The sequence below is a fragment of the Perognathus longimembris genome, chromosome 24 (assembly GCF_023159225.1).
Source record: "Perognathus longimembris pacificus isolate PPM17 chromosome 24, ASM2315922v1, whole genome shotgun sequence".
In the NCBI taxonomy this organism is placed as follows: Eukaryota; Metazoa; Chordata; class Mammalia; order Rodentia; family Heteromyidae; genus Perognathus; species Perognathus longimembris.
In genome coordinates, this window is record NC_063184.1 from 10,014,078 (window position 1) to 10,556,007 (window position 541,930).

General features: G+C 37.9%; 3 protein-coding genes across 6 annotated transcripts; all 3 read left to right on the forward strand.

The window, feature by feature from the left end:
- Positions 1-86,031: 86,031 nt before the first annotated feature.
- Arsj (arylsulfatase family member J) lies at positions 86,032-136,616 on the forward strand. Its single transcript, XM_048333521.1, has 2 exons — positions 86,032-87,396; positions 134,853-136,616. The coding sequence occupies exons 1-2, from the start codon at positions 86,999-87,001 to the stop codon at positions 136,246-136,248; spliced, it is 1,794 nt and encodes a 597-aa protein (XP_048189478.1). The 5' UTR covers positions 86,032-86,998; the 3' UTR covers positions 136,249-136,616.
- LOC125341467 (pseudouridine 5'-phosphatase) lies at positions 115,735-116,490 on the forward strand. Its single transcript, XM_048333522.1, has one exon. The coding sequence runs from the start codon at positions 115,799-115,801 to the stop codon at positions 116,480-116,482; it is 684 nt and encodes a 227-aa protein (XP_048189479.1). The 5' UTR covers positions 115,735-115,798; the 3' UTR covers positions 116,483-116,490.
- A 93,019-nt stretch (positions 136,617-229,635) lies between the features above and the next one.
- Positions 229,636-479,412, forward strand: Camk2d (calcium/calmodulin dependent protein kinase II delta). 4 transcript variants are annotated; one of them, XM_048333528.1, is made up of 20 exons: positions 229,637-230,447; positions 232,097-232,191; positions 316,175-316,234; positions 353,578-353,632; positions 392,120-392,185; positions 395,645-395,717; positions 406,775-406,877; positions 414,961-415,044; positions 422,558-422,652; positions 425,814-425,936; positions 426,963-427,046; positions 427,471-427,513; positions 431,093-431,130; positions 438,143-438,184; positions 440,629-440,677; positions 465,729-465,804; positions 471,972-472,066; positions 474,441-474,669; positions 476,679-476,773; positions 478,407-479,412. In XM_048333528.1, exons 1-19 carry the CDS (start codon positions 230,383-230,385, stop codon positions 476,734-476,736), a joined length of 1,533 nt encoding a protein of 510 aa, XP_048189485.1. In that variant the 5' UTR covers positions 229,637-230,382; the 3' UTR covers positions 476,737-476,773; positions 478,407-479,412. The 4 variants fall into 4 exon arrangements, with proteins under 4 accessions (XP_048189488.1, XP_048189485.1, XP_048189487.1 ...); XM_048333530.1 differs by lacking the exon at positions 476,679-476,773 and having other exon boundaries at positions 229,639-230,447; XM_048333529.1 differs by lacking the exon at positions 438,143-438,184 and having other exon boundaries at positions 229,641-230,447.
- Positions 479,413-541,930: the final 62,518 nt, after the last annotated feature.

The window sequence follows — 541,930 nt, forward strand, 5'->3', positions numbered from 1 at the left end:
TCCTAGCGCCTGAACTCCCTGGCAAAAACTGGGAGGAGGAATGATATCCATATTTGATAACTCCACTTCATGGACAATCTCATGTAGGCCTCATGTACAGTCCACTGGAGATGTGTGCTGATGGAGGAGAGAAAAGAAGAGAATGACTTGTGAAACATTCTTGCTCTCCGTGAGAGCAAGAGTATCACTAAATGTTTCAACAGGATCATGAATTGAACTCTTGGTCCCCAGATGATACTCATATTCTGGGAGGTTCTGGAAACTTCAGGATATAAGGTCTAGTTGGAAGAAACAGGTCATTGAATGTGTGCTTTTAAAAGGTAGCTCCTCAGATCTAGTTCCTTCCTCACTCTTTTCACTCACTTCCACCATGAAGAGAACACCCTCTCTTCTATATTCCCGTGCTGCTGTGAAATCTGTAGCCTGGACAGAACCTCGGTGGAGTTCTGAAATCATGAGCCTAAATAAACCTCTCCTCCCTTAAGTTGCATCTGTCTATCTGGCATTCTGTTACAGAAGGAAACATAAAGTAAACCCTCGGTCTTCTTGCCGTGATTTAGATGGTTTCTTTTTTTTTAACCAAATACCTATTTCATTACTTACTGAATGTGCCTAGGATGCTTTCCAGAGATGTTAGCTAGTAGTTTGTCATACATTTTACCAATGATTATTATTTTTCTCAGGATAGGTCAATGCAATTCCGTATCCTGCCATTTAAGAAGTGGAACTGGCCATGTTGGTGGCTCTTGCCTGGCTGAGATCTGAGGATCAAGATTGGAAACCAGCCCAGGCAGAAATGTCCCCAGGAGATTTTTATCTCCATTAACCACTCAAACACCAGAAGTGGTGCTGTAGGTCAAGCCTTGAGCACAAAGAGGCTCAGGAACAGTGCTTGGGCCCTGAGTTCAAGCCCCATGATTGACAAGAAAAACAAAGTGGAACTGTGTGAAGGTGCATTAAAAATAGTAAATGAAAAAATAAAAATAAAAAGATCATAATCCTTTACTTTGAATTCACACTCTATCTTTTGCAGGTGAATCAGGGTGCTACATTTTGGGAGGTACTTTGTTAATCACCTGCTATAATCCCTCATCTTAGAAATGAAGAGACTATTCTTTTAATGATAAGTGACCTTTCTTTTTCTTAACATTTATTGTAAAGGTGACATATAGAGGGGTTTCATTTACATAAGTCAGATAACGAGAAAATTTCTTTTTAAACAGTGTCACCTCTTCCTGTGTTTTCTCCCAGTTTTTTCCCTTCCGACCTCCCTCCCCAACAAGTTGTATAGTTCATTTTCAATGTAGTGCCACATGAGTATCACTACTGCATTTGTTCATCCTTTGTCCTACCATTTCTGTGCTTACTCTTATACTCCCCAAGTCAGATAACTTCCATCTAAGACAAAATGTAAAGACATTTTAAAAAACAGAAACAAAAGGGGAAAAACAGAAAAAATGGAGAAAAAAAGTAAAGTTAGAAACCTCTTGTTTCCATTTCCAGGAGTTCATTTCGATAAGCATCATTTTATATGATCATATGCACATAGCTATTAAGCCTTTCCCCCATTCATAAGGACATGGAAAGACTTGGTACAAATTATATTAAATGAAGTAAGCCAGACCTAAAGAAACATAGGTTCCAGGGAGGGAACTGGGGAGGGGGAAAGGTGGAAGAAAAACAAAGGAGGAGGTAAAAAGTTTGATAAGAAATGTACTCACTGCCTTACAGATGTAACTGTAACCCCATTTGTACATCTCTTTGACAATAAAAATGCAATAAAAAAAGAAACATAGGTTCCATGTTTTCACTCATTTGTAGTTATTATGTACCTAGAAATCTACAAGAAAACACATGGATTGTAAAAGACCAAAAATTATACTTGGACATAAAAAGTTGAACAGGAATCTAAATGCTCACATAAAGGAGAATATTCTTAGGAGAGGATCCCAAAGGCTCAATAGCTATGCTAAGAGATCTTGCTAAGCTTCATACAACTACTCATTGCAGAAGCTGATAATGGATATTACAACACTTGACTGAGGCCTGAAGTGCTGACTGGAGAACAGAGTCTTTGCCCAAGCAGGAGGGCATGTAAAGTCCTGTATTCATAGCACTATGTGTACAGGATACTAAGGTTATATAATGGGAATAGATTGGATTATGGCTAAAATAAAATGTGAGGGAAAAAAGAAAAGTAAAGAATGAGGATGCATGGGGTAGGAGTTGGGCCATTGATTTCAGATTAGCATAATCGACATCTTTACCCATGATGTATCTAGTCATTTGTAAATGGTTGTCATTGACAGTCGGTGTGGTAAGTCCTATCTCTTTAAGACATGAAGGAAATAATCTTAAAACTAAATTTTAGTCATGAGACGTATTCAACTTTCCAGCATTTTTTCTCAAATCCAAATCAACATAATATCTGCAACAAATTTCATATTGCAGATCTTTTCTGATTCATGAGAGAAAACTTGGAGCTGTCTGATGATGTAAGTGGAGGTACAAAAATAAGAGCAAGACTGACATTCTGCCAATGTATCTACAACTAATGTTGAATGTCACTTATTAGAGGAAGCAGTAGTGTCAGTCATGGGAGTTAAATTCCTTATTTGTCTATGAAAGGCAAAATGAAATCTCACCAAAATTCCAACAATTTCACGAGCCCACTCAGATGACTCTCAAGGTATTCTCTGACTCTCTTGGAACTAGAACCCAAGAACATAGTTTTAGGTGAAAAAGCCACAGTCTATCCCATTTTCCCAGTTTCTGCCAACCTTACCAGGGCAACATTCCCAACTGACTGACATTGGGAGTCAAAGGGCAAACTTTATGTAAAAGATCTCTTTGAGCCTAGCAGTTTTCATGTATGATTTTTTTCCAATTTTGAATTTCTGTTGAGTTTTCTTTTATTTTATCCTAAAAACATATTTAAGCTGGGTACCAGCAGCTCATGCCTATAAAACTAGATAGTCAGGAAGCTGAGATATTAGGATCAGAATTTTAAGCCAGCCTGAGCAGAAAAATCCATGGGACTCTTATGTCGAAGTAACCACCCAAAAGACAGAAATGGAGTTATGGCTCAAGTGGTAGACAGCTAGCCTTGATAGAAAAAAAATCATATATATACAAATATACACACACACATATATGACATATACGCCAGTATATATGAATGATACATATCCCATATATTTTTGCTATATATATATGAATGATATACATATATGATATATCAAATGGTCACTAAAATGTAAATGGGACAAAGAGTGTTGAAGCACATTTTTTAGACAGTGCATAAATTTAAAAGATAGAAACAAAGGAAATTGCAAATGTAAAGGATTAAAATGACAAGAAAAGAGTAATGGAAGATTAAGAATGAGAAAAACTGGAAAGTATGAGAAAACAAACAAAATTATGTGCAAGGTTTAAACCTGTTAATTATATAGTTTTAAATGCTTCATTTCATACTCCCTTGAGCTAATATTTCTAGCCTCATTAATCATGAGTGTTGATGTTATTTTTGTCTGTTTTTTTGGGGGGGCTGGAATATAAAAACTTGCAGGATGCTAGCAGCATGCTATGCTTTTTGGATAACTTTGTGTGCTGTTCTAAACTTTAAAATAAATTCCACTGCAGATTCATTGCTAGTCAAGCAAAACTCTGTAAACACATGATCTAATTAACTTAAAATTACCCTAGATTACGTCAGTATGGATTTTCTTTAAAAATATTCTGGGTAGATTAACTCTAATTTTGGTTTTACCAATGTTTAAAGTATCACTGATTCTGAATTATGCCAAAGCATAGATTTGTTATTGAGTCAAAAGTGCATCTTTTGGATATGCAGCTATTGAGATCTGGATAAAATATATCCAAAAGATTCATCTGTAAATAAACTACAGCACCCTTGGGCATAATCTTCCTGTGACTTCTTTTGGCCTAAGAGACATTCCTTGCAGAGTTTCAGGCATTACTACATATTTGCCACATTTTTCTTACTAAGAAATCAGCCTCTGGATCAAGTGGCTCACTCTGTCCTGCTGTCCAGCCTCCTCCTGTCCCTCTGTGCACTCAGTGTACAGCTAGGATCACTCTGACCACAGGCCTTTGATAATCCCACCCTGCCTTGCCAAGTCCAGAATATCCTACTCTGAAGATAGCAAAAATAACTCAGTAAAAGTGTTCTTACTAAGAAATTTACTAAGAAAACTATGTGAGATGCCCTGCAATACTCCCAGACAGACCTGTGAGGGTATCAGAGTCCTGCAGTCTGATCTTCCTCTCTTGTTAGGAGATGCAAACGTGAAAGCAGAGAATAACATCTTCAAACAGACATGCCTGGTTGTGGATAATAGAAAGTTGGCAATTTAGCACTAGAGAAAGGCGCTCCCAGAAGACAAAGAGGGACTCAAACGAACAAACAAAACCAAGAAACAAATAAATGAACTAAAAAACAAGTGGTGCAGCACTCTCGAGGCTGAGGATGGAGGATAGAAAGTCTGAGGTCAGCGGAGCTCCATAGTAAGACTCTGCCTCAATAATTAAGTAATTGAATAAAAAAGTAAAATAAAACCAAATGAAAATGAAAAAATATTGAAACTGAAAGCAATAACTTATGGGTTACATGTAGATAGCTAAATTGATTGACAGATAATAAATAGATGGATGGATAGATTCACAGATTATGAGAGTTTATGGCTTCTGGAAATATCTCTATACTACAGTAGAAAGAAGAAGCTGACTTATAAAATTCAAAATTGGAAAAGTGAGCTTATTACTCCTAATCTTCTGCTGTTTTACCTTCTAAGCTCTTATGTATCTTTTCAGTATATTTACAGTTTAAACCAGAAGTTCTGGTTTGGTTCACCTTAAACTTGCCTAATGAGCCACACTCATTATCTCCTTCTATTCTCACCTTCTCCTAAGGATTCCAACTTAAGTCTAGGTAGTTACTGCCCTGGTCCTGAATTCAGAGTTCTAGAGTACCTAAAGGTTTCCCTGGTCTGGCCATAATTTGTGGCAGAATTCCCTTCTTTCCCATGAGAAAACCCTGGCATCACAATCTTATCCACTGGATGTCAGCCTCCTGCTTCCCACTGGATCTTCTGCCGGGGTCTGTGTCCTCAGCCTCTGGCTCAAGTGGCTCACTCCATCCTGCTGTCCAGCCTCCTCCTGTCCCTCTGTGCACTCAGTGTACAGCTAGGATCCCTCTGACCACAGGGCTTTGATAATCCCACCCTGCCCTGCCAAGTCCAGAATATCCTACTCTGAAGATAGCAAAAATAACTCAGTAAAAGTGTTTGAATAATAAGTGGTACTGGGAATGGAGAAAGTAAAAATAATGAGGTCAGTCTGATTAATATACTCCATATACAAATGTGAAATATCAACAATGCAAATTTTGAACAATTAGCATACGTTACAAAAAATGGGTGTCAGATACAGGAGTCTAGGCATTCATTCATAGTGAGACCAAAGAAAGAAACTCTTAGGGTAGACCCAGGGGTGCAATGTTTCTGTGGCTCCGATCGTATCAAATAATATTTGTCAAGATGAAAACAAACAAACAAAAAACAATCAATGTCAGGAATGTAAAACAGGTCTTGCCCTAAATAGAGGTACTGGTGGTGGAAGTGGAGAGGGTGAAAGAAGTTGAAAATGGGCAACATACCTTACCAGTGTGTGTGAAAATAGAACAAAGAAGCTTGCTGAGACTGACTTGGGAAAGGAGAAAGGGAAGAAGAGAGGAGAGTGGGTCTATCACAGTTCATTGCATGCAAGAGCATCTCATAATGAAACCCTGTAGTACAACTAACACTAATAGAAAATATTTTATTTAATACTTATTTTTAAAAAAGGAATATGAAAGAAAGCATGAGGATTTCCCCTCAGTAGGTTTCCTGAGGTTTGGTAGAACAACTCATGGAAAAAACACACATTTTTAAACTGCAAGGACAAACCAATGTTCATAGCTGTTCATATTCCAATTGCCATAATATATTTCAGATGAACATTTAAAGTACCATGTTAAAACAAGCTCAACAGTAGATGTCTGGGGAAAATCATTGTATATGTAAGATCTGTTGTGAATTGTCTTGGCTTTTCAGTAAGGATGAATTGTTTCTACTTATGAACATGGAAAATAGTAAGACTCTGATCGCTGTGAATTGTGATCCTGTTTAGGAGGCTTAGATCGCAGCACTGAGATTCAAAACCAGTCCAAGTAGACTAGTCTATGAGGATTTCATCTCCAGTAAACCATGGAAAGCTAGAAGTTAATCTGTGTCTCAAGTGGTAAAGCACTAACACTGAGCAGAAAAAAGTGAAGCAAGAGTGTGGGTCCCTGAGGCTTTGAGAAGGCACAGTACCAGTACACACACACACACACACACACACACACACACACACACACACACACGGAGAAAAGAAGGATGGAAGGAAGGAAAGAAGAAAGAAGTTATAATAGAAAGAATACTACCAGCAGCAAAATGTGCCCCATTAAAGTGTTCTCTTGCCTCCCACCCACGCTTGTGTGAGAAGCACAACCTCCCGGTCTGGATCTTGTCCCACATGAATCATCTGGATTTTCAGTATAGGTTAAAGGTGAAAGTCATTATAAGAAAACCTGGCAAAGTTTCAGATCATCTTTCTACTTGTAAGTACACCCTTAGAACCCGTGCCCAGGTTCAATGATTTGGCCAAACCTTATGAGAGTCATGCCCTGTGGCGGCCCATAGAGGTCGGTGCCCAGCACAGCTACCTCGCCCAGTGTCAAGCTCCTCCGCAGAAAGAATCAGGGCAATGTGCTTTGGCAATAAAACAGCAGCAGCAGACAAGAGAAAATATTCTTTTTATTTTTCAGTGCTTTCTATAATCATGTGCAAAATAGCACCACGTTCTTCAGTGCTCATGCTTTGTAATCACTTACAATGAGGGGGTAATTGTTACAAAATCACTAATAGAAATAATATCATAGGGAAATTTCTCCCATAGTTTGAAGAAAATGTGTCAAAGGAAAGGGCTTTGTTTTGTCTCTATCATTATTCTTCATTTTATGGCTATGCTCATGTGGTTGCTGGGTGTATCCTTAACAGATCTATTTTGTTCAAGGATAGCTTTCTGGCTGAGAAAATTGAGGGACAAGATTGATGTCATATGCTCAAGAGAAACCATTTATCAAAAATATTATGACAGAGAAAACAAAATGGACTATTCCTGTGATTAATCATGGCACAAATATAAATGCGTAAGGATCAATAGTGATTGCTTTTTTATATTGCCTTCAAAGGGAGAAAAAAATCAATGATCAAATAAATCAGAATGATTGTTACATGTACTAGGCAGATGAATATTTGCTTCTGTTACAAATACATTTTGATTAATTAATAAGCACTTTTCCTTGAGCTAGCTGCTTTTCAGGTGTATTCGTTTCCTATACCTTTTCTTTAACCCTTTCCTTATGCTCTGTGGAATAGTAATATGATACTTTATTCTTCAAGTCTACACAGTACATGAAGCAACCCTCAATTGCTATATTCTCTACTAGAATGACATATTGTCATATGTGAATTGACTGGTTAAATAATAAGCTAATTGTGTTGATGTGGATTTAACACCAGGATCTCTGCCACATAGTAAGAATTGTGCTAACACCTCCATAGAACCTACGTCTATAAGAAATAGGTATCTGCCCATGTCTCTGTGATAGATGTACTATTACAGGTAGATTTCTAATTCTCTTCATGCTGTGCCTTACAAAGATGAACATTAGTTCCAGCACAAGGATACAGTCTACCTGGAGTATGCAGTAAATAGCTTGGCCAAATGTGAGTAGTCATTATTTTTCAGGTGTCTCTATTATGATTTGAGCAGGGAGAATGACTCGTCTTTATACTTGCAAATGAAAATAATGATCACCAGAATTGGCCCCCACAGTTCAAAGCTTTGCAGAAGAGCATTTGTAGTTTATTTAATGTTGATTTACCTAGGAGACAAAAATATGGAAAGGATGGTTTGTACTTGGGCTGCCATTATTGGTAAATCATTCAAGCATAACACTTCGTTATGGAAAGTCATATTCATTGTGGCTTATTAAGTGTAAACCATCTTAACAAGCCTCACTGCAGAAGAAGGGGTGCCTGTGAGCACCCTCATATCTGTGAACACATGCCAAGCTCTGGGAAGACAGAATGACCTAAGAAGCCAGCTATAAATGGCAAATCTCTTAGCCAGAGTATGGTTACTTTTATTTAAGAAATAAACTGTGTATTATGAGCCTCACACACTGGAATCCTTTGGTAAAGCAGCTTAATCCTTTTTATACAACTTTAATCTATCATTTATGTATTTATGCATAAATATTTATGCTCAAACTATATACCTTTTCGATAAGTGATGTGTGTGTGTGTGTGTGCGTGTGTGTGTGTGTGTGTGCCAGTCTTGGGGCTTGAATGCAGAACCTGGAGCCTAGGAATGTTCCTGAGGATTTTGTGGCCAAGGTTAGTGCAATACCATTTGAGCTAAAGCTCCACTTCTGGCTTTTTATTAGTTTAGTGAAGATAAGAGTTTCGTGACTTTCTTGCCTGAGCTGGCTTCAAATTGTAATCCTGAGATCTCAGCCTCCCGAATAGATAGCATTTCGAGGCCTAAGCCTCTAGTGCTGGGCTTTTATAGAAAGTGTTTAAAATATATTTCTTGTGCCATAGACTTGATTCCATTCATCAAAAATAAGACTGCAATGATATTGCATTCCAAATGCAAGTATTGATCTTTATCCGATTTGGAGATTTTTCAGCTTATACTAAAGATGCAGTAGCAAGATATATACGTACATAACGTGCCAAGTGGTTTTGAGAGTCATTAAATAGATTTCATAGCAATGAAGTTAAAGTTTCCCTTGCCAACATCCTTGCTAAAACTCAATATTATTCTGTATTTTTTTTTTGTCTGACTGGTATCTTAAAGGGTATCAAATCAACCCATTTTCCATGAAACTGTATTAACTGTATTACATACATTTGGTGACATGGCATTTTTAAAATTTTCTTCCTTTCCTTACAGTTTTAAATATTTATCAACTTATTTACTGAGTTTGGTTTTATAACAAGGCAGTTTATCTAGTGTGTTCAAAGATCCGCTTTCAGCCAGATGCTGGTGATACACATCTGCAATGCTAGCTTGTCAGGAAGCTGATATCTGAGGGTTATGGTTCTAAGCCAGTCTGGGCAGGAAAGTCCAAAGACTCTTATTTTCAACTAAACATAAAAATATCAGAAATGGAGCTGTGGCTCAAGCACTAGAGCACAAGTCTTGAGCAGAAATGTTCAAGGATAGTGCCCAGGCCCTGAGTTCAAGCCCTAGAATTGATTTTAAAAAATTCAGCCGCATAGGACTTTCTATAGTATTTGTGTATTCTCCATTATGGTTTGGGAATCCAGCCTATAAATGGTATCAATCTTTGGGAACTTATTGGAGCTTTAGAGGGAAAATCTAGGAACTTCTCAATGTTTATGGATATCCTATGTGTGTTCAGAATGAATATGAATTCTATGTTTGTATTATAAAGATGAATGTTTAAATGTCAATATGCTAACAAGTTTATTGATCTTCTGTTTAGTTTATTGTGCCTTTACGTATATTCCATTTGTTCAGTTTCTGAGTGGTCTCTACAAAACCCCAATGCTCATTTACAACATGTCTTCCTAATATTGCTGCCAGTTGTATTGTTAATAAGGAACAGATACAAGATCCCCTAACAGACAGAGTCTAAAAGCTAAACTTAGACTCAAGACTATGTTTTGCTTGCTCATGTATTTTGTGCTGCATATTCCTAACATTTGCTTATGAAATATATGGTTGCATCTCTCTATGGTCCCTTGAGGATATGGGAATTCAGCTAGGTCTGCCACATTTTTAATGGAAGATTGTACTATGTGTTATTTAATTAAGAAGTACATTCTGTGTAGACCCAATTACGAAGGAATAACATTAACAGTTGATGTTGAAAAACACAATGTAGTTTAGAAAGAGGTGAAAGCGGGGAGAAGATAATTAGATAATATGTTAGAACATACCATCCCATTAATTTCTCCTTACATTTCTGCCTGATTCCTCATGAATGAAGAACAGTTCATGGGAAAGAAACCTCAATTAAAATACCAAGTACAAAAGAAGGACAGGATCTGGCTGACATATGTAAATGCAAATAGAAGGTATTCTGTAGAGGAGGAGGCTTTCACTGAAGGTGACTGGCTGTGTGTGGAAGAGGAAGTGCTGAGCCAGCACCTGAGCTCAACAAGAATTTGGAGCAGTGCCAAAAACTTGCAGGCACTTTAGCAAAAAATGCAGCGAAAAGGGAATTGGGAAAAGCTCAGGTAATTAATGCCCCCAAAAGCATCCATCTTTAGCATGGCAAAGAGCGAAGAAAGCAGATTGAAAATCAATGAGAGCTGGTGACAATGCAAAATGGGTAAGCAATAAATATACACAGAAGCAGAGCCATAACTTGCTTGGACGTGTGGGTAAATAGCATAAGTCTGGTTACAGCTAAAAATATACTGATATATACGTATACATATGTGTTCCTTTACATGTATGCATACAAGAATTGTGGGTGCAGATACATTAGCCTTCTAGAAACTGTGTTAAGTACAACCAGTGGTTGATGGAATCTCACTGATTCTTGCCATGGAACTGGGGTGGAGGGAAGGAGAAAGGAAATCACAGGGACTCCCAAAAGAGTACCCTCGCTGATAGTTTCATGCTCACTAGCACTTCTTTTTAATAAGGAGACTGTGAATCCAGCACATGTTTCATTTTATGTTTATTAAAAAGTGGGGTGGAGGGAGAGATCTTTACAAAACACATCATAAAGATAAAATTAAATGCAAGACTCTCCCTCAGTGCTAAAATTACTTATCAAACCAAAATCTACTTATCTCAGGCTTTTAGCACAGATTAATTCTGTAGAATCCATACAACTTCAAGCATATCAAATTTTAATAGCAGGTCATTCCTTTTGTGGTTTCAACACCACCACCACCCCGCCACACACACACACACACAAAATAGGGAGACTTTGCTTCCTATAAGGAGAAATTGGCTAAGGATCCCAGTATTTATAGCTTTGCTGAACATACTTTGTAAGAGTATGGCTCTTTTAAAAAGCCTTCATAGTGGCAAGCAAAAGATATTTTGCTGTTTATGCCTTCAGTGAGTGGAATTCTAATCATATTTTCAAGCTGTAGCAAAATATCCTTCTGGTGGTTAAATAATGCATCACAACTCTTTTCCTTTTTTTTTCTTTTGTCTACATTAGAAACCCCCCACATTTTACTTACATCCTACTAGAAATGAGAAACATGCCCTTAGATTTCAGGATTATGCTGTACATAAAAGCCCATCTTTGTTTTAAACTCAAACAAATCTTTGTGCCTTCTGAAACTAGATTTTAACCACAAACTGTTGTGTAATTGGCTTCCTGTAAGGACCGCCTATTAAAAGCTCCTGTAGCTTGGGTTACACATCCACCACAAAAGACTGAATCATTGTGTTGATTATCTGATGTGGTCCAAGGAATGGATTAAATAAGGAGCAGATAAAAAAAATCAAAAATACATGAGATGAAACCTTTGCTGTGAAGATTTTCCTTAAGCAAATACAATGTATAGATTGGGTATGCTTTATTAAAATTCTAAAAACAATTACTTCTGACAGCTTCTTTCCTTGTCTGATTCTAAAAACCCTGAAATCTGATGTCTTCATAGAAACCATTGGATAATGATTTCTGAGCAATTGTAGTCTAAAGATGAGGTTCACACAATAAAGGGCAGGCACTATCTATCCACCAGAGAGAAGGCACTAGAAAGATGGCTCTAAAAACTTTGTTATTTGACATTTTCCCCCCAGTGTTCTCATTGCTTATATAGGAAAGAAGATTTTTATGCTGCCACTTTCTATAATGCCATCACACACACACACTACCATTTGTTATTAAGGTAAAAATGTTCTTATAAAATTAGATTTTAGGCACTAGGTGCCAGTGGCACAAGACTACATTTCTAGCTACTGAGGAAGCCGAGGACAATGGTTTAAAGCCAGCCCAGGCCAAAAAGTTCCCATGAGACTCTTATCTTCAATTAACCACTCAAAAACCAGAAGTGGAGCCATGCTAGCCTTGAGGGCAGGGCCAGCTCCCAGGCCCTGATTTTAAGCCTCACAACTGACAATAAATAGACATTACCCAGTGTTCTGTTCAATTCTATTTTTTGGGAGAAACTGTCTATTTGTTTATTTATTTAATTTTCATTTTCCTTAAATGTTCATACAGAAGAGTTTCATTTCAACATGTCAGTTTATGAGTACAATATATCGTGATTGATGGTACTCCTTCTATCTTTCTCTCTATCTCTTCTAACCTCACCCATTCCCCTCCCCCCAATTTACCTAGTTCCATTTTCACATATACACATAAATATCATGACTATGTTCAGCTACCCTTCCCCTCTCCATCTGCCTGCTCCTGCTCTCCTTCATCTCACTGCTTCTGGACAACAGATGTTTTAGCTTCCTAGTATTCATTTTGGTAAGCAGCAAGTTAGTCGTTCAAAGGAGTTAGTCCATGAGAATCCTCCTCCGTGTATATTATACTTTAGTCAACCTGTACATACATGCGTGTGGCCCTGTTTATATTTTCCTTTACATTTATAATTTATATATAATTTCCACATGTGGACTTCCTTTTCTCAGTCCTTTGGTCAGAAAAAAACAGTTTTTTGTGTTGTTGTTTTTTTTCATTTTCTTGTTTCATTTTTTGTTTTCTTTTTGGTTTGATTTATGTTTTAGTTGGTGTTCTCATTTTCATTTTTGTTTGTGTTATGCTTGTTGGTCTTCTCCAGTGGTATGTGGTAAACACAAAAGAAACCTGGGCAATCACCGTGCTGTCATTCATGTAATAACAAAAAATTCCATATTCTAAGAAGCTTCAGAGCTCCTTTGTCATTTAATTTGCTGGCTATTCCATGGTACTTAGAAGGAAGAACAGGAAAAACACTTCCATGCTATCTTGTTCCAGAAATGGAAGCCAATGATTCAGCCACATAAAATATGCTCCTGGGAAAGTTGGAATTGCCATCAAGAGAATGAACCAGTGGCTCATGCCTGTAATCCTAGCTACTGAGGGGCTGAGATCAGAGAATCGTCATTCAAAGTCAGCCCAGGCAAGAAAGTCTGTGAGCCTCTTGTCTCCAATTAACCACCAAAAAGTCAGAAGTGGAGCTGTAGTACATGTGGTAGAGTGCTATCTTTGAGGTAGCCCTGTATTTTTGTGACCCCAGGTCTTCCACAAAGAAAAAATTAAAATAGAATTAAGAAAAGAATAACCTTGGCAAAACTAATGAAGTAAGTAGCTTAAGGTTACATACCATTTAACCTCTAGTTAAGGATATTTGCTTTAGCTTTTTCTACCCTGTTTCTATAAATCTACTGAGTATATTCAAAGACTACATTTCATTATTAAAACAAAAGCAACATTAATTATGCTTGGTAGAGTGCTGGAATAGCTCTATTTCATAACAAGATTGTTATCTATTTTGTGGCTTCTTAAACTCTGTAATAATTACAGAATGCAACAAAAAAGTGAACAGGAATATGAATGGATGTAATTTCCATTGTACATATGTAAATATTTGAAAACTTAAACCAAAACAAATAGTCTAAAACAGAATAAGCATGCACAATTATTGTAGTGCTAGCTGCTTCCAGTACAAAGTATAATCAGAACACAAGCATCCATCTTTTTTTTTTTGGCCAGTCCTGGGCCTTGGACTCAGAGCCTGAGCACCTTCCCTGGCTTCTTTCCGCTCAAGGCTAGCACTCTGCCACCTGAGCCACAGCGCCCCTTCTGGCCGTTTTCCATATATGTGGTGCTGGGGAATGAACCGAGAGTTTCATGTGTAGGAGGCAAGCGCTCTTGCCACTAGGCCATATTCCCAGCCCCACAAGCATCCATCTTAAGATGAAACACATATTATATTATGTGTCTTACATTTAGTAAAGTGCTGGGCTGTGGCTAAAATTGTATTTAGGACTATGTAATTAGAAATGACTAATGTCAGAAGAGGCTATGAAGAATTACCTGTAAATATATAATGCCCTCATCAACCAATGTGAACCCACTTAAAAAATCAGATCAAGATGGACCCCTGTATTCCTCATTACTCAGGAGACTGAGACTTGAGGTCACAGTGTGAAGCCAGGCTGGTCAGACAAATCCCAGAGACTCTTGTGTTATATTACCACCTGGAGATGTAGGTGTGCCTAAATGGAGATGTAGGTGTGCCTAGAGGTAGAAGTCTAGCCTTGAGTGGAAAAACCTAAGCAAGAGCTTGACACCCTGTATTAAAGCCCCAGTACCCATACAATTTTATTTAATAATGTCTTAGTTAGACATTATCAAACAGATGTACTAGAATTGGATTAAAGAATACTGATTCTTTGTGTCTCAAAAATGACTTTATTTTAAATATGTATGGTTGCTTACAAATTAAATTTGCAACAATAGAAGAGAAATGTAATTTTATTAACATTATTTAAATTTTCTTCAACTATATTTTATTATTTTGAAGATTTATCTTGAAATAACCAATGTTGAACAGTATTATTACCAGATATTCTTTTTGTTCTTACAGCATGTATTTAAAAATGGGCCTATAACTAAGGTATTAAATTCAACATATATTTGAATTTTAAAATGGTTTGTCCAACTCTGTTAAACTTTACCGACCATTTAGACATATTTCCAAGAAGTAAGCCAAGATGTATATAGTAAAAGGACTTAACAGAATTATTTCTTCAGGTTTGAAATCCACTCTGAAATAACATTTAGTAGCTTTATAGGCTCAGGTAACTGGGCATTAAACAATTGAATTCTAGTGAAATGAAATCCAAGTTTGGAAATGGACTTATTTCAAACCAAGAACTTAGAGATGATTAATTCAGTCTTTGAATTGCCTCCTCTGTTTCCTTTCTTTCTTTTAAATTTATAAGTTGTGCTGGCTCATAATTGGCATAAAATAACATACTCATATCCTACGCAGTTTGATAAATTTGTTCATATTAACACACATACATGAATGCATATGCCCATGCTGTCACTATCACAGTTAAATATATCTATGTATACACACCTGTGTATGCATGCGCACATGCACACTCGTGCGTGCCCAAGCACACATGCACACACATACATATATATTCATCCAGTCCCTTTCATAACACAACACACTGTTATTTCTGTTACCCATCCTCAAACAACTAGTGATCTTCCTTACGTCACTATATGTTAGATGGCATTTTATATATGGTTTTTATAAATGCAATTATATATACGTGTTTTTTGTCTATTTTATTTCATTCAGCTTAATTATCTTGATTCCACAAATATTGTACTATCTTTCAATGACTATTTTTCATTGCTGAGTATAAAATCTTATTACATGGCTGTAATACGATTGCCCAGTCATTCAGTGATGATGGATATATGGATTGTTTCCAATGTGGGAACATAATTATGAAGCTACTATAAAGATTTTATTCCAAGTCTTTATAAGATCACAGGAAAACTGAACTATTTACATCATATGGTAAATGTAAGTTTAACTTCTTGAGAAATTTCCAAACTGGTTTTCTGGTAAGTAGGAAGCCCGAGTTTTTCCACACTCTCACTCATACTTGGCATAGTTAAGATTTTTTATTTCAGATTTTATAATAGCTGCCAGTGACAACAGGTCTCATTTCACTTTGCCTTTCTGTAATGATTAATGATGGCAGCATCTTCTCAGGTCCTGATTTGTATCTGCATATCCTCCATGACAATTTTTTTGCAACATTTTAACACTTATTTTCTAAATGCACTTAGATCACATGAAATAAGCTAGTCACAGAGAGAAGGTTATTGCATAATCTTCCTCATAAGTCTGAGCTAAGCAAGTTGACCTTATTGACACTGCAGTAAAAATCATCCTGTGAGCTTCTGGAAAAGCAGATGTGGAGGTGGAGGGTGCAACAATGGGCATCGAGTTAGATCTAGGTAGGAGAAATATGTTCTAGAAGCATATTTCACAATCAAAGGAGCATATTTACCAGTAGTCCCTTGCATGCCTCAAAACACTTAGAAGATAGGATAGTAAGTGAACTTACCCTAAAGAAATGATAAGACCTTAAGGTGCCAGTTACTTTATCTTGAATGTTACACAGTGCATCACATTGTCTTCCATAAAAATGAGTAAACTTATTATATGTCAATCCAAAATAATAAAGACAGAAGTCACAGGAGACTTGTCTTGTTTAAAATAGAGTATTAGACTTTAAGATCCCAGTAATGCCAAAGACACTATGCCTTTGACATTTGCAAGGCATTTAACAGAAATCTTTTGGATATTATTGAGAAATACAAATATGATGACTATAGCACTTAGTATATTGGCAGTTACCCAAACAGCTGTCTAAGCAGCTGTGCAGTAAGCAATTGAGAATCCATGAAAAGGCAGACATTGTTCATTAACAGAAAAGAAATGTATGCATCATGAAATTCAGCTCTCCATCCTCTTGCCATGCCCTGTGTCTAAAGTGGTTCACACCCACTCGCAGGCAGCCCATCAACAGGAGGGCATATCTGTGTTGCTCTTCCTAAAGCAGATGGATGCTGTTTTAAAATATGCACCAAAGCTGGTGTCAGTGGCTCGCATCTATAATCCTAGCCATTCAAAAGTCTGAGATCTGAGGATGGTGGTTTGAAGCCAACCTGGGCAGGAAACTCTATGAGATTCTTATCTCCAATTAAGCACCAGAAAACCAAAAGAGGAACTGTGGCTCAAAGTGATAGAATGCTAGCCTTGAACAAAAGAGCTTGGTGACAGCACCCAGGCATTGAGTTCAAGCCATATGACCTACTAACATAAGTTTAAATACACACACATATGTATACACACACACAGAGTACACACTTGCACCCAAACTTTGTTAGATGGCCTATTTATTACACTCAGGTGTATTTCTAAAAGCAAAAGTTATGAAGCTACAGAAGCCAGAATAGTCTACAACCCAGGATCTGTGTGGTTCTATATCTCACAAAATAAGTATAAATGTAGCCGTATCTACCCTGTCTTCGAAGGACAGGGAAGGAGACAAAAACTCAGCAAGGCCTGATGCCTGCCCTGACTTTGCAGCTCCCAACAAAGACAAGATGGGGATAAAGATAGCAGCAGGACTATTTGGCTAGAAAAAGCTGGTAGACAGAAGATCCCTCCCTTGGCAGATTGCTACCCTCTCTATGCCAAAATTTAAGGGATGTCCAGACGAAGAAGTGGATAGACTCTGGACTGACATTGCATTTCCTTCCATTCATAAAAGTAAGCATTAAAACTAAATAAGATAGAAAGTAGAAATTTACATAGACATTTATAACTTCTCTGCAAACATAGAATAAAATCAAATATTTAAAAATTGGGGTGATTTAGGATATACTTACATATTTGGTGTGCTTATCATTGTTAGACTGTAAGATAGGCACCAGTGCCTCATGCCTATAAATCTAGCTTCCAAGGAGGCTGAGATATGAGGATTGTGGCTCAAAGCCAGCCCAGGCAGGAAAGTACATGAAATTCATATCTCCACTAATCACAGAAAAAGTGGTCATGTGGCTCAAGTGGTAGAGTGCTATCCTTGAGCAAAATGAGCCCAGGGATAACATCTAGGCCCAGAGTTCAAGCCCCAGAACTGGAAAAATTAAAACAAAAACAAAAACAAAAAAAGAACACCGCATTATTAGACTGGAAAGAAACATAATTCAGGGGGAGTGGCATAGAGTATGTTGCTCTAACTTTACAAAGGTAACAGCTAAGTGAGTAATCTACCACTTGAGCCTCCAGCCCCAGAAAAATACATAGGAATCTCTAAAAATATTCCTACCAACATTACTTCTAGCACTTTCTTTCTTTTGCCTCACCTAAGACATTATATTTCTTTTTAATGTACCTGTAAGATCTTTATTAAAAGACCCATGCAATATCACAACTAATTTGATCACTAGTTTTATTGGACACAAATGGAAATATGAAATAAATGTATACCTTACAAAAATCTGAACAAAATTAAAAGTCTAACTATAGTGTATTCAACATCATACTTTCTACCATTACCAACACTGCATAAATCTTGAGGCTTTATTTAGGAATGTCATCCCATACAGGACCTAAGGTGTGCCATTGATTAAATCCTGAATCTTCTAAAGAATAACAAGGAGGCCTGGAAGTCTGTTGAGTTTCACTCATGCATACAATTCACCATCTCTGTGTCTGGGCCCTATACTTAGATTTGTGTTTGAATGGAACATTTGTTTCCTGCTTAAGTAGCAAGGAAATCCAGAATTAGTCTCTGTGCTCAAAGCCTCTTGCCACAATTACGTAATTTAACTTTTTCCTAGTATGTGAGACAAGATTATTTTCTTTACTTATTTCTGGCTCTTATTGAAAATGTAATTACTTGAATTTAAATGAAATAAAAATAACCCTCTAGCAAATAAACATTAAAATGATTTTCTTAGAAACCCGAGAAATTGTTTGAATGAAAATGATCAAAACAGCTATTTAGGGCAAAAGAAAAAGTCATGTGAATCTGAATAATTCATGTTGTGAAGTAAATTATCAACATTTTAGGAGATCTGTTATCTTTTTAAAATAATAGATACATTTTTGTTGATTATAGACATTTTAGATTGCTAAATGTAATACATTAAGATTAATAATACTGATACACTACTAGTGAGGGATCAATCCAATATTTGACTAGTTTTATTCTATTTCCATTATAGGAGAAAAGAGTATACAAAATACACATTAAAAGGCTTATATAAAGGGGCTTGGAGTGTGGATTAACGCTATAGTGCTTGCCTAGCATATATGAAACCCTGGATTCGATTCCTCAGCACCACATAAACAGTAAAAGCTGCAAGTGGTATGATAGCTCGAGTGCTAGCCTTGAGCAAAAAGAAGCCAGGGACATTGCTCAGGCCCTGAGTTCAAGCCCCAGGACTCGCAAAAAAAAAAAAAAAAGTTTATATGAAGCCCAGTGCCAGTGGCTCATGCCAGTAATCCTAGCTACTCAGGAGGCTGAGATCAGAGGATCACAATTAGAAGCTAGTCCCAGCAGGAAAGTTTCTATGAGACTCTTATCTCCAATTAACCACTAAAAAACTAAAAGTGGTGCTGTGGGTCAAGTTGTAGAGCACTAGCCTTGAGTATAAAGAGGCTCAGGGACAGTGCCCAGGCACTAAGTTCCAGCCCCACAACTGACAACAAAAGGCTTATATATTTGGGAAACTTTTTCTTCAGAATGTATTCTAAACAACTTTTGATATAATAAAATATCTGTCCACAGCCTCAGGTTTAAAGGCTGAACATGATAAAGACTCCATGATAAAGCTTTATTGCAAATGGGTTAACCTATCATTCCTTGTTGTGATTATTTTAAAAACTTAGCTTTAAAAAATGGCATTGATAAATAATTAATAGAGCAAAATGTTTATGAACATTTAGAATTAAACTATCTTTTGTTCATATAGAGTTTGAGTCCAGGACCTCTAATTTGCTAGGCTGGAACTACTTGAGCCACTCCCCAAACCCTATTTGCTTTAGTTATATTTCATGGTCTCACAATTTTTCCTGGGGAAGGGGAGAGGAGGTGACATGCTCGTTCTACTTTTGGCTCCCACATAGCTGGGATTACGAACATGAAACATCATGCTTAGATTATTTGATGAGTTGGAGTCTTGCAAATTTTTCCCTAGGCTACCCTTAACTATTATCCTCCAAATCTTCAACTTCAAAGACATGGTAACACAAGCTACCATGCCTGGTACAATTCACTCTTAAAGTCCTATACTGTTGTAGAATGTGCCATAGAAATCCATTTTTACTAGATTGTTATTGTGAAAGTAATTCATCCAGCAAGCCTCTAGCAGCAATTGAGAGTTCCTACAACCCCCTAGCAAACTCCTCCTGTCACTCACACTGACTTCCAGAATAACTAAAGCTCTTTTTTCACTATCAAGGAGTTTTAAACTACGTAAGATGTTTATTCACCACTTGTATATACTCATGTATAATTTTCAAATGCTTGTAAGTGGTGCTGGTCCTTTTGTTTTTCATTTTAAGAGCTCTGTGAAATTAAGAAATTAGTACTTCGTGTCAACTATATTACAAATACTATTTTACCAACAGGAATAGTCTTTAAAAACTCTTTCAAGTATAACACAGTTACAGGAAAGTACATTTCTTATACAATATATAGTTGGTGATTTTCATAGCATGAACACACCAGTACCAGCACCCAGAAATGAAGAAAATAAGACACCCAGACACTTCTCTGCCTCAAAGAGAATCAGTGTTGTGATTCTCAATAGAATAAATTAGCTTTGCTTATTTCTTTATCCTCATACAATTATACTCACACTGCCTGCACTGGTTTGTAGCTGCCTTCTGTATCTTTATCATGCCTTGCATTGAATTTTACTGAGCACCACTAATCCAATTGGAGACAAGTATGAAGGTGGTTTGTAGTTTGGACCTGGCAAGTCTGGGATATGTAACAAGCAAAAGAAAAACAAAAACTGAGAAAATGCAATTATTTAAAATAAATGTTTGCCCCCGCTGAAACCAAAACAAGGCTTCAAATTGACAGCTTGAAAGGTAATCAAAAGCAAAAACACTGAAAACAGCACCACCACAGGACAAATCAATGTGAAGTTTCAGTGTATGAGGAATAAAACCACCCAGCACAAGAGAGAAGACAGTTTCAGTCCTCTTGAGAATCTCCATGGCCTATCATTTGCCATCTGATACTTTATGCAAGATATGATGAACCTATGGCTTCAAAAATATTAAACATTATTTCAACTCAGAAATGTATAGCCTTTTGGACTGTTCTTAGTTCTATAGATGAAATAAAGACACATTAAGGCTTTAGTTTATCTACTAAAAGCTTTAGTTTATCTACTACATATCAGTTGGGAGCAATTTATTTACTATGGAATTCTGAAACTCAATAAGCATGTAAACATAAAATAGGAAACATTAAGTACAACCACAGAGAAGAATAAATAAGAGTTCTTGATCATTACAAGTCCACAGAGCAAAAAATAACAACAACAACCAAAAAAACCCAGCAAACACCAAGACAGTAAAAATCAATAGAGCACACTTGGCATGAAAACATAAATTCAAAAAGGAGGTCAATACTCTTCAATGAGAGGGATGACATATGTTCTACATGATACATTTATCAAAGAAAGAAGATGGTTCTCCGATTTTATACTTAGGAAATCAATATTTAGAAAAAGTTGTACAGACTTAGTTGAAATTGCCAGATGACAAATAATGTCATTTTTGAACATAAAAAGATTACAAGACAGATTGCAATTCACACACACACACAGACACACACACACACACACACACACACACACACACACATAAAGAGCAGGTGTTGAAAGTTAGGAAGGTGAAAAAAATAAAGAAGAAAATATTTTCATCTGGTCTCACTAATAAGAGTTCTATTTAACTTATCATGTCCAAGTGTTAATTTTTGTCTTTTACTGTCCATATGCCCAAGCTATTGACAAGTTCAATGCAATACCCATCAAACTCCCAACAACATTCTTTCATGATATAGATGAAGCAATCCAAAATTTCATATGGAATAATAGAAGACCTTGAATAGCAAAAACAATACTTAGCAGGAAGAATAATGCTAGAAGACTATCAATACCAAACTTCAAACTCTACTACAAAACCATAGTAATAAAATAAGCTTGGTACTGGCAACAGAATAGGCCTAAGGAACAATAGAATAGAATGCCCAGAAATGAACCCACAGACCTATAGCCACCTAATATTTGATAAGGAAGCCAAAACATAGGATGGAAAAAAGAAAAGTCTCTTCCACAAATGTTACTGGCAAAATTGAATATACATGTGCAGAAAACTGAAGTTAGGTCTTTATATATCACCCTGCACCAGAACCAATCCCAAATGGATCAAAGACCTCAATGTAAGACCAGATACCATGAAAATATTACAGAAAGGGATAGAGAAAACCCCAGGACTCCCTTGTGCAGGCCAAAACTTCCCAAGTAAAGATCTAGAATCACAACAAATCAAAAAAGACTGGATAAATGGGATTGCAGCAAATTGAAGAGCTTCTGCATGGCAAGAGATATAACTAGCACAATAAATATAAAGCCCACAGAATGGGAGGAAATCTTTACTAGCTATGCAGCAGACAAGAACCTCATATCTAAAATATATTTAGAGCTCAAAAACTTAACTCCCTCCAAAACAAATCTTCAAAGAAATAGCAATCCAGTTAGATAATGAGCTAAAGACTTAAAGAGAAACTTCTCAAAAGAAGAAGTAAGAATGGCCAATAGACACATGAAGAGATATTCAACATCTCTGGCCATAAAAGAAATGTACATTAAAACAACATTGAGATTCCACCTCAACCCAATTCAAATGGCCACTATCAAGAAAACTAACAAAAACAGATACTGGCAGGGATGTGTTTCAAAGGGAAAACTACTACACTGTTGGTGGGAAGGTAAACTGATTCAACCACTCTGGAAAGTAGTAGGGAGGTTCCTCAAAAGACTAAATGTAGAGCTCTCCTATGACCCAGCAATTCCACTCAAATTGACCACACAAATCAGGCCACAGTAAAATAACCAGTACAACCATATTCACTGCAGCATTGTTTACCATAGCCAAGATATTAAATCAGCCCAGATGCCCTTCAGTGGATGAAATGATCAAGAAAATGTGGTATATATACACAATGGAATTTTATGCTTCCATCAGGAAGAATGATACTGCCGCATTCATAAGGAAATGGAAAGACTTGGGGAAAACAACTAGATTATGTGAAGTAAGCCAGACTCAAAGAAACATAGGTTGCATGTTTTCCCTCATTTAAAGTAATTATAAGGCTCCTATATATCTACAAATAAACAAATCTTTCTAATATGAGATCACTAACATAAATCTCCACCTGTGATAATGCTCCATCATTGTTCTATAATTTTCCATTCCATGTTAGGAAATCTACAAAGTTTGCTTGCTTTCATATGGATTTAATTTTCTGAAATTGTGTCCATTTTCCATTTTTGGGGTGTGTGTGTGTAATGAGCGTTCAATTCCACAATTAAATTTCTTCTTATCTGCTTATCTTCCCATTCTTTTTATCTCCATCTTTTACATTAAATGAATACACACTCTTAAATTTTTAGCAACTTAAGGCAGATAGGGTTTTTTTGTTTGTTTTTTTTTTTTACAAATTTAATTTTGTTGCTAATAAATCTTTTCCTAGTTTGTATTTCTCCATGTTTTGGTGTCTATGTTATAGTTGTTTAAATGATGAAGAATATTTCCATAGGCTCTTGTTTATTGGGTATTTTGTTTTTCTTCTGTTGACTCATTGTAAATGGAGATTTATCTAGGACAGATGTTGGCCATAAACAGGACAGAGGACTCTTGGAAGCATTAACTGACCACCTGGTTGTTATTAGAGCAGGTCTCACAAATGGACATATTTGACTGAAGATTGGTTGGGAGAATTTTGATTCTGTATTTCACTGGGCCTATGGATCTTCAAGAAAAATCCAGAGCCTCAAAGGGCAACTGTCTCTAAAGGTTTGAGCCTCTTTTTAGTGAAATTGTAATATGAATTTTTAAGTTTTCTGTCCAGCATTTTTTGCTTTCCAATCTTTTCTGGTAAGTAGAATATATGATTTTACTTGCTGGAGTTTTGGTTAAAATATCAATAGAGATTCAAATTAATCCTGGTGGATTTTTCATAGCAGAGCTATGACCTTCTCTTTCTTCTTCTCCCTCTTCCTCTACTCCTTCCCCCTCTCCTTCTCTTCCTCCTCCTCCTCCTTCTTCTTCTTCTTTTTCATTTTTTTTTCATGGGGAGGAAGGGTTCTGGGGTTTTGAATTCACGGAATCATGTTTGCTCTGCTGGCACTCTACCAGTCGAACAATATCTCCACCCTTGCCTTTTACTGGCTTTTCTGGAGACTGATTTTAAAGGGATTTGCTTAATAGACTGGCTTTGAACTAGTGTCTTTCAAATCCCAGCCCCTTGAGTAGTATGGAGGCATGAACCATTGACACCCAGCTTTTATAACCTCTTTTTAAAGCAGTACAAATGCTATCTATACTTGAGCCTCTGACCTTCCCTTATTTTTCAATTTTAGAGGATTTTTCTCTCTTATACAAAAGAGAAAAAAACTCATTGCTCTTTTAAAGGTTGAGAATGTTTCAAAAGTTTAAAGATACATTTTATGATTTCTTTTCTCCCCATAGCTTGTAAAAAGCAATACTTATTTCCTTTTTGAAAGTTGTTTAAGGGACCAATAAGAGAAAAGTTAGATTTCCTAGAAATTTTCTTACTGTATTCTGAATTGTCAATTACTACTAAAGATGTAACAAGTGAGAGATACACAAAGTGTTAGCTTTTGGCTCCTAAATGCTATGTTTTCCTTAATCATCTGGGCTTACCCTGCCTGCATGTGAGCAGAGAGCTTGTCCTTGTGGTTTGCCTTGCTTGTCTATGTACCATGGAGAGGAGAGGGGAAGGAAGCAATATGAAGACCTTTTCAGCTGCAATCTCCAGTCTTCCTTCTCTTGGCTTCTGGCTGACTCTGACATGAAGAAGGCTCTGGGTGGATCCTGGGAAATGGAAGAAAGAGAGAACAGCCAGGAAATTGCTCCCTGGGACTTCAGGAAATAGCTTCCTTTCTTTCTTACTCTCTGCAGCTCCCTTGAGGTGGCTCTGAATTGCACCATAGTTGAGCCTTTGCTTGGGCTTTGGTCAAGCAAACTATATTCTTTATCCCCTTTAGCTAAGGGTTAGTGGCTTCCTGCAATTGTTAAATTCTGGATTACCTCACCAGTCCAGAATCTTTTTAATTCTTTTATCAACTCACTAACCAGTTTCCTATATCCAATTCCCCCTGTAACAAATCGTTCTCACTTTCTTATGATACCTGCTGGATACTCTGGTCATTTTATTAACTTATATAGCTATCTCAAACACAGACCTACTATACATTGGTCCACTGTTATGAGATATTGTCAGCAGGCAATTAATACCTTTGATAGTTACGATTATTAAATATAAATACAACTTTTTCATATTCCTCATCAAAACAATAAATAAGTGAATATATAAATTTTCATTACTCTTAGGAAGTTCAAATTTCTAAAGAGCTATAGAACATCAAATCATTCTTGTAATCTTCATAAAGTGTACAATTTTCTTACTTTGAGACAGGATCTCACTATGTAATCCACATTAGTTTTGTATTCCAGATTTTCCTACTGTTATTTCCTCAGTGCTAGAATTGCATCTATATGTCACCATGCCCCATCTTTCTACTTCCTTATAAAAACTGTGGATAACTGAACATCCAGGCCAAATTGTAACAGAACCTCAAATGAGTTACTATATGCCAATTACCTAACTTTTGAATGCCATTATTTCAAATAACTGTAAAATATGAAAAAATATGATGGCATTTAATTTTCTGAGTGCCAAAATGTTTTCTATGAAAAATAGCATATATTCTATTTTTTTCATAAAACCAAAGTATTTTCCAACTGTGTGTGGTAGTGCAACACTTTGGAGACTGAAGGAGGCTAACCAAGCTATATAATTAGATGATTTCCAAACAATAAAAATAAAAGCAAAGGAAAAATTTTAATAGTGAAAGTATCAGATTTCATCTTCATGTTAAACAAGGGTATTCGTCTCTACTTTGCTGTTGAATAATGATTAACTATATACTCAAGTGTTATGTTTTATAACTATCATATGCTCTAGTTAAACTGGAGTAGCAATTTATAGTCAATAAAATCTAGTAAGAAATTTCCCTTAGACTCACTTAAAGACTAAACCAAAGTCTTGCCTTGTAAGTCTAGAGTGGCTCATGTGTCCCGCTATTGTTATAGCAGGAAGTTTTTCAGGTGTCGCGATTTTTCTGAGTTATTGCCAGGAGGCTTGGAAATGTCCCGTAATTGCATCCAGTGTTCCTTCTAAACTACTGTGTTTGGAAAAGATTAGAAAAATTTATGGGTAAATTGATATGATAATTGCTGTGGTTTGTTACATTTTATCATTTCATTACCATACATGAGTTCAGCTGCTAATAGCTCTGGTTATTTACTTTAGACAAGGCTTGGAATTTTCTTCCACGACACATTCTCTACTATCGCATCTCATTCTCCTGCAGGGAAACAGAAGTCTTTACTTGGTGTCTTCTCTAAGTACAACTCCAGAATATAAGTGTATTGACATCCTGAGAAATGTTTTGCATATACTTTTCATAATCCACATGTCTATTCATATGGGACCACAAGCTATACTTTTGCTTCTGCATTGCCCCGAGGCACTGATTAATAACATATCCTACCATATTATCAACCAAATCTCCTTCCTAATGTAAAGGAAGTCCCCAATCATCCATCTCTACATTATTCCAATTTTATTCCCAAGTTCTGAGCTCTAGTTTCATATAATTTGTTAAGGGAATGTTGTGCATTATTTAGAAATAATCTGTCCCTTTTTGGTTTAAAGTTTAGCATGTCATATTTTCTATTTCCCAAATATATGGGAAGTTTGCCAATGAGATTGTATCTCAGTCATTTTTATGTTAAAAATTGCAAAACATCAAAATTAAATGCTCGGACAATTTTGAAGCTAGATTAATAAAATTCTTGCTCATGGCTGGCACTCTACCATTTGAGCCATGCTTTCAGCCAAATAAGAAAATTCTTAAAATGTTTCTTTTTTTATCTTAGAAGTCCTCTTCAAAAATGTCATAATAAATTTTAAGGGCTTAAGTTCAACAAGAAATATATAACTTGTGCTCAAAAATAAAAAGACATCATTTTTCCTGCTGTGTTTCCCAAGCACATTAAATGTAATCAAACATGGATGTATTTCTGGTTTTAGAGAATCTACAATATCAGGATGATAATTAAACTAAAAATCCCATTATTCCATATTAAACCAGAGTCCCCAGTGTTTAAAATGAGAGCACAGGGTGAGGGGGAAATCAGAGAGAAGAGAGAGAGAGAGAGAGAGAGAGAGAGAGAGAGAGAGAGAGAGAGAGAGAGAATTTCATGCTATTTTACTTGGAAGTCCTTTTATTCCCTGGGATTATATATCATGGGACTGTAGTAAAATACATATTAGGAAATTATTACCCCATTGAACAGTCACTAAGCCCCATTAAACTTAGTTAATGGTAGCTGAAAGGTTTACTAGCATAATTGTAAACTATAAGGGAAGCATGAGTTGGGTGGTTTTAAATTAACAAAGCAATTCATGAAAGAAATAACTAGTTTGTAAAGAATCCTTCCAGGGCAAGGGAGTTTTTTGTTTGTTTGTTTGTTTGTTTTACTTGATGGTGAAGTTAGAAAAGAACAATGCCATTATAGTAATTAGAAGTAGTAATACAGATAATTGCTTTTCATTTCCTGTAAATAGCAAAACATGCAAGAATAAAGGCATCCTCAAAGATGCTTCTTAGGATTACATATTCATTTATTACATGTTTCCTTTCACTGGATCTTCCAAGACAAAATTCATATTTGTGGAGAGAAGTTTAAGCTAAAGATTTTAAAGTGAGATTCATTGTTTCTGTAAGTTCAATTTCACACTTCCTTATCAAACCAAAGAGTTTATCTGACAAGTGAAATTTATGGAGCAAAAGCATCAGTACCAAGTTAAAGTCCTGAACTCAGACCAATAAATAAATAAATTTACATGTGTCACAATGACATGTTTACTGTTAATTCTTTATCATCAGAGCACACACATGCATTTCTTTACTCTATGGTATCTGTGAAGGTGTCATATGGATTCTATTTTGTCTAAAATGCAAAATTCAATGTTTCTTGAATGAATAGAAACTTTTCTTTTCAATTTCCATGCTTTTGTTTATATGAGAATAATTAGTAGCTTTTTACAATGGAAGAAAATGACAATACTTGGATGCTACAGACTTGAAGTCCACAAAGGATAACTAAATTCTTTAAGCTACACAGTTTCCATGTTGGCACATTGGAAACAAATGCTTTAGCTTTTCTTAACAATTCTGTAAAAATGATATTTTTAAAGAATAAGAAGTACTAAACTCAGACTCTACTTTGTATATGTTTTTGGCTTAATATTTCTAGTCAACACCTTAGAAAATATGCTTCTTTCTAGAAAATTCTCAATGAGAAATTCTCAAGTCGGAGAGGATGGATAAATTGAGGATTTACTATTAGAAACAAAAGTGATTGCTCTGACCTTAATATAGGACGCACCATGTTTCTAGTTACATATGAGAAGACCCCACAGCCCTCCAGAACTAGTACTGCTTGACTATTCTTTTAATAGCGAATAACTGATTGGCCTTGGGACCGTTTAGTTTCATCTTCCTTTAGGGAAATAGGCAGAAAATAACCTGAACCTAAAAATAATGCAACTTCATTAGGAATATTCTTTCAGTATGATATGTGCAGGGTAGGATTCCCATGGTATAAATTCTTTGAAAAACAAACTTAAAGTTTAACAAAATGAATACCAGGAAGCTAAAACATTTGTAGACAGGAGGCGGAGTGGGGTCAAGGAGAGGTGGGAAGATGAATGGAGAGAAGAATATTCAATGTACAGATGTGAAAATATAACCAGGTAACTTGAGAGGAGGAGTTGGGTTGGGAGAGATGGGGAGAATGATGGAAGGGGTGGCATTGACCAAGATATCTTGTATTCACAAACAGACATGTTGTATAGAAACTCTTTTGTACAACTACTTAAAGATAACTTTAAAAAATAATCGATAGAGCTAGTTAATGTAGTTTTTCCTCACTCTTAGCAACTGAATGGATGTTTTATTAGTGAAGCTTAACATACTGCAGGCCCAGCATGGGTGTGCTTGGTTGGCTAGTGATCACTTGGCTTTCTTGCTCATGGCTTGTGCTTTACCACTTGAGCCACACCTTCAGTTTTAAGTTTATGCTGGTTAACTGGAAATGACATCTTGAATTCTTTTTTCAACTCAAAGTAGCCTCAGAAGGTTATCCTTTAAACTTTAGCCTCTTAAGTACCTAGAATTTCTGGTATAATATTGGCACCAGTTCTCTCCTTTAAATCACTCCACTGACTATGAAGTATAGTTCAGTATTTATGGTTGTACACAAGTCAACCTTAAGAAAGTACAAAATACAATTCTAAGATAAGGTTGTAATCTCTCCTTACTTAGGACCCAGGGACAACTTTGATCTTTGATTTTCTGAACAGCAGTGTGTTGTCTGCTTATCTAACAACCCTTCAAACTCATTCAGCTTACACTCGTAAGCATGTTCTTATTGAGGTTACTTGATAGACAATTTAACCTGATTCAACTGTGTCTTTGACTATGCTTGAGATTTCTGTACTGGTTCAACACTTAGCAGTCAAAGATCTTGAGAAATGCCTATTAGACTACTTACTTAAAAAAAAATCTTCCGTAAAAATTAAATTTGAATATAAGTGAAATATTAGTTTACAAACAGTTTGGGACAGTGTGTAATCCTAGCTAACTCAGGAAGGTGATATTTGAGAATCATGGCTCAAATCCACTCTAGGCAGGAAAGTTTGTTAGGTTGTTATCTCTGATTAACCACCAAAAAGCTAGACGTAGAGCTGTGGCTCAAGTGGTAGAATGCTAGCTTTGAGCACAAAATGTCAGAGAAAGCACCCAGGCCCTGAGTTCAAGCCCCAGAACTGACATAAATAACAACAACAACAACAACAACAATGCTGTCTTTCTTTTGTTATAATAAATACTCTTTATATAACCCATCCATTGTTATAAGAAATACTGTTTACATGAACCAGCCATTACCTAGAACAGAATTTGGAAATATTACAAGTGTAAACTACTTCATGTCCACTACTATTGGTTTACACTCAACCCTACTACAAATTACAACCAACCACCTTCAATACTAGAAAATGCATTTCTTTCAAAAAATATTTTCTCTATTATACCTCACCACCTTTAATCTTTCAGAAATACAAACATAATAATTGCTAGTGAATATTCTGTTTGCCATCCTTAAACAAATTTAAAAGTGATTTAAAGCATTGGATATAGAAGTATTAGAAAAGTCCAGGAAAATTTTCAAATTATAATATCAAATTGTCTTAGGAGTTTAGAAAGAGAACTTCAGAGCATGTCTAGGAGAGTCAATGAACTGGTGACTAGAAACTATGGAAACTCTCCTTCTGGGAGAAAAATACAAACAAAACATGAATTTGTTAATTTATTCTGGTTGCTTATATTTTTAAATATACCTTAAAAAGGCTCACAGTGTAAATCTATAACATCATTTAAGCTGGTTATGGCAGTGCCCATATGAGGCAGAATCAGCAGTTTGAGCAAGCTCATGGCCAGTCTGTAAAATATCCTCCTCTTTCTTAAATATTTATAATAGTTTTTGCTTTAATTATTTACCATAGCGAAGCCCAGATGCATCTCAGCAGACAAAATGATCAAGAAAATGTGGTATATATGTATACATACATACATACATACATACATACATATGCACACACACAATGGAATTCTACTCATATATCAGAAAGACTTACCACTTGTAAGGAAATGGAAAGAGTTGGAATAAATTATGTTAAGTGAAGTAAGCCAGACACAGAGAAACATAGTTTGCATGGTTACATCATTTGTGATAATTAGAATGGTCTTATAAATCTACAAGCAAACACAATGGATGGTAAAACAAAAAAAATATACTTGGACACAGTAAATTAAACAGGACTCTAAACATTCACACAGTGAGGCCAAAGGAAGATATTTTTAGGAGGGGATCACAAAAGCTCAAGAGCTATGTGCCTATGATCATATAAAGTGATGTTTATCAAAATGAATTTTTTTCTTTTAATGGATTTTAAACTCAGTCAGATTCATTATAAAAACTGATAACTTTGTTTATTGACTTCACACATGAACATGTATTTATCTGATATTACCAATAAAGAAGCAGAAACTATTCATAGGTTAGTATGAAATCTTTATTTTGTAAAAGAATGGGAGGTAAAAGTTGCCCCTTCCTCTGGCTCAGGAGTTGGCAGTGCAATGGGATGCTTGTATCTCTACAGTAAAGTATAACATGTCTCACTATTCCTTTCTTGGATCAATTCCATCCCACAAATCTGTTTGCTATTCCAAATGATATGGATATCTTCCCAGAATTAATTTCAGAGAATCAACTTTGTCATATTCTCAGTTTGCAGAGGATCATTTTCTCCATTTTTTCATGGCCAGATTTTTAAGAATACTAGTATAAAAGTCTTCTGGGAAAAAATTCTCTGAGAAATTTCAGTTTAAAATTACCTCATGTAAGAGAAATCCATTGCCATATGTTTGCTTGGCCTAGATTTCATTCAATAAAATTTCCCCCTTGAACATCAGAGGAAGCAAATTAAGAGCAGTTTAAGTGCTAGCCATCAAATGCCTTTGGCCCATGTCAATTTTTAATCATCTCTTTTAACAGTTAAGGGGCTCTATCTAGCTTGTTAGCTTTAAGATGGGAGAGAATGAGAGAGCGAGCAAGAGACAGACAGCAGATAGAGAGAGAGGTAGCTAGAATTCTTTGGTCCCTATTGTCCTTTCACTTTAAATAATCACTACTTTTGTCTTACAGAAATTCAAAAATCCCTTCATACAAATCATTTTACTTCAAATGAATGTGTTGACTTGAGCTGGTTGCACATACTGTAACCTCAGCACTTGAGAGGTGGAGACAGGGGGACAATGAGTTTGAGAATTGCCTGAGCTACCAAATAAGACCCTATATCAAAGAAAAGAATAAAAAAATATGAAATAAGAAAATGTTTGTGCTGACATCTTTTTCCTTATTTTCACATTACTTGTGATTATTTACTTCCAAAATCCTTGTGAGGATTATGAATTGTGAAAATTTTTAAAAAATTGTTAAGACAATATGTTAAAATCCCATAGACTTTGGCTCATAGTCTATATTCTATGTTAAATCAATGTGAAAAAGAGAGTAAGAGGGAAAATATAACACTAACCCATTGGGTAAATCAATTAATGAAAGATTCTCACCTCTACTTGAAACTAAAATAATGATGGAGAACTCTGTGTGTGTGTGCACTGGTACTGGGCCTTAAACTTGAAGCTTCCACCCTTACTTAGTTTTTGCTAAGAAGGCTGCTACTCAACCCCTTAAGTCACGCTTTTACTTCTGGCTTTATGCTGCTTATTTAGAGATAAAAGTTCAAGGATATGTCTTCCTAGGCTGATTTCAAACTATGATCCTCTGGTCTCAGTCTCTGAGTAGTTATGATTACAGGCAGGAATGACTGATACCTAGCATGATGGAGACATTTTAAGAGTTAAGGATTTAATAGTTGAGTTCCCAAAGCTTATTTAACTATTTAAAATACATATACTGTTACACTGATTTTTAAGGAATTTAAATTTTTTTTTTTGGCCAGTCCTGGGCCTTGGACTCAGGGCCGAGCACGCCCTGGCTTCTTCACGCTCAAGGCTAGCACTCTGCCACTTGAGCCACAGCGCCGCTTCTGGCCGTTTTCTGTATATGTGGTGCTGGGGAATCGAACCTAGGGCCTCGTGTATCCGAGGCAGGCACTCTTGCCACTAGGCTATATCCCCAGTCCCAAGAATTTAAATTTTTTAATAGTATCTGCATTGAAAAAATTACTTTCAGTCTGAACTTGTAATCTAACGAATCACAGATATCTGCATGAGTGCCTTTGACTGAGAGGCTATACAGAATGTTATATTTGAAACAATTACGAGGTAAACATATTACTTGTTCTTTGCCCAGTAGCTAGTCACTGAAAGAGTCAGATCCAGAACTGCTGTCTTTTGTGTCCCAATTGAATGATTTCTTCCATCACTTTAGAAATCCAGCCAACACAAGGGATTATTTAGTGTTTCCAGGGGAAATTGAGCTTCCTGTATGATTTAAATCTCTCTTTCTCTCTTACTGGAGTTGAAATGGAGGAGGTGTTTGTGTGGAGAATATGTTGCCAATTGTTCTTCGTCAATACAGAAAGTCATTCAAGAAAAGAACTTATTTAAAGTACATTAAGAAACATATTTTGAGCAGGGCAGCAGTGGCTTACCCCTGTAATCCTAGCTATCCAGGAGACTGAGAACTGAGGACTAAGGTTTGAATCAGCCTAGGCAGGAAAGTCCATGAGACTCTTTCTCCAATAAACTACTCAGAAAAAAGCCAGCAGTGGAGCTGTGACTCAAGTAGGTAGTGCTATCTTTGAGCAAAAGAAGCTCAGCGATAGAGTATATAGGCCCTGAGTTTAAGCCTCAGGACTAACAATAATCTAACAACAACAATAATAATAAAAAATGAATACTATATTGAATCTTCATATTTCACTTAATGGTCAAAAAACTCTTTTATATAATCATATTGTTTTAAATGCTCTGCATCAATGGATTCTTGTATGGCACACAAAAATAAACTATAAACGTGGATACTCTTAGGACTCTATCTTACTTAAAACTAAGACACAAATGATGTAATTAACATATCCAGTGGCACATACCTAAAGAGTAGTAGAGTGTTAATAAGAATAAGGCACACACTTAACCACTCTTGCAAGTTTAAGTTTCCAATAGTAATGACATAATTGGGAGTTTAGGTTTTAACCTTTACTAAGCCATGATAATGGAGTTGGTGGCCACATCATTGATCTCTAATTGCTCTTTCTTCTTTGAAGAGCAGTTACCTTATCTGGCACCTAAAAATGGCCAAGACTTCTTTAGATCTCTTCCATTTTAGTTTTACAATTCCAGTTCATAAGTACAGTGCCATTTCTTATCATAAAAGAATCTGGGTACCAGTAGATTGTGCTTGTAATTCCACCTACTCAGAAGGCTTAGATCTGGAAGGATCACACTTCAAGGCTAGCAATAGGGGGAAAAAAAGGTCTTTTAGAGTCCATCCTAAAATTAATAGGCAAGAAGCTAATCTGGAGGTACTGAATTCAAACCTGGTACCAGAAAAAAAATATGAACCAGAAAATTTTGGTTGAGATTCAGCATTTACCTTCTAAAAACATCACACTTGACCAGCCTTAACTAGTCAGGATCCTGCTTTGCTTTGCTTTTGTTTGCATGTTTGGCTTTTCTCTCAAATTTTGTACTTAACCATTTGAGCGACATCTCCATTTCCAGAACTCTTCTGGTTTTAAGGAGCTCTTTTATTATCTATGAGGCCATATGCAGGTTGCTTGGGCTGCTGTATTATACATTTATAAACTTGGCCTTATCATTTCAATTTTCTGCTACATTTTTCACCAGATAACTTGCCTTTTATTAAATGTAAGTGTTGGGGATTCAAAACTGCCAAGCCTTTATATTTTGTAATACCTATGAACATTTGTAAGACATAAACATCTCTAACTCAGCTTTTACCATTTTTAATCAAACGCTTGTGAATTCTTTCCTGTGAGGGGGACTTTCTCTAACAAGTCATGTTTCATATGCATTATTCAATGATGACATGTAAGCACAGATTAAAATAAGCTGGTATCTAATTACCTAAGACAGCTTAAAAGGCAATGTCTGTATATTTAAGGAAATCAGGGATCAGAAACCTGCCTTCCATCTGAATTATTACTTATAAGCTACTTAAAGACAATGCAGTTGTATAAATGATCAGATGATCTACATATGAGGCATAATTCATTAAAGCTTAAATAGCCAATAATTTACTCAGAGGTTTCCTTTATCCTCTGTCCCTAACCTTCTTATTTTAAGGGCATCTTCCCACACTCTTTAATCAGGAATAACCACTAGAAATCAGTTACCCTCAGCTTCCTCAGCAGAATTCTTTCCGAGCGCATATTGAAATCAACTATGAGTGAAAGGTGAGGTGAACCACAACATGGGAGATAGGAAAGAAAAATTAAAACTGGAAAGATTCGCCTAAAGAAAGAGGAAGTCTGAAATGGTTCCAGTGGATTCTATGAATAAAACATTACACAGCACAATACTAACCAAGTAGTTCATGACACAATTGAGTTATCTTTGGTGGAATTTGGACATAGGAAAACAAAGAAAATGTGTTTTTATGAGTACCTTTTCCTTTTCTGCTTTCCTTTTCTCATTTATAAGGAGACAAAACGAAATCACCATAAGCCCCTGCTAAATGATTGAAGATGACCTGAGGGGCTGTGAAGCTTCTATGAGCTCCAGGATAATTGACAAATGAGGGGGAAGAGTCCCAGGAAAACCTTCTAAGGAAGGGAGCTAAATGAGACTGGAAGTACTTATAGACACCATGACTATTTGCGGCAAACAACAACTCACAAAAGGCAGGTGTTGAAAATTTAGATGATCCCTAAGAGACATTTACAGAGCATTACTACAAACCCATTAAGCTGAGGAAAACATAATTGAACAAGGGACTTATCTTGGTCTCTATTTGGTTTGATTGTCTTTTTTAATGTATATATTAACTCTAAAATGAGATTTTGTATTTTAAAACTCCCTTTTCTGTTATTTCACAAATTATAGTTTCTCTTCTCTGTTCAGTATGTTCTTTTAAGTGTATCCTGAAAAATCATTCTTTTTTCAAATTTGTGGCTAAAGATGTTGAACAGTAGCTTGTTCGTGAGTAAAATAATAATAATAATAATAACCCACCATAGTGAATTTACTGTATACAGCATTTCTTTGTCATGAATAGGTTTGAAGAATAAACTAGTAAAAGACATTTTCATTTCTCCAAACTGGCACAAACCACTTGAGCCATACCTCCTGCCTGGCAGCAAAGCATCATTTTTCCTTTTATGGAAAGAGAATTTGTGACTTATTCTCAGCCATCTTATGATTTGTAATATTTTATCACTATCAATAGTGACTGCATTGAGCAATAGGATGAGGCAAGCTGATGCATGCCTATAATTCCATCTGCTGAGGAATTAGAGACCAGGAAAACCATGCTAACAGGCCAGCTGGAAGGGAAACCTACTTCATTGTTTGTGGGAATGTAAACTGGTTCAGCCACTGTGGAAAACGATATGAAGATTCCTCAGAAGGCTAAACATAGAGCTCCCCTATGACCCAGCAGGCCCACTTTTGGGCATCTATCCAAAAGACCACAAACAAGAACACACTAAAGCCGCCAGCAAACAATGTTCAGCACAGCACAATTTGTCATAGCTAGAATATGGAACCAACCCAGATGCCCCCTCAGTAGAGGAATGGATCAGGAAAATGTGGTACATATACACAATGGAATTTTATGCCGCTATCAGAAATAATGACATTGCCCCATTAGTAAGGAAATGGAAGGACTTGATCAAAATTATACTAAGTGAAGTGAGCCAGACTCAAAGAAACATGGACTCTATAGTCTCCCTCATAGGGAATAATTAGCACAGGTTTAGGCTAGTCACAGCAGAGGATCACAAGAGCCCAATAGCTATGCCCTTATGAACACATAAGATGATGCTAAGTGAAATGAACTCCATGTTATGGAAACAAGTGTTATATCACTGTTGTAATTACTTTCAACATGTGATGTGAAAGCATAGCTTCTATTATTGATGACCCTCTTGTATCCCCTTCCTGTGCTTGTACCTGCACTATCTCTGTATCTTATCTGAGTGCATTGGAAACCATATATACTGGTATTAGAACTAAGAAAGTGAAAAGGAATACCAAAATCGAGAGACACAGGGTAAAAAGACAAACGACTCCAAAAGCAATACTTGCAAAACTGTTTGGTGTAAATCAACTCAACAACTCATGGGGGGAAAGGGAAAGGGGGTTGAGGGAGAGGGGAATGAGGGAGGAAGTAACAAACAGTACAAGAAATTATCCAATTCCTAATGTATGAAACTGTAACCTCTCTGTACATCACTTTGACAATAAAAATTTAAAATAATAAGTAAAAATAAAAAATAAAAAAGGAAGTATACCCGAGAACGTGGTAAGAAAAAAAATGTTAAAATGAGAACTCACATCTCAACAAATAAGCTGGGTCTGGTGGCATATGTTTATAATCCCAGCTACTTGTGAGGCATACATAGTCAGATCTTTATTGTAGGCTCCCTGGCAAAAACATGAAATACTTCCCCCCCTCAAAAAAAAAAAAAAGCTAAAGTAGTTAAAAGAAAGGAAAAAAGGAAAGAAGCTTAGGATGTGGCTCAAGGTTTAGAAGGTTAGCCTCTAGAGAAGATTGTGAATTCAAATTCTAGTTGTACCCAAAGCAAAAATAAAAGTATATCTCTCTAGTCTAATTAAAACTTTCAGATGTTGGAGGTGTGGTTCAGATGGTAGAGTGCTTGCCAATGAGCGAAAACATCAGGTACCAAGTTTGAGTCCTGGTCTCAGACCTAAAAATCCCATTCTGTACCTTAAAAATATGTTTAAGCCAGGCACTAGTAGCTCATGCCTGTAACCCTAGCTACTCAGGAGGCTGAGCTCTGAAGATCACAGTTCAGGAAAGTCGCTGATACTCTTATTTCCAACTTACCATTAGAAAACTGGAAGTAACAGTGTGGCTCAAAGTGGTAAAGCTCTAGGCTTGAGCAAAAGAGCTCAGGGACAGCACCTAGGCCCTGAGTTCAAGCCCTATGACTAATAAAAATAAATAAATATTTTTAAAACATGGGTTCCCAAACATAAGCAACACTTGTTTATCAATTCTTTATAGAAAGATTGAGCTGGTCTCTTTTAGCTGGGCCCCCCAGGCCTACAGTAAATCCAGATTAATAGCTTCATCTGTAATCAAGACAGATGATCACATCTATTTTACTTATTTTCCTGAGGCCTGTGTCTGAGTTTCTGTCACTTTTGGGTTAGACACCAACAGTTCTTCCTAAATACCCGCCCCTCCCCCCCTACACACACATTTTGCCTTTTCTTTCTGTGAGATGGGATCTCACTAGGTACTGGAGTCTGGCCTTAAACTGGAGCTTTTCCTATCTTATCCTCCCAATACTGGGATTACAGGTATGTGCTCCCATGCTCAGCTCCTCCTAAATACTCTGCACCGGCTCTGAGTTTATTGAAGATTTTAAAATTTTCAGAAGCAATAAGTTCTAAATGAGTGATCTGAGTGCTATTAATGAGATACTCCTATCGAAGACAGCATAAAAGAATCTTATTCAAATGTAAAGCAAATGGTTCTATGTGATTTTTGTAGAATCAAAAGATGATAGGATATGAAGGTTTTTCTCTTTTAAACAATTCTACAAACTGGTCACTGATAGTTATGTTTGAAATACATTTAACATTTATAATCAATTCAGTCATCATTTAGACATTCTCTCAGAAGTATTAAAGAAGAAATTAAGAAATCTAATTTATAATCAGTAACCATCGACTCCCATTAGTTTCTTTTAGAAAACTGTCTTTTCTGGTTTATTGTATGTTTGATGACATGTGTAAAGAGACAAGAAAAACTACTTGATGTATTTAAAGCTGAATTATTTCTTCCCATTTTCCTTCTTTTATTTTTACTAGTGACAGGCAAATTTCCCTAAGTCATGAATCATTAGAACATATACTTTCAACTTAACCAAATAAAATGTCAATATCAAATACTGTCATCATTCTGTTAGATATACATGAAACTTAGGACAAAGAAAACCACAGTTTTTCACCTGTATTGCAGAGAAAATTCTATACTCAGTGCATTTATTCATTCATCCAACATTCAATTACCATTGCTAGTTACTAACTCTTGGCCAAGATCTTATCCAGAAGATGGATAGACCCTATGAACTGTCTAGAACAGAAATAACATACTATTGAAGCAAGTAGGAATTCATAGATGAAAGACAGACACACAAAGGATCAGAAGACCTAAAAGAGATGTGCGTGGTGGCCCATGCCGATAACCCAGCAACGTAGGAGGTGGACATAGGAGGAGGACAATCCAAAGCCAGCCTGAGCCATAACCTGGGACACTATCTAAAAAAATAACTCAGGGCTGGGGAGATAGCCTAGTGGCAAGAGTGCCTGCCTCAGATACATGAGGCCCTAGGTTCGATTCCCCAGCACCACATATACAGAAAACGGCCAGAAGCGGCGCTGTGGCTCAAGTGGCAGAGTGCTAGCCTTGAGCGGGAAGAAGCCAGGGACAGTGCTCAGGCCCTGAGTCCAAGGCCCAGGACTGGCCAAAAAAAAAATAAAAAAAATAAAAAAATAAAAAAAATAACTCAGACAAGAAGTCTGAAGGCAGTGCAGCACTTGCTTAGCAAGTACAAGGTTCTGAAGTACAACTTCCCTCCACAAAAAGAAAGAAAATGGCCATGGTGTGTGGAACAAGTAGAACCTTAACAAGTGCTTGAATAAAACAAATGAGCTGGGTATCTTGAAATGGAACATGGAGGAGAAAGGAACAGTAGTGGTGTGAGCAGGAATGTCTTCAGTGAGTTTAGAGAAGGTGTTCTATTAGAGCAGAAGAGGAAGCAGAGTGGTTTGCTAAGTCTGCCATAACAAAGTGCCCACCAGCTGAGTGACTTAAACAATAGAAATTCATTTTCTCACAATTCTCTGGACAATAATTCTGAGAGAAAGCTAACAGTAGGGCTGGATTATTCTGAGGCCTCCACACTTTTCCTTGTAGATGCCGTCTGTCTTCTATGGATTTCCTTCCATGTATATACACCAATCTTCTCTTGTCCCTAGGACCTTGCTCAATTGGATTAGAGGCCATCTGATAACATGCTCCAATGTAATCACATCTTTATAGACCTTGACCCCAAATAAAATAGCCCTGTGAGGTACTGGATTTAGGATTTTGAGATGGGAATGGGGCATTATAATTTAGTTAATAACAGCAGGAGAGATGATGGAAGAAATGAGAGTTGCTTTTCTGTATGTGTGGTTTTGTTTTATGTGTGTGCTGTTCTTTCTGTTTTTGTTTCTAAGGGACCTGAAAAGACAGAGAAAGGAAGTAGGAGAGAGTATGGAGGCTGGCATGGAGGTTTTTTTTTTTTTTTTTTCTTGTTGTTGTTGTTTGTTGGGCTTGAACTCTGGGCCTGGGTGCTGTCCCTGAGCTCTTTTGCTTAAAGCTAGCTTTCTATGACTTTGAGCCACAGCTCCACTTTTATTTTTTCTGGCAGTTAATTGGAAATGAGAGTCTCACAGACTTTGCTGCCCAGGTTGGCTTTGAACTGTGAGATTCCAGCCTCCTGAGTAACTAGGATTAAAGGCATGAGCCACCAGTTTTTGGTATATGAGAAACAATAAAATGGACTCATAATGTGTAAGCACTGGGTAAAAAGCAAGCTGGTAGACTATGACCCCATTCTTCTGGGAAACAAAAAATGGAAATAGGAGGAGGAGTCTTTTGTACACAAGCTAGGATAGGATTTAATGCATTCATAGGCCGGATTTAAACAGGAACAGGCAGAGGCAGGTTTTTCTGATGCTTCCTTTTCAGGTTCTCCATCGACATAAGTGCATCTCAACATGCTATTTTACCATACTTTTTAAGTTAAAAAAAATATCAAACTGGCATCTGATCATATAAAATATATTGTAAGTTATATAATATATATTGTATAATGTATACTTTAATTATATATAAATTAACATATAATAGACTATATGATATATATTATAATATAAAATATACAATAATATTTATTGAAATGAATTCCAGGAAATGGAAAACAAAAGATTTTTCTTTTCTTTGTTGCTGCTGTAGTTTTCTTTTGTTGGTTGTTTATCTGTCTTTAGGAGTATACGAGGAGGCACAGAAATGGAGGCACAGAAATGGAGGCACGAAATGGAGGCACAAAGGGTGAACAAATGTGGCAGTGGTACTCACTGGACACCATTTGAAAATGAACTATACAACTTGTGGTTGGGGATGGGAGGGAAAAACTGGGAGAGAGCAAAGGAAGAGATGACATTGTCTAAAAAGAAATGAACTCATGACTTATGTAACTGTAACCCCTCTGTACATCACCTTTATAGTAACAATATCTTTTGGTAATCAAACAAAAGTACAAAGAGAAAATAATAAAAAAAAAAGCAAAGGATGAAAGATGGATATCTGTTAAAGACTTTATGCCATAGATTTTTTTTCACCTTTGGCTTAACAATTCATAGGAAAAGAAATTGGACTTTATCTTTTGGAGAAGAATGGCTGGCATTTTGGGGGACCAGCCTGAATAGAGAACTCAGAGGACAAAAGAACCAGGGCTGTACCACAGCAAAGAGGAGAGGACCTCTGACAAATGGAGAAAAGCACAAAGTGGCCATGCTGTGATAAATTTCAAAGAAGAGCCTCCAAGGCAGGAAGCCAGGACATGACTTCCAAAGAACAGAAATTGTGTAACACAAAACTTCAAGCCTCTGCAATAAATCCAGAGATCAGATTTACCCTTCTGCTAGAAACAACTAAGATAGAAAAGAAGAAGGAAAGAGATGTTGATGCAGTACAGGAGAGGATCTCTGGAAAACAAACACACAAAAAAACAAATAAATGAAATCAAAGCCCATAATTACCCCCCCACCACACACACACCACCTAAGAGCAGAAAGTTTCAGGGTGATGACTGGGGTAGAGGGACTCAGATAAATCCCCAAAAGTGTCTGTGGAAGGAAGTCTAAGCTGGCATCCCAGAAAGACCTTGCTAACATTTGCAAGGCAGGGAGAACAGGACAGCCTCTCAGTAAAGATGGCTCAATATTTCATTTATGAAATCAGAGGGAAAACATCACAAGCTGGGGAAGAATCCATAATAAAGAACAACCCCAGGGCTCATACAGACCGTTGGATGGCTTTTATTCATATGCTGTCTCAGTTCAGAGGCTCTTAATTCACGAGGCATCAAATAGAGCAAATAAATGACTAAACACAAAAGGGAAGACCTGCCTGGCACTGGTGGCTCAGGCCCACAATCCTAACTACTCAAGAGGCTGAGATCTGAGTATTATGGTTGAAAGCCAGGCCAGGCAGGAAAGTCCATTACTCTCCTATCTCCAATTAACCACCAGAAAACCAGAAGTGGCACTGTGGTTCAAGTCGTAGAGCGCTAGCCTTGAGCTGAAGAGTACAGGGACAGCACCTAGGCCCAGAGTTCAAGCCCCATGACCTACAAAATTAAAACAAAACCAAACCACAGAAATAAAAAAAGGAAGACAGAAATAAATAAAAAATGACAAGACCAGTGAACTGTGAAACAACTTCAAGTAACCAAATTTACATATTACTGAAGTCTCCAAAGGGAAGGAAGGAGTAAAGGGATAGCACATGTAAGGAGGGGATGGCCTGATATTCTTGAAAGTAAATAGAATCACTAGACCCATAGACCCATAAACCCAATAAATCTCAAGCTCCACACAAAGAAAACTTGTACCAAGGCACATCAAAATGAAATTGCTTTAAGAACAGAAATAAAAAGGAAACTTCAAAGCAGCCAGAGGAGAAACATACACATAACTCACAGAGGAACAAATAACTGGGATTTCATATCAGAACAGAAGCAAAGCCAGAAAACAATAAAGCTCCATCTTTAACGTACTGAGAAAAAAAATAGCCAACCAAATTTAATGCTTGGTGAACAAATTTTCCCAAAAATTTGAAATAAAGGCTGTTCTAATTTGCACAAAAGCCTTGATCTATCTATATGCCTATAGATTTATCTATCATTTATCTAGAAACTATCTATCATCTATCTATGTTTCTCTCTATATGTAGAGAGAGAAATGCACATATATATGTCTTCCTGGAAAAAGAAAAATAGTATTAGATGAATTGCTGGAGCTATAAATAAAAAGAAAGAACACAAGAAATGGGAAAAATATATAAAGGACTTAAAAATAGTTTCTTTAAGAAGTCCAATGTATTAAGGGGTTTATTAACTACACATATATTATTAACTGCATATACTTATGTAGTTAATAAACTTTGCACAAACACACACAGACACACACATACACACATGCACACACACAAAGCCAGTTATATACTGGTGTCTTGCCTGCTCTGATTTGCCTTCTGAATCTTTATTGTGCACTTATCTATGTCATATTTATCCCATACCTTACTCAATAATTAAATAAAAATTAAAGGTTATCTATTCATACAAAATCATTTTTCTGCATATTTTTCTTTTATTTTTCGTCATGAGGCTGAACTCAGCCCTGGATGCTATTCCTGAGTGTATTTTTTAATTACTAATGTGTTTATATTTATTTGCTATTATTGTACAGGTAATGTAGAGGGTTATAGTTATATAAGTCAGGTAATGAGTACATTTGTTACCTTGCTTTCTTCTAGGTTTTCTCTCCCTACTATTCCCTCAAAGTTTTGTGGGGTTTTTTGGGGGACCAATCCTGGGCCTTGAACTCAGGGCCTGAGCACTGTCCCTGGCTTCTTTTTGCTCAAGGCTAGCACTCTACCACTTGAGCCACTGCGCCACATCTGGCCATTTTCTATGTATGTGGTACTTAGGAATCGAACCCAGGGCTTCATGTATACAAGGTAAGCACTCTTGCCACTAGGCCATATTCGCAGCCCCTCCCTCACAAGTTTTGTAGTTCATTTTCAACATAGTGTCTAGTATCACTGATACATTTGTTCACCAATTGTCCCACCATTTCTGTGCTTCCCCTTAACCTCCTCCAAACAGATAATCCTACAAACAATACATAAGGAACAGAAAACAACAACAGTGACAAGGGAAGGAAAAATTTAAAAAAACACAAAAAACTTCTTGTTTCCATTTCTTGGAGTTCATTTCGTTAAACATAATTTTATATGATCATATGCACATAACTACTGAGATTTTCTGAGCCTCTCCTAAAAATATCCTCCTTTGGATAGAAGGAATGTGAGTGTGTAGAGTCCTGTATAATTTATCATGTCCAAGTATATTTTTTATCTTTTACCATCCAGTGTGTTTACTTCAACCCAGATGCCCCTCAGTGAAACAAGAAAATGCGCTGTGTACACACAATGGAATTCTACACTTGCAACAGAAAGAACGATATTGTACCATTCATAATGAAATAAAAAGACTTGAAGATTATATTAAGTGAAGTAAATCAGACCCAAAGAAATAGGTTGTGCAGTTTCCCTCATTTGTTGCAACTAGGGCTTTGGGTTAATTTTTGTTGTTGTTTTTGTTGTTCTACCTCTTTGAGGGACAGACCCACTTCCAGTGTTTGGTGGCTAATTGGAGATAAGAGTCTCATGGGCTTTCCCTTAAGGACTGACTTCAGACTGCAATCAGATCTCAACCTCCAGTGTACCTGAGATTATAGGCATGAGTCACTAGTACCCAGCTTACATGATTTTTCTTTATTGAAGATTTATAGAAAAATGAGTAACTTTGGTGACCTGAATTTCAATAGAATATTTACAAACAACAAAACATTTTTTCTCTTACAGTTTAATTGTTTAATATTTTATTGCCCCTGAAGTGTAGACCATAGGCATATATTTAAAGAATGCAAAATCTAAGACTTTATAATCCCACCATCCCCATGATTAATATTAGGAACACATCCAGAGAATGAGTCTGGACATGTAAGAGACAGAGAGTATAATTTCAATCAATCTAAAAGTGCACAGGAAACAGAAAGTAAAACCCAAGTCTTTTCCAAAATTTCCCAAACATTAACAGGTATAGAAGCCAGGCACTGATAGCTCATGATGTAATATGGAGGTCAGATCTGGTCAGTGCCATCATTGGCCACATGGCGAGTTGTGCTATCTGGCATCTTGTCATGATGGGTATGCCTGAATTCCTAAAGGGAAGTCTCATCACCCAGGTGTTGGGTGCTCCTGAATCTCTAGAGACAGAGGTGGACATTTGCCTATAGGTTACTGAACCTGTCAGTCAAGTATCTAAGTCTGAGAGCTTCCTGTGACCCAGCCCCCTGACCTCACCCTATTTAGGATCAGGCCAGCTCAGGCGCCATTATGCCATGGCACATGTCTCTGTGTTCATGTCCTGTATCCTGTGTCCTATCTCCTTGCTCGTCTCTCTTGTCACATGGCGTCCCAAGTCAGCTCCCCATTGGAGCTGGATTGGTTTGTTGGTATGGTTTTTGTTCTTTCTTTCCTCTCTGCCCTGTTTTCTGATAGTGTTAAGGGTATGTGTGGGTGGCAGGCCTTTGTAGCAACTGGCTGCCTGCAGACTGCTAATGCTCTAATAAAACTCCAAGATTTGATCCTTCAATATGTAGCTTCTTGAATAATTTAGCTATATAACAATGAGTGTAACATTAGGTACTCAGATGTCTGAGATCTAGAGGATCGAGGTTAGATGCCTACCTGTGTTGAAAAATCCACAAGATTCCATCTCAAATTAAACAGCACAATGCAGGGAGGCACATCTCATGTAGTAAAGCACCAGCTGAGTGAGAGTGCAAGGCCCTGGGTTCACCCTCCAGTATCAGCAAAACAAACCAAAATCAAAACAACAACAGCAACAGAAACAAAGATATTGTGAGCCTCTGCTGACTCATTGACTATGTGAAATAACTTTCAATTATTTTTCTTTTTAATCAGGAAAGGAATTTTCCTTATTTTAACATGTGCTAGTACTATAAAGAATCTGATGTTCTGTCCTGCTTGTAAGCGAGCAAGTAGTTTCCTGAATACTGGCAGCAGACAGGAACTTCCTGGGCCAGTGACAAAAACAACATCTCCAGGCACTGGAAACAGTATCAAAATGTTCCAGCCCTGTTCCTCGTGGTCCTTTCCCAAGAGTCTGACATGAATGCTGAAAAGCATCTGCACGAAGCCTGGCTTACATGAAAAGAAACAAGACCCTGAGCTTTGGGACAGTAATGTGTTATTAGGAAAATAGGCATGGTTACTCTTTATCTCAGAGACTCTGATTTCCAGGGATACTCTTGTACACACATCCTTGAAAAGACAGCATAGATTCATGGCCAATCAGTGCCTCTCAACAAGATTTTAAGACCTATGAGGCAACTCTATGGTGTCCTAATAGTGTCTACCACTCGCTTCTACTTCATCTTGACTACTGCTGAAGTTTTTCATGTGTTTTCCATTTCTATAGACCATTTCCACTCAGAGGCTTCATCCAAACTTCATACAGTTACTACAGGATGAGAGAAGCTAGTTGTACTCCCCGAAGCCAGGCCTTCAGAGTCCTGGACCCAAACAGATACCAGAACATCTAAGGATCAACCAGTGAAAGTATTTTAATCTTCTAGGCCACCCATACAAATTTCCACAGCATGGATGGCTTACATACAGAAACTCATTCCCACAATCCTAGACCAGCCCTCCAAGGCTGACATGTTGGCCGGTAAGTCTGGTTGCTCCTCAGGCTGCTCCTTGGCCCATAGATGGCTCTTTCCTCTGTGCTTTCACTTCCTCAGTGCCTATCCTTCTTCTCATACAGACACTAGCCATTTTGGGATAGGGCCTCACCCCAACCATGGAATTTTTACTTAACTCTGATATCAGATATAAGCATATGGATGGTCTCTTTGGAAAGTCCTTCTTTTCTGTTTACAGATGTCATACTCTACATGGTGTTTCTTCTGTATGTCTGAGTCCCAGTCTCCTTGCTTGTATAAGGACAATAGCCAACTGGACAGTGATTTATTTAATTCAATCACATTTTAAGTTATGTTCTCAGGTACTAAGGGAGATTGCTTCCACTTAGGAACTCTCTCAGGAGTCTACCATCCCACTGTTCTATTGGCCATTCCAGTTATTCTTACTCACAGAGGCTCAAACTAAATCTCAATTTGTTGCCTACAACCGTAAATCCATATTATTACTAAAGGATAGAGGCAATCAGAATATTTGCCTCAAGCACGTCCTTAGGGTCCTGCCAGTAACTACACAATTTAGCATGTAACAGAAAGTAAGATGGCTTTCTCCTCAGTTTTCTATATTGACCTTTCTGCTTGGTTCCAGTCATTAAGCCAGGCAAAGCAGGATATATTAGCAATTACAGCACCTGCATTGGCCTGCAAACAGTTCTATCAAGATAACAATCATTTGCTACAGAGGTGAGGCTAACCTTAACCCTTTCCAGAGCTTCAGCTAATGTCAGGGACACATTCCTCACCATTTCTTTCAAAATGAATGACTCACATTTACACAAATAACTGCCAACAGGCCATGTATCAAAATGAGTCAATGAATCCTCCTAGAAACTCCCCAGAGTGACCAAGAGTAGACTGATTTTGGAAAGAGCTCCACGGTCATCTGGGGACATGATCTTATGGTGATATTTCCCTAAAACACTGCATGTTCACCAGATGCACCAGATGCAGGTGGCTCATGCCGCATTATAATCCCAGCTACTTGGGAGGCTGAGATCTGAGGATTAAGGTTCAAACCTAGCTTGGACATGAAAGTCCACAAGAATCTTACCTCCAATTAACCACTAAAAAGCTGGAAGTGGAATTGTTCTGGATCAAGTGTTAGAATACTTATCTTTAAGCAAAAAAATCCCTGGGACAGCACTCAGGCCCTGAGTTCAAGTCCCAGGACTGGCGTGAGTGTATACACACACACACACACACACACACACACACACACACACACACTACTATTGCTTAGTCTGAATACTAATGACTCATGCCTGTAATCCTAGCTACTTAGGAGGTTGCGATCTGAGGAACATGGCTCAAAGTCAGCCTAACTAAATAAATAAATGAGTAAAAAGTTCAATGGCAGAGACATATGTGGCAATGGGGAAAATGCTATTCACAGTTGCTGGGTGCTGCATTATCCAGGGGGTGCATACATCCCTCATGCCTCCCATATGACCTCCTCTGTGGCTGGTGGACCTCCAGTTCCCAGCTCAATCACAACAACTGAGTTGAGACCTTTACACTTGGGGACAACCAGTCACGTGCTGTCATGTCACCATTTAGAGGGGTCATTTGTGGATATCATCGGGTAAGTGATCCACAGCTGCAGGAGCAGAGTTGGGCAGGCATTTTGGCTTGGTGACAGAAACTTTACAGAGAAGGTGCAGGAGAAGGGACCATCCACTGCTCTTTTTCATAAATTCATGTGCAAGGTGAATGAGACTGATCTAGTCGTCCAGCAGAGACTGACTCAGACCTGTCTAGCAGAGGAGAGTAAACCCAGCAGTAGCTAAATGAACAATTTGAAAAGGCCATACCAAAGTCTTTCTCCTTAATGAGAAAGGCTCCCAGGCTAGTACTGAAAAGCAAAAAAAAAAAAAAAATCATTTTCTTTCCTGAACCTCCCAAGGTCTAAAGTATTCCTTGCCATATATCAAAGTTATTGTTCTCCTTCCACTGCCACAAAATCGATGTCCCTTTCCAGTAGCTATAACTTTATCTTTCAAAAAAAGCTATTCCCTAATCATCTCTGGAACTTTCTATATACCAAAGTTCTGTCCAACGGGGATAGGAACATGTTTTGTGTTTCTTTCTTTGGTCTTCATTGTAGAAGAACTCAGGCAGTAGGTATATTCCAACAACAGGTCATTGTTTCTAGAATCAAGGCCCATGTCAACAAACCAGAAGAAACACAAATGGCAGAATTCACAATTAGATTCAGTACAGTGGACTCCAGTTTTGTTGAGCTGAGTCCAATTCATGTACACCTGAGTTTGAATTTAGGGGGGAAATATTGCCTCTCAAAGCCTCAGACAGATCAAGTTAGAACACCTAAATTTCAAAACTTACCAATGTCTTGATTATTATGCTGTATGTTAATTTCCTGTGCTTGTCATGATGAATGATCACAAACCTGGTTTGAAACTAAATTCCAGACTCTCCCTCCATCTTCATATGTCCTTCAATCCGTGTCTTTGTCTGTGCTCAAATCTCCCTCTCCTCTTTCTTCTAATGACACAACCAATCATTGACTTTAGGGCCCACCCTAAACCTAGAGTGATTTCATAACAGGATTCATAATTAATTATCTGTAAAGAATCTTCTTTCCTAATAAAGTCACATTCTGATGTTGTGGGTAGAAATGGACTTGGGAGAAACATGATTTAGCTTATTTTTTAATTTTTTATTTGAAAATGCTAATGATTTAAATTTAACTTATTATACCCAGGTAGAAGACAAGGGAAGCTAACTTTGTATAAGAGACAGCCACCAAATTATTTTCTCAGATGAGTGGACCAGGAGAAATGATCAAAATGAAATCAGTAATTACTGAAGTTGATTTCTTTTAAAAGCTTATTTATTTTGGCCTTTGATAATATCATTTTGCCTTAACTGTTCATGAGTGAGACTCAGGCATTCAGAAGAAGCCTCTGTGAATTCAGGGTCCCAATGAGTAAGGGATAAGATTTCCTTGAAAGGAATAGCTTTTATGTAGTCATGTAAATTATTATGGCAAACTAATAGCTATTGTTCAGATAGCCATACCATGGAGGACATATTGCTCAACTCCAAAGAGTGCATCTGGAGGAAAGCTATGCCCTATACCCAGAGGCTCTATCTGTATCATGAGTCACCACACAAGTAAGTCAGAGCCGGCATAAAGTGGTGAACCCTCAAAGATATTAGTAATTCTCTGCAAATGATTCTACATGATTAATAAATATCCTACTGGCAATTACAGGATGATAACCAAGACTTCTCAACATAAAACACAAACTCTTACCAGATATTTAGATAGGAAGCTAAAGCAGCCAAACATTAAGTAGACCCCAAAGGCCAGGTCCCGCAATGTCACATTTCCTTCTTCTTTCAATGGGATCATTTCATGTACCAATATTACACTTTTCATCCAATTTATAAGCCCAATCCAGGACAATAAGACATCATCTCCTAGAGAAAGCTTTTAAGACTTTCTATGGTCTGCCTAAGAGAAAATTCAATAACTATACTCTAAGAAACATCACACCCACTGCAGATACTCAGAACTTTTAGTTTTGTCACATAAGTTAGCACGATAGAGGAGGGCACCTAGCTCTCACCATTCTTCCCTGGCAAACATTACATCCTGTGGCTCCTCAGTGCTCCTTACCTCCCTCCCAGATGAATCACCTGGAATCTTAATGATTTACCAGGTTTCTGACAATAAAAGTCACAAAGAATGGCTTCAATTTCGGAGCATATCTGCTAACTTGTGTGAAAGGGGCTGGTTAATTAACCATAGTTCTCTAGAGAGAGGGGTGGAGAGGGAGTGAGGAGAGAGAGAGAAAGAGGAAGAAAAGAGAGAGAAGCAAGGGAGAGAATGGGAAACAGAGAGAGGGATAGAGAAGGAAAAGGACAAAGTGAATAAGAGAGAGAAAGAGACAGAAAGGAAGAGATTTATTTTAAGGACTGATTGACTCCAGTAATTGTGGGAGTTGGCAAAGCCAATAAGGGGCCCACTGTATGGTAGCAATGCAGAGAAGAGTCAATATCATAGTCTATTTTTATTTTTTTTTCTGTGTTTTCTTCTGTTTTTTTTAAAAAAAATTGTTTTATAGTCATTGTAGAGATGATACACTGTGTGGTAACAGTTAAATGAGTTGAGTACTTTTTGGAACCAAATTTCCCCTTCCCTTGCTCTCTTGCTCTCTCCAAGTTCCTCCCCCACATCCCCCATTTTGGCTCATAAGATGTAGATTCACTTTCCACACAGGGTCTAGAGAGTACCACTTCTGCATTTGTTCCCCCTTTCTTCCCCATTTTCCATGCCTCCCTTTACCTTCCCAAACACAAATACACAAATAAGAAAAGGAAAAACAAAAACAGGAACAACAGCAACTAAAAAAAATCTCATGTTTTCTTTTCTTGGAGTTCATTTCATAAAATAGTATTTTATATGATTTATGCATACGGATATTGAGCCTTTGTTATCTGCTCCCATGCATATCCTCCTTTGGCCTCAGTGTGTGAGTGTTTAGAAACTCTATCCTGGGCATTTATCCAATAGACCACAAACCACACCAGGCTACACTAAAGTGACCAGCACAACCATGTTCATTACAGCATTGTTTACCATAGCTAAGATATGGAATCAACCCAGATGCCCTCAGTGGATGAATGGATCAAGAAAATCAAGAAAACGTGTGTGTGTGTGTGTGTGTGCGCACGCGCACGCACATAATGGAATTTTATGCTTCCATCAGAAAGTATGTTACTACATAATTCATAGGGAAATAGAAAGATTTGGAAAAAATACTTTATCAAGTGAAGTAAGTCAGATCCAAAGAAACATAGGATGCATGGTTACCCTCATTTGTGGTAGCTAGGCCGTGCCTATAAATCTACAAGTAAACACAATGGATGTTGGAGCCTTAAGTCTGAAAACACCTTGAAGGCAAAAATGCCTTCATCCTCACAGGATATATATTTTTTTCTCATGGCCTTAAACTAATTAGAAGAGGTCCATAACTTTGTAGAGGACAATATACTTTATTCAGCATCTACTGATATTTCCAGGACATTTTAAAAATTCTTTTATGGAGATCTCTAGACTGGCATGTAACCAAAACCCTAGTACCATGGCTTAAGTTGATCCAATTTCTCTGTGATAAGAATAGAGACAGATAATACTTACATAGGTAGTGGTTCACATGTGTAGGAGCAATAACTTTAATTCTGGGACTCTAAGGCACAGAAGACATAAGAAAATGGGAGGCCTAAAGAACATTGTTATTTAACCCTAGCAACTATACTTTATTTCTTCCTAAAGAGAGATTTGTTTCCTTTTTTATCTTCTAAGTAGAAGTATTTATAAGTCTTCTTAGGAAAGAGCTTTCATGGTTGGCAAATATGATAGATTGTGTGCACACATTTTGAGGTACACATACTGAATGTTCTAAAACACACCGGAAGCTAATTTTCTTATTAGATTATATGAATCTTGGAGAAAACAAGAGAGGCTCAACCACAGGGGAGAGAAGGAATGTGTGAGATAGATTAACAAGCAAATAACGGATGTTTCTAACTCTGTGAAGGAGTGATGAGCTGGGCTGAAATATGTCACAATTTACTGAATTTGAGCCAAGACACATATGGTAGAGATAGAACTCTATCCAACATAGAAGAAAAATAACATCCACTGATCATTAGTATTTTGAAAAGAAGGTCAACTGTTTCTCTTCTTAAGAAATAAAATGTCATTTGCTATCTGTACTCAATGATACTTGACCTATGAATTTAGTTGTAATGAGATAATCTATAAAATACATCAATAGCTCATTCCTAACCAGATATACAAGTTACTATTTTTTAAATCTAATCAATCTGTTCAAACAATAATTTTAGAAAAATATTAAAAGTTCCTTTCTTATTTGCCTAAGCTTTTCATTAAAATACACATGTATATGATACTACAATATACATGTTCTTCATACAACTTATAATATTAATGAAAATATTTTGTTCATAGGAAATATCAAATGTAAAATACTGATGAATATTAAGGTGATATTGAAAGAGGACCTATCATTCTTACCTCTGATTTTTCCTTGAACACTATCGAGCAAAGTAAGCACTACTTTCCTGAAATAATGAGATGTAGAGATACAGGTCAGGTTTCCATGACAACTAGTTTAATAGTGCTTCACTCTCTTAGGAGACCGAGATCATCTCAGTTCTTTCTAGGCTTGGATTGCTAAATATTAGTAGTATATTAAATGATTATATCACTTGCTATGTATATGCTTTTTGCATTAATTTCAGGCTGGCTGTGACAAATGTACAAAGATTGCTTTAAAATTTGTTTTAAATTAGTATTTTCTGGACCCTGAAAACAAAAACTTGTGTGTGTCCACCAGTCCTGGGGGTTGAACTCAAAGTCTGGCCACTGTCCTTGGGTTTTGTGCTTAAGTCTTGGCTCTTCCATTTGAGTCACAGCTCCATTTCTGGCTTTCATTTATTTATTTATTTATGCTGAATTGGAGATAAGCATCTCACAAACTCTCCTGCCTGGGATTGTTTTTGTACTTTCATCCTCAGATCTCAGCCTCCTGAGTAGCTAGGATTATAGGTGTGAGCCACTGGCAAACTGAAAGAAAAATACCTATATTTAAGGGCTGACTACTTCATATCCTTGGTTTAAATCAGGTCACATTTTCTTAGATAGTTAACACCTATGCCTGTGTGTGTGTGAGACTGTGTATGTGTGTGAGATTGTGTGTGTGTGTGAGAGAGAGATAGAGACAGAGACAGAGACAGAGATGAGGCAAGTATTGTAACTCTGAGCTATAATCCTAGCTCTACATCTACTTTAATATTATATGAACTAATAAGTATATTCGCCATACATTATAAAATATAATTTCCTTCAGTGTGTCAAATGAACAGTTTCTAGATAACTTTGAGATTTCACAAAACATGACACAAACACTTGAGTTTGTGATGTTATTATTTGTAATTGTATACTGAAAACACTTGGAATTGTCATGATCCAATTTCTTATAACACTATTGTGGTAATTTTGCTCACTTGGGTAAAACTCCAAAAGAAATAATTTCAAAAGCCTGTTAAATTGAATTTATCTTTTAAATTTTATGCTGTATTGTACTGAATGATCTTTCCTAAACACATTACTATTAGTGGTACAACCTTAAAAACCATGATATCACATTTAATCTATTGGTAATAGCACATAGAATGTACTCTAGCAAGATTGTTTTAATGATTATTACCTCAATTTTTATGGCTACATATTTTGTTCTATTTCTTTTACAATGTTACCACATGGACAGCTTTTGTCAACAGTATTTTTCTCTTCAAAAGTTAGTACCAAATATTACATGCACTTTTAAAGCATTTGTAAAGTTATAGATACTGTGTACTATTGTAATATGTTTGGTATATAATTATGGTATGCATATGTATTTTACAGGAGTCCTGAGTTTATTATTTAGTTCAGAAGCCAAAGAACCCTAATGAAATTTAGTTTTAAACTATAGAATGTATGTTGTGCTCAAAATGAACAATATGATCTTGTTTTGCTCACATTCAGGACCCCGGAAAAGACCACCAGAAACCAAGACCGATGTAAACAGCAAAGAGGCATTTATTGTGAGCTAGTTCGGAACTCCGCTGATGCCACTCAGAGGTCCCGAGTCAAAATCTAGCAGTCTTTTTATTTCATGAAACAAACAACTCTTAAGGAATCTGGGGAAACTTCCACACAGTCAGGCATATGTTTGATTAACAATACATCACACTCAGCAAGCAGAGGGAAATAGGCTAATCTTATCTATAGTTGTTAGCAGAGGGCCATAGTTAACTCTGTTAGCAGAGCGCTATAGTTAAACTTGGTTAGCAGAGGGCTATAGTTAAACTTGGTTAGCAGAGGGCTAAACCGCACTCCTAAAGTTAAACTTCAATCTCTGTTTATATCTAACACATACATCCTCCGTTTGAGACATTCAGCAGTTTTTCTCAAAAAATGTTTTGTGCAGGCTTTCTTTGTAACCTCCTGATTTAGGGGAGAGCAAGCTTAGATTTTTAAGGTGGAGTCACTTGGGCCTTTTCAGTCTAGATGTTAAAGTGTTTCTATCACAAAGAAAAACTATCCAACTGACTTTGTAATAATGTGAATATGTTAATAGTTGAAACAATAGTGATGTTTTTCAAAATGTAGTTTCCATAGAAACAGAAGTTTTCCTTTATAAGACAAAGAAAGACTAGAACTGACTCAGGTTATCTGTGAAGTCTTTCTAACTTTTTATTTCATTGAACTCACGTACAGGTTAAAATGTATTATAAATATGAGACACATTTTATTTGGAAATCATAGAATAAGCTTACATGCCCAAATATAACAATGTATTCCGAATACTTACAATTGCATATACAGAATACTTAAAACTGCATATTGTCTTTGTATGTACATTAAAATCCACATACAAAATAAGCTCAGTAACGACATGGTATCAAATGTACTAATTGTTCTCTATAAACATAATTAGTGGAATATGAAGTACTTTCACTGTGTATTCTAAAAGCTGTGATTTACAGAGTTTTGACAATTTGAATAATACAAAATCAAATATTATAAAATTTTAACGGACCAATTCTCCATGGCATCCAATTCCCCAGGATCACTGTGACACAACTGGAAATGGCTGGTGAATGTAAGTGACGTGGCACAAATGGAAAAGAAGCACATCTAGAAGTGCAACATGCAGGGAATTCTTTTTCTTTAATTGTGCTCCAAGGTGATGCTCTAACACACCAAACAGCTACTCTATGACCGGCAAAGAGTTAAGTCAGAGTAAACTGGAGATACTTGCACAATCTAGACTATCTACCTTTGTAAGCATCAAATGTACTTCACTTTATTTACTTACAGGCTACAGTCCAGGAAAACTCAGACTATCGGATTTTCTCAATGGAACCACCCTTCCTTCTTGGCATACTTTACCTAGGTGAATAAACATTCATTCTGTCTTGGAGACCAAATGACAAAATAAACAGAAATGGTGATGCAATCTGCCTTCTGTCCTCAACACCTTTACTTATTAGGATTTGAAAATATCCAGTAGCCAAAAGAAACATTCTAACTTGATTTTTTTATATGAGATGGCATAAGGAAAGTGATGTATTCAATCAAAAAAGGCCAAGTTTTTACCCCTAAGGCTACAACAAATGACAGAGTGTTTAGGCTTGCAGCAAAGTAAGGTCCAATCAGGCATTAGAATAAACGTTCCAACAGGTTCCACCCACTGATAGGTACATTTCTTTTATATATCTGTTAAAATGTGGATAAAAGAATAAATATTTCAGTTAAAAGGATTGTTGCCAAGTGCTTGTGGCTCACAGCTGTAATTGTAGCTAACTCAGGAGGCTGAGATCTGAGAATCATAGTTCAAAGCCAACTCAGCCAAGAAAGTCCCTGAGACTCTTATATCCAATAAACCATCAGAAAGCTGGAAGTGGAGCTGTGGCTCAATGTGGCAGAGCACTAGCCTAGAGCAAAATAGCTCAGGGACAGAGCCCAGGCCCTGCGTTCAAGCTCCATAACAAACATAAAAATGTCGGGGGGATGGGGGGTTGTTGAATAGCAAATTAGGTGCAGAATAAACTGGAGAGCTTGCTCTATAAAATGTTACTTCTGTGACTCAGTCAACCAAAGACTCAGACGTGAACTGCCTGTAGTCTACGTGGGCATAATGCATGTATTTTTACCTGACCTTTGTTTGCCTAGACCCAATTCACATGTGTGTCCTCAAAGCTTCCCCCCTCATTTATTAGACACCCAAACTGTGCAATTAAACCTCACTGATGGGATGTGTTTCCTGATTCCTATAGTGTTCTTCCCTAATGAAACCAAAGAGCTTGTGAACCATTTCTAAGATTACTCTCCAATTACAGTGAGCTAATCAGAAAAAGCTGTGTTAAAAATCTGCCAATGATTGCTGTGTTCTTCACATGTTTTTTGAGGTATTGAACTATATGAGAACATATTTTAAGTGTTAAAGTATTACTTTAGATCCCTTGATTCTCATAAAAATCTTGTGGCCAGCTTCAAATTATTCCAAAATAAAAGATGCTAGAAAACTAATACACTGGTTTGATTTTTTTTCATTTTCTTTTCCTTTTTTCTTTTTTTTTTCACTTCTCCTCTTCTCCATCTCCTTCTCCTTCTTCTTCTCCTTCTCTTTCTTCTTCTCTTTCTCCTCTTCCTTTTTTGTCATCTTGCTCAAACTTGTTTGGCTTGCTTGTTCATCAGGCTGGTGCTCTCCTGCTGGAAGCACACCTTCAATCCTGCATTTTGCTTGTCATTTTGGAGATTGAATCTCTAGGTCCTTTCAGCCCAAGGTGGTTTTAAACTGCAACCCTTCAGATCTCGGCCTCCTGAGTAGCTGGGATTCAAAGAGCCACTAGTGTTCAAGATCAACAAACTATATTATCACTAAGATATTTTCTACCAATTGGCCAAATAGAAGCCTTCATCATTCTTTATGTATTTCACACCTCATAACAGAATTTAAGATCTGACCAAATATGGCACAAATATGTTAAAGTTTCATTTGTTGAATCAGAATATGACTAATAGAAATCTCATTGTCAGAATCAGACAATTTGGCAATATAGGCTTCAGGTTAAAGAGATTATTAACTAACTAGTATTTGAATAGGATGAATAATACATAAAAAGATAGGAAAATGTCTATAAAAACACATAAAACCTTGTTATTTTCTCCTTTCACGGTTGAAAATAAGTAGATGAGTAAGCAAATCTGCTACATTTGAGTAAATGTAGATGATTATATATCCCATAGGTTCAGGCAAGCCCTCTTGATTGGGAGCTTTAATTTTTATCCTGGATGGAAAATCTTCTACATGACTCCAGAGATTCAGGTCATTGGCTCCCACAAGCTCCCAAGCCGCATATTAACTTATACCTTCCCTGATGTCTGCATCCACAATCTGGAAAACACTGTCATTATACCAAGATGACATGCAGACCTCCCAGCTCCAAGCCAGTGAAATTATGATAGATAACCCTTTCCTCTAAGATCAAGGTTGTTAAGCTTGATGATGAATGCCATTACACTATTCTCTTTTCATACAATTGTGCTTATCTATAATGAAACTTTTTTTAAAATCTCCTGTTTCCTAAGGAATAATACAAAAGCTGTTTTGTTAATGAAACACATCAACCAGCAGTAATTTAGGAAATGACCTTCATTATCTTCATATTGATTTTTCACATGGGGACCAATATGCAAAATCGGCTACTGGGAATAATTGAATGTTTGTGTGTTCCACATTTTGTTAAGAATCTTTGCATAATAAAAAAAAAAACAAAATAAGAATAGTCTTCTCGTTTTACGCATGGCTCCAAATTGTATTTAACTTTAAGAGTTGTACTTTTCCCAAGGGGAGATAACTAAACCTTGCATTTTATGTATAATTTTGCTAGGTCTAACCCTTTCTTGAAAGGGGCCTCTGTAAGAAAAGAGCTTAGGCTTCTTTACCCTAGGTCTGATTGAGTACTGGGTTTGAATCACTGAAAGCTAGAAAACATACTCTGTGAACCAGAGAAGGCAGTATTCACCAAAAAATGAGTGTGTCAGAAAAACAACATTTTTCCACAACACAGAGCTCAGAAGGTAGTGTAGTATTCTTTTGAGAAAGATTAGAGTTATGAATAGTAACAATGATCCTGCTTAAAAGTTACTCATTCAGGGCTGGGACTGTGGCTTAGTAGTAGAGTGCTTGCCTAGCATTCATGAATCCTCTAGGTCCGATTCCTCAGTACCACATAAACAGAAAAAGCCAGAAGTGGTGCTGTGGCTCAAGTGGTAGAGCACTAGTCTTGAGCAATGAATGAATGAATGAATAAATAAATAAATAAAGTTACTCATTCAAATAAGGAAAGCTGGAATGCTTAAAATATAATGGACCAGCAAACTCAAGCAGATGTTTATCATGATGACTTTTATCCTTTTTCTTTTCTTCTCTGTTTTCCTTCCCTTAACTCCCTCTTCCTCCTCCTACTCCTCCTACTCCTCCTCTCCCTCTTCCTTGTCGTCGTCCTCCTCCTTTTCCTCCTTTTTCTTCTCCTTCACTTTCTTTTCCTGGTCAATACATTGACAGTGTTATATATTAAGTAGATGAGGTAATAAGAATACATAACTAGATGCCCGTGAACAATCCACCTATGACAGAGTATAAAAGCTAAGGCCCAGGATATTTCTAGGAATTCAGTGACCTAGGAGATGACCTGTTACACTACATATTTTATCAACTGCCACAAAGGAAGACAGAATGATTAGTAAAGTTCTGACAAAAAGAGCACAAGATGAGATATCCATTATTTGTGTCAGGGAAAGATTTCTTGAATGCAAACCAAAAACTCTAACAATATGAGGGAACATGATAACTTAAACCACTTGAATAGGTAGAACTTTTTGTGTGTCTGTGCCAGTGGTGGAGCTTGAACTCAGGATCCCAGCTGTCATTTGACTTTTTTCACTCAAGGGTGGAGCTTTACCACTACAGTCACACTTCCCCCATTTGGCTTTTTGCTGGTTAATTTGAGACTGGTTCACAGCCTCAGTCCTTAGATATCAGTTTCCTGAGTAGTCACCATGCCTGTGCAGAACTTTTAATATTAGCAGTTCACTAACAAATCACTTCATATTATAACACTTGCCTACCTTGCATTATGTCCTAGGTTTGATGCTCAAAACTCACAAACCAATTTAAAGAAATGACCAAAAACATTTGTTATATGTATAACTGAGAATGAATTTATTGCAGGCCAAATGAAATGTAATTTTAAAGCATCCAAAGAAAAGTAGGATTGAGGTCGATATCCAAATGTCCAATAAGCCAGTTAAAATGTGTGGCACAAATTTTCATTATACTCACACAATGCCACTACTGCATACCTTCTAGAATGACTAAAATCAGAAAACTGTCAACACCAAAGAGATACAAGGCTGTGGAACAATTGGAATTCTCATACTCACTGTTTAATGCTCAAATCAACTTGAAGAATCTGGACATCTATTAGGCACTATCCAAAAGAGCAGAACACATCCACACCCTCTGGCACAGCAGTTCCATTACCAGAGCCATTCCAACTGCAATGCCTGTACACATATCTCCAAAGTTATATCGAAGAATGTTTATAGCAGCATGATTCACAAGAGTCAAAAACTGGAAATAATCCCAATTTCCATCAATCGTGCAGTGGATAAATTGTGGATTCTCCAATGTAACCATAAACAGCAATGGGAGAGAATAAAATACTGCATTCATAACAACACAGATGAATCTTATAGGCATAAATGCTGAAAGGAAGCAGCAAGGCACAAAACATACATATTTCATGATAATATTTATATGAGCTTCAAATCAGGCCAAACTACAGTAGAGGTGGGAGAGGGTAGAAACTGGGAACATATGAGACTTAAGTGCTGGTTCTTGGTATGAATAGTGGATAGTTCATTGTTTTGTTTCCTATCTTGTATAATTTCTAATAAACTGATTCTACTTTGGGTTAACAATTAAAAGCAATCAGGTTTGTTTTTTCTAGAAATGGTTGATGGCTCTTAACACTGTACTGACATCTTTCTACTGTTACTATTTTTTTTTTTTTTTGGCCAGTCCTGGGCCTTGGACTCAGGGCCTGAGCACTGTCCCTGGCTTCTTCCCGCTCAAGGCTAGCACTCTGCCACTTGAGCCACAGCGCCGCTTCTGGCCGTTTTCTGTATATGTGGTGCTGGGGAATCGAACCTAGGGCCTCGTGTATCCGAGGCAGGCACTCTTGCCACTAGGCTATATCCCCAGCCCCTACTGTTACTATTTTTTAATCCAGGCATGCATTGAAGGTAGGATTATTATGTGTTAATGTGAAACTCTCACTGAGGAAGAAAATATTCTTGGTTTAAATAGAGAATATGCCATGTCTGACTAGTTTAAATGAGTAAAATTTCCAAACACCACTGTATGGTCTACAAAACAAAGTACTAGAGAAAATTGTACCCACATAGATGGATTTGGGTTTATTAAGGATAAGTAATTGGTTCAAAACAAAATAACAAATGAAAGGAAGAAACAAACTGTACTGTCTGGGTTTAGATATAAAATAATATGTGTTAGTCAGAAGCTGTCATATCTGTTTTTTTTTTAAAGAAAGAATCTCACTGGGGTAAACAACAAACTTTTTTATAAACTTGCTACACAGGCATTCTACTGCTTGAACCATGTCTCCAGTCAAGATTCTTTTTTTTTTTTTTTTTTTTTTTTTGCCAGTCCTGGGCCTTGGACTCAGGGCCTGAGCACTGTCCCTGGCTTCTTCCCGCTCAAGGCTAGCACTCTGCCACTTGAGCCACAGCGCCGCTTCTGGCCGTTTTCTGTATATGTGGTGCTGGGGAATCGAACCTAGGGCCTCGTGTATCCGAGGCAGGCACTCTTGCCGCTAGGCTATATCCCCAGCCCCTCAAGATACTTTTAATTTTGGCTGTAGTGGGGCTGGAACTTGAGGCCTAAGCACTGTCCCTGAGCTGTTTTGCTCAAGGTTAGTGTTCAACTACTTTGAGCCACAGCTTCACTTCTGTTTTTCTAGTGGCTAATTGGAGATGAGAGTCTCACAACCTTTCTCGCCTGGGTTGGTTTTGAACCATGATACTTAGATCTAAGTCTCCTGAGTAGCTAGTATTACAGGTGTGAGCCACCAGCACCTGGCAAGTCAAGATTATTTGTTTACCCTAGATATACTTTGGCAGAGTGTAAAAAACTTGGTTTTACCTTCCTTCTTTCATTTCCCTCTTTCTGTGTTACTCGTCTTATCCATTTGCTCATTTGTTTGCAGTTATTTGGTGGGATTTATTTCACACTCAGTTTCCTGTACACTAGATTTTCAGTGATTTAAAATGTTAAAAAGCCAGAGATCACATGACTTTGTATTCTCAAGGCTAGCACTCTACCTCTTGGGTCACAACACCACTTTCGACTTTTTCTGTTTATGTGATACTGAGGAGTTGAACCCAGGGCTTGATGCATGCTAGGCAACACTCTACAGCTAAGCCACATTTCCAGGCCCTAAAATTAGTTTTTAAAGATGTGATTTCAATTGTTGGTGCAGTCTTACTAGCATTGACATTGAGGTCAGCAAACCACCCTTCATGGAGGTACAAGAGCTGCATGTATCTGCACAAGACAAACACTCTACCACTTGAGCACAGCTCTACTTTGGCCTAACCAATTGTGCTTCCCATAAAGCTGAGATAGAGTACTTCTAGCTGTGTGTGTGTGTGTGTGTGTGTGTGTGTGTGTGTGTGTGTGTGTGTGAATTGTATGTTGTGCGCATTCATGCCAGTCCTGGTCCTGGGGCTTGGATTTGGCCTGGGAACTGTCCCTGAAATTTTTTGCTTAAAGATACTCTTTGAGCCAGAGCTCCATTTCTGGTGTTTGGGTGGATAATTGGAAGTTAGACTCTTACTGACTTTCACAACTGAGGTAGTTTCAAACCATGATTCTCAGATATCATCCTCTTGAATAAGTAGGGATATAGGTGTGAGCCACTGACACCTGGCTCTCTCTAACTTTTATGTCCGGACTTGCCTCAAACTATAATCAAACAATCTTTGCCTCCCATGTAGCTAGGATTGCAGATTTATAGGTTGAGCTATTTTGTTTGACTTTATCATGATTATCTTGCTCAATTTTCTTGATCAATAATTGGAAAAACTAGAATGTTATCTCTGAAATTAAATTTCCTTTTAGAGTTGTTACTAAGGCAAGTTGCAGCATGGACATACTTTTTCTTATCAACACTTTTTCCAGCCTGTTCCCACAACAGTCGAACTTATAGAGAGAAAGGGCATGCTCTTTCTATCCAGGCAGAGTAATTAGGCACAAGTCCATATTAAAAAATGGCTAGTCAAACACAATTTATTTAGTTCTTAGTTCAAAAGTCTATGCCTTCTCTGATTAGGTAGAGTTGAAGCTTTGGTTCTGGAGAGTTGTACGTGAACTTTTTTTCCATCAGGGTTTTGATTTCAGTGTTTAAGGGGGAAAAATCCACCATGCTGGAAATGGACAAAAAAGCATCATTAAACCCCAGAGCCTAAACCGGTTGTATATACTTGGGAGCAGTTTCCATGGTACCTGCATTGAGGAAGAATAATATCAGCTTGAGATTTCTTTAGCTGTCCTTTTGTTTTCCTCTAACATGAACCAGACATCCAAATCTACCATAAACTATTCAACTGAGTGCATCAAATAGACTCTAGGACCCTTTTCTGTGGTCTGTCCATTTGGGAGGTCTTCATTCTTCTTAGGCTAAAGTCATTTGAGGAATTTCAGTATTGTCTTAAATCCAGTGGGATCTGGACAGGCCTCCGCCTCCCATTATTCTAAACCAACCTCACAGATGTCTCTGTTTCTGCTCTTTTTCTCTTTTTTTTCTCAAAGAAATGCTTTACTGTGTACTGCTCAGTCAAAAATCTCATGAATCATTTTTCTCTTATGTGGGAGAACTAAGACGTCAAAATTGTTAGAAAAAATATACTGAACGCTATGCTTAAAACTGTATATTCTGTTCAATATAATTACCATTTGTGTTTGATTGTTAGGAATAAAAATGTCCTGCAACTCATGATTGGACTGGCTTCATATTTCCTTGTTTGGTGACATCCTAATTTTACAAATTCAGACATTGTTGAGTGAACTGGTGGATCTTTTTTACAATACCAATTAATAGAATATTCTGACACATTTCATCACATTTATCTATACATATAAATGTTGGTTATACAATACTTCCTGTATTAAATGGGTAACGTTTTAGCAATGTCATCAGTTCCTTTTATAGCCACGTGGCAACAACCAAAAAGTGATTACAGAAAAATCCCATGTTAAAAAGAAAACAATATTAATCAGTCCCACACTATGATAATCATCTAGAGCATAAGGGGAACTCTTTCTTTGAAGTGATTCCTCCATTTTATAATATATCCTTGTATTTAACAGTTTAAAAAAGGGAAATACTTTAACTGGGATGAGTTCTGCACCTGTTTTACATCACTACAATGAGTGGTACCAGGGCCTTTGCATGCAGACTTCCTGTGAACTCACTTTCTTTTGCTTCTCCACCCATGTAACTGTCAAAGCTCATGTTCCGGTATGGCAACATACTTATCAACCCTGACCGATTTTAGACAGTTCATTTACCCACTGAAAAGAAAAGTATATGAACTACCTCTGGGTTAGGTTCTGTTGGGCTTAGAAGCTAGATTGTTCTCTGTAATAGAAAACATTCAGGGAAGGAACCAGTTAATTTGTAACATTTATTGGCAGGTATATAAAATGGCAGATATTCTTATTCTGCTTATGTATTGAGTATGGGCTGGCAGTAAACTCAATCTGCAAACATATGAACTTTGAGAAGGTTATTTTCAATAGGAAAACTTAGAGTTGAACCTTAAAAAATTGCCTATTAGTCGGAACACAGGAAATAAGCAGTAAATTGTTAAATATTGTGCAATCAATCTATCACTAACACATTCTCCTGATTTCTGCCAGCTGGCACCAGTTTCAGAACATTGCTCACAATGTTAAGCAAAATTTTAGTAAACTTATTCATAGAAGTAATAACAATAGTTAATCATAAGATTGGTGGAAATTGAAGGAACAATTATTCTATAAAACTCTTAAGTAAAAGTCACTGTAGTGATACTACCAAATGTATTCAGAAAGGATGGTTGTGCCTTCGAGAATTTCCAACATACTTTAGAAAGATGACAAATACAAAACATATTAATTAACCCAGGAGAATAAATGGTAGCTTCTATTATTGTAAGAACTAGGGTATCTGAAAGATGAAAAAATATCTTACGTTTTATAAGACATGGCTTTGCCAAGTAGTTATAGTATATGTATAAAATGATCTTTGCTTTGAGCTCAATTTCTTCCTCATAAATCTGTAAAAGTTATACATTGGGGGCTTGCCAGCATTTTAAGACTCTAAAAGTATGATTGGCTGAAAAATATAAAAGAAAATATAAAATTGAAAATTATTAAAATGTACATGTGATTCATCAAGTCTCCACCTACACTTAGAACCAATTTATTTAACTACATCCAAACAATACTTAATGCCGAGTGTGAGGTCATTTTCATGCATTAATACAATAAAGAATTAGACTTCTAAGAGTTTTAGATTCTATGAATGCTTGTGGTAGTCATGCCCCAACCTAAGTATTCCTATGGCTTTACTAAACAATTTGAGTACCCAACATTCAAAGAAGAAATCAATGTTCATTTCTATTAGATGATATTGCTAATTTCAGGTAAACAACATTCAAAACACACCAAAAAGAAGAAATACCTCAGGGAGCTAAGGCCAGAAGACTCTTCTTAGCCAATAGAAGAAGAGAATGGGGTAGAGAGATCTTTCAGCTATTTTTTTTTGCCAGTGCTGGGGCTTGAACTCAGGACCTGAGCACTGTCCCTGAGCTGCTTTTTGCTCAAAGCTAGCATTCTACCACTTGAGCCACAGCGCCACTTCTGGCTTTTTCTGTGTATGTGGTACTAAGGAATCGAACCCAGGGCTTCATCCATGCTAGGCAAGCACTCTACCACTAAGCCTCATTCCTAGCCCTCAGCTAATTTTTCTATTTTGTTTATTAGAAAATGATCTTGAAATATGTTCAAAGGTCATTCCTCTGAGGAGATGGTGTCAGCACAGTCTTCAACAAGGCTGTACCCTCAAATTCAACTTTTAAGACCCCTTGTTAGGAAGCTGCCCAAAATTTCTGTAATGAGACTCAGACAAGCCAAAAAGGAAGCATTGGAACAAGCTGGCTCCTTTAGAGCTAAATCTCTGGGTTGGATTTGTAGCTCAGTGGTAAAGTACTTGTCTGTCATGCATGAGACCCTGAGTTTGATCTGCAGCATTACCAAAAAGAAGAAAAAGAGTTTAGCCCCTGTTCCTTGGCAGATAAGTCTATACTGATAAGTTAAAGGCATGTGCATTTGCTTGATGCCTATTATTTGATTTCACAGGGCAACTTTTCTTCTATTCTTTTTAAAAAATAAATCTGGTAATCTAATTTTCCTTCCTTTATACCTTATTAGCATTTTTGATTTAGTACAGAACTTTAAATTGAGAATTTTGTCTTTATAGAATTTTACAATATTGTTCACCTGTGTTCTATCATCTACTGTTAATGATGGAACACTTTGTGGTAGTCCGCTTATCTGAATACCAGTAATTCATTGTATCCCAGAGATTGGAAGGCAGTGGTTGTTGAGTTATCTCTTTATCATTGATGATCTAAAATATTGTAGGCACACATTCATTTTAATGCAAGTATATGTGCCCTTCAGATTTAATTTTTTTCTGGTATTTGTTTGAAATATCTCCTCTCCATCTTGAGTGTTATAATTGATTTTTTTCACTCTTTTTTTTTCCCCTGAAATAAGTGTCCCTTGTTTCAAGGGAATAAAAAGAAACGAATCTTTATCTCCCTCAACACTTAAGACAATCGGCAGAATTAAAAGCACATGAGTAATTTTATGGAACTCAAAGGAACTAGAATGTCTAATGAAATAGAAGAAAGAAGAATGAAAAGTGGTTTTGCATCTACAAAAGTTCTATCATCTAGTACAGTTTCAAGAAGTGTAACTCCAAATCACTTTCATGGCATTCCACTAGTTATATTTTGAATTATTGCTTACATGTCCAATCGTCTGGTCATTCTGTTGGTAGAAACTAATTTTATCCCAAGAATGACAGTTTCCTCCTTTGTGTCTGTCTGTTTTCTTCTCAGGAAAAGGCTTTGCCTTCCTTTTTCCATATGTACAACACCCTTTCCTTCGACATCTGTACTGAAAAAATAATCTACATGAAGAAAATGTAATGTATTTTTGTTATGAAAAACACACTTATTTCTTCAAATTCTTTGTAATTTTGACCAGAATTTCAGCAAGTTTAGCTTCATCATCAGTGTCTTCATATCCACAGTATGGGATCCAAATGGGAAGAAGTCGAATAATACAATCCCAAACACAATGGGCCAAAATTGCCTGTGCCCACCATGATCCCTAATAATGCATTCATGTTGCTGCTTCCCAGCCCCTGAAGCTATGAGTACCCTTCCAACAGCAGCCCAGAAGTCCCACACTGAGCCTGGGTTCAAGTTCAAGCCAGTTATCCAGACTTCCTTTTTGGTTCTTGATCTTAGGTTCTGAAACTTTCTCCCTGAATTCTGTATTTGCTTGGTATAATCTATTCTTCAGTATTACTGAGAGGCCTGTCTGTCTGTCTCTTTTCCATGGTTTTGACCTTTACTGTGCATATTTGCCTACTTTAACTTTTTTTTTATCATTCTTAATTGCTCATCCATTTCCTCCACCATTATTTTAATGATTTTTTAAATCAATCTTAAGTTTCAGAACTCTTTTCTAGCCTTTCTTTACAAATAGTTTTCTCTCAGGTAACATCATTCATCTTTACCTTTATTATTGAGGATTCTAATTTTATTTTCTCCATTTGTTACAACTGACAGTTAAATTGTTGTATTTTAAATTTTTTTTAATTAATTTTATTTATTCTTTTTGTGTATGTGGTACAAAGGAATGAAACCCAGGGCCTCATCCATGCTAGGCAAGCACTATAAACTAAGCCACATTCCTATCCCATTTTAATGTTTTGGTAGGTATACATTGTGAAATGATGAAATCAAACTAATTGATTTTCTTTTCTCATGGTAATTTTCCTCTAGCCTATAAATGATATTTTCAAAACATGACTGTACACAACCTTTCAAAGATGTTATTTAGATGTCATGGTCTATTTTGAATCCCCATTTCTCATAGAGCCTATAGCAGATTAATTTTTATCTTTTATTTTTATCTTGTTGGAGCAGTTTCCTATTGTTTTAAGAATTCTCTAGAAACCCTGAGTGGTCTTTTCACTGTGTAATCCTGTTCCTATGTTGTCTCTCTTGTGATAGAAAAGAATTTCCCTTCTATATCATCTTTCAGTTTGTTTTATCTTTTCTTTTCTGTGCTAATCCTGGGGCTTGAACACGGGGCCTGTGTACTGTTCTTAAGTTTTTGTTTCCAGGGCTACCACTTGAGCCCTTGCTCCACTTCTGCTTTTTTTTTTCTTTTATGAGGTTAATTAGTGTTAAGAGTCTTTTGGACATCTGTGGCCTGGTTGGCTTTGAACTATCATCCCCAGGTCTTAGTTTCTTATCTCTCACTGCTATTGCCAGATTAGTAATACTTTCATTATGTTGAGGGGTAATTATTATTTTGTTGTTATTTTACTTGCTCCAACAATTTCAGCAACTCTTCAGTCTCCAGAGCTATGGGGAGTGTTCTGTTTCCTAAATGTGCAACCTATACTATTTATGATGTTAAGTTTACCTTCAGGTAGAAGAAGAGACTTGCCAATGATGCTTCCCCCAACCCCCACTTCTTTCCAGCTAAGGTAACACATCCCATGGCTGAGGTTGATATTCCTAATGGAAAACTTGGTCTTTTAGAACACAGCCCTTGGCAAAGTATGCAGTAGAAACAAAGGCATGACTTGTTTTACAGTTGGCTGACTTAAGGGGGAAGGGCTTTTTATTTCAAGTTTCCACATCAATGGGAATGGAGGCCTTGTTTTGTGGTGTTTTCAGTTTGAGCTCCAGATCATTAAATGAGGAACAATATCTGCACCATGGAAAAGTTCACATTAATTTTATTTTCTGCAAACCCTCTCTAGAAAGATAAGCTAGTCTACTTGAATAAGAATTACAAAAAATAAGGACTGGGAACTCTCAGTCCAGGGGTTCAGACCTGCTTTGGCTGTCATGAGATGGCGTAGGCATCAGGAAATTCATTACCAAGCCTGCAGGGCTACTGCCCACTGCTCTGGCTAAGAAGGCAGGGATTGCCATCAAAGTGCCAATGACATCAGTGGCAGCATGGAAGGCTGCTGGAATAATGGCAGCAATAGCTGTGGCTCTCATGATAGGCACAGAGATGCTGATGTTGGCCATTCCCTCCCAATTCATCCCAGTGGCAATGGACTTGCAGCATCCCGGGTCTCTATTCCAGACACTATGCCTGCAGGCCCATCACAGGGCCCCAGCTGTTCCCACACAACAGAAGCCATTCCTAAAATGACTCCTGTGTTTGAGAAACACAGAAAAGCAAAATAATTACCAAATAACTAAACAGAAAAATATCCTTAGAGTGGGTTAAGCCCCTCTTTTCTTTATTAAGAGGCATGGATGAATAAGCTCTCTCCATCTTTTTGATAAAAATCAATGAATGAATTAATTTAAAAATCAAAGAACTAATAAAATCTCTACTTCTAATTAAAATTAATTTTACAAAGAAAACTAAAGGGTGGATAAAGGAGAAAACAGACTACAAGACTGAGTAGAAAGGGAAAGACCACGTGGTAAGTAGTAAAATATTCTATGTCATTCTAAAAGGGATTGACATTTTGCATTAAATTAATGCCAAAAAGTACGTACAGAAGAAAATCAATTTCTGTGCATGGTACTTGTTTGAAACTTGAGAAAGGAAAGCATGTACTCTCCATGAAAAAGCTTGTAACTTGGACAATGCCTAGGAACAAAGTTTACCTATGTACCCAGTGTTTTTAATGTTGTCATTTTTTGTTCTTCGCATGCGTGTTTTAACTGGAGTAGGATCAGAGCTGGTAAAAAGTGAACACCCTTTGTTAAAACTTGCCTCAATCCTCTTTTCAAAATCCAATTATCTCTGGGACCAGATTCAATGAGTTCCTTGTTTATGTTTCTAAACCGAAGTATCTATCCCACAATACAAAGCCTTAAAAGAAATTGCAACACAAAACTGTCTTTGTTGTACTAAATTCATCTAGCTATTTCCAGAAAACAAAATAGATTTAACTAATAAACACGATGCAGAAATAATAACATTCTAATAGTGTAGGAAATTCTTAACATTACTGAAAGCTATTAAAAAGTAAAATATGCTTCACAATGTAGAATAGGGATTAGAAGAAACATTTTCTTTTTTTTTCAAATTTTTATTATCAAACGGATGTACAGAGAGGTTACAGTTTCATACGTTAGGCATTGGATACATTTCTTGTACTGTTTGTTACCTCGTCCCTTACCCCCCTCCCTCCTCCCACGGGTGCATTGCACACACACACACACACACACACACACACACACACACAGAAACAGTGGCAAAGAGACAGAAAAAGACAGCGAGAGAAGGAATATATTCAACATTTCAAAATCTACCAATCTGATATTCCATGTCAGGAATAGGGAGTTTCTACCCTAATATGGGCCTCACCTAATACTAGAGATACTGATTATTCCATCAGATGTGCAAATTTGAACATGGAAATACAAGAAACAGGAATAAACAAGATCACATGATTTGTCCAAAAGTTCATAATCCTGTAGAAATATTGAAAGATTGAAATGGATTAAATGCTAGATAAATAATTAAGAGTGCATGTTTCCAAAGTTTATTCAATTCCAAGTAAATACAGAAAAAACTGAATTAACTAGATAATACAGGATATGGATGAGAAATTCAAAGAAACAGATAGAGATTGTGAAAAGAACCAAACAAAATCTTCCCAATACAAAGCTCATTCACAGAAAATGACAAATGGAAGAGATGGATTGAGAGCTTGTAGATGAAACTGATAAATGAGAACTTCAGACAGGAATTAAGAAGAAAAGAACTATGAACAAGTACTTCTAAGAGCTCCAGGATATGATTAAAAGACCAAATGTACCTGTCTTTAATTTAGAAGATGGGGGAGGGGGTGTCAAGACACAGACTAAAGTCATAGAAATGTTACACGGTGAAATAATAGTGGAAAATCTCCCCAAAACTTGGGAAAGTTATGAACATCCAAGTATGGGAGATATTGAGAACCCCAAATAAACATGACTGGAAAGAACTTCCTCACACTAAATTATAGTTAGAAATTCTAAACTATGGAACACAGACATATTGAAAACCAGGAATAAAGTATTAAATCATTTAAAAATGTGAACCCTTCAGAACAACAAATTTTTCAACAGGAACACTCTAACATGCAGGAGGGAATGTAATGATCCCCATTTCCCTTTCTTTGTCCTCTAGAAGGATTTAAAGCACAACTTCATACTTCACCCTCCTGATACAATCTGAATTTACTTCATTTCTTATTATTATTACTTTTTTCTTTATTGTCATAGTGTGATACAGAGGGGTTACAAATTCATATGAAAGGCAGTGAGTACATTTCTTGTTCTACTTGTTACCTCCTCCCTCATTTTTCCTGCACCTCCCTCCTTCCCCTTCCCCTTTCCCTCTAAAAATTGTGCAGTTGGTTTACATCAAATGGTTTTTAAGTGTTGCTTTTTGAATGGGTTGTCTTTTTGTTCTTTGTCTCTCGATTTTGGTATTCCCACTCCCTTCCCCAGTTCTAATATCTGTATTGACAGTATCCAGTGTACTCAGATGTGCTACAGTGGTAGCGATGGGGGGAGGGAGGGTAAAGCCACAGGAAGGGAGTACAGGAGAAACAAAACTAACTACACCAATCAAACAAGCAAACAGACAAGGAAAAAGGGTGGGTGGGGGGAGTAAGAGTTCACATGGCATGTTGAAAATAATTACAACAGTGGTATAACCATTGTTTCTGTATTTTGGAATTAATTTCACTTGGCATCTTCTTATGTGTTCCTATGGGTGTAGCTATTGGGATATTTTGATCTTCTACCATGACTAGCCTATTCATGTACTAGTTATTCCCTCTGAGGGACACCATAGGGTTTATGCTTCTTTGGGTCTGGGTCACTTCACTTAGTATGATTTTTTCCAAGTCCTTCCATTTCCTTATGAATGGGGCAGTGTTGTTCCTTCTGGTGGAGGCATAGAATTCCATTGTGTATATGCACCACATTTTCCTGATCCACTTGTCTACTGAGGGGCATCTTGGTTAGTTCCATGTTTTAGCAATGACGAGTTGTGCTGCGATGAGCATAGTTGTGCTGGTGGCTTTAGTGTGCTCTTGCTTGTAGTCTTTTTTTCTTGCATTTTGATGGGTTCTACTTCCAAGATCAGCATCTTAGTCCATTTGCCATCATCAATACCACAGATTGGTTAGGTCATAGAGAAAAGAGGCTCAGCTCACCTCATAGTTCCAGGAGTGTGAGAGCAATGGACTGCCATGTGGCAGTGTGAGTGGTGGTGGATTCCCCTGGGACCTGAGTCATGACACATGACTGGGGAAGAAACAGGATGCATCTTTATCTCCTCTCATCTCTCTCCTTCTTATAAAGTCACCAGGATTCAGTAATAGAGTCTTTATCTTAACGACTTTTAATCCTAACTATTTCCTAAAGCCTTTTCCTCTAAACACCACAAAAGGATTAAATTTCCATCATTTTACTCTGACATTGGGGATTAAATTTTAACACATGATGCCTCCAGGGATACAAGCCAAACCACAGCTGTGCCTATGAGCAAAAAGCTCCTTACTTTCAAACATCATCAAAGTTCACATACACAGGGGAAAGAATAATTAACCAAATTAGAATTATTTTCCATTTAATTGATTAATGTCAAATGTTCCAATCACACTACATATAAAAAGATACATAATTGTTAGTCATTTTATATTGAATGCAACTGCATGTGAGACAATTTCTTTTCCACAAAAAGATTTTGTGTGATTAAATGTGTGGTCTCATGTAACTTTGGATAAAAACTATTTAAATTTCATTGTAAAAAATTTAGGAATTCTTAAATTGATTCATATACAGAGAAAGTTATGAATGTTACACAACTAGTTTCCGTATGGTAATAAATAGGAAGAAACTTAATAAATATATGCAATTACTTCCAAAAGCTTTTAAGGGAACAATATCCTTAAATTTAAATCAGACTTTATAATAAAGATCTGAATATTCAATATACTACTAGGGACATCTGCAGGAAATATGTTTTCCTATTTATTCACACAAAATAACACAAGATAAGTCATAAGACTGTATCCTGTAATATCTTATGTTTATTAGTTATATCTTTGATATTAAAAAGGTATCATGCTATTTATAGTGATGCTTATATTATGGAACTTTCCAAGATTATTTGTCACAAAATTATTTTAATAGAAAAATATCTGTCAAGTAATATTTCAAAATATGAAGTGTTGCTTTTTAAAGTTTTTTAAAGCCTTACAAGCAAAATTAGAATGCTCTGTTTTGTACAAGAACTATGGAAAGCTATCTACATTTTTGTTTTAGTGTTGCCAAACAACAGTTTTGTTGCTTTCAGCTAATCCAGTGGCTTAAAGTTGGATTCTTTGCAAGAAAATTGCATAAAATAAACTTACTTCTGAACCAAAGACATGACCTGACATCTTTAACTACTTGCTTACACAGTGCTATGTTTTCAATTATTTTCTAAATTAAAATCTTTTGTTGTTTATTAACAATAACAAAGACATATTTTTTTTCAAAATGACTAAACACGCATGAGGTAATGAAGAAAGAAATTACAGAAGCAGAGGCAAGTGACCAGCACTATTATAGCCATTTTGACACTGTGAAAACCAAGTAACAATGCAAAGCCTGCCTTTGCTGTTCTGTGAATTGGAAAAACAATAATGGTTGTCAGCTATCACAGGGCTAATGAGCCTGGGTGGGGTCTTCCCAAGCTGCAGTAATACACTCCAGCTTGGCCTGGTTGAGTCCATACACTGCCAAAGAGACAGGCTCCAGCCACAATCTGAAACCAATCCAGATGCTTTTCAAGATGGTGCAGGGGCTTGTCCAACAAACAAATTAACAAATAAATAAATAAAGGATGTAAAGATAATACTATCTACTTGTAGGAAAAGATTAAACTAATTAATACACAGGGCACAAATAACAATGCCTGGCACCAACAAACCATTCAGTACATGTTAGAAGTACAATGAGCACTTCCTCACTTGCCATGTACTGTGCATCACACTTTTACAGTGCCACCTAGTTCTCCATTCCCAATCAGGTGTCTCCTCAAGGTGGATCATCAAGACACATAGTAAATCGAACCTTTCTGAAGCAAAATATTACAAAGAAAACAGCATAATGTTCATAGCCTAAGTGAATGTGTTATAAAACAATTTGTTGAAAATTTGGACAGTATTAGACAATTTGCTATTACTAACCATGAAATATTCCCAATGGAAGACATCCATTGAATTGAATTGTTTTCTAGGATTAGGAAGCAATAAATAAAACTGAGCTGACGAGTGGCTGAAGTAGAGCTAATGCAAAGTTGGGCAACCAGAGGAACTAATAAATTAAGAATCATTTGTAAACTTGAGCAAGGGGAACCTTTCTAGAGAGGGGATGCTCTCTGCCCCTCTTATACCAAGAAGACAACCCCAACACCCCTAGAGTTCACACTTTTAATGTCTGTGTCTGTAATATTTCCTGCACAGGTATGTCTCCAGGTCTGAATTCCTGAGTGTGGACCTCACAGACATTGCACATTTCCTGGAGCATGGGAAGACCCAGAGGGACTATTCTGAGAGGGGTGGAGAGCATTTAGACAAGTGGTCTGCAGTATCTTATTCTTCCATCCAGGGGCAGGAGCAGAGACAGAAAGAATAGCATGAGTATGAGCTGGAGACAACAAACCAACAATACATGACCTGGAACTTGGGCAAGTCCAGGAAGTCTAATCTGGAACCAGGTTTCCAGATCATTTTGGAAAAATAAAAAAGTACCTTCCAGCTCTCAGGTTAAGTGTTTCTCCTGTATCTTCCTGCACTCTCTTCCTTAATCAAAGACAGTGCAAGGTTTCTTGGGTAAAAACCAGTTGAAACTCAGGGACATTTATGAAATCACAGAAGTTACAAACAGAAGCCAATAGAGGAATTTGTTGCTGAAGATCGTAAAGAACCTAATTTATTTACTTATTTATCTGTTTAGTTTATACATGATATTGATTGATATGATATATAGTCCTCCATTTAAAAAAAATGACACAGTTCTGGAATATTAAGAGTAGGCTGAGCCTTGTTTCTAAAATTTGTATCTTGCACTTTCTAGGCTTGGCTAGTGGTCTCACATTTGAGCCAGCCCTCTCACACTGCTTTTTGGTTGAATATTTGAAGATGAAGTCCTGTGGACTTTTCTGACCCGGCTGGCTTTCAGCCTATGGATCTCAGTCACCTGTGTAGCTAGGATTCTGCGTGAGTGACTGGTACCTGGATGGACAGTAATCTTAGCTCCCTTCATTATCTCAGGAATGCAGTTGCTTAGGTTAAAATAAATGAAGTGAAAAGAAGCTGGTAAGTAAACAATGTAAAGAAAGTTGTATGTAAGAGAACATTCCCAGATTTTTAAAAAAGCATTTTGTATGGTAAATTAAAGGTTTTGCTATGCAGGGCTCAAGGCACAGGGCTCGAGGCATTCTGGGGCAGTTAGAGTTAAGCATTCCCAGCAGTTAGAGTTCTCGACCAGCTGGGCCCTAATAGGTTTACTCACAGGGCCTGCTTATCTCAGGTTCACGTGGTAAAGTGGGGTTTGCGTGGTAAAGTGGGGCCTGACTTCAAAGTCTGGCTCTTCACCCCAAGACAGAAAACCTGCATCTGAGCAGGTGAGAGGCCCCACAGGGAAAAACCACAGCTGCTCTTTTGTTAACTGAATCTGATATATCAATAAACCTGAAATATAAAGAGTGCATCTGAACCCATAGGTTGCCATTGCTGTCAAGCTACAATCCAGGGAAAATTCTTCTTACAATGGAAGCAAGTGTTGTGCTTCAAAAGTTTGCTTGCACAGGGTGGTACAGTAGGGTTTTTCAATTAATACTGCAAGATGAGCATCATCAACAATTGGGACTTGTAGATCAGGCTGCCAGATCATCCTATTTCTCCATGTCAAGCTCAGCGATCACCCCTAACACACAGCAAGGAGAAATAATAGACTTCTAGTTTGAGCCAACATAAATTTATCAGTAAGTAGTTTGTATTTTAAAAGTAATTTGCAGCAGCTGGGCATCCATGGCTCAAGCTTGCAATCTTTACTACTCAAGAGGCTGAGATTTGAGGCTCATGAAGCCAGCCTATGTCAGAAAGCCCATGAGACTTTTATCTCCAATTCACCAGTGAAAAGCCCGAAGGAGAGCTGTGATTCAAGTGGCTTGAGCTGTGGCTCAAGAAGTTCAGGGACAGCTCTAAGGCCCTGAGTTCAAGCCCCAAATGAATGCAAAAAGAAAAACAAAAGTATCTACAACCCTTCTTTAACCACCCTTCAGGGTAGAACAACAGAGCTTAGGCAGGAAATGAAGAAACTTGATGACTAAACAAAATGGCAGGATCTTGATTTGAAGAAAAGAAAGCCACATCCTGGTCTGCTGACTTTTCATAGATGACTTGTGACACAAAGCAAGGTCTGGTTGGCCTGCAGCGGCATCCGCAGCCTACAAAGAATGGAAAGCCCCAATGGCCATGGTGACTAATAGATGGGTTTAGAACTGGTTAACATACAAGTAGCACTGCACTCAGACAAAATCTTCTCCCACAGGTGCCATGACATTCTTTGTCTGACTATCTTTTTTTTTTTTTTTTTTTTTTTTGGCCAGTGGTGGGCCTTGGACTCAGGGCCTGAGCACTGTCCCTGGCTTCCTTTTTGCTCAAGGCTAGCACTCTGCCACTTGAGCCACAGCGCCGCTTCTGGCCGTTTTCTGTATATGTGGTGCTGGGGAATCGAACCTAGGGCCTCGTGTATCCGAGGCAGGCACTCTTGCCACTAGGCTATATCCCCAGCCCCGTTTGTCTGACTATCTAAGACCAAAACAACAGCACTGGATGTGGGGGAGATATTGACGAAATAACCCAGTTCTCATGAAAAACCTTCCCATATTCCAAGGATTTTTTACTTTATGTCTCATGTCTGTGGATCCCAATAAAATCTTCAAATCTGAATTTCCTCACTGCTGCCTCTATTCTTCCAGCTGCCTATTCTTCTGTCTCTAAACTGAATTTTCATTTTGCTTCCCATTAATATAACTTCTCTTTCCAAATCTTCTCAGTGTACATCCTTCAGTTCTTTCTCCAACAAAACAAAGAAACATCTGGACCCTCCCAAACCCAATAATATAGATCTCATCAAGTTTAATTCTTACATTTGTATTATTTGATGATGATCAGTTCTTTTCATATATATTCTGTATTTAGAACCTTGTTTCTTTTCCAAGCCTACTTCATTCATCAATACTTCAATACTTTAGGGCCCTCACTACGTTCATGTTTGAACTCACAAATAAGACAAAAAAAAACCTCACCCTGCTGTGCGCTACTAACCTTGGTTTCTCATATGTACCTACACACAGAAAGTGGTTCTAAAGGACACTGAGATACTTCATGTGAAACCTTAAACTTATTATTGAGTAACTCAATAAATATTACTCTCTTTGCAGTAGCATTTCTTTTACTACTTCTTGGTCTCCTGGAAGATCCAATTCAATTACATCTTCACTAGCCCCTTTTCACGCCTCAGTCTCTGTCTTTTCCTGGAAAATATAATCCACCCTATCCAGATGCCAGTGAAATTCCCCACCCCACTCTCCACCCGGAGATGCTTCTCAGAATTCAAGTTCAACTGCACAAAGTGATTTTTACCATTTATTCTCTAAACCTCTGGTTCTTTTTAAAAATATAATTTCTGCTATAAAAATATTATTTCTGCTATATTATCTAGTCTGTTTATCTCAGGCCAGAATCTAGCTATAATCAATCATTCCTTTGCCAACTTCCAATCACCAACTTCTGTTGATTTTACCACTAAATACCTTAAAAGCTCATGTGATTTTGCCATCATTTCCTTGATGACACATCAGTCACATTCTTACTGATTAGCTTTCCCCCTGGAGTGCTCATAGTGTCTGGTCCAATGGAGACATCACATCCATCCAATCTCACCATCAGTCCTCACACCACTGCCCTTTGCCACAGGGACATTGTTAGGAATCCACTCTAAAGACATCACTATAGAGGCTACATCCAGAAGTTAGTTTGCTTCTGGTGTTTTGTTAGATTGTAAGTAAATCAATCAGTGTCTTCTCAGCATATTGCCTCCAACATTTGCCCAGCTACGCTTTCATGGCCACATTTCATTGGTGGTCTTCTTGCCATCTTATACCAATCACCAAGCCAGCCCTCAGATGTTCTGACTGCAGAATTACCCACTTGCTTTCCGACTGTGCTTCCTATGTTGTTGCTTCGTGAGTGGCCGCCACCTGGCCCATTAAGAAACGGCATTGAAAGAGTTTAGATGCTTTAGAAGCCAACCCACTGGTTTTCGCCAGTCAGTGCACACAGACTCACCTACAGAGCTGTTAGTAATGCAAATGTTCAGGGCATACTTATAAATATTACTAAATATTTGTATTTCATAATTCAAATACTCATGAGTATTTTGATATTTTGCTTGAAGTCTTGAGTGGAGTAAAGAATTTTCTTAAACATCTGATCTAGACATTGCTGGCTCCTGTCAGTAATCCTAGCTCCTCAGGAGGCTGAGACCTGAGGATTGTGGTTCAAATTCAACCCTGGAAGGAAAGTCTATGAGACTTTTATCTCCAATTAACAGCCAAAGGAAAAAAAAAAAGGTCGAGCTGTGGTACAAATGGTAGAGCACCAGCCTTGAGCAAAATAATTTCAGGGACAAATGCCCAAGACCTGAGTTCAAGCCCCAGAACTGACACAAAAAATAAATAAATAAAATAAAAATCTGTAAGGGATTCCTAGGGGCAGTAGTTTAGGAACTGATAGCCTAAGTGGAAAGATAAATGGACATAATATAGAATTTTATTTATGGTTTGAGCAATAGGCACATATTTTAAAATGGAAGAAATGATTAGGTTTAGACACTAAATATTTTTGTAAGTAGCTTCAGAAAAAGACTATCTTTTTAACTCCTCCTCTCCCTCCCCCTCCCTCTCCTCCTCTCCCTTCCCCTCCACATCCTCCTACTTCTTCATACCATCCTGGGACTGGAGCTCAGAGCCTGGGCACTGTTCCTGAGCTATTTTTGCTCAAGGCTAGTGCTCTACAACTAGAGTCACAGCTCCACTTCGTGTGTGTGTGTATGTGTGTGTGTGTGTGTGTGTGTGTGTGTGTGTGTGTGTGTGTGTGTGTGTTTAATTGGAAATAAGAGTCTCATGGATTTTCTTGCCTGATCTGGCTTTGATATGATTCTCATATCTTAGCTTTCGGGGTAGCTAGGATTACAGGCATGATCCACCAGCACCTGTCCAAGAGAAGATATTTGCTGAATGAAAAAAAAAAAGTCTCATCTTTAATAGTTTAGATTTTCCAAGTTTCTAATGCCAAAACCTTGCTCCTTTTGAGCAGCTGTATATATAGTTGAAACTTAAGTACCTCTCTTGTCATTTTTTTCTTAATAACTTATTAGTTTGTATCTAACAAGTCTTCACATACACACATGTACACACATGTATACACACACAAGTGACTAAAAACTAAATCATCCTATTTGATCATATCCAGAATGTTCATGTTGCTTGTATTTGGTCATTTATTGATTCAGTGCCCAATGATGTTTAGTTCTATAGCCCAACAAAAGCTTTATTATGTGAACTCCAAGCCAAGATTACCAGATTAGGACAAACATACACTTTTTTATAATTTATTTATTAATTAAACAAATTTTTTGACAAGGTGTTGTGCAAAAGGGGTTCAGTTACATAGTAGGGTAGTATGTGCATTTCTTGTGATATTTACACCATGTTTTTCTTTTCCTTCCCTAGGTCAGGTAGACATATACAATACACAGTGTACCAAAAACATATACAGTAGCCACGTGGCCTACACCAAAGGAAATTCGCCTAGGGCTTTAAATGTAATGTCGGCAATAGGGTTTGCTTATCCTTGTCTTATATGAACCTACATACATAGCTTTTGAACTATTGTGATACACTGAGAGGTCAATTTTTGACCTTTATATGTTGAGTAATTGGTTTTAGTTACATAATGTAGGGTCGCTGACCCAAACCTGTGGGCAATACCATTTGAGAAGAAGTTTTTGGTTTCACAGACATGGTCTCTACTGTCTCCCCCTCCCCCCACCTTAACAGTAATATATCAAGGAGATCATGCCCCTTTGTTTTCTGTGTTCTAGGCTTGTCTCGCTCAACATTATTTGTTCAAGTTCTGACCATTTCCCTGCGAATACCAATATTTCACCATTTCTAATCGCTATGTAGTACTCCATTGTGTATAGGTACCATATTTTTTTGATCCATTCATCTGTGGAGGGGCATGTGGGTTGTTTCCATATTTTGGCTATTGTGAATTGTGCAGCGATAAACATGGAAGTGCAGATGTCTTTTTGATATCTTGAGGCCTGTTGTTCAGGATAGATGCCTAGGAGTGGTATGGCTGGGTCATAAGGTAGGTCTATGTTGAGCTTTGTGAGGAACCTCCATACTGTTCTCCAAAGTGGTTGTACTAATTTGCACTCCCACCAACAATGGAGAAGGGTTCCTCTTTCCCCACACCCCCTCCAGCATTTGTTGTTGCCTGAGTTCAAAGTATAGGCCATTCTAACTGGAGTGAGGTAGTATCTCAGGGTTCTTTTTATTTGCATTTCCTTTACTGACAGGAATGTTGAACATTCCTCATATGTGTCTTTGCCATTTTTATCTCTTCTCTTGTGAAGTCTCTCTTTAGCTCCTTTGCCTATTTCCTAATTGGTTTACTGGGCTTGGAGGGGCTTAGTTTTTTGAGTTCTCTGTAGATGACAGATATTAGGCCTTTGTCTGTTGCTGTGCTGGTAAAGATCCTTTCCCATATGGTTGGCTGTCTTTCTAGTTTGGTGGCTATGTCCTTAGCTGTGCAGAAACTTTTTATTTTGTAGTAGTCCCATTTGTCGAGTCTCTCCCCTATCTGTTGTGCCCCTGGGACTCTATTCAGGAAGTTCCTTCCTGTGCCTATAAGTTCCAGCGTCTTTCCTACTCTGTCCTTCAGTAGTTTCAAGGATTCAGGTCTGATCAAACATATACTTTTGAGCATGTTCATTAATTAAAGTTCATGTCATTCCATACTTATAAACAGAATCAAAAAGAGAAATTGGATTTAAATCTTTTATGAAGTCTATAAAATCTAGTGAAGTGCCAGACTTTGAAGTCAGGCCCCACTTTACCACGTGAACCCCACTTTACCACGTGAACCTGAGATAAGCAGGCCCTGCGAGCAGACCCAGGACAAGCCCATTCGGGCCCAGTCGGTCTACCGCTGGGAATGCTTAACTCTAACCACCCCTAGAATTGAACCCTGAGCCAATCAGATTTGTACCTGTATCCTAATCTTGCTTGCTTGAACATCTGATTGTTGTAACTTTGTTTTTTGCCTTTATAAGCCCTTATAAGCCCTGTATAATCACAGCTCGAGGCTCCCTCCTAATTTCCGCTGTGTTGGTGGGTAGGACGAGGCCCGAGTTGCAGCTCGCTTAAATAAAGCCTTGCCTTGCTTTTGCATTTTGGAATGTCTGAGTCTCGGTGGTCTTCTTGGTGGTGGTTTCGCGACTTAGCACAACACTAGGATTGGAAGTTTTCTCATGTTTTAAACCTACATTTTTTGAAGAATCTGTATTTTACTCAATCATCTGTGGACCAGTTAAGTTTAAAATAAACACCTATAGAAGAAAGGGAAATAGCCTGACAGTCAAGATGGTTTCATAGTCATCTTTTTAAAATTTAATTTGTGTATACAATTTGTAAGTTCAAGCAACTCTACCCCTGCATACTGTGAGAACTCAGGGAAATGTCACTTTTATAGTGGGATATCACATGAATGTCTTAAAGAAATTCTGCTCAGTTACTCATCTTACCAGCTGTAAAGTATCTGTGTGTGTCTCTCTCTATATTCACTGATGGACGCTTCATACATAGCCCTCTACTCCAGCCTCCACTCCCAGCCTCCACACCTAGTAAACCTTTGTTTTTCCCCAGGAATCTTCAGGATCTCTTGTGATGGCTTATTCTAATTGTAAATTTATGGTAGTGACCATCTTCCGAATATACTCTCTCATTCACTTTTGCATTATCCATTCCAAAGAAGTCTATTTTGGGGTCTCAATCCTGATTTTGTTTCACATTCATTCTTTTTATAAGAAAGTCTGTTTTTTTTCTCTCAAATTTTTATTATCAAACTGACGTACAGAGAGGTTACAGTATCATACGTTGGGCATTGGATACATTTAAGAAAGTCTGTTTTTGTTCTTTGTGAATCAAGTTGTTCCTTTAATGTTGCATGCCCATTCTAAAATTACAGCATTGTGTCTTTCAATGTGAGAATATCCAAACTAATAAAACTAAAGATGAACTTCTGTAAGGATTCCTGAATCCTGCACACCAAAACTTTCATTCTAAGGTCAGAAAGGGAAGGACCATTGAACTGTAGAGTTGTTTAAATATCAAACTTCATGAGGAAGGTAAAACTATTGCTCAGAGAGCATGAAAGCCTATCCTATGAAATGCAAAGTTTATATGCTTATGATTTGTGTGTGTGTGTGTGTGTGTGTGTGTGTGTGTGTGTGTGTGTGTACAGCAAAGTACAGGACATGTAATAGCTGTAATAGGGAGGCCAGATCTGCCCAGTGCCATCATTAACTGTGGAGGGACTTCAGGTTGACTCCAGCTCAGATAAGAGCAGAAGCCAACTCCATCTCCACTAAGCCCTCTCCCACCCTATTCAGGGAAGCTCCCCTTTACTATGTTAAGTTATGTAGATTGACTACCTGAGGCCTGGGAGCTTCAAGGGAACCTGCTATGAGTAGGCTTAAAATGATAGGTTAGTTCAAATAGATAGGATAGGTTAGTTCAAATAGATATTATGAGACAGACTGTAACTCTATTGGCCACCTGCGTGCAGCCTAGCATGCTCTGTAAGTGTTGTATCTTCATTGGTCACCTGCATGTGACAAGTTTGTCTGTGATGTTTGCCTTATAACCAGGCTGAAAGGCCACACGGACAGGCGGTCCCAGCTCCGGGCTGCACAGGTATACACGGTTCCAGCTCCCGAGTCTGGGCCCTGATCCTGCACATGTGGTAGGCAGTTTCAGCTCCCGAGTCTGGGCTGCGACCAAGGCCGGTCAGTTCACTTTTTGTTCACTTTTTACTTCCCCAAGAAATCTGTCTTTTTGTCATCTTATAGCTGGAGACTGTGTGGTGGACTCTTGGGGGAACCAGGAATCCCCTCCTTTGGGGGGACCCCGTTTCATTGTAGCGAACCCCCACTCTTCAATAGCCTCTGGTTTCATTCTCCATAACTTTCTCAGAGGTATGGAAGTAGCCACAACATATTATGGAAAGGACCCTGGCAGATTTTGAATTTCCTTTTTGAATCACATTTCATTTGGTCTATTGTGGCATGATCATTCTTGGTTTTGGGTCTTGGAATCACTGTAAACAATTCTTGGACTCCTTTCATAACAGTCTTTAAAAAAAATTGGCTGTACTACAAATTCAATTCAAGGCCTTTCACTTGCTAGACAGGCCCTTTCTACTTCCTTAGCCATACCTTCAACCCCTTTATTGCTTTATTTTTCAAATAACGTCTTACATTTATGCCTAGGCCAATCTGGAACTCAATCTTCTTATTTATGCTTCCTGCATGACTGGGACAACAGGTATGAGCTACTGAACCCATTTTTTTTCCCATTAGTTGAGAAGGAGGTTCTCTGGAACTTTTGGCTTGTGCTGGCCTCAAGTCATATCCCTTCTGATCTCTACCTCCCAAGTAGTTAGGATTAATGGTGAGGGCCACTTTGCCAATTCAGAAATGGCCTCTCACCCTTGTTCTGCTTTTATAAGCTGAGTGGGCAGGATAGAATCCTAGTTCTGCCAGTTCTGTACTTTCTGAACTTTATGACTGGGATAGATTATAAAGTTCATTTGTAGGAAGACTTAACTTTTGAAGTGGAGGATCGTTAAGTCAGATACATTCCTAAGTCTACATTTTCTGCCAAAAGAAGATAATGAGCAAAATAACTTCCCCTTAGTTTAATGTTCACTCCTCCAACTATTTAATCCATTAATGACACTCAGGAAAGTCAGGTTTCTTTTCTTTTTTTTTAATAGCTGAATGACATAATGTGAAAAAATTGAAATGATCAGGAACATGGCAGGAATATTACAGAAAACAATGCAGACAAATCAGGTCTCTTAATTTCAATTTTTTCCCCTTTTCTTGGAAGTAATTATTGAAGTTTGGGAGTGAATCTAGCATTAGCTCAGCTCTGAGAGTGCTAGGTAGAAGAATACCTGAGTTCAGCAAAGAAGGAAAGGAGATAATATATATAAAACACTATATTAATACTATAAAGAATGTGTGAGTGTGTGCATAGAAAGTATGGTGGCCAGCACAGGGAAAATATTCTACAAATGTTGACTGGATATTTTTTTATTTGCTTGAACTTTAAACAGGAGCTGTCTCTGTGTCACAGAGCCATTTCCTATTCAATGTGACCTACCAAGCTTCCTCCACCCTAAGGCATGTCCATTGATCTGTTTGCAGCTTTTTCACACCAGCATCCCATTAGGCCCCATAAGCCCTCAATACTCAGGAATGTTATTAGCTATTTGGACATTTAAGCTCATACAGTTGATGCATTCATATTTCTGAAAATGTCTTCTGAAGGTGACCATCACACCTCAGATCAATCGTCAGGGCTGCAGGGAAAGACAGAAGCAGAGAGAAAGCCAATATTTCATCAGATGTGGTCTAGGGATCTCATAGGAACCTTAGCAAAGAGAAAAGATTCAAACTAATTAGCCCAAGTAAACCTAGATTAATGTTTTATTTTTATTGAAAGATAATTGCATGTTACATAGAAAGGGTGAGGGTGCTGGCGGCTCCTGCCAGCATCCCCAGCTCCTGCAGAGGCTGAGTGCCAGGAGATTAGAGGCCAATCCATGCACAACAGTTCCAGAGACCCTACCCAAATAATAACCAGCAGAAAAACAGGTTTGGGTATGGCTAAAGTGGTAGAGTGCAAGCAAAAGGCCCCGAATTCAAACCCCAGTATGGGGGTGGGGTGTAGGAAGGGGGAAAAATAGTATCTCAGTGACTCCTGGGCAATGATTGTCTCTTTTTTAGAGGTAATGTAAATCCATTTCCTGCCTCTAAGCAGTGCTTTAAAACAGTACAATTCCAGTAAAAATAGGTGTATTTTCCCCAAGGAAGACAAGCTTACAAAGGTTTTATAAAAATGAGAGGGAAGAGGGTATGGAGAGGCAAAAAGGGAATAGGAAAAAAAAAAAAGGAAAAGGTAATGTGGGATAGGAAGGGGAAGGGAGGCTAAGGTGGGGCAGGAGAAGGGAAAGAAAGGCAGGGGAGGGCTGGGGAGGGAGGAAAGGGCAAGGGAGGGGTGGGAAGGGAAGGAAAGGGTGAAAAGGAAAGGGTGGGAAGGGAAGGGAAGGCAATCTCTGCAGATCACAGGAGAGGCCATGATTTCTTCTGTGTAATGATGCCTACCAACTTCGTGGTTGTGAAATGTGTAATTCCTCTTCCTGTCCACATTCTCCACCGGAGAAGCCTGTGGTAAATTTCTAGAGAGGAAACCAGAAGCCAGCACTTTTCATGTCTTAGGAAGAAGTGTAAGTCAGGGTAAAAAAGACAAACAACTACAAAAGCAGTACTTGCAAAACTGTTTGGTGAAAGTGAACTGAACACCTCAGGTGGGGAAAGGGAAATGGGGAGGAGAGAGGGGGGTATGAGGGACAAGGCAACAAACAGTACAAGAAATGTATCCAATGCCTAATGTATGAAACTGTAACCTCTCTGTACATCAGTTTGATAATAAAAATTAAAAAGAAAAACAGTCCACCTGTTGGTAGAAGAAAGTCAACCATACAATTTATACTGTGACGGTGAAAGAAAGAAAGAAAGAAAGAAAGAAAGAAAGAAAGAGAGAGAGAGAAAGAAAGAAAGAAAGAAAGAAAGAAAGAAAGAAAGAAAGAAAGAAAGAAAGAAAGAAAGAAAGGAAGGAAGGAAGGAAGGAAGGAAGGAAAGGAAAGAGGAGGGAGGGAGGGAAGGAGGAAGGAAGGAGGGAAGGAAGGAAGGGAGGGAGGGAGGGAGGGAGGAAGGAAGGAAGGAAGGAAGGAAGGAAGGAAGGAAGGAAGGAAGGAAGGAAGGAAGGAAGGAAGGAAAAGGATCAGGAGAAGACAAGGTTATAGTGGAAGGGAGACTGATAGTAAACTGCAGAAGATGAGTAAAGAATGTGGCATGCGCTTTGCTGATTTTCTCGCTCTTCTCAAGGCATCCAGAAGTTTGCCGAAGTTCCAGAACAGGCCAGACGACCCCCGCCCCCCCCCCCCCCCCCACACACACACCGCGTTCCTAGGCAGCGCAGCCTCCTCCTCTTTCCTTCTCACCCCTCTGTCCCTGCTGGATCTTGGGATGAAGGAAGGCGGCAGAGGCGACACGGGGTGTGGGTAGCTGTGCCCTGGAGCTGTTCCCCGAGTGGGTCGTGAGGCTCGGACGGTGTGCTGCCTCTCTTCCCTCATCCACGCCAAAGTCAAGACTAAGCCTGCGGCCAGCCTCCCTCCCGCGTCCGGGGCACAGAGGCTGCGAGAGCCGGGCTGTGATTCACCGGCGGGAAGCGAGGGAGGAGGCGCGCGAACTCCAGAGCCAGAACTCAGTAAGTTGGCCCAGCATAGGCGCCTAGCCTGCAGCGCCGGGGCGGTGGTGCACGGCCTCGTGGGCTCGGCGCGGACTGGGGGACCTGGCCTGGGATCCCCATGTGCTTCAACCCCGCTAGGGGACAAAGAATCGCGGCCGGCCACTCTGCCGAGAAAGAGGAGACCCTCCATAGCGGGGGTCCAGGAAGCGGCTGCGCCGCCCGGAGAGGGCTTGGAGCCCGGTGAACGCCCAGGAGAGCGTCTGCCCCCCGCGGGTAGGTGATCGGGCAGCGGCAAGCGGGGTTCCGGGCTGTGTGGCCGCGGGGAGGAGCGCCCCACGCCGCGAGCCGCTTCCGGAGCGGTCCAGGTGTTGGCACCCCTGGCCCCGGCGCTCCGGGCGCGCGCCCCGCATCACTGCCCGCGGTGACTCTGGGTTTGCTTGATTTCCTTTTCCTTTCTCCCCGGAGAACTTTTGGATGGAGATAGCAACTTTTTGGTTTTCAATGGAAACAGCTCGTGGGAAGCGAGAGAAAGAAAAAGTGAAAGCAGACAGCCGAGCCGCTTCTGCTGATTTCGCCACCTCGGATGCTTTTCGCCGGCACTTCTAGAAGCCTGGCGTGGCGGGGCTGGCTGGGCGCGGGGAGGCGGCCCGGATTCCTTTCCAGGTGGAGACCGCCCCCTCCCCTCCTGCTTCTGGACCAGCCCTTCGCATGCACGCAAGTGTGCGCGGGCGCAAGTGCAGAGTGCGAGGTTCTGCGCGGGGCGTCGCTGCCAGCACCCGAATAAATGGCCCCCAGGGGCTGCGTGGGGCCTCCACCTCCGCCACCTGGGAGGGCCTGGGTCTGGCCCGGGAAGGTGTTAGCTATGGGTGCCCTAGCTGGCTTCTGGGTGCTCAGCCTCCTCACCTATGGATACCTGTCCTGGGGCCAGGGCTTAGAAGAGGAGGAAGAAGGGGCCTTGCGAGCTCAAGCCGGAGAGGGCCTGGAGCCCCACACCCCGGCCACCTCCCAGCCCCACATCATTTTCATCTTGGCGGATGATCAGGGATTTCGGGATGTGGGTTACCACGGATCGGAGATCAAGACGCCCACTCTGGACAAGCTGGCTGCCGAAGGAGTTAAACTGGAGAACTACTATGTCCAGCCCATTTGTACACCATCCAGGAGTCAATTTATTACTGGAAAGTAAGCGTTCCTACTTTATTTTCATTCCTCAGACAAAAGGCATTTAAGATTAGCTCTTAATTTGAGAGTAACTGAAAGTATGGTGAACAGTTGAATGAATGCATTAATGAATGAATGATGTATTGCATGGAATGATGGTATAAAAATGGATTGCCCGTCAACAATTTTGCCAATCTAATTACTCCTCTAGCAGTTTTGTTTTGCTTATACTGTGAGCCAGTTGTAAGCTTTTGAATAAGGTCAGGACAAGTATTGTTAATTCACCAACCAGAGAACGGAAAACACCTTTCTTTCCCATCTCAAAATTATTCTGATCCTTGAGCATGCTCATATTTTTGTTTCTAATGTCATGTTAGAAATTACACTCATCATCACTGATTAAAACATAAATAAGTAGCCAGGTACCCATGGCTCATGCCTATTATCCTTAAGATTCTGAGATCAGAGGAACCCTATTTGAAGCCAGCCATCCTGCCCAGGAAAGTTTGTGATGATCTTACCTCCAACTGACTCCCACAAAGCTTGAAATATATCTGTGGCTCAAGTGTAGAACACTAGCCTTGAACAAAAGGAGTTAAGGGAGACAGCACCCATGTCCTGAGTTCAAGTCCCAGTATCAGCACACATACACACACACACACACACACATACACACACACACACCAAAATGACTAAATCTAGAATTAAATGACCAAAGCAACAAGTCATCACAGACAGAAAAGTGGCCACAAAAACAAATAGTAGCTAATGTAAAATATGACCATGTGGATCTTTGGCGAGCGATTTTTTTTGTGGTATAACTAATGAGGCCATATATTTAATTAAGAAAGTAGTTCTCAGAGTGCAAACTTCATCGCAAGCTCCCCCCCCCACTTTTTTTTGCATGTCTGAAAAATGTCTGCATGATTAACATGATTTAGATTATTTGGATGGTTATCTGTTTTTTAAATTATAGTCTCTTTGCTTATTAGATGTTCCTATGTCTTTATAGTTTAAACCATTCGATCAAAATATAGGTGGATGTGACTAGTTGTATTGTGCAAATACATACCGGCATGAGATAAAGCAGGACAGCCAAAGGTCAAGCTCCTCCTGGACTGAGACACAGGAGAAGCCTTGATAGGTTCACCCTAAGTATCTTGTGACTCCTTTACAGTACAGGGAGCCCTTGCTTCAGTGAAGTTGCTCTTGGAATTGGATTCTAGAAGAGTAGCCAGTATCCACTGGAAAAATAAAGACTACAGTCATTTGTAGGAATCTCTGCTTTGCAGAGACTTTTGCTTATAACAGAATTTCCACTGCCTAGCAAACTGTCAAAATTTAAAATCACTGCCAGAGAAAAGAAATATCTCTCCTTAGAAAGAGGATGGGGAAGGTTAGAGATTTCCCTGTCCCTTAGAGTCAAAGTAAAAGTTGACCATGTCATTGTAAAGTCAAGGGCATTTGCTATTCATGGAGGAGCAGAACGTTGGCTGAGAAACAAGAAATACATCTGGTGTCCTGAGCATCAAGTCGCTCCAGTGTGATCCTGACCACCTTTACACTTGGCTCACGATGGAAATATGTCATAAAGCAGTTTCAACTAACTTGCAGAAGTCCAATTTGCACAGATGGCCAGCAAGTAGTTGAAAAATATGTAATTGAATCATATGAACTTATCACACTGAAGTGTATGCTCAAAGCTTTTCACCCAGCAAGAAAATATACATCTTGTACTTAGATTTTGTCTTTTAGCCTTTTATTTGGAAACCTAATTAGGTGGAACAAAGTCTAAGCTGAAAAAAAATTCTCATTTTTCTCTGTGGTCAAAAGATGGTTCTTTTATGCTTTCAATGCGATTAAACATTTGATGAGAAAATTTCATTTCACTTCATTAGTAAAGTGTTCTATTCAATGAAAAGTTTTATAACTGCTTTGTAGGTAGAAAAGTTCAAATAGCTACTAGTATGGTTTGATTTAAACTTCTTGTAGTTCTCTGTTTAGGTAAACGCTGGAAATTTTTTTATGTAAAAGGAAAATGAGGGTCTTTTTTCATGCTGGTGATTTTTCTATTTAAAAGCCACTAATGTTTTAAGAAAAAAAATGCCTATTAATATTAGATATAAACTGAAACATAATAATGTTCAATGCAGTATATGCACGCTTACATAAACTCAAAATGTGTTACATATTTTAAACAATTTGCTTTAGCATGTGAAAGCTCTTAAAAAACATAAAAGCATCAATAAAACTGTAGTTGGAAAGGCTAGTTTGGGGGTTATTATTAATAACACAGGACCCGTGAATATGGTCACTTCCTCTACAAGAGTACATGCCTATGCTTCCTGTGGCCAGCTTTGGTAAGAACTTCCAAGTAGTTCCCAAAGTGATGCATTAAGTTCACACTACCATTATTTGTGAAAAACTCTGTCTTTACCAACATATGGTAATGTCTTTTCTCATTTTAGTCTTTCTAGGGGTTATGCACTGGCACACCATCTTGTTAAAATTTTCATTTCCTAAACACCTAGTGAAACTGAATGTTTCATAAGGATTGTTTATTGAGGTCTTTTCTTTGCCTATTTTCCTCTTTAAGGATTGTTTCCTCCTTTTTGATTAGTACTAATTACTTATATATTCTGTATCTTTGTCAGAAATGTGTATCACAGGGCTGGGGATATGGCCTAGTGGCAAGAGTGCTTGCCGTGTATACATGAGGCCCTGGGTTCAATTCCCCAGCACCACATATACAGAAAATGGCCAGAAGTGGCGCTGTGGCTCAAGTGGCAGAGTGCTAACCTTGAGCAAAAAGAAGCCAGGGACAGTGCTCAGGCCCTGAGTCCAAGCCCCAGGACTGGCCAAAAAATAAAAAATAAAAAAAAAATTTAAAAAAAGTCTACATGAAGATCAACAACCTTGAAAAAAAAAAGAAATATGTATTACAGATTTCTTCCAATCTGGCTTGCTTTATCACTCTCTTAGTAGTGGTTTTTGATGACTAGTTTTAATTTTACAGTAATCCAATTTCCATTCTTCTTTTTATGTCCCATTTAAGATATTCATGCCAACATTGTGGTGAATATATATTTCCCCAAGTGTTTTATTACTTTATTTTTTTATATTTAGGTCTACAATTAATTTATTAGTTTTGGTCTGTTGTAAATCAGAATTCAGGATGATTTTTTTCCATTGTGTGTGCACACTGCTACTAAAACAACAATGCCATATTGTCTACCATATTGTCAACTTCTTTAGAAATTGGGTGAATGGACTCTTGGTCTGCTCTTGGACTCCATTGTTTCATACTCTATCCTTATGCCAACATCGTATTTTCTTACTATAGCTTCATAGTAAATATTGATATTTAGCGAGAGTCTACCTGTTTGTTCCTCAAAATTTCCTTGGTTATTCTATACCAATTTGCTCACAATAATAGGAAAGGAAAGGAAGAATACATGGAAGATGCAAATAGACTGGGTGAGCTGATTGGAGGAACATGACATAGTTCTCTTTTGAATTATTCTACTTTGTGAGTAATACAAACATGAGATCACCAGCTTAGAATGAGAATATGGAGATGTAAAAGATATCAAGTGGAAAAAGTGGGAAATGTGGGTGCTTGTTTCTTATTCCTGAAATCTTACCTACTCAGAAGCCTAATATCTGAGGATGGTAGTTCAAAGTCACCCCAGGCAGAAATTTCCATGAGACTTATCTCCAATTAACAGGTTAAAAAAAACCCAAACAAACAAAAACAAAAAACAGCAAGCAAAAGTGACAGGCACTGAGTTCAAGCCCTAATACCAGCACTTGAATCAGATAAAACATAGAGAAATGAATTAGTTTCTTAGTCTTAAGTGGGTTTTCATACATACACACTCTATGTCTTAGCTAAGCCAGTACTAAAACAGAATAAAATTTGATCGAAAACACCAAGCCATCTATAATGTTACTTTTATATGTCTCTGCTTTTCATCAGCTTATCATCTGCATGTTTAGCAGTTCATCCCTGTGAAAGTGGATAGCACAAATAAAACTCTGGTCCAAAAGTAAAGAAAAAATAATAGTATGAAATGAATCTGGGGTAGAAGGAACAGACAAGATGGGGAGACTGATGGGAAGGGTGATTCTGATCAGGAAGCAAGGAACACTCAAATGAACATGTTGAATTGTAACCCCCTTATGCAACCATTTGAGGTTCAGAAAGAAAATGTTTTTCTAGGGCTGGGAATATGGCCTAGTGGCAATAGTGTTTGCCTCGTATACATGAAGCCCTGGGTTTGATTCCTCAGCACCACATATTTAGAAAAGGCCAGAAGTGGTGCTGTGGCTCAAGTGGCAGAATGCTAGCCTTGAGCAAAAAGAAGCCAGGGACAGTGCTCAGGCCCTGAGTCCAAGCCCCAGGACTGGCAAAAAGAAAAAAAGAAAGTGTTTTTCTAGGGGAGTGAGAAAGTGAACAGAATAAAGAAATGCAGGAAAGATGCTGAGAAATAATTAAAACCTACTGTCTAGAGATTTGAGCTCATACATTTTTCAGACATAGTCATCGTTGGTTAATGTTTCTCCTGCCATGCTGAGTTGCTTGGGCACAATGAAGCCTAGTGGAAGGGGTGGGTTTAGGTCAGTCTGATCATTTCCCAGATGAGTAGAATGGTGGATCAGATAGATAGACTATGAGTGTGACAAGACAAAAAGGAAGAGAGAGTATGTGTGTGTATGTACGTGCGTGCGTGTGAGTTAATGCATGTGTGCGTGTGCGTGTGTTGTGTGTATACACGTGCATGTGTGTGTGTTGTTCTGGGGGCAACAGACTGGCTCCCTTCATGGGGTTGTGGTTGGGTGGGGGAGAGAAAACAGTGAATTTGGAAAGCTGAAAAGATAGCTGATAGCAATTAGGTGAGCTTAAGTCCAACATTTTGTTAAGTCCTTTAAGGTGAGGTAGAGGAAAGCATCTTTGAGAATGATGCAAGATATTAGGACAAGGTGATCGGGGAATCATTTCTGTGGGGTGGAAGCCCCCACTGCAAAGTAGCAGTAAAGAGGAAAGTAATCCATACTGAGATTGTCAATGAATGAACGACTAGGAGAGGAGCCTGCAATTCGGGAATTCAGTCTTGAGATACAGAGAAGCCACATTTTAAGAGGTTGAATCAGGAATCTTTATTGGAAATCAAGTGGCTGCAGGTGGATACATGTCCCCAAGGAACTTGCAGCTTCAAATACACTTAACATTGTTAGAAAACTAAGCCATGAGGATAGTAAAGAAAGGAAAAAGTAGAAAAACAATCTCAACAATCCTGATCAACTCTAATGGAAAGATGAGGAGGGACGCCATAGTGACATGAGGAAAGTCAAGAGACACAAGGCATGGTGCAAAATGTCAGCTGAGCTGGTAAGAGCCTAAATAAGGTCATGGTCCGGGGGCAGAGTCACAGGGAGCTCAAGGGTCTCAAGAATTCATGGCACAGGACTGGCAGGACCAGTAACCTATGGTCCAAGTCTCTGCCCCAGCCTCTAGAAACTCAGGCATGCTAATCACTTCAGGGGGCCGGGGGGCAGGGAGGGCTTCACCTTTGTCCACCAAGAAGGCAAGATGGCGCCAGTTATACCCAATTCCCTATCACCCATCATGTTGCCAAGATGACACCAGTTAGATGCAATATCCTTGTTTCAAAGGAATCCAAGAGGAAAAATACCAAATCTATCTGATTGCTTTACTTTTTTACAGCAACTGAGTTTTCAGAGGGAGTCAGTAGTGAAACTGTGTAGAAATGCCAGTGAGGAACCAAGCAGACACTACTCTCACCTCCAGACTCTATGACAACTGGGGTGTGTATAAAAGCCCCCCCCCACCCTGCACACACACACACACACACACACACACACACACACACACACACAAATGATGAATATGGCAGCAATAGCCAACAACCAAGGAGAGCAAAATGGTAGAGGAAAGAGATGAAGTCAAAGGAGATTTTCTAAATATCAGACTTTCAAGAACAGAAAGCTTGTTGGAAATGGTTGGGGAGCGAGCATAGGAGTGCTGAAAGTGAGTAGAGAACATGGAAACAAAGTTTAGAATGGGAATGGAAAAAGTTTTTTGGGATGGTGAAGATGTAAATAAATAGTGTGGAAGGCATAGGTTTATTGCCTAGAAGCTCTTTCAGGAAATAGAAAGGAGTTGATGTTTTTATGTTCACCTTTCTCTGGAGCTTGATTGAGTCAGGCTTCCCACAATCCATCCTGCAGCTGATGTAGCCACACTGTGTGCAGCCAGGGGTGCAGTCAGAAGCTCCAGGGGCATAGCGTGGTCCAGGAAGATAAAGATGCAGATAGTACTTCTGTGTTCTGCAGAGCATTGCCAAGGCATAGAAATATGAATGCCCATCATTTACAACTGTGCTATTGAGGAAAACCCTGAAACAGAAAGTGAATTCTTTGGCCCTCTGTCACAGAAGACTCAGGAGTGCCTAGAGCAGTTGCCCTGTACATTTTATGAGCATTTCAGCTTAGAGTCTAAGCTACTTGCTTTATTGAAGGCCTGGTTTTAAGTTGTATTCTATACCCAAATGGTACTCAGTAAGTATCAGTTGCTGATACACAGAAGAGCTTACTCGTCACCTTCACAAATACTTGGAGAAATGTAAACGTTTATGGTAAGATGTTCAGAAGAATAAGAATTTCTTTCAAGCCTTACTTTTCTTTTGGAAAACAAATGCAACAAATGAAAACGTGGTGGGAGGAGTTTTAAAACCCCACAGAGGGGGCTGGGGAGATAGCCTAGTGGCAAGAGTGCCTGCCTCGGATACACGAGGCCCTAGGTTCGATTCCCCAGCACCACATATACAGAAAACGGCCAGAAGCGGCGCTGTGGCTCAAGTGGCAGAGTGCTAGCCTTGAGCGGGAAGAAGCCAGGGACAGTGCTCAGGCCCTGAGTCCAAGCCCCAGGACTGGCCCCCCCCCCAAAAAAAAAAACCCCACAGAGGCCTGGAATGCCTCAATAGTTAAAACCCTTGGCCTATTCTTGTTTAATCTTGTGAGCTTTCTAGTAAGAAAATCATGGTCAAATAAACACTGAGCATACCTTGATGATCAAAGTAATTACTTTGAAACAAGTCTTTCTTAAAAGACATCCTTTGATGTGAATCTCTATTCAGGTAGTATTCAGTCCCTTCATAGAGGTTCTGCAAGGGGAAATTCATTCAGATCAAGAGGCCATGCAGACCTGGTTTCCTTCGGTGACCCTTGACAGAGCTGAAAGATGGGAGGACTCCTGCTTTTCATGTAGGGCAACGTATGAAAGCTGCTTTGATTTCAAAGTTCAGTTTCATTCTGTTCTTTCCCCTCTCTATGGCAATGTTCTAGAAATAATCTTTAATCTTTTTCTGTCTTGAGATGTGGTATCATTAGTGTGTTTAAAATGTTCTTTTATTTGTTGTAGATATCAACAATTCCCAGTTGTGTTCGTTACCTCACAGAGGTAACTATTCTCTTTTGTTGTACTGATATCATCAACAACAAAATGTTTCTGCCCTTTCTCTTCTAATCTACCCCATATATTTGCTTTATTAAAGTCCGATTCTCATTATATCATCTCTTTCAGCAGAATACCTTTGGTTCCTCATCAGCTACCAAAAATAGGTAAAGAAATTAATTTTTTTTGAGTCCTTAATGCTCCTCTTGAACATTTCATGGTTACATCCACCCAGAAGGTACAATAAATTTATCATTTTAAAAATATTAACAAAAGATGAAACAAACACACGTCCTATTTTTCTGGATGGTGAATTAAAAGTGTTAGAGCAGGTAGGTGTTGGTGGTTCACACCTATAATCCTTGCTATTCATGAGGCTGAACGGCTGAAATCTGATGATGATTGTGGTTCAAAGACAACCTCAGCAGAAATGTTCTTGAGACTCTTCTCTACAAATAACTTCCAAAACGCTAGAAACGGCGCTCTAGCACAAGTGGTAGAGTAGTAGCCTTGAGTAAAAAAAGCTCAGGGGCCCAGAGTGCAAGCTCCAGGATTGGTACACACACACACACACACACACACACACACACACACACACACAAACACACGTAAATTCCTAAGCTGCAGAGCATATATCTGTACCCTAACTTACCCTCATTGTTTCCATCACAGAATCTGGCCTCACACTTAAATTCTAAGTTCTCATCCAGTCCTCAAACAGTCTTGTAAGTTTCTTTGAGGTTTCCACATGAGAGAAAGAGGCGGCTTGCAATTTCTTTTTTCTTGTTTTTCATTATAAATAGTTTCACAAAAGGGGTTTCAATTCAACAAGCCAGATAATGAGTAAAAGGCATTTTGATCAATGTTACCCCTTTCAACATTCTCCCCGTCTTTTCCAATCACCCCCAGACCCTCAAGATATGTAGTTCAACTTTTACGTATCTACACTGAATACAATGGCTATATTTACCCCCTCACAGTTTTTTGAGCAAATTGTGCCATCCCTTTTCCTTTGTACATTAAAGAATTCCTATCCTTTCTCTCTTTGCCCACATGCTAGCACCTCACTAAGACTGAGTGAAAATACCACATTTCTCATACAGATTTCCACGATACCTCAGCCAGAAATACTTTATCTTAAATATAATCTCCCATAATTCCTACTATATCTGTCTTTCTAGACAGGATTTTCCACTCTTTCACATATATTACTGGGTTTTTTACCTCCCTTGCAGGTCGGCTGAGGAGCAAGATTCTGATTAATAACCTCCATAAATCTAGCAGCACCCAGTGCAATTCTCCCTAGTAATAAGTACTAAGCAAAAGTGTGAAGAGTGAATGAATAAAGTGATGAATAAGAGACTATTTATTTTCCACTGGTCGACAATGGAATGGAGCAAAAATAGCATAAGATTTTTTTAAATTTCTATGTTGTCAAAGTGATGTACAGAGGGGTTACAGTTTCATACGTAAGGCAGTGTAAGTACATTTCTTATCCATCTTGTTACCTCCTCCCTCATTCCCTCCCCACCATGCCTATCCCCATCCTCACTACCCTCCCCCCATGAGATGTACAGTTGGTTTACAGCATATAGTTTTGTAAGTATTAGTGTAAGATTGTATAGTGAAGAAATCTAAATTGCATTTGTGCATGAACAAGACACTTAATTTCTTTTCTGAAACATGTACTGTTTTTATCAGCTGAGAAATAGTGATATTACTAGTATTTCCAAATTCCAAAGCAATTCTCTGGAACAATTAAAGTAATATATATGCAAATACTTAGAGAAACTTTGCATGTTCTATAACTAACCTTAATTATTTTAAGCCTGGAGCTACATCTCCAAGACTTTTAATCATGCACAAATCTTAAAATCAGTTGGCTATTGGTCAGTTTTTCCAAGTTTTCCATGAGGTAAAGCCATCTCTCTTCTTCAATTTCAGTGACAATAAACAGTTAACAATTAAACCCCTATGGCTTTTAATTTTACTGTATTTTATTTGGCAGTTTTTTACATAGGATACTGGTGGTTCTGAGATTTCCCTGCAGTGCATTAGGGGATATTTTTAAGTTTCTGCCTGTGTAGATTGTTTCAGTCCTTGGTTGTCATGCTTGCAGAGCCTGCCAGTGATGATAAAAATGCAATGCTGAGTGAAAGAGTTGAAAAGAGAGGAATGGAAAAGTAAGCAATGACTTTGAATTTCCTCAATTGCTAATTTTATAAGTATAGATGTATATATGTCTGTATGAATGAGTGCAGGTATGCATGAATATGTATATGCATGTATGGATGCTTGTATTATAGTCCATTGAGTCCAGGACCTTGCACGTATGTGGCAAATATTCCAACACTTGAGCCATACTTCCTAGCTCTATCATTAATCTGAAACATTTCATTGATTGACCTTAAAGAATCTCGCTCAGCTTTGAATGCCAGTTCACCCCAGAGACCACCATGCAGTAGGTTCAAACTGGGTTTTGAATTAGTACATTGTTCTAAGCGTCTTAGGTAGAGGGCTTTATGAGCTCATAACCTCCTAAATAATTATAGTGCCTGCAACATCTATGAATGTACACTGCACAGAGGATCCAAGTGAAACTTCTACAACACCATTCACATCTTGCCACTCTACTACTTAACATTTTTGGCAGCTCCCATTTCCTCTACAGCCCAGTTCCTATGCATGCACTATAGAGGCCTACAAAATACTGCCTTTGATAAAGTCCTCATGCAGTCTCCCAACACTTCTCCATTTATCCAGTCTTTGGATGATTACTGTCAAAAATGCTTGCACTTTCTCAGGGAATTATTTTCCTTTACTCTGATTCCTTCTAGAACATTCTTTAGCCTTCTCTGGGAAAATCCCCTGCATTCTGCAGTCCCTCTGCCACACTCTTCTCCTCTATCTTTTCCTTATCGTTCTCTTACTCTAAAGCAGGCAGAATTGAGTCCATTGTTTTTGTTTGTTTGTTTCTATGGCCTCTTCTGCATACCTAAATTTTAATTTTATATTACATTATAACCATTGATTTCTTTCAGGTATAGAACATGTGCATTAAATTATAAACTCTTTACAGAGGCTAGTTAAAAAAATAGAGAGAGGCTGAGCATGAGGAGTTAGCATCTGCGATTCCAGCACATATGAAGATGAGACAGGAAGATAATAAGTTCATGACTAGTTTGGACTGTATAACAAAACCCCATTTCTCTGTATGCACAGGCCCCTGGTTTTCCTAGAGAACAGTGTTAAATGCAAGGAACTTGGGTAATGCCAAGCTTATATCTTGATCGGAACTTCAGATTTCTCCTAGGAAAGTGTCAAGGGTAATTACAATCTTAACTTTGTTGGCTTCATGAGGGAGGACTAAGAGCAGTTGTATGTACTTAGCACAGGGTACACTGTATAGAAGGTTAGGTAATCTTGATCATGTCAGTTGTCTGTACAATGAACAAATTTAAGTGATCCTATGAATACCTAATATTTACTGATAATTAGACTCTCAAATAGGTAATTAATGATTTTGGTGGATGAACTGATAAAGATATGAGCGATAAAAAATTCAGAAATATTTGAAGTGTGTTATGGTTGACATACTTGATTCATCTTGAACTTCAAATCTATCATGCTTTTATCAACAGGTACAATTAAAATTTGAAAAGAATGCTTTGATTTAAAACTTGTGAACAAGCCAGATACTGCTTGCTCAGGCAGGTAATCCTAGCTACTTAGGAGGCTCAAATTTGAGGACTGTGGTTTAAGGCCATCCTGGGTAAGAAAGTCTGTGAGATTCTTATCACCAATAAACCACTCACTGGAAATTAAACTGTTACTCAAGTGGTAGAGTGCTAGCCTTGAGCAAATGATGCTGCCCAAATTGGGCAGGAATATGAAGAGTTCTTATCAGAATTATGACCAGAAGATCATGGTAATGTGCTCATGATCATATATATATGTATATATATAACATATATATAACATATATAACATGAATATATGACATAAATATATAATACATATACTGTAAGGTTTTCCAGAAAGGAAACCCGCCACATGGTTCAGGCAGAAAGGAGTTTATTGGGGGGAAAGTGAACTGCCAGCCTACACTAGATGGAGGCATGGGGAGACAGAGGGGAAGGAAGAAGGGAAAAAGAGAGAAAAGAGAAAGAGAGAAAAGGAAAGAGAACAAGGAGTGTGTTGAGCTGGATTATATAGGAAAAGGTGGGAGATATGGCCAAGTGGATTGCATCTGACCTCAGAGAAGGAGGAGGGAACTGCCGCCAGGTGTGCCAATTACCCAGGCAACTCAGGTACTGGAAACAGACTTAAACAGGTGGGAGGTATCTGTATGGAGCCCTTCTCTGGGGTGTACCTTACACATACAATACATATTCATGTACTATATATATGCTATATATAGCATAGATGGATTATATATGGTATACATATTATATATTATATGGATTCCAATATGGTATATAATAATAAAGTGGGCATATGAAGAATCTTTATCAGAAATTATGAACACATTGATGAACCTTCATGAAATGTGTATGTGTTTTGGTCTGTATATTTTACAAATTGGATATGTAAAGCATTCTTTTTTTTCTTCTTTATTGTCAAAGTGAAGTACAGAGGGGTTACAGTTTCATATATAAGGCAAGTACATTACTTATCCAACTTGTTACCTCCTCCCTCATTTTCCACCATCTCTCCCCTCCCCAGCTCTGCCCCCACCATGAGTTGTATGGTTGGTTTACACCAGTAAAGCATTATTATCAGGAACTCTAAGCTTGCTCAAGAGCCTTCACATGTTTGTCTTTTTCTATGAAGTAATTCATCACATAAAACTATTATATACAACTTCCTCATTTATTCAAATGGCCATTGACTTCTCATTGGTGTGCTGCCTTCCTCCAAAGTACTATTGAAAATAGCAACAAGGAAGGAAGGAAGGAAGGAAGGAAGGAAGGAAGGAAGGAAGGAAGGAAGGAAGGAAGGAAGGAAGGAAGGGAGAGAGAGAGGGGGAGAGGAGGAGAGAGGGAGGGAGGAAGGGAGGGAGGGAGAGAAGAAGGGAGGGAGGGAGGGAGGGAGGAAGGAAGGGAGGAAGGGAGGGAGGGAGGAAGGAAGGAAGGAAGGAAGGAAGGAAGGAAGGAAGGAAGGAAGGAAGGAAGGCTTGCACATTAATGATACCAACTTTATGAACCAAAATTGACTTCTATGTTTTCTGCCTTCTTTCCAGTGCATGGTTGAATCATTCAAGAACATATACCTTCCCAGCTGCTCACGATGTCATTCCTGCAATTTTACCTTTATCTTCTTCCTTACTGATTTTTTATCTCTACCTTAGGTTAACTAAAGTAAAAACACCAATAGGAAAAATATACATTTAAAAAAATCTACAAATTCATGTTCAAACTGGCTTTTCTATATAAGATTTGGAGATGGGAATAAGTTCCTGTTCTTTGTTTGCCTCACACATAAAGATGACATTATTTGTTTACTTTCCAACACTTTGACCAATAGCCATACTATACTTTCTATAAAATGTCTTAGTCTTTTATTATTATTAATATCCTAAATATTCAACAAATGTAGGTCCACATAAGCTATTTGAGATATATTTTCAGTTCTCTTTGTTATGCTTTGAAGTAAGTTACCTAGTTCTTACAAAATACTTTGCTTATCATGGCTTGGGAATATTTTAATAATTTCTCCTACAAATTGCTACCAAAAAACTTAATATTTAAGCATTTAAATGTAAGCAGTATGTAAGAAGCACATAGAAAATGTTAAAACATTATTCATCTTGTCCCCACCCTAGAAATTTTATTGCAGAAAGCTTAGGGTGGAGCTTGAGATTTTTACATTTTCAATAAACTCCCTGGAGATGGTGAAGTTGTTGGTGTGAGCACCTCCCTGGTGTAACACTGCAGTTCTCCAAAGCTGGGTGTTGTTTTTTCCCCCCATTTCTGTCTTTTATTTCACATTGCCATTTATTTAACACCGGCTGTATGCATATAACCCTTTAATTAAGTGCCAAGCCAAGTAGCTAGTCAGTTGGTTCATGTGCTTTTGCCTCACATACTCTGCAAGTAAAGGCTTGTTTTAGGCTTAGATCTGTCTCTTAGAAAACACATGGTCTCAGTTAAAAGTGCCTCTGTTCTCCAATAAGATGAGTAATAAAAGAATCCCATTTTAGGTAAAGTAATTGGTTCAAGAGCAAAGAGCAATGGAATTTCTGAGAACTAAATCATGAAATTAAAGTTAAATCATGAAATTAAAGTTAGTAGAGACATTGGGGATGTTGCACTTTTTGAAACCGCATATGGTGATGCCAACTTGAACAAAAATGGGTAGTTAGGTTGGAGTCTTGTTTGAATTGCTGTAAGCTCTGACTTTGATCTTTATCATTGTTGGCTTCATCACACACACACACACACACACACACATTATGTGTAAATTACTTTTCTTTCTTTTCTTTTTTGGTTGTCTTGGGACTTGAACTAAGGGCCTGGGTATTGTCTCTGGGCCACTGGTGTTCAAGGCTAGCACTCTACAACTTGAGCCACTTCCAGCTTTTTCTGAGTAGTTTATTGGAGACAGGATTCAGGACTTTCCCTGCCCAAGGTGGCTTTGAACCATGATCCTTAGATCTCAGCCTCCTGAGCAGCTAGGTGCTGCCAGCAACCGGCTTGTAAATTCCTTTTTCTCATCACTCTGACACAATATCTTATATGAATAGCTTAAAGGTGTAAGGATTTATATGGGCTCATTGTTTCACAGATGTCTGTCTTTGGTCCTTGGTTCTATAGACTCTGTCCAAGATCAGGCAAAAACTCATGGCATTGGGCACCAGTAATGGAGAAGGTTGTTATTTAGTGCTAGAGAAGCAGCAAAGACAGAAAGACAGGAAGGGACAAGGCAACAAACAGTACAAGAAATGTATCCAATGCCCAACGTATGATACTGTAACCTCTCTGTACATCAGTTTGATAATAAAAATTTGAGAAAAAAAAAAAAGAAAGACAGGAAGGAACCAATGATCAGATAGCATCAAAGACCCTCCCTTAGTGATGTAATTCCTTCACACTAAGTCCAAGTTCCTCAAGTTTCTTTACAAAATATCACCACCCACTGGATACTAAGGGTTTTTTAAAGTGCACTTTTAAATTGTTGTTATAAAGGTGATATACAGAGAGGGTGCACTTATAAGTCGGATAAAGAGAACATTTCTTTTTGAACAGTGTCTCCCTTTTCCTCACTCTCGTTTTCCCCTCCCATCCACACCCATAAGTTGTAGAATTCATTATTAACATAGTGAGTACCACTGCTGCATTTGTTCACACTTTGTCTCTCCATTTTCATGCCCACTTACATTCCCAAAGACATATAAAAGAACAAACAAGACAAAAAGAACAAAAACAAAAACAACAACAAAGAAAAAAATACCTCTTGTTTCCATTTGTTGGAAATCATTTAATGATCAGATACATCTTGCATATGTGACTCTCTCCTAAGACTATCCTCTATTGGTCTCATTCTATGTGAATGCCTAGAAACTTGTATAATTTATCATATCCCAGTGTATTTTTTTTTTACCACGCAGTGTGTTTACTTGTAGATTAATGGGCACATTCTAGTTTACTACAGATGAAGGAAACCATACAACCTGTGTTTCTCTAGGTCTGCCTTACTTCACTTAATATAATTTTTCCCGAAGCTTTCTATGTTTTTATGCATAGTACAATATCATTCTTTCTAGAAGATGAGTAGAATTCCATTGTGTATCTATACCACATTTTCTTGATCACTTCCTCCACTGAGGGGCATCTGAGCTGATTCCCTATCTTGGCTAAGGTAAACAATGAATGTGGTTGTAATCTACAGCCACACCACTCTGAACACACCCAATCTTGTCTGATCTCAGAAGCTAAGCAGGTCAGGCCTGGTTGATACTTGGATGGCATACTATGTTTTAATATATGAGCCTTGTAGGGAATATTTTGTATCCTGATCATAATATATAATAATATCCTAAATCATTATAACCATCTGAATTTGTTTGCAAATTCACTGCTATTAAGTAATTACCTTTAAAAGAAAGCTGGATCAATTAGATTGGTGATCAGGTATTTGCTACAGTATTTCACTGAATCAAGAATAGAAAAGTTGGAGCAGAGTATCACAAGGCCCAATAGCTATACCCTTATGAACACATAAGATGATGCTAAGTGAAATGAACTCCATGTTATGGAGACAATTGTTATATCACAGTTGTAACTACTTTCAACATCCCATGTGTATATGTAGCTTCTATTATTGATGATGTTCTTGTATCACTTTCCTGTGGTTGTACCTACACTATCTCTGTAATCTTATCTGAGTATATTGGAAACCGTGTATACTGGTATTGAATGCAGGAAATTGAAAGGGAATACCAAATTTGAGAGACACAGGGTAAAAAAAGACAAACAACTACAAAAGCAATACTTGCAAAACTGGTGTAAGTGAACTGAACACCTCGGGGGGTGGGGGAAGGGAAAGGGGGAGGAGGGTGGGGGTATGAGGGACAAGGTAACAAACAGTACAAGAAATGTATCCAATGCCTAAGGTATGAAACTGTAACCTCTCTGTACATCAGTTTGATAATAAAAATTTGAAAAAAAAAAAAAAAGAATAGAAAAGTTGGGCTGGGAATATGGCCTAGTGGCAAGAGTGCTTGCCTCCTACACATGAAGCTCTCAGTTCGATTCCCCAGCACCACATATATGGAAAACGGCCAGAAGGGGCGCTGTGGCTCAGGTGGCAGAGTGCTAGCATTGAGCGGGAAGAAGCCAGGGATGGTGCTCAGGCCCTGAGTCCAAGGCTCGGGACTGGCCAAAAAAAAAAAAAAAAAAAAAAAGAATAGAAAAGTTTATATTTCTTTTCCTTTCTAACATGCTTCTGAATTGTTCCAGTTTTCAAAACAACCAAAAATGTTTACTGAAAAGCAGAGTATTTTGAGGCCAACATTGTGGCCTTATGTATTCCTCAACATAAACTTATAAGACTTAGGAGTATTATTATTTCTCAGTTTTATAAAGGATAAAACTTCCATGCTGAACATATATTCTTAGACTCTCATTATTAAGTAGATTGTCTTAAACTTCTATAAATGAGAAGACTGCATTGATTACATGTGTAAACCCTTATGGAACTTTTTGTTATTGGTTAATGGTTTCAGAACTAATAACTCTGTATTTAGTTGGTATACATATATATGTATATATATGCATACATATATATATGTATAGCAATGCTTAGCTCTCAATACACACACACACACACAAAATCTACAAAAATCCCTGTTCTTCTCATGATGTTTGTAATCTAGTAGACAAAGACATAAGTAAAATATATGATATTCTAAGAATTACAGTCTCCATGAAGGACGAGAGCAGAAAGGGAATGTGGAGACCTAGAGGTTGAGAGGGTACTGTTACAGATGATAGAGGAAGCCCTATGAACCAAGACAAGAGAAGACACCCTTGTGTTTAGCTGATTTCAGCAGAAACAACAGTAAATGCAGTCACCAAGAGAGAAGAATCTCTGATGTGGTAAACTATCATAGGCCAGCCTAGAGATGCTGGATTAGAGCGGGGTCAACAGAGGCCTTGAGCACTCACTAGAGCACTGTTCTACCACTTGAGCCACACCTCCAGTTCCAACTTTTTGCCGACTAACTCAAGACTTTCAAAGCTTTATCTACATGGGCTGGCTTAGAACTGTGACCCCCAAATCTCAGTCTTCTGAGTAGCCAGGATGATAACCTTTGATCTATCAGTGACTGCCTGACAAGATATAATTTTTTTTAAGATAACCACAGTAGGTAAGTCAGAACATCTGCAATGAAGTTGTGGTACTTGCTAATATTTCAAAAGAAGACACCTCAATACAGGTAGATGCTGAAGAGGGCTACATGGCACCCTCACTTATCCACTTCAGGCTGTCAAGTATAAACTATCCTTCTTTTCCACACATCTAGTTCCTCCAGTGAGGAAAGGGTACAATCAAGAAGAAGCAACGTGTAAACTTTCTGCTTCTATCCAATGAAAATGCTGCTACTCAGATTATTGATTATTTTGAACATCAAATATTCACATGCATGGCAGGGTGCACACACACACTTATTTCTCTCTCTCAGAGCCACATCACAGCAGAAACTCGTGATAGAGTATTTGGTGGCTCGTTCCACATTTGCATTTTTTGAATTATGACTTTTAGGGATTTACTTCTGGCAAGATTTCTTAAAAAATTGACGCAGACCCTTGTGTTTCTCATTTTTAAATGGCTAAAAATATATTGCCTGATTTTATTTTTAGAAAACAGTCCTTTACTTAAAGAGAAAAAAAAAAAAGAAAAACGTTTCCACATGGTAATTTCTCCTTTGTTCTCCAGAAACAAAGCATTTACTCAATAGTTCATAGTCCACCCTGAGAAAGTTGTATTAACTTCTATCTCCTGCTATTGTTTTCCAGGCCAAAGAGTTGACAGGTGCACAGACACTAAAAACATTTTATTGCAATGAATGTTGCTTTCAGTGAGTTTACCGTAGTTACCACATCCAGTTTTGTTTTAAAATCTATATCCAATATCCATAAAATAAAACGTTAGCCAGAAATTCCTTTGCTTGAACTTTAAGGACTAGAGTCTGAAATGTCTTTATTTATTCATTTAATGTGTGTGTGTGTGTGTGCGCGCGCGCATGTATGTGCTGGTTCTGGGGCTTGAACTCAATTGGGGTTTGATGCTCTCCCTAGCCTTTTTTTTTTTTTGCGCAAGGATAGCTCCACTTCTGGCTTTTTGGTAGTTAATTGAAGCGAAGAGTCTAATGGACTTTCTTTCCTGAGCTGACTTTGAACTGTGACCCTCAGATCTTAGTCTCCTGAATAGCTAGAATTACAGGCATGAGTCACCAGTGCCTGGCAAAACTCCCAATTTCTTTCTGACAGAATGCTGAATCTTTCACAGAAAGAAACCTTTACAATTCCAAGTCCTTCCACTAAGTACTCTTGCTTGTAATCTGAGTGTGAAACTTCAAACAGCCATGTTGTCTCATCACGCAAATGTTATTTCACTTGCCATGTGAGGAATCTGTCCTCCAGGCTTTTCCAGCCCCATGTGTCAGGCTTTCCTGAAATCTAAGTGGGAATTACACTTTTCTCCCATACTTAGTTTTGACCTAGATGGGCTGGCAAGTCTGCACACATTTGTCTGCCATAGGTAAATTGGCTTATTTCCTTCTTGGACTTGAAAGTTTTTCTGTGATTTACAAAGTCTTTCTTTTCACCGTAGAACTTCTCATTGACAGCAAAACCGCAGGACATAAAACAGATGAAAAGTAGAGTTGTCAGAAATTTCCAACAGCCATTCTCTCCCAGCAAGGTAAACTTGGAACATTTTCATCCAAGCTTCAGAGCTCTCTTCAACGCCACTGTCTGATATCCCCTATCTGATTTAATTCGGCAAGCAACTTGTAACTAATATAATCATATCCAAGAAATAGCTCCAAAGAACAAAATTAAAACAATGACTCAGCAACAGTAATAACAAAGACTATCAATCTCTTAAAACACTTACAAGAAATGATTTTCAATAAATACTGATTTATTTTTATATTTATAATTTAATCAATTATTTTTATTTATATATGTACTTGTATTAATATATTTATTAATTTATTAAATATGATTTATTTTAAAGGAAATTTATTTCAGAGATGAGGCAGTTCAATGACACTGTAATAAAATTTAAAAAATGGAAGTGGAGGCTGGGAATATGGCCTAGTGGCAAGAGTGCTCAACTCATATACATGAAACCCTGGGTTCGATTTCTCAGCACCACATATATAGAAAATGGCCAGAGTGGCGCTGTGGCTGAAGTGGCAGAGTGCTAGCCTTGAGCAAAAAAAAGTCAGGGACAGTGCTCAGGCCCTGAGTCCAAGGCCCAGGACTGGCAAAAAAATAAAATGAAAAAAATAAAAAAAAGAAAAAAAAATGGAAGTGGACACAAAATCCAGGGTTCAAGAGGGGAAAGTAATGAAGAAACAGCAAGGTTAAGAAGGTAAGTGAAGTGAGCCAGACCCAAAGAAACATGGACTCTATGGTCTCCCTTATAGGGAATAATTAGAACAGGTTTAGGCAAGTCACAGCAGAGGATCACAAGAGCCCAATAGCTATACCCTTATGAACACATAAGATGATGCTAAGTGAAATGAACTCCGGGTTATGGAAAAGATTGTTATATCACAGTTGTAACTACTTTCAACGTGCTATGTGTAACTGTAGCTTCAATTAATGATGATCTTCTTGTATCACCCTCCTGTGGTTGTACCTACACTATCTCTGTGTCTTATCTGAGTATATTGGAAACCGTGTATACTGGTGTTAGAACTAGGAAATTGAAAGGGAATACCAAATTCAAGAGACACAGGGTAAAAAAAGACAAACAACTACAAAAGCAGTACTTGCAAAACTGTTTGGTGTAAATTAACTGAACAACTCATGGTGGGGGAAGGGAAAGGGGGAGAGGGGAGTGGGAACCAGGGATGAGATAACAGTACAAAAAAATGTATCCAATGCCTAATGTATGAAACTAACCTCCCTGTAATTCAGTTTGATAATAAAAAAAAAGAAGGTTGAGACAATTTGTACAAGTAACCAGCTTCCAGATTTTTCTCTTATCAAATCCCATTCCAATTGCTTGGTGGAGGAGAAAGTGTGGAAGGAAATAATTATTCAAGAATTAAAATTTAGATAAACTATGATATAACACAACCATAAAATATGCTCTCCATTGGTATACATTTTATGAAATGTCTATTACAAATAAGTGCTTCTGCTTTCACCATTTCAGTATGGCCTTAGTCTTTCCTTGATGTATCAAGACCAATTTTCTAACTAGATATCCTGAGACCAATACAAATCTACTGAGATGAGATGTGAGAGAGAATAAAAATTGCAAAATAATGATAATAGAAGAGAAATGAAAACATTACCTAACACCCCAATAAACATAGACTCATGACAAAGAAGAGAAAGCTAGAAGACTTTCAAAAAGAAAAAAATTAAAAAGTTGCTTGGGTGGATGTAGTCACATTAATCAGACTGCAAGGCAGAGAATATTCTAGACTGAAACTCTGGCATTTGGCTTCATATTTTCATTCCATCTTTCAGAGAAACAAAATGCCAGTTGCTAATATGCCCCAGTATAAACACAATCTGATGAAACAGTTATTCCCATGTTGGCTGTCATTGCCAAATGGCCTGCAAAAGAAAATCATGGTAAATTAACATGAAGTGAAACACAGCAGCTGTCAGTAAAATTTTTATTTAAATGCCACAAATGTTCACTGCAGTCACCTTAAGTTTAAAGAAAAAAAGGATCACTTTCTCCAGATAAATATTGTCCATTCAAAAAAATGAGATATGAATATAGAAAGTACTGTTTTTCTACTACCCCCGTAGTCTTGGAATGGCAAAATTGTTTACATTTACCTATGTCCCTAAAGTGCAAATATCTTAAGTGTTTCAAAAGAGCTTTATTGCTCTGACTCATATTTGGCCAGATGATTCAAAATATTAGGGAATTGAGTCACTGAGTCAGAGGAGTCTGCTGTTGAGCCATTAAACAAGAAGATCTTTGAAAGGAAATGTCATGCATACTTAGCAGCAAAGCATTAATGAGAGTAAACAGAAAGGATTTCTCCCCACAGTATGATATTGGATTATTAGGTTCACTTTGTGTGAGCCATTCAGGAAAGTAGCCATAGCAATACTAGGCATATCACGACTATAAAGAAACACTCTGTTCAAAAAGACACAGTCATTGTAAAGGTTTTCTTCATCTGTGTGTGTGTGTGTGTGTGTGTGTGCGTGTGTGTGTGTGTGTGATTGCCCTTTCGACAGGAAAGGTTTGGGTTTTTTGTCTTTTTCCACTCCTAAAACACAAATGGCTTTGATTTTGAAGATTTGCTAAAAGGCTGGCAAAGCTGCCATGGAGTGGGCAGTCAACCCTGTATGAGGGGCTTGGCCTTGGAACAAAGGAAAGAGAAAATACATCAGCTATTAAGAAGTCAGGGCTGGGGATATAGCCTAGTGGCAAGAGTGCCTGCCTCAGATACACGAGGCCCTAGGTTCGATTCCCCAGCACCACATATACAGAAAACGGCCAGAAGCGGCGCTGTGGCTCAAGTGGCAGAGTGCTAGCCTTGAGCGGGAAGAAGCCAGGGACGGTGCTCGGGCCCTGAGTCCAAGGCCCAGGACTGGCCAAAAAAAAAAGAAGTTAGCAGGTTCAAAGGTGTGTAGGTATGCGTGAAGGCAGAGCAGTAGGTGTAGGAGAATCAGTGACAAGTAAGAAATGGAAAAAAAGCTGGGTGCCCATGGCTCATGCCTGTAATCCTCGCTATTTGGGAGGGTGAGATCTGATGATCGTGGACCAGCCCAGGGAATAAGTCTGTGAGACTCTTATCTCCACTAAATTACCAGAAAGACTGGAAGTGAAGCCATGGCTGAAGTGATAGGGTGCCTAGTTTTGACCAAAAGAGGTTCAGGGAAAACACCCAGTCCCTGAGTTCAAGCTCTGGGACTGGCACCGAATGAATGAATGAATAAATAAATAAAACGGATGGAAGAGGAGAAATAACAATGTATCATATCAACCTCTTCTTAGAGTATTTGGAATTTTACTTATCCTTGAAGATCCAAGCCCACCCATGTCTTTCTCTAATCCTCTATGCTGCAATTCTGTTATATGTGCATGTATATATATGTAACAGCTAAGGACAAATTATGCAAGTTAATCATTATAGAAAAGAATATGGCCAATCCATAATGTACTATCAAAACTAAGGATTTGAAGACTGACTCCAAGAGGGATCTGCTTGGGGGTAAATATAGAACAGATATAAAAATAACTAGCAGATTCATTTATTTTCTACATATAGAGGCAAACATGAGACCACATTCTGACTTTAACCATATAACAATAGTAGTAATGTGCTATTGCTTGTATACCTAAGTTTTAACACTATGTTTCTCTTCCTCTCTTCTCCATTAGACTGGATTGGGTTTGCTATGATTTTTTTTTTTTAATAAAAGCACTCAACAAAGTGCTTGGGTTTTCTTCTCCTTTTTAGTAGACTGCTTTCCTTGGTTACAGTTGGGTCAGGAGAAGTGGTGTTCAGCTTTCTGGTATGTTTGGAGGGATAGAGTCAGAGGAAATGCAGTGGTAACAGTTAGAAAGCATCACTAATTAGATTCCAGGCAAACTGATGCTTCATTTTGTTAGGTTTACCATATGCCGCCTTATAGTTTCTTTCAAAGGTCCCCCAAACCACATGCAAAGTCAAAAGGATGTTCTACACTTGTGTATGTCACTCAACATGAGGCTGCTTCTCATGAGCACCTTACTTAGCGTGGAATGCAAAATAACAAGCACTAAATCTTAACTCAGTAGACACTTCTCCAGACAGGATGGCTCAACGTCTGTCAGCTTGCCTGCTTTATAATTTATTCATAAAAGTTGCAAGATTGCCACTACATCATAAAGTTAAAAGAGGTATTAGGAAAAAAAAACCTTGTGGATGAAATTGGAGCTTGCTTTTCATAAACACGAGTTGTGCAGTGGTGACTTTACTCCTTTTTTTCTTTTTGTCCTCAACAACAGAAGATGACTTGGAATTGCTGGGTTGGATTTTTCCATGTCTTATCCTGAAAAGGTGGAGTTAGATTTAAAATTTCTCACTGCTCAGTGGAATCAGATGCTACATTAGTTGGACAAGAACAACTTTTAAGATCTATTCCCAGGTCTCAATTACTTAATCATTCTGCTTACTTTTTTACATTTATGAGATGTATTATGATTATTAACTTTGCAAACTTATGTATGTCTCTTTATATTTCTTATGAAAGATATCTCGCTGACATAAACTTTAAAAATGAAAAAATCCTTATTGTTGAAGCATGATAAGAGAAATGTTCATCTTTAATTACAAAAAGAAATCTTGAGGGCTAGAAATATGGCCTCATGATAGAGTGCTTGCCTCATATACATGAAGCCCTGGTTTCAATTCCTTAGCACCACATACAAAACGCCAGAAGTGGCACTGTGGCTCAAATGGTAGAGTGCTAGCCTTGAGGAAAAAAGAAGCCAGAGACAGTGCTCAGGCCCTGAGTCCTAGTCCCAGCACTGGCCAAAAAAAAAAAAAAAAAAAAAAAGAAGAAGAAATCTGGATTGTTGAAGCATAATATTCAGAAGAAGTGACCATTTAGTGCTGAGAACAAAGGACCATCCACCTGTAACCACCCAGTTTATCAGACTTTACAATGAGTTTCTATTGTTCTGGATTTACTATACAATGAGGTATTCCCAATGACTTCCTCTCAAATCTAGCCTTAGCTGAAAACATATCATGTGACGAACTACCCACAATTATCATGTGGTCTACTCTAAACTAAATGCATTCTCTAATCATGAATGCATACATGATTCAATAGGGTCATTTTGCCTGATTCCCAACCATTGAGAAATGGCCTATTGACATTAGTCTCTCAGCCATTTTTCCTCAATTGAGTCACCAAATTGTCATTCCCAGTCACACATCTCACAGTATCTAAAAAAGAGTAGTCTGTTGTTGAGACTCAGATAGTCATAACACTGGTTGTTGTGGTAGAAAAGACCCTCCAGAAAGTGACAACAGATTGTTGTCTCACCCCTCCTGCAAGTGCCTCGACTATCTGTATTTATACCATTGTTTCGTAGAACTCTTCTTTTTCATGCTTCTATGTTCTTCCCAAACCATTCCTTTTGAAGTGTCTTTTACCCATTTCTGATCCAGTATATAATCTGATTTCTGCTTTAGAACTCAAATCAAATAATAATTCTTCATTTTATTCCTGAAGATAAATTTCTCATTTTCAATTTTTTTTTTCTTAAAATTTTTTTTTATAGTGCTAAAGATCAAATCCAGTATAGAAGAGCTCTCCCATGACACTGCACACCCAGATCTCATGACTTTTGCCAGCACTGACTATTCTATTCCTCATTGTACTTTGAGGTGTTCAGCGGCCTTATAAAGGTGCCCAAATATCTGGTAGTATATTATGTAAGGCAAACAGTATTTACTAAGTGAACTTATTCTCATTATTTTTAATATCTTAGATCTCTGTTTCCTGTTCTTCCTATTAATATTGATGAATAATCAATTCTTTCATGTTCTCAGAAAAGCCTATTTTAAATGAACATTATAAGAAGGAGAGGGTTGCTTACTATAATGAATAATTTGAATCCTAATTTATCCACAAAGCAGTCTTTATCTCACTTGCTTTCAGATTAATTACAATTGCTGTTCTCTCCAATATATTTTACCTTTAAAGAAAAAACTTACACCTACAATTCAATAAAATTTTAACCTTTCAAATGCTGATTTCAAAAATCATCACAGAAGTGTGCCCGCAGCATGTGCCTGCAAATCCTAGCTACTTCGGAGGCTGAACTATTATGATCAAGGATCAAAGCAAACTCAAGTAGACAAAGATTTTTGAGAAATACTTATCTCTAATTAAACATGAAAAATCTAGAAATGGAGGTGTGGCTCAAGTCTTTGAGTGCCAGCCTTGAGCAATAAACCAAAGGAATAACATTTATGTCCTGAGCTCAAGTCCAGTGTCAGCACAAAACAAGAAACTGTTGTTATATTTTAATGCATGTGTATTAACTTGCCCTATCTGCTACTGATCCAGAGGTGGTTAATAAATGAAGCTCAACATATACTTCATTATAGTTTGAATTATATCTAGATCTATCTAATTAGCTATTAAACTATTTCAAGCCAGTTGGAAAGCTAAACATAAGAGTAAACCAAACAGCTACTCTTTGGGCAAAGTTGAGATGGTAGTTTTGAAAAACTATTCCTTTATCATTTATAAGTTACAAATCAAATAATTCCAGTTCATAAAACTACCTTGTTTTAACCAGTTCAGTCCTATTGCTTTTGCTTATTATAATTGGAAAGATTATTTGCCATATTTAGTTAATTTGCTTGCATTGATTAAAATCACTACACAAAAAAAGCAGAATTTGAAGTATCTACATTGTCTTCCCACAAGCAATCCAAATTATCTGAGAACAATTAGGGAATGCGTTTTATTTCTTCCAGCATCAGCTTTGGAAATAGTCCATTTGCTATATTGAGCTGGAGTTACAGGACAGATAAATGATCTCTAGGAGGTAATTTTCACAATCATCTTTTTAAAAGAAGAATTCCAGAGCTTTCCCTGATGTAAAATCATTTTCAGCTGCATAATGAGAAAAGTTCTCCCTCTCCGGCAATTTAAAATTCCAGTTAGTCTGCTTCTATTCCCCTTGTTACTACATGGAATTAGTACACTTAACCATAAACCATCATTTTCATGCCTTACAAATACTTTAATTTGTTCCTTATTTTTTATTTCTTTGAGCTTTTGATTTGGGGAGCTTTTATTCTCTTTAAGTCACAATTTGACTGCATACACAGACAGAGGCCAATGTGAAATATTAGCAATGCTCTGAAGCTTTTTTTTATAATCCTATGGATTACGTCTAGTTTTTTATAGCTTATACATAAAAAACTATCACACTTCAATAGTAAAATATTCTAAAATGTTAAGATGTGGTAAATTATTATTATTATGAAGATACTAAAGTATATTATGAAGATACAAAAGGAAATGAGGAGAAGAGGGAAGAGGAATTGCTACTTTTGGTGGTATTCATTTGTTTTTATTTGATTGGGTTGGGTTTTGGTGCTAGTACTGGGAATTGGACTTAAGGCCTTGAACTTATGCTTAGCTTTTGTGCTCAGGGCTGGTGTTCTACCACTTGATCTATATCTCCACTTTTGGATTTTTGCTTATAGACATTTTTGCCCAAGCTAGCTTTGAACCAGGATCCTCAGCAATCAGCCTTCTGTGCAGCTAAAATTACAGGTGTGAGCCATTGTGGCAGGACCTATTGTTTTGTAAATGTTATGCAGGGAAGGGAACTGGGAACAGGATGCATTTGGAACTGAAGGAAATGAAGAGCTAGCTAAGCATAAATTGTTCCAGGCTGAGAGCTCCTCCCTGACAAAGAGCCTGGGATTGGAGATATGCATAGGAAATGACTATCTCCAAAGAAATACAAGTGGCCAATAAATGCATAGAAAAAAAAAAGTTCAACTTCTTTAGTCACTAGAGAAAGGTAAATCAAACATACAGTGAGAATCGCTATCTGACGGGAAGAACCAAGTAACTGCTGATCTTGGGTGAGTTTGGCTGTCCTGAGATGCAAATAAGCTCAGCCCCTATGGAAATATTGATGGATATTCCTCAACACAGTAAAACTAGAACTTCCACATGAGGAGTCTGCTGTGCCATTCCTGTGTATGCACCCAAAGCTGTGAGCCATTGACCAGTGAAGATACCTCCACGCGCATGTTAATGGTGGCATCTTCACCTAGCCGCATATTGGGATTGGCCAGCTGCAGGTGGATAAGTGTGGCGTACATGCACCACAGCTGGTTATTTAGCTATGAAGAAGAATGAGATCAAGCCACTGGCATGAACCATAGATGGAAAGGAAGATCATACTAAGTGACAGAAGATTCTCACGAATATTGCATGCTTTCACTCAGATACAGAATCTAGATTTTTTTTTTTAATGACATTAGAACCAAGGTTATTTGGAAAGAAGAAGAGAGTTAGTGGGAGGTCAGAGAGTTGGACAAGAAATGGCAATGAGGGGGCAAATATGATCAAAGCCCTATTATTTTGATACAATTAATATGTGTTGATAAAAGACCGTGTAAAACAAGATTAATTAAAAATGAAATGCCTAAGGTTTTTACAGAAAATAAAGGAAAATAATAGTAGGTTCATGTGACCTGCCTACTTATAATATATACAACATACAGATACCAAGTCAAGACGTGAGTGCCTAAGGACTAGCAGCCCAAGGTCAGGAGCTACAGCATTACCCTATGTGTGACAGGGAGGGTCCTGTAAGCTTACCACACAGATGGGACATGGTCTACTTTATTTTCCACAAAGGATTTTTCTAGCTCTTAAAACCCCAAACTCTATGCACCAAGAGCTATTGTCTCTCAAGGAACATTAGGTGCCCCACACTTGGAGTGGAATTTGCTTTCTCATGACCACTGGGTTATGAAGATGCAGCAGGAACATCACATTTGGGATGCTGGGTGAAATCAAAATGGAAAGAGGGTGGAGATGATGACAGACAAGAGAAATAGAGTGGGAAGAGAGACAGAGCAAAGGCAGAATGGAGGGAAGGAGAGGAGGTGAAGGGGAGGAGGGGAGGGGGACAGTATAGGAGAGACACAGAAAAGAGAAGAATGGAGGGAATGAGGAGAATGGGGAGAGGGAAAATATGGTAGAGAGTAGAGGGAGATGAAATGAGAAGATAGAGGAGAAGAAGAAAAAGGGGAGGAGAGAATGGAGGAGAGGAAGGGAAGGACAGGAAGAGCAGGAGAGGGGAGCAGACTGGAAGGGAGGAGAGGAGATGGGAGGGAAGGGGAAAGTGGGGAGAGGAAAGGAACAAAAGCAGAGGTGAACAGGAAAATAGAGGAGAGAAAGAGAAGGGAGGAGAAAAGAAAAGAAGAAATGTGGAAGGGAGTAGAGCAAAGGAGGCCAGAAGGAGAGAAATCAGAGAGAGAGAAAAAAAGGGAGAGAGAGGGAGGGAGAGGGAAAGAGAGAGAGAGAGAGAGAGAGAGAGAGAGAGAGAGAGAGAGAGAGAGAGAGAGAGAGAGAGAGAGAGAGAGAGAGACTGTTGCTCATGCTTATTTCTGTTGACTGACAGAACGGTCAGCGCACGGGCCGAGGGCGCGTGGGGTCTTCCCGCAGCCACAGGTGCCGGGGAGGTCGCGCCATGGCCACCCTCAGGCCTGTCACCCACGTCATCTTCGACATGGACGGGCTGCTCCTGGACACCGAATCCCTCCAGACCCAAGTGTATCAGGAAATCTGCAAGAGCCACGGGAAGTTGTTCAGCTGGATGGTCAAGTCAAAGGTGATGGGGTCCCGGGCCGCGGACGCGGCGCAGACCATCATCGACCTCCTCAAGCTGCCGATGGCCAAGGAGGAGCTGGTGTTTGAGAGCCAGCAGAGGATGAGCGACCTGTGCCCCCAAATCCAGATGATGCCCGGGGCCGAGAATCTGGTCCGCCACCTGCACCAGCACCACATCCCCGTGGCCGTGGCCACCAGCTCGGGCGCCGAGTCCTTCGACAGGAAGACTGTCAGCCACAAGGAGTTATTTGGCTTGTTTCACCACATTGTGGTGGGAGATGACCCCGAGGTCCAGCAAGGCAAGCCAGCCCCGGACATTTTTCTCATCTGTGCCAAGAGATTCTCTCCCCCTGCCGCCCCAGAAAACTGCCTGGTTCTGGAAGATTCTCCCAATGGAGTGGAGGCAGCCCTGGCAGCTGGGATGCAGGTCATCATGGTTGCGGATGCGAACTTGGACCCAGAATTGACCAAAAAGGCCACGCTGGTGCTGAGCTCGCTCCAGGACATCCAGCCGGAGCTGCTTGGTCTGCCCGCCTTCCAGTGAGGCCTGGAGGCCTCATTGCTGGTGTGGGTCTCATCCTGGATCCACGCTGCGGAAGGAAAAGGACCAGCCCTCCCTTCTCCCCGGACTCAAGCCCTGTCTCATTCGATCGCGCTCTAGACAGCCTTTCTAAGTCACTCCGTATTGGCTTGGTTCACTCAAACGTTGGCAGGAGCCCCTGGACATCTGAAGAGAAACAGAGACAGCCCAGAACCTCTGTCTAGCTTTCCATCTGAATAACGAAGCGGACACCATTTAGGATAAAGAGGAATTCGCATGCATGACTCCGTGCATGCTCCCCTGCTCATGCACACACCTGTTCACCTGGTACGTGTGTGGGTGAATGCATAGGTGTACCTACCTGTGTCTAACGTCATGCTTCCCCAGGACAAAATGAACTTAGATGAGCAGAATATTGGCAGCTGGAAAATGTAAGCTACATTTGCACATGTACATTTGCTCTTTTGTATCTCCATCTCCATCTATACATGTACAAGTTATATATCGCTTCACCGCCTACAGTATTGATGTTCAATGAGCAACTAGGACGAATGATGGAAGTGGTAATTCTCTCTGCTCTGAAATCTGGGTGGAAATGCCTTGTCATAGATGACCCTGAAGGAATGCCCCTGAGTAGCTTTCAATTTGAATTTTTGTGTGTGTGACTTCAAGTATGTCTTTGGAAGTTTTCCTCATTGACTCGCTGAGCCAAAACATCAGCAGTGTTTGTCTGAACATGTCTGCAGCAAATGTTTTTTGGCTTTTTTTTGTTTTTAAATCTACTTGCTCATCTATGGTGGACAATGTTTTCTGTCTCAGGAAAAAATGATCTTGACGAACATGGACTTTCTACTTGTTGATATAAAAATAGACTTTGAATTGCTACTTGGTAAGACTGACAACCAAAGGAGTACTTTTTGCATAATTGGTCATCATGTCTTGGGCAGATTTATTCAGCCTCTGGAAATGGGTGCTAGTTTGCCAAAAAAAAAAAAAAAGTAAAATAAATAAACCGAGGCAAGGCATTAGAAATGCAGAGCAAAGAGCACTAGCTCCTTCTAAATTAACTCCAACTCCCTTCTAAGAGTTTCTGCCTTTTACTGTTGTTAAGCCATTTATCAGCTCTGTAAGTCACCGCAGAACCCATGCAGTAAAACATATGCGTGTCTGGTGGGATGTGTTAATGAATGCACCTAACTTTCACCAACTTTACCTCAGGTTAGAAAATTCAGCATTCCTGATAACCTGTGTTAGATTATAGCATCTTAATGGTTTCTTTTTAAAATTTTTTTATTGTAAAGGTAATGAACAGGGGGTTTATAGTTACATAAGTAAGGTAGTGGGCTGGGGATATGGCCTAGTGGCAGGAGTGCCTACCTCATATACATGAGGCCCTGGGTTCGATTCCCCAGCACCACATATACAGAAAATGGCCAGAAGTGGCGCTGTGGCTCAAGTGGCAGAGTGCTATGAGCAAAAAGAATCCAGGGACAGTGCTCAGGCCCTGAGTCCAAGCCCCAGTACTGGCCAAAAAAAATTTAAAAAAAGTAAGGTAGTGAGTATGTTTCTTTTTAAACACTGTTATCCCCTCCCTCAATTTTTCCCACTTACCACTCCCCTCCCCACAGTTGTAAAGTTCATTTCCAACATAGTGTCAAGTGAGTATCTTTGTTGCATTTGTTCATCCTTTGTCCTGCGGTTTCTGTGATTCCCATTCCCTTCCACAGGTCAGATAAGCTCATATATGAGACAAAGGGTACAGAAAAACCGAAAAATAGAAATAACTGCATGGAGAACATGATAAGAACTTCTTTTTTCCAATTCTTGGAGTTCATGTTGATTAATAGTTTCTTTACAAGTTAATTTAGTTAAAAATCTTTGTCAGTCATTGCTTAAAATATAACTTTTCTATATGTCTATGAGGTACTTGAACTCAAGGCCTCACACTATGGCTTTCCTTTTTTGCTCAAGACTGGGCTCAACTATGGAACTGCACTTCTACACACACACACACACACACACACACACACACACTTTTTATCTGTATGATAGATAGTTAGATAGATATAGACTGAGGGGGAAACAGTAGTGAGAGTTGTATTCTGCCATTTGAATCATTTTCCAGCCTGCTTCTTACTAGTTATTTTGAGATAGAGTTTCATAGACTTTTCTTTTCACATTGGCTTTGAACTGTGGTTTTCCAGATTTCAGCCTTTTTTGAATACCTAGAGTTATAGATGGGAGCCATCAGTACCCACTAAAAACAACATTCTTAATTGAACTACTCAGAACTTTATAAACTAACCCCTATTTCAACTATATATTTTTGTCATTTACCCCAAGTAAAAATGAACACACTTTTCTTTAAAAGCAAGAGTAAAAACTTGCCATTTAAAATCTGCCCTCCACTCTTCTTAAATATTTTCACAACAGAAGGATTTAAATCAAAACAGAGTGGGGGGAAGTGTGATCCCAACATGCTTAACCTGAGAACATTGCTATCTTGCAAGATGCATTACTAGAAGATGGGTTTATCTAATACATACATATATAATCATAATAAACATATCCTTCATCATTAGTTCAAAAAGTAGTGAGTACTAAGGTAGCTTCTTAGGCAAAGATACTCCAAATACATATGCTTTGAAGGTTTTTTTTTTTCCCCTTTGGTACCAGGTATCGAACCCAGAATGTTGCACCTGCTAGGCAAGCAATTTACTACTGAGCTGCATTGCAGCTCAACATACTTACTTTAAATCAGTGCTCTTCACTGTTGGGCATTGATGTGACTTGACAGCCCATATAGAAGGAGTACTAGTCAGTCCTTGTGTCCAGGGTTTGCTCTGCTTTTCATGGCTACAGTCAATCTAAACTACCAGCTTCAGCACATGGCAAAAAATAATTTTAGTTTTAAGTAGAATCAAACAAAAGCATTTGAATGAGTTTCAAGAACTTTTCCAGTATTACCTCATCATAGCATAGGGCTCAGAAATATGAGCTTCACAAAATATTAGCTCACCACTCCAATGGCTGGGAGACAACAAAAGGTAACATTTTTATGTCATAAAATTATATTAAGAACTAAAAGTTCAGAATTCTTATCTCTGCAACCTAGATTATATTTACACATTTTTTAAGAGAAAGCACATGATGGGAACTGCCATCCTAAATGTGGTATTAGACAGCTTCATTTGGCATCGAAAAAGGGTATTTGAAAGTATTACTTTGGGGTGAGGCGATTTTCACTAGATTTATTCTCCTAGCCTCAGCTATAGCCAGAGCGATAAATGTGAATTACAACCATGATAAAGGTTAAACAAAGCAACATATGGACTGATTCACCCTCTAGGATGCTAGTCAAACAGTATTTACTGAGTTCTGCCCATGTGAGTTTGGTGCTGGTGAATACCAGGCTGACACATCCTGATAGCTGAATAATAAAAATGATAGCATGGCTCCTGCAAGAAGGCATGGCTTTCTGAGTATTTCTCTTTCCCCTAGGCTCCTTGACGCCTCCTATGTCCTGTTTAATTATGTAGTCACTTATATTACCCTGAGTCCATATAGACTGAGCACCAAGAGAAGTCTGTTAACTGAGTTAAATAATAACAACCAAGCTGCCCATGCATTCTGGCAGATTTTGCTTAGAACTTGGAAGAGAGAAAAATGCATAATACATTGTGAAATCAGTGCAGGCCTTCCTCAGATTTTTGCAATGCATTGGATCTGCTGAAACTTGGACCTGTGGCTTTCATTTCTCTCTGACAATCACTGTCTGCTTTTTAGTTACCCCTCTGTACTCTCCTGACAGTATTAAAAGTGCCTCAGTCTCCTTTCCCTTAGATTTTTCCAATAATTAATGTTAATCCATCTGGCATGGGTTTGGCAGCAGATGCTGTATGCTCCCATATGTGAAAAAAAACGTAGTCAAGAAATTGAGAATAAAAAGAACATAGCTATGTTTACATAAAGGAAGAAGGAACAACTCAGGACAGATATGTATCCAGCGAATGGCAAAAGGAAAGATTCATTATTGTAGTAGAGCAAATTCAGCATTGCTTGTGGAAGGTTGCAGGCCTCTCGTTCCTAGGGCATAGATTGGCGATGTTCATGGATTTTTTAGAAACAACACTGCTTATCAAAGCCATGGCTCTGCTCTCAGCAAGTTGGATGCCAGATTGAGTGGAATTGAGCTGCAACATAAATCCTCACTTACTGGTAACATTTGTAGATTCATAAATGCCCTGGGAAACAGAGGAAATCTTTAACCTCCGGATAGTTGATGCAGTGAGAGTTAAAGGAGATGGATGGATGTAGGTTTGTAAAGTATATTTATTTAATCAGAAATGAAATAAGGGAAATAAGGGAATTTTAATCTCATAAAACAGAACATTCTGAATATTTTGCTTGACACAAAATTGAACATAGAATTTAGAGGTTAAAAATGTACTGCGAATAGGCAATATTTAGATGTGTACATATATCTATATATTAATATGTATATATACACATATATGCAATATTTAGCTATATTTAGATGTAAATATTTAGATTTATGCATGTATATATAACTACTTATATCTAAATATCATCATAAAACAAATTCAAACTGTGAACAGCAATGCAATATTACATATATATGCATATAACATGATATTTAGATATACGTGTATGTATATAGTTTCATTTCTTTTCTAGGTATTTGAAAATCCATATCCTTATATAAGTGAAAATTTAATTGAATATTATAAATCTTAGTTTGTAAATCTGATTAATTTCATCTGTTTTCCATCTGCCATGAAAAGTTTGTTGTTTACTTTTATGTGAGAGAAAGTGCTATGAAAACATTGTTTATTAACATCATGGAAAAATTTGACTTAATTGCAATGAATCTCTTCGAATGTTCCCAGTACTTCTAAAACTACTGTCATTCTGAATTCTTACACTATTGAAATCTTAAACTCTGAGTTCTTAAACAATTTTATTCAGAAAAGTCATGCATCTTCAATACAAGGAACCTCATTATTGCTTGAGATTTTTTTTGAATTACCTGGATTTTTTTTCAGAGCTCTTTGTTTTCACTCTTAAGTTGTGGGAAGGTCACCACTTTTAGCATTCTTTCATTAAGCCATCCTTTTCATTATCTGTCTACCTGAAATTAAACATGACTTTATCTCCTTTGAATATTTCCCCCATTCATTTTGAAATATTCATTTTTTTCATGCAGTTACTCTGGTGAAATTTATGGCTAATATTTGGCTCAAAGGCACAGATTCTATTTAATATTAGAATTGTTAAAGAATCTTCCTTCCACTGTTTCTATTAAGTACACAGAACTAAAGATAGCTGACTACAATGCTTACAGCATGTATGCTAACTTCAAGACTTTAAAGAGAAAGTTGAAGTCCTTGCCAGAATATTCTTTTTTACATCTTCTTTAAACATATCAGAAATCCAAATGGTGAGAGACAATGAAAACAGGTATCAGTGGCCAAAAAACAAACCCAAATGAGATGCATTATCTTTACATATGTTCTAAGAGGGAATGCCAGGTCTCAGAAGAGATTGGCTGTCACACTTTTCCCTTTCTGAGTTTTCCTATGGAATCTTGCCATTCCGAATGGAGAGTACTATTATCCTCTCTATCCAGATCTTAGCTCTCCCACTTAAATTTCTTAAGCCCTGTTTTTTCCATTAGTTATTTGTAGTATAACAATATTACTTTAAAAATGGATAGTTGCTTCATTGATAGACACATAGTAGATGCTCAAAACTTAAAAAAAAATATATAGCCAATGTTTATAGACCCTGTGCTCTTTTGATCTTAGCTTTGAATGTGGATTTCAATCATGACAGCCTGACTTCTCATATCAAGGCTTCTCATATCTGGCATTGGTAACAGACTTCCTAAAAATGTCACAGCATTGCTGTGTTGTTTAATTGAGTTCAGGCTGGCTGAAACACGTGGACATGGTAAAAGTCAATCAGGTTCTCTTGTGGTATAAACTGGGATCTAGGGAGGCCTGCATGTGCCTCTCTTACAGAAGACCTGCATGCTTTGAAGAATTGTCCTATTAGTCTATTGGGCAGTCAACCAAGCCAGTCCTATAACTTTCTCAGCCTTCTGTCGCCCTCTAGTGATTACTTTCAGCACTACCTCACCCAGGGTTACCCTGTACTGAAGCACTTGATTGGTTCCCTGGTTTGAAGGATTAGAACCATTAGCTTAATTTAGAGTGAATGAAATGATGTGCTTATTTTGGACATTAATATGTACGTGAAAATGTTTTTAAAGCAGTCATTGACAACTCATAGAAACAAGTCTATCATAATAATATGCATGACATCTCAATGTCGTGAAAAGACTACATACATTTGAAAAACAAGATTAGCCAATAAATTGATAAAGTGTGCTTATTTAAAAAATTCTTACTGAATTAACTGGTTGTTACTGAGTAAGTTACTAAAGGAATTGGTAATCATTAGGTTCCATCTTAGGTTGTATGAGAAGAAATCACATCCAAAAGATATTTAAATTTATTCTAGCATGCAGATATCAGGGAAAACTGAACATATACCCAATCCCAGTTTCAACAAGATTTGTAGCAAAGATAATGCTTTTAAATTAAAAAAATCAGACTCCTAAGGCTTTGCTCTCTATCAGTCCTTGACCTTCAAATCCCTTAGCACATAATTCAGTTAAAGACACTTATTTTCCCAAGCTAATAGAAAGAATAGCCAATACATTGCCTGACAAGAGCAAATAACTTTTAGACTTTAAATAATAGGAAGAATGAGGTAAAGCACTGATAAATGGGTAATTCTTGCCAGGCATAACGAGTGGCTCATGCCTATATCCCAGCAACTTAGAAGGATGATTGTGATTTGAAGTGAGCCTGAGCAAAATGTTTACAAGATTCCAACTCAATTAATTTATGGGAAGCATAAATATGAGGATTGTAGGCTAGATTAGAGTGGACCTTAGTTTAAAAAATAAGGTAATATTCTCCTATCATCATTTTCTTTCCTCTACTACCACTTAGCGATACTTCCCCAGATAGTTCACCTTTAATAGTTAGGACAGAATGCATTGAATGTATGTATGGAAACAGTACAATGAAACAAAACAGTTTAAAAGGAAGAAGCAACTAAGAAAGAATATGATGTCATGCATATGATCCGAGTATATTCATGTCATAAACAATGAGATTCCTTGGTGCAATTAATGTACACTGATTAACTTTTTAAAATATAAATAACTTTGACAGGCACCAGTGGCTCACACCTGTAATCCTAGCTACTCAGGAGGTTGAGATCTGAGGATTCAAGTTTCAAAGCCATCATGGGCAGAAAAACTCTGTGAGACTCTTTTACCTCTAATTAAGTCCCCTCTCCCCCAAAAATCTGGAAGTGGAGCTATAGCTCAAGTGGTAGAGCACCAGCTTTGAGCAAAAAAGCTTAGGGACAGTGCCCAGACCCTGAGATCAAACCTCAGGAGCAGCAATATTAATTAATTAATTTAATTTAATAGAGAAGCAGACACGACTCCAGAAGTAGAACTCCTGCCTAGAAATCCCTGGCCTCGGCCCCTAGTGCCATTATCAAATAAAAAGAAATGGGAAACTGTATACATTCACAAAATAAACTGACCTTCCTACAAATGGTGGACACCTGGCTTAAGAACAGCTTAGCTGGGAAGAAAATACCTTGGGTTTCATTTGCCTGCAGGTGCTTGGGCTAGTGTGTTGCTGTAGGAGAATTGGGGTGCTCCTGAATTGTCTGTTTTAGATCAGGGAACCTTGCAATCCCATTGAACTTAACACTGCTGAGACAACATCCATAACAGTATGATCAAGGTGCTGGATTTTAAGGGGACACTGACAATCTCAAAATATCTGCTAAGAGCATGATGTTAGGCTGAAATCTCATAATCATGGTAAACACAGCTCACATAGTGAGAAGAATTGTAATTTCTAAGGAAGTCACCATTATTCAGAGTTCCAGGCAAATAGAATTTAAGTGAATCCAAACAAATTATTGTCAATAAGTGAATGCTTTGGAAAAACAAGCTGTCTGGGTGAGTCCCTTATCTTCCAGGACTAGGAATATTCTATAACAGTCTGGAGGACGAGGTGAGAAGCATGGTTCTTTGTTCATTTGATGCTATTTATTTGTAGTACTGGGAATTGAACTCAAGGTTTTGTGCTTGCTCCACAAGTGACTGTGCCATTGAATCCTGCCCCAAGTTCTTTTGCTCTTTGTATTTTCTCAAAAAACAAAACAATGACAAAAAATCCCACGTTTTTGAATGGCTGGTTTTGGACTGTGATACTTCTCCTGTGGGAGACTGGCACAAGTTTCTTACAGAAATAGGATTATAAGCATGTGCCAACACACCTGGTCTGTCAAAATCTCATTGATGTTTTGTGGAGGCTGGCCTTGATCCACCTTCTTTTCTTCACTTATCATGTAATCAGGATTAAAAGCTTACCACAGTTCCTGTTTTCCTACATTTCTTTATAGCTTTCTGTTCCTGGATTCTAATGCATTTCTCTGTAACTTTTAAGATTATTCTTCCTTCAGTCTGTTACATTTATTTAAAATTTTTCTGTGCCAATCCTGGAGCTAGAACTCAAGGCAAGAGCTTTTACCCTGACTTTGATTTTGTTTTACTCAAGGATAGCCCTTTACCACCTGGGTCACAGCTCCATTTCCAGCTTTTTGGTGATTAATTGGAGATAAGAATCCCACAGACTTTCTTTCAGTGGCTGTCTTTGAATCATAATCCTCAGATCTCAGCCTCCTGAGTGGCTAGGATTATAGGTGTGAGCCACCAATGCCTAGTTACGTTTATTTCTCAAACATAATCTGATTGCAATTTCTTCTTCCCAATTCCTCCTCACATACAGAGGTGGCACTGTTTAGGGCAAGGAACAGAATTTCAGGATACCATCGTCCCACGGTGATATGTATAATCCAATGCTGAGACCCAACTCCAGAGCAAGGAGCCCCCTTCCTCTGCCTGGCTGCTAGAAGGCAGGCAAGCTTCTTCATGCACAAGCCTTCGTAACTGGTGGTTATAAAACTATAGGAAGCAAGCACTTCAGTGGTTTCAATATTCACATGACTAACCAAATAAGACTTGTATACTTCGAGAATTTGCAGACTGTACAACAAAATCAGTGTCTAGCTCTCTTTCTTCCTCTCCATCCTTCCTCTCTTCCCCTTCGCCCCACTCTCCCTCCCTTCCTCTCCACTCTTTCTCACATTCTTTCTGCTCTTTCTTCCCCTCTTCCACTTTTTTTTTCTATCTTTCCAGATTGATTTCCCAGCTGTTAGTGTGGAATGGTTCAGTGTTGCTTTCCTGTGTTTCTTAGTACTAAACCAAACCTACTATGAGCTCAGGGCACCTCTGGCTGGGGTGTGCTGCCCGGGCTGTGATGGGAATAGCATTTCCCTTCCCCAGCCGGTCACGCACAGAAGGCGAGCAGGTGTTGGAGGAGCATGAAAGCCAAGGTGATTGCAGAGAGAAATTTCTTTTTTTCCCCCTTTGTTCCATGTGAGGGGTTTCCTTCACAGCTAAATCACTTCAAAGAGGAGGAAATGGAGAAGATGCTCTTCTAGATGCAGATTCCTCCTTTTAGCAAGCCTGGCATTATTATTAGCTCTGTGTAATCCTTTTTCGGTACATTTTGTGTGGACTTCTTTTTAATTTCCAGAGAAACCATAGCACTTCCATTTGTGGATCGTTTGTATCTGTGGCTCTGTACAGCTTCAGCTTGAGTCCTTTCTCAGATTAAAAGGAGGACAAATCTAGAGAAAAGAAAATTCCCTTCTATTCATTGTTTCCACTGAAGAGCTTTTAAGTTCAAGCAGAACCAGCTCAGGTGGCTCACATTTGTCATCCCAGCTACTCAGGAGGCTGAAATCTGAGCATCACAGTTTGAAGCCTGGTGGGACAGTAAAGGTTCCTGAGACTCATCTTAAATTAACCAGTAAAAAAAAAACAGTTATAGATCTGTGGCTCAAGTGGAAGAAGTTTAGCCTTGAGTGAACAAGGCTAAATGACAACATCCAAGCCCTGAGTTCAAACCCTGGCACCAGCTCAAAAGCATGCACATGCATGCATGCATTCATGCATAAAAGAGATGTTCTCCAGTATTGACCATATCTTCAATTCTAGCCAAAACATGTTGCTAAGAGAAGAGATAACAAGTGTCTTACTAGCAAACTTCAAGAAACTCTTTGAGCCCTGTTCCATGCAGATTGACAGAAAACGTGAGGAGCCCAGTCAACTATTACATGTGAAGCCGAGAAGCACTCAGGAATGCTATAAGACAGAGGCTTCTCCAAGTTCTCAGAACTAGAGAGTTATTACATTTCCCAATCTATGCCACTCAAACATGAGAGCCTGGCATAACAGACATAAAACCAGGAGAGCACAATAAGCAAGCAATTCCCAGGAATAGGACGGTGATGATGTCATGCTAGGGAAATATTCTAGAAGCCTGACTGCTTGCAACTATGAACTGAGCATTTTATATAGAAGCATTTGGTTTGTCAGATAAATAAAACTGTATAGGTACTAGGACATGTGGCATTGAACAGGCCTTTAAGAGTTCTAAGAGAGCTTAAATAGTTATTAACTCTAAGGAAATTTCTGTAGCAAAGCACATGAATGTATAAAAATTTTCTGCCTGGCACCGGTATAATCCTCACTACACAGGAGTCAGATCGGAGGGTTGCAGTTTGAAGCCAGCAGGAAGATCCATGAGACTCTTATCACCAATTAATCACAAAAAGCTGAAAGTACAGCTGTGGCTCAGGTGGAGCAGCAGTCATGAGCAGAAAACCTCGGGGACAATGCCAGGGCTCTAAGTTTAAGCCCCATTAGTGGGGCTTAATAATAATAAATGTTTTTCTAATCTCTTTGTGATACACAGAAGTCTTTTAGGTTCAATCCAAAACTCTGTGATTAAAGGAAATATTTTATATCCACATAAATATGGTAGTAGTGTTTTGCTATATTACAATTGCTAAAAATGTTTCTTTTAATATTCTCAAATTAACCAAAGGTAAACTTTAAGAGACTTGTGACATGTAGTATACAGATAGTTTATTGTTTATTAAATTTGTATTTGTTACCTTTAAGTAGTTGTACAAAGGGGTTTCCATTCAACATTTCATTTGATGAGTACTGTGAATCTTGATCAGTGTTACCCCTTCCTTGTTCTCTCCTTCTCTCCCAACCCCATCTATCCCCTGTAGTTACCCAGTTCCGATTTCGCCTATGTTTGTTAACTATTAGGACTGCATTTGCCACCCTTCCTCTTTCCATTCACCTCTTAAGCCCCATTCCACCCTCTTAGACAAAACATGTTTCATCCCTCATATTCATTTTTGTTAAACTCTGCAATATTTGTTTAGGAGGTTTACCTTCTCCCAAATAAAGGGAAAAGCTGTTGTTTTCAATGTTAAATCACTATTAGAGTACCTAAAATTATGAATTAAAATATTTGTGCACATATATGAATATTATATAAAATTTCTCCTTGAGGAGAATTAAAATTGTATGATCTCCATCAAGTTCTTAGAATCTATGAGAGGTATTATTCATAAATTATTGTAGTGAGTCACTGAGTTGGATTATATTCCATTTTGCTGATACCTTTTATCTGCTGAAGGTTCAAACATTGTATATTAATTTTACAATGTCACTTCTATAATGGAAAATTTTAATGCATTTAGATAGAGAAAAGAAGAATCCAGAAGCAACTGTGGAGGAAACCAGAAGAGTCATGTATTCAAATAACCAAAATAAGTTTAAATGTTACATTTGTTTTCTCATGGAGTACCTACCAAGCTTAACCATAATACTGTGTGTGGAAACAAATTGTCTGGTTTATGCAAATACAAAATATTATGCATACATTGCTATTATTGAGGCAAAAACTAATGTAGATTATATAAATTTCATACAGAACTTGGAAAACTTAGCATATTAAATATGTAAATCATATTAACTGTTGCATTTATATATACATGTTTATGTGTATACATACACACATATATACATATACTGTGTATCAACAACTCCATCTTTCTTGATTTCTTTTTTTGCTCTAAAATGTTCAGTGGAGACTGTGTGCATAATTTTGGATGCTGGTCCAATATGTTAACATTTTTGTCTTTCATGTGCTATGGTCTTAAAATGCCATCGGTTGAGCAAGATGTTCTTGGTGTGAGCATGCTATGTGTTTCTGCTCTTTTGTATTTATGGAAGTGGTTAGAAGACATGGTTACACTTAGAGTTTCTGTTCTCTTTAATTTTGGAGATCAATCACAGACTATGTTTCCAGTTCAAGAAAAATATAAAAGAGATATATTAAAATGGAGGAGGAAAGGCACCAGAAATATTGAAGGAATAAACACTTACTTTTTCCTTTCTTTACATAACCAGGGGACTATGTTAGAAAGCACTTACATCTCATTTATTTTTAGTTAATGATTCCAATAACAGCAAAAGACATTATTCCCCAAGGGGAAAAATTACTTCTTGGGGGTGGTGGGGGGGAATGTTAAAGAGCAGAGGGAAAGCATTTTATGAGAAATTGCTTTCCTAGGTCATTTGCCAGCAACAATCAACACATTGATGTTTGTAGGACAGTAAGGATACTTGTAAGACAACCAGGATTGTTGATGAAAATTGGAGAAAATGTTGTGTGGAAATTACTTGGGAAAATTGTTATTTTTTTCATTGGGGGAAAATGGTAAGATAAACTGAAAGGACAGACAGAACTCAAGCATACAGCATACTTCTAGACAACATTTGTATCTGTTCACATAAGTAGGCATATTCATGCATAAAAGTAAACTACATGAAATGTTTCAACATATTATTAGAGAATAGGATTTTTAATGTCAAAAATTCATTTTATCATGATCTCATGACAAACAGGAGGGAAAAGCTGCTGCTTTCAATGTTAGGTCCCTATTAGAGTACCCCAAATTATGGTTTTCAATATTTAAATTTGAATATACATCAATATTATATAAAATTCCTCCTTGGAAGAAACTTAAAGTTTCATGTTCATGATGATGCATTCTTGAGAACTTAAACTCCCTCTTTCCCCCACTAAATTCATCCTTTAATGAGCATGTCTAGAATTTATTTGACAAGTTCTCAACTATAGGAATGAAACGACCCTATTTCTACTCATCAATTGTAAAATTTTGTAAAATATATTTGCTTGCATCCCTTTTCATTTGCAATATTAGATACTAGAAGTTCACCTTTTTTGTGTGGGTACCAGGGTTTGAACTCAGGACCTAAATTTACTCAATTTGCTTACTTTGTTGGTGCTCTACCACTAGAGCCATACCTTCAGCTGCTTATTTTGTTGCTTATTTTGGAGATGATACTTGGATTTTTCCTCCCAGAATGCCATTGATTCTGTCTCCTGGATCTCAGCTTTCTGAGGAACTAGGATTATATACATAAACCATCAACAGTTTACTTAAAATTGTAGTTATTTTCTTGATTCATTGCCAGGAATGAGTATTTGAAGGGAAATCCACCACAGCCATGGGTGTTTGTATCTGGACTTCAAATTTGTTCCTTTATTTTTTTATGCACCATTGTTTTTCTTGTTAACATGTATTCTCAAAGGCTAAAAATATTATTCCAATTCATATACAGATTGAAAATTTGTCCAAGATTTTATTAAAGTCCTTATTTAAGGAGAAAACAAATAAAATGCCAATTTTATTTCTAATGAGAATTTGAAGAAAAACCTGGTAACTATGCATAAATATATAATGTTTGGAACTATCTTTTCTATAGGGAAGGGGCCAATTGTGTCTCTTGAACCAAATTCAGTTGCATTGCCACAAACAAAGGTAGTTTGTCCTACTTTCAATCTTTTCTACATTTCCTTTTGAAGAAAAGAATTAGGTTGACCGTGATCTCGCTAATTATGAAGATTTCACAGCTGTTTTCTTTAAACTTTAGTTTCCATATTATTTTAGCCCTAAAATTTATTTCAAGAAATATCATTGTCATTCAAAAGTGAATATATTTTAAGACACTTTTAAAGACAAGTTTTGTTATTACAACTGGTGATTTGTATCAGGTTAGTATTTTCTTGAAAAAGAAAATAGAATAGATCCAACAGAATGGATTGACATGTTTACATATGCAGACAACGAGAGAGAGAGAGAGAGAGAGAGAGAGTTTCATTTTAAGGAATTAGTTCAAAGGTTCATATTTCAGTTCAAAGTCCATACAATGTATTGACAATTCTTTCTTCAGAGAGATTATTCTTTTTCTATATTTTTCAGTTGATTTCACAAGGCCCACTATACTATGAAGGTTGAGTCTCATAAGCAGATTACTTTATAATTATCAGACATCCCTGATTTAAATGTCAATCACTCCTAAAAGCACTTTCAAAAAGTAAATCTAGAATAATGATTGGCCAAAAATCTGGATACCATGCTTTAGCCAGGTTGACATGTAAAATTATCTGATATGTGCTTCATTTCACTTTTTTTTTTCTGGTCCTGGGGCTTGAACTGGACCTGGGCACTGCCTCTGAGCTTCTTTCACTCAAGTTGAGTGCTCTACCACTTGAGCCACAGAACCAATTCAAGCTTTTTTGAGTAGTCTATTGGAGATAAGCCTCACAGATTTTCCTGACCAGGCTAGATTCAAACTGAAATCCTCAGATCTTAGCCTCCTGGGTAGCTAGGATTACAGGTGTGAGCCATAGGTACCAGGCTTCACATTTTCTTTTTTATGTTACAGTAAATTGCACTGTTCTGCAGACTGCACTGGAAAAGAATTTTACTAAAGTTCTAAAGTAAATTTCTTTCAAATAATCAAACAAAACTGGCATATTTAATAAATCATCAGACAGAACATTCTTAGTTCTACTTTGATTCATGGTATTCTAAACATCTTCATTGTGAATTATTCTCATATAATATTTTATTGTATTCTACATATGAATAAAAGCCCGAAGACTGCAGATAGTCATTATCCCATGGGGAGAGTATAATGGTGATTGGTCACCATTACATAAGGAGCTATAGAAAATATCCACAATATTTTGGGAGAAGACAGGATAGCAATATATTTGGAAGGACGTTCCATAATTAAACTTGGAACAATAGCTAATCATGAAAGGATCATTAGAATATCTGTTAGTACCCTTGTTATTTACATTTCAAATATGAAAATTAAATATTAAATTACATGTCTCTGTTGAGTAAAACTGCTTCCTAATTAACACTATTTAAAATTAAATACCCATTTTTTATTTGGGCTGGTTTATAATTTCACACCCAGAATTTCAACTCAGTACTTTTTTGACATAAAATATTTGACAAGTATATGAGGTTTTATTTAATCAGATCATCTTGGAGAAGAGAATTCTTTTTTTTTTTTTTTTTTTTTTGGCCAGTCCTGGGCCTTGGACTCAGGGCCTGAGCACTGTCCCTGGCTTCTTCCCGCTCAAGGCTAGCACTCTGCCACTTGAGCCACAGCGCCGCTTCTGGCCATTTTCTGTATATGTGGTGCTGGGGAATCAAACCTAGGGCCTCGTGTATTCGAGGCAGGCACTCTTGCCACTAGGCTATATCCCCAGCCCCTGGAGAAGAGAATTCTAGATAGAAACAGTCACTGGAAGTATGTGGTGTGTGTGTGTGTGTGTGTGTGTGTGTGTGTGTGTGTGTGTGCATGTGCACACACATGCAGGCCGGTACTGAGGCTTGAACTCAGGGATTGGGCACTGTCCATTAATTTTTATGCTCAAGCCTAGTGGTCCAGAACTTGAGCCACCGCTCTACTTCTAGCAATGTAGCAGTTAATTGGAGAGAAAATGGACTTTCCTGCCCTGGCTGCTTTTGAACCAGGATCCTGAGATTTCGATTTCCTGAGTAACTAGGCTTACAAGCATGAGCTAATGGTGCCTATAATTTCCTGGATTAAAAAAAACAAAGTCCTCTCATGTAGCAGGTACTATTTTGCTCGCAAATTATGAATGGAAAAGATGGAATTGGAGGGATAGTATCAACTTTGCCCCTGTGTCATTTGCACATAGTGGCTGTTAATTGAATAACTCTTGCAACTACTTCAGAATTTCTTGTCATTTGCTTATTTGTTTAGATTCATTATTCAGTGGAAGTATCTGTTTTTATAGATATTCCAGTAGCTGTTGTACACTGGGGGGGGGGGGTCTGAATGTGGTTGTGGTAAAAGATGAAAACTTATGTGGTGCTTACTGAGTGCAGTCTTCTAATACAATGGTTTACAAACTATTCATATGCAGCCTTTGTGGCCAATATCCCTCCTAACAAGCCTATTTTATTAGCTTTGTACTGACTGCAGCGTTGAGGCTTTTGGTTAAAAATAATATCACTTGAAGATTAAATACATTTTGTAGTTTCAGGTGAATCATTGTTGAAGTTGTCCTGCACTTTCTCTGACACATCGAGGTGCAGTCATCCAAGATGATGGTGATGATGATGGTGATAGTGTGCATATTCAATGTAAAAGAATCTGAACTAAGTCCTTTACCAACACTCTGTTCCTACTCCTCAGTATTCTACCAGCCTCATCCTTTATACCCATCCTTCTATTCCTATAGTGAGAAATAGTGTCTTATGGAAGCTGTAGGGCACTTACAGCTTTTTATACTTCTAGCCAAAGATCACTAAAAGTATGAAGCTTCTGATTTTTAGTTTTATACTTTGTTTTCCAAGTGACTGTCATTTAAAAATGCATATGTGAGGGGCTGGGAATATGGCCTAGTGGCTAGAGTGCTTGCCTCCTATACATGAAGTCCTGGGTTCAATTCCCAAGCACCACATATATAGAAAATGGCCAGAAGTGGCACTGTGGCTCAAGTGGCTAGAAGCCAGGGGCAGTGCTCAGGCCCTGAGTCCAAGGCCCAGGACTGGAAAAAAAAACAATAAATAAAAATAAAAATCCATATGTGCTTCAGAGAATTTTCAACAGTATTCTGCTCTCTGTATCTGAGGAGTCTAAGTCACCACCACATAATATCAAGACAGTTCAACTCTCCATGTAATAAACCCAGCTTTACAATAGTGATGGGCTGTTAGCACAAGTCCCACAAGAGATTATGTCTGCCATTAACACTCAGCATTGCACTGCAACATCATTTACATATTTAAAAGTGAACTGGCCCATTCATTGAAAGCACAGATAACATAGCCCTTCAGGATAAGTTGCTGTGAAAATACTGTATTTTGAGCATCAATGTTAGCTCTTGTAATTTCATTTCAAGAATTGCTACCACCTTTACCGATACAATTATCTTCTGCAACTTTCTCTTCTTCCTTTTAATTCTGTATTGTTGTATAGTAAATATTTTTTGAATTTATATAATAACTCCAGTGAATCATTTTTAAAGTGTCATGAAGAGGCACATCTGAGAGCAACTGAAAACTCAGACGTTTATGGAATAATAATCGCTTCTGAGAAAAGAAAGCCCTTGAAATGTTAGAAATTAACAGTCATTAAATTGAAAGGTTTTCTTAGTCTGTAAATAGTTGAAATGACACTGGGGAAGATATTGTGGGAGAGAAAGACTCATTTCCTATTCATATTGGAAAAAATATAACTCGGCATTAGCTCCCATATCTATTTGAAAATAGCTTTTAAACAATTAAGTATTCTTAATGAGCCCTCTCATTCGCTTGTATCCAACTGTTTGGATACTAATGTGAACTATCACTGGACAAGTAATCAAGACATTTTTGTACAATTTTGCATATATTGCTAGTTCTAAGAGCGAGTTTGAAACAGTGATCCAAGGGAATAATTTAGAAGCTAACACGAGATCATAATTGCAAAACATTAGCAACAATAATCCAATACTGTGCATTCATTTGATTACCTTATTAGTTTCCTGTCGTATGATGAAAAGACTAACAATGATTTGAACTAATTCTCTTAAAACAACTTTCAGAAGACTTTGAGATGAGTGACAAAATCTTAATAAGTATAGACTCAAGCTAGGAGACAGCAAGGGAAGGGGTGACTTTGTCCAAAAAAGAAATGTACTCTTTACCTGAGTCACCTAACCATAACCTCTCTGTACATCGTCTTTATAATACCAATAAAAAATGTAAAAAAGAAAGCACAGATTCAGATCTCATCTCGGTTCTGATGTTAATTATGAAGCTAATTGGAGTATCATTTCTCAGTGATGTGTGACGATGCTGAACTGATCATACATGATTTGGGTAAACTCCATCTTCCTAGAAACCTTTAGTATGGGTACCAAGCTTAATGAGCATCATCTCTGTTACCCTGCCCTGACAAAGTGTTTACTCTCTTCTCAAGGTATCAGATACACACAGGACTCCAGCACTCTATCATAAGACCCACCCAGCCCAACTGTTTACCCCTGGACAATGCAACCCTACCTCAGAAGCTGAAAGAGGTTGGCTACTCAACACATATGGTTGGCAAGTGGCACTTGGGTTTTTACAGGAAAGAATGCATGCCCACTAGGAGAGGATTTGACTCCTTTTTTGGCTCCCTCTTGGGAAGTGGTGATTATTACACACACTACAAATGTGACAGCCCTGGGGTGTGTGGCTATGACTTGTACGAAAATGACAGCGCTGCCTGGGACTATGACAACGGCTTATATTCCACACAGATGTACACTCAGAGAGTGCAGCAAATCTTAGCTTCCCATAACCCTGCAAAACCTGTCTTTTTATATATTGCCTACCAAGCGGTTCACTCACCACTGCAAGCCCCAGGCAGATACTTGGAGCACCACCGGTCCATCATCAACATAAACAGGAGGAGGTATGCCGCCATGCTTTCCTGCTTGGACGAAGCCATCCACAATGTGACTCTGGCTCTGAAGGCGTATGGTTTCTACAACAACAGCATTATCATCTACTCCTCGGATAACGGGGGCCAGCCTATGGCCGGTGGAAGCAACTGGCCTCTCCGAGGTAGCAAAGGGACGTACTGGGAAGGAGGGATCCGTGCCGTTGGCTTTGTCCATAGCCCACTTCTGAAAAACAAGGGCACAGTGTGCAAAGAACTTGTGCACATCACGGACTGGTACCCCACCTTGCTTTCGCTGGCCGAAGGGCAGATTGACGAGGACGTTCAACTCGATGGGTATGACGTCTGGGAGACCATCAGTGAGGGGCTCCGTTCACCCCGAGTGGATATTTTGCACAACATTGACCCCATATATACCAAGGCAAAGAATGGTTCCTGGGCGGCAGGCTATGGGATCTGGAACACAGCCGTCCAGTCGGCCATCCGAGTGCGCCACTGGAAGCTGCTTACAGGAAACCCTGGCTATGGGGACTGGGTGCCCCCCCAGGCCTTCAGCAACCTCGGGCCCACCCGGTGGCACAGTGAACGGATCACTTTGTCCACTGGCAAAAGCCTTTGGCTCTTCAACATCACCGCGGACCCCTATGAGCGGGTGGATCTCTCCAGCAGGTATCCGGGCATCGTGAAGAAACTTCTACGGAGGCTTTCACAGTTCAACAAGACTGCGGTCCCCGTCAGGTACCCCCCAAAAGATCCCCGGAGTAACCCTCGTCTCAATGGGGGGGTCTGGGGCCCGTGGTATAAAGAGGAAAAGAAAAGGAAGGCAAACAAGAATAAGGCCGGGAGAAAGAAAAGTAAGGCAAAGAAGGAGAAAGGGCCGGAAGCACGCTCATGGCCTGCAGATTGCCATGAAGGGGTAAATCGTGGCTAAGGCAGACATGCCCTCAGATTGGCTCAGTTTAGTTTGGTTCTTACTCTTTCACCTGTTCGACAGGTACACCAGCAATATTTGGGCTCAGAGTTCCCATTGCCCCAGGGGCTCAGGTTGCTCGCTGGTCGTGAAGCCTGGACACCCCAAGGAAAACTACTTATTGCGCCAGGTGCCAAAGGTGCTATCTCTTCAGGCCACCCCTGAAAAAGAATACATGTGTGTATTGTTCTCCGTCTTTATAAAACGTGACCAGGCAACTACTGTGCTTCAGTCTATTGGCCCAGCACCTTTCTCTCAATCCTGGGAGGGGCTTAGGGCCTGCAATGCTAATTTGATGGAAATCTATAGGGTAGCACGATTAAAAATGACTTTTCAGGGCTGGGAATATGGCCTAGTGGTAAAGTGCTCACCTCATATACATGAAGCCCTGGGTTCAATTCCTCAGTACCACATATATAGAAAAAGCCAGAAGTGACGTGTGGCTCAAGTGGTAGAGTGCAAAAAGAAGCCAGAGACAGTACTCCGGCCCTGAGTTCAAGTCCCAGGACCGGCAAACAAAATGAAACAAAACAAAAATTACTTTTCATGTGGTCAGAAGTGTGTCATCTCAAAGGCTTTGAAAAAGCATATTTTCTAAGTGAATTTTTGGTATCTCTTATAGGACACTTGGGTTTTTACATTCATTCCATTCTGTGTATCATTTCCTCTCCTGTGAGAATGAGCTGTTTCTCACATGTGAATAGTGTGTACCTCATCTTAACATGCCTGGGAGAATGACAAAGGAGGATCTTTGAGTACACTACCCCACATGAATGTAACTGTCTTCTAAACACTTTAATAGAGTAGCATTTCTATAAAAATTATGTAATTTATTTTTGCACAAGAAATATTTTGTCTACCTGAAAGTTATGCAAATTACACTAATTATTTAATTTTTATTTTATACATATCCTCAGAAGGATTTTGTTTCATTTCTCCCAGATTACCAATCACTGTAATAACGTAAATTACTGTGTAAAGCCATAGAATATCAAGAAAATTATTCAGAAAAAAGCTATAATCATGTTTGTTCAATTGTTATTGTGAATGTGATCAGAAGAATATAATTCTCAGAAATCACTTGGAAATTACACATAGTTGATACAGTTTTATTGTTCTCACCATAAAATATTTATGTCTGTTAATAATTTAAAGGATTTATTTAATGGCACTAGAAAATTTACTGTGTATTTTCTGATAGAACTTTTAGACTTAAGCATAAGATTATGCTATTCATTACAACAAACATAAATGCATTACAAATAAACAATTGAAGGTATGGTTTGTTAACAAAGTAATAAGGAATTTTCAAATAAGATATTTTCCCCCATCTAACTGCCGTAATAAGAAAAAGTTTCACTTATTGGTAAACAATATTTCTGATATCCATACTTTTGTACAAAAGAGACCAACTTGAGAGAAGTGGCAAAGGGAGGTAGATATCCTTCCTTAAATAGTTAAAAACAATCTACTTTGCAGCTTAAGCACTCAAGCATGGGGATTACAGAGGGATTGCCTCTAATGGCTTTTGTCATGGGCCATCACAGAGCAGTCATAGAGAGTCGGAGAACGGAACTGTGATCTGCGAAGGTTCAACTGTGATTAGAACCCATATGTGGGAATGTGACAGAGTGGCACTAAATGCATACATATGAAAACTCCACAGAGAATCCTACATAGTGACTGAACATCTCCAACAGAATCTGTAAACTAGAGCTGAAGTTATTTGTTCAAATGGAACTTTTTCTTAATTTCAATAGTTTACCTTCAGAATATATAGCTCCATTTTTCGATATAATATTAAGTTGCAGCACATGAAATAAAAAAAATGCTGTGGTGCACAATGGATGATAGAAAATTTTCAAATAGCTGTAATTACATTTTTAAGTTTAAGAAATGCTCAGTGAAATAGTTAATGACATCAGTTTTTTAAATTATGTTTTTATTGTCTTTCAGGAGTTGTATGTACAAAGGAGTTACCATTAGACAAATCAATTCATAAGTACAATGCATCTTGACTGGTAGCACCTTTTTCATCATTGTCTACAGATTGGCTCAAAAGTAAAAAAAAAAAAGGTTCATTAGAAATATCTATCTATTCACTGTGTAGAATCAGATAAAAGTAGTTCAATGAAAGTAAATTTTGTCTTTTAGGATAAAAAATTAATAAAAAAAAACCATAAGGACACACACACACACACACACACACACACACACACAACAACAACAACAACAATCTTTAATGTGTGACTCAAATCACCTTAATCCTTCCAGATTCAATGTTTTAAGGATTCCAGTCTCTTCAGAGCCAGGTGAGGCAGCACATGTCTGTAGTCCAAATTTACAGAGGTAGAAACAGGAGCATTGACTTGAGACCAACTCAGGCAGAGCAAGCAAGACATTAAGCTCAAAAACACAACACAGTCAAGAGGCATGGCACTGTGACTCAAGTGGTAGAGTACATTCTGGAGGGTCCCAGGTTAAATAAAAGTATCATAGAAAAAAAATTGTCAGAAATGATTCTATCTTGAATCAAAAGACTGAGAAGCCTTGAGAATTGTGAATGAAGAATACCATCAATAAATCCTCTAAATTCTTAACAACTATAACAAGTACAGGGGTTAAAAAAAAAGTATAGTTTCTCTTTACCCATTTAAGGTAGCTGGGAATGCACTGCCAATAGATTAAACCGGAGGAAAAAATACACAAATTTGTCACATACAGTAATTGTTGTATACAAAAACCGTAATTACCCATTAGCACAAAATAGGTTAGAAGCTTATATTCCTCTTTTCTAGAGAAGGGGCAGGGAATTTTGAGAGAGTAAATGATAATTAGGAAACATTGATGGGCATGGAGAGATAGTCAGTGGACAGGAATAAAATGTTTTGGATCAAGGCACAGAAAACAAATTGTAACTGATTGAGGCCAAAACAGAAGATCAAGATCTGTGACCCGCATGCTTTCACAGGCTGTAGTCTTTCTTTTTGTCACATGAATTCAGCTAATAAAATCTCCTCAGAGAAAGACCAGTGGTCATTATTTTCTTCCTTGCTGGGGCCAGACTTTCAGCAGAAAGGAGGCATGAGAGTAAAGCTAACTCCATCCATCTTCTGTTCTAAATTCCTTTTACCTACAGCAAACTCCACGCCTGGGTACCATATTTGGCTGTGATCATTCCTGGTTGGATTTCTTTAGAAGGTTAAAGATCAGTTGATTTCATTGAATGTTTGAAACATTTTTGTTTTTGTTTTTCATTTCACTACAGAGGACTTCCAGCGTCTCCATTTCAGCAAGATGAAATTCATCAGTCACAGAGACTCCCTCAGTCTCTCTAATGCAGGTTCCATAAACACTTGGTTATTTATAGTGTTTTCTGATTGAAATAATCCTCTTGCGCATTTAATAGTTGGGAAATGATAAACGTCTAGAATCCTGAATTCCCACTATCTATTCAGATTGAATAGCAACAAATGACAGTGTTTTATGATACTGTGTGTGTGTGTGTGTGTGTGTGTGTGTGTGTGTGTGTGTGCTGGTACTAGAACTTTAACTCAGGACCTTGAGCTTTCTTGCTCAAGGCTACTGCTCTACCACATAATTCATATCTCTGCTTCCATGTTTGTTTGTTTTGTGGTTAATTAGAGATAAGGGTTTCATGAACTTTCCTGCCCTGGCTACCTTTGAAGCACAATTCTCAGATCTCAGCCTCCTGAGTAGCTAGAAATATGGGTATGAGCCACCAACGCCTGGCTAAAATATGATTTTTACACAGAACTAGGACAATTTCTCCCTTCTCTTCCCTTTCTAAGCAAGAGGAACCTTTGCATTTTAGTCTTCTGTAATAGTTTGGAGTGCTAATAATTTCCCTCTGGAAGGTAAAACTCTGGGGTTGGAAAACTCAGAAGGGCAATTAATTGGTTCTAGGACAAATAAGCTTTATTTATTACCTGTCAGATGGGGAGTAGATAGTTCTAGATCTAAAACCCTTTAACATCCAAAACTTGTTGTTTAATTCAGGTTCTAGGAATATTTATTCAGAAAGCCATAACTGCTCCAACATAGATCAGTAGTGCTCTGTGGATGGAGGCCAGGGTAGAAATTGACTGCAAAGGGTCTGAGGAAACCTTCTGGAATGGAAGAAATACTTTATAACTGAGCCTTGGGAACGATTGTGCAGTGCATCAGACATTAAAACCAATCTCTAAATGGTACATTTCCAAAGGGAAAATTGTATATGCAAATTATCCCTAAATAACACTATTTGATGCAAGCTGCTGACAGAGGAGCACTCTTCATAAACAAATTCAGCCTAACAAAAAACCAGCTTCTGGAATATGCAATTAACTATGAATTAAAAGGAGAAAAGGAGAAAATAATTTTTTTAAAAATCCTTCACTGAAATTGATATACCAATGAACAGCAAGTACATGAAACTATGGTAAGAATTATTCAGCATCACAGAAATGTAAACTGAAATCATAACGCTTTATCACTACACATCTAATGTGAAGCTGAAAATACTTTTGCAAAGATTATACCAAGTGTTAATGACTGGTGTGAAGCACCTAGAGAAGAGAGTTGGTGGGAGTTAACATGTTTTGGTTGTCTCAATAAGGGAAATAGCACTAGCCCCAGAAATTTTACTCCTATATATATATATCCAAAAGAAATGTTTCTATGTTCATCTCAAATCACATAAAGGTATAGAAATCTGTAGTACCACCATTCATAGTATCTCAACCCCAGAAAGCTCCCCAAATATTTACCAACTGGGAAATGAGTGAATAAGTTGTGGTATACTCATGATGGAAGGCAGTTCCAAAGTGTGGAGGGAATGTTGGCAGATTGCCCAAAGGGCATAATTGAGAGTTCTTGGTGTTCTAGGATGTATCTGTGTATGCTTATGGGAGAGGGTCACATTTTCAAACACCACTGAGCCGTGTAATTCTTGTTTGTATTCATCTCTGCATTAATGCTGCACATCCCACCCACTCCTGTGCTGCCCTGTACAGGGTACTTAACTTCATGCATATCTCAGAACACAATAACTTCACTCAAGGCAGGGAGAAAACTAATACCTAAAACATATGCTGCTGTGTCCAGTTGACCTGAAATGCAGAAGAAGAAGTGCCTGATTTCCCCACTAATCATCGTGTGTGTGTGTGTGTGTGTGTGTGTGTATGTGTGTGTGTTGGTCCTCTTGGGGTTTAAACTCAGAGCTGGAGCACTGTCCCTGAGCTTATTGGCTCAAGGCTAGCACTCTACCACTTGAAGCTCAGCTTTATGTCCGGCCTTTGGTGATGACTTGGAGAAAAGAGTCTCCTCAACTTTCTGCCCCAGCTGGCTTCCAATTGCAATCCTCAGCCTCCTGAGCCAGCAGTGGTGCCCTAATATTTTAATCTTGTTTTTGTTAACCATGCTAACGAACACACATAAGTTGTGGGATCTAGACATCTAGCCACATCCCATGTGGCAGACCACTACAGCTTTGTTTCAACGGATTGAGGCTGAAGACAATTGATCTCATAATTACATTGCTCATATTAATCCATTTATAATTGTGTCAAGCCGAGGCAAAACAACTAATATCCTATAAATGATAGCAATATCATCGGTCATGTTAGTGACTAATGGTGAGTGCAATAAAATCCACATATGCAATTAGTTCATAGTTAAATCATGTTCATTTATCATAGCTCTAAATTACCAAAAATATAACTGAAAATAAAATCATGTGTCTGACCTATGTAGCTCAATGATTATATCATATATACTGAGAAGATGTACTATAAATATATAACTTATATATGTACACATACATATATATACTCCATATATTTTATCAGAAAAATATAAAATAACATTGAATATGATATTCTACTCATGATTAAATGTCAAGTTAATTTCATTTTCATTTTTGAGATATGATAGTACAAAAACATACAAAAAATGATAGTACAATTCCATGACCACAAAACAGCTATTGAGATATTAAACATCTATTCTTTTTTTTTTTTTTTTTTTTTGGCCAGTCCTGGGCCTTGGACTCAGGGCCTGAGCACTGTCCCTGGCTTCTTCCCGCTCAAGGCTAGCACTCTGCCACTTGAGCCACAGCGCCGCTTCTGGCCGTTTTCTGTATATGTGGTGCTGGAGAATCGAACCTAGGGCCTCGTGTATCCGAGGCAGGCACTCTTGCCACTAGGCTATATCCCCAGCCCTAAACATCTATTCTTGATTATGTAATAAAAGCATTTAGGTTTAACTTGTTTCATTTTTAAGTACAGTATTTTATAAGGTTATATGAGTACCTTTCATGTCTCTCTATAATACAGGGAATCTAATGTTTCTACTTTCATAGGAATCCAGCCAGACTTGGAAAATGACTTGTAAGCAGGAAGACTGGGAAAGGCCTACTTAACAAAACTTACCTGAATAAACATGTTTAGCATATAGCAAGTCATTTGTCAACTAAGTTATCTGTCTTATACGAACTAAAGTATTTCAGGCTTCTAATATCAATGTTAGTACACTGAGGAAAGGGAAGGAAAGAACGAATATAAACACAAATTCCCTTGGTGAGAAATGATCCAAACTCCATAGTGATGAAAGGAAAACAATTTAATTCACATTAGAAAAAAAGGGATTAAAAAATCTCTGCTTTCCTGAATGTTGACTTCAATAGACATTGTATAGGCTAACAGCAAGACAAATAGAGCATTACATATTACCAACAATCATCCATATACTTTAGCCAATTAAACTTACAGAACTTGTTTTCTGATATGTATGTAAAAGTTAGAAGTACATAAATGGTTGTCGTGATTTTTTATATAATTATAAAATATACATATATATAATTATAAAAAATTCAAATAAGAATGGATTCTTTCTTGAAAACACAAGCTAAGATGGTTGCACTGATTTTATCTTTAAAATAAATTTGTAGGACATTTATTCTTAATTTCAGTATTTTAGTTTTTTATAAATTTTATTTTATTGATTTTATTCTTTCTCAATTTACATTTTATTGTAAAGGTGATGTACAGAGAAGTTACAGTTACATAAATCAAGTAATGAGTACAGTTCTTTTTGTTTTTTGCCAGTCCTGGGCCTTGGACTCAGGGCATGAGCACTGTCCCTGGCTTCTTTTTGCTCAAGGCTAGCAGTCTGCTACTTGAGAAACAGCACCACTTCTGGCCGTTTTCTATATATGTGGTGCTTGGGAATAGAACCCAGGGCTTCATGTATACTAGGCAAGCACTCTTGCCATTAGGCCATATTCCCAGCCCTATAGTTCTTTTTACATAGTATTCTTAGAGAGAAATGAAGAAAAACACACCATTAATCCTAGCTACTCAGGAGTCCGAGATCTGAGGATAGCTATTCAAAGTCCACCTGGGCAGAAAATTCTGCAAGGCTCTTATTTCCAATTAATCACCAGAAAAACCTGAAGTGGCGCTGTGGTTTAGAGCCTTCAGCAAAAACATAAAATAAAATTCAGGGCTAGTGCTCAGACCCTGAGTTCAACCCCCTTGACCAACAAAAGAAAAACAGAAGGTCCACATCATTATGCCATTTATACTTAAGGAGAAAACCCAGACATTGTCATACAGATAAGCAGCCTGGCTATTATGAAATGATTTAAAGTTCCTAGAGCAATTGCAAGAACTGGGTTGCTGTATTCACAGGGCCAATAACTACTCAAAAATAACTATATTTCTTGCATTTTTAAACTTCATTTTAGTATAAAAGTTCCAGAAATAGATCAGCCCAAGCAGACTCAATGTGAAGTCCCTGCAAGCATCAGTCCCACTCCTGTATGGTAGGCTGAGAAAATTCCTACCCAAGCTTTATGTATGTTTTTGAATTCCTAGGTAGCCTGAGCTTTAGGACAAGTTCAAAGCACTCATTTGGTCAGGAATAGGTCAAAGAGTATAACAGAAATATTCATTGTATTATAGCATCCATGAATTACAAAGACCTATTTTAGCACAGACTCTTTCTGTTATAAAGATACAATTACTTAATGGTAAGAAGTAATTTCTTAATTGGCTTAATGTAAACAAGGATCCTAGGCATCTTATATTTTTGTTTCCTTCCTCTGAAACAGATACCCTCTGATGCTTAATGGGGCTTAGTGAGACGGAGTAAGTAATTCAGTGAATGGACCCCTGAAAATACAATTTGTGACATTTGATTTATCACATCCAATTTCTATTTACGTCTGTATTTGTGATGGATGGCAAAAGGGGCACAGACACACAGGCATACAGATGGCCAAGACAGTGGCAGATGCTTTGCTTACGGATAACACCATTACATTTGAAACCTGATTCTGCTACATACCATTAGGTCATGTTTTATTTTGAAAATTTAACAAGGCTTTAAAAGCCTACCAAGTCAGTTTACATTAAATTCAGCTGGAAGAGGGAGAAACTCTCTGAGTGAGATCAGTTCAGTGTGGAAAACCTAAGCGCTTATGCAACTTCAAGAACTGTAGGGATTTCTGGGGAGGTGAAGTTAAGGCACCGCTGTAACCCCTGGCCACATTTCTTCTCAGCTGACCTCAAACTCTAGCTCTTCATCCTCCTGTCATCACCTTATGTCACAATATGATGCCTTCGTCTTTCACCATCAAGCATTAGGAAGGACAAAAGTAAAGGAACAAAGGCAGAACAGTTCATTGTCAGGAGCTCTATGTCTTGGAGTGGGTTGTTGTCACTAACAAACTCTGATGCACGCTACAATCTTGGTATCCACTTCTACACAACAAACCACCTCAATGCTTCATGGCTTGAAACAGCACCAGAGCCCTGGATCTCATGAGGAGAGACTGGACTGGACTCCAGGAAATATTAGCTGGAACAGCTTACTTGGGTCCAGAGAATCCAAGATGACTTTTCCCCTCAATGTGCACTAGGGTGGCAGGCTTGACGAGAGATAAGCTGGGCCTCTCTCCTTCCCTATCATTCCCTCACCCTCCCATGCCCCCTTTTCCCTCTTCTTTCCCCCTCCTTCTCTCCTCCCTCTCATTCCCTCCTCCTCTTCCTCCACACCCTCTCCCTGTCTCTTTTCCTCTCCATCTTCCTCTCCTTTTCTCCTTCCATCTCCCTCTCCCTCTCTGAACTGTTTTCTAGCCAGGTGGTTTCAGGTCTTTTATATAAAATGGCTGGCTTCCTACAGGGTGACAGATGGAAGGTATAAAGCCTCTTAAGATTTAGGCCGAGCAGTCAGCTGACATCACTTTGTCAAGGACAAATTTTAAAAGACAGAGTGGAATGTCCAGTAAAGACATTTTACAACGAATAGGGTTTAACCCAAGATACACATCCATAGGCAGGGTGGCCTCTGCTAATTAGATCCACAGAATGAAGTTGCTGGAAGGATCTGGAGAGCTAGTATTGGCCTGTGGCAGTAGGTACTATGTTCAAGTTCATCTTAAAGCTTACTGCTATAATCACAATGGCTAACAAGAAAACAAAATAGCCTTGAAGATAATTGAGGCTGTTTCACTAGATCCTGTACTAGTCAAACCCTGGAATCACCATCTGTGATCTCTTTGGCCATTGCCTCTCAGCTCTATTTCAGACAAGGATGTTTTTATTTCTGTGATGTTTCCACGATTTCAACAAAATCTACCATCAAAGCAAGTCAGAGATGCAGATCAGGCTTGAGAGCAAAGAACACACGCGTGAGGTCTTCATCAAGGAAGTGCATGCAGATGCCGGGCTGGGAGATTTCTGGATGAGAAGCCTGGGGAATCAGGCCCACAGATAGCCATTGCCCTGATCACATCACTGCTGGGAAAACGCTGGAGAAAATCAAAACCTCCGCAGTCAATACCTCTCATTTTAATTTCAATGTGCTTTTTAAGAATTTCCCATTGTCCATTCTTCAACACACACACACACACGCACATACAGTATCCTCAGATAAAATAATGCAGAAAAAAGTAGGTTCAGTGCTACTTATGTGGTTTATTCCTAACTGTAAATATAGACACATCATGTGTAAGAACGTTTTCCTATATCTTAGGGCTGTATTATATACACAACATTTAGCTACAGGCTGATTAATTTACCAATTCTTTTTTTTTTTTTTTTTTTTTGGCCAGTCCTGGGCCTTGGACTCAGGGCCTGAGCACTGTCCCTGGCTTCTTCCCACTCAAGGCTAGCACTCTGCCACTTGAGCCACAGCGCCGCTTCTGGCTGTTTTCTGTATATGTGGTGCTGGGGAATCGAACCTAGGGCCTCGTGTATCCGAGGCAGGCACTCTTGCCACTAGGCTATATCCCCAGCCCCAATTTACCAATTCTTATTGATGACTGCAGTTCATTCTTATGTTCCCCAAAAAAGATACTGAGTTTCTGAAATTTTATGACTTCAATAAATATGCAAGTGAGGTTGTGTTTCAATCCCAGAACATTACCCGTATTTGCTGTGTTTATTTCATGTTTAATTTTTTTCCACACCACTTTTCAGACTTAGATGGGGAAGGTTTTTTTTTTTATTTTATTTTACTTCCTCCCTCCCCCCCTTTTTGTCTTGGTCTTTGTAATTATAAGAAAGTCACAGACCTATAAATATAGGCTGCAAAGCTTAGGAAATTGGTGGTCTCTTTGAGGAGTATTTTGGAAAATGTGTAAAGGTAGGCCAGGGGAAAACACTGTTGAAGCTACATCTTGCCCTGGTCCATTCCTAATTCTGTACACTCTACCACACCCTTCTTGTTGTGATGAACAATGAGCTCTGAAGCAAAATAAATCTTCCCTCTCTTACTTCTCTGTGTATTTTCTCTATGTATGTGTGTCAAGTCTGACAGAGAAAGAACAATTAAGGCAAACTCCCTGTATGTAAGCTGTTGCCCAAGTATGGAAAGAAATCTTTTTTTTCCATAAATAATTAACACATAGCTACAACATAGGACTGCCATTAATTCCCCCACTATGGTAAGTGGAATTCTACACTGATAGAATGTAGAAAATAAATGGCACATGAAGGAATAGGTCACTCAGGCAAAGGGCTTTTAAATGACTCATATCTGTAAGTCTTTGGCCAGGAGAGGACAGAGAAAAGAAATAAATGAAGAACCCTTTAATGTAATATTACCCACCAGAGGAAGCTTAGACTGTCATGAAGGTTATAAGTAATAACTAAAGTTGACCAAGTAATTAAGTAGCTTTTTCTCTGGGTATTAAAAAATATATACATAACATTTTCTAAATGACACCAGACCTTTTTCATAGAAACAAAATGTCATAAGAAATCAGATATCATTGATGAACAGTGTCTCTATAGCTCTATTTATGACTTGAATCAGGTCTTTCATCATAACAAATTATAAATAAAATATGAAACCTTCACACATTGGTAGCTAAATGCACACACAATACAGATCTAAATTATTTTTCACATGATATATTGAATCCAGGTCTGATAAGAAAGAAGTGCTATTTTAAAATTGTATAAACTCATTTTAATGTTGGCTGATGTGAGCAAAATAGAGATAGTTTCTAAAAGATGGAAAAGTTAGCCAAACCCAGTGGAATTTTAAAACATTTCTAAGTGAATAAAGCTGGAGATTTTATCAGCTTACGCTGCCTGGTGAGCTTATCTGCTTATTAAATGTTCTCGGTGGCTATTAGTCTGACTTTCAGAAAGCTAAGGCTTTGGGAAAAGATATAAACCATACTGTGATTTACTAGGCCCAAATGGAAAAGCCAGTACTGAGGCAGTTTTCAATATTAGGGTTTCCCAATGTGTTACTGAAAAGCTCTAGTATCTATTTATATCCATCACTTAAAACAGTAGTCATTAGTACTTTAACATTGGTCATTCTGTGATACAAAGGCATTTTTAAACAAAATTGTCATAGTGTTTAAGAGATGCTGGTACATTTCATATAGAATATGTTATATAGGATGTATGCAAAGGGTACTAGCATCTGTTATACATGATTATATGTTTATTTCATACATTCAGCTAGATAAATGCTAGTCAGGTACCCATGGCTCATACCTGTAATACTACATACTCAAGAGGCTGATCTGAGTTCAAAGCCAGCCCATGCAGAAAAGTCCTGGAGGCATTATCGCCAACTGACTAAATGAAAGGCTAGACTGGAGGTGTGGCTCAAGTGGTAAGGCACCAGCCTTGAACAGGAAATGTCAAGCAGGAGTTCAAGACTTTGAATTCAAGTCTGAGTACCCGGGCGCATGCATGTACACACACACACACACACACACACACACACACACACAATATATGTGTGTGTAAATGATATATTACATACAAGTAAATGATGTATATCAAGTATAATAGATATGTAAAATGTCTTTTAATTTGTATGGTAGTATGTTTATTTGCATATCTGTGTTTATAATCAATAGAAGAGACTCATGTATCAGGCTGACTGTAAATGAGCTTTACAGACACTTTAAATTGAGTCATAAATACTATTATTATTCCCATATTACTAGCAACTGAAGAATAGAGAGGTTAAGCAGCTTGCTCAAAACCACATACATTGTACCTAGTGTTACCAGGATTTAAACCCTGGAAGTCTAGTGTCAACATGCATACTCCTAACTACATAAAGAAGACATGTCAAAATTTTATTTTATTTTATTTTATTTTTTTTTTTTTTTGGCCAGTCCTGGGGCTTGGACTCAGGGCCTGAGCACTGTCCCTGGCTTCTTTTTGCTCAAGGCTAGCACTCTGCCTCTTGAGCCACAGCGCCACTTCTGGCCATTTTCTATATATGTGGTGCTGGGGAATCGAACCCAGGGCCTCATGTATATGAGGCAGGCACTCTTGCCACTAGGCCATATCCCCAGCCAAAATTTTATTTTCAAATAAATAAGGAGCATCAGTGCATAATCATGACTTGCTAACAAAATTTACAATGCTAACTTAAAGCATTATTTAATCCTAAACATCTGACCAGAAATTGATAGTGTGTGTGTGTGTGTGTGTGTGTGTGTGTGTGCTGCCCCTTTTCTAGTTTCATGAGAGAAGTTGTTCAAGGCCAATTAAGAATGTTTTAAAGAGAGATTGATTATGAAGGAACATACTTTGTATCCACTTAGTCTCAAAGCTGTTTTTATTTCTCCATTTCCTAAAGGGAATTATAGATCCAGAAATAAGTTTAAACATTCTAGTCCCTTGGAGAATCATGGGCTTTTTTTTCTTTATCGGGGGTTATTTGGAGTTTTATAATATCATTTGGGGCCCCTACAAAATTATCAATACAGGCAGATTGCCAGAGGAGACTCATGAGAAGCATGTGAAGGCAAACCTGTCAGTCCACCCAGTACAGAATGGTTTGTGGGCCTTATAGGATCTGTGAGTCAAAGGCCACTCACCCCAAACCTATTGTTTCATTCCCCACCCACCTCATAAAAAGCCTTCCCTGTTCTTCAGAGCCTCAATAAAGCTTTTTTCTCTTCTCAAATCCTGCACAATGTATTTTATGTACCATTCATTGGCAATTAAATATCTCCTGTACTATTAAATATACTACTGCCACTTACTTCCACAAACATATTTTAATGTGTGTATGTGTATGTGTGTGTGTGTGTGCACTGATAATGAAGATTGAACTAGGGACCTTGAACTGTTGCCTGTTCTTTTCACTGAAGGCTGGTGCTCTACCTCTTATGCCATACCTCTACATCCAGCCTTTTGCTCGTTAATTGCAGAGTCTCATGGTCTTTTCTGCTGGCGATGGTTTCAAAGGACAATCTTCAAATCTCAGCATCATGAGAAGGTAGGATTACAAACAAGCCATTTGTGCTCACCTAATAATTTGAATTGTTACTTGCTTAGCAATAATAAATTTTATTTCTTTCAATAGCCCACAAAATATAACAAAATACCTTGTATGTAGAATAGTATTTGTTGATATGGTTGGAATTTAATGACATCAATAAAAATTTTATTTAACAAGTGCATGAGAAGATATTTTACATAATGTATTATGAAATTCTGTCATTATATTTAATAATATTAAATGATATTTTAGATATAACATGTAAGTTATATATAATGACTTGTAACATGTCATATCTAATATGTAATATAAGAAGCATACAATACCACATGATATATTTCAATAATATAATATGTATTAAATATAAATCATGTTTTACTTTATTAGATATAATATATATTATACACAGAATTAAATATTTGTTATATATTCCCTAGCAAACTTAATGTAGAATGGAATATAAGTAAAATATATACAACATACAATGTAATATACAGTAACATGATATATGATCTATTGCATATCATATATATTTTATCATAGATTTCTCATGTATCTTTGTATGTTAGTATGTTTATATGCACATCTGTGTTTATAATTGATAGAAGAGACTCATGCATCAGGCTCACTGCAAACGAGCTTTTCAGACACTTTATATTGGGTCATAAATTCTATTATTTTTCCCATTTTATTAACAACTGAAGAATAGAGAGGTTAAGCAGCTTGCTCAAAACCACATACATTGTACCTAGTGTTACTAGGATTTAAACTCTGGAAGTCTAATATCAACATGCATACTCCCAACTACATAAAGAAGATATTTCAAATTTTTATTTTCAAATAAATACTATACTATATACTATACTATACTACACAGTGTGATGTATATCTTATAATATGTGTTATAAAATATGATATAATGTATAGCTCTAATAACATCTGTTTTGTGTTATATATATAGTTAAATTATAGTTATATAGTTTTGTGTTATATATAGTTAAATTTAATACCTTATATAAATACAATATGTAAATGTAATATATAATAACATATTGCATATAATATGTGAAACGTATATAAGATAAATAATTACTATAAGACCTACAATAAAATATAATATATCATGTGCTGTGTATATTCAAGTATATAAGAACTACATTATTATGTATTTTATAATATGTTATACATGCTACAATTTATATATTATATACATTTAAATAGCATGTTGCATATTACATAGTAACTATATATTATGTTACATTTTTCTATATTATATATGTCACATATTCATTTTATCTTACATATTAATAAATATGTGTATGTGTACTTATACATATATCATAAAGCAGCAATATAATAGATATAAAGTGGTGAATATTGTAATGATTATACACCCATTAATGTTAAATATCATAAATAGAATTATATAATTATGAATATGATAGATAATAATTATTTGATAAGTATAATATATGGCATATAATAAATGTATCATTACATATGTCATCAGTGAGATTATAATATATTGTATATTAAATATCATATATGTTAAATAATTTAATATAAATAATATATTAAATGTAAAATATAATATTACATCACATATAGTGAAATATAACAATGACTTTACAAATTACAATATAGTTAATATATTATAATAATGTAACACAATATTTTTAGTATACATACTACTTAATAAATAATATATATTATGTAATATTTAATGAATATTATTAGCATGATATAATATAACACATACATGTATATAATCAATATTTATTTAGTTGTACATGCCATATAGTAAATAATATATATCATCTATTAATTAGTAAAATCATATTTGTATTATATAATATAATAAATTAGATAGTACATATGTGATGTTTACTATATTATGTATATTATATAATACATATATGCCATATTATGTCTACAATATATAGCACTGTTGTATAACACATTATAAATATAAACATGTTAATATATTATCAATAACATATAAAGAGCATAAAATAAGCATTAACATAATAATGTATGCACAATTATGCATCATACTATACTCTAATAAATCATAATTATCATAGCATATATTACATCTTATATAATACATATGGCATATTATATTATACATTACATATTATATCACACAATGTACATGACACATATATGTACAGTATAATACACTATATTAATGAGTAATGTTTATATCTATATATTATTATATATTACCCATATATAATATCTGATATTGTACCATAATAATGTATTCTATTATATTTTATTTGTTGTTTATGCATAATATTTTATATATAATGTATCCTATGTAACAAACATACTAAATATTATTCTCCTGTATTTATGGTGATATTTTTTATATATTCTCCATTATACATAAAATATTATGTAAATGTTATATAGTATATATTATATTATTATAATATATTAAATTATGTGCTATGATATGTAGAACAGGAAATAATAGAATATATAATAAATGTCATAACATATATTAATTATATATTACTTGTGTAATAATTATTTATTTGATTACAATTTTATGACATATATGATAAATTCATATTGATTATATTACACATAGCCTATAGTTTTATATTATATGGAAAATGTATTTAATGTTATATTTGTACTCTCTATGTGTATATATGTATATATATACACATATGGATGTATATGTATATGTATATATATATGTATGTACAGGCACTCACCCTGCACACTGCTATAATGGAGGCCACTAGGACAACTCATTATCCTACAACATTTTATGAACCTATTTACAACTCAAGAAATGCTTGTTGAATGAAGAAGAAGTAGAATTCTATGTGTGTGTCTGGGAAGGGTATGAACATTGATACAAGAAAACCTACTTTGTACAGAAAGATGTCATGTGATTAAACGAGAAAATACTTGCAATATGCAAAACCATTTACTTGAAACTATCCACTGTCTGGACATCTTTTAGGAAGAGGAAAATATAGTAAAGGACTTTGAGGAACATACAGGGTAGAAAAATTGGTTACGTAAACCCATCATTAAATGACAAAGAATGCCTTACCAGTGTGTCACACCGATGTCCCTGGCCAGGGTGATTTTTACAGGAGAAAATTCTTGTAAACTATTTGGAATTTGAATATTGTAACTATGTTTTTTAACTACTTGATGTTAAAAACAATGAGATAAATCAGTCCTGTATGCCTGTCATTAGACTGTTTCTGGCATGATTACAGAGTATAATTTCATAAATTTATCCTTTATCTCAGCATACTGAGCTAAAGCTACAAAGTTATAATAAAATGATGTAAATTAAATTTTAAATAGGATAAAATATTTATTGTTTGCATATAAAAATATTTTACCTGAATGCTATGCTTTAAAAATTTATAAATTTGTAGTCCATTAAATGTCATCTCGATTAGCATCTAAATATATTATTAGAGTTCTGAAATAAGAGATTTGTGCTCAAGTATAGATCCATTATTATTTTAATACCCTTTCTCTTTTGCCAGAAATTGGAGTAATGAGTAACAGTCCTGCTGAATCAAAAACTCTTTCTATCAAACATTGAATAACTATAACATTCTTTAGCTTTTATAATTTTTTTTAGTAACTTTTTTTTTTTTTTTTTTTTTTTTTTGGCCAGTCCTGGGCCTTGGACTCAGGGCCTGAGCACTGTCCCTGGCTTCTTCTTGCTCAAGGCTAGCACTCTGCCACTTGAGCCACAGCGCCACTTCTGGCCATTTTCTGTATATGTGGTGCTGGGGAATCGAACCCAGAGCCTCATGTATACAAGGCAAGCACTCTTGCCACTAGGCCATCTCCCCAGCCCCTTTTTAGTAACTTTTAATTCATTTATTTTACTTATTTATTTTTCCTTTCATGAGTGTTGGGCTTGAACTCAAGGCATGGGTGCTATCCCTTAGCTTTTTTGCTCAAGGCTGGTGCTGTACCATGTGAGCTACTGCTCTACTTTTGTCTCTTTCATGGGTGCAAGAGCTTTAGGACTTTCCTATCTAGGCTGGCTCTGAACTGTGAGCCTCAGATTTCAACCTCCTCCCTAGCTAGGGTTACAGTTGTGAGCCACTGGTGCTTAGCTGTAAGTTTCATATTTGGTCTTTTATGGTATAGATTACTTCTAACACTCAAACCTGGAAACATCTATCAAACTCTTCAATTATTTCCTGAGTAATAATGGCAATTAAAATACTTCATTGAACTATGGCCCACATACAACTCCCAAGTGCACATTTGTGAGATACCTAGTTCAATCTCATGCAACACTTACGAGCAATCCCGGGACATAACAGCTCCATGCTTGAGATGACTTTCTGAGCTTCGCCTTCATAACTTGCTCTTTTCTTTTCATGTCCCCTTGGGTTTCTCTTGTTCCCTCATTCCCTTGCTGCTTGGTTTGACACATTGCTTGGCTGCCATCCTAGTTCCAGAATTTGGGCTACATCCCAAGTCTTGAAATCATAGCTCTTCTTCCTAGTGTCATCTCAACTAGCTGATAATAAACTTGGTTTTTAAAATGACTGCAATCCTACAATATGATACTCACTCCTGACACGAGAGGTGGCTAATATGTGAAGAGGCTTGACATAGAGTGAATACAAGACCCTGTAAACATAGAATGAACACAAGACACATGTCTAAAGGAAGAGACACTCCATGAGCTGTGTGATGGTGTTGGACCTAAGGACAAAATCTGAGCCCTTGACCATTTCCAGGCTTCCCTATGTACCACCTGCTACAGAAATACTGAAAGTGCCTGTTTCAATACATCTTATGTGCCAGATCACTTACACTTTGTCACAAACCCTTTCCCCGAAGAGTCAGAAAAATCACACATTAGATATACCACACATTTCATTCACAAAGGTGAATTGGTACATCTCCAATAAAAGTTTATCCCCCAAAGCTAAGAGTTCTAAGCTCGAGCATCACCCAATGTAAAAAGGTTTCTTTAATTCACACACACACACACACACACACACACACACACACAAGCTCGAGGCACATGAACTCAAGCAATAATTAAGAAAAGCTCATAACAAAATCCATAGGCTTTCAATGTTGGTAGCCTGACCAGAATTGCTTGAAAGAAAAGATACAAGAAAAGAAAAAAGTGATTGAGAGAAATAGTTTCCATCTGTGGAAGACAGAGAGGGAGAAAGAAAATTTTGTGCCTGGACTTGAATGTTTTATCTCTTTCTGTAGCCACGCGCTGGTACATTCCAAATTCTTTGAGGATTGTGTGGAGGAGCAAGGAATGACTGGCTGGAAGCTGGAGTTCATGTGCTTCACTCACTCATTCCTTCATTCACCAATGGTACTTGGTGCTCACACTGCCTCACCTTCTCATGCAGGAGAAACACAGATGTGATACATAAGTTAAAAGCACACAGGTGCTGCTGTGATCACCAGTGTATTTGGGCAAGGCCTTTCTTAGGAGATAAAACTCAGTAGAGGCCAGAATGAGACAAGTGAGGCAGAAGTGCAGTGCAGGGAGATTCAGGCAGAAGGCAGGATGAAAGCAAGAGTCCAAAGACAAAATCCTGCCTGGAGGATCCAAACAACAACAACAACAACAACAACAGGAAAAGGATCAGAGCATCTGCAATGTGTAAGTGAAAGCTGAGAAGTGATAGGAAATTAATTCCGAAAGGCAAAACTGAGACCAGATCGCCAACAAACCCTAGGGAACTAGCTAAGTTTGGGGCTTTTTCTCTATATCCCATCAGAAGTCACTGTGGGGAGATTCAATTATTTGTACCATTTTTTTCCATTGCCTGTAATAGTATTAGACACCTGAATTCTTATTCCTATTGTTTTAAAGTCTTCATCCACAGGTAGAGTAGGTTTCCTCATACCTGGAAGGCATGTGACTTGCTTTGCCCAATGGAATGTTAGCAAGTTTGACAGAGAGGCTGTAAAAGTGCTCACATGGCCTGTCTACCCTAGACATTAGGTGAGACATCATCTTAAATACCATTAAAGGACTGGGCTTCAAGTGATCAGTGCCCCTTCAACATGGGGTCTCAGAATAAGACCATCAGAGTACACTGGATTCCATCCTAAAGTTTTGAAACACAGCAATGCAAAGCTAACCTGTTGGTGGTAAGAATGGGTGCTTACTATGCAAAACCACTGAAAGTCAGGGTAGTTTGTAAAGCAGAATGATGGAAACGAGCAACTGACACACATAGCAGAGTTTCAATCCAAGGAACACACACACCGGTACATATTTATATCCTATATATAGATTCTTTATATAGATATTTATACAGATTCCATATCTCTATATAAATAGATTCTATATTTTATATATACATATATTATATATATACTAAGTTCTGGACACACACACACACACACACACACACACACATTATGTGTGTGTGAGTGCACCAGTCCTGGGGGCTTGAATACAGGACCTCATGCTCTTGATTATTTTTTCTCCAGGTCTAGTGCTGTACCACTTGAGCAACAACTCCCCTTTTTGCTTTTTGCTAGTTAATTGGAGATAAAAGCCTCTCAGATTTTTCTTGCCAGGCTGGCTTCAAACTGGGACCCTCCTATCTCAGCCTCCTGAGTAGCTAGCTAGTCTGAATTATTTTTACAAGTTTCTTGTGAGAGCAATGTAGAGAACAGAAAAGAGAGGGAATAGGAGACTAGTGTGGAGGTTGGTGATGGGCTCAGGCCAATGAGAGGAGCAGTCTGTTGCCAGAGTTTCTTGAGTTTGTTGTTGGGATGTGAAGTATAAAGGAGATAAAGGAGTGATACAACCTTGCCTTACAGCAATTTTATCACCCAGTTTGTTATTTTATCCATCCTACCAGCCCTGCTTCCTCCGTTTCTAAGCACAAAAATCAGCATACAAAGAGTGTTGTTGTCAACTGCCATATATCCAGGGACACGGTTACTATGGCAGCCAGCAATTCTCTTTGGGCAGGCAGGTGGAAAGCAAAGATTCTTCAAGAAGCCTAGAACTGAATATAGAGGGTTTTTTTTTCTTTCTTTAATATCTCACAACAAACTTTATAATTGCCAGGGTTTTTTTTCTCTACAACAAAATTTAAATCAGGATGCTTTGGTCTGGCACATAATTATCATCTTCAGAAATCATTGTTTTGATTTTCTTTTCCATTTTGCAATTTATGCTGAGGATTTGTGAGTTTTTGCTGTGCTACATGCAAGCTTACTGTGTCAGATTCTGGGACATTTCCTTCCATTCTAAACAGGCATCTGTGCTTCCATACCTGTCGTAGTCCAGGCCACAGGACACACTGATCTCCCCTGCAGGCTTGGGTCCAGGCCACAGGACACACTGATTTCTCTGCCAGGTTTGTGCCCCAAATCTGTTATCTATCCTAACCCACATCAAAAAATAATAGGCCCTCAAGGGGGCACCTCCCTCCCATGTCCAGTCTGTGGTCAGCCTTCAAACCAAGCCAGTATTGAGAGTCTGGCCCTGGCTCATGTCACCACCATGAGGATTTCTACCTAATGGACACCAACTCAGAGCCTTTCCCACTCTGATGGCTAATGAGTAATGATGGTCTACAGGGTTTGTACATTTATGATTCTCTCTCATAAAAATGATTCTGCCTCCGGAAGATGCATTATCTTATAGGAACCTCAGCTACCATCTGCATGCACATATAACTATTTTTGGTGTTCCTGTGTCTATTGTGCTACTATGGCCATAAATAGACTTTTATGCCTTCTTCCTCGAGGAGATGACAATGAAGAAAGGCCAGTAGGGTTGCCACAGATTAAATTACTTTTATTTATCTCACACGTCTACCTTACCTCAATAAATCAAGCTCTTTTTATTGTTGTACTGTTTGACAGTCAGAGTCAAACAAGCTTTTAAGATATCTAATCCCCTTGTACCATCCAAGGAAGGGGCTGCTTTAATATAACAAAGAACTGTAATAAAGAACTGGTCCCCAAAGCGCAGGGCTATTCAAAATACCCAGCACTGATATAAGAAATAACAGCCAAACAGTCATTAAATTCATGAAAATCCTAAGAAACTCAAGAGTACTCAGAGTAAATTGCATTTTGACACCAAGAATTTAAACAGAAATCTCCTAGGAAAGAGAGATGTATTTCCTGCATTTAAAAAAGAAATTCACAAATGGTCAGGGAGGACTTATTTCTGCAGGTTTTTTGTCTTTGTTTTTTAGCCAATAAGCACTTACTGGTGAGAAAGCTGTTCCTGTTCTTATATCCTTGGGAAACAGAGCATGCCACCATAGACAATTAAATCTTCATTTGGTGATGATAATAAGCAGGAAGGAAATTTGCATAATACAATCACACTGTTTAAGAAACTGACCCCAGCCACACTACCTACGTCATAATTCCCTTTGTGTCCAAAAAAATATAGACCACTTGGCACATCTAGTGCATCAGCTGTCACAAAACAGTGTGGCTCTGAATGTCTCACCTAGAAACATAAGAATCTAGATAAAATAAGGCACTGCTGTCATCATATTCTCAGGAAACAATTTTGCTAATACATTATTATTGGCTAGGCATTGTGGCATATGGTTGTAATCCCAGTATTAGGGAAGCTAAAACAGAAGAAAATTCAAGTTCAAAGCTAGCCCGGATTGTACAGGAAGACTCTGCCTCAAAGAAACATTATTGTTCTATCCTAGATGAGAAAGAAGAGATGACTTTTGAATATCTTTGAATAAAGGTGAACCATATTTATGTAATCAGCCCTTGAGATTAAAAGGTGAGGGTGTGGATATGAAATGGTTCTACTGTTAGCTCTGATAGGAACTTCAGCAAGTTTCCATTCTTCCCCTTCATGTTTCTATTGCTTCTTTGGTGATGAGTGGTCATGTGGGAAGATTTCAGAGTAAAAGTGGGCCAGAAATGTGTCAGCATCTTTGAATTTGTTTTTTTTTTTTTTAAGTCTCTGATTCTTGCAATAGAGCAATGACTACATGATGGTAAAATAGCCACATGGTTTGGATGTGGCTTTTCCCTCAAGACTGGGAAGAGGCGAAGGAGCCTTTAACAGATGAAGCACAGTAGTGATCTTTACATCACTGGCTCCATGCCTTTGGTAGGGATTAAGGTAATCATCTTCCTGGGAATCTTCTGTTTGCTGCAGAAGCCTGCGCCCCACTTAGCCTCTCTCTGTCTTCCTGATTGGGATTCTGTATGTGCTGCATGGTACATGGGGCTCTATGGCCATTGGCATGCCTTTGAACTTCAGAAGGTAAGCGAAGCATGCACTACTTCTCTTCAAGAATGGCTTGTTCCAGCTAGTCACTGAAATGACAAGAAGCTAATGCAAAGACAGGTAATTTTAAAATACTGCTTTAGAGGGCTGGGAATACGGCCTAGTGGTAGAGTGCTCGCCTCATATACACGAAGCCCTGGGTTTGATTCCCCAGCACCACATATATAGAAAACGGCCAGAAGTGGTGCTGTGGCTCAAGTGGCAGAGTGCTAGCCTTGAGCAAAAAGAAGCTAGGGACAGTGCTCAGGCTCTGAGCCCAAGACCCAGGACTGGCAAAAAACAAAAAACAAAAAAATACTGCTTTAGAAAATAAAAAAATAAAAAACTGGGGCTGGGAATATGGCCTAGTGGCAAGAGTGCTTGCCTCGTATACATGAGGCCCTGGGTTCGATTCCTCAGCACCACATATACAGAAAATGGCCAGAAGTGGCGCTGTGGCTCAAGTGGCAGAGTGCTAGCCTTGAGCAAAAAGGAAGCCAGGGACAGTGCTCAGGCCCTGAGTTCATGGCCTAGGACTGGCAAAAAAAAAAAAAAAAAAAAGAAAAAAAAAGAAAAAAAGAAAAGAAAAAAAAACTAATAATGTCTCCTATATTTGTTTAAGAACTCTTACAAATCAATATACACATGGGAAAGTATGTCTCACCACATGCAATATATACACACCATCTCTGTCTCTGATGGCCTATTAAATGCTTCTATTGGTATGGCCCTTAGCTCCTCCATCTCAACCTGAGAACCAAAGCAAGAGTTTCATCATGAATAAAGTCTCTCTGTCTCTGTCTGTGAGATATGTTTTCACTGTGTGTTCCAGGTTAACCTTAAATTCACTATCCCCTCCTACCTCAGCATCCTAAGTGCTGGGATTATAGACACTCATCACTATTCCATACAAAGTCCTCTTACTAAGTTTTGCATCTTAATCTATTTTACTTCATCAGGGTTCAAAGCTAGCCCAGGAAGGAGAGTCAGTGAGACTCTTATCTCCAATTAATAACAGAAAAAGCCAGAAGTGGAGCTATGGCTCAAGTGGTAGAGTGCTGAGCAAAAGGAACTCAGGTTCAGTATCCAGACCCAGAACTCAAGCCCCAGGACCAACAGAAAGAGAGAAAGAGAGAGAGAGAGAGAGAGAGAGAGAGAGAGAGAGAGAGAGGGGAGGGGGAGGGAGGGAGGGAGGGAGGGAGGGAGGGAGGAAGGAAGGAAGGAAGGAAGGAAGGAAGGAAGGAAGGAAGGAAGGAAGGAAGGAAGGAAGGAAATCTCTCCAATGGAGCTTTTCTTTCCTTTGTCTCCCTAGCCATTTAGCTCAGCTGCCAGAATTATCTTCTGCAATGCTGATCTTATAATATCATTGACTAACTTCAAATATGACTTTGTTAACTCTTCACTGGATAAACTCAAATCATTCAGCAACCACACATTTAGTATTGCACAGGTAGGCTATTAAATTGGGGTAAATATAAATATGAAAAGGCACAGACACTGAAGTGGCCCATAGTGACTGCAAGGAGACTGAAACATGTGGGCAGAATTTCACAATACAATGGGACACATGCAACCACAAGATTCTGTAGAAAGTACCCACACAGCACACAACAGGAATGAGCACTTCCCTTAGGGCTTCACAATGGACAAACTTCTGAGTTCCACGTGGGTATGCCAAATAATGGGAAAGGCACAGGACAGGTAGGGAAGACTGAAACACCATTTCAGAAACTATATGCTGCAATTTGTTCTACTGTCAAGAATATATCCGGAACTTGAGATCAAAAAGAGCAGAATGAGTTACTCTTGGATGTAGCATTAAGAAGTGGTAATAGAGTTAAGAGAAGGGGAAAGAAATAAGAACTATACTGTGGGAAGATAATATAGTATTTATGTTGAAATAACCATTGGCAAACTTAGATGTGATGATGACATTCTTTTTTTTTTTCTGTTTATGTGGTGCTGAGGAATCAAACCCAGGGCTTCATGCATGCAAGGCAAGCACTCTACTGCTAAGCCATATGCCCAGCCACTGATTATGACATTCTTGTAATCCCAGCTACTTGGTTATTTTTTTTTAATTCAAGATCAAGACTAGAACTCACTATCTGACTCTTGCTTTCACTCTTTGGTCCGCACTCTTCTGCTGAAGCCATGACTCTAACACAATCCCAGCTACTTGGGTGGCAGAGATGGGAGGATTGCTGTATAATGCTGGCACAGAAAAAAAATAGCAAGATCATTTCATTAACCAACTGAAGCAAAACAGGTTGGTTGAGGGGGATGGCCCAGAGGTGGATTGCTTACCTCATAAGACAGGAGCTTACCTAATAAGACATGAAGCCTTGAGTTCAATTCCATATATATCTGTGTGTGTGTGTGTGTGTGTATGTATGTATTCAGAAAGAATCCATCTCAGTTCAAGAGAGAAGGTAAGAGCAAGAAATAAAGGTGATGGCCCTTAAAACTATAAGGTCAGTTGGATCATTTAAAACAAATACCCAGATGCTGAAGAAGCCTTGAGGTCTCAGAATGTAACCCACTAAAGAAAATCAGAGGCGACCTTCAAAAATACGATGTGGATCAAAGAAGAGTGAGTTAAGGAAGTCAAAAGAAGAAAATGGCCAAAAAAGAGCCATGACCTACCCTGACCCACTCATAGTGACCTCACACTCTGACCCCTCCTGCTCGTTCAGCCTCACTCTCTCTCACCCTCTCCCGTCACTCCTCCCCGCGTCCCCCTCCTCTCTAGCCCCAGCAGAAGGAAGAACAGAAACTTGCATAATAATAAAACTCTCTTTGATTTTTCTTATTTGATCATGGCATCTATGAATTTGAGACATTATATGCACGTATGGAAACCAGCATAGAACTACATATATAATCGGGGGCTATTTGCCAATCTAGAATATGGCCAAGTGTTTTTATGTCTTCATTCTTGCCTTAAATAAAAAAATAAAACCATCTTTTCTGATGAAATCAAATTCTTCTTTAGAAATGCAAGTCAAATATTATTTCTACCCACTGCCTTTTCTCTGGAGAGCAGAGACTTCAGTCCTTGGGGTTTCCATTAACATGTTGTTTGTTCATCCTACCCTAGCATTAGTGGTAAACAGATGAACATCCAATGATATTCTTGCCCTAGTTCTTGAATCCTGTAAATAGATTCAATTGCATGGGAAAAGGCACGTTGAAGGTGTAAGTGTTCAGGATTTAAAATTGTCTCCATGAGTCCAGTTTAATCACACAAACTCTCAAGGGGAAGTTCTATACCTAGAGGCAATGATGTGGGAAAATGAGAAGTCATATGGATTTGCAATATGAGAGAGAATCAACACATGCTCTGGGAAGGAGGTAGAGAGGAATGTGCGGAAGAATGCGCACAGATTTAAGGAAGAAATATTGACCAGAAGATGAAAGCCAGAAAAAAATAAAACCAGATCTCAATCCTACAATCAAAACAAAGCTAAGTCAGCCAGTAACCTGATCTCAGAAGAGACTGCCTCCAAGCTCTAATAAGAATTGTCATCTAGCTCAAACCTTAATTTCACCTTGTGAAACTCAGTACCTGCCTGAGCTCATTTGAACTTCATTCCTGAAGAAATTGTGAGAGAATAAAGTTTTGCTGACATTATTAAACTTGTGACAATTTGTTATAACAGCAATAGCAAACATACTATACTATATCACACGGAAGTTCATTATTTACACATTGACTATACTTGGTCAGAAATTTTGCTTTATTGAATCAATAAATTGAATCTTACATTACCTTTGAGAAATTTGTCCTAAAGATTATGGCTATCCAAAAGAACAAATGTAGTCTTGGTTGAGTTCAGTTTATGAGATGAGATGCCAATCTGAAGTACATGAGATGTGATGTTTGTATTCTCAGTGGTGGCTGAATGCTAAGTACTTCTATTGTATTTGGAATCATGTCCTTAGAAGCAGGGTCATGGGATGAATGTAATACTTTCCGGTTTTCAAAGACTCCTAGACATAAGGCTACTTTAACAAATTGGGTTATTTTGTGTTCAAGCTTTCTGTAACCTATTACCTAGTTCTGGGACTTCCACTTATCCTAGCTATTCAAGGAGTCTCAGATCTGAGGATGGCATTTTGAAGTTAGCCTAGGAAAACAAACCTGAGAGACTCTTAACTACAAGTAACCACCAAAAAGCTGGAAATATAGTTGTGGGAATCAACCTTGAGCATTAAGATAGAGAAGTGCACCCTGACTCTGAGTTCAAGACTGTACTGGTATACACACACACACACACACACACACACACACACATCACCTATCATAGTGGTACACCATTTTAGCCTTTGCCTCCCTGAGTTTGCCTGCTTGGGCTAATTACTTAGTACTACAGAAATGTATAATGCATGCCATGGACCCATCATATTTTTATAGAATATCCGTTACAGTAGTTTTTTTTTTCTTCTTATGATTTTAAAGGATCGTGTTCCCATGCATATTTAAGTAGTAAAACAAGATGCTAAATCTAAGGCCCACTTTCTGGGGCAGAATTTAAAAGCATCCTCCTTTAAAACACATCCATATAGCCAGTGCTCTTTCCCTTAAAGCAATTCATAATGAACCCACAAGGGAATAAAAACTAATGAGGATAATGGAAATTTATTCAGATTAGATTTCAATTTTTATGAAATCTGGTGTGGAATGTTACTGTCTGCTTCTTTATGCAGTGTGGGAGCAGTTTATAATGAGGATTGTGTTAACAATGCTAATGTCAGTTTTAGTTTCTTTTTTGAAATTATCTTTAAGTGGTTATACAAAGAAATTTCAATTCAATGTATCAGCCTGTGACTACAATGCATCTTGATTAATGTTCCCTCTGTCATTTCCCCCTCATCTCTCTCAAACCCACCCACATTCTCAGTTTACAGGTTCCATTTTCATGTATGTAAATTGAATATTATGATTGTATTAGCCACCTTTCCTCTCTCCATTTGTCTGCCTCCCCATCCCTTTGATGTCCCCCTCTCCCACCAACAACTCTCATTTTCCAGCTTCCTAAGGATAATCTGTTAAACTCTAAGCTAGTTGTTCAGAAGAATTACACAACTGGAATCCACCCCTGCATGAACCATACTTTAGTTAATATGACTGTGTATGTATACATATCACCCTGTACATGTTTTCATATGTGTTCATGATTGATTTTGAACTTCTGTGTATGAGAAAAAAGCACACATTATTTGTCAGAACCTGAGTTCAGGTAATAGGTAACATAACTTTTACAGATTCATACATTTCCCAGCAGATGACATCATTCTTTCTGATGAGTGAGAACAAAAGGTAACACACATATACATATATACATACATGTATGTATGTATGTGTCTATCTCACATATCCCCTTGATCCATCATTTGGCCATTGAAGAGGATCTGGGATGTTTCTGTACATGTATGTATGTATGTATGTATGTGTATATCTCACATATACCCTTGGTCCATCATTTGGCCAATGAAGAGGATCTGGGATGTTTCTGTATAAGTACCGTGCTAACCGATTGCACCACTGGAGCTCCTCTGGGATGTTTCTATAACTTGGCTGTGGCAAATAGTGCAGCGAGTTTTAATTTCTTCCCCTTTTCCATTAGGCTCATGGTTGAGAATCACTAGTGTCATTCTGCAGCAGAGCTCCTGGATTTGGCCACCTTTGGGCTGCACTTGCATCTGCTTATCTATTCATCATTGTGAGCCTTCATTCAGTGGCTCATTCTACAAGGCAATGTGCTGTTCTTGTGAGTAAAGGTTTTCCTACTTGTATTTTGAGATAGCTTCAGACAAAATAATTTGCTCATCCAAGGTTAATACAAAGACATAGGGTAAGGTTTGTATTCAATTCTAACAGGACAGCTCTTTTCTTCCTTATTACCCCAGGGGAAGTTTTTTTAACTGGGATGTAGGCTTGGTGTTAATTTTACAAATGACTTCCTTTTTAAAAGTATTTTGAAGTATGAAATTAAAGTGTCCATTACAGCTTGTGTTTTCTTTTTTTTTTTTTCTCCAGTCCTGGGCCTTAGACTCAGGGCTTCTTTTTTTTGCTCATGGCTACCACTCTGCCACTTGAGCCACAGCACCACTTCTGGCAGTTTTCTATATATGTGGTGCTGGGGAATCGAACCCAGGGCTTCATATATACCATGTAAGCACTCTTGCCACTAGGCCATATTCCCATCCCCTTGTTGTTGTTATTGGTTTTTGGGTTTTTTTTGGTGGGGGGAGTCTTCGGGCTTGAACTCAGGGCCTGAGCACTGTCCCTGGCTTCTTTTTGTTCAAGGCCAGCACTCTACCACTTGAGCCACAGTGCCACTTCTGGCTTTTTCTGTGTCTGTGGTGCTGAGGAATTGAACCCAAAGCTTCATGTATTCAAGGCAAGCACTTCTACCACGAGGCCATATTTCCAGCCCAGGATTCTACAGTGAATAATTCTTAAGGGAAAGTGAATGATTTCTTCTACCTTCCTCAAGAGACCAGGGACACTAGCTTGGGATGTTTAATCTTTCTTCAAGGTTATAGAAACATACACGTACATATTCAAGGGTTGCTTGATTTAATATGTGGCATAGCACATGTATCTACAGCTAGCTTCTCCTCATTTGACAAATGTATCTAATACCTTTTATTTTTCATCTTGAAAAGTAGCCATGGCTTTTATCTTGGGCTTAGCCCCAAAGTCCTGAGACAAAGCCTGAGACAATTCTGGATAGGGAGCTCAGGATAAGAAGTGGAGGAATGAGAAGAACTCACAGAAGATAGGCAAGTTCATCAACCAGTGCACAATGATCAAGTTGGCCACAACTACAACTTGGGCTTTGGAGTAGCAGAAACTGGTTTTACCACTCCACTAGAGCAGTTAGGAAACACCTATGCCCTTTGTAATTTCAGGTTTATCTGTGTAATGGAATCATTGGGGTGCCACCTGCCAATTTTCCAAATGTTGACCAATAGACTCTGAGCACAAAGGGAAGGAAAAAATGCAATGCAGCTGAAGCAAAGTAATGTCAATTATACCTACAAGCAGTTGGTTGCTATAGAAACCAAGAGTACTAGGTGGAAGAGGAGGATGTGAAATGTCACCCAAGAGATACCTAGAACAACTATGTGACATTCCATAATATGCACATGCTGCATTAACTTAATGATACACAGTTGAACTTCTGGTGAATTTTTGATATTTGTATTGCTTCCAATTATGTTTCTTTGGGCCACTAAAAATATTGTACTGAACATTCTTAAACGTATATTCTGGTGTACTTGTACTTGTGTGTTTTGTTTTGTTGTCAGTTGTAGAGCTTGAACCAGGGCCTGGGGGCTGTCCTTGAGCTCTTTTTTTCAAGGCTAGTGCTCTACCACTTGCAGCTGAAGCTCCACTTCTGGTTTTCTGGTGGTTAATTGGAGATAAGAGTCTCAGGGGGACTTTTCTGCCCAAACTGGCTTCAAATCATGATACTCAGATTTTAACCTCTTGAGAAGCTACCATTACAGGCATGAGCCACTGGTGCCTGGCTTGTACTAGTGCTTTATATGTCTATATATTCCCCAAAGTAGAATTGCTGTCTCAAGGCATTTTTCAGGTAGTGTTCTTCATACCTTCACTTTTCCTGAGGATCCAGAGGCTACATGGGAGTCTAGTCTATGCAAGTAATCAGAACCTTCTAATGGCTGCTGGAAGATTAAAGAAGAAAATACTCTTGGACTTCAAAATAAAATATTTTAATATGATTAAATTAATTTTCTCTTATCTTTCTAATGTTTATGTGGGAAGGGTGTATGTGTGCGCATGTGTGTGTATGTATGTGTGCGTAAGATAAAATCCTGGGCCTTGTACATGCTAGGCAATGGTTCGGTCACTGAATCACATCACCATCTTTGCTTTTACTCCCTTAGCTTGTGACTCACATTTCTTTGAAACACTTTAAATATAATGACTCCAAGAAGAAAAGCTCAGGAACAACACCCAGACCACATCCACAACCTATAACAATAATCATCATCATCATCATCTCCAAGGAAGATGGGTCACTTCAGGCAAATGGGAAAGGAAGAAGGCCACTTCACCTGAATGAGGAGGCTGTGATCTAGAAGTCTTCACACAAGTAGATGGAAAGGACAGCCGAACCCCTAATGACTAATTTATCTGGAAAAATATCTCTATACTGTGATCTGGGAAATGGTCTTTATTTGAAGGCTCTTTAGCTTGAACACAGGACATCAGAAGCTACCTTCTCTTGAGCGAGGACTTTCTGCAACATCAGGAATTTCATGTATCCTCTGCCTCAGTTGTATGCTATAAAGTAATTATCACCAGGTGCCTATGCCTCACAACTATCATAGTAGCTACTCGGGAGGCTGAGATCTGAGGATTGAAGATCAATGCCATCCCATATAGGAAAGTGTAAGAGGTTATTATCAACAATTAAACATCAAAAATCCAGAGGTAGAGCTGTGGTTCAAGTGGTAGAGCACTAGCCTTGAGTGGATAAAGCTAAGGAATACACTCAGGCCCTGAATTCAAGCCTCGTAGCAGCACAATAAAATAAAAAATGATTTTCTGTACATATTAGAGAGTAAAGAGGTTTCTATAATGTGCCCTTTTCTTATCTATCATCCTACACCAAAACAAAAATATATATTTCACTTAGACAATCTAATACATTTTACACTTTACAAGATTTTTTATTCCTTTATAAAAAGAGGCAGAAGATATACACGTGCAATAATCACTTGATTACACTCAACAGGGAATGCATCTTAAATTCCTAGTTATGAATATTTTAATAAACAGTATCAATAAAAGCTTCTTGCTCCTTGGCCTATTTATGATACTAAAGATTCAGTTAACAGTAATAGCTCTTAAAGACAAAACAAAATCAAAATAATTTATTTTTCAAGAGCATAAGAAGCAAAGCTATTCCAGGGATGTTTTCTAGCCATTGACAAATTGAAAAAATTGCCAAACTTTCTGAAAACATGGACATGTTGTTGGTTTTTTGTTTTGTTGTTTTGTTTTTGTGCTGGTAATGGGACTTGAACTCAGAAACTGGATGCTATGCTTAAAAGCTATCTCTGAACTTTTTTGCTCAAGGTTAATGATCTACCACTTGAGTCACAGCTTTATTTATGACTTTTTGCTGGTTAAAGATAAGAATGTCAAGGACTTTCCTCCTTGGGCTGCCTTTGAGCCTTATTACTAACATTTCAGCCTCCTGAGTACCTAAGATTACAGGCATGAGCCACTGGTACCTGGCAAATTGTTAGTTTTGAGGAACAAAAATGTTAATATATTTGTCCATTTGAGATAAATACAACAGAGAGACCTTTTGAAAGTCAAATGCTTGTCATAGTAGGGCTATGTACTTGAACATTGAGGGCTGCACATCTAACTTCAGAAAGCGGTTCCTTTCCCTAATTCAAGTCCTCCCTCATGCTCATCTAAACAATAAGCAACTGGAAATGTCTACTTCCCAACTTGCTTATCGCTTTCAAAGGTTGCACCAAGACACTCAAACATCCAAAGCCTCCATTTATTCTCTCAAGGAACACAAGTCATGATAGAATATGACTCACAGACAACCAGGAAAGATTCAATGAGATATGCAAGCCAGGCACCAATGACTCATGCCTGTCATCCTAGGCATTCTGGAAGCTGAGATCTGAGGGCTGTGGTTTGAAGCCAACCCAGGCAAGAAAGCCTGTGAGACACTTATCTCCAATTAACCACTAAAAAAATCCAGAAATAGAGGTGTGGCTCAAGTCATAGAGCGCTAGCCTTGAACAAAAGAAGCTCAGGGATAGTATACAGGCCCTGAGTTCAAGCCACAGGACCAGCACATATGCATACATATTTCTTAAAACATTAAATTAGATATGCAGAGCTTACACTGGGTACCCCTCTTGCCATATCAGTGCACCAAGACATATTAGCTGATACTCAAAAGTCACCATAGTAGAAAGAAACAGGTACTTTGAAAGAAGTAATAATAGTTATGGCAGCATATGGTATCTGCAGAGCCAAGAACACTCCAGAATTCACCTGACACAGAACAGCTGTAGGGTTTAATTCAAGTGAAGTGAGAAACTTCCTGTATGAACCACAAGAGAAGTTTCCAAGCAACTTGTTTTACAGGCGATCTGTTCTCTCCTAAAAAATAGAAAGACAAAGCATACTGAAAAAGTCTCTGATCTCCCTCAGGCTTTAGTTCATTAGAAATGGCTTTATTTAATGCACACACTTCATAAAGGAAAATCTCTAGTGAAAAGAGACACTATTCACAATAGCCCACAATTTAGAAACATTGGACAGAATCCAAAGGTTTTTAGTTACATAAAGTTCCATAAGGACTTTATTAAAATGTGCTTACAACCATCAGATGTCATGGTCTCTGAAGGTAGCATTTGTAGGAAAGCCAAATATAGTATATGAACAGAGAATGATTTAATTTATGAATTAAAAGCTTGATATAAAATATTACACAAAAATATTACACAATCTTTCCAGGTGAGGGTGGCTCACTCCTGTAACTCTAGCTATTCCAGAAGCTGAGATCTGAAGATGACAATTCAAGGACAGCCCAGGCAAGAAAGTCCATGAGACAAAGCTCAGGTCCTGAGTTCAAGCTTCAGGAATAGCACACATCTTTTTATTGTTATTATAAAGGAGAAATATAGAGGGATTACAGTTACGTACAGTGTCACCTCTTCCCTCATTTTCCCCAGTGCCCCCTTCCCAACCCCTCTCCCCCATAAGTTGTATAGTTCATTTTCAACCTAGTGTCTGGTGAGTATCGTTGTTGCATTTATTCACCCTTTGTCCCTCCATTTCTGTGCTTCCTCTTACTATCCCCTAAACAGATAAACTTACATAAAGAAATCCAAAGCAGGACATCACAGTTTTCTCACCCCATAGAAACTTTTACTCCTAGAAAGACAGCCAGAGTAAGTTCTAACAGTACAGGGATTCTGGCCAGGAAGGAAAAATCGACTTAGCTCGTCTAAAAACACAGATTTGAGCTCCGGGCGGCATCCCGCCGCCGCGCCAGTGCCGGTGCTGGCACAGCACCCAGCACAGCAACCTGCACTCTGGATGGCTAAAGCACACAGCATAGACCAGGGAGAAATACTCCAGATGGCGGCTGAGCACGGACGACCTGAAATCTCAGAGAAAGCGTGAGTACCCCACGAAAGATATTCCTACTCCCACCCACAGAGCAGCTTCTGGAAGGCAGCCCTTCCCCCACCGCCAGAGCAAAGCGCCATCTTTGCCACTGGCATAGGGTCAGACCAGATTGGAACTAAAGCGAGCCTGGGGAAAGCAAGGTCAAAGGAGCCATCTTTGAAAAGGGCAAGAGGGACCGACCAGTGAGAGCCAGCTCCGCCCAGGAGAACGCCCCCTGCCCTGGCGGGAGGCATGTCCTGGGCCTCAGCTTAGCCAGAGGTGCCCCGTCCTGCCCGCCAGAATTTCTAAATTTAAAGCGAAAGCAGCTAGCAGCTCCCAGCTGCATGGAAACACGAGACTGGGGAACAAATAGTTCCCGAGACAGTTAAACGGTCCCATCACAGAGGAAGCCCAATTCCCAGCCCAAAACAGAGCTGCACGCCATAGCCACCTCTGCCAAGGAGGCCGCCCCGCCCAGGCAAGCAACTCTCAGCCGGGTAAAACAGGCCAGAGGCGCCCCGCCCTGCTGAGTCCACAGCCTATTCAAAGCCAGGCATCAAAGGCAGCAGCCCCACAGCAGACAGAGGAGCCACAGTTCCCAAGACTGCTCAAGTCCCCATCTACAGAGGACGCCAAGGCCTGCCTGCAAGCTGTGCGAACCACAGAGACCCAGGATTGCACCAACAGGGGAGAAGGGTCAGAACAGACCCCACTTTGCAAATGAAATCAAGTCAAACCAGCCAATCAGGAAAATAGACTGCAGACCATTGCAAGGAAACCAGAGACTGGGGAAAGACTACCCAAACAAGGAGGACTCCATTTTTTTTTCTTTTCAAACATTTTTTAAACTTTTTTTAAAAAAATTTTCTTTTAATTTTTTCACTTCTGAAATGTCGTTGGTTTTTTTTGTTTGTTTGTTTCTTTGTTTTCCATTTTTTACCGGTTTGTTTTATCAAGTTTCTGTTTGTTTGTTAGTTTGTTTGGGTTGTTCCTTTTCTGTTTTTTTTTTCCTTTTATTTTTTTTCTTTTTTAAAAAATTTTTCTCTGTTTTGTGCATCTGTCTTCCAATATTTCTACTTTATTTCTCTCTTTGCATTCTCTTTCTTTAAAAATTACTTTCCTATGAATAACACCTCCACTCTTTCCTGCTAATTCTCCATTGTCTATCATTTTAACCTTGTTCTTTCTACTGATTCTACTCTTCTCCACATTTACACGTCACTGAAACTAAACCAAAATCAGCCCCCCCAATACATTTTACTCTATTCTATTTACTACCTCCAATATACCCTCCTGACTTACTGCCTGGACCTCCAGGTTCCATTGACTCCTGGTTATTGGATAGAGGGTATCCCAGCTTAATCCGAGTGAATCAAAGGGGTTCATAGAGAAAGTCAGTCCTAAAAGAACTTAATATAAAAACAAGAATTGTGTATAGGATTGTAACAGTAAATAAGTAACTACTGAATACAGGGCCCAGGATCGGTTGTTATATTGAAATTGAATTCTTTAGGAACACCAAATCTAATTTTATAGACAGGTATACAAGGTATCTGTATATAATTGTGAACTTGTAAAATTTACACAACAGTGCTTTGTAAGGGCTGCTTTGGGTCTTAAACGGTGCTCACAGGTGCTGGTAGACTGGCATTCCCAATTCAAATGGGCAGAAGAAACACAAGAAAGATGGCAAACAATGGAAGTCTTATCCCCCACTCAAAACAAGCAGGAAGCAGAGCAGTCAACCATAGACATAGAAGAGAACCCCAAATTGCTCTACAAAGTCTACTGATAAACATGATAAATGAAAAGTTTGAATCTCTTCAGTCAATTATTCTAGAGCGTGAGGAGGCAAAGCAAAAATTAATGGAGAATTTCATGGCATCCACAAATGGAAAGATAAATGAACTTCAAGAGTCAAATGAAAAGATAGCTAAAAGATTTGAGAGACAACAATCAAAACCAAAGTAATGAAGTTAATGAAGTAAAGAAGTCCATACAAGACCTAAGAAATGACATGGAAATCATCAGGAAAGATCAGTCAGAAGGAAAAGAGATTTGAAATCAAGTAGCTAGTCTACAGTCCTGACTAACTGAAGAAGAGGATCGAATCTCAGGAGCTGAAGATTCCTTAGATTCTATGGAGAAAGATCAAATATCAATACAAATCCAGTCCAATCAACGAAACAGATCGCTACAGGAGATTCAAGACACGATCAGGAAGCCCAATTTAAAGATAATAGGTATTGAGGAAAACTTGGAGAAAGAAGTTAATGGGATAGGCAATCTATTTAACAGAATATTAGCTGAGAACTTCCCAAATATCCAGAAGGAAAGGCTTATACAGATACAAGAAGCATTTAGAATCCCAAACCGACCAGACCAGAATAGGACATCCCAACGACACATTGTGATCAAAACAGGATCAGTAGAGTACAAGGAAAGAATCCTTAAAGCTGTTAGGGAGAAGAAAACAATCACATATAAAGGAAAAGCAATCAGAATTACCCCAGACTTCTCAGCAGAGACCATGAAAGCAAGGAGAGCCTGGAATGGAGTATACCAAACACTAAATAAAAATAACTACCAACCAAGAATTCTGTACCCAGCCAAACTCTCATTCATAGCCGAAGGTCAAATAAAAGTCTTCCACAGTAAGGAAAAACTGAAACAATATATCTCCCCCAAACCAGCTTTAAAGAAAATCCTCAAAGATCTACTATACAGGGAAAGTAATCAAGATCCCAATACAGACAGAGAAATGAACCCTAAATAGTAAACATCAGATCAAGAAATGGGAAGACACAGCTTTAAACAAGATAGTGATAATGAAAGGAACAAACGATCATCTCTCAATCCTAACTCTCAACATTAATGGATTTAATTCTCCAATCAAATGACATAGGCTCATAAGTTGGATCAAAAATCAAGATCCATCTTTCTGCTGCCTCCAAGAGACACATCTATCCAGAAAAATAAACATCTTCTAAAAGTGAAAGGCTGGAATCAAATCTATCACGCAAATGGCCCCCATAAGCAGGCTGGAGTTGCAATCCTAGTATCAGACAAAATTGACTTCAAATTAAAAAAGGTAAGAAGAGACAAAGAAGGCTACTACATACTAGTAAAAGGATCTCTCCTACAGGAAGATATAACCATTCTAAATATCTACACACCAAATGCAGGAGCATACCCAACTTCATCAAACAAACACTACTGACTCTAAAACCACTCATAGACCCAAACACATTGATAGTTGGGGACTTTAACACTCCACTATCACCTCTGGACAGATCAACATGCCAAAAACTGAACAAAGAAACCACATAACTAAACAATTGCATAGATTAACTAGACTTAAACAAAATCTACAGAATATTCCACCCAGCAACAACAGAATACACATTCTTCTCCGCAGCGCATGGAACATTCTCCAAAATAGATCATATCTTAGGGCACAAAGAAAATCTGTACAAATTCAGAAGTGTCAAAACCATTCCCTGCATTCTCTCAGACCACAATGGAATAAAATTAGAGCTCAACTCAAACAGCCACCACAGAAAATCCTACAATTCATGGAGACTGAACAACACACTGCTGAACCATCAGTGGGTCATTGAAGAAATTAAAATGGAAATTCAAATGATTATGGAATTCAACCAAGTTGAGGACACAAAGTACCAGCTCCTTTGGGACACAGCAAAGGCAGTACTCAGAGGAAAATATATATCTCTGAGTACATACATCAACAAACTGGAGAAACAGCAACTCCGTAATTTAAGGAAGCACCTTAATTTTCTGGAGAGAGAACAGCAAGCCAAATCCCAAGTCAATAGATGGAAGCAAATAATTAAAATCAAATCAGAATTAAATCAATTAGAGACGAAAAAACCATCGAAAGAATCAACAAAACAAAGAGTTGGTTCTTTGAAAAAATCAACAAGATAGACAGATCCCTGGCAAACCTGACCAAAAAACAAAGGCAGCACACTCAAATAAACAAGATAAGAGACGAAACAGGTAACATCACCACAGAAATAACCAAAATTCAGAAAATATTAAGGGACTATTTTGCAAACCTTTATGCCAACAAATTCGAGAACCTGGAAGAAATGGATGATTTCCTAGAAAAAAATTGAGATCCCCAAACTCAACCATGAAGATTTAAACCTTCTAAACAGACCCATATCCAGTATTGAAATAGAAATGGCAATAAATAATCTCCCATCCAAGAAAAGCCTAGGTCCAGACGGATTCACTGCAGAATTCTACAAGGCCTTCAAAACAGAACTCACACCAATATTTCTCAAACTCTTCAATGAAATTGAAAGAGAACATTCACTACCAGACTCATTCTATGAAGCCAGTATAATCCTCATCCCAAAACCAGGCAGAGACTCATCATGTAAAGAGGACTACAGACCAATCTCCCTGATGAACATAGACGTAAAAATTCTCAACAAAATTCTGGCCAATCGACTTCAACAGTTCATCAAAAAAATCATACACCACGATCAAACTGGATTCATCCCAGGGATGCAAAGTTGGTTTAATATATGCAAGTCAATTAATATAATCCACCACATCAACCGGAGCAAGCTAAAGAACCACATGGTTTGCATCTCTGGATGCAAAAAAAGCGTTCGATAAAATCCAGCACCCATTTATGCTAAAAGCCCTGGAAAAAACTGGGATTCCAGGGAACATTCCTGAATATAATCAAGGCAGTTTATGACAAACCAACAGCAAGCATAACTCTAATTGGTGAAAAACTAAAGACATTCCCTTTAAAATAAGGAACAAGGCAGGGATGTCCACTCTCTCCCCTGCTCTTCAACATAGTACTAGAATTCCTAGCCAGAGCAATTAATCAAGAAGAAAATATAAAGGGGATCCAAATAGGAAAAGATGAAGTTAAACTTTCTCTCTTCGCAGATGACATGATCCTATACCTAAAGAATCCCATAGACTCTACCCCCAAGCTACTAGAGCTGATCCAAAACTTTGGCAAAGTTGAAGGATATAAAATAAACCTTCAAAAATCAACGGCCTTTTTCTATGCTAACGACCTGAAGACCGAGGCTGAAATCAGGAAAGCAACTCCTTTTGCAATAGCCCCCAAAATCATAAAATACCTAGGAATAACCTTAACCAAAGAAGTGAAAGACCTCTTTGATGAGAACTTTAAAAGCTTGAAAAACAAAATTAAGGCAGAACTAAGGAAATGGAAAAACCTCCCATGCTCCTGGATTGGGAGGATTAATATAATCAAAATGGCAATATTGCCAAAGGCTATCTACAAATTCAATGCAATACCCACTAATATCCCAACACCATTTTTTAATGAAATAGAGGAAGCAATCCAGAAATTCATATGGAACAATAAAAGACCTAGAATAGCAAAAACACTCCTAAGCAGAAACAACAGTGCTGGAGGAATTACAATACCCGACTTCAAGCTGTATTATAAAGCTATAGTAATAAAAACAGCTTGGTATTGGCACCAGAACAGGCCTGAAGACCAATGGAACAGAATTGAAGACCCAGAAATGAACCCACAGAACTACGCCTACTTAATCTTTGATAAAGGAGCTAAAACAATAGTATGGAAGAAAGATAGCCTCTTTAACAAGTGGTGCTGGCAAAACTGGCTCAACACATGCAACAAACTAAAACTAGATCCTTATATATCACCCTGCACCAAAATCAATTCCAAATGGATTAAAGACCTCGAAATCAAAACAGACACCCTGAAAACACTAAAGGAAGGAGTAGGAGAAACACTTGGGCTCCTTGGCACAGGACAGAACTTCCTTAACAAAGACCCAAAAAGGCTACAAATCAAAGAAAGGTTGGACAAATGGGACTGCATCAAACTGCAGAGCTTCTGCATGGCAAAGGACATAGCTCGCAAGATAAACAGAAAGCCCACAGACTGGGAGAAGATCTTTACCGGCCATTCAACAGACAAAGGCCTCATCTCTAAAATATATGCAGAACTAAAAAAATTACCTTCTTCCAAAACAAAACCGCAAAGAACCAATAGCCCCCTCATCAAGTGGGCTAAAGACTTACAAAGAGACTTCTCTGATGAGGAAATGAGAACGGCCAAGAGACATATGAAAAAATGCTCTACATCACTGGCCATAAAAGAAATGCAAATCAAAACAACATTGAGATTCCATCTCACCCCAGTAAGAATGTCATTTATCAATAAAACTAACAATAACAATTGTTGGAGGGGCTGTGGCCAAAAGGGAACCCTACTTCATTGTTGGTGGGAATGTAAACTGGTTCAGCCACTCTGGCAAGCAGTATGGAGATTCCTCAGAAGGCTAAATATAGAACTCCCCTATGACCCAGCTGCCCCACTTTTGGGTATCTATCCAAAAGACCACAAACAAAATCACAGTAATGCCACCAGCACAACAATGTTCATCGCAGCGCAGTTTGTCATAGCGAAAATCTGGAACCAACCCAGATGCCCCTCAGTAGATGAATGGATCAGGAAAATGTGGTACATATACACAATGGAATTTTATGCCTCTATCAGAAAGAATGACATTGTCCCATTTGTAAGGAAATGGAAGGACTTGGAAAAAATTATACTAAGTGAAGTGAGCCAGACCCAAAGAAACATGGACTCTATGGTCTCCCTTATTGGGAATAATTAGTACAAGTTTAGGCAAGTCATAGCAGAGCATCACAAGGCCCAATAGCTATACCCTTATGAACACCTAAGATGATGCTAAGTGAAATGAACTCCATGTTATGGACACAATTGTTATATCACATTTGTAACTACTTTCAACGTCCCATGTGTATATGTAGCTTCTATTATTGATGATGTTCTTGTATCATCTTCCTGTGGTTGTACCTACACTATCTCTGTAATCTTATCTGAGTATATTGGAAATCATGTATACTGGTATTGGAAGTAGGAAATTGAAAGGGAATACCAAATTTGAGAGACACAGGGTAAAAAAAGACAAACAACTACAAAAGCAATACTTGCAAAACTGTTTGGTGTAAGTGAACTGAACACCTGGGAGGCAGGGAGGGAATGGGCGAGGAGGAAGGGGAGTATGAGGGACAAGGTAACAAACAGTACATGAAATGCATCCAATGCCTAGCATATGAAACTGTAACCTCTCTGTACATCAGTTTGGTAATAAAAATTTGAAAAAAAAAGAATTCAAAAGCAGCAATGAAAGAGAAAACAAACAAAAAGCAAACTAACAAACCTCTCCTCCCCGTTCCCATTTCTTGTAGTTTATTTCAATAAGCATTTTATGAGTATATGCCCATAGCTATTGAGCCTTTTTGATAGTGTTCTAATAATGTCATCCATTAGTTCACTCTATGAATGTTTAGAGTCACGTATAATTTATCATATCCAAGTGTAATTCTTTATCTTTTACCGTCCTGTGTGTTTACTTGTAGATTTATAAGAACATTCTAGTTAAAACAAATGAGGGAAACTATGTAACCTGTTTCTTTGGGTCTGGCTTACTTCATTCAATATATTTTTTTCTAAATCTTTCTCTTTCCTGACAAATGGTTCAATATTGTTCTATCTGATGGAAGCATAGAATTTCATTCGAAAGTAAGAATGGCCAATAGACACATGAAGAAATGGTCAACATTTCTAGCCATAAAAGAAATGTAAATCCAAACAATATTGAGATTCCACTTCACCCAAGTTAGCACAACCATTAGCAAGAAAATAACAATAACAGATGCTGGTGGAGATGTGGCCAAAAGGAAACCGTACTACACTGTTGGTGGGAATGTACACTTGTTTAACCACTCTGGAAAGCAGTATGGAGGTTTCTCAAAAGAATAAATATAGAGATTCCCCATGACCCAACAATTCCTCTCCTGGGCGTTTATCTAATTGACCACACACCAGGTCACACTAAAGCCACCAGAACAACCACATTCATTACAGCATTCTTTACCATAGCCAAGAGATGGAATCAACCTAGATGTCCTTCCAAGGATGAATGGACCAAAACAGTGTATAATAAATTCTTATATTTTATAGCTAAGGAAATAAAGACTTTGAAAACCTATGTATTTTGTGACATTTTCCAATGTAATTTTGTGTATATGTGTGTGTGTGCTTGCTGTGTGGTACTGGTCCTGGGGTTTTAACTCAGTGCCTGGATGCTGTCCCTATGTTTTTGGGGTTTTTTTTGCTGGGGGCTAGTCTTAGGGATTTGACCTCAGGGCCTGCACTCTGTTCCTTAGATTCTTTGGATCAAGGCTAGTGTACAAACACTTGAGCCACAGCACCACTTTTGGCTTTCCCTGTGATTAATTGAAGATGAGAGTCTCATGGTCTGGGCTGGCTTCAAATTTCGATTCTCTGATTTCAGCCTCCTGAGAAGCCAGGATTACAGACTGCATCATGACATTCCTTTTGAAAAGTCATTATTATTATTATCATAAAGGTGATGTACAATTATGTAAGTATGGCAATGAGCATATTTCTTTTTTGGACATCACCCCTTATGACATTCTTCTTCTTCTTCTTCTTCTTCTTCTTCTTCTTCTTCTTCTTCTTCTTCTTCTTCTTCTTCTTCTTCTTCTCCTTCTCCTTCTCCTTCTCCTCCTCCTCCTCCTCCTCCTCCTCCTCCTCCTCCTCCTCCTCCTCCTCCTCCTCCTCCTCCTCCTTCTCCTCCTTCTCCTTCTCCTTCTCCTTCTCCTTCTCCTTCTCCTTCTCCTTCTTCTTCTTCTTCTTCTTCTTTTGTCAGTCATGGGGCTAGAGCTCTGGGCCTGGGAGTGGTCCCTGAACTCTTCAGCTCAAGGCTGGTGCTCGACCACTTCAGCCACAATGCCACTTCCCGTTTTCTGGTGGTTAATTGGAGATAAGAGGCTCTCCGACTTTCCTGCCTGAGCTGGCCTTGAACGGCATTCCTCAGATCGAAGCCTCCTGAGTAGCTAGGTTGTAGGTGGGAGCTGCCGGCACCCTGCCCTTATGACATTCTTAGACACTGTTTTCCATATTACTTCTGATTTTCTCCTTTTTAAAACTGTATTTTCTTGTCTTTTCTCTTTTAGTACTGGGGAATGAATCCAAGATTATCAGCTTTTATCTTCCTAGTCAATACTTTAAAAAAAATGTTTAAGTAGTTATACAACAAGGTTTCAACCTAACATGTCAGGTTATGAGTACAATGATTTGATTTCATTTCAACATGTCAGATTGTGAGTACAATGAATCTTGATCAGTGTCACCCCTTCTATTATTATCCCCCGTATCTGTCAGCTCCACCCATCCCCTCAAGTTGCCTGATTCTATTCTCACAGCTGTACATTGAGTTTTATGACTGCATTTGCCTACCTTTCCTCTCTCCATTTGTCTTCTCTCCCTCCTCTTGACCACACCACTCCCTCTTTTGAAATGAATATTTTTACTTCCATTAACTAATGAAAAAGAAAACCCTGAAATTTTGGAGGTTAACAATTTTGAAGAAGTCATAAAACATAATAAGCAGGTCAGAGAGACCAGATTATAATCCAGGTCTAACATCTCAAAATCTGTACGCTGTTATATCATCTGCTTCTCCAGCCTTCAGGAGCAGTATTCCCTGCCAGAACCCAGGGGCCATAGCTCAGTTTGGGTCCATTTCTTGCTCTGTGTGATGTTGAGCTTTCGACACTTACCTAGAATTGTTGTGTGGCCATCCCCCACACATTGGTTTATTGTGAAAACTCTCCCTGCCTTCCTCTACAATCTCAGATCATCACCTTTTTTGTTTCTCTTTTTACCAGTCCTGGGGCTTGAACTCGGGGCTTGTGCACTGTCCCTGTTCAAGTCTAGCATTCTACCATTTGTGCCACAGCTCTACTTCCAACTTTGGGATAGAATATTGAAGATAAGAGTCTCACAGACGTTCCTGCCCAGGCTGGCTTCAAACCATGCTCCTCATATCTCAGTCTCCTGAGTAACTAGGATTATAGAAGTGAGCTGACATCATCACCCTTCCAACACCATTTTTTAAATACTGGCAAGCCCTCGTAGGGAGAACCCAGAAGAATTTATTCTAAAAGGCCAAGTTAGCTTAGTCCTCTCTAGGTTTTTTCTTCTCATTATTAGGCACATCTGAGGACCTGTATTCCTTCTGGTCCATTCGACTCATCTCTCTTCACCTGGAATATATCCTTAATTGGCAGTACTTCTTATCAGTAACCTTATATGCAGTGATATACACACATGCACATGTAGGTATATACATTACATTTTTATTTTATTTTATATATTTAAATAAAGAAATCTTAATTATAATTAAAATATTTTTATTGTAAATAAATATTAATCTAAAATATATTTAATGATCTGATTTTATGTCTGCAGAACATGTGATTGTATGTATATATGATCATTATATGTATGCATGTGTATACATACACACATACACACACATATATGATATACTGTTCCTAAATCCAATGCAATTATTTAACATTATGCAATATTTTACCCTTAAGTCATTAAGTTGTATGTCAGATTGGTTATGCAAAACCCAGAAAGTAATCTAATTATGTCCATGTTTCTTAGGATGATTTATTTATGCTTTGAATTAGTCATTTTGGCTACAGTACTAATGTGACAATTGCCCTTGTGTTGTTCTTGGTATTATTATAACTGCAATCTATCAAGAATTTGACCCCAGACATAGCAATCCTTAAAAATACTTAGCACTGCACATCCATGTTTATCGCTGCACAATTCACAATAACCAAAATATGGAAACAACCCAGATGCCCCTCTACAGATGAATGGATCCAAAAAATGTGGTACCTGTACACAATGGAATACTACATAGCAATTAGAAATGATAAAATATTGGTATTCGCAGGGAAATGGTCAGAACTTGAACAAATAATGTTGAGCGAAACAAGCCTAGAACACAGAAAACAAAGGGGCATGATCTCCTTGATATATGACTGTTAAGGTGGGGGGAGGGGGACACTAGAGACCAGGTCTGCGAAACAAAAAACTTCTTGTCAAGTGGTATTTCTCACAGGTTTGGGTCAGCAACCTTACATTATGTAACTAAAACCAAACAACTACTAATTATAAAAAGATCTAAAATAGGCCACTCAGTGGATCACAATAGCTCAAAAGCTATATATGTATGATCATATAAGACAAGGAAAAGAAAACTCTATTGTTGACATATTTAAAGTTCTAGGTGAATTTCCTTTGGCGTATGTCACGTGCTTACTGTATATGTTTTTGGTACACTGGGTATTGTATATATGCCTACCTGATCTAGGGAAGGGAAAGAAAAACGAGGGTGTAAGATATCACAAGAAATGTACACACTGCTCTATTATGTAACTGTACCCCTTTTGCACAATACCTTATCAAAAAATTTAATTAATAAATAAAAAATACTTAGTACATTACTTTCCTGGGAATATTTTTTTAAAAACTTTGTCTGGAGCATTTTGATGTATAATTTCCTTTAATGTGATCATATTGAAGACATTTCAACTAATGTCAATCCTAAAAGTGACAATTGTTGAAAATACCTTTCCACTATCACATCCTAAATGTCTATATTTCCAAGACATGGATCCTATTAAATTTTGAGAGTCCTGAAATGTATGCATTTTCCAGTCACAGCTGTTGAGGATGGAACAATAGTTGCCTCTTCATCCTTGCAGATAAACCTTGGCATAATTATATAATAAGCAATAGCCACAATTCTCTCCTCTGCACCAAAATGACCTTTCAGAGGGAGACTACACTGTCTAACATTTGTCACCTTCTTACTGAATATCATTTTCAGCCACATATTCAGCAAAAAAGACTGAAGTGATACAGACAGGGAGCTTCTAAGCAGGCTGAGTAGCCAGTATTTGAATATATTCCTTAGATACTGAAGTGAAAATTGCTATGAGATCTTGTGGCACTCATCATTAAGTGCACAAATGGGGAATAAGAACAGTGTGGGATTAACATCAAGTATTGGGGTTGTCAATGTCCACAGCAAAAATTATCAGTAAGTAAACATAGGAATTCTGCACCACAGTAATTATTGTGAATGATGCCTTAGACCTTCAATAGGCTCCACGGTAAGGTATTCCCTGTGCTTGAGCAGCAGGGAGCAATGAGAACAGCCTGGGCATGAGCGCCAGTAAATCCCATACATGTATGCAGGTTCTTCTTTTCTTGCTACCTCTGTAGATGTCACAGGTCAAATTATTTGTACTTTCTGAGTCTCAAATTATTGTCATATTGAACAAAATTACACGTGGAACATGCAAGATGCTTCATACAGACTTGATTTTATTTTTTACTTCCCTCTTGATTTTGTTTACTTTTACAATAATTGTTTTTATTATTCTCTGTACCAGTATCAGGGCTTGAACTTGGGGCCTAAGCATTGTCCTTTAGCTTTTTCTCTCAAGGCTGACACACTTTACAACTTGAGCGACAGCTCTACTTCTGGCTTCTTGGTGGTTAATTGGATATAAAGCTCATAGCCTTTCCTGTGTGGCAGGCTTCAGTCTATGGAGTGATCCTCAAATCTCAGCTTCCTATATCTAGGACCACAGGAGTGAGTCACTGGGGTGCAGCTTCCCTCTTGGTTTAATCAATCAAAGCACCAGAACCTTAACCACAAAATATGTGCTATCTCATATCGGAAATATGTATTTAATAAGCTCTAAAACTTAGGCTCTTTGGGAACGTCAGAAAAATGGCAAAAAATATTTACTTCAATTAACTAAACCCACACTTTACTATAAAATATATATCAAGCTTACTTCATATACTATCTGTTATTAATAGGATAGCTCTATTCCCATGTGCTCCCTATGACAACATGCAGCTTAAATAGGATGTGATATATTCGTTTTCTTCTTTTAGGGTTCTTACTGTCTGGTTTTAATTATGCCTTTGTTCTTAGCCAAAATGTAGGATTCAAAAGCCAGGCACCAATAGTTTATGCATGTAATCCTAGCTACTCAGGAAGCTGAGATTTGAGAGCTTCAGTTCGAAGCTAGCCCAGGCAGGAAAGTCTGTGAGATTCATCTCCAATTAACTATCAAAAAGTAGGAGAAAGAACTATGGTAGAGGGCCAGGCTTGAGCAAAAACTGTCACGGACAGTTCAAGCCTCAGGACCTGTGTTATGAGCATGTGCATGCACATGCCCATACACACACACATATATATACACACATAAACATATGTACATACACATATATTTAATTATGTTAATTCAGGCTCTGAGAGATACCAATGACACACACTCTCTCATATGTGGAAGCTAGATGTAAAATGCATATATGAATCATAACATACACACAAAGAAAATAAGTAAAGGATGGGGAGGAATCCAAAGGTGTAACTTTTCTGAAAAACTAATAACACACACATATATTCATACATATGTATATATGTATGTGTATATATATTTATATATATATATGTGTGTGTGTATCAAGTATGGATATTTCTTTGACAGTATTTACCTAGCTCCTACCATGCTACAGATAGCTCCTACTATGCAATAGACACTGTATCTTCGATATGCCCCAATTCAGTCAAATTCTACAGAAGGCTTTAGGCTCACCCCCTATACCATGACCTGCTGGAAGTGGGATGTGATGCCTTATTGCTTGGACCAGGATCTGTGACTCCTATTTTAATCATTGCATTTTCTTTTCAGGTCCAACATTCTCCCAATGCTGTAGGAACATCACAAGGATTTGAATCTTTAGGCAAGAAAGTGATTTCCTGTAAAGAGCATAAAATCATATCAGATCCATATGCTAGTGCCATTCAGCCCTCTATGTCACATATTAAATACTTCTAGCAATAGTAGTTCAAAGTCATTTTGATTTAATAAGTTTATGTTCCCTCTCTTCTGATGGTCAAGGAATGTTGCATAGCATAGTAATCCTGGTGAGATTATTTTAACCTAAGGGCAATATTTCATGTAAGTGTGAAGCCTTTTAATCCCTTTTGCTGTGACTAGAGATCATGTTATGGTGGCTCACAGGAAAAACACAGGTAATGGATTTTGAATATTGAGACTGAAGCCCTGAACTAAAAAATGACCTTCATGTAAGTCAGGAGATCATGGAAATGCAATGATGAATAAGCTTCAGAGAAGGAAAGTGATTTGTATATGGAAAGCATTTAATATATTCTGTTTCAAAACTCTCAAAGACATCCTAGGCAGGCTTAAGATACTTGGAGGTAAATCGACTAATACCTCCTCCCTCACTGCCATACTTCATACACGCTCCTTCTGGAATATATTCTGCACACACAGATACATATATTGTGTCTTTGTTTATGATGGGAAGATGTTTCCCCTTTTTCTACAAATTGTAAAAGTATTCTCATTCCTTGTTTCAATTTAAATCCTACCTCCTAACATCTGAACTAAGTTCCCCTGAAGATGTCATGAAGCCCTTGTGTGCTTCAGCCTGCATTTTATTTTCATTTTCTTTCATTTTTGCTTTCCTTGGTCTCTTACAAAGACATTGCAAATTCATGGCACCTGACAGAGTGCATTCAGTGCCATTGGCTCAATCCAGACTCAAGTATAAGATTGAAGTATAAGTATAAAGTATACTATTGAAATATTAAAAAAATAAATGTTTATCGCTAAATGGTGTGCCATTTAGTATCTAACTTAACTTGATTTGTCATTTGTGTTCAATGAACATAACTGTCCTGTATGACATTATAAAATAGTTGAGAGGCTTGCATCAAATAAGGGAAGTGATGGCATATTATAAGCTCCAGAATGTTCTGCAGAGCTCAACATGTTGTTCTGGAATAAGCTGGTCACATCACACAGCAGTTTTCTTCCTTGGCTTCTAAATTCTCTCTCATTTCCATGCTGTCTCTTGAAAAAAAAAAAACCAATGGCTGCTGGTTTTGACACCTTTGTTATGGAGAAGTGAAATCTAATTCTTACTCTCCTTTGCTGCCCCACTTCTAGGCCATGATCCAAATATTCCTGTTGCCCTCAGATTCTGGCCACTGAACTACAGAAAGCACTGGAGCCATCCAGGGCTTTTCTAAAGATCTAGCACTCCCCAGCCCATCTTTATACCCTAGCTCAGGATGGATGCACCAGGGCTGGGGATATAGCCTAGTGGCAAGAGTGCCTACCTCGGATACACGAGGCCCTAGGTTCGATTCCCCAGCACCACATATACAGAAAACGGCCAGAAGCGGTGCTGTGGCTCAAGTGGCAGAGTGCTAGCCTTGAGCGGGAAGAAGCCAGGGACAGTGCTCAGGCCCTGAGTCCAAGGCCCAGGACTGGCCAAATAAATAAATAAATAAATAAAGGTGGATGCACCTGTGTGAATAAACCACCAGACTCTTCTAACCCATGCCAGCCGGGGTCCCCACTAAAATTCCCAGCCTCAAAGAATTGATTGTAATAGGTGTTTGGTTATTTCATACAACTAAATATGTGGGTTTTTAGACAGGGTCCTCTGAGTTAGCCTGCACTCCTCTGACCCCCATCTCCCAAGTAGCACACATGGTTTCAATACAAATGGCTCACTCTTTACAGGTCTTTTCAGGTCACAGAAAAGGCTCACCTCTTCTTGATACTGAGGAAATTAAGTGAGTAGACATTGCCAATCATTGTCAATCATTGGAAAGGCACTGCTGCTCAGGGCTTATTGAACAGAACAAGCTATTCCAGAGCCCAAAGTGTCAGAACTACTAGCTTTCAGGGGGGGGAAAGATACAATAAGCAATTAACATACTTATCATGCGCTCTTTCAAAGACATTGTCTGTGAGATTTCCAAGTCAAATTTTCCACCTCAGCTGCTGGCTCTCAGTTTCTCTTTATCTCCTTCCCAAGGCCTGTGGCTTTTTATTGTTACCATTCCAACATTTGTGAACTATATGAGTATCTAATGTTACTATCGACACTTCTTTCACAGTATCTACATCTCCATGACAACCAAGCCTTGCTAGTGCTTTTGCTAAAGCCCTTAATCACAGAGTTTTTCTCTGTGGCTTTTACTTCTTAGAGCCAAAAATCAAGCTCATCACTCCTCTATACATATATTTAGGTGTGTTTATGTGTATATTTATGCAAACATACTTGCATGCATATGTAAACACATGCACTCAAAAACATGCACAAATGTCTTTGTATGTATACACATGTGTACACAGACACAGACATTTATATGTGTAAATATGTGCACATAAATTTTTCCACTTATTGTTTATTACTGTTTCCAAAGTGTAGGTCACCAGCATTGAAATGAGAAGGTATATAGTATTTCTACCTAATACATTATCTGTAAGAATAAATGGAGCCTGTCCAATGATTAAGAAAGTAAAATGTATTAAGACCAAAAGTACCATTCAGGTTGAAACTTTTTAGAAAATTTTACTTATGCCTAACCTATAATGGGGTCAAACTCAGATGTTTAAGAGTTCTGGGTACAAGGTGGTAAGTACAAGCATAGCTAGTAGTGTGAAGTGTGATCCTATCCCAAAGGCTAAAATTAGGAAACACAAACCTTCAATAAGTGGTATGAGTCCTTCTAATAGTTCCACTTACCTACATACCATTCAGGAACCTTCTGTCTACCCCCACTTCTCCTTGAGACTTTTACACAATGTGATTGACTTGGTTTACTGACTCTTTGTGAAATGCACCTTTCTGGAATCCAATGTCTTTTTAGTTAAAAATGTTCATGACTGACATAGAGCAAAAACTAACAAGATTGCTGGATAATTAAATAATGCACCTTTCGAGAATTCAATGTCATTTTAGTTAAAAATATTAATGACAAATATGGAGTAAAAAATTAAAAAGATTAGAGGATAATTAGATAATCTCTACCAAATGCCTTCATATATGCTTTCACTCTTATTTATTTTATTTTGTTTTAGAAGGAAAAGAGTGCTGTTATGATTTTAGAATACATCATATAATGAATAGTCCAGACTCAGTACAATGCCTTTTACTTCACATATTTTTCTTTTGGGTGAAGACTTGAAATTTACTCTCTTAACAACATTGTAATGTACAGCCCTCAATCGGTAGCTATAATAGAATCCCGCCCCCCGTATTATCTACTATTTCTCTGATAGTGTTTATAGCATATTAGTGTGACTATAACTACAGTTATAGTATTTTTTTCTTCTGTATTGTCAAAAAGTGAAGTACAGAAGGGTTACAGTTTCATATATAAGGCAAGTACATTTCTTATTCAATTTGTTACCTACTCCCTCATATTTCCCCGGCCTCCCTCACCACCCCATGAGTTGTACAGTTGGTTTACACCAAATAGTTTTTTAAGTATTGCTTTTGCAATGGTTTGTCTTTTTATCCTTTGTCTCTTGATTTTGGTATTCTCTTTTCATTCCCTAGTTCCAATACACATATATACAGTATCCAGAGTACTAAAATCAGATACAGTGATAGCATGGGTAAAAACACAGGAAGAGAATACGAGAAAAAATAAAAGGTATGGTTTCACATGGCATGTTGAAAATAATTACAACAATAATATACCACTTGTTTCCATAACTTGGAATTCATTTCGCTTAGCATCATCTTATATGTTCATATGGGCATAGCTATTGGGCTATTGTGATCTTCTGCTATGTTTCTCTGATATTTTTAACAAACCTTCTTCTCATCTCCTAAATGTGGATGTCCCCTCAAGGTTTGATAATCCATTTAACACATTAAATGACTTCTGCCATCCTTGTTTTACTGATGCTAGGAAAACCTCACTCTTGGCTCTGCTTCTCTCCTCCTAAGTTCTAAGCTCATATTAATTTAGGTCCTATGGAGTTTTCTCAACTTTTCTTACTTCAATATGTAGTCACCAGTAAAGCAATAACTTATTTGGTACATTTTCATATTTCCCAGAGTATCTAACCGTGCTTTGCCCACATGGTAGGCATCAACAAATAATGGCTATATGAATGAAAACTACGACCTAGAATACATCTTCAGAAAGATGGCATATAACTCATAGAAATGAACATTGTGTAAAGCTTACATTGACATTTTCATACACCTGGTATATGCATTACAGTCTATCACAGTATATATTAGTCATCAGTGACTATGTTCAATTATTTATGTTCCAGAAGCTATAATTCAGGCAGAAAGGGATTTTGTTTTAGAGTCTGGCTTAATTAAAGAATATTTGCTGTTTCTCTAACAGCCAACACTGGAGAAGACAAGGAAATCATTTCTAGTTTATTTTACATTGCCTCATGTAACTATGCTTCATGCCAGAAGAAAACATGATGCCCATGTTGTCTGAAATGGTAAAAAGGAATTATTTGGCTTATAATGGTGTTGAGAACTAAACTTCTGAAAATGTCAATACAGAAAAACAGCATTTGGAGCATATGATGCTAAGGAAAAAAAAAAAGGTGATTCTTTACTAATCTACTCACTCCTCCAATTCCAACCCTGAGCCACCCATACTGTTTAAAGCCAGAAAAGTCAAAGATAGCAACCTGAAAATTAAACTCATAGTCCATTTTATTGTCTATTATAAGGCTTCAATTGTGTTTATAAAATCAGGTCTTTTATACAAATTTTTATTTTGTGGTGATGGACCCTCTTTGTTGCTAAGCAGATGCTCTAACATTAAAAGCTATTTTATCAGCCTATTTGCATTGTTATGCTTGAGACAGAGTCTCACTTTATGCCCAGGCCTGCTTGAACAGACTGCCATCCTCCTATTTTGCTTCCCCTTGTAGTTAAGGGTGACAGTTGCACACTGGGAAACACATCCATTTGTTGAGAATAAATCTCATGAACTCCCATGAACTTTAGCCTGGGCTGGCCTTGAACTGTGATGCCCTGTTCCCTGCTTCCCAAGGAGGTAAAATGATGGTAGGTTCCAGTCACAGCTCATGCCCTGATACAAAAGTATCATAAAGCTACTGTTTTTCTGATATTTTCTACTGGGAATGTCTACCTGCAACTGGTAGAACAGGAAGGAAGCTGCAAGCTCACTCATAGGAGATGCGCACATTTCTGATCATCCTTGACCAAAACAAACACACAAAATCTATACAGCCTCAGGACATCATGTGGCAATTCATTCTATTTCCAAATTATGGCCTCTGTCACAGAATCCTTCCATAAAATGCTACCTGGAGTCTAAAAAAATAGACTTGATGCTTCTTGACATTAGGGACCTTAAGTAATTTGAAGAATATTGTTATATCCCTTTCTAGACAAACTGTTATGAGATAGGGGCTTAGTTTGAGTCCAGTAGTAAAGGGTACACTTGTTTCAAAACCTTAGAGAGCTCAGGAAGCAGATTTTTCTTGTGCAGGTCCTGGGGCTTGAATTCAGGGTCTCTGAGATTCTTTTCCTTAAGGCAAATGCTCTATAACTTGAGCCACAGCACTACTTCCATCTTTTTCTGAGTAGTTTTGGAGATAAAAGTCTCACAGACTTTCCTGCCTAGGCTGGCTTGCAACTGCCATCCTCAGATCTCAGCTCTCAGGAGTAGCTAAGATTACAGGCATGAGCTGCCAGCGCCCAACAAAAGATGATTGATTTCACTAAGCCTTTCCTAAATGTATCCTCTGAAACTCCTCATCCTCTCATCTTTGGTTTTTACCACTGATAACCTGCTCCTGCCTTTGTAGACTGGAGTTCTGTGAGGATGGTGCAATACTGTATCCAGGATGCAAATACAATGGCTAGCATATCATAGGCATCCATTAAGAAAGTGTTTGTTGGGCTGGGAATGTAGCTTAGTGTTAGCGTGCTTCTCTGTCATGCACGAAGCCCTGGGTTCGATGCCTCAGTGCCACATAAAAAGCAAAAGCTAAAAGTAGCACTGTGGATCAAGTGGTACAGTGCTAGCCTTGAGCAAACGAAGCTCGGCGACGGTGCCTACGCCCAGAGTTCAAGCCCCAGGACTGGAAAAGAAAGAAAAAAAGAAAGTGTTTGTTAAAGAATAGAAGATAAAAATAAAGTATCTCAGAATAAAGAGACAATGTATTAGTTAAGAATAGCTAATTAGAGCCTGCTGCAGGTGGCTCATGCCTATAATACTAGTACTCACTAGGCTGAAACCTGAGAATGACAGTTCAAACCCAGCCTGGGTAGAAAAGTCAATTAACTACCAAAAAGCTAGAAGTGGAGGTGTGACTCAAAGTGATAGAGTATGGCTAAGGACATCTCTTAGATACAGAGTAAACACTGACATAAATAAAATAGGAGCACTGACATAGTAAAACAGAATAGCTAATTAGATATTTGAGTATTTCTTAGTATTAGAAACACTGGTAGACAGTTTCGAGTAACAGCATTTGCATTTTCCTCGGGTAGTTGTTTCATTGCATTTTATAATCTTACATTACCAACTAAAACATTGTTAAAATATGCATATTAAAAAGATAACATTCGAAGTGGATACATGCATTCATCCACCTGGCAGATACCAACAAAGAGGTCAATAAAAGACAACTACACTGTTGGCATCTTGGCAGGAATAACTGCGCACATGGTGTCTAAACAGGAACTACCCAAGGTAGGGACAAGATGAATGTCATATAATAAGCTCCAGTTAACCAATGTGAGCTGCTCCTGACCATTATCCCTGATTCATTGCATCCCAGAGCTCATCGTTGGACTGTCTCAAATGATTTTCCTTGTGCAGCCAGTTTGAATTTCCAAAGCAACCAAACACAGAGAATCTCAAAATTGATTCCATTGCTATTTTAGTAATTTGAAGTAAACCGTTTCTTTGAAAAGAGCTAATCTTAAAAGGACTTGTTTAGTACAGGAGCTTTTGATGTGACAGCCAGGTGTATTTTTTGACCTTGAAACCTGCTCACCAAGGCATTGTACTTCTTCTTTTGTCTGATGAAGGGCTCAGAGCTAATCTAGATCTCTAGGAATCTTAGAATTGGTTGGGAGATCAAAGCACTTAAAGACAATGCCTTTAGCCAGGTATGCTACTAGCTCATGACTATAATCCTTCATACTCAAGAGGCTAAAATCTGAGGATTGTGGTTCAAAGCCAGCCCAGGTAGTAAAGTCTGGGAGCCTCTTATCTTCAATTGACCAGCAAAATAAGCTGGAAGTAGAGCTGTGGTTCAAGTGGTAGAACACTAGCTTGAGATTTAGAACTAAAAAAAAAAACAGAAGATAAGAAACAGTTTCCAGGCCCTAAGTTCAAGACCCATGACTGGTGCACACATACACACACACACACACACACACACACACACACACACACACACACACACACACACACCAAAACAAAAACAAAAACACTTTTATTTACTCTGTTGAAGCAGCTGTCAATACTGTTCCCAATAAACATATTGAAAGGTCAGGGTTCCAGAATCTCTTTAATCTCTTTAATAAATAGAACACATGGTTATTTTAGTGCTGTTTTGTTTTATGTTTATGTTTACCACAGAGAAGAAATAAACTAAAATATTAAACTTTTCATCCTTCATCACAGCAATTGTTATCATTTTTGCCACAAATCTTTTACCTATTCATTCTCCCCAAATCACTGTAACCTGAGAAGAAAAAGAGAAATGGGAGTGAGAGTGGAAGGAGAAAATGGAAATCTTGTTGGAGAGGCAGAGGCTGGGATCTTAGCAGAGTTTGCACAGATTCTGCAGGAAGCTAAATAGAACAAACCCTGGGGGCTTCCTGCTCTTCTACTAGCTCTCCTATATCAGTGCTTTTTGGAATAGGATTGTTTGAAATTCAGTGCTTGATTTTCTGCCTCATTAGAAAGCCTTTTGAATACTGTGATTTGAAAACACAGATATAATTTCCTTTTGTTTTTTTTCTGTTTACTTGATTTTAAAATGATGAATGAAAACACTTCCCCCAAAACTAATATTGTAAGATAAAATGAAGTTTTAAATTTGTCATTTTTTCTGTCTTCAAAAGCCTGGAAAAACTCAGGTAAGGAAACAGCTTTGAAACACCATAATTTATATACACTATATCTATTAGAATTTATTTATTTTTACTTATTTATTGACAAAGTGATATACAGAGAGGTTACAGTTTCATACATTAGGCCTTGGGTACATTTCTTTTTTTTTTTTTTTTTTTTTTTTTTTTTGGCCAGTCCTGGGCCTTGGACTCAGGGCCTGAGCACTGTCCCTGGCTTCTTCCCGCTCAAGGCTAGCACTCTGCCACCTGAGCCACAGCCCCGCTTCTGGCCATTTTCTGTATATGTGGTGCTGGGGAATCGAACCTAGGGCCTCGTGTATCCGAGGCAGGCACTCTTGCCACTAGGCTATATCCCCAGCCCTTGGGTACATTTCTTGTACTTTTTGTTATCTCCTCCCTCACTCCCCCCTCCCCCCGCCCCCTTTCTCTCTCCCCCCCATTAGTTGTTCAGTTGGTTTATACCAAATGGTTTTGTGAGAATTGCTTTTGGAGTCATTTGTCTTTTTATCCTTTGTCTCTTGATTTTGATATTCCTTTTCACTTCCCTAGTTCTAATACCAGTATATACAGTATCCTGTGTACTCAGATGAGATACAGTGATACTGCAGGTACAACCACAGGAAGGGGATACAAGGGGATCATCAACAATAGAAGCTACAGTTTCACATGGCATGTTGAAAGTAATTACAACAGTGATATAATAGTCATTTCCATAACATGGAATTCATTTCACTTAGCATCATCTTATGCATTCATAAGGGCATAGCTATTAGGCTCTTGTGATCCTCTGCTGTGACTAGCCTAAACATGTGCTAATTATTCCCTAGGAGGGAGACCATAGAGTCCATGTTTCTTTGGGTCTGTCTCACTTCGCTTAGTATAATTTTTTCCAAGTCCTTCCATTTCCTTACAAATGGAGCAATGTCATTCTTTCTGATAGAGGCATAAAATTCCATTGTGTATATGTACCACATTTTCCTGATCCATTTGTCTACTGAGGGGTATCTAGGTTGGTTCCATATTTTAGCTATGACAAATTGTGCTGCGATGAACATTGTTGTGCTGGTGGCTTTAGTGTGTTCTTGTTTGTGGTCTTTTGGGTAGATGCCCCAAAGTGAGGCTGCTGGGTCATAGGGGAGCTCTATGTTTAGATCCTTATATATCACCCTGCACCAAAATCAATTCCAAATGGATCAAAGACCTCGAAGTTAAAACAGATACCCTGAAAGCACTAAAAGAAGGAATAGGAGAAACACTTGGGCTCCTTGGCATAGGACAAAACTTCCTTAACAAAGACCCAGAAATGCTACAAATCAAAGGAAGGATGGACAAATGGGACTGCATCAAACTGCAGAGCTTTTCTGGGCCAAAGGACATAGTTCACAAGATAAACAGAAAGCCCACAGATTGGGAAAAGATTTGTACCGACCATACAACGGACAAAGGCCTAATATCTAAAATATATGCAGAACTAAAAAAATTAAATTCCTCCAAAACAAAATGGCAAAGAACCAATAGCTCCCTCAACAAGTGGGCTAAAGACTTAAAAAGAGACTTCTCTGATGAGGAAATGGGAATGGCCACGAGACATATGAAAAAGTGGGCTACATCACTCACCATAAAAGAAATGCAAATCAAAACAACATTGAGATTCCACCCCACCCCAGTAAAAATGTCCTTTATCAAGAAAACTAGCAATATAAACGTTGGAGGGGATGTGGCTAAAAGGAAACCCTACTTCATTGTTGGTGGAAATGTTAACTGGTTCAGCCCCTCTGGAAAGTGGTATGGAGATTCCTCAGAAGGCCTATTTGAATTTATTGTTAGAGGCCATTATTAAAGTGCTTGGAGTATTATATCATTCACTAGGTACATAAACTATAATTAGCTGTATTCTAGGCATTCATGCTTTCTTGCTATTCATACATAAAGGGTACATAAAGGCATATTAATTTTTCTTTTTAAATTTAAGTTTATTGTCAAAATGATATACAGAGGAGTTACGGTTACATCCGTAAGGTAGTGATTACATTTTTTTTTATCATATTTGCTACCCCTTCCTTCATTTATCTCCTACCTTCTTTGCCCCCAGTCTTCTGCCCCAGGTTGTACAGTTAATTCCCAACATATTGTCTTGTGAGTATCACTATTGCATTGGTTTGCCCTTTATCCTTTGTCTTACCATTTTGATGTTCCCTTTCCTAATTCAGTTAAATGTATATACAATACCCAGGGTACCAAAATCAAATACACTGACAACAGGGAAAAACCATAGGAAAGGAAAACAAAAGAGCTGGGAATGTGGCTTAGTGGTAGAGTGCTTGCCTAGCATGCACGAAGCCTTGGGTTCGATTCCTCAGGACCACATAAACAGAAAAGGCCAGAAGTGGCACTGTGGCTCAAGTGGTAGAGTGCTTGCCTTGAACAAAAACAAGCCAGGGACAGTGCTCCAGCCCTGAGCCCAAGCCCCAGGATGAACTCCAAGTTATGGAAATAAGTGGTTTGCCATTATCATTGTTATTTCCAAAGTATTATGTGAAATTATGCCATTTTTTTCTTTTGTCTTTCTTCCCTGATGTCACTGTCACTGAGTTACTGATTTCAGTACCCTGAATATTGCATATATTAATTAGAACTAGGGAAGAGAAGGGAAACATCATAATGAAGAGACAAAGGGTGAAAGTGAACCAATGCAACAACAATACTTACAAAACCATATGCTGTAATCCAATCATACAACTCATGGGGTGGGGAATGGAGAAGGGGGAAGGAGGAAGAAAATGAGGGAGGAGGTAACAAGTTTGATAAGAAATGTACTTGCTGCTTCATGTATGAAACTCTAACCCCTCTGTACATCATTTTGACAATAAATAAATTAATAAAAAAGAAATAATTAAAGGTGCAATGACTCATTCACGTAATCCAACAACTCGGGAGCAGATAAGAGGATCAAGGTTCAAGGCCATTCTCTGGGAGGGAAGGGGAACAATTGTGAGTTTCTATCTGAAAAATAGCTAAAGAAAAAGAGGCACAAGATGTGGCTCAAATGGTAGAATACTTGTTTAGCTAGCATTATGGCTTGTTTTGCCAGCATTATATGCTTAATTCAAACCACAGAACAGAAAAATAAATGAGACATGTTCTCAAAAATTATATAGCCCAATGTAAACAATGACTATTCACCAGCTCTAAAAGCTAGAAAAAAGTCATAAGCCCTTCAGATGAATGAATGAATAAATCAGCTATAGCATTTTCATTCGATGAAATATAACACATCAACAAAATGTAAGTAAGATAGCAAAAGGGGGGGAAACAGATTATAGACTGATCAATCATACAAATAGATAAAATCATGCAATACAAATAAATCATACATATAGACAAGAAATATAGAAATCTTAGTAAAAGGGAAACACAAATAAGCCCAAGCATATGAATAAACAATCAATATGTGTTATTTATTTGGCACATATTTTATGTTATGCCTCCTCTGTTTCCAAGGAACAAGAGAAATTTAAAAATAAAGAAATACAGCTGGATGCTCATGGTTCTTGCCTATAATCTTAGCTATTTAGAAGGCTGAGTGCCAGAGGATTTAGATTCAAAGCTAGCCAGGGTAAAACATTTTGAGACTTCATCTCCAAAATAATCAGCAAAAACACAGAGCTGGAGGTGTGCCTTAAATGGTAGAGTCTGCTGAGCAAGTAAGCCAAGCAAGGGCAAGGTCCTGAATTCAAGCCTGATATGCTCCTAAAACAAAAGGACTAAAAGAAATTGAGACAACTGCTTATGAACTGAAAGTAGATGCAAAAATAACACAGCTGACTCATTCATATTTCCTATTAGCTTCTTCCAATTCCATTCTATGGAAACAACACCTTGTCACATATAAAACTACTCACAAAGTAATCTCTCTCCTCTTTAATATTAATCAGTTACTACTTTCCCTGAAGCCTTTCTTCAGCCAAATGTAAAAGTCACAGTGTCTCCAACAGTTTTGCATGAGTTGTACAGTTGGTTTACACCACATAGTTTTGAAAGTTTTGCTGTTGCATTGGTTTGTCCTTTTATCCTTTGTCTTTCAGTTTTGGTATTCCCTTTCCCTTCCCTAGTTCCAATACACGCATATACAATATCCAGGGCACTAAAATCAGTTACAGTGATATCAGGGGTAAAAACATGGGAAAGAAAGAAAAAAGAAAAAGGGCATGTTTTTTACCGAGAGAGTAGAGACTAGTAGGAGGGGGTGGCTAAATGAAAATAAAAGTGAATGATGAATGAAGCCATAATAAGCAATGGGCCTGTGTGGAAATTGAAGTAGAAAATTTGAAGAGATGGGTGGATCCCAACAATTGTTCAGTTATCCTACACTGTCCTAGATTTATGAAACATGTGCATCTGATTCATTCCGTCATCCTTGGAAATTTCAGTGTCTTGTTAGACTGAGTTCTTTCCTTACTAAGGTGGACAGATTCTTAGGTGAACCCATAGACCCCCATCTCCCCATGTTCTCCTTTTTATGTAATCTCTATTTCAGTCACAGGTGGAGTCTGACTTCCTTGTAACCCATGAACATGATCATGATGATGGAGTGGCAATCAAGCTACGCCTCTCCCTTTGTTGGTTTGGTAATGAGGGTGCATATTGGGAAGTCTCACATGGCAAAGAACTACAGAGGCCTCTAGGAACCAGAGCAGCTCAATGAAAGTTGATGCCAGCGCCCTCGAACTTACAACTGCAAAAAAGTAATTCCAACAATCTGAGCAAGCTTGCAAATAGATTTCTCTGCAGTCAATTCTCAGATTAGAATCCATGATTGCAGGTCTGTAGGGCCTTTAAAAGAGAGTTCAACCAAGCAGTAGCTGGCCTCAAGACCTACAGAAACTCTGAGATAATAACTGCTGTTGTGAGCTATTAAATTTGAGGTAATTTGCACCACAGCGGTAGAACATTAATACAATATTAATACAATAATTACCATTTGCATTTCTTTCAGTAGAGCTTCCCACTCTCAGTGCTTTACTGGGCACCTTATGATTCCCTGGAAACTAAAAGTTCTCAAAATTTTAACTGAAATACTTTTCTTCTTCTTTTAAAAATAGTTTTCTTCAAATTGTTGTGCAAGGGGGTTTTACTTTAAAATGTCTATCGATGCGTATAATGCATCTCCATCAGAATCACCCCTTCCATCATGCTCCACCCCTAGTTTTATGTCAGCTCCACCCATCTCCAAATTTCCTACTTCAATTTCCACACAGGCACATTGCTTATTATGGCTTCATTTATCCTTCACTTTTCTTTTCATTTACCCACCCCCTCCTACTAGTCTCTACTGTCTCGGTAAAAAAATGCCCTTTTTCTTTTTCTTTTTCTTTCTTTCCCATAGTTTTACCCCTGATATCACTGTAACTGATTTTAGTGCCCTGGATATTGTATATGCGTGTATTGGAACTAGGGAAGGGAAAGGGAATACTAAAATTGAAAGACAAAGGATAAAAGGACAAACCAATGCAACAGCAAAACTTTCAAAACTATATGGTATAAACCAACTGTACAACTCATGGGGGGGAGGGAAGTTGGGAGGAAGGAGGGGGAGAGGGGGAAAGAGGGAGGTGGTAACAAGTTGGATAAGAAATGTAGTCACTGCCTTACGCATGAAACTGTAACCACTCTGTACATCACTTTAACAATAAAGAAATGAAAAAATCATTCTAATATGATAAAAAAACAAACAACAACACGTTCCAGCTTTCTGACATTCACTTTGTTGAAGTCCTTGTTAATTTCTCAAAGAGGTTACACCATGGAATTGTATTCTTGCTTGATAATCTCCAAGTGTCTTATATTTTCACTGTTGATTCTCCTATCTTTTCTCACCCTGGCCACATCAAACCCCCAAAATGATAAATTCTAGTATTATATCAATATATCTACTGCTCATTAAGTGAATGCAGGGCTCAAATCTGGACCAGAAAATAAAGAACAAGTTAAAAAATGTTTGTGCCCACACAGTATTTTCTACCTAATGTTCTAAGTCTAAGCAAAGAAAACAATTTTATTATGTATACAATACATAAAATAAAAATATATAAAATGAAATATATATATATATATATATACATATGAACAGGACTATAAAATTACCAGAAATGTTGAGTATTTTCTATCCCTGGAAACAGCTTTATTTAGAAAATCATCAGCTACTGGTAGCAAAGTATAATTCTCATCGTGTATACTAGGTATATGCTCTACTACTGACCTATATCCTCATATTAGGATGTACATTTTATAGCATTAACATTCTTCAAAATCCAGGGAATTCTATTCCATTGAATTGACACAATCAGTCAGAGTGCCTATTGTCTATGTTAACAGACAATTTATTGGTTAAATAGATAACTGAGAACATTTGGATTTTATTAGAGTTTGTCTTGTAGTTGTTTATAATGACCTGTGAGAATGTTCCCTTTACTTTGAACTGTTCTACTCTACAGAACATAAACATTTTGCATTCTTATCTCTACCTTCCCTCCCCAATGTGTCTGAGAACATTCCAGCAACCTGTCAGCCACCAGCATCTTTTCCTTTTCTACTTTCAGGATGGCAACTTTAATTAACTACTTTCTCCTCCTACCTTCATCTGCTCTCTGTGCAGTAATATTTTTCTTGTGATTATCCCAGCCCACCTACTGATTCCATTAAAGTGTAAGCAGACATTTTCTGACTCAGATTTTCGGTTCCTCCTTTGTTTTTCCTGGCAGTTACAGTTCCCTTATTATATGGAACACCTACGGTAATTGCTGTTGCTTAAAAAAATCTGTAAGTTCTTTTCTGAATATTATTAAGGCATACAGAAGAAAAAAAGTTCACAAAACAGAGATATTACTTTTATTTATATTCTAGCATTCTCAGAGGGAGAAAAAATGGTAGAAAGCCTTTCACCCTGGTGTCTCATTAATTTTGACAACATCCCTAGAGGCAAGGAAGTGAGGAGAGCCATTATTCTTGTTATAGTGAAGAAAACACTGAAAAACCCAGGGAGGTTAGATACCATGTTGAAGGTGACACTCAGCTAGTGGGAGCCTGGAGGGTGGCGGCATGGTGGGGGTAGCTTGGGAGGGACACATACACAAGTATCAGGTTTCAGACTCTTAGTTCACCTTTGGTTAAATCACATTTGTAAGGATCTTCTTAAAAAGTCCACTTTGCTTTTGATTGCTGCTGGTAGTTCCCTCTACATTTTTTTTTTAAAAGAAAGAGGACAACACAACCCCCAGAAATTCTCAGACTACCTCAAATCTCTTCATGTGAGATTCATCCATAAGAAGAGTTGTACTTTTAAACAAGCAAAGTTAAAAAGGCTAAAAAGGACTAGCAAATAGGAAGGACTAGACTGTTCAAATACTAAGAACCAGGAATAGATGGCCAACCTGCTGTACTTATGGAAGGCAGAAAAGAGGAGGGGGACATCTGTAGGTTGCATGGTTTGCATGGTTGTGAGCAGACAGCTTACAGAGTCGTGGATTGTTGTGCAAGAAAACTTAGCACACCCCATGAGTAGGGGTGCTTCACCAAGCATTGGCATTGGCAACAGTGCTGCACTGTTGTGTCTGGTAGCTTATCTTAGCCATTGGAAGTTGTCCCTAAATGGCAGCCAAAAGTTCTTATTTTCCACTTATGGGGCTTGAATGATCAAGCTGGAAAGAGGCAACGACTTTGATAGGTACAGGATTTGAAAGGTATTCTATCATTGCCTTTTACTGACTTTGCAGAAATTGACAACTAGCCTCTTACAGTGGAAGAGTAGTGTCTCTATAAAATAAAAATAATGGCACATTGAAGGGGTATTATTACCATTCGAGGGAATTTCTATCAAAGCATTGAGCCCCGTGCCTGGGGTTAGATGCCTACTCTGTCTAGGCCAAAGTCACAAGAAAGCAGTTATAGTTTCCAGTTCTATGAGACAAGATGCCCAGGAATAGTTGTGCATCTCACCAAATTAAGCTAGGTTCGGGGCTAGTCCTAAGCAATCAGGTAAATATTACCTACTGCCCCTTCCACAAATACATAATCTCACTGGGTATGAACATAGGTCGTGTTCTGATGTGACTCCCAGAATCTTTCCACTCTACCTTATAACTAAGTTTGTATATGAAAACCAGAGGGGTAGTTTGGAATCTGGGAAATACTTTGACAGGGACCAGTATATCGATCCCTTATCTGATGAATAGAAAGTTCTCAGTACATGACATTGTGTCATCTTTGCTATCAGAGCTATAATCATCATCAACTGAGATCTCTCTCCCATCATGCTCTAAGCATCTGTTAACCTCTTAAAAACATGTTTTGCCTTCTAAGATTGCCACCCTTCAGTTACGATTAAATCTTTGAGCTTATTTTTACCATGTTTGTTTTGTAGCCAATCAAGAATATAAATTTATTTTCCTGCAAATAGCCACAACAAAATAGACTGAAAGATGTTAGGGAAATGAGAACATATAGGACTATTTTTTCAAGCAGAGGGCAGCATGCATTCTAGCCACTAGAAATACTAGAACAAAGAAATATAAAGCCCTTAGGAAATTATGAAAAAAAGGAATAGCTCTTTTTGTTTGTTTCATTCTTGTCTCTGTGCAAACTCAACTCCTGGGAGTTGCCAATTAAGGTGGCAGAATTTTATGTCCAATAGCTCTTGTAGATTGCGTAAATGGTAATTTTAAGAAGAAAAAACAGTTGAAGAAGGAAAGGAGAAGGAAGGATGAGGAAGGAGGGGGAGCAGGAGTGGAAGCAGTAGAAGCAGCAGAAGAGGTCTGCAGTATATTGCTTTACATGTCAATTTGTAGTTTCCATTTATTCCAGTGCTTTTGTGTTTCACTGCTGGCCATATCCACCTCTTCTTTTTTTTTTTTTTCCAAAAAGGAGAAAATGATTTTATTGTTAAAGTACATTGACTTCATAAGCTATGAACAACAGAATGATAATTCTCATCACTGTGGAAGTTAAAATGTATACTGTGAAACATATGTAATAACAAACCCAATTTACAAAAGAAATTACAGTGTCTCATCATATCCACCTCTTCTATAGAGCCATCTTACAATCTCCATGTGAGCTTTGTGTGATGCCTGAGATGGTGGTGGCTTGGGAGGCATAGGTAGGAGCACAGGGGACTGAGGCCAGTCCTGGGCAAAAACAGTACGCCTTAGTAGGAATTTAAAGTAAAAAGGGCTGGGGCCATGATTCAGATGGCAGAGCATCTGACCAGCAATTGCGAGACACTGAGTTCAGAACAAGTACTGCCAAAGAAAAAAAATGTTTCTAAGATTTATTTTTCTACATCTTGTGTAAATATGATGATTATATTACGATTGACCTTTACCATATGCCAAACACAATGCCCAAGGTTTTACAAGTATTATGACCTAAATTGTGGGGCAGGCCTTGCAGCATTAAGAGATAATCAGCTGGCAGCTGGCCCCGCCTGTTTTCCCAGCCCTGGGGGCGTGGCTGTTGGCCCCGCCTGCCTTCTGGGATCCCAGAACCCTCCCAGCCTTGGGACCACGTGTAGCCAAGATGGGAGCGAGTGGTGAACCCTGAGGCGGTCCTGTGGGCTGTGGCATAGAATTAGGCTGCCCGTAGGGTGGTCCCTCGTCTCTCTGCTCTTGAGGGTCAGCTCAGGCGTCCATTCACAGCCCCTACGTAGGTGCACATACCCCTCCCCTTTCGCCGCTGTCTAACCGGTTTAAAAAGCAGCTCATTTACACCATTAAACTGAGTCTTAGCGCTGACTTGGCTCTCGGGCTGTCTGTCCCCCGACGAAAGTTGGGGGGGGGGGGGGCTGGGGTGGCAGTCTGTCTGCCCTTTTTTCCTCTTGGCTTGTGCATTTGGGGCGTGTTTTCCTGTCTCTCCCGCAGGTCAGGAGAGCGCGGGAGGCTAAAAACCCCAACACTCACTTAATCCTACAATAATACGATGGGTAAGTATTATTACTATACCTATTTCACAGATTAGTACATGTAAGGGCTAAGTACTTTGCCCATGATTTTAAACTAAAAACCAGGCTGATTTCTAAAACCATACTACTAGCCAATGAGGTTTAATTCCTCTCTGCTTTGAGATTTGCCTTGAAGGCATTATAATTTTATATATGACAGAATTTACTAAACATGATGTTTCCTACTTAGTATTATTGTTGTTATTATTATCATTATTATTATTACTATTAGTAATTTGTGTAGGCTGGTCCCAGGGCTTGAACTCAGGTCATGGGCGTTGTCAGCTTTCATACTGAAGGCTGTCACTCTACTACTTGAGCCACAGCTCCACCTCCAGCTTTATGGTGGTTAATTGGAGACAAGAGTCTCACAGACTTTCCTGACTGAGCTGACTTCAAACCTAGCCTCCTGAGTAGTTAGGATCATGGGCATGAGTCATAGATACTCACCACTATTTATTTTATACAACTGTGTTTTAAAAAAACTTACAAAGAAGAAGTAAAGATTCTCATGCTGCCCATGAGAATCCTTCTGGTCCTCATTGGCTTTGCTAGAGATCTCAGCACTGGAGACAGTGGTGTATCTGCGACTGCTCTGTGGTATGCTTTCTTGTGAACAGCTACTTTATCCCACCTACTAGTCAGCATGCCCTTTGTGAACTGGATTTCCAAACACAGGCACCAGTTTCAAATCATTTTACTCTGTATGTCTTATATGGTTGACTAACTTTTTTATCATATACCTTAGGTTCCTTGTGTATAAAGGGGGTGATATACACCAAAGATTATGAAAACTAAATGTCTATCTCCTTAACCCTTGTACTTTGCTCAAGGAAATATCCAGTAAATACTGTTATTGTGATTGTGACTGTGGTTGTTTTTAACAAACTATAATAAGTATTTTTGGGGACAATAGAGATCAAACCTTTCCTCTCTGAGATTTTTTTTAGCCAACAATTTTGTTGGATCTAGCAACAGTTAGAGAATGGGAAAAGAAGAGCAAAAGATATTGGCATTGATAATACCCATAATTAAGATTTAAAATAAAAAATAATATTTTTATAATCTCTCATAGTTATTTGGAAAGCATATCAGTTCTTATACAAAAAAGATACTTGTATTGAGCTATTTATTTTTTATTACTTTTGCCAGACCTATCCTTTAGGGAGGATATGGCTTTTTCATTTTTATAATTTTCACAGGGAGAGATAATGAAATATTTAGAATATTTATTCTTCCATTATTTAAATTTAATCAGCTTAGCAAATAGATGGAAATCATGCAAACAATAAGCATTTCGTAAGTCAAGGCCAACATTGGCACCATCATTCACTCTTATCCAGACTACCCAGCTCCTGTTACTGGGCCCTAATTAAAACAAAAAAAGAAAAGAAAGAAAAAGAAAATTTTTATTTTATTTTTGGTAGTAAAAAAAAAAAGTCAAAATCCTGGTGCTGGTGGCTTACACCTGTGATCCTAGCTACTTAGGGTGCGAGAAGTCTAAGGACCATGGTTCAAAGCCAGGCTTGGCAGGAAAGTCCATTGGATTCTATATACCATTAACCACCAGAAAACAGGAAGTGGTACTATATAGTTCAATGTGGTTGCTTGCTAGTCTTAAGCAAAAGAACAGCTATGGGACAGAGCCCTGGCCCTGAGTTCAAGCCCCATTGAGCTATATTCCCAGCTCCTCCCACCTCCAGGCATGTATATTTTGAATGGTATCTTAACTTTCCATTTCTCTGCAAGAATAAATGTCTAGAGAGGATTCAGTTTCCTCCTCTTCCAAAATTTTAATGAGTATTAAATTACAGCAAGACTCCACACATTATAAAGACCACACTTACCTACCTATGAATCAAAAGCACTAATTTGTTTTTTCTGAAGTTTTCCTTATAACTTTCACAATCTTAAATGTTGGTATTGTTGTTATATTTAAGATTCTGAAATCCATTATCCAAAAGAAGCTATTGCTTCCTCTGGCTCTTAACTCCTAATTTAAATTTGCTGTGCAAGAGGAATTACATTGGCATTGCATTCATTCTAAACCAAAGTCTATATGGAGTTAATTGTCGGGCTAGGCAGTGTTTGGAGTTAAATAGCTTTCCTAATTGTGGATCATTGTGTTTGCTTAAAAATCTTTCCAAGAATAATAGAAAGAAAAGCATGGAAAACTCTGAAGAAAACCAGTAATTCAAAGTACAGAGCAGGTCTTGCTTCAACTCATCACAAAGCAGTGGGGTCAGGAGCCCCTAAGCCCTTCATCCCTTGCCTTTTTGTGAAAATGTTAATGGGCTCTCTGGTTTTGCCATGCCTACTTGCATACTTAAGCATACTCTCTCTTAATTGACAAGAACCTTTAAGCATTGAATTTAAGTTAGATGTGGAGTAGAATGTGCTCTTCCCTTAGTGGAGCTGATGTGAGAAATGATGTTTCAATTTCATCATTCTTCAGCCCTCAGTCAGCCACTTTTCAACAAGAGGCAGGAAATCAATGATCAGAGGCTGTAACTTTCCACTTCAGAGTGTGTAACTTGTGCTTTTATTACTAGTGTGCCAAAAGTCTTAATTCTTAAATGCTGACAAACTGTCTGCTTCAAATGGGCTATGATTCACGTTAGTTTATAAATATACCTAACAGACAGGCTCCAACATTCCCTTGCTGCTCTCTAGGAGACTTGGTGAACATCAGTGCAGAAGGATAGGCTGACCCTTGTGGAATCTCTTCTGTCACTCCCCTTCATTGTCATTTCTGGATTTCGGAAACAGAACATGAAGATACTAAGCTATCTGCAAATTAATTCAATATACTCCATCATCTGGCTAAAAGAAAATAGCCTATGACATGCCACTTGCAAATAGCCTACAGCAGGAAGTGTGGTGCCACAGCTAAAAGAATATCACAAGCGTCACCATTTAGATTTCTTATACTGAACTTTGTGTTTGTTAGCTTTTACTCCAAGAAGTAGGAACAGAAAATGTGAAAGGGCCCAATGTGATGGCCCACACCTATAATCGCAGCCACTTGGAAGGCAGAGAAAGAAGATAACTGTTAAAAGTTGGTGAAACTATCACAAAGAACAAGACAAATGTAGTGTTGCATGCTTTCAATCATAGCTATATGGGAAGTACGAGTTAGAGGATCATGGTCACATGCCAGCCAAGGAAAAAAATGAAAGATTTGTCTGAAGTGTTAGCAATGACAAGTTCCTGAGTTCTAGAGAGGAGGGGAAGGGAAATGGAGAGGGAGAGGAGAGAAATAGACATACAGACAGACAGACAGACACAGTGAAACAAGGAGAAGAGAAGGAAAGGAGGGAGGGAAGGCGGAGGGAGGGAGGGAGGGAGGTATGGAGGGTGAAAAGAAGAAAATGAAATGTGAAAAGTGAGGGCAGAGGACTTTGTCATCATAAAGAAAGACTACTTTCTCTACTATGAGATGGTTTCCTAAATCAAACCAACTAAAATTTGCAGAGTTCTGCCTTACTCTTCAGTAAAGATCAGACAAATGGCTATGTTAGGGTTGTTCCCTTATAGACAAGTTGGAGAAGTTGTACTCTTATATTCAAAGAAAGCGCAAGGAAAATTAGATTGAATTCATCCACAAAGATGTATTTGAGAATTTCTATCATAAATTGGTAGAATAAAAATTTATCTAGGGAAAATTCCTGATTATGTCATGGTGATTGGCTTTGCCAGTTACTTCCTTTAAATGCATTTTGACACTTTTCTTTTCAAAACACTTTCTACACAGTACATATTCATTTCAAACCAATGTGGGGAAGACTCCGTCGTTGTTGGTATGCTTACATCATACCCACAGCAGGGCCTTCCAAATTAATAACTCCATTTGCAAAATCACTTTATTCTAACTAGCTTTCAAAGAATAAAGATTTGCTTCTTGGCTTTTGTTTCATACAACTAAGATGTTTCAAAGGTACTAGAAATGTGACAAAATGATATTTTAATCTCTCAACCTTTTTCTTCATGTGAATATTTTACTTAATTCAGACAAAAAATAACATGATGAAGAAATACAGTAAAATACAGGACAAGACAAAAGAGCACTAATTTATAGATAGGAGATCCTGAATCAGTCAGTACATTTTTTGCGAGTACTAGGACTTAAACTCAGGAACCCTTGTTCTTGCTTGGCTTTTTCCACTCACATCTGGCCTACTATCACTTGAGCAAACCCTCCATGCCTGTGTTTTTTTCCTGGGTAATTGGAGATAAAAGACTATGCATTTGTCTCTCTATACTGGATCCAAACTGCTATTCTCAAATCTCAATCCCTTGAGCAGCTAGGATCTATATGTGATCCACCAGCATCAAGCAATCAATACACTGTTTGCTAACAAGTTGTGCTATTTACATTTTACTCTTAAATTTTAAGACATACCAAGTTCAATGGTTGGGTTCTTTAGATTAAGAAAAATGATTGCTTATATAAAGGGGAAAATGTCTCCACTAGACACAATGTTGGCTCTGCACTGGGCAAAGATATATTCAGATTACTCAAGTGAAGCCTTTCAGAAAATGAATGGTGGAAAATGGGAGGAAAAGGAAATTCTGACTCCATATTTCATAACAAAATTTCAGATGTAATACTACCAAAGCTCCAAGAGCTGTTGGCTTATGTCTGTAACCCTAGCTACTCAGGAGGCTGAGATCTGAGGATCCTAGTTCAGAGCTAGTCCTGACTGACAAATCCTAGAGTCTAGATAATCTTATTTCCCATTACTTAGCAAAAAGACAGAGGGGAGGTATGGCTTAAATTGCAGAGCATCAGCCTTGAACAAAAGAGTCAAAAGGAGAGTTCAAGGCTTCAAGTGCAAGCTTCTGAACCAGCACACACACACACACACACACACACACACACACACTACCCTCAAAGCTACCACTAACCATGTGTGACATAAAAAAAGCATCCTGCACCTAAATACAGTGGTGTTTTTCCTAAGCCTAGTATTCATGTTCATAGGACAATCTAGTCTAGTATATGATAATCTACCATCAGAGAAAATCTATGTGGAGGACACACACACAACTATGTGTATACAACTATTAGTACATAACACATTCACATTTGCTATACATGGGGATGATTTCAGAATTAAATGACCACTGAAATTCTTGAACCAAGATCTTGAAAATCAACAAATTTCACAACTTTCAGTACCTCATAAATTCTACGTAGCATATTTCTTCCATACTAGGATGAAAGAAAATACCCACATATATAGTGCATTTTGTAGCACATTATGTCAAACCATACTGAACATTTACAAAAGAAATTTGTGAGTCAGGAGCTTCTATTAATGCCCAGATAATCACTAGTAATGAGGTCATTATTCAATGCCATCATAATGAGAGACCGGTAGTAATTTAGAATTTATTCTTACCATTTCTCAAACCATACAAAGGTTTTTTTTATTATTATTATACATTATTCTAAAGCCAGAAAAGGTCTTTTCTCTTTGTCTAAAAATCCTGAGGCATAAAGAATTACATCCAAAAAAAGATTTAAAGGAACAAATTAGAATTTATTCTAAAATGCTGTATCTATAACAACAATATTTAATATAGGAACTAAGACACTATGTTCTGAGTTTGGATTCACAAGTTCTAAGAAACTTTTAATATTTCATTTCCTAAATTCACTCACCCACATTAAGATTTGTCTGAAAGAATTTTAGTGAAAAACAATCCTTGGAATCTGAGTGATACATGTTAGAGATTTTCAGAATTAAGATTTCTTTGAAAGGTAACACAAGAAGAAATTCCTGTGAATGTGGTATATATAGCAGAGGATGCCCTCAGTGTCCAGGAAATGTTTCAATATGATCATGCCCCCTTTTGGAAATGGCCAAGCTCTGTAGTGATGACAGTGCAATAAATCCACTAGCCTGGAGACAGGGCTGTTACTCAAGTGATGAAATATTTCACTCTTAGCCTGCCACAGAACTCAGACAGCAGGGTAAGCCCAAACTTATAGCCAGCAACATCTGTCCTTCAAGCAGCAAACTTCTTCCTACATGCTAAGGCTTTTCTCTATTTCCTTTTTTAAGAACATCACAAAGGGAGAAGTGTTTCCATCATTGGCAGCTGGTAGCTCTGAGAAAAGAATTTCAGTGTTTTGTTGATGTGTATTTAGGTCACCTCTAAATCATATGATACAAACCTGCATTTCAGGGATACCGTGGACAGACTTTTGTTGTCTATCTTTTAATACAGTTGCCTTAGGAAAAATAATCTTAAGGGTGTTGCATCAGACAGAATTAATTTAGCAAGACCTTAACAGGAGAGAAGCATACAACGTCATGTAATGTGAGGTTGATGTGACAAGGGAAACTTCATAAGAAAATGTAGCGCCAAAGAGGTAATTAGAAGTGAATACACACTGAAATGTACAAAGAACAGAAAATTATAAAGACTCAACAATACAAAAGAGGGGATTGTGGTTGGCCAGTACATGGTAGAAAAGAATCTAGGGAGACAAGGTTAGTTTAACAAGGTTTACTTGCACTGATTTTTATTAGCTCCGTTTCCTGCTGATAATGACTTTTATTTCTCTGTATAGGAAAGATACCTTTCATATGGGAGAGGGATTGTTCTCATTCATTCATTCATTCATTTTTAGTGTAAATTAATTGTATAATTTGGTATCATTATGATATTGCCATGCATGCATACTATGTACTATGAAGAATTGAATTACCTGTCAGTCTATTACTCTACCTTGTTCAGTGGGTTTCATTGAGCTACTTTCACACATATGTTACTTTACCTCTTTTTGAACTTTGCATGTATGAAAGCATACCTCATAGGCTACTTTATGTCTGGCTTCTTGCTCCTCAAGGTCATTCGTAGAATTACCTATATCATTTAGCGTGTTCATAATTTCTTCTTTTTTCTTCATTAATAGGTGATATTTTTGTGCATTCTACAATTAATAGACGTGTGGATTGTTTCCAGTTTGGGTTAACAAAATTATATTAAAATGGATATTCCTGAGTATTTATATTGGCACACTTCAGTGCCCTGTCTGCTTGGTTTAAGCCTAGTGTTCCTGAGTCATTGAACACATTCATGTGCTTATGTGACAGGAGGCATGTGTTCTGCTTCTGTTGGTTTTTCACCTACAGAGAACTCATCCCAAGTATATCTACCACAGAATGTATTACCTTCTAGAGACATCCAATACTTCTGATTGGTTGATTAATGAATAAATGTATCTTACATAACACACAATATTCAGCTAAAATCTGTTTCAGGCCATTCAGCAAATAATATCCCAGGTCTCCAAAAATGTTGAAATGACCCTTCTAACATCTATATCTTTAAATACTGGAGGAGCTAAATATGCCTGCGGTTGAAGAAAATGTATTATTATTTTTTTAAATAGCTAGCTATTATATAAGGTATGGGTACCGTCCCCACTCTGAAACTATACCAGTGAACCTATTTGGTTGTGATATTTTAACATAAGAATATTTACTCCAAAAATGTGACCTGCATTGATGGAACATTGAATCTCATTTTACCTTCACCCTATCACGATTCAATTACAGAACCCAAACCTATCATGACTCCAGTATAAAGCCTGGCTCCTTTTCAGTCTATGGTTATTTTTACACACACTAATGTCACAGTTATTCTTCCATCAAGCAATGTGCTAGATAAATTTATTCTCATTGATGCCACACAAATTTGTTTTTTTTAATAATGTAATGTCTTCTAAGCACTTTGGTTCTATAATCAATACATACATCATCATCATCTTATTATTATGAATAATAAATATCCACTTTGCTAGACTATTTAATGACAGGTTATTTTCAATTACATTTCTTGAATAACTGATAACTGATAGCATTTTAAAAACACACTCATAAAACATATCTGATTATTAATGACAATACAATCCTTAAGAATATAATACATAGGCAATGAATAAAACTAAGAAGGCAAAGTAAATAAGGAAATAATGTGTGCTTTATTGCAAATATTTATCACAATAATGAAGATGCTTATATACGAAATCATAGAACACAGCTATTAAACTTAATTGAAATAATTTTACTTATAGCTCCTTATATTTCCTTACATTTTGCAAACACATGATTGGTAAAATAAATAAAATTCAATAAATAAAATTCAAGGCTGGCTTGAATTTTAAAATATATCCACCATGACTGAGAGTCTTTCTGAATCAGGATCTGTTTGGGCCAGCCATTAACAGCATTTTCCTTTCCTAGAATATGAAAGGTCTTGGTTTTCCCAGAGAGACAATCTGCTAGCCAACCAGAATTTGACACTGCATTTAGGAAGAAGACAGGATAATTGAAGACCTCGCTGCCATGACTCTGGTTATAAAATAGGAAACATCATCATAAAAAAGAGAAGAAATTGTCTTGGCTGCTGGATTTACTGCCCAGTTGCTCAAAGAATTGTCTGGATTAATCATCTTTGACCTGCTAGCAAGCACAATGAGTTCACATTAATAGCCAGACTTAAAAGCAGAGTGAAGCATAATTTCCTACTTCTATCAAAAAGTTTTAGTCATATGAAACTTCCAAACACATTTAACTGTGTGTGTGATTGATTTTTATAAAATTCACCAATGAAAGGTGTCTTTCAACTGTGTTGAGGACTTCCAAAAGCAAACAATTGTTTTGATGCCCTTAGTTCATCTGTAGCTGATAGAAACATCTAGAGAAGCAAAATGTGTTCCTGGGGGTATGTTAAACTACCAGTGAAGTTTCTGTGAGTATTTTTGACCATAGAATGCTTAATTTTATTTTACTTTCCACTGCCTTCATCCATTTTGTGCTGCTCTAACAGAACACCACAGAATGGGTAATTGGTAACAAACAGAAATCCATTGGCTCACAGTTCTAAAAGGTGTGACAACTAACATCAAAGTGTTCTGGACTGATGAAGTCCTTTAGCTTTGTCACTCATGGGGAACAGTGACATATAAGAGAGAAAAGAATTCATTCTCTTTTGACAGCATTAATACCACCCAAAGAATGGGAGGGGCATAAGCATATCATTCTTTAAAGATAACACTTACTAGTGGTGACAATGACAATTATGTTTCAATGAAACTTGAAAAAAGGACTAACAGTCAAACCATAACATCAAAGGCTAATTATTTTTGTCACTATTCTATTTTCTTTTTACATCTTTGTTTTTTTATTATCTTCCAAGTTATACAACTAGGTTATAATTTAACATGTCTACATATGTATGCAGTTCATCTGAATCAGAATAATCATTTTCTTTATACTAATTCTTTTCTTTTTTTAATTCTTGGCAGTACTGGTGTTTGCTAAGCAGACATTCGAGCTATGAAGGTAGTCCTTCAGCAATGATTTTTTTTCTCATTATTCTTAAGATATGGTCTTGGTTCTTGGCCTTCCTCCCTGGTATGTGCCTGGATGTCACCTATGGTGGTTTCTCTGGAGCTAAGATAACAAAGGAGCACAACTGTACCCAGCTCTTCGGGGAGAAACGGTCTCACAAATGTTTTCCTGCACAGGCTTGCCTTGAATCTCAACAATCTCAGGATCCCAGATAGCTAGGATTACTGGCAAGAGGCACCAATGACTGGCTTACCGTACATCCTTTGTAGTTCCTAAATGACTTAAATTTTTGAATTGGGAAACTCTACAAACACCATGTCTACGTTTACCTTTATATTACAAATATTTGTGTCACTTATATGTTTTAACACTTTCTGTGTGGTGGAGCGTCATATGCTTGTAATTCCAGAACTCTGGATGTTAAAGGAGGAAGATTGCAAATTCCAAGCCAACCTAGGCTGAGTCTTGAGATCTCATCTAGAAACAAAAAATAACAAAGCAGAACACAAAAAGAGGAGAAGAAAGGTAACAAAACCACATTGCATGTCACCTCAGTCACTAAGGAATTCTTTTTAAAGTTTTGTAACTGCTTGCACAAGTAGTAAATTTTGTTCTAGTATTAATATGTGAGATTTTCCAGCTAGGAAAGGGTGCAAACCTACCTCCCCACCCCCTACACACCCCACCTCCATATGGTACCAAACCAAACGGTTGGAAGAGAAGAAACATTTGAATAGTCAGGAAACCCAGTGTTAGAGCAAATTATATGTGGCCTTTAAAAAAAAGTAAGAATTTGCATGCTGTGCAATGGATTTTAGACTTGGTTCTTCATCATTTAATTGACTGTGATTAATTTTTGTGAATGGTAGTCTCATTGTAAAAGATAGTCTCAAAATTATTGTAAAGTGTAAAAGTAGCACTGGGTTGTAAAGTACTTGCCTTGGGTTTGATTCCTGACAAAAAAAAAGGAAAGAAAGAAAGATGGGAGGGAGGGAAGAAGGAAGAAAGGAAGGAAGGAGAGAGGGAAGAGAGGGATGGAGGGAGGAAAGAAGGAAGGAGGGAAGAAAGGAGGTAGTGAAGGAAGAAGGGAGAGAGAGAAGGAGGGAGAAAGGAAGGGAAAGGGGAAGGAAAGAAGGAAAGACATAGGGGAGAAGAAGAAAAGGAAGATGAAAGGCAAATTATGGTGTGGCCAGAATTTATTTTGTCTGAATTTACCATTTTTAATTACCTAAAAACTCTTTCTCACCACAATATTCACCTCCCCTCTTCTGACCATCAAATCTGACTTTCCATTTGGCTGCTTACCCTTAATAGGATGAAAACAATTATAAACACCAACAAGGTTTCCATCTCCCTCAAGTGTTGCACCTACTTATGCTACTTCTAAATTTGTATGAGCCAAGAATACTAATAAAAGTCATTACATGTAGTAACTATTAAAAACTGATAAAATTGTCTACTTCTGGAATAATAATCATTTTCTTACACCCAGTTACGGATGCTTTAGACTCTCATTCCCATTTATAAGAAGTGTAGTTACATCATTTGAATTTTCCCAAAGTAAAGAATTTAATTTTCAGGCACAGTAAAATTCACTTAATTTTTGAAAGAAATTCTAGGGAACTACTATAGTCTGTCTGCTCATTCTCTGTTATTGGGTGAGGTCTTATCAGTCAAGCCATCTGCTTTTCTATCTTTTCCACAATTTTTAGTGATTTTTTTTCTTTCACCATTAAAGTTGAAAAGGACAACAATAACCATTGTAATAGGAGGAAATCAATTGATGTTCAGTAGTATAGTATTTATGCCTCTTTAGTGAAGTGTATATGACAGCAAAAAAGACTATGAATGAAAAGGTTTAGTGTTTTAAGATACTTCAATGGGAAGTAGAGTGACTGCAGAGTATTTTAATTGGCCAAGTTTGTGATTCCCTATGCTACAGAATTTTATCAGCCCTTTTATTGACACTTCTTGGAGCAAACATAAATGAGTTGTATGTGTTATTGTTAAACTCCTTTGGTAAATTCATAAATGCCTTAAGCAATAAGGGTCATCCACTTATCTTCTAGACATGCCATAGCTAGCTATTACACTTTGATCCTCTCCCATGTGCTAATCAGATACTAGGGACATACTGCTAAAACACTCCTATCACCAGGGAGTAAATCCCATAATATATACAGTAAGATACACTTAACACTGCAAAGTCAGGGTTTATAACTAGTTGATGAAGGATGAAATTTAATGTGTATTGGCTGGTGACTAAATTTGACACAAAGTAAGATACATTTCATTTATTATCATAGCAACCCTATCTATGAAATATTCCAAGGCTTCCTCATAGAGGGAGTGACCCCTTTTGGAGTGCTGTTTAATGATGGCTCCTATTTATTTTCCATCTCTCTTGGATCAATGACCACTTTGCCTCCTGCTATCTAGTCTTTTAGTGTAGTATTCCATTCCCTATGACCTAAAAGCCCTAAACTCTTATAGTTTATATTTCCCTTCCATTTTCCTAATTAGAGTACTGTAAAAAATAATCTCTTGCTTTTCTCTTCACCACACTAGTCACTTTCATTGCTACCTAGCTAACCTCAAATCCTGACATCTTCTAATTTATCTAGCACCTTCAGTATGCAACTCCTGAGATGATAGGGCACAAATTTAGTAACAATGGGGAATACCTAGTTTTCGTTGCTCCTGTATCATGTCCAAACTGCATTTGACAGCACAATTTCTATTGCCCACGTGTGTAGCAGTTCTGTTGGTGAATTTGTCTCATCTGATTTAATCTGAACAGCAATGATGGCATAAGAGTTAAACCTGTTAAGCTTCTGAAACTTCTCTAGAATCTGTTCATTTTGGTAGATGAACCAATGAACATTAAGTGCTGTTCTTTCTGTATTAAATTTTAAAAATTTACATAGTTATATTCTAATCTTATATAAGAAACCTTCAAGTATTTCATTTTCCTATAAACTTTATTCAGCTCTGCGTTCAAACATGTAAACATTGGTAGAGAATATTGCATAATTATATTTACTGGAGTCACCCATGAAAAAAATGTTGCCAAAGACAACAGCTAATTTTATTCCTTCACCTGTCACTTCCTCCTCTTTTAATTTTTTATTCCTCTAAATTTATTACTGTAACTTTATGCTGTATTTCTGAGTGTACTTCCACTTAAAACCATCAAAAATTACATTTAATATGGAATTCCCTCTAGAAAACAATTTATAAGCCAGTGAGATCACTTTGCCTTCCAGCCTCCCAGAAACTATTAAAACTATAGAATTTCTTCGTTACCAGCTGAACCAATTGCTACTGAACAGACATTTGATATATTATTTGTTTTCTAGTTTGCTTGTCTTTGTTTCATGGCTTTTGCCTTTTAATAATATATTTCCTAGATCAGTCTTTAAATGCTGAGTATTTTAACTCTAATCCACTAAACATTTTGTCTTTCCTTTAACTCCCATACAAGATTCCTGGTATTATTAAAACTCATTTAATTTTCTCCTATCACGTTAAATGTACTGACCTCATTTTTCCCAAATGCAATGAAGGATGCATTCTCATCTGGAACAATTGATTTTTCCTAGAGCTTGAACTCAAAAAGATATAAATCTCAACTCTTTTAGAGAAAACATCTGCTTAAGAAAGACTGTTCTCTGTCTTACCATAGCCTCATTGAATCTTTTGGGATAGTGGAAAAAACTTATCAAGGAAAGCCTTATATGTAAAATAGTAAGAATACAAAAAACATTATAATGTTTCTGTAATGTTTCAATGAGTTGTCTTAGTAGAACCACATTAAGACTATATTAAGCATCCAATTACTGCCACCTGCTCAGTAATAATTATTAATAGTCAGCACACTGTCAACCCTTGGCTTCAATCCATCCAATGGATGAATTCTCTTTTAATAACTCTTGACACACATGGTCAGTGCGTCTGCTTTTCCTTTTCAAAATTTAATTCAGTCCTTAGCAAAAGGTGCCCAAGTACTAGTGGAATAGTAACAGGGATCACAAATTTCCAGCCCTCAAATAATCAACATTATATTGTTAATGATCTAAAACAGTGTTCTTCAAAGAAAATAAAAAATTTCTATCATTTATAAAATGTATTTCTCTTTTAAGGTAATAGGATATTATACATCTCACTTCATATTGTGTACCACAATTGCTGGTGAATTATTCAACACACCAAAACAATTGGTGGACACTAATATCAATTATTAATCAGATAGTGTATTCACTTTTACTAGGAATAAGAGAGTTGGATGCTGGTGGCTCGTGCATGTAATATTAGCTGTTCAAGAGGCTGAAATCTGAGGATCATAGTTAGAAGCTAGTCCAGGCAGGAAAGTCTATGGGACTGTTATTTATCTCTAATTACAGGAAAAGCTGGAAATAAAGCTGTGTCTCTAATGCTAAAGGGCTACTCTTGATCAAAAAGCTCAGGAGCAGCATCCAGGTCCTGAGTTTAGTTCTAGGACCTGTGTGTGCGTGCATGCACACACACACACACACACGTAAGAAAGAATTGAAGCCATATCTAAATCACTTCTTCAGGATCGGACATATTTCCCATTCTAATCTACACATCACAAGGAACTGGCTCTTAGGAAATTTATATGGTTAGTAATTAGCCAGAAATTTTTTTTAAAGGAAGAGATATTACGCACTGCCTTACATATGAAACTGTAACCCCTCTGTACATCACTTTGACAATAAATAATTATTCAAAAAATAAAATAAATAAAAGGAAGAGATCTTGTGAATAACTGTCCATCTTGCGAAACCCTATCCAATTTGCAACATTATAAAAATGTATTCATTTGAGTCACAAGTAATGAAGCCAGAAGTAAATATCACACTTAATCAAAATATCTCATGATGCATTCATTTGCTTTGGGTGATCACATTTGAAACATCCAAACCCATGTTGGTAAGATGGCAGCTCTACTTGGCCATATGCTGCCTTTTTTAATAGCTAGAAAATATCCTCTTTCTAGGACAACTCAGTTCCCCAGTTCTGCGCATTTACAGGTTGGCCAACAGGACTGACCATCAGAATGGGCCATCGTCAGAACTGCCACTGTTCCCACTACCTCCGCTGCACAAACTGGGCAGCCAGTGAGCAACCTCTGAAACTTATGGGATAGCTTTGGAAAGAAGGACACATAGAGAGGGAGCTAGGAAATGTCTCAAGATCTGTAATAATTTTCCAGTTTTACATTCAAATCCTCTTTGAGACCAGGGTTATCCCTATCACTGCTCTCTGTCAAACACTCTCAAATCTTTACCAAAAAAAAAAAAAAAAGTTCTTCATTTTGCTGCAGGCCATTCAAGCTCACTGGAAATAAAACCTCACTTGAAATTTTTTTAATGTCATCTGTTATGTAAACATTAGCTTTAAAGGAATGTCTTAGGAATCATGGAGCGATTTGGGTAAAATTCTGGCAAATCCTTCTTAAAGGAGTGAAGCAGCATTGCATGCAGAATGAAATTTAATTTTTATTCACCTATTTTACATAATGGGTTCCTTATGCTTAACAATAAGCTGTGTTGTTTAGTATGAATGCCCTTTCTTTCTTCAGAAAAATCCAAAAACATAGACTGGGAAAGGTGACATACAAAGAAGGAACAAGAGCTTTGTGCTAATACTGCTAATAGCAAAACAAAGAAGATGGGAAGAGAATGGACAAACTCAAGACTGGAATGACTTATTTCACACATTAATACGCCCTCTCTGAGCAGCCCACTTTTATTTACTAATGTTTGGTTTGTTTTGCTCTACTTTAAAATTTTAGTTCTATGATTGCAGAGGAACGCTTTACTGTTTCATCAACTGTGGCATGTTGGGTGCTCACAAAGCTATCTTCACATACAAATTTCCTTCCCTTTCAGCTCGTGGAATGGAGTTGCTTCTTCTTTTCTTCATCTTGTGCACGAGAGGAAAACTCATCTGTGTACATGGATCATGCAAGACCTCCTTTGTTTTCAGGTATTTACAAGTATACATTTCACTCTGCTGCCTTCCTGAGAATGGCTCTTCCCCTTTTTGCTGTGTGATAGATGATTTCTCTTCTTACAGCTACAATTACAGATTAGGATTAAACACTTGGCTGACCTAACAATGACCATTTCTTGAATTTGAGCTAAGGAATGTAGAATAAGTATTAGTACCAATATCTGCATTCTTGTATTCATATTTAATTTTGTCCTATATCAACAAACATTTCTACAAAGTGAATATCTGAACCTCGTCAAATTTGTTATCAGAGCCAGGTTCTTGGGTCCAGAACAGGTAGACACAAGATTGGATCCAGAGGAATTCAGGGCAGGCATTATAATGTAATATGCTTGATGGGAAATACAGCTCCAAATAAAACCAAGTCAGTCCAGGGTTCCTTGAACAAAGGAAAAAAAGTCGATTCTAAAGGATGTGTTTCCACTAAGAATTCCCATTCACATAAATAAGGGGGTTCACAGAGAAAATGGAGGCCTGACTGACCAATGTCAGGTCTTCCATGGGAAATTTAATTTAAGAAAAAAAGAAGAAGAAGAAAAAGAAGAGGAGAAAGAGGAGTGGGGGAGGAAGGGAAGGGAGGAGAAGGAAGGAAGGAAGGGAGGGAGGGAGGGAGGGAGGGAGGGAGGGAGGGAGGGAGGGAGGGAGGGAAGGAAAAGAAGAAGATCCAAGCTTTCAGAGTCTGGTACTGACTGTTCAATGTCTAAGCTCAGTGCTTAGCTTTGAAGGCTGGTTTTCAGGAGGTGCTCCTGAAAACTGAGGTCGTGGATATGTTTGTAATTCATTGTATTTATAATTTCAGGGCTGCATGTGAGCCCTGGCTCCCCATACATGTCCTTGTTTGGATTTTTTCAGTGAAAATACAGGAGAATCATAATCCTTATAGGGTACAGTCCTAACACCAGACCATTCTCATCTTTTAGATGGTCCCCAGCTGTCTCAAATGAATTAATATTTTCGAATGCAGAGTGATAACATGTTCATTTTTTATCTAGTGTCTAGTTAATATATGTATCTTGGTAGTAGCAATATATCAAGTTCACAGAATGATCATAGCATCAAGAGGCCTGGATCAAATGATAGCATTGTTGACATTGCCGGATGTGTGTGTGCCCTTACCAAAGCAAATATTCTACATTGTTTGCTCAATATGTAATAAGGATAATAAACTTTCTTTTACAAAGGTGATGAAATAATTTTAGAATTTAACAACATGACCAGCCAAATGTTTAGTATATAGTAGATGAAAAGTAAATACTAGTCATTATGGATGCGATTTTATTTCAGGATCTTATTTCTTAACTAGATCTCACCTTTTAAATGGAAGATAATGGCTCATAGAAGTCTGGAGACGGAGGCTGAGCATTTTAATAGGTGAAATAGTAAGGTGAGCATGTCAGTCACTAAGCAGTAAAGTAACGAAAGATTCTGTGATGACAATTTAAAATTGGAGGATAAAATAAAGGCAGGCTTTTTGTTTGTTTGTTTTTGCAAGTTCTGGGGCTTGTACTCAGAGCCTAGGCATTGTCCCTGAGATTTTGCTCAAGGTCAACACTGTACCACTTGAGCCACAGCTCCACATTCAGGATTTTTTGGTGGTTAATTGGCAATTATAAAACAAAACAAAACAAAACAAAAGACTCATTCCTACCCAACCTAGTTTGATTGTCACCCTCAGATCTCATCTGCGTAAGTCCCTAAGATTAGAGGCATGAGCCACTCGTGTCCCACTTTGTGAAGCAAATTTTGATCATTAAACTGACAAGCAAGCTACATGCTTGGTCAAAGATGATTGTATCTAATATCTTGTACTGTAAAAAAGTTGGAATCAGATAATATTTATTGGTTTATCATCTCTTAGGCAAAATTATTTTTAATTTATTTTATTTTTATTTTTTTAATTTTTATTATAAAACTGATGTACTTAGAGGTTACAGTTTCATATGTTAGGCATTGGATACATTTCTTGTACTGTTTGTTACCTTGTCCCTCATACCCCCCTTCCCCCTCCCCCTGTCCCGCCCTGAGGTGTTCAGTTCACTTACACCAAACAGTTTTGCAAGTATTGCTTTTGTTGTTGTTTCTCATATTTTACCCTTTGTCTCTCAATTTTGGTATTCCCTTTGAATTTCCTAATTCTAATACCAGTACACACTGTTTCCCATACACTCAGATAAGATTACAGAGATAGTGTAGATACAATCACGAGAAGGTGATACACGAACATCATCAATAGTAGAAACTACAGATACACATGGGATGTTGAAAGTAGTTACAACTCTCATATAACAATCATTTTCATAAAATGGAGTTCATTTCACTTAGCATCATCTTATGTGGTCATAAGGGTATAGCTATTGGGCTCTTGTGATCCTCTGTTGTGACTTGTCTTAGGCAAAATTTTAAAAAGTCATGATAACTCAGTCAAGAGTTTAATTTACAATAACATAGGTAATATCAATTCTTGTTTTCTTCTTTCCTTTCTTCTTTTTTTCTCTCTTTCTGTCTGTCTGTCTGTCTGTCTGTCTCTCTCTCTCTCTCTCTTCTTTTTCATTTGTGTTGGTCCTGGAACTTGAACCTAGGGTCTGGGCACTGTCCTTGAGCTTTTTGGCTCAACCCTATCACTTTACCAGTTGAGCCACAACTTCACCTTTACCTTTTGTGGGCAGTTAATTGGTGATAGAGTCTTCCGAACTTTCCTACACTGGCTGGCTTCAAACTGAAATCCTCAGATCTCAACTTCCTGAGTAGCTAAGATTACAGTTATGTGCCACCAATGCCTGGCTGATGTTAATTCTTAAATAATTTATCTTTTCAATATTATTATCCCGAGTAGATTTGATATATTCATTTACTTGTATTATTACCACCATCATCAACATTTAAGCCATCATTTTCTTTTAGTTTATTTTGTAACTTTACCACCATCAATTATTAAAATTCATTTTCTTCCAGGGAGCCAGAATTGTTTCAGAGTTTCTGCAATTATTTTTTTGCTTGTCCTAGAATTTGAACTCAGAGCCCTATGGTTGCTAGGAAGATACTCTACCACTGACCCACACCTCCAGCAGCACATTGTTGTTGGGTAGTGTTCAGTGACACATAAAATCTCCCATTCACCCATAGACTCACTTTGCTCATTGCACGCACCCTGGCTACATTGATTCTCCCTCCATTCCTAAATATTTCATGCTCCATCCAGTAGAGTGCTTCTCCTTGTACTTTCTCTTTTATCTAGTTTACTCCCATTCATCTAATTTTGCTCATACTTTCTCATATTAATCATCAGTGTCTGCTCCACTAAGCATAAATATATAACTCCTCAAAATTCCCTTTATTCTTCCTGGTATTAATTGTTCTAAAAAATAATTTGGCATCTATTTGCTCCACTAAAAAGTAAATCCTGTAAAAGGGATGATACTACTCATTTTTCTGAATATTAAATTCATGGAACTCATGGCCTAATTCACACACACACATATGCATACATTATGTATCTAGAATAAATATTGCAAAATTAATTATACCATGATTCCCACTTAAACTGGGGGAGGTGAAGTTTATTTTGTTTTCTCTTGCTGTGTTCTGTGACAACCCACTCTGCTTAATTGCCTTCGCTTTCATAAACACCATTACAGTGTTAGGTTGAGAGGACACCTTTCTTGTTAAATGAAGGTTGTGAAAAGAAGTGTTGTTCACAAATAAGCTAGTAATTGAGAGATATCCTCTAAGGATATAAGAAAAGAAATATAAAAGCATTATAACTGGGAAGGAAGGCTTTAAAGAGAAATACTCATGTCATATTGTAGCAACATGATAGGTATTGTCCTGTGTTCCAGAGGTTTATCAAACTTCTTTCAGGCTTTTGAAGTGATTATCAATGATGATGATGTCCATAACTAACTCTGGGAGACAAAAAAGTTCAAGAATAAGAAATACCAATGAGATAGGAGCTGAGTAAGTTAGCATCTTCATGATAATTAATCAGCTAGACTTCTTAATATGTAAATTGGAGAGGATTCCTATAATTATGTAAAGTTGGTGAAACTGAAGAATTTTCTGTGTGAACTAAGGCAAGAGTATCAGTTTAGGAATAGACAAGTAGATAAATAGAACCTAGTAGAGAATAAAAGAAGCAACCCCATGTATAGATGCATACATGACCATTTATATATATAATATAAATACATTATATACATTATGCATTATTAATAACATATATTTTCTATTATATTATGGTATATATTATAGTATATACATTGTATTATATGATATAAAACATAATGAAATTATATAAAATATGAATACATGATATAGTATATGTTATATACTATATAATATATGCTTATATATTAGATATCCTTACATAATGCATATATATTTATACTCTTTTCAATACATGAGAAAAGATGGGCTTCAGTAAGTAGGGAAAATGTGCTAATCAGCTAATGTGTTGGTAAGACCTTGCAGCAATCCACTATAACTTGGTTCTTGAATGACATTAGAGGCCCCTGTATTGAAGAGTCCTTAGTTTTCAGTGCTGTTGGAAGAAGTAGACCTTTTTGATGATGGGACCTAGTAAGAGGAAGTTTAACTTTTAAAAAAGACTTTAAGATGTCCCCAGGCCTTCTCTGTTTCTCCTTGTGTTTTCCAGTCACCACAAATGAACAGCTTCCTTGGTCACATGTGCTGGCACAATATGCTGTCTCAGCACAGGCCCAAAAGCAGTGGCCTGCCAAACTAGCCTGATATCCCCAAAACTGTGAACAAATAAAGCTTTCCCCTTCTTTGGATCGATTCCATAGTGTGACTACTGTGGTCACACATATTGTCCCTTTGAGGAAAAAATAATGAAAATATATCCTTGATTCATATTCACATACAAAATTGCACACAGGTTTAAATACTGATCAAAGTAAGTATAATAATATTACGAAAAATATAAGATAATATCTTTATAACTTGGTGGATAGAGAAGGCTTTTTAAAAATAATTTTTTATTCCTGAGTGCTGGTGGCTCATGCCTATAATCCTATCTACCCTGAAGGCTAGGATCTGAGGGTTATAGCTTGAAGCCAGCCAGGTAGGAAAGCTTGTGAGGCTCTATCTCCAATTCAGCAATCAAACAACCAGAAGTGGAGCTGCAGCTCACATGGTAGAATACGAGCCTTGAGCAAACAAAGTTCAAGAGTATTTGATGTGCTCTAAATTCAAGTTCAAACCCTAGGACTGGCACAAAACAATAATTTTCTTTAGAATACATTACTTTCACAAGAAGGAGGCTCAGTATGACATGTCAACACACCTATGTTCAATCAACTTCATCCTCTCCCTCTCCCTTATCCCTCCCTACTTATTAAGGAAAAGGTTCTTAACCGAGATAAGAAGTGGCAATAAATCATACAGGCTTTTTGAAACATGAAAGAAAGACTTTGGTTTCTATTTTAAGATCTTTCACAAAGCAGTTGAAATATTTCAGCAAAGGGATTATGGTTCCAGATTTATCTTCAAAAGGTGTTTCTCTCAGCTGGTGTAGGAAATGGAAAGAAGCACAAGTATTAGAACAGTTAGGAGGTGGTTTCTGCAAACTGAGTGAGAAGAGATGACAGTGTAGTCTAGAAAGCCAGCCAGGGTTGGGAAATGGAGAAAATTAGACAATTCTAGAAATATTTCACACTGGAGATATGCATGTGAACAGAAAAGAGTAGGAAACTCGGCAGGATCACATCTTGAAAGTACCTGTCAGGATGTACTAAAGAGTTTGAAATTTTCCCCCTAAGGCTTGGTGAGGAGTTGATATTGTATGAACACCTTGAAGAGATACTTTGATTTCTTCAGTATAAATTCCTGAGAGAAGTTTGCCTTCGTATCTGAATCACAGTGAGATATAATGGTTGGTAACTGAGGCCATGGTGGTGGAAATGGTACAAAGTATCTAGATGTGGGAGTTTTGATATGGCAGGTAATCCTCAAATATCACTGAGATACAGAAAAGGTGTTCCCACAAAGAGAAGGCTGAATCACTTTAGGCATGATGATACAGGTGCAATACCCAATGGGAACTTTCCAGTAGGGAGCAATCCCCTCATACCTGTATCTCCAAAAGAGATTTGAACTTGAAATACAAATTTTGGAGTTCTTACCATATAGGTATCTCACTGCTGTGTTGCTGTTTCCTCTTCCCCATTCTCTAAAAACATCCTTCTAGGACCACAGCTCAGTTCGGTGCCTACACCTCATCCTGTGTAAGTACACTACCCCTTCTGTAGTCTTGTAGGTGCCTGAGCCTGGTACTCTTTCCTTCATGGTATACCCTGAGGTACTGGAGCCATTTAGCAGCAAAGAATAAAGATCTGACTGTCCCAGAGGGGATTTCTTTCTTTCTTTTTTTCTCCTCACTCATACCTGGTTTTCAATGACTGTCTCGTGAAAGGAGAGACAAGCCCATGCCTTTAGGAACAGAGATTGGTATAATACACATTTCCAAGTTCCCTGAAGATTAAACTTGGGCTTGCTTGAAAGCATATACTACTTTGTGGATGGTTTGTTTTTGTCCTCTTTCCTCTACTTTGCTGACAGTCTTGACTTGACTCAATTCTGGTAAGGCTCCTCTATCTCCTTCTTTCCCCTGGACTTTTGAGCATCTATATCAATCTATCATTAGTCAAATTTTAGCAAAGATCCAGTTTTATTGATTTATCTAGAATTCCCCAGCCTGCTTCCACCAACAATCTTAGGTCAGGTTAGCCAGCTTTCCCTCTTACCCCTGAGGTCATTTTTCTCCTCTCTTTACCCTCCTCTTTTTCTTTCTTAGCTATACATTGACATTTTTGCTTCGCATTTTTCTTATAAAGAGCCCAATCTCTCTTCGGTGTTGCAAACCCCTATTGCATAGTTCCTATACCCATCATAATGAAGTCTAACTGCACTTCAGCAAAGGCCATTGAATAATGTCATCACTAACATTATCCTTGTTTCTAGGAGCACTGCCTCAATGCATGCCATTTTTCATTGTTGTGGTGGAGTCTCCATCTGGAAACCCACATCAAATTGGACAATAATGAAGACAGCAGGTAGTAGCCCAGTATTAAGAGAGTTCTATATAACCCAGGAAAAGCATCTAAAATAATGGGGTGGGGAAACAACCAAAGATGGGCTGCTGAAAGTTTTAGAATGTGTCATAAATTGGAGAAAAAGAGTTCAGGGTAAGACTGTAAAAAGGTTGGAGGCAGAAATCCTGTGGTGTGGATGGAGGACTCTGATAGATAATGATATCTGATATAGATGCCAAGGGGGAGAGAGAGAATTTCAGGTCAAAAGTATGAAATAATGCACACAAGTCAAGTTACTTAAGGATTGAAAAAGATCTATTAAATGTAACAAAAAGAAGTTTTATGACAGACTATTAAAGATAGAGCATTTTTATATTTTGGAAGACAATGTCTGATGATAACGTATATTCATTTTATTAAAAAGTAAATATTGAAGCATTTATTATGTACAGGCTTTGTTACTCCACAATGGGGAGGGTGAATGACAGTTCCTGATGGTCTTTGCACACTTCACTGTGATCAGTGTTGAAACAGGAGTAAGTAAAGTCAGACAATGGTGCCTTACACCTACAATTCTAAGCAAATCAGGAGGTTGAAATCTGATGACTATGATGTTATTTCCCTTTGATTTCGTTCTTTATCTGCCATTTTGATTCATCTGGCACAAGGAGATTGTCCAGTGAACACTTCCCCATGAGGAGACAGGGTGTCTATGTCTAGCCTTAACTGATATCTGGGTCTGGCTCTATGTGGTTAAATTAACACAAAGAAAGGCCAAGTGGAGAAACCAACAACAAATTGTATTTTTCTTCTGGCGGCCTCAAATCTGCAGAAGAGACTGGCTTGAATACAGTCAGGTAAAGCTTTTGCAGAATCTACTTATAATTGTTGGACCTTTGCTTTGGCACCTATTGAAATAACATTCCTCCCCATAGTTTCTGTACTCATAATTTTGTTTGAAGGAAAAAAAATCAGTGAATGTTGCAATGTTTAATTCCAAATAAGAGAGAAATTATTCAGAAAAATTTACCCTCACTAAACCCAAACAGGCTCTTGATTATAAATCTCCACTGTGTTTTTTGGGGTCAAATTTGAGTTAACTCCTGAATTTCAGGACCAGCCTTCTCTGACATGGTTTGAATGAAGCCTCTCTCATCAAGTTACACAAGTTTCATGGATACATTTTAATTAACCTCTCCTCCTCCTAACTCTTTCCTTTCGTTTTGATCAGGGGAACAGTTAAGCTTTTGATGAAATGTAAATACATCTGTCACTAAACTGAAGTGTAACATCCAGTGTTTATTCTACTGTTATTGATCTACATATGATGTTTTAAATTTTAACTCCTACAGCTATTTCTGAAATGCTGTTGAAGTGTGATAACAATCATCTTTGCTTCCTGTCTTACAGAGTTCAAAGTTTAACGATATCAGTAAATTCTGGTGCCCATAAGATGAATGTATTAGTCCAAAATATAGATCAAAGAATAAAGGCTGATTAAACACCATTTGTATAAAAATGTACACACTCATTGTCTAATAATATAGCAATAAAGAAATTCAGCTATGTTTCCTTTATTATAGTGCACAATTACCATAGCTATTCAAAATTATTTGTAGTTTAAATAACTGAGATAAATACTGTAATTATGCAGATTTTATTTCTTTAATATTTAAGAAACAATTTTCTTTCCAGAGTTGCAAAGTTTCATATTATCATTAATTATTGTTTTAATTTTATTTTTTCCATTTCATTTTTAGATTCAGAGAAGGCTATTAAATTATTTCATTATAACTTCGGATCATATTGCTTACTATTCAAGCTATACATTAAAAATCTTTACCCAAGGCCAGTTTTCTTCAGCTTGTGGCCTTAAATAATATTTAAATACCATACTTCTGAAATCAGTTTTATGCCCCAGGCCCAAACCCCAGAAGCTTGGCCAGCACCACCTCTGCACAAGTGAAATAAAGAGGCACAATGAAGGTATAGGAAGAACTATGATGTTGAAACATCACTTTGGACCATGTTTAGCCCTCTTTGGGGGAAAGACATGAGTTATAGGTTTAAGTAGAGAATTGAGAGCAAGAAGATAAATGCGTGCATAATGCTTAAACAGTCCCAGTTCCAGTTTGTGGCTTGGTTGACGCTTATCTCAGTCTTCATTTTCCTGAGATTCCCAGAGATTTGTCAGAATTTGTAATTAGCACCACTAGAGGAGAATGGACAAGTTACTGCTGCCTGGTAAAGGGTCTCTCCTGAGCTTTGGGCTGTTCTCTTGCTTTGGAGAAGTTTTGTTTTTTGTTGCAAGATGCTTATCCATAATCTTGTCCTTCTGGCATTCCAAGGTGATTGTGGATGGGGAGAGACTCAGGATGGAATAAACTTAGACAAAAATTAATGGAGGTAAGGAGGCTTTTATTAAGTTAATTTGTGGACACAAGTAAGTAGTCAGTATTTTTGAGCAAAAGCAGTTTAAGTACCACTTACATCTTCTTCCTTTATGTTTTTTTTTGTGTCATCTTTTTCTAAATCACTACATTTTTCACAAAATGCTTTTTATGGCCAGGAATTAAGACATACACAAACTTCAATTTTGTTCTCCTAAGTGTTAAAAAAGGTTATAAACCTAAAAGACACACACACACACGTATATTTTAAAAAAAACCCAAGAAATTATATAACAAAAGATATCTTCACTAGAGAAAAGGCAAAGAGAGCTTTAAGGATGAAGCAAAGAGTGTTCCCAGGTGACAGAAGAACAGCAGCAAACTCTATGTAAGACATATCCAAGAAAAATGCTATAGTGGGACACATTCAAGAAAAAAAATTAGTGGTAGTCTGATGTGCTGGGCATTGTTGCAAATCATGAGGAGAGTACTGAAAGAAATGGAAGAATTAGCAATAGGCACAAATAAAGTCAGAGAAAAATTTTACACTACACTATAACACTGGATTATAGAACATCATTTCATAGCTCAAAGAACACAGACATTGAATACTAATGTAACACAAAAACATTGATTGGTGGTGGGAGAAGTGTATCTGAAGTGCTGACAAATATTTGCAAAATCTACAGCCACATTTTTAAAAAGAGCATTAAAATATTTTATTAACCTCCTGAGTATTTCAGTAAAATCTCAGACATTAGCAAAACAGCATTCTTTTGATCAGGAAAAAATAAATAATTAAGATTACCTGTGACGTAGCTAAGGTAATTTAACTATTAATAACAGCCTGTCTTGGAAACCAGCAAACACAACCTTTAGTAAATGTTCAATTCTCTGTTACTAGAAGACCTTCCATCCTCCAATTGTGAAATTTTAAGTTCATGATGTCATGCTAAACTTGAACAAGTGAAAAAGAGGAATACAAAGTTTTCATGGTCACTGGCTCTATGTAAAACAAAAGGTATTAATTTGAAATATTACAGTTCCAAATGCCTTTTTTTTTTACCTACCTCTAAATTTGCCACCTGCATAGCTTACTAAACCCTTAAAAGCTCGGCGAGGAAGGCCCAGAAGCTATTTTTAGCAATCCCCAATAACGCATCTATTTTAAATGTCATGCATAATTGTATCTTCTATTTACGGGGGGGGAGAGGGGGGAAGCAATGGCAGATCATGCCAATGAGTGCAAGACGTGAATTCTGAATTGTTCAGTGGTTCAGACAAGAGATCTGGTCCCTGCTCTTGGCGCGTGAGAGCCAAGAACACGCACATACACACACGTGCGCGCGCACACATGGGTACACGCACACACGCACGACCTCTCCACTCCCCCTTAGCAAAGTGAGACTAGACACGTTCACGTGACCATAGTGACGTCAGCCCCCCCTCTGGGTCGCGTGACGGACACCTAACTTTCTACTCTCCCCGCCCCCTCGGGGCGAGGATCTCGCGAGAACTCCCTTACTATCAGAACTTGGGAGGCTGCCGGAGAGACGCTCCGCTCCATGGGGCCCGGCGGGGAGGGAAGGCGTGGCCGGAGCCCAGGAGTGCGTTCGCATCCCCTGAGGACTCTAGGCCTGGCCTGGCCCGGCCTGGCCTTCGGGGCTTGCCGGAGTCTGATAAACTACTCCGAATTCTGCTGGGGAGGGGCGGCACTGTCAAATCCGAATAGAAACGTGGCGCCAGGGCCCTCTGGGTGCAGACCCCAGCCTGGAGGAGCGGCAGGGCGCGGCGGTCGTGGCTCCCCGCGCCTCCGATCGCTTCGCCAGGCTGTGGGGAAGTGGAGACCCGAATGTGGAAGCAGATGACCGTCCACATCCGGCCCAGCCCGGACAGCCCCGAGCTGCGCCGAGCCCAAGGGTGGCGTCCCCTGCTCGACTTCCCCAAGACCAAGGCCGGGACCTGGCCCAGGGGTGGGGCGGAGGTCCCCGGCCCCAGTCCCGCTGCACCCCACAGCTGATCATCCACACTGGGCCCGCACAGTCCCGCTCGGTTAGCCACAGATATGAGCGGTGTGTGGGGAGGAAGGGATGATGTTGACACCTCACTTCATTCACTTAGAGGCGCCCGGGCTTCTCCCCGCGCGTCCCTAGACTGGAGGCGGGCACGCGGGACCGCGGGAGGGACCGGCCCGGGGCGCTAGGGGGAGGTGTGGGGCCGGCGGCAGGGAGGGGGCTTCCGTAGGGTGGGGAGCTTGCTCGCTGGAGGGAGGACAGAGGGAGGGGAGGAAGGACACAGGGAAGGGGGAGGCGCCGAGGGCGGAGACGCAGCTCTGCGGACCGCAGCGTCGGAGCCCAGCGCTCTTTCGCTCGCCGCGCCTTTTCCAAGCCTTTGCGGGGCGATCGCGGGGAGCCCGAGGCCGCGGTGGTGCGGGGGACCCCGCCAGCGCCACCAACGCTGCCCGCGGGAGGGAGCCACCCCCACCCCCACCGGGTGCGCGCGCTCCACCGAGCCCTGGCGCGCCCAGAGCTCCGCGCCCCGCGCCTGCCTGACAGCTGCAGCTGGGCTGGGGCTGCGTGCCCGGCTCGGCTCCGCTCCTCCGGACTCCACTCCGGCCGCGGTCCCGGCCCCTCCGCCCTCCTCTCCCTGCCTCCGCCCTGCTCGGACTCCTTCCTCTCCACCCTTCACCCCTCCTGCCCAGGGTGCCGGAGTCCGTTTCGCAACCCTGCGCTCCGTGCCACCCCTCTCTCCCCTCCCGGTGACTACGTTTCCTGCCCCCTCCATTTGGGGAGAGGGTTTGGGAAAGAAAGCCTAGGCTAAGCCGCCTCCAGGAGGGTCGGCGAACGTGGGGACGAGGAGGAGGAACCCCACGCCACCCCCTTTCTGGTCAGCTTTCCTTTCCCGCCCCGCCCCGCCCCGCCCCTACACGCACTCCTTCGCCGCGGACCAGCTACTTTCTCGGACGGACGAGGAAAGTGAGGGCGGCCCTGGTGACAGCGCCGCGGGGCCAGTCCCGGGGAAACCGCGCGCCGGCTCGCCTCGCGCCCTTTGCGCCCCCGGCCAGGGCACGGCCCGCACCGAACCGAACCAGGATGGCTTCCACCACCACCTGCACCAGGTTCACCGACGAGTATCAGCTCTTCGAGGAGCTCGGAAAGTAAGCGCCCTGTGCTCGGCATCTCAGGTCCCCTTCCCAGCGGAGGGAGGGCGGATCGTGGGGTCCCCTCGCGCCTCCGGACCTGGGGCCTTAGGGAGTTCGGGAGATGAGAAGGACGGGGACCCCTGGCTCGTCTGTACGGGAAAGATGAGGTGTTCCTAAGGGGAGGGGACATAGTAAGGGAGCCCACCGTTTACCCGGGTCGTGATGCATCCCAGTCATTCCTTGTCTGGTTCCTCAACCCACTTGCACCGGGAGACTTAGAGAATTTACGATCTCTGCAGTTGTAGCTGTCACCCGAAAGTGTGTGTGTGTGCGTGTGTGTGTGTGTGCACACGCGCGCATTGTGAGTGCGCGCGCGCATGTATGTGGAGAGGAAACTAGAACCCGTGTAGAATGCAACATTTATCCTGTTTTCTGTACATGGTGTCTCCCGGTTGGCCGGCCGGTGTCTGTCGGGGGTGTGACCCCGGCCTCCCCGAGTACGGATGCGCGAACACTCGCTGCCACCGGCGGTGCCATATTTATTGATGCCGAAAGTTGAACTTGGCCGCGGTGCAGAGTCTTGTTTCCCTCCCACCCAGTAGTTAGTTGTTCTGTCCAAGGGAAAGAAAAAAAAAAAAGGTCACCCGACCAAACCCGAGTCTCCTGCCCCACATCCGCTCTTCCACCCTGCTGTCCATACTCTGAATCTTTCCTTCTCCGGGAGGATTATTTATACAGGCAGCGGAAAAACCCTCTGGAGACCGGGAGCGCGCTCCCCAAGGGGGTGAGCCGAGCTGTGCTCCACGGCGGCTGCCCTCCCCCCTCCAGTGACAAAAGTCCCCCGAAGAGGACGGGCGCGGGGGATGGCGGGGCTAGGCGAGCCGCGCACACTGATTTGTGCGGTGGGGCACTCAAGCCACATTCCTGAGGATCGCTGGCTCCGCTCCTGTGCTTGCTTTCCGCAGTTAGATGAAGGGGAATGGGAATCTTTTCCTTTGATAGAATAAAAATGACATGTTTATATGTGGTCTGCTGTTTAAAAATGGACAATATGACGGAAAAGAGGCTGCATTCAAATCTACCCCCTACCCCAGCCCAAAAGAGGGCAGAGAGAAATCACCCTACCAGGATTTGTTAAACCACACCAGTACACTGGAGAAGTGTGCGTGTGTGTGTGAAAACAATCGCCATATTCCCTTACTTGGATCCACATTAATTGTATTTCTCTACCAAAATACACAGGCACTATATCTACCTTTCTTCCTTTCTTTTCTCTTCCTTGCTTTTCCTTCCTTGCTCCTCCTCAGTTCTTCTCTTCTGAGAGGATCTTTCCCTCCCAGAGCATTTGGTGCTGTGAGTGTGAATTGTAAAGATGTCTTGGAATCCCATGTGCTGACACAAGTGACCATAGTTGGGCAGTTCCTTTCGGTTTTTGTTGATTAATAATGTGCGATTCCAGTTAAATAAAATTTATTTTTATTCCCCAGTGTTAGAGAACTAAAAAAAAAAAAAGGGTTAAATTTCCAGGAAGAGTAGTTTTTTTTTCATATGACATTTCTTAGATGTGTCAGTTGCCTAAAATTAAGAAGATGCTTGGATGTTGTAATTTTTAATAGAATACCACATGTAGTTATATTGATTACTTGCTAATTATTGATTTCCAGGGGGGCATTCTCGGTGGTACGAAGATGTATGAAAATCCCTACTGGACAGGAGTATGCTGCCAAAATTATCAACACCAAAAAGCTTTCTGCTAGGGGTGGGTATTTTCAACCCTATGTTTATTTAATTTGCATTTGTCGTGTTCATTGTTGGTTCTCTTGCAAGTAAATATATTATGTTGTCAGCAATAAATTTTAGACTTAGGAAATATAAACACTTTTTTCTTTCTGAATGCCTCTTGTTATGCAGCTTAGAAATAAATGAACAAGTATTTTTAGAATTATTTCATAAATTATTAAAATTCTAGCTGTCTTTTGAGCAGTAGCATAAAGAACTGTTTTGCACAGCAAAGCATTGTCACAAAGTACATTATTATTATTTTAGCTCTACTATCAAATAACTTTGAGAAGTATCCTTCAATGGAGAATGGTTAGTCTCACAACTCACAATTTCCCTTTTGCTTTTGAGAGGGGAAAATAGGTCATAGCTCAGTTGAATCATATATTCTAATTGTAGTTACACTTGAACTTAATTTATCAAGGTATATTTAACAGCCATGGCTTGGAAAGGAGAATTCATGTCACTATCTTCTAGACAGTGCAGCTTGATTTGGTATTTCTGTGTGCAGTTTAGACCTTTACTTGATCTTCAGCATGAAAGCTATCCACGGGGCTGTGTAATGTATTTTACACATACAGTTTCTAGCCACAGTGATAATTCATACTCATAAAATAGCTTGTTGACATACCAAAAAAAACTTGGAGGAATCTGGCCATATTCATTTTCTTTTGTTGAACTCATGCAAAAGTGCGTATACTAATATGCTAAGGCATTCCAATTATTGTAGGCACATGTCTAAAGTATTTGCATGGAAATTTATGGTTTGATGAAGTAAAGAAAAAGAAATTAAAATGAACAGAATACTGTAGTTTATGCCCATCTCAGTGACCTGGTTTATTATAAGCAATGAGAGAAGAAATTCCACATTTATAGTTTTCCTCATTGACTCTGTCTTTTAAAATGTGTTTCTTAGCAATGTGTTGGTATCATTATCTTTGTTCTCTGCCATGATTACTTTTCTGTGTTTTTTTGAAATTCTACTTATAACACGTGCTTAGGTTTCGGTGGGTATTTTTCCTTTGTTGTTGGAGTGAGACTTTGTTGGAATTTTCTTCATCTGGCTGAATTACATTTGAAGGGAAATCTAAGTGCTAAAGTAACAAACACCAAGGATTCATGGTGCCAAAATTAATGAGAAGCACATTATGCTAATTCCATTCCCCTCCTAGTCTCTATAGGAAGGTTTCTTAACAATGAAAAAGGCATTGCTAAAGAACAAATGCCACTTTAGAAAGAAAAAAAAAGAAGGAACAATGAAAATGTGAAAAACACAGATTTTTATCGGTCATTTTATTATGTCTTCTGGTGTGATAAACACTTTATTAATATCTTTAATAGACTACATATATGCTATTAATATCAGGTATCTCTTCCTTGGGGGGGGATTATAATATCTATCTCAAATCTTTAAGTGGCTTTAAATTTTCTGTCAAAACAAGTCATACTAGTTTTTATCTCTTACCGACTTACTAAATTAGAATCTTCCCTCACCCATCCCAGATCATAATCCCTCCATCAGAACAGCAAACCCACTTGTCTCTGTGTGCACTCATTTTACCCTCTTTTGCCTCTCCTCTATGAAAGGTAAGTCTTAAATACTATTTAGAAAAAAAACCCCACATGTCTAGGGTGTTGTTAGAAAATATCCACCTTATTCACATACACAGGCATGCACACACACACACTTTTTCCTGGTGACTTTACACAGTTTTTACCCTGCTTTATTTTATGTTAACCTTCCTAAGGTAGGTGGTGAAGAACATCTTTGGTGCTGGAACCAATTGGTCTGTATCTCAATTCTGACTCTTGTATCTACTAGCCACTTGGCAGCGGATACTTTACCAATTTTTTCTGAGCCTTGATTTTTTTTTTTTCCCCTCTGTACGATGGGATAATACTAGAGCTTTTTTTTTGGTGGGGTTTTGAGTGACATTAGTTAGATTAATATAATTTAGAAGAGCCACATACTATTTTCTGAATGAATATTAGGTTCTGCTATTATCTGATAAGGTTTTCTCAGTAACCAAATTAGATTACTTATGTGAAAATTACGAATCTAGATGTAGTTTTGATTTAGCTATGAGAGCACAATTTAAATCTTGTTTCCATTGCTCACTGTGGTTCAAATGATTGCCTTCTATGGATCAATAAAATGGGAAAACGGACCCACCGGTCTCATGGGATTGATGATGTAGTAAATTTTGTGGAAATCACTTCTTAAATTACAGAACATCATGTCAGCTTGCCAATTATTAGGTTTTAACTGTAAAATTTTCTGTTCTTTCCTAGAAAATACTTACCAGTATTGCATTTTCAAATAGTTAGGTCTGGTTGTAGAATATTGTATTTTAAAATATGTATTTTATCCTACATCCATGTTAAATTACAGACTCTTGAAGGAAAAGTGACATGTTTCTTATTTTAACATTCAAAATATACAGCAGTAAAACTATAGAAGGGGTTCAGAACACAGTGCCTAGAGGCAAAAATGGTTATTAAGTTAGTTAGGAATTAAGTACTTGGTTTACTCCTAAGAAAAGCAAATTCTAAAAGTAAAGAGTGTATTATAGCACAGGCTTTAAAATATAAATTTTCTTTTAGTAAGAGTCTCTTTAAAACAAGTGTTTTTTTTGTTTTTTTTTTCAGAAGAGAAAAATATCAAATACATTCTAACAAAAATGTAGGTTTAAATGCAAAACAATATGCCTATTTTTTTCCTAAGGTACTAGTTTGTGGTGGCTGCAGTATGCACTGATGTGAAACATACAGTTATTGTGGGACATTTTGTTTGTAGTACTTGACACCTCATGCCTTTGTAAATATAAACCTTAACCTTATTTGTGTTAAAGATTAGGTAAGTCCCCCAGTTAACTGATGTTCTTTATTTAAACGTAACATTACAACTTAAAGTCAGTTGTTAATAAATCGGAGACTATTAGAGGTTTGCCAGAACTTTTGCTGCATTTCTGCACAAATTTGCACATCTGCTCTCAAGTATTTTGTGTGCCCAGATTTTAGTGGATTTCCAGCCTTCTCAGTTGTATTGTCTCCCAAAAATTAGTCCCATGCACCATGTTTGGGAGAACTGGAGACTGTTGAAGCACTTCTTTTTCTTTTTCAAGAGTATATGCTCACAGAGGTGATTCATTACCAATATTACTGTATAGGTAAGTATACTCATGTAATTAGCTAATTTTCAAATTTAAAAATAGCGAGGGAAGCATCTCAAACATCAGATTTTTATTGCTACTCTGTTAGGAATAGAGGGCATGCTTAGTGAAAGACGAATTAGTACAATAGAACATTTCTGTCTCTCATATATATCCCTAAGAATTATGCATTATATCATTTTTATACCAATTAGGCAAGTTCCTACCAAATGCTAATTTATTCTGTTGTTTGGGGCTATTCTATTTGGACATGTTTAGGATTGCAAGCTGATGTCCGATTATATAAAATTCATGAAGGGATATGATGGCAGTTCAGAATCCAGTGCATTGCTCGTTTTTTAAATTCCATAGCATTAGAAATATATTGTTTGTTTGTTTGTCTATGCTGGTTCTGGAGCTGGAACTCGGGGCCTGGGCACAATCCCTGAGATTTTTTTTCCACATGAGCCACAGCTCCACTACCAGCTTTTTTTGCTGGTTAATTAGAGTCTCATGGACTTTCCTTCTCAGGATGGCTTTGAATCATGATCTTTAAATCTCAGCCTCCTGAGTAGCTAGGATTACAGGAGAGAGCCACCAAACACAGCTTTTTTTTTTTTTTTTAAGTCTCCTAGTAATCATAGTGACTTCTTAACATCATGTCTTGAATTTTAGGAACCATTCGCTGTTACATAGTCTGATATGACACGAGATATTCTTCTTCTTAAATGTTTATTTTTATTTAAGTAGTTGTACAAAGGGGCTTCAATTCAACATGTCAGTTTCTAAGTATCATGAATCTTGATCAGTGTCACCCCTTCCATCATTCCTCCCCATCTCTCCCAACCCCACCTATTCCCTCAATTTACCTGGTTCAGTTTCATATTGAATATGAAGACAGTATTTATCTACCATTTCTTTCTCTTTTCATCTGTTCCTCCATTTCCTGACCTCCAAAGGTAGGAACTTCTCACTTTCCATTGCATGTCATAAATATATGATATTGATAATCACCCCCTCCTCCTCCTGCTGTTACTGGGATTTTAACTCAGGGCCTCATATTCTCTCTTGGCTTTTTGCTCAAGGCTAGCATTCTACCACTTGGACCATACCTCTACTTCCAAAATATTGTTTTGGTAAAATATAAATTGCAATATAAGCATTTAATAGTAAATGCTATTACGAGTATATTTTACCTTGCCTCCATTACTGTTAAAAATGTTTTCTTTTATATATCAGTAAAACTTTATTGTGCAGTTAAATAATTTAATTTTTTAACTAGTTCTATTAATTTCCAAATTAGTAATATTAACAGGATATTAATCAGGACTTAAAGAACTACGCGACTGTTTTTTGGCATCTGGGTAGAAAAGCATGACTGTAATTTCTCAACCTCATGATTACTTGTCTTGAACTGGAGGGAAAATTGAGACTAAATACAAGAATTAAGTTTTTCTGCCTGTGTATTATTGATTTGGTGATTTGGATCTAATTGGATAAATTATAATTTCAAGGTTTCTTGGCTAAAACAATATTTTAGGAAAAGAGTACTGTAACAAGTTCTTTCTATTTGTTCATGAAGTTCTATATAGTTATGCTCAGAAGTGACATGCTATCATTATTGTTTTGTGTCCTTTTGTTATGTGCAGCCATATTTATATTTGCATATAGGCCTTGAGAGTAGGCAGTTGTTTGCTTCATTTGGTGAATGACAATATTGTTGATCATTGCAACTAATTAGAAGACACAGTTAATAAGACAATATATACACACATTTCCAAGGACTAATAAAATATTTCCATATTCCAGCATCATTAAAAAAGGTAGACCTAATGAAGAATAAATATGATTGTCAAGCACCTTACTGTAATATTAATTATTACTGTAAACCTCTGCCTGACCTCTGGGAGATCAAATCCCCTAATGAATTTTGTTGGTTTTGCAATTAGATGAATACTTCTTCATTTTCATTAAATAATCGAATGAACTTTGTTTAAAAATTAAAATTTAGTAGCCAGTTACCTTTCACTACATACATTCAACCAGTAGAAATTACATACTAGGTTTCTTCTGGGCATTGAATTCTTTTCATTAATTGAATTTTTAGCTTGTATCCCTAGGACTGGGTTGATGTGTTTCTCTGTTAACTTTCCCTACCAATTAATTAATATATTCATAGGTATATAGTGTGTTGTCAATTAATTGCCAGTTAATGATTATTTACATAGCAGACCATGTTAAATATCTTAAGTTACAAAACGAAACTAAATGCTAGTACATTCAATGGAATATTGCCAATAAATATATCTGCATTTTGGTAACTAATAGTTCACATCACTTTATGGGTTATTAAGCATGATCACATGTGGTTTATTTTACATAAATGTTTAATAAACTGTGAGGGATTATAGTGGGCACAGAATTGGAAAAAATGTTTAAATAGTAAAAAAAATAAATGTATGAAAATAACACCAACTGTTGTCTGAAAACTGTTTAGGAAGTTATTTAAAAGTTCAAGAAGCAAAGAAAATTCAAATAAGGATGAATGGTGGAAAACAAAAAATGTGTTGAGATGGAATAAGGAAAAGTAAGAAGTCAAGTGTGCTGGAAAGCTTGGGAAAATAAATGCACCACTTACAGCAGGTGAAGGTTGGGTGATCCTATTAGGGACATGCAGAGCCTCAAATATAATGTATTTATTAATGTCATGTCTCCATTAAACATACAATTTTAACTTAAATTCTAATGGCATCATGCACCATATCTCAATTCTTTATAACTTCTTTGTAAGCAAAAACTGAAGTCTGATACATTTTCTCTTTTTATACTTAAAAAGTTTGCTCATACAAATTAGGCTTGCTTTATTTCAATGTGTAGGCACCTTCATAGTGAAACTTCATCAGAAAAACATAAAAAAAATCATGTTACTAAAAAAAAAGAAGAGAGTCCAGGAAGTATATATTTTCTTGAAAAGATTTATGTATGAGGCTGTTTTTTAATGACTTGAGTCTGATAAAGAAGGAAAAATGGCTTTCTAGACAATGTAAGTAACTTATTTAGAGAAAAAAGCCCCAATTTCACCTTCTAGATGGGCTGGGAATATTAGTAGTAGTGTTGAAATCCTTCCTCTTAAGTTCCAGCTTCCTCCTCCCAACCCCCAACCCGCCCTGAAACTACCTCTAACTTCCTCATCCTTTCTTCCCATCTCTGATCTGAAATGATATACTTTTCAGCCCTTTGTTTTTTGAATAGCTCCTTCAAGTTTTTTATGGAGCTTACACATTCATTGCCTTTTATTGAAGCTTGATATAGTGTAACTTGTAGCTGTCTTGGGGATATTTCTTAGGTTATCTTTGAGCCTGTGCTTGGAACAGTAATTTCAATGTTGCATGTACTTGTAAAAGTTGAAGGAGTGGGAAAGTGAATGAGTGAACAAATACGATGCTGTCTCGTAAGTAGACACACACCTCAAAAACGCATGAAAGGTAATACATTTTACCTGAGGATTCATGTGAAATGATGGAGCAAACTCTATAAATCAATTGCTTATTCTCACCTTATTTCCTGTTTCTTTTTTTTTTTTTTTCTTTTTTTTTTTTTTTTGGCCAGTCCTGGGCCTTGGACTCAGGGCCTGAGCACTGTCCCTGGCTTCTTCCCGCTCAAGGCTAGCACTCTGCCACTTGAGCCACAGCGCCGCTTCTGGCCGTTTTTCTGTATATGTGGTGCTGGGGCATTGAACCTAGGGCCTCGTGTATCCGAGGCAGGCACTCTTGCCACTAGGCTATATCCCCAGCCCCTATTTCCTGTTTCTTTATGACAAATTTTGCTTTGTTAAACAGAATTTTTATATTTCAGTATTTATTTTTTACTAATGACTCATAAATTTCCATTGCTGGTTATTTTTCCCCTTTATTCATGCTTTTTGATGAGGGTAGCCTTTTCATGGGCTATGTGTCAGTACCAGATTTACATATCAACATCATTAAATTATTTTAAAATGTACTCATTTGGAATTTTTTGATTCATTCTATAGAGAGACTTAAATTTCCGTTTATCTTTTTAAAACAAAGCTTGTTTAGAAAGTATTTTTGTTAACTCTGTGGGAATATACAAATCAAATCATGGATACTATATGCTTAGGGGTTAATATTTTTTGGTAATAGCAATTAGAGGCCATGAAGAACCTTACAGCACATTCCTATTGAATATCACTTGAACCTTTTTCTCCAAGACAGACTTTTCTGTGTGATATATGTAAGATACAGAGAATTTATAGTGCTAATATATGTGCTATGTATATGTGTATATATGTATATATTTGGAAATATAATGTAAATACTATTACATTCAAAATATGTGATGCTTAATAGTTGTCATCATGGTAACTAAAGTAATTTGGGAAATAAATTTAGATAAACATTTTGTCCACTTGGTAGAACTATCCAGGATAAAATTCCTTATTATTTTAATTATCCAAATAATCTGAATTTATACAGCTATAAACATTGTTTTATATAACTTTTTATAGTTTTGATAATGAGTAAGAGATTAAGTATTATCAAAATTCCTCATAAAGATTTCTTCTTGAATGGTTTGCACATTTTCACCCAGGGCACTTAAGCACAATACAATGTTTGATTTTTGAGGAGTTAGATTTTATTTTCTTCTCTATCTGTCTCTGTCTCTCTCTTTTGTCCTGGGGCTTGAAATCAGAGTCTAGGTGCTGTCCTTTAGTTTTTTCACTAAAGCTAGTGCTCTACTCATTTTGAGCTACAGTCTCTCTTTCAGTTTTCTGGTGGTCAATTGGAGTCAAGTGTCTCAGAGACTGTGCTACCAGGGCTAACTTTGAACCATAATCCTCGGATCTCAGCCTCCTGAGTAGCTAAGATGACAGGTGTGAGCCACCAACACCTGGCTAGGAGTTAAATTCTTACTTCCAATTTAAATTTATTTTAAAAATGTTTTCTCGGGCTGGGGATATAGCCTAGCGGCAAGAGTGCCTGCCTCGGATACACGAGGCCCTAGGTTCGATTCCCCAGCACCACATATACAGAAAACGGCCAGAAGCGGCGCTGTGGCTCAAGTGGCAGAGTGCTAGCCTTGAGCGGGAAGAAGCCAGGACAGTGCTCAGGCCCTGAGTCCAAGGCCCAGGACTGGCAAAAAAAAAAAAATAATAATAATAATAAATGTTTTCTCACCATATCCTAATCTCTCTGTTAGGTCCTTTGTTAATAAAGGTAAAAGCTTAGATCTTTCCTCCAAGGTGAACTGATATGGTGACACCTAAATTATCCTGCAAATTGATAAAGTGTCACCACTAAAAAGTTTATGGGATTCTGAAGTATCTGAGATAACAGGTTAATGAACGGTCAGAGGGACTCAATAGCAGCTAAATCTGTACTGGGCTTTGAAAAGAATCACTTGTGAATTTAGTGTTATGTAAGAACTAGGAATTTATCTATAAAAATTAAGTAAGAAAGTACCAGTAAAGAGTTAACATGTAGTGATCAACCTACCCTGTATAGTTTCATGAAAACATGGAAAAACCAGTGAGAAGGAATGGAGTTTGTATTTTTTTCTTTCAGTGAATCATTGAAGCATGGCAAGCTTGGTTGGAATGTGTTAGTAAGGTGAATTTTGGGAGTTTCACCTCACTGAGTCATTCAGGATAAACTGCAGATAAGAGGAATCACTAACTTCTTATCAACCAGGCATTTTGTTTTATTTAGCCTTTGGGCAAAGTGCAAAAAAAAAATATGAGTGACTAAGTAGAAGGTAAAGGACTAGAAGATAATTAGCGATTTTCAAAGATCAACCAGTATCATAAAAGGACCTTAGAAAATCCTGTATATACTTTTAAACCAGGAAAACTGGTATCTGCAGTTACCATAATGGATCTAAGGACTTTGTAAAGTATTTTGGTTGTCTGTTCCAAACCAAAAGTAAGCCAGGTACCAGTGGCTCATGCCTCTAATCCTAGCTACTCAGGAGGCTGAAATCTGAGGATCATGGTTCAAAGCCAGCCCTGGTAGAAAAGCCCCTGGACCTATGTCCAATTAACTACCAAAATGCCAGAAGTAGATCTGTGACTCAAATGGGAGTGCTCCAGCCTTGAGTGAAAAAGCTAAGGGACATTGTGCAGGCCCTGAGTTCAACAAAACAAAACAAAATAAAGATGGGTGAAATATATGAAAATGATATCAACTTTACTTATTGCTGGAATGTCTGTGTCTAGAATCATCCCTATTATTCACAAATATTTCCTCAGTATATGAAGGAATAAATGAACCTTATAGTAAGGACACATTATTTTGTATTTTACAAATACTCCTGCAGAAGCCCAGAAGTTTTAGAGGTAACATTGCATGCATGATATCTAACTATTGCCTCCCTCTCTTTTCTTTTAAGAAGTAAAACTCAGAATTGTACTGTAAAATCAGTTCTCTGATGCAATTTTGAATTTAGCAAAGCTCATGGTTTTAAAGTAGTTTTGTTAATACTTAAATATAGAAAAAAGTATTTATTTACCTAGAAGACAACTTCAGTTCAAATATTTAACCTTCCTAGGTAGATTGGGTCTTACAGCCTTTCCTCCTCGTTTATAAAACGATCTTTGTAGCAATAGAAAGTTTCACTTTATTAGTATTAAGGTCTACATGCTTATATTTTAAAGGGGAAAATCATTATTTTATTCAATATAAACATATAATTCACAGTCGAATTTTTTAACTTTTTAAAAAAAATTTGGTGTTAAAGTAGAAGCTTTGTGAGTAGAGCAGAAATCCTTGAATTGACTTTAACAAAACGCAAGCAGAGTCACTAGAGAGTAAGTTGGGAAAATTCTAATTCTTCCCTCAGAATTTAAGGGTCAAAATCCACTTTTTTTTTTGAATATGGGTCTCTTGCTATCAGGCCATTTTTTGTTATCTTAGAATTAGGGAAGAATAAGGAGAAAAACTGTCAAGGAGAAAGGACGGTTTGCTTCCTGTAAATAGAGCTGAGAGACCTACTTTTTTCTAATTCTGGAAATTATTTTTGGAAGAAGGTTTCTTTTGGTTAACTTTGCCCCTTGCTTCTATGCAGCACTGTGTTGCCAGGAAAGATGAATAAAATTTAACTGTTAGATTTATTTAAGTCTATGTCAGATAGATAGATAGATAGATAGATAGATAGATAGATAGATAGACAGACAGATAGATAGATAGATAGATATGTATATGTATATGTATACACACATCACATCATCACATGCATCTGTCTTATACTGATAAGAAAAAGTTTCTGGATTATTTATAGTGATATATACTCTTATGGTGATAATTATAATGTCTGTGATTCTTTAATGACAAAATTACACTAAAGCACGAGAAGGGATGGCCTAAAGGATCACTGAGATAGCTCTATTTTAGAATGGAATTGGTATTTGTTTTTTTGTTGGGGCTTGGGCTTGAACTCAGGGCCTCACACTCTTATTTGACTGTTTTTTTAAACTCAAGGCTGGCAGTGTACCACTTGAGCCACACCTCTACTTCTTGGTCTTGGTATTTGTTAACATACAAACTTAAACATTTTTACTATAATAAGTAGGAAGCTTTTAGGTATATGTTTTGAAATAATCCAAACCAGATAAACCTAAGTCCAGAAACACACCAGTATTAGAAATATACAGTGAACACACATACAATCAGTTTTAAAATTAGCATTTACCTTTGAGAGTGTGATTTTTCTTTTACCCCTCCATGTAAATGATTTATTCAGGTGGTCTATAATAAGCTTAGAAAAAGAGGGAGATGAAGGCTGAGAAGTGAGTCTTTGAGAAATTATTTTGCTCACATTACTAGTGGCATCTCAGACTGTTTTTGAGAGCATGCCTCATTCCTGGAAGAATAGAAGAGACAATTACCAGCTAAAATAGTAGAATTAGGAAAACAGAAGTGATTGCATTTGTGGGTCAGTGACTTTATATTCCTATAAAAATGTTCTGCCTCGAGGACATTTTATGTTCCATTTTATCTCCAAAAAAAATAAATTCTACCTAACTTTTCTCCTGGAGGATTTTGTACCTTTGAGAGCTAACATTTAATCATGAGGCATATGATAGCCTATATCTACTATTGATGAGATGAGAAAGCAGGGTTAGTATGTTATCTCAAAGATATCTGAAGAGAACCATTTACAGTGTTCTAATGGAAAGCAATTGGGAGGAGAGAGGAAGATAATAAAAAATGGCCAGTCTCCAACTACAAAAAAAAAAAAAGACATACAGTCTTGTTTGACCAATAAAATACATAGTGATAATCATAAAGGAGATAAAGATGAGTGCCAAGAGGTAATATGAGAATTTCAGTGTATCTAGTGATGACAGCTTTGAAAAGCAAGAGAAGTATCAGTGAGAAAGTAGATTAGACAGACAGAAATAGACAGGTATAAAAGTACCATGTCAGACAAATTAACTTTAGATATAAATAAAAGTGGAGTTTGTTTGTGGGTAACAGGACAAAAAGAATGGATAAGGCAGAGAAAGACTGATCATTCATGAAAGAAAATAAAAGGTCATATGGTCATATAGTCATATAGTCATTGGAAGTGGAATTATTTTAGATAGGCTTCATATAGGATGTATCATTTAGGTTGAGCTATTAATGGTGAGAAGATACAAACCACAAGAGAATAGAGGGGAGAAACATTCCAGGCCAAGGACCAATCTGACACTGAACTTGCACAAGTTTAGAAGAAAGTGCACAGGTTTAGAAGAAAATACACAGGCTGGAGTTTAGCTTCCAGTCACGAGAAGAAAGTACATGGTGAAGTTGAAAGTAGGCAGCCACGTAGAGGGTAAGGAGGGCCTTCTAGCTATAATTTTGAGCTTATTTTAAATGTATTGATAAGTGATCTCGAGGGTTACAGTGGGAAATGGTGTGATGATCAGATTATGTCGCTGAATGTCATGTGGGGAATAAACTTTTTTTTTAAAAAATGCAAAGCAGGAACACTGGCGAGGAGACACTTGCAGTCCATTCTATGTGAAAGTGGCAATTGAAATAGTGAGGATAAAGAAACTAGAGAAAGAAAATATAAGTCTTGTTGATTGAAAGGTGAGGGAATGGGAGTGATCAAACAGCTAGTAATGGTGGTGCTGTCACAGAGACTGGGAAAAGCAGAGTAGAACTAGACTGAGATAGACAATCAAAAGTTGGAGGTTTTGACATGTCATATGTGAACCACATCACCTTCCAATGAACTCTGTCTCCACTGTCAGCTCACTGTCACGCCTCACTTCTTTTCTACTAATGAGGCAGCCACCAATCTACTTTCTGACTGTTTAGAGCCAGTCTCTGTGGTTGGCTTTCTTCCCTTAGCATGCTGCTTTCAAGGTTTATCAACGCTGTAGCATATTTTATTGGTAAATAATCATGCTGCACTGGATGGCTATACCATATTTTGTTTAACCATTTTTTTAATTGATTGCTACTTGGATTGTTTCTACATACTTGTCTATTCTGAATAATGCTACTATGAACATTTGCATCCAGTGTTTTTGTCAGAGATTTTCATTTCTCTTATATATATACCTGCAACTGGATGATACACACACACACACACACACACACACACACACACACACGTAAAGAATATAAGATATAGACAGAATCTTATAGTATATGAATTTGTGATTATTAACCTGAGTTCATTTATATAATATGGCATGTGTATATAATTAATAGGTGGGAAAACTTCGCATTTTAGATATATTGATACTGAAAATGGAATGAACATGCTCCAGAGTAAGAAATAGAACTATAACTACGTGTTCTTGGTGTCTGAGAAAGATGTCAGCTTGTATTAGAAAGACTTTAACCACCATATAAAATGAACTGTACTCTCCAATGTAGGAACATTTATTATATGTCAGAAATATTAATTCGGTCTATTAATTGTTGTATGAACTTTTAAGTCAACTGTTACTAGAAAGAACTCAGTATGAAGATCTTTCTTTATATCATGTTTTATTTTGACATTTTATTGATCTATATGGGTATATTTTTTCAGCTGAATGGAAAGTTTCCTGACCCAAGACCCTCCTCTGTCTCTGTCTCTCTCTCTTTCTCTCTCTCTCTTTCTCTCTTTCTTCCTTTCTCTCTTTCTTTCTTCCTTTCTCTCCTTCCTTCCTTCCTTCCTTCTTTCTTTCTTTCTTTCCTTCTTTCTTTCTTTTTCTTTCTTTCTTTCTTTCTTTCTTTCCTTCTTTCTTTCTTTCTTTCTTTCTTTCTTTCTTTCTTTCTTTCTTTCTTTCTTTCTTCCTTCCTTCCTTCCTTCCTTCCTTCCTTCCTTCCTTCCTTCCTTCCTTCCTTCCTTCCTTCCTTCCTTTCTCTCTTCTTTCTTTCTTTCTTTCTGTCTGTCTGTCGTTGTTTTGGTGAGTCTTGGTGCTTGAACTCAGGGCCTGGGTACTGTCTCTGAGATTTTTTGCTTAAGGCTCTACCACTGTGAGCCACAACTGTACTTTCCGTTTTCTTATAATAATAAGAGATGAGTCTTACAGACTATCTTACCTAGACTGGATTTGAACTGTAGTCCTCATATTTCAGCCTCCTGAGTAGCTAGGTTTCTAGACATGAGCCACCAGTGCCCAACTGACACTCCTCTTTTCTCCCTGCTTTGTGAGAGAGACATTTGTTCCTGTACATTGCATTTTGACTGTGGCAGGTTCTTACATATTCTCACTGCCATGAAACTTCCTATGTTTTGCTTTGGGAGTGAGATGCTGTTGGTGGGAATGCTGCAGATGGGGCCCGAGGAGGAAAGTAGCAGAAGTTGCTTTGCCCTAAAACCTTGCATTAGATATTCAGTGAGAAGGTTGCATTTTAATATTTCAAGTAAAAGGAAGAATTTTGGATCCCTTGTGGGTCTAATAATATAATACACTGCCTTTCTTTCCTGTGAAACTGGAATTTCGAATTTTAGTGTTTTTACAGGCCTGTGTTTTCATTACCTGCCTGGCAGTATAGAACTAGCATATCTTGTCATGGAAACTTTTTCATGTTATTGGGTTTCTAAGTGCTGTGGACAGTTTAGAAGCAGAAAAGAAGAGAGTTGTTTGTTTGGGAGTAAGATATTTGAATTCAGTTAATATTTCTTTTAATTTTTAATGAAGTTGCTTTGCTTAAACATGACATTTTAGGGATTGGTTATATATATTTGTAAATATAATTTGTAAATATAATTTCCTAGTGAATTGATAAGCATTATTTTCTGTGCTACATCTTTCATAAGATGTTAATTCATTTTAAAGACTTAACATTAAAAATATCTGGAGGGAAGCAAAATAAATAAATAAAGAGAAAAACTGACTGGGTTTAATGCCATTTTAAGCCTTTCAGAGTTGACTTCTTAAAAAGTTTTGGTGGCATGGAGAATTGTACTGGAAAGGTTTGCCTTAATGTTAAAACTAGTAGGTGCTGAGGATGCTACTCAATGGCAAAGTACTTGCTTGGTATACATGAGGCCCTGAATTTGACGTCCACCACAACAGAAACACATACACACACACACACACACACACACACACACACACACACAGAAACATGCATGCACAGAAATACACACATACACATGCACTCACATTTGAAATAATAGGTACCTATTAATGCCATTACATCATAGTTTTAGTATTGCTTTATACATGAAAATACATGATATTTAGCATATATATTTTATTTAATGTATGTATATTCATATCCATACCCATATATAAGCATGATTCCAAGGAAATAGATACAAGATCATAAAAAACTATGATCTATTTTTCCAGAATCCACTGAAAAGCAGGAGAGGACATTAAAACATTTTCTTTGCATTCACTCATTGTAAAAGATCATATTTTCATTTTAAAACATTAGTTGGTAAGTCAAGTGGGAATGAAGTATGAGGGTGGCTAACTTTCCCACCCATTCTTTCTTCCTTGTGAGTTTTTATATGGGTATATTTAAAGAGCCCACACCAATATTTGTGAAGCATGGATTAGAAGGGATCATTTATAGAATATCTCGAATAGCATTTATGTCTAATTTATTGAAAAATGTTAGAAAAGCAGGTATAGTGATTTTTTTTATGTATAGGTATTTAGTTTACTATTTTCTCTAACTTAATTTTCTCCCTTGTGGTGATTTTCAAAGAAAATACTTCAACATTTCATGGAGTCTTGTGATATTGTAAAAGCTATGATTTGCTATTTCTTTCATAGAGATTTGGAGCTTTGATTTCTGACATTAGAGTATGACCTAAGGCAGTTTGCTTAACTTACTGTGATTTGCAAAAGACTAATTTGCAGTTGTGAAGTAAGAAGCTCTCAAGGCATATTATCTTTGGTGTATAAAGACCATGTGACTTTGGTTTCCCAGATGAAGAGAATAAATTGGAAAGGTATGGTATTTAATTTTCCCAACTGGATTGCCCTAATTGAGATCTTCTCTCTGCTCTTTCCCAACACATTTACAGAGAGCCTGATGTTTTGTTTTTGATCCATTTCCAATTTTGAATATTATTAAAATAAATAATTATCTTTGGAAATCATGCAATTGTCTTGGTTTTTGGTATTAAGTTATAAGGACTTAAGGCTTAATATGTTTTCTTGCCTAACTGTAGATATACTCAACCTATATTTGATTATTTCACTTTGATACAGGTGCTAGTAGCTTATGCCTGTAATCCTAACCATAAAGAGGTGGAGATCTGAGGATCGCAGTTCAAAGCTACCCCACATGGGGAAAGTACATGAGATTCTTATCTCAAATCACCCCTCTCCCTGCCAAAAAAAAAAAAATCCCCAAAACAAAAATAGATCCATGGCTCAAAGTGTTAAAGTGCTATTCTTGAGCACAAAAGCCCAGGAACAGTCCTCAGGACCCAGGAAAAATAAAAATGAAATAAAATATTCTATTTTGAAGAAAAGTATCTGAAAGTTGTATTGGAATAAATAGGATGTATTGAAAGATCTGATTTTATGTTACCATTTCAAAGTAAAAGTATAACTATGGAAAGAAGCCATTGGAACTCCTTAGAGTCTGACTTTGGTTTTCACTTTGTATTTTTAAGCTTCTCACTTTTCCTTGTGACAGGTTTAAATATACTTTGATCCTATTTCGTACTTATCTGTCTACTGTAATCTCTATGTTTTTCTTCTTTTTAATTGTTTACATAAAATATCAATATTTCCTGGTGAATTCATTGTTTCCTACACAATTGCTGTTTTTAAGTTCCCATAGCAATGTTTTAATATTTCTGAGCTTTATTTCTTTAACATTAGGTCAGAAGTAAATGTCCCTATATTTCTCAAGTTCATTGTGAAAATTCAAACTACAAAACACCATATGCATTATATTCATTTTTACCAATTACATAAATTTGTATAATATACATGTGTCATAATGGCAGAATTTTGCATGTGCTATTTAATATTATCCTAAGAGCCTATTTTTATAAGTATTATGGCTTTTCTGATAAACAGAATTTTATTGTCGTTTGGGTTTTTTTGTGTGTATGTTTTGGTTCTCATGTGTCTTGGGTATTTTTGGGATTTTCTGTAGTGATTACAAAGTATTTTAAAGGATTTTCATGTAAGATAATAAAGAAAACAATCTCATTCATTTTTTTTAAAGCTGTAAGGAGGAATATTAGTTAAAATATTTTCAGCAAACTTAAGAAAATAAAGGGAGTACTCACGTTTGGTTTTTGCTCTTGGTTTTTCTTTTTTATATTAACGGGAACATGTTCATTACATTTAAGAATGAGTATAGTAAATGTGTTCTTATCAGCCTTTCAGATTTGTTGTACTTTGTGATTATAAAGTTGTTATCTAAGTAACCACTCTTTATTGGCTGTCAGCTAGTTCTTGAAATGGACATATTGCTTTTGAATTGATACTAGGACCTTTCAGTCTCTTGCTATCAATAGGTAATAACTGAACTGTTTGATTTGCATGTACTAGCTGTTTGTAATTATTGTTTGCGGTGTGGTTAAATCCAGCAGGTTTCTATATCAATGAGGGGGGAAAAGAAATCTAACATATTCTAGTATATTAGAGTAAGCTACTACTATTTTGTAAATTTGTAAGTCATTATTCATTCAGTAGTTCTATGAGTTTCTTCTTCGTTGTTAACTGAAGTAAATTTGGTAAAAAAAAAAAAAAAATAACCTCCACAGGGTTCTCCAGGTCTATTTAGTTTTCTTATAGAAGAAGCAACTGAATTAATCTCCTATGGCCAATTTCCAGAATGAGATTACTCCTCAGTTTTTGTTTTTCTTAGAGATTCATGTGTTCAGGCTATTGTTTATTTTTAGATGGAAGCTGATATACATGAACTACATTTATTTAAGAATTGTTAGACAGGCTGATTTGAAACAGAATTTCTATTTTTCTATCCCGTTACAAAAGTCAGGTTAGACACATTCATTATATTTAAAAATTTTTTTTTGAGGCTTAAAACCTTTAAACCATGATCCTGTTAGTTCTGGGTAGAGGCAGAATGGAAACTTGTTCTCCTTTGCCCATATTTTGGCTGGTCTTTGGCTTGCTAATGGTTGAGTCATGAACAAACTGACTTTGTGCATGTGTTTTACAAGGGAGATGTCAAGTAATCACATTATAAAAAGGCTCATTATAAATTAGATGTATGCATCACCATTTACTCACAATGAAAATGCCATTTATATAACTTCATATTTTAAAAGTCCATACTTGAGCAAAGTTTATATTTCCATACTTGGAAACTAAAATGTTTTTCTTCTTTATGTAAAAACACATTAATAGACTACATTTTCCCCATAGTTCTGGTTTTAGGAGTATATCTAAACTTTCAATAATATTAGTATTAGTGATGCTTTGTGCCACCCTCCCTCTTTTTGTTTTTGTCATAGGGCTTTAACTCAGGGCCTGGGTGCTGTCCCTGACCACTTTTGCTCAAGGATAGCATTCTACCACCTGAGTCACAGCACTACTTGTGTTTTTCTGGTGGTTAATTGCAGATAAGCATGTTACTACTTTTCTGCCCAGGCTGGCTTTCAACAGTGATCCTCTGATCTCAGCTTCCAGAGTAGTTAGGATTATAGACATGACCCACCATATCTTTTAACCTGATTTTTGTTTTGATTTGAGGCCTCCTAATGCTTTGAAAACAAATGTCACTGAAAAGAAAAAAGCAAGAAAACCCTTAGATGTTTAGTTCCATAATTTTAAAAAGGATTTGTACTTGCTACGAACAGTGTATTAAAAAATAATAGGATAACCATATATTTTCTCTGGATGTATATGTCTTGGACATTAAACAAAAGAAAAAGAAAATTTTCCTACATGGAAGGAAAGACATTGGAGACCAAGATACCTTCCATAAATGCAGACAACTGGGATGGGTGCATGGGACATTCACAAGAACTCCTGTTGGAAACCACCCAGATGTCTACTCAGCGATACTTTCCCTGATTATGGCTTGCCAAAGACATCATCCATTACGTTCCCAGCTTAGTTAACTCAGGTTTTGCACATACCTATGCCACCACGTGAAGCTCTTCACTGGTCTACCTGATTGTTTCCTTTAAATCTTCTTTATAGGTAAGTGGTTGTTAATTCTGCCCTATATGGGCTTTTTACTTACTATCCGTTATATTTTTATATTAATTTCTACCTTCTGTTGCTTTGGAAACTATAACAATTCTTGTCTTTCATTTATCTTGTACGGGTATGGCTTTGCTAGCATGCATGTGTATCAATCTATGTATGTATCTGTCTAATATATATTTATTTATCATCATCACATATCATTTATCTATATATTATCAATCTACAATAAATAGGATCTATTTATATTACATGCCAAACTAAATAGATGGGGCACTTATTTAAAGTACATGAAATGAGCTTCACAAGAATGTTTCAGAAACAAATGAGAAATAAAATTTGGGGCTGTTTTTTTAAACTCATACATGACAAATCACACTTAAAAGGTGACAGAAGAAAGATTCTGGTAGTAAAAATTTAAGTTCTTAAAAGGGTCTTATTAAATGGAAGTTCTTATGGGTAAAGCACTAGCTTTGAACCACTCACCCACTCTGGATATTGCTGAGATGTCAACGGTGAGTATCAGCGCTGTTTCTTCCCTTGAGCAGTACCCATCCCCCTCCCTCACACGCCTGCCATGTAGAGTGTCAGGCAGGGGTCAGCTGGGTAAGTGCTTGAAGCTGCTGTTGTCAAAAAATTCACGAATTTTAGGTGCAGGACCTTTGTTATTTAATCACTCCTGGAAGTCTTCAACTCAGGTCCACTAGTTAAAATATGTGAACTGCTATGTAGCAGAAACACTGCAAATTAATGCCATTAATGTTCAATTCAATACAGAGTTTGCTGATTTTGAAAATTTAGCCACATCATTGCGGTCTCATGATAGAGCAAGTGTTTTTTGTTGTTGTTTGGTTTTGTTTTGTTTTTGGCTAGACCTGGGGCATGAACTATGGGTCTAGGTTATGTTCCTGAGCTTCTTTTTGCTCAAGGCTAGCACCTTCTTGAGCCACAAAACCACTTCTGGCATTTTCTGTGGAGATAAAAGTCTCACAGACTTTCCTGTCTGTACTGGCTTTGAGCAAGTGTTTTGATATTTAATAGAAGACACCGGTGCCCCAGGAGTCTAGGCACCAGTGCTGAAATACAGTTACCTAATTCTGAAGATGAGGGGACTGGATCCGAACATGTGCCTTGACTCAGCCACCATCACTCTGAGGGTGTGGGGAGTTCAAAGGCACTGGGCCTGGGCCCTGGGTGGGGCTCTCTCATTTCTTCACTTCCCAGAGCACAATAGACTTAAAACTGGGGAATGAAATGTGTGTGTGTGTGTGTGTGTGTGTGTGTGTGTGTGTGTGTGTGTTGGTGAGAGAGAGAGAGAGAGAGAGTAACCTTGCTTCAATTATCCTTTATAGTTTGAAGCATTTTATTAACCCTTAGAAAACAAGAAGCAAGGAAAAGCTTGAGAAATGAAGAGAGCATTCCATAATGCAGGCAAAAAGTAGTTTCATTGATTATAATATTATTTTTATTTTCGAGAAATATTACCAGAGGCAGAAGTTGAAGAACACTCTTAAGCTTTTAATTACCTGAATAGTTATGTGTTTTTTTAATTTTTGTAAATTCTGAGAAACTAGTAGGAAGTGTTTGGTGAACCCCTTTCAGATATCTAAGTGCTGATAATACAAAGAAATTTAATAAGTTTTCTGAGCCATGAGCCAAAGGTGTTCTTGGTTATCTTAAATCCCTAGTTTTATATCATTTCTATTTTATATCATATGTATTTTATGTCTTTGCTCTTCTGTATTTCATTTAGTAAGAGAGATTTGTATGTAAGAAGTAGATACTTGTCTGGAAATTAGGCTTTTTTTTTGCTAGTACTAGAAAGTACTAGAAAGAATCAGTTGGCGAACATATTGAAGTGAATGACTTCAATAAAGTAAGATTAATCTAATTATGTAGGTTGTATGTTTTACTCCAGAAAATTTAAATACATGGTAAATACTCTCTACTTGTGGCTATAAAAGCTTCTACCAAGTTTGTAGCAAGTCTTAACTGTAATCATGAGAGTTGGCAAAAAGAAGATATAAATATGCTATCTTGCATATTATGTCTATAAAAATAAACAGAGAGAGAAAAATGTCAACCACATATACTTTGCTGGAAGATTTTGAGATGAACCAGGATTTGCTGAAGGAGGTGAAATGAACCAGTGAGCAATTAGAACAGAAGTGCTAGAAAGGAACTGATTTCAGTGGCAGTATTTTTAATCTGTAGTGTAGAATGGTGAATGAGTAGAGAGTGAGACCCTTGCACTCTGTGCATTGCCATAGGACAACCTGTGAATCATGAGGCAGGCTCTCTTGAATGATATGTTTTGTTGTTGTTTTGGTCCGTGATTAAATCCTTTGTGATGTGCTTGTATTTTTGGTTTAAAAAGGTCGTTTTACCTACAGCAAAAGAAATACAGAGCAGGTCATTCTACCTACAGCAAAAGAAATACAGAGCAGGTCATTCTACCTACGGCAAAAGAAATACAGAGCAGGTGATTAATACTATTCATGAGTTCCTTAAATCTTTCTAAAAACTAGCAAATCTTTTCTTTTTAGGAAGCTTTTTAGCATTATCATTCTCATCTTTTTAATTCATCATGTCACTTAGAAGAAAGTCTTACCTACCAAATCAGAAAACAGTGAGAATAAGAAGTAAATAGAACCTTAAAATGAGCGTATAAAATTTGAGTTGACAATGAGTATGTAGCTGCAGTGAATTTTCTTTTAATATAATCCAAAAATTTAAAGAATTACTCTTGTGACTATCATATAATTATATATTAATTATTATATTAATCTATATTACACTATAGATTATAGGTTATAATATATTTTAATTATATGTAAGTACATAATATATATTATATGGTCATATTAATTATTGTGACATCTTTTTTTTTTTTTTTTTTTGGCCAGTCCTGGGCCTTGGACTCAGGGCCTGAGCACTGTCCCTGGCTTCTTTTTGCTCAAGGCTAGCACTCTGCCACTTGAGCCACAGCGCCACTTCTGGCTGTTTTCTGTATATGTGGTGCTGGGGAATTGAACCCAGGGCCTCATATATACGAGACAAGCACTCTTGCCACTAGGCCATATCCCCAGCCCTGTGACATCTTTTATTGATTGTTTATTGGCCTTAATTAAGAACTGAGGATGCTGGGTAAACAAAGCACAGTTTAAGTCATTGTGAAACTTGTCTTTCATTGTTGGATATGGACAGAAATATATATGTGTTTGTGTTTGGGCTACTGTAACAGATACCATAGACAAGGTAACTGTGATATTCTGAAATGTATTTCTCACAGTTCTGGAGGTAGATTTGATGTATGGTAAGGGCCTACTGCGTGATTAATGGACAACTGTCTTTTCTCTGTATCCTTACACCTTGGAAGAGCCAGGGAGCCCTTGCTGATCAGGGGCTTCTTTTTCAAGGGCGCTAATCCTATTCATGAAGGCTCCAAGCACATGATTTAATTAGTGTCTCTGGGTTTGAGGAAGGATGTGAAAATTGGTTATGTGAACTGTGAGAGTAGTTGAAATAATCCAAGGATGAGATGATGATAAACATGACTTAGGTGAAAGTTTAACTTAAAAAAAAAAAAACTACAGTTATTGTGTGGCTGCAACTTCTTGTGTATTTTTCTATGGTCTTTAGAAATGCAACTTTCCAGTAATCAAAGTTGTAAAAATCATAAACACAATGCCATAAGAGGCTTTTGTGGCAAAGCCTACTGTGGCAAGAAATTAGTTTTAGGTGAATAATCACAACGTACCTACCTATGATTGTATCGGGCATGTTCTTTGAGGAGCTTTGATTAGTAATGAATTAAGAAAAGTAATAAAAGGTTTTAGCAGGCTGTTTCATGCAGTATCGTAAGTGTTTTTTTTTTCTACTCTGCTAAGCAATCTTCCTAACAGTCTAACTCAGTGCTACTGCAATCTTCATGTGAAACATAGACCCACAAAACAGAAATGAAGGAAGTTAAGTTCACAAAGTTAAGGAACCCAAGGTTACAAAAAGAAGGAATTAGAAAAATTAGACAATGAGAATTGGAACCTCACGATGTCTGACTCCATAGCTCAAAAATGAGCTATAATTTACATGTATGAATCTTAAGAATGTAATTTAAATTCTAATGGATTTATATAGCTGCTAGATACCTCCCCAAACTATATGTCTGCAGTGCTTGTATAATTGCAGAATGATCCTCAATGGCTGTTCTTCCTCCAGCATGCTTTCACACCACAGACAACTCCTTTTTGGTTCCGTCATGGTATCTGTGTCTTGCCGCTTCTTGGATTTCATCCAGATGAAATTAGATCATACATAATGTTTGGTGAACTCATCTGTGTTGTGGTTTATTGCTGTTTTTTCTTATAACTGAGTTGTTGCATTGCATGCCATGAATACAGATCTAATCACTTGTCAAGATACATGCAGATGTTTCTAGTTGTTACTTGGCTAATGTGAAACTGTTCTGACCATTTGTGCTCAAGAGTTCTGCTTTCATTTGTGTTGAGTAAATAGGTCAGATCAGAATTGCTGGTTCTGAGGCTTGAGCTCTGTTTGCCTTTGTAAGAAGCTAGCTGCCCTGCACTTCTCTGAAGTAGTAGCACCATTTATTTCCCTGTCAACAGTGTTTGTGAACTGCAGCAACTCTGTATCTATACCCACATTTTGAATTGCTAATATTTTAGTTGATTAATTAATTAATTTTGTGATAGTACTGGGCTTAAACTCAGGGCCTTGTACCCTTCTTTGGCTCTTTGCTCAAGGCTGGTGCTCTACTACTTGAGCCCCACTTCTGGCTTTCTGATGATTAATTCATTGGACACAAGGAAGAGTCTCTCATTTTTCTACCCGGGATCATCATATCTCAGTCTCCTGAGTAGCTAGGATTACAGATGTAAGCCACCAACACCCAACCTTGTTATTGGCAAGCTTTATTTCAGCTGGCTTAGTGGGAGTGAAGTGACATCTAACTGTGGCTTTAATTTATAAATTACTAAGGATGTTGGACACCTTTTAATGTACCTGTTGGCCATCTGTGTTTTCCCTGAAGATCTAGCCCTTAAAGATTTGAGGTTGTGAATATTCTGTTACTGCTTTATAATAATTCTTTATATGTAGTAAGTATGGTTACATGTCAGATGTACATATCATAAATGTGTTCTCTCACAATGTGGTTTATCTTTCCATTTCCTCAGCAGTATGACTTTTGATGAGCAGAAATGTTGAATGTTGATACAAGACCAATTTTTACCTCTCTCTTTCGTTGTGATAACTTTATGTGCTCTAAGAAGCCTTTGCTTTAGAGTCACAAGATTTTCTCTCATGTTTCTCTCTCTTTTTTTTTTTTTTTTTTTTTTTTGGTACTTGGGATTGAACCCAGGACGTTGTACTTGCTAGGCAAGTGCTTTGCCACTGAGCTACATCCCAGCCCTTCTCTCATGTTTCTCTTGCCTACTTACCTGAGGTCATCCTTTTTAGTTTTGATCCACTTAGAGTTTATTTTTTTGAAGTATGTTATGAGGGAAATGACCAGGCTTCTTTTTTCCCCTCCATACTTTTCCACTAGTTCCAGCATTTAAAAGACTTCCTTCTGTCTATTGAAATATATCCATACCTTGGGCAAATCTACTGGTCATGTGGGTGGGGTCAGTTTCTGGACAGCAAGTATCATGGTTTCCTTGTCTATCTATATTCCAGTCTACACTGTCATGTAAACAGTAGAGTATGTAAACCCTGTACAATATGTTTTCTAATTCATTATTTTTGAGGCTAGTTTTAGCTTTCTAAGCTCCTTTTATTTTCATAGGATTTTTAAGAGCAACTTGTCAATTTCTTTAAAAATGTAATTTATTATCATCCAATCGCATACATTGTTTCATCTTTTTATTTCACAGTCCCAGATTATGTGAACAATTCCTCTTAACAGGCATAGAATTCTCTCCTTACTTAAATCTGCCTGTGGGAACACTGGTTTTCAGAAAACACACGTGTTATTGGGAGAGGCTGAGTTGAAAAATGAGTGAACTAAGCTACATTGGATTATTAGAAACATGTTAACTATTTCACATTGTTGAAACATAGCTTTTGACAAATGTTTGACAAGCTATATGCATATTATTAACTACATGTAATTAATATTATTGTACCATGTTATATACACTATATTATTATGTATTATTGTGTTATAATTACACATATAACATATTATGTTATATGTAATATATAATATTGTTATATGTTATGTATCATATTATACACACACATGCACACATATACACACACACACAACTTCTGCCAATATAATAAGTGAGACCTATTACAGTTTAATTCAGTTATCTAATAGAGTGGTCTGGGATGGCTGATATGCTTATAAAATATCATATCACATATCAAAAGAACGCATATAAGACATCACACAATCTATGTGGAGACAGTAAGGAACACTTTTTCAGTATACAGTGACTGTCTGCATTTTTTAAGGGCTGTGGAAATGTCTTGAACAGAGCTAATGAAATATCTTCTGTTAGAACTTGAACTTTGCAATGGCAATAGTGATTCAAAGCATTCATGTTTCAGTATTTAATTTGGAAGGAGTAACATAAGCTGCATCTATAAGCTGCGTCTTACAGCATAGCTGTGGGAATTAAAGCAGAAAAAGCTCCTCACGTTCAGAGCACATTGCTTGTTTGTTATAAGTGAGATCTCAGTAAGTTCCTGTCTTTTCATCTTTAGATTCAGGGTAAGCTCTGGGGGCCAATGCAGTTGCTTCACCCCTTCATCTCCTGTGCTTTTGATTTAAAATCCTGTTGTAGATGTTGATATTTAAATGCTTTGCAGAAGTGCCTCTTTTCTCACATACTGATATTACATTGATTTCTATTTTCTTGGTACATGGAAAAGATATAATGTAAGTGTATCTATTCATATGAGATATTTTTATTTCATGAAGTCAATGTCTTTTACATAATTTCCCTCTTTTGCTGAATTTCAAACCATTGCTCATTTAGCAGAAAATATACTCTGAACTTTTAAATCTAGTGCTAGGGCTCATGTATGGATCCATGGTATTATTACTTTAATATTTGTTTTCTTTTTGACTTAATTCCCATATTATAATTAAGTTTATTATGCCTATTTTTGAGATACTATATAACATTATTTTTCAAAGTGAGGTTTGACATATGTGGCTAATTGGAAAAAATTGTTAACCATCTGGAAATATAAGACTTTCAGTCTAAGTATTATTCATCAGTATAAATGAGAGATGGGAATAGGCATGCTGGAAGGGAGTGAGGATGAGATAGGAATGGAATTTAATGACCTTTGGCTTTTATTTTAGCAGTGATTAGTAGGGTGATGTCTGTTTTCATATTAATGAGAATAAAATTTCATTCCAAATATGTTGTTTACGTTATGTATTATTAATGGAATTAAACTTTTTTTTTTTTTTTTGATGCTGCAATTGGAGTTCAAACTCAGGGCCTCACACTCTCCCCTGGCTTTTTTACACAAAGCTGGTGCTTGATCACTTAATTCATATCTTCAATATTGGATTCGTTCTTATTAGTCCTTTGTATTTTTATGTGCCTAGGGTATAAATGCTTGTGTGGAAATTGATCTCTGTATCTTTAAATCTATTTGTGCAAATTGTAGTAATATAGTGATTCTTTCTAAGTGTGCCAGGAGCTCAGGGAATATTGATTTTCAGATTTGGAGGATATTTTCAATGTTTTAAGTGTGTTACAGTGTTCTAAATTAGAAAGACATACAAGATCCCAGTGATGCTCTTTGGTGTGGAATTTTGTTTCACTTGCCATGTTGAAGAGTCACACTGAGTCTTTTTTATTCTGAATACGCTAACAATCTGGAAAAGTGTTCATGATTTTCACAGGTTTTTGTGGGTGCTGTTTTGGGAAATACAGAAGATAGGGTTTCCAGAAGAGAAGCTCATCTTTTAAATACATGTTTTCATAAGATATCCTGACTATCCCTCAAAAATAATATTGCCTTGAAACTCAACTGTGCTATCCTAGAGGCCCCCATTTCCTTTTCTTTGTGTTTTCATCATCAGTACACAGCTTAATTTCAAGTTCTCTCATTTTATGCATAAGATTTTCAGAGAAGATATCAATCCAAATAAAAGGGATCTGATAATATTAGATGCACTAGCATTTGCATATTAAAAGCCACCCGTGATCGCCTATGCTAATGGGCCATGTGTAACTTGAGGTAATTTTGGCAAGAGGTGTTTTTAAATGATGAGCTGTTTACCATGCTAAAAATGTTAGTGTAGACCATTATAGTAATTGCATTTTTTTAAAAAGCAATAATTGACTTTTCACGTTTATCTCTCCCTTCTTTTTGAGTATAGAAAGTACTCATCAAGATGATTTTCCAGTATTCTACCAAATAAAATTGCTTGATAAGTGTAATAATCAACTAAAGCTATTTCCACTGGAAACAAAAAGGAAAATTATACCATATTTGTACGTATGTATGTGTGTTTGTATGTATGTATGTATGTCTGTATATGTTTGCACATTTTATTAAAATGTCTTTAAAATACAGTAATAAAATTTCAGGCACATTTCCTATCGTACGGGTACTCAACTATTTTCCCACTTATTTTGAAAGCATTCTTTTCCTCACTGTTTTATGCTCTTTGTTGAAAAATAAGTTAATCACATAAATCCTGGAAAATTCTGAAGGTGGCATACATATTGTTTATTTATTTGTCTATCCTTATGTTTATCCATAGTCTTATTGCAATTGAAATGAAGTTAGATGGCCCTCTAAGTATTTATATTACATTTAAAATAATTTATAGCTTTTATATTTTTCTACTTCTATTTATATTTTAGAAGTTTTGAAACATTTCTAAAGCCCACATTATGGGGGGTGTTGTTTTATAGGGTAATACATCTAGATAGCAATGAGGAGAAAATTGGGTTAACAATATCGAGTTTTTAAATCCATGAACATGATATATAACTAAAGCAAGACTCTTTCTTATAGTCCTTTTATAAACACAGCCCAGACTCTTTTGTTAACCCCTCATGCCTAAGCCCTGGAAATCACTAATTTTTTCTTCATCTTTATGATTATGTTGTTTAAAGAAAGTTATGTAAATACAATCCGATATTAGGAAGCTTCTTGAGATTGGCTTTTAAAATTAATATAATACCTTTAAAATTAAGCCCAATTGCTGCAGGTGTAAATAGCTTTTTTTTTTTTTCAGGGTAGGTGTGTATGTGTGTGGGGAGGGGAGGAACTTATGCTTGCTAGGCAGACATTCAACCCCTTGAACTACACCCTGCTGCAGTCCTGTTTGTTTTAGCTTGTTTTTCACATAGAACTTTGAAGGTGATTATCTTCCATAAGCTCCTTAGATTCGTGGCCTATTCATAGTTTATTCCTTCTTGACCACTCAGTAATGATATTTATAGAAATAGGATTAAAGAAACCAACCATAAATCATTTCCTTTATGTTTGCTTAAGTCTTCTTTGGATACACAGTTTTAAATGTATCTCAGTGATTATTTGTATACAACCCAGTTTCATCTTTACATTTGTTTCTCAACAGTGTACTAGAAAATTAAAATACTCATTTGTTCTTAATATGATGTAGTAAGGGCATATTTAGTAAGACCATGATATAATCAGCCAGCATATCTGATTGGAAGAGAGTTAGTAAATGTGATCATTTTTTTATCTATCACAGAATTTCCTATTGAGAATATGACAGTTATATTAAATCAATATAATTGTTGAAATTACTTGCCACCATATGCAAAGATAGTGGGATTTTAATGGTGAAATTATGATCATTATTGTACAAATAATTTCTTCCTTTTGAGCCCAAACATGTCCTTTAATTGGAAGCTGAATAAATCTTCTCAGACAACAACCCATTTGTGGTTAAATTGAGATTAAATCTTAGGATATCTGGAGATAGCATTTTAGATGGCTAATATCCGGTTCAAATTACCAGTCTTATTAAAGAGAATTTTAATGCATTCCTACTTTAAAATTTTCTCAGTATGTTGAGTGCTTATTTTTTAAGATGTTTTGATCCTTATTTGATAAATGTGTTAAATGTCTTTAAAATTAACTTATGTGTATATATCTAGACAAGCATTTATATAGTTGTTATTTGGGAATTTCATCTCTTACTTTGAGGAAGAAGGAGGAAGCCAGCTCTCTGTTCTCTTGTTTTTCAGGCATCTCTAGTTCAAAATCATCAGCATACTCAAACATTGTATTTCAGGGTGCTATGTTTCAAATACCTGAAAAAGATAAGTTCATTCTGAAGTTCATATAGAATCATAAAGGGATGGACAGAAAAAAAAAGGCCATTTTTAATCAGAAAAATAGTGGGTTGGGAGGAGCTGGTAGGTAGCAATTACTCTGTCAGGTATCAAAAACTTACTTGTGTTAAAGAGAGGATGGTATAGAGAGAAGAAATGAACTGAAAATAGAATAGTCTTAAATGGTTTTTCATATGTGGGAACTTGGTATTTATCAAAGGTTCTCTAATGAATTAACAGGAGTATGGGTTACTGAATCAAGAGAGATGACATCATTGGCATATGCATGAGAAAAAAAAGTAAAAATTCACACTATATGAAATAAATTCATGCCAACCACAAGACAAAATGGTAGAACTTTTAGGAAATCTTGTAAGAGAATTTCCATATGACACAGGCTGAAGAAGAATATATTAACTTTTGAAAGCCACCGAAGATATTCTAACTAAGAAATTCATGAAATCTGACCACATGAATGAAAAATAAATGAAAATAAACATCCAAGAGAAAATTGTATGGCTATGATATTTTTTTCTTAGTGCTGGTCTTAAGACTTGAACTTGGGGCCTAGGCTCTGTCTCTTAGCGTTTATGGTCAAGGCTAGCTGTCTACCACTTTAAGTCACAGCTCCATTTCCAGCTTTTTGGTAGTTAATTAGAGAAGAATCTCAAGGACTTTTCTGCTTGGGCTAGCTTTGAACTATGATCCTCCGATCTCAGCCTCCTGAGTACAGGTCTAATTTGTAACCAAGCAAGACATGACACTTATGAGGTAGAGCAAACCCAAGACACAATCTGAGAGAGAGGCTATTTGTTAAGTTTATAAATTAGTAAGGAAAATGGCAAAAAATTGGAGAGAAAGGAAAAAAGAGGAAATGATAATCATAACAAGAGAATCCAATCAAATTGCCAATAAACATATAAAATATGCACTGCTATCTCAATAATAACAATGCAGGTTCTAGGGAGACGCAAATTTGCATAACTAATCATGCAAAATGTGTGGTGAAGGAACAGAAGCTGGTATTTATTTCTACAGGAAGTCTATATTTGTGACATCACACTGAGAACTGCTTGATTGTATCTAAAGAGATTAGCAATTCTCATTTCAGCATTCCAGAATTTTCCTAGTAGTGTACAATGTAGGAAACTTACAATTGTTCTTTCAGTAGACCTAGAAGACAGACTCTTAGAAATGTTTGTAAAGAGTAAAAGGAGTTATGATAATTAAACCATCATTTGTTAGGATACTGGCTAAACTGTGATGAATTGGAGTATTTTGTACAACAATGGTTAAAAGGGTGGAATATATTATTTTTAAAAGTATAGTCCATCTCAGAAAATACAGAATAAAAAACGTTTCAAAAGCATGACTTTTATGTGCAACTTCAATTGTGTGAAAGTTTAAACACAAAACAGTATTATTTATGAAAACAAATGTCTATGCTGAGAATCTAAAAATAAAGGCATAGGGATTTATATCTATTAATTTAAAAAGTTATCTCTCAGTAGAAGGGAAGGAAGAAATGATTAAAGGTTAAGGAGTTATATGTATATAAATATAACTTTTTAAACAAGAGAGATTAGGTACAAATATGGAATGTCAATATATTTTTAAATGTTTGGTGGGTACAATTTTGGGTTAATTATTTTGCTAATGATTAAACTACCATTGAATGAAAGCTAAGAGCAATCCCAGATTTAAGTTCTTGTGGTTTTAGAGCAGAAGAAGTCTTTCAGAGTCAGTTGCTCTTGCAAATAACATGATGATGTCTGAATCTACTGGAAACTTTCACATGGTCCTGTTTGATATAGTTTTTATACTTAAGTGATCCGGGAGCAGGTAAAATCTTCAGTGCATATTTGTATAAAATATACTTTAGCTTCAGCTTGGGGAATGCAACTTCTAATGTTTTAAAGAATAACTCCATAAGTCTATACTTTAACTTAACTTTAGGGGTAATGAGAGATATTACCCAGGTAAAAATTGAGCTCATTTTCAAGTAGATCAGAGTTAGTTGTCAGCTACCCCAGATAGTCCTCAGGAATGCCTCTGTTCCCTAGTAATTTGTGACTATCATTTCCTATACAAGTCTTTTGTCATGAGAAGAGGTGATAAATCAACATGCAATTAACCATAAGTGACTGGAGGCATATTTAAAGAATGTTCAACTAATAGTTTTCTAAAATAGGAGGTTAAGGCTTTCTTGTTTTTTGGTTTTTTTTTTTTTTTTTTTTTGGTTTGTTTGTTTGTTTTTGCCAGTCCTGGGCCTTGGACTCAGGGCCTGAGCACTGTCGCTGGCTTCTTTTTGCTCAAGGCTAGCACTCTGCCACTTGAGCCACAGCGGCACTTCTAGCCTTTTCTATATATGTGGTGCTGAGGAATCAAACCCAGGGCTTCATGTATATGAGGCAAGCACTCTTGCCACTAGGCCATATTCCCAACCCCTAAGGCTTTCTTCAATAGAGTTGGGGATAGATTTTTTTAGGGTATTTTTTGTACCCCCATCCCTTGTCAGTTGAACCCAGAGGTTTGTAAACTCTCTGCCTTTTGAGCTATGCTTTGAGCCTTTTTTGTTTTGGTATTTTCTTGCTTTCTCTCTGAGCGTTCCAGACTAATCTCCACCTCCCAATCTTTCTGTCTCTGTCTTCTGAGTAGATTGTATCACAGGCATGTGACATCCTGCCCAGTTAGTTTAGTTGTTTTGACAAAGAGCCTGCCTGAGGTCCTTTAAAATCTACCACCTCAAGAATAGCTACTACAGTTGGGGGACTACTGAACATGTGTGTGCACGCGTGCACGTACGCACGCATGCTAGTACTGGGGCTCGAACTCAATCTTTTAGTGTTAGCTGTTTTGCTCTACCACTTGAGCTACAGCTCCAGTTCTGACTCTTTAATGGTTAAAAGAAAATAAGAGTCTCACTGGTTTCAAACCCAGATCCTTAGATCTCAGCCTCCTTAGTAGCTAGGATTACAGGCATGAGACAGTGGAGTTTGACTCACACTTTTTTTTCAACTCAGACAAATGAGTGAGGGAAAAAGAATATTTGTGGAAATGACCATTTGAGTTATTAATTGTAAGTTAAGGAAAAAATAGGAGGCATAAAACTTCATCATCTTGACTAATATTTTGTATTCATATACTCTGTATGCATAAGCCAAGAAGCTGGGATAGTGGACAATCAGTGAAAGGCCAGTCATAGTCTTCTAGATAAGTGGACTCTAGGGCCCATTCCACTGCAATGACCATCATAAGTAAATTTCTATATCATTGATCTCTGTAGCACAGCATAAAGGCTAGTGTCAGGCTGGTATATATCTTTGGGAAATAAATATTCCATTAGAAATCAATGCCATTGTATTGTTTCAAATTGGTTTTGCAATTACTTTGAGGCCCAACTTTATTAATGCATTTAAATTTCTCTTTCAGCTCAGGCAGTTATAAACTCTTTAAAAGACCTATATTCACACTAATACAAATAGCTACATTAATATCATTATGAATTTATTTTTATACTAAATTTTTTAAGCACTACCAGGAATCATCATATTGCTATTAGAGGAAGAATAGTTTGTAGTCAGCTTCTACTGAGGTAATTTATGTGACAAGAGATTCAATACAAAGATTCATGGAGATTAGTAGTTTTTGAATGTATTGCAAAGGAAAAGCCATAATGTACATGTATGTATCTATCTACATTTATGTATGTACACACATATATACTTAATTTTAAATGCATGTCATAAAGTAGATAATAAAATCTATATAGATTATGTATTTTATTTACTTACAAATACTATAAACCCTACCTTTTCTGTAAATTTATTGAAATATGAATATAAATTATTGTTAGAACTTAAAACTGTTGTTACAGAACTTTTTGAAATTCCGCATGATTGAAAAAAAAAGCCAGAAGTGGAAATTCCAAATGATTGAGATTCTAAAGATTGTTAGCTAAATGGGTCCAGAAGGCTCACACCTGTAATCCTAGCTACACAGGAGGTTGCAGTATGAGGGTCTCAATTCTAAGCTAGCCTGGGCAGAAAAGCACTAGCCTTGAGCAAAAAAGCCCAGGGACAGTGCTCAGGGCCTGAGTTTAAGCCCTAGGATGGTTTAAAAAACAACAACACAACAATGTAAGCTAGAAAGTATTTTGTAATTTTTACAGAGAAAGAGTCCAAAGAAAATATGCATTAGACATACTTCCAATTCGTCACAGGAGTTGTGCCCTTGATCAGTACCCTCATGCTTATTCAGGCTGTTTCCCGTTTGTTAGTGTGAAGTTAGTGTTTTATAAGTCAGGACTCTCTGATTCGGTATTCTCTGAAAATAGTGCCAACTCGCCTTCTACTTCTCGCATTGCCTTGCCTCATGCTAGAAGCTGGAGTGACAGCAGTGATGGAGACAGCAGCGATATGTCAGTACAAGTAGTCCTGGGGCTGGAACTGAACCCACGCAGACATCACACCCCAGATTTCTCAATGCCCTTAACATAGACTCATTCTGCTAACCCTAGGCTGTATCAACTCAAGTTACTGACACATTCATTGTTTACGATCTCTTCATTTTCAGTTCCTGCATCAGTAGGGCAATGAACGAACACTTGATTGACACTTGTGACTGATTGTGTGTGTGTGTGTGTGTGTGTTAGGGGCGAAGTGAAAATTTCGGGTAGGTGTCAAAGAGCAAGGTGTTATTGTCTTGTGTCCTTCAGGGGGTAGAAACACTTGGCATCAAATACTTTGAATAGATCAGAATGTCTCTTCATTTAGAGGTTTAGATCCTTCATTTCATTCATCCAGCCTGAATGTATAATTCACATATTTTGAGTTTATGCTAGTAAACCGATGAGAGTTCTATAAGGGTCGTCTTTTGTTGAGCTCGCCAGCAATGGATGTCTAGTTTATATGCTGTATTCTAGCATATCTATGTATTATATACATACATATAGTGTGTGTGTACACACATATATACATACATACACATACAACAATACCTACTTTAATCTATATACATGCTATGGTTGTCTTTAGGGTTTCTTTACAAAGCAGACAGGAATTTAATCAGAAATAAAATGAGTAGGTCTTTAAAATATCCTACTTTTTAAATATCCAGAAATAGAACTCAGAAAACCTATAGTTCTGTGATCTGGGAAATTCAGAAAGGTTGGAGTTTTAAATGATTTCCTTCTATAAGATCCTGATACCTTTCCATATTTTTTTTGGCCCTCATGTGAGAAGAAACTGTGACAATGGCCTAACTAAAAAGAGGTACCATTTTGAAAGGGGCTGCTTTTGCTTAGAAATGGTGAGAGTGTTCTCTCTAATTCATCCCTGTTTGTTTTCTGGAGCATTAGCAGGTTATTTTATTGGCACCTGTGATCTCTCATAATAGTTATTCCACTTGCAAAGCATCCTGGAAAGAGTGGATTTAATTACTGCTCTGTGTGTAGTTAGCATATGGCATTTGGGGTTCTTTTGTACACGTAAAAATTATTTTTATTGTAAAGGTGATGTACAGAGGAGTTACAGTTACATAAGTTAGGTATTGAATATATTTCTTTTTGAACAGTGTCACTCCTTCCCTCATTTTCTCCCAGTTATTTTTCCCACTTGGCTCCCTTCCCACTAAGTTGTATAGTTTATTTCCAACTAAGTTTCATTACTGAATTAGTTCATCTTTTGTCTCATCATTTCTGTGCTTCCCTTTATCCTCCTCAAATCAGATAAAATGTACAGAAATAAAAATCATGGACAGGAAGGAAGAAAACAGAAAATAAAAATATAAAAAGTAAAATAAAAATCCTTGATTCCATTTCTTGGAGTTCATTTTGATAAGCATCCTTTTATATGGTCATGTATGTGCACATAGCTATTGAGCTCTTGTGATCAACTCTTAAGAATGTTTAATTTACCATGTCCAGGTGTAATTTTTTTGTCTTTTACTTTTCATTGAGTTTACTTATAAATTTATAGGCACATTTTAACTATTAAAAATGAGAAAAACCATACAACCATGTTTCTTTTGGTCTGGCTTACTTTGCTTAATATAATTTTTTCCAAGTTTTTCCATTTCCTTATGAATGGAGCAATATTATTCTTTCTGATGGAACCATAGAATTCCATTGTGTGTATATACCACATTTCTTGATTTGGGGGCACTTTTGAACCAGGAACATGTAGGCATTTGCAATTCTGGTCAGGCAGGAGAGATGGTGAAGAGTATTGTACTTGGATTCACATAATCAGCCCACTGAATATTTAAGTGTCTTTCCTCTTTTAAGTGCATATACTTATACTTAAATCAGCCTCACCTTCTCTAATAGTTTTTCTGCTGCTTCTGTGTTGTAATTGATTTGGGATGTGTCAGAGAAGGTTTTTTTTGTTTGTTTGTATGTTTTTTGGGGGGTGGGGGTTGGTCATGGGGCTTGAACTCAGGGCCTGGGCACTGCCCCTGAGCTCTTTTGCTCAAGACTAGTGCTCTAGCACTTTAAGCCATAGTGTTACTTTGGGTTTTTTTGGTTTTCAGTTGGAGATAAGAGTCTCATGGACTTTCCTGCCCAGATCCTCAAATCTCAGTCTCCTGAGTAGCTAGGATTACAGGAGTGAGTCACTGGCACTGAGCTGATGTGTTTTTTTCCCCCCTTAATTTGGTAAATATTAATGTAGGTAAGTTAAATATTAATGTATTTAAGTTAAAATATGCCTTTTTCATGGTAATACTGGAATTTGACTTTATTACCTGGAAAACTAAATGCAATGGAGAAAAAATATGCATATTGTGCCAGTACTGGGACTTGAACTTACAGCCTCCATCTGTCACATCGTTTTTTGCTCAAGGTTAGTATAGTATTCTGTCACTTCAGCCTTTCATCCACTTTTGAGCTTATTCTTGGTTAATTGCAGATAAGAATTCCTTGGGTCTGTCTGCCAAGGCTGGCTTTGAAATGTAATCCTCAAATCTCAGCCTCCTGAGTAGTAAGAGCTACCGGTTGCCTGACTGTAGTGTTTTTAAATGGCGCTAAATTACAATTCTTGTGGTTTAGACACAAAGTGGCCCTTCAAAAATCTCATGCAAATGGGGCAATGTCATTCTTTCTGATAGAGGCATAAAATTCCATTGTGTATATGTACCACATTTTCCTGATCCGTTCTTCTACTGAGGGGCATCTGGGTTGGTTCCAGATTCTAGCTATGACAAATTGTGCATTGTTGTAAAAAGTTATACTAAGAGTGAAGTGAGCCAGACCCAAAGAAACATGGACTCTATGGTCTCCCTTATAGGGAATAATTAGCACAGGTTTAGGCAAGTCACAGCAGAGGATCACAGGAGTCCAATAGCTATACCCTTATGAACACATAAGATAATGATAAGTGAAGTGAGCTCCATGTTATGGAAACAATTGTTATACCACAGTTGTAATTACTTTCATCATGCCATATGTAACTGTAGCCTCTATTATTGATGATCTTCTTGTATCACCTTCCTGTGGTTGTACCTGTACTATCTCTGTATCTTATCTGAGTATATTGGAAACCAGGTATACTGGTATTAGAACTAGGAAATTGGAAGAGAATAACAAAATCAAGAGACACAGGGTAAAAAAAGACAAACAACTACAAAAGCAATACTTGCAAAACTGTTTGGTGTAAATGAACTGAACAACTCATGGGGGAGGGGGGAAAGGAAAAGGGGGAGGAGGAGGGGGGAATGAAGGGCGAGGTAACAAACAGTACAAGAAATGTATCCAATGCCTAATGTATGAAACTGTAACCTCTCTGTAATTCAGTTTGATAATAAATATATATAAATAAAGAAATAACAAAGAAAAAAAGAAAAGGTTTCTCTGAATTGAGAAAGTTCGTTGTATGTTTCTAATATTTGTGAATGTAGGCCACAACCAAAAATTAGATACCATGCTCCCAATATTAAAAGATAAAGAATCACAAAAAAAATCTCATGCACATAGCTATTGAGCTATCATGACCTTCTGCTAGGATTATCTTAGATGTGTACTAATTATTCCTGATGAGGGAAACCGTAGCGTCTATGTTTCTTTGGGTCTGGCTTACATCACTTAGTATGGTTTTTATTCCAAGTCCTTCCATTTCCTTACAAATGGGGCATAGAATTCCATTGTGTATATGTGCTACATTTTATTTTTATTTTTGTGCCACATTTTCTTGATCCACTCATCTACTGAGAGGCATCTGGGTTGGTTCCATATTTTAATGATGACAAATTGTGCTGCGATGAACATAGTAATGGTGGTTGCTTTAGTGTAGTCTTGCTTAGATGATGCTAAGAAAAATGAACTCCAGGTTATGGAAACAAGCATTTTATCGTTGTTATGTTCAACATGCCATGTGAATTTATGCCTTTTTCTTTTATTTTTCTTCCCCATGGTTTTACCCTTGATATCATTTTAACTGATTTTTGTATCCTGGATGTTGTATATATGTGTATTGGAACTAGGAAAGGAAAGGAGAATATCAAAATGGAGAGATAAAGGATAAAAAGGCAAACCAATGCAACAGCAGTACTTATAAAACTATATGCTGTAAACTGTACTACTCATGCGTGGGATGGAAAGGGAGGAAGGCAGGGGGGAAATGAGGGAGGAGGTAACAAGTTTGATAAGAAATATACTCATTGATTTATGCATGAAACTTTAGGCCCTCTGTACACCACTTTGACAATAAAGAAATAATTTTTTAAAAAATCTCATGCATTGAAAACTTGCTCTCTAGCCAGTGGTATTATTGAAAGGTAATGTGATCATAATGGTACTGACTTCATAATGGATGGATTCATCCCTTGAGGAATGGGCTACTTGAAGGTGGTCCCTAGTGGAAAGCTATAAATCATCAGGAATGGATCCTCCCTTGGATCCTTGCTCCATCTCTCTGCTCTGGCTGCATGACATGAGCAGCACTCTTTTGCCTCACCCCTCCATCAAGATGTCCCTGCCTCACCACAGGCCCCAAAACCAATAGAATCATCTGACCAAGGACTGAAATCTCTGAAATTACCAGGCAAAATGAATCTTCTACCCTGTGAGTTATAGTCTCAGCTGTTTTGTCACTGTGGCAGTCATTTGACTGACGCAAAGATGTTTGCTTCTCTGGAATGGAGAAAAAAGTTTTATTTTTGTCTTGTGTAAAATATATCTGAAAGACAAATAGATTAAAATATAGATACTCTGAAAAAAGTGAGTTGATTTTAAGAGAATTTCATTGTTTAATGGGGTACATCTTTTAAAAATCAAAAGAGAAAAATACTTTCCTGTTTTTATATCCTCATGAGCTTCTGTAATAATATTTCCCTGTCCTTCAAACTTCACATAATTAGGGTTCCTCTTCCTAATTTGAAGAGAATAAGACATACTTAGTTTGAGAACCCATTGTGCATTATGTGTTCTCTCTCACATTATGCCAAATGCCAGGAGGTTTTCAAAAAAAATACTCCCACAGCTGTGAAGACAACTTTTCTCTTGTTCTTGATCTAAAAATTGCAGGTGGTGTGTGTGTGTGTGTGTGTGTGTGTGTGTGTGTGTGTGTGTGTGTGTGTGAATAACTTTATTGTAGCATCTGAGAGGTAAGTCCAGATGCCAGACAACAGATAGCAAGTTAGAAGACATAGACAACAGCCAGTATTTTTTGTGTTTTTATTTATTTGTCAGTAAAGAGACTTCAGCCATGCAGTTCAATGCCTGACAGTTGTTTATAGAGTTAGTTGCTTCTGAAGGAATCTTTTGCCAAATTTTGTTATTTGACTAGTGAAACACCTTGAAAACCTTTTTATTATAAGCAGTGTAGAACACTGCTCTGTACCACTTAGAAAATGACTTTGATCACTAGAGATGGAAAATGCAGAGGTCATTTGCATCTCAGTGACCTTGTAACATCCAAACTATGCCTCATCCCTGTGAACACAAATGGAAAATGACAAGACAGTCAGGAGAGAGGTAGAGAGTATGGAAAGCTAGACTCCAAAAGGACTGTTTAGATAGCACCCCTGCACCTTTCCATGTTATAGTTATGTCAATAACATGAGCATAAACTCAAGGAAATTTCATGGCATTGTAAATTTGTCCCTTTTGGAATATTTATTAGTCTTACACACTGCATCTAACAAGAAACTAACATAACTGAGAGTATAAAATGTCTAAGAAATTGTACTTGATCCCTTATATGTATCATTGCAGCACTTTCACAGGTCGATTGCTGTGATGATCTCCTTCCACAGATGAGCATTTTCTATAGAGATGAAGCATTCACAGTAAAAACCCTTAGAGTAATATTATCTTCCCCACTAATTAAATTGGGAGATTTCTCACATTATGACTCAATGTAAAAATTTTCTCTTTCTTTTTTATTCTATGATTCAGAACCATTGTGACCAATAGTAGTTTTTTCTATGCCTTTTAATGTTTCCCTTTTGAAAAAGTGTGTGTGTGTGTGTGTGTGTGTGTGTGAAGTAACGGTAACTATAACCCTTGCCACTCAGGAGGCTGAGGTCTGAGAATCATAGTTCAAAGCCAGCCAAGCCAGAAGCGGCGCTGTGGCTCAAGTGGCAGAGTGCTAGCCTTGAGCGGGAAGAAGCCAGGGACAGTGCTCAGGCCCTGAGTCCAAGGCCCAGGACTGGCCAAAAAAAAAAAAAAAAAAAAAGGCCAGCCAAGGCAGGAAAGTCTCTGAGACTCTTTATCTTCAAAGTGGGAGGTGGATGTACAGCTTCAGTAGCAAAAAAGGTAAGGTCATGAGTTCAATCTCTAATACAGTACCAACACCAAATTTTTAAAAAGTTAGGAAGGAAGAAAAAAGAAATCAGAGTAATAAAAGATCTTGCAAATTATAGTTCTCACCTCTAGACCTTACTCACCCTAGGTGCATTAAATATCCATCTAATTTTAAGTAATTTTGGAAAGGAATCACAAGTTCCTTTAGAAACCCAAATTTATCATTGCTTTGATTGAGGCCATTTTCTTCTGGTGTGTCCTCAAATAGAAACGAGAAACAGCTGGTTACTGTTCTCAACACAATAGCCCTTCGAGTTCTAGAACATTAGAAAGAGTTTCCTCCTCTTTTCCTCACAGCCAGAGTACTTCTTGCCTTTTCATCTGCCTTCTTTTCCACAACTCTTTCATCATGTGTGTGGGGTTCCTTCCATTTCATTTCTCTGCATTCCCTTTGAGCTATGGAGATTATTACTGGGCATGTATCTCCAACATGAGTCAAGCAATAAAAAGTAAAATAAGAAGCTTACCTCAGGCTTTCTAAACTAATTTTCTATTTATGAACTCTGGTAATGTGCTTGCTTTAGATACAAGAATGGTGCTGTGCTATCATATTTCACTGATATGTCTGTTTTGGTTTGAGGTATTTTTTTTCTCTGCTGGGTCGCACTTATTATACATGACCAACCCTTAGCCTAAATTTGGTCTCTCTTAGATTCCAAAACACAGTTTGCAAAACAACAAAGAATACCTGCATTAAATAGGAAGCATATCTTCTTAGGGGAGGGGACGTTTTTAAAATATTTAAATAGTTCATTTCTAACATATGAACGGTACAACTTTGGGAAGCTATTGGGGGCAGGGAAGTGGGAGAAAAATGAAGGAAGGGTATGAGTTTGACAAGAAACGTACTCACTACCCTAGGTATATAACTGTAATCCCTCTGTACATCACTTAGACAATAAAATTAAATTATAAAAAATAAAAAGAATAAATATTTGGGAGAGAATAGACAAATATATTTACAGTGATCATGTTATTAGAGGTGTTTCTTCTTTATATACAAAAGGACATTTGTGGTATTTTATGACTAAACAATTGATAATACTAGTTTCTCAGTCAATAATTTCACATAAGTTTTCAGTATCTCAACCATCTATTAAATATTATTTCAATTCACATAAGTGAAGTAAGTCATTCTTACTAATAGGAACTATAGGAAGCTTGTTATTGATTATGTTATATATTTTACTGAGGAACTGTTAAATAGTACTAGCTACCAGAAGTTTTAGCCATCCTTTCTTTTAAGACTCACACCAGAATGGACATTCTTTGTGTAACGGCATGCCTCTTCCTTTCACACATCAGAATATATGTAGTTTTAAAATCACATTGTTTCATAGTAGCCATTATCTTAGCATTTTTATTTCAAGTGCCTTGGAAAAGCACTTCAAAATCTCTTCTTACTTGCTAATTAATATCTTGTTTGCTTTGGAATAATCCATCAATGGGGAAGTTCTTTATTGTGTACTGGGTTTGAACTCAAGGCCTGCGTGCTGTCCCTTAGCTTTTTCTTACAGCTGATGCTTTACCACTTAAACGACATCTTCATTTCTGGCTTTTTAGTAGTTAATTGGAGATAAGAGACTCATGGACTTTCTTACTTAAGCTGGCTACAAACCTTTATCCTCAGATCTCAGCCTCAGGAGTCGCTAGAATTATAGGTGTGGCTTTGGGCAGTTCTTTTAAACAAAAACATTTTCACCACTTCCATATACCTTGGTTTTTAAAAAAAAATTATTATCAAACTGATGTACAGAGAGGTTACAGATTCATATGTTAGGCATTGGACACATTTCTTGTACTGTTTGTTATCTCCTCCCTCATGCCTCCCTCTCCCCTCCCCCTTTCCCTCTCCCTGCATGAGTTGTTCAGTTGATTTCCACCAAACAGTTTTGCAAGTATTGCTTTTGTAGTCGTTTGTCTTTTTATCCTGTGTCTCTCGATTTTGGTATTCCCTTTCACTTTCCTAGTTCTAATACCAGTATACACGGTTTCCAATGTACTCAGATAAGATACAGTGATAGTGCAGGTACAATCACAGGAAGGGGATACAAGAGGATCATCAACAATAGAAGCTATGGTTTCACATGGCATGTTGAAAGTAAGTACAACAGTGATATATCACTCATTTCCATAACATGGAGATCATTTCACTTAGCATAATCTTATGTGTTCATAAGGGTGTAGCTATTGGGCTCCTGTGATCCTCTGCTGTAACTAGCCTAAACCTGTGCTCATTATTCCCTATGAGGGAGACCGTAGAGTCCATGTTTCTTTGGGTCTGGCTCACTTCACTTATTATAATTTTTTCCAAGTCCTTCCATTTCCTTACGAATGGGGCAATGTCATTCTTTCTGATAGAGGCATAAAATTCCATTGTGTATATGTACCACATTTTCTTGATCCATTCGTCTACTGAGGGGCATCTCTATGATGAGAACTTTAAAAACATGAAAAACAAAATTAAGGCAGAACTAAGGAAATGGAAAAACCTCCCATGCTCCTGGATTGGGAGGATTAATATAATCAAAATGGCAGTATTGCCAAAGGCTATCTACAAATTCAATGCAATACCCATTAATATCACAACACCATTTTTTAATGAAATAGAGGAAGCAATCCAGAAATTCATATGGAACAATAAAAGACCCAGAATAGCAAAAGCAATCCTAAGCAGAAAGAACAGTGCTGGAGGAATTACAATACCAAACTTCAAGCTGTATTATAAAGCTATAGTAATAAAAACAGCTTGGTATTGGCACCGGAACAGGCCTGAAGACCAATGGAACAGAATTGAAGACCCAGAAATGAAGCCACAGAACTATGCTTACTTAATCTTTGATAAAGGAGCTAAAAAATAGGATGGAAGAAAGATAGCCTCTTTAACAAAACTGGTTAACAAAACTGGTTCAACACCTGCAACAAACTAAAACTAGATCATTATATATCACCCTGCACCAAAATCAATTCCAAATGGATCAAAGACCTCGAAGTTAAAACACATACCCTGAAAACACTAAATGAAGGAGTAGGAGAAACATTTGGGCTCCTTGGCACAGAACAAAACTTCCTTAACAAAGACCCAGAAATGCTACAAATCAAAGAAAGGATGGACAAATGGGACTGCATCAAACTGCAGAGCTTCTGCAGGGCAAAGGACATAGCTTGCAAGATAAACAGAAAGCCTACACATTGGGAAAATATCTTTACCAGCCATACAACGGACAAAGGCCTCATATCTAAAATATATGCAGAACTAAAAAAATTACCTTCCTCCAAAACAAAACCGCAAAGAACCAATAGTCCCCTCAACAAATGGGCTAAAGACTTAAAAAGAGACTTCTCTGATGAGGAAATGAGAATGGCCAAGAGACATATGAAAAAATGCTCTATGTCACTGGCCATAAAAGAAATGCAAATCAAAACAACATTTTCCATCTCACCCGAGTAAAAATGTCCTATATCAAGAAAACTAACAATAACAAATGTTGGAGGGGATGTGGCCAAAAGGGTACCCTGCTTCGTTGTTGGTGGGAATGTAAACTGGTTCAGCCACTCTGGCAAGCGGTATGGAGGTTCCTCAGAAGGCTAAACATAGAACTCCCCTATGACCCACCAGCCCCACTTTTGGGCATCTACCCAAAAGACCACAAACAAGAACACACTAAAGCTACCACCACAACAATGTTCATCGCAGCACAATTTGTCATAGCTAAAATATGGAACTAAGCCAAATGCCTTGATCTTAACAAGCACATCAGGGCTGTGTAATAATTCTTAGGGCTGCGTAATCATTCTTACCTCCTTTCTTGCAGTGTCTGCATCAGTATTTAGTGCCACAAATGTGCAGGCTCCCCCTCATACCTGCCTTCCTTTGATGAGGGTTCCATCAAGTACTGAGTGCTTTGTTTCATTTTGCATAGCATTAAACTACTTTACTCTATATTTGTAAGAAAATTGAATCTCTGCTTTAGGCAGGTGCATGGAGAAAGCAAAAATCTGTGACTGATTAGCCTCTTCAGGAGAAAATGTTTGTTGAGCCTTGTGTTAGATATTTTTAATTGTTAATTTTTTAAATTATTGTTCGTTGTACTAAGGGGTTTGGATTCAGCATGTAATGTTCTGTCTATGATGCATCTGGATCTATGTCACCCCCTCTTCCATGGAAATGATTTTACACTTATAGGATCAGTTACAAAGATGGTATAGGGCATTCTCACATAACCTGTTACTCAGCTCAAAGCTGAAACTTTTACTGTTTAAGGACCAGATCATGGCTACCTTTTAAAGGCATGCAATGGCCTGTGTGAAGGGCTTTGTCTGGGTGGTAGGGAGTGGAATACAAAGTGTCTGGACACAGGGATAAGAGAAATGGTAGAGGAGTTTCTAAAAGAAAGAGAGAACGCTGCTCCATCAACCACTTTTTAAGGAGGAAAAGGTATTTCTGGAAACCACCCTAGTTTTGGATCAAAAATAGAACAGCAGCAACAAGTGAATGCCAAAGAAATCCACTTTCCTCTTCCGTTTTTTCCTCTGTGGTTTGTAGGACTCCTGCTTTAAAGTTTACAGTTTATGCAATTCTTTTGTTTTTTGATTGTCTTCTTCTTCCTCCTCCTCCTCCTCCTCCTCCTCCTCCTCTTCCTCCTCCTCCTCTTCTTCTTCTTCCTCCTCCTCCTCCTCCTCTTGCTCTTCTTCTTCTTCTTCCTCCTCCTCCTCCTCCTTTTTTTTTTTTTTATATATTTTTTTTTTATTTTTTTTTCTCAAATTTTTATTTTCAAACTGACGTACAGAGAGGTTACAGTATCATACGTTGGGCGTTGGATACATTTCTTGTACTGTTTGTTGCCTTGTCCCTCATGCCCCCCTCCCTCCTCCCCTTCCCTCCCCCCCGCCCAGTTGTTCAGTTCACTTACACCAAACAGTTTTGCAAGTATTGCTTTTGTAGTTATTTCTCTTTTTTTACCCCGTGTCTCTCGAATTTGGTATTCCCTTTGAATTTCCTACTTCCAATACCAGTAAACACGGTTTCCAATATACTCAGATAAGATTACAGAGATAGTGTAGGTACAAACATAGGAAGGTGATACAAAACATCATCAATAATAGAAACTACACATTCACATAGGACGTTGAAAGTAGTTATAACTGTGATATATCACTTGTTTCCATATCATGGAGTTCATTTCACTTAGCATCATCTTATGTGTTCCTAAGGGTATAGCTATTGGGCCTTGTGATGCTCTGCTATAGCTTGCCTAAACCTGTACTAATTATTCCCAATAAGGGAGGCCATAGAGTCCATGTTTCTTTGGGTCTGGCTCACTTCACTTAGTATAACTTTTTCCAAGTCCTTCCATTTCCTTACAAATGGAACAATGTCATTCTTTCTGATAGAGGCATAAAATTCCATTGTGTAAATGTACCACATTTTCCTGATCCATTCATCTATGGAGGGGCATCTGAAGCAAATAATTAAAATCAAATCAGAATTAAATCAATTAGAGACGAAAAAAACCATCGAAAGAATCAACAAAACAAAGAGTTGGTTCTTTGAAAAAATCAACAAGATAGACAGACCCCTGGCAAACCTGACCAAAGAACGAAGGCAGCACACTCAAATAAACAAGATAAGAGATGAAACAGGTAGCATCACCACAGAAATAACCGAAATTCAGAAAATAATAAGGGACTATTTTGCAAACCTTTATGCCAACAAATTCAAGAACTTGGAAGAAATGGATGATTTCCTAGAAAAAATTGATACCCCCAAACTCAACTATGAAGACTTAAACCTTCTAAACAGACCCATATCCAGTATTGAAATAGAAACAGCAATAAATGATCTCCTCCTCCTCCTTTTGCTCTTCTTCTTCTTCCTCTTCTTCCCCTTCTTCTCCTTCTCCTTCTCCTTCTTCTCCTTCTCCTTCTCCTTCTCCTTCTCCTTCTTTCTTCTTCTTCTTCTTTCTTCTTCTTCTTCCCACTTGAGCCTAGTTCTGATTCTTCCTGTTTTTAGTGGTTAATTGGAGATAAAAATATCTCAAGTTTGTCTGCTTGGGCTGGCTTTGAACTGTGATTCTCAGATCTCAGCATCCTGAGTTATTAGCTAGGATAAAAGACTTGAGCCACCCTTGCCTAGCAATACTCTTACTTCTTCCGGGCACCAGTGCTCATTCAGCATTCACTTGAAGTAGTGCAGAGCCTCTTTGGTAATCCATTCATTTCCAATCCACAGCTTCATATCTGATCTACTGTTTTTATTTCTCATGGTTCTGACCCTCCAGGAGCCATCAGTCATGAGATATGTTTGAAGTGAAAGTCTGAAGGGATACGCTTAGAAATGTGTTCAAGTGTCATCCGATACAAAATTGGACTAGATAGAGGTGGTGAGGTGATTCGGGTAGGAGGGATGGTGGACATGGTGACTCATTCTCCTCCTACAGCTGCTTTGTAAACAGCTTTGTGGTCGTGGGTCATGCCCTGACCAGGGTGAGCCGTGCTCAGTGACTGCTATTGGAGGAGATATAATGGATTTGTTATTGCAGCTATCCTGGAGAATATTTTGCGAGTCATTTTAGCTTCCAGCTCCTCCTTGAACCATTGGCTGAGGCTATCCTGGGATTTGTGTGTGCTATGGTTCAATGTTTTTGGTCCAGTTCTGCATCCTCCTGTCCTCTTTTATTTTGGGGCTTTCATCCCAAGGAGGCTGACTAGTGTTTTGCCTATTGAATTTCAACACAGAGGCTGCTGCCTGGAAATGCAACCTTTCAGAAGGCAGAGAGGTGAATAGCCCTCTATAAGGGACTGAGGCCAGAATAAATAGAACCTCTGTTGGGGATTAGTGGGATTAATTACCTGGATAGTGGAAAGTGTTTGTGTTTGAAATGATAGGTGATAAGATGGCCTTAAGGCTTTATCCTAGGAAAAGCAGGAAGCCTTTGTAGCAGAGATGTGAAGAAAAAGGTACTTTAGGGCAGGGTGGCTCTTACCTGTAATCCTAGCTAGTCAGGAATCTGAGATTTGAAGATGGAGGTTTGATACCAGCCCAGGCAGAAAAGTCCTGAAATTATTATGGCCAATTAATCATCAAAATGCTAGAAGTGGTTTACATGGAAGAGGGCCAACCTTGAGCAATAAAGCTTAGCAAGAGTTTGAGGCCCTGAGAGTTCCAGCCCCACTACTGGCGTGCGTGTGCGCACACACACACACACATACACACACACACAATGCATTAGGAAAGTTAAAGAGATTTAGGGAATTAAAATTGTTAAACCATATCTGTTTCTCTGCTGCTTTTTATTTAAACCTACTCCTGGTTTTATGCATAGTCAGTAAATGATAGTTGAATATATCATTTCACTAAAACCTTATGGTTAAACAACATGAAAGATCATGAAACTATTCCAGCAATGCACTCTTTCGGATCTATCCTGAAGGCTGGATCAGGTTCTCGGCCTTTCCTTGGTTGCTGAGGAGGGTAGGAAGGGTGCCCTTCTAAGGTGTCCTGACCCCGTCCAAAGGCTCCAGGCATTTCCCCCTGCAGCTGACTCAGCGGAGCTTTCTCTTACCAGATGAGTTTTCAGTGACCACATGGTTCTGATCTCCTATGCAGAGGAGAAAGAAACCCATGGTCCACAGCCATCGCCAGGGGCAGGAGGACTACTCTCCCAGCCCTTCTAGACTTGTAGATGAGCAGTTCACCTGGGTTTAAAACTGCAGTTTAAACTGGTTTTTAGGGAAGCTTTTTTATGCTGTTATTTATTTGCTCTTGTTGTTTCTTAATCTAAAGGAGTTGGTTATTTGAAACTGTTATTTAGAGTTCAGGAGGAAATGCCTCTGTTACCAGGGCTGGGAGGTATGGCCTAGGACTTAGATTTGGAGTCAGAAAAACTGAGCCAATTCCAGTTACTTGTTGAGCTGAAACAACGTCCTCTTTCTGGTGTATCAAGTTTGAGAAAGATCACTAAAAAGAAATATTATATTTATATGTAATGATTTTCTCAACCTGAATGGACTAATCCTCCTTTGGCCTTTATTATAGATGAATGGAAAATAATTTATTTAAATTTAACTGTCAGAAGAGGGGCAACATACCATTAAAAATAACCTTTTAACATATTAAAAGTAACCCAATAGCAGGGCAATGAAAAGTTTGCCTGTTTATAGCTAGAAGATCTTCTTAAGGTGTTTTCTTAAAAAAACAGTAGCCTGAGTTGCCTGGCTTCGGTCAGTCCCCCTAAAGTAAATTCAGTTTCAGTTACCCATTGAATAACATTACATGCTTGTCTTTCCACAAATAAAATCTGAGTTTCAGAAAGTACATGCTTCTAGCAAAGCAGGAATGTAGGATGTTTCACAGTCCATAGTCATTTGAAATGAAATAAAATAGTAGTAGAACCAATTCATGTGACTCACCATTCTATATCATCCTAAGCAACATTTGCATAATCAAAGTACTTGACAGCTTTCTAAAAGGAATGTTTGTCTCTTGATCATAAATCTGTTTCTAAATTGATTCTTTTGGTTTCTCAAAATTCACATTAGGATATATATGTGTATATATGTATGTATATTACAACAATTACACATGTATAGGAATGATTTTTTTTTCATTTAAGTTTATGTCAGGACAATTTGCTTTTTTTACACATACGCAAATATATATGTATAAATGTACATTTCTACATATCATATTTGATTTATAAAGTTTTGTTTCATTTGATTATTCTATTGAATTTGTTTTATATATACTACACATATTTTGTTATATTAATTTGTTAGAACAAGATGATTCTAGATTACATCAATCACTTACTATGGTGATTAGACATGGGGAGGGAAGACTAAAAAATGAGGCCGAATGGAGGGAAGGAATATGGTATTGGCTCCTGTCTTCTAGAAGTTCTAGACAGATGTTAAGTCAAAGCTGACTTCTTTTAAAACCTTACTAAGTATGTTTAAATATTCCTGGCATTCTAATGAAAGGATTAGACAATCTGTAGGCCTGCCCCATGTTTTTCTGAGGATATGTTGTAATGAAAAATAAATCTTGGTAGTTCAGGTACCCTGAATCTTGTTAGGAATAATAAAGACAATAAAAGAATATCAGATGTGCAGAATGAAAATAGTATTTCACAGGATGATTTTTGCTCTAAGTTCCATGATACATAAGAGTGACAGCCACCTCTGTGTTGTATCGCAGCTATTTACCTGCAAATATCCTTGTACTTCTGGGCTAGTCAGACTGGTTCATGAACCAATCTTCTGTAGCTACCTTTCCTAGTAGATAAGGTGACTGGTCACACCATATTTATTTTCAGCTGGATGGATCCTTATACTTAATATTTTTATTGGATTACTGTAGCTGCTGGCTGATATCTGTAATTCAGCTATGTGGGAGGCAGAGATCAGGGGGATTATGGTTTGAGTGCAATTCTTAGATGTTTGTGAGACTCCATGCACATGAATGTGGCTGTGTATCCTCCCAGCTGTGGTATGAAGGGTCAAATAAGAAGATCTCTGTCTAGTGGAGTCAGAACTGGGTAACCAAAGAAAAAATCAGTTAAGGCTGTGCCTCATGTGGTAAAGTACCTGACTATTTGATTCAAAACCCTGAAATGAAGATATCCATTGAACTAGCAGGTACATTTTTAGAATTGATTACCTGGATGTAATTCCAGAAGGGTCTGTGTATAATATATCTAAACCTTATGCATATTTTTGTTCATTTTGTCACTATTAGTTGTAAGTAGTGTGTATACCATCCATGACTAGACATTTGCTAAATAATGTCACATGCGTATTTGAATTATTTACTACGTACCACATGAAAAAAAAATAGAGCATATAAAGAAAGAGTATATACAAAACATATTAGATGGGAAAAAAGCAAATTAGAGGATAGACTATATACTATGATTCAACTTAAATAAATAAAAAGAATCTGAGCACTGGTGGTTCATGCCTATAATCCTAGCTGCTGAGGAGGCTGAGATCTGAGAATCAAGATTCAAAGCCAGCATGGGAAGGAAGGAGCTGAAGAGCTCAGGGACCATGTCCAGGCCCAGAGTTCAAGCCCCTCAACTGATAGGGGGGAAAAATGAGAGGAAAAGATGGAGACAAGGAAATAGGAGATATTCTGGTTTGCGTTTTCTGGGTTGTTTGAGTTATTTCAGCACAAGTATATTTGTAAAATAGATTTTAAAGTATGAACCACCATGAGGAAATATTTTTTTAATGAAGAAGATACTAATGGTAATAGGTAACATTTAGTGAGTATTCGTAGTGGACCAGGCACTATCCATGCAGTGTGTATTTATTATTACAGAAACCCTATAAGGTATATGTGCAGAGAACTTCATTTTATTCAAGGTAAACCTATGGCACACAGAGACTTGGGATTATATGTCCAAGCCAATGTATTAAAAAAAAGAATCCAAATAAAAATATTGAATATAGATACTGATGGCTATTGGGATCAATATTGATTTTCATCAATACCTATATTGATATCCTGTGATGAGGATAAAGAGTTCTTCTAGATTATGTAAACACAGCTCATGTATGAGCTGTCTTGGACATATTGTTAGTTGAATAACTGTCCTTTAAGACAGCCGAGACTTGAGATTCCTTATGAGTGATTGAGAACTTTATTTTTATTGATTGATCTACCGATTGATTTAATATGACTTCAAACCCAGGTAAGCATTCTTCTACTTACATATCTAGCCTCTAAGACATTAATTCTTCTCTCTTGCCCTTTAGTAGGTCTAGTAGTTGATTAAAAAGATCATTACTCCTTCTTTTGCTTTGTGTTAGATGTCACTCTAGGTTGTGTTGACAGAGTAGGAATCAAAACAAAACAATACCTGCTTTTATGGAGTTTATACTTTAGTCATAGGTAAAATATAAGTGAGATAGAAATAGGACTATGGAGAAGAATGAAGCAAGAAATGTGGTGTAAGGGGTGTGTGGTCTGTGTGTCTGTGTGTCTATGTGTGCTTGTCTGTTTGTCTGCCTGCCTGCCTGCCTGCCTACCTGTCTACCTGCCTGCCTATCTGTCTTTCTGTCTACGGTATGAGTTGACCTCATTTTGATCATTTTCTTGGGGAATCCTGAAGGTGATAGAGGATTCACTACATGGCTGTCAAGAGGGCAGTGCTTTCTAAGCCTCAGAGTTAGGATGGACAAATCCTGAGCTGGAAGTGGAAGAATTTAGGGTTGGAGATTTAAACTTGAGCTTATCAATATAGAGATCATTTTTGAAACTCTGAGGCAGGATAGTAAATTATGCCCACATTGTCTTGACTTCAACACTTTTCATTTTCTTCTTCAGCATCCCACCCCACAGAACACAGAATGACAAGTTGTATTAGAAGTTTTCATCTAACTTTGGAGTGTGGAGGAGCATTCTATGGTTTTCTTTCCTTTTCTCCTTCCTTCCTTCCTTCCTTCCTTCCTTCCTTCCTTCCTTCCTTCCTCTTTCTTTCTTTCTTTCTTTCTTTCTTCTTCTTTCTTTCTTTCTTTTCTTTCTTTCTTTCTTTCTTTCTTTCTTTCTTTCTTCTTTCTTTCTTTCTTTCTTTCTTTCTTTCTTTCTTTCTTTCTCTCTCTCTCTCCCCTCCCTCCCTCCCTCCCTTCCTCCCTCCCTCCCTTCCTCCCTCCTTCCCTTCCTCCCTCTTTCCCTTCCTCCCTCCCTCCCTTCCTCCCTCCCTCCCTTCCTCCCTCCCTCCCTTCCTCCCTCCCTTCCTTCCTTCTTTTTTCCTTTCTTTTTTTGGAAATAATCAGAGCAAACACTCATATCAATGAGGTGAAGAGGTCTGCTTAATGGGTATAGAGCTGTGATCATGTCCTACCTTGGAAACTTATTTTTGTGTTCCTCTCATTGTCAGTATTTCTTTCTGCATTGGCTCCATGCCTGTCAGCATTTACAGAGTGCTGTGGGCCTGTGCTGGTGAGGATTGGTGCAGAGCCGCACCTCACCCAGGCAAACCAATTAGAGCATAAGGTAAAAAACTGCTGAGTGTGCCTTAGCTGGTGTAGTGTAACATATGAAGGAAAGCTTATTAAAACTCAGCTTTTGACTATTTTTGACAATGTTCTGATGAATGACTTTCTTTTCATCATGTGATGTGGTACAGACAGCAGACAGGCTGTGTCCCCTACCTGTGCCCCCCATGGACACAGTTCTCTGTGATACCTTTGTAGGTGCTGGGGTCAAACCTGATGTTCCTGTGTCACTAAAGTCAGTGAGCATGTGACCTACATTCCTACATAGAGAGTACCAGATGATGGCTTATTCATTCATAGACATTTCCACAGTTTTACATATAACATACTGTTTTTAGTAGTTTTCAGGATGCATGTTTTCTTGATCATTAACTTCAAAATAAACATATCACTAGCATGTGGATGGCGGCTTTGTTACAATAGCTAAGAGCATTAATAAAAGTGACTATTAATGCTTCATTAATAAATCAGTAGTGGATAAGAAATTTGATCTTCAAGGGGTGACATTGATCAGGATGCATTGTGCTCACAAAGTGACACGTTCACTTGGAAACTCTTGGTACAACTACTTAAAGAAAATAAAAAATATACAAAGATTTAAGAAATGCCAAGATATTCAATCTTAGTTTTCTTAAAGACTCTGTGTCTTTGTGTATCAATCATCTGGAGGGTCAGGAAAGCTTGAGATCTGATGATTTCATATGCATTTCCTTCTCTGGAGAAATTCACTGATTCTTATACTTTTAGATTAGTATACCTGCTTCCATACAAACTCATTGACAGGTGTGTGTCATGAATGTGTAATTTGTTTCATGTAAGGGTTTTTTGGGTTTTTGTTTTTGTTGGTTGTAGGGCTTGAACTCAGGGTTTGGATACTGTCTTTGATATTTTTCACTGAAGACTAGTGTACTCTACCACTTTGAGCTACAGCACCACTTCCAGTTTTCTGGTGGAAATAATAGGAGATAAGACTCTTAGGGACTTTCTTGCCCAGGTTGGCTTCAAACTGTGATCCTCAGATCTTAGCCTACTGAGTAGTTCAGATTACAGGCATGAGCCACTAGTACCTGGCTCATGTAAGATTTTTGAATACTAAACAAACACAGGAAATTTGTATGTGTCAAGGGTGAGTTTTGCCTCTCATTTGGTAATGCTACTCTAACTATAAATGAAGGAGTATGGACACATCAAAATTCATTCTTACTGGGCATTGATGGCTTACACTTACAATGCTAGCAACTCAGGAGACTTTAATTCAAAACTAACCTGAGCAGCAAAGTCTATGGGACTCTTATCTCCAACTAACTAGTAAAATGTCAGAATTGGAGCTGTTGCTCAAATGGTAGATGGCTGGCCTTGAGCAAAAAAAAAATCTAAGAGACAGACAGCATCCAGGCCCTGATTACAAGTGCCAATACTAGCACAGAACACAAACAAAATACCAAATCCATTTAATACTACTATGCTTAATAGAATCATTTTGTAGCAGACATATCTTTCCATTTGAGACCATTTTTTGTTGACATTAAAAATATTATTTAGGTAACGTAGGAAACTCTAGAATATTTCCTTTGGATAATCACTACATAAATTTAATCTGGACCTATGGAAACATTTTCATTGGTAATAAGATACTGTTTTATTTTTGTACTCATATTTGGTTGTACTCATAACTTGACAAACAAAACATCTATAACCATTTCAGACTTTGCAACAAATACTTTTAAATTATTAGGTCCCAAAGAAAAATTTCCAATTAAACTAACCTTTCAAAAACCCAATATTTCCATCTTGGCTGAAAAGCAGAGAAAATGAGTAACAAATAGAGACAGAAATGGAGGGGGGGATTTCAGAACATTAGTTCTTCGTCCTCAGACACTTGCAAGCCTTTACTTGCTTTTTCCATTTTCTTGATGAGAACCAGAGAAATGTTGGAGTCTTGCCAAGTGAGTAGTCAATCTTTAGCAAGGACTCCAACTGAAGCTATCAATGAAGTTTGTATTTATTGGGTTGTCTCCAAATAACTTACACCAATAAGGCCTCCAAAAACATTATTGAGGTACTAGCTAAGGCCTCTGTGGCTTTTTTTGACTTTTAGGTTAGTCTCTTGGGAAATGCTTTTTATGGGAGCTTTGAAGCCCATAAACTTTGCAAATCTTGCTCATAAGAACATAATAAAACCTCAGTGGATAGCATTGCTGCTGGGGTACAGCACTTCGCCTTGGCATTGTATCCGTGACTCCTTATGCAGGACACTTCTGGGCCTATGGTTGGGATCTGAAAGTAGCCCCCCTCACCACGGCAGTTCTGGCAGCCCTACAGTCAGCTGCTGTGATGGAATGGTTTCAGTTACACTTCACATCATTGGGAAGTGAGAGGGAGCATGCATGACTTCCTGCGGGTTCCAACCTGAATAACGAAGCAGAGAGAAAACTTGCACCAACCTGGTGACTTGAGGAGAACGGTTCCTAAAAGCATATAAACGGACTTGAAAACAGAGATTTTTTTTTTTAAAAAGGTAGTCAATAAAGAAAATATTTGGCAGGGTTATTCCAGCCATGTGTATAGGCTGAGGAAGGGAGGTCACAAGTTCAAAGCCAGCTAGGACTACATAAGGAGACCTTGCTTCTAGAATAAGGAGGGGGGAAGGAAGGAAACTACGAAAGAGAGTACTTACGTTGAAAATGCACTTTATAATGTGGAGGAATGGGAGAAAACAAGGGAGGGGGTAACAGTGTTTAAGAAATGTACTCATGACCTTACTTATGTAACTGTAACCCGTCTGACATCACCCTAACAATAAAATTAAATTAATTTTTAAAAATAATATTTAATATAAATTTGGAGTCAATGAATAATATATATGTGCATGTATGTATATATGGTATATATATATCCCAAATGTTTAGTGTATGTTTTATGTGAATACTTAATGCAACAGAAATTAGCACTGTATAAATTAATAAAATTTAACACCATTCAAAATGTCTATAAACATTGAAGATTCAATAATATGAAAGAGATATTATTTATTTTAAATATAGTTTATTATGATGTCTTCTCAAAGGGCACTGGGTTGAGGCTTGGGCGTATGGATGGATAGACACATTATGCTAAGACAAGAGGGCTGGGATTGATGGGAGAATCTTGAGTGCTCTAGATAACCTTTTCTTAGAGAACTATAGGCTGAAGACTGAAGCACTTAGCAAAGACTCTTAAGTTGTTTACTGATTTTTTCAGCCACACTTTCATTTGTGCTTATGCAATTGTTTCGTGGTTGAGTTTATTACTCTCATGTATTACTATTTTTCTTTGTCCTTTTCTCAGGAAAATGAAGAACATTTCATTAAAACCCAGCATAGAATTATATTCATTGGCCATGCTTCACAGAAGATTTATTGTGTAATTTGGCTGGTTTCCCTCCTCACCCATTTAAGCAGTGTGGCAAATGTAATTGGGATTTCCCCATCCACTCAGCAACATTTATGAATCTTTTACAATGTAGACGTGGCCTTAGGATGGCTGTAGTTCAGGAAAATCTACTCAGCCTGATGGAATTACCTTTACTTCCACCATAGGCTGTAGGCTTCTTTCCATTCAGTTTTTCAGTCTGGGGTGAAAGGGTTTTCCTCTAATAAAGTATATTTTCCTTCATATTCTAACTATTGCTAGAACAGGTATAGTACTTGAGTCTAAGAATCTGTTCAAAGTAGGTTGGATTTTTAGTTATGTTTTAAATCCAAGTGTTTCAATGAAAAACCCATGTCTTGATAATCATAATGAAGAGAGTGTTTGGAGGAGGGATAGAAAGACTTGTTTTGTGTGTGTGTGTGTGTGTGTGTGTGTGTGTGTGTTCATTTTGAAATTAGTTTACATGATTAGAGGTACAGAAGCAGCACCATACCTTTGTATTCCTCTCTGAAGAGAAGACTTGTTTTAAAGCATTTATCTTGCTGTAGTTATAGAATAGTATATTATGGAATATTTTGTGTTGGAATTGTAGATTTTAATTATTCTCTGCATGTAATGATAACTTTTTACTACAATAAATTAATTTTAGTTTATGCCTAAGTATCTTGGGTCTTAAGAAACATAGAGTGTGTTCATCTTTCCCTTGTGATCTATTGCCAGTTTGGTTGTGAAGTATTTATAAATAGGAGGAAACTGTTCTAATATAGTGAGGAAATTAATACCCATAGATGGAATAGAAGTTCTTGAATTTTATTTTCAAAGTAGTTTATGTGTCATAATGTAATCAATGCATGTTGAGTAGGTTAATGCAAATTTAGGACTGACCTGGAAATTGTTCAAAATTAGGTAGGGCAAGAAATATTTTAACGTGGAGGAAACATTTTATCACCATCATACCTGACAAAAAGCTTCAGGCAGTTGGTGGGAAATGCCCAGACATATAGAAATCATTGAATAGATGCTTTGAAAAATATAACTTTGGTTATAAAATAATAATTTTTTTTTTTTTTTTTGGCCAGTCCTGGGCCTTGGACTCAGGGCCTGAGCACTGTCCCTGGCTTCTTCCCGCTCAAGGCTAGCACTCTGCCACTTGAGCCACAGCACCGCTTCTGGCCGTTTTCTGTATATGTGGTGCTGGGGAATTGAACCTAGGGCCTCGTGTATCCGAGGCAGGCACTCTTGCCACTAGGCTATATCCCCAGCCCCATAAAATAATAATATTACCAATTCACTACTCAGTTAACTAACAATTAACTACCTCAGTTTCTCCAAAGTGGTAACTGTGGGGGAAGAAGACATGAGATTATTGCAAACAAACATCTGCTCAGAAGGACATTGTTTCTATAACTAAAACTTACTATCCTTTATTCTACAAATCACCACCTGACTCTCCTAGGATGTTCCCCCATAGATTCTTTTGTAAATGCGATGGGAGTTTGACTGAGATATGTTATTGGCAAGGGTGGTAGGGGTTATGGGCCTGTGAACTTTTGTCACAATTTTATTAACACCCTCACCAGTGTGAATACTGGAGTAGTGGTAAGCTTTCACTAGGGAGGAATTATAAATCATATTGAGTTGTACCAGAGTCTTCTTTCTTTCATCATCCCACTTTGAAGTTTGCAAGTTTTGCTTTGTTTCACTAAGGGTAACAAAGAATTTTATTATTATTGATTTTCCCTTCTTATTTTTTTTCATTCGGCCATAGACATTCTCCCATGCTAACTATTCTCCTTCACATTTAATGTTAATGCCGAATGATAGCTTTATCAATTGTTACAACATCGATTGGGCATCCATTAGGTACCTGGAATTTTCTAGACTTTTGAGAGACACCAAATCACTGCCTTTTGAAGTTAATATTCTACTTGGACTGTAAGAATGGTGGAAACAGGAATGTTTTCCTTAAGCAAGTAGTCAAGCATGATCATTTCAGGCTAGGCTGTGAGAGTTCTTGAAAAGCAATGAGATTCACATTCATAGGATCTCAAGAAAAGCCTCAGGTAGTCTTATGTCAAGCTCTCCAGAGATGGCCCCTCAGAATTGTCTCTGCTTTAGACAAGGGCCAGGTCTTTGTGGTGGGCAGAGACTGCAGATAAATAAATGCAGGCATGATCTTTGCTGAATTGCTCTCTAGCTGAAGCGGCTCTTTCCGGCCAAGAGCCTTCTTGGAGATAGGACTCAGCTCAGATCTGTCTGCCTGTCACAATGGCATGGCTGGGAAAGGAGAGCCTTGGTCCTGTTGAGGGGTACCAGGACATCCATCATACCAGGGGAAAGAGTTCATTGACCTTCTTTTTCAAAACATTGTTCACATTTGTATTTTCGAAATTGAATGACAACATGAGTTATGTACATAACTATATGTGAGGTTTTTTGTTAACATATATATTTGTATGTATGTGGGGATGGGTGCTTGAACCCAAGGCCTGAGTGCTGTCCCTAAGCTTTTGTGCTCAAGGCTAATGTTCTATGACTTGAGCCATAGCTCTACTTCCAAGTTTTGGGTGGTTAATTGGAGATAAGAGTCTTTCTGCCTGGCTTGGCTCTGAACTGTAATCCTCAGATCTCAGCCTCCTGAGTAGCAAGGATCACAGGTGTGAGCTGTTGTCACCCAGCATGTGTGTGTTTTTAAAGGCTGAACTGAACATGGAGGATCTTCAGTATCACACAGACTTGATTTTGCCTAGAGTAAGACCGAAGGACCAGGGCTGAGAAGTTGCAAGGTGTAAGACACATTGAACCATCAGGAAGCCAAGTGAATTCTGGGCATGGAATTAAAAGGAAAGACGATTTTGTTATGTGCAGTAGAAGAACTTGTCTTCTCTGGGAAGGGTGTTCCTGGAGTGTCTCACAGAAAAGCCCAGGGAAGATGGAGTGCTGGGAACTGGCGATGTGTGGGAATCAGAACACAGGTCAGGCTGGAGACAGGAATTTTGGAATGTGCTTGATGATGAGAATTGAGAAAATAGAAAATTACTGTGCTATTTCTAATGTAAGTACATAGAACCAAAAGCTATCTTTGACCTGGAAAATGATGGGAGAGCTATTTTTCTCATGTATTTAAAAGAGATCTTCTTCTCCTCCTTAGAGTCCCTAAGATCTTTTACCAGATGAAATTCTGAGGACTGACAGAGGCTTCCTTATGAAAGTCCATTAGAAATCCATCTGCTTTGTCTCATGCTACTTTCAGATGGCAAAAATTTGGGACTGCTTTGCAATAAACATAGCTTTGATAGATTAACGGATTACAGAATTTTCTGGAAGGTTTTATTACATGCTTTTGTGTATGTGCTGGGTATTGGGGGCTTGAACTCAGGATCTGGGCTCGGGATCTTAGCTTTTTCCATCTAAGGCTAGCACTCTACCACCTGAATCATACCTCCATTTATGGCTTTTTGTTGGTTAATAGGAGATAAGAGTCTTTGACTGTCCTGGCCTGGCTGACTATAAGCCATGACCCTCAGCTTTCATATTTTGTTTTGTTTTTGTTGCCAGTCCTAGGGCATGGACTCAGGGCCTGAGCACTGTCCCTGGCTTCTTCTTGCTCAAGGCTAGCACTCTACCTCTTGAGCCACAGCGCCACTTCTGGCTTTTTTCTATACATAGGAATCGAACCCAGGGCTTCATGTATACGAGGCGAGCACTTTACCACTAGGCCAATGTCCCAGCCCGACCCTCAGGGGTCAGACTTCTGAGTAGCTAGTATTATGGGCATGAGCCAACATCACTTGGCTTAGCTTTTAGTTCTATTTAAAGAAATGTAAGGAATAAGTCATTATTTAATAATTAAGAGATTTAAAAGCCTTTCCTTTGCTGAGCCAGATTTGCCTAATGGTCGTTTTATTAGATAAAGTGTGAATACCTGTTTAATTTGAAAGGAGCTCCCCCCCCCCCGCCCCAGCCAGGGAATTAAAATTTTTATTCCTCAATGTCAACATTATTCTTTCATAGCACTTTAGAAGTCTTCATTTAACTTAAGAAGTTTTAACAAGTTTTGTCCTACAAAGAACCGATTGAAAATGATAATGACTTTGTGTGAGATTCTCTATGACAAATGAACCCAAAAGGGATGTAGGAAAGGAATCGTTTGCTGACTTCGTGTTTCATCTTGAAGGAATGGGGAAACAGAAGCTCCCTATTTGAATTTGGCTGCTTTTATGTTGTTGACAAGAACAGTCAGGAGCTACCCATTTTTGGCTGGCAGGTGGATCTCTGAAGAATTCTTGAATTTCTTAAAAAACGTATACCTGGGGAAAAGCTTTAGCAACTGAATAGTTTCCTTGTTTAGCCATAAGCTAAACTCATTCATTTGTCCCAGACTTTTTCTCTTCTCATTGGACTTCATGATCATTTTGAATTAAAGTACAACATCCTTTTGTCCATTTAAATGCTCCTAATAAACAGACAGCTTTCCAGGCTATCTTTTTTTTTTTTCCATTCTAATTGGATTTCATTGATGACCTGATTTTCTCATCAGATGTTTTATAAGCACAGAGTACAGACAATGACACACCAGGGCACTGATGTTGAGGACAAAGGATCTAGTCGGCCATTTTCTGTGACATTGTTCTGCAGTAATTTCACCACTGTTGATTACAATTCAGTAATGATTTTAACAGAATATTTTGGAACATATAAAACATTCACCCACCCACTCCCCCAGGCCTGCTCCTATATATATATTGCTCTACTTCAGGAACACATGGCTGAAAATCTATCATAAACAATGGTGACGTTATTTCTGTCACAGGGGAGAAGGAGACAAGCGAAGCATTATGATTTTCTGAGTTCTGATGTGGAAAGATCACAATTGGTACAAACAAGGAGGATGTTTATGCTCCTGATGTATCTCTGGTGAATTCTGCAAGCAGTCATATATATGCTTTCTGACTTTATTACACATACATAGACACACACACACACGTATATTTCCTTGGGAAATTGCTATTTAATCCATTAATTTTACAGTTTTGTCTTTTGAAACTATTCTCTTCTTACTTCAATCTTTTTCTCTTCTCATCCTCCCTTTCTCCCTCTCTCTCTTCTTTTTCCTTTTTTTTTTCCTCTTGTTTGAAGTAGAGACTCACCAAATAGCCTAGTCTGACTTCAAGTTTATGCTTTGCCTGCTTCGGCCTCCTGAGTGGTAATATGAAAAGTGGATGGCACCACCCCAAGTTCTGAAATTAGCTATTAAGAAGATGAGTGAAATTAAAGAAATATTGAATGTCCATATGGGAAAGAAACCTTCATTAAAATGTTGGCAAATTTATTATTAGCAGAAGAGATGTTTAAAATTTGTTTGGCACCATTGTTTATTTGGATATGTGACAGGGAGCTGAGAAAAGATATAAAAACCCATAGATCACAGGATACTTTTCTGTTGGGACCTGTGATTTGAAAATACTTTGTTAAATTCTTCCAATTTTTCTCCCAGATAAAAATTTTTTATTGGAAAGGAGATGTACAGAGGGGTTACAGTTACATAATAAGTAAAGTAATGAGTATATTTCTTTTCAAACAGTGTTGCCCTCTCCTTTGTTTTCTCCTCCTTTCCCTCCTCTCCCCTTGCCCCTCATCCCAAGCTGTAAAGTTCATTCCAACATAGTATCTGTTGCAGTGGTTCATCCTTTGTCTCACCATTTCTGTGATTTTCCTTCCCATCCCCAAATCAGAAAAATTTATATACAATACAAAGGGCACTGGAATAAAAAACAGTGACAAGGGGTGAATCAAAGAGGGTATGATGAAAGAAAAAAAAGAAATAATTGCATGAAGTACACTAAGAAAAAAACACCTCTCATTTCCATGTTTTGTAGCAAAGATATTGCTTAGAATTAATTACATTTTAGCAACTTGGCATTCATTGTTCTCTTTATTTAATTTTTTAGGAAAATGCAGAAGCACTAGTTTTCACGATTTTCAAGCACATTCATTATTTATTTTAGCAAATGGACTATTTTATGACTATAATGAATAAAGTTTAAAAGCCCCTATTCCATACTTTTTTTTTTGCAGAATATTTCTCCAGGTTTTCATAATGTTCAAACTGAGTTTACCATGATTTTTCCTAAATCTGAAGTATAAATTCAAACGATCATGGATTTTTCTACGTGATAAGAAAATTAATCGGCAAATTCTTCGAAATGTACTCAGGAGAAAAATCAAACTGCTATTCGCAAATTCAGAAACTGTGTCCTTTCTTTAGCTTGATCTGAGGGGTTGTGGGACGGGGCTAAGTGAGGAGAACTCATGAAGACTCTCCTGTGCTGGAGGCCTGGCTGGGAAACTGTGGTGGACTCTCAGCAGCTGCTCTTCTGGGATGAGGGCAGCAGGCCTGTCCTGCCTGGGAACCCATGGCCTGTGGTTGGTGAGGCCGCAGGGGGCGGAGTGGGGCCTCTGTTGCTGCTGCTGCTGCTGTAGCTGCTGCACATTATTTGAACCTGACCTCAAGACTTTGATTTACCCCATTTATTTTTAGAAGTAATGACAGTATAGCACTCTGAAGTCTGGATGTTATTTCTAGAATTGAAGAGAAACATTTTTTTTTCCTCCTGAGAAAGAGAATTTCAGAATTTTAAATGGACTTCTTGGTAAACATTTCTATATCTTTTCCAGTAACTGAGATGTTCTGAGCAGAAAAAGAGAGGGAGCTGGAAAACAGTGTGGTTCTGCTATTCCTGCTGAGTGCTGTCTCGGACAGTATGACTAAAAGGTATCTTGGAGCCAGTACTCCAGCTGCCTTGTCCCTTATTCCCTTATTCTGGGCAAGTCCCATGATAACCCAAGAAGAAAGAAACACTGATCATTTTCAGCCATTTGCCTTCCAACTTGTTTAATTTAAAATCATAATTATACACACATCCATCACCCATGAGGTTTTTTACAGTGTGTTTTTGTTCCTAATTTATAATCAGACATATTTACAAGTTAGCCTAATAGACTTGGAAATACACACACACACACACACACACACACACACACACACACACACACACACAAATGGAACATATAAAAAGAAATTTTCATAGCCAGGCACCAGTGGCTCACACCTGTCATCCTAGCTACTCAGGAGGTTGAGATCTGAGGATCACTATTAGAAGCCAGCCTTGACTAGAAAGTCCATGAGATGTTTATCTCCACTTAACTACCTAAAGAGCTGGAAGTGGAATAGTGGCTCAAATGTGAGAGCCACTATTCCAGCTAAAGAGCTGGAAGTGGAATAGTGGCTCAAATGAGAGAGCACTAGCCTTGAGCAAAAGAAACTCAGGGATAGCACCCAGGCCCTGAGTTCAAGCCTCAGGACCAGCACAAAACAACCAACAACAACAACAAAAAAAACCTAACTTTCATATATACAAATTATGCTATGTTTTAATTATATGGAATGTGATTATTCAATATGAAAATCTATATAAACACTCAAAACCATTAAAATTTTCAAATATAATTTTCATTGGTTTCCTTGTTGCACTCTTTGCCTGTAGTCTCTCTTTTTCCAGCTCCATTCTTCACAATCCACTCTTTTTAGGCTGCGTGTCGGTGCTGCTTAGAATATGACAGCAGTGATCCAAATGAAAACCCCTCATAGGTATTATTGCTGTGCCTTGTTTCATGGCAGAAGAAACTGAGGCACAGTAAGTTCAAAGACCTGTCCCAGTCTATACTTCCTGAGTGGTGGTGATGACATTTGGCCCTGACCATATTCTTTTGAGTGTCAGCATATTTAACCAATATATTAATTAAACTGCCTTGCAAACAAGTCTAACTGCTTCACCCCTGTGATTAAAATCCACATTTCCTGCAACAGAAAGTCTTCTCTATGTACCTTTGGACACATTTGTCAGATCCTTGTTGTTTTCTCTGGCTCATATTTGAGCTCGTTGTCACAAGCAAGTACTGTAGAGTGTTTGTTGTTCTCCACACCCTCTAAATATATTTTACTGGCTCTATGACATGAATCACACTATGCTCTTTTTTTTGTCTAAAATTTACTTCATCATTGCTAAGTTGGAAAACCCCTACTTGTTCTTGACTTCATCTTTTTAGATGAACTGTAGCAAACATTTATTTTCCTGACTCATTCATTAATTTTTATCATCTTTAAGCAGTAGTACACAAAAATTTGAATTCAACGTATCAGTATGGGTATGGTACATCTTGATCAATGTCAACTCTTCCATCATTCTACCCCATCTCTCCCAATCCTACCCTTCCCTCATGTTACCTACTTCCATTTCTCATTTGTACATTGAATATTATGGCTGTTTTCTCTCATTCTTTCTTTCTCCATGTGTTTGCTCCCTTTCTGACCCTTTCCACAGGAAAAGCTTCCTGGCTTTCATTTTGATACACTGTAAATTATTCAAAGTTACACCATTGGAATCCTCCCCTGAACATACCATACCTCAGTCAATTTGTTTATATATAAATATATATATATACATACATATGGCCCTGTACATTTCATATTTTTACAATTTAGATCTACCATCTATATATGAGAGAAAACATGCACTCTTTATCTCTTGGCCTGAGTTACTTCACTTAACATAATTTTTTTCCAGGTTTCATCCATTTCTGTAGAAATTACATATTTATCCTTCCCGATAGATGAATGCAATTTATATATTTATATACAAATATATAAACATATATAAATTCATGTGCATGTAAACAATTTATAAAATTTAAAATTATGTATTTTAAAAATAAAATTTTATATGTACATAAAATTGTATATATAAATAGATCACATTTCTGGTCCATTTTTATTTTCCTTGCTAGTGTTCCCACACTACCTTCTGTGTACTTGTTTGGTATTTCGCTTATTATATATCGCCCATTATGTGTCTGTGGTTCTTGCCTCTTGGTTTTGTAGGGCTTATTGAAGGCAGAGATCTTTACTCCATCACTGTGTTCTCATTATACGAAGCAAAACACCTACTTCATAGGTAGCACTTAGGGATCTTTGTCATTGTTTGCATGTCAGATTGCAAGAAAATAGAAGCAACCTGGATCTGGCTGCAAAATCTGAGGACTTGTGCCTTTCCCTAAGTGACCCGGTCCTTCATCTAGTAACCAGATCAACCCCCAGCCTCTCCTGGCTCTGCAGTAGCCTCTCTGGCTTTCAGTCAGAGTTTCCTGTGCAGGTGGTGGGGGATTTTTGAAATGTTGAAACGGAACCATTTACACTCACTTCAATAGTTCCTCTCCTCTCTGTGTAATAAGAGGTGGGAGGGAAAACTTAGCGCACCCAGCCTAGTACTTGAAGTTGAAAATGCCAATTACACTTCATGGGCGGGGTGAAATAACCTACACCAGTATTTGATCTAATTTACATAGTCAGTTTGCAGATGCTGGAGGAACATTGACTATCATTCTGTTTTCTGGGTTATAGGTGCTTTGACTCAAGTGTATTTAAGGTCAACAACAGGTGATTGGTTATGGTAAAAATGTATTTGTCTAAGTGAAACAGTGAATTTTCAAGTCTGGGGCCATGACGCATGTGATAGAGCACAAGGCTCTGGGTTCAAACCCCAGTACTGCCAAAATAATAATCATTATAATACTCAGGTTTGTTATGGTTATAGAGCACCATGTACTTTAGTTTCTCTTTGATTCAGCTAAGCTCTGATGACTCACATTAACTTGATCTGAAGAATGTATGAACAGTTTTATAATAATAATAATTATGATAATGATGTTAGTGCAGGACCACTTGTTTGTGCTTACTGAACTAAATGCTAAGATGATATAATTCTTAATTTCAACTAGGACAATAACAGATTAAAGGTTTATGGGGGGCTGGGGGTATGGCCTAGTGGCAAGAGTGCCTGCATCATATACATGAGGCCCTGGGTTTGATTCCCCAGCACCACATATACAGAAAATGGCCAGAAGTGGCGCTTTGGCTGAAGTGGCAGAGTGCTAGCCTTGAGCAAAAAGAAGCCAGGGACAGTGCTCAGGCCCTGAGTCCAAGCCCCAGGACTGGCCAAAAAAAAAAAAAAGGTTTATGCATTATTTCAACAAAATGCAATCAGGAAGAGATAGAAAATTTTAAGTTGATATAGAGGATGAAGGACGAAAGAGTTAAGCTTGGCCTATTTGTAATTTGCACTAAAACTTTCCTATGTTGGATTAGCAGTTGAAGTCTGAATGACATTAAAATATATCAGAAAAACAGACAAGGGATAAAAAGACAAACCATTGCAGTAGCAATAGTAACAAAACCAATTGTTGTAAACCAACTGTACAATTCAAGGCAGGGAGAGGGAAAGGGGGAGAGGGGAGGCAGGTGGGTGTTGGATGAGGGAGGAGGTAACAAGTTGGATAAGAAATGTACTCACTGCTTTACAAATATGACTGCTTTACAAATATGAAACTGTAATTCCTCTGTACTTCACTTTGACAATAAAGGAGAGAAAATATTTTTAAAAATACTGAAAATATGTAAGGATGGCAGAGGCCAACATTATGCAACTTAAAGAAAATAATGGAGCTACTATTTTACTGCAGCTTATTTTTATAAACTCATTGTTTCATTTATAAATTTATAAACTATATTTTTCATATCTCTTACTTTTCAGGTAATTTGTAGCTAGATTTATTTTTAAATTAAATACATTAAAAACAAATGATCACGCTGCCTTCTCCATTAAAGTCGTTAAAATAATTTGACTTGTTTTCTTTTTCTATGATACAGTTCCATGAATATAATCTCATTTGGTTCTTGTTGTGCCTGAGCTAGTCTTCTGTTAATAAAACACTAGAGTCAGGGTACTATATAAAGGAAAGAGGCTTATTTAGCTCCTAATCCTAGAGAGCTAGTCCTAGCCTCCCCTCTTCCCCCCCCCCACCCCCCCCCCCTCCCCGGCAATGGGGAGGCAGTTACCAGCTAACAGCTTCCTGTCAGGGCCAAGGTGAGGTAGCATCACATGCCAGGAGCAACTGAAGGAGATTACAACACAGAAGAAAGCAAAAGATCTAGAGGAAAGGAGAGAGCTGGATTCAGTTGATAACAATTTGCTCTCATAGTCATCTAACACATTCAGTTCCTAGACTGAACCCATTCTCAGGAGATCGACAGCATGAATCTCTAGTAAGAGTGGCAGCCCATTGACTCACCACCTCCTCTTAGTCCCTGCCTCCTGAATGTTCCACCACTTCTCAATACTGTTACATTAGGAACCCAGCCTCCAGCGAATGAAGCTCGGTTTACAAACCATAGTCCCCTGTGAAGTGCTATCACCTTCCATAAGGTGACAGTGGAAAAAGGAAACCCAGTGACTGTTCCAGAAAAAGCAGGTGCAGAGTACAATGCAAACTCAGGTCCATCAGTCCCATATCCTAGGATTTTTCTGGGAAATAAGTGGGTCTAGAATTTGAGTTTTGAGTATAAACACTTCATGAGCTGGGAAAACAGACATGTTGGAGTTGTAAAACCAACCAAAGACAAAAGGCAACTGGAAAAAGTTGTTCTTAAATATTGCATCTGTCATCTGGCACATGTAACCAGACATCATCTAAATGAAAGATTAATTTCGACATTAGTTTGTCCTCTAACTCCCAATAGAGAGTTTCATTAAATGACAACTTAGCTAGGTTTCTATGTAGCACTTCTTTCGTGTAATGAATGGCTATAGAAAATAATGTATTTAAAAAATCTTTTTTTTTCTATTTCATTTCTTCTGACTCTGATTTGTGACCTACCTGTCTCACAGAGATGTGGTGAAGATTAATTAACCCAGGACAGCCAAGTGCCCAGTTCTGTCTTGGAGAAAGAGGTTCCATAAATCAGACCTATCACTGAGAGACCTCTGTTTTTCCCCAGGCGTGGTGCAGGATGTACCATCACTCCATCCCCCCTGGGAACTACCCACATTCAGGCCAAGGACAGGTTTTCTGGTGACACAGAACCATTTCTGGAAGTTCTTTGTGGCTGGGCACCTTTTACTCTGTGTGCCTCTGTCTCCTCATCTGTCAGAGCAGGCGTACATGGCCAGATGATCCGGAAGTGGAATTTCTCCTAGACTTGCTCTCACGCATGCTCTTTCTCTCCTCTTGTCCCACTCAGCATCTTGAACTGAAGTAACCTATTTTTCTAAGCACACATCCTACTAAAGAACTGTGATAGACAATTGTCATCCAGGTTACCCTCTACAACCGTAGACAGTTGTCTACCGATTTCCCAGACGCAGGGAAAGGCAGTCAGCACTCTCTCTTTGGGATGATCCCGGCTCAGTGTTGGCTCTTCAGGGGTCAGTCACCTCCTGTGGCACCGCATCAGATCACCAAGTTGACAAGCTGTTCAGGCCTGATGGGCAAAACTTTTACTCATCCATCTGAAAGAAGTATGTGATGTTATTTGAAGGGAAATAGATGGGCCTGGAAAAAAAAGTGACATTACATGATGTAAGTCAGGCTGCAGAGAGATGAAGAATGCATGTTTTCTCTTGTATGTGGAAGTTAGATCTGAATTATAAATATATATTAAAACATGCACAGTTATATGCATACATACATAAAGGCATTAACTAATGTATAGTATATTCAGGGGTGGGTTCCAATGACATGATTTCTTCAAGTACCAGGAAGCTGGAACATGTGTTGTTGAAGGGGTTTCAGCGGGAAGAGGGGAGGAGATGAATAGAGAGAAGGGTGGGCAAATGTGATCATAATATTCAATGTGGATACATGAAAATGAACCTCCTCAGGAAATGAGGGGTGGTTGGGTTAAGAGAGATGGAGGAGAATGATGAAAGAGATAATTGATCAAAATGCATTATGGCCACAAACCGACATGATGAAACCCTTTGGTGAAATTACTTTATTATAGTTAAAATGTATAGCTTCAGAATGCTTCGCTCAACTGAGATCTTGTTAGCTTTGCCTCAAAACTCATTTTCTCATGCTGCCGGATCTTCCTTCCCTTTCCTTTTACAACTGCAAAAGAATAGAATCTTACACTTTATCTTTAAAAATCCCTTGCACTCTACATGCTGTCTCAGTATCTATGTTCTCAGAACCTGCTGAGTGACAGGGCCTGGAACATCATGTAAAACAAGAACTAGTAGAAGCCACAGATGAGTAGACTTCTTTACTTCTTGTTTCATATTATGTGGTTTCTTAATTTGGAGACTATATTTTCAGATGAAAACACCGCAAAGATTCCTTGGGAAACTTTCAGTTAGTCACTTATATGAATGCATTTTTGTATAAGGCATGGGGACTTTGGCACTTAAGATTTATTTCTATTAGTGACATTTGTACTTCCATCTCTAATTGCCTTTCTTACTCTCTGCTTTTTGTTTCGTGGAAAAGGATGTCTTTCAAAAAAGCATCATACTTCTAACATTATCAGTTCTTTCTGAATTATACATATTTCTGAAATACATATATATCAGATAAATACATGTATATTATATGCATATATGAGATACAGATTTTGAAGTATTTTTAGCTGGTTTCTGAGTTAAAAGTGTAACAGATAGGACTTCCTTTTTTCCCCCCTTCATTTTCTTTTCTTTTCTAAATGGTTTGAGTGTGGTTGTCTTTGTCTTAAAAAAAAAACAAAAAACAACAAAAACAAACTGTTAAGTCCAAGAAACTCTACATTGTTCATCTTATAAATAAATTGTATGCTATGTATATGAAATTACATTTCATATATTGTAATGGAAAGTTGTAGTTTCCATGCTTGCATTTATATTTTCAGTTAGCATTTTAAAAACTTGGCAAAATTTATGTTTCAAATGAGATTTTCCAAACTCAATTACATAACATTTACATATTTTTACACATACCTCATTCATGATTCAGGGATATATCTACAATTTCTCCATGTTTTATTTTAATTTTTTGTTTTCATGTACATTATCATTGAATTTTAAAGCCCAGAACAGAAAAGCAACTGAGAAATAGATGACTAATTGCAATGGCAGATATTTAGGGAAGACTTAAGAAAGAAAAGAATAGGCTGAAGAGAGACAGCATTAAAAAAAACACACAATATATATTAGTAGAGAAGAGGATAAGAGACCAAATTCCTGTATGTGTACATTGATAAACCTAAGCTACATTTTTCCTTTTGGGGGAGGTGGCGTATGGAGCAGTACTTGGGCTTGAACTCAGGGCCTGGGATCTGTCCCTGAGCATTTTTTCTTCAAGGCTAGCACTCTACCACTTGAGCCACAACTCTACTGCCTACTTTGTGGTGGTTAATTAGAGATAAGAGTCCTATACACTTTTCTGGGATGGATTTGAACCACACTCTTTAGAATTCAGCCTTTTTAGTAGCTAGATTTATAGGTGTGAGCCAGGGTAGGTGCCCTGCTACTGTGTGTCTTGGTTCTCATCGCGTGGATGTGTTTTCTTGTTATAGTCATATTCATGTGGTGTACTTTCAACTTATGAAAATTTTGCTTTATTTTATATATACACATGGACACAGGCACACACACACATATAGTGGTGATGCTGATCAAACTCAGGATATCTCATAGGCAAAGCAATCTACCATCGAGCTACATCCTCGATTCTTGAGTTTCGAGAACAAGGTCTCATATATATGTAGAGCATGCTGGCCTGGATGTTGTTATTCTCCTGTTTCTGCCTCCCAAGTGCTGGGATTATGGGTATGTGCCACAATGCTCAGCTTTCATTTTAACTAAGATGTTACTAGATATTCTTTGATGCACATTTATGAATATTTTTCATATAATACAAATATGATTTTCCTACTTCCTTATATATACTCTGTGCTCATGAGCAGCCACTTTCTTTCTGTGTACATGGGGCTTTTAAAATTTGACTTAATGTATTTCCTAGTTCAGTGTCTCTAATTCCCTTTTTGTCATATGCATGTACTTATATAGGCATATTTTTTTTTAGTTTTACTTTCTGATAATGTATTGGATAACTTTGACTTTGTTTTTGAACACTAGATTTTCTATAATCAGCCTGGTTCTTTTCCAGTGGTTGGTGCTGATAGGGGGTCCTTTTGTTCAAGTGATATTGTATTGTTTGACTCTTACTTCAGCCTCTAGATTAACTGACCATATTATGTGCATGATTCTGTGACCCCTGAATAAGAAAGTAAACCAAGCTGTATCACAGATGCTCCACTTTTGTTCTACTTACACTTTCCTACTTGCACTAAATGTGTTACTGTTTAGTCTTGAGTTCCCTTAATCAATATATAACGAATGTTCGTAATATGCCACATACTATCTTAGGTGGTAGGTATAAAATTGTGAACAAAAGAAGAATCAGGGGGCTGGGAATATGGCCTAGTAGCAAGAGTGTTTGCCTCTTATACATAAAGACCTGGGTTTGATTCCTCAGCACCATATATATAGAAAAGGCCAGAAGTGGCGCTGTGGCTCAAGTGGTAGGAATGCTAGCCTTGAGCAAAAAGAAGCCAGGGACAGTGCTCAGGCCCTGAATCCAAGTCCCAGGACTGGCCAAAAAAAAAAAAAATTCAAAGACAACAGAATTAATATTTTGCCTATTGCTAGGCATGGCAGCCATACCTACAGTCTTAGCCTCTGGGAGACAGGAGGATTGTGAGTTTGAAGTCAGCCAGGGCTACAAATAGAGTTCAAGGCCAGCCCTGTCTCAAATAATCAAAACCCAAAACAACAAAAAAGAAGAATCAGCCCTTATATTGCTGAACTTTATTGCAAAAACAGCTTTTAAAAAACCCAGCTATACATGAAAAGAAGTCATAAATAAGGCATGGTGATAGAACTGGAACTGTGTGATGATCAATAATAGGGATTTGACCCTATAAGGAAGAGCTTCCTTGAGTAGAAGAACTGGCTATTAAGAAGAATGAGTAGCCATAAATCAAACTGAAAAGAGATATGAGAATTACTCATTTTTTTCTCCATCTTAGAATTACATTGACATAATAGATCAACAGGAACAGGCACATCGATTTATTTAATACAAGTGTTGCATGGCATGGGTGCCATTCTAAAGAAACGAGTACTCCGAGAAGCAAGAGTAGGTCTCAGACATGCTGAATTAGACAAAAAAGAATCACAAGTTATGACAAAGCAGAGAAATTCTGTGGGGGGAACTTAAATGACAGTTACTTTAGAAAGGCCTATCAAGAAATGAGTTTGCATTAAGTTTTGCCCTGGATTTTATGAAAGTTGCTTTTCTTCTGCTGTAGAGGGGGTGTTTTTCATATCTCCTGAGTCTAGGCAAGACAGGAAGTCACAATGATCGTGAACACATTGTTTATAAAGTGTCTTGAATTCAAATCCGTTAATATACCAGAGTGATATATTTTTAACTCAGCAATGGTATATTTGAAGAACTGAAAGAAGGCCAGTATGACTGGAGTAGAGAAAACACAGGGGTTTGGAGGAGCATATGTTTAGAAGATGACTTCCAGATGGAGAAAGATGGCTAAATCAGTAGACTGGTTTGGAAAAACTCACTCTAAGGAGACATAGAATATGCCATTTGCAAGATGAACAGTGGAGGCCAAAGACTGAGACTCCTTCTGCAAATGACATAATATCATTCTTTCTGATGACAAATTAAAATTCCATTTATAAGTATATATATATTAATATAATTCCATATGTAATGGATATTATAATGTATATGTAATTCCATAAAACAATTCCATTATAGTAGAATTTGTCTATACATATTGTGTGTGTGTGTATGTGTATTGCACAGTTTTGTGGATCCATTTGTCCATTGAGGGATGTCTGTGCTGTTTCTGTAGCTTGGCTATAGTGAGTAGCGCAGAAACGAACATAGGTGTGCAACGATCTTCACTGTACTCTTTAGAGTCCTGATTCTAGAGGTGGATGCCCACACTTCAGGGGTGGTGACTGAAACTGAGTGGAAATGTAGATCACTGGAGACGGGGAGGTCAAGGAACTGAGAGGCAATCGTGGAGCCAGTTATCTGCTTGTGTGCTGAGGAACGTTAGTGTTGGCAAGCTTTCAGAAGGCGAATCCTGGCCAGGTACCAAGTGTTTAATAAATAAAGTGCATTGAGTGTGGGGTAGGGGAAAGGAGAGGACGAACCACTTAGTGTGCCAAATAAACATTTCGAATACCATCAGATGGTTTGTATTATAGCATCCTTGTATTTTCAGTCTTCCTCACTTTTCACCCTATTTTGGGCCTTGTGTAGATATCTCAAAATTGAAACTTGATGAGCCTCCTTATCTGGATTTCATTTTCCTAAATGTCAGGAATTTTCTTAGTCACTTGTATGGACCATAGGTAGACCTTCCTGCCTTCTCCAAGGGCAAGTGGCAGACATTGATTGATAAAGTACAGTAGTAAATGATCAGTGAAGTAAACACTGTGATTTTAGACCCAAACCAGGACATTGTTTTTGATTTACATAACAAGTCTTTGAATTTTATAAATGTGACATGCAGTTTTGCATTTGTGACCACAATTACTTTTGCATGTATGTTATTTGTATTGTGCTCTCATGTTGTTTCTTTCAAAAGTTGACCTTTTAATCAGAATAATTAATTTCCTTTGGATTTCATTAGAAATTTACCAATTACCCTGATATTTTGAGGAACAAATTAGTTAGATTCTTTAGACAGAAATTACACCCAGTGGGAACCTCTGATATGACTTGACACATTGTGTTTGGAAAGTATCACCCTCCCTTCTCCCTCCACTTTACATCTAGAAGCTTCATCATTCTTCATTCATTTATCCCACCAGCCTGCCAGGAAATTGCCAATGTCAGATTTAGGTAGTTTACAATAGTGTATAAACTTTGAATTTATAGTCACAAGTGTATATGAGAGAGAGAGGCAGAGAGAGAGAAAGAGAGAGAGAAGCATGCACAGGAAAAGATCAGCAGGTATACATGAAAATTGTGAACAGTTGTCTTTCTAAGTCATGAAGTTGTAAATTATATTTTCGAGCTGAAGTATATTTATATTTACTAGCTACAAGCTATGATTTTGATTGTAAGATTTTTTAAACATAATATTAAGGAAAGGAAAAACATGAGTGGGTGGAAAATGTCAGGAGTCTGGCTGAGAGAAATGGAAGAGAGGTTAGCTGTGTAGAAGCAGAGGGCAGGTGAGATGGAAGAAGTGGATGGTGCAGGTATGGAGTATTTGCAGTGTGTTGGGTTTTGCTGCAGAAGGCCAATACAGAATGCTCTCCTTAAATGCTTCTGCTTCCAGTCCTCATTTCCAGGTCACTTGGCGGAAATCCTAGAGTCTCAAGTTAAAGACCTGGGAGTTTCTCTTTCCCCTTAGGACCTCTGTTGTTTTATTCTCTGGGGAGACATAGCCATTGATTTCTTTAACTATGATACTTCCTAAAACCCAATAAACTCCTGCAGCTTCCTCTGCCTCCTTCCCAGCAGTAAGGGAGCCTTTGATAATGTATCTGAGTCAACACAAATCAAAAATTGTTTTCAGTGACACCTTGTAGACAGACCCTTAGAAGATAGGCAAGTGGGCCTGTTGATTTCATATGGAAATGGAAATTACCTGTCCAGCCCTGGATAGATTTGTGCCTGCAACCTTTAACATTTGCCACAGAGAAAAACATCTTTTACAGTTTAAAAGAAACCAAGGTCTATTTAGGTGGTTATTTAATATGCCTCTTTGTAAACTACAGGCATCAAGCCATGGGGGTTTAACCAATGATCTTGCTCCAATGATCTGCTCCAAGTGTAAGCCACATCAATGCCAAATGTATGTGCTAAATGACCTAGCCCTTACTCAAGATGCAGCATTCTAGGTAGTAAAAATTTCCCAAGAATGATGAAGAATGATAGCACGAAAGTGAATTAACAATGTCACTCCTGAGAGGGTGCTGGTGGCTCACACCTATAAACTTAACAACTCAGGAGGCTGAGATCCTAGGATGGCAATTTGAAGCCAGCCTGGACAGGAAAGTCCATGAAACTCTTATTTCCAATTAACCACCAGAAAGCTGGGAGTATCATTGTGCCTCAAGTGATAGAGCAATAGCCTTGAGTGAAAAAGCTCAAGGACAGTTCCCAGCCTCTGAATTCAAGCCACAGGACCAGAACAAGAAGGAGGAGGAGGAAGTGGAAGAGGATAGGAGCAGGAGGGAGGGAGGAGGAGGGAAAAGGAGGAGGGGGAGAGTAGAAGCAACAGCAACACCACTCTCCAAAGTCTGGAGGCTTTTGCACTTCAGACCCATTATGATTGTTACAGTTTCAATATCAGAAGGAAAAGGATAATATATTTTTTTAAGTGTGACATAGGTGACTGGAGCATACACACTGCACGATTGGAACATCATGAAATAAATGTCTTAATCATCCTTGGCTGTTCTTTCCAGCTCCTTTTTTTCCAAAGAGCTGGACATGGAACTTTGAAAGCAGAAGGATGTGATATGATGGAAATGCAAAATTCCAGAATGCTCCAAATTCTTGAATTCTGTAAATGCAGCTTCCAGATGGTTAAATCGTTTATCATCTAGTTATTAGGTTAGCATGCATAATCTACTATAACTACAATAAAAGTTAAAACAAATTATGAAACAAACTCTCTTGTAATTCTAGGCAACTGCCAGTAAAATATCATCAGTGTTCCTAAAGGAAATAGCAAAGCATGGCTTATGTTTAGATTTAGTATGCTTTGTGTCCATTCTGGGTCCTTATAATCTCTAGGTAGTAAGGTTCAAAAGGTTTCAATGCAAAGTGTGTTAAGGGGATCAGCTCTATTATGCCTAACACAAAAAAATGTAATTTTGCTGTAAATCCTCCTATTTATGAGCAAAATTAAACCTATGCAAAAGCACACTGGAACATTTGAATGAGAACTTCAGCCCTGAAAAAATTATTTTAATTTTTAATTGTCATTTTCTATATATTTACCAGGTTTGATGTATATATATATATATGTATATTGTATACGTGTGTGTATGTGTGTATATGGAGCAGAGTAATTGGCATGTGTGTCATATCAGACATTTCCATTTTTTGTTTGTTAGGAACATCCAAAACCTTCAGTGGCTATTTTGAATATGCAATAAATTACAGCCATTATCAGCTATCCTCCTGTGTTATAGAACATTGGAATTTCTATGTAGATGTGATAATCCATATAGTTCGTAAGTTTTTAGGCCACTTGCTATGTCAGGTGACGGAGTTCCACTTAGCTAACCACAAAATAGTATTGTCCCACAAATTCCTCCTCCCTCATAAGTAACATTTCACTTGGAGAAAGCATAGAGTCGATCACTGGACCAGTAGAAGCTGGAGCAGTTTCCTCGATGAGACTGGTGGTTTCATCTGTAATCTCAGCTACTTGACAACTAGAGATGGGAGGGTTGTGGCTCATGGCCAACCTGGGCAAAAAGCTAGCAAGAATAAGTCAGGTATGGAGCTCCAGTGGTGTAATTGGTTAGCGCATGATACTTATACAGAATAAGTCAGGCATGGTAGTAATATTTGGTGGTAATCCTGGCTATGTAGAAGGTGGAAACCGGAAGATCAGAGTCCATACTTTTGTTGCAGACAAAAGTTCAAGGCACTATCTGAAAAATACCACAAGCACAATGGGCTATGGGTATGACTCAAGTGTTAGAATATTTGCTAAACAACCATGAGACTGATTTTAAACAGAAGTAGCACATAAAAATAAGTTATGGAAATACAGGCAAATTGAACATTCAGGTAGTAGTAAGCGATCGAACCTGTGTAACAACCCCTACATGTTTTACTCAGAACCCTAGGATCTTTCCATCACTCTGGATTGTCTCTTTAGTGTGGCTTAAGTGCTATGAGCCAATGATGCCACGAGTCATGAGTCCTCTGGAGACAGTGAAAACTCATTTCCTTCTCTAGATGGTAGTGCAGAAAGAAGGCCAAATGAAGCAGAGACCTGATTATTTTTACATTACAGGAAAGGGGGATGGAGGAGGAACAACAAGGGAATTAATGCATTCGTTTATTGATTCCAGGTTCAATTTACATATTGTATGAACTTCTTGTACAGAATAAAAAATCTGAATCGAGGCAAGTGCAGTTTCCATGCATGCATCTAATTCTACTTTACTCTCCTCAGCAAACATCATCTTATATAATTGTACAATCTTATTGACTTGTTCAGGGTATTAAGGAAGTAGCAGAAATAACAAATATTCCAAATATGAACATCAGAAAGAATTTAGGTCATATAGGTATTTGAGTTTATGGTATAGCACCTTCAATATAAAAGTATAAAATGTCAATGTAATCATCTCTATGGGTTGGGGTAGCTAAGTGCTACCCCAGCTAGTGCTCTACCATTGAGCCATGCCTCTAGACCAGCTTTTCGGAGATGGAAGTTATTTATGGCGAAGGGGTCTAGAAGACTTGACTGCCTTGAGCTACCTTTGAACTTCGATCGAATAGCTATGTTTATAGGCATGAACCATTGGCACCCCTGTGTGTAAGTAGATTTTTAAAACTTCCAGTGAAAGGCTTTAAATCCATATTTTGTAATGAAATGACCTTTGTAATTTAGGCTCTGTTGTAAAATATAACCTATTTAAGTAGATACAATTTATATTCTTTCCCAAGTAGTGCCTCATTTGCCAAGATGAAATTTCTCTAGTAAGAAAAATACATTCTGAATATAATTGCTGATATCCAGGAATAAGGCTTTTATGTAGCCATCCTAGTTTTCCAAAGTCTAATCTATGCAACAAAAGGGTTTCTTTTTGTTTGTTTGTTTTTGCCAGGACCAGTGCTTGGATTTGGCCTTGTACTCTCTTAGCTTGTTGGTCAGCTAGTGCTCTTCCGTATAAGCCATGCCTCCAGATTTGGTTCTTGCTGTTTGTTCTGCAAATGGAGTCTCATAGACTTTTCTTTGTGGGCTAGCTTTGGTGGTTATTTGCTGGACCTCAACCTTCTGAATAGTTAGGATTACAGATGTGAGCCACTGGCACCCCGGAAACTATGCCTTCTTTTAGGACAGGATCTTTTCCAGTTGTACCAATGAGTTACTGGTGATTATTTTATATTCTGTACCTTAATTTTTCTTGGGTCTTATCTCATAGCACCTATAAAACAAGAAACAGACAGCCACCATTCATTCATCTCTGTCACTTATCAAACATTTATTTAATCTCTCTTGTATCCACTGGAAACTTTCCTATGTTCTGTTAGTATTCACAGCAATTAGAGTTGACACCAAAACCTTGTAAAGAAATAGTTAAAGTATAGAGAACAGATAGAGCAATACAAAACTAGAAAGTTCATTTTCTTTCCGTTTTCCTCTTCTGAGACTAAGAGCTAGCCAGATCTCGTCCTGGCATGGCTATGAGAGTACCTCTCATTAGAGACTCTACTTCTCTGGAGACTGAATAAATATGGAAAGAAAATTGAAAATCAAGTTTGGCTAATTGTATTAGAGAAATGAGCGAGGCAGGATTAACATGCCCTCCAAATCAGACTTATCTGAAATATCTATCTCAAACGAGCCTGCAGCGAAGGATAGGAGGACCAAAGTGACGAGTAAGGAATGCAGCATGTTAAACTAGATGGAGCTAAATTATGAGAGAACTGGGTTTTTAAGTACTTTGTTGTCATAAACATGAGTCTTCCATAGTTAATTTCAATATAAAAGGTTGTTTTAGGAGTGACTTCATCTCTGTGGGGAGAGGTGGCCACAACAGTTAAACCCTTTTGGTGGTGGCAAACTCAAGCCTTCCTTTGGTTGACTGGCTATGTTTCTATGTGGTGTGCATTGGTAGGAGGAAATGGGCCAATTAAAGATGACCATTCTCTTCCCTCTACTCAGACCACGCATTGGTATTGCCCTGGCTGAGAAGTTGGTTTCACTGAACACACACACACACACACACACACACACACACACACACACACACACACACATCAAGGCTTGGCTACCTTGACATTGTTTTAGCCCCAGAAGTCTGCACTGGATTAAAGCAGAGAGATAACTAATGCTAATTAGGATGATTCTGTGTAGTCCAGAAAGATTAACTGACTTCATGTATGATCTATATAAGGATAAATAGCAGTACTTCTGCCTCCTCTACAGGACTCATATTTTGATACTTTGGCATTTGTAGGCAAGGTGCTGAACAATTATTTTTGAGTTTTTTCATAATTAAAAAAAAGTTGCCGGGTAATTACCTTCTTACTTTATGTGGTTTTGATGAAACTCCTGTTGCTGAGTCAAAGTGATTCAGGCCAATCACTTTAATTTGCATTGGTAATCAGTTATTTTGCATAAAGATTAAAATTGTATTTCGAACTGGAGTTACTTCATTAGGAGTCGAATTCTCCTTCACATTACTTGAAATTAGACTTACAAGTTTAAAAACTGTCTTAAGATATGAAGATGAAACCATATCCAAATTCTTAGAAGCTATTTTAAGACCCAGTGTTCTCTACACTTAGTGATACAATTAGTGATACAATTCCTCCACAGACATCTCTGGAAAACCTGGGCGGAACATATATTTTCCTTAAAAGCATTGCTTATATGATAGGTTTTTGGTTGTATATTTCTCACAGCATGTAGCTTATCAGACCTGACAAGATTATAGCCAGTAAGGTTATATCTTTACTAATATAAGAGTATAGACTTGGGCTTCAAAGGAAGAATAAAGCCAAACTATTACAGCTTGAGGACTTTAATAAATATTAAATGACATATGAAACTGGTTCAGACCCTACCTTCAGGGCATGAAAGCAATAAGAAAATCTTGAAATGGTGCTAAGCAGTATCATGGATGTCTTGCTTTATATAATCTATCCTTGCCTTTTACCAATATAGTTGTGAGACCTAGGAAAGATGAGGTAGGATGGATGATTTGTGTTGCTGACTGAATTAAAGGTGAGGAAAGCCTTAAATGTAAAATAAATTCATCTTTTCAGCAGGATAAATACTGAAATGTGCATTTGATATAAAAGGTACTTAATCCCTCCTCCTCACCTACTCCCTCTGCAAGTTATGAATTTGATGTTGAATTTAAAGCACACCAGGCCATGTGAATTCTCACTATTGTTAAATTCTTGTGTTAATGAAAAGTAGAAATAAGATGTATCATCCTAGTTGGGATGTCAAAACATGCCCCAGTGGGAGCTTGCAGAATAATTTATGACTCACAGGAGATCTCTAAGTGAGGTGATTATGTGAAAATAAAAGTAAGTGAATCAGCTTGGCAGAGGGAAAGCGCCTCAGTACTACTGCTGCAAAGTCAGTTGTGACCCACAAACTCTGGCATGGCCCCCATAATTTTTGCCTCGCTGTTATTGGACCAGCCTCATTTCTCACTTCTAAGCAACTGAATCCTCTTCTTAGGTTGAATGAGTGTAGTAACTTTTCCATTTGCCTCCCAGATTCATTCCCTCGGTGGCTTTGAGGAAGCACATCACTATGTTGGCACAGGCCAAGGACAACTTCAACCAACAGTCAGGAGCTCAGGCCCTCAGCTCAACATACCTCAAAGAACCCAACTCTGCCACCAAGGGAATCAACTTAGGCCCAAGTCCTTCTCCAGCCAACACTTTAGATGAGACCCCAGACACAGCTGGCCTTTTGATTGCACTCTTGGAGATTCCCTAAAGCAAAATGCCTGGTCCACTGGAACTTGAATTATGAATTCAGGGGGCCTTAGCTGCACAGTTTGTGGTATTTGCTGCATAGTAATATATGAGGTACATTAATTTGCTTGAACTTCCACAATAATGTTCCAAACTGAATTTACTTCCTTACAGTTCTGCTAGACACTAGGTCTTGAGCTTGAAGTGAGAGAAAGTGTGTTGTTCCTGAGGCCTTTTTTCTTGCTTATAGAAGCCCTTCAGCTCCCTAAGTTTTCACAGGGCTGCCTTCCTCTCTTCCCTCCCCTCCCCTCCCTTCCTCCCTCCCTCCCTCCCTCCCTCCCTCCCTTCCTTCCTTCCCTGTTATGGGGCTTGAACTCTGAGCCTGGGCACTGTCCCTGAATTCTTCAGCTTAAGGCTAGCACTCTACCACTTGAGCCACAGCACCACTTCCAGTTTCCTGGAGATTAATTGGAGATAAGTCTCACAGACTTTCCTGCCTGGGCTTGCTTTGAACTGCGACCCTCAGATCTCAGCCTCTTGAGTAGCTAGGATTACAGGCATGAGCCACTGACACCTAGCATCTGTCCCAAGTTCCTCTTCCTATACAGAGAACAGCCATATTGGATTAGATTCAGCTCACGCTACTGACCTCATTTTAATGTAATGACCTATTTAAGCATCTCATCTCCACAGATAGTTGGATCTGGAGTCTGGTGCCTAAGACTTCAAGGTAGGAATTTTCAGGAAAAAGCTTAGCTCATAACAACTAGCTAGATAAAAATCTGCCATCATTTTTATTTTTATAGCTAAAACTCTGTAGAACTTCTGTGGATGAAGGTCTTTTACTTCATTGCTTTTTAAAATTTGTCAGTTATATATTTATATAATTTGAATACTTATGCATGTATCTCACATGGTTTAGCATACATTTGGCATAGCCTTGTCCCCATAACGTAACAGAATTAGAGCACTTATATGTCTCCTCTATATGTTATGTACAGTATTTTAGAATCTTTAAGAAAAGGCTATTAAATGAAAATTTAAAATTTGGCCTAAATGTTTGTGTTTACTTGTACATTTCTATATAAGAGTATTCTAAAAGTAGTTCATCTTAAAAGAAGAACTTTTTTGAGATATAGTGGCTTGAAGAATTTATAGTTATTTCAAGTACATGTAGTGTTGTGCATTGGTAAGGCTAGAATATCTTTTTCTATTTGATAATACACATTTGTTTAATTTATTCATTTTATTTATTGAATACATGGCTGGAGCCTATCCACATTGTGCTGCTGATTCATTAAGAAAGTATTATTCCTTGATTAGTAATAACACTATACCTATATCTATAGTTGTATATATGTATATATATATATCTAAATATACATATATAGTAGTTTCCTAAATTGCCACAAATAGAAGCCCTACTAAATGTACCAGTTCTTTAGTATCTTCCCAAAATAGAGACTGCAAACTCACCAGGTGAAAAGTATTTTCAAAATAAAGCTAAAACATGATTTGCTTTTTGGAAAAATTGTGCTGTTACTTACGTATTTATGCACGTGCTGACATGAGTTACATCATAATCACAAAAGAAACACTGAACGAAAAGAAATTCTGAATAAAATTTCCATCAGTCAAGGCAGTGGTGTTGAACTCCTGCGAGCTATAGTGCTGCATGTCTGTAATCATGTGTCACTCAGCAGGGTAAGGGAACCCAAGATGGATGGATTGACAGTCTGAGGCCAGCCTAGCTGTGCAACGAGACTGTGTGTTCAAAACACAGGGCTAGGAGATGCAGCTCAGCTGTACAACTCTTACATGCTTGCACAAGACCCCTGGGTTCTAGTCCATCTCCAGGGCTATAAAAGAAAAAGTAGTATTTTGTGGAAAAATGAACAGGACCATTAATTGGTGATCGAAGTTAGCATCACTTTTGAGGAGCAGCTGCAGAAAATGCCCACGAGAAATGGTAGAGTTTTAGTTCAGAATGTGCAGCTTAAACCATCAGCAAATGTTTGACAAAACCAAAATGAGGATTTTTTTTTAAACCGGAGATATTCTTCAAAGATATAAAGGTTGTAGGAGACAGGGTGTTGAAATGTTTCAAGTTAAAAGTGAAACTGAAATGAGAAGTAAATGCCATAGCTATCCTAACCTAGATGCTACATTAGAGGGAGAAAATGCTACAAGGGCTCTTCCCCATTAAAATAGAAAAGAAATAGAACATGATTGATAAAGTGCTGTGCTAATGCTAAATTTGCTGACGTTCATAGGTATGCTATGATAGTAAGCAAGTATTCCAACTCTTTGATAATACTCACTGAATTTGTAAGGGTAAAGGATCTTCAGATGAGACTGAAAAAATACACACTAATATACATTTATACATCTAAAGGCACACACAGAATTAGGTAAACATGTATATGTTCTGAGAGAAACAGAGTAAGTAAAACATTAATAACAGGCTTATGTAGGTACATAATATATAGATGCTCCTGTATTATTCCTATTCTTTTAAATTTTTCAGTGTGTTTCAATTATTTTGAAACAAGAAGGTAGAATTAGATTGACTTACTTTAACAATTATGTAACATATCCATAATTCTATACATACATGTATTTATGTTTTTATACATTTAATATTTCCTGATTAAATTTGAATTGGGTATTAGTTAACCAATTTCCACATCAGCAGAAGGGTTTGGGGGTCCTTCATCATTGTTTAGAATTAAAGGAGTTCTGAGGTCACAGAGATTGAGGTCCACTGGTACATACCATGTGGGAATTACATAGGTGTCCCCCTCATTCTCTTCCGTCTTTTTTTTTGCCAGTCCTGGGCCTTGGACTCAGGGCCTGAGCACTGTCCCTGGCTTCTCTGTGCTCAAGGCTAGCACTCTTCCAGTTAAGCCACAGTGCCATTTCTGGCCATTTTCTATATATGTGGTGCAGAGGAATCAAACCCAGGGCTTCATGTACATAAGTCAAGCACTCTTGCCTCTAGGCCATGTTCCCAGCCCCTCTTCTGTCTATTTTATGGCATTAATTAATTAGAGTTGATTTTCTAGATGCCACTGCCTAGTATTATAACAGAGCAAGCCATTTGGACCATCTCTGTTTCCTGGTTTTCTCATTCGTGAATAAACATGCCATCTATCTCAGGTTGCTACTGCACAGCTTAAACCATATATTCTATATAAAGTTTCGGAGTGTGTGTCCATTACATTGTGGTGCCCTTATGGGCAACATATATTTCTGTGTTATTGTCTCTCTGCCACTTACTTGTTCTTAGAAAGTGATTTGGGTTATTATCAAATGCCTATCTACTACTACAAGGAAACCAAAGAGGAGTGTCAAGATGGTTCTTAAAATGTGAATTATAATGGTTTATACAGCATAAGGAAAGGGTTAGGGAAGCATAAGTAGGTAGAGATAATCAAGCCAGCAGAGACACTTACAAGTCCTTGTTATTAGAAAGAATATCATGTATATAGGAACTTAGATTAACAATTATTTGAAGAGTGGTTGACAGAACATTTGGCTGGACCGAAAACAATTTCTCCCTCAGGAGTAAATTGTGATTACTTTATTTGCCTCTAACATCATTGGCTTTTCAATTTCCAGATATGCATCCGCTGCTTCAAATGAGCATGCCTGTTTGAGTTATTGAAGTTGAGATGAATCCTTATAGTTGTGACAACTGCTTGTAATCCTAGCACTTGCACTGCATTAGAAAGCCCCATTTCCACTATAAAACAAAATTACATATCATTACTTAAGGTAAAGATGAGAAGGAATAGTAGTGTTTTGTGTCATAGCACACAGCCCCCAAGTAATTCTAAATCCAGCTTTAATCTGTGTCTTAATCAAGCCAATAATAAAAAAAACCTCAATCTGAACTGATTATTAGATTGTTGACTTTATTGTTCAACTAAATCCAAATGCAAATGATTGTTTTTAAAAATGAAACAGAAGATAAATGCCAAAGTTTTGTGTCCTCTTAATATGCCATTTATTATGCTCTATTCTTGCTTTTCCTTATTGTGATTTTGTTTTCTATATTATTTTTTAAACAGATCATCAGAAACTGGAAAGGGAAGCCAGAATCTGCCGTCTCTTGAAGCACCCCAATATTGGTAGGAAAATGTTTACAACGTATTTTCCATATTTTGTTTAAGAAAGTATTTTATCATACCACAATCAACACGTTAATGTCATTAGCTATACTTTTTACCAGGTCTGTACAATTAACGTCTTTATAAGCAAATATTAGCTACTATTAATAGATTCCTACCATTTGGTCTTGGTTATATTAATTCAGCGTAGGTTTTTAATGCTTATTTGTTTATACCACTTTTGATACAGGAATGAAAAATAAAAACCATCCCCACCAATTAGACTAATCCTGATTCATGGAAATTAATATAGCATATTAATTGAATCAGTAATCTATGTTTCCTCTTGTGCTGAGGAAACTTGATTAAACATCCACTGGATGTATTGAGTATAATTTAAAGATGAAACAAAGTAAAATTAAGTAACCTTTGGTTATATTATATTAGCTTTATTTTAACTACATATTTTGGAGTCTGCTACATGAACTAATTCAATTTTCCTTTGGAGAGTAATGTGAAATAAAAATAGTAGTCCTAATTTGGAGGACCACGAAGGTCAAAATAAAGTACATAAAACATATACTGAAAAAGACATGTGGGTTTTTTTTAATCTAGAAGCAACAAATTTAGATAAAAAGTTTGTTACTTTAGTGTCAGAGAATTGGCCTGGCATATTTGAGGCTCTGGATTCAGTCCTTAACACCACAAGAAAACCCTCTCCAAAAGTATGGATTATATTTGTAATTATAACAATGATTATAATATACATAGCTAAAACGTATACCTAACTACAGAAGTAAAAGTTAGACAGGAAAATGTGCATAAGTGGCTCATATAATTCTGGGAAAAATAAGTCTAAAAACATTTTAAAATTAGCATCATTATGACATCTCTAGTTCTGAATTTTTGATTTTCTCTAGGAAGAGACCAAACCTGTACCAACAGACTGAAAAGGTGTTGGTGTATTTCTTCAAAGAGAATTTTGAGGTTGTTTGTGGTTCTGACCAAATCTTCCCCTCAGACATCAAGTTAAAAAGTTCTAATACTGGTTGCATCTCAGTAGGAAGCCATTGCATTTCAGAAAGATGATTGCTTGCGTGGACCTTGTTATTGGACATATTTAACAGTGATTGAAATTCCATATGTTGGCATGTGGAAACATATAAACACATGAGCCTTCCCTTTCTATAAAAGAAGCTTTCTCCTGCCTTTGTGTGATCATAGCATTCAAAATCCATAGAATTTTTCTTTTCCTAAAACTGGAAGGGTCCTTAGGGATGTCTCAACCCAATCTAGATTGTGGAGCTAGAGACCAGAGATCTCAATCATGATATATTATGTGCATGTTCATTCAGATTTCCAAAGAGTCAGCATTTCCTCTTTCCTTTCACATTAGAGATAGGAGATCATATTGCAAAAGTGGTCTTTGCAAAAAAGCATCCCTGAAATTTACACAATGTCAACGACCACTGTTTGTTTACTCTTTTAACAGATGATTTTTCCAACCCATAAATTTTGTCTTCATAAATCAAAGTAGGGCCTCTTCATCTAGTGCTCTTGGCACACAGCTCTTTCCACCACACCTGAATCTCTGTGGGGGTTCCTAACCACAGTAAAGCACAGTGGCAGGAACCTTATAGCAGAAGGCAGGTCAGTAGAGTCAATGCATCTTGTAAAATGAGGAGTATTTACAGTCACCTTCTCCTAAGGCAGAATTTCTATTGGAGTGGACAGTGTATAGCCCACAGACTTATAACTTGCCTGAGTGCCTTTTAGATCACTTACATTTTTTCAAGATTTTAAAAAATGTATATGTTTAAGTTTGTAAATATAATGGAAATGCTATGTATCTTTTCAACTGGTAAAAATCCAGTTGGAATTTTAAAGAAAATACCTAATAAGGATGCTGTTGACTCTCTGCTTGTTTTCTATTTTAGCACATACACTGAGGTGAATGTTCATCACATTGTAATTGCTTAGCCATTGAATGATAAATTTGTTACTGGAAATTGGAAGGCTTATTTGTGAAATTCTACTGATTCTTTCATTTTTCTATTTCCAATATTTTCAGTGTGCTCAGAAATTACTTGTAAAATGAGTAGATCACTCAGTGTATCATTCACTACAATATTTCACTTCTGAATTCTTTACATGATAGTTAGAGAAGGGAATGAGAACAGAGTAAATACTAACTGGTCTGCTGAGAAAGCAAGTGAATAATTTTATGAATGACAATTATTATTTTCCAAGTAGCATAACAAAACCTCAACAATATTCTAAGATAAAAAGCTTGTGGTTTTTCTCCATGACCTCTCCTTTTCTTGTTGAATATGTGTAACATTCTTAACAAAAATTATGCAAGAATAAGTACTTTCATTGCTCTACAGCTTTCTCTAGTGCCTCTCCAAAGGTAAAAAGTAATTGAACACTGTTCAGTGTACAAAGCAAAGTACTCTTGTCTTATGGTCACCTTTTGTTTGATTAAATCTCACCTCTCTATCTTGCTTATTTGGTGGAAAGACCAAATAATTTTGCCTTCTAGAATATCTTGCTACCTACGGAACTGAGTACTCACTTTTAACAAATGAGAGAACAAAACCAGGCACAGAGACTCCTTTGTCCCTCCAAATAAACATTTTCATAAATCCTCGTTACTTCCACTTAGCATCTTATTCCTATTTCCCCTCTCCCTACCAACCTCCTCCCTTTCTTCCTGTTCATAGAGTATAATGCCAGTGTTGTACTTTTCCATAGTACTTGGTTCTATATGTCCTTCAAAATTAGATTGTATGTCCATGCCATTGGTTAAGAATATATTTATAGTATGTGCAAGGGACAGAGAGTTGAAGCCATTGTTTTCCCTGCAAAAAACTAGAGAGAATCACTCATCTAAGATAGTGGTTTTTAGCTGGGAGGATTTTACCCTCTTCAGTCTCTCCTCCTAAAGACATTTGGAAATGGAAACACTTGCTGTTGTTGATCAATTGATATACATCATAATAAACCAGTAACTATAAATAAAAACATCTTTTTTAAAAGAGAATGAAGTTTACTATTCTCTCTGTCACTTCTAGGGCTTGCCTGGTCTTTAATAACGCCTCTGGAGAAGAGATGGGAAACATTTTCTCTAAAGCACTCAGTAAATATTTTAGGGTTTTTCTGGCCATCATGTCTTGTCCTAAATACTTGATTTCACTATCTCTTGAAAGCAAGCATATGCTGAAGGCATATATGGTAGTGTTCTCACTTGTACTTTGCTTATGGATTCTGAATTTCCTTTGATTGTTTCCATTTCATAAAATAGTCTTTGATTGTAACCATTCACCAAACCATCCTGAGTGTACAGAAAACAGATGACTGGGGATTTGTCTTTTGGGTCATCGATTGCTACCTCTGCTTTAGGATACTTTTTCTCAGTGGGTTAGGCCTCAAAAGTCAGCTGAACTTCCATCATACCATTTTTTGGAGCTGGCTACTAGCTTTATTTGTGTCTGTTGGTTAAGTTGCATGTTTTGAAGATGAGCAGAGCGCCTTTGTTTGCTCTTTGGAGTTCTTTTTGTTCTGGAAGATGGGAGTATTTCAAAACTGTTTTCTAGCTTAGCTCCATTCTGCATTCTAGGAAAATGTGGTGTAAAAAACCTCCTTACACCTGTAGCTTGGTTGGTTCCTCTGATGTGTGCCAGAGTTCTCCATGGACCAGGTGCCCGGCTCTGGGCTGGGGTCCTACAGCCTTGCTGTCCATCTCTGAACAATCACACTAAGTAACCTGTGGACTGTGGACTTGGTTTATATGTGAGTTGGCAACCACTCAAGACTCAATAAAGATGTTCCCTGGGGAATGATTACCTTTGACTTTACACATCCATATGGCAGTAGAATGATTTTGAATCTTAGCTTTATCTCATCCTTTAAACTCTTGATTTGTGTATAACCAAGAAGATCTCTATCTTTGGCAAATGTTCTGCCATCTCAGCCAGGAATCGAACAAGGTATTGTTACATTTCTCTTTATCCTGATTATGAGTTAAGATATTTTTTCTTTATCTATCCCTTTTACCATCTACTCCCCAAACCCTGTGTGTGCCACAGCCTCTTATGCATATGAAAATGGGAATGGCCTTAGTTGAGAGTTTGCCTTTTTAGATGACCTAATCTCATTCTGACAATTATGACTATAAATCAGAATGAAATATTTTGAGGTAATAAAGAGTTTTTCAATGAGAGTATGGAGAACACATTATATTCCTTTTCACTTACAACTACCATAGGAGAAGAATTCTATGATCTTTCACAAGTCATTTTTACTTGTAAATGTAACCTGGATCTCTGTAAAGAATAGCGTAGGCCAGTGTAATTACTCTTGAGTTGTCTGATGTTACTCAGAGGGAGTGATCTGCTCTGTGCATGTGGGGACTTTCACAGATATAATAGAAATTTGCCCAAATGAGGGAAGTAGAAAACCACATCCAGGCCCTGAGCCAGAGGCAGCAGGTTATCAAGATGGTCAGGGAAAACAAAGGCTGATGGTTCCCACTGCTATGCGTGGGAGGTCCTGATTGACTCACTTGCATGGAGATAAAGACTGTTGACTGCCAGAAGCGAAGACAATTCTTGCTTTGTGTGGGCAGTGTATCACTACTGCCTTGTCCTCAAACCCTGTCACCACCACTCTAGAGCCTTTTCTGACTGCTGCTTTCTTGGTTCCTATTGATTGCTTTTGTAGGGCTCAGGCTGTGAGCATGTGTGAACCAGCCCTGTTTGTGACCTGACCCTTCCAGAATCCTCTCCCATGTTTCTGCCTGTTGTAGAATCTTCTCTGCTTGCTTCAACATCTGTCAAGCAGAATCCCCACTTTCCATTGAAATGTTACCCTGATTGCATTTATTTCAATGAATGTAAGACTGAAGGAATACAATGTAACTGGTCTTCTAAGGAAGATTCTCTGTCTTCCCCCACAGTTTCTTGGATCTGGCTACTAGCTTTATTTGTGTCTCTTGGTTATGATGCACATTCTGAAGATAAGCAGAGTGCTTTATTTGTATGTGTTTATTTGGTATTTTGGGGTTTATTGGTATTTTGATTAACTTCTAAACCTTGGATTATATGACATAGGGATAATTCATGGGATTCTTTAGGATACATCTATTTTAAAATAATTTTGTAATTCTTTTGGGGTGCTCTTTCCCTTGTTCATAATATTATTTTTAATTGGAGGAGCTGTACTTAGGTTTGAACATAGCACCCTGTATCTTACTAAGCAGGTTTCTACCCCTTGAGCCAACCCTTAGCCCTATATTTCTTCAGCTATTTTCTTTAAACATACCGTGCCCTAGTTTTGCCTCAGGTCAAGTTCAGACAATGATCCTTTTATCTACATCTCACTTAGCTGAGATTACAGGTATAGACCACCAAAATGGGCTTATTTGTTGGGATGGAGTCTCACTAACTTTTTGACTTCAAATCATGGTGATCCTTTCCATCTCTGCTTCCTAAGGAGCTGAGACTACAAGCATGAGCAACCACACCTGCTCCTCCTTCTCTCTGTCTTTGTGTGTGTGTGTGTGTGTGTGTGTGTGTGTGTGTGCATGTGGAGTGTGGGAGGCTTGAACTCAGAGCCTGGGCACTGTTCCTTGAGCTTTCTGGCACAGGTTAGTGTTCCAGGGACCTGGCCTGAGGTTGAGCATGGAGGTAGGAGATGTGGGGTGCATTGTGAGAGAAGAAAGGGAACAATGATCTCTCTTGTCCTAACCAGCTCCAAAGACAACCTTGGGAAGAGGGAGTGCACTGTGGTCCCATCTCCTGTTGATGGGAAAGAAAGTGAGGTCAGCACACTGGGTGGTGAAAGTGCCCCAAAAGAGAGGAGAGTTGAGTACTTTTCCTCCTGCTACACCTGGCCTAGAAAGATTACAGGGACTCCCAGGCAACATTCTTTCTGAATAAACACTGTGGTATTTACTTAGCTCCATTTAATTCTGCCTGAGGGTTCCCAGTTCTTGACTTTTTTTTTTTTTTTTTTTTTGGCCAGTCCTGGGCCTTGGTCTCAGGGCCTGAGCACTGTCCCTGGCTTCTTCCCGCTCAAGGCTAGCACTCTGCCACTTGAGCCACAGCGCCGCTTCTGGCCATTTTCTGTATATGTGGTGCTGGGGAATCGAACCTAGGGCCTCGTGTATCCGAGGCAGGCACTCTTGCCACTAGGCTATATCCCCAGCCCCCAGTTCTTGACTTTTGATGGAACCTGTACATATGAGAAAGGTAGGAAGCAGGGGACTGAGCGTGACTGAAGGTTTTAAAGAATCCTGAGAGGCCTTGATATTCTACCACCTTGATCGCTGTGTCTGAAATCTCACCTTAACTTTGTGGCTGCTTTGAGATAAAAGTGACGCTATGGAGTTCTTTTTGTGGGGAAATCCTAATAAAGCATGCAAGAATGCAATGTGGCTTCACAAGGACAGGTGTTTCATGATGTGTGTGAGCACAGTGCTTGTGGGGAAAGAGAGTTGGGTGAGCTGGTGTGAGGTGGGCTTCTGATGCACACATGCAGTCAAGTACCTTAGTTTCCCTTGATGCAATTGAAGAGTCTTGCATTTTCCCTTCATTTTCCTGTAGCGACAGGCTACAGGAATCTACCGTTGGCTTATTGATTGTCTATCCTTTCCTCTTCTACCCCACCTTCTCCTTTTTCTCCTCTACCTTTTTCTCTCCTCCTCCTCATCCTGGGCACTGTCTCTGTCCTTTAGTTTTTACGTTCAAAGTTGGCACATAGGACTAGGAATATGGCCTAGTGGTAAAGTGCTTGCCTTGTATACATGAAGCGCTGGGTTCCATTCCTCAGCACCACATATCTAGAAAAAAGCCGGAAGTGGCGCTATGGCTCAAGAGGTAGAGTGCTAGCCTTGAGCAAAAGGAAGCCAAGGACAGTGCTCAGGCCCTGAGTCCATGTCCCAGTTGGCATGTAAGCCATGGCTCCTCTTCCCTGTTTTCTGGTGGTTAATTGGAGATAAGAGTCTCACAGACTTTCCTACCTGGGCTGGCTTCAAACCATGATCCTGAGATCTCAGCCTCTTAAGGAACTGAGTTTATCGTCATGAACCACCAGTGCCTGGCTTGTATTTGCTTTTCTAAAAATGAATTCTTTATTTTTTTAAAGTCAAGGGCACCATGTGGTTTTGGTAGAGATTTTCAAGGACCACACTTAGCAAAACAACAACAGCATTGTTCAAGAGCTAAGGTCATAAAGTAGATCTCCAATAGATCTGTGATCAGGAACTTGTTTGTCCTAATCCAAAGAACAGAGGACTTGGTTTTCTTCTTTAAAAATTAAATCCTTTTCATTGTTGTTATAAAGGTGATGTACAGAGAAGTTACCATTTCATAAATCAGGTAATGAGTACATTTCATTTTGCACAGTGTTATCCCTTATCTCTCACTCTCCAGTTTTTCTCTCCCATCTCCCACAAGTTGTATAGTTCATTTTCAACTTAGTGTCTGGTGAGTAACACTGTTGCATTTGTTCACTCTTTGTCTCTCTATTGTGTATGTGTGTGTGTGTGTGTGTGTGTGTGTAGCTATTGTGGCTACACCCTTCCCACCAATTACTTATCTGCTGGTCTTAGATACTTAATCTCCATTTTTCACTCAGTTTACTAAATATGGAATGTTTATTATTATACTGTGTTCTATATTTAGGAAAGTTTCAAGAAGTTAATATAATTTGACTGAGGTTGCTTAGCCTATAACGGGTCGAACCTGGATTGAAATATATTTGTTTGCTTCCAAAGTTCACATTTCTATTGTAAGAGCCTTCTGTTTTTCACTTCCTCATCCGGAAAAGGGTGTGGGAGTTCTCTGTGAAGCCACATCACCTTTTATGAACATGCCTACTAACATATATTAGGGGCTTCTTAACTTGTGAGGGAAATTCAGGTATTTATGCATTGAAATGCTCAGGAGCATGTAATTAAGAGTTGAAATGAGGCACATGGAAGAGAGGCTCCTGTTGTCTATGGAGTATTTTCTATGGGGTATTGAAGAGATTTGAATATTTTGAAGAACTATTTAAGGAAGGAGAGATGATGTTGCTTCTGGATCCTGAAACGAGTCTGTTGATGGGTAATGGCAGGGACTCTGCCTTCCACATCTGAAAAGTTGTGACTACACCATGATTTTGTTTGTGATTTGCCTACTTCTCACTGGGACAGCCTGGAGTAGAGAAGCGCTGTTTTCATTGCCAAACACATTCAGCAACCTGCCTCTTCACTCTGTGCTGGCTTCTGTGGATGTGTGAAACTGCTTCCCTGACTACCAACGCCTCCTATTACTAAGAAACTTCGGGTCTTGTCTTATTTGATATCTCTAGAGGTGAAAGTGTGAGTCATTTCCTCAGACTTACATAATGCTCCTGTTTCTCAGGTTTCTTCTTTATAATAGTGCTTCCCTATCTCCTCCAGGAGACCCTCTTCCTTACCTTCTCTCCTCTTTTATTTTCGGGAGATAAAAAATATTTTCTTTTTTGACCTAAAGTGATTCCCATAAATCCTCATGTTTGCCCATTTTTAGGAATATGTATTAGTTGTACATAAATGTTTTATTGTGATGTTTCCATGAGCTCATACTTGATCACACCCTTCCCCCATGTTAACCTCCTCTCAGCCCTCCCCCATCCTTCTGTTCTTTTTTCTTGCAAGTATATAGAATTCTTGGACCATATTCACCTCCCCCATCCCATTACTTCTTTTGTTGCCCTTCCCCTCCCATCTGTACCCATCTATAAACAACCAGTTTCACAGTCCCGTCATTCGTTTTAAGTACTACATTCTACACATGAGCATTAACATGATATTTGACGTTTTCCTTTATTTTTAACGATGTTTCTTTGTTTATTTATTTACTCTGTGTGTGTGTGTGTGTTTGTGTGTGTGTGTGTGTGTGTGTGTGTGTCCCCATTCTGGGGCTTGACATCAGCGTCTCCAGCTATCCCTGAGCATTTTTGTTCAAGGCTAGTGCTCTGCTATTTGAGCCATAGCTCCACTTCCAGCTTGTGCTTGGTTAATTGGAGACAATAATCTCACAGACTTCTTGCTGGCTTTGAACTGTGATTCTCTGATCTCAACCTCTTAAGGTAGCTAGGATTATAGGAATGAGCCACTGGTGGCCCAAAAATATTTGACTTTCTTGCTCTGGCTCATTGTTATAAATCTGTCCAAATCTTCTCACTGACATACTAGTAGTTCCTTACTCTAATGTTTAGCTTAACACTTCCTTAAGACATGTTCCTCATTACCTGTGAGAATGTTCACTTGAAGGTGTGCTGACACCATACGAACAATGCCGTGCATGAAATGGACTTTGTTTCCCACTCCTGCCCCACCCAACCCTCAGTCAAACCTGCTATTCCACTTGGGTTGTCTGCTTTACCTTGTAGCCTCCCTCAGGAACACTCAGGCCCAGAGTCCTCTTGCCCACCCCCTCCCTTGCCAATTTCCAGCAGCCCTTAGCAGTTCCTCTCTTCCACTTCAGGTTCCATAAAGACTTTTAAATGGGATATGCTTGTCTATAATGTATATCCCATAGTCCAAGAAAAAGTCTTTCCTCTTCCTTTTGTTTCAGATGCCTACTTCATCTCCCTCCTTCCCTTCCTCACTCCCTCCCTTCCTTCCACCACTCCTCTCTCTGTCTCTCTCTGTCTTTCTCTTTCTCTCCTTCTTTTCCCTTCTTTTTTTCCTTTCCTTTCCTTTCCTTTCCTTTCCTTTCTTTTCTTTTCTTTTCCTTTCTTTTCTCTTCTCTTCCTTTCTTTTCTTTCCTTTCTTTGTCCCAGTCCAGGACTCAAACTCACTATTTGATGCTTTAACTCATTGGCTGCCACTCTACCACCTAAGCCACGCCTCCAACCCAAAGAGTTGGTTCTTTCTATTTTTTTGGTTGTCTTTCAAAGTCCAAGTTAGATCTAGCAGAGCCTTCTTGATCTCCCTAAATTCTCTGGCCAAAGTCTGAAGCCTAACACTGCAATATCGCATAAGTGTGGGTGACCAATCGTTGTTCTGTACTTTCTCGCCATCCATACAAGACACTATCCCCAACCCTGCAACCTCCCACTCTCACATCTAGTTTCAGGAACTTTCTAATTGCTGCGTTCTTTATGGAAAAGGTTCTTTTATTCCCTTCTGACTCACTGAATGCTCTCTACTCCCTGACACCTCTCTCTCACGCTGTCCCTGGAACCCAGGATGTTGCACAGGCTTAAGAAAGTTCTCTACCTGTGTTCACAGCCCAGCTCCACCTTTCTCTTCAGGTTGCATCTCTGTGGTCATCCCCAGCCTTCCCTGATGTCTCTGATTGGTACTCTGATAATCATTCATCTACCCCTCCCCCTTATCCCTCCTTCTCTGACATCTCAAGTTTGAAGGAAATTTGAAATGTTCTTTCTGTAGACTTACAATAGCTGAAACATAGCCTGAATGAACAAGGGACATGCTTTCTAGAAATAGGTAGCTGCTGACTGAGGATGAAATTCTACTACTATTTCCTTAAGCTTCACTTGGGTAAAACCATATACTAGCTCCAATGCCGTCACCTCATTTCCAACCATTCTAGAAGTACACCTAGAAGTGCTGAGCACATATTATATTTTGCATCTTGTAAGCAACTCATTCCCTCCCTAGGAGGCCCCCTTGTAGGAATCACACCTCAGATAAGTAAATAATGATGACCCTGCTGGCTCTCTCATTAATCACATTCTTGCATCCTCCAAATACCTTTTTTTCTTCTCATTCGCTGGGGTTCCCACATATTCCCCCTTACACACTTTGCTGGCACATATATGTGTTCCTGTACCGAAACAGACACATCCCTGACTGTCATCTTCTAGTCATTGTTTCCATTTACAAGCCACGATTTTCAGTCAGGCTTCCCTTTTTGTTTTGCCCTAACTAATTCCTCTCCTCCACCTCCTTTTACCTTCTCTCTCCTGTGCTTTCCTATCCTCTCTTATCTTCTTTATGTGCTAGGGTTTGAACCTCAGACCATTGAACCACTTGAACTTCTGCACCTGTCTCTAAACTTCTTTCTTTATATTACACCAAAAGAAATATACAGAATCATTGATGGCACTACTAGCTTATAGCTTCTCCTTAGAAGACTCAGAAACGATATGTGTTAATGGTTGGGCCAGGCTCTGTAGCTACAAATTTGGAGGTATTAAGAAATAAGAATGGATGCACATATCATACTAGGAGATGGAGGACAGAGGCCTCTATGCCTATGTTCTAGTAAGCATCAGCATCAACAGCAGTTACTATTCGTTCTTGATTTTTGGTGCACAAAATGGTGTTGTCCTCGGAAAGCAGTTCTAAGAATTCAAGTCCTTGTGTAAAGAAAGACCAAGTATTTATGATTACCCAGAAGGCATTCAACTCATAATCTACATAGTAAATGTCTGGGACCCAATCTACAGACAATATTTTTAATCCTCTTAGTTTCATAGTTTCTGAAAAGAATTCAGATAAAATCCTCCTTGACAGATTTCATAGCTCTTTCCAGCCAAGTTTACATCACAGTAAATCAAGAGAAGAGAGATTTCAATGGAATCTTTGAATAGTGGAATTATTGTGTTGTTGCTGCTAAAATTGTTGATTATGTGCCCAAACTAGAACAAAAGCATGTATTTAGTTCTCTGAATGAGAATTTGGAAACGATACTATTGAAACCAGGAGAAACAAGATAAGGGCTCACAAGTTTATGAAACTTACATCTGCTACTTTAAATAACTCTCTCTTAGACTGTACCTTACTAGAGCTTTTTAAAACTACTTGATATATTTTATTCTTTATGGTTTTGAAATTAAGTTGGGGATGTGTGCTCCATTTTAGATGTAGACCTAGAGAATTGTAGGGAAAATTTTTTACAAATTTAAAGTTACATTTTATGTACAAAGTAAAGCTTCTTCATTGAATTCCTACAGTTAGAAAATATTTTTGAGCAGCTGATAAATCAATTTTTGGACACCAGAATACATTAGTGAACAACACTGACAAAATGAAAAATAAAACTGGTTAGTGATATGATTGCTATAAGTGAGCTATAATCAAGGCACAATCAAGATTTTCTTCTCCCTTTTTCTGAAAACAAAGTATACACAGATGGAAATAAGTCTACTGCTCACTCTTTGGAGGGTTAGAAATGCTCCTGGAGAAACTTTCTATGTGTGCCATTAACTATTAGGTAATTTCTACCTAAATCATAGGATTTCAGAGCTTGAAGGAGCTTTAATTTGTCTTTAATTGTTAATAATAATGTTGAAAATTATTTTAACAGTGTTTCCATTGGGCCTGAGCAGGTGTTATCTCAAACATGGAGCACTTGCCTACACAAACAGGAGGCCCTGTCTTTAATCCCAGCACCAAAAAAGGAAAAATAAAACAATTCCTGTCTAAAAAACGTTCACGTCATCCACATTGGATTTAGGATCTAATGTACATTCAGCAATGTTTGTAAATGCATATCCACTTGGACAGCCTTATTTACCAAGTATATGTGGTTCAGAGAAAATAACGATTTTGATTAATCCTTGTTAAAAATCACATTGAAAAATTCAGCTAAAACATTGTCTCATATTGCATTAGCTATCACTTAGTACATAATTTTCATTGGTTGCCAACCCCTCACCTCTGTTAGTATCTTATTAGAGAACAGGAATTGCATTTTTTTCTTGCCCATTCCAGCTCACAGTCCACATGCGATTATATGAGAAGAATTCCAAAATCAGGTCTGTGTTGGGTCAAGCCTAGTTAACTGGGCTTCAGGAGATTTCATACACTAAAGAACTAGAAGTTTCTTTTTCTGGACAGAGCTGATGAGGATGTCTTGGTTATCTGCTTTCCCACACGATGGAATATAAGTTCCATGAGGTTTTACTTTCAAGACTTCTTGGTTTACTGTAGATTTCCTTCATACCTAGAAAATATCTGCATAGCACAGGTGCTGTTGGATTGGTATATAGAAACAAAGTACTGTTGTACTGATTGTACCTCGGTGTCATAGATTTTTGAATGAGCATCGCTTTCTGTGAATACAGCTTTTAATTGATTTACAAATGGCATTCATTTCTTGCAGAGTTGAACTTGGTGCCGCATTGGACTCAATATTGCTCGTTAAAGTTATGGATTTTACTTTCCAACTCTTCTCTTCACAAAAGGACTATACAAAATATGGTAGTCTCCCATTTCCTTCTGGGTCAATATCAATGGTTCAATTCTGTTTTCTTTGGAAGAGTTCTTTCATCAGATGTGTCTCAGTCACTCAATAAAGTTGATCCCTTTCTCCAATCACTCAGTAAAGTTGATCCCTTTCTCCATTTTGCTGCATAAGGCTGAGTGAAAATAATAGGAGGGGGCCTGATTCAAAACTGTTTTGTACAACATGTAATGGAAATGTGGATAACCACAGGGGATCGGAGGTAGGAAGGGGAAACATTGAAGACCGAGATTTCCATGTGTGATTTTTAGTGCTTTGTAGGATTTCTACTATACTTTCCTATTTGCATTTTTGGCCTACTTTTCAAGGCAAAGATTTTTCTCAAGAAATATTTCTTCTACTTTTTCTAAGTGATATGGGATTGTAAATTTTTGAACCTAATTCTTCACCTGCAAAACTATAGTGGATGAATATCATGCTTCAGGCATTATGCTGAATGTTGTGTATGAATAATCTTGTTCAGTATTCTTGATAATTGCCTAAAAATAATACCTTGTATGGCATTCTGAATGGAGGCAAGAAGACGAGGTACAAGGAATGTCATGGGCAAGGACTCAGCACACAGCCACATTGGGACTGCAGGCCAGTTAGTCTGCAGTCAAAGTCCACACTCATCTCTACATTGAGGGACTCAGTGACAGCGATAGACTCTTGGGATGGTTTTGTTTGTCCTATTGGAAATGACAATTACGGTAATGGCCAAATATACTGTGACATAAATTCCCCCTGGAAATGTAATTCGCTTATGTTGGTAAACTGAATGAGTGTCTGAGATGTATGAATGTTGCTTTTAATTGATTTCTACATGGCATTATTTGTAGCCATGGCTGCTGGCATTGGCCTTGGTGTCCTCAAAGCTGCTGCTTTGCTTCTTTGCATCAATTGTATTTTCTGCATTAGCTGTTTGAATCATGCCCTGAAAAAGGCGCTCATAAATCATATGGTTACTATGATGTCTTACCATAATTAAGTGGGAATACTAAATAACCACCTCATATAATGTGAATTACCTTTCGGTTATTGCTCGTGAAACTAGCAGAAATGTATGGAGAGGGAGATGATTTTTAAATATTTTTGTGTAGATTTCCAGGAGTTATTCATTATAACAATTACCGCAATCAAATAGAATCACATTGGCTTTTATGTTAATCTCAATTCTACAAGCGCCAACAAGGAACAGAGAATAGGCTCACTAAAGTTCTGACATGATTCAGGTGTGTATTTTAGGATACCTCTTATAAAAAATGCTCTGTATCATTTCTACATCCAAGACTAAGTGAATATTGGGGACTGGTCACTAAATATTCTTTTAATAAGTATTTAAAATGTGCTCATTTACTACTGACCATGGAGTAAGATTTGTGTCCTCAGAGACAGTGAAGCTGGAGTTGATGGGGATCATCCTTTATAAAAGCCATGCTTATAAAGACTCAGTCACTTGCCTGTGTTGTATACATCTAGATTTTATAACCCAATTAAAATGATGTCTTACAACCCATATCATCTCATGTCTTTTAATGCCTACATTTAGTTTTCCACTTATGGATTTGTTTAATTGTGATGTATTCTTCAGTAGAATTTGCTGAATAGTTTTATAACTACATTATCCTGACTCAAGTCTTTATATGGAAAAAACACATTTTTTCTTCCACTTAGAGCGTCTAAATTCCATTTGGGTTCAGGTGAATTTAGAAACATTCTCAATTAAACTTCTCAGCAAGTGTTTCCTGAATATACATACCTAAGCAGATACACGTTGTAACTTTTTAAGTCAGTGAATTTTCCACATGTGAATCCTTCATTCTTTTCTGGGAGTACATTTGGGGACCCTGGGACCCTTCATACATCTCGATAACCACTCCTCAAGCCCGCACACTGCAGATAGGCCAGACTCCAAATGTCTAATAATTCATCAGTGTCAGTGAGAACGAATGAACAAACTAGAAAATTAGCCTTCATGGATAGTGATTTTTTTTTAATTTTTGGTTAGCCCTGAGGCTTGAACTCAGAACCTAGGCTCTGTCCCTGAGCTTTTTGTGCTCCAGGATAGTTAGTACTCTACCACTTAAGTCACAGTTCCACCTCCAGCATTTGTGACAGTTAATTGCAGATAATAGTCTCAAGGACTTTTCTACCCCAGCTAGCTTCAAACTGCAATTCTCATATTTTAGCCTTCTGAGAAACAAGGATTACAGGCGCGAGCTGCAGGCACCTCACTATGTATGTATAGTGAATTTCATGAAGATATTCACTGATAGTATTGGAAAATATTCACTGAATCTGTTTTCCCCATTAAAAAACAACAACAACCAAACCCTAGTCCTTTTCATATTGTTCTCTGTCTCCGGAGAGGCCAAATCTATGTAGGCATTTCTCTGGACTGAAAATAACTACATATTCACTTTTTACTGCACACCAAGTAGACATTTAGTTCCATGACTTTCGTTAGATGGGGTTCTGAATGATGACCAAGGTTAACTTAGGGGATGTATTGAATTTTATGACAGGAGTGCCTGGTCCCTGGACCACTTGGAGTTGCTATCTTCCATGGCTCCTCTTAGTAGAGACTCTAAATGTCCACTGAAGAGCTTTGTAAACGTTGTGGATTATATATCATTTCTCACAGTTAAGTCATCCTGAATGAAGTTGGATCTCAAAGCTGTCCAATCTTAGTAAAATGGCAGAATGGAGAATTTGTTTTTCTCTTCCTTCTTTCTGTTTGTTATTAAGAGCATGATCTAACTGACAAGAGTAAACTGAAGAAATTTAAGAAACTTAGATGCTAAATATATGTCAAATATATTGAAAAGCCAGTAAGTACTGGTGCTCAGTACTCTCCTGACTACCATGAAGACCTTCAGTGAACATTAAATATATTGAGCCAGGCAGTGGTGGCTCATGCTTGTAATCCTAGTTACTTATGAGGCTGAGATCTGAGGGTTGAGGTTTGAAGTCAGTTCTGGCAGGAAATCCCATGAGACTCTTACTTTCAACTAACCACCAGAAAACTGGAAGTAGTGCTGTGGCTCAAAGTGGTAGAGCTCTAGCTTTGAGCAAAGAGCTCAGGGATAGCACCCAGGACCTGAGGTCAAGTCCCATGAACAACAAAAAAGTGAACAATTAACCAATTTTTTAAGTCTTAAATTTCCAAAACTTATATTTGGTCAGTTAATGTCATCTTTCTTTAAAATATTAAATTATTATAATTATTTTAAGTCTGTTGTGTTTCTTTTCAAACAGATTGTCATACAAATGGTCACCTAGAAATTATCACCTTCCATTCTAGGCTTTCCTGATACAAGTTTGTTCATTCAAATTCTAGTTACGTCTGTAGTTTTACGTGCTTTTCTGAGGTTCTAGTCAAAGGGTGGTACTATTCAGCTTGGTACTTAACATTTCCAGCTCATATCACTTATTTTTAAGGTATATTTTCATCTTCAAATGGTTGTACAAAGGAGTTGTCATTTAACACAGCAGTTTTTGAATACAATATATCGTGAACAATGTCAACACTTTCATCATTCTTACCCATCCATCCACTACTCAGTCCTACCTCCAATATTCTTAATTTTGTAGGATATACATCATATTTCTACTGCATTATTCCCCCTCTTCGCTTGTGTTCCTCCTTTCCCTTAACCCCACCCAACTTCTTTCAAGTACCCACTTCCTAGAGTTTTATTTGTGTTTACTGAATTATGTAAGTGAGAGATTAAGGTCTAAATTATTTTTTTAAGTCTATTTGATTGAGCTGTTGAGTTATACATGTTTTACTCTTTATTATGGTTTTTTTTCTCTTTTGTGCCAGTCCTAGGGTTTAAATTCAGTGCTGTCTGAATTATTTTCTCAAAACTTATTTCCACTTGGAAAGAAGAGTCTCATAGGCTTTCCTTTCAGTCTGGCCTTAAACCACGATGCTCAGATCTCAGTCCCCTGAGTAGCTAGGATTGCAGGTGAAAGCCATGGGCACCTGGCTGTTTGCAGTTTTGTCTAGATCTAGAAGAATGAACTGGTGGGGAGGTGGGATGGGCTAGCGGCCGTGCTTGGCATTGCTGGGTATGCTGTTCCTCCATATTCCTGGAAATGGGAAGCAGACGCCAGCTACAGCACCTCCTCTTCAGATTTCAGATTTTATACACAAGTCTTCAACCTACTTCCTATCTGTTCTGACTAGCAGTACCAAAATGCCCTTAAAATAACATCTCTTTTTCTAAGATTTTGCTATCCTTTAGGACATGGTGGAGAGGGGGAGGGGGGAAAGAAAAGCCAAAGGAAATTCACCTTTACCATTACCTTCGTATTTCTTTATGTAAGAAAAGACCTTTTCTTTCCTACCCTCTTTGTTCACACACATCATCTTTAGAGGGTTGTTTTTGCCAGGAAGTCCTAAATATGTCAAGAAATGATGAATAATTTGAATGCTCAGTCTTTGTGGCAGGAAAGATAAGTCCTGTGAGAGGGTAAGAAAGGGTGAGCAATAGCAAACGCATGTCCAACTTCCCTGATCCAGGAATCAGAAGAAAGGTCACCCAGACCTCTGATTTTTCTGCTCATTTAAAAATACCATTTTCACTTTAGTGTTAATTATAGTCCATACTAATATTGAAGATGATTTTTAGGCTGGGAATGTGGCTTAGAGGTAGAGTGCTTGCTTAGCATGGCATGCATGAAGCCCTGGGTTCAATTCCTCAGCACAACATAAACAGGGGGAAAAAGACAGACGTGGTGTTGTGGCTCAAGTGGTAGAGTGCTAGCTTTGAGCAAAATATGTCAGGGATAGTGCTCAAGCCCTGTATCCCAAGCCCCAGGACTGTCAAAAAAACAAAAAACAAAAACAAACAAAGATGATTTTTTTTAAAATTAACAAGACCATATCTGTTACTCCTTTTCCATTTTTAAAATATACCTTCTCCGGAATGGAAACCAATCTTAAAATATAATATCTGTAGTGTAATTTGCTAATATCATTTGTAATACATGTTGTCATTTGTAGATATTCTGTGTGTGTGTGTGTGTGTGTGTGTATGTGTGTGTGCGTGCATGTGCACGCCAATTCTGGAACACGAACTAAGAGTCTTATACTCTTCCTTAGCTTTCTCATTCAAGGCTGGCATTCCACTTGAGCCACAGCTTCACTTCTGACCTTTTTGGTGGCTAAGATCAGTTTTATGGACTTTCCTACCCCAACTGACTTTGAACCTCAGCCTCCTGAATAGTCTCCTGGGGCCAGGCTGGTACACCATCATTTTCCCCCATTTTCTTGAATTCATCTCAATAATATTATTTTACATGATCAGAGGCACAGATATATTGAGCCTTTGTGTTCGTCCCCTAAGAATATCATCCTTTGGTCTCAATGTGTGTGAATTGTACAGTCTGGTTTTTTAATATTGTTATTATAAAGGAGGGTTACAGTTATAGAAACCAGGTAAAGAGTACATTTCTTTTTGGACAATGTCACCCCTTACCTCGTATACAGTTTTGTAGTAGTGTCTGTGCTTATATGAGTATGAAAAATTATATTTTAGAAAAATCCTCTATAAAATAAAAGCTTTCAAAGGAATTGATTGAACAGTAATTGATTTGTCAAAAAAGGCTGTATATGTTAATAGTAAACCATCTATGTTTAATTTATTGATAACTACATGTTGATTCTCATTAATTAATAATAGTTTGAACGTAGTTCTCAGAAGCAAATACATACAATTATAGAACTAAAATTTATGACCATTTGGAACGTACCCAAAACATAAATTCAATTGATCTCCAGTTTGTAGAATCTATACCTGTGAATTCACTTGCTTTTGGAAATTAACTCAATTGTTTGAGAGAACGTGAGTTTCTAGAAGTATGTTTACCTATCTTTAGAAGGATGGGAGTGGCATAGAAATAGAGGGACAAAGGGTGAGCAAATGCAGCAGTGACACTCAGTAGACACTATGTTGAAAATTAACTATACTTGTGGGTGGGGTTGGGAGGGAAAAATCTGAGAGAGAGCAAGGAAAGGGGTGACATTGTTAAAAAAAAATGCACCTATTACCTGACTTATGTAACAGCATCCCCTCTGTACATCACCTTTACAATTACAAAAAAAGCAATATCTTAAAAGAAGATTTAATATAGCATTTACAGGAAAAATATTTAGTTTTATATATGTGGTAACTTAGAGTTGAAAATAATATGCAGCATTACATCTTAAACCAAACTATTCATAGCTATTGGCTATTTTTTCATTCATTTTTCTATGCCTAAAAATGGCTCATAGTTAAAAATAGAGTGCAAATGGCATTTAAAAATCTTTAATATCAATCAGTCTCTGATAGTTCCTGCCTGTAATCCTATCTACTCACGGTGCTGAGATCTAACACTATGGTTTGAAACTAGCCCAGGCAAGAAAGTCCATGAAACTCACATCTCCAATACACTATTCAGATAAAGCCAGAAGTACAACTGGCTCAAATGGTACATCTCTAGTCTTGAGCAGAAGCAGCTCAGAGACAGTGCCCAGGCCTTGAATTCAAGCCCCACCTCTGGCGAAAAAAGAAAAGAAAATATTTTAAATAAAATATTAAAATATTTTTTTAAAAAGAAAATTAACTTGTGACTTGACTGATATCAGCAGCACTCTGTGGCTACTCTGGACAGTCACAAATGTGCAGAGCTGGGAAAGACTCCATCACCTATGCCCCCATGCATCCCTGCTGAGCTCTGACAGAGCAGCATCCACCTTCTTTCTTCTGCTCACTCCTCTACTCCAAACAAGTGCCCTTCACCGGCAATGGAATGCCAGGCTTCTGTGCTTTGCTTGGTAATTTCTGCTTAAAGCACCCTCGAAGAACAGAGTTGAAGTGCCATCTAGTATTTCTACATTCAAGGTGGTGGTGTGCCTTGTGGTGTAAGTGGTGTGTGTGTGTGTGTGTGTGTGTGGAGAGAGAGAGAGAGAGAGAGATCAGTTTCACTCAGGCACTCCTTACATGTTGCCAACGAATCAATAATTTGCATTAAATAAGGTGTCTTGAAACAGAATAAGCAAGGGTATATACTGACTAGTTGACAAATCTTTTGTGATTATAGGCTTATGGGAGGTTAACCATGTGTTTTCCTGGAGAGCAGAAATGGAATGTTCAATGTTTGTGCTATCATATTGAACTAATTACAAGTGCTATAGGTCCTGGGAATTGCCAGGAGTAAGTAATCTGGAATTTGTTTTAGTAAAATATAATGGGGAAACTGATTTGAAATGAGAGAAACAAATTTACTTCCATTGCCCATGGAACACATTTTTTATTTTTCTGTGGTGAACATCAAAGCCAGGGCCCTCTGCATGCTTTGCAATGCTCTGTCTTGGAGCTATATCCTCAGCCATCAAGGGAATTCATTTCTATATGCTAATGTAAGAATTTATTTGTAATAAAATTATTTTTAATTATTACTACCAGGTAGTTGTGCAAAAGGTTTACAATCCCATAGGTCAGGTTATGAGTACATGTTTCTTGGTCATTGTCACCTCTTCCATTGTTCTCCCCAATCTAGTACAACTAGATTGAAAAATATTTTTTGGCTAATTCCTTTAGCTTCAAATAGAGCATCATCAGGTAATCAGTAATTCAAGGGTAATAATCAGAAATTTCCAGTTGATAATGAAGTACTTTATTCATGGATAAAACTAAGACCTATAATGAACAAAATATTTTAAGCTTCACAAAAAGGTTAAATCATCCTTTGTATGAGTAATGCTATAAGAAGTGAATTGCTCTAGCTCAAAGCTGAGACCCATAGAACTCTTCTCTTAACTTTCTTATGAAATATGGAGGGGTGCATTCTGTCCTTTGCAGGGATTACAGAGAGAAAGAGACAGAAAGACAAAGAGTATCAGTAGTTGAGGGCTTAAGTCATGTTTCATAATGCAGTCAGGAGCCTCTGATCATCCTCAAGTTATTCACCTTTTGGGACCCTACTGTAACTCATGCTAACATAACTGCCTAGTGACAATCACAAGTATAAAAATATATATTTCATAAGTATTTATTCATCAGATAAATGTATTGAGTTTAATAGAAAAATTTAACATTTTTCAGATAATAATGCATGACACTTGCATTGTACCTTGTGCATGATATATATTACCTCTTTTAAGTTGTCCAAAAAGAAATTCCATTGTACCCAGTTTATAATTGAGAGACATTCTGACTTCAGAGATCTTGATCTCAGTGATGGCATTATTCTATTTAGGTATCTATTCTAATGTGCTGTGTTGAAGCAGACCAGCAATACCCTTTTATTTATTAAAATAAATTTATCAACTGATCTTTCTACTTAGATATGTAGTTGACACTGCTAACTGACTTCCATTTTCCCAAAGTGTATCACACCATCTTTATCTATTCCAGCATAGCAGCCACTGAGGTCAAAACCTGTGGTGTCACACGTGTTTCCTGTCCTTCTGTCACATCCTAGTCAGTCAGAATTTATGACAGCCATCCTTGCACATGTCTAGAATCTGAACATGTTTGCCCCTTCACTTGATTATTTATCTTCATCATCAATCTTACCTGTCACTAGGTGTTTTACAGGTAAGTTTCTATTTTTCTGCCTTTCCTTTCTTGCAAGTGGATAATCCTTGAATCTCATTTACTTTGTTATCCATTTCCCACAAGAGCAATACCTTAATCCCAATGTCTCTGTCAAGTAGTAAATCCTTTAGACTGTGGGTGGGGAGAGGGAGGTGTGCCTAAATGGAGAAATCAAGAAAGATGTTGATACATGAATCCCTGATTTAGTAGATGATCTACAGGGATGCAGCACATTAGAATTAGAACTTAGAACACCCCTCAGTCATATTGAAGAGTAACATATCAGTCATAATGTGGTTCTTCTAATGAACACAGTGTGTTCCCCTCTGCCTCAGAGTTCCAGAATGAATTTCCTGCAGCCTCTGGTGTGTGTGTGGGGGCGGGGAGAGGCAACACCTTTAATAATGCCCTATACAAAAGCCCTCCATGACACCCCAACACATGCACTCCCCATGCTTGTCTCCTGCTTCTTCACTCTACTCCAAATGCACTCCTAAATGGGCCAAATGTCAACTTATTTCAGGATAATTCCATCTGCCATTGCCTCTGTCTTCCATCTCATCTCTTAGGCATCTCCTGGCTTGTTCTGTACATTTTCTTATTGGTCTCTCCTAAGGTCACCTCATGAGGGATGATTTCTCTAAGTACTCTCCATCTGCCTCCCCCTAATTCTCATTCCCTCTGCTTTTCAGAGCACTTACCATTCTCTTTCATTTCTCTTTGCCTGTTTATCTTACATCAGTCTTCCCAGACTTGAGCATCATCTTCATGAGATCAGGCATATTATTTTATTCCCTGAAATGGGCAGTGCTTTGAATAGGGTGGGAACTTAATAAATATTTATGGGAATAATAATGAGCTCAGCACCAGCATCTCTTTCTTGAGTGCCTGATCCCTGTCTTCAGCATTTGGTGGATTAAAGAAGACAAATACAAAGGATGAGGAGATCACTCTGATCCTGTGGCAGGTTCCAGTGTCTGCTCCATTGATCACCAGACATCTGGCCAACGAGGCAGGTGGTCTCTATCTCATTATTCCACCTGCATGACCATAAAGGACAGAGGACTATGTTTCTATCAAGGACAGACACATACAAAAAACTTGAGGAAAAAGTTTGATAAAATATGTTAGGTCTGATGATGCTATTGTTTAATAAAAATTTAAAAGTCAGCTTTCTCTATTGAGGTGCCTATGTGGTGATTGTAAGTAGCAGAAAGTGAAGAATTTGATTTTTCATTTCTTTTGCAATTATAGAAATGTGGGTGTCTCATTTATCAAGAGAGAAATTGTTTCAGCATTATGATTCATAAGCAGCCCACTAATGGACGAATACCACAGTTGATTTATTCCTTTTGTAAACATTTACCTAGTTTCTTACATATGCTAGATTATTCTAGTCCCAGATAACAGACACCAGAAATACAGCCCTAGGTTTCAAGAGTATGATAGCTTATGAACAGAACCATTTTGACTCGTATAAAAATTTATCCCAAAGGCAACTAGGAACAGAAGGCAAGCCAGCTAGCTACCTACCATCTGTCAGTCAATCTCTGTCTGTCTGTCTATCTAGCTATCCATCTGTCTATCATCTATCTCTTTCTTTCTATTTCTTTGTTTTGTTTGTTTTTCTATCGTTTATATTTTAAATAAATCTATACTCAAAGCATGTTTCCATGACATTTCCTCTCTGGAAATTTCTGATTTTCTTTACTTGGGTAATGTATCCAATAGGATATATTACTTGTAAGAAAATTAAACTGCCTCAAGATTTTCCTATAATTCTTTTTAATGTGCCCTTTCCTCAATCTTACCTACACTGAGGCTAAAAGGAATATTTTTTAAAAAATAAGGAAGGGAAGGAGAGTTCCTTTCTGGTAGTCCCTTAAATCCTGAAAGACATGTAGGTTAACCTAGAGGGGAAGTATGGGTGCAGGTGAGAATTGGAGAGGCAACTGGACATGGGGTGAGTTAGGCTGTAATTCTGGCTACTCCAAGGACAGAAATTAGGAGGACCACAGCTCAGAGGCTGTTTGGGCAAAAAGTGAGCAATCTCAACCAATAAACTAGACATGGTAGTTCATGTTTGTGATCTTAGCTAGGCAGGGCACATAGATAGGAGGATTAGTCTGAAGCCGTTACTGGAGAAAAATGTGAAAGGCTCTATCTGAATAATAAGGCAAAAACAAAACAAAACAAATCAAAAAGAACTGGAGCCATGGCTCAAGGATAGAGCACTGCCTTGCAAGCAGGAGGCCGTGGGTAGGTGTTTCCTTCCATTTCACAGCTTTTATGAAGCTGTTAACACCTCCTTCCTCAGCCTCCTTCACTTAGATCCTTCCACAACCTCATCTTCAGAACACATTTTCTCAGTTACAGCACCCCACACATTGTGCAGCATTTCCTACCATTGTCCCAATATGGCTCTTTATTTGTTTTCTTATGTAGTAACTGATGTACCCTCTTCTTTCTTCTTTCTTCTGCCTCTCTACCATTATACCGCATGGGTAGAATTGACCAGAGCTAATCTTGGTAGCACTCTGCCCTCTCACAAGCTGACTTCTGTAATTGTGTCTTCTCTCTAGGGGCCCACACATTTCTGTAAAAGGTCAAATCATCAATATATTTATGAGTCAAATCATCAGTATGTTCAACTTACTGGCTGTATGACTTTGTTGCATGAACTGAGCTCTGCAGCCTCAGCTTAAAATCAACTGTTTATAATACAGATGGACATGGCAGTATTCCAATAAAACTTTATTTACACAAACCATTACTCTGAAATGCTGAGTAGCAAGTTGATGATGAAATAGCAAACTTGGTTATATGTGGAAAATAAAAGTTCAGGATAGAAAGAGCAGCATGTATAAGGATTCTGGAATGTGCTTGTCTGGAATTCTCAAGAATAAGCAGGGGCAAATGTAGGTAGAGGGTCGTGTGTCTGGGAAAGAGTAGCAGAGGGAGAGGTTGAGCAGCTCATGTTGGGTGGTACATTTCAAGCCAGAAATGGGATTTGCCTCTTACTCAAAAGCAGTGGAGAGTCACTAGGAGGTTCTGAGCTGGAAGACAGTAATCAGATTTAGTTTGAACAGTATTGTCTGGCTGCTGTGCTAAAGACAATGAGAACACAGGGCAGAGAAATGAAAATGAGCCATGAGGCTCCTTAAATATACCAAGAATCATGATAGTGGAAGAAGTGCAGAGTGGTTAGGTTATATGTTTATGTATCTGTCTATAACACACTCTCTCCCTGTCTCTCTGTCTCTGTCTCTGTCTCTCTCTGTGTATCTCTGTCTCTCTCTGTCTCTGTCTCTGTCTCTCTCTCTCTCTCTCTCACACACACACACACACACACACACACACACACATTTTCCCTTAATATATTTTGAAGGATTTATTTTGAGGTTGGCTTTTGCTTTCACAGAAGGGAGTCAAGAACTGCTCTGATAATTTGTCTTGACCAGTTCAAATAATGCAAAACCTGGAGAGGAGCAGTTTGTAGATGGAGGATCAGGAGCTCTTGGGTTTAAGATGTCTGTGAGCTAAGTAAACGAGTGATATGTTTGAGAGGTCTGATATCCATTATGATTTAATTTGTGATAAATATACAAACCCTTCTATTTTTCATCCTCTTCCTTCTCTTTTCTCCCTCCTCCACCTTCTGCAACTGGTGATTGAACCCAGAACCTTCTGTTCTTGCTAGACAGGCAAGCACTCTATCATTTCAGCACAACTTCTAAGCTCTTTTATTAAAAACAAAAACAAAAAACAAAATCTTCTTAATTTTGCTTAGGCTGATCTCAACCTTATGACTTCTAGCTGCAACCTCCCAAGTACCTGTAATTACAGGTGTGTGCCACACTGAAGTGCCAAAATTCTTTACTTAAAAAAGAAACTTACGGGCTGGGAATATGGCCTAGTGGCAAGAGTGCTTGCCTCGTATACATGAAGCCCTGGGTTCGATTCCCCAGCACCACATATATAGAAAATGGCCAGAAGTGGCACTGTGGCTCAAGTGGCAGAGTGCTAGCCCTGAGCAAAAAAAGAAGGCAGGGACAGTGCTCAGGCCCTGAGTCCAAGGCCCAGGACTGGCACCAAAAAAAAAAAAAAAAAAAAGAAAAAAAGAAAGAAACTACGCACCTTGGCTGAACTAAGTATTCTAGGCAAAAATGCATTACCATATACCAAAGGGAGATGCAGATCAGTTTAACAGTGCCGGCATTTTGATCTCAATAATATCTAATTTATGAGTAAGTTTATAAATAATTTTCATGTTTTCTTTTATTGTGAGCTTTAGATTACAGAATGTTCTTTTCTGTGTGCTTTACTTGTGTTTATCACCCAGAGAAATAAGTTGGTATTTTAAAGTATTTTTAGCATAAAATCATTATACAGAGAAAAAATGTTAAGGTAATATAATTTAATATAATATGGCAACTAACTCTAGTTTACATTGCATTCCTTATTATTTTAATTGAACTTTAAACTCACTTATGTCTATTTATAGGAAAATCAAGTTTGACAAAAATACCTTATGCAATAAATTAATTCCCAGAGGGGAATAAAGATATGAGGGATAGGGGCTGGGGATATGGCCTAGTGGCGAGAGAGCTTGCCTCGTATACATGAGGCCCTGGGTTCGATTCCCCAGCACCACATATACAGAAAACTGCCAGAAGTGGCGCTGTGGCTCAAGTGGCAGAGTGCTAACCTTGAGCAAAAAGGAAGCCAGGGACAGTGCTCAGGCCCTGAGTCCGAGGCCCAGGACTGGCAAAAAAAAAAAAAAAAAAAAAAGATATGAGGGATAGCAAATGGGAACATTCAGATATAAGGGTGAAGGCAATGTGGTAGTTTAAAAGAGAGGGTGATGTAATAAGTTTTTCCACTCAGTATTAGGAATCAGAATCAGAAATTGACACAACTCATCTGCTTGGTTAATGTCATAGAGGATTTGGCAGGAGAAATCTTTCTGAATTGTCTCTCTAGTTATTCATTAAAAACAATTCCAAAATAAAATGAGGCATATGTTAAACTTTAGCTTGTTGAAATGCTGAATAGGAAAAAAATCTCACCCTGAGGAGTTATATTCTATTTCTATTAGTAATATAACTGGAGGGATATTATTACTGAGGTAGAGATTTCAACTAAAATAGGTATTTTAGGATCCTCTTAAAAGTTTGTCTAAGCTGGACACTTGTGATGCATGCCTGTAATCTTAGCTACTCAGGAGGCTGAGATCTGAGGAAATTTTCATCTCCAATTAAGCACCCAAAAGCAGGCATTGGAGCTGTGGCTCAAGTGGTAGAGTGCTAACCTTGAGCAAAACAGCTCAGGAAAAGCACTCAAGTGCTTGCTTCAAGCACAGGACTGGTACACACGCGTGTATATACGCACACACAGACACACACACAGAGACACACACACACACTGCAGTCCAGCACATAGCAAGGATTTATTCCTTATTTTTTTATGTGTCCTAGAGGATAAAAAATGTTTTGTAGTTGTTGTTTTTTTAATGATTCACTACACATTGTGTGTGACAGAGAGAAAGAGAGAGAGAGAGAGAGAGAGAGAGAGAGAGAGAGAGAGAGACCCCAGGCAAAGTTTCACAAAGCAGTAAGTTTCTTTCCTGTGAATTGTCTTTCAATATGTTTTAGGATGCCTGTTTTGTTTTTTTCCTCCTTTAAAAACAAGCCAGTTTTTCACTGTAGTAGTAATACCTCTTCATTAGCAGGAAATTTGCTGCTTCCAGAATACCTTGGTCTTCTGTGTAGTACTCTCTATCTTTCCTTACTTTCCTGTGCTCATCACAGCTGATACATTTCAGAGAATATGTGGTGAGGTGCACTAGAGAAGCAGTTTCTTCTTTTGTTTTCCCTTTTGTGCTTCTTTTTTTTTTTAACTAAGGCTCAAACCTCGGCCTCACATATGATTGGCAAGTACTGTAATCTACCTCTCAGCTTTTTCTGTAGGTCTGAGGTGAACCTACAGAATCTCCCTCTCCCTCTCTTTCTCTCTCTCTCTCTCATATGTTAAAATTAAGGATAATTGAGAAAAATAAATATTGGAAGATGTCATAACAGCATAGAAAATGAACATTTCTAGATTTTACTGTCTCTGATTTCTAGGTCCATATTTATTTTTATGGGAAATCATCAGGATAGGTTTTTTTATTATTATTATTTGACAGCCCTGGGGCTTGGACTCAGGGCCTGAGCACTGTCCCTGCCTTCTTTTTTTGCTCAGGGCTAGCACTCTGCCACTTGAGCCACCTCTGGCCTTCTCTATGTATGTAGTGCTGAGGAATTGAACCCAGGGCTTCATGTGTATGAGGCAAGCACTCTTGCCACTAGGCCATATTCCCAGCCCCAGAATAGGGTTTTAAGTGAACTAAAAATCTACTTCGTTTTCTATTTTCTTAGTGCTTCTATAACCATACATTTATGAGTGGTTTCCATCCCCCAAACAAAAGAACTTCCTGTTTTTTTTCCCACTGTTTGTCCCATCATTTGTTCCATATGTCTGATAATCATGTTTCAGCAGCTCATTTCTCTGCACCTTCCACCTTCTTCTCAAGTTCAAATTCTTCCAAGTTATGGAAACTTTGATCAATCAAAGCATAATTGAGTAGACTATTTTGTAACTAATGCTAGAGTATTAAAAGACATCACAATTCTTCCTTGTCAGTCTGAATGTTACTAGTCTAATCCTGCGTATCTCATGGAGGCTGAAACTGGTCTAACTTGAATTTTAATCTTGAATCAGGAATGGGTGGGAAATTGGGAATAAAAACGGGATCTCTGATCATCACAGCTGATTTACAGGGACCTCAAGGACTGGCTTTGAAATCTAAAACCTTTTCCTTTATGGCCAGTGATGTAGAGCATTTTTTCATATGTCTATTGGCCATTCTCATTTCCTCATCAGAGAAGTTTCTTTGTAAGTCTTTAGCCCACTTGATGAGGGGGCTATTGGTTCTTTGCGGTTTTGTTTTGGAAGAAGGTAATTTTTTTAGATCTGCATATATTTTAGAGATGAGGCCTTTGTCTGTTGAATGTCCGGTAAAGATCTTCTCCCAGTCTGTGGGCTTTCTGTTTATCTTGCGAGCTATGTCCTTTGCCGTGCAGAAGCTCTGCAGTTTGATGCAGTCCCATTTGTCCAACCTTTCTTTGATTTGTAGCCTTTCAGGGTCTTTGTTAAGGAAGTTCCGTCCTGTGCCAAGGAGCCCAAGTGTTTCTCCTACTCCTTCCTTTAGTGTTTTCAGGGTGCCTGTTTTGATTTCAAGGTCTTTAATCCATTTGGAATTGATTTTGGTGCAGGGTGATATATAAGGATCTAGTTTTAGTTTGTTGCATGTGTTGAACCAGTTTTGCCAGCAACACTTCTTAAAGAGGCTATCTTTCTTCCATACTATTGTTTTAGCTCCTTTATCAAAGATTAAGTAGGCGTAGTTTTGTGTGTTCAATTCTGGGTCTTCAATTCTGTTCCATTGGTCTTCAGGCCTGTTCCGGTGCCAATACCAAGCTGTTTTTATTACTATAGCTTTATAATACAGCTTGAAGTTGGGTATTGTAATTCCTCCAGCACTGTTCTTTCTGCTTAGGAGTGTTTTTGCTATTCTAGGTCTTTTATTGTTCCATATGAATTTCTGGATTGCTTCCTCTATTTCATTAAAGAATGGTGTTGGGATATTAATGGGTATTGCATTGAATTTGTAGATAGCCTTTGGCAATATTGCCATTTTGATTATATTAATCCTCCCAATCCAGGAGCATGGGAGGTTTTTCCATTTTCTTAGTTCTGACTTAATTTCATTTTTCAAGCTTTTAAAGTTCTCATCAAAGAGGTCTTTCACTTCTTTGGTTAAGGTTATTCCTAGGTATTTTATGTTTTGGGGGGCTATTGCAAAAGGAGTTGCTTTCCTGATTTCAGCTTCGGTCTTCGGGTTGTTAGCATAGAGAAAGGCCATTGATTTTTGAAGGTTTATTTTATATCCTGCAACTTTGCCAAAGTTTTGGATCAGCTCTAGTAGCTTGGGGGTAGAGTCTATGGGATTCTTTCGGTATAGGATCATGTCATCTGCGAAGAGAGAAAGTTTAACTTCATCTTTTCCTATTTGGATCCCCTTTATATTTTCTTCTTGCCTAATTGCTCTGGCTAGGAATTCTAGTACTATGTTGAAGAGCAGGGGAGAGAGTGGATATCCCTGCCTTGTTCCTGATTTTAAAGGGAATGGCTTTCGTTTTTCCCCATTTAGAGTTATGCTTGCTGTTGGTTTGTCATAAACTGCCTTGATTATATTCAGGAATGTTCCCTGGAATCCCAGTTTTTCCAGGGCTTTTAGCATAAATGGGTGCTGGATTTTATCAAACGCTTTTTCCGCATCCAGCGATAAAACCATGTGGTTCTTTAGCTTGCTCCGGTTGATGTGGTGGATTACATTAATTGACTTGCGTATATTAAACCAGCTTTGCATCCCTGGGATGAACAACATTGAGATTCCATCTCACCCCAGCAAGAATGTCATATATCAAGAAAACTAATAATAACAATTGTTGGAGGGGATGTGGCCAAAAGGGAACCCTACTTCATTGTTTGTGGGAATGTAAACTGGTTCAGCCACTCTGGCAAGCAGTATGGAGATTCCTCAGAAGGCTCAATATAGAACTCCCCTATGACCCACCAGCCCCACTTTTGGGTATCTATCCAAAAGACCACAAACAAAATCACAGTAATGCCACCAGCACAACAATGTTCATCGCAGCACAATTTGTCATAGCGAGAATCTGGAACCAACCCAGATGCCCCTCAGTAGATGAATGGATAAGGAAAATGTGGTACATATACACAATGGAATTTTATGCCTCTATCAGAAAGAATGACATTGTTCCATTTGTAAGGAAATGGAAGGACTTGGAAAAAGGTATACTAAGTGAAGTGAGCCAGACCCAAAGAAACATGGACTCTATGGCCTCCCTTATTGGGAATAATTAGTACAGGTTTAGGCAAATCATAGCAGAGCATCACAAGGCCCAATAGCTATACCCTTATGAACACATAAGATGATGCTAAGTGAAATGAACTCCATGTTATGGAAACAATTGTTATATCACAGTTGTAACTACTTTCAACGTCCTATGTGTATGTGTAGTTTCTATTATTGATGATGTTCTTGTGTTACCTTCCTGTGGTTGTACCTACACTATCTCTGTAATCTTATCTGAGTATATTGGAAACCGTGTTTACTGGTATTGGAAGTAGGAAATTGAAAGGGAATACCAAATTTGAGAGACACAGGGTAAAAAAAGAGAAACAACTACAAAAGCAATACTTGCAAAACTCTTTGGTGTAAGTGAACTGAACACCTGGGGGGGGGAGGAAAAGGGGGGAGGGAGGGGGGTATGAGGGACAAGGTAACAAACAGTACAAGAAATGTATCCAATGCCTAACGTATGAAACTGTAAGCTCTCTGTACATCAGTTTGATAATAAAAATTTGAAAAAAAAGTTTCTAAATATAAAAAAAAATAAAATAAAACCTTTTCCTGTGTTTTTAGAATAGTCTGTAAATTAATATGAATGTGAATTCATATCAAGTTTTTGTGTAATAGAGTTCAAAAAGGGATCAATTTTTAGTCTTGGTTCTTAAGTATAAACAATAAAATTATTTTAAAGGTAATTTAATGCTAGTTAATATTAGATTGAAAAGTAGATTTATCCGTATAGGGAAATATTTTTATTAGTCTTTCAATTTCTGGTGTAGGAGCTATTTTATTTTTTGATTCATCAATAATAGCTTCCTTGGCCTTTATTAGTAGGGCATATTGCTAAATATTTCATTAAATATACTTATTCCATGAGCACTGGTGGCTCACAACTGAAATCTTTGCTACTCAGGAGTTTGAAATCTGAACATTGTCATTCAAAGTCAGCCTGGGCAAGAAAGTTTTTTGAGTGTGTCAAGTTAGTCTATTTTATACTGATGTGATTAAAAAAAAATCTGCTGTGACTTCATTAACAATATCACCTATGCTATGAGAAATAGAGATGAAGAAAAACAGGGCACATACATAGAAATGCCTTCCATTTTCCAGTTGTATTATTAGGTGGCCTTTGAGTGTGGTTGTCAGTGCTTCTGTTTGTGGGTTTGTTTGTTTGTTTTTGTCTGAAAATTGCTCTCTAGAAATCAACAATGTTGACACAGAGACCAAATAGTAGAGCTGAAATTTTGAGTGCTGCTATTTGACTGTTAAAATGGCCTAATACTAGTATGTTTGGGTTTTTTTTTAATTTACAAATGAATTCACTATTGGCACCCTGCTTCTGGCATGCTACATGACCCAGCTTGGCTAGTGCTTGCTCTGGCTGTGAATTATAATTAACTACTGATGGGAATATAAAAAGGGTCTGACTTGCAAGCTGCCATTTTTCCATCCTTGTATGTGAACCAAATCCAGCTACCTCAAATCTTATAACTCAGAAAAGCTAAAAATGCAAAATATGTCCCATTTATATCCAGAGCTGATGCTCAGAAGCCGCAAACAGTGATTACAGGGATGCAATGCAATCTGTTCTCCATGAGTTATTTTATTACTATTGTGATAACATTGGCAGCATCGCCCTACCATGTTCAATTTCAGAGAATTATACTAATTCTTTCATGTTTTCTAGGACAAACTTGTTCTTTTTCTGCTAAAAATTTTACTTATGACATAGAATTATATGAAGACAATTACACATTTCAGACTAAGTCATTACTGTGGATATATCATTTGTTGCTCACAACAGACAGTTCATCCTCTGCTTTGTGGCTTAAAACAGCAATAGTTTGTTATTTGCTCTTTACTTTGAGTTGTCGGGGTTCGATCATATGATTTTTAAATGATATGTATCTAAGGTCAGTCCCACAGTTACAATTAGCTGTGAGCTTTGCTCATGATGGAATGCCAAGGTGACTTCTGACTATCTTTCCTCACCTTCTCTTGCCTTTCAATATGCTAATAACACTTCTTAGCACTGTAGGTGATTTTCAAAAGATCATCTGGAGAATACTATGCTTATGAAAGCTCTGCTTGCACCACAGTACTCATAGCAAATCATATAACCAAGTCCAGAGGCAGGGTGAGAGGGGATCAAGAAATGGCAAAGGATATGAATTTTTTTGTTTTTGCTTATTTGTTTTTTGTTCGCTTTGGATATTGATCACAGAGCCTCCTGCTCTTACTTTATTTTTTTGCCAATCCTGGGGCTTGGATTCAGGGCCTGAGCACTGTCCCTGGCTTCTTTTTGCTCAAGACTAGCACTCTACCACCTGAGCCACAGCGCCACTTCTGGCCTTTTCTGTTTATGTGGTGGTGAGGAATCGAACCCAGGGCTTCATGCATGCAAGGCAAGCACTCTACCACTAAGCCGTATTCCAGCCCCCTGCTCTGCTCTTCATTTTTGTTTGTTTGGTTAGGGTTTTGTTTTGTTTTGTTTTGTTTTTTGGTAACTCAGGGCTGGCAGTTTACCACTTGAGCCATACCTCCACTCCAACTTTTTGCTGGTTGAATCTCACATATTTTTCTGCCTCTGCTGGCTTTAAACTTGATCTTCAGATTTAGGCCTCTATAGCTAGCATTACAGGTATGAGCCTCCAGCTTTAGCTGTAGTGAAATCTTATAAGAAGAAAAGACAGGAAGGGAAAGCAGAGCGCCTATGATGATTTGAATACAAACTACCAAAATAGTAACATATAAAGAAGAGAGAGGAAGTGAATTAAGCCATGGGTCAATTAACTTTGGGACTATTTAAGCATCAGAGGCATTTTCCCCCTTAGAAGTCCATCCTTCAAGTTCTGGAACTTAAAATCTAATTCCAGATAAGTATAATGCTGTTTAAGAAAATTCACTTACTTGATCTTAAATTTAATTTTACCTTTGAGCAAACTTGGGAGAAGTGTAACTACCACGAGCTATTTTAACTGCTTTTTTTGATTATCTTCTCCAAGTATTCTCTCAAAAACCATTGTAGGGATGGCTGTCATTAGGCTAATTGTGTGCAGCCATATGTGTGGCTTCTGGCATTGGCAGTGAGCAGCTGTAGTAAGAACATGATACAATATGCTTCCCGAACATCAGACACAGAGCAGCCGGGGAAGCTGCGTTCTCAGTCTTGAACTTACAGCCTTAATGAGCAGAGTGACAGATCACCCTGTAGTCCCTTTGGTATGAAAAAAAAATCGACAATTATTTTTAGGAAATAATAAACATAACATGTTATAAAAAACAAACGGTTTTTCAGCTGTTGAGTAGCTGTTAACAAGGAAATAAAGAATGGAGAATAAAGGATACTTTTGACTGACAACAGTGTTGAGAAGAATCAAATGATTGCAGTGACTATAAAATAAATATCAGAATATCAACTCTGCTAATAGAAGGGAAGAGTTAAAACTCATTAAAAAAGAAACAATTCTATCCCCTAAAACATTGTAATTATGTGACTGTATCACATAGTTTTGTTACCAAATGACTATGAAGATTGTGTGGAAAGAAGTTGGGAGGGAAATGATAAAGGAAGAAGGGGTATGTGTACCTTTTAATCTTAAACCAATATGATGCTGATTTTTTTTCTGTGACATCAGTAGCATCTTTTATTCAGAAATAATATCACAGCTTCCAATGGTGGGTTAGACACATTAAAGAGGATCTGGAATTGTGTTACATCATTTGGACAAATTGTTTGCTTGATCCATGATTACATATGTTGTGTACTTGTTGGCTAACTTCTTGAGTGTCATATATTTGATCATGAGCATCTTTATTGAGCCATTGGTTACTTGGTCAAAAAATAATTTATTTCCAAATAAGGGTTATTTAAAAGGAATATGAAGATAGTATTCAATCTTAGTGGGAAATTTTTTTGAGTATAATGAGAACTTAGCATTCCTTCTCTGGTTGCACCTGAACTCTTCTACCCTGTTAAGACCTACAACTTTTGGATCTGAACCTCTGAGCCCCTCCCCCCTCCTTAAAGGTTTTTTTTTTCCTTGAAAGAATAGAAGAGAATAATGGCGAATCCTATTGTAATATTTTTAAAGTATTTGTACTATTACTTGAGTTCATCTAAACACTAACTTCATTAGAGATCTCTGAGTCTGTGTCATCTAAGAATGCCATTGAGTTATCAGCCACAATCTGACCTTCTGTATAGCACTCAACAGTTATGAACAGAACATACATCATCAACTTAAACTGTTGATTTTCTTCAGCAACATTAAGTCTACACAAAGGTATGAGCAGCATTTCTGATTTAACAAATTGATGAGATGAGCACTCTTCACACAATTAAAAGTTGTAGAAGATTTAATATAGTAAAGATCCAAAACTGATTATGAAAGGCTACCTGCTATATGACAGGTTTTAGGGTGGGATGTTACATAATATGACTTCACTCCAGTAGTGTGGATGAGAAGGAAATTGTATATATTGAAGAAGAGAGAGTTCTTGGTTTAGTTACTAAAGATAAGATGTTACCTCTAAGAATTCAAGGCTGATACTCTGACAATTAATAAGATAAGGGAGGAGCACACCTTATTTGCACTCTAGTGGGAGAGTCCAGTCAGGTCTAAAGCTGACCTGGAAGAGTCTCATTCCCACTTGCCTCCAATATAGCCTATTTCTTTATACTAATGACCGGAAAATCTACATTCTCAGGCCAGTTATGACAGGCTTACCTATATAATCCCAGCTATTAAGAAGTATAGAGAAATTAGATTCTGGCCCGAGGCTGGCCAGGGTAAAAACAAGAGTCCTTATCTGAAAAATAAGTAAGGCAGTTGAGCTCAATTCTAGCTCAGGAGGCTAAGAGCTGAGGTTCAAAGCCAGCACAGGCAGGAAAGTCCATGAGACTCTTATCTCCAATTAATCACCAGAACGCTGGAAATGCAGGTATGATTTCAGTTGTAGAACACCAGATAAAGAACAGATTGTAGGCTCTGAGTTCAAGCTCCAATGCTGCCAGGTACGTGCAAGTGCACACACACACACTAAACAAAGTGAAACAAAACCTAGACTAAAGCAAAATTGGATGGAGATGTGCCTCAAGTGATAAGAGTACCAACCTAGAAAGCATCAGGCCTGAGTTCAAACCCAGTAGTGTCAAAAAACAAGATGATGACTCACAAAACCATATTTCTAAAAACAATTATCTGTAATTTTGGAAAAATTAAAACTCTCTTTTTCTACATTGGAGAAATTTCCAGAGAGGGATTCAGTAGAGATTTTATAATGTACCAGCAATGATATTGGAAAGAGATGGAATCGGATCGTAAAGCATGGAGATAGTATAAAGTGAGGAATGTACGAATGTCCATGTATGCTGTAGATTCCTTCTCAGGATGACTGCAACCTATGTGGTAATGAATGTGTATTTCATCATTGCATGAGAAACACACTAAGAACAGATCCTAGTAGAATTCTGAAGCTTTTGAGGGAACTCTTGTGATGTTTGATGTTTGCCTTGCCCTCTATCACAATTGTAAGGACAAGCTACCGCCCAAAGGATTGGAATAAACAGAATTAATCATCTGTAAGGGATCGAAGGAATGAGATGGGAGGGCTTATACAAAACTAAATACCAGAATAGGATGTGTGTAAGTTTTAACCATGTGGTTGAATGTAGTGAAAAAATGGCTTTTCCATTCTTGAGAAACAAACACAGGTTTCAGCTAGAATTTTCTGCCAAGTTTAACTCCTTGGAAAATGTTTATGAACTTGAAAAACTAATTTACTATTGTTTTTAATAAAGTTCTAGGCACATGCAAATTACAGCTAATGACTTAGTATGGGTTTTGGAGACTTGAGTAAAGAAGGGACAAACGTAGCAAGCCAGCAGCTATAACCCTAACTCTCAGAAGACTGAGGCAGAAAGATCATGAGTTCTAGACCAGCCAGGGATACATAGTAAAACCCATCTCAAAGAAAACAAAACTGAAAAAAGTGTTGTTTTGACAGGCGAGACAGACAGTATTAGATAAATATTGTAGAACAAATGGGCAGGGAGACCCTTTATTGAACTGACAAGGATTGCTCTTGCTATCCCAATTTATAGTCAATATGTGAGTTAGTGAAGGCATGAACTAGGGTAGGGAAGGACATGACAAGAAAGTGTAACTTGTTAGAAAGAAACTTGTTAGAACCTGGTAACTTCAGATTACATACCATAATAATTATTAACATCTACATAGCATTTACATGGTAGTATGTAGGTGATTTTTTAGTTACTATATCCTTTATTCTCAAGCATTTTAGGAAGAATTGATACGGAATATCATTACAAGTTAAATACTTTTCTTAAGAGGCCATCATTAATAACTACTAGTAATAAAATTCCAGTTTGAATTCGTCTCACTCCAAGACAAGCTGAGCGGGTATCAATGGATTAATAGACTCAAATAAAGGGTGATATTCACATTTCCATTTAGAGGCAGCTGCTGCTGCCTGCAAGATTGGCTTGATGTTGATCTTAGGCATAATCATAATACAAACTCTCGTCTTTGTTTTTCTTAGTGAGACTCCATGACAGCATTTCAGAAGAAGGCTTCCATTACTTGGTGTTCGATTTGTAAGTACATTCTTTTCTTTGCTAGAACGTATTTGAAGCCATGTTCAATTAAACATGCCTTTTCTCATTGCATGGCCCAAATTAAACACCACTACACTATTTTTAAAATGTTCTTTCAAGGAATAGTCTGACCTAATTCTTTTGAAGAGACACAACTACTTGGCAATGTTTTGTGTATAATTGCTTATGAATCTGTTTCACTCTGCACTGCCTATTGAATATCATGTTATACAAAAAATGGATGACTTAAGAAAAATTGTCTGTTGGATTTTTAATAGTTTTAAAAACGTGTATGATATGAAAAAGAAGACTGAAAAGAAGAAACTGTGATTGCAAAATTGATTTAAACTACTTAGGACTTTCTTTTTTTTTTTTTTTTCCAGTCCTGGGCCTTGGACTCAGGGCCTAAGCACTGTCCCTGGCTTCTTTTTGCTCAAGGCTAGCACTCTGCCACTTGAGCCACAGTGCCACTTCTGGCCATTTTCTATGTATGTGGTGCTGAGGAATTGAATCCAGGGCTTCATGTATAGGAGGCAAGCACTCATGCCACTAGTCCATATTCCCAGCCCTACTTAGGACTTTTAAACTGATATTGTATCAGGAAGATGGGAGGAATGGACAGTGGTGCTCCTGGCAGTGATAAAGAAAACTGGTGTCATGAATGGCTGGTTGACATTCCATAAGGAAGTCTCACTGTCTTTAAATCATTTTGATAGTATTTATGAAGAGATTAAGAAATGGTGGTATCATTTGACATAGTAATCTCCCTTCTGGGAACAAGTGTATGGCAATAATACACTAAATGTGGGTAAAATTTTATGCTAAAGATGCCCATTGTTGAACTAGGAATATAGCCTAGTGGTAGAGTGCTTGCCTCATATACATGGAGCCATGGGTTCCATTTCTCAGTACCGCTTATATAGAAAAAGCCAGAAGTGGTGCTGTGGCTTTAGATGTAGAGTGCTAACCTTGAGCAAAAAGAGGCCAGCGACAGAGTTCAGGCCCTGAGTTCAAGCCCCTGGACTGGCAAGAAAAAAAGATGTTCACTGTTGTTTATAATGGAAAAAAGAAGAAAAATAAATTGTGATAATAATGGTCAAGAACAAAGAGACTTGCCCATGGGTGGGAAGCCAAGCATGTCTGCCATATTGGTAAATCAAAACAAATGTGTATGCTGTAAAATAAAGACCAATGTTGAACTCTCCTTAGCCATCCTTTCCATCCTTTCCGTAGTTACAGCCAGTGTTTGGCAGCCACATTGATAATAGCCCTACCTCTTCAGCCCTTTCTCAAACCTACTTTTTTTTGTTCTTGCTTTCTAATAGTTGAAGAACCTTTCTTTTGCTGTTTACTTGGCTGATCTTTTAGCCATTTGATTTTAAGGTAGGGTCTTGCTCATTAGCCCATCCTCCGAGCTGGCTTGGATCTCATGATCTTCCTGTCTCTGTCTACGGAGAAGGAAAATTACCTAGGTGAGCCATCACACCTGGCCCGTTAGCCACTATGTTACAGTCAGTATGCTAGCCATAAATTTTCTTGGTTTGCCTTTTCCTAAAAATGTCTTGGTTTCCCTTCATTCCTAAATGATGTTGATCAATTCTCTTCTTTGAATATTGTGCTTTTCTTCTCCATACCTAGTTTTTGTTTTGTTTTGTGCCAGTCCTCAGGCTTGAATTCAGGGCCTGGGTGCTTTCCTTGAGCATTATTGCTGCTCAAGGCTCATGTTATACCACTTGAGCTATAGCTCCACTTCCAGCTTTCTGGTGGTTAATTGGAGATAAGCATACTCATACTTCCCTACAATGACTGGCTTTGAACTGTGAGCTTCAGATCTCAGTCTCCTGATTAGCTAGGGTTAGAATCATGAGTCATTTCCACTCAGCTAACACCTTGTTTTCAAAAAGAGATATTTTCCCCTCATTCTTGTTATTTTCCCCTCCCCCAAAGATAATAAAGTGTTTTTCTGTCTGGCTGCAGTAGTGATTTTTCCTTCATCTTTGAGTTTTAAAAGTTTGTGATGTGCCTTATCTTACATTTCATATTTTATGAAATATGGGTTTGCTTAGCCCCAGGAATATGTATGTCTAGGTCTGACAAACTTGGGAAACTTTTGGTTATTATTGCCACGAAGTCTCTTTTAGCCTCACCTTTCTCTGATTTAAAATAAAGATATTTTAAGTGATGGTTCAAATGGGGTTTCCATTTCTTTTCTGCGTTTGAAGTTCTGGTGACACAAATGTTGGATTTTTGTTGTTGTTGTTAGAGTCCCATACATTCTGAGATTTGGTGTTCTATCACCCCACGGCCCATGCCCTTTGTCTGTTTTTGTCAGTTTTATAATTGGCTATTTGCATGGCTTTTGTCTTCAAGTTTGGATTATCTGATTCTTTCCTCTGTTGGTTTTTTACATTCTGCTATTTGGCTTATTCATTAGATATTTTTAGAGTTTTTATATTTTTTACTGTCTATAATTTCCTTTTCTTCTCTCTATCTTCTATTTCTTTGCTGGGATTTCTCTTCTTTAAATTTGTTCCACGGGTGTTGATTTTTTTTTGTATTTTCTGTATTCAAAATCTTCCTCAGCATATCCCAACAGCATCTTCATCTCTGTGCTCTGTCTGCTGATTGGTGTCTCGTCGCACTGGAATGGGGTTTTGTTGGCTCTTGATATGTTCACATCATTTGGATTATTGCCTGCACATTTCAGGGTATTATTTTATGGAACTCTATATCTGATCAAGTGTTCCTTGCAGCAACCTTTCTCTGTTATCACACCAGCAAGAATAATTTTATAAGTAAAATATTTTTGTGCTTACTAAATAAAATATTATTCATAATGACAGATCTGGTCCCAAACTCAGCCTCTACTACTTGCCCTTAACCTATGTGAATGGATGGGTGGGCTTCACTAGTGAGCAGGAATCACAGCAATGAAGCCCAGGATGTGAGGGTTTTGTTCAGTGCAAGGCTATCCTCTATTACATATTTAGAATCAGACCTACTGCTATTTCTTTTTTTTTTTGCCAGTCCTGGGCCTTGGACTCAGGGCCTGAGCACTGTCCCTGGCTTCTTCCCGCTCAAGGCTAGCACTCCGCCACTTGAGCCACAGCGCCGCTTCTGGCCGTTTTCTGTATATGTGGTGCTGGGGAATCGAACCTAGTGCCTCGTGTATCCGAGGCAGGCATTCTTGCCACTAGGCTATATCCCCAGCCCCTACTGCTATTTCTTAATGGACTTTATTGATCAACTACCATTGCTATGTAAAGCAGCGCGTGATATTATGAACTATATACTTCATTCTGCAATGAATAATGGAATGACAGACACTTTTTGTTTTTCAAATTCTTATGCCCTTTTAACCAACAGGAGAAGTTGGGCTTCAAGAGTTTACATATTGTAGAGAAACAAGTAGTTAATACATGGAGGAACTAGTGGAAGGAAAGGAATATGTCTGAAAGTTTATTTTTAATTCACTTTACAGTCAAATCCTGTTAATGAGAAGAATTACTGTGGGGGTGGGGAAGAAAAAAGAATGACTTACTTAAAGAGAAATTTAACCATGAACTCACTCAGATAAGGAGAGGTGAGAGAATTCTTCCTGCATCTATGGAGTTTCAGTTACCCTAGCTCAAAATAATCATTTTGCCTCCATGACAGAATTTTGGGGTAGCAAATTGGGCTCCCTTTCCTCCATGAGAAGTATTAGTGTTAGGACAAATCCTCTGCCATCTCAATTTCCCACACTCATAAAGTTATTTATAGCTATGCCTGCGTTTTATAGATTTCCATATAAAGGAAAGCGTGAGAGTCAGAATTTAGTTTGTTGTCTTATATGTCATAATTTTAAATTTTATCAAAATGATTGATCACCAGGTATAGGCGATAATTTAGCCACACGAGAGGCTGAGATCTGAGATGTTCAAAGCCAGCCTGGGCAAGAGAGACCATGAGATTCTTATCTCCAATTAACCACTACAGAAAAGCCAGAAGTAGAGCTGTCTGAAGTATGCTAGCCTTGCTCAGGGACAGTGCCCAGGTCCTGAGTTCAAACTCCTGGAAAAAAATGATGAAGAACATAAAAAGAAAAGATTACCATTAAAACAAAAAAGATTTAAGAACTGGTACTGGTGGCTCAAACCTTTAATCCTAGCTACTCAGGAGGCTAAGATCTGAAGATTCTGGTTCAAAGCCAGCCAAAGCAGGAAAATCCTTTAGTCTCCTATTACAATTAACAACCCGAAAATGGCAAGTGGCTTAAAGTGGTAGAGCACTAGCCTTGAACTAAAAGGCTCAGGGACAGCACCTAGGCCCTAAGTTCAAGCCCCACAACCCACAAAAAAATAAAATTTACAACTACAGTATAGCAATGATATTTGTCTGTGTTGTATTGTCTCTGAAATCAAAACATAAAGACCTCTAAAGATGAAGATTTACATAAAAGCTGTAATGATATGTCAGCAATTAATCTCTACTTCTACAATGAAAAGCTCAGACTTTTTGCCATTACTATTTAATATTTAAACTCTAAGATATGAATTTTTACTATTCTCATCAAAATGCTTTGTCAATAAATGAGATTAGTCGACACTATCCAAAAAAGCACCCAGCTTTACAGACAATTGAAGAGAAATGGTTACAAGACAGGTTTTCAGTGGCTCCAAAGACAAGCACAACCAATATAAGTACATGGTTTCTCAAAATTATCTACTCATGGTGAAAAATAAAAGAGGAAGTAAATAGCATTAGAAAAAATGTATATTTTTAATGTAGTTAGGAAAAGTATGGTCTTAAAGATACAAATGAAATACTCATATGGAAAAATTGGAAGCCACTCAGCCAATCAGTTCCAAGATAATAAGTATTTGAATTCCTAAAGAAGGAATGTCCTTTGTGTTCCTTCTTTTGATGCTGGTTTTGGCAGGGTGGTACTTGTGCATGCTTCCTGTGGAATGTCAGACATTCAGAGTCTAATGGCAAGTTCTATTTTTATAGGTGCATTGAATCATTTTCTAGTGGAATACTTTTTGCTTCCTAAAATACAAATGAAAGAGGACATGGGTTCTATGTGAAAGTTTCTCATATATATAATACATATATACATGTATATACCACACACATATATACATATATATGGTGTGTGTTTACATATAGAGAAAGAAACATGAAGAAAGAGAGACAGAGATAGCCTTATATGGCAATATGGAATATGGTCTTGATGATATGTAACCGGGCTTTCTTTTATCTTGGGATCGTCCTGCCTCTGGAGTGCTGAAATTATAAACATTCACTGCTGCGCCCAGCTTAATTGTGCATATTTTTATTAGCTATTTGCCACTGGTTCCAACTGCAAAGTCTTAGCAGCAGTTTCTTTTACAAATAAACTTAGGAACCAGGTTATCCTGTGGTTTTCCTAAACCATCACAAAAGGAAAGTCATCTTCACAGCAAATAAGAAACTGCCCTGAATTTTCAGAATCATCCGAACTTGAGAGCTATTGTGCCTGGCATAGTTTTTAGGCACATGTCAGCTACTCTGAAGAGGGGGAGGACAAATAATAGAGATATGGATTTAACTGAAATCTAAGGGAAAACAAGAAAGTGAAAGAATTAAGTTATATTGTAGCCCTCTCATGTGAATCATGAAGGAGACTGGCCTGTGGCAGATTCTTTAAGAGGCTTTTGAGAAATAAAACTTCCTTGTACATGTGTGTGTGAAAATAGAACTAGATAAATTGAGGGGATAGGAGAGGTTGGGAGAAATCCATGAGAGTGGTGACATTGATCAAGATGCATTGTTCTCATGAACTGATAAATTCAATTGATACCCTGTTATACAGCTACTTTGAGATAATACTAAAAAACAAAAAAAGAACCCGATTTTGAAAAAAGTAGACCTTAGCAAAACTACTCACTTGTAAATATACATCAGAGTGGAAATTTATTTTCTCTCTACACAATCTGATTTGCCTGGGGCCTTCTCAATTAGATTGAAGACAGTTTAAGAATATCTATGACAGGGGCTGGGGATATAGCCTAGTGGCAAGAGTGCCTGCCTCAGATACACGAGGCCCTAGGTTCAATTCCCCAGCACCACATATACAGAAAACGGCCAGAAGCGGCGCTGTGACTCAAGTGGCAGAGTGCTAGCCTTGAGCGGGAAGAAGCCAGGGACAGTGCTCAGGCCCTGAGTCCAAGGCCCAGGACTGGCCCAAAAAAAAAAAAAAAAAAAAAGAATATCTATGACAAACAGAATTTCACATTTTATTTTACATACTTAGAGAAGAATAACCCAAAAGAATGCTTTGAATTTGAGGTTAGATCACAACTTAATAAAAGAATACTGATTTTGTTTTAGAAGAGTGGAAATGTTTGTATGGGAAGGTGAGTGTTAGAGAGGACCTTCGGTCAGATAAGAGTACATAAGGTGCTGGTTGTCCTAAGGGTTAACTTGTGTGTTTGCCAGGGAGTTGGAGAGAGAGAGAGAGAGCTTTTTAAACACATATCCTGCTTTTAGGCCAACTACGAATGCAGAGAGACTTTTCTTGTATCTGATTCTTCTGAATTGCCTTCTGCTAAAGGTAATTTTTATGAACACATTGCTTGTTTCAGAGTGTAATGAATATTGTTTCTCCTCACTAATTCCCTATGTATCTCAGAACTTCTGTATCACAAAAGATTTATAGTATGTGTGTATGTCATGAAATACACATTTGTCACTCACCTCTTAAAATGCATGATAAACAGGCCAGAGAATTATACTTGTGTTGAATTTTTGTCATCTACATGGAGAACTAAAAGGGATAAATTAAAATAGGACACATGGATCTTCAGTGCCAGAGCTATTCAGGGTTAACCATTTAACATCATTTCTCTAAACCCCATTTTTCTTATACAGCATGCTCATATGGGACTGCATGAACAATCTGTAAAGACATCTCTCAAATCTTTCTTGCTTTGTAAAACCAGGCCGCTATTTTTATCGATTTCAGATTTCTGGAAGAATTAATGAGACCCTTGATGTCATTTATAAATATTAAAAACATACTTAATAGCTAACCTACTAAAGAAAATGTGGTTACCACATGTAATACACACACACACTCACACACACACACACACACACACAAACCCAAACATATTAATTGCCCTTAGTAAAAACACTTCTGGGTACATAAAGTGCTTTTTCTTTTAAAACATTTCATTCTCTGTTTTAAAGTGTTTCTATTCATGTTGTCAGATAAGAAATTGTCATTGCATGCAGAATAGGGGTGTACCAAATTTTGTTGGGTTTTTTTGGGGGGAAGGCAGTATTTAAATAAGTACCCCATACTGAAAAATTAAAAAATGATATCTGAAGGGAATTTGGCATGATGTTTTCCTTTTCCTCACTTTATCATATTTATAATAGCCAAAAAAGTAGCCAACTTGAAGGCTTTGTCATCATTATTAGAAAACATGTTTTGCAATTGAACTTAAAATATTAAAAATAACTTTTCAAATTGCACAGACTGGACTACAGAGCTGACTTATTAGTAATATCAGGAATAAAGAGTAACTCAAATACCATCTGCTTTTCAAAGACTATATGGTTCAGGAAGTAGATTAGATGAATAGAAATGACATAGTTTTGATGTGGTAAAAGCTGTAAGTTTGACAGGGGTTTGGAGAGAGCACCTGTATCCATTCCAGCTGGCTAGTAAGAAACAACAGAAACATTTCAGTTGAGGCAAACATCATCATGCTCTTGGAAATCATTTTTTATTCCGTAATCACAAGAAAATTTGGTTCTATAGCTTAATATACTGTCTTTATATGGTTTGAATATTCTTGTAATGCTTGCTAATTTAGAACATGTTCACTTTGCTTCTGTTTTCTGGAAGAAATTGTAGATGTTATTTCTTCATGATATTCTTCATGTTTGGAAGAATTCACCAGTGAACATGTCTGTGCCAAATTTCAGGTTGGTTTTAGCCAAGATTCAGATTGTTTGCACTATTGTTTCTATTACTACTTATAGGCTTATTATAATTATGTATTTCTTTTCTAAGTATGTTTGTGTCTTTTAAGGACTTAGTTCATTTCATCATGGATATCACACTTATGAACATAGAGATATGTTTTGTTTTTTCTTTTTACAGGTCTGGGGGCTTGAACTCAGGGTCTGAGAGTTGTCCCTAAGTTTCTTTTACTCAAGGCTAGTACTCTGTGTGAGCCACAGCACCACTTCCAGCTTTTCCTGTGTAGTTTATGGGAGATAAGAGTCTCCTGGACTTCCTCCTTGAGCTGGCTTCAAATTGTGAGCTTCAGATCTCAGCCTCCTGAGTAGCTAGGATTACAGGCTTGAGGCTTTTGCCACTAGAATAGAACTCAGATGAATGCTTTTGCCTTTTAGTTTGTCTTATAATCTTTTCAGAGGTTGACATGACATGGTAGGTGAAAGGCCTGTGGCAAATAGGCATTCCCTCCTGTAGAGGGTGGGGATTAGAGGTGAGAGATGGGGCATCCCTGAGTCCTGTGATTGGATCTCTGGGTTTCGCTGAGCTTGCACTTCCTGGTCTGTGAACTTGGCAAGTACTTAGGGCTCAATCTGTGTAGAGTTGGAGATTTCTATTCCCCAAGGCTGATTGGGCTCTGATAAAACCTCAGTAAGCTAATTTCTGCTAAGATCGTTTTTCATGTGAGTAGATCTTATTAAGATCAATAACATGCTTTTCCATATTTCCAACTTGTTTCTTTTCCTCTCCAGCTGCTGGAAATGGAAGAGAATTTCTCCCGCAATATTCCTGTAAAGACCAGATATATACAGCTTATAAAAATTGCTGTAGAGTGGGTATAGTTTGGTTGTGTCCCCAAAGGGTTCATGTGTTAAAATTTAATTCCTATTGGGAGATAAGAAAATAATACAACTATGGTGTAGAGATAGTATCTTTTAAAGAGAAATCTAGAAGAGACATATATGTGAACTCTCTTTAGATTGCTATATATGATGTCCATGTCACTGTGGTACCTTGCCAGCAAGGATGCCATCACCAGCTCAAGTGGGGCTTTGACTTCTAGAGCTGTGACCTAAAATTCTTTTTGCTTCATAAAGTTTCTGAGATGCAGGGGCTGGGGATATGGCCTAGTGGCAAGGGTGTTCGCCTCGTATACATTAGGTCCTAGGTTCAATTCCCCAGCACCACATATATAGAAAATTACCAGAAGTGGTGCTGTGGCTTAAATGGCAGATTGCTAGTCTTGAGCAAAAAGAAGCCAGGGACAGTGCTCAGGCCCTGAGTCCAAGGCCCAGGACTGGCCCCCCCCCCCAAAAAAAAGAAAAAAGTTTCTGAGATGCAGGTATTTTCTTCTAGTAATGAAAAACAGACTATGAAACTCACAAATGTACAGTACACTGCAATGACTCAGTTCCCCTGCAGTTTTTCTCTCTTGGTCTTCTTACAAGCCTTAGCAATTCATCAGTGTTTATGTTTTCCTACTTTATATGGTTCTGTGGCAGTATTCTGTTCACAGAATGGAATCCTGTATGCACTGCCTTACTTATAGCGTTTTAAGAAGAGTTGTTCATTCTGTCAGTTTCTTTAGCTCTTTGTGTTTTGTTCTTCCAGAGTAAGTGCCTTCTAATATCCTTTCATGCTAGAGTAGAAAATGGGAAGTTCTTACTTAAAGGATATGAGTTACTTACAAAGTTCAATTAAAAGTGCCTTTGGAAATAGAAGCAGACTATACTATTTGATTAGATATCAGAAATCAACACATGCAGTATCTATGTAATTCAAGGCCTCACCAGTATGTTTCATGGACACTAAAAGGAAGCAATATTGATAAAATAGTACTTTGAGTATTTCCCACAAAATATTCTATCAGCAGACATCTTATGTCCCATTCCATTGGAATCTTATTTCAGAGTCATTGACCAAGGTGCCTCTTTAGTTCAACAAGATTTTGAAAGTACACTTTCCTCAAAAAGTTAATTAAATGTGAAACATGGACACTTATTCAATTGCTGCTTTCTAAAGTAATTCCACTGAAGCTCCTGGGTCAGATGGCTGTCCTTGGGAGAGAACAGAATTGCCCTCTTGGGTATGAGTTATTATTTTGGAAACAGTGGTTATCTATACATCATCAGTGACCTTGAGTTTTATAAAGCTTATCTGGAACTTACAGTGTAAAAGATGGTGGACCCGATTCAGCTCTCAGCTTCCTCAATGCCCTGCTGTTGTGTGGTCACCCATTTCTTCTGGGCTTCATAGGCAACATTTAATCTCCTGCTTGAGATACTCAAAGCTTGGCAGGTTCTGCTATTGGTTAGTGTAGTAGAGATGGTAATAGTAGTAGTGGACTATTGGTTAGTAGTCCACTCCACCCCCCCACCCCCATCCCCCTTCCCAAGTTCATTAGAACTTTAGCCATTCTCTTCAAATAAACTTCTTATTATAATACATTTATTCGATGCTGCTTGGCTGCTAAGGATATCTGAAGCATGTTCTAAATACTAGGGATAAAACCATAAATAAGTAGTATTCCCTGCCATGGAGGAGTTTATAGCCTGTCAGGAATGAGAGATGAACAGTAAGCTCAATGACCAGGAGAGACTCCTGGGCAGGCCATGATGTCTGGGGGCCACTGACTGGGAACATGCAGAGACTCCATTAAGATTTCAAAGACAAGCAAAAAGCAATGATTTTGCTCTTCTTAAGCGCATGGGTAATTACTATTTTTTTAAACCGGATTTTTCTTGATTGTTATGATGCTTAATTAATTGATATATCAGTATGTGCCACATACTGATTGTTTAGTTACTTATTTTTAGTCAGCAGGCAAAATGAGATATTTAATTACCCCAGAAGCCCAAAGCAAATGGCTGTAATTATTTGAAGAAATGAAACTGTTCCTGTCATTCCCTTTCTCAAACTCAGAAAACACCAACACTGACACATGCAATGTACACACGGCCTCCTGTATTTCTTCCTCGGTTGCATTCCTCATTGAAACCTTTGGAAAGAAAGACTCCTTTGTGTTATTTTGTTTTTAAGTTTCTACTTTGGAATTTCAAAAACTATTCAAGCCTTTCCAGAAATGTGAATCCAAATAGGTCATTTTCATGAGCAGCAAAGAATATTTTCTGCCTGTTCTTCTTTGAACAAAGAAATCCACTGATTTGGGAGAACAACATCATCAGTATTTAGTTTCTTTTTCTATCTAGCATTAATGATAAGTGACAATACTGATTTCCTTCCCCTCTCCCCCCTGTAAGGACATGCCTTGTTGACAGTCATGTGGCTCAGAACACTTGAGAACTATAAATAATAACTTGAAGTGTTAAGAAGATTATAGGAAATAGTACCTAAAATATGTCATATTTAGACTCTCAAAATTTATTCCCAGTATGTTAGTCAGCTTTGCATCTCTGCCACAATGCATGAGATAATCCACTTTTAAGGAGCAAATCTTTATTTTGATTCATGGTTCCAGGGATTTCAGTCCATGATCAAATGACCTTATTGGTCCTGGCCTGTGGTGGTACATGTGTGTCAGGTGACCAGGAAGTAAAGAGACAGGGGATGGGGGCCAGGATGCCAATATCCCTTAAAGGCCTAACTTCCTTCAGGAGACCTCATGACCATTTTGGTGATTCATTGCAAAAGAAGAGCTTTAAGGACTATAACTACAGATTTGGTCTCTGCTGAAGAAAGCCGGAACAATGTAAATTAAAGCCCTTAATATGAATGTGTATACTCAAGTAATGTTTTTTTTTCAAATTTTTATTATCAAACTGATGTACATAGCGGTTACAGTTTCATACTCAAGTAATGTTTTACCTAAGTAAATGATATGGAACTGCTCCATCCACATGTTATCTTATCAGAAAGTCGTTTTCAAAGGTATGCTGGACCTTAATAAAACCTATCATTTGTGAAACATTTACCATGAGCCCCTCTCCCCAAACTTTAATTACCCATTTATTGTTATGATTCATTATTGTTATTCATTTCCTATTAGTGATGTATATTATCACCCATTTTATATATTGGTATGTTAGTATATTTGGGTATGAACTGTCTCTCCAGATTAAAAATAATGAGGTTTGTCCCAATGTCAACAGGAAGTCTATTACTTTTTAAGTCTTGTCTGTCTTTCCCATCTCTTCTCTACTCTGTGTGCCTATGTAGAACTAAGATCTCCACTTTCATCCTTTTATTACTATTAGTGCAAACATTCATGCTGAGAGGCTCTACTATAAGCATCATGATGTTAAAGATCCTCAGTCACTGGCACTAGTAGTATTGGAGAAGGTTTAAGACAACTAATAGATATCTGGAAGTTGGTCTTTAAACTAACATCCTTTGGATAAAGGGGAATTGAGGTGAGGCTCATCTCATAGGTGCTTCTACTGAAGAAAACAGTGAGAACAAAATATTTAGAGCCAGGATCAAAGGATGGATTGACTTGAGGGACATTTTAGTGGAGTGAATGCCAGAAGCATGTTAATAAATGAGTGCATTCTTTCAGGGATCTTTGTATCACAAGAGATAGAATCCAAATTTTCTTCAAACAGAAAGTTAACTTATTCTCTAAGTAACTGAGACGTTCATTGACAGACTTGGTTTTAAAGATGACCCAAGTTCTCCTGGCCCGAAGAGGTGTCTTCTGGGTTATTGACAGGCAAGTTCACCCTCGATAGCCACTCCAGCAGTTCCCAAGGTTAGGTTATTTTGAGAGTAATAAGTGCCATGACCAAGAGAATTCTTTTCCAGTGAATTCCTAAATTATAATAGAATTCATTGGTACTTTCTGCCTTTAGACCAATTTCTCTGACTGAGGAAACTACCTTACCTTTCTTACCTGTGAAGCTAAGAAACATGGACATGGAGCTAAAAAACATCGCAGGCATAGAAAAGGAGTCATGTTCCATAGGAAAAGAGGATACTGTTATCCCAGAAGTGACTGTGAGGCAAAACAACCCAGGCCCATTATAGTCTGTTATGGGAGCAAAAAGTTGCCAAAAATCAAGCCAAAAGCCAAATTGCCTTTGAGGAAAGGAAGTAATTTGGCTCAAAGGAGGGATCAGAGCAAAGCTGAAAGTCTACTGTTAACATCCTTGTTTCAAGCACAACTACCTGAAGTTTTAATACTAGCAGAGTAAAGTATTCCTATGTTCATTTACTACTACATATATATTAATATACCTGTAATGGCATGCAAGTCTGTTTGTGTGGGTGTAGACATGCACATATATGTGAAGTTTTCAAAACTAGTGATGTTTTGAAAGGAAAGCACTTCACCAAGTCTGAAATATAAAATACAACCTTTTTTTTTTTTGCTAACTTTAATGCATTACTACATGTTAAGCCTGAAATTCCAACAGTAGCTGGTCTTTTGTCTATGGATTACTTAACGTACAAATAAGTAAAAAAAAATTGCATTATTTTGTGTTTGAATGAAAACATTTGAAAATGATTGAACAGTTGAAAATCTCATGTTTCCTTCGTTCCTTCCCTCCCTCCCTCCCTCCCTCCCTCCCTCCCTCCCTCCCTCCCTCCCTCCCTCCCTCCCTCCCTCCCTCCCTCCCTCCCTTCCTTCCTTCCTTCCTTCCTTCCTTCCTTCCTTCCTTCCTTCCTTCCTTCCTTCCTTCCTTTTTGGTGGTGGTACCACAGTTTGAACTCCCGGCTTTGTACTTGTTTATAGCTGGTAAACTACCACTTGCTTTTTTTTAACCTCCTTTTTTGCAGGTTTATTGGAGATAGAGTCTCATAGGCTTTTCATCTCTCTGTCTCTCTCTCTCCCTCCCTCTTTCTCTCTCTCTCTTTCTCTCTCTCTCTATATATATACATATATGATATATGTACATATGCAAATGTCATGGGGACATGCCCAATCTTACAAATACATTAATCTAAACAGTGGAAAAAACCAAATGTATAAATAACAAGAACAACACAGATGGAGACTCAGGGTGACAGGATAAATTTATTTGGCATTGCTACAATTTAAAATTAGAAGCTCTTGGTGAAAGATGAGACCCGGTTTAGGGCACTTGGACAATCCCATCTTTTAAAGGCAGAATTTAAGTCCTCTAAAGAGCTGAGCAGTCACAGAAGAGGTCAGATTGTCTCTGCTCCAATAGGAATGTTTCTTTTCCCATTCAGTATGTGATAGTGTTAAATAAAGCTGTGACCTTTGCTTATCTCTCAGGCATTTCCACCCCTACTGGCAGAGTGCCATGGCATAGCATGTGTCTATCAGCAAGCTATGTGGCCTAAATTCAGACAATGATGAAGGCTTATGACAATGTCTACTGTAAGAACTGTACAGGGACGTCAGCTATGAGCTTCTTTGTCAATCCTATGGACTAGGGGACTTTTATACATTGTGTGTTTCATGAATTTGTAGCATAAAGTAGTCCCTTAAGTACTTATTTAAATAATATCCCAAAGGAGAAGATGACTAGGAATAGCTTCTATTTTTTTACAGTCACTCAAGTTAAAATATATTTAATATTTACGCTGTTTCTTAAAGTCAGGTTTTTATGAAATCTCCAAGTAATGGTATCAGCTTTCACCTTCACAGTGAGAAGGGGTTATTTAAAATAGATAATTTTGAAAACTTGTAAGTGGAACTGATGGAACAGACTTTGTCTCCATCTGAAATAACTAGGCAACTATTTGCATTTCTCAAAAGTGATAGAACTTGTTTTTTTTTTATAAAAGTATATAAATTGTACCTCAATGAATGCAAGTAAAAGAGATAGCTAAAAGATAACTAAAATGACTATATGCCCAAGATTTAAATGTTTCCATTTGCTTGATGACTTATATACAAGTTCCCTTTCTACTTCATCCTGTTCATAGAAAACAAATCCCATGTATACCCTAGCAAGGACTTTTCTGAAGGTCAAATGATTCTGACCTTGTAAACATCACTTATTCAGCCGAGTGGGGATAGTTACATGTCATCTTGGATTTGGAATTGAAGCACAGGCTAAGGTTATAAGGTTGTGTAAGTTTGAGGCTGTAGTCACAATAAGGTCTTCGATAGTGATGGTCAAATAGTGAGCTGCATACAGTAGTTATTCCAAATAAGCTGGCAATAATTAAGGAGGATTAGGCAAGGTGATTTGATTTGCATTTTTATATAGGGCCAAAGGAATGTTATTCCCTGGTAACTTGCTAGTTTTTGAGAATCTGAGCTGAACATGTAATTGAATTCTCTGACTTTCTTCTATAAATCTACTTTTGCTACTTAATATTACTGGCAATAATCTTGTATGCATGTAAAAGCAAGAAAATACCCACTACTATTTGATGTTTCATCCAAAATTATAGGTCACCATTAATATTATTATAAAATTATGATTTTTCTGTGGAACGGATTGAGTCTTAAAGAAGCTGAGACTATTTCTCTAAGCTCTGTTTTCACCTAGAAATTTTAGACAGTTTTTGTTGTTGTTGGTGGTGGTGGTGGTTTCTTCTAACAAAGTTTCTTCAAAGTAAGATTTGAGACTTAGTCTTTCTTTCTTTCTTCCTTTCTGGACAGTTATTTTTGTATAGAAAAGCTAAATGGAGTCATGGTTATTGATTCTACATCTTGATACTAATAAAATTATCCTCATTCTAGGAATCTATCTTATCTCTAGTTTTCCACTGGGTTCTTGATTATTATTACTTTTTAAAGAAAAAGCAAAACACAAAGAAACATGATTTCTAGAGATTGGAATTTAGCTTTAAAAATTGATGGCCACCATGTTGAATTTAATGTTTAATATGCTATAAAATGTATGGACAGTCTCAGCTGTATTATTTCATTTAATCCTGATAATAATATGCAATCAAATCACTGCTGCAATTGTCAGCATTAGGCAAGAAACTTTAGTAAGTTAAATGAATCGCCTATACCTCCACAGTCGTAAATTGTAACACCTGAATTTAAATGTAGACAAATATACCTAAGCAAAACAAATAGTATATTACTGTATTCAAACCAAGGAAGGAATTGTCAGGTTATTTTATTTTACATTTTAATTATTGTTCTGCACCTCTAGAGAAAGTTGTATCTGTATTCAGTTAAATGGGATACATTTTAAAGAGGCAGCACTAAATTGATCCCATTGTCTTTGTATGTGTCTAGATATCTATACAGTATAACACTTTAATGAACACAATATGAAAAACCATTTCTACTATGTTCATGTATAAATATGATGAGTACCCTTATGGAATATTCACCAACTGTGGCATCACAGAATAATCCTAAAAGATGAAGTGCCATATCAAGAAGTGTTAATTTTTTTTTCAGAATCAAAACATGTTGTTCTCTATTGTTTTCTGAATTGGTTAAGTATGTCAGTAAAAAGATCTGAATGAAGCTGGATGCTGGTGGCTCAAGCCACTAAGCCACTGAGGAGGCCAAGGGGTCAGGATTCCAGTTTGAAGCCAGCTAGGAAGAAAGTCTGTGAGATACTTATCTCCAGTTAACTACCAAGACAACAAATAAACAAAAGCAGAAGTGGAGCTGAGGTTCAATTGATAGAGTACTAGTCTTGAGGGAAAACAAAAAGCTCAAGGACTGTGCCAGGTCCTGAGTTCAAGCCCTAGGACCACACACATACATTCAGAAAAGAAAAAAGGAAGGTCTAAATGAAAGCTCTTAACTACTGGAGTGAAGAAATATGCCCTTAAAATGGAAGAGAATGAGCAAAATATTCCATTTTTTTTGGAAAATAAGATAATATTTCTGTTTGGGACACTGAGACTAAGAAAGAATGGAAAGAAATAGCTATTTAAGCAGCAATACTAGTCAAATAAGACCTTAAAATATGTATATGATAAAGCAAGTGCCAATGACTCGCACCTGTAATCCTAGCTACCTAAAAGGCTGAAACCTAACAGCAGATTGAATTTCAAAGCCAGCAAAGGCAGAAAAATTGTGCCACTTTATCGCCAATTAATTAGCAAAAGGCCAGGTTGGGTGGATGGCCCAAGTGATAGAGCACCAACATGAAGAATCAAAGCTGAGTGAGAGCATAAGGCCTGAATTGTGTGTGTGTTTGCGTGTGTATTTGTGTGTGTGTGTGTTTAAATAAAATAAGAAAATATATATTACCCTGCACCAAAATCAATTCCAAATGGATTAAAGACCTCGAAATTAAAACAGACACCCTGAAAACACTAAAAGAAGGAGTAGGAGAAACACTTGGGCTCCTTGGAACAGGACGGAACTTCCTTAACAAAGACCCAGAAATGCTACAAATCAAAGAAAGGATGGACAAATGGGAATGCATCAAACTGCAGAGCTTCTGCAGGGCAAAGGACATAGCTTGCAAGATAAACAGAAAGCCCACATATTGGGAAAAGATCTTTACCAGCCATACAACGGACAAAGGCCTCATATCTAAAATATATGCAGAACTAAAAAAATTATATTCCTCCAAAACAAAACCGCAAAGAACCAACAGCCCCCTCAACAAGTGGGCTAAAAACTTAAAAAGAGACTTATCTGATGAGGAAATGAGAATGGCCAAGAGACATATGAAAAAGTGCTCTACATCACTGGCCATAAAAGAAATGCAAATCAAAACAACATTTTCCATCTCACCCGAGTAAAAATGTCCTATATCAAGAAAACTAACAATAACAAATGTTGGAGGGGTTGTGGCCAAAACGGTACCCTGCTTCGTTGTTGGTGGGAATGTAAACTGGTTCAGCCACTCTGGCAAGCAGTATGGAGGTTCCTCAGAAGGCTAAACATAGAACTCCCCTATGACCCAGCAGCCCCACTTTTGGGCATCTACCCAAAACACCACAAACAAGAACACACTAAAGCCACCAGCACAACAATATTTATCGCAGCACAATTTGTCATAGCTAAAATATGGAACCAACCCAGATGCCCCTCAGTAGATGAATGGATAAGGAAAATGTGGTACATATGCACAATGGAATTTTATGCCGCTATCAGAAAGAATGACATTGCTCCATTTGTAAAGAAATGGAAGGACTTGGAAAAAATTATACTAAGTGAAGGGAGCCATACCCAAAGAAACATGGACTCTATGGTCTCCCTTATTGGGAATAATTAGCACAGGTTTAGGCTAGTCACAGCAGAGGATCACAAGAGCCTAATAGCTCTTGAATGCCCTATGAATGCATAAGATAATGCTAAGTGAAATGAACTCCATGTTATGGAAACGAGTGAGATATCACTGTAGTAATTACTTTCAACATGCCATGTGAAACCGTAGCTTCTATTGTTGATGATCCTCTTGTATCCCCTTCCTGTGGTTGTACCTGCACTATCACTGTATCTTATCTGAGTACATAGAAACTCTATATACTGGTATTAGAACTAGGAAAGTGAAAGGGAATATCAAAATCAAGAGACAAAGGATAAAAAGACAAACGACTACAAAAGCAATACTTGCAAAACTGTTTGGTGGAAATCAACTGAACAACTCATGGGGGGAGAGGGAAAAGGAGAGGGGAAGGGGGGAGTGAGGGAGGAGGTAACAAACAGTTCAAGAAATGTGTCCAGGGCTGGGGATATAGCCTAGTGGCAAGAGTGCCTGCCTCGGATACACGAGGCCCTAGGTTCGATTCCCCAGCACCACATATACAGAAAACGGCCAGAAGCGGCGCTGTGGCTCAAGTGGCAGAGTGCTAGCCTTGAGCGGGAAGAAGCCAGGGACAGTGCTCAGGCCCTGAGTCCAAGGCCCAGGACTGGCCAAAAAAAAAAGAAAAGAAATGTGTCCAATGCCTAATGTATGAAACTGTAACCTCTGTGTACATCACTTTGACAATAAATAAGAAAAAAAAAGAAAATATAGAATGAAGAAGTTATCTCCATTATGCTAAGCAAGAGCATGAGGCCTGAATTGTGTGTGTGTGTGTGTGTGTGTGTGTGTGTGTGTGTTTAAGTAAAATAAAAAAATATAGAATGAAGAAGTTGTCTCCATTAGGAGAAGCTGTGTAAAAGGCACAATGGATTTTTAGCACTATCTTTACAAGTTCCTGTAAATATACAGTTACTTCCAAACAAACTTATTCAAACCAACAAACAAAAAACAAAGAAGAAACTATAGAATGGAAAAAAGCTTTCATGTGCTTCCACTTTACCGACAGGAAGTTTTACAATTGAAAGCTCAAATTAAGTGGAGTTGACCTTTTCAACAATGGCAGTCTTTGGGTTAATATTTTTTTTTCTGGTTTCTAATAAAGTTCCCCTTGAAAATGTCAAGTATTTTTTCCCCAAATATATAAATGAAAAATTTGCTTTAGGGAAATTAAAGTGAGGACCTAGTGTGGTTTTGCAGTGCTTTGGTAATTCTAGAGAAGAGCAGCGCCAAACCTAGCAGAGTGGCAATTCCAGGAAGGACTCAGCCATGGCGCACCTGTGCCACATGCATGCCCACAGAACGGCTCCTCCTCAGACTTCTTATCTGCACAAGCCTTCCATGGAATCTTATCTAGATTTGTTTGTGTATTTTGTTTTGTTTGTTCTGGTCCAAGAGGCATATGTTCAAGGTCAGTGCTCCACCACTTTGAGTCACAGCTCCATTTCCAGCTTTGTGGGGAGTATGAGCGTTTCATTGAATTTCCTTCCTGGGAAGGCATTGAAATATAATCCTCAGATCTCAGCCTCCTGAGTAGCTAGGATTACAGGCATAAGCTGCCAAAGCTGGGCTTCTTATCTAGTTTTTAAACTGGCTTTTTGTCCTATTAGTTTTAGGAGAGAAGAAAATCTGAGAGGTTAGTGTACAGTGCAGACTTGATGCCTGAATCACTGTTTGCTCCTCAACCCCTTGTTACCATTTTCCCGTAGTTAAAGTTTAAAACCATGCTGACTCATTTACTGCATGTCATATTTTTCAAAATATTGTTTTATAAAAACCAATTTTTTTTCATTCTTCAAATGAGTTTTCATTGTTGCTAAGGAATTTGATTATAGAAATCCAGTTGTCACTTTGTTGCAATAATGATTAGCTGTTCTTCCCTGAGACACATCAGGAAGACAAATTGACTGGTAGGAGGAACAGTTTTATTTCAGCTGCTGGTTGTGAGGTTTCAATCCATAGTTGTCTCATTATTTTGGGGCCTGCGATGAGGCAAGCCCCTAAACTATCTTGGAGAGAGTAATTTGGTGGAGGAAGGCTGCTCACTTCATGGAGTCAAGAAGTGAAAACACAGGAAGAAGTGGCCAGGTGCCAATACCTGTCAAGGCCACACCCCCAATGATCTAACTTCCTCCTTCTAAACTACCTCTTCAATGTTTCACTCCCTCCACCTAGCACCACAGACAGGCAACTTTGCATTTAATCACACAGGCCTTGGGAAATATTTCAAATGCAAACCATAACCACAGCTCAGTGGTGCATTCTGCAAAAGGCCAAGGGCAACCTTGTTCCATTTTTCTGTGCAACTTTAGAAGATGGGACTTTTCTCACTCCTTAGAGACTCAATTACACTTTGAGAGTGACTTTCTTTGCAAGTATTTGGGGGGGGGCAATGAGAAATCACACGATTTTTAGATGCATCTATATATTTTTAAGATTTTCTACTTAATTCTATGAAAAATATTTCTTAAACTTAAGGAATGTTTCTGACATATCATATTGAGACTTCAAAATGTTTTATTTTTGAACTAACATAACCTACATCAGAAATGAGGCAAAAAGTAATGCATCTAACACCAAACAAAAGCTATAAAGGAACAAGGAGAAATCATATGACTTCATAGTTTTAGGCTATGTAATTGCATGGTTCTGTCACTGAACAGCTTAATTGGAACACAAAATTTTGACAAAAAATGAGAGTTCACAGCTCTGATCTAAATATTTCATCACATGTGCATAAGGAACAAATTGGGGGCAAAACTAACACAATTATGAAACTAATCACAAACAAAAAAGATATACATTATTTGACAAAGAGTACCGGTTATCTAATTAGTGTAGTAACACACCAAAAAAATGTTTTATGAAAACCATAGTGTATGTGGGAGGAAGGGTTGAGAACAAAGTCATTTATGGAGAGTCTAACAAACATAGAGCAGTACTAAAGCAAACTCAGTGCAAAGATAGTTGGTGTCCATGAAGAAAATATGGAAGAGGATATCAAATTGAAGAATTATAAAATGAAGAAAGAATTAAATCCATATATATATGTATGTGTTAGAAAATTTTTAATCAAAATATGAATCTGAGACATGTCCTTCTTAAGCTGATATTCTTTTAAAATTAAGAAAGGAGTATTTAAGCATTTAGGAAGCAAGACATTATCTAAGGAAAAATGCAGCAGTAAAAATCCTCAAATGAAGGCCAAGTGTGATGATGCATGACTGTAATCCCAACTATTTGAAAGGAGAATATAGGAAGACCACAGTTCAAAGCCAGGCCAGGCAAAAACAATTGACCCTATCTTAAAAATAAGAGTAAAAGGACTGTAACAACCCAGGGTGTACCGCACCTTCCCAGCAAATGAGAAACCTTCTGTGTCAGTATTTAAGTGTATAAAATATTTTATATTTTAAATTAAGGCTTTGAGAGGACCTAAAGTACATTTCAACAGAGCTACTTAGTTGAATAAACTTTTGCAGACTCAAAAGAGTCACTTTTTGTGACTCAAGAAAATAATAATTTAAGAAAACAGCCTCTCCCGGGAGATACAAAGCAAACGAGGCATTTTGTAATTATTGTTTTACTTTTTGTTGCATAAAAACACTGAAATTTAGCAAACAGGCCTATAGCATTAGTCTGTCTATCTAAAGAATGGCATTAAAATCTTCAAGTAAACAACCCTTCTCTTCCATCCCTGAAGATAGCAGATGAGGAGAATACACTCTTACTTCCGTAGCATAGCAACTTAGATTCTCTAGAGAGGGAAAAATGAGTGTTGTCATTAACTTGAGCTTTTCTGTAACTATTAATGTTGACTGAAGAAAGTCTAATTGGCTGCTAAGATGTGAAGAAGTGAATGCACAGATGTTATTTATTTATTTATCTCCAACTCTTCCCACCTGGAGAGCCCAGTATCTGCTGTTGATCTTGGAAGAAACATACGGGTGAAAAAGCTCATAAGAATGGTTCTACTTTTCTCCAATGCACTAGGGGTGAGATGAGGCAGAATGAAATAGAACTTGCAGCTGCTGGTCTTCCTGGCGGTCTCACTTTTAATACTGTTTCCATTTCCATTCTCTCTAGCTATGTTTAAAGTAGTTCAGCTCCTAACAGTTTGAGAGTTGGCAACAGTTCTAACTCGCATCCTTCCATTGATATCAACAGAAAAAAAATGTGCTTAGTGACATCTGGTCCAGTGAAGCACATTTGTCAAAGTCTCTTTAAGATCTTGGGCATATTTTGCATCATAAATTCCTTGTAATGTAGACATATGGTTGAAAAGAGCATTTAGGGATGGTGCATTTGATAACTGAAAAGAGAAAGAGGTATGTTGACATAGAAACCAGGAATCAAGCTTGGAAGTAAGATTTAACACAGGCACCATATGCAATCAGAGCCTTTGATATCTGATATCAGCTCTAGTATTTAGTGGCTGATGACCTTGAAATGGCCATTCCACTATTCTGTGATGCTTGTTTCAACAGTCCTGTCTGAGCTCTCAAGCCTTATAATTTATTTAGATCCTATTCATAGAATGAAATATACGTTTGAAGTGAGGGAGAGTCGGAATTGTGCCACATTGTGTAACAATAACTTTGGCAGCAATGTGGAAGATGTATTTATATAGGAGCCAGGTGGATTGGAAGATTGGCCAGGAAGCTTTTCAGTAGCTCATGTGAGTCATAGTGAAGTGTGGACTATGGGAAGCAGGTGGAGACGTGGGGCCAATTTCAGAGGTGTCTTTGGGTAGCATTTCACAGACAACACAAACCCTGGATGGGGAAAAGAGGGGCATCATAGTATGAAGATGGTAGATTAGAAGGATACAGCCTCTGGGCTGTCCATGCGATATTATTGCAGGTAGAAAGTGAGGAATTGTACATACAGAGAGTAAGAATGGGCATAGAGACCCATGGGAGAATCTTTCAGGGTCAAATCAAAAGGAGCCAGTGAAGAAGAAAATGTCAAAGTTCTTAGAGAAAAAGCGACACTGCAGGATGCTGTTGCTTCTTATGTATAACACTAGCTACTCAGGAGGCTGAAATCTGAGGATTGCAGTTTGAAACCAGAGGTGGCAAGTCCCTGAGACTTTTACACACACACACACAGACACACACAGACACACACACACAGACAGACACACACACACACACACACACACAGAGTGAGCTGGAAATAAAGCTGTGGCTCAAATGCTAGAGCAACCTTGGGCTAAAAATCCAAATGAGGAGAACAGGAGGACCTGAGCTCATGCCCTAGTACCAGCACGCACGCACACACACACACACACACACAGAGAGAGAGAGAGAGAGAGAGAGAGAGAGAGAGAGAGAGAGAGAGAGAGAACTCCATCACTTCTTAAGATATTCCATGTACCTATGTAAAAATGGAGCCTGAGGGGAATGAGTGGGTTTGAGATAGATCTCAAAGAACGACGGAAGGGGTGACATTGACCAAGATGCATTGTACTAGTAAACAAACATGTTGAATTGAAAACCCTTTGTACAACTACCAGAAGTTTATTTAAAAAAATAAATAAAATAAAATAAAATAGAATAAAAAAGGGAGTCAGAGAGAACTAAAGAATAAAAGTTAAAAAGGAAAGAGCTGGGACTGGGGATATAGCCTAGTGGCAAGAGCACTTGCCTCATATACATGAAGCCCTAGGTTTGATTCCCCAGGACCACATATACAGAAAATAGCCAGAAGTGGCGCTGTGACTCAAATGGCAGAGTGCTAGCCTTGAGCAAAAAGAAGCCAGGGACAGTGCTCAGGCCCTGAGTCCAAGGCCCAGGACTGGCAAAAAAAAAAAAAAAAAAAAAAGGAAAGAGCTGGGACAAACTGAGATGCGAGATGAAGCCTTTGATCATTGAAGGAGGAAGGCTTCTTTCTTCAAGGTAGAAGGGAATACAAGTCTAGACCTACATGTCCAAAACAGGAGCCACATATGTAGGGACAATCCCACATAGTCCTTCTCTATTATGTGCAAAGTTCTGGCAGTTTGTACGTACAGGGCCTGAAAGCTACACTCTGTCACCATTCATTCCCCTGTTATACACAAGTTTTCAGTATTTCCCTGCCTCTGTGCCTGCAGATTCTGAGCAGAACTCCTAGGTTTTATTAGAGCATCTACAATAGGTCAAGTGGGCTGAATTTAACCAGGAGAATGGTTGCAAATGTCTTAAAAATCTCCTTAAGCATTTTCCCTGAGAAAGTTGAATCATTCCCAAAGTACTTAGGAAAATGGTAATATAAATTAGTCAGTGTCCAGTAAATGACCTACAAAAGAAAAGTTCTCAAAATAAAATGTTTCTTTAGAAGTTGTACATATGTGTTGTTCTTCTTAAATTAGAAATGTATTCCTATCTACCAGCTTGAAATTACTACCAGTAAAGTACTCCGAGAATCCTGTGCTTTGTGTGAGAAGTAGGCCTCTTGTACTATGTTTCTGAGTCATTGAAATGGTCTCAGAGGATTTTTTTAAATGTAGAAATAATGGTTGAAAATCATTACGTCTTGATCAGTTAGGGATTGATCTCCAGACATTTCCCCCATTTTTCTGCAATATTTATAATAAAACAGTTCAATTTGATCAGATGGGGCTCTCATTTTGTAAACTTTCATGGTGAGGAAGTTTCATTCAGCTTACTGAAGCCATTTTATTTTCCTTTTTGTGCCAGAGCTAGAACTTAAATTCAGGGCCTTAAGCTCTCTCTCACTTGGCTTTTTTTGCTCAAGGCTGGTGCTCTATTACTTGAGTCACACCTGTACATCTAATTTTTGCTGGCTGGATGAAGGTCAGTCTCACAGACTTTCAGTGCATGGGCTGGCTTTGAACCATGATCCTCTGATCTCAGCCTCCTGAGTAACTAGGATTACAAGTGTGAGCCATCTGGCTACTACAGCCAGTTTGGTTTTACTAATTTTTGACACAGAACATGCTGTGTTTAACTTGGGTTGTTCTGAAACCTGTGTTCCTCAGGCTTCAGGTTCCTGTTAGGAATTATTCCTCAGCAGAGGAATACTTGCTGGGATTATATGGATCTTCTGGCCTTACAGAAATATTTTTCTTAAAGGGTTTTTGTTGTTGCGCTTAAGGTTCTTTTATTTGTCTGGTTTTTTGTTGAGACAGAATCTTTCTATGTAGTCCAGTCTGGCCTCAAATTTCCATCCTTCTGCCTCCACTTGTCCTGTGCTAGGACTACAGGTATGTACAACAACAGTTGGCTTGCTTTCTGTCAGAAGATGATTTATTCAACTAATTGGACTCATTGTCTCTAAATTAATTTTCATACTTTTCTAGTATAGTCTGTGTTCTGTTTATAGCACTATATACATTATACATTTCTAGTTAACTGAAAATACACTTTGTCCTCAGCCTGGTACTGTTGGGTGCTAATATAACCTTTAAAAGTTGGGATCTAGTGGGAGGGGGTTAGGTCATTGGTGGAGTGTCCTTAATGAAATACTAGGACCTTGGTATTTCCTGCCTCCTTCTTTGTCTACTGGCCCACACACTCCCATGGTTATTTATATATTTTGTTTCCAGGGATCCAAAGCAACAAAGCCAAATGACCATGGTCTGAAACCTGGAGGCAGAACAAACCTTTCCCTTTTATAAAGTTGATTATCTTTGGTGTATTGTCATAATATTGGAAAGCTGACTAACAAAAAAGGCAACACATCTTTACACTTTATACTTCTTATTTTACAATGTGGCACCACCCCTCTAAAAATGTTTCACTCCAAGGTTTAATGAATTTACTTTTAATAGATATATTGGTTATATATATGACCTCTAGGTGTCTGCCATACTGTCTCTGCATACAAAGAACAATTTAAATAAACTATGCCTGGGGCAAAAGCCCCAAAATTCCTCTGTATTTTTTATTCAGAACCACCTAGTGTTCATCAAAAACACTTGCTTCACAGGATCATTCTCTTCATTTTAGAAGCTGTCGCCTGTCTCCATTGCCTTCCAGAATAAAAGTGAGACTTAATGGTTGACAAAGAAAAAAAAAAGTGAGACAAAATGGTTGACAAAAAAAAAAATGGTTGACAAAGAAAAAAACGTGATTTTCTAGCAGACTAATACTAATTGATAAAATAGTGGAGTTTTTGATATGTGCAGAGTAGACTATGAGTTTTTTTTTTTTCATAAACAAAGATACAACTCTTGGTGTCACTGTTCTGTAATTAAGACAGAGCAAGAATTCAACATTTTTCTGAACTATCCTCAGGTGATCTGCATTTGCATTGCTATAAGAAAATACCTATGGCTGGGTGATTTATAAAGGAGGGAAATCTTAGGTCCCGGTGTTGGAAGATGAAGGCTAAAGCCACTCGCACCAGCCCTGGCAAGGCCACCCTGTGTGTGGGTCCCATGGTGGATGGCACATGAGAACTTGTGTGAGTGGAGACCCATACAGAACAACAGGAAACCAGAAAGCAGGAAGGAGCCAGTCTTGTTGTTTATAACAAACCTCTCTTGGGGAACTGGATCCCACAGGAACTGCCTTTAATCCTGTTCTAAGACAATGCTCACAACAGCCTAATTATCTCACTATAAGCTCTGACTCTTAAAGGGTTCAACACTTTACTCCATCAGCAACCCGTGTACCATGCTCCAACATACGAATTATTGGGGTGGGGGCATGCATACCCAAATTGTAGCTGTACTAGGGGTTATAATTGTATTATTCTCCTAGTGAAGTAATAAATTATGTTTACTAATTTTATTGAGCACCTACAATGTACCTAATAGGCTGTTCACATACCTCAACTATTTCAGCACCTTGAATCTTGTATCAGTGTAATTACACACTTTATTTTAGCACTTTGTAGCTGAGAACATTGACAATAAGAGTTTTCCTAAGTCACCCAGATAAATAGCAAAGTAGCAGTGCCATTATTCTAACACAAGATGGCTTATGTTTCTTAGGATTTCAACCAATTTCAAAATTTATACAGTGTTTGTGTTTGTATAAACCAGGAAGCACTTATATTTTAAAACCTTTGCCAGGACTGTGAAGTTTACAACTACAAAGTTATTGCCAGGTATAGTGGCACATACCTGTATAAACCAAAGACTTGAGAAACTGAGACAGAGGGAATGGAGCCAGGGCTATCCTCAAAGATCCTGTCTCATAATAAACAAGCAATAAATATATAATTTTCCTTGAGGATCTGGGATTTTCCTGATATAACAGATTAATAAAAAATGAGATCTGAAGTTCATCTGTTTGTTTGCAGTCCAGACATGTTTAGTATCTCCCTTGACAAAGCCAAAGAAGAGTTATTTTTGGTTTCTTAGTCTTGATACTAGAAAGACTTATTAGTTATTAATTTATTCAAATCAATAGACATTTATTGAATAATTAGACATTTTAGCACTTTGTAGCTGAAGAACACTGACAATGATAATTTGTCTAAGCCACACAGCTAAATAGCAAAGTAGCAGAGCCACAAGTCTAACACAAGATGGATAGTTTCTCAGCAGTTCAGCCAATCTCAAAATTTATATAGTACATACTCTGACAAAGTTTGGGAATACAATGTTGGATGGGACAGAATTTAAGTTGTAGGAATCAAATGATATAAAATAAATACATATATAGTAAGTATATATCATATATAATATATAAGTACATAAATGAACAAAAGAACCCATCCAGCAAGATAATTTCAGTTCTAAAATTGTGAAGAAAACCATAATATTTAGGGAGTGTCTAGAACCTAATGGCTGCCTTAGAGAAGATGCCCCAAGTTCAAGTCTCTCTATGAGAGAATGGCTTCCACAAGGAGCAGAAGGAAGGCCAGCCAGTACAGCTTACACATCCAAGGACCAGAGGACAAGAAGATAACATATCACATGCTATTGGTATAGGTTGGAGCTCAAAAGACCTTGTAGGTCAGGAAAAAGGAATTTAGAGTTGTTCTGTGTTCCGTGAGAAGCATGGAGGGTTTAAAATGGGGAATGAGATAATCCGATTTCACTTTGCAAAGCTCTTCCTTGCTGCAATGGGGCAAAGGGATTAGAGGTGCCCAGAGTGGAAGGGTGGGGGTGGGGGATAGATATTTTAGGAGTCAAAATTAAAACACAAAACACAAACTGTGATTTTGGCATGGAGGAGGGCAGACATGATGATGAAAACTGAAGAAGTCAAACTGAGCTTAAAAAAATAAAATAATCAACATAGTCCACTAGTGAGTTTAGATCTCATGTAATTGCTTACTTTTCAACTGACTTATTTACAATAATATCCACTCATTTGGAGCTTTGGATTGATAGCGCTTTGCAATTTCTTATTGCATTTGGTATTTTCTACTTTTCTTTTCTTTAAGTAGTTATTCAAAGGAGTGTCATTTAACAAAGCAGTTTGTGAATAAAATACATATTGTTCAGTGCCATGCCTTTCAGCATTTTCATCCCTCTCTTGCCTACCCACCCCTTCCCTCACTCGTCTTAATTTCATAGGATATACCTTGAATTCTTGACTGCATTCTCCCCCTTTTCACTCGTCTACCCATTCCCCTAAAACTCTAACACAGAATCACTTAATAACATACTTGCTAGAAGAATAGATGTGCAAATGACTAAAAGGATACCAATTCTAAATCCCCCTGTTCAAAGAAAACAACAATAACAGAATTACCCATAATTCCACTTCTCTGTTTTAACTGATTCCACAGTTACATCTTTCCTCTCACATATAGTTTGATTCCGCTACTATTTATTGAAGTGCTAATGTGTCTCAGGCAATTGTGTAGGCTTTTCATTTGTTAGGCTCCGGGAACACCAGTAGAAAACCATGTTCCTTGTCTGTTCTGGTTGTAAGGTTTGATCCCAGGCTTCAGTCTCTGAAAACAATTAAGCCAGATAAGCCCAACAATCTAGGAGAGTAAAAAATGTTGGTTTCAGAGAAGGATTTCTGGAAGAGTCTCAGGATCATTCTTGAAGGTGTCGGGTCAGAAAAACTAAATGAAGACCTCCCAAAACATTTCATTCCAATGAATACGTGGAGAAATAGCCAAGTACTACTTCTTCATGTGGGTGAAAAGTTCAAAAGCTAGCGATCTCCATAAAGAAGAGCCAGCTCATGGGGGTCTAAATATATCATGGTAAAAACCTAAAAGCCAACCAATCTTAACTTTTTGGGTATGGAGGAGTCACTAAAGAGAGGGGAAGAGACTAGATATAGGAAAGAGTAACCATAGAGGAATTTTAAGCATGGGGATTTTCTTTTCGGCAGATTATAACTGCTTCCGATGTGAATGAACATGACATGGGAAGATGTGAGTAAGCTATGAAACCCACTGAGAGACCGTGTGGCCATGGCAATGGTAGAAGGAATAAAAGAGAAGAATAGTGAACCAAGAAATATTTAGGAAGAAAAATCGTATGGCTCATTAGTTATTGGAGAAAAGTGAGGCGATCAGAGCAAATTATAGAGAAGAGTATTGTGAAAATGAGTGTGTATTAGAGTTCTCTGTGTGGGTGTAAGTGTGCAGTACACATACATATTTATAGATACTTACTATTAGCAGTGGCTCACTCCATTAAGGGCAGTGAGCTATGCTGGCGTCTATAGGCTGGAAAAATCACACAAGCCAAAAGCTTGAGAATCTTAGCTTCAGCATCCACAAGAAGATGCTTTTCCAGTTTCAAATCAGTGGAAGAGCAGCATCCATCCATCTGTCCATGTGCCACCTTTCCATCCTGGAACTTGAGATGTGACACACCCCTTAAACACGCCAGTGTTTTCATTGGAAGACCCCACTGAATGCTCCCCAATGGAAAAATCCACTTCTGTAGGGCTGGAGGTAGGGAGAGGGAGAGAAAAATACTGGAAGAGCCAGAAGTAAGGTTTCTGTGACAGACAGAAATGAAAGACAGCTCTTGGGGCAGAAAAAGCTTCAGAGTAGACCCCAGACACCTGGTCCAGAGCATCTGTTCAGATCCTGTATTCTGTGTCACCCACATTCTCATTCGCATAATAATAATGCCTACATTCCTGGGAAGAAGCACTGTCATTAGTGATATCCACAAATAAATGGTGTCTGAATATGTATGCAAGGATACATTTCCTTCTTGAATCATGACTACAGATTGTGTTCTCCTGTGAATTAGGCATTTGTATTTCTGCAATATTGGGTTAAATCAAATTAAGTCTGAGAACTTAGTAGTCTATTTGAAATAAACTATTTATTGAACCAAAGGACTAAACATTTTCAATAAATTAATTGCTTGACACAATTGCTTACACATACCAAGAAGCACAAAGAGGTGGTTTTTTTTTTAATTCTATGAACAAATGAATCATTAAATTCTGGTACATTTTCTCTCAGTCTGTTAGTATGATTATAAAAAATGAAAGCAATCTCTGTCATGTGTTAGCTTGAATACAAATACAGAGTAATAGTTCCTGTGAGGAAATGTGATAATTTATATAATTTGACAAATGATACACCGTCAGAAAGAGATAGAGTATAACATGCAAACATCTAAATACAACTTTAGAATGATAATAATTTAAAAGATTTAAGCATATGCAAATCTCCCTGATGTAATTAGGCAAAGTGCTTAGGGATTAAGCTGCGATCAGTGGCTCACACTTGTTATCCTAGCTACTCAGGAGGCTGAGATCTGAGAATTGTGATTCTAAACTAGCCCAGGCAGAAAAGTCCATGAGGCTATTATCTCCAATTAACCAGCCATAGGTGGAGCTGTATCTCAAATGATAGAGTGCCAGCCTTGAGTGAAAAAGATTTAAAAAAAAAAAAAAAAGGATAGTGTCTAGGCCCTGCATTCAAGTCCCAGTACTGAATAGATATATATATATATATATATATATATATATATATATATATATATTCCTGTGCTTGTTTAGAATATATGCTTAGCATATATGTAGTGTATACATTTCTATAAAAATTTATTGCTCCATTTTTGCTTATTTTATCATTTTATTCAAATTAAAATGTAGGTCACCTGTCTTGTTGCAGTGTTTAATATGTTAGATATTTTTCCTTCAGCTTCTTAAAATTACTATCTTATAACTAGCATTTCTGTGATAGCAAATTACCAAAAATACTGGGGCCACTAAGAAGAGTAATGTTCAATCACACCACTGTGCATGATTTTCTGTAAATATATGAAAAAATAGCTTTTAAAATGTGGCTCATATAAACAGTTCTCTTGGACAGATAAAGCAGAAAGTTATGATTAAACAGATTGAATTTATATGTGTGTGGTTTAATCTAGATTTGGAATTGTCTGTGTGTTACTTCTGCATTTGTCTCCCTTCTGTAATGGATGATCATTGTGGCTCAATCTGGACCACGACTGTAACCAACTCTTCCTCAGCCAGATTCCTCAGTGTCTTTACTATTACTCTGTGTGGTCAACATAGCTTTAGCTCTAGGGAAGAGAAGTCATATCTAGCAAAGGAGCCTGTCTTATCTTTATAGGACACCTACTATCATTTACTAGAATGAATCATCCACAATTCACTATGTTTTAAAATGTTCATATGAGCCTGTAATCCTAGCTATTCAGGAGACTGAGATCTGAGGAGCACTGTTCAAAGCCAGCCAAGTAAGTCCTTTCAAGACCCTTATCCTAAAGACTAGAAGTGGGGCAGTAGCTCAAGTAGTAGTGTGCTAGCCATGAGCAAAAGAATTGAGGGGCAGCATCCAAGCCCTGAGTTCAAGCCCCACTACCAACAACAACAACAAAGTTCATATATTCCTAAGTATTTCCTAAGTATTCTGGTATCAGCTGTTGTATTTTCTTCCCAAGAGTTGAGTGTGTAATTATATCCATTTATCATCTTCATAATATCTATTCAACAAGCAGTATTTAATAATTTGTCTTTTAATAGGTCATCCCAAGTCACAAAAACATGATTAAGATGTGAGTTAATAGTCACAAAAGAAGATATTCAATATTAAGGATTTTTTATTCATAATTTACAGACTCTACTAAAAGACTACTTCCTTTCAAATGTGATATTCTGAATGTGAGACCTTTTTAAAAAAAGCATCTTTTTGATATGTAAATTTAACATGTCATTTAAGAGTACTATGTATCTGGATCAATATCATGACTGTCAGGGCAGTCATGCCTCACTCAGTGAGTTGAGAAGACAGAGCCCTGAACTTACTCATGGAACCCTTTCAAATGTGTATGGAGCCATTGTTAGCCTGCTTGAGTCTCCTGTGCCAAGTAGAAATGCTTCCTAATATAGAATTTGCTTAGAAAGCAGGATAGGGTTGGAAGGGAGCCCTCCCTCATAGAACACAAATTGACAACCTTTCCCCAATGGCTCTGGGTAAAGAGAATTTCTGTCTTTTAGTATTTTACAAGTAAGCAAAATACAGCACAGACAAAATTCTGACCTGATGTGACCTCACAGAGTTAGCAAATAGTAAACCAAGATACTTCACCTTCCTGATCCTCCACTCAACACTGCTGCTCAAAATGGAAACATGAAGTGGGGCTGGGGATATGGCCTAGTGGCAAGAGAGCTTGCCTCTCATACATGAAGCCCTAGGTTCGATTCCCCAGCACCACCTATACGGAAAACGGCCAGAAGGGGCGCTGTGGCTCAAGTGGCAGAGTGCTAGCCTTGAGCAAAAAGAAGCCAGGGACAGTGCTCAGGCTCTGAGTCCAAGGCCCAGGACTGGCAAAAAAAAAAAAAAAAAAAAAGAAACATGAAGATGAAAGAAAACATTGAGTTTTAACAACTGGCTGATATTTACTAGCTAGCATTCAAGATTATGGCATGATTAGTTTTCTAAAGCACTTCAGGACTCCCAAAATGAACTAAGAAGTAGCAATATTTACATTGTGTGTGTCATATTATGTTACACATTTTCATTATTATCATTACTATCATCAAATATTTGATATATTTAAATTTTGTTTCACTGTGTTAAATTCATAGGACAAAATTTACTGCCGGGTGCCTGTGACTCACACCTGTAATCCTAGCTACTCAGGAGGCTGACATCTGAGGATCACAGTTCAAAGTCAGCCCAGGCAGGAAAGTCCATGAGGCTCTAATCTCCAATTAACCACCAGAGGACCAGAAGTGGTGCTGTGGCTCAAGTGGTAGAGTGCTAGCCTTGAGCTGAAGAGCTCAGGGAAAGTGCCCAGACCCAGAGTTCAAGCTCCACAACCAACCAACAAACAAAAAATTGTCCTATTTTTTAGTTATTTTTATTATCTTTAAGTAATTGTATAAAGAGGTCTCAATTCCACATGTCAGTTTGTGAGTACAAGTCATTTTGCTTAATTTTTATTTGTTTTCTATGTTGCTTTTTTGCAGTTCTAGAGACAGAATCCAAAATATAGTGCATTATAGGCAACACTATGCTGGAGAGCTACTCTGCTACACTCTTAGCTCTAGGAAGCATTTGTTTTAATATGTACACATTGGGAAAATATAGGCAATCTCTAAAATGATAGTTACAGTACACAAACTACAAACCATACTCACATATACCTTTGTCTAGCTAGATAACATTTAACTCATGCTACAGCATGAATAAACCTTGAAGAAAGACTGTGCTAAATGAAACATTAAGCCATTAACAAGACAGAGAAGATAGACAAATAGGTGTGTGTGTGTGTATGCATGTGTGTTTCAATGGCTAATTTGTTCACCTAAGAAGCTATATCTTATTTATAAAATAAAAATAACACATTCCATTTCTGTTTTTGCTTTATTCTATCCTGTCAATTATCATGTGTAGTCCTGTTTCCATTCTTACTTAGATGTGGTTGTGAAAGTAGAAAACCGATTTTAAGAATATGACTGGTGCAGTGTGTTTTTCTGAAAGATAGGTGAAGTTAGAAGGGAATCGCAAACAAAAATTGTAAAAGTGAGGAAAGATATGCAGATGTTTAGAAGCAATGTAAATGATAAGAGATAAAATGAAATGTATGGTGTTATTAAGGAGTTAGATTTAAGAATCCATTTTCAGGCAGATAAAAGAGCAAAATAGGAGGATGTAGTTCTTATTATCTCACCATCTCCTTCTTAATGATGCCATGCCCAACTGTGCTCATGAATACACTGTACACTGTCTTGCTTTTAACAACCTAATAACCCACTTAAGCCTGCTGTCTCTCTCCTGGCCTAAGTCAGGTTTCAATTGAAACAATCCAGTAATCTGCCTCTTAGCTTGATCATTCTTGTGATTCTCAGCATGACTCAGTAAATCCATTCATCCCATGATCAATAAGAAACTCTCTCTCTTCTTTGATTTCCATCATCCAGTTCCCGATCCATTGTAAACATTATTTCTGGATACCCACAGATAATCCACTATTTCAATTACTCAGTATTATTAGAAAATACCTTATATACCAAATTGACCTTATGTAAATAAGCCATAGCCATCAAGATAGCACTGAGTTTTTTTTTGTTTATTAATCTTCTTACTGGGCCAACATGAGACCCTCAGTTCAAACCTCAGTACTGTCCCCACCACCAAAAAGTAAAATACTTTTTCAGAGCCTTACCTTCTTATAGAAATGTAATGACATCATTAATATTAAAATTATGGTATGGACATGTTACCATCCACCACATATACCCACCACCTGAGATTATATAATCTATATAAAGAGAAAGACAGAGAGAAAGACAGAGAGAGAGAGAGAGAGAGAGAGAGAGAGAGAGAGAGAGAGAGAGGATTAGAACCTGCTATAACATCAGTGCTTAGTCCAGCATTAATCATGTGAAAGAAAAGCAACCAATTCTGCTCTTGCAGATATACCATCATAGTGAAAAGACAAACATCAAACAAGTGAGTTCGCAAACCAACACATAATTGTAATGGCACTCAGGGCTATGAAGAATAACTCAAGGCATGGGGAAAATGAAAACTTGTATTGATGGGTGAAGGATGATATAAAATCCAAGGAGAGGTGAGGTATCTACTGAACAAATAGTAGAGGTAGACAGTTTGGGAAAGCCCTGGAAGAAAGATTAGCATGTAAAAGAGCCTAGGACAGTATGACGCTCATTGCATTTAGGGACTAGAGAAAGTCTATTATGGCTGGAACAGCCTCAGAAGGGCACTGATGGAGGGGTTGGGAGAGAAACCAACAAAAGAACAAATAAAAGATAAATATTTTCTTTGTTTTATTTCTTTTGGGAGGGGGGCAGTAGTTGAGTTTGAACTCAGGGAGATGCTCTTAATATTTGAGCCATGCTCCCAACTCAGGTTTTTTTTTTAATATCTAGTTTTAGATTATGTGGTTTGCCATCTCTTGCCACATCTTCTAGCATTCATTCTTCCCACTACTTAGAAATATTTTTTCCAGGTACCTGTGGCTCACTCCTATAATCCAGTTACTCAGAAGGCTGAACTCTGAGGATTACAGTTCAAAGCCAGCCCAGGCAAGAAAGTGTGTGAAACTCAGGGCTTTTTTGTTTTGTTTCCTTTCTTTTGTTTTTAATTATCTTTAAGTAGTTTTACAAAGGAGTTGATATTTAACAAAGCAGTTTATAAATATAATGTATCTTGATCAGTGGCATCCCTTTCAACATTCTCACCCATCCTGCCCTTAGCCTCCTTCCCCTTCTCTCACTTTTCTTTGTTTGTTTTTGTTTACTTTTTTTTTTTTTTTGCCAGTCTTGGAGCTTGAACTCAGGGCCTGGGCACGGTCCTTGAGCTCTTTTTGCTCAAGTCTAGCACTCTATCACTTGAGCCACAGCACCACTTCTGGCTTTTTCTGTGTATGTGGTACCATGGAATCAAACCCTGGGCTTCATGCATGCTAGGCAAGCACTCTACCACTAGGCCAAACTCCTGCCCCTCTCACTTTTCTTAATTTTGTAGGATTTGCATGGGATTTTTGACTGAATTTTTCCCTTCTTCTCCTCTTTCTTAGTCTATCACTTTCTGCTTGACCCCACTTCACCTCTTTCTAATACCTACTTCCTGGTGCTTTATTTTGATGAACTTTGACTTTGCCACCCAAAGAGACAAAGGATGTATGTTTGGAAGATAGGTGTAGCTTGTAACTTATATAAGCTTATAAGTAAATACATTGGGTGGTATACAAGTGTATACAAATGTATTATCTATGAGAGTCATTTTTTTTTCTCGTCCTGGGCCTTGAACTCAGCACCTGTGCACTGTCTCCAAGCTTCTTTTGCTCAAGGCTCGTGTTCTCCTCCTTGAGCCACATTGCCACATCTGGAGATAAGAGTCTCACAGACTTTCCTGCCCCAGCTAGATTTGAACTGTGGTCCTCAGATCTTAGCCTTCTGAGTAGCTAGGATTTCAGGCATGAGCCATAGGTGCCCAGCTTTGGTGAGATTCTTATTTGCAATTAACCACAAAAAGTCAGAAGTGGAGCTGTGGCACAAGTGGTAATATACCAGCCTTGAGGGAAAAAAGCTAAAGTGCCTGGGCCATGAATTCAAGCTCCAGTACAAAGAAAATATGATCTTATATAAATGACTCCATTTTATCACTTCTGCAACATCAGTTATGAATGTCTCAGGGAGAAGGGTGAGTTCTAATAGAATTGATTGCCTTAAAGAGAAAATGCTGAATTTCTAATTTTAAACGCATTTCTATACACGTTATTGTTTAATAGAGCACAAAATTAAGCAGTAGTTACCACAGAGTTTTGAAAATTTCAGTATGCTATGTGAAATTTTATATTATGCTACAAATTAAATGAGTTTCATGACTAAACTCTCAGATTAATTAACTAATTAGAGCTTGTAGAATACATTGTTGCTAGAGTTCTGCTATGATACAAAGCATAATGATTCAATGATTTGAAGAATTAATTACTATTTATGAATCTTTAGAACATTAGGGCTTTCTGGGCTAAAAAAAAAGGCAAAGAAGAAAATAGAAAGGAAAACTTAAAGTTACACTCTGTACTGCTCATACTCAGAGCCTTCACCGGAGGCTTTTACAAATGATGGATGCCTCCTGACCATGCAGACAGAGCAGTAATCTCCTTGCTGGAAAGGCTGCTCTGCCCAGTGGCTGAGGGTATTGGCTGTGGAATGGATGGCTACCTGTGTGGGCAAATATTAAGGTTGTGTGGTCTTCAGCAGGTTACTTAATCAGCCTCTTATTAATAGGCAGGGATCCTGGTAAAACAGCCTCAAAGGTTAATAGTGAGGACTCATGAGGTAATAGAATATTCCATTCCAAGGTTAAACCCTCAAACTGAAATCTGCTTTTAAAATCAAACAAGATCACAGTAGAAAAAGGAACAACTTATAAATACAAAGTAAAATAGACATTCAGGCACAGGCCTTGTTGGCTCACACCTGTAATCCTAGCTACCCAGGAGGATGAGATCCGAGCATCATGGTTCAAAGCCTGGGCAGGAAAGTCCGTGAGACTCTATCTTCAGTCAGCCACCAGAAAATTGGAAGTGGTGCTGTGGCTCAATGTGGTTAGCCTTGAGGAAAAAAGAGCTCAGGCCTTGGAGTTCAAGCCCCAAGACTGACAACTCCCCCCCGCCCCCCGCCACACTCATAACTGAGGATGAAATACTTCATAAATGCACATTAAAATGGTCTTCCTCACTAAGAAGGATTTTAAAATGTACACTAACATGAGAGATTATTTCAGGTGTGTTGGCTTATTCTTAGTTAATGATTAGAGTTTGTTAATACTTTGACATGTTGGGGTACAAACATTTTAGAAATCAACTGTCCATGTTTTCCTGTCAAAATTTTTAAATGCTCATAATATTAGGAATCTTCTCATATCTATAAGAATTTTCTTTCTAGAAATATCATACAATATGTAAATGTGTGAGTGCTCATTAACACATATGTGGCACTATTCATTATGTTATTTTTTTGGCTATGAAACAATTCCCTTCTTTAAATGTAAAATGAAGAATACAAACTGATTATTACTAGACATTTTGTGAGCCTACTATTTTTAGAAGAATATTTCTTTGTGTGTATTTTTTGGGGGAACATGCATGTGAACATTCCATACTGAATGGTTTTGGAAGGCCACATGGCCTATGAGAGAACACACTCAGCACCTGTTACATAGATCGTAGATTGTTCAGAAAATGCTCTTAAACAATGTAACTTCATTCATCAGGTGTCAGCTAATACATGCAGAACTGCAGTAGAGCCTTCCATGGAAATAATTTTCTGTAATAGATATTGCTGAATATATTTATGACATGCAGAAAAACAGATCTATGGATGCAAATGAAAAGAAATAAGTGATGGACATATGTAGATTAACACAGATTTGACTATTAAGAAAACTACATGAAACAATAATTTTAAAAGCTGTGATAAACACTATCTGCCAACATAGTAATGCTTATTATTTTTTAATGTGACTGTCTTGTGTTCACAGAGTTACTGGAGGTGAGCTGTTTGAAGATATCGTGGCAAGAGAATATTACAGTGAAGCTGATGCCAGGTAAGTGACAAGACTTGTCATTCAAGTGACAATAGTCAGCACACATTTACATGTGGAAATGAACGATGATGGTTAGTACTTAAGAGAATGTCTTAATATCATTCTAGACTTCTTTTCATATGTCATTGTGAGGACACATTTCTCTCTTTTAAGGATCTCTAGGATGATTCTTCAGGGCAGAGGGATGATGTGGATCTGCTTTAAACATTATTTGTATGAGCTCAAAGGTTCCATTGTCACAGCTGAGGGCCACCAATTAGAGAGAGCATTTTTGTCATCCCAAAATGTAAACTTTATGAACTTTCCTGCTCAGGCCTAAGTGCTCAGCCTCCTGAGTAATTAGGATTACAGGTGTAAGCCACTGGCATCAGATATTTTGTAGGATTCACAAGTCAGTCCCTAATCTTGTTGATTACCAAAACTTCCGCAAAAGTTTTGGGTTTTTTATTGCTTCTATTTTATCTAAGTTGAATCTTCCTAGGCTACCCAAAGACAACGTGTTTGGAATGAATTCAGTGAATTCATATTAATTTACTTGCTTAGTAAACATTACTAATCTTTCTTAAATGATGTGCTGTTGATTTTCTCAACATTCCTTGTATATCCTGTGGTTGTCAGTGATTTTTAAAACTCTAATCAAGAGCAGTTAACTATTAGCGATGTCCATGAGATGTCATGAGAACTCATTTATTGGTCATCTTCCCGGGTTCTGTATTGATCCCCCAGACTTGAGGGAGGGGACCATGTTTAAAGATCCAACTGATACTGAGACTCCCCCATCTCTCCAAAGTAGCACCTGCACACTCAAGCTCACTTTTCAATTTCTAATTTTCTTTTTTGGCTTAATGTTATGGTTCAAGGCACTCTGTGAATCTATATGTACGTGATTTCATTCTAATTTTTAATGGAATTTTTTTCTGCTAAAATCAATTAGAATATTTGGTGTCATTTATGCAATGATGACTGAGTCATTGGTTGCTTCATTTACCTCAGAGAACTCCACACATAAGGCGCCAGAAAGGGACCTCATAGTAGCTCTGGCTTACCAAAAAGGAAACAGTAATTTTAATCATGGTAGTAATCAAGTTAAATAATTTTTTTTTATTTTGTGCTGGTCTTGGAACTCAGGACCTGGGTTCTATCCCTGAGCCTCGTTTTGCCTAAGGCTAGTTAGTGCTCTACCACTTGAGCCACATTCAGCTTTTTCTGAGTAGTTTCTTGGAAAGAAGAGTGCCACTGAACTGCAGTCCTCAGATCTCAGCCTCCTAAGTAGCTAGGATTATAAGCATGAGCCACTGGTGCTAGGCAAGTTAATGAATTTTCATCTAGTTTGCCTTTCAACATTATGTTAAAACTGTTCTATTAGAATAATATTGTTGAAATTTAGATGGACACTGCTTTCACTGTTGAAGAACAGTCCATAGGTAATAGAAAATACGTGGGTTGGATCATATTATTGTATTTACATTAATAAACTTGAGAGTTAATCATATATGTTTTAGAAAAGATCTCACATAAAGAATATATATACACACATGTATATATACATATATTACACCAAAGAACACTTTTTTTTTTGTATGTGTCAATGCTGGGGCTAGAACTGAGGGCCATATACTCTTTTTTTGTTGTTGTTGGCCAGTCCTGGGCCTTGGACTCAGGGCCTGAGCACTGTCCCTGGCTTCTTTTTGCTCAAGGCTAGCACTCTGCCACTTGAGCCACAGCGCCACTTCTGGCCATTTTCTATATATGTGGTGCTGGGGAATCGAACCCAGGGCTTCATGTATACAAGGCAAGCACTCTTGCCACTAGGCCATATTCCCAGCCCCCATATACTCTTTCTTTGCTTTTATTCCACTAAAGGCTAACACTCTACCACTAGAGCCACACTTTTACTTCTGGCTTTGTGCTGGTTAATTGAAGGTAAGAGTCTCACGGACTTTCCTGCCTGGGCTGGCTTTAAACTATGATCCTCAGATCTCAGCCTCCTGTGTAGCTAGGATCACAGGTTATGAAACACCAGTGTCTAATTCTCAAACCATTTTCAATTATCTGTTTCTTTACTAACCCTCAAGTTTAAGAATTAAATATATGTTTACTAGTTAGTAAAGAGTGACAGTCACTTAATATAAATTATTGTTTGCTTCCTTACTTAATAAATGTTGCTATTGCTTAAGAAAAGAAAAAAAGCTACCACCAAAAGGTGTATGAAATAAAACATTACGGTAGAATTTCTTTAATCACTGTTTGTAAATAATGACCAGTGCTTGAGTAAACTATGTAGTCTATACACACTAAAATGAGTTTCTTTGTTGGCCTAACAGTGTAAGAACTAAAAAACCCAGCCATGATCAATTATGTGATATTTGCATTTCAGTAAGTCTGATGTTGATTATTTTCTAATTAAAAAATTTGCTTTAGAGTGATGTTACTTTGATAAATCATTGAAAATATACCTACCAAATTGTGGCCTCATTCTTGAATCCTCAAACATGTTCTTTTGTGCACACTTGCATTTAACTTACACCATGAATTTGTACAGAATCCATCGGTGTGATGTGTTCTGTTATTGTATGCCAGGTTGTAACTCCTGGGACCTTTTGGATGCCAGTCAAAAGATTTATTCTAATTGAATTAGCCATCAAAATTTGACATCCATGGCCCTTCAATGAGAATAGTACCAATGGTGCAGGTTGATATGAGAACAAGCAAAATATTTCCATCACTAAAGTGTATGGAAATGGATAATTGTAGTCCTGGGGGGTGCAATTTTTATTTATATGTTTATTTCCCAAACCCCTAGCCCTTTCACAGAGTACTTTTGTATTGGGGATAGTTTTATTTTGTATCCCGAGTTTACTTTAAATTATCCCTCTTATTAGGGATTTGCATTGGTTTTCCTATCCGTCTATTTTTACAGGCAGTACCATGTCTGAATTGAAATGGTACACATATCACTCCTTTATCTGTTAACCCTGTTTCATCTGCCACTTCATCTGTGTTTTATCCTCTCATTTCAATACCTATGTTTAATTGTGACCTCAGATTTCAAACAGTTTAGATGTGTATAATAAATCTCTGGAAATTTCAAGTTCTGGAGAATTTTCCCAGAACATTTTTGGAGATTCTTTATAATTTTTTCTTCCTGAATATTCGAATTTCAAGTTTGGTATACTGCTGATTTAATTTATAGCTTTCTTTTTACAATAAGAAAAGAAAACACAGCTCAAATTGTTTTGTCTGAATATGTCACAAATTATTTGTTGGATGTCATTTTTTTGTTAGCACCAGAATTAGCTTTATTCAACATCATGTGATCCCAGTGTAAAGCTAAGAAAAACATGAAGAAATAATTTTTGTTTGTTTGTTTTGTTTGAACTTTCATTTTATTTTGTATTTGATGTGATTATGTGCCTTTAAAATGTTCTCCCTTTCCATTCTGCCCTTGTATCTTTACAGTCATTGTATACAGCAGATTCTAGAAAGTGTAAATCATTGTCACCTAAATGGCATAGTTCACAGGGACCTGAAGGTCAGTATATGGAGTCCATCATCTGAATCAAAGGAGTTTGTTTTTTGGTTTTGTTTTTTTCTGGGAAAAGGGCAGAGATGGGGGGTGGTATTTAAAATGGCTCCCTTGCCTTTCCCAATGTTTTCTTGAAATGAATAAATGATGAAATAATAATGCATGATTATCTCTTTCAGTTTGCTCATCTACAGGCTAAATATACATCATAGCAAAAAAAAAAAAAAAGGAAAAACAGTATTAAAAATGTGACCTGTTAAATTTCCAAGCAATATGCTACTGGAGGCAGTTTGGGGTAGGGTTTCCTGTAGCATCCAGCATTTGGCCTGGAGAGAAACTTGGCCTGTGATGTATGTCCGCCTGTAGACCTAAACACCACTTCTGTTCTGAGACTGTGGGTTGCCATAGCAGAGCAACTGGTTGGTTACTCATTGCTCCATTGGAGTCTGACAAACCTTTCGGCGAGAGATAATAATTGCCAGCTAAATTAAAGCACCAAGAAGTTAATGATTGATCAAAGATTCGTTGTGCATCCTAATTTAACCTAAATGGTGCCTGACCTGGAAATTTAACAGCTTTCAGAATGATACTGGGAAAAAAATGCGAGATGGTAGGAAAACCATGTGTGGTTCATGGGGTGAAAGCAGAGCACCAAAGCTCACAAAAGATTGTTTGATTTTTCTCTTCTTTTCCTGGAAGAATCTATAACCAGGAGATGAGCTCTTGAATAAAATGAAATAGTCACATTGGATTTCTCTAGGAAAAAAAAAAAAGTCTATCTACCATCTGGCTCACATCTGGCAAGATCTTGGCTTTGAGATAGTAGTCATTCTCCTTGAGCAATATGTGTACAGTACTGAAGGTATTAAAGCACAAGTCCAGTTGGCTGCTAGCTCTACACTTGAACCCAGTCTCTCTGAGGGTATACAGACAGTGAGTGTAAGCTTGGAACTAACACACGCCCCCTGGTGTTTGCATGCAGTCATTGCATTCAGCAGATCCTGGAGGCTGTGCTACACTGCCATCAGATGGGCGTGGTCCATCGGGACCTGAAGGTGAGTAATACCTTGGAGAAGATAAACCACCACTCAGTTCCTAATGGCTGTTCAGCTGCAATTATGCCTGTAAAGGCAAAAACACGAGAGACGACGTTCTGGGGACTCATTTCAGTACATTACCTAGGCACTTTCCTTCACCACAGCCCCTCATTTTATCTCTTCCCAGTCACACAGTTGGAACATAAATATCAATCCAAAAAGAAATAACTTCCTTACATTAACCATAAATAAGTTGCTACAACACTTTACTCCTGGGAAGAAATATTGCTTTCAAGGTCATAGGATTGATGATCTCATCTTTATTCTACACTTTCTCTGTGAGCATCTATCAAACAGAAACTAAGTATTATTTAGCAATCAAAATTATAAAACAAGTTTTTGCATAAATGTTTAGCCATCGCTGACTAGTTGCCATTTTGAACTCTTCCAATACCAATAAGTCTGAGAATTCTGTGAGTGCCAAGGCCTTTTGGGTCTTTGTTTATCTATATTCCTAAGGGCCAAGATATATGAGATTGAGTGAGGAAGATGTAACATTGTCCAAAAAGAAACGTACTCATTACCTGACTTATATAACTGTAACCCTTCTGTACATCGCATTTATAATAAAAATAATAAAAATATATGTCAGATTCTTCTAAAAGTATAGATTAAAAATCATATACTATTAGATTATGTGTATGCAACATATGTTTATATCCTTATAAAAATGAATACCTACTAGTAACTGTAGGAATTCTCTCAGGATTTCATTAGCACTTGAGGACAAGAAGTTTTTTGATAACTTAAAAATGAAATAGTTCAAAAGGAGACATCTTCCCCATTGATTTTCTGTTCCCTTCTCTCACCATTTCTGGTTTTTCTTGTATTTCAGGGAAACAGTGGAGCGTAGAAATTTAAATGAAAGAAAATGACAGGGTTGGAGAAATAGCTAATGTGCTGCCCAGTACTGTATAATTTCTCTTGCTTGTTTGCAGCCTCAGCATTTGTGAGGCATGAGTACAAACAAAGACAAAAAGTTTTGAAGATTTAACACCATATGTATTCACTAGAGGACTAGAGACTGGTTTCTCATGTGAAAACTTCTGTGGCAATAATATACTGTCAATCTATAATTTCCATTTATTTTTAATGTTCTAGGAGAATATGTCTTTAACTATCCACCATTAGTTCATGAAATGCTTCTTCATTTTCTGACTTCTTAAAATTTCAGTTGGTTCTGAGAGTTTTAACCGTCAAAAGCAATGGCAGAGCTAAGGGCGTTTTCTTTGGAAAGGTAAAGATATACCCATTTGGGTAAGGGATAAAATCCAGGAAAGGTAAAGATATGCCCATTTGGGTAAGGATAAAATCCAGTATGTTCTTTGAAAATTCCTATCTTTAGCTATCACCTTATAAATTTCTTCTTAGCCTTGTTGAACAATCCTTTGTGCTACCCTCAAAGCCCACAGCACTGTGTACATTCTCACTGAACTTGCAGGGGCATGCACAATATTTGTGCTGTTTTAACAGAGCCTCTGTTATATTTATCACTTGAAACATTTTCCTTCATTTGCATAACTATAAGTATACCCAAAAAAAAACAGGAATGAAAAATGGCATTATCTGCCATGACTTTGAAGGTAACTTCTATAAGGCCCTCATGTGAAATTTCTCTGTGGGCCTGGGTTTAGCCTAGTTCTTCAAACATTAGAATTTCAAGCAGAGATATCAGTGGGAGCAGGAAAAAGGCCTGTGGGGGGGGAAAAAGATCTATTCTGACATAGGAACTAAATGAAGACAAGCCATTAAAAACTCACGCAAGTACTTCTTAATTTAGGGATTCATCACTAGCCGGTTACATTGCCCATCCAGTTGCCCATCTAACTCAATGAGGAAAAGAAGTTTTGTTCTGTTTCTTACTCTGGTCTTTGAAAAGGATATAGATGAACTATATCATAATTTTTGTAATTTCCATCAGACTAATTACTGAGATAGGTTACTATTGGCTTTGATTCTTTTCACAAACATACTAAGAAAGTCTAAAAATTGTGCATTACAGGCAATGGAAGCACTTCATGGATGTAACTAAATCCCTGGCTTCGTACCTTTTATACCCAAAATAAGCACTCTCTATGATAAACACACAACTTGGAGCTGCAAATGTAATAAAATTAAGAAGATATCAGCTGCTGTAATTTATCACCAAGCTTTGAACTACAAGATGTCCTTTACTATTCCTGCTCCATATAGTTTTGTTTCCTAATCCCAATTGGTATGTCAGTTCATATACAGTTCAGATGGTGAATGCCCGTATTTTAATTGACCCTAAACCATTGAAAGAAAAACACAAGAACATTATCGGCATTAAGTTTGGTTTGGTTTCTTTGCCAGTTCTGGGGCTTGAACTCAGGGCCTGAGCACTATCCCTGGCTTCTTTTTGCTCAAGGCTAGCACTCTGCCACTTGAGCCACAGAGCCACTTCTGGCTTTTTCTATATATGTGGTGCTGAGGAATAGAACCCAGGGCTTCATGTATACGAGATGAGCACTTTACCACTAGGCCATATTCCCAGCCCCATTATTGGCATTATGAAAGGTCCTAAGGGTATGTGGCTGCTGTACATTTATTTTACTTGTAAGCCTCTCTTGAAACACCAACCATTGAAGGTAGTGTGTATTCCACAGTGAATAACACAGGACCTTAATCTGGAAAACACTGACAATTTATATTCCTTCCCTTTAAGGATGAATTGAAGTTCAACCAAAAGCATAAATATATGTAAATTGCACATCTATAGGGAATAGGATAATTTTGACAGGTTTAGTAAGTTAATTATTACTTGAGTACTCTACAGAATGTAAGTGTATCTTTTGAGTAAACACCATCTGAGTACTTGGTTAGTTGCTCTCCTTTGGAATCCACTAAGATGGGAAATTACCCACATCTTGAAATAATGCCTTCTTTTGTGGGGGTCCTAGACAAGCCACAAAGTGAGGACAGGGGTCAGGGTATTTGCTGGAGGAATCGCGTTAGTCAGCATCACGTGGCACCTAGGGGACACATGGATTCCAGTCTTCTGTAGGAGATGCACCCTGCAGCAGGCTGGTTGACACAGATCCCTCTGGAATGGGAAGATCTAGCAGTCCTGATGAGAGTGACATTTCTGTAGTGCAGGGATGGGGTTATAGTTTCTGAAACCATGTCTAGATCTGTGATTTATCAGAAAGTTATGAAGGAGCTGCTACGATCCCTGCCTAATTATCTGGGGAAAATTTGGACACCACAAGTGAAAAAATGCATTCAAAGTCACTCAGCAAGTAAGATAAAAATGAAAACAATTTGGCTTCAAAAATCTACATACTCTATCACTCCTGCTTTCCAATTCAGATAGCCAAATGAACTGAAAACCTTTCTAGAGGTTATATTTAAGATATGATGCAGAATCAGTCACTGGTGACTCACACTTGTAATCCTAGCTGCTCCAGAGGCTGAGATCTGAGGATGATGGTTCTAAGCCCTCCCAGGCAGAAAAGACCATGAAACTCTTATCTCCAATTAACTATTCAAAACAATCAAAAGCACCAAAAGTGGAGCTATGGCTCAAGTGGTAGAGCACTAATCTTGTGCAAAAGATGTCAGGAGTTTTTTTGGTTGATGATACATACTTCTGCAGAAATAAATTTGGCCTTGCTGAAATTTTTTAAAAATAAATAAAAATAAAAGTTCAAGGACAGCATCTAGGCCCTGAGTTCAAGCTCCTAAACTAAGAAAAAGGCAATGTAGAGTAGATAAAATATTATTTGATATAAAAGTAAAAGAAAAAACTTTCTATCTGCAAAATTAGTAGGGTGACATTAGACATCATAGTGTAGAAAATGAAACATTATAAAAAATACACATGCCACATATAGTTTAGGCCATATAAAACAATCAGTTCAATGGCCTTAAACGAGATTGTTCATAATGAACAGAGTACTTTAAGTCAGGTTGGATATTTATGGCCTAGTATTTTAAAGTTCAAGTATAAAAAGGGGGGAAACAACCAAATATCTATCAGGCATTTCTTGAACAACATCTGAGATGCTCTTAGCTGCAAGAATCTATTACAGCAGTCTACATGGACTCTACAGGCCTTGGGATTAAAGTAGGTAAAAGATATACTGGTGCTATTTCTCCCACAAAGAAAGTAAGTAAATCAGAATATTCCAGATGAATATTAAGTCAACATGAAACTGCAATGACAAGTGGCAGTTCTTGATGTCACAAGGAATTATTAAGTCAAATATGTACCCTCATTATATATGCATATATATTCATTCATATTGTGTATACATTATATAATACCATTTCCATGAATTAATTGACTGAAGAAAGGCGATAGTAGAATCACTGTATTTCAGCCACAGTGAGATTTCTTTGCTTTGAGCTTATTAGAATTAGTTACTAAACTACTTTCTGGATAGCAATTTGGATATACGAGGTTTCATAAACAATACTGAATCTTTTAGCAGCAAATCAAAACCCTATGAATTACCTTAGCCAAGGATGCTACTTCTTCCATTAGTTTTTCTTCTTCAAAACAACATTATTTAGTGGAAAAGCCATTAGGTGGATGGAAGAAAGGGTGAATAAAGGGATGGATGCTAGATGAGCATGATAATATGTAGATGGGCAGGTAGATCATATTAATGAAGATAACAATTGTGGAATTTTATGACTGCTTCATGGAGATTAATTAAACTTATGACCAAAGTAGAAAGAAATTTGTGTTCAGATTGCAAGGGTGATGAGTAGCATTCAGAATTCTCAACAAGAGGAAAAGCGTGTCAGTCAGCATTCTGTGGTACCCAGTGAGCACACAGATCACAGTCTAATGTGCCATTACTGGGGCTTGAATGCAGAACCTAATGCTCTCACTTAGCTTTTTTGCTCAAGGTGAATGCTCTATCACTTAGGTCATACCTTCACTTCCAGCCTCTTGCTGAAGTACAGATAAGAGCCTCCCAGTTTTGACTGTAGACTGACTTCAGAATTCTCAAATCTCAGCTTCAGAGTAGCTAACATTGCAGGCACAAGCCACTGGTACCTTGGTGTATTCTGTAAACCTTTCTTAACTTGTGAGGAGTAGATATATCATAATATAGGATCTCCATTTTGCATGACTATAAAATAGTCCCTTTGTCTCAGATATATGTTGGAAGGATGTATTTTTTATATATCATGTATGTCTAGGTGTTGTAGAAACACATGTAAGAGGTCCAATAATTAATTTACTCATTGTAGTTTTGTTGAGTGACTCCCATATGGGCAATTGGTACGGTCACACTAGAGTTCAATCTACCAGGTCAGATGTGCTGATGATGTAGAAGGAAGTCAAGAAGCAGGAATGAAGGCAGCACAGTTCTTAGGAGCCTGCTGGAATACGCACTGACTGTGGCGGTAGCATTTCCTCATTGAAAACTCCCTGTGCTCAGTACATGCATGAAGGCATTCATTCCACAAGGAAATAAGAGCTACTGTGCACACAAGTGAATCAAATGACATAGATAGACACTCAGGCTTTTCAATTCACACAAAATTTTATTGAGTTTATTTCTGGGAGCTTTGTTCACACCTTCTCTGGCAAAGAAAAAAGCGTTTGGAAACAATCCGAAGCAGAGAACAGTTAGCTTCCAGTAGATGTACTGAAACTTTTTAATATAGGAAAGAACTTCTAAAATGACAATTTTTGCAACAACAACCATAGAGGTGGGATAATGAAATAATAGGTAGAAATAAAATTATTTGCTACTTTTGTAATATTTAATAAGAAAACAAGAATACAAGTAGGCAAAGATGCACAATATCATGCATATGTTCCTAAAGATTATGTTTTATTGGGTAGTTACATACATGTACCCAGAAATTTCTATCCATGGCATGCTAAAGATGATCATTGCCTTTGCCTAATTAATTAATAAAGATGATGCTAATTGTAGAATCAAGATTAAAACAATACCTTTTTCTCTTGTCCAATTTGGATACATATAGTAAAAATTTTTGGAATATGACAAACTTTTCTAAAAATACCTACCAACAGGACTAAAATCAACCATTTTCATGCCATCAAGAATATTTCCTCTGTGTCACATTAAAATGAAAGAGTTAAAAATCCAGTTTCAAGTTCTGGCTTTATTATTTTTGATTCTCCTTCCCTCCCTACATTTACAAACTGATGTGGTTGTGTGATTTTCATCTCCCAAGTTTACCCATTTTAAAAGTGATCACACAATTCACCCATATCCTTTCCGACACTTGAACAGTCTCAGGGAAATGTTGGATCGTGCCACAAGAAATGCTCCTTGTGTCCACAGGGACAACATACAGAAAGAACCTTGCAAACAGTTGCTATTCATTACAGCTGAGATGCTATAAATGGCTGTTGACACTGAGACCAGATGTCATGGAAAATCCTGCATCATGAGGAAGCAATGGGGTGGGGAAAGAGCCTTTATGTGAAAATGTCAGGAGAACCTGTTTCAAAGCCAACCCCAAACTAAGTGCATCATAAGGATCTAGAAATAATCTCAGTTTATAAACCATTATAATTAGTTAATTAGTATTGTATGTAGAAAGCATAAGTACTAAGTTAGCTATCTTAAGTTGGCTGCATTGTGTGGTTATTTTTCAAATTTTGGATATTCATTTCAGATATTACATGCTCTACATGTCAAAATAACTTGCAGCCCTGGACCATAAGAACTAATCAGTAGTGTGTATGTTTTTAAAAATACACCAGAGCTCTGGTGATCAAAACCCACTGTGATTTGATCATCCTATAGATACAATTGTGAGATACAGCTTCCTAATCAAGAGATGAAGGAACCAATTATTGCCTGTGAGAGTCTACGAGGTGCCCAAATTTGCCATGCTGTTCCATTTCTCTCAAATGTAACTACATTGGGAGATTCTTGGTTCTGATCTTAACTTGCCTCATTCGCCTTACAAAGTCAGAAATAGATAATAGTTGCTAGTAAGCACGTGGTAGAGATCCTCTCTAAGGAAAAGACACTGGTTAGGTGAGAAAATCTATTCTATTCTGCTCTGATGAAATGTAAACCCAAGTTACTTTTCTATTTAGGCATTCAGAATGTGCACTAACCTACTTGGTAGTAGACTTTCTTATGACAATATACTTGCAAAGTTGGAGGCTCTGTTGTGAAAGCAACTAAAAGAAATCAGAATAAATGTATCTGCTCTGGCTAAAACATTGCTTTAGATTTAAGTGTGGGAGCCTTTTTCCTGTGAAGGGCCATTTAGGCATTTCTAACATCATTACAGGCATACAAAATGATCAATCCAGGCAGACATGACACAGGCAGCTGATAAGAACTGTTACATGTCTGTCCTATCAAGTCCCAAGTGATTTTGTGGGCCTTACATGTCCGAAGTGGGGTAGATGTTCCCCATTTAGTAAGAATTTCTACTAGAAAACTTGAGCCTACTGAGCCCTCACAAAACATAAAGATTATTCAAGGATTATTCAAACTATGATATATAAAGAGTTATGGTCATTTAAAACAATCTTGTAGTGAGACATTAGAAATCAAATAACCCTTAAGCAAATTTAATGATTATTCTGATTTTTCAGCTTGCATCCCATGAACCCATATTTGGGGTTGCCAATGTAAAGCCAGTTCAACCCTATTCATTTCAAGATGCAGACAATCCCTTGAGGTAGGCCTGCCTTTATTCGTTCATAGCTGCAGCTGAACAGTCTTCAGGGTAGAAGGTGAAACACTGATGCACATTTCATCTTCCCAGATCAATCACAGGCCCTACAGCAAGGCCTTCTAGGTCTTCTCCAGTTATGAAGAATTGCCACACACACACACACACACACACACACACACACACACACACACAACACACACACACACACACACCCAATCATTCATAGGTCACACATGACAAAACTTGAAGCCACTATTTCTTCTGAATTGGCTTAAACTTGGTGTTTAAGGGCATGCCGTACACAGCCCTGTAGAGTGCATTTAGTGATAAGCATAAAAGCACATTACATTTTTTAAAGTTTATTGATAAATGACACTGGCATTTGCTCAACTAACTTTCATACCATGTGACCTAAAGTCTTAAAGTGGCTCTAAAGTCTTAAGTGATTGAAGCTTTCTCACTGAATGAGTCTGCGGTTGATATATTAGGCTGGATGTGTATTAGTAGACTAGCAGACATCTCTGAAAATCGCAATGCGTAATCCAACAAGGAACACATTACACTGTTGGTTACAGCTTAATGTGCATTATCTAAATTCCTAATTCTAAAATAAACAATCAGAAATTGTCTCCTGATTCAATCATAAATGCTTGAATGCAGAGGAGCTTAAATTTTAGTTGTGCAAGTAAAATTAGTCAAATGTGGATGTTAACATAGACATTTTCACATATTAATAAATAACCACAGTTTCCCAATCATTTCATAGGTAAGGTGTCACTAAAAGTTATTTCAGCACTCATTCATATTCTGGAGACAACTTTGCCCTAAATTCCAAATTAAACTATGCACTTCGTGCATCTCAGCCCCCAAAATCTTACAAAAGTTTCTTCACACTTACCAAATGTCACAACAGTGGATCTGATGGCAGTGCAAAGCAAGAGCCTGAAGAAGTCTGGTACTTAATGAAAGACTTATTTGCCCAAACTCTAATCTCTTGTAAATTTAATCTAATTTCTTCTAAATTTTGGCTGTGGATTTTTGCTATTTTGCATGGTTGGCTTAATTTTTTTTTAATTCAAATACTGGTGTAGGCTGTGTTTACACAAGGTCAAAACGAACAGTAGAATTGCCTAATTTGACGAGAAGACAAGTAAGTGCCAATCCAGTGGAAAATGTTTAATTTGACAAATACCAATGAAACAATTTTGATTGAATTTCTAGAGAATGGCTTTGGCACTTGTCAAACCCATTGTTTCCCAATGTCATTCTATCTGAGACACAGACTCAAAGTCACTGGGTTTTGTCCCAAAATAGGATGATATTTGACTATCCTCCCTCATGGACATTATTAACCATCTTCTCTCTTCATTTTTTTAAATATCCATAAAGAGGGTCCAGGGAAATTGGAGATTTGGGCTTGGTGCTTGTTTGGAAATGTCCCTGTGTCTTGATGCTCTGATTGGGAAACAATGCTGTAGACACAGCCTGATACCAAGATCCAGCAATGTGCTTGAATAACAATAACTGTATGAAAACATAGAATGTATCTTTCTCACAGTCATTTGAGATGACAGAAGAAATATATAAGTAATGTTTTGAATCACACTTTGAAGAGATGTAAATTATATTTTAAAAACCTAGCTTATAAAGGCAAAAAAGAAGTTGACTGTAACATTTGGCAAATGCTAGTATTCTCATTCTGCCTTTAAGAATAAACAGATTCTTAAAGACAGCAGTTTTAATACGTAACTTAGAGTACATCTCCAAATTTTGTACAGACATTGTTTGGAAACACTGAGGAATCACAGAATCACTGCACTTGGGTCCAAACTCTTAAAGTCAACTAGGATTTAATTTGCACAGTTGTATTTGCCAAATGTCTGTAGATTGGTCCAACTTTTGTCATCATTTTGCCAAGTTTCCTTCTGCTGAGAGTATCTTTGCTCTGTGAGCCTGCTAAGTCTATGTCTGTGGTCGATTCTGTGCCTGGAATGGTCCTTGGAAACATGTGAGCAGGCCAAGACAGATGCTTGTTTATTGGATCTCTCCCCTCTACCCACTATCTCTCCCCACCTTTTATGCATCTGTCTAAAGCCTGCACACATGATGTTTTGAAAGTCGTTTCTAACCATATTTTCCCTTGTATTTAGGAATGCCAGTCTCTGGGAGAGACAACAGTGCATGATTTTTTTGTTGTGTTGTGTTTTGTTTTCTCCCCTCATCTTGTAAGAAAAAAAGTTAATTTTGAATAGTCACTTAAAATAGGTTCTCATATTGGTCTCTCTCTCTCTTATTCCTTTCCAAATAAAGCCTGAGAATTTGCTTTTAGCTAGCAAATCCAAGGGGGCAGCTGTGAAACTGGCTGACTTTGGCTTAGCCATAGAAGTTCAAGGAGACCAGCAAGCGTGGTTTGGTGAGTAGAATTCACCCCTCACACAATCTCCATCCTTTGTGCTACTTCTCTCCTCCATTCTACCCACAATCTTTTGGCTTCTAACGCCTGACTTTTGCTTTATTTTGTCAGTCCTGGGGCTTTTGCTTAAGGCTAGCACTGTACATTTTGAGCCACAGCTCCATGTCCAGTTCTCTGATGATTAACTGGAGATAGGAGCCTCACAGCCATTCCTGTTCAGCCTTACTTGGAACCACAATCCTTAAATCTCATCTCCCTGAGCAGCTAAGATTACAAATGTGACCCACCCAGCACCCAATTTCTAACTCTTGACTCTTAATCTCATTTCTTAATCAAAATCGAACAGACATGGTTCTTCTAGCAACATCATGACTAATGTAAGATATTGGACCTGTAACATTTTGAGCCTGATAATAAAATGGGATAAAATTAAAAACTAATTTTAGGGAAAATAATAATGGGGATGCAAAAACACAAGTTATTTTTTTTAATTTAAAGATAAGTGAGGAAACAAATTTTATAGTAATAATTAATAAGAGTATTGCAAAATCCAAGGTTTTTTGTGTATATGTGTGTCCATCTGAGGCTTGATGAATAGATGTTCTTTTTTTTTTTTTCTTTTCCAGTACTGGGTCTCGAAATCAGAGCTAGGTGCTGTGTGTACCTCTTTGTGCTCAAAGACAGTCCTCTACCACTTCTACTTCCAGTTTCTTGGTAGTTAATTGAAGATTAAGAGTCTCACAGGTTTTCTTGCCCTGGCTGGCTTTAAACCACAATCCTCAGATTCCAGCCTTCTGAGTATCTAGGAGGCATGAGTCACTAGTACCCGGCTCCAGAGATTTTCTTTTAAGAAAGTTGATTGATCATATACAGTGATGCCACAGAGAACAATGTAAAGAGTAGGTTTCTAGGATTTATAAGTTTCATACATTTGTTATTAGTAATTAAGGAAATTTTATAGCATACACAAGGCTATGGGTTTGATTCCTAGCACTACAAAGAAATACTTTTAGCTTTCTAAGTCATATACCTATATGTCTATGTGTTTTGTCTTAGTTATTTTATAATTTGTTGGAATACCAGTTTTCTTATTAAAATTATGATGATTATGAAATTTCTAGGGTGACATTCATCAAGATCCATTGTACTCATAAGTTGACATGTTGAATTGAAACACTTTTGTAAAATGACTTAAAGATAACAAATGAGGAGCTGGGAATATGGCCTAGTGGCAAGAGTGCTTGTCTTGTATACATGAAGCCCTGGGTTCAATTGCCCAGCACCACATATACAGAAAATGGCCAGAAGTGGCGCTGTGGCTCAAGTGACAGAGTGCTAGCCTTGAGCAAAAAGAAGCCAGGGACAGTGCTCAGGCCCTGAGTCCAAGCCCCAGGACTGACAAAATACTACTACTACTACTAATAATAATAATAAATGAGATAAATTTTTATCTGATGAAAATTGTTTCTTTTAGTAGGGAAGGAAAAATACGTTACCTTTCTTCCCTTATTGTAAGAGCTACAGCCAATGCTCTTCTAATAAGCTTCAAGATAACAAGAGGAAAGCTAAAAGATTTATTTAATCAAAGTATTGCGTATTACAAAGGAAGACCCAATGGCCTGGATTTTTTAAATTCCTTTATTTAAAACACATGTGGTTAATAATCTTCAAATACAACTATAAATATTGGATATACACAATGTACAATGTGTCCATGATGCAGAAGCTGTTAAATTCTACTTACCTTCGAATGTTTTTGTTGAGAATGTTAAGAATCTCACTTTACTCAGAGTGTACATCATTTAGAATATGAATAACAGAAAAAGTGCTGGTGAACTCAGGAAAGAAGTGAGCCTTATTACACTCTTGGTGGAGATGCAAATTAGTGAAACCACTATGGAAATCAGTATGGAAATCCCTCAAATCCTAAACATAGAACTACCCTATGATCTAGCTCTACTGCTCCTGGGCATCTATCTGAAAGACTGCAAGATAGAATATAGTAAAGATACTTGCACGCTTATATTGCAGCATTATTCACAATAGCCAAGGTATAGAACCATCCCAGATGCCCCAAACAGACAAATAGGTCAAGAAATTGTGCTACACATACACACACACACACACACACACACACACACACACACACACACACACACACAAGGAGGGAGGGAGGGAGAGAGAGAGAGGGAGAAAGAGGACTTTTATTCAGCCATCAGAAAAAATGAAATTATATACCATTTGCAAGTAAATGGAGGGATGTGAAAAAAAATCATACTGAGTAATATAAGCTAGAAAGACAAAGGATGCATGTGTTCTCTCATATGTGAATCATAAACCCAAAATACTACCTATTATGTATACATACAAGGGCAGATAGATAGAGATAGACAGCAAGCTGACTAACATATAGTAATGCAGATCTGAAACTCCCTTAAGCAGGGGTTTAACTAAATGGATATCATTTCTGTATGAGCACGGAAAGGCAGAGGATAGTTAAACATACAATTCTAGATTGTATAACTGGTTTGCAAGAGAGGAGTCTAGTTTCTGTGGCTCATTTTGGGCAGTAAGAATTCTATTTTCTAGAAGCTCATCTTAGGCAAGAGGAATTCTAGTTTCTTAGGGTTAGCATGGAGGGAGAGGGGGTAGCAGGAGAAAGAACAGGGAATGTGAGAAAGACCTTGCTTTGTCTTCCTTACTTTAGGTCCATGTGTCCAATGTGCCCAGCAAGGGCTTTATACTCTGGGCCCTAGCATTTACAGTTGATTCCTAAGAAAGACATCAACTCTAGATAAACTTTCAATTATACTATTTCCAGATGGGCTTATGGATTGATTCAATATGTGGCTTGAATAAGTTATTTCAGCCAAAAGGGTTTTGTTGTTGTTGTTGTTACAATTCCACGCTGTCTCTCTGTCTGCTTCTCTCTTTCTCTCTGTGCCATTTCCAGTACAAACCCATTTTTCTTACAAAGCTGTATAATAGAAGCTTTCCCTAGCATTAGTCTTATACCTCCCCTCACATTCAGTGTGTGTGTGGTAACTTTTGAAATATTCTTCACTTCCAATTTCTTTTTCTCTGAAGAACAAAAGGAGAAGGACCCCCAAAGTGCCTTCTTTTTCAGTTGTATGTACAAAAGCTTCTCTGTAGGGCAAACAAACATGTCTTAAGTAGACACATAGCTCCCAAGATCCATCTTATCTTTCTAGGTCACCAAATCTAGTTACTGGAAGTAAATGACCCAGCAGCCTTCCCTCAGCTACTTTGTGGCAGCCTAATTCAGGACCTGATTTTCTGCCATTGTTCTTTTCAATAGTCCCAACCATGTTGACAATCTCTCCCAAGCATCATGCCACATTTGATATTCCCTTCTGACTAAAACATGCCTCATGAAGAATGCAATACCTCAAAAGTTGCCATATGTTTTGTCTGTTTGGTGCTTAAATAATCTTATCCTAGTTAACTGTAAGCCAAAAGACAGTAAGACCTACATTTACTTCTACACATTGGAAATCCAGATGTACTTGTATATCCTGGGGAACAAACCAAACACTGGTGGCTCAAGCCTGTAATCCTAGCTACCCAGAAAGCTGAGTATCAGAGGAATACTGCTTGAAGCTAGCCTGGGAAGGAAAGTCAGTGACATTCTTATCTCCACTAAACTACAAAAAAAAAAAAAAAACAACACCAAAAAGCTGGAAGTAGAGCTCTGGCTCAAAAGTGCTAGAACACTAGTCTTGAGCAAAAAAGCTAAGGGACAACACCTAGGCCCTTAGTTCAAGCCCTAAGTGTCCCCCCACCCCACACACACCAAAAAAATTAAGTATTGAAAGTTAGATTTTGGACAGGAAGTACAGTATTGAGTGTGTCAGAGAAATGGGTAGAGAAAAATAACTGGAGGTGTATAAATTAATAGGAGGCCCCAATCTCAAGAAGCTAAAGCTTTTGTGTCAGTAACTGTTCACCATGCAGAGTGGGAGGGCCCTCACAAAGGCCACAGCAAGCATTCTGGGAGTTTAAGGAGGGAAATCTGCATTCTGCCTCTGAGTAAAGCTTCGGAGTTAGGGAAACTGGATACTGAATGGCAATTGGTCCATTGGTGTGCAGACACAATAATGGTCCTTTTAAAGAGTTTGGCTTTTATCTTAGAGGTTTCAGGGAGCTAGTGAAGGAATTTTAGTGGTGATGGACATATCTGGGTTTACATTACCTAATGATGATTTCATTGGAGGATAGTTTATGAATAGTTAACCTGAAGTAGTGCTGGTGGCTCACATCCATAGTCCTAGATAGGTAGGAGATTGAGACCTGGAGTATAGAGCCAGTTCAGGCAGAAAAATCCACAAGACTCCATCATCAATTAACCTGAAAAAAAAAAAAACAATAAAGAAAAAGGCTGGAGCCATATCTCAAGTGGCAAAATGCCAGCTGTATTTAGAACACACACACACACGCACATGCACACAGACAGACACGAATAATTTGCAATTAACATGAAAGCAAGGACCTCATCATTTCAATTATGCATGCTAGCTTGAACTAAGAAATTGTTGGAACCAATCAAGTTCCAAACGTCACAGAGAATAGGCACAGGACAGACAAGAGATCTCAACACTAGCGGAATCTGCACGAGCATTTTCATATTCATGAGGCCACACTGTGTGCCTCAGTCTCCTCACCTCCAGGAAGATGGATGCTTTAGTATTCTTAGGGCTTTGGATCTATGACCACCCAACATGGCGATTCTGATCAAGAAGCAGTGTGATGGCATTCTCTTAGCATTTTATTCCCCAGAGTAATGATTTGTGCTTTAAGTAAAACTTTTTTTTGGTATATATTAATTGTACAATAGTTAAGGGTTTTATTATAACATTTCCACACAAGCATATTTATCTGTCCATTTTCACCTCTATTTTCCTCCTACCTCCTCCTTTTCACATTCCCTTCCACTGCCTATCATCCCTGTTCTGTTCTCATGACTTTGGGAAGGGGGTTTCATCGTGTTATTTGTTTTCTTCTTAACAGCCATTCAGACTGGGGGAAGATGGAAGAATTTCATTGTAGTTTTGATTTGCATATCCCTGATACTAACATTTTTTTCAGATATTTATTAGCTGTTCATACATCTTCATTTGAAAAGTGTTCAGTTCATGTCCCCATTTATTGATGGGATTACTTATTATTTTTCTGTGTAATTTGTGCATTCTCCATACATTTTGGAGAAAGTTCCTTGTCAGCTGGATAATAATATAATGAGCAATGAATATAATGAATGCTAATACTATCATGATTAATAATGAATAACAATTGGTGAGTATTTTCTTCCAATCTGTATACAATCTTCTCACTGTTGATTGCTTCCCTTGCTATGCAGATGCTTTGAAATGTGATAGTGTCCCATTTGTCATAACTCTTAACTTTCAGCTGTTAAGAGTTCTGTACAGAAAGCCATTTCCATTGCCTAATACTTGAAGTGTTTCCTCTGTGTTTCCCTCAAGTAGTTTCAAAGTTTTGGGTTTTATTTTAGGTCTTTTATAAATTAAGAGTTTTATTTATTATGAATTTTGTAGACAGTAAGAGATATGAACCATTTCAGTCTTCTACAAGTAGATATCTTGTGTCTCCAGCATGACTTACTACAAAGATTTTTTTGTTCTCAGCGTATGGATTTGGTGACTTTTTCAAGATGGCTACCTGCTTGGTTCATTTCTGTATTACCTATGCTATTTTATTGGTCTGTGTGTCTGTTTTTGTGTTAGTACCATATTGTTTTGTTAACAGTGGCTCTGTCGTATAGATTGAGGTCAGGTGTTATGATACTTTTTGCTATTTTGTTCTGTATTGCTTTGGCTTCTCAGAGTCTTTAGCGTTGTTTGGGGGATTTTTGTGTTTTTGTTTCTTGTTAAATATAGCATCTAAATATGTATGTACTCAGGCTTGCCTCAAGAAATCTCCAGTCTCTCTTGAATGCTGGAATTACAAGTGTACTACATTTTACTTTTTAAACACATGTAGTGACTTACTTTCCTATTTTTCCTAGAGAGAATAGCATTAACATTTCCTGCTTTGGGTCAGATAGTCTAATCTACTTAAGACATGCAATGAAGTTTACTAATTTTCTTTGTCAGTCCTAGGGCTTGAACTCAGAACCTAGGTGGTATCCCAGAACTTCTTTTGTTCAAGGCTAGCTCTCTACCGCTTGAGCCACAGTGTGACTTCCAGTGTTTTTGGTCATTAATTGGCAATACGAGTCTCACAGACTTTCTTACCCAGGCTGGCTTCAAACCATGATCCTCAGATTTCAGTCTCCTGAGTAGCTTGAATTACAGGTGCTCAGCTAACTAATTTTAGATAGATTGGACATTAAGGAGTGATTTTTCAGAGTGAGAAAGAATCTCTGGGAAATGTAGATAGCTGAAATGTAGACTCTTTTGGAAATCCTGTAGAACTGCCATCTACTAGACATTCAGATAGCATCAGAATGGCAGCAAGTCTATAAAAGAAGTTCACTTTCAAGAAACTGTTGCAAGATCCATCAAGCCAAATGCACACAAAGAGAATGAGTAAAGAGCAACCAGACAGTGAAGGATGCCCAGGGCATCGATTTAATCTAGACTTGTCCCTCTGTTTCTTACTGGAGAAAGTCATGTCATGAAGAGCTGGAGAGGGATTGTGGGAATGGAGAAAGGTGGGTGTGGCTCACCAAAAGTGTCTCCACAATCATTCCTTCAAGTAACTCTCAAACTTGGGGCAGCAGAGCTTTTTGGTGGATTAGCCACAGTCCCTGTTTAGTTCAAGACACACAGGTCTTGTCTTGGACATTCTTCTTATAGTTCACTCCATCTTCCTTCACAGTAAAGAAGAGAAAAATGGTCAAGGAAATCAGAAGGTAGATTCAAACATACTTTGTCTCATTTTCTAATCTAAATTTGTTTTCAGAAGCACCTATAAGTATGTACAGAATATTTTAATACCTCCCTGCATAAGTATAAATTTATAAGCGAAATAAGGGGAAAAAGAAACTATTTTTTGGAGACTTTGCATCCCAGGAAATAGAAAATGTGGTTCTCTAGTCATACATGTCTGGAGGGATTCCTGTGACTTATCCGTCTAGAGAGATTTTTCCCAGTTTTTATTTGTGTGTTGACAGAAAACTTTTCAAATGTCAATGGTTACACTGGGTCCTTTTAAAGTAAATATTTTTATTTGAAAACTTAGTTTCAGAAATAAGAAACACTTTCAGACTATAAATTTTACTATTACTTCAGTGTACTTTATTGAATTCTATGCTGGTTTTTATCATACAAAGCTTCTTTTTTTTCTTTTTCTTTTCTTTCTTTTTTTTTAACCATCTCATTTTCCTTACCAGATCATCTTGATTGAAAGTCTCATTGGTACAAGTTCAACCGTGATTCATCTGAATGTTCCAGAGTCTCCTCTTTAGTTGCCAGTTGCAAGGACAGCCTGATTATTTATTAGAACACGATGAGCTCTTTGATATATTTTGAGCTTATTTCTTCTCCTGATGAGACCTATAATTACTTTTTGACCTCTCTCTGCCCTCATTGCCCTACAGCCTACAGACTAGTTCTTTCAAAGTTGTTTCCTGAAATTTGCTTTTAATTTATCTTTATTATACATCTTTTAGATCAAACTCCTTCATAAATGACTAATTATCGTGATAAAGCTGATTAGGTGCCATGCTAACTATCATCTTTTGCAAAGATCCAACCCTCTCTCCAGTTTTCTCCTTAATTCTATTCAGATTTAGTATTTTACTCTAATGGAAGCAGTAATCAGCAGGTGACCAGGAGTGGCCCTAAGTATACATATTCACAATAGATTGGCCTCCATATCTGGGGGAAATTTATAGACAGAAAGACAGATATCTAATAAGCTTCAGGGCAGGATAGATGAGTGTAAATGTTGCTATAAAGAGAAACTGGTCTCATTATTTTGGTACTCTGGGAGTCTGTCCTTATTTCTTTATTTAAAGACGGCACTAAAAAGTTTTCTGGGTTCTTCATTCCGGGTTGATTTTGTCACATCACCTCTGAGTCATGAACATCTGTTTTCCTAGGTTTTGCTGGCACACCTGGTTATCTGTCTCCAGAAGTTTTGCGCAAAGACCCTTATGGAAAGCCCGTGGACATGTGGGCATGTGGTAAGAAACCATCATTTCAAGTACATTTTCTAACACCTCAATGATTTATTCCACTGAGCTAGCATGAAAAAGTAAGTAAATAAGTAAATAAAACCACCAAAAGCTGAACTGCTTAAACATTTAGTAATTAGTGCCTACAGTTCTAGACTAGGAGATCCAAGATCCAAAAGCTGGCAGACTGAGCCTGGTGAGGACCTGCTACCTAGTCATAGATGACCACCTTCCTTCATTCCCTCATGCAGTTCAGGATTTCAGCCAGAGTTGGGGAGAACACAAATACTCATTCTATAACCATCAGTATTGTTACAACATAAAATGGGATTTTTTTAATGAGCATGGAATGAATTAGAATGAATAATGGAATCCATCAACAAATATAGGTTATTTATGATACTATATTATAATCAATAACTAATAAATAGATTTGGGCCTATACTGAATACATTATTTTATACTTACACTTCAGTTTCATCTTCTATAAAAGATAAAATAATGATGCTGTGCTTGTATAAGGTATTATGGTGATGATTAAATTATTTAAATCTATAATGTACTACATAGTAAGTATTTAGTAGATGTTTGTATTACTAATAGAAATGAAATGTCACTTAGTGTTAAAAGTATGGTAACATTCCCAACATCATTTTACAGGGCAGAAATATGCTACTTCAACATGTTGAGAAGCATATTTTAAAATGTACAATATATATTCACTAAAATATAGCACAAATAGGATGCCATGAGTTACTTCCTATTTAATACATTTAGTATTTAATTATTAGAAAAGCACTCTTTCTATTTGTGATATTATATGTTTTCCATTAGTTAAAAATCAGCAAAATATATAAAATTAAAATAAATCAGTACCTTTCACTTGGTATTCCTTACTCATCAAGTCAAATTCTAGAAGAAATTTTCAAGCATCCTATTATATGATTTTTTTTTAGATATTGTAAAGCAATATTTGGTTTAACCAGTAATCTTGTGTTTTTGATTCAGTAGATGTAGAGTGGGAACATTTATTTATTTATTTACTTTTCTGCCCTTCCTGGGGCTTGAACTCAGGGCCTAGATGTTGTCCTTGAGCTTCTTTTACTCAAGGCTGGCATTGTATCACGAGCCACAAGTGGTAGCTTTTTTTTTTTTTTAAATTAAGTAGTTTATTGGACATAAGAGTCTCCTGGACTTTCTTGGGTGGCCAGAGCTGACTTTGAACTACCGTCCTCAGATCTCAGCCTTCTGAATAGCTAGGAATACAGGTGTGAACCAATAGCACCCAGCAATATTTTTGAACAAATTTATCAGGCATCATTTGGGAGGGATACTTTGAGACTAGAGATGTAGAGTCCTTCATACGATGATAAGTTCCTGCTTCTGGCTCCTAACTGATCCATCCACCCTTCCAGCAAATATTGTATGGAACCAAGATGCCTCCCAAATGACAGAGTTGGGGAAATGAATTGATTAGCCTAGGAGGACTGAGCTCTGATTGAAGGCTTTCTCAGCCAACTCAAATCAAAGCAAGTCCGAAATGGGGAGGATTTCAACTTCTATTCTTATAATGGTATTTGTACATTTCAACATATAGGCCAGAGGCTGGAATAAAGGAGGGAGGCTTGGGGATACTTTGAGCTGTTTCTCTCCTAGGGTTATCAACATAACTTAGTTTTCTGGGGTTTGATGATATCATTGCCACTGGTCTATAAATAGGTGTTTAACTCACATGGTTTGGCCTTCATGTACTGCCAATAGCATTCTCTCCTTGATGCTCATCAGCCTGAGAGGTGCTGACTGAAACTTTTATGTAAATGTTATCAAAATAACGTTTTAGATTTGGCTGCAATTTTTAAAAGAGTAAATACATCTGCCACCATTACACCATAGTGATACATTATTGTACAGTGTATTTCTTTGTGTGCTTAGCAGTATTAATGTTGGTACTTAATCTTAAACTGGTTGGATCCTGGACATTCAGAGTTTCCCTGCAGGGAGCTGTATTTCTAGTCATAATACTTGGCTTCAAATAGTTGTTCTGTACCAAATAACCCTGTCTCTTTAGTATCTCTGAGCTGATTTTCCTATAAAATAAGAACGCATTTCCTTCACGAAACTGTCAGAGCATCATAGGTTTCCTAAGGGAAAACATTTTGTAGTAAATAAAAGGACTTAAGATGTAAAGAACCATGATCCTTCTGAACCATTGAAAATGACACTGGTTGAAGGCAAAGGTCTGAGACATGTCAAGCTCTGTTTTTCTCCTCTCCTCTTATGCCTCACTATGCTCTAGGATCCATTCCGAAATGCCTTTGAATTTGCGCATTGCTAGAAGATGTTCATATCCAATTCTAAATGCTCTTTGTGAATAGCTCCAATACACCCCTTGCAATAAATTAGTTCTCAGTACAGATCTGTCTCTGCTGATCAACTTGGAAAGCCATAGCTTGGGCCTGAGTCTGAAAGATGTCCTCTGGCCATGTGCATATACAGCCACCTTCTTAAAAATATTCAAAACACAATTGGGCTGTATTTATTTGTGAAACACAGTATCCTATGGAGGTAAGAACCTTAACAACCTAGAAGGTCAGAGTGGGGGACTCTGTGCAGTAATGAGGCTTGGGGACTGGCACAGTGGGCATTTTGTGGTCTTTCTTTGCCTGCCTTATCAGCCCTCCTCTGCCATTTGCCTTTATTTTTCCTCCTTTTTTGTAGGTTTCTTCTGATTTTCTCCTTTTGTTTCTTCCTCCCTCCCATCTGCTGCCTAGGTAGGAAGCTGTTTGTACAGTAGCTGGGAGGCAGATGCAGCTGCTCGGATTACTTGCTCTATGAGAGTGGGTGACTTATTTAGTTTCTGGATCTCAGCCTCTCCTTGTAAATGTAAATAATCACAGTGCTGGCCTCATAGCTGCCCAAGAAGAGTTATTTTTTATGCTATAATTGTTAGTTATAATTACCATTATTATTAAAAAGTGCTACTTTAGGAGTGAAGCTGCCAGATAACTCAGTAGAGCCCTACTCTAAACTCTAACCTTAATGGTATGAGAGCTCAGTGTTATAAAGCTCAATTCAGTGGATTATCTGAATATCGGATTTCTCGCTCTCTTTTTTCCCTTCATCTCCCTTTCTCTCCCTCTCTGTCTCTGTATATTTTTAATTTTTACTTTTAATTATTTTAATTGTTTTATTCTGTAAAATATTTTCTTGTGGATACATTTCACAGTTCTTGCATAGTCCTTTACCCTGTCATAGAATGTAAATAAATCATGTGTTTCTTACATTAAAAACATATTTTTTCATAATGTATACATTTTGTTGGTGATGAGTAATACCAGATTCTTTGAAAAGAAACCAAAACAACTTGCTTACACGCTCTCTCTTATACACATTCTCTTCCCCATGTACACATTCATTCATTTACACGCATTCTTTTGCACACACACATTGGCTCAAAATACATTCACACACATACTATCTTACACACACATTCTTTCTCACATATATATTCACACACACACACAGGTCTTATGAATTTATGAATGATTTCAGAACTTACAGAAGGCAATTCAAGACTTCAACCCCAATTTGTGGTGGTTGGAACCATCTTTCACTATGCCCTATTCTGTCCTTTGCTTTCTTCACACAATGCTCTGCACACAGCCACATTTCTTTGTGGCAAACAAAGCCCCAGTTAAAATATGAATTTATGGCCAGCTTCCATTTTCTTTGCTTTGCTTTTATTTTATTTTTGGTCTTAGACTGGGATTCAAATTTGGTACCCGGCACTTTTGCTCATTAGCTAGGACTCCACCTACTGAGTCATACCTCCTTCCAGTGCCATGAAAAGCATATCACATACATTTTACTTATAAGATAATATACTTTCACTCACAATGTTTAATAACTATCTTCTCTTCTTGCTTTTAGATTATGGTATATCTTGAGGTCACTGCTTTTTATGCTACCAGTCAGCAAGCTCTGACCAGGTTCACTCTTCTTTTCCAGAGTAGATGCTGGGTTGCTTGGTGAGAAATCACACTATTCAAGTAACAAAAGAAATGCAAGGGCAATTGATGTAGGAGAATAGCAGGTGTCTGCTAGGTGAATTCAGCTATGAGCATTCATTAGGCAGGTTCTTTCTATGATGGCAGGTGGCACAGAGTAAAGTGGTATAGAGACTAAAACAAGGTTGTGCATTATTTCTAGAAGAAACAGGCAATTATCCTGCACAGAAAAATCTCAAATACCACTGTTGCCTTGCTTTTGTGATCTCACATAGAGTATGGTCTGACTAATTAATACTTGGTCTTTGACACCTGAGGTTCCATTACTGGAAAGTAAATAATAGATATTAATGAAGCTGCACCATCATCCCCTCTTCCACCATTAACTCTAAAAAATTGATTTTTATATCATATATATATCTTTTATATAAGAAGATACATACATACGTACATACATACATACATAGACAGATATTGCTTCTTCCATAATTCTTTAGCGGGATGAGTATTTATAGAGTTCATTGAATCAGTAGTTTTAGAGAACTCTGTCTATAATTTGTCTTTAAAAGAAAAAGAAGGAAGAAAGAAAGAAAGGAAGGAAGGAAGAAAGAAAGAATAAATGCCCTATAAACAAAGGCCTCTCATCCACAATGCATATAGGTAATCTTACTACTTTTGTAGCTTATTTATATATATTACTCAGAACAATAATGAGTGATCACAAATTAGTGGCTATTGTAGAATATGCCATGGCTTTGAAAACCATTTGGATTTATTGGACATATTCTTCCTACTTTACAGAGTGAATTGAGGTTTAGCAGTTGTACAATTCCCAGAATTACCTACTATTTAGTCAATAGTAAGCACTTTTATCATTTTTAATCCCAAGCCTACTGGACAAGTTGATGCTACTATGAAGTCTGCAATTAATTTATCTTGAGATTGCTGGTGTGCTTCAATTATAAAAGGCATATTCTTTATCTTTTATTCTGAGCCTTGTATATCATCTTTAATATCTGGGTTTAATATATGTGGTGTCTATAACTTTTTTTTCAAACTGTGAACCTCAGGGCATGTACTTCAGAGTGACCAGAAGTATTTATCAAACATTCCACTTCTTGAGATCTACCCTGGAATACTGAATACATAGTCTCTGAGGTCATTGGACCAAGAAATCCCACTTCTGGGTAGATATTCAAAAGTGGAAATACATGTCATGATATTGATTAAGATGCATTGTCCTCACAAATTGCCATGCTGGGTTGAAACCTTCTTGTACAGCTACTTAAAGCATGATTTATCTTATTCACTAAAATGTCCATCACCAGAAATATAAAATGAGCAAACTGTTGGAGATACATACCATAAAAATCATATACAGCCTTGAGAAGAAAACAAATTTTATCACAGAGTGTAACGTAGAACCCTAAGGACCCTGCACTAAGCAACTCAACCAGTTGCTGAAATGCAGGGACTGCATGATTGCATTCAAAGGAAGTACCTGAAATAGTCAAATCCATTGACACAGAAATAGAAATCCTATACCCAGGACTCTAGGCAAGGGAGGGGCAGTTATAGAGTTTCAGTGTTGCAAGATGCAAAACCTCTAGAAATCTACTTCACAAGAATATGAATGCATTGAACACTACTGAATTGTCCATCAATTCTTATACAGTTTAATGTGCCACTTTACATACAATATAATGCACTGTATTTACATTTTTGTACCACAATAGTCAAAGAATATGATGTATGGGTTGAAGATCTGGAACTTACATTTTACCAAGCTTGCCGGGAATGCTAACAGTAGCTGGGCTTATGATCCTTACACAAAGTGGCTCATCTTGAAAACACATGGCATCTAAGTCCATTTAGGCAGATATAACAAAATAACAGAGACTGGCTAACTTAACACACAATAGAAATTTATTCTGATTTTTCTGTGTGTGTGCCAGTCATAGTCTCAAAAACTATCACTATATGCCTTCTTTAAAATAATCAAAATATCAGATAATATGCTTTTCTTCTCTCTTTTGCTTCCCTGTGTCATGTTTCTCCCTGTATCTCCTTCTGTCTCTGTTCTATGTCCATTTCTCTTTCTGTCTGTCTCTGTTTCTGTCTCTGTCTCTCTGTCTCTGTCTTTCTCTCTTTCCCTAGCAGCACTGGGGTTTGATCCCAAGGCTCCACACACCCTGCCCTTTATGGATTTGCCTGTTTCCTTCAGATAAGGTTTCATGTGTCAGCCCAGCCGGCCTCATATGGTGATCTTTCTACTTCTTTTCTGTTTAGTTGAGATTATAGGCATGTAACCAGCTTGTTTTGAGGGGTAAGATCTCACTATTTTTTTGTACCAACTAGCCTCAGAGTGTGATCCTCCTCTCTCTGTCCTTCAGGAATCTGGGGTTACAGAAATGAGCCACTCTACCTGGCTTACTTTTGCTCTTCTATGATACCTGCAACTGGCAAACGGATTGACACACCCACCACCCTGTTTAATACTCCCTCTCATGCAAAGAACAGGGGCAGACATTCCTGGCTGCCTGGTGCTGGAACACCTAGCAGTTTGTTATCACCATTGCATGGAATAGATAGTTTCATCCTGTGAAAAATGGTGTCTGTCCTGCTGGCTTTGAGCTCCTGTCCCCTTGTTTAACCCAACGTTAGTGGTTAGGTGGTTGAATAGGTTCTCCATTTGATTATTCATATGCTTAATTATGTATTCCCAAACCCAAAGTACATGTTTATAAAAAAGAAAAAGGAAAACAAAAGAACTCAAATTATATCACAACTGTGTATTCATTGCTGTGAATGCTTGCACATTTCACCCTCATTTTCCCATAACACATGCTTTCTTGGAGTTAAATTACAATAGCTGTTTGATTATAAAACTCTTAGTTTTAAAGACTAAGGTCACTGAAGAAAAAAGGGCTTGGTTCCTTTATATGTCATCCATACTTCTATGGCTATAGAGCATAATTTTATAATCAAATAAAACAAAATGTCCCAATTATTAGCAAATGTCAGAAGCAAATTAGTAACATGTTAAAGTTTGTGTGTATGTGCATGTGCATGCATGTGTGTGTGTGCGTGTGTGTCTGTGTGTGTGTCTGTGTTGGTCCTGGGACTTGAACTCAGGACCTAGATGATGTCCCTGACCCTTATTGCTCAGGGCTAAAGCTCTACCACTTGAAATGCATAGATACAAGTTTATAGATGCTAAAAAATGTGACACCCAAAGTGACAGAAGATTCCAGTCCTTCAATGTCGCCCTGCCATGCTCTTTAGAATTCTTTGATCCATTGGGTGGCCTAACACAGGCTAGTGGTCAGAGTTCTTTATCTTAGCAAAGAGAGCTTTCACCTTCCACAGTGCACAAGGCTTGAGAATAGCCCATTCTCTCACTCTCACTCTCTCTCTCTCTCATTTTCTGTAATGCACTTCCCTTTGTTTCAATGGGTGCAGCTTCACAGCACTGAGTTTGACTTACATTCTGTCCATATGCTAATTTCCTCCAGGTGTCATTCTCTACATTCTGCTGGTCGGGTATCCACCCTTCTGGGATGAAGACCAACACAGACTCTATCAGCAGATCAAGGCTGGAGCTTATGATGTATGTAAGAAGTATTTATAGCAGTTTAGATCCAGTATTTACAAATTAATTTGGTTTTTGTCTCTTGAGGAAGAACTTCAGTTTTTCTTGTCTTCTTAGCCATAATTGTTATGAGTTTTCCTTATTATTTCTCTTATGTTCCATTTACAAAAAAGGAGATAAACAATAAGAAATAAAGCTGTGCATCATGGTATATGTCTGTAATTCAGGCACTCAGGTGGCTAAAGCAGAATGGAGAATTTGTGCCTAGCTCAAGCTGTGTTGCAGTCTTGTCTTTTAAAACTTTATATAAATAGCAAGAAAGTTTATTTTTAAAGCACTTATAAAAACAGTGAAAACAGTATTTTACTTTGTATCATCTTTTAGCTCACTATTTTCTTAAAAAAATGAAAGAAAGAAAGAAGTTTGAAATCTCCCAGGAAACACTTTGTCAAAATTCTCAGATCTCTTAAAACCTTTAAAATTGTTAGCTTTGAATTACTGATTTTTTATTAATATACAAGCTAAAAGTATCTATCATATAATTTTTCATTCTAGACCAACAATATTTTAAATCATCCATATATTTAATAGAATATTATTCCAGTATGTCAACTTTGTGGAAGTTTTTTTGGTCTTATTTATCTCATGAGTTTTCCAAACTATAGGCTTCACAACTGAAAATTATACATTGAATACATGATTTTGGAGAGGGGTTGATTTTGAATATATACACATTAATGAATTAGGTTCAGAATTACATAAGGAAAGATTCATGTATCTCTTTTCTCTTGATAGCTTAACTTAGTGTCCACTGACATAATTTCTCTTTTTTTTTTTTTTTTTTTTTTGGCCAGTCCTGGGCCTTGGACTCCGGGCCTGAGCACTGTCCCTGGCTTCTTCCCGCTCAAGGCTAGCACTCTGCCACTTGAGCCACAGCGCCGCTTCTGGCCGTTTTCTGTATATGTGGTGCTGGGGAATCGAACCTAGGGCCTCGTGTATCCAAGGCAGGCACTCTTGCCACTAGGCTATATCCCCAGCCAATTTCTCATTTTTTTGATAAATATAGCCAAATTACTTCTTGCTGATGGGATTTGTTTTTAGAGCTACATTACTAGGGAAGTTTGTTACTGTATTGACATTGCATGTACACAGACAAATTTAATGTCCTAAGCCAATCATCTGACAGCTTGCTGATGTAATCAAGAAATGCTGTACATAGGAGATGTATGCTCTCCTAACATAGTGTAAAATGAAAGTAATGCACTCTGAAGTAATGTCCAGCAATACCTAAAGTGGCTATACAAGTGTTCTTATCATCCAGTCTTTAGTACTGTACCTTATTTGATATATTATAGTTTTATGTGAGTGAGTTTGCTTACACAAGCAGCACCATAGCATGAGCAGTGCACAGGGTTATGATGTTACAATAGCTGTAATAGTAGATGAATAAGAATTCTTTACCTCTATTGAATCTCATGCTTCACGATTCAGTGGAGATGACCTATATTTAGCCCATCCTTGCCTAAAGGTTCATCATGTGGCACCTGTTTTTCTAGAATCTATCATTTTCTCAGGTTTTTACCTGCTCCAGCTTGGATCTGAGGATGTTAATTTCTCTGTATTTCTATGTCAAGTTGGGTGACGAAGCAGTGAACTGTAAGGGCTCCACAAGTTAAAAGCTCCATATTAAAGAAAGTCATAGATAGAGAAAGTGTACTATATTCTGTGTGCTCTTGTGACCTCTTCAATGTGCTTCTGTTACAACATCCCATTTACAGGGATGTGTGACTTAGGTACCAAGAATTTAAAATATATGTTCTTGTCATTTTGAAGCATTCCTCTCTAGCCAACTATTAATTAGACCAAATCATTATTACATGGCCATAGCCAGCACAGTCACCATCTTTCCAAATTGGAGGTTGCTTGCATGTAACACACACCTCAGCAGTTGCTGTGCCTCAGGAAGGGAAAGGTCACCCTTCTCCAGTCTAAAATAGCCTCTCATTGCTTTCAGAAAATCTTCATATCCCTAAGACACAATCAAGCATTTCTCTAATTGCCTGTAATTGAATGATTTGCAGTTGGTCATCATAAGCTTCTGAAATTAAAAAGTGGCATTTGCTAAACTGGAAAAAATTAAATTATTAAATCAGCATCATTTGTATTTGCTTAAACTTTGTCATTTGGTCACTCACTGCCTTTTCTATAAGTACTAAAAGTGTACTAACTAAATTCCTCTAGTTCTGTTTTACATGATTATTAAAAATCTGAAACTGGGAAAAGAACTCTATATCTTGTCATTTAGTAACTAAGATCCATTCCTCTTAACTGAGGAAAGACATTATTTCTAATATGCTAAGATTCTAATTATATACAAAGAAAGTTAAATGATTGTCAGAAAACAAAAGAAGGGAAAAAATAGCTTCATTAAATGGAGGTTGACGTAAGATGGAAAATTTGAGATTTGGTTACTGAAATGGGTAACTTTTCTTCAGGCACTAACCTGAAATCTTGCTGAAGTTCTTGTAGTCTCCAATTTCCTCTTACTGTGGCCTTGTAAACAGCCCCAATTAATGCGTCATTTTCAGTCTAGGAATTAGAGCTGTTTCCTCACCTCTGCCATTGCTGCTCATGACTTGTGGAAGGGCGAATTTCACAGAGCAAACATTGGCAAAGTGGTAGGATGGCCCAGCCTCATGGATTACCCTGACTGCATTTACTGACATTGCAAATCATCATGAAGGTAGATTTATATATGCTCAGTTTCAGATCACAGGTAAAGGATTTTTTAGAGGAGTGGAAGATTTTTGCTACTTTTCTAAATTTTAAAGTGCATTAACTATATGTAAAATGAAATTTTTCTTTTCCATTTCTCTTTAAATCTATAGGTAGTCTTATACCATAGGAACCTATATCTAGATAAACTTGTCTAGCTATATCTACCTAGATACTTACTTATTTTCTCTAGAGGTAAAATCATTCATCTACATCTAGATCATTTTATTTAGATACAGTCCTCTATTTTGAATATAATATAATTTGGGATATATTTTAATTTATACAAATGGTAAATTGATGAAGAATTGTACTACTTGCAGAAATGATTAATTTCCTTATTTGACTGAGTGTATCTTTTCACAAAGAAAAAAAAACCTCTTTACAAATTTATATCTTTGAAGTTTCCGTCACCAGAATGGGACACAGTGACTCCTGAAGCTAAAGACCTGATTAACAAAATGCTTACCATCAACCCTGCCAAACGGATCACAGCCTCTGAGGCACTGAAGCACCCATGGATCTGTGTAAGTACCAGCTCCAACAATCTGGAACTGAAATAAACAATACCTCTCTTTTTTATTCTTTCATTGGATTGAAAATAATATTGCTGAAAAAAATGCACCGGAGAATGAATGCATTTTCATCTGAGGTATTTAGAAAAAGAATTCCATGATAGCAAAAGCAACCATTGATTTGGTAGATTACAAGTAAAGGACACAAGGAATAAGTATGCCATATAACAATGAATGACAAGACTCGCAGAGGTTAAGAAAATAACATCAGAATTTTATTGCAATCTAAAAAAGAGAAAAATCAGACTAAGTTCAATTGTGTATCACTTAGTAGCTTCAGACGTGTATGAATTTTTTTTGTTTGCTTGTTTTGTTTTTTGTCAGTTCTGGGGCTTGGACTCAGGGCCTGAGCACTGTCTCTGGCTTCTTTTTGCTCAAGGCTAGCACTCTACCACTTGAGTCACAGCACTGTTTCTGGCTTTTACTATATATGCAGTGCTGATGAATCAAACCCAGGGCTTCATGTACATGAGGCAAGCACTTTACCACTAGGCCATATTCCCAGCCCATATGTATGAATTTTAGAAGCAGTGATTAAGGTTTAGCTGCATAAAAGGACAACCACAGATGTCTGAATATACTAAGACATACTAAGAAAAAAACAGTGGAAACTTAGGGGGAATCTAAAAACCTTCACTAAGTTTCTAAGAGTAAATGCCAAGTGTTAGAACAATAAATACGGTACCATGTAAATGAAAGGCAGTGCCGTAAAATATGCTAAAAGACATATTGACACTGATAAATTAAGAAACTAGTGATATTCCTTTACACTTTAAATACATAAATATTTCAGCTTAGTCACTAACAGTCTTGACAAAGTCATTCTTCTAGTTTTAAGTGATTTTTGTTCAATGCTATTTATGACTCAGGTCATTGGCTCATAGGTGTGGATGGTCCAGCAACAAAGATTTAATGAAGTTGTGAGTGCTATTATGCTCTGCGTGCTTTAAATATCCCCCTTTTCTTTTCTCCATCCAGCAACGTTCTACTGTTGCTTCCATGATGCATAGACAGGAGACTGTAGACTGCTTGAAGAAATTTAATGCAAGACGAAAACTAAAGGTAAGAAATTGTACATTTTTGTGGGGAGAAGTAAACGTCTAGTGGAGTAAAAATAACTTTCAGCAAGAACTTGTAAGGTCTTGATATTCATATTCTTTTCCTGGGCTTTGGGGAAATGAATGTGCATGCCAATCAAATCTTATGATGAGAAGTGAGGGCCACTGTGGTCATGTGTGCTGCGGCTGCTTCCTTCAAGTAGAAAACGGCTGTGTGATTGGATCATTGAAATCTGGCCTACACATTAGGGCAGTCCCAAATCCTGGGAGCCATAGGACTAGGGCTCTCAGCAAACTAAAGGAGAAACCAAAACCAAAACAAACAGTCAAAATTCTCTTGATTGCTTACCCAAGACTGCATATTCGTTAGGTCAGAGATGTGCAGAGACAGCCTTGACTTGGGCCTTCTTATTTCTTTCATTTCGTAGGGTGCCATCTTGACAACCATGCTGGCTACAAGGAACTTTTCAGGTACATGTATTAAGAACTATGCTCTTTCGTCTCTCTCTCTCTCTCTCTCTCTCTCTCTCTCTCTCTCTCTCTCTCTCTCTCTCTCCCTCTCTCTCCCTCTCTTCTCCTCTCCCTCTCTCTTGTGTTTCTGAAATCAAAATATGTGAATGATGTTTTCTTGTAACCAGGTATTTCTGGGGTGTCAATTTTGTCATACTTACTGGGTCTGATCCAAAGAAGAAACCTTTCTTCTCATAGTGTTGATATCTGTGAATCTTTGTGTGCCCAGTAGAACATTTCCCTACCTTACTAATAATATTTCCATTTATTTTCACTGGGAGCTGTCCCTCTTCCCACCTTTGATTTGTGTGATTTCATAGTGGAGGAAGTCACTGAAATCCGGTTTAGAATTCAGATCTTGGTTTCTTATATCTTTAACTGACCTCGATTCAGTCTTGGAAGATGACATTTGACTTTGGGAACCATGAGGGAGAATAATGGAAATGGGAGAGTGCAATGCAACTTGATAAATCAAGACATGTTGAAACCCTTTTGTATAACTATTTACAGATACTTTACAAAAAGAAATCAAGATATCTAATAATAGGAAAACTCTGCTGTTCAGAAATGGCAAATGTGAACCCTACATTCCCTCCACACTTTTGGCCACTACTATGCCATCGGCCACAGCACGCTTGGGGCTGTGGGCCTCACAGGAGCAGCTCTGTCCAGTAGTCGGTACTGATAGTGAACAGGACTATCCAGTGTTGGTGCACACAAGTGGTGGAAATGTGTATTCATTCACTTTAGAGTTCAACATTTAGAATCTATGATGTCTTCATTGATTGTGTCATGAGGTAGCAACTATGAGGAAGGTTTCTTATTATCACAAGGAGTATTAATAAGTAATTTTTTAAAAGAAGACAATGACTGGAAAATCTAGTTCCCTTTGGCCTGATTTCTTTCAAAAGTACAATAATATTCTGACATACAAGAGTAATCACAACTGTTAAAGATATCTAACTGAACATATCTAACTCAAAAACTTATAGAGAACCTAACATGGGGATACCATGGAATAATACATGTTCCTGAAAATAATTCTTTGGTAAATAAACAGTAATGTTTGTTAAATATGGGCTACCTGAGACCTTTTTGTTAGATTATCTCAAAGCATAAGTTTTCCAAAAACTAAAGTTTGACCAATCCTAATCAGTCATATGTGTAGGGAGGAACTGGAGCCATACTAATAATGCTTACACTTCGGGCATTTAAGTTTAGAACAATTGTTAAAGGCTAATGCCAACTATACTGTCACTTCAATTAACACATTGTATGTCAGGGACCTGCAATTCCAGCTGTTTCTTTAATTATTTTTATTTTACCTGGCATGGATGTTATTGTGTTATCAAGTCGTAATCCATCATATCATTATCAGGTGTAATAGGCAACTGAACCCTATCCCTTCAGGTAGAGAATTGGAAGCCAAGGGCTATTGAACAACTACAACACAAATTATAATGCATAAAACAATAGTACACACAGAGAGACTGTTGGGACAGTTGTATGTCTGTCCAATCCATTTTGTGTCATAAAACATTGTTGGCTATTGTCAAGTTACCTGTTTTATAAACATTTCATTGATGTGATTGACATTTATGTGGATTATTTTAATACCACCTGATTAAGTATTGATTAATATACAGTAAGTTAAAGAAGTAATTCATAGTTTTCTCTTAATTAGTGAGTCACTAAAAGGTAGAGTGAATTATACAGTATATAATATTAATAGCAAACTTACCTTTTGAATAATCTCCAGAATTTAAAATGTATATTTTATTGAAATGTTAAATATACTCAGGCATGAATTGGGCCTTTAAAAATTAATGTTCATACCCACTTATAGAAGCTTTTTCTCCTTCATATTTCCCTCTCCATTATCCTATAAACCAAAAACTCATATCTAATTGTGGATTTTATATTGTTTGTGAATGTTATCATGGCATGAAAACAAACTTCTGATATCCATCACTAAAAAAATCATCTGAATAACACTGAACTCATGTAACTTAGTTACATCTTATACTGATATTGCACTTTAATTTTGAGTAAGTCATTCATTCTGTTTCATTACCAAACATGCTCTTTAATCTGTCCATAAGTATATGGTGATAAAGCTTTATTATTATTTTTTTCTTTTCTCTCTGTATGTGGAATGTATTTCTTGTGAGGTAAGGTAATAGAAACCACAAGGGACATTTCTGCATCTCCCAGGCCAAATCGCTGCTTACCCTGAATCATTGTCTTTTTGCTTGCTATTGCAAATCTAATTATTCTGAGTTTGCTTTCTAACCTACTAACTGGCACAGGATTTCCTAAACATTGTATTTTAGCTCCAGGAGAACAAGATGTAAAGTTAAGGCAACTATTTCTTAGTAACCTCAATTGATAGTAAATTAATAGCTTCACTGCCAAATACTTTAGATAAAATTTTAAATTATGCCAGATGTAATGACAATAATGTCTCAAATCAAAGGAATATCTGGAAATTACATGCTCATGCTGTTTTATTATAGCTATGTATTTCCATTTCAGATGCCAAATTCCATTTTGACATGCTTAAATAATTATACATAATTAACATTAAGTGCAAATGTGTACTTTGTCCCTCACATGTGTAAATGCTCTACAATTGTATAAAAATTGTTGTTGACAGTTACATTATTTGTTCATGGGTGTATGTATGTGCCTGTTTATAAGAACATTTGGGAAAAGATGACTTCACCTTTTAATATATTCAAGAAGTTCAATTATAATATCAACAATGAAGGCTTCCTCCAAGAAAAATGAAGTATGGTAGATGACCATGCATTCTTGAATTTTCTTTTATGTTGTCTCAAATTTTATAGCATTTCATTTTTCATTTTAAGAGGTTCTTGTTTGGAAAGCCTTTGTATTCTAATTTTGAAATGTTAAAGAATACATTATGCCATTTTTAAAATCATATGCTAAGCATTTAAAAAATTCGCTCTAGGTCATTTTAAATAGTTGTTAATTTTTTCTAAAGTTGCAAACAATATGATTTCAAAAATCAAGGATGTTTGGCCTAAGCAAATTTTTACAAATGAATTTTCCACCCCTGGCAAGTAGGGCTTCCGTGGCAGAAGTGACATGAGAAATGACATGACCGTACTCGTGGTGTGAATGAACACGTGATACAATCTGTCCGCTGATGTCTAAAGACTCAAACCAACTTTCTGGATTGCATAGTCCAGTTAAAGTTTCAGTATCCTTTTCGCAACCCCCAGTAAAATCAAGTCCAGTAACACAACTTGGCAACATATTCAATTTTATGCAATCATAAACAGAAGAATTGAATTCTGAATCTGTGGTGGCAAAAAAACAAACAAAAAACAAAAATAACCCAGAAAAGTGATACTGTATCTCAATGTCTGTAAGCTCGCGCTCATCAATATAACCTTGACTTGGCATTTGTTGATCATAACCCAATAGAGATGGCAGGAGATAATGCCTGAGCAGCAACTTAGCTTTGAGTTTGTCTGAGTTACTAATTAAATTGGTTTTATTCTCATTTTACAGCAGCCAAGAGTTTGTTGAAAAAACCGGATGGAGTGAAGGTAAGTTACATGCCTGCTCTTGAAGAATTTTTTTCTTACTTTTAGATGTTGGACAATTTTATATTATTTAAATATAAATTCCAGGTTTAGGAAAGCTCATATTTGTTAAGGATGAAGCTTAAAATACCAAATAATACTTTCATAAAAGTTTTATCTTTCTATTTGATTATATATTAAGTGATAATGAAAATTATACTATTATATAGAGTTCCTATAGAAACTAACTCTAAATTCTCTCTGTGGAAACCAAATTCTTTTCTAAATAATTATAACGTATCCTTAAATGTCACCAAAAACTAGATAACATCTTTTAGACAGTCTGGAAAACTGGATGTCATATGACCAAATTTCTCTGCTTGAGAAGTTTTTTTGAAGGTCTTAATTGTTCTTATATTTCTGTTATAAGGTTTGCAGATGTATTCAAGGTACAGAGTCTAAACAAATGATAGAAATGCTTCCAAGAAAGATGGCACAATATTTTGACTTTCTTGGATTTCTAGTTACAATAATATAATGTATTTTCTACCGGTTATATTTATTTTAAGGGAATTTACTTTGAGTAAAAATGTAACCTTAATATCTGCATAATCCTATTTGCTATCTTTCCACAGCCTCACTTGAATGTTGTAAATTGTTAATCTTTTTCTTTCTCTTCCAATAGCAGATTGCACACATTCCTCATCCATGCTTCAGTATTCTTGGAAAATAATTCATGTTCTAATATTTTAATATTTGAACTTGACCCAAAGTGAGGCGGTCAGTTCATAATGAAAACGGTGACATGGCCAATCATTTGTCCTTTCTTGTGTTCATGCCTCTCCATCTCTTCACCTCTTGTCTGTGCAATGAGGAATTTCCAGTCATGGGGACCATATACTATCTTTTAGAGTGGCATTTCCCTTTGCTAATTCCTTTCCTCAACCTGTAATTGTTTCTTCCTCTCACTTGCTTCATTCAGTTTAGATTTTAATGATAGTCAATATGCATATTTTCCCCAGCACGTACATTGGTGAAAATGTAATGCTTTGAAGTTGTCCAACTGTTTCAATGTGGGATTTTCTGTATTACTCAGTGGTGGAGAGCTGAGATTTCCTAGGAAATACTAATTTTCACTACTATCCTTCAACAGAATTAAACAGTTTTCGAACTTTTTTTTCCTCTCATAGTTCCCCTTTTAAGGACAAAATTATTCTATATTCCATAGATTGGTACTTTAAATTCAATGGGTCATTTTTTTTTCTTTTCCTTTCTCTTTGACTGGTCAATTCAGAAAAGGAAGTCCAGTTCGAGTGTTCAGATGATGGTGAGGATCTATCTCTGCCAGATTTCTCTTCCTGAAAAAAAAAAAATCACACTTAAGAATAAAGCAGTCTTATTTAAAAGCCTAACTTAGTAGTGTAAGTGGTAAAAAGTAGTTAGTGGTATTCAACTATCCAAACATAGCACCCCACTTGACAGAAGAGAGGTTTTTTTGTTTCTTTTATGCAATTGATTTTTTTTATATAAGAAGCCAAACCCTCACCACAGGCTACTAATGGGTTTATCTTCTGTAAGAACATAATTCAGATTTTTTTCCTCAAAAACAAAGAGATCATAACATAATACATGCCTACTCGAAAGTGAAGAAATACTATAGGATTATGTTCAAACAATCCTACCTACTAGAAGAGATTCTTAGTTCAAATAGACTGTAATACATTAACCCAGAAGTTTGTAAAAAATATGAAACCAGTCTTATAGAAGACCCATTCTAGCTAAACACTGTAGAAGAAGTATGAATTAACCTTGACACTTAAGAACTTCAATACCTCATATTTTTTCCATGCCTTATAAGAGTAATCCAATACATGATTAAAATATCTGATTACACTTAGTTGTTTTTTTAAGAGAAAAACAAAAGGTTATCCTTATATAATGTAAAATAACTGCATTCATTCATAGGTTTAAAAGGCATAGTTATGGTTAAACCATTGTTTGACTCTTTGAAAGGAAGTTCTTCCAGCTTTTTACTTAATTTTCTAATTATTGTTGAAATAATTCTTATGATGAATACCCCTAAAATATTTCCCACAGTTTAAAAAAAGATCATCAAACTAATTTTACATTAACAACAAAACAAAAAAGATCTTATACACATATATAATGATTGAAACGAGTAGAGGTTATTTAACACATGTGTTCCATCCATATCTGGTGATAAAGAATACTTTACCTGTGTAGAATTGCTTTTATTTGGGAAAGAGTGGAGATAGGGTACCGTGTGTGTGTGTGTGTGTGTGAGAGAGAGAGAGAGAGAGAGAGAGAGAGAGAGGAGTAAGTTTGCAAAGGTGTACATTCGGAACGTTCTCATTAAAATAATTTTTTAAAAAGCAGTTCTTAGCAAGCATACCCTAGAAATGAAAATCATTCGCATCAAAACAAGAATTAAAATATCTCAGACTATTTCTCTTTCATTAGCATCTACTTATAGAAAATAGAGAACATATTCAATACACATGAACTTGAATCACTTGACAAGAAGCCAGTTACTTTTGTGTCTGCATCCACTCCATTTTTATCACAATTTTCTACTAACATACGTACATTGTTATCCCTGTATAACAGATCACATGACATCTTATCTTTCGCTGGCTGTTCACAAATTTTGAGTTAAATTCTGTGCACTCTTATTTAAACAAAGTTTTTTTTCCTCTAAACCTATCTGCAAATATAGAATGATGACTTAATAAAGTTTTACAATTTATAAAAAGCTTTATTCTGCACGTCACGGAGCACAGCATTGCAGCTTGTTAAAATAACCCTGATACCAATAACTCTCTAAATAGTAAAGAGAAAAGCAAAACATGACATACATATATTTATTTTTGTTGCCTTCTGTCTTCCTGTCAATGACTATTTCAAAACTACCTATAGGTAGGCTATGCCTATGTAATCCTAGCTAATCAGAAGGCAGAGATCTGAGGATTGGGGTTTGTAGCCAGCCCAAGCACAGGAAAAAGCACAGGAGACTCTTATCTCCAATTAACTAACAAAACAATTGGAAGTGGAGCTGTGGCTCAAGTAATAAGTAGGACATCAGACTCGAGAGAAAAAAGCTAAGGGCTGTCATCCAGGCCTTGAGGTTAAGTTCCAGTGCTAGCACAAGAATGTAATTAATTAATTAATTAGTAATAAAGAAAAACTTAACCAACCTTAGGCATAAATTATGTATTTTTCCAAAAAGCCCAAGTGATTACAAGCATAATCACTTGCAAATATTGGTTGATTTTATGAAGTATGTGTTTCTCTTTAAGGGCAGAAGTACATTTCTACTCATATTAAAATTATGGGGCACATTCTTTTAGAAAAAAATGTTACAAAAATACTTAGATGATAACAGTATAAGAAAATGAATGTCGACTTCTATTTGTGTTTGGTAACCATAATGCAATGCGTCCTGCATGAATTTAAAATTATGGTATTATTTTTTTAGTCTTTTATTCTTTAGCTCCCCAAGTCAATAAAAGTTCCAAGTTGCCACTTGTCTACAAAGAATTTTCTCTGTCAGCCATTATACTATATATTGGCCCTTGAGTGTCTTTTACAACATAGCACCTATGGTGGGAAAGATAAGATTGCCTTTTTAAAGGCAAACTCAATTGTGTTAATGTGAAGGAATGGTAATAGCAAATATATTCTTCTATAATGGTAATAATTCTTGGAGAGTAACTACAGTATTGTCATCTTAAATATTGTTAAAAATGAAGTTCTTTTACCTGAAGCATACAGTGAAGAATTTCATTTCCCATTCATAATTGAAGATATATGTTTAACAGAGACCCAGAGTTATCTTTTAAAAAATAACTATCTTGACACATTTTATCAGAAGATCTAAGTTTTTAATTGGATATCTAATTAACAAAGTAATGACAGCTCCCCAAAGATGGATGGTTTATGCATGACTTCAGGCTCAAGAATAAAATGGAAAGGACAAAAAAAAAAAAAAGGAATGTATTTATAACAGTGAACAATTGGAAGCTTGGAAATAAAATCTAACTTGAAGAGTATGAAATGGCTATAATCACCTCATACTCTAAGTCTTGCTTTGAGCTTCATTGAAGCTCTTCTTTGTCTGTTTGCTCAGATAGCACAGGCAAAGCATGACAGGCATTGTCCCAGCCTGTGTGTGACCTGCGGAGACTAGCTGTGACCTCATTCCTCTCAATAATCATTGTGTCTGTCATGTTCATCTTTGGTGGCTCTTTATTTTCATGTCTATATCTCCATGTAGACATGCTACATATAGAGACATTGGCTACCAAGGAGCTCAAGGTGTCTGTTTCTATTTTCTGCATATCCACAGATAAACAACAAAGCCAACGTGGTTACCAGCCCCAAAGAAAATATTCCTACCCCAGCGCTGGTATACCTGACTCTTTTTAACCCTTCTTAAATTCTTGACTGTTTTCTGTTGTTCTCATTTGCTTTCACTATTTAGATTCATAAAGACCAAATATTTTATTCTGTGGTTATTGGTTTTGTTTTGATTTTTTTTTTGCTTTCCACGATATAAAAACAAATCCTTTCTCTCTTTTAATTTTCTTTTTGTTAAGATAGCTGTCAAGCAGTGTGTTTCTAACATGAGATTTTCTCATTTCATTGTTAAACATTGTACTGGTCTCTAGTTGAAATGGTTGCATGCTGCATTAGAAATTCAGTAGAATGTGCTTTCGTTTCTCTTAGCTCTGCCAATGATGATAGCTCTACAACATGTAAATCCTGATTTTTTCTATTTGTGACATAAATGTTGACATCAAGGAGAGCTAACAGGATGATTGCTAGACAACAAAAGTAGACCTTATTCAGAATTCCCATTTGCCTTTTAGCGAAAGACAACATGGCTTTGTAAGAATTCACATTTTTTTAAGATAAAGAGGCACTGGATAATTTTTTTTTAAATTTGTGTGTTGTATTTGGAATGAAATTTTCACTGTTTCACTTTAATCCAATAAATAAAATCACATATCATATAACTCTGAATTATCTATGGAAACCAATTTTGTACACTTTAATCAATCTACTTTAATCAATCAATTAACAACTAAATCAAGGCAGGTGCTGGTGGCTTTTGCCTTATAAACCTAGTTACTCAGGAGGCTAAGATCTGACAACCATAGTTTAAAGTCAACTTGTACAGGACAAACCAAGTAAGCACCCCCCATAAAGCTAGAAGTAGATCTGTGGCTCAAGTAGTAGAGTGCTGTCCTTGAGCAAAAGAGCTAAAGGACATTTCACAGGCCCTGAGTTCAAAGCTCCAGTACCATCACAAAAGAGAAAAAAAAAAAATCACATAGCACAGACCTTTGAATTAACAATGGAAAACAGTTTTGTCCATTTAAATTGGATCCACACAATTAACTAAATCAGTGTAACAGTTAAAGGTGGTGCTGTGTTAAATTCAAGAATTTGAATACTGGAACCCAGTAATCTGCATTTATAATGCTTTCTTTAGACTTTAGTTTGCGATTTTCAGCACTGATTTTGATTTATTAGTATCCCTAGACTATTATTTTTATTTTTTTAATGTTAGGAAGTTTTTTTTCACGTAAGTTACCAAGTTGTCTTAAAAAATATTTAAAGAGGGGCTGGGGATATGGCCTAGTGGCAAGAGTGCTTGACTCGTATACATGAGGCCCTGGGTTCAATTCCCCAGCACAACATATACAGAAAACGGCCAGAAGTGGCGCTGTGGCTCAAGTGGCAGAGTGCTAGCCTTGAGCAAAAGGAAGCCAGGGAGAGTGCTCAGGCCCTGAGTTCAAGGCCCAGAACTGGCCAAAACAAAAAAAAATATTTAAAGAGAAGACACACGAAGATAGCAGATTATGAGGGCTGAAGGTCTAGCTCTGTTAGAAAAATTGCCTTGGCCCTGGATTTGATCCCCACTATCCCAAAAAAGAAAAGGAAAGAAAAGCCAAGAAGAAAAGAAAGGGAAAGGGAAGGAAAGGGAAAAAAAGGAGAAGTGAAAGCAAGGGAGGCTAGAAGGGAAGGATTAAAAGTAAGGCAAGTTACTTATCAGTAAAATCAATGTTGTTCATGACTCTCACTAAGGAGAGGAAGAAAGGAAGTAATATTTAATATTTAATGCAAACTGTCCTGATAGGAAAGTACATGTAGTAGAAGAAAATTCAGTGGATTACAGTAAGAAAGTGTCATCCTTTCTTAAAAACCCAAAATCTCAATTATTTAAATATGACTCCTCACTATAGAATTTATTTTCTAATAGAAAAATATTATTTTCTTGATGGGAAAACAGGACTTCACAGTCAAATATTCTCTATATCAAGTCCAGAAAGCAGACATCTTCTTTTAGATAGGAATCAGCATAGGTTTCAACAGCAGTGTATTTCTAAGTACTCACGATGACATAGGTAGTTCTAGGACCATCTAATGAATCGTTTTAACTGTCCTTACAATTTTTCATGGGCTTTTGAAATGTATTCTTTAGCACAACTTTTTAATAGATAGCCCAATGTTCCTAGATTTTCTGAGGGTATTCAGCTACATGCTACTTATGATGCCTTAACCAATCTCCAAAGCAATCCCACTGAAAAGTACCTTCACAGGGAATGGAAATTGTCTCTGAGAGCTTTATGTTTAGTGTTCATGGCCAGTTTTCTATGGATGGTCATCAACAGATCATTCATTAAAGAAGAAAGGACAGCTGCATGTGGCACTGGACTTGGTGAAACAATGAGTGCCTCTTTAAGTCTCCAGACTTCAAAGCCTTGTTGGCATTCTGAACAGGAATAAGGTCTTCTGCATGCTGCTTCTGGGTACAGAGGTGCCCTCTCTCCTGGGCCCAGCAGGGAAGTCTTTGATCAGAGCTCCTGTCAGCGGCAGCCTCTGACAGCAGTGAACATGGCTTCAGCTCTTGTCAGTATTTAGTGTTGTCAGTTGGCTCTCTCTACTTCTGTCCGTCAGACTAGTGAGGATGTACTTACCAATGCAAATGTTTATTTTTGTTCTCACTCAGGAGCCCCAAACTACTGTAATCCACAACCCTGATGGAAACAAGGTATTCAGAAAGAATCGGCATCATCTAGCTTGACAAGATTGCACATCTCAGCAAATGCGCTATACAATTATTCATTCATGATCCAATCAGAAAATCTTTACTTTGTTTTTCTTCCTACCATGCTTTCTTTTCTTTCTTTTCCTCTCTCTCTCTCTCTCTCTCTCTCTCTCTCTCTCTCTCTCTCTCTCTCTCTCTCTCTCTCATTGGCCTAGAAATACACAAGCTTTTTTTCAAAGAAAAAAATAACAAAATGACAGCTTGAACGATAAAACAATGATGCCTTGGGTTAAAAAAGAAAACGTGGAAGTCAGGTTGATCATTGAAAAAGTCTTTGTGTCAAGGTGGCTGTGTATCTTAAGCATTTCCATTTGGTCTCTTCTTTTCTCCATTACTGTTTGTGCGTTGTATGATGGATGTGTACTGCATGAAAGTTTAGAATTTCTTGCTACCATTCCATTGTCTTAAAAAATATCACCTTTGGTTCCTTCATAGGTTATCTTTGTTTTGTTTTTTTAATGCTGTTTTTTGAGTTTTATTCTATTCCATTGTCATGGTGTTTAGGAAGTTTTGTCTTTCAATTCCGTATTTTGATCGTGTTGCTGTGGTTTGTCATGAGTTTAAGGCGAATCAGAATTTACTTCTTGTGAAATGTGTTTATTGTTGAGGTATATGCATTTCTGTAACATTTAACTGCTTTTTTGCCAAATGAAGACTAATGTTTTCTACCTGTTGTAAATTATTTGTATAGCATGTTAACAAAATAATATCACTTGCATACATGTCTACACAAGGAAAGAAGACATTTTCTGAAAATATTCCCTGTTACCAGTTTAATCCTTTATATGCACTATTACAACTCTAAGGGGAGAAAAATGTAAATCCTCTGGCTTTTCTCAAACATTAGATACAGTTATGGGTCTTAGATTTCCTTACTCTTATCAATGATGTCAAAGACTTCACGAACATATTTAGCTGATCAATATGAAAACCACTAAAGTCAAAGAGCATAAAAATGTTGTGTTTGAGAATAGGATGTAGCTTGTAGTTATGGTGCTGGAAATGTTCTAAGCCTCTGAAAGACTTGAGATCATTAGGGCCATCTAACATAGGAGAATAATTTTTTAATAGCATTAGCAAATGAATGACTAGGCATCACAGCTGGAGTGCACGCTTTGTCGTTCTACCTCTGTCATTTGTAAGAGTGGCTGCATGTGTTTCTTGCTTTTGTGAGTTGGTTTACAGTTTACAGTGCATGGGTTTACCTTGATTTAGCATTTAAGTCTAAATGTTCCATGACATTAAGAAGTGCATGAAGGCTTTTCTTTGGTTTTGTGTGTATGGAGACTCTGGATTTTTCATTAGTATATTCCCTTGGTTTTATATTGTATATTATATGTATGCATATATATTACTTTTCAAAATTATAAAATCTATAAAAAAAAACACTACGTGGGATTTGCATCACTTTCCAAAGTCTGGTTTTCATCACTAAACATAGAGCCCTTGATTGAAGTTGGTTTCCAATTTGTTTTAGTTCTAGCCTTTAATCATTCCAAGTAGAAAATTAGGTCTTTCTTATAAGCATTGCAAAGTTTCTTTGCTAGGTAATATTTCATTTGTTCATTTTTAATGAAAGCATTTATCAAACCATTTTTAGCAATCTTAATACTGGCAGTTACAATGTACGTTTAAGTATGCCTACTTATCTACAACTTAATTTGTAGTTTTATAAAAGAAGAGCTTTTTTTTTTTTTTCTTGTTCCAGGAGCAGCTTTCTATCAATGCTAGCCACTTTTATTTTGTAGAAGAATGGAAAAATTCTAACTGACCTTGAAAATAAACTATTTATTACAGTTATTTTGTGCTCATAAGAAACATAAAAAAATATTCTTATAACTACTTTCAGCCTACTTCAGCTTAATGCCTTTAGCTTCTTCATCAAATTCTTTCATGCAGTGAAACATTTTCTCCCCTTTCAAAGGAAGTACACAAATAGACGGTAAATATAGTGCCTGACATAGTATCTCACATAAAGGTACTATTTATTCGTGGCTTAATTAATTAGCTAACGAATTTAATTTCATATAAACACATATCCATTGCACTTTACAAGGCAGTGTAGCACCCACACATTTTATATAATTCTCAAAAAAAAAAAATCTGCATACCCCTACTGCTTCTAGCAATCACCCAGATTTAAATTGCACTAGAAATTAGACAACCAGAGTACTCCTTCTTTGAAATATTTGCAGCATTTGACACTTCATTTCTGTTGAAAACCACTTAACGTATTTTGTCCATTTGCATGTCAGCATCTGCACACAGCCTGCTGAAGAATTTTTGCATGATACTTATTCATCACTCGCCAATTGTGTTTTTTTTAAATGACAAACTCAAGTTGTTCATCAATGCAACTTAAAAAAAACATGTCTTCTTCTCAACAGGAGTCAACTGAGAGCTCAAATACAACCATTGAGGATGAAGATGTGAAAGGTATGACTAAAATGGGAAATCCTAGCTCAGAACTCCAGATTTATCAGTGGTTTTTAAAAAATGTTTAAAATAAGCAGTAAGATTTGGAAGGAGGCTTAATCTAAAAAAAAAAATATTTTCGTAATGAATAAGATGTCCATTTTCAGTTTTTCCTATTGTATATCTTTTTAACTTGCAGGTAATTGCACTACTAATAATGAATGACAACAACATAAATAATAACAATCTAAATATGCCAGTTAAAATGCAATATATGCAAATGTATATACGTATGAGGTATATCCATAAATCGTGTTTAGAAAACAATTTATATTCAGAGATGAAGTTTGAAAATAGCATTTAAACTTTTTGTGGTCTCAAGTAGGTACCAGTGAAATCTTTACACACATGGCAGCCTTAGATCCTGGGTTTTGTATTCCTTCATATCTTCTTAACCTCTAGTCATTTTTGTTGCCAGGGTTTTTGTTTTTTTAAGCTATTGAGGTATACTCAAGTCATCTGAACAAATAGACTTAACACGCGTTTGCAGCTAGCAGCCTTCCTTTGGCCAATCACTTGTTAAAAGGGTCCACCCAGCAGAGCCACGGTGACCCACACCTATATCCTAGCTACTCAGGAGGTTTAGATCTGAGAACTGAGGTTCGAAGACAGCTGAAGCAGAAGAGTCCACGAGACTCATCCCCAGTGAATCACCCAAAACCTAGATGTGGGGGTGTGGCTCAAGTGGTAGGGCACCAACCTTGGGTGACAAAGCTAAGAACATGTCCAAGTCCTAAGTTCAAGGCCCAGTCAGTACTGGTGCCAAAAGAAGAAGAAGTAGTAGTATGCATTTGGCTTTGGCTGCTTGTGCAGTGTTGCATTCAGTAATTTTTGCAATTCAGTATACAAAATTTCTACAGGCCCCTTGGCTGAAAAAATGGTAACAATAAAGATATTTAAAGTAGAACTATTGTAGGAAAATAAAAATGCTTTTAAAAGTGTAAAGATTTTGATCTAGTAGTTAATTCTACTTTATCTGGAAGGATGATGTACCTAATAATGTCACTAATGGCTGAAAATATATAGATAATATTAATGAAGTACAGTCTTTAGAAGTGGTATTCATGTTTTAGAACAAAGAACCAGGAAATTCTCTGACCAGGAAGATATACAGGCAATTTAGGAAATGAAAGTGACAGTACACTACAAGCTGCCAATCACCTCTGCTGACTTTTTCTCTTTTGGCTGACTAGAACAGCAGGTGCTATTCAAGTATGCTCTATTTATATTACAGAGTGCTGACCTAACTCTGCTTTAAGTAGTCAGTCATTATTTTCTACAGTGCAAAGGTGGATGGCTATGTCAAGGATTTTATTTTACAAGTCTATTTCTCTCACTGAGCTAAAATTTGAACTAAAGTAATTTTATGAATCGCTGTTGCCAGTCATATTAGGTAAAGAGATTATTTTTTAAAACCAAATAAACAGATGTTCCATTTAGCTTTTCCAATGATCCAGGAATCACCTTTCCTGCTCATGTTTTAGATTCATTTGCTCTTTCAACTAAACAGAATGTTTTCTATGGTCTTTCACTCTCCTCCTTCATCCATAGTTTTGAAATGAAGTTAGAATACTGAAATCTCATTATATGTGCAGTTCATCCAGCTAGGAATATTGTTTCTGTCTTGCTGATAATGAGAAGGGCTTTAATTAGTGATCTTTCTCACTTGAATTTGACTCTTCGGTTATTAAATACTGGTTTAGCATTGTTGTTCATAATTTATGTAAATATTAATGTACAAAGGAATCCTTCAGCCAAACATGGCAACACATACTTGATGCCAGCAATTGGATGCTAATAAAGTAAGATCTTGGGGGTGAAGTTAGCCTGAGCTACATAGCAAGTCCCCATCTCAAAAAGGGAGTGAGTGTCAGGCACAATAGCTCACACCTACAATCCTAGCTACTGGGATAGGAAGGTGGAGATTGGGTGAATTTTATTGGCTGGGGAAAATATTTGTGAATCCAATCCCGACCAATAAAATAAAGGCTGGTGATTATCCCAACCACAGGAGAAGCATAAGTAGGAGGATAGCAGTCCAATCGCCTGAAGCCTTATTTGGAAAATTTTAAAAAAAGCAAAGGGGCTTAGGATTTGACTCAACTGATAAACCACCATCTTGTAATCTCAACATCCTGAGTTCAAACTTTATTCCTGCCCAAAATAGATCCAAAAGAATGCCTTAAAGGGTTCACAAGTGAAAACAGTATTTGCCTTTATAGTGATGCTGAGTCTGCATGCATTATATTTAGCGTGATATTGACATAAAATAGAAATACATATTTGATAATTGAGTACAAGTTTTAGGTTGTTTTCCTTTTATTTACTGGGCCTACTAAATTATTTAAGCTTCTGTTTTATTTTACAACCATAGAGTGTCCACACAATCAACAGATATAGCACATTAGTCCTTATTCTATGTTCAACCCAGTCTTTTAGTAGGTTTTCCTTTTTTGAAAAATATTGAATGATATCAGAAATCTTTAAAACTAAACAATGCTTTGAAAGATCACCCAGGCAAGCCATTATTCTGAATGTAAGGCAGATGAGTGAATGAATGAAGTAATCATAAATGAATGTCATATGTTTGTTATACTGACAATAGACATGCTTGTGTAGGGAGCTCTCCACATATGAAGCCCAGTCCTCAAGAAACATCGTAACGGCCTTCTACTTGGACTACGCATGCTTCTCTTCACCTGCAACTCACTATCACTCTGGGCAGCTTAATAAGGAATGTGTTCATTGTTTGTTTCTGTTAGATCCCATATGTTTCTCTGTGTGTGTGTGTGTGTGTGTGTGTGTGTGTGTGTGTATCTGTATACCTATGTACTTATATGAAATGGTCAAAAAGATTAACTCATAACCTCATCAAAACTCAATCTCTGTTCACAACCATACCGTATCTAGAAATTGCCTTCCACACGTACAGCATTGGATGTCTTCCTTCTGTGCACAGTTTGGTTTCAGGATGAAACACCACAATTTCCAATAAGATCTTTCAGGCATGTTCCCGTAGCACATGACGGCAGGCAGGTCCGTGCGCTCCACACTCAAGCTGGCCCTCACAGCAACATCTAATGTAGGCTCCTAGTGTTTTGGGGTGTTCTTTGGGCTTTTGGTTCCACTGTGGCGTGATTGCTTCTCTGTTCCCTCTGCTGTAAATAACATAGGTGTGGGTCACTCACACCAAATTCTACTCAAAGTATTCATGCTCATGAACTTTGCTTGTTAAATGACTTTTGTTTTCAAAAAGGGCCTAGAGTTTATTCTTCAAAGGCAGTGTGTTTACTTCTTAGTGTTGGCCTTCTGTCTATTTGCACAACTCCCTAAATGTTGTCCTGTGTTACATAACTCAAATAGTGTTTCTGCTGCTGTGTTAGTAAACTCATAGCAAGAGTTGGGTAAACCAATAGAAGTCATAACAAAGCATAGTTACTGCTACTTACCTATATATGTATTTTGTTGGTTGAGTGGCTTGAACTCAGAGCCTGGGTGCTGTCCCTGAGTTTTTTTCTTTTTTTCTCAAGGCTAGCTCTCTACCACTTTGAGCCACAGCCCCACTTCTGGTTATCTGGTGGTTAATTAGAAATAATTTCACAGACTTTCCTACCCAGGCTGGCTTTGAATGACAATTCTCAGATCTCAACCTCCTGAGTAGCTAAGATTAGGAATGGTAAGCCAGCAGCACCTGGCCATTTTACATATTTTAAGGAAGAAAAGTTCTCCCAACTAGAACTTACATTTTCACAAATTAAAGTTTCTACACCAAAAGAAAAAAAATGTTGAAATATCCCTTTGCATTTCGAATGCCTCTCTAGTAAAACATACCATTTCATTAATTGCAGGTGTCATGGAACAGTGGTCATCATTAGCCTTTCATTAATAGAGGACAGCTCTCACCGTGCTCTGGGCACAGGTCTAAGGGAATCTAAGTGAAGTCAATGATCTTTAGTCCTTGGCACACAGTACGCATTTGAAGATTGCCCTTTGGGGGCTGGGGATATAGCCTAGTGGCAAGAGTGCCTGCTTCATATACACGAGGCCCTAGGTTCTATTCCCCAGCACCACATATACAGAAAACGGCCAGAAGCGGCGCTGTGGCTCAAGTGGCAGAGTGCTAGCCTTGAGCAAAAAGAAGCCAGGGACAGTGTGCTCAGGCCCTGAGTCCAAGCACCACGACTGGCAAAATAAATAAATAAATAAAAATAAAAATTAAATTAAAAAAGAAATTTAAAAAAAAAAAAAAAAAAAAAAAAAAAAAAAAGATTGCCCTTTGGTTGTGGCTGTAGCCACAGTTTGCAGGGGCTTTCATTGTATGTCATCATGCCTGTCCACCTCCTAACCTGCCCAGCACCATTACCCAGAGTGAGCTCCTTCTTCCTGACGAACACCCATCCATTCCGTCCATCTATGACTTACCCAGCATGTCAGATGTGTGCAACACCTGTCGAAGTTGGTGTCCTGTGTGTCCTTGTCATCTCTGTCACTCATCCTGCTTGCAACATCTCACTTCAGCTCGTCCCTCGGCAGCCACTTGGATGTCTTGCTACATTTCACTCTCCTAACAGGCTAGGACCTGTCTCTAGGCCAGTATGGCTCTCTACAACAAGCAGAAATCTTTAGCGATGAGACTGACTCAAGGGCAGGCCCATTCTTGTATAATCTATTTCTATTTCCTGAGGAGGTGATAAAGAAGCTGTATAGGATGTTTGCAGAAGGCTCAACTAAGGACAAAGATGTTGGTACCTTTATCTTTGGAATGGGGACCTGGCATTTGATGATAACTGGATGCCATGATGTGAGCCAGTCTACAGAATCTGTTGACAAATATGCTTTCTTTCTTTTTCTTTTCTTTTCTTTTCTATTTTTTTTTTTTTTGCCAGTCCTGGGGCTTGAACTCAAGGCCTAGGCACTGTCCCTGAGCTTCTTTTGCTCAGGGTTTGCGCTCTATCATTTGAGCCACAGCACCACTTCCAGCTTTTTCTGTTTATGTGGTACTGAGGAATGAACTCAGGGCTTCATGCATGCTAGGCAAGCACTCAACCACTGAGCCACCTTCTCGGCCTGACAAATACGCTTTCTATGTTCATCTTTCTGTAAATTTGTGTGTCATTGGACAGTGTGATGGCCGCATACTAAGATTCATCTATTCCTTTTTTTTTTTTTTTTTCTGATGTTAGGGCTTGAACTGAGAGGTCTGGGCACTGTCCCTAAGTTTTTCTGCTCAAAACAAGTTGTCTACTCCTTGATCCACTCATCCACTTCTGGTTTGCTTTTTGGTTTTGTTTTGTTTTGTTTTGAGGGTTTAAAAGTCTCATGGACTTTCCTGCTCAGGTTTACTTTGAACTGTGGTCCTCAGATCTCAGCCTCCTGAGTAGCTAGGATTATAGGCGTGTACCATGGGTACCTGACTAGATTCATCTATTCTTTAGATCTGTTTTATCAGTGAGGATCTTCAGTTCTGTGTGCGATTTCCTGAGGCAGATGGTCAAATGATACGTCGTTCCCTTGGCTGTGCATGCAGCCTCTCACACAGGATTTGTTGGACATGAATTTCTCACTTTCAGAAATATACAAATCAAGAAACTGTTGGATAGTTACTTAAGAACGTTTGGTAATGGGTTGGTTCTATGAGGTTAAAAATGTCTTTGAGAATCTGTAGTGTGTTATATAATAACATTTTAAAAATTAAATGATTTAGAATCATTTTTAAAGAAAATTTCTGGTCTGTGCATATGGATGGACCCAATGTTTGTTTGTTTTTGTTTAATTTTTAAATTAGGATCAGCAACTTATAAGACTAATTAGGAAATGCTACTCTACTAGGAATGTATAGTTGTCTCATTTTCTTTCCTTTTTTTTTGTCAAATTCTTTCTATTTTATCTCTGCATTCCCTCTAGATTTCTCTTTACTTGTTGCCTGTGTCGGGCTTGTAGCTCAAATTTCTCAGTGATAGCCTCCAGCTTATATAGCTCTCTGACAAAATACAGAGTCCCTGCTCTTGGCATCCTAGTTTAAAACAAGCTCCAAACTCAAAACTAAAATTAAAATTAACAAACCAGAACATACAACTGCTCATTTGTATCATTAGAAAAACAGACACATTCTCTATCTTAATAAATTTTCTAGCTCAGAGGTTCTATAAATAGCTTTTCTTGCAAGTTTGCAAAACTATGTAATGAGTTTTAGAAATAGCTATGGCAAAAAATAAAGTAGTATCATTTTGTGAACTAGTGCATAACTTCTAGAAGCATGTACATGTGGCTTTAATATCCAAAGTTCCACATCCAGATTCATCTCCACATGAGAAATATTTGGAAAGATAATAGAACCTACACTGAAAGTGTATAATTCACTTTCTTATCATTATCCCCTAAACAAAGCAATACCACTGTTTACATAACACTTACATCCTGTCAGGTGTTCGAAGTAATCTAGATGGTTAAAGTATACATTAGGATGTGTATAGGTTATTTGCAAACATGATGACCTTCTTTACAAGGAACTTGTATTTTTTTTCTTATCTACAACAGTCCTAGAACCAGTTCCCATGACTATCTAAACATTTCTAAACCTAAATCTAAAATATTAAATCTAGGCTTAACTTTAAAATCATTTTAATAATCATGTTGTTTAAAATTCTGACATTTGTTATTAATATATAAAGTTTTATGTGTGAATTTAAAACAGACATAATTAGATTCACCATTTATGCCATCAAATTTTTCATCAGTTGGAAAAATCTAATTGATAATACAGTACATAGACCGGAGAGAACCTTCTTGGTTTTGTTCCTGTGTCTATTTTCCCCCATTATCTAATTGAAACTTGCCCAATTTAATAAGCTGCTACATTTAAAGCTATGTATGAATTCAAAATATATTTGACTATCTTTTTTGTCATTTCTGATTAAAATTGTATGACATTATCTTTTCTTTATTCAGGAAAAATATAAAATATCAGTAGTGACTGGCTTGAACTCTAAAATCTACTTACTTCTAGATCCATTCTTTATCTAGCTTGCTTTGAGCAAGATGTATAACTACATGCAGTTCAGATACTGAAATCAATAAAACAGGCTTCTAAGTACTAAAATAGATTGTTATGAGATGCCATTATTATGTATGTACAATTATGCATTATAAAATAATATATAAAACTGGGAAAAAGAGAGGGACAAAGTGGCAGTGTCCAAAAAGAAATGTACTCATTACCTGACTTTTACAACTGTAATCCCTTTGTATAGTACCTTTATAATAACAATAAAAATTAATAGTATAAATACTAATGACAAACTAGGTATGATAATCATAGAATAATAATTTTCCAAGTTCAAAAAGAATAAATTGCTATGGTTTTATGGAAATGATTACAATTGGAAATAAATTGTCTACTAACCTATCTATTAAAAATGTTAGCAATAGTATTCTCAGACAATAAAATAGTTTAAACAGCACAAAATTATTATGGGTTCTATTTTATGTTCCTCATGTAACTAGTATACAGATGAACTGTTATCATGCCTAAAACTACTACTTGACCTCATTCCTTTCTGTATAGAAGTTAAACCCTAATTTTTTACTGTTTTATTAACTGTGACTTTTCCATAGTTCTTAAACTATTAGAATAAATGTAATTACATAAGTAAACTATATCTCCATTACTGAGTTTGTATCACTTTCTACTAATAAATGTACCTAGAAATTCTGTGAATTTTATGTATATTGTGATTTTTCTATGAGTCAGTGAAATAGTCTTAATATTTTTTGCTGTGAATCTTTTATATAATCCCTTTTATATATTCAGGAGAAGTAAGATCTAAACTTAGAGAGAAATTAGTCTTACTCCTGTGAAATTTTAATATTCTGTTATTGGTCAGCACTTATAGATCAATATATTAAATGAAGAAGTAGATAGTAGGAGAGAAAAGGAGAAATTTTAGTAAATGACAGAGCTCAATGAAAACTACTTGTTAAGGAAGTAAACATTGCTATTTGGAATAGTACCATGGAATCGCCTGAACTTTTTGCCCAGACTGGTCTGCAACCACAGTCCTCCGAAACATCCAGAATTACAAGCATGGGTCACCATGATCAGCTTCAAATACATTTTCTTTTTAAAATAAGTAGAGAAACGTTCTGTACATCTATTTCACAGCATGCGTGTTACAGAATACAATATTATTTTAAAATCATCACTGCATGCTGACATCTCTAAAGAGCATTTCTTTTTCTTCTTCCTCACACCCACTCTACTATCATTGCAGTCTGCAATTGTGATCAAATTTCATTACTCCTGTATATTATGTCTCTTTCCCAATGGGTCTGTGTTCAATCACACCTGTAAAAATTTGAATCTGATGTGACTATGCTATAGTCTAGATCCTTTAATATTTCTGAGGTCTCATTTGACAGCTTTCCTTGTCTCTTTAGTTTTGTTTATACACCACACTCAGTTTACTAGTAAATCCTCTGATTCCTTCTTCAAAGTAGCCCCTCCATTTTTTACATCAACTACCGCTCAATTACTTGACTGCTATTACTCTGGCACTCTGGCTCAAGAAGAAATCATGTTTTTCCTATTATTGTTGTTGTTATTGTTGTTATTTTGCTGGTACCAGTACTTGTGCTCTGGACCGCACACTCCTGTTTGGGTTTTTTTACTCACAGTTTGGTACTCTATCACTTGTGCCACCACTCCACTATGGCTTTTTGACAGTTATTTTGGAGATTTTTAGACTTATCTGACTGGCTGGTTTCAAGCCTGATCCTGTAAGTCTCAGTCTCCTGAATAGCTGGCATAACAGACATGAGCCAGCAGTGCCCAGCTAGTTAATGTTGACATAGCTTCATAGTCATTTGTCCTGCTTCTATGTTATCTGCCTGTAGTCCATTCTCAGGACAGTAGTCAGAGTGACCCTTAAAAAATACACCAGCTAATTTACTACTACTGCTGTGATTTGTCCAGTGTTTTGCTAGAGCCAATAGGATCCATTAAGACTACCCACTTCCACAGACAGCAGACTTGAACTCTGTTTCTATGTCAATACATGGTTCTGCCCAAGTGCCTTTGCACTGGTTATTTCCTGCCTGACATGCCCTGATACTGATTCCCAGGCGGCCACTTCCAGTTTAGTCTCTGTTCAAATATTACCCTTTTGGTGAGATCTTCCTTTAAAATTGCATCTCCTTTCAAAATCCAGTATTCATTTCTTTTTGTTGTTGTTGTTGTTTTATTTTTTCTTTTAGCATTTTACTATTTTCTAAAACATGGAATGGACTTATTTTAGTGACTGCCTCTTTTTCCTCTACTGAAACAAAAGTTTCCTCACGGAAAAGATTTATTTTTTCTGTTTTGTGCAAAAGTATATCCATAGAATATAGAGTAGTAGAATATAGAGGAGATGGTAGGAAGAAAAGTTTAGTAAATGAAGAAAAAATACTGGATATTAGCCATTCTGTGTCCTAATAGCTACTAAAATACCCAGAATTCACCAAGTTGCACCACAGCATTTTGTCTTCACATGACTCTCCCAACCCTAATTTAGCACAAAACAGGCTGGGGAGACCTCTGTAATCAAATGAATATTCAGCATGCATGATGATCTGAGTTCAGTTTCCACCCTCACATATATCACAAGATCTTCAATAGCTTCTTTCCCATTTGGGTGGCTTTGGTGAATAGACTAGATATGAATCCCAACCAACTTCTGCACGATCTGTGTAATTTGATTCCTTATGCAAATTATGACAGGGATGATATATCAGGACAATGGCAATTTCTGGTGGTACTGTCTAACAGCAATTACAGTTCATAGAGCCTGGTCACAATGGGCAAAGGGATTACCACATGCCCAATAGAGACCTGGCTTTTGGGTCTCAGGAAAAGCAGTGATCCCAGCCTGCTCTTCCCTTGAGCAAGTACTCTCAGCACAGAGTTCACTGAGAGTCCATCAATCCAGAGGGAACTAGGGGTGGGGGTGGGGGTTAGTATTACTGTTTCTATTACCTCCCCCATTTATTTTAGGGAATACCTATTAGTCAATGCCTATATCCAGCCAATTACAAGTAAACATGGGAGCTGCCCCAAACAACGAATACATTCAATTTTACATAACATACATGTGTTTTCTAATAAAATTTATTCAAGTCACATTTTTCCTTTAAGTCATAATGAATTTAAAACACCTAGAGTATTTTAGTGCACTTTTGGCATTCATAATAACAAAATACCACACCAGGCACTAATCAGTCTGTGAATTAATTGTCTAGTTTTTACGTTAATTAAGGTTGATTTGAATGCTTTAAGTTTTGAGTTCAGAGACATTTTTCTTCTTTAATTACCCGTAAGAGAGAAGTCTCAAAAGTGTTCTCTCATTTAAACTGATCCTTTCATCCCTGAGAATCACTTCACGAGAAACATTCACTGTTTTTGCCTATGTCATAGTTATCACTGTTAGGACTGAAAAAACTAAAGATGAGTTGATTGTGAGTTGATTGTTTTTGATAAAAGTAAAATACACACTTTTATAGAGTACACATTTAAAAATACATTGAAAATCTTCTTAAGCCTTCCTTTCAGAGGCTGTGATGACTCATTTCTATGTTCTTCAATGAGACATTAACCAGATAAAAGTGAGCAGATTAAGTGTGCATGACCTGTTATTTGTTTTTGAAATGATTTTATATAGGATCATTGACTTCTGCATTACTATCATTGGATTTGGTTATTTGGAATATATCTAGAAAAAATACAGATGGCAAATGTTAAGAATTTTGGATTTTAGGAGTTTTGAGGTAATAAATACATATTGCATATGATTTTCAAACTTAGAAAGAACAAGCCATGAGCTAGTGATTCATGCATATAATCCTAGCCATTCAGAAAGCTAACATCTGAGGACTGTAGTTTAAAGACAACCCAAGCAGGAAAGTCTGTGGAACTCTTACCTGCAATAAACTACCCTCTCCTCAAAAGAAGCCAGAAGTAGAGCTGTAGCTCAAGTGGTATGAGTGCTAGCCTTGAGCACACAGAGCTCATGAGCAGCACCCTGGCCTTTAGTTCAAGCCCCAGGATGATGCAAAAAAAAAAGAACTACAAAATTTTTTTTCTCCATGATATCATTTGAACTAGGAAATGTTTCCAATTGAAGAAAATAACATGTTGAGGTAATGTCTATTTTAAGAAGAGAATTTTTCTCTATGTGCAGCCTACTTAAAATTAATGCCTTCTAATCAACTATTGTATCACATTATTCAAACTTAAACTGAATATAAACATATTCATGAATAATAGAGAAATAACTTGGAAAAGATTCATGGCCTATAATAAAAGAAAATGGAGCTTGCTTCCTGGATACCACATTGATTTTTTTAAGAGGTGTTTTTACCAATGTAGAAATAAAGTGAGCACTTAAGATTACATATTTAAATCAATAGAGGCAATAGACACTCTTTGTCCATAGCCTTCATAAAAAGATAGGTGCTTATGAAAGAACCTACTAATGTTCTTTAAATATAGGAAGACTTTATGAAATTTCAGTGTAGTGCTTACCTATTACTGAAGATTGTTAACAAAAAAAAAACCCCACTTATTTGAAGTAAGTTTGAAAACAACTTGAATTGTTATCTGTAGAGAGGAGAGGTATAGATTATTGGGGGCTTTCTTCATTATTGGGCTTTCCCAAAGCCCTTATTTCTCAGTAGTGGTGTATGCTTAGGATTGATCTATTCACATATAGTACTAGAGATAACATTTGAAAGCCATCCCTAATGACTTTCAAGAATTTCTGAATCAGTATCACCATTTTATCCCAGTGTTATTTTCTATGAAGGAATCCGTCCTACTATTGCCTTGTTTGATGTAGACATGAATTTTCTAGTTATAGCATGTTACTAATTCACCTGAGTGATATCTTTGATAAGTACTTGTCTTTTGAATGAGCAAATAAAAGACAAACAGCATGTCCACACACAAAGAAGCATTTGTTCCTAGTGATCTTTTATCATTGATAGTTGGCAGTTATTTACATTTTTAACTCGTGTTAGAATAAGTGAGAATAAGACATGCATATTCAGCTGTGAAATAGATGGTTTATAAATTTAATTTTGACTACATCCACATTGTTGATAGCAAAAACCTGAGCCTATTGATACCAGCATTGCTGAGCCTCTAATATTTGACCAAAATATTTCAATAAACATCTTTAAATTATTTTTACAAGTTGAATTTAGACTAGACTATCTCAAAAAATTGTTACAAAATGTAATTGTGAGCTTTCACAAGTGTTGGCTACTCTGACCATTCAGGCAATTTTGATCTGGTGGTATGTTTTCACCTTCCCACATTAAACTTTGAAAAACAGAGTAACTAGCTCTCGATCCTAGTTTTCTTATTATGTCTGTCATAGGCATGACAGGGACTCATATCACTCTGTGTATTTGTATGTATGTGTGTCTGTAGTGGAAACAGAATGCACAAGTGATTTCATCTGATCCTAAATAAGTCTTGGAAGTTGTGGTAGGTCTTTGTTATCCAGGGTGACTCTGCTTTATCTTTTTTACTGCTGTTTGTTGTTGTTTCAAGTAGTGAAGGACAAACATAAGGCCCTTGCACTTGCTACACACATTTTTTATCACTAATTTGCATTATCAGTCCAGTGATTGATATCTCAGAAGGCTACCATATTGATCCAGTTTGAATACCTAGACCCATATATTACACAAGGTCCTGTCCTTTGGACCTGTAATGCTGTTGACAAATATGCTATCAATTGATCCAAATGATTCATAATTCTCTCATAATTTTCCAGCTTAAAAAGTAAATGTTAGAACTGTTGTATTTGTGTCATAAACAATTCCACTAGTTCCTCCGTTATTTTTGTTTGTGGATGCTCTATAAACAAGGCATGGGAGAGCTGGGAGAGCGTGAGTGGGTTCTACTGTATGTTTTGGGAGTTCACCTTGCTTTTCTCCCTTCCTGAGACCTGATTCCCTCATTTATTCAGGAAGGTACAGACTGGAGAATGCTGGGCTTTGCAGCTGAAATATAAGCTAGTATTTTTGCAGCTACTAAAGATAAGAATTAGTTACAAAAGACATGGGTGCACAGACAGGAAATATGGCTGTGTATTTCTAGTTGGCTCTAGCAACTCCTGGTTTAGTCTGTCAGTCACTTAGAGGACAATAAACCAGCAAGGGCTAAGTGGATGTGTTTAACACGTTAAAGAAGTGAGATGACATTCTTACAGTAGCTATATACAAACAATGTTAGGTGTTAACAGAGGCAATACTAGTGCAAGAAATCTTGAAATCTAACCATGAGATTATGCTATCCTGGAGACAAGGGAGTGAAAGAAATAAAAAGCCCTTTTAAAACATTATATGAAATTCAAACCATTTGAAGCAATAACATTTTCAGTTATTCTATGATAGTCCTTAGAGTTCTTTCCGTTGAACAAATCCTACAACCCCACAGTTCAATTAGTATAGCTGCAGGTATGTGTTTAGGTAATTGAGTTCTTGTTTTGTTTTGTTCTTTACAAAACTAGCATAGCATTCATTAGAATGAGAATATGCTCTTCAGTTCTTCCTGTTTTCTTGGTCTCTTCAGCCAAGGCAGTACTTACAAATCCACCAGCTGAATTTCAGGGAAAGTGCGGTTCCAAATATACTTAACTCCAACAATGTATTGAATTTTGCCTTTAGCTAAACCCAAGTGTTTTGCTTTTCATGAAAGAATGGTATTGGTTACTATAAAGAAATTTAACTATTGTTGCTAAACTGCAATAATAAAAATAACTGAGATGATCAAAAGCTACTTATGGATGCATGGGATTTCAGTTGTTCAAGATTTTATCCTTCTGGCTATTAATATTGAAAGAAAGACCCTGTGACAAAATTACCAGGAGACTTCCAATTTATATCTATAATGACACACAGATTTTGCTGATCTCCATTAATAACAATTGCAACTATTCAACTATTATGTCTGTGTATATGTTTCACAACCTCAAATTGATTCTGAATTTTAGGTCATATGTCTTGCTTTGTTGTTACTTATTATTCTAATGTGAATGTTTTCTGTGCCATTAAATTTTACCTATAAACATTAAAAATAAAAAAAGATAACCAGCTGAAGGTATTTTTCAAGTGAAGGAGAGGGAAAAAAGAGGAGAGGATCAGAGAAGAGCGTAAAGGAAGGAGAACTTTAACTTTTGCCCTGTAAGATTCATGCCCCCTTCTGACTAACATTATATAAAATTGACAGGAAAGGGGCTGGGGATATGGCCTAGTGGCAAGAGTGCTTGCCTCGTATACATGAGGCCCTGGGTTCAATTCCCCAGCACCACATATACAGAAAACGGCCAGAAGCGGCGCTGTGGCTCAAGTGGCCTTGAGCAAAAAGAAGCCAGGGACAGTGCTCAGGCCCTGAGTCCAAACCCCGGGACTGGCCAAAAACAAAAAACAAAACAACAACAAAAAAATACAATAAAATTGACAGGAAAGGATTGTTACAATATCAAGATATAGGGGAAGCTAAATATTCTTCATGACAAAAATGAAAATTAAAAAAATAATTAAATATAAAATCCTAAGTCTTATTCACTCTTCAAAGTCTATGTTTTCCCCTTTGCAAAAAATAATTTTATCACTTAGTCCAGCCTAAACATACTCCTTAAAAGTGCATAGGAATTCTCTTGGCATGAAGCACATGAGATAAATACCACTGGAGTACAATTTGTAACCATAAATCCAGCAAATGGTGGGAGTGTTTAAAAGTTTCTTAAGATCTTTTTCTTCTAAGTCATCAGCTCTTCAACTGGAAATGGTACCACACCTAAGTGATTCATGGGGCATCTCAGTACTTAAAATACTAAGTGCTTTTCACAATGTTCTACTATTTCCAGTATCTACTGGGCAGCTGGGAGTAAGAGTCATACAATTACTTTGGTATGGTTTACTGAATTCTTTCATAGAAGCAATTGTTCTGTGTAACCACATATTTCTTTATCCCATAAACTTATAAGGGATTTCTGTATAAAAACCTCTATTTCACATACCTCTTAATTTTATCTTAATAAATAATTTTAATTATCTTTAATAGTTGCACAAAGGAGTTGCCATTTAACAAAGCAGCTTTTGAATGAATACAACATATCTTGGTCAGTGTCATCCATTTCAACATACTCAACCATCCTTCTGCTACCTACCCTTCCCCTTCTTCTTCTTAGTTTTGGAGGATGTACATTAGACTCTTGACTGCCTTTTCCTCCTATTCCCTTCATGTGCCCAATGCTTTCTCCTTGACCTCATCCCACCCCCTTTTGAGGGTTTTCATTTGTTGAATTTTACCTTTTTAAAGAATTACACTATTTAGGGGAGGGGGGAATGAGGGACAAGGTAACAAACAGTACAACAAATGTATCCAATGCCTAATGTATGAAACTGTAAGCTCTCTGTAATTCAGTTTGATAATAAAAATATATATAATAAAAAAAGAATTACACTATTTGAAATCTCCCTTGAGTCTACTATATTTCAGATAATATGTTTGTATACATTTGCATACCACCTGATGTATTTACTTATAAGTTTACCAGCTAAATCTAACTTCCACATGTAAGGGAGCTCATGCATCTTTTGTCTCTCTGGACCTGTCTTACTTCACTTCATACATTTTTTTCCAGGTCTTTCCATTTCTTTACAAATGGTCCAATATCATTCTTTCTAGGAGATGGTAAGAATCTATTGTGCATATATAAATTTTCTTGATTAAATAATGATTTTATATCATCTTCAGACCAAAGAAAATTCTAGAAGTGACATGACAATATTTTGTTATGATTTAATAATGTCCATGAAAACTTTTTTATATAAAAATGATAGTATTAGTACTGGATCTTTCTACTCTTGCATGTGTATTTATCATTTATTGCTAGGCCATATGGGTTTATAGGAATAAGACTAGTAATATTCCTTCTCCTGATCCCTCAACACTTACACTTTGAAACTACTGTGCATGATAAAGTACAAGAATAGTTTGAATAATTGATTTTTGGTATGTGATCCTCAAATGATTAAATGGCTGAAGAGTTGGTGTTATTGAACATGTAATTTCAGATAAAAGGAACTTTACAGCAATTTTTTGAAAATATTCTGGTATATGAATTTGGCAAGTGTTGGATCCATTATTTGAATATAGTATTATAGATTATGAATCCAATTAACCCCAGAATCTTTGAAAGGTATAATTTTGAAGCTAAAATAATGCAAACTCTCGCTGGTGTTAATTAATGCATAACACTGGTAAAATCAAAATAAAGTACTGAGAAATAAGCATTTAATTGCACAGAACATACTAAGCATCGCTGAGTTGATAGACACCTCTTTTATAAAGCGACTACCAGCATGAACATGAACTTGACTTGTATATTTGCCTAATGTAACTCTACCCCAGGTTGTATGTCTAAGAACAATAAGGCAGTTGTGTGAAATTGGCGTAATAATTAATTACAAAAGTGCCCCAGTAATTAAATAGTCAGTCATCTTGCCAGAGTAAGTTCAAAGGCATTTCGGTGGTTCATTTTACTTTACGATTTCAAAATATTGAATTAGGTACTGCAGGTAGGAAAGGAGCACAGATCAGTGAATTTCACAGCACTCAATCCAAGCTCTAACCCAGCACAGCTTCCGATTTTGCTGGATGACTTACTTGAGAAAGTCACTTAACCTCATTGTCCTTCAAGTGCCTGTTGCAGCCCAGAAATGTATTACCTGGGAGACACTTAGGAGGCAGAAGCTACCTTAAATAGAAGTTAACATGTTAAGAAACAGTAAAGACCAGGCACTGGTGGCTCAAGCCTATAATCTGAGCTACTCAAAAGGCTGATATTTGAGGATTGAAGTTCAAAGCCAGGGAAAAAGAAGGAAGAAGAGGAGGTGGAGCAGCAGGAAGAGGAGGTTTGTGAGATGCTTGTCTCCAATTAACCAGAAAAAAGCTGAAATGGAGATGTGACTTGAGTGGTAGAGAACCAGCCTCGAGTGAAAAGCTAAATTATACTGCACAGGCCTTGAGTTCAAGCACAAAAAAGAAAAAGAAAAAGAGTAAGTGAATAGAACCGCTAAGTAAAGGAGATACTTCCCAAACATACTGAACAGCCATTTTATTTATTCGGTTTTTGATTGCTGAAAAGTTATGTTTAACCAAAGGAGGATACTCTTAAATGAGAAACACAAAGGCACAATGCCTAAATGCCTCTGATCATCTAAAGTAATATTTATTGAAATGAACTCTAGGAAATGGAAACAACAGGAAGCAGCTTTGTTGTTGTTGCTTTTCTTCTCTTTTTATCTTGTTTGTTCACTTATCTGTCTTTCTGAGGATAAGGGATGGAGGGACAAAAAGTGAACAAATGCCCCAGTGGTAGTCACTAGACACTATGTTGAAAATGAATTATAAACATTGTGGGTGGATACTGGAGGGAAAAATTGGTAGAGAGAGAGATAAGGGGTGACATTGTCCAACAAGAAATGTACTCTTTACTTGACTTATATAACTATAACCCTTCTGTATATCATCTTTATAATAACAATTTTTAAAGCACTCTCTAGACAAAACTCACTTAAGAGTCTCAATATGTGACCATCTTCAAACATCCTATTGGAAACCAATTTGCAAGTATAACACATTTTTTAGCTCAAGTTTTAGTGTAGGTAGCTAGAATCTTGAATAAGATTTATCATCCAGTAGTTTTACTTCAATTTACTGATTAGTCCAAATCTAAACAAATAAGAAGTTTAATCTCAAATAATTGAGATACTTCTAGGTGTTCTTTTCTTTACTTTGCTTAAACATTGACTAGAAATCCCTGCTAGCCCTTTACATATTAAATTTGCTGTCTTTCTATCATGAGAGATTTGGTAACATCATATATTGTGGTCATTTGCTGAATGAAATAGCCAAAATCCACGAGAACATTCAGTTAGCACAATCATGTCCAGGTTACTACCAAACATGACTATCCTATTTGATTGATCTGTTGTTTTAAAATGTAGACTTTGCCAGGTGCAAGTGGCTTAGGCATGGAATGCTAGCTACATGGGAGGCTGGGATCTGAGAATCAAGGTTTGAAGCCAACCCAAGCAATAATGAGACTCTTTTCTCCAATTAACTAGTAAAAAGCTAGAAGTAAAGCAATGACTCTACTTAGTAAAAAGGCTAAGGGACAGTGCCAAGGCCCTGTGTTCATGTCTTAGTACTGGCACACATGCGCATACACACACACACACACATACAATGTAGACAGGTGCATATATATATACATATATATAATGATGTATGTGTATATGCATGTATCCATTAGAAGAAAACTGATTAAGTGTTCAAATACAAATAGCCAAGTCTTGATATATGATTATCCTAAGACAAAACCATGAAAACTGGAGCCACAAGGAAAAGAAATATTGAGAAGATATCATTTGAGCAGAGTGTTGGGGGTCATTTCCATCTCCAGACAGAAGAAGGAGAGTTTCCAAGTGGGAATGGGCTGGTATTGGAGAAGACCTTTGGAAAAAGAAGAGTTAGAAGTTTCTGCAAGCCTGAATGGGCACAGTGCAAGAGCCTAGGGAGAAGAAAAATGTAAAAAGGTGTGAGAAACATTTGGCCAAGCAGCAAGGAGCTAGTGATGCACCTGGAATCACAAGCAAATGAGGCAGCAAGACCAAGAAGAACTAGAAAAGAAGCAGCAAGCTCAGGGAAGGATGTGGAATGAGCCTTGGATACCAAGCAACAAGAAAGGTTTGGAATGCGCCTAGAAATATGAACGTGGAGTCTGGAAAGACTGAAGGTCTAGGCCATAGGGATTTGGCAGCATTCAGCATGTGATCAGAGCCAGAGGAGAGAGAGGAACTGCCAAGAGAAAGCAAAGGAAATAATGAGGACACCGGGAATATACCCTGGGAAATGTCATCAAAAGTGCCAAAGAAAATGAATTATTTATGGATGACTATAGAGGTGATGAAGAGAAAGTACAGTCCAGGGGAAATCCAAGGATTTGAGCTGGGAGACTGGTAAACTGAGGAAACAATGCAGAGAAAGCAGGCAGATGATCAGTTTGAGATGAGTCAAAATGAATTGAATTTTCCCCCATTGTCCACAAACAATAAAACGTTGTCCTCTGACACTTAAATAGATGGTAATTTAAAACACTGACTAAACAGGACAATAGGATTGCAATATGCACTGCGAAAAGGCCTCACATTATTGTATTGTTGTTGTTGGTATACCTCTACCTCCTGGGAATATAACCCAAAGTTTTCAGCATGCTAGGCTGGTGATGTGACCTACCTCTAAGGTTTACCAAAGGGCTGGTTTTGAGCCTTTTTTTTTTTTTTTTTTGCCAGTCCTGGGCTTTGGACTCAGGGCCTGAGCACTGTCCCTGGCTTCTTCCCGCTCAAGGCTAGCACTCTGCCACTTGAGCCACAGCGCCACTTCTGGCCATTTTCTGTATATGTGGTGCTGGGGAATCGAACCTAGGGCCTCATGTATCCGAGGCAGGCACTCTTGCCACTAGGCTATATCCCCAGCCCGGTTTTGAGCCTTTAAAAGAAATGGATATAGTTAAAGTTCAGGTAGAGAAAAATAATGGGTCATTCCAGAGAACTTAAGGTCATGCAAGTATATCTGGGTGCTGGTGGCTCACACCTATAATCCTAGCTACTCAGGAGGCTGAGATCTAGGATCACAGATCAGCCAGCCTAGGCAGGAAAGTATGTGAGACTCTAATCTCCAAACTCCAGAAAATGAGAAGTAGAGCTGTGGTTCAAAGTGGTACAGTGCTACGAGCGAAAGAACTGAGAGAACCAGGCCCTAAGACTGACCCTTTCCATCCCTCCCCCTAAAAAAGAGATGATGCAAGTGGTTCAGAAGAGCTTAGTGATAGAATATTTGCCTAGCGTGTGTAAGGCCCTGGATTCCTGTCCTTAGCACTGGAGAAAGAAAAATGGGAAAGGGGGAGGGAGTGGAAGTAAATAGCAAGAAGAGAAAGTTCAGAGTTGAAAGGGTGGAAGAATCAATATCCTGTACCTTTGGGCACTAGTAAGATCTGATCTTTACCTGTTATCTGTTAACCAAAGAGCTGGTCAGTTTATCTGCATTCCCTCAGGCCATGATTGTGCTAATAGAGTTGAGGAAATGTTGATTGGTAAATTGTTTTATTACATAATCCCTCTCAATTGTGGCTTTGTTGTCTTTGCTTATTTGTTCTTTGCTTTTTAAAACAAGGAGACCCATTTACATCCTTATCTTACCCTTCTGGAACTCTTAAAAACTAAATATTTTTGTAAGTGAATTCTTAGATGGCTGTAGCCTGAGATCTGAGAATCTCCATTTGAACCTCTGCAGGGCAAAGAAATCCACTCTTGTCTCCAATTAAGCAATTAACTACCAAAAAAGCTCAAGTGATAGAACTAGAGGTTAGAATGGAAAAGGCTAAGGGACAGTGTCCAGGTCCTGAGTTCAAGCTCAGTGGCAGGACTAAATAAAGAAATAACTGAATTTATGTGAGAAAACATTGCAGGCTACTCTGTGTGGTTGGGTGGAAAACAGCTAGGAATGTGAAGCATCCGGGTCACATGCTCTTGTTCTCTCATCCCTTTCCCCAACCTGGAAATCCCCAGAAGCTACTTTGAGACCTGTGAATAGAAGCTGGAACACCTCACTTCTGGAAATAAAATTGCTGGGTAGCCAGCTGCTTGTAATCACAGTGGTTGTGGGGTACAGGAAGCCCTGGTATTCAGAGAATGTTTTAGTGCTAAGCTCTCCTTGTATTGCTGTTATTAGAATCCTGAACTTTCCCTGCTTGGATTTCTGGAATGATCAACAGTGTGTGTGTGTGTGTGTGTGTGTGTGTGTGTGTACACCTAGGTACTGTCCTTTAGTTTTTTTGCATCAGGGTAGAGCTCTACCACTTGAACCACTCTGTTACTTCCAGCTTTTTGGTGTTAGAGATGAAGAGTTGCTTGGTTTGTCTGCTTAAGGAGACTTCCTCCTTGATCTTCAGATCTCAGCCTCATGAGAAGCTAGGATTACAGGCCTGAGACTAAAACCCTTTGGAATATTCGAGAATGAAAGCCAAGAAACAGAACTTCCCCATGGAGCATAGCTATTCAGCCTTGAGATGTGGGGACTGACCCCTCTAAGCTTCCCTTCTGGTGAGCCAGCAGCCATCTCTCCTTCTTCCTCTCTGTCAGATGCTGAACTTGTACCAACAGCCCCAACCACAAGCCAGCTACTATATACAAGTGATTCACTTGCAGCCTTCTGGTTTCCTTTAGAGTCAGCTGTCATGTGCTGCCTGCCTCGTGACTCACTCACTCAGGCTCTTTTGCCCCAGGGAGATGAGCACTCAAGATGCCTGAGTTCCCTGCCCCTCCTAAGCTAAGAGAGTCCCGTGGCTTCTGTGATGATACAGCACAGAAGCATGCTGGCTAATTCTCAATTGCTGCTCTGCCAGAAAAGAGCATCATTGCTTCGAGTAGCAAAACTAAGAGAGAAAACAATTTTCTGTGGCTTTCATTATGCAGGGTAAAACATATGCCAGTTGAAGCATGAAGACTATCTGGGAATTAATGAGTATTTTGCATGTGTGATTCCAAGAATCAGAGAAAGCCATACATAGCTACATAGCTATGCTTCTTACTCTATGTTGTGTTTCTGAGGAATATGAAGGCTTCCAGAAGTTCCAAGACATGTTTCTGAACTTTTCATTCTCTGACTAATAAAGCTCCACCAAAGACGTACGTGTGTGTGTGTGTGTGTGTGTGTGTGTGTGTGCACTTGTTTATGCTGTGGGCCTTAAACCCAGGGCCTGGGTTCCATCCCTTAGCTTTGTCACTCAAGGCTGGCACTCACCACTTGAGCCATACCTCTACTTCTGGCTTTATGGTGGTTACAATTGAGTCTCTAGGACTTTCTAAACCCAGCTGTGATCTTCAAATCCCAACATCCTGAGTAGCAAAGATTACAGCCAGGAGCCACCATGCCCAGCTAAGACTTTTCATAGTCAATTTTTTGTTGTTGTTTTAGTTTAGAAAGATTGGCATTGATTCTGAAAGATGGTTCTGCCATCAGCCATATAGCAAGCTAAATTTTTTTTTTTTTTTTTTGGCCAGTCCTGGGCCTTGGACTCAGGGCCTGAGCACTGTCCCTGGCTTCTTCCCGCTCAAGGCTAGCACTCTGCCACTTGAGCCACAGCGCCGCTTCTGGCCGTTTTCTGTATATGTGGTGCTGGGGAATCGAACCTAGGGCCTCGTGTATCCGAGGCAGGCACTCTTGCCACTAGGCTATATCCCCAGCCCAGCAAGCTAAAATTTTTAATGTGTTGTTGTGGTGGTGGTTGTTATGTTTGATACAGAATGGCTATGTAGCCCAGGCTGACCTGGATGGATCCTAACTGGAGTGGGCACTGCCTCAGCCCCTGGAGTGCTGTAATTACAGGCATGGGGTACTGAGCCCTGCTAATTGTTACTTAACAATGAGGATTTCATGGGAATCAGAATCTTTGGTGGCCAATTTTTTATACCCTCATTTTCTGAGCTCCTTCTCAATGACGTCCCTTCCCTCCTGGAACGAGGTCACCTGTCATGTGCTTTCTGCCCGAGCTTCATACTGCTGAGGTCACAGACAGATGAGTCACCCATTGCCCAACTAAGTGAAGCTTGGATGTGTCACTAGCAGAGGCCCCTGCTAGCACCTTTGTGGACGTGCCTTGAGAAATGATAATGCTATCCACATCCATCAGTGCAATGAACAAGGGCAATACGTGTTTTAGATGTGCGTAAGAAAAGGTCCCAGAGTTGTGTTGTTTTATTTTCTGTAAGCAAAAAGTAGTTATGTAATCAAATATGAGTTCTAACCTGTACATTGTTAACAACAATTTTATGGGCAATGTTATTAATCGTGTGTGTGTGTGTGTGTGTGTGTGTGTGTGTGTGTTTGTGTGTGTTAGTATTGGAGCTTGATTCAGGGCCTTGAGCACTCACTTAACTTTTTCACTCAAGGCTGTCACTCTGCCATGTGAGCCACATTTCCACTTCTTTCTTTTTAGTGGCTAATTGGAGATAGAGCATCATAGACTTTTGCCAGGACAGATTTTGAACCATGATTCTCAGGTCTGAGCCTCCTCAGTAGGTAGGATTACAAGCACAAGCCACCAATGTCCAGCATTAATGATCAGTTTTATAAGATTATCAGTTACTATATTTGTCATAAAGTACTTTCATATATTCTTAATGAAGTCTAGCCTTTCAGAATAAGGACTCATCACTTGGATAAAAGTGAATATCAACTTAAAATTAAGCTTGTCATCAAAAATCAACAGATCAGATTCATAGAATTAGAAATACAGGTTAGCTTTTTGAAAGTAAATAGCCTTATTACATCACTGAGATAAATTGGAAATACATTTTTGTGCCCCCTTCCTAGTTCTAGTCTTTTAGAATGACTTCAAGTGACTATCATAGTGTCCCTAAAACAAAGATCAAGAAAATTTAGTTTTTAAAATATTTCATGTAGCAATTTCGTGAGTAGGAGAGCAGAGTTCTGCAGTGAAAGTTATCATGTGTCTCAACTGGTAAGTTCCTACGTGTTCTCTGCCTCAATTTTAGCAAAGATATTGGTCAAAGCTCTTTTAGGGACTATTGAAAAGTAATAATAACATGTTCCTTTGTTCCTAGGGAACTTGTAGTTTAACTGGGTTACAAAGTATACAAAGTGTGATAACCATTTTAAACAAATAATGTGGTTTAACTAAAGAAAATGTTAAGGTATAGCATCTACATATTACAAGTGAATGGCACACACAAAAACAAGGACTGAAATTTCAGGCAGATGTACCCAGAAAAAAAAATTACTGAATAAGTAAGATTTGAGCCAAATCAACCAGTAATAATTTTACCAGTTGTGGGCTAGAAATAGAAACAAATCATGTTTGGTGTTTGGGTTTGACAGCAATGCAGGAAGCCTCCATCTGCTCCTTGGCCTACATTCACAGTACCAATGCTTAGGTCTCTTTTTCTAACTTACTAAAAGCCATTTGTCTAAATAGGATGGCCCCTCACAATGTTGGTATTGTGTTTGGTAGGGTCTGAGCTCAAGAGTAGATGCATTTGTACCTTGCTGACTATGTAAGAAACCACTTGTACTTTAAAGATATAGATTCATAGATTAATACTTTTTTTAATGTTAAATTTATTTTATATTCACAGTGACTAGTATTTTCTAATTGGTAAGAAACAATGGCAACTCACAGATCAGAGCTCTATTTAAATGCAGGTTCTGGAGGTGGAGCTGTGGCTCCAGCAGTTGACAGCCAGCCTTGAGAGAAAAAAGCCAAGCAAGAACTTCAGATCCTAAATTCAAGCCCCAGTACCAGCACAAAAGTTTTTTCATTGATTAATTAATTCATCAATTATTTTTTAAAAACCAAAAAGGTCATTTCTGCTGGGCACTGGTGGATCAAACCTGTAATCCTAGCTACTCAGGAGGCTGAGATCTGAGGAGCCTGGTTAAAAAGCCAGCCCCTTAGGGAAAGCCCAAGAGACAATTATAGCCAAACAAGGCAGAAGTAAAAGTGTGGCACTAGTCTTGAGCAGAAAAGCTTAGGGATAGCACCCAAGCCTTGATGTTAAAACCCAGGACTGGCACACACATATGCGTGCGTGTGCATGCACACACACACACACACACACACACACACACGAGCAGGTTCCAAATGTGATGGTGTAGGTAAGGCCTGAGAATGTGTGTTTCTAAGAGTCTGAAGAGGCAGACAAGCTTGGTCCTTGCACTCTGAACAAGCTTGGACCCCTCTCCATGATGACTGACCTTACATGGTCATAGGCTGCTTAAGGAAAGTAGCTATGTTATTAGAGTTATATTCCATGGGCAATATTGTTAGTTATATTATATATAAACATTTTGTCCTTTGTTCTCACACTTTGCTTTTAGCACGAAAGCAGGAGATTATCAAAGTCACTGAACAACTGATTGAAGCTATCAACAATGGGGACTTTGAAGCATACACGTGAGTATGGGCACATTTAATTTGCTTTCATACACAGGACAAACATAATTGCTAGATAGATGAATTCTTGTGAACTTATGAATAACTCTACATCTTATATTTACATTTAATCCTAATAATTTCCCTAAATTTTATATTCAAGTTTATTTCCTTATAATTTAATTATTTTTTAAATAACCTTACATTTTATGTGGCAACATTTATCACATAAATGACAAAAGGGCTCCAAAGAGAAAAATAAGTGATCTAAGATTTGAGAGAGCCAGGTACTAGTAGCTCACATCTGTAATTCTAGCTACTGAAGAGGTTGAGAACTAAGGATCATGTTTCAAAGCCAACCTAGCCAGGAAAGTACCTGAGACTTGCATCACCAATTAACTATCATAAAGAAATCAACAAAAAAGCAGAAGTAGAGCTATGTCTCAAATGGTAGAGCACTAGCTTTGAGTGCAAAAGCTAAAGGACAGGACTAGGGCCGAAGTTACAGTCCTATGATCTAGATGGGCATGCACTTGCACACCACACACAGACACACACACACACACACACGAAAGAGTCAGGCACTGGTAACTCACACCTAATCCTAGCTACTCAAGAAGCTATGATCCAAAGATCATGGTCCAAGCCAGCCTGGGCAGGAAAGTAGAGCTTTGGCTCAAGTGGTAGCAACAATAGCTTTGAGTGAAAAAGCTTGAAACAGTGCAAATGGATGGGGGGAGGAGATAGAGAAACAGAGAGAGGGGGAAGAAGGAAGGAAAGGAAGGAAGGAAGAAAGAGCAAAGACGGAAGGAAGATTTCAGAGTCTGATGAGATGATCCAACTTTTGATGCAAGGATTGGAGGTGTCGTTGTAAGTGAAATGCCCCTGTATTTCCTTATGTGAAAAGGCAAGGAGATCCCAGAGAACAAAAACACCCAAAGCAGGAAAACACCTTTTCAAACAATGCAGCTTGGCCTATGACATATTTTCCTCTGTAGTTCTAGAGAGAGGCAGGGACAGAGAAAGAAGATCAATGGTGACATCAGTTAGCCTGTCTTTTCAGTCAGGACAGCTCAACATTATCTCCTCCTCTTTCATGTGCCTGTCTCCTATAAGGAATTGTATTCTCTGTTCTTTTTCCCTCTCTTAAAGAGAAGAAGCAGTTCTATTTCTTACTAAAAAATAAATACATAAATAAATAAATAAATAAATTCCTGGTTCGGAAGTTATGTAGTAGATAAGATTGCAAAGGAAATTGCTTTGCTTTGAGCTGAAAGTATTCAATATAAATAAGGCATGAAGGCTTATGGCAGGAAGAGTATATGAGTCAATGAGGTACATAGTTAAGGGTATAAATTAGTCTACAACTCTCCTTAAATTAACAAATTTGGTTGCACTTCAGTGAAAAAGGTAAATGCAAAAAAAAAATTGATGACTTTGATCTTTGCTTAGAAAGGTGTTTCTAAATTTAAAATCCAAGAAAGTGGCTCTCACCAGTGCCTGTGCCCATAATCCTAGCTGCTCATGAGGCAGAGATGCAAATGATCAAGATTCAAAGCCAACCTGAGCATAAAAACCTATGACACTCTTGCTGCAAAATAACCAGCATAAAAGCTGCACTGGAGGCATATCACACGTGATAGAGTACCCACTAAGCAAGTTCAAGGCCCTGAGCACTTCCAGCAAAATAAAGTCAGAGAAAGACACCATATGCAGGAAGATAAACTGATTAATCTGCTCAGATATATAAACTATGTTAAATATATAAAGCATATGTAACTTATAGTATATATAAGTACATATAGCATACATAGGTATATATGTTTTAATTTTTAAGTCAAAAATACTAATAAATTTAGAAAAAGATTTGCAAAATGTGTCAAAAGATAACCTTTTCATATTGGGCAGATAAGATTGAAAAGTAGAAAAACAGTCAAGGGACATAATAGCCACTAACAGAAGAGGAAATAGAATAAGTAAACATTAAAAAGAATATTGATATCCACCACCTAAATATTGTGCAAAACTTGAGTGTAAAAGCATTGCCTTACAACCAGTGAAGAAGAGACCACTGTGACCTTCCTACCGGAAGGACACAGCAGAAGTGGGTATACCCTCTCGTGTTAGAGGAGGCAAGAATGGAGGGACTCAGCTATTTTATACCAGAAAGCTTTAAATTTGTTTAGTACTCTAATCCTACGCATGTTTGATTCTGAGCCTAAAACATGGATAAAAATTTACGAATGAAGATATAAATGGAAACAATATTCCTAGTAAGAAAATTTAAAAGGGAAAATGTAGACAGGTCCAACATTATGGTATCTGTCAAATAATCGTGGGTGCCTCTGTGTCTATGGGTGTTTATGTGGGGTTTCTCATGATCTGGCAGAATATTTAGGATGAGTTTGAGGGAGAGTTGTTTCATGTTGTTTGATTATTATTATTATTAGACAGGTTCTCATTGTGTAGCAAGGTTGTCCTCAAACTCTTGTTCATCCTCCCTTAACATCCAAAGTGTTGGGATTAAAGGTGTGCACTACCATACTTCTTAATAATATTTTTGCTACATTTTTTTGTTGAAAATAAGGCAGGATATAAAAGTCTGCACACATAAATATCCCAGCTCTGTAAGTTAAAAAATGGAATGAAATACTTCAAATTGTTTTTTTAAATTTTTTAAGAAATTTTCTGAAAGGAATAAATTGTATGTAGATTTTTTTTGTTCTGCTTCTTTCCTATTCTTTGAAAATTGTACATAAACTGGTGCTGTCTTTCCCCATTATTTACAAATAGAGAGCTTTATTAATTTTCTGTCATTGTGACAAAATACCTGAGGCAATCAACTTTAGAAGATAAAAGGTTTGTTTTGGTTCACAATTTCAGAGGCTTTAATCTATGGCCAACTAGTCCCATTACTTTGTGTCTGTGGTAGCATAATACATTGTGCCAGGGGTATATGGCAGCATAGCCAGACAGTGAAAGGGGGAGAAGAGGAGGGCTGCATTCCCAAAATGCACCACCTACTTAAGTGTTCTACCTGCTCCCACTAGTACTGTGGGCAGGAGCCAAGCCTTCCACCCGGGCCTTTGCAGAACATTTTAGACCCAAATCTCAGCAATACATAAGTACATAATATAGAAGAGAGTACATAATTGTAGGAAGTATAATGCAGGCTAATTCTTGTAAATTAGGTTGTGTGCCTATACATGCTAACACATATATGCATGATACACACACTCACACACAATTATCAATTGTTTTTTAACATGACCTAACAAACTACACTTGACATAAAAAAAATAATAAAACCTGGGGTTAAGAACTTTGTGGTCAGAGGTTGAGTTCTCTTTATACAATGCATTGTAACTCTGTAACATAGAACCCTGTTTTTTCTTTCTGCTGGTAGAACCTTGTCAGACCCATAAAGAATACGCTCTTTAAATTTTGTTTCCTTCTGTGGTTTAGTTGGTAGAGCATTAACCTTGAACAAAAGAAGCTCAAGGACAGCACCCAGGCCCTGAGTTCAAGCCGTTAGACCAGCAAAAAAAAAAAATCTTTTGAAATAGAATGTTGCTGTTAAATGGAAAATATTACACTTCATTGATTCTTCGGTCATGGAGAGGGAGCAGTTATAGCCAGGAAAAAATTGGAATACTTTCTTTGTTGCTAGACAGAGTGGATATTTTAAAAAATACAAGATGTTGCAAAAACACCGCCTCTGTATTCCTTTGCCTAGGCAAGCTGTGCTTTCAGACCCAGGGATAATTCAACAGGACTTCCAATTGGAAGAATGTATTGGTATAACTCTCTTAGCATATCCATAAAACACTTGTTAACAGGGTATGCGCACACATACACAAACACTCAGGGACATCTAAAAATCTGTGAACCTGTTCAAATAATCAAGCCTGTTATGGGCTATAGAATTATATAGAAGTAAAGATGGATAGATGGATGAACAGATGAGTAGATGGGCAGACAGATGATAGATAGGTAGGTGGATGGAGAGAGAGAGAAAGCAAAGATTTAACAAGCATTAACTATACAGTCTCTTTTGAAATGTGGATAGCGATGGTTCATAACACTGGTTCCAGATGATCTTGGAGCTGTTGTGAAATAGAAAGAAATTTTGATTCAGTGATTCTGACCACCCAAATCCATATTTATAGAGAAAATAATAGCTCCAGGCAAAGTAAATTCTTGTTGCCATAGGAACACTATTCCTATTTTGCTCCTCAGGAAGAGATTATATATATTTGATTTGAGCCCAACAGAGAACCTGAGACAAAATTTATAATCTCACTCACATCCCTGTGTTTAAGGCTTTCTAACTACAAAGGCTAATTGCTGAGATTTTCTTTGTTAAAATTGTGCTTCATACTTGTTCCATGTTGTGTGAATAGTACTGCACTTTTTGAAGACAACTAGCTAACTTAAACTTTGGAAATATGTTTTCCTGTTGAATAGTTAAGAAATGTGTGCCAGGCCTGGTGATGCATGCTTCTAATTCCAGACAGTGGAGATCATATTTCAAGGAGGATTTCATTCAAGACCTTTCTAAGCAAAATGCTAGTGAAAAAATGTATCTTAAATAAACAAGGCTTTGTAGTTTATGGCTGTAATCTCAGCTCCACAGAAAGCATAGGTAAGGGGATTGTGATTTGAGATCTGAACTGGGAAAAAACAAAACAACAAAAAAGCAAACAACAAAATCAAAACAACAACAACAAGAAACAGGACCCTATCTGAAAAACAACTAAAATGAAAAGGAATTGAAGTGTGCTCACATGGTAACGCACTTGCCTTAGCATGAGTGGGACTCTGAGTTTAAATCCCAGTACCACAAAAGAGAAAAAGAGAGAAACAAGGAAAAAATAAGAATAAACTTGGCCTCCTAAACAGAAATTTCTGTATAAATACCAGGAAAGTTCCCATATTACCCTTTGGAGAAAATGAACAAACAAGTCCAAATCCTTTGATTTGTAATGTTTTATCTACCTTAAGAATTCTCACTAATTCTCCAAATCCAGGTTTAGTTATATTCATCCTAGGTCCAAAGGATCTCCTTTCTACCTTGTTTCCATTGGGCTTAGTTTCCCAGTGGGCACCATATTGAAGGATCAACCACCACCTCCAAAACGTAGCCAGCAAATTCTCAGTGATGCTTTCCACCTGCTCTCTGCTCCCTTACATTCCATCCAACTTGCCCATAAAAAGGTCAAATTTGCATTCTCTTGCAATTCTGTTATCTAATACTTAACTACTTTGCATCAACTTTTGTTTTAATATTAATTATTGTGTTATAAGTGCTTGCTTTGAAGAATATCTGTTACACAGTAAATAATTAATCAGTTCTTTATTAAGTAAATGTCCCTAAAAAAGCCCAACGGCTTACTATGAATATTTAGAATATTGACCCCTTTGTTGAGTTACACTGCTGAGATTATAATGAAAACCATTATGTGCATTTGAGCCTCCTACTAATTTTCTTTTGAAAGTACAATGAATCTTAAACAGCCTCCTAGACAGGAGATGTGATTCTTTCCTGAAGGTATGGTGCATCAAACATTGTTCCAATAATATTCAATTCTGGAACCCAAAAGAGCTCTACAGGGCTTCAATTTGAATATTTGAATATTTAGAAATCATTTTTGAAGTGGTAAACTTAAAGGTGAGGGAAACTTGGAGGATTCCCTTTGAAAATCAAAAAAGTAAACATTTGAAAAAGGAGTCTCTGCTGCTTGGTAGACACAATAATAAGTCTTTTGTTTTTTTTTTTTTGGCCAGTCCTGGGCCTTGGACTCAGGGCCTGAGCACTGTCCCTGGCTTCTTCCCGCTCAAGGCTAGCACTCTGCCACTTGAGCCACAGCGCCGCTTCTGGCCGTTTTCTGTATATGTGGTGCTGGGGAATCGAACCTAGGGCCTCGTGTATCCGAGGCAGGCACTCTTGCCACTAGGCTATATCCCCAGCCCAATAATAAGTCTTGTCCCTATCAAAATTCCCAGCAAAATGTCTTGTTGGAGACTGTTATTGACCCATCTCGCCCTGATCAATGACAGAAAATATATGCTTTTGCTGTTGTTTAGGGATTCTTTGCTTTGGAAGATGGATAAATATGAATGCTTACATGTGAGACTACAAAACCTACTGGGCACATTTCTTAACGGATTATTTGTTTTTCCTGCAGAAAAATCTGTGACCCGGGCCTCACTGCCTTTGAACCTGAAGCCTTGGGGAACTTAGTGGAAGGGATGGATTTCCACCGATTCTACTTTGAAAATGGTACATTTATTCCAAACCCGCTCTAGCCTGCCCTTTCCATTTGCTCTGACAACTTCATTCACATTTTCATACACTTTGGCTCTTTTCTGCCATGAAAATTTTTGCCTTCAGCGAACATTAAGTTGAAATTAAAACTACAGATAGATAGATAGATAGATAGAATATAAGTGTATTCATCACAATGTATAAAGATATTTATCTCCCAACTAAAAAGTTTGTTGTTTTGAAAACTAATTTCAGTCTATGGCCATACCACCCTGAACGTACCCAATCTCATCTGAAAAATATTTGCATTGCATAAAAAGTAATACTGACTAATTGCATCCATTAAATCCCCAGTAAATGTATAATATCACCTATAAATTGCTACAGAAATGATCATTTTATGTTTTCATAGAAATAATAATATATGAATAATATATGAATTTTTCCAAAAAATGCACAATATACTAGAGTATTCAACATGGCACATTTGGTGTTTAATTTTAAAATAAAATGGAGACAAAAGAGACTAATGAATGAGAAAAAAAACCTTCCATTCATATTGGTGAGGGCTACATTGGTGTCAGAGGAAACATTTCAGAAGATGATAAAACCATGTGTTCTGAAGGAATACCTCAAGTCATCAAGATAATGTAAACCTGTAATTCCCTTTATCCTTTCCTTCCTTAACCTCAATGACATTATTGGACCATATATGTGCATGGGGTGAATGTAGTCTCTGTTATATTTCTATGATGCATAAAGTGAATTCAGTCTTTCGGTAGTAAGATGTTATAGGAATAATAACAGGATAATTAAGTGACTCTCAGTGACTGTTAACAACAATATCTACCTTGGCACTGACGTTTAAGTTAAGATATACTGAACAAATTACTTTTTCTTGTGCACAGTAGGCATTTACAGACAAACAAGCTGAAAAAAATTAAGTGATAAATTCCCATTCACAAAGATTCAGTAAATGTTTGCAGCCTGTCTGCATTCCAATACTCCAACCTTGACTCTCAGCTAATACATCTCATCTATAGTAAAATAATTGGTTAATCCATTAACATTTTAACCTATTTCAGCATAATTGTAGTTTATATTACATTGCATAAATACATATTCTTCGTTATGGCTCATCTTTTTTATAATTTATTTTAATTTTTACATTCTATTAAAAAATCTTTATTAAACAGGGTTACAGTTACATAAGTCAGGTGAAGAGTACATTTCTTTTTGAGCAGTGTTACATTTTCCCTCCCTCTCTTCTAATTTTTCCCTCCTATCCCACCCACGTGTTGTGTAGTTCATTTTCAACACAACCAGGAAGTGCTACCACTGCTGCATTTAAAATTTTTTTATTATCTTCAAGTATGAGGTGCCATATAACAAAGCAGTTTATGAATTCCATGCATCTTGATCAGTGTCACCTCCTTCAACATTCTCAACCCCCTTTTGACCTACCCTTCTTCCCTTGCTTTTCTTAATTTTGTGGTCTGTACAATGAATTCTGATTTGATGGTCACAATATCTCATATAATTGAAGAGTTACATCTGAGCAGGAGAGACATGCTTGAGTAACAGCTAGAGTAGTTCCATTCATTCTGGTTACCTAAATAAGAAACACCATCAATGAATAATGGATACTAAATTCTCCATTCTTTTGGTCACTTAATTCCAATGGGTACTACTCTCAAAACACTAGAGTCTGGAACTGATGAAGACTACCTAGTCAAAAGAACACTGGAGGGCTAAAACTAGGCTATGTGGTTGGTAATGTATTGTCACAGATAGATGAGCACAGCTCATGTAATCTGAGCTACTCAGGAGATGGAGATCTGAGGATCCCAGTTCAAAGACAGCCCAGGCAGGAAAGTCCATGAGATTGTTATCCCCAATTAAGCTCCAAAAGCAAAAACAGAACTTAGAGCTATGGTTCAAGTGGAAGGGAATCACCCTAGAAGGAAAAAAGCAAAACTAAGGGACAGTGCCAAAGCCCTGAGTTCAAATTCCAGTACCAATGTGCACACACACACACACACACACACACACACAAACACACACAGAGTGGACAACCACAGAATGGCCTCTACTCCCTGGAGCAGTCACAGAATGCTATGCAGAAACCAATTCCTGCCTTAGCCAGCTGTTGTTGGGAGTGCGTGGCTGATAAAACATCATTTCCCTCATCTCATCTTCACTAGCAAAACCCCCACAACGCTATCATGTCAGCCATCCCAGTGAGTCATTCAGTCAAATATCAGGAATTGCACCTAAGCCAGGCACTTGGTGTACATACATTCAGGAATGAACAAGTGGTACTCCATTCAGTGATCTCAACTGAACACAGGAAGTATTTTTTTTTTCATTTCATGGTCTTCTCCTTCAGCATTGTCCAAAAGCAACAAACCAATCCACACGATCATCCTGAACCCCCACGTGCACCTGGTGGGGGACGACGCGGCCTGCATCGCGTACATCAGGCTCACGCAGTACATGGACGCCAGTGGGATGCCAAAGACAATGCAGTCTGAAGAGACCCGCGTGTGGCACCGCCGGGACGGCAAGTGGCAGAATGTCCACTTCCATCGTTCCGGGTCACCAACAGTACCCATCAAGTACGTAAATGTCTCCGGCTGCCAGCTTCCTCCTCTGTATAACTGTGGTGAGGAACTCCTGATTAGCTCCATGGTGACTAGCATGGCAGCAGCTGTCATTTACTGGTAGTGGTGGGTTGCATTGTGGAAGCCGATTGTGAATTGAAGCCTGACATAGGCAGTATCAGATAGTTCTTAGGAACTAGAAGCTACACGCTCACATTTACCATAGGGCTACACTGGGTGAATTCTTATGATCGGGAAAAATATTTGTGACTTCATTTTATTTCTTTTTGTGTCCATACTGTAGCTTGAACACATGGCCTGAGCACTATTGCTTAGCATTTTCACTCAAGCTGGTGTTCCACCACTTGAGTCACACCCCAATTTCTGGCTTTTTGCTGGTGAGTTGGAGAGAAGAGTCTCACAGGCTTTTCTGCCCTGGTTGGCTTTGAACCACAATCTTCAGATCTCAGCCTCCAGAGTAGCTATGGTGACAGGCATGAATCACCGGTGCCTGGCTATGACTTCATTTTCACAATTGGTAGGAGAAGAGGTTAAGGGAGGAAGTATAAAGGATAATTTCTGACAAGGCCAATGTAGTACCAGGAACTTCACTTCCTACACTATTCCTGGAGCTTAGGTACTGACAGGGAAAATGTGCAAGACAATACGTAAAAAGTCTATCCTGTCAGGTGTGGACGTCCTACCTGGCCACTTTAACTCAGTCAGTAGTCAGAAGATACAGTGTGAGGTAAAAGACATCGCCCTGAGGGAGCATTTATTCAGCCTGGAATGCAGCGAATCCCTGACACTACAAAGGAACTATATAATAAAAAAAAATTTTATTGACTTCCTGATAAGAGAGGTGGAATGAATCACAAGTGTGGCCAATATTTTTTTAACAGTATGCTTTGACTATAAAATAGAATTCTGAATGAGATCTTACATGACAAGTACAATTTGGAGACATGAAAAGATAAAACAAGGGGGAGACAGTCCAAGCTAAAGAAGGGTCCTAGGGAGAAAGGAGTGTCAGGACTTCAGTAGCATGATAAACCATGGCAGGTAAGGGAAGCTGGAGTGAAGGTGGTTATTGGCTATATAAGGGGACTGGTTGCTTGTTGGGAGGAGAGGAAGCAAGGAGTTGAATTTAGGATTGGTTGGGAGAACTTTGCCCACTGTTGATATCTTTCAGAATTCCCTTATCAGTATCTGGATCTTTTTTTTCTCTTCTTTTCTTTTTCCTTCCTTCCTTCCTTCCTTCCTCTCTCTCTCTTTCCCCTCTCTCTCTCTCTCTCTCTCTCTCTCTCTCTCTCTCTCTCTCTCTCTCTCTCTCTCTCTCTCTCTCTCTCTCTCTCCTTTCTTTGTGTGTACCCATACTGGGGCTTGAACTCAGTCTGGTCACTTTCCCTTCACTTTTCCTCTCATGGCTGATGCTCTACCATTTGAACCACAGCTCAACATCTGGCTGTGTGTGTGTGTGTGTGTGTGTGTGTGTGTGTGTGTGTGTGTTAAGAGTCTTGTCTGCTCAGTCTTTTCTACTCAGGTCGGCTTTCAATGGTGATCCTCAGATCTCAGTCTTTTAAGTAGCTAGGATGACAGTCATGAACTACTGACGCCTGGTAAAAAACCTGCCATTTCTCATATGATAGTAAATTATCAGCCCCAGTGGTTTTCAGAGGCCTTCTCTCTAGCCTTAATAATCATCTATCACTATTGCATTTCCACCATGTAGGTCAACAAAAGACCAAAATGTAGACTAAAATTTATTCCGAAATCAATAGCTATGTTATCAAGAGGAAAACATGAGGGGAGTATGAGGAAAATGAAGACACCAATGCTTGTGTGTATCTAGGTTTTTTACCCCAAAGAGGCATGGGCACAAATTGCCAATTAATACAAGTGGGAGTACATTTATACAGTAGTACCACAGGGCTGGGTTCTCTTGTTGTTACAGCAATGGGATAGAGCCTATTTAAGACAACTTCCTTTTTTGCCAGATGGCTTAAATGGGCTTCTTTTAATAGGCCACAGTGTATTCCAAATGGGAGAGAAAACTTCTCAGGAGGCAGCCCTTTGTGGTAAAACATCTAAGGCCTGAAAACCATTCACATTGGGTCTTGTAAGTAATGTCCTGCTCTGGTGGCACTTGATGATTGGACCTATGGACTGAAAAGCTGCATGACTGTTTCTCTTTCCTTTGAAAGATAGTCGCACTGCATTATTCTCAATGAAACACCTACCAGGTCTTTGAAAATCCAGTGCAATTTTGCATGAGCCCTAACATCTAACAATGAGCACCATTTTAGAGCATAACCCTTACTTGAGAGGTCATGAGCAGGGAGAAGCACCTTTGCTCAGTATTTAGATTGCCTCGTGCCAGAACCCTGGACTTCTCACATCAGCAGGTGGTTATGTGTGTCTGGTTCAGCTCAGACAGCTTTCAATTATCCAGACTAAGTTATATCAATTTTTAGAGCCTGTTAGTGTCTTTACTCTTTTTTCCAGAAGTTGTCATTGTTTGTTTGTTTTTTTTTTTTTGGCCAGTCCTGGGGCTTGCACTCAGAGCCTGAGCACTGTCCCTGGCTTCTTTTTGCTCAAGGCTAGCACTCTGCCACCTGAGCCACAGCGCCACTTCTGGCCATTTTCTGTATATGTGGTGCTGGGGAATTGAACCCAGGGCCTCATGTATAGGAGGCAAGCACTCTTGCCACTAGGCCATATCCCCAGCCCACAGAAGTTGTCATTGTTATAAGCAACTTACCATGGTCAGTATGTAAATGAGTGTAATATGTGCTTCTGAATGTAGCAGAGTTGTCTATGATAACAGGTTATAAGAGAGTCAAGTTAAATTTTAAAATATCCAAAATTAAGTACTTCCAAAGGATAATTGAAAGTTGACTGTGTTAAGTTCATGCTCATGTTGATGGATCCAGAGGCATATGGTGCTGTTGGAAATATTTTCTGTACTCAGAGATGAACTTTCAGCCAGACGCTGGTGGCTCATGCCTGTAATCCTAACTACTCAGGAGGCTGAATTCTGAGGATTGTGGTTCAAAGCCAGCCCGGACAAGGAAGTCCATCAAACTCTTATAGCCAATAAACTAAAAGTGGCACTGTGGCTCAAATGGTAGAGCGTGAGCCTTGAGCACAAAAGAGGCTCAAAGACAGTGTCCAGGCCCTGAGTTCAAGCCCCAAGACTGACAAAAAATAAATAAATAAAAAGACGATTAAGAAATAAATTCTCTCAGCTGTTGCTTTACAGAATTAAATAAGAATAAGTACTCTTTTCTCCACTTTTTAAGCTATATCTCTTGCAGAATTGGCTTCAAGGTTGATCTCCAAAGGAGTCTAAGAATAAGAAAAAGCTCAGGATAAATTTAAACTATGAGTCTGTTCCAACCAAATAATATTAATTTATTAAATTTGTCCAGTAACAATGAATGCTTAGAGCATCTGTTTACATTTAATGATGTAATGAATGCTGTTGACCCCATCTCCATATTTTTAACTCAGCTTTGTGTGAATAAATAGATCATACTGATTGCCTATTTAAATATTGTCTTTGTTAAACATTGTGCATTTTATCTCCCAATGCTCTCAAGTAAAAAGCTCTTATGCCTAATGTTTTCAATCTATTCTAATCATCAGCTGAGTTATGAAAAGCACAGCTTTTTGTCCTATCTGTGGCAAAGCAGTTTGATGGTATTTTGTCAAACCATATAACTTATTTCTCCTCCCCTTGCTTCTTTCAGCTAATGATCAACAGTGCCACTTCCACATTCTCTGTTCTCAAGGCACCTGGAGAGTCACCCTGGGCTGTCCTCTCCTCCTCTTCATGCATGATTCTGAGTGCATGAAGTTGTGAAGGTCCTACGTGGAATGCCTATGTGATCATCACCCTCTCATTTATTCCTTCCTATGCGTTGTTTACACTTCAACTACCAGGCTTGGATGTCCGATGCAACTTCAGTTACTGTTGGCAAACAATGGGGGGGAGGCCAGACAACACCAAAAAAAAGTCCACAATATTCAAAGTGCAACCTATTCAGCAATTTATTTCATGTATGCCAAGATTTAACAGACTTAAAATTTGAATTCATTTCTGAATGACAGTTCTAAGAGAAATGTAAAAAAATTTTAAATTCTTTGTGGTTAATCGATTTTAATTTTTTTCTTTCTTTTCCCTTCAAGGCAAATACACACACACACACACACACACACTCACACACACCTTCAGTTTCCTAGTGTGATCTTGGTTAAAATAGATGATTCTTCTATGAATGTTTTGGTGTTGAACAATTAAAGTGAGCTTGATATGTGAGCAAAATTAAATATGAATGTAGAAGAAAGACTGTCTTGGTGAGATACTATCAAAGCCATGTTGTTTTAGTCAAACTGTGTAAACTGGAAAGCCCATTATTTACAAGTTTGATCATTTCAGGGCAGGTGCACTGTTCTGCTGGATTCACTAAAGTGAATTTACTGTTCTTTTTTTTTTTTTCCTTTTTCACATCTTTATGTTTTCTTCATTTATACTATTAGTTTACTATTCCTGTTTGCTTTGTAAATCTTTCTTTTGTTTCTTCTCCCCTCTTCCCCCTCTCATTCTTTATACTTTCTGTGTTTGGCTGGTAGTATTGTAAGAATGGAATTGAAGTGAAATCTATGCAATGAAGATAAAGTAGAAATGAAGGTCTTTTGGAGAGAGCTAAACGAGCGTTTTTGATCAACTTCAAGGCCCATGAAAATGTTGTGAAGAAGATTTTATATATATATATATATATATATATATATATATATATATATATATATATATATAAATTCTGCTTAAGTTCTAATTTGGCCTTGGGTATCCTAACCCTGTTGGAGCTATTTGTATTGTTGAAACGTTAATAAGAGCAAGGAAGCCCCTGCTGTAAATAAGGAATGATCTTTCTTACTGGTATAATGGCCAGAAAGCCAAGCCAATAGCACACCAGAGTTTTGTGCAAAAGCTCCCTTCCACCTTGTGGGCCCAGGAGCTCTCCCTCCCTGCCTGTCATAAAGCTACTTTTCTAAAATTAAGAGTGCTTAGCAATTTCCATTTTCATACATGTTTTGAACTTGATCTTTGTGACTTGGTCTTTTTTATTTCTCCATGTTGTCCTCTTCTCTCTTAAGTCAGAGTATCATTATTTTCCTCCAAGGAAATAAGTTTTATTTTTCCAGTTCCAAACAAAAAAGAAAAGGGAAACATCCAATTTTTTTTTCTGTGCTTTTCTCTCGTGTCTCCTTTGTTGATTGAATTTCCTATGAGGGGCTTTTCCTCTTCCCTACAATACTTTATATTGCATGGAATCTCCATCTGAATTATGTTATCCGTAATCACCCATCCTCCTCAGAAACCTATTTTTAAAGCAGAAGCAAAAGTAAATAAATAAATTAAATAAAAAAATTAACAAAAAAAAACCCAACCTATCCTTTTTCTCCAATTCCACCTTTCTCTGTTGATTACTTATCTCCTTAAATATTGTTGCTAGTGGATGTATGTAGCTGGGTTGAAGCTTTTATGATAATTATTACACGAATTTAAAACAATATATATTTAAAATAAATATATACAGTAAATGTATTGAGCCATGTTAACCTGCCAATGAGATCTGTGAAAAAAAAAGTAACAGCCTCATTTTTCCCTTTATAATTTCTTTCACCTTTTTGTGAGGCGGCTCTACATGGCATTCATGTATTTAAAATTAAAAAGAATATAGGTGTAGAGTGTTTCTTCTTTGTTTTTTACACTTTGAACATAGCATGTGGTGTTGAAGTATTATCATAGATCAAGTTTGTCTTCCCCACTGTGATGTGAGGAAATTGTGATTTGTTCTCTCTGCCACAATTTAATTACACATTTATTATCTTCTATCATTTTGAAACACTGCAGTTTACCATGGGACACTGTATATATTTCTTGCCATAATGGTAAATGACTGATTGATATATTTAAAAGTTAATAAATTTGTGATTTCTGCTGACAAATGTGTCCATCTTTTTCTTTCTTTTCACATTTATTTATTTTATTTTATGATTACCTTTAAGTAGTTGTACAAAGGAGTTGCTATCCAACGGTAAAGAGGAGGGAAGGGTACTGTATTTATGTGTAGTGAAGGTCAATGCCAAGGGCAGAGTGTCCTTCAGGGATTTTATTTAGTACCAAACAACTTGCCCTTGCTGAGAATGGCAAGCTAATTGTTCTCTGCAGCATAAAACAATGGTTTCTCTAGGGGAAAGTCTGCTTAAAAATTTTTTAAAGGCTATCAGTGAAAAGCCCTAGAGATTTCACTTGGCTTCTAAGATGTTCCTTGTCTAATGGAATCTGAGCAGTGACATTATCTGTAGTATACAGGCCAGCACACCATCTCCACCTACCTACCCTACACTCTGAACCTGAATGCAGAAAGCCATAACCTGCCAACTCCTTCATGACTATTTATGTTGTTTATGTTGCTTACCTAGAATGCTATTTCCTTGCTCCATTCACCTGATTCTTATTTATTTCTTAAGGCTGGGTTTAACTTCCAGCCAATATCCTTAGGCAGCATTCCCACCTTGCTTTCCTTGTCTCAGTTTGTGTTTACTATTCCTGCTAATCCCATTGATATATATATATGTACATATATAGTATAATATATAATTATATGATATATATTTATTATAATATCTATATAATTCATTGTGCAGGGGCTCACACCTGTAATGCTTGCTATTGAGGAGGCTGAGATCTGATTAGTGCAGTTTTAAGCCAGAATAGACAGGAAACTTTGTGAGACTCCTATCACTAATTAACCAGCAAAACATTGAAGTGGAGCTGTGGCTCAAATAGTGTGCCAGCCTTGAGCAAAAATGCTAAAGTACAGTATCCAGATCCTGAGTTCAAGTTACAGTACTAGCACAAAAATCAAAGATATCATTTTTCTATCATCTACTATCTATTATATATCAATCATCTATCAATTGATCGATCTATGTTTCTGTCTCCTTTGCTGAAATATATCTGTATAGACAAGAACTATAAATTTGTTATTGTAACCTCAAAACCAAACCAGAGGAAGCCAAGGAGTTACCATTAATAAATAGCTGTTGAGTTGAGGCCATGATGCAAATAGGAACCTCAGAGTAGAGTGGGTTAGTCCTGGCTTTCACAGTGGGCTCTGTGGTGGTTGTCTTGATAAGCTAAGCACATTGTATCTTTTCTCCATAGTGCTCAATTTCCATATTTATACAATGATAGTAAGCAAACTAATTTAATGAGGGTTTGAAATAATGGGTACAAGGGCTGGGGATATGGCCTAGTGGCAAGAGTGCTTGCCTTGTGTACATGAGGCCCTGGGTTCAATTCCCCAGCACCACATATACAAGAAAACAGCCAGAAGTGGCGCTGTGGCTCAAGTGGCAGAGTGCTAGCCTTGAGCAAAAAAGAAGCCAGGGACAGTGCTCAGGCCCTGCGTCCAAGCCCCAGGACTGGCAAAAAAACAAAACAAAACAAAATAATGGGTACAGAATGCCTGGAGTAAAATTTGATAGGTATTCAAGGATAGCAGCTATCACTCTAGGAGTTTACTGATGTTATTCTGTAATAGGGTCCTCCCAAGGGGAGGACCACAATGTAATGGGGTCCGAGTGGGGGGGGGGGGGGGGAATCCCTCATCCCTCCAAGAGTCCACCACTCAGAGACAGTCTCAAGTAAAAAGATAGGTTTATTGCGGAAGCAAAAAGTATACTGTCTGGCCAGGGTCATGGCCCAGACTCGGGAGCTGGGACCACAACCATAAAAAGCAGGCTGGCGGGCCAGGCCCACAGCCCAGGCTCAGGAGCTGGGACCGCTTGACGGGCCGCACTCAGGGCGGGGTTATAAAGGCAAATACCACATGGTCAAGCTTGCCACAGGCAGGTGGCCAATGAGGTTACAACATTTACAGAGCATGCTAGGCCGCACGCAGGTGGCCAACAGAGTTACAGTCTGTCTCATAGTAACTGTTTCAACCAACCTATCATTTTAGTTAGACTTGGTGCATGGATTTGGTGATGCTCTCATGATGCAGGCAGATATGCCTACTCAGGGGAGGGCACAGGTTTAACCTGGAGCTTTCCACTACTCAGGTGGTCAAGCAGTTTACACAATCTTATCACAACGAAGGGGAACTTCCCTGGATAGGACTGGAAAGATCTTAGTGAAGATGGAGTAGGCTTCTGCTCTCTTTAACTAATCTGAGATGGAGTCAGTCTGACACCCCTCAACAGCCAATGATGGCAGCTGGCCAGATCTGACCTCCATATTGCAATTCCTTGCTTAGAAAGGTACCTGATTCTTGTGGCTCCCTTTACTGCTGTTAATGATGTGTTCCAATGGGCTCAGCAGGAAGATGAGAGGAGGGGAGTGAGGTCCCCATCTGCCCCAAAGTAGGAAAGGTGGAACGAAATTAATGAGTACACTCTAGGAAGATTCTCAAAGGATATTAGTTTGAAGTAACTGAAAAATTGAATCTCTATGCAAAGAATTCTTTATGATGCAAGGCAATTTTCACCCAGGCAATTACATGTGATGCAAAGATAAATTTAGCAGACACAAGTTGGGAGTGATATCATGGAATGAAACTTTTATGCTCTCCTTTTGTCAGATTAACTACTTAAAGATAATTTTAAAAAGAATGAAAAGAACTGCAGAATAAGATAGGAAATACCCTTGGAAACAAGAGAGATGAAATAGTAACAAGTAAACCCACTATAATACTAAATAAAAAATTACAAAAATTAAAAAGTGTGAATGTATAAAAAGATTACAGTGGAAACCAGCATATGTGGCCACACCTCTATGACTAATCAGTAAGTCTTCATAAACTACCTTGCCTCTGACAAAAAGTCAAGTGTTTACAGAATTCCAGGCCCTTCAATCAGAAACAATATATAATAATAATTAATCTACAAAAGACATGTTCTCCCAGAGTAGGGCTGGCAGGATTGATAACAGATGGACATTTTCAGAGAAGATATTAAATGATAACAGATAAGGTCACTATTTGACCCCAAGAAGTCTTCTCTTTCTGTTTTGTTTTGGTTTTTTCCAGTCCTGCGGCTTGAACTCAGGGCCTGTGCACTGTCCCTGGCTTCTTTTTGCTCAAGGCTAGCACTCTACCACTTGAGCCACAGCACCACTCCTGGCTTTTTCTGTTTATGTGGTGCTGAGGAATCGAACCCAGGGCTTCATGCACACAAGGTGAGCACTCTACCACTAAGCCATATTCCAGCCTGCCTTCTCTTTTTGAATGTTTTCTTTTCTTGCTTTGTAGTTATCACTTTCAAAACTTAACCCTGACTGGAGGCCTCCAGATGTGACCTACTATCTCCCTTGAACCAAACCACCATTACCTCTCCCTACTTGTCTCCTGGCTTATGCTCTTTTCTGTCTTCTATTCTCAATTCAGCAGCTGAAATGGACTTGTTAAAATGTACATGAAAGCATGCTCCTTTGCTTCTCAGTAGCAAAGTAAGAGCCAAAAGTAAGCCTTTTTATTGGGCTCTGAGGTCTTCCCGTCTAGCTCGCCATGGCCTTTCTTCACCTGACTCCTCTGTGAACCTGCCAAGAATGATCCTGCCTCAGGGCCTTTGCGTTTACTACTTACAGAGACAGAATTATCTTCCTCAGATCCAAATAAGTGGCGCACTTGCTTTGTCATTCTTTTACAAAATTAAATTACCTTTTTGATAAAACTGCCAATGAACATAACCCATGTTTTCAGGCTCCCTCCCTTACTGGGCACCTTCTATCCTCTGTCTTTGATTTATTTTCCTCCTTAGCACTCAAGTTTACATATGGCTCTTCTCACTTTATCTTTTCATGAATTGTCTCCTCCCACACAACTCAAAAAAGAAAAGGATTTTTGTCTCTTTGGTTCACTAATAGGTTCCCAGGTCTTAGAGTAGCTGGAACATAATGCATATTTACAGCTGGATGAGGAGATAAACCACCCGCTCTCCTGTCTTATAGCTAGAAATGCTGAAGCCTTCCGCTCACGTGTAAGTGCCTCAGTGTAATCTCAAGGTTGTAAATTGCTCACATCATTTTTACTTGAAAAAGGAATAAAAGACAGTTTATTTGAAGCTTATGAATAAATTCGCGGCATTGTTGGACAATGTGGAGCTTTTGAAGGCTGTCAAGAACAGAAACCTAAATCCCAAATTTCTTCAATAATGAGAAACAATATTTGCCAGAGTAGGAGACATGTGAGTCAGCTCCCGGACTATTTATTTCCGTGACTCAATAACATGGAAAGGGCCCAATGTCTTTCCTTTTTTTTTTTTTTTTTAAACTCTGCTCTTCTGAGAATGCAAATGATATCTTCCAGGTGAGGGGGCCTCAGGAACTGAAATGCTTGATACAGGTGCCGTTCTCTCTCCTCCACGCCCCCTCCTGCCTCTAGCAAGGAATGGCTTACTCCGCAGCCAGCCGACCCAAAGCCAGATCGCATGCCATGCCCTATTTGGCTTTGACTGGTAAAGGCATAACCTGAGCTATGTGGGCCAATTTTTTTTTCTTTTTGGTCACTTAGTAACTGGATTGTTTTGCTTTTTTTTTTTTAAGGAAGACTTTGGGGAGTGATATTGTCCAGTTTAACAGCCATGTGAGAAAACCAGAAAGTCAGCGTTTTGATTGTTCTCTCCAGCTAATGGAAGAATTAAATATGAAGGAATAAATTTATTGTTTCTGTAACTGTACATTTTAACCTTCCCCCTTTCACATCTTGTCTCTTGCTATATGTTCAAGGTAGGGGGAAAGATAATGCTGGCAAATTGTGTCATAGGAAGAATTAAGCCATTTCACTCTGAGATTACTCCAGGAATTCTAGTCTTACAAAGGAGGTCATTAAACCACATTTTCCCTACTCTAATTTTAATAAAAAATGCTTCACAAATAAGTAAGACTGACTTGATATCTGAAACCAAATACTCAATGTGTGTTCTTCAAGTTTCTTCAATTCTGGTGTGTGTGTGTTTTGTTGTTTTGGTTTTTTTTTTCTCTTTCGATAAATAAAACAAGTGGGCAGGTAGAGGTAGGGCTAACAAGCAAGAAAGTATCAACGATCTTATTCACCAGCCACCTACTTGGTTCCAGCCCAGCAAAGAGAACAAAGGAACAAGCAGTTTGTTCATCTGGAGAACCTGTTCCCCACAGTCTGAAGAAATAATTTGCTGTCGTGTGGGAAGTCATGTTTAGCTCAGTGATTTGTGATTAGGTGGTGGTGCAGTAGTACAAGCCGTCTCTGTGTCGGTGACTCAGAGACTGCTACATAAGATGGCTGGTTAAATCATAAGGGTCTGTCACATCTCCACTCTCAGAATTACCTTCCCCTTACACTGTCTCTTTGCATCTTAACCACTTGCCTTCTCCCTCCCAGACAAATAGACTAGCCATTCTGCTGTTTAAGCTGCAAGAAATGAAGCTCTGGGGTAGGGGAGGGTGAGGGATAGCATTGATCTTAAGGAATCATTTTCAAAACAACTGTGATCTTCACACTCCTGCATTTCCTCCAGTTCTATAAGAAAATTAGCCAGTCCAGTCTGCTTAAAGATGAAAAACTAAATATAGACACATACAAACAGACACATAGGGAAAGACCCAGCAAACCAGGCACTTTAGAATGGCAGACAGGCATTTAATCGACAATTGAGAGATGACTGAAAAAGATAAAACAAAATTTCCTCACAGAGAGAAAGCAAGAAGAGAAGAAATGCTGATCAAGAGGTTATTCTGTTGCAAGGGCTGTGGTAGAAATAGTAACAGGGGACCAGCACCTCTGACCAGAAGATCATAATTATAGCCTAAGTGACACCATGTTCCTAACCTGGCCCAATTGCCCACAGAGATACTCAAACAAATAAATAACAACAACAAAATTATTAAAACTTCTTCAGGTAAACAAGCTTGACTTTTGGGAGAAGTCACACTTAGCCATGGGATAGCTTTTATGACTCAGCCATTATTTACTTCCCAAGAAACATACTGGAGATTGAGACACTGAGGCTGGAGGAGAGGTATCCTGGGTCTTATTCAGTGTTGTCCCTCCACAGATGGGGGATGCACTCTGCAGGAAAAAGACAGGGGAAGGGAAGGGCAGAGGGCATAAAGGAGAAGGCCTCAAGTGTGTATCTTCTTTGGATTAAACCTATCACTGAGAACATGAATATGTATATTTATACCTTTTAATTTTTTAAAAATATAATTTTGTGTGTGCATGTGTGTATGTGTGTGTGTGAGAGAGAGAGAGAAGAGGAAGAGTGACAGTGTATGTACTGGGTCTTGAAATACGGGTTTCTGTCACGCTCACTTGGTTTTTCTGCTCAAGGATGATGCTCTACCACTTGAGCCACAGTTCCACTTCTGGGTGGTTTTTTTTGCTGATTAATTGGGGATAAATGTCTCTCAGATTTGCCTGTTCAGGCTGTCTTTGAACAGAGATTCTCAGATTTCAGCCTCCTAAGTAGCTAGGATTGCAGGCTTGAGCCACCAGAACTTGGCTCAAAACTTCTGTGTTTCTAAGGTGGTTGTGATCATATATGCCTGTAATTCCAACTACTTATGTGGGGAAGGCATGAAGACCTGAGTGTGTGGCTAGCCTGGACCAAGTTATTGAGATCATGTCTCTAAAACAAAACAGAAACCGAAGATTCAGAGCTGTGCCTCAAATGGTAGAGCACTCGTCTAGTATTTGAAAGGCTACAGTGCTTTTAGTGGTTCTGTGCTAATGTGTTTACCTAAATGATACACAGTTTATTTCATCAGTCACCTATCATTGAATAGATATGGTTTTTTTTTTTTTTTTTTTTTTTTTTTTGCCAGTCCTGGAGCTTGGACTCAGGGTCTGAGCACTGTCCCTGGCTTCTTTTTGCTTAAGGCTAGCACTCTGCCACTTGAGCCACAGTACCACTTCTGGCCATTTTCTATATATGTGGTGCTGAGGAATCGAAACCAGGGCTTCATGTATATGAGGCAAGCACTCTTGCCACTAGGCCATATTCCCAGCCCCTATGATTTTTTTTCTTACTTCTATGCTATCAGCACTAAGCTTTGAATGTTCTTATAGCTGACATTTTCACAGGCCCTTCCTTACTTCCCTAGAGAAATTGCCAGAAGAGAAGATACTGAGTCATCCATTCAGTTGCGAACTTCACAAAAGCAATTATGATTTATAGGGCAGACATCATCTGAAAGTAAATTGCATACTCAAGCTCACTCTGTGGTGATTTTTTTATGTCAAATTTCAGTTCCCTCATTTCACATCCGGTATACTTCTAAAGTTCAGCCCTCATCCAGCAGTGATACCGGGAAGAAGGACAACAGAATGGAAGGCAAGGCCCCTTGTAACAATCAGATAGACAGTTATAAATGCTATCCGATCTAATCTAATCCTGTGAGTGAGATGTGCTAAAAAAAAAAAAAAAATGTAATGCCTGCTGACAATTTAAAGCTTAAAATCAAGCTCAGGATGGCGCAACTATAATCCTAGTTACCGGAAAGACTCAAGCAAGGTATCCAGTTTAAAACTAGCATGGGTCCATAGCCACATACTATCAAAAAAAGAAAAAGAAAAGAAAAAGAGAAAAAATACCATAAACACACATATACATACCTAGACAGACAGACAGACAGACAGAGGAAAAATTTATAAAAATCAGACATGGCTTCTCAGGCAATTTAGTTCCAGGACCTTAAAAATAATTGACACATTCATAAAGCACTTTTTTTTGTTGGTCATGGGGCTTGAACTCTGTGCCTGGGCACTGTCCCTCTGCCCTTCAGCTCAAGGCTAGTGCTCTACCACTTAAGCCACAGCACCACTTCTGGTTTTTTAGTGATTAATTGGAGATAAGAGTCTCATGGACTTTCCTGCCCAGGCTGGCTATGAACAGCAATCCTCAAGATCTCACCTTCCCGAGTAGCTAGGATTACAGGCAGGAGCTACCCATGCCCTGCTCATAAAGCAAATTTTTTGGCAAACATTTAAAATTAATTTGAAGTTGGCCTAGGTGGAATACCAAGGTCCAGATTTCACCTCTTGTTTAAATAATCTTAACATCAGATACAATAAGTGACATAATGGGTAACAGGCATCACAGACAGTTAACTCAAGAAGTGAAGTATAATCTGAGTGGCTGGTGGTGGTCCCAGCCCACCACCAAGAGTTATCAGCCCCCAGCATGTAAGCCCAGCCTTACTCAGTAGTGCCCTGATTGGATGAAGTGGAGATGGCAGCCAGGACCCTCTGGCTACTCATGGTTTACAGGGCAGTTCACCAGAGAAGCTGTGGAGATTCCCAGTGGGTCTTCTTTTCTGCTTTCAGCTGAGATCTGATTAGCAAGGCTAGGAAGAACATTGCAAAGGCTTCAAGAGCACTCTCCATAGGCTCACATAAACCCAGCAATCATCTGTGCTTTTGACAGCCAGCATGGAAAAGCATTGTGAGGGGAGCTGAATTCTCCTGTTCTCAGAGCTCTCAGACATCTGCTTATCTTCCCACACAGATGATCGCACTACCCAGGTGATTCTACAACTTGGAAAAGTCTGTCTCTTAGACTTTGGGTTTAAAAGGATAAAAGGTTTATCTAATTTGGATTTGACATTTCCTGTTTTGGAATATGCAATCAAACCTATTTTGAGCACACATTTTTTATATTATCATATATTTGCTGTATTGTTATATTTAAATTTTATATTCTATATTTGGTATATATTATGTGTACATGCATATATGTAGGTGCTTATTAATTTATTTGGATAGGGCACTACAAATCAATGCTGCCTTTATGTATGTGATATAACAGGTGTAAGAAAGAAAAGGAAAAAAATAGATAAATTAGAGTTCATCAAGTTTAAAATTTTTGTGAAGGGAATAATCAAGAAAGTACAAAGAGAAAACACAGAATGGAGGGAAATGTTTATAAATCATCTATCTGATGAGAACCTAAGATACTGAGTTTTTGTATTTGCATACATATATTCACACATATGTGTACACATATACACATGTGCACACCTGTAAAATGTGTGCATGCCTAAAGGTAACTACACACATTCACATAATCTACACATGTGTACACACATACATACTGACATACATGCACACACACAAATTGACATGTGTACATGTTTGCAGGTATGATGTAGGTACACATATCTATACACATGCACACACATATACCCACATGTGCACAGACACTGGATGTATGTGCATGTGTATTCACACATATACACAGATGCACACATGTATATATACAACTCTATACACATAGCACACATAACCTGCAAACCTAATATATGGATATGTTATATGCATATAACTTAACCATATGAAGACAAGACAAATTAAAAAAGAAATAAAAAGGATTCAGAGAAATTTCTTCAAGTAAAACACATACAAATGGCCAGTAAGCATATAAAAATGTTTTAACACTTCTGTAATATTGCCTTAAGATTTATTACTATTCTTTACCTGACTTACATAACTGTAACCTCCTTGTACATCACAATAAAAAATTAAAAAGATGTATTAAAGTGCAAAGAAATATTAAAAAGTACATGGCTTGCTGAGTGCCAGTAGCTCATGTCTACAAATCCTAGCTACTCAGTAGGCTAAGAACTAAGGATCGCAGTTCAAAGCCAACCCAGACACTAAAGTCCATGAGACTTGGATCTCCAATTAACCACCAAAAAAGTCAAAAGTAGTGCAAAAACAAAACAAATATCCTCATGGACAGCACCCAGGGCCTGAGTTCAAACCCCAAGACAGGCATATATTTACATAATCCACAGCAACTCTGTGAAATGGTACATATTATGAACCTTGATTGTGAGATGAGAAAAATATACACACAAGGTGACCTAACACAGAGAAACCTGTGCAAGGCCACACAGCAACTTGTGACACACTGGGAGGCTGATCTCAGACCCAGATGCACTCCTCACATTATTTTATTTTGAAGAGGTATTCTAGAGCAAAGAAACATTGTAGTAACTGAACAGATCCATTGTTTAATGTGGTATGTGTTTGTCTGCCCTTCGTTTTAATACAGGGAACTCCTAGCATGTTTGAATCTGATGGAAATAAAGCTTCAGAACAGCAGGAAGTGAGGTCACAGGAGTGAGGGGGTACAATTCCAAGAACAAAATCCTTAGGAGGACATTGGTTGGAGCCCAAAGGAGAGCTGCGGAAGGGAACACTGGAAGACTTTCCATAAACATAAGAATGGTGGATAATAGAAGCTCAGAACAGAGAGGAAGTAGATAACTGAACACATTGTGTGGACTAGGGGGTAGAGTCCAGAGCCCAGGGAAAAGATGAAAGGATACTGGGCATTTCAGAAGAGAGAAAGTACCAAATACTGTTGGTGCAGGAGGAGAGGAGAGAGGATTTGATAAATGTGGTTGGATGGATGGGAAGTTCTGAGAGCTCAATGGAGTTGCGGTGACATTTTTAAAACAATGAGATTGCAGTGAAATGTCTTTGGCATATCATGTTCATCTGCAGGAGAAATGATATTAGTGAAGTCACTAGTTTGATTTAATTAGGATTTGACCAGTTAGATGAAGTAGACATGAATATGTAATAAATTTTAAAACAGTGATCTAATTGTGCCAGCAGAACCAAAGAAGTGATTGAGCTAAGTGAAATAAAATAGTAAAAACAATGAAAGAGTGAAAAGACATAGTATATTCAGAAAATATATGTTATTTAGCACTGCTGAAGTGAAGAGTGGACAAGAGATGATATAACAGAAATTAGTGGTTAAGGTTTTTCTACTCAGACAGGTAAATCTATACAATATCAAATTCAAAAAAACAAAAAGCATGCAATACCTTGCATGGTAAGAATTTACTACAAGCTAATAGAAAAACCACTGAAGAGTTTTAATGTGAAGAGTGAATTTGATGAGACTTACATTATGGAAAGATTATCCCAATGGCACTGCAGAGCTTATATTGGATTGGGTTGATTTTGGGTTTGGATTTGGGATTTGGGATTTGGGTTTTGATTCTGCAGTAGGCAAAATAACAGCCCTCCAAAGTCCGAGTCCTCCACCTCTGAGTCCCCACAATCAGGGTTCATGGTTCCTTACAAGGCACATAAGATTTTGCAGATGCAATGAAGGCTCTCGAGACTGAGTAAGTTTCCTGGGTGGGGCTAGTATAATCATGGGGATCCCCTTAAGGGGAAATAGGACAGGTTACCTAGAGAAGGAAATGTCAGGACAAAAGATGACAAAACACTTACATGCCCAGAAAGATCAGGAGGGAAGGAGAGGTTTAAAGATGCTTCATTTCTGGTTGTGACAACACAGGGAGCTAAGGAAGGCAGGTGGTCTACAAAAGCTGGAAAAGAAAAGGAAAAGAGACTTGCCCCCTCCAAGAATTTCCACCAGGTCTACAGCCCTTCCCAAAACATCATGTTAGCTCTGGAAGACTGGAGACCCTCTGAAGTGTAAGAGAATCACTCTGATTTCTCCAAAGCAACTGAAAATTGTGTAAAATTGCTACAGCAATCCAATTGTAGCAAATAAATCTAGGGAAATGATAGAGACCACTGAGAGAGAATAGGAAGATTGAGTATGAGCTCACTAAGACTTTATTAAAGATGTGGGGCCATGGAAAACTAGTGTTCTTGTGTCCACGTGAAAGGGAAATCTGCTCTGAAATGAGTGGTGTGGCAAATGACTCACCTACCACCATTAATCATTCTTCTAAAGTATAATGATATTACTGGGTAGTTGCCGGGCAAGGAATGTATTTTCTCAATCCCTTCCAGCTAATGGTGATGAATCTAGCTCTTGTCAAAGGAATTGGAAGAGAAGCACTGTGTCCCTTCATAAATTGTGGACATTCCTTATTTCCTCTTCGCTCATTCCACTGGTTGAGTGTGGATAATCCTAGCATTCTGGGCAGCTAGAGATTTAATAGGTAATGAGCCATGGTATCAGTCAAGGTCTTAAAAATCTCCATATATACACTTCCGGGAAGACAGCGGAGGAGCTGCAGTGCACTAGCTGAACTCCCTCCGACATCAAAGTTTTCTCACCCCATAGAAACTTTTACTACTAGAAAGACAACCAGAGTAAGTTGTAACAGTACAGGGATTCTGGCCAGGAAGGAAAAATCGACTCTGCTAGTCTGAAAACACAGATTCGAGCTCTGGGCAGCATCCCACTGCCACGCCAGTGCCAGCGCCAGCACAGCGCCCGGTACAGCAACCAGCACTCCACACAGCTAAAACACACAGCATAGACCCGGGAGAAATACTCCAGACAGCGGCTGAGCACGGACGACCTGAAATGGCAGAGAAAGCATGAGTAACAAACTAAAGATATTTTCACTCGCACCCATAGAGCAGCTTCTGGAAGGCAGCCCTTTCCCCACCTCCAGAGCAAAGCGCCATCTTTGCCACTGGCATAGGGTCAGACCAGATTGGAACTAAAGCGGGCCTGGGGAAAACGAGGTCAAAGGAGCCATCTTTGAAAAGGGCAAGAGGGACCAACCAGTGAGAGCCAGCTCCGCCCAGGAGAATGCCCCCTGCCCAGGCGGGAGGCGTGTCCTGGGCCACGGCTTAGTCAGAGGTGCCCCTTCCTGCCCACGGAACTACGGAGGAATGAATAGTTCCTGGGACAGTTAAACGGTCCCATCACAGAGGAAGCCCAATTCCCAGCCCAAAACGGAGCTGCATTCCATAGCCACCTCCGCCAAGGAGGCCGCCCTGCCCAGGAGGGAGAAGTCTCACCCAGGCCAGCAACTCTCAGCCAGGTAAAACAGGCCAGAGGCGCCCTGCCCTGCTGTTAAAGGCCACGGCCCCTCAGCAGATAGAGGAGCAAACTGAAATCAAGCCAAAGCCAGCCAATAAGGAATATAGACTGCAGACCATCACAGGGAAACCAGAGACTGGGGAAAGACCACCCAAACAAGGGGGACTGCATTTTTTTTTTCTTTTCAACATTCTTTAAACTTTAAAAAAAAATTTTTTTCACTTCAGAAATGTCATTTTTTTTTCATGGTTTCTATTTTTACCTATTTGTTTTATCAAGTTTTATTCTTTTCCGTTTGTTTGGGTTGTTCCTTTTCTGATGTTTTTCCTTTTTATTTTTTTTCTTTTTAAAATAATTTTTCTCTGTTTTGTGCATCTGTCTTCCACTATTTTTACTTTATTTTTCTCTTTGTGTTCTCTTTCTTTAAAAATTAATTTCCTATTAAGAACACCTCCACTCTTTTCTGCTAACTCTCCATTATCTATCAATTCAACCTGTTCTTTCTACTGATTCTACTCTTCTCCACATTTCCATGTCACTGAAACTAAACCAAAATCACCAACTCCCCTCCCCACTACATTTTACTCTATTCTCTTTACTCCTTCCAACTTAACATCCTGACTTACTGCCTGGACCTCCAGGTTCCATTGACTCCGGTTATTGGATAGAGGGTATCCCAGCTTAATCCGAGTGAATCAAAGGGGTTCATAGAGAAAGCCAGTCCTAAAAGAACTTAATATAAAAACAAGAATTGCGTATAAGGTTGTAACAGTAAATAAGTAACTACTGAATACAGGGCCCATGATCGGTTGTTATATTGAAATTGTATTCTTTAGGAACACCAAATCTAATTTTATAGACAGGTATACAGGGTATCTGTATATAACTGTGAACTTGTAAGATTTACACAACAGTGCTTGGTAAGGGCTGCTTTGGGTCTTAAACGATGCTCACAGGTGCTAGTACACTGGCATTACCAATTCAAATGGGCAGAAGGAACAGAAGAAAGATGGCAAACAATGAAGTCTTATCCCCCACTCAAAACAAGCAGGAAGCAGAGCAGTCAATCAAAGACATAGAAGAGAACCCCCAAAATGCTCTACAAAGTCTACTGATAAACATGATAAATGAAAAGTTTGAATCTCTTTAGTCAATTATTCTAGAGTGTGAGGAGGCAAAGCAAAAATTAATGGAGAATTTCATGGCATCCACAAATAGAAAGATAAATGAACTTCAAGAGTCAAATGAAAAGATAGCTAACCAGCTTAAAGATTTAAGAGACAAGACTCAAAACCAAAGTAATGAAGTTAATGAAGTAAAGAAGTCCATACAAGACCTAAGAAATGACATGGAAATCATCAGGAAAGACCAGTCAGAAGGAAAAGAGAATCAAAATCAAGTAGCTAGCTTACAGTCCCAACTAACTGAAGCAGAGGATCAAATCTCAGGAGCTGAAGATTCCTTAGATTCTATGGAGAAAGATAAAAAATCAATACAAATCCAGTCCAATCAACAAAACAGATCTCTACAGGAGATTCAAGACACGATCAGGAAGCCCAATTTAAGGATAATAGGTATTGAGGAAAACTTGGAGAAAGAGGTTAATGGGATAGGCAACCTATTTAAAAAAAATATTAGCTGAGAAATTCCCAAATATCCAGAAGGAAAAGCCTATAAAGATACAAGAAACATTTAGAACCCCAAACTGACCAGACCAGAATAGGACATCCCACTGACATATAGTGATCAAAACAGGTTCAGTAGAGTGCAACGAAAAAATTCTCAAAGCTGTTAGGGAGAAGAAAACAATCACATATAAAGGAAAAGCAATCAGAATTACCCCAGACTTCTCAGCAGAGACCATGAAAGCAAGGAGAGCCTGGAATGAAGTATACCAAACACTAAATAAAAATAAATACCAACCAAGAATTCTGTACCCAGCCAAACTCTCATTCATAGCCGAAGGTCAAATAAAAGTCTTCCACAGTAAGGGAAAACTGAAACAATATATCTCTACCAAACCAGCTTTACAGAAAATCTTCAAAGATGTACTATACAGGGAAAATAATCAAGATCCCAATACAGACAGAGAAATGAACCCTAAATAGTAAACATCAGATCAAGAAATGGGAAGACACAGCTTTAAGCAAGATAGTGATAATGAAAGGAACAAACAATCATCTCTCAATCCTAACTCTCAACATTAATGGAATTAATTCTCCAATCAAATGACATAGGCTCATAAATTGGATCAAAAATCAAGATCCATCTTTCTGCTGCCTCCAAGAGACACATCTATCCAGCAAAAGTAAACATCTTCTAAAAGTGAAAGGCTGGAATCAAATCTATTAAGCAAATGGCCCCCATAAGCAGGCTGGAGTTGCAATCCTAGTATCAGACAAAATTGACTTCAAATTAAAAAAGGTAAGAAGAGACAAAGAAGGTTACTACATACTAGTAAAGGGATCTCTCCTACAGGAAGATATAACCATTCTAAATATCTACACACCAAATGCAGGAGCACCCAACTTCATCAAACAAACACTACTGACTCTAAAAACACTCATACACCCAAACACATTGATAGTTGGGGACTTTAACACTCCACTATCACCTCTGGACAGATCAACACGCCAAAAACTGAACAAAGAAACCACAGAACTAAATAATTGCATAGACCAACTAGACTTAACCGACATCTACAGAATATTCCACCCAGCAACAACAGAATACACATTCTTTTCAGCAGCACATGGAACATTCTCCAAAATAGATCACATCATAGGGCACAAAGAAAATCTGTACAAATTCAGAAGTATCAAAACCATTCCCTGAATTCTCTCAGACCACAATGGAAAAAAATTAGAGCTCAACTCAATCAGCCACCACAGAAAATACTACAATTCATGGAGACTAAACAACACACTGCTGAACCATCAGTGGGTCATTGAAGAAATTAAAATGGAAATTCAAATGATTATGGAATTCAACCAAGTTGAGGACACAAAGTACCAGCTCCTTTGGAACACAGCAAAGGCAGTACTGAGAGGAAAATTTATATCTCTGAGTGCATACTCAACAAACTGGAGCAACGGCAACTCCATAATTTAAAGAAGCACCTTAATTTCCTTGAGAGAGAAAAACAAGCCAAACCCCAAGTCAATAGATGGAAGAAAATAATTAAAATCAAATCAGAATTAAATCAATTAGAGACAAAAAAACCATCGAAAGAATCAACAAAACAAAGAGTTGGTTCTTTGAAAAAATCAACAAGATAGACAGACCCCTGGCAAACCTGACCAAGAAACGAAGGCGGCACACTCAAATAAACAAGATAAGAGATGAAACAGGTAACATCACCACAGAAATAACCGAAATTCAGAAAATAATAAGGGACTATTTTGCAAACCTTTATGCCAACAAATTCGAGAACTTGGAAGAAATGGATGATTTCCTAGAAAAAATAATTCATATCCCGAAACTCAAACATGAAGATTTAAACCTTCTAAACAGACCCATATCCAGTATTGAAATAAAAAAGGCAATAAATGATCTCCCATCCAAGAAAAGCCCAGGTCCAGACAGATTCACTGCAGAATTCTACAAGGCCTTCAAGACAGAACTCACACTAATATTTCTCAAACTCTTCAATGAAATTGAAAGAGAACGTTCACTACCAGACTCATTCTATGAAGCCAGTATAACCCTCATCCCAAAACCAGGCAGGGACTCATCACGGAAAGAGGACTACAGACCCATTTCCCTGATGAATATAGATGCAAAAATTCACAACAAAATTCTGGCCAATCGACTTCAACGGGTTATCAAAAAAATCATACACCACGATCAAACTGGATTCATTCTAGGGATGCAAAGTTGGTTTAATATACACAAGTCAATTAATGTAATCCACCACATCAACTGGAGCAAGGTATAGAACCACATGGTTTTATCTCTGGATGCGGAAAAAGCGTTCGATAAAATCCAGCACCCATTTATGCTTAAAGCCATGGAAAAACTGGGATTCCAGGGAACATTCCTGAATATAATCAAGGCAGTTTATGACAAACCAACAGTAAGCATAACTCTAAATGGGGAAAAACTAAAGCCATTCCCTTTAAAATCAGGAACAAGGCAGGATGTCCACTCTCTCTCCTGCTCTTCAACATAGTCCTAGAATTCCTAGCCAGAGCAATTAGGCAAGAAGAAAATATAAAGGGGATCCAAATAGGAAAAGATAAAGTTAAACTTTCTCTCTTCGCAGATGGCATGATCCTATACTTAAAGAATCCCATAGACACTACCCCCAAGCTACTAGAGCTGATCCAAAACTTTGGAAAAGTTGCAGGATATAAAATAAACCTTCAAAAATCAACGGCCTTTCTCTATGCTAATGACAAGAAGACCGAGGCTGAAATCAGGAAAGCAACTCCTTTTGCAATAGCCCCCCAAAACATAAAATACCTAGGAATAACCTTAACCAAAGAAGTGAAAGACCTCTTTGATGAGAACGTTAAAAGCTTGAAAAACGAAATTAAGTCAGAACTAAGGAAATGGAAAAACCTCCCATGCTCCTGGATTGGGAGGATTAATATAATCAAAATGGCAATATTGCCAAAGGCTATCTACAAATTCAATGCAATACCCATTAATATCCCCACACCATTTTTTAATGAAATAGAGAAAGCAATCCAGAAATTCATATGGAACAATAAAAGACCTAGAATAGCAAAAACACTCCTAAGCAAAAACAACAGTGCTGGAGGAATTAAAATACCCAACTTCAAGCTGTATTATAAAGCTATAGTAATAAAACCAGCTTGGTATTGGCACCGGAAACAGGCCTGAAGACCAATGGAACAGAATTGAAGACCCAGAAATGATCCCACAGAACTACGCCGCTTAATCTTTGATAAAGGAGCTAAAACAATAGTATGGAAGAAAGATAGCCTCTTTAACAAATGGTGCTGGCAAAACTGGTTCAACACATGTAACAAACTAAAACTAGATCCTTATATATCACCCTGCACCAAAATCAATTCCAAATGGATTAAAGACCTTGAAATCAAAACAGGCACCCTGAAAACCCTAAAGGAAGGAGTAGGAGAAACACTTTGGCTCCTTGGCACAGGATGGAACTTCCTTAACAAAGACCCAGAAAGGGTACAAATCAAAGAAAGGTTGGACAAATGGGACTGCATCAAACTGCAGAGCTTCTGCATGGCAAAGGACATAGCTCGCAAGATAAACAGAAAGCCCACAGACTGGGAGAAGATCTTTACCGGCCATTCTACAGACAAAGGACTCATATCTAAAATATATGGAGAACTAAAAAAATTACCCTCTTCCAAAACAAAACCGCAAAGAACCAATAGCCCCCTCATCAAGTGGGCTAAAGACTTACAAAGAGACTTCTCTGATGAGGAAATGAGAATGGCCAGGAGACATATGAAAAAATGCTCCACATCACTGGCCATAAAAGAAATGCAAATCAAAACAACATTGTGTTTCCATCTCACCCCAATAAGAATGTCATATATCAAGAAAACTAACAATAACAATTATTGGAGGGGATGTGGCCAAAAGGGAACCCTACTTCATTGTTGGTGGAATGTAATCTGGTTCAGTCCCTCTGGCAAGCAGTATGGAGATTCCTCAGAAGGCTAAATATAGAACTCTCCTTTGACCCAGCAGCCCCACTTTTGTGTATCTATCCAAAAGACCACAAACAAAATCACAGTAATGCCACCAGCACAACAATGTTCATCGCAGCACAATTTGTCATAGTGAGAATCTGGAACCAACCCAGATGCCCCTCACTAGAAAAATGGATCAGGAAAATGTGGTACATATACACTGTGGAATTTTATGCCTCTATCAGAAAGAATGACATTGTCCCATTTGTAAGGAAATGGAAGGACTTGGAAAAAATTATACTAAGTGAAGTGAGCCAGACCCAAAGAAACACAGACTCTATGGTCTCCCTTATTGGGAATAATTAGTACAGGTTTAGGCAAGTCATAGCAGAGCATCACAAGGCCCAATAGCTATACCCTTATGAACACCTAAGATGATGCTAAGTAAAATGAACTCCATGCTATGGAGACAATTGTTATATCACAGTTGTAACTACTTTCAATGTCCCATGTGTATCTGTAGCTTCTATTATTGATGATGTTCTTGTATCACCTTCCTGTGGTTGTACCTACACTATCTCTGTAATCTTATCTGAGTATATTGGAAACCGTGTATACTGGTATTGGAACTAGGAAATTGAAAGGGAATACCAAAATTGAGAGACACAGGGTATAAAAAGACAAACAACTACAAAAGCGATGCTTGCAAAACTGGTGTAAGTGAACTGAACACCTCAGGGGTGGAAAGGGTAAGGGGGAGGGTAGAGGGGGGTATGAGGGACAAGGTAACAAACAGTACAAGAAATGTATCCAATGCCTAACGTATGAAACTGTAACCTCTCTGTACATCAGTTTGATAATAAAAATTTGAAAAAAATCTCCATATATAAGGTCATCTGTGCTTGCATAGGTTGTTTTATAATTATTATTATTCTAAATTAGTTATAGAATGGGTTTCAATTTAACATGGTAATTGATGAGTAGAAGGCACCTTGTTCAGTATCACCCTTTCAATTCACATGGGTTTGTTTGTTGAGTGAGATTGTTTCCATGTTTTTTAAAAAAAGATATTGATTGGGGAGGTGTATTTTCATCCTAAAAATCAATAATAGAATTGGTACAGTGTTTTAATAAAATCTAAAAATTAGTTCCATTGTTTAATGGATGGGAGAAATTGATATCTGAGTTTAGGAAGTCATGCTCTGTTGTAGAAATCGATTTGAAAACACATTGTTGAGAAAGGGTATGTCAAATTTCCAGTTCTGAAGTAGAAGTATTAGCCTGGAGAGGAAAGATAAACTCAGGCATGAATTGACCATAATGCAACCACATTTCAAAGAAGCAAAAAGAATTATAGTTCTTTGAGTTTTCACAGAATTGGAAAATTTGCATGGGTCTGGAACTCAAGCATGAATGGGGATTTTGAACAACAAAAGTCCATTTACCTTTCTCTTTTAAACAAAGTGACCATACTTGGAACAAAAATTAGATGGAGTATATTTCCTTCCAACCAAACTTAGTGTTTCAAATAGTTTTAAAATAAGCACCATTTACTTAAAAATGTGGAGCAAGAAAGTGAAGAAACAGGCTTCCTTAGAATAAAAGTTTAGTTGTAATGCCCTGGCATATAGAACTACATGGGAAGAAATAAAATAAGAACTTATTAAATTTTTCAGCCAGTTGCATTGCTCAAAAAGCCACAGTCTGAGCAAAATTTAGGGTTTGAAGATAATGCTTAGCCATTATAATGCTATATGATGCTTAGTCATTATCCTCATAACCTGAAACTTGTACACACAAAACAAAAAAAATATACAACCAAAGGACATTTTTCAATGTCTACTGCAGATAAGACCATTGGTCAAGAAAGAACTTCCTTTTATGGGACCAGACATAAAGCATTAAAAAAATAAGCCATTGAATTCCTACAGAAAATCGGGGGGGGGGGGGAGTTGTTTGTTTTTTATTTTGTCAGCTTGAACTCAGGGCCTGAGCACTGTCCCTGAGCACTCTCTCTCTCCCTCTCTCTCTCTCTCTCCCTCTCTCTCTTTCACTCTCTCTCTCTCTCTCTCCCTCTCTTTTGCTTGTTTTGTGTGTGTTTTTTTGCCAGTCCTGGGGCTTGAACTCAGGGCCTGAGCACTATCTGTGGCTTCTTTTTGCTCATGACTAGAATGCTACCACTTGAGCCACAGTGCCACTTCCAGCTTTTTTCTATATATGTGGTGCTGAGGAATCAAACCCAGGGCTTCATCTACCACTAGGCCATATTCCCAGCCCTTCCCTGAGCTCTTTGCTCAAAGCTGGCACTCTACCTCTTTGAAATACAGTGCCACTTCTGTTTTTTGGGTGGTTAATTGGAGAGAAGAGTCTCACAGGGACTTCTCTGTCCAGGCTGCTTTGGTGATAATCTGTCTTAATATCTAATAAAAAATCATTTCAGTTTTGCCAGGAGCCAGCAACTGCTGTGTGGTTCCCCTGTTCTTCTCTTTGATGGGCAAATATACTCCACAACACCAGAATGTCTGTGAATAAACCAAAGTAAAGTTGTTTGTTTTGTTTTGTAGTTAGAATCTCACTGTATTTCCAAGCTAGCCTTGAACTCCTGGACTCAAGTTGTTCCCTACTTCTACATTCTTAGTAGTTGGGACTAAAGTTTTTAAATTCTCTTGCAATAAAGGAGAATATCATCATACTGTCTTAATGGAAGTTTAGCAGTGTCTTGAAAGAAGGAGTCAAATGTGGAATAGATAGTATAGATATTTTTGGATATAGAAACATAGAAGTAAATGTGCATAGATATGAGTAGATGGGTCTACATAGATAGGTATTCCATATCAACATCTAGATAGAATATCTATCCAGATCTTATCTATAGAGTATCTATCTAGATTTATAATATATAGATAGAATATATATCTAATATAGATAATCTACATATAATGTCTCACATATATCTAATACATTGATAGTCTATATAGATAGATCAGATAGATAGATAGATAGATAGATAGATAGATAGATAGATAGATAGAGGGATGTATTCAGATCTGAATCAGTTAATTCAATGTCTCAATCCTTTGAGACAGGGTAGAGATATTAAAAGTAGGCTATCTACCCAGTTGAACAGATTATTATAGCATATTATTATCTGTGGAAATTTCGTGAGGCAAGCTATGAAGTCATTTCTAGATTTACTACCTTGTAAGTCAAGCCTTGTAAAATTTTCCTGGTCAAAAGTTTTATGAACAAGCAACAGATTTGTGGCCTAGTATATTTGTCTAACACACATTGCACATATGGCCTGAGTTTTCATTCTTCAAGTTACCCTGTGCTGGGTCCCTCCATGATATGAATGTCTTATAACACTAACATTTCCGACTATGAGGAGATATATCTCATCTTAGCCTGATGGAGAGCTCTGCTCATCTTCCAGAAAGGTAGGATTGAAGTACTCTGGTTTTTCCGAGATAGAAACTATGCATGCTCTGTGTTCAGAAAGAACTTCATACATAGATATTAGCTATTCAGATGTATGAATTATGCAAAAAACCCACTTAGCTGATCATCAACATTATGTAATGGTCTTGCATCGTATTGAACCATTACTGAGAACTGGCTGCCCAATGAATGACCACATTCTCAACTTCCTACATGACCAGGGGAGCCATGGACTCACTTCCCAGAAATGTGAGCTGGCTGTGGGTAGAAATATGCAGGACATTTGAAACCTCAGTTCTGTAAAACAAATGTGGATTCTGTTTTCTCCTTCTCTACTTGGCGCTGAAACTGGATCATTGCATGGCTCTGAGGAGTCAAAACCACAGACAAATGAAGCCTGGATCCAAAAAGGTGCCCATCTGAAGGATGTCCACAGAGGGAAGAAAGCCAGGGAACAATTTCAAACCCCAGCTCTGCTCTGAAAGTGGAGGAAATGAAGTAAAAAGCAAAGCAAAGCAAACATTTCAGGCTGGGAATGTGGCTTAGTGATAAAGAGTGTTTGCCTAGCATGCATGAAGCTCTGGGTTTGATTCCTCAGTACACAGAAAAAGCCTCCATAATTGGTGCTGTGGTTCAAGTGGTACTAGCCTTGGGCAAAAGAAGCTCAGGGACAGTGCCTAGGCCCTGAGTTCAAGCCCCAAGACTGGCAAAAAAAAAAGTCATAGAAATTTCGGGGAGGTGCAATCTACTACTTATAATAGGAGGTAGTAATGAAAATTCACTGGATATATAGTTACAACATCGTACCATTTTGATAATAACAAAAAGGCATCTACATACTTAGCAGAAGTAAGAAAGAATATCCATTACATATGAATAACAAAATCATTACTATCTCCTTCTATATGCTCTTCTGAATCTTCCAAATGCTCTATAGTAAACATGAGCCATTTTTGACATAACAAAAATAAAGAAAGATTATTTTTTAAATGTAGCTATTAGCAGCCAGATCTGGGTTTTCTAAGAAAGAAGTCATTAACACATAGTAGAGTGTCAATAAATATATGTATTATTAATAATAATAATGTATACAGCAGCTTTAGTTTCCTAAGATTTAGGTTGTTACACAAGTAAAGGGCTATATGGTTTTGTTTTGTTTTTTGCCAGTCCTGGGCCCTGGACTCAGGGCCTGAGCACTATCCCTGGCTTCCTTTTACTCAAGGCTAGCACTCTACCACTTGAGCCACAGCACCACTTCCGGCCTTTTCTGTATGTGGTGCTGAGGAATCGAACCCAGGGCTTCTGCTAAGCCACATTCCCAGCCCCCTGTATGTTTTTTCTTTTTCAGGTTTTAGTTTGAAGATAATTTTTTTTTTGTTTTCTGTGTTTAAATTTTTTATTGTTATTATAAATGTGATATACAGAGGGATTATAGTTACATACCTCAGGTATAGACAATGTGACCCTTCCCTAGTTCCCTCTCCAAAAATCAACTAACATAAATCAACTTTGTTAATAAGTATTTTTTTTTTATGATACTGTTGAGCAGGCGGCTCCACTATGAACTTTCTAAAGCCATTTAAGAAGTATAGCTTGCAGCCACCACTTTCCAGGCCGGACTGGCCTAATGCTGCTGAGATTCATGGTAAGAACCGGAATTAGGGTAGGAAATGATTCCGGGGAAGTCACCTGGTCCCCGGGGTGGCAGGGCTGGTAGAGGCGTCCGCCCCCCAGGAGCTGAAACGCACCCACTCTCACTAGCTGGCAAAACACACTTCTCATTCCCAGGGCACCAAGGCTGATCATCCTGGTTAACATATTTCTGCCCTCAATCCCACGAGGGTGAAATCAGCACTTCGAGATCCGGCTGAGTCATTGCTTTTGGGCTCATTAATGTGCTAGAGACCTGTCTGCTCACAAAAACCAGGTAACCCAGTGATGAAAAGGAGGAAGCCAAGAGGGGGAGAATTCCAGCAAGCCATTCCAAATCCAAGCTTTGCTCTGGAAGTGGAAAAGGTAAAGCAAATAAAAGCAAAGTGAAACCAAACAAGATCTACAGAAAATTACATTAGCCCTTTAATTGAGCATCTCCTCCCACCCCCAAGAGCCATTCTTGTTATAAGAAAACATCAATTAAAGTATGGACATAGAAAAGCCCAAACAGTATCTCACAAACAAGTTGTTAGGGTGAAGATGCGGAGTTACTGGTTGGATGTCTCTTCTGAAGAAAACTGGAGACCGGGGACAGGTGAAGGTGGATTGTCTGCCTGCTGAAGGAGGCAATGGACAGAAAATGAATCTCAGTCAACTACTTGGTGTGGAGAAGAAGCCAATGAAGCAGTTGGGTACCTTCTGAAGTGAGTATGCGAGTTTTGAAAAGATAGACATGTTTTGCTAAGTGAAAAGACATGAGAGAGACTGGATTAAACAAAAAGAAAATGAATTGTTCAGTCCAAATTTGACTATCATTAAGGAATCATGATCACATATTGTGTGTCTGTGCCAGAACTGGGACTTGAATTCAGGGCCAGCTCACTATACTTTAGCTTTTTTATTTTTCTTTTCCTTGGTCAAAGTTACGGCTTTACCATTTGAGCTCCACTTCTGGCCTTTTGATGGTTAATTGAAAATAAGAGTTTCACGGGATTTTCTGCCCAGGCTGGCTTTGAACCATGACCCTCAGGTCTCAGCCTCTTGAGAAGCTAGGGTTATGAGCATGAGCCACTGGTGCTGACCATGATTACATTTTTTTAAGTGTTAACACATACACACACACACACACACACACACACACACACACTGAATATAACCTTGAAGCTGGACGTGTTCTCTCTCTCTCTCTTTCTCTCTCTCTCTCTCTCTCCCTCCTTCCTCCCATGGTTACCATGGTTACAGACAGACCAGCAGAAATAGCTAATTGCAGCATCATTACCAAAAAAACAAAAAAGGACTAATGTTTCCCAATCTTTAAGACAACACATCTGCCAATGTTTTCATGTGCAGACTAGGTAAAGATTCCATTTCCAAAGAGAACAATAAAAAGAGAGCAATAATAAGGCCTGGGGTAAAATGACAGCTGTGTGGTTCTTCAGTGGGATGGAAGGAAATGCTAATAATTTGTCAATGAGCTTTATGATAACCCTAATTATCTTTAGAAAGCCTAAGTGAACATGTTCCCATTGTAGCAAAACCTCATCATGTAGAAGATTTAGGTAATAAGAACAGAGCTGTGGGAGAGAAGCATCCAGAGCATCACAGAGTGTTGAAATACACAGCTCAACATGCAACCAGTGGGCAACTCACATGATGGCCCAGGGTTCAAGGTCCATTCTAGATGGATGGCACAACTAAGTCTTGGTTGTTCCGAGTAAAATTATCTTGGTTTCTCAGAACAAATACTGTGGGAAACCAAATAAAGCAAGTAAAATAACTTCAGGCTCCAGAGACCTTTAGCAAACTGGGTTTTTTAAGGTGAAAATACTGAGATGTGGATTGTAAACTAAACAAGGAAATAAAGAAGCAGTGAGCACATTTAGTTTGAAATGTGCTAATCAATTGAATTGCATGTTCCCTAATGAAGTCTGATTTTGCTTGGGTTTGCTGGATATGTGACTTTTCACCTAAAAGAGCACAGCAATTGTCAATAACAGAGCACATAATGACAAGGCAAAAAGGATGGGAAAACACCTGCATGGATAATAAAATTGTCTTGAAAAACCTGTGGTGCTTATTAAGATCTAACTGCCAATGGTCCAGTAGCCAGGCATGGTTACAACAACTGTCTAACCAGTTCCTGATTTTTCTGGGCAATCCACCACCTTACTTAGAAGATTCAGATACATGATTGCTCAGCTCTTTGTCCCTCTTTCTCTACCTGTGCCTTCCACCCCTTCTTAAAAAATGGTCCCTATTGCAGGGTTTTGGTGGCTCATGCTTGTAAACTTAGACACTCAGGAGGTTGAGATCTGAGGATCACGGTTCAAACCCAAACCAGGCAGAAAGGTCTCCATGAGAATCTTTTTCTTCTTATCTCCAATTCACCACTCAAAAACTGAAAGTGGAACTGTGGCGCAAAGTAGTAGAGCTCTAGGCTTAAGTTCAAGCCCTAGAACCAACAACAACAACAAAAAGTCCCTACTCAAACTGGGTGCTAGTGGCACACACCTGTAATCCTAGCTACTCAACTACTTGTGAAGCTGAGATCTGAGGATCTTGGTTCCAAGCAAGCCCAGGCCAGAAAGTCCATGAGACTCTTATCTCTAATTAACCACCAGAAAACTGGAAGTGGAGCAGTGGCTCAAGTGGCAGAGCACTAGCCTTGAGAAAAAAAAATTTTAAAAAAACATATATATATATATATATATATATATATATAAACAAAAACAAAACTCAGGAACAGCTCTCAGATGCTAAATTCAAACCTTAGGACTGGCACAAATAATAATGATGATGATGATGATAATGATGATGGTGATGATGATGATGATTATGGTGATGGTGATAATGATGGCCTCTGTGCACATGTCTATGCTAGGCATAAAGTACGGACAACTTAAATGTCCACTAATGGATGAATGTGATCTACTGATGGATGTGGATTCACATATTGAAATAACATTTGTCAATAAAAAAGAATGAAATACTAATAATGGATTACACCCCCCTTGGATGAAAGCTGAAAGGATGATGCTAATGAAAGAGTCACAAAATATCACATATTGCTGCATGATTCCATTTAATATAGATACATAGAGACAGAATCTAAGTTAGTGGCTTCCTAGGACTAAATGAGGGGATGCCACGGGAAGTGACTGCGACTGATATATATGAGTTTCTTTGAGAGGACGTAAAAATATCCCCAATAGTTGAGCTGTCACACAACTATAAATATATTAAACTCCTTGAATCATACACTTCATTTAAGTGGGTGAATTTTATGATACTTTAAATAGAGCTCAATAAAGACAAAAAAGTCAGCACTAAGGTAAGGGTAGGAAAGTGTAGAACTAGAGAAAACGTAATCATTTGCCTATGAATACAGAATTAGGGATGCACAAAGTATGATCCAGTCTCTCACTCTGACCCTATACATTCTTTGTGAACTTATTGCTTGCACCTTATTTGTAGATTGTTATTGCTACTGTTATTTTGTGTGGTTTGGAAACAGGGTCTTATTGTGGAGACCAAGTGGTAGAGCGCTAGACTTAAGCAAAAGAGCTTTGGGATAGCAACCAGGCCCTGAGGTCAAGCCCCACAACTCACAGGGAGAAAATGTCCTTGTTCCCCAACTTGTTCTATGGCATCAGAGCAACCACAATGAAAACTTTAAGAGGAAGTGTGGGCCAATGTAGTCATCATATTTGAAGTACGTATGCCAAAGTGGAACCAGGTAACTTTAGGGAAGGGGAGGGACTGAGAGAGATGGGGGAGAAAGACAAAAGAGTGACACATACCAGGATGCGTTGCACTCACAAACTGACATTTGAGCAGAAACCCCTTTGTACAGCTACTTATAGATAATTAAAATAATAAATTGTATTCAAATGATAACAAAAAATAAATTAAGAATCCATCAGTAGATTCATCCACTGGTAAATTTAGAATTACATGATCTTATCACTTCTAAAAAGGCCTATCAACTGACACTTAAGACTTCAGCACGAGGTAGACATTTCAATTTGAAACTATAACATCATCTAACCATACAAAAGAAGAACAATGAACAGATCAGGGTAGAGCAGGGAAAATTTACCTGAAGTTTCTGAATCCCAGACTGAGTATTAATTAGCATCTCTGTAGTTAGCATTTTATTGTGCGTGTCACTGGTTCCCAAGATGGCAGTATCAGGTTAATAATTTCTTCTTTTTAATTCAGATTTATTATCATGGATTATATACGTTATCTATATCTACCTATCCATCATCTATCACCTATTTATCTATCATGTATTTATTGTCACTCATTTGTCTGACTATATAAGCCTATTTTCTAAAATTTTAAACTTCCATAGCAGTATATCCCATAATGCATGAAAATCAGTGTGTGTGTGAGTGTGTGTGTGTGTGTGTGTGTGTGTGTGTGTGCGCATTGTACTTGGAAACCTCCCCTAGGATCTATAACAGGTACCCTCTGTGAATCTGATGGTGCTGATCCTAGGACTTGGCAAAATATGAACTGAGTGGGGGCTGGGGATATAGCCTAGTGGCAAGAGTGCCTGCCTCGGATACACGAGGCCCTAGGTTCGATTCCCCAGCACCACATATACAGAAAATGGCCAGAAGCGGCGCTGTGGCTCAAGTGGCAGAGTGCTAGCCTTGAGCGGGAAGAAGGCAGGGACAGTGCTCAGGCCCTGAGTCCAAGGCCCAGGACTGGCCAAAAAAAAAAAAAAAAATGAACTGAGGGAATAGAACTAATTGCTTTGGGGGCTGGGCAGTCCTGGGGTTTGAGCTCAGAGCCTGGGTGCTGTCCTTGAACTTTTTTTCTCAAAGCTAGATCTCCACCACAGCCACAGTTCCACTTCTGGCTGTTTATGTGTTTGTTTGTTTGTTTGCTTGCTTTGCTTTGTTTTGTTTTGTGTGTGTTGGCTGGCTTTAGCTGTGATCCTCAGATTGCTGTAAATCTGGAATTGCTAGGATTACAGGCATGAGCCTCTAGCACAGCACCCGGCAGAACTAATTCCTTTTAAGATAACTTATTTCATGCATAGAGACAGCCTCATGCCAGGAGGTATTAGTTGTTGCTGATAATTGTCAAATAAGTGCTCCTTCTGGCCAGCGTACTTTACAGAAATTCAGTTTTATGTAGTTCATTAGACACCAGGAAACTGAATAAAGGATTTCTTTGCTGAGTAGTAAAGATGATCATCAATTCACAACAATCTCCTGTAACTCCTTTCCTTGAGTGCATACGATCCTTTTAAGAACAACGGGTCTTACGGAAAGTTATCTTCTCTATGACTGACAACATATGAAATCTAAGTGTGTTTCTGTGTCAAGACATGCTCATTTCTTCCTCTCTGGTGCAGATCATCTCTTCTTAGATTTGCCAGATGTCAATGGAAGGGGATACATTTATGTGATCAATCATAATAAAAAAGAAAAAAAACCACTTATTGGGAAGTGGTCCATTAGGACTGAAAGCACTGTGCCCAAGCTAAATAAATGCTCACTTAGCAGATAAAGAAAATAGGAACTCCAGTCCACAAATTCTCAATATAAACAGATCACTGGTTTCAGCACCTCTTAACAGATAGCATCTCTGACTCCCCCCAGGGTGGCATGGCTCCGCAAGCTCCCTCCCCACATCACAGATCTATTATCACCCCATTAGAGACCTTGTAGCATACTGTGTCACTGTCACTTTCCTTGTCAGAATCCCATTCTTATCTCTCCTTGAGCAAAGGAATTATGTCAAAGCCATCTGTGTATCCACAGCTGTGGGCAAAATGCCTGAACTAAAGCAGGCAATGAGAAAACCAATAGTCTAAGCAATGAATCAATAAACTAACCTTCTGGAAAAGGAGAACTAGTTTCTCCTCACGCTTCTAGGAACATTTCTTCCTGTTTTCTAGTCAGATTAGAGCCATAGGGAGAGAGACCCTCTCCTGACAGCCCAGAGCGCCTCCTGTGGTTGAAACCTGAATTGCATCTGTTTTTGTTTTTGTTTTTATAAATTTAATTTTATTGTCAAGGTGATGCACAAAGGGGTTACAGTTACATATGTAAGGTCCTGAGTACATTGCTTGTCAAGCTTATTACTTCTTTTTCCTCATTTTTGTTTTTGCTAAAATGGTTCTAGAAGGATTGATGATGAAAAGAGTAATTTTAAACCTCCTTTAGGTTCCCTAGAGAGTTCATATCTATGGTAAAAGACAAACTGAGGATGAGGGGTGGGGTAAGCAGGGAGGGTTAGAGACATTCTTGAGCTTTCTAGGTGCAGAATGTAGCCCATCACCACTGAGGAGACATTTCTGAAACTACCTACCAAAGAGAGTTGTTCAAAACTTTCACACAAACTCAAGAACCTGTCCTTTATTGTATTTCTTTACTTCAGACTGAATCAGGTAAAAAAGGAGGAAAAAGATATCTCTGTGATTTGGAGCACTTGTCACTTACTAACCTCATATGTCTGCTTGATTGATCTGAACCTGGTAAGGAAAGGCATTTCCCCATCCTCATCAGGAAAAGCAAAGAAAACCCTCATGTTCTGAAAGCATTTTTCATGTTGCAAATCTATCCATCCATGGTTCCTTTTGCTGAGCTATTTTCTACCTTTGATACATACTAAGTACAAAAAGAAAGTAGAACACTCATAAAGGAGAGTCTAACTGTAAATAGAACAGGCCTAATCTCAGAGGGACTGCAGGAAATGGAAAGATTTCTTTTAAGATCTGGTGACTCTGACACCTGGTGGTTTAAAGCTCTCGGGTCCAAGAGAAAAGAATAGAAGCAGGCAAAATCTTAGAGAAGCTGGGAAAAGAGGAACACAGTAAAACTTGTGTTTTCGGTAGGGGGTCCTTTCTTGATAGTCACACAGAATAATGTAGCACCCAGAAAATTCTCTGGCATATGCTCTTTCCACTGTGCTCCAATCACAAAATGAAATGGACTAATGATTTGAAGGAGAAACATTTACGATCAGACAAAAACAGATTTGCCTCTTTCCCTGCCTTGGAAAAGTTACTTCAGTTCCAGGAACTTGAATTCCTTGGCTTAGGAAAATGAAGAAGCAAACAGCTCACCGATTATTGATGATATGAATAATGGGTCTCTAGAAAACAGACATCCTTTATAGAGTGATCCATTGTGCAGTGCTCTCTGTAAAGGTGCCACAAAAACAGAGGTCATAAAGTTTTAGCAAATTGCAACAAATGGAGATTTGGCCCCTGATGTCCAATTACCTATTTTTCTTCTCGCACATCGTTTTCTACTTCCCTGAGCCCTTGTATGGACACAGCTCTTTGTGTCTTTAATTTCTTTTTTTTTTTTTTTGGTTCCCTGAAAGGGAAATTTCTTTTTTTTTTTTTTTTATTAATTGGACATAAATTTTTTTACAAGGTGATGTGCAAAGAGGGTGAGGGTGCAGTTACATAGTAGGGCAGTGTGTACATTTCTTATGATATCTTACAACCTGTTTTTCTATCCCTTGTCTAGGTCAGGTTGACATATATGCAATATACAATGTATCAAGAACATATACAGTATTCACAGACTTGGTCTCTACTGTCTCTCCGTCTCCCTTTGTTAACAGTCATGTATCAGGGAGATCATGCCCCTTTGTTTTCTGTGTTCTAGGCTTGTCTCACTCAACATTATTTGTTCGAGTTCCGACCATTTCCCTGCAAATAACAATATTTCACCATTCCTAATCGCTATGTAGTATTCCATTGTGTATAGGTACCATATTTTTTGGATCCATTCATCTGTGGAGGGGCATCTGGGTTGTTTCCATATTTTAGCTATTGTGAATTGTGCCGCGATAAACATGGTAGTACAAATGCCTTTTTGATATCTTGGATTTTGCTGTTTAGGATAGATGCCTAGGAGTGGTATGGCTGGGTCATAGGGTAGGTCTATATTGAGCTTTTTGAGAAACCTCCATACTGTTCTCCAAAGTGGTTGTACTAATTTGCACTCCCACCAACAATGGAGAAGGGTTCCTCTTTCCCCACAGCCCCTCCAGCATTTGTTGTTTCCTGAGTTCAGAGTATAGGCCATTCTAACTGGGGTGAGGTGGTATCTCAGGGTTGTTTTTATTTGCATTTCCTTTACTAGCAGGGATGTTGAGCATTTCCTCATATGTTTCTTTGCCATTTTTATATCTTCTCTTGTGAAGTCTCTCTTTAGCTCTTTTGCCCATTTCCTAATAGGTTTATTGGGCTTGGAGGGGCTTAGTTTTTTGAGTTCTCTGTAGATGACCGATATCAGGCCTTTGTCTGTTGCTGTGCTGGTAAATATCCTTTCCCATATCGTTGGCTGTCTTTCTATTTTGGTGGCTATGTCCTTAGCTGTGCAGAAACTTTTTAATTTGTAGTAGTCCCATTTGTCGAGTCTTTCTCCTATTTGTTGTGCCCCTGGGACTCTATTCAGGAAGTTCCTTCCTGTGCCTATAAGTTCTAGTGTCTTTCCTACTCTGTCCTTCAGTAGTTTCAAGGATTCAGGTCTGATGTTGAGGTCCTTGATCCATTTTGAGTTGATCTTGGTGCATGGTGATAGGCTTGGGTCTACTTTGAGTTTTCTGCATATGGCTGCCCAGTTCTCCCAGCACCAGTAGTTGAAGAGGCTATGTTTATTCCATTGTATATCTTTAGCTCCTTTGTCGAATATCAGTTGGCTGTAAGAGTGCGGTTTTATTTCTGGGTCTTCAGTTCTAATCCATTGGTCTTCCGATCTGTTTTTATACCAATACCATGCTGTTTTTGTTATGATGGCCTTGTAGTAGATCTTGAAGTCAGGTATTGTGATACCTCCTGCATTGCTTTTTTTGCCTAGAATTGCTTTGGCTATTCTAGGTTTTTTGCTGTTCCATATGAATTTATGGATTGGTTTCTCTATTTCAGTGAAGAATGTGGCTGGGATTTTGATAGGTATTGCATTGAATTTGTATAACAATTTGGGCAATATGACCATTTTCACTATATTGATTCTGCCTACCCATGAGCATGGGAGGTCTTTCCATCTCCTTGTGTCTTCTTTGATTTCCCTTATTAGATTTTTGTAGTTTTCATTGAATAGGTCCGTCACGTCCTTGGTTAAGTTGATCCCTAGGTACTTTATTCTTTTTTTGGCTACTGTAAATGGAATTGTTTCCATAATTTCCTTTTCTGTTTGTCTATTGCTGGTGTACAGAAAAGCTGCTGACTTTTGTGGGTTGATTTTGTATCCTGCTACTTTGCCAAATTGGTTTATTAGGTGTAGGAGTTTGGGTACTGAGGTTTTTGGGTCCTTCAGATACAGGATCATGTCGTCTGCGAATAGGGATAACTTGATTTCTTCCTTGCCGATGTGGATCCCTTTGATGTCCTCCTCTTGCCTTATTGCTATGGCTAGGGATTCCAGCACTATGTTGAACAGAAGTGGGGAGAGTGGGCATCCTTGTCTTGTTCCTGATTTTAGGGGGAATGACTTAAGTTTCTCTCCATTTAATATGATATTAGCAGTTGGTCTGTTGTATATGGCTTTTATTGTTTTGAGGAATGTTCCATCTATTCCTGTTCTCTCCAAAACTTTTAATAGGTATGGATGTTGTATTTTGTCAAAGGCTTTTTGGGCATCGACTGAGATAACAATGTGATTCTTGATTTTAGTTCTGTTTATGTGGTGAATTACGTTGATTGATTTACGGATGTTGAACCATCCTTGTGACTGAGGGATGAAGCCTACTTGGTCATGATGTATGATATTCTTGATCACTTTCTGGATCCTATTAGCTAATATTTTATTGAGGAGCTTTGCATCTGTGTTCATTAGTGATATTGGTCTGTAGTTCTCTTTTTTTGTTGGGTCTTTGCCTGGTTTGGGAATTAGTATGATATTAGCTTCGTAGAATGAGTTAGGGATTTCTCCCTCCATTTCTATTTCGCGGAAGAGTTTGAGGAGTATTGGAGTTAGCTCCTCACTAAAGGTTTTGTAGAATTCGTTGGTGAATCCATCTGGGCCTGGGCTTTTCTTAGTAGGGAGGTTCTTGATTACCTCCTGTATCTTACCGTAAGTTATTGGTTTATTTAGCTGATTTATTTCTTCTTGGTTCAGTTTGGGCAGTTTGTACTTCTCTAAGAATTGATCCATTTCTGTAGAATTATTGTTTTTTGCTGAGTAGAGGTTTTGGAACTAGCTCCTTATGATTGTTTGAATATCGTGTGTACTTGTTGTAATTTTTCCTGTGGAGTCCCTGATTTTACGAATATGAGTCTCTTCTCTTCTTTTTTTTGTAAGTCTTGCAAGGGGTCTGTCAATTTTGTTTATTTTCTCAAAGAACCAGCTTTTAGTCTTATTTATTTGTTGAATGGTCTTTCTATTTTCAATCAGATTTATCTCTTCTTTAATCTTTGTGATCTCTCCCCTCCTAGTCGTTTTAGATTCTGTCATTTCTTGTTTCTCCAGTTGTTTTAGTTTCATCGTGAGGGTATTCACCTGCTCTGCTTCCATTCTTTTAATGTGGGTGCTGAGTGCAATGATCTTGCCCCTCGGTACTGCCTTAGCTGTGTCCCATAGGTTTCTTTGTGATGTGTTTTCTTTGTCATTGTGGCTTATGAATTCCTTGATTTCATCTTTAATTTGATCTGTGGCCCAAGTGTTGGATAGCAGCGTGGGGTTTAGCCTCCAAGAGTGTGTATAGGCTCTGTGGTATCCTTTGTTGTTGAGGGTTACCTTTAATCCACTGTGATCAGATATAATACATGGGATGACGTCAATACTTTTGTATTTGCTGAGGTTCTTTGTGTGGGCTATGACGTGGTCTATTTTGGAATATGATCCATGGGCTGCTGAAAAGAAGGTGTATTGGGTCTCTGTGGGGTGAAAAGTTCTATATAGGTCTGTTAGATCCATTTGGGAAATGGTGTTGTTTAGGTCCTCAGCTCCCTTACTAATCCTCTGGGTGTTGGATCTGTCTCTTGGAGAGAGAGGAGTATTAAAGTCACCCACTATGATTGTGTTTGCGTCTATCTTGCTCTGTAATTCTTTGAGAATTTGCTTGACATATGTCGGGCCTCTTTTGTTTGGTGAGTATACATTTATCACTGTGATTTCTTGATTCTGTATTTCTCCTTGTATTAATATGTAGTGTCCTTCTTTGTCTTTTTGAGTGGACTTTAAAGAGAAGTCAAGCTTGTCTGAGATCAGGATGGCTACACCTGCCGTTTTGGTGGATGCATTTGCTTGGTAGATCTTGCTCCATCCTTTCACTCGAAGCCTGTTTTTGTCCCTTGCTGTAAGGTGGGTCTCTTGTAGACAGCAGATGTCAACTTTATGTTTGCGAATCCATTCTGCCAGTCTGCTCCTCTTTATCGGGGAGTTTAAACCATTTATATTTAAAGAGATCAAGGATAAGGGTGTTTTTTCTCCTTCCATTTTCTTGGTGGGCTGTTTTTTCTTCTTCTTCTTTTTTTTTTTTTTCTTCTTGTCTTTAGTGAGCTTGTGTTTCTGCTGGACTTTGGCTATTGAAGTTTCTTTCTGGTTCTGTCTGTGTGTCTTTTACGATCTCTGTTGGGTGGGGTTCCCCTCTTAATATTCGCTGTAGGGCTGGTTTTTTATTCACATACTCCTTTAGCTCCTCTTTGGTGTGGAAAGATCTGGTTCTCCCTTCGAATGTGAACTCCAATTTCGCTGGATATTTGATCCGAGGTTGTAAATTGTTATTCTGGAGTACTTGGATGGTGTTCTTCCACTCGCTTCGAGCTTGGTAAGTTTGTGTGGATAAGTCGGATGTTATTCTAATCCTCTTCCCATTGAAAAAAGTTTCCTTCTTCGCTTTGGCTGAATTCAGAATTTGCTCTTTAATCTTGAGGTCTGTAGTCTTGAATATTATGTGCCTTGGGGTGGCTTTCCTGGGGTCTGGCCTGCCAGGTGTCCTATAGGCTTCGGTTACCTGGATGGGGTCCCCTGTGAGATTGGGGAAGTTTTCTGCAATAACTTTATTGAGAACATGATTAAGCCCTCTGCTCTGGTATTCGGCTCCTTCTTCTATTCCAATTATGCGCAGATTATATCTCTTGTCTTTGTCCATTAGTTCCTGGATTAGTCTTCCCTGAAGCTTCACCTTTTCTTGGAGTGTGGTCATTTTCTGGTTGTTGTCAGCTGCTTCATCGTCCAGGCGAGAGATTCTGGATTCTATATGGTCTACTCTTTGTGTCATGGTTTCAATTGCGGAGTTTATGGATGTCAGAGAGCTATTTATGGTTGTCATATCAGCTCTGATCGTGGAGATTTCTTCCTTTAAAGAGTTGTATTTTAAATCTATTTTTTCATGCATTTCAATTCTTAGGATGTGGAGATTTTCTTTAAAGGCAGCTTGCATTGTATCCATTTTTGCTTCCATTTCTTTAAAGCAGGTTTGCATTGTATCCAGTTTTGCTTCCATTTCTTTCTTGGCTTCCTGGGTGTCCTTCCAGATTTCCACTCTAAATTCCTGGAATTGTTTTCTGATTTCATTTCTGACGCTTTCGATCATTCCTGTTAACATGGCCTCATTTGCTTTTTTAGTCTCCATCTCCTCTTCAGTCGTGCTGCTTTTTGGAGCTGGCGAGTTGGCTTGCCCTTTGATGAACTGAGTTATGTTTCTTTGTGATTTGCGCATCTGGAGATCTGGATGGCTTCTCAGGTTTGGTTTGTAGCTCCTCCCTCCCTCCTGTGTAGACGTGTCTATGGCCGCAGGTGCTGTCGCTGTGTCCCCGCCCACCAGTGCAGGGTACGCCTACCAGAGCGGGCACTGTCGCCGGGGGCCCCGCCCTCCTGTGCGCTGTGCGTCCAGTGCAACAGGCACTTTGGCGGGATATGCCTCCCAAAGCAAGTCCTGGGTTGTTGGGTTGTGCTTGCGCCCTCCCACGAGTCCGTTGGGGGGGGGGGTACGTGTGGGGCCCAGTGGGATCGACTGTCCGGGTGTGGCTTGGCACCTTCAGACCTCACCTCCGCTGTGAGGAGGGGGGACGTGATCAGGCTCAAGTGACCCTGCTGGGCTGGTATTGCCCACCAGCGCCTGTGGTTTTAGTTGTAAGACTCTGCGAGGTCCAGGCGCCTCAGGTGGGGTTTGCACAACCGGCTGTCTCCCGGCCCCTGTTGGGAAGGGGGCGGGGCCGGTTCTGCCAGTTCAGGAACCTGTGGGGTGTTGGTGCTGCTGAGCCCTTCCCCTGCTAAACTGACTTCCCAGCGCCTGATGGGAGCTTCCCCGCCTGATTTGTGGGATCTTTGTTCCCTCAGGGGTGGGGGAGGGGGGAGGGAGGGCACTCACTTTTGCTGCTTTGTGTGTGTGTCCCGCGCAGCCGTTGGCCCTCCAGGGGTTGGCTAAGTGTCGTGGTGGCTTCCCTGGTTCCCGATTTCTGCCGCGATGGGTTCCCTTGTCCGAACCCGGTGTGGACCCGAACTTCTCGTCGCTGCCGGTGTGTCTTGGTCCGCACCCTGCCTTGTGTCCGTGGGGTCTCCCCCTATATGAATTCTGCGCTCCTGGCAGCCTGTCTGCCGATCGCCGGGTTCCCCTTTCCCAGCCTGACCCTGTTTGGGCCAGGGTCGGCTGGAGGGGGGAGGGTGCCCTGGTGAATCTCCGGCTCCGCGTAGGTTTTCGGTTCTTCTTTTTTGCTCCTTTTTGTTTTCCTGCGTTTCTCCACTGCTTCTGGCTGCTGGTTTTGCTGGGTTCTTGATGTGGTGTTGGGTGTTGGGGTTCCCAGCTCACTATGCCGTTGGAGCAAGTCGGGGTGCCTCTCTATTCTATCGGCGCCATCTTTCTTCCCGGAAATTTCTTTTTTATTTCTTTGAACAGTTTTAGTTTTCCATTTTAAATCAAACTCTAGGATGATTATTTTATCAACAAAAATGGCTATGTTGTAGGATCCAACCACAATGTCTCTACATGGATTAAAAATCATTGTCTATTAGTAGAGATTTTTTCAGGTAAATAAACTGCTTTAGAAAACTATTTTCCAGTTGGTTAGTTCATCTAGTGAGCATTAATGTGCTATGCTATTTTGCTTACTTAAAAAAATCCCTTCATTATAGGATTTACATTAAAGCACCTGTGATTAATTCCATTAAAAAGATTCTTCTGTGTTTCACAGAAATGTAGAGAAAACTTATGTCTTAGTTAACTAAGGACTTTGAAGAGAATTTCTTAAATTCTACATATAATATCAAACTGTCTTTCTTCTTACCATCAATGAAATCAAGTGATTATAAGTAGTATGATTTCACAAAATTAAAAAAGAATTCCTTGGCAACAATCTTACACAATACAAAAGTAATCCAATGCTGGAAAGGATGGCCCATTGGAAATAATGGCTCATTTGTTTAGAGTTCTAGTGTTATTAACTTCTGGTGATCAGGGAGTGAGAAATGGAAAGTATGCAACAGAGAATCATTAGGAACTCACTACACAGAGATAAACCCTTTGAGCTGACAAGATGCCCACTGCAATTTGGATTAAAAGTTCATACACATACACACACACACACACACACACACACACACACACACACACACACAGCAAAAATTCAAGCCCACTGCAGCAGAGTATAAAGGACTTGAATATCCTGGCATATCCCTGAAGTCTCTACAAAGAAAGAAACCATTTCAACATTGTTGTCTCAAACCAATAACAAATACTAAATGTGTTTAATAGGAGCTGGGGAAATTATCAAAAACAAATTCTTAGCTGGAATTTGGCTATGTGTAATGAGAGATTTAAGGGGCCTGGCAGTTTTGGTCTCCCATTTTGAGCTAAACTGTAAAGGAGCTGATATTCTATTATTTTTATCTCCCAAACAGGCTATTTTGTAGGGCGTAGTCATGCATCTCTCCATAGGTTAAAAGCTATCATCTACTGTTAGAAATTATTTTCAAATAAATAAGCTGATGGGGAAAATTATTTTGTGAGATGAAATCATATCTCTATGGCTATTTCAGCTATAGAGTGTAAATGGGGCCTAGACTATTGTGTTCCACTTATTTTAAACAATCTTAAGCTGGACTCAGTAGCTCACACCTATAATTCTAGCTAACCCAGGAGGCTGGGGTCTGAAAATTGAGATTTGGGGTCAGACAGGGCAGAAAAATCTTCAGAGACTGTTTCCTCTAATTAATTGACTAGGGAAAAGGTGGAAGTGGAGGTTTGGCTCAAATGATAGAATGCCACCCATGGATGAAAAAACTGGGCATGAGCATAAAGCCCAGAGTTCAAACCTCAGTACTGGTCATTAAAAAAACAATCCTTTATATCAGCTATGGTGATACATGCATGTAATCTTAGCTAGTGGAAATCAGAAGTCAAAAGATTGTAATCTGAAGCCAGCCCCAAGCAAAAAGTGTGAGATCCTAACTAAAAAACTAAATGGAAGCAAAAAGATCTGGGGCTATGGTTCAAGTGGTAATGTTCCTGCCTAGCATGTGCAAGACGTTGAGTTCTTAGTTTGGAATCAGAGTTCTTAAAAACAAACCAAAAACAACAACAAAAATATTAAAGGATATTTTCTATTAACAGAAGAGTCAAGCAATATGTATCATTTCAGACTTGCAAAGTGAAATCCTGTAAAAAAAAATTAAATTTATTTGCCTGGAACATCAAGTCCAATTTACCACTGAGGGAAGATCATTTCCTGCATATATTGATCAGTGTCTCATCCTTTCTTCATTTCCTCTCCACAAGTCAAATCATTTCTGTTATTTAACTACAAAATGGCTCCCAGATGAAGTGTAATTAAATAAAATATTTGTTAAAATATAGTTACTTGCTTTCCTTGAATGCATTGCAAGAGAACAGTCATGTGTGTTTCTACAAACAGAGCTAATTTAGAGTAAATCTTTTCAGAATTCTTTACATTTTGTTCTTCAAACTCAATCTCCATGTTATGAGTTTTAGTCATAAATACCACCTGTTATGATACAAGGGAAATTTCCCTTTGTTAGGTAAAGATGGAAAGGAATCAGCCTACACATAAATCCCCACAGCCAAGCTTCCCACTGTTCAACCCATCTCCTCTCAAAATGTCAGCTAATGGCTCCCCAAAGCCTTTACAGTTTCACCCAGTGGTGATTAGTGGGCTCTTCATTGTCTACTGTTAGCTCACTACCTACCTACTTCCCCTTTACCCCCAGAGAGAGAAGCTGCCACCTGGATAAGGTGCAGATACCATATAGTTCCCTCTCCCGTGGGAACTATGGCCCCTAATAAACCTCCTTATGAACCTTCTTCTCCTGTCTGTGGTTATCTCCGCCTGGTCCTCTGGGATGGCCGAGACATATGCTTTCATTTACTGTGTTCAAAACTGCAGCCTCATCCTCAACATCCCCACCCTAGGGAAATGAAGAAGAACTTTTAGGTAGCTAGGGATAAAAACTGGCAGAGATAAACATGTGGCAGGTAAGATGACCCATCATATTTCTCATTCCCATAATGCCTTGGGCTCTCACACAAATGCTTCTTCCCATAGTGTCCTAGGTTCCCATTCAACCAATGAAAAAGGGTGAGTGCCATATGAAAACACCATTCACCAGTCAGCACAAAGCCCAAGTAGGTGATATGGGAAGAGCCTTATATTATAATAATGGCCTCCATTGGACTCCCATCTTTGGGGAATCTGTTTAAATGCTTTCCTTCGACTGTTTTCTTTTTGCTTTCAAATAAACTTGCTCCTCTATTTTGAACATTTTCCTGCATTTTAACTCTTTAATAGGCAAAGAAATTAACCCATAGTTAACCCATAATATCACTAATGGGCTTTTACCATTGTTATGTATTTTATTCATTTGTTTTACCTATGGAGATCTCAAATTCTTATGAGGGGAGGAGCTTTTGCCTGTTTGCTGCTGTAGCTATGTGAATTAAGAGTACTAGATATCTCCTAGGCAGTAAAGACTGAATGAAAAAGGAGAAACTTGTGTAATTGAAAGTTTGCTGTGAAGCCATCTCTAAAATCACTTTGATTGAATGGAGCTAATTTAGGTTTGTAGGACACTACGTCATAAAAGATCTCTGTAGGGAAAAATCAAACATACTTATATGAAGAGGGACAGCAAATACAACTGGTTATTTGGCTGGATGGGGGGGCATATGAAACAAAACATATGAAAAGACACACAAAAATAACCTGTCTAAGCAGAGAGACAAGCAAACAGTGAGAAAGCCTATCAATGTGAGAAATGCTGGAGTTGGCTGGGTCTTCCCAAGTAACTGAGGAGATTGTCAAAAGCATGTGAGCTGTTTTCCCCCAGATGACCCCAGGATTTACTTCCTGTTTTCTGAGATGGAGCTGTGGACACAGAATGGAATTTTTAAAAGAAAAAAAAAGTTTTTTTTTCTTCTCCTTCTATAGCCAAGATGCTCTTTAACAGTGATTTTCTTTGTGGGGGGTTGCAAAATTCAGCAACCATATCCAGGATAGCTGAGGGGCGCTTTCTGCTGACTAATTGGGCTTGGGGAAGCTCTCATTAGCCACAGCCATTGATGTGTCCCTGGATGACCCCAACAGCCTGCTGGGCGCTCATCAATGGATTCTTTGGTACTTGCTAGAGAAATGTTTATAGTTTAAGCTGCCTAAAAGAAAGAGCAAGACAAGATTTAGTGTAATACATGATGGCAGCCAGAGTGCTGTGTAACCCCTGGAAATAATCCTTACAAACAGTCTATGAGAACATAGCCTCCATGTGTAGAACACGGTACGGCTCCCTTCCCTCGCTTCCCTTTCATTTTCTGTTAGCTGTCTTCTCCCCTTGTGTTGGGCCAGGGATTGTAGGTGGCCCAAGCCCTTTAGTAAAGATTATCCAGTGAATATTGCTTTAGTGACCAAATTTTCTTGGGATCTTCAACTTTCAGGTAAGATTTTTCTTTCCATTCTAATCTTATGAAGGTAAAAATTCACAGATGAATTCACCCTCTCAAGAGAAAAAAAATATTTACCCTATTTGCTTTTCAAATGAGCATGCTATCTGTGACTAATGAAAGAAGAAGAAAGAATAATGCAAAACTTCCCCAGAGCTTCGCCTGGTTGCTTCTTAGGTAATCTGTTCCTGGGTGCTTAAGCAAATCACTCCCTGTCCCAATTTCCTTGACTATAAAATTAGGGTGATAAAAGCATTTATCACTGAGGGTTGACGTGAGAATTCAACAAAAACATCTGCATCTAAAATTTAAGAGTACACCTGAACACAAATTCCTTCAGTAAACATTCACTACTATAGTCATTTCTTTTTTTTTTTAAGTTGCTATGACTTATTTGATGGTTTTGATAGATGGTTTCTTTTTTATAATTTATTTATTAATTAAACAAAAAATTTTTGACAAGGTGTTGTGCAAAAGGGGTACAGTTACATAGTAGGGCAGTATGTACATTTCTTGTGCTATCTTACACCTTGTTTTTCTTTCCCTTCCCTAGGTCAGGTAGACATATATACAATACACAATGTACCAAGAACATATACAGTAGCCACGTGGCCTACGCCAAAGAAAATTCACCTAGGGCTTTAAATGTAATGTCTACAATAGACAATATGTCGACAATAGTCTTATACATATGTACATACATAGCTTTTGAGCTATTGTGATCCACTGAGAGGTCAATTTTTGACCTTCATATGTGGAGTAGTTGTTTGGTTTTAGTTACATACTGTAGGGTCGCTGACCCAAACCTGTGGGAAATACCATTTGACAAGAGGTTTTTGGTTTCACATACCTGGTCTCTACTGTCTCCCCCTCCCCCCACCTTAACAGTCATATATCAGGGAGATCATGCCCCTTTGTTTTCTGTGTTCTAGGCTTGTCTTGCTCAATCAACATTATTTGTTCAAGTTCTGACCATTTCCCTGCGAATACCAATATTTCACCATTTCTAATCACTATGTAGTATTCCATTGTGTATAGGTACCATATTTTTTGGATCCATTCATCTGTGGAGGGGCATCTGGGCTGTTTCCATATTTTGGCTATTGTGAATTGTGCAGCGATAAACATGGAAGTGCAGATGTCTTTTTGATATCTTGGGACCTGTTATTCAGGATAGATGCCTAGGAGTGGTATGGCTGGGTCATAGGGTAGGTCTATGTTGAGCTTTTTGAGGAACCTCCATACTGTTCTCCAAAGTGGTTGTACTAATTTGCACTCCCACCAACAATGGAGGAGGGTTCCTCTTTCTCAGCAACCCCTCCAGCATCTGTTGGTGCCTGAGTTCAGAGTATAGGCCATTCTAAGTGGAGTGAGGTGGTATCTCAGGGTTGTTTTTATTTGCATTTCCTTTATTGCCAGGGATGTTGAACATTTCCTCATATGTTTCTTTGCCATTTTTATTTCTTCTCTTGTGAAGTCTCTCTTTAGCTCTTTTGCCCATTTCCTAATTGGTTTACTGGGCTTGGAGGGGCTTAGTTTTTTGAGTTCTCTGTAGATGACAGATATCAGGTCTTTGTTGCTGTGCTGGTAAATATCCTTTCCCATATCGTTGGCTGTCTTTCTATTTTGGTGGCTATGTCCTTAGCTGTGCAGAAACTTTTTAATTGGTAGTAGTCCCATTTGTCGAGTCTCTCCCCTATCTGTTGTGCCCCTGGGACTCTATTCAGGAAGTCCCTTCCTGTGCCTATAAGTTCTAGCGTCTTTCCTACTCTGCCCTTCAGTAGTTTCAAGGATTCACGTTTGATGTTGAGGTCCCTGATCCATTTTGAGTTGATCTTGGTGCATTGTGATAGACTTGGGTCTACTTTTAGTTTTCTGCATATGGCTGTCCAGTTTTCCCAACACCAGTAGTTGAAGAGGCTCTGCTTATTCCATTGTATGTCTTCAGCTCCTTTGTCGAATATCAGCTGACTATAAGAATGCGGTTTTATTTCTGGATCTTCAATTCTAATCCATTGGTCTTCAGGTCTTTTTTTATGCCAATACCAAGCTGTTTTTGTTATGATGGCTCTATAGTAGAGCTTGAAGTCTGGTATTGTGATACCTCCTGCACTGCTTTTTTTTGCCTAGAATTGCTTTGGCTATTCTAGGCCTTTTGCTGTCCCATATGAATTTATGGGTTACTTTATCTATTTCAGTGAAGAATGTAGCTGGGATTTTGATGGGGATTGCATTGAATTTGTATAACAATTTGGGCAATATGGCCATTTTCACTATATTGATTCTGCCTACCCATGAGCATGGGAGGTCTTTCCATCTCCTTGTGTCTTCTTTGATTTCCCTTATTAGATTTTTATAGTTCTCATTAAATAGGTCTGTCACGTCCTTTGTTAGGTTGATCCCTAGGTAATTTATTGTTTTTTTGGCTACTGTAAATGGAATTATTTCCATAATTTCATTTTCTGCTTGTACATTGCTGGTGTACACAAAAGCTGCTGACTTTTGTGGATTGATTTTGTATCCTGCTACTTTGCCAAAATGGTTTATTAGGTGTAGGAGTTTGGGGACTGAGTTTTTGGGTCCTTCAGATATAAGATCATATCATCTGCGAATAGGGATAGCTTGATTTCTTCCTTGCCAATTTGGATCCCTTTGATGTCCTCCTCTTGCCTTATTGCTATTGCTAGGGATTCCAGCACTATGTTGAAAAGAAGTGGGGAGAGTGGGCATCCTTGTCTTGTTCCTGAGTTTAGGGGGAATGATTTTAGTTTCTCCCCATTTAATACGATATTAACAGTTGCTCTGTTGTATATGCCTTTATTATTTTGAGGAATGTTCCATCTATTCCTGTTCTCTCCAGAGTTTTTAATAAGTATGGATGTTGTATTTTGTCAAAGGCTTTTTGGGCATCGACTGAGATAACAATGTGATTCTTGATTTTAGTTCTGTTTATGTGGTGAATTACATTGATTGATTTATAGATGTTGAACCATCCTTGTGACAGTGGGATGAAGCCTACTTGGTCATGATGTATAATTTTCTTGATCAGTTTCTGGATCCTGTTAGCTAATATTTTATTGAGGAGCTTTGCATCTGTGTTCATTAGTGATATTGATCTGTAGTTCTCTTTTTTTGTTGGGTCTTTGCCTGGTTTGGGGATGAGTATAATATTAGCTTCATAGAATGAGTTTGGGATTTCTCCCTCTGTTTCTATTTCATGGAAGAGTTTGAGGAGTATTGATATTAGCTCCTCCCTAAAGGTTTTATAGAATTCGTTGGTGAATCCATCTGGGCCTGGGCTTTTCTTTGTTGGGAGGCTCTTGATTACCCCCTGTATCTCGCCATAAGTGATTGGTTTATTTAGTTGATTTATTTCTTCTTGGTTCAGTTTGGGCAGTTTATACTTATCTAAGAATTGATCTATTTCTGTAAAATTATTGTTTTTTAGTGAGTAGAGGTTTTAGAAATCGTTCCTTATGATTGTTTGAATATCGTATGTATTTGTTGTAATTTTTCCGGTGGAGTCCCTGATTTTACATATATGAGTCTCTTCTGTTCTTTTTTTTGTAAGTCTTGCGAGGGGTTTGTCAATTTTATTTATTTCCTCGAAGAACCAGCTTTTAGTCTTATTTATTTGTTGAATGGTCTTTCTATTTCAATCAGATTTATCTCCTCTTCGATCTTTGTGATCTCTCTCCTCCTAGTCATTTTAGATTCGATCATTTCTTGTTTCTCCAGTTGTTTTAGTTTCATTGTGAGGTTATTCACCTGCTCTGCTTCCATTCTTTTAATGTGGGTGCTGAGGGCAATGATCTTGCCCCTCAGTACTGCCTTAGCTGTATCCCATAGGTTGCTTTGTGATATATTTTCACTGTCAATGTGGCTCATGAATTTGTTAATTTCATCCTTAATTTGGTCTGTGGCCCACGTGTTAGATAACAGTGAGGAGTTTAGCCTCCAAGAGTGTATAGACTCTGTGGTAACCGTTGTTACTGAGGGTTACCTTTATTCCACTGTGGTCAGATATAATACATGGAATGATGTCAATACTTTTGTATTTGCTGAGGTTCTTTGTGTGGGCTATGACATGGTCTATTTTGGAGTATGATCCATGGGGTGCTGAGAAGAAGGTGTATTGGGTCTCTGTAGGGTGAAAGATTCTGTATAAATCTGTCAGATCCATTTGGGATATAGTGTTACTTAGGTCCTCAGCTCCCTTGCTAATCCTCTGGGTCTTGGATCTGTCTCTTGGAGAGAGTGGGGTATTAAAGTCACCCACTATGATTGTGTTTGCATCTATCTTGTTCTGTAGTTCTGTGAGAATTTGCTTGACATATGTGGGGCCTCTTTTGTTTGGTGAGTATAAATTTATCACAGTGATGTCTTGAATCTGGATTTTTCCTTGTATTAAAATGTAGTGTCCTTTTTTGTCTTTTTGAGTTGATTTTAATGAGAAGTCCAGCTTGTCTGAGATCAGGATGGCTACTCCTGCCATTTTGGTAGTTGCGTTTGCTTGGAAGATCCCTTTCATTCGGAGCCTATTATCCCTTGCTGTAAGGTGGGTCTCTTGTAGACAACAGATGGCAACTTTTTTGTTTGCGGATCCACTCTGCCAGTCTGCTCCTCTTTATCAGAGAGTTTATACCGTTTATATTCAAAGAGATCAAGGATAAGAGTGTTTTTTCCCTTTTCATTTTCCTGTTAGGCTGTTTTTCCTCTCTTTGTTTTTTTGCTTGTCTTTAATGAGCTGCTCTTTCTGTTGGGCTCTGGCTATTATAGTTTCTTTCTGTTTCTTTCTGTGTGTCCTGTACGATTTCTGTTGGGTGGGATTCCCCTCTTAGAACTCACTGTAAGGCTGGTTTTTTATTCACATACTCCTTTAGATCCTCTTTGCTGTGGAAAGATCTGGTTTTTCCCTCGAATATGAACTCTAACTTTGCTGGGTATCTGATTCTAGTTTGGCAATTGTTGGCCTGTAGGAATTGGATGGTGTTCTTCCACTCTCTTCATGTGTGTTAGGTTTGTGTGGAGACGTCTGCTGTTATTCGGATCCTTTTCCCATTGTAATAAATCTCTTTCTTCGCTTTGGCTGCATTCAAAAATTGCTCTTTATTCTTGAGATCTGAAGTCTTGATTATGCCTGGGCGAGGATTTTCTAGGGTCTGGTTTGCCAGGTGTACTATAGGATTCGGTTACCTGGGTGAGGTCCCTTGTGAGACTGGGGAAGTTTTCTGCAATAATTTTATTGAAAATATGTTAAAGCCCTCTGCTCTGGTATTCACCTCCTTCTTCTATTCCAATTATGCACAGATTATATCTCTTGTCTTTGTCCACTAGCTCCTGGATTAGTCTGCCCTGGAGCTTTACCGTTTCTTGGAGTGTGGTAATTTTCTGATCCTTATCGGCTGCATCATCATCCTAGAGAGAGATTCGGGATTCAATATGGTCAATTCTTTGTGCTGTGGATTCAAGTGTGGAGTTTATGGATGCCAGGAAGCTATTTATGGTTGCCATATCAGCTCTGATCATGGAAATTTCTTCCTTTAAAGAGTTGTATTTTAAATCTATTTTTTCATGCATTTCACTTCTCAGGTGTTAAGGTCTTCTTTAACAGAGGTTTGCACTGTATCCATTTTTGCTTCCATTTCTTTCTTGATTTCCTGGAGGTCCTTCGAGAGTTCCATTCTAAACTCCTGGAATTGTTCTCTGAATTCGTTCCTGAGGCTTTCCATCATTTCTGCTATCATAGCCTCAGTTGTTTTTTAATTCTCCATCTCCTCTTCAGTCATACTGCTTTTTGGAGTTGGAGAGTTGACTTGCCCTTTGATGTAATTTGTAATATTTCTTTGTGATTTGTGCATCTGGAGATCTGTAGGTAGCTTCCTTGGGTTGGCTTTGTGCTGGTTCCCGCTTGTCCATCAGTGGGAGACTTGTTTGTGACCTGGCTCTGGGTTTGAGTTTGGCTGTTGAATCTTACTGCCCAATAGGAGAGCGTGACCATCTCCGTTGTTGCTGAGGTGGTCACCCTCCCTGCGTTTGGGGGTGGGTAGGTTCTGTGTCTTTCTCTGCAGGATAGTGCTTGCTGCTGTGTTGTGTTGACCCTAGCGTGCTCCTGGTGGGGGTTTGCGGGTTGCTGATTCAGCGTGGCGTGGAGGCTTTTCTCTTCTTTGGTTCTTTTTTCCACTCTGTACCTTGGTCAGAGGAGCTCACATCTCAGATTGAGATTTGCCACTGAGAGGCGGCTTGCCCCCCTGTGTGGAGTGTGCCTACCACGGGCACTGCCGCTGGGGTCCCCTGCCCACCTGTGCGGCATGCACCTATCAGAGCAGGCATTGCCATTGAGGGGCCCTGCCCACCTGTGTGAAGTACACCTATCAGAGTGGATGTTGCAGCTTGCCTGCTTGTGTGCTCCTGCAAGGGGTTGGGCAGACAATCCTCCTGCTGGAGGACTAGCACGCTGGCCCATGCTGGCCCTCTGGAGGGCATGTGCGTGTGCACTGTAGTGCTTCCTTTGGGGATGTGTTGTCCCAAGTTGTTGGAGAGTGCTTGTGCCCTCTTGTGAGTTTGCTGTGGGGGGCGGTATGGGTGGGCCCCGGTAGGATCAAGTGTCTGGGCTCGGGTTGGTGCCCACAGACTCTGTGCCTCTGCTGTGAGAGGGGCATGTGATCAGGCCCAGATGTCCCTGCTGGGCTGGTATTGTACACCCAGAGCCTGTGACTGCTGTTCAAAAAGACTGCGAGGACCAGGCGCCTCAGGTGGGGCTTCCAATGCCTACCAGTCCCCAGGGCCCTGCTGGGGAGGGGGCGGGGCCGGTGTGGCCAGGTTCTGGCTCCTCTGCTGGGGGTTGAGGGGATGCCTTGGCGCTGCTCCTTTGTTCCCTCGGGGTAGGGCGGGGGAGGGATGGAGCTCTAGCTTCTTTGTAGGTTTTGGGTCTCTGCTAGAGCTGGTCTCCCGTTTGGGGGGGGACAGTAATGGGGAACTTACTGTGTGTGTGTCCTGCGTTGCTGTGGGCTTTTCGGGGCTGGGTGCTGGGGTGTGGCGATGGGTCATTTGGTGGTGGCGGTCCCAGCTCTCCCTGTCTGAGCCGCCCGGTTCCCAACCACTCAGTCCCGCGCCGCTGCCTGGCCATTCGGTCCTGTGCCGCTGTCTGTCTCGTTCGGTCTGCGCTCCGTCTGGGGTCCATGGAACTCCTGTTGTCTAGGCTCTGCACTCCTGGCGTGACTTTTTTTTTTTTTTTTGGCCAGTCCTGGGCCTTGGACTCAGGGCCTGAGCACTGTCCCTGGCTTCTTCCCGCTCAAGGGTAGCACTCTGCCACTTGAGCCACAGCGCCGCTTCTGGCCGTTTTCTGTATATGTGGTGCTGGGGAATCGAACCTAGGGCCTCGTGTATCTGAGGCAGGCACTCTTGCCACTAGGCTATATCCCCAGCCCCTGGTGTGACTTTTTGGTTGTTGCTTCTCTGGTGGCTGAAAGTCTGTGGCCCTGCTTACTGGCGCTGGGTCCCCTTTCCCAGCCTGGCCCTGTTCGGGCCAGGGTCAGCGGGTGGGGGGGTATCCCGGAGATTTTCCGGTTCTGTGCAGGTTATAGGCTCTTCTTTTTTTGTTTTTGTTTTTGTTTTTTCATTTTCTGTGTTTCTCTGTTGCTTCTGTTTGTTGGGTTTGCTGGGTTCTTGATGGGGTGTTGGGTGCTGGAGTTCCCAGCTTGCTATTCAGTTGGAGCAAGTTGGGGTACCTCCCTACTGTGGCAGTGCCATCTTCCCTCCTCCTATAGTTATTTCTTGTTTGCCAATTTTATGGAGAAGAACTCATTTGTCTTTTAAAGCAAAAAATGTGATAAACTAAACTGTGTCAGATAGTGTGCCAGAGATTTATCAAATATCAATGGCTATGAAATCACAAAAAACTAATAGATAGTTATCCATGGTCCTAACTCTATTCCATTGCAACCAGTCAACTCTATTCTTACTATTTTTTCCATTGTATTCTTACTGCTTTTTACCATTTTAACAGGTTCACTTTTATATAACAGGTAGAGTATAACAGGTATAGTTCTCCACCTCAAAGGTGACATTGACTTTATTTGCTTCACACAGAACTAGCTCTAACCACCACCCTATTTTCTGCATGTTCATTCCAATAAATGTCCTGGTTTTGCTGCCTAACACAATAGGTTGTTCTATTGGTGAGGGAAAAGCCAATAAGTGCAACAAAAAGACAAAAGAATAGACGAAGATTTACCATGTGTAGCATGTAAGGAGGGAACTAAAATAAATCCAGACACAATGCATTTTTTGAACAGAAGTATCATGGAATTTTATGCAGAGAGTTTACATGTATGCATTCAGGAAAGCACTTTGGGGTGATCACATTACTGAGCATGCTTGGTTTAAGATGTACATTACTGAGCATGCTCAGTTTAAGGTCATAATCCAGGGAAGAAAGATGGTGTACACATTCCTGGGCATGCTTTGCCCAAGGTCACAGCGTACATATTCACAAGGTTAAAATGGCAGACAGGAACACTTCTGGGCCTGCTCAGCTTCTTTCTCCTGCTCCCCTTAGCCATCCTGAAAAATAAATAAATAAATACAGTTTTAGTTAAGAAAAAAGAAAGAACATTTTGGAGATATTAATACAGAAGTTTGGTCTTTTTTTTAATTTTAATTGATTGTCGGGCTTGAACTTAGAGCATGAGCACTGTCCCTGAGCCGTTCTACCACTACAGTTCTACAGTTCTACCACTTTGAGACACAGCACCAACTCTCAGTGGTCTTTGAGTGCTTAATTGGAGATAAGAGTCTCATGGGGACCTTTTTTGCCAAACCTCAGTCATCATATCTCAGCCTCCTTAGTAGTTTAAGATTAAAGACATGAGCCACCAGTGCCTGGGTAGAAGTTTGTTCTTAAGAATGCCCACCTCACCCAGCTGCTAACCATTTTGCTTTCAGTCTAAATGGAGAAATGGTTCAATGGGTTTTGGCTGTTCTCTATAACATACATATTTGTGCTGTTCTTCGTGCCATGTTCTTTATGGCCTGTGTAGATGGAGCACTTAATAAATGACAGCTGATGTACTATACATGGTATTTGCTCCTCTTTCAGGGTGAACATGGCCCCAAGGCTTAGGACTGGCTTCCAACAGCTAGAAGTGAAGCTCCCATATGATACTCAAGCCTGGGATCACTATGGATTGGCTGGTGATGGCTGACACTTTTTATACTTGCATCTACTTCCCAGCCAGGCTTTGAGCTAGGGGATAGAGTTGAGTTCTGCTGCTCCAACTAATGTGTGACTTCTTTCTCAGACTCAGCCATTTAAAAAAAAATCACTTCAATGAAGTGAGTTAGACCCAAAGAACCATGGACTCTATGGTCTCTCTCATAGGGAATAATTAGCACAGGTTTAGGCTAGTCACAGCAGAGGACCACAAGAGCCTAATAGCTATGCCCTTATGAATGTATAAGATGATGCTAAGTGAAATGCACTCCATGTTATGGAAACGACTGTTATATCACTGTTGTAATTACTTTCAACATGCCATGTGAAACCGTAGCTTTTATTGTTGGTGATCCTTTTGTATCCCCTTCCCATGACTGTAGACACCATCACTGTATCTTATCTGAGTATATTGGAAACTGTATATACTCGTATTAGAATTAGGGAAGTGAAAGGGAATATCCAAATCGAGAGACAAAGGATAAAAAGACAAACGACTCCAAAAGCAATACTTGCAAAACCATTTGGTGTAAACCAACTGAACAACTCATGGGGAGGAGAAGGAAAGGGGGAGCGGGGAGGGGGGAATGAGGGAGGAGGTAACAAACAGTACAAGAAATGTTCCCAAGGCCTAACATATGAAACTGTAACCTCTCTGTACATCACTTTGACAATAAATAGAAAAAATAAAAATAAAAATAAATCACTTCAAGTAGTAGACCATCATTTACTCTTTTATTTATTAAGGTCTTTCCCAGTGCATGTACTTAATTCTTTCTCCTATAAGATGAAGAAATTTACCTGTGTATGCTCCTCTGGGATTACCTATATTCTGACAGATCCGTGTTTAGCCATGACCTGAAGAGGAAGGGCACTGCAGACAGGTGAGTAGAGGAGCTTTTCCCCTCTACATGCCTTTGCTCCCTTATCATGAGAGGCCATGACCTCTCTGCAGCTCTTTGCTTTTTATTCAAATTGGCTTATAAAATAAAACCCTGGATCAACTCCAAATCTTGGTTCTCTACACAAAATCTTGGATGATTAGTGAGGAATCTGGGCCAAAAACAAATAAGACTTCTATTCATCCATATCCTTTTTAAAAAAAAATTTTTTTCAAAACTCCAGTTTTGTTTTTTTTCAGTGATAGTTTAATTACCAGATCTCCTCTGAGAAGGAAGGAGGTGGATACCCTAAAGTTCTCCTGACACTGGTTATTCCTCAGCCAACCAGGCAGAGCAAAGTAAAAGTCACTTCATGAAGCTGACATCTTGATTTTAAGTCTTCCCAGTGTTTGCTTTTTATTCTGATAGTTACTCATTCTATTAATTCAATCCATAAGATGAACATGTTAATTATTTAGTAAGACACTATTAAAGGAACTACTGTGGGCATTAAGCAAAGCAATCTACTCCTCACCTTCTATTGTACACAGAGTTGATTTCAGATATGTTTAGCAGTAAGCACATTTATGACATAATCCGTAGCATTGCCTATGAAGGTGGACTGTTGGAGTGAGTAAGAAAATTAAGATAAGAGATAGAAGAGGAAGGGTGAGCCCAGTTTCAGTTCAAATCCAGATCTAACCCTAGTTTCATCAAAATAAATAAGAGATTTAACCCTAAAGCTCTCTGTGCTATAGTTCCTATGCTCAGAACTTAGAAGATATGAGCTGCAATTTATTATGACCCTTGAACATCATATTCAATCTCCATGGCAACCAGAAAAAATAAAGAATAATATATTTCTTTTTTTTTATGTTGAAGGTTACTTACAGCTTTATGGTATTAAAAAAATTTATTGTCAAACTGATGTACAGAGAGGTTACAGTTTCATACATTAGGCATTGGATACATTTCTTGTACTGTTTGTTACCTCCTCCCTCATTCCCCCCTCTCCTCCCCAGAATACTATATTTCTATCCTTGTACATTTATTCAAACTCAGAATTAGTGTATAAAGCTTGTTTTGAGATGAAGGTGGTAGTACTTGCGCTCTAAGTACCAGCGCTCTAAGGCTAAGGCTGGAAGACTGAAAGTACCAGACTACTAGGAACAGCAAAGCAAGGCTCTGTCTTAAAACAAACATGTACAACATTTTGAAAACAAGGTTTTGTTTTGGTACTGGGGTTTGGACTCAGGTTCCTCATATTGGGGTTCTACCAGTTAAATCACAGCCTCAGTTCCTTTTTGCCTGTGTTATTTTCTGGATTGGGTCTGTGCATGGTTGTCTGGGTCTGAAGTCAGTCTGTGATCTTACTGCTTATGGCCTCTCAGCTGGGAAGACAGGCAAGTGCCACCAGGACTGGTTTATGGATTGAGACAAATGCCTGGGCTAGCCGCCACACACAATCCTCCAGATATCTGCCTTCTGAGTACCTGGGCGTGACTCATTGTACTCAGTGAAAATTTAATTTTGAACATGGAAATTCTGATATCTTCTTAGAATGTGTTCACTTCATAGTTGTTGATCTAATTCAAGGTTGCAGTGAATTTTGCAAAAAATGGTAGGGTGGGTGACGGTGTTATTTCAAAGCCAACAGAAAATACAGTGCCCCAGCCCTGGAGGCACAGGAAATTTTGCTGATATGTGATTCATGTATTATTTTCCTAGTATGCTTGTGATTCAGGACTTATTTTGTGGTTATTTGGAGGAAAAGAAGAACATTCATGAATTAAACAGATTTCTAAATGAATATTTATGAACCAAAACAATTTCTAATGCAATATAATGCCCCAAACTGCACTTCAAGCAAATATCAAAGCACATGTTTACAGGGTCTAATATTTTAAAGATATTCTAACCTAAAATATGTAACTATTGCATTGAATCTAATACCCAAATTAATATTTCTGTGAGGTAAAAGAAAACACACACACACAAAACTATAAGGCAAGTGTGATAATCCCAACACCCCTGAGTTTGGAACAGAAGGAGCCTGTCTGCAGTCCCGACCAACATGGCCTGCAAAGCGTGCAGTGAGGCACCATCTCAAAAATCCCAGAGAAATGCACAGTGTCACCAGCAGAGGTGAAGCTAAGGGCTACACAAACAGAAAATACTGTTCTCCAAGGAGTTTCCTTAAATTCAAGTGTGATATACAGTAGTATCTCCACAGTTAAATTGGCTTATTTTTTACATTTTCCAATATTTAGTATTTACCCCGTTGTAATATATCATCTATGATATGTAATATATGTGATATGTATAATTTATGACCGATAACATATGATATGCTATGATGAATATGTATATAACATATTACAATGAATAAAATAGTGCATACAATGCATCTAATATAAAATAACATATATGCTATATACAGTATATATTGCACTGAATAAAATGTAGAATAATATATAAGCCATATATATATATATGCTTGAACTCAGGGCTTGGGTGCTGTCCCTCAGCTTTTTCACTACCATTTGAGCCACAGATCCACTTCTTGCTTTTTGCTGGTTAACTGGAGATAAGAATCTCATGGAGTTTCCTATTTGGGCTGGCTTTGAACTGTGATCTGCAGATCTCAGTTTTCTTAGTGCTACAATAACAGGTGTGAGCTATTGCCATATCAATAAAAAGGGAAACAATTTGGAAAGCACAGAAATACACAAGAAAAGAAGTTAATTCTTTTCTTTATGGATAAGTGCTGTTCAGCTAGCCCTTCCTCGGGATGGGCACCTGCTTACCTAGCTGATGTTATTCTGGCAGATCTCAGGGATACTTTTCGGGGACTCTGACCTGGGAGCTTTGGAGGAGCTCTAGATTGGTGTATGCTTCACCCGCTTTCCCACAAGCAAGGCTTCGAGCTTGAGAATCTGGCAGACACATTAGACCCATCCCCTGTTCCCAGATCATCAAGGGAGGGAGGGGACATATTAGGCCTGGTGGTGTGGAGTTCTCTAGGAAGATGGCTGATGCTGACCTGCAAATTTCACTCTATGCCCCCTGCTAAACAGGTGGAGCTTCATGGAAATGTGAACCAGGTGTGTATTCTCTGGAATTTGGGAGAATAACATCACCTGACTCTGGCCCGCACATCCAACTGGTCAGACCACAGAAAGAAAGAAGTCTGGATTGAAGTTGTAGATATTCATAGAGTAAGATCCTGTGAACAAGGAAAGAGTTTGCTAGAGAAGGACTCACCTTGAGAACAGTTCAGTTGATGTGGGCTCCACCATAGAAGAGAAACAAGGAGAGCACATGTTAAATCTCACACACAACACAAACATGACACACAGCAGGAGAGACAAAGCTATGTTCCTAATGCCCTTATTTATTTTTTTCAAAACATCTATATATATATATATATATATGTGTGTGTGTATACATGTACGTGTATTCTTCCATTATAAACTAACATTTACACATTCTAGAAGCGTTCATTTAAAATTTTCCAACTATGTAGGTAGAATGCTTAATGAGTTTTATGCAAATATCTGAATGGCATTAAGCAAAAATAAAAGGAGGGGAACTTTCCTTTCCATCATTAGATAGCTGTACAAAAGAGTTGTCATTCACCATAGCAGTTTATGAATACAGTGTGTCTTGATCAATGTCACCTCTTTCATCATTCTCCCCCATTCCTCAATTTTCTTAATTTGGTAGAAAGTGCATTATATGTTATAACTTCATTCTTTACCTTTCCTCTCTTCATTCATGTAACTCCCTCTCAATTCCCACTTTTAAGGTCCATTTCCTGTGTTTATTTTATCTGACCGTGAGTTAGCCTTTCTAAGGAATTACACTGTGAGTTCTCCTGAATCTACCACACTTCAGTTGGTACGCTTATATTCATTTGGATACCACCTCAAAGAGATTACTTACATATTTATAATTACATATCTATATTTACATGTGGAGATATTTATCTATTTCCACATATGAGAGAAAATGGGCATTCTTTATCTGTCTAGACCTGACTTACTTCAAGTAACATAAATTTTCCCAAGTCAGAAGGGAACTTTTTAAACCTTCAGGCATTTTTTGTAATTCTAAACTGTGAACAGTTATTACAGTTGTAAACATATTTTATGAACAGTGAAAGAAAGGATGGGTAGTCATAATGTTTAATGTGCATATGTGAAAATGGAACCAGATCACTTGAGAGGAGGGGTAGAATGGGGAGAGAGGGGAGAATGATGGAAGGTGACATTAATCAGGATGCATTGTACTCATAAACTGACATGTTGAATTGAGATTCTTTTGCACAACTACTTAAAGATAACAAAACAATAAAATTTCTAATTGTGTAAATGAATTTTTTTGTTTTTTTTTCAAATTTTTATGATCAAACTGATGTACAGAGAGGTTACAGTGTCATACATTAGGCATTGGATACATTTCTTATACTGTTTATTACGTTGTCCCTCATACCCCCCTCCCCATTTTCCTTCCCCCCCCCCTTGGTGTTCAGTTCACTTACACCAAACAGTTTTGCAAGTATTGCTTTTGTAGTTGTTTGTCTTTTTTTACCCTGTGTCTCTCAAATTTGGTATTCCCTTTCAATTTCCTGCTTCCAATACCAGTATACACGGTTTCCAATATACTCAGATAAGATTACAGAGATAGTGTAGGTACAACCACAGGAAGGTGATACAAGAACATCATCAATAATAGAAGCTACAGATACACATGGGACATTGAAAGTAGTTACAACTGTGATATAACAATTGTTTCCATAACATGGAGTTCATTTCACTTAGCATCATCTTATGTGTTCATAAGGGTACATCTATTGGGCCTTGTGATGCTCTGCTATGACTTGCCTAAACCTGTACTAATTATTCCCAATAAGGGAGACCATAGAGTCTGTGTTTCTTTGGGTCTGGCTCACTTCACTTAGTAAAACTTTTTCCAAGGCCTTCCATTTCCTTACAAATGGGACAATGTCATTCTTTCTGATAGAGGCATAAAATTCCATTGTGTACATGTACCACATTTTCCTGATCCATTTGTCTACTGAGGGGAATCTGGGTTGGTTCCAGATTCTAGCTATGACAAATTGTGCTACGATGAACATTGTTGTGCTGGTGGCATTACTGTGATTTTGTTTGTGGTCTTTTGGATAGATACCCACAAGTGGGGCTGCTGGGTCAAAGGGGAGTTCTATATTTAGCCTTCTGAGGAATCTCCATACTGCTTGCCAAAGTGGCTGAATCAGTTTACATTCCCACCAACAATGAACTAGGGTTCCCTTTTGGCCACATCCCCTCCAACAATTGTTATTGTTAGTTTTCTTGATATATGACATTCTTACTGGAGTGAGATGGAATCTCAATGTTGTTTTGATTTGCATTTATTTTATGGCCAGTGATGTAGAGCATTTTTTCATATGTCTCCTGGCCATTCTCATTTCCTCATCAGAGAAGTCTCTTTGAAAGTCTTTAGCCCACTTAATGAGGAGGCTATTGGTTCTTTGCGGTTTTGTTTTGGAAGAGAGTAATTTTTTTAGTTCTGCATATATTTTAGATATGAGGCCTTTGTCTGTTGAATGGCCGGTAAAGATCTTCTCCCAGTCTGTGGGCTTTCTGTTTATCTTGCGAGCTATGTCCTTTGTAGAAGCTCTGCAGTTTGATGCATTCCCATTTGTCCAACCTTTCTTTGATTTGTAGCCTTTCTGGGTCTTTGTTAAGGAAGTTCCGTCCTGTGCCAAGGAGCCAAAGTGTTTCTCCTACTCCTTCCTTTAGGGTTTTCAGGGTGCCTGTTTTGATTTCAAGGTCTTTAATCCATTTGGAATTGTTTTTGGTGCAGGGTGATATATAAGGATCTAGTTTTAGTTTGTTACATCTATTGAACCAGTTTTTCCAGCACCATTTGTTAAAGAGGCTATCTTTCTTCCAAACTATTGTTTTAGCTCCTTTATCAAAGATTAAGTAGGCATAGTTCTGTGGGTTCATTTCTGGGTCTTCAATTCTGTTCCATTGGTCTTCAGGCCTGTTTCGGTGCCAATACCAAGCTGTTTTTATTACTATAGCTTTATAATACAGCTTGAAGTTGGGTATTGTAATTCCTCCAGCACTGTTGTTTCTGCTTAGGATTGTTTTTGCTATTCTAGGTCTTTTATTGTTCCATATGAATTTCTGGATTGTTTCCTCTATTTCATTAAAAAATGCTGTTGGGATATTAATGGGTATTGCATTGAATTTGTAGATAGCCTTAGGCAATATTGCCATTTTGATTATATTAATCCTCCCAATCCTGGAGCATGGGAGGTTTTTCCATTTCCTTAGTTCTGACTTAATTTCATTTTTCAAGCTTTTAAAGTTCTCATCAAAGAGGTCTTTCACTTCTTTGGTTAAGGTTATTCCTAGGTATTTTATGTTTTGGGGGGCTATTGCAAAAGGAGTTGCTTTCCTGATTTCAGCCTCGGTCTTTGGGTCGTTAGCATAGAGAAAGGCCGTTGATTTTTGAAGGTTTATTTTATATCCTGCAACTTTGCCAAAGTTTTGGATCAGCTCTAGAAGCTTCGGGGTAGAGTCTATGGGATTCTTTAGGTATAGGATCATGTCATCTGCGAAGAGAGAAAGTTTAACTTTATCTTTTCCTATTTGGATCCCCTTTATATTTTCTTCTTGCCTAATTGCTCTGGCTAGGAATTCTAGTACTATGTTGAAGAGCAGGGAGAGAGTGGACATCCCTGCCTTATTCCTGATTTTAAAGGGAATGGCTTTAGTTTTTCCCCATTTAGAGTTATGCTTGCTGTTGGTTTGTCATAAACTGCCTTGATTATATTCAGGGATGTTCCCTGGAATCCCAGTTTTTCCAGGGATTTTAGCATAAATGGGTGCTGGATTTTATCGAACGCTTTTTCCGCATCCAGAGATAAAACCATGTGGTTCTTTACCTTGCTCCGGTTGATGTGGTGGATTACATTAATTGACTTGCGTATATTAAACCACTTTTGCATCCCTAGAATGAATCCAGTTTGATCATGGTGTATGATTTTTTTGATAACCTGTTGAAGTCGATTGGCCAGAATTTTGTTGAGAATTTTTGCATCTATGTTCATCAGGGAAATCGGTCTGTAGTCCTCTTTCCGTGATGAGTCCCTGCCTGGTTTTGGGATGAGGGTTATACTGGCTTCATAGAATGAGTCTGGTAGTGAACGTTCTCTTTCAATTTCATTGAAGAGTTTGAGAAATATTAGTGTGAGTTCTGTCTTGAAGGACTTCTAGAATTCTGCAGTGAATCCGTCTGGACCTGGGCTTTTCCTGGATGGGAGATCATTTATTGCCGTTTCTATTTCAATACTGGATATGGGTCTATTTACAAGGTTTAAATCTTCATGGTTGAGTTTGGGGATTTAAATTTTTTCTAGGAAACCATCCATTTCTTCTAAGTTCTTGAATTTGTCGGCATAAAGGTTTGCAAAATAGTCCCTTATTATTTTCTGAATTTCGGTTATTTCTGTGTTGATGGTACCTGTTTGATCTCTTATCTTGTTTATTTGAGTGTGCTGCCTTCGTTTCTTGGTCAGGTTTGCCAGGGGTCTATCTATCTTGTTGATTTTTTCAAGGAACCAACTCTTTGTTTTGTTGATTCTTTCGATCTTGTTTTTTGTCTCTAATTGATTTAATTCTGATTTGATTTTAATGATTTGCTTCCATCTATTGACTTGGGGTTTGGCTTGCTGTTCTCTCTCCAGAAAAGTAAGGTGCTTCCTTAAATTATTGAGTTGCTGTTTCTCCAGTTTGTTGATGTATGTACTCAGAGATATAAATTTTCCTCTGAGTACTGCTTTTGCTGTGTCCCAAAGGAGCTGGTACTTTGTGTCCTCAACTTGGTTGAAGTCCATAAACATTTGAATGTCCATTTTAATTTCTTCAATGACCCACTGATGGTTCAGCAGTGTGTTGTTTAGTCTCCTTGTAGCATTTTCTGTGGTGGCTGTTTGAGTTGAGCTCTAATTTTATTCCATTGTGGTCTGAGAGAATGCAGGGAATGGTTTTGATACTTCTGAATTTGTACAGATTTTCTTTGTGCCCTAAGATGTGATCTATTTTGGAGAATGTTCCATGTGCTGCCGAAAAGAATGTGTATTCTGTTGTTGCTAGGTGGAATATTCTGTAGATGTCGGTTCAGTCTAGTTGGTCTATGCAATTATTTAGTTCTGTGGTTTCTTTGTTCAGTTTTTGGCGTGTTGATCTGTCCAGAGGTGATAGTGGAGTGTTAAAGTCCCCAACTATCAATGTGTTTGGGTGTATGAGTGTTTTTAGAGTCAGTAGTGTTTGTTTGATGAAGTTGGGTGCTCCTGCATTTGGTGTGTAGATATTTAGAATGGTTATATCTTCCTGTAGGAGAGATCCCTTTACTAGTATGTAGTAACCTTCTTTGTCTCTTCTTACCTTTTTTAATTTGAAGTCAATTTTGTCTGATACTAGGATTGCAACTCCAGCCTGCTTATGGGGGCCATTTGTTTGATAGATTTGATTCCAGCCTTTCACTTTTAGAAGATGTTTACTTTTGCTGGATAGATGTGTCTCTTGGAGGCAGCAGAAAGATGGATCTTGATTTTTGATCCAACTTATGAGCCTATGTCGTTTGATGGGAGAATTAATTCCATTAATGTTGAGAGTTAGGATTGAGAGATGATTGTTTGTTCCTTTCATTATCACTATCTTGTTTAAAGCTGTGTCTTCCCATTTCTTGATCTGATGTTTACTATTTAGGGTTCATTTCTCTGTCTGTATTGGGATCTTGATTATTTTCCTGTATAGTACATCTTTGACGATTTTCTTTAAAGCTGGTTTGGTGGAGATATATTGTTTCAGTTTTTCCTTACTGTGGAAGACTTTTATTTGACCTTCGGCTATGAATGAGAGTTTGGCTGAGTACAGAATTCTTGGTTGGTAGTTGTTTGGTATACTTCATTCCAGGCTCTCCTTGCCTTCATGGTCTCTGCTGAGAAGTCTGGGGTAATTCTGATTTCTTTTCCTTTATATGTGATTTTTTTCTTTTCCCTAACAGCTTTAAGGATTCTTTCCTTGTACTCTACTGAACCTGTTTTGATCACTATATGTCAGTGGGATGTCCTATTCTGGTCTGGTCGGTTTGGGGTTCTAAATGCTTCTTGTATCTGTATAAGCCTTTCCTTCTGGATATTTGGGAAGTTCTCAGCTAATATTTTTTTTAATAGATTGCCTATCCCATTAACTTCTTTCTCCAAGTTTTCCTCAATACCTATTATCCTGAAATTGGGCTTCCTGATCGTGTCTTGAATCTCCTGTAGCGATCTGTTTTGTTGATTGGACTGGATTTGTATTGATTTTTGATCTTTCTCCATAGAATCTAAGGAATCTTCAGCTCCTGAGATTCGATCCTCTGCTTCAGTTAGTCGGGATTGTAAGCTAGCTCCTTGATTTTGATTCTCTTTTCCTTCGGACTGGTCTTTCCTGATGATTTCCATGTCCTTTCTTAGGTCTTGTATGGACTTCTTTACTTCATTAACTTCATTACTTTGGTTTTGAGTCTTGTCTCTTAAATCTTTAAGCTGGTTAGCTATGTTTTCATTTGACTCTTGAAGTTCATTTATCTTTCTATTTGTGGATGCCATGAAATTCTCCATTAATTTTTGTTTTGCCTCCTCACGTTGTAGAATAATTGACTGAAGAGATTCAAACTTTTCATTTATCATGTTTATCAGTAGA

Bases quoted from the DNA above. Each gene is read 5' to 3' on its own strand.
- Camk2d (XM_048333528.1), top strand. From the start codon at position 230,383: ATGGCTTCCACCACCACCTGCACCAGGTTCACCGACGAGTATCAGCTC. The intron at 232,192-316,174 runs GTGGGTATTTTC...TTTTTTAAACAG, and splicing joins CAAAAAGCTTTCTGCTAGGG to ATCATCAGAAACTGGAAAGG. The intron at 438,185-440,628 runs GTATTCAGAAAG...TCTTCTCAACAG, and splicing joins ACAACCCTGATGGAAACAAG to GAGTCAACTGAGAGCTCAAA.
- LOC125341467 (XM_048333522.1), top strand. From the start codon at position 115,799: ATGGCCACCCTCAGGCCTGTCACCCACGTCATCTTCGACATGGACGGG.
- Arsj (XM_048333521.1), top strand. From the start codon at position 86,999: ATGGCCCCCAGGGGCTGCGTGGGGCCTCCACCTCCGCCACCTGGGAGG. The intron at 87,397-134,852 runs GTAAGCGTTCCT...TCTCTTCTCAAG, and splicing joins AGTCAATTTATTACTGGAAA to GTATCAGATACACACAGGAC.